The 576,716-nt window shown below is 40.8% G+C and overlaps 2 protein-coding genes, 3 long non-coding RNA genes and 1 pseudogene across 13 annotated transcripts; 3 read left to right on the forward strand and 3 right to left on the reverse strand.

Annotated features, from left to right (window-relative positions):
• Positions 1-5,148: 5,148 nt before the first annotated feature.
• ASPH (aspartate beta-hydroxylase) lies at positions 5,149-220,288 on the forward strand. 8 transcript variants are annotated; one of them, XM_059166360.1, is made up of 25 exons: positions 5,167-5,565; positions 42,357-42,506; positions 43,942-43,986; positions 45,864-45,932; positions 72,897-72,989; positions 75,689-75,763; positions 80,387-80,515; positions 84,124-84,156; positions 85,125-85,181; positions 85,667-85,717; positions 86,203-86,235; positions 90,985-91,020; positions 94,820-94,864; positions 106,477-106,518; positions 146,431-146,516; positions 153,290-153,376; positions 157,171-157,321; positions 159,922-160,058; positions 167,312-167,410; positions 169,497-169,586; positions 175,428-175,565; positions 199,160-199,295; positions 204,486-204,577; positions 204,927-205,060; positions 217,403-220,288. In XM_059166360.1, exons 1-25 carry the CDS (start codon positions 5,415-5,417, stop codon positions 217,551-217,553), a joined length of 2,310 nt encoding a protein of 769 aa, XP_059022343.1. In that variant the 5' UTR covers positions 5,167-5,414; the 3' UTR covers positions 217,554-220,288. The 8 variants fall into 8 exon arrangements, with proteins under 8 accessions (XP_059022347.1, XP_059022349.1, XP_059022348.1 ...); XM_059166362.1 differs by lacking the exon at positions 5,167-5,565 and adding an exon at positions 36,410-36,556; XM_059166361.1 differs by lacking the exon at positions 43,942-43,986 and having other exon boundaries at positions 5,168-5,565.
• LOC131826788 (uncharacterized) lies at positions 20,533-25,892 on the forward strand. The gene is made up of 2 exons (XR_009351747.1): positions 20,533-20,862; positions 21,078-25,892. It is a non-coding gene; the product is annotated as an uncharacterized LOC131826788 (long non-coding RNA).
• Positions 183,812-184,551, forward strand: LOC131826787 (10 kDa heat shock protein, mitochondrial-like; annotated as a pseudogene).
• Positions 219,832-413,133, reverse strand: CLVS1 (clavesin 1). 2 transcript variants are annotated; one of them, XM_059166369.1, is made up of 6 exons: positions 412,960-413,133; positions 400,041-400,668; positions 311,165-311,339; positions 252,203-252,313; positions 247,923-248,158; positions 219,832-221,392 (listed from the first exon to the last, which is right to left on the reverse strand). In XM_059166369.1, the coding sequence occupies exons 2-6, from the start codon at positions 400,493-400,495 to the stop codon at positions 221,305-221,307; spliced, it is 1,065 nt and encodes a 354-aa protein (XP_059022352.1). In that variant the 5' UTR covers positions 400,496-400,668; positions 412,960-413,133; the 3' UTR covers positions 219,832-221,304. The 2 variants fall into 2 exon arrangements, with proteins under 2 accessions (XP_059022352.1, XP_059022353.1); XM_059166370.1 differs by lacking the exon at positions 219,832-221,392 and adding an exon at positions 246,711-246,868.
• A 55,080-nt stretch (positions 413,134-468,213) lies between these two features.
• LOC131828057 (uncharacterized) lies at positions 468,214-474,341 on the reverse strand. Its single transcript, XR_009352208.1, has 3 exons — positions 474,151-474,341; positions 473,753-473,805; positions 468,214-468,500 (listed from the first exon to the last, which is right to left on the reverse strand). It is a non-coding gene; the product is annotated as an uncharacterized LOC131828057 (long non-coding RNA).
• Positions 474,342-540,861: 66,520 nt separating this feature from the next.
• LOC131828058 (uncharacterized) lies at positions 540,862-545,126 on the reverse strand. The gene is made up of 3 exons (XR_009352209.1): positions 545,036-545,126; positions 542,551-542,651; positions 540,862-541,451 (listed from the first exon to the last, which is right to left on the reverse strand). It is a non-coding gene; the product is annotated as an uncharacterized LOC131828058 (long non-coding RNA).
• Between the last annotated feature and the right edge of the window lie 31,590 nt (positions 545,127-576,716).

Here is a 576,716-nt window from a genome sequence, read left to right on the forward strand (position 1 = left end):
CTCTATCACTCTGTTCACATTTGATTTCAGTTATCTCATATAACTCTTTAAAAATAACCTCTTGAGGGGCACCCCGGTAGCTCAGTGGGTTAAGTCTCTGCGTTCAGCCAAGGTCATGATCTCAGGGTCCTGGGATCAAGCCTGGCATCAGGCTCTCTGCTCAGCAGGGAGCCTGCTTCCCCTTCTCTCTCTGCCTGCCTCTCTGCCTACTTGTGATCTCTCTCTCTGTCAAATAAATAAATAAAATCTTTAAAAAAAATAACGTCTTGGGCTATACCTAAATGATTAAAACTTCTGCACCCCAGTTTTTGCCCAAGTGGTTCTTTAAGGATACCTTTTGGTAGCTGCATTTTTTAATTCTTCTTTTGTGTTGGATCTGGAAAAAACTGTGTGCCACAGTGGATACCATAAAGAAGGAGGGAATATAGAATCAGAATTTGTGAGATGCACAGATGCTTGGAAGGGATTTCCATGACGTTTTACTAGATTGATATGCTGCAGGAGCTGTGAGGAGTAGCTTTAGTAAGGGTTGAAGATACTGGAGACTGTGTCTAACTCAAAGGGATCTGCCATAGAGAAATGAGTTAATTGAGTGATCAAGTCAACCTTGTAGCAGTTCCAAGAAGAATTACAAAACATTCAGGGCTATCAGTTTATAGCCACAACGTAATGCTGAACAAATTTTAAGTGTAATGGATATTGTACTCCCTAAAGGCATATAGTAGAATTTCAAATATATTAGCAGTGGTCTTTAGGTTAATAAAATCATGTTGCAATGATACATTTATGTATCATATACATTTATTTTCTGTGCTAGCAAGTTCTATGACAGAGTCTCTTGAGGAATTATTTTTCTTTTTTATTTCATTCTTTTTTTTTTTTTTTTCTGATATGGGATCAGCGATGCCCGTCATGTGCTTATGAAATTGCAGAATAGTTTTGAGTCAGAATGATGACAGTGTAAAAAGGGCCAAGTCAATACTAATTTGATGTAGGGTATGCATGATTTCTCACCAACTATCAAGGATCTGAGTTGGCTAATTGTTTGGTTTGCATATTGTAATAACATTATTTGTTGTAAGGCAAATATATCTGCTTTGTGTATTTAGATTTGATAAAATTGGAGGATCCTAGAAAGTGGCTTCAGGATACTTTTCTTTTGACTTAGGGGAAAGGTTTATACCTGAAGAGAATGGTAGTTTTCATGAAGTACATAAAAATGATTAGTTATATATACACACACACATTAGATCCTTGAGGCAAATAAAGTTTAAGTAAAACTATTATCTTGCAAACAACTGAATCCTTGAGATTCCTCCACACTTTTTTTTTTCTTTTCTTGATTTCTCTGATACTTTTTAAGGACTCCTAAATCGCATTAATATTTTCTTTCATATACTGCAGAACTGCCATGCCTCTAATCGGTTGTTACTCTCTAATAATTTTGACTTTCTCTCTAGGTTTAAGGTTCTTTCTGGCATTAAGTTTGAGACTTAAGAAGAATCAATTTTATGAGTTCCCTGTACTAGCACACTTAAAACCTAGCAATAACCATTATGTAAATGCTGTTTATTAGGAAGGGAATTTGGCACTAAGAAGTACCAGTCCTGATAGAAAATATCAAGAAGCAAAATGAAAAAAGAAATGATAGATTGCTTAGCTAGTATGTTTTCAGACTATTTTTCCATACTGCAACACAAGATTTCTTTTTAAAACATTTATATTATATTATTTTTTAAAAGATTTTATTTATTTATTTCACACAGAGCACAAAGAGGTGAGCAGGAAAGGGCAAAGCAGGCTCCTTGCTGAGGAGGTAGCCTGAGGCGAGGCTCGATCCTAGAACCCAGGGATCATGACCTGAGCTGAATGCAGATGTTTAACCAACTTAGCCAGCCAGGTGCTCCAAGATTTCTTTCTTTCTTTTTTCTTTTTTTAAATATTTATTTATTTATTTATTTATTCGAGTTTGGGGAGGGGCAGAGAGAGACATAGAGAGAGAGAATGAGAGAGAGCATCTCTGACAGACTTCCTGCTGAGTGCAGAGCAAGATATAGGACTCAATGAGCTGAAATCAAGAGTCAGATGCTTAAGCAACTGAGCCACCCAGGTGCCCCACAACACAAGATATCTAATTCGAATCTGTTTTTGACTAGGTTTAAAATTATTTCTGCTCATATAAATTCATTCCCTATATTTATAATGTAGATACCAGCTAGGCTTATTTTTTTCTATAGTAATATAAAGTCAAGCTGTTTGGTGAAAAAGACAGTTCATTTACCTGTTGAAATATAACCAGTATAAGAATAACTGCTTTGAGGACATTTTGAGTATGAGAGGACATGTTGAGAACGCCTTAAAAGTACTCTTGTACTGAGCAACACAGCCTTCATTGCAACACATTCCACTAATACAAAATGAAAACATACAGTTGAATCATGACTTCCTGAAATTCATTCTTCCTACTATGGCAGAATTTACTATGGCTAATAAAGATGAGGGAATACTCATTTTTAATCTGCAATAATAAAATTTCACATTAGGAGGACTGCATAAAAATGCACTTTCTAGGAAGCTGGTTAAAATGTAACTTTAAAAACAGTGTTCTAGTAGGTATAAGTAAGTCCAGAAATACCTAATTTGGAAAGCATTTGACTAGGGGTCAAGAAAGATCAGTAAAAGAAAAAAAAAAAATCTAGGACAAATCTTGTCCTCAAGTTCTCACTGCAAATCCCAGTGAAGCCAATGGAAAGTTTATGGAAATATCTGAAAGGCACATTTGGCCTAGTTCAAAAGCTCTATTAAATTAGTATTTTAATACATTGTCCTAGTTAAGTCTTGTCTTTATGGTCCTTTTAACATTGCTTCACCCTGGGTTCATTCATAGCTTACTCAGAAGTCACAGAAATGAGGATAGGCTAACAGGATATTTGACCTTTTATCCAATCAAAGAGACATTGACTCCCTAACCTCCCCCAGCCCAAGACTGAGAAGAGAACCCATGTGAAGAAATTCATGGGTCCAAGGCAAGCTTTGTGGTTTTTAATGCCCATACAGTAGGAAGTATAAACAGATGTAAAATGTATAATACTGATTCTTAGCTTTGGAGAATTTGGTCCCTGAAACTAAATTGTATATACAACTGACAATATCTGATGTTATAAATATTGTTATAAATTTTACTTTATGCTACTGAGTATATAAATGTCATTGTGGCTGTTACCTTGTGATAAAAGGAGGAAGTCAGGTAACCTTTAACTTCCTGTGCTCTGTTTTATAGAGCCTCTGTTTTGGCCCAGTACTGCCTCAGTACACAGCAATGGATCCTGCCTATAGCACCAGATTTGGTTTCTGGAAACGCTGGAACAAAGCATCAGTTCATGACATTTTGGAGTTAGTTATCAAAGATTTGACTTCTTCAAAGAGGTGGATTTTGATAAGCACCCACCGTCAGCTTTTAGATTTAACTTTGAAGATATGAGGAGGCTTCAGGGATGCCTTTGCTAAGAGAGGAGGGAGCCAGGTGAGACAATCTCTGTCTGCTCAAAACCAAGCCTTGTCTTGAAAGGCAAATCTGGACCATAGACTCTGGAGCCAGAACTTGAGTTCATGTCCCTGCTCTATCACTTACTACATCTATGACTTTAATGACTTTGTTTAACCTCTCTGGGCCTTAGTGACCGCACCCCTAAAAAATGGACACAAACACAGTGTTTTGTGAGAATTAAGAGTTCAAATATCTAGAGCATTGTTTTTCTTACTTCGGCTCTCATTATTATTTTATACTCTCACTTAGATTTGTCTCTTGGCCCAGCTCTCTGCCTCCCCATTTAAATAATGTAAGGTGGCCTGGATGGGAGAAAGGATGTGTAGAGGCAGAAAGAGATGTGATAAGATAAAGAACAAAGAGCTGCTTCAGTAAAAAACTGTGAGCTCCCCTGCCCCTGTTATATCTTGACAACTATCTGACATCTCACAAAAAGAAGAGAGGACTTCTTTCCTCTATGTAATATGCTTTCTATGGGCCTCTCTGTATCACTAGCCAGTGCTCAGGCAGCACCCGGCCATTCAAAGCGGAAGAGTCAGGTGGGCCCGGACACCTGCCAATAGTGGGGTTGAAGAAGAGGAAGGAAACCAGATGCCACACCCTAAAGCTTTCTCTGGGTTGGAGCCCTCTTGAGACACTTCCAGAGGTAGGGTCTCCAAAACACGGTCAAAAACTGGAGGAAGGTTTTAAGAAGTTGCCAGAAAGGTATCAAATCACCAAACGTTTCTTGCTTAACTGTTACGCACCAGGACTTGGGCTGGCACTGGGCGACACAAAGATGATGGTGACGTCCCTGACCGCAAGTTCCTGTCTGATCATCCATGGGCCCAGATATTTTTAAGACCACGTGTGGCCATCAGCTCAGGCCCAGTCCCTCTGCGACTGCACATGAGGGGACCCATGATTGGGGACAACAAAGAAAGATGCCTGTAGCCGTTAGCTCCGCAGACGGAGATTTCAGATAGAGGATGCCATCCAGGGCAAGAAAATGAACTCTTTGCTTTACATTTACACTCGTGCCTGTTAACTAAGAGTCTCTGAAAATATTGATGACAAACGAAATGAAGTCCTGCTTTAAAACCCAACTGATCAATTACATATGGCTTAAGCCTTGAACTGCTCCTAATATCACCATTTCAGAAATGCCTTAATGTTCATGCAGACGAGAAACACAGCTCTTTCGCAAGAAGCGGGACTGCATTCCTTGGAGCCTATGTGTACAGTGAAGTGGAACGTGAGCAAAACTCCCGGAGAAAGGCCAAGGGGCCGGGCTCGCTGCGAACGGGGCACACGTGTCCGTCGGCCCCGCCCCCGAGCCCCGCCCCATCCATCCAGATTGTACCGGGTCCGCCAACGCTCGCGAGAGCCCTCCTGGCTTCCACGTTTGCCACGTTCCAAAGGACCCGTTCTACTGGAAAGTAGAAGGCGGCTCGCGCTCACAGGCGGCTGCGACGCGCCCAGAACAGCCCCAAGTCTTCATGGGGTGGGGAAGCACGGCAGGGCTTAGTCCCTTCACAGGAGCCGTTGTGATTGGCTCTGGTCTCCGTCACTCAGCCTTTCGCGGAGGCGGGGAGGAGGCGGGGCTCGGGCGGGAAGGGGCGTGGCCGAGGGGGTGGGCGAGCCGCGCGCTCTCGCCAGGGGAGGGAGTCACAGGTTCAGCGCACGCGAGGGTTGGGCGCGCGCAGCCGGCACGCGGGCGAAAGTCTTCGGAGGCGCGGCGGGCGGTGCCGAGACACAGGCGCTGCTGCAGGAGCTGCGGCCCGCAACCCGCCGCAGCGCTCGCTGCCGTCAGCGGCCCTCGCGCCTCCGGTGTCCCGGCTCACTGAGGGACCCACCCCACCCCTCGCCGGTTCCAGTAGTGCGCGCAATGGCCCCTCGCAAGAACGCCAAGGGCGGCGGCGGCAACAGCAGCAGCAGCAGCAGCAGCGGCTCGGGCAGCGGCTCTGGCAGCGGCTCCGGCAGTGGCAGCCCGGGCGGGGGCACCAGCGGCGGCAGCAGCAGCCCCGGGGCCCGGAGAGGTCAGAGGCGTGCGGAGGCGGGAGTGCGGGGCCGGGGTCCGGGACCGGCCCGGGCGTCTGGCTTTGCGGTTCAGTCTCCTCGGATCCCGCCGTGCATCTCCTTCATCCTCCGCGTCGCTCCTCCTTTTGGCGCGGGGCGGAGGCCGCGCGCGGTGGGCCAGGCGGGCGGACCGAGAGGCCGGGCGGAGCTGGGTCCGTAGCCTGGGGTTGGTCGCGCCGGGGAGCCCCTTCCCGGCTGATCCCTCACCTGCCTGGCGCAGCCGGGAGGGAGGTTAGTGATCTACCCTTTCTTCGCTGTGCGTGGATCCAAAGGTGGGAGGGAGTAAGGGAACCAGTTTACCTTTGCCGTGCGTGTTTTGGGGAGTTTGGAAATGAGCCAAAGTCGGAGAAAATAAGTTCCTGCCAAACCAGGGTAATATTCTGTGTGTGTGTGTGTGTGTGTAGGGTGTTTGGGAGGGGAGTGATTTGAATGTTCTTGGCAATAATTTTAAATATTTTTGCTCCTAGGTAGCTTTCTTAACATGCGTTGTTGTTGCCTTGAAAGTATCGTAGAATATCCTAAAATACTGGGTGAACCTCTCGATTTTTTAAGTCTTACCTTTAAAAAAAAATACACGTTGGCTATTAACCTTTTTCTTCCATGTGCTTTCCCCGGCAAAGAGAACAGTGCATATGTTTTAAATCTGTTTCATCTCATATTTCAGCGGTTCTGTTTCTTTTAAACTTCCTTGGACTCATTTAGGATATTGTAACTGCAGTACACGTGTGTGTGAATGTGAGCCGCAGTTTTTCCTTTTTGAGATGATCATTTTGAAATGATAGAGACTTTCTTTTCCCGAGTTCTACAAGTAGTCATTTTATATATAAAACAAGTAAATTAGACAACTACAGTCATACTTCATATAACTATTTTTTTTTAATAAGCACTTATCACCATGTGAAAGTATCTTATTTTCTTGTGTATTGTCTTCTTGCTTTACACCCTCTCCTTGTTCATTCCTATTGCCAACTCCTAGAATAGTCCTGGACTTAATAGGTGCTCAATAAATATTTGATTAATGAGTGAATGAATACATTTAAATGATGAACGTAATGTAATTAAACTCATTGCACAAATTAACATTCTAAGAGTTAATATTTATATCAGAAATGAAAAAAGATACACACAATTTGAAGTTAAAAGACAGCATATTAATTCACCTTTGACAAAAGTAAATGTTTGTGTTCCTTTGTCACTTGTCCCTAAATTCCAGTCAGTTGCTTAAAGAGGCAGAAGAGTAGGTGAACTGTCTTTGGCAGCTTTGGCTCCCCTTTTAAAAATTTCTTAATGGGAAGATCCTCAAGAGCAAGCCGGGAAACCTGATGAACAAGACTGTTTTGTTAATGTTAACTGCTGTCAGAAGTTTTCTGTAGCTGTTTACAAGGGAGGCACATCTTTGTTCCATTTTACTCTTTGTACTCACGGGTAGAAGAGGTCTGATTGCATCTGGGGAAGTCATTGTATTAAGGACTATTACTGGGTTCCATTAGAGCGGGGGGTTGCGGGGAGTTGTGGGGGGATATATATTGTGTTCTCACCACCGCTGGTTCTTCAATCACTGAACCAGTTTTAATAGGCAGGTAATAAATATAGGAAATATTACGACCTAAATTAATGTATTTTGACTTGCCTATTTAGATACTTTTGAGCTGCCACTCCTGTCCATATTTGAGGATCTGTGGCCTTTTACGCATTGTTCACATTGATTGCACAATTGTCACGAAAAGACACGGTATGTAAAAGAGAAAAGTAATTGTATTACCAAAACAAAACATAACAAAAACGGAACACAAAACACTGAAAGAGTTGATATTGGAGTCTTGCATGTTACGTAATGAGTAGTCTTTTTCCGCAGACATTTTTTGTAGTAGTGAGTTCTGACTGTGTGCCAGATAGAAGGCACTGGAGGTGGAAACAGGGATTCTTTGAGTCTTAAACAGTGTGAAAGTGTGATTCTGTTTGTCTTGTTTGCTTATATAGCAGGTTATACCTGGAAGATAAAGCCGACTCCCTTTTTGTTGCTCTGTTTCTTGAGTCTTTGAGGTAGAGACGTTGATTCCCAAACCATTCTCATCTGCTGGGGAAATCACAGAAGCTGAAGAAATTTTAGCAGTGGCATTACCCTAAGGCCCATCTAGTTCCCTCTTCTAATTTTACAGATGAGGAAATTAATGCCCAGAAAAGTTGTGTAGTTCATTAAAGTTTGGGTAGGTTTTGGAAATCCAACTATTTAATGGACGATCCAAGACTAGAACTCAACTTTTCTGTCACTCATTCATGATACCATCATACTTGAATTTGAGGTTCTCTAATTTTTAAGATTTTATGGGAATTTTAGATTTGAAGTAGATTATCCCTTTCCCTCTGTAGATGATCTCTTCCTTTTTGGTTAGGTCTGTGGCATACCACACCAGGTTGCTTAATTAAAAAGTATGCTTTTTTTCATATCCAGTTAAATTTGACTAAAATTAGGTTTGAAATAGTACTTTTGAAAATCTTAGTCTGAGAAGAAATGCACCGGCTCAAATAGGAAGTTTTTCGAGATATGTTGCATTGAAAGTCTGAAGTTGATGATGACATTAGTCATATGAAACATTATTTGTTAAATTTTTGTATAAAGGCATGGGGGAGAAGGACTCAGTCCTTTGAAACGTTCATTTTAGGGAGAAAGCGATTATTTGGCTTTCTCTTTCTCTTGGTGATCATTTTGTTGAAAAGTGATGTTTAGAATTTAGGGGATTTATATAATGGATATTTTAAAGCAACTGCCTACTTTTCATTTAAGTCTTCAACTTAAACTAAAAACCAATAAAATGTCTAGTTTCATAAACTGAAAACCAATAAAATGTTTAGTTTCATACAGAACTCAGTTTTACCTCTTCAGTTTTACTCTTTGAAATATAAAAGAAACATGAGTAAATTGGACATCTTGCCTTTAACTTGCGTATGAAAATTTCACTTGCATGGCCGGTTGGGGCCAGGGGTACCTTAGTTTACATTTATTGATTGGAAAAGTTTTGGTTGGGAAGGATCTTGGTGACCTGTTGGGCTTACTTTGTAGTTCATAGACTCTGGTATGTGTAATGTTTTTGTTTAGCTTTTCCCTTTTGACTATCATTAAGTCTTTTCCTGTAGCTTTCTAACATGTTACAGAGATGTAAACATCTGGTCAAAAGTGGTTTGTCTAATAGTGTCAGGCTACTATGTTACACTTCACCAGTAGGTGTCACTATAGAATACTTTATCCTTTTTCTGTTGAAGTTTTGGTTATGTAATACTACTTAGTTTTTTTATTTAATCAGTTCTGCACATACCCAGAACTATTGATGGACAACTGCTTAAAAACTCATAGGCGTTGCTCTCAAGGTCTTTAACAGCATATTTTTAAATTTAGTAGTAAGATTTTGTCCCTAGCAACCTTATTTATTTAGCTTATCTTTTTTGTTATTTTTAAGATTATTTATTTATTTGATAGAGTAAGAGAGATCACAAGTAGGCAGAGAGGCAGGCTGAGGGGGTGGGAAAGCAGGTTCCCTGCTGAGCAGAGAGTCAGATGTGGGGCTTGATCCCAGGACCCTGAGATCATGACCTGAGCTGAAGGCAGAGGCTTAACCCACTGAGCCACCCAGGTGCCCCTATTTAGCTTATCTTGTTTAGAATTAAATGCATTCATTTTTTTTTAAGGTTTTATTTATGTATTTGAAAGATCTGGAGAGCACAAATGGTGGGGGTGGGGGGATGGCAGAGGGAGAGGAAGAAGCAGGCTTCCTGTGGAGCGAGGATCCGGGTGCCAATGGGATCCCAGCCCCCACCTCCCCCCCATCATGACCTGAGCTGAAGGCAGATACCCAACCCACTGAGCCACCCAAGTGCCCCTAGAATTAACACATTCATATAGTATCTGCGAAACTTCTGCATTCACAGATTCATCTGATGGATACTAATCATTTAGAAATTTGTGTTTTCTTTCTTTCTACTTTCAGTATTGCTCGGACTGCTTAGTAACGAACAGACACAACACGGTGCAGATTGCATTCTGGCTCCCTTGAATGAAGAAGCCTTGGTGAAATTCCCTTTCTTTATCGATAGGCTGTTAGGTAGAGCCAGTCGGTTTATCCTTCGTTAGTCATTCTAGGATGAAGAGATAGGATGAAAGCTCCAAGAACAGTGTGCTGTTTTGTGTTCCTTTGAACAGCATTTTGCCCAACCTGGCCCAGATGATTTGAAACCAAGTACTAAAAAATGTTCTGAGGGAACTCTTGAACACATTTTAAAAAGACCAAACATATTAACCTGTAGGAGGTAAAAGGAAAGGTCTCTATTTTAGTCTTCTTTAAAATCACATATGGCAGAGAGATTACTAAAAAAGGAAAATTTTTCCTTTTCAGCTAATTAGCAGCAAAGTAACTTGGATAAATGCTCTTGTGGACTATCTACCTTATTTTTAGTCAGTACAGAAGTTTAACCCCCGAGCTCTCCAATCCTAGTAGAATAGCCCCATCCCCAAAAAGGAATGTACTTTGGGAATCTGTTGACCTGGATTCATGTCCATTTATAAACCGTGTAGCCAGTCTCTCCAAATCTCTTACCCTGATCTTGGAAGAAGTCTTCTCTCATTTCATGGTTGTTATAGCCCTCAAACCAATTTTCTATGCCTTTGTGTTGACCTCAGATACATTCATTAAAGTTTTTCTAATGGCAAGGGTGAGTACAAAACTTTGGAGGACATAAGGGTGCAGAGCTAAGCAGGTCATTGGGTGCCTGACATTTTTTTATGGTTGAAAAACAAATAATTTTGTTACATTCTGTTAGCCTATGTGTTGCAATTGAAATGGCTGCCCCAGCAGCCATTTCTACTATGTGTTTCTCCTATGTGTTTCTACTATGGCCTGGAGGACCACGTGATGCATTTCTGTCCACCTCTGAAGGCCAAGGTACACCATTTGTAGGTCTGTTATGTTGTTTTATTTTACTAGAACTAAGATACATTTTAGTCTTTTGATGCTGTTTTTAATATGAAAATAGGTAACTTTGTTTGTGTCTTGGATACTTTTTGTCTCCTAAGTAGTTCCAACTTCATTCTGTACCAAGATACAAAAACATTTTTTTTTTTTCAAGATTTTGTTTATTTATTTGACAGGGGGTTGGGGGGAGAGCACAAGCAGAAGGAGTGACAGACAGAGGGAGAGTGAGAAGCAGGCACCTAGCTGAGCAGGGAGCCCAATGCAGGGCTTGATTCCAGGACCCCGGCCTGGGATCGTGACCTGAGCCAAAGGCAGATGCTTAACCGACTGAGCCATACAAGTGTCCCTGCCAAAAAAAAAAAAAATTATATTAACCTACCCTTAGTAAAACTGGCAAGTACGTAGAACCCATCTACAATTTAACCAGTCTCTGGGGAAAGTGTCAGCCACCTGTCGGGGATGTGGAGGTGCTAAGGTTGGCTCAGATGTCTAAGGTCTGCTGCTCCAGGATCCACTCAGCTCTGCAGGCATGGGTGTAAGTGTGTCTGGGCGGAGATGCATGTCGGGTTCCTTTCTACAGTTCTGGTGATTTCTGCTAGAATACTAGATGTTTGTTTCTTTCTTTTCTGTATGCCAGCTGTAGAGGTATATTCTGGAGTCCCATGCTTTAACTTTTTCTCTTTCTTCTGGTGGTGTGGGGAGCTAGGGTGGTATTTTCTTGTCATTCATTATTTATTTTAAAAAAATTTATTCTCCTGGAATGGGATAGCTTAAGGCATTTGGCCTGCATTTGATACTTGTTTTCAGGGAAGTGTCTTACCTTTGGCTGAGGTGGTTATCTTTTAAGGGCAAGTCTCTGAATGCAGTTCAGTTCTGATCCCACTGATGACCCTTGAGGACAAATTTGCTGTAGATAACCTATTAGACTCAAAGGAACATCTGAACTTACTTCACGAATACATTGTTAAAAAAAAAAAAAGTCACATAAGGACTTTTGAAGGGTTTGGACTGTTCTTCAGCCCCTTTTGAGATCCAGGTGGCTTGTCTTGTCATTCTGGCCGTAGTGTAACTGTCATCATCCACTGTAGATGCTCTCTGTGCTCTAAAGCGGGTAGGGCTAGTGAATCAGACAGGGCAGGGCCGGTGGTGGCTGTCCAGTTACAGCAGAGTGGAAGGCACTCTTGCAGGGCTTGGAGAAATGCCATTACTTCTCTCCCACATATGTGCCTGCCCATTTAACCCAGTGACTCATTCTGTATGGAAGCCAGTGAGCCTCAGTCTTCATTTTAAAGTGAAAGAATATTGTTTGATAAAATAATATGGTTCCCTAATTGGTAGGGTGTAGACTCAGCGCTGTTTTGAAGTTATACTCTGTGTCTAACTTCTCTTTCTTATTTATCAGATCACTAACATACACAGTTCCCTCCCCTCCTCCCCATTTTTCACCCGTTTTAATTTCCCAGTTCCCGAAAAGATACACTGGGAATCCCTTTTGGTCTTAATGTTCACATGTAAATTTTACTTAGGAGCAGTTAATTTTTTTTTCTTACATGAAAATAAAAATGTGTGCCAAAAGACTTCTAGCCTTTAACTTCATTTTTCCGTTCTTTGAATCAGGTTCATTTGAACGGTTGTCCCTTTCTGAGTTTTGGAAATTAATTCATGCTTTTTTGTCAGTGAGCCATCTCTAACTTCTACAACCATAGATTGCTATGTACTGTTCTTTCAAACTTTGTCTCTTTGAAATGTTGCATGTTTAAGACCCAGCCACTGTCCAGGTGAAGAAATAAAATGTTGCCAAATTCTTGGTTTCTCCTCTCCTGCAATATCCATTCTCAGCCACTCTTATACGATTTGTGATAATTATTATCCTGCACTTCCTTATAATGTATAATGTATAGACACCCAAGTGATGTCTATTACATAATGTCACATTGCAGGTTGTATAAGTAGGGGTGATTTGTGTAAACGTAACTATTGTCAAAGGCCGTTTAGATACAAGGGCTTAGGAAGTGTATCTATATATACCACTTGGCTTGTTTTCTTTTTGCAGACACTGCTGCTCTGAGCAATCTTGTGGGTGCCCATGCCCTTGTGTACGTTCTGAAGGGCTTTTCTGGCTTGGAATTGGTGGTCATAAGAAAGCATTTCTTCAACTTCACACGCTCCTGCTGTCTGTGTTGTCGTAGTAGGTTTATGCTTCCGCTCACCCAGCCTACAGCTCCTTTTTGCTGCCACCGCATTACCAGCACTTGGTAAGGTTTAATATTCACAAGTTTAGTGGGTGTGATGTTGTTATCTTGTGGTTTCAACTTGCATTGGCTTGATCAGCAGTGAGATTACTCCCGAGAATAGCTATTTGTGTTTCCTTTTCTGTGAGTTGCCTGTTCATTGAGCGTGTCTGTTTTTTTGGGGTGTGGTGGTGGTGGTTTGGTTTGTTACGTGTTTTTCGTTTTGATTTGTAGAATTTATGTTCTATATTCTGAACCTTTGGATTATTTGTAGGGTGAAGGGCTTCTCCCAATCTGATTATTTTCCTTGTCATTTCCTATAGTATATTTAGTGGAGAATTTTAAGATTTTAGCATATTCATATTATAATTTTTACTTTATGATTTGTACCTTTGTGCTTTAAGACATCCTTTCCAAAACAGAGATCATAAAACATTCTCTTATTTCCTCTAAAATATCTTAAATTTTGTTTTCTCACATGTAGATCTCTAAACTACCAGGTGTACATTTCATTGTATATATTGTGGTCGTAAAACCTCTTATTTCTTCTAAAATATCTTAAATTTTGTTTTCTCAATATAGACTCTAAAGTACCAAGTGTAGATTTTATTGTATATATTGTGAGGTAGAGATCTAATTCAATATATTTTAAAAACAGATGATGAAAATTTCCTGTACCATCAGTTGAAGTGTCTTCTTTACACGCTATTCTGCATGTATCATGTATTATGTATAACTCTTGTGTGGCTCTGTTTTATTCCAAGCATGTAGGAATCACTCTACAGCATATTTGGTCAGGCAAATCCTCTGCCTTGTCTTGTTATCATTGTCCTTGATGTTTTCGGACCTTTCCTTGTGCATGACTATACCATTTAGCATAAGCATATCAAGTAAGTTTCATGAGAACTGTTACAGGATTTTGAGTGGAGTTGTATTGAATTTGTAGCATAATTTGGGACAAATATACATCTATAAAACCAGGTCTTCCTATATGTGAACATAGTATAATTTCCTATTTATTTAAGTCTTATCATTCATTTTTGTAATTTCATCCAAAAGGTACATAGATCTTTTGTTACATTTAGCCTGGGAAATTATGTATTTACATTTTTTTTTGTATTTACATTTTTAAACAAGTATTTTATTATGAAAAATTTAGAATGTGCACCTAAGTTAAAAGAATTGTATAATGACCGTACCACTGAGATTTTGTAGTGGTTAACATTTAATAAATTTGCTTCATATCATATCAATCTGTTAATTTGTTCTTTATGGGTTTCCAAGTAAGTTGTAGATATCAGTATACCTCACTCCTAAACATTTACCGATGTCTGATGTTAACTAGAGCTCAACATTTGTTTCTGGGTTTGTTTGTTTTTTTTACCCCCTGAGGTAATATTTGCTTACAGTGAATTGCACAAATCTTAGTGTATTATTCTCAGTCTTTATAAATGTGTACATCTGTGTAACCCAAACAACCTGGTAAGATAGAGAATATGTCTATCACCTCAGAAAACTCCAGTCCCTTCCTTGCCACCACCTCTGCCATCAGAGGCAATTATTGTACTAAATTTTTTCACTGTAGATTGGTATTGTCTGTTTTGGAACTTTGTTTACATCTTTTTTGAGTCAGCAGATTTTTGAGGTCCATCCATGTTGCGTGTATGAATATCTTGTTGTGTTTGTTGCCAAGTGGTCCATTGTGTGACCAGAGCACAATGTTTCTCTGGTCTTTTACTGATGGACATTTGGGCTATTTCTAGTTTGGGCCTATTACAAAGAACATTCTATGAATATTGTAATATTGGAGATTTCTTTCTTTTTTTTTTTAGTGGATATATGTCTTAATTTCTCTGAGTAAATACCTAGGAGAGGAATTACTGGGTTATAAGGTAGGTGTTTGTTTAGTTTTATGCAAGAACTGCCAAATTATTTTCCAGAGTGGTTGTACAATATATATTACGCTTCCACCAACAGCGTGTAGGAATATAGTTGTTCTACATCTGTACCAACATTTAGTGTTGTCAGTCTTCTTAATTTTAGCCATTCTGGTGGGTGTTAGTGGCTTCTCATTGTGGTTTAAAATTACATTTCCCTGATGACTAGTGATGTCATATAGTTTTTCTTCTGCTTATTGGTCATACATATTATCTTCTTATGCAAGGTTTCTGTTTACCTCTTGCCTATTTTTTATTGTCTTTTTTTTTCCATCTTTTTGTTATTGAGTTGTAGCTTTTAAATATCCCAGATAGAAGTTCTTTTCAGATAGATATATGTATTGCAAATTTCTTCCAATATATAGCTTACTTTTTTCTTAATAGTGTCTTTTGAAGAGCACATATTTTTATGTTGATGTTTACTTCATTTTTAATGGTTTTTGCTCTCTTTATCTTGCTAAGAAACTGCCTATTTTCTTTTTTCGCCCTATTTTCAAGATACAAAGCTATCCTGTTATACTGTTTTTTTAGAAGTTTTGGGATTTATTATTAATTAATTAATTAATTACTTTTTGAGAGAGAGAGAGAGAATGCACGCAAGTGGTGGTATGATGCAGAGGGAGGGAGAAAGTTTCAAATGGCCTCCATGCCTAGCCTGGAGCCCAGCACAGGGCTCCATCTCATGATCCTGAGTTCATGACCTGAGCAAAAGTCAAGAGTCAGACCATTAACCAATCGAGCCACCCAGAACCCTCTACGTTTTAAATATCTTTAAATTCTGGATATTTGGGGGCACCTGGGAGCCTCAGGCAGTTAAGCATATACCTTCGGCTCAGGTCATGATCTTAGGGTCCAGGGATGGAGTCCCACGTTAGGCTCCCTGCTCAGTGGGGAGTCTACTTCTCCCTCTCCCTCTGCCCCTTCCCTCTCACCCTGATCATTTTTGTTGTTTCTCAAAAAACAAAAACAAAACAAAACAAAACTTAAAAAAAATCTAGTTATGGGGCACCTGGGTGGCTCAGTGGGTTAAACCTCTGCCTTCGGCTCAGGTCATGGTCTCAGGGTCCTGGGATCGAGCCTCACATTGGGCTCTCTGCTCAGCAGAGAGCCTGCTTCCCCCTCTCTCTCTGCCTGCCTCTCTGCCTACTTGTGATCTCTGTCAAATAAATAAAAAATATTTTAAAAAATTCTTGTTATTTTTAGACAGAATTTTTTCTGAGTTTATTAAAGTGAAAAGTCTTTAAAAAATAGGCTGGATATTCTAATACATGTAAGAAGGTAAACCATTTGGTCCTGGTGATGTGGCTGCGTTGGCTTGGTATGGTGTCCATTTTCCTGCTTAAATGGTAATGACTAGCACTGGATTCATTACTTTGTTCAAAACTGAACTGACTCTCTTCATGAGTCATAGTGCTTGTTTTCTGGAACTTTCAGGTTTATTTGATTATTTGATGGGTTTTAATGGCTCAGTCTCTTTAGTTGTAACCAATAAATATACTTGGAAGTCTAGGGTACCTGACGTAGATTTGAGTGAACAGTTCCTAAATGGCTCTGTCTCCTATGAAGGTACTAGTAGATTTATGTGCCAAACATTGATGTGCCGTGTGTTTCCATTTCCATTTTGTTCTGTTAAATTACAAAGGTAGGACATCTTTAAGGTGAAATTCATATATGTGAAGGTGCAAAGCAACTTGTATTCTTTTCTTCTTTTAGAAGTGGTATGGTATTTGTGCCAATAAGTCCCTAGCTACTTTTTCAAAACCCTCTTGTGACCACTGAGACATTTAAGATGACTGAATCAGGATAGAGTAAGGTTGAGTAAGATTGGGTAAGATAAAGAATTGTTCAGAACTCAGGTAAGTACTGATTTGGAAGAAATTACTTGTATTTGAGATCTTCCTCCTCGGTTGGCCCTGCAACAATGTCTTGCTGTCCTCTGTGTGTTCTTAGTTGATGTTTCCCTGTGTTTTCAGTACTAGGTATTTAAATCTTCAACTCCTTGAGCTCAATGCCTTACTTCTTCCCATTGAATTTTGACAGATGACTTCCTCTCATTGTTTGGAGAAATCAGGGACATCCTTCAAGAGTTTCTCATCTCAGGGCACCTGGGTAACTCAGTTAAGCAGCCAACTCTTGATTTGGCTCAGGTCCTGATCTAGGGTCCTGGGGTAGAGCCCCAAGTTGAGCTCTGCCCTCAGTGGGATGTTTTCTTGAGGATTCTCTCTTCCTCTCCTTCTTTCCCTCCCCTCTTGTCCCTCCCCCACCCCCAATAAATAAATAATCTTAAAAAAAAAAAGTCTTGGGGCATCTGACTGGCTCAGTCATTTAAGCGTCTCTCTTTGGCTCAGGCCATGTTCCCAGGATCCTAGGATTGAGCCCCGCATTGGGCTCCCAGTTCAGCAGGAGGTCTGCTGCTTCCTTTTCCACTTCCCCTGGTTGTGTTCCCTGTCTTTCTGTGTCTTTCTCTGTCAAATAAATAAATAAACTCTTAAAAAACAAATAAAATTTAAAAAAAGTTTCTCATCTCATGCATCATATGTGGGGCTTTGGGGTTTGATCTCTGAAGTTGATGACATTGGGAACCAACTGACATGAGGCTGATTTTTGTGCTCTCCCCCCGACCCTGCCCTGGGTGGGGAAACTGGGGTCTGGGGCCTAGGATGGCTGCAAAAGCCAGTACAGTTGAGAATCTTGACAAGATATTGCTCTAATTGGCATATGAGAGAAAATAAGAACTGAGCTCATAAAATATATCTTTAATGTGTAGTTCAGTACAGCCCCTTTTCTTTCTTTAGACTGAGGAGGAGGCCCAGTAGGGTGGACCGTGAGTGGAGAGGAGCCAGTACCACAGATAGAAAGAGTGTAAAATCTTGGCATTCGCAGCTGTTATAGACCTCTGGGCCCTACCAACCTAAGAGAAAAGGAAAGGCTGGATTAGGAGCCCTGGGCTGCCCAAGGGAGCCCTCACTGGTGTGTCCGTACCATGTTCTCACAGACCTGAGCAATCACTTACCCACCCCTGAGAACTCCTGTTCTCTACCCCTTTTCATAGCCTGTTCCCCTTTCTTTAGTTTCTCTCATTTAATGAAAAACAAAACAAAACCCAAAACCTCCTTCTACCCTGCCTCCTCTACCCAGCCAAATATCACAAATGAGTAATATGGGCTTCTCTTCTTCTCTCCTTCCCTCCAAGTCTTTCTGGTCAGAGTCGACAGAGACTACATTAGCCCCCAGATCTGCTGGGCTCTTGTTCCTTTACTTTGCTCCCGGAAGAGGATGGTCTTCCCCAGGATTCTTTGCTGGGCCCTGTTCTAACCCCATGCTACACACTCTCCATAGCTATAACTACTGTCTGTTGATGGCTTCCAATGCTTGGTATTCCTCCTGAGCTATAAACTTAACTGGCATCCATAATGGTAAAGGACAAACCTAGCTGCCACTTAGCAAGTGCCCACTGTATGTCAGACATTGTTTCTTTAGCTCAACCTTTAATTCTCAGAGTTCTTCTTGACCTCCTCTTTTTGTGGGTGAAGAGATGGAAGCTGAACTTAATTGATCAGAGATTGTGTAGCTAGTAGCAGTGGGAACTGCAGTTGGGATCCCAACCCTTGACTCTAGAGCTCCTTCAGTTGAACATTTTTAGATTCTTTCATTGTTGCTTAGGTTACTCCTAACTGGCCCTGTGTCATCTCTCTGTCATAGCCACCTTTATAAAGTAGAGATGAGGTCATGCCCCTTCTCTGAAAACCTTGAGTGGTTCCTCAGGACTCAAGATACTGTGTAATTCTGTAGCATGATCTAGGGACACTTCATGATCTTGCCCCTCTTACCCTCTCTAGCCATTTTCTGCCTCCCTTTCTATGTTTATACTGATTAAGCCATATTCAGCCACTCTCTGTGGCCTCTGACTATACACATGCTGTTTCTTCTAGGACTGCTCCTTGCTTTGTCTTTTCCTGCCCGACTCCTAAGTATCCTTCACCATTTAGCTCCTTCGTTAGTCCTTCCTGTTCTCTCTTCGGTGTCTTTCCATACTCTGGGCTCTGTAACCCCCATGCCCCTAAGCACGAGGTTCCGTAGCATTCTCCACATATCACTATTTTAGCATCTTCATTCACTTATTGGTTCCTTCAGCAAATGAAAATGTATCAGGTATTGGACAACAAAATATCAGACTGGACTGGACCTGAGTGTTGGCTCTGCCACTTCAATAAAGGCATCAAACCTCTCAGGATCTTTAATTTTTCTCCATCTTTATGGATGACTGTACTTGTAGCATAGTTACAAAGATTGATATGAAGTGTCACATAGTAAGCACTTCATTAATACATTTATTAAGTATGGTGATGGTGATATTCCTGTGAACAAAACTGACATTTCATCATGGACTGTAATGATCGGTGGTCTTCCATTCTTGCTTGATAGTAAGGGTAGCATCTTTGTTAGGAACAGACACCAGATTCAGACTTCCATAAACAATTAGGACTTTTTTTCATTTAAAAAGATGCGATATGTTGATTCCAGACGTGGTATGATCAGTGGCTAGAAATGTCTTCAGGAACTCGTGCTCTTTCTGCTTCTCTGCTCTAGTTCTCAGCGTCCATGTCACCTTGAGGCTGGTTTCTCTCCTGGACCTAGAGCCAGGATGGTAGCCAGAGGCCACTGGGAATGCAGGCTTCCTTGTTCATGTCCTGTGGAAGAAAAGAGCCTTCTTTTTCTCATTTGCTCAGAGTAAGAGTCTGTGCTGCTTATTGGTTTCAGCTGGCATAGGCCTGTGCATCTCATCTGCCACTGGCGGTAGGGAGATGAGCATGATCGTTTAGAACTGGGCTCGGCATTGCCCCTCAGACACAACTCCTTGGAGCTTCTCAGTTTTGCTGCCATAGCTTGGAGCAGCCTCAGATGGCCGTGGAAGAAGATGGACACAACCGGCGTCCAGTAATGCTTTATTTGTGGATGTGGACATTTGAGTCTCAGACCATTTTCTCCTGTTAATAAGTTTCTGTCTTTGATTTCTCTTCACTTGATCTTCTCTTCTCTAAATGTTCATAAGCCGATGGTCCAGGCAGAAGTGGGAGATAGGCTGTAATTTGCTTTCCCTGATCAAGAGTAAGTGCTAGGGTTGAGAGAGGTAGTTTCAATGTTTGTATAGGCAAGCACCATGTTTTGGTTTGTTTTTACCTCTAGTGCTTAAGTGATTGTCAGGACATAGTAGGTACTTAGTAAATATCGGAATGAATGAGCACAGGTAAAAGTCTTTCCTTCCTTACGGTAGATCAAAAGGGCACTGAGGCTAGAGGTGGTGTTTTTGTGTATTCTACACTGCCTTGAATGTAACGAGTGCTCACATATTATGCACTACATGGGTGGATTTTTTTCCCCACCCAGGTTGATGTTTTGGGCAAGAAAGCAGATAAAAAAATAATTCTTATTGACATCATAAGTGTTGGTGCTGAAGAAACAGCAGAATTATTAGGATGTGCATACTTTGTTGATGTGGAAAATTACTGACATAGGTCAGGTCCTTTAATAGGTCCCGTTGAGGCTCCACGCTCATAGTTTCTACATGGTAGTAGCTCTGTCCACGGAAGCTCCTCTCATCCCTCAGGTTCTTCTTGGCCGTTCGTGCATTCTGACGGGGAAGAGGGTTTGACAGAAGCAGCCGTTCTGTTTGTTCTGTATTTTGTGAAATTGGAAAATTTCTCTCTACTTTGTAAGATACTGATTTTCCCATTACTTTGATTTTTATTTATTTATTTATTTTTAAAGATTTTATTTATTTATTTGTCAGAGAGAGAGCGAGCGAGAGCGAGCACAGGCAGACAGAGTGGAAGGCAGAGTCAGAGGGAGAAGCAGGCTCCCTGCGGAGCAAGGAGCCCGATGTGGGACTCGATCCCAGGACGCTGGGATCATGACCTGAGCCGAAGGCAGCTGCTTAACCAACTCAGCCACCCAGGCGTCCCTACTTTGATTTTTAGATATGATTGAAGGATAGGCCAGAATGATTTATGTGAACAATGAAATTCTACTGAATTTTTGTTCCCTTTTTCCTTTTTCTTTTTGATAGTGGCTTTTAAAATTCCTTTGGAAGAACTATGAATATTTCCTCCATAACTTAAGATAAGGTTTTGTCAGGGGCACCTGGGTGGCTCAGTGGGTTAAGCCTCTGCCTTCGGCTCAGGTCATGATCCCAGGGTCCTGGGATCGAGCCCCACATCGGGCTCTCTGCGCTGCAGGGAGCCTGCTTCCTCCTCTCTCTCTGCCTGCCTCTCTGCCTACTTGTGATCTCTGTCAGATAAATAAAGAAAAAATCTTTAAAAAAAAAAAAAAAAAAGATAAGGTTTTGTCAGTTTTGAGGGGCCTGGGTGGCTCAGTCGGTTAAGCATCCAACTCTCGGTTTCAGTTCAGGTAGTGGTTGCAGGGTCCTGGGATCAAGCCTCGGGTAGGGCTCCCCACTCAGCGTGGAGACTGCTTTAGATTTTCTCTCCCTCTCCCTCTGCACCTTCTGCTTGTGCTTTCTCTCGCAAATAAATAGAATCTTAAAAAAAAAGATAAGGCTTTGCCAGTTTTTTTTTTTTTTTTTTTTTTTTAAGATTTTATTTATTAGGGAGAGCTTGCATAAGCACGGGGAGGGGCAGAGGGAGAAGCAGAGTCCTCACTGAACAGGGAGCCTTACACACTGCCTGACTCCAGAACCCCAGAATCACAACCTGAGCTGAAGGCTGATGTCTAACCAACTGAGCCATGGAGGTGCCCCCAAGGTTTTGTCAGTTTCAATTAAAAAATAAAAATCGATGAAGTGAGCAGTGCTAACATTTATAAAGATGATTTCAGAACAGATTGTACCTTACAATGTTGTATCTTTAAAATTCAAGATTATGATTTTTCCCAAGTGATTATTTTTACCTATATGGAATGCATACCCTAATATAGTACTTAGAGAGTGAATTTTTATTTTATTTTCATTTGATTTTCTCCTCCACTGGGGCTGTGAGCTAAGTGGCCTCTCTGGTTCATTGCTGCAGCATAGGGTAGGGATTGCAAGAGTATTTGTTGAATAATGCATGTTCAGATGCATGTGGAAAATTGTGGAAGCCTTTTAAAATTTACCATCCTGTGATTTTTATTACTTTGTGCCTTAAAATTCGTACTGGCTTATAGAGCTATAAGTGCTTTGTTTTGCGGATCTGAATTATGTTGACCAGAAATGTTCCGTTAAAGGGCAATACTTTTATCCAAGATGGTAATAAAAATATTCACCCACTGCTCCAGGAGAGACCCCACCTGATTGGAAGGACAGCACCTGTCAGGCATACCTGTGCTTTCTGCCTGAACATCAGTTTCTCTATACCTTGCAGAGCGCGGTGAGACTTTAGCCTCTTTAGTTAGTCTGATCTTCTTGGGTTCTACTCCTGTGGGCTGTCAGCAGCAGAGTAGTTTTTTATGGAATATCGCCGAAAGAGCAGTATTTGAAAAGTGTTCTCTGCAGTGCCACCTGAGCTCAGGACAGTGGGGTGTTTGGTGACTTTTTTCTGGGTGGCCTCAGTCATGGGAAGGGAGTGCATTTGTTGAAGCTGGAGCTGTGGAAGTGACTGTGGAGGGAGTTTAGAGCAAAATGGGTCAGCAAGAGGAGAGTTACAGGACATCTCTGAACAAGTGATGAGATGACATTGACCATCACTTTGGTTTTGTACTGGGGCAGGATCAGGACAGCATGGACAGCCTTGGAGTGTGGGGCCGGGCAGCCAAATGATGAAGCTGATGGGGTTCTAGGAGTATGTGCACTGAACGCTCCTGTCCCTCACCCAGAACCAGACTGTCCACCACCTCTGTGTGGTTTCGTTTGGTTTTTAAAATGCTCGTGTATGTTACATTTGCTTTACCATTTAGATGGGACAAAGAGAAATTTATATTTTTAGATTTTAGTGGGAATTTCATGTAAATTGTCCGGTGAAGTTAACAAGTTAACAAGTTAACAAGGTCTTCCTGCGTACCAAGCCCCATACTCAGTGGGGAGAGAATAGAGCAGAACACTCTAGCACCAAGCCACTGGGAATGGCTGCATAGCAGTATTTGTTGAAAGAACAAGCTATGCATGATCAAGGAGGAGGGAAAAGGAAGACTAAAATGAGAATGATCGGAGGCTTTTTAAGACTCAAATTTACAACTCCAGCTAAAGTTTTCTGGGTAGTCAGCTTTTGGGGAATCATGAAAATTGGAAGAAATGGCAAAGATACCTGAAAGATAAATGGCCCATTCCATTAAAGAAAGGTAGATTCAGGGCCACTTCAACTGATGTCTCATGATAACCCTAGCAAATTCTCATATTAAAAATTATTATTATACTTTAAGATTTTACTTATTTATTTGAGAGTACAGAGGGACAGTGAGAGGGAGAAGTAGACTCCCAGCTGAGCAGTGAGCCGGATGTGGGACTTGATCCCTGGGCCCTGGGATCATGACCTGAGCTGAAGGCAAACATTTAACCTACTGAGCCACTCAGGGCCCTAAAAATTGTTTTTAAGTGCATAGCAAGGAAAGCAATGAAGACTAAGGAGACACTATAGGTTTACTAAGTGCAACTTGTTTAAAAAGGAAAACAAAAATTAATTGTGCATTTAATACGGTTTCTAGACTAAGTGGTCAGGGTGAAATGTTGATATTTTTCCTGACTTCATCAAGGTATTTAACACCATCTCTGAAAATCTCCCTGAGTGCAAGATGGCGTAACATGGTCATATGATATGGTTTGAATCACAGCCGGACTGTGGAACAGTTCCCACAGAGCTCTGACTTTAATGGGCTGGTGTCAACTTGAAGGGAGCCTTGCCCTCTTAAGATGTGGAGTAAATTCATGGTAGCACTGCGCTCTGAGGGGACACGAGTGCCGGGACGAGGGAAGACACTGCAGAATGGCCTGGCTGGGAAGGTAGACTTTAACAGTTAGCTCGTTTTTGCAAAGTGAACTCACCCTTGAGGATGAGGGGGGAGAGACTTGAAGTAGTAGATACGGTATCTTGGTTTGTTTTTGTGTGTGGTTTCTTTTTTTTTTTTAAGGCTTAGTATTTTGTTTGGGTTTTGGTTGTTTTAATTGCTTTTAGTCTCAGAGGGAGTTGGCCTGCACGATATGCCTGACAAATAAGAATCCCCTTCATTGTTTGTGTTCTCAGTGACCAGAGTGAGGGAGGTAAAAATCCCATTGTGTTGGGTGGGCTGCATCTGGAATGGTGGCTTCAGATGGGGGGGAAGAAGGGTGCTGTTAGGGAGCCCATGATGGCAGACTTCTCGGAGGAGGAAGAGCTTTCTGTGAGGCCCTTGGAGGAGGAAGGGGTGAAAACGCTGGGGCTGGCTAGTCTGGACTGTGGGGTCCCCTTTGGGGACATCTCCATCTCCCTGGCTTTGAGCAGCTTCTGGGTGGTAGAGGAGTTAGGTTTATTCTCCTGGATGCATTTGAGGCAGAAACTGGTAGAAACTGGCCTGCAAGTTGATGGAGGTATGTGAGCAGAACTTGCATGTGGGAGACATTGAGTAGCAGCAGCTTTCTCTTGGGTTTCCATTAAGTTTGAGACCAGTGACCGGATTCATGTCCTTTTCATTACCACTTCATTTAGGACTTGACCCCTAGCTCCTTGGATCTTCTTTTATAAAACCAGTTTATTTTTGTTTTTATTTTTATATTTTTCTTTCTGTTTTGAAACTTTTAAACCTATATAACAGCAAAAATCTTCATACATTGAAAGACTTTTATATTGTTTCTTTGGATTTGCCAGCTGTTAGCACTTTGCCATATTTGCTGTGCAGTTGTGTATTTATCCATTTATCTTTTTCTCTCTTGTTTTTTGGGCATCTTCGAAAGTAAGCTATGGTCATCAGAGCAATTTAACTCACTTAACTACTTCCTCATCTATCTCCTCTAAGTACAAGGACATTGTCCTACAGAACCACAATAGAGTTCTCCAACCCAAGAAATTATGTAAATACATTCCATATTCAGATTTTTCTAGTTGTCTCCAGAAGCATCTTTAAAACTTGAAGCCTTTGTTTACTTGCTTTTATTTACTTATCCAGAATCTAGTCATGACTTAACCTTGGAGTTCTTGACATTTTGGATTCCTAGCCCTAACCCTCTGGAGCATCTGGTTCTTTTTTTTTAAGATTTTATTTATTTATTTGACAGGCAGAGATCACAAGTAGGCAGAGAGGCGGAGAGAGAGAGGTGGAAGCAGGGTCCCTGCTGAGCAGAGAGCCTGATGCGGGGCTCGATCCCAGGACCCTGGGATCATGACCTGAGCCGAAGGCAGAGGCTTTAACCCACTGAGCCACCCAGGTACCCCGGGAGCATATGGTTCTTTAGGACTAGATTGGGCCTGGACATCTGTCTTTTCCTAATTTTTTAATATGAAAATATTCAAACCTTCAAGACAGTTATAAGAAAAGCTCATTTAGATTCACCAGTTGTTAATATTTTGATACCTTTGTATTCTCTATTTGTCTCTCTAGAAAAACACATCATTTTATTAATTTTGCTGCTGAACATTTCAAAGGTAAATCGTAATACTTTACCCCATAATACTTTAAGTCGTACTAACATCCTTCAAATTTTTTCCTCAGGATGAGGATATCCTCCAACATAGTCAGAATGAACTTATCACACTTGAGAAATTTAACACCGCTTTAGTACTGTTACCTAACCTAAAGTCCATATTCAGATTTTCCTAATTTATTCCAATAATGACTTTTCTTTTTAAAGATTTTATTTATTTGACAGGGAGAGATCACAAGTGGGCAGAGAGGCAAGCAGAGAGAGAGAGAGAGGAGGAAGCAGGCTTCCTGCAGAGCAGAGAGCCCGATGTGGGACTCGATCCCAGGACCCTGAGATCATGACCTGAGCCGAAGGCAGAGAGGCTTAACCCACTGAGCCACCCAGGTGCCCCTCCAGTAATGACTTTAAACTGACCCTCCAGCCTACCTTTGAATTCTTAATGTCTATTTTACATGCAGATTTGTTCCATTAAATTATATTCCGCCCCTCCAAGGCTCATAGGTAAACTATATGCCTTCTCTGTAAAACGTGCTGCCTTTTGTGATTTTCTAAAGATTTTACCATGTATTCAATGTGAAGATTACAATAAAGGGAAATTTTTCGATTTTTTCAGTGGTCTGGTATTTTAAATTTGTGGGTCATGAAAAGTTGGGGGAAACAAATACACTGGTAAACTAGTTTTTGAAAAAAAGTTAAGGGGTTCAAGTGTTGGGAGGGCTGTTTATTCAGGTATCAGAAGAATTAGATAGAACTCGCTTAGAATTTGTTTTTGTGACTCATAATAGCTAATGGAGACATTCCTTAAAATTATCAAAATTTCTTTTGCTTTTACTTGCTGTGATACCTACCCTTAAGCGACATTTAGTTGACATCGTGTCTTTGACCTGGTCTTTGACTCTGTGACCTTCCTCCTTGCTGGCACAGTGTTTGAGCTAGTGACAGGGCTTCTGTCAGTGATTGTCACAGGTCCACAAACTGGAATAGATGTCCCATTTCAGAATATGAAGCATGGAGACCTGTTAAAGTTTAAGTTAGATTTTCTCGTTTGGTAATAAGTAAAAAAATAAAATTTTGATAACATCAAAATTAAAAACTGTAACCCATCAAATGAATAGGAAAGTCCTAGCCTGGCAGAAAATTTTGTAACACATAGATCTGTTAAAGGAAAGGTATCTAGGAAATACAAGGAACTCCTACAATTCAATTTGAAAAGGCAATAAAAAAATAGGCAAAAGATTTGAACAGATAGTTCCCCAAGAAAGGATGAATGGCCAATAAGCACATCAAGAAAATGCTCAAACGTTGGTCCGTAGGAGAATGCCAATTAAACCATAGTGAGATACAACTGCATACTCACCAGAATGGCCAATATTAAGAAGACTGACAACACCGAATGTTTTGGCAAAATCCTAGAACAAAAGAACTCTCATACCTTCTTGGTATGTATATAAAATGGTAGAACCACTTTGGGGAAAGATCTGGTATAATGCTGAATGCACACGCGGGCTGTGATCCCGCAATTTCTAGTAATTTAACCCAAGTGAAATACAGGCGTGTATTTCTAATATGCAGTCAATAGTCTCGTATAGGAATATTCCTAACAGCTTTCTTTGTAATAGTCCAAAATGGGGAACAGTCCAGATTTCTGCCAATAGCAGAACGGCCTGATAAACAAAGGAATGCTACCCAGCCACAGAAGAGAATAAACTGCTACTACACAGAACGCACTTGGTTCCCAGGAACATAAAGCGAAGGGAGGGAAGCCTTACACAAACAGGGACATATGGTGCCATGCCATTTTAAGAAATTTCAAGAATTTTTTGACCTACAGTGAAAAAAAAGAAAGGAAAACAAGGAGGCTGCCTCTGGGGTTGGGGTTGGGGGGAAGGTGACTGGAAAGGGCTATGAGAGAACTTAGGAGTGGTGTTAATGTTCTGTGTTTTGACAGGGATTTGGGGTACACAATGTGTATTTTTGTGAAAACTCGGAATGTACACTTAAAATTAGAGCATTTCATTTCATATAAATTGCACATTAAAAACGATAAAGAAATATTAAACTGCAGTTTATGATATAGAAGCTGAAGTACTTAGGGGAAGTGAACCAATGTCTGCAGTTCATTTTGAGCTGTATTATACAGATAACATAGGCTCGTTGATGGGTGCAGGGGGGTGAATGGACACGCCATAAGTGTTGTAATAAAATGTTCGTGGTAGAAGCCAAGTCGCTGTATATGGGTATGCTTGGTAAAATTCTCTCAGCTTTCTTGTGTGCTTGAAAATTTCCATAATAGAACATTGGAAATGACTCATATGTTGTTTTTGGAGGCATATGAAATAGCCATTTGGGGGGGCACAGAATGGTCAAATACTGGCAGGTGTTCATGGGCTGCCCTAATATGTGCATCCCCGTTTTGTAGCTGTTTAATTTAGCAGTCTTTTTCTGACAGGGTGATGATAGACAGTGTCATTTTCTTCTAGTCCTTGTGCTTAGCTGGGCTAGATTAGTCCGTGGGTGGCAGAGGCTCTTGACTGTCTTTGGGGCCGGTTCCTTAACATGCCAGCCAACTCTGCCTATTCTAGTCTGTTTGGTTTATATCAGATCTCACTTCCAAAGCGGAGTTTCTTATCTATTAGCAGTGAGGCAAGAGGGCCTCTCTCTATGTGGTCTGCTTTGGGGCAATGCCCTCTCTAGTTTTTTGGCCTATAATTTTCCAATAATTTGACTCTAAAACCTGTATGTTTTTCAGTTTACACAAGAATCGACTGTATTTGGTGCTAGGGCTTTCATATACCCCTAGGACACTTTATCATAAATGTTGAATTCCTTTGTCCTAGAAGTGGAAACTGGTGAGGAAGGACACCTTTGGATCTTTTGCTTTCTAAAGTGGTTAAGGTCAAAAAGCCTTTGGGGACACAGCTGCAAATCAGTTGTGGTCCTACCTGTTGGCTTTGTTACCTGGTCTCATTGCCTCACCACTGGAGTTAAATGAGTGGGACTAGGCTTTTTTTTTTCATGTTACTCTTTTTAGTTTTGGAAAAAGAACTTTTTGTTTCCTTGAACAACTTTTCACTACCTCAGAGTTTCTGAGTGGACACCACAACTGTTTTCTTTATACCTTCTGCTACTTCCAGTTCAGCAACAGACTGTCTGATTTTGAACTCCATAGTAACTGATCACCACTAATAACTCTTACCCCATACAGATGACCAATTAGCCAAGGAGTGCTTTTTCCCCCAAGTGTTTTCTCTTTCTTGAGTCCTCTGTAGGGAGAACTAATTAAGTTGAAAGCACTAACCTGTTGGATGTGGCGGGAGGATTGAGTTTTGGAGTTCACTACCATTTATATCATGATTTTAGCATTTCACTAATGGACCTTTGGGAAATCACAGATCCATAAGATGGTTGATGAACCTGTGTTCATCACTGCTGAAGAGAATGACTGAATCCAGAACACAAACACAGGTGTACCTGGAACAGTAGTTCCTCAACCTGGCCAAAGAGTAATAAAGGTTCCAAAAAATAAAGGGAGGCTGTTATAGATAGTTGTGGCTAATATTTCACTTTCCCTTATACTGGTGAAAATGTAAATGACTTTCTCAATTTCGTTTTACTAAATTGTAATACCCCTTGTCACTCCCTTAGCCACTCGTGTCTTTTCTCTATGGGGTTAGTCAGGAGAGCAGTGGGAGGCATCTGACTGTGGGGCCAGGTGCATGGGGCTGCAGCGTCCTTCCAACTTGGGCCTTCTTATGCTCAACATAGGTGACAGTCACCGAAGATGGATCAGTGAGGAATTTTTCTGACACAAAGCAATGAATACTTGCTTGTAGACCAGTTTGAGTTCATGACCAGTGTTTGGTGAACACTGAGCTTCTTTTTTAATATTTCTCTTAACTATTTGTAAGTCGTTTCCTATTGTGAGTTCGTTTTAACATAACTCATGGAGATGGAGAAAAATTGAAGCGATGTAGCATTTGTTGGACTAAACTTTGCATCCTTATTTCTCATGTTAGCAGAAAGAGGTTTGATTACTCATAATAATCAGGAATTTGAGATGGAGTTTATGCATTTAACAAGTGTTTATGGAATTCTTACAAGGTATAAGGCAAATATACAGTAATCAACAAGGCAGATGTGGTCCTTGGCTTTATGAAACTTGCATTCTGGAGGAAGAAAGAGATTTAAGAACTAAATACCATTGAAGTAACTTTAGGAAGAAGTACATACTACCATGAGAGCATATTAGAAAGCACTCTCACAGGAATGAATATACAATAGGAAAAGGGTATTCTCTTCAACAAATGATGTTGGGGAAACTGGACCACTTTCTTTCACTATACACAAAAATAAACTCACAATGGATTAAGGACCTACCCTGAATGTGAGACCTGAAACCGTGAAAATCCTTGGAGTGAGAACAGGCAGTAATTTCTCTGACGTTGGCCATAGCAACAGTTTTCTAGATATGTCTCCTGAGGAAAGAGAAATAAAAATAAAAATAAACTTTAGGACTACATCAAAAGAAAAAGTTGCTGCACAATGAAACAGTCAAAAGACTGGAAAGGCAGTCTGTCAATGGGGGAAGGTATTTGCCAGTGACATAGCTGATAAAGGGTAAGTATCCAAGATCTATAAAGAATTGATTCCATTCAACACCCAAAAAACAAATATTCCATTTAATAAAAAGTGGGCAGAACACCTGAACAGACACCTCTCTGGAGAAGACGTACAAATGGCCAACAGACACATGAAAAGATGGTCAACATGACTCATCATCAGGGAACTGCAAATCAAAACTACAGTGAGATCTTACTTAACCTCACACCTGTGAGAATGCCTAAAATCAAAAACACAACAAGCAACAAATGGTGGTGAGGATGTGGAGAAAAAGGAACCCTCTTGCACTGTGTGGGAATGCAAACTGCTGCAGCCACTCTGGAAAAAATACGGAGGTTCCTCAAAAAATTAAAAATAGAATTACCCTATGATCCAGTAATCACACTACTAGATATTTACCCTCAAAGTACTAATTCAGACGGATATATGTACCCCAGTGCTTATTGCAGCATTATTTACCATAGCCAAACTATGGAAGCAACCCAAGTGTCCAATGATAGATGAACGGATAATGAAGATGTGGTATATGTATATAATGGAATATTATCTAGCCATGACAAAGAATGAAATCTTGCCATTTACAATAACATGGATAGAGCTAAAGGGTATAACATTAAGTGAAATAAGCCAGTCAGAGAAAGACAAATACCAGGTGATTTCACTCATATGTGGAATTTAAGAAACAAAACAAACGAGCCAAGGAAAAGAGAGAGTGGCAAACCAAGAAACACTCTTCATTATAGAGAATAAATTGATAGTTGCCAGAGGAGAGGTGAGTGAGAGATGGGGGAAATAGGAAATGGGGATTAAAGAATATACTTTAAAATAATAATAAATAATAAATAAATAAATAATATAATAATAAATATAATACATAAAAATAAATAAAAAATAATAAATAATAAAAAATAAACTAAATAAATAAATAATAAATAAAAAAATAATAATAAAAGAGAGAGACAACAGAAAAAGAAAATGCTGTCACAGTATTTTGGGAGGGTTCCTTGAAGAGGCGGGATTTAAGCAGAATAAGCAGGAGGTAGTTAGGCTGGGGAAAAATACATGGTGTTCCACCAGTGTTGATGTTCAGGAAGAGAGCATAGCCTATGCAGAGACCCTGCGACAGGACCAGAGTGGGGTGAGTTTTTTTGTTTGTTTGTTTTTTTGTATCTGGAACTTAACGCAGCTACAGGAAATGACACAAAATGAAAGCCAGAGTGGCAGGCTGGGGCCTAGTCAAGGCTGTGGGCTTGTAGACCACATCAAAAGTTTTCATTTTATCCCGAGAATAGTGTGAAGTCATTCAGGGGTTTTTAGAGGGTAATGATATAATTGGATTGGAAAAAAAAAAAAAAAAAACATCGTGGGCGTACCTGGGTGGCTCAGTTCGTTAAGCATCCAACTCTTGATTTCGGCTCCGGTCATGATCTCAGGCTCGTGGGATGGAGATCTGTGTCAGATTCCATGCTCAGAGGGCAGTCTGGTTAAGATTCTCTCTGTCTCTCTGCACCCCCACCTTGTGCATGCTCACATGCGCACGCTCTGTCTCAAATTAATAAATACATCCTTAAAAAAAGAAAAAGTATTGTGGCTGCTGAATGGAACAATAAAGGTATGTTAAAGTATTGTGGTAGCCTAGGAAATGATGGTTAGTGAGGATTTGGGCAACCTCAGTAGAAAGGCAGAAAGACGGGTGATTTGAGACACAGTTTCCCATTTTTTTATGTCATGGCACTTACAGATGATTTTTTAAAAAGTATCATACTGTGGTAAATAGGCAAGGATAACCCAGGGGCTGAGGGGAATTTGTACTCTGGCATAGTTGTAACCCATTTGTGTCAGTGTGATGGCTGCATCAGACTCTGAGAGTTGGGTGTTTGGGAAAAGAGGAAGAGAATGAAGTCAGGGATGAATCCCAGGTTTTTTGTTTAACCAAATACTTTGGTTTGATGGAAGTGCTTCTGAGATCTGGACAGCTAGAGAGGAGAGGGGAAAGATCGTGGGTTCAGTTGTATTTATGCAGAGTTTGGAGTTTCTGTTAAGTGTTCAGATGGGATATTGAGTGGGCAGATATTCTCCTTTGAGGAGAGAATTTAAGCCATGTGGAGGGTGGCTCAAAGTCAACTAAGGAGATGGCATAGGACCAAGGCATGCAGAATTTCCGCATTGAAAAGTCAACTAGAGGAGACTGAACTAGCAAAGGACATTGAGAATTAGAAAGGCCAAAAAGGTAGAAGATATACCAGATGATTCTGAAGCAATGAAAGTCAAGGAAGGAGAATGTTTAAGGAGGCAGAAGTCTCTTGAGAGGGCAAGTAAGATGAGGACTGAGAACGTTCCATGGGGTTCAGTGACCTGGAAGTCATAGGCATGACATTAGAGCAACTGTACTGTGCAGAAGCTAGTGCGGGTCATGGGCCACCAGAAAGTGAAAGCAGAGAAGTAACAGCTCTGTTAAGAATGTCCTCTGTGACGGGGAGGAGAGAGGACAGGGGTAGGCTCTGGGCTTGAGTGGCTGCGGGTACAAGAGAGTGAGAAGATGAGCAGAGTGAGGGAGCGAAGGGCTTGGGAGAAAAGCAGAGAATAGAGGTGGTGAATGGAGGTTAGTGATGGTTGGCAGTGCGGTGAAGGGTTTCCTGCTGAGGCTTCTGTTCTCTGTGATGTAAGAGGCGCTGGCATTTTCTGAGTATGAGAAAATAGACTAGGGGCAGAGATGTTGGAAATAGCCCTTGTGGAGAGCAGGAGAGTGAGTGTTCTAGAGCCTGGGCAGGATTGACACGCAGCCCTGACGGCTGATTGGGGTTGGCTCCACTGTGTCTGTGCGTGACTTCTTTGGGTGTGCCTCATGGAGTTCTTCCAGGGAGATATGGCGGATGGGTACCCTGAATCAGGGATAGAGGGACAAGGGGTTTAGTGAGTCAGGGAGTGATTTCACTGATGAACTGTGGACTCTTAAGATGGATATGGAAAGATGTAAAAGCAGGAGGCAAGAAGGTATTCAGAAGAAGGTAGAAACAAGAGAACTACAGGATCCAAGAAGAAGCTGTTGAGTAAACCAGCTGGACAAGTGGGAGGGTTATGATCGGAGTGGGTGTTTTTATCCTATGTATCACACATTCGGCACAACCTAAATCTTCCAGCACTGAGGGGGTGCACTGTGTTTAAGGAGATTTTTACTCACTGTCTGCTGAGTTGCCTTTTGTTATGTCTGTAATACTGGCTATTTAATATTAGGTTTCAAGTGGTAAAAGTTGCTCATGTTTGCTTTGGAGACTATACATACATGAAGAGGGGTATGTGTGTGTATGTGTATTTAAGAAATATATTTTTGGTATCTTACAGTACCCTGCAGTTCTCATGATGGGGTCATGCGAACAGACCTATCCTAGCAGGGTTGCAGGATCTGTGAGGATGATTGTACCAGGAAAGCTAGAGATATTTCAGCAAGGATGAAGATATGATTAGGAAGGTGAATTGAGGTGGGTTTATAAGAAGATCCACAGTAGGGATATAAGAGTGAATGGTGGACAGAGGATGGAGGGGAACAGGATCACTGGAGATGAAGGAACGGAAGGGAACTTGTCATATTTGCCACACACCACTATGTGGTGATGGCTAGTATGGAGGTGAAGACGTCACTGAGGGGCAAGGGCACTGGAGGTTGTCCATGACAGTGACGAGGGAGGGGGAGGGCAGTAGAATTGGATGACATGGGCCACAGACGAGCAGGGTTTTGTTGTTTTCTTTTTCAGGTGGTAAGGAAGTGATGGTCTAGAAATTGGTAAAAGCAAGAACTCTTTTCCTCCTCTTCCAGACCTTGAGAATTAGAGCTGCACCCGATCACCTGGCTGGGAACCTGTTAGATATGCACAGTCTCAGGCTCCACTGACTCAGAAGCTCCGGGGGTGGGCCCACACTCTGTGTTGTGACAAGCCCTCCAGGAGACTCCAGTGTGCTGGTGAGAGCCATTGCTGCCAGTGATAGCATGCTTGGGTGCAGGGAGGGAAGTAGTTAGTGTGACCCGTGAGCTGTCTGATGGGTTTCCCCTGGTATGTTTTGGAAGCAGATAGAGTTTGGACTTAGTATACATGAGATTTGGCTTTTCTGGTCTCCAGTGACGTCAGGCTGATAATAATAGTTTCAGAGCACATGTTAGATGTTTGGTCTTTGCCTGGACCTACGAACTTGCTATTAGCCCCAGCAGTGATTACAAGGACTGGTTCATTTATAACTTTACTTGTCATTGCTAGGGTTTTAAACACACGATTCACTGTATGCACATGTATTTATTTTTAAACTTTTCATAAACATCTCCTGTCATAAAAATAAATTGTTATTCTTTAGATTTTATTTATTTGACAGAGAAAGAGATCACAAGTAGGCAGAGAGGCAGGCAGAGAGAGAGAGAGAGGAGGAAGCAGGCTCCCCACTGAGCAGAGAGCCCGATGCGGGCTCGATCCCAGGACCCTGGGATCATGATCTGAGCTGAAGGCAGAGGCTTTAACCTGCTGAGCCACCCAGGTGCCCCAATAAGTTGTTATTCTTGTAAGTGGTAGTTACAATTCAAAATTTCTTTTTCTTCAAGGAATGTGATTGATTGAAGGTTATTTCAGATTTATCCTAATCATGCTTTCTAGAATACACAGCTATGCCATTATTGTGACACTAAGGAGGGAAAACATTTTATGAAAAAACTGCAAAACTTGTAAAATGTGAAGGAGAAGGTTGTATAGATGTGTGTGATTTGTCGAGTTATCACTGGAGCTGTGTTAAAAGGCCTCAGGGATGAGGTGTATGCGGATTTAGTAGGTGTGACTCCTGTCTCAGTTCAGCGTTGGCCACAGACCTGTAACTGGGATGCAGTTGGCTTGGCACGGGCCAAGGGAGGGAAGGATGGGAGGGAAGGAACCCCAGCAGCTTGGGCAGCCTGGAGGCAGGCTGGCCTCATGAAAAAGAGCTGGGATTGGACATGTGGAGGCTGTGTGTGCGTCCTGTTTGGTTTGCATCATTGGTTCGAACCAGTGATTGGTTCATTGGTCATGTGTTGCCTGGATGAGTTCAACAAACATTGATTTCGCATGCCCGATTTATGCCAGGACACATTTTAAAGACGAGGAAGTTGAGGCCCCCAAATTTAATGTCTTCCCCAAATCGAAGTTAGTGAAGAAGCCAGGAATCGAATTAGGTTCCTTAAGTCTGAAACAGGCTATGGCCCTCCCCCGTGTAAGTATAGTGGCTTGGTTTCCTGTGGCCCAGGGACAGGTCTCTTGTCATACACCCTCTCTCTGAAAACAATAAAACAAAGGAAAGCCTCCAAAATACTAAATTTGCATGATGGCAGTCATCTTAAATCCCTGTCAACAAGTGAGCCACTATCATGTAAGTTTTAGCAAACCCTAACTTCAGCAGGACACATCTTTGAGGACAGGAAAGGGAAACTGGAAATGGCTCTTGGTCAGAGGACACCTAAGACACTTGTCAGTTTTGTTTAGTTGGCCCCGATGCCTTGTTTGCTCTGTTTCTAGTCAAATATTGGGACCATACATTGCTGACTCCTCTTCAGACCATTTAAATGTTTAATTTGCAGGTGAAGTGTTCAATTTGACCGAAAATATTAAACACTCATACTAAATAATTTTGGAAGCCTGCTACCTTGCTCTGGATACTATTTGTGCTTAATTAATTATATACACTCATCAGAGCTCTGATGAATTCTGTGAACTGCTAATCTTAAATCAATGGATTAATGTTGGTAGCACTGGGCTGGTTTTATTTCACAGAAGGGACGATTTGGAGTTAGGGGTGGAGAGACCTGGAAAAAATCAGAATGTAGTTGCACACTCTCTTTCCAGTACCTTCTCTTGAGGTCCTGTTTCCTAGATCACTGCTGTCATGCTAAAGGATTTCTTCTTGCCCTGTCCCCTCTCGCTCTCCCAGCCTCCCTTCCCGCCCTCCATGCTTTCACTCTCAGCTCCCTCTCCCTCCTCTAGTGAAATTTCTTTTTTTTTTCTTTTGCTGTTGGAGGAATTAGACTTGGGATGGTAATGTCTGCATATCAGAATTCTGAAAGCATTAATTTCTTACTATTTAGTGTTCTGTTTCACTGACACAAACTAAGTCATGGTCTTTTTCATGTAAGCATTTGATTAGGTTCTGAAGGGCCAGATCAAGCTGGTCCCGGGCATGGGGCCACATGTTACAGCAAGACTTGTTTCAGTTTTGAATGATTTGGTCATTGGGCTGAAACCATTGAAGATGGATCCCAAGAAAACAAAACTGGCAGCACAATTTGTTCCATTTCCTTCTCTCCAAAATGCTTTTTCTTTTTTTGGGGGGGGGCGGTTTGGGATTTGGAAGACAGGACCAACCAAGAGGAATCCCATAAGTGGGAGAGAAAGGCTATTGCATTGTTAGGAGCATTTCAGCCTGAGTGATTAGCAGTATTTGGCCATGAGGAAGAAGCCTCTAAAAATAACTGGTGAGCAGAGTTTGCAGTCAGGTCCAATTTCAGTTCTAGAGGCCTTGCCTGTGGAGCAGTTGGCCAGGCTCAAGCTCTAGTAGGGAAGGGTGTTCGGCCTGCCTTATACCTGCTGATAGCGCTCTAGTTTTTGTCTTCCATCTGTATTCATGGATTGAAGCAACCAAAATGGCTGAAGGTAAAGGTGCATTTTTATTGTTTGGGTTAAAACTGGTTTAGGATCTAGCTAGCAAATTTTAGCTTTATTTTCAGTTGCGCACTCTTAAAAATATTTTTGGCTAAGTGCTTCGACCACATCTTCTGCATTTTCTATTTTAAACTACTGGAGACATGAACTTCTTATGGTAGCTAATTTTTTCATGGAGTAATCTGTCTTTAATCTGAATATGTTTTGGTGTCTTAAAATATCTTTTCATATATTGTACTATCAGAGACTGCAGTTTACAAACTTCAGAAAAATGTACAAGTGGCCTTCCCTGGTTTTATAATTACAGTGAACTTAAAGAATGGTGTGTATTCAGATCTCAGATTATAGGAAATTTAAGGCCTGTGTGAGTCTCAGCCTATATTAGGGAGCACATTTAATTGGTTTAAGCAAAGCTTGACTCAGACTTTACCATATGTGGAAACTGACCAAATTTTTTTGAAGGGGGCATTATATGAAAAGTAAAGACAATAGGATTTTATTTTGTTTTTGTTTTTAAAATGGAATTATTAACTACAAATGTTCTTTAACAATGTGTCGAATTTACATTTTTGTTTTTTGGTTTTTTTTCCCCTTACTTTGTAGGGTGAGAATCTCTTTCCACTTAATTGAAAGTAAGCTACATTAGCTCATTATGGTTTTGCTTTGTTTTTCAATTTGTTTTGGACTTTTTATTTCTGTTTTTATTTGTCACATTAGATAACCCTACTAGATTGGTAGAAACTACCATAGTTCTGTTGTGATGTATATGTTCACAAGCAGAACACCCTCTCAAGACCTCAGATTTCTATAGCCTTCCCATCCTGCTCATTATGTTGAAATTTTATTTAAGGAAAAAAAAAAGATGTTATTCAGACAGCTTCCAACTCTCAGCTGCCTAAGTGGCCACTGGAAGGAGTCTATTATTAGTATAGAGAATATGAGTATTCCTGCTCTGAACATCGGTGTGAGTAAATGGTTGGAATGGGTCACTTGACTGTTCTGATAAAGTACTTCATGTCGCCATGATGAAGAATTTGAGATATGTATCTTGAGTTCTTTTATAAGACATTTCTCCCCTTTTCTGAGGATTATATAATCTGTGTAGTGAGTGAGGTAAGATAGGCGGTACTTCTGACGTACTGTTAACAGTTCTTGACTCCCAAATGCTGACATTTTGAACATGAAAAAATAATCAGTTTGATGAGTTGCTTGACAGTTTTTGTGCCTTTTTTTTTTTTTTTTGTCAAAATTTTAAAAGTGTGGGGTTTATGTGTAAATACAAACTTAGCAGCAGAACTCAGGCATGGTTGATTTGTAATTTAGTTTGTTGTAACTCAATTAAGTAATTGACTACCTCCTGTTCAGGTGCTGGGGTGTATCTTCTCTTTACGTTTTCTTCAACCAAATGAATAAAAGGACCTATTGTCCCTAGCCCACATTTTGTAGAGAGACACATTTCATTGCTCACTGTGGTAATTTTCTGTGTTGGGTAGTATGTAACAACAGTTTTCTGATTTGGAGGTCATTACTTCTGCTGGGTCAACATGGAGAAAAATGAATCGTGTAGTTCTTGCCATATTCTTAACCCCATTTAAAAAAATCTTCCTGACTGATCCCTAGGACTATGGGTCAAATAATGAGTCAGAAAATGAAATGAAGACTCTTGTTGGATTTATTCTAATCTTGGGAAATAGGGTTAACTGCTAGACATTGCTCCAGAATACCTTTGGAACAAAGTGCAGATTTAAGGTTTGCTTAAGGTGTTTTAAACTCTTTTGAAATGTTTATCTTGTTATGCTTTTTTCAGTTAATTGGACAGGAAATAATCTGCCCTTTGGGACTCGGTATACCATATTTAACAAAGTGACACATCACAGAAATATTATTTGGTGTCAAATAAAAAGTTCCCCTAACAGAGATGTCTTGGGAAAGAGTCCTTTCTATAATTTACCATTTGTTCCTTTGTGGAATTAGTAAAAATTAACAGCAATAAGATGAATAATACTAGAGTGACAATTTATTTGACATTAGAAAGGATAGATAAAGTATTGCTAATATTTTCATATTCTAGCTATTTACCCTTTTTTGACATTCATCTTTTAAAGTGATAAATTTGTTTGGTAAATAGTACTGTAAATGAAAAATATTTCTAAGATTTATTATACCTTTTTTGCATTCTTAAACAGTTTAAAATAATATTTTAATGACAGACTCAATCTGAAGGTCATCATTCCCTTGTACTTAAGATTACTTTAAGGGCAATTTAAGATTACTATCTTTTACTTTTTTTTTTTCTTTAAAGATTTTATTTATTTGACTGAGAGAAACATCAGGAGAGAGAACACAAGCAGAGGGAGTGGGAGAGGGAGAAGCAGGCTTCCTGCTGAGCAGGAAGGTGGACATGGTGCTCGATTCTGGGACTCTAGGATCATGATCTTAGCCAAAGTCAGATGCTTAACAGCTGAGCCACCCAGGTGCCCCAAGATTATTTTAAGGACAGTTCAAGATTTGCCTACAAGCATCAATCATAGTCACCACCTGCCATTTAAGTTTTTAAATTCTTTGCTCTTGCTGCTGGTTTTCATACCTCCTACAGGCCTGCCTTCCAGCAGCAGCACTTTGTTGCTTGAACTCCTATAGGTGAGGTTGTCTTTAAGGTATATTCTTTAGTTTTGTGCAGTATGTTAGTATACTAGATCAGAGTTGTTAGAATCCTGTCTAAAACAAATTTAAGTCGATTCTAGGCAAAAGTATATTCTTTACTGTGTTTTGCTCCCCTTCCCCCCATTCCTGGTTTCTGCTATGGTGCATGCATTTATGTAACTTAAATTTAAAAAAAGAATTTTTGGTATTTGGTATTGCAGGTCCATAACTTAGATGAGTATTTGCTGAATTAATTTGGATAAATGAGTCTTTCCTTTTGAGAATTGTAGAAATTTTCCTTTTCCATTTCTGCTTTAAGAAAGAGAAATGGAGATAACTTGAACTTTGAATTCAGATAATTATTTTATTTCATTACAAGCTCATTTTAAATTATCAATCCATATTTGGAGGTAAATAGATATTCCAGAAGGCATTTTTCTTATTATAATTAGTATTCTATATAAACAGGTATGTATGCATATATTTATATGCTATATAAAAATAGGGTTTTGTTTTGTTTTTTTAATGTATTTCATAGAGGCAAGGAGCAAGCACAAGTGGGGAGGGCAGGAGTAGCGGGAGAGAATTTCAAGCAGACTCTGTGCTGAGTGTGGAGCCAGACCCTGGGCCTCTGTCTCATGATCCTGAGATCATGACCTGAGCTGAAAGCAGGAGTTGGTTGCTTAACTGACTGAGACACCCAGGAACCCCAGAAATAAGGATTTTTTTTTTAATACAGCATTGAAAATTATCTCCTATGCATCAGCGTTTTAACAAATTAAACCTGTAACATTGCTAGTGAATCTGTGGTGCTCCCCAGTCCCCACTTTTTTCTTTCAATTTTTAAAATTTTAGTGATGTTCTGTATTGTTCTTACAGTTTTTATGCTCAAGACACATAGAAGTATTGGAAATCATCATTTTCCCCCATTGACATTGCCAAAGTTTTCACCCAGTCTCCCCCTCCCATGGCTGTGTTCAGATACTGAAACAGTGAAGCCTGTTTTAAGTGGATTTAATATGCGACATTATAATCTATGCCCAGTAAGAACTTTTTTAATGTAAACATTATGATTTTGTGTAGCCATCTTTTAGGAGACTGCTAATAATAGATCTTACTAGAAACAGATTAGATGGTCATATGTTATTTGATAAGTATTCTTTTGTGAATTCACCCTATGACTATAAATCGGGTCCTTTTTGATAGGTCTGTTAATATTTAAAGAACATTAGAAAGAGAAATTGAGTTTTTCATTAAGAATGAAATTTGTCTTAGTCACATTTTTATAGACTTAAATATAGATATTTAGATAAAATGTATGTATTTGAGTGTGTATACTCACACATGGACTCGTTCTCAGACTGGTTTAGTTTTTTATGACCCCTTTTGAAAAGTTGAACTAGTGATTTGTTTAAAAAACTACATATCTTTTTAATAAGAAGAATTTCATTTCATTTTTTCTTCCTGAAGATTTGGCAGTATAGTCGCTTTGAGTCACTGAATACTACTATCAGTATTCTGTAATGAGAGCTGGATTTAGGGGTAAGAAAGCGGATTCTAGATTAGAGCTAGTGAGCTTTGTCAAAGTGATGTAATTCTCACGTGGGTCTGAGAACTCGGGACCAGGGAAGTCAGGGTTCATTCCTAGTCCTACCCAGCTTGTGCCTGGGACTTGGAGTAAACCACGTAATCTTTTTTCTATAAGACAGGGATAATGATTCTTGTCCTTACCCAGTGGTTCTGAACTAGGCACCACCCTTGTAGGGGACACTGGGATGAGTTTCAGAGTATTTTTGTCATCATCGGGGAGCTACTTAGCTTCCAGACCCGAGGAAGCCAGGGAGGCCAGCTGCCCTGCAGTGTGAGGGACAGTTGCACTGGAAAAGAGTTGTTCTGTAAAGACATCCAGAAATGCACTCTTGAGATATATTGACCAACCCCTTGTGAGGGTCACGCACCGCCATGCACATGGGAGCACTTTGAACTACGCAGGCACGTGCTCAACAAAGAGAAGACAGTGTCCTGCTCTACCACCTCCTTGTTAACTTTTCCTTTTCTCAAAGTGCATTTGGGAATATGACATATCCTTCGAATAACATTATGTTCCCTTTCAAGAGACATTTGAATGCAGTCGTCCTTTCTTTTAAAGACAGCGTGGATCATTTTCTGTCAGTTTCACTTGCTTTCATTATTTTTGTTTACTTTGGCTGTAAGAAGCCTATTTCCAGAAGAATAGCAAACGTGATAAATGATACTCAGTGGACCACAGTATACAAAGCTGTGTCCTGCATTGAGATGGATGGTGAATGATGAGCCTTTCCCTGCTTCCTTAGGTCCCAGTGGGTCTTGTAAAGGAGGAGGACTTATGGACTGTTTTGCTTCTCTTCTTCCCTGGTCTCTATTTCCTATAAATAGCCTCCTTCCTTCTTCTCTCTCTCTCTGGCTAAGAATATGGAGCCATTTTGGGGGGAGATATTTTCTGTGGCCCTCAACAGGCTTTTGAAGGTTCTCCAGAAACTAAATGGGTCAGAGAAAAGGATGTGGCCACATTTCTTGTGACTTCATGAAGTTGTTGATATGTGCTGAACTTTGGAGGAGGTTATATGTAAAGAAGTTAGAAGAAAGGTATACATACTACATAAAATATACATATTATGTCAACCTTTATTTAAAGGTTATTTAAAAAAAATTGTTCGCCAATGAGTGCTTTATTTTTTTTTTTTCATTATTTTGAGTAAGAGTTTTATATGTGTGGTGTTGAGTCTGAGTAGAATCGCTTCTTTTTCAAAATCTTTATTTTAGGGGCACCTGGGTGGCTCCACATTCAGCTCAGATCATGATCTCCAGGTCCTGGGATCCGGCCCCACATCGGGCTCCCAGCTCAGTGGGGAGTCTGCTTCTCCCTCTCCCTCTGCCTTTCTCCCTGCTTGTGTCCCCCTCCCCACCTCTTTCTTTCAAATAAAGAAATAAATAAATCTTGGGAAAAAATCTTTATTTTATGTAACATGTTTTGAGAATTAGATTGAAAACTGTTTTTGAAATGATTTATCATTGTAAGTACTTTCAAATTACTGGAGAGATAATTCAGCAAAAAGACGTGTTCAATAAATGTCTTCTTCTATAATGACATTGTTTTATTTTTAAACAGAGACAAAGCATGGAGGACACAAAAACGGGAGGAAAGGAGGACTTTCTGGAAGTTCATTTTTCACGTGGTTTATGGTCATTGCATTGCTGGGCGTCTGGACTTCAGTAGCTGTCGTCTGGTTTGATCTTGTTGATTATGAGGAAGTTTTAGGTAAGGATTTTGGTATTGTTTCTTGTTTGAGTTTGTAAGTATGAAAGACATCCTTTAGTAATCTTAAAAATTTATTATTATTTTGGGGGTAATTTCTTTAGCCTTTCAGTTGTTCTCAACAGTGCAGGAACAAAAGGGGATGTTATCAGGGTTCCCTGGGAGTAGTGGCTTTTCAGCTTCTTCGAACATAATTTGTAGTAAAAATAAAAAATTAGTATTTATGTATGTATATTGCACAGAAAAGTTTTATCAAATAGTGCTTAACTCTTAGGAAATGCAGTACTGCATAATTTCTGTTCCATTGTATTGTATTATGAATTTTAAACATTCTTGGGCCACTGACTTTATGTCAGGACCCAATTTGCAAGACCCTACCTTAGAGAGCATTTAGAAGCACACCCCTTTGTCTTTGTTGGAATGAATCAGTGTGTGTGTGTGTGTGTGTGTGTGTGTGTGTAGGTCGGTCCTTTCTGTATGCTATTGAGGAGATTGCCATGTTTTTTTCTGATAGTTGTCTTCCTTTCTCCTATTTTTCGTTTTCTCTCCCCATAATCACTGCAGTTTTTCATGACTTTTTACATTAATGATTCTTTACCATTTTTGGAGTCATACTTTGAAGTCACAGTCTTTTTTTTAAAGTTGAGATAAAATTTACATAATGTAAAAATCAACATTCGTAATATGTGAAAATGTACAGTTTATTCTTTTTAATATATTCCTCATGATCTAATTCAGAATATTTCCATCACCCCTCTTCCCCTCTCCTGGCAGACACTGATACACTTTCTATGTCTATGATTTTCTTACTCTTGACATTTCCTATAAATAGAATCATACAATATGGGTCCTTTTGTGTCTGCCTTTTTGCATTTAGCATACTGTTTTCAGGGTTCAGTACTTACTGCATTTTACAGCTGAATAGTATTCCATTGAATGGATACACACCACATTTTGCTTATCCATTCATCAGTAGTGGACCTTTGGGTTCTTTCTACTTTTTGGCTATTGTGAATACATGGTCTTCCTCTAATGATCCAGTGAAAAATATGGGCCCTGTCACTGAAAAAAAATGCACGCTCCTCTAGATGTACCACGTTGCATCGAAACCCACCCTGCCTTCCATAAAGCCTCTGCACTTCTGCTCTAGATGTTAGGTTACAGCCATCTTTCGGTGGGGGGAGACAAAACATGCTGTTGGATAATCCGCCGTTGAAATTTTTCATTATTTCTTAAACAGGAGTGTCTCTGGATAGATGATAGAGTAATAAAGGAAGAATTTTAGTTCGGAGACAAACTTCTGAGTACAGATCTGTGCTTTTGTTGACTTACACAGTGCTGTGTTGCTAAGGAACGTCTATTAGACAAATGAAGAGATTTAAAGTCTTTGTACTTTTAAGGGCAAGTTAACAATTTTCATGTTTTTACATGCACGCAGCCAAAGCAAAGGACTTCCGTTATAACTTATCGGAGGTACTTCAAGGTAGGCTATTAGAGGTACATTTTAAGTCTACTTGTGTCGGTCTCTAAAATCTCATCCTTATTCTACTAATTTAGTTATTCCCTGCATCTGAGAAAATAGGTGGTATAGGACCAATGTCCCCCTTTGAGTTTGTCAGAAAATATGGTCTTTTTAATGTTACTTGAGCTCTCTGCTATAGATCGCCTCCATTTGCCAATCAGCCCTTCTTATTTATATTTTCTTAGCCACAGAAATGATAACTTCCTTATCTCTCGGTTATTATTATTGTAATTATTTTTATTTTTAATTTATTTAGTTATTTATTTTTTTAAGATTTTATTTATTTATTTATTTGAGAGACAGAGATCACAAGTAGGTAGAGAGGCAGGCAGCAGGTAGCCTGATGTGGGACTTGATCCCAGGACCCTAGGATCATGATCTGAGCCAAAGGCAGAGGCTTTAACCCACTAAGCCACTCAGGTGCCCCTTTATTTTTATTTTTAATGTGTATGTGTGTGCTTTTTATATCGGACTTCTACTTTGCTAGTTAACTATTTTCCTAAGTATAAGGAGGGCTCTGGGAGGGTAAAGATTGCGCATAGCCACTCTACTTAACAAGTTCTGCCTGCTCTCCTGCAGTGTCTTAACTTACATCTTATTAAAGAGTTGGGAACAGTGCCGCAGATTGGTTTTTTCGTACTAAAGGCTCTGTCTGTGGATGCTGTTAAAAACACTGCTGTATATGATGTCTCCTCACAGCCACTGTCTAGTGCTGAGTTCTAAATGATGTTGATTTTAGGATTTTTTTTTTTTTTTTTTTAGGGAATTGAATGTATTTGACTTAAGTTTGGAGTGCTAAACATGGCAGTGCTCCTAGATGATAAAACCTTAAGATAACATTTTACTCTGCTTGAAGAGGAAAGGATATGGTAGTACTGTCTTCTCAAGTAGTTTGTTTTAAGCTTTGTGTGTTTTTCTTGGTAGTAGATAGCCAGTGCTAGTTAAGGTTTTTTGTTTGTTTGTTTGTTGTTTTGTTTTTTTAAAGGCTTTTTAAAAAGTTTTTTATTTCTTAAAGATTTTATTTATTTGACAGAGAGACAGCAAGAAAGGGAACACAAGCAGGGGAGTGGGAGAGGGAGAAGCAGGCTTCCTGCCAAGCAGGAAGCCTGACATGGGACTTGATCCCAGGATGCTGGGATCAGGACCTAAGCCAAAGGCAGACGCTTAATGACTGAGCCACCCAGGTGCCCCACTAGTTAAGTTTTAAGTGGGATAACTAAGATTATTTTTTTGTCATTTCAGGAAGCTAGTCTTATTAACTATATTTCCAGAAGTCTTTTTTTTTCAAAGTTGATTAGTGATGTTTCTGTTATGAATCATTATTGTAAAATATAAAATTAATTGCCCTCATATTTTTAATATTTGATGTTATTTGTTTATATTTAGTCTTTATTTGAGGCTTGGTGGATGTTCTTTTTATTTTGAATATTGGTGGTGAGGAACTTTCATTACTGTAGAAGCATTACATTTTAATGTAACTGTTAGAAATCAAGAATGTTTCTTATATATGTGGAAATTTTTACCTCAACTGTTTTTGGTAACATAATAAAAAATTCATCTGAAACGATTAAATCAGGGGATTATTAAAACTTTAAGAAGATATTATCTCAGTTATAGTTCTTAGATTGTAAGGCGAACATTTCCTGAATCTGTCAGTGAATCCTCTTATCATTTTTAGGTAATATCTTCACTTAGCACTGCTTTTCAGGATTCAGAGAGCAAAGAATTGCATGGATTGGTAATATTTATGGCTGATGGTCAGGACTGCATTAAGGGGTAATACCTTATCAAACTCGTTTTCCGTTTTCTTCCCATCCATCTTTTCCTCCCTCTTGCAGGAAAACTAGGAGTCTATGATGCTGATGGTGATGGAGATTTTGATGTGGAAGATGCCAAAGTTTTACTAGGCAAGTAGCGTTTTCTTTTTTATTAATGGTGGTAAAATGCTGGAAAAACAGTATCTTTGCCTTGATAATATGTATGTCCAGTCACACACATTTTATGGATGATGTTTTCCCACTTCAATTCTGTATTTCATTCTTACTGAAATGGCTTAATTTTTTTTCCATGGACTTATATTTCAGCATACTTTTATAATAAATGGTTAAGTATAGACCTCTTGCACATATATTTTCAATAAGCCTAATTTCAGATCTGTGTTCAGATTTAAAGTACTTTCTATTCTGAACTTAATATCTGAACATATAGATAATGCACTAGCCCGTTTTCAAAGATGGTAATTATAGCCACTCTTTAGCATCAGTTGGCGTAATTCACTTCCATTTGAAACTAAGTTTCTAAAGGCTTACGTAAATCCATTTTGAAATAAAATCATGGTAGCCAACATTTTAAAATGTCACATGCATGTTTTTAAAGGTAACATTAAAATATGAACCAGTAGTTTTTTGGCCGGGTTTCATTATTTTAGAAATCTTGAGCCCTTCTCTTTCTATCACCAGAATTACCTATCTTTATCATTGAGATATTTTGTGTAATGTATCAACATGTGATATTCCCTCATTTGTTTTAAAATGCTACCTTCCTAGAAGGGATAATGCTGATTTTTAATACGCAAGCTTTGTGTAATCTGGCCTGGTGAGATGTGTGTTTCTGCTTGTTAAAGAGCATCACTTCCTTTTCTTTACTATTAGTAAAGAGTGTATATTAGTATAGTAGTATAGTATTAGTATAGTAGTGTTACATGTATGCTATGTTACATGTATACTATTAATATAGTAGTGTTACATGTATTAAAATCTTATATACTAAAGTATTTAGAAAAATAACAAATACATCATGGTACTCTATACCATGCTTACCAGAATAATGGTGCAGAGAAATTCAACTTGGACCCACAATTTTGTGTTTATTTTATGGATATGAAAAAAATGAGAGGGTATCACATCTATAACCAATGAAACAATTTTTGGTAGATTAATCTTAACCTCCTTATAAAATAGTAAGTTCTAAATATGGAAAAAAGGGTTTTAGTTGTGATTAAATGTAATTTAGCTTCTCAATTTTGACTTTATGTTTTCTTATTACTTCTCAGTGGGAATTATGTTTGCTACTTAACAGTGGAAGCTTACTCTTTTTTTTTTTTTTTAAGATTTTATTTATTTATTTGACAGACAATGATCACAAGTAGGCAGAGAGGCAGGCAGAGAGAGAGAGAGAGAGGAGGAACAGGCTCCCTGCTGAGCAGAGAGCCCGATGCGGGACTCGATTCCAGGACCCTGAGATCATGACCCGAGCCGAAGGCAGCGGCTTAACCCACTGAGCCACCCAGGTGCCCCGGAAACTTACTCTTGATGAAATTTTTTTTTTCCTGTCTTAATCTTAATGGAATTTTTTATGTAATTTTGTCATTACATATCTAAATTTTTCTTTGGATATAGTAAATCCTCAGAAGACTATAATCCTAGACATGAAAAAGAAGTAAGATATATAGAATTTAACCTATCAGAATGATGCTAATTTGCTTGCCTATAAGTGGTTTATTATTCCACTTACTACTTTGCTTTAAATGATGAATTCTGAATAGTGAACCTTGTTCATTTTAAAGATAACTTCATGTGGTCCATGTTTCCTCACTTATAGAAATAATATTCTCATCTGCTATATTTTGTTGTTTTTTTTTCTTTTTTTTTTTTTTTTTGGCTTAAAATCAGCTATGTGGTCTGTCAGGAAATATCAACTATTAAAAATTGAAATGTTATTTCTTCTATAGCCCACACTGTTTTCTATAGAAAACTTAAATTAGGAACTTGATTTTTAATATTTTAATAGATTATAAGAGTTTATTTCCTATAAGGTTTTTAAGCAACCATTAAGAGGTTAATTAATTGTATCTTTGAACATTGCCATTTGCAGTAGACATGTATTTGCTATGGGCAAATCATAACTTTTTCCTTTTGCAAGAATTATATATTTGGAGTGAGAACCAAATTTGGTGAATCTCAGAGTTCATTTTGGTAATTTGACTATTAAATGCATAAAGGCTAAAGTAAATGATTTTATCATATTTTATCATATAAAGGTACTAATTCATAGTTAGCTTGTGGCTTCACAGTTAGCTGGAACAAACCAAAGGTGAACTGTCAGGCTCACTTAGGTCCTCTGATCTTATTTCTATAATAATTGAGTTCTCTGCATGAAATACTGGCTTGCCTGGAATTGAATTTTATGACTAAAGGTCTTGCCTAGTTTAGCGAGGTTATTGTAGCTTAGTTGTGCCTCTCTTACTCGCAGGAGTTTGCAAAGAGAGCCTGGTGAAATTCTTGGGGACATTAACGGGCTCTGTATGTTCAGGGAGAGGTTATGCGGAAGCAAATTCAGTGAGCGTGTACCCAAAAAGAAGCAAGGCTTCCTCGGTGCATTTTCACTGGAGAGGCAGCTCAGAGGTAAGGGCTTTGGATTAAGGCACCAGGAAACCAAAGGGCAGACTCAGGTAGGAAGCTAGAGATTAGGGGAGAGCTTGTTGTAACTGTTGAAATAGCTGAGCTTGTATTAACAGTTGAAATATGCTGAGCTTTACTATGTTCGACATTTCTTTGATGAGTATTTCCTTCTCATTCTTAAATTTGCATAATCTAAATCTTATCAATTTGAGGAAGTGTACACTTTCATATTTATATTTCATATTTTAAGGTTTGGCTTTTCTTTTGAAATACCAAGAGAATGAAATATGTTTGAGTAAATCAAGATATTCTGAACAGCCATCATTAATTTTATTTCATTGTTTCTGGCCATGGTGCTTATGATATACTTTGAAAATATTCTAAACCTTTCCTAGTTTACATAGCTACCTACTTCTGTGGTCAAATTATTAGAATAAATTATCTCTGATATCAGTTTGGGTTATTGAAAACTACATTGTTGGAAATTGTATTCTTTGAAAACTTGTTTCCCAAATAAAATCAACAGGAAAATGGTCCAGGTACCAGTTGCTAAGAGTAACATCCTTTTCGAGTAATGCCACCCAAGGATTGCATGATTGTCCTTTTGTCTGTGACTAGCACCTTGCTGGCCCCATGTCAGGTGTGGCTGGAGAACAAAAGGGAAGCCGGTCAACAATTCCTAGAACCTTGGTAAGCATCTGTAGACCAGACAGATGCATAAGTGAACTGGATCTTGTCCACTCAGAGATGCTCACACCCTGCCCTTGGGGTCAGGCCTGCTCTTAGAGACTAAGGAATTACATACCCAGAGTAATTCCTTTTTCTGTTTGGTATTTGGTAATATTTTTGTCTTAAGAACCACAGGAAGGTTGCATTGTTCAGGTACTTTTGCATATTTGTTGAATCCTTCAGCTTGTCATACTGAAGGCTGGTAAAGTTTTATATTTGATACTTAGAAGTACTAATATTTGAAAATAGAGGAAAAAATAAACATGTTTATTATAAATATACAGCTATAGTGGTTTTTTTTTTTTAAAGATTTTGTTTATTTGATAGAGAGAGATCACAAGTAGGCAGAGAGGCAGGCAGAGGGAGAGGGGGAAGCAGGCTCCTTGCTGAGCAGAGAGCCTGATTTGGGGCTCGATCCCAGGATGCTGAGATCATGACCTGAGCTGAAGGCAGAGGCTTAACCCACTGAGCCACCCAGGCACCCCAGTTATTTATAATGTTTTAAGGCAGGAAGTAGAAAGTATGTTATTCCCGCAGAGATTTCAGTGGGAATACAGATCTCCTCTGTTCATAGTACTTGTCAACTGTTAAATTCAGTGAAAAAATAATCCAGTTGTGTCAACAAATAATTTAAATACCAAAAATACTAACTGGAGTTTATTTTCTCCCCCTGACCCCCATACTTGAACAATGATATGGTGTAGTTCTTCTGTGCACTGAAGTGGGGATAAAACACTGTATACTTTAATATTTATGCTAGCTGTCTTACTGTTGTACCTTACCTGCCAATCTTGATTCCTGGCTCTTACACTACATGGAGAAATGTTGAGTTGCCAAAGCCCAGCCTACTGAGTGAGGTGGTTATCATCAAGAAAGCTCTCAAGTCATGTTTACATTTCTTACAGGCAGAACTTTCTACCCTGTGTTTTTTTCTCTTTCAGAATTACAGGTCTTGTTATATAGGGCTTGGCTGTATTGGTAGATTTTTATATTTACTGGGCTGAGAGATGTTTCTTACCCAAAGCCAGTTCTAAACAGGAAAAAAAAAAAAATGATAAAACCAATACATACTTTGTTTTCTTTACATCGTGGTGGCCCATTTTGGGAATAATATTTAAAAAAACAACAGGAGTCATGGATCTTTTTAGTCGAAGCTAACTTCTTGGGCTTATGGGAAGAGAGCTTTAAATATTCCTGTTGCAAATGACTGGCTGGGGCCTTGGTCAAATTTAATATTGGTTAGCAGAGTGAATTATTACTAATAGCTGACTCTTAGTGGTCAGAATTATAGGGCCATGAGTAAGTAGCCAGAGTACTGGAAAGCTAACATTTGGTAGTGGGAACATTTGATTATCTGACATAATTTGAATAAATTTTATGTTCATCTGTGAATGCTATAAACAGTAATCTTGCTAGTCATATTAATCCCAGAGTTTCTTAAGTAAACTCTATGTCTGAAGGGGAAAAATGTAAGGAAATGAACCTTTTTATTTTCTTCAATGAATATTTATTGATATATGTAAATGCTTATATAATCAACTCTCGATAATATCTGGTTGGTAAATCAGCAAACATGGAGGCTGTCCAGAAGGATCTTTTTACCCTCATATTACTTTTATTCGTTCTTCCCATTGACATTAATCAGTCAATTTTGGCGAATACAGTTTTGTTTTGGGGCTGTAGATTCTCTAATGAGGGAAAGGCAAACCTGGCTAGGGGCTGGTAGGAGTGGCAAGGATTGGTGGAATTATGCCTTTCCTGCAGTACATGATTGAGAGTTGATTGTAAGGTGTGGATCTTAATCGGTTTCTTTGTTTTCCGAAGTTACCTTTTCTGTTAACGTCTGTGACCGTGATGCACGTCCTTTTTGAGATCACTCTTCCTCAGCTTCTTTTTTCCACCTAACTGCTCTCCTTCTTTTCTCTTTCTCTCTTCCTTTATTCTTATGTAGGCCTGACCAAAGATGGCAGTAATGAAAATATTGATTCTCTTGAGGAAGTCCTTAATATTTTAGCAGAGGAAAGTTCAGATTGGTTTTATGGTTTCCTCTCATTTCTCTATGATATAATGACTCCCTTTGAAATGCTAGAAGAAGAAGAAGAAGAAAGCGAAACTGCAGATGGTGTTGATGGTACGTCACAGAACGAAGGGGTTCAGGGCAAGACTTGTGTCATTTTGGATTTACATAACCAGTAACTTTGATTCAGGGACTGAAGTCATTGGCTTATGAAAACCTGCAGCAGTGTCCTGTTTCTTTCTTTCCTTTGCTCACCCAGGGCTTCACGAGCAGTGGGGCAGCTGTGATCAAACCGTACAAGGCAACCATGTGATCTTTCTCCCCAGTCCAGCTCCTAGCTAGTCCCTTGCTTGGCTCCCCCACTTCTAGTGAAGAAAGTGGCATTCCTCATTCTTGTAGTAGTCTGCAAAGTGCATTGAGAATGATATTCTTGGTGGTATAATTGGTTTCTGTATCGTTTTGTTTCAACTTATGTTGTATTCACAGCACTAAATTTAGAAGCTTCATAGCAAATTGTTTTGTGATTAACCCTTGATGCTTGTCTTTCTAACACACTATTAATTGAGATGATTATAATGGACTTGATTATAAAAATGTTTCCAGCATGATTCATAAATTAAATGATTCTCTGTTGATCTTTAAGATGACTGATGTGTAAAGTGATGGTTCTTTAACATGCTGATATTTTTTATTGTAATTTGTTTAGCTTAACTGATTTGTCAGGTTAATACAAATTTCAGTGTAAAATTCTGTACTAATGGTGCTTTTAAAATAATTTGAAAATAACCCCATGTTTTTGCCTTAGGGTAGTGAAACTACTGTATTCAGATAGTAGTAGGTCTGAATATTTGTCTATGAAAGCAAAATTTATTTTTAATTTTATTTCCAAATATACATCCAGAGAAAGTAATTTGTATTTTTTTTAAGCAGGCATATTACACAAGAGGGAAAATGTGAATATGTATCTTAAATAATGCTGTACATATTAAAATTATTCATCCTAAATAAGTCTTTTTTCATTTTTTTCCATGTATCTCCTTATTAAGTGGCTATCACCCTCGGCTTAGGTAGAACAATGGTTTTTAGATTTATAGATTTACTTAAGTGGTAATTCTTTTCAGGAGAATAAATTTTTTGCCATTTGAAGACCTTAAAAAACATTTTTGAATCAGTTCATTTAAAATGAGTTTGCTTCAGTAATAGCAAAAGGAATTATGTTAACCTTATATAACATGCATTCATAAAATGAGATTTCATCTGTTTCCTTACTGCTTGAAAGCGATTAGGACCTCTGGTTTCTGCTACCATTTTAAGGAGTGCAGTTTTGTGTTTTTAAATCTCTGAGCCTCTAGGAAATTTAACTTGGCTTTGATTCCTCATTGAGCTGAAAATTTGAATATATTTCTATTTTTGAACATTTTTATGTATTTAACTCTAGTAATTTCTTCTTTTCAAATATTCATTCCTTGCGTTTTAATATGTAACCAGGTTGCTTTCAGTAAGTGGAGAAGTCACGCATTTTTTTCAGAGGGGAACATGACAAATTTAGTTTTTCTGTTGGCAATCAGGACCCTAGGCTATCCAGCTATTTGTATTTATTTGACCGAGATCACAAGTAAGCAAAGAGGCAGGCAGAGAGAGGAGGAAGCAGGCTCCCTGCTGAGCAGAAAGCCCAATGTGGGCTTCTATCCCAGGACCCCGGGATCATGACCTGAGCCGGAGGCAGAGGCTTTAACCCACTGAGCCCCCAGGCGCCCCCAACTATTTGTAAGTATGTATCATAACTCAGCCATAGCCAGAGAGTTTAAAGTATCAAATGAGAACTGGGGGAAACACATCCGTTTCCCCCTTTGCTCTCGACTTATATGTGTCAGAAGAAACTGCAACTTGCTCATCTTAAAAAGCATTATTTTAAAGCTACTTTTGCATATGGCTGCACACGTTGTACATCGGACAGTTACATGGCTAGTAAAACTCTAGTTTATCTTTCCCTGATTACTCAGGGAGTATGTTTCATTCTGTTCATGTTTCTGACAGTGAAAAGCTTCAGATTTTGAAATGTTAATATCCTGGAACACAAAAGTATGATTTTAGTAATGTTCTTTTTGAAAGTTTATGTCTTTGTGCATATTGATTGTGTCTTCCACTCTGAGCAGAGTACTGTGAAATACCAACTTTCATTAGGTTTAATTTAAAAAAAAGTTTTGGGCCTCTCTCAATGAAATTCACATAGCCAGGTGTCTGAGATGTATCTTTTAAAGCAGTCTTGTTTTTCTGTGCTTCATTACTACTAACTCTAGAATATTTGTGATGAGTTTGAGAAATAAATGAACTAAATTTGCATGTTAAGATGTTTGCAATCATTAATTTCTCATCAGGCTCTTTTTTTTGTCATGGTAATGATACTAATGCATGTTTTATGTACAGAAATTAATTATGCTTTATTTTTGTAAGTGAAAAATAATGACATGAAGAGATAATTTTCTTTTTATCTAGTACCCCACCGCTAGTCAGCCCTGTTGAAAAGTCTCCGAGGAACGTAAAACCTAGGGAGCTGGTGAACCCCTGACTTCTGTGACTTCCTTCAACTTGTAGCAAAAACTTGTTTTTGTGAGAAAAAAATAAAGTTGTTTGCAAAACTAGTGTAGAGTATTTTGAAGCTGATCAAAATTACTTCGCTTAAATTTTATTTATTGCATCTTTATGATTTTTAATTTTTCTAACGATTTATTGTTTCATTTTCATTTCATAGTATAAATATTTCCCTAGTTTTATGCCTTTTAAGCTTATTAGAAAGGCAAAATTCTGTACATTTGAGTACTGATTTGTAGTTGAATGGAGTTTGGAGTTGTATCACATTTACTCTGCTTTTCTAACTTAAAACACCCAGAACTTGGCAGCATGAACTCTGTATACAGATGTCATCTTGCCTCCTCAGACCTGGCCCGCTTGTTTCTTGAGACCCATTGCTATGTGTCCAGTTTTGTTCTCTGAAGTTTGGCTCAAAAACAAGAAAGTGGCACTCTGGGTGTTTCTTTTCTGCACTGTAGCTTCCTTCAGGCCTGATTTTCTCCGAGACAGGAGTGGTGGGGTATGAGTCAGTTGGAGAGCCATCTTCTGGGTGCTGGTCGTATTGAATCCCTGAGGCCTTGCCACCAGCTTGCTGTTTGGGAGAATCGTCAATGCTTCGGGCATAATGGAATGCTGGGTGATCCTGCCTTTTCATCTTATACTCGATTCTTCTGGGAATTACCTACCTGTCTCATAGAGCTGTATCCAAACATGTGAGACAACTTTTCTGCTTGCATTCTGGTTTATTTTTATTTACAGTTAGCTAGACTGAATAAAATGTTTCTGTGTACCCTGACAAAGCTTTGGAGAATTCTCAAAAGCAACTGTAGGCATAGGCAGCTATTCTTAATTTGATTGATTCCTTGGTAGATAACACCTTTTGGTGATTGATACCATGATCTTTTCTTTTTTCTTTCTTTCTTTCTTTTTTTTTTTTTTTTAAGATTTTATTTATTTATTTGACAGACAGAGCACAAGTAGGCAGAGAGGCAGGCTGAGAGAGAGAGGGAAGCAGGGTCCCTGCTGAGCAAGAGCCCAATGCGGGGCTCAATCCCAGGACCCTGAGATCATGACCTGAGCTGAAGGCAGAGGCTTTAACCCACTGAGTCACACAGGCACCCTCATGATCTTTTCTAAATAAGATCCCGGTCTACAAAATAAGTAGTTTTCTGTGATTTGGGCTGTGGAATTTTCATTGATTACAATGCATTATTTGGAGAGTTTTCATGAAATTCACTGACTCAGACTCTGTTAGCACAAGTTGATTGACATAATTGTATGCCAAACAGTTTGCTTCTGATATTTGTTGATCCTTATATAACCAAGTGTAATACATTGGAGTAGATATTAACTAGACTGTGAGGTCCTGAAGTTAGGAACCAAGTCTTAGGCTTCATTTGAATCCCTCTTCAAACCTGAGTCCAACATAGAATATTTATTAAATATTTGCTGGGGTTATTAGTCTTGAGTGATAACCTCGGAAGTTACCCATTGTCTAAGAAAACATGGATGGTTTTATTTTTTAAACCAACTTAAATAAGTGAAAAAATTATTGGACCTTTTTCCCCCAAGAGAAAGGATATTTTGAATTTCATATGGGAAACTGACCTATGCTAACTGGTGTCTTCTGATGAGCTTTCTGGTGAGCTTTCCAGGGTCTTTTATGTTCCTATTTGAGTCTGCTTCTTCATGCAAACTTCCGTCTCTGGATGTCATCCCTTCCTAAACTTTGAGTCATTCCCTTCCCCACTTATCGTAGAATATTGGAAGGTTTGTAGCTTTCTTTTTTCAAAAATGTCTGTGATAATATTGTTACACTTATATTTAAAGATAAAAAGGAAATTGGTGTAGTTAGTGCACTGGCATGCCTTTTAGCCAAACATTCTAGAGCTACAGTCTGCCTAGAGCAGAGAACTGTTACTGGGGCATTTGGGACCTTTCTTTTTTATTATTATTATAATTGTTATTTTTGCTACCGGTAGTCAGTGTTGAAATAAATTGTGATGGTTCAGTATGGGAAGGAGGAAGATGAGAAACTGAAGCTCAGGGTGACTCACGGGTCTCACTAGGGACTGGTTGTGATGGAAGTGACCAGAGTACTAAGTGATACCCAGCCGACCAAGTGTATGGCCAGCTCTCGGGAAACCTGTAGTAGCTACTTAGGTTTCTGTAACAGAGCCAGTCCTCTAAAATTATGTCTGTTGCACAGGTCCAACCATTGGCTTAATGATTCAGCATTTTAATTTGATACAGAACATTTCATCTTGAAAATGTGTGTGGGATAGTAACTCTGGGGCCGTTGCCAAAATAACATTAATTACTCTTAGGCAACTCATGTTTTAAGGGCAGAACATAAGACCTGTTTTTAAAAATTCCTGTTAAAAAATTCTCAAAAAGCTAACAGAGCTATTAACATTGATTACCTTAAAAACCGTGAGAGTAACCATATGGCGATAGGAGGTAAAGAACATGATGATTACTTCTTTGCCATTCCCTTTGGCTGCAGCCACTTCCTGATGCTTTTTTGATGACTGCCTTCAGTTGGAACATATTCTATCAACAAACAACTTTCATCTCAATGAGTTACAGAATACCAAAGTGTTTCCCTTTTAGGCTTTGATTGATATAATCTTCTATATGCTACTTGGAACTATTTTTAAGGAGTTACATTATGTTGTCATGAATTTTATTGATTGACAAATTCCATCCCCCCTTTTCTTTGGCCCTGGACATTGGCTGTCATAGTAGGGAGAGAAAAATAGGGCATGCTTGTTGATTTTTTGACTGTAAAGGGAGTCCACATCAACCATAGTTACAAATTTAATTATCTCTGTAATTAGGGATTATATAAAATTATATAAAAGCAAAATCCTATATACTGCCCTGTGTTTTTCTCTGGAGCCACTTCTTCTCTAATGTCCCCAACTTTTTTTTTTTTTTTTTTTTAATTTTCCTCTATATCCTGGATCACCACTAACCCTTCCACCATTGGGCTTCACATCGTTTATGGAAAAAGATCTATTCTAAATTTACCCAAACTGAGCCTGTGTAAGGGGCTCACTGCAGTGACAGAGTTATTCTTTTCAGTATGTTCAAAACCTTTCCCATGATCTTCCGTTTTCCAGGGTCACTTTATTCTTCTGGAAAGATGATTTTGCTCTCTGCTTACCAAGATAGTGATCTTTGGCTTCAGTTCCATTGTCTTCCTCTTGCTACACTTTACAACATTTCTTTATTCTCAGAATTTTCTTCATTGTTTCCTTTCATTGATCATTTTTGCAGATGTTGCATCTTGCATCTTGTGGTTTCTCAAGTTAAGTCTTTACCTGCATCTCCCCCTGCATCTTCTGGATGGACTCATTATAAGTTCTCCTCTCTTGCTAGCTCTGTTCCTGTTTCCCGTAGGCATGCCCTTTTTTCCCTCTAGCCATTAAACATGCAGATACAGTGAAATCTTGCAAACCCTTATTCCTTTCTGTCCCTTAGGAACCATGGGAAATTCCACATATCATCAGTTTTGTCTTCAGAAGAGAGTCAGGGGCCCCTATTAGCACTCTGGGTTTTTGGTCACCCTTTTACCACCAATGTTGTCTCATTGTAATGTGACCACGTCTTCTACTGCTTGTAAAAAACTGTAATCTGAAGCACTTTATGGGACATTTAATAACTAACAATTCAGTCACATCTTCATTCTAAATCTTCGTTCCTGACTTCCTTCCTAAAACTACATTTTTGACTTGAAGAATACTGTGTTTCTTGACTCTCATTTCTTGTTATGTAGGCACTCCTCTGTTAACTTCCTTTTTTCTTGGTGCTAGGCTTGGTGCTTTCTCTCCTGTCTGTACCCTTTCTTTCTTTCTGGATGTGATCTTTGTGATTTAAATATTAGCTGTGTCGTTATCACATCAAGAATATTGAAAACTTATTGACTGTATTCTTTAAGTTCATCAACTTGAACTAAAGTTGATGCTTTGGAATTTTGTATAGTGCATTGCACACAAACTGGAAAAGTCTTAAATAAAGCCTTATTACTTTATCCTGTTTCACTTAGCTAATGCTAACCTAATATTTTATTAATGTCAAAAGTTAACTCTAGCCTTTTTTTTTTCTTAAGATTTTATTTTTTTGTCAAAGAGAGAGCACAAGCAGGGGGAACGGCAGGCAGAGCAGGCAGAGGGAGAAGCAGGCTCCCCACTGAGCAAGGAGCACCATGTGGGGCTCAGTCCCAGTACCCTGGGATCATGACCTAAGCCGAAGGCAGATACTTAACTGACTGAGCCACCCAGGCATCCCAGCTCCAGCCATTTCATCAGTACAGTTCTTTCAGCTGTCATGACAGTGGCGTTTGGTGGTTGGGTAGTCTGATTCTTACCACTTTGCTTTTTAACAGGAAAATCTGGGCATGCGTTGAGAGAACATGAAGGAGTCAGGAGAGGGACATGAACAGCATCAAACAAGCATTTTAATGTTTTATGCTAGTGTCTTTTGCACATTGGATATGCCCATGTATTTAAAAGTTAGTATTACAAGAATAAGTTTGGTATTTTATTCTGAAATAAAATTTAGTGGGGAGTAGCCCAAGACGGCAGTCAGTCTTATAAGGTGGCATCTGTTTTTAACAGCGCTTAGGAAAGATTCAAGTTTTATTTGTGAAAAATGATTCGTTACACACACACATACACACACACACTAGTTATTCTGTATGTATATGAGTAATTGGACAGGTATAGATAGCCATATGAAACAGTTAACTCACATTTCTTTTTAAAATGGAGTCAGTAGTAAAACATACACTAATACTTTTTTTTCCACAATTATGAGGATGCTACTTTTTTTTAAAATTGAAGTATAGTTGATACACAATATTCCCATTAGTTTCACACGTACAGCATAGTGTTTGAACAACTCTCCATGTTACGCTGTGCTCACAACTTCAGCTACCATCTGATGATAATGGTATTTTCAACCAAAATAAATTGCCATTCTCAAATGGACTGTCTCACTTGATGGAAACAAATTGCGATGGAGAGAGAAAGAGGAAGGATTTGAGGGATGAAGAATGATTTGAAAAATATATAATGGGAGTGAAAACACCTCATACTGACAGTTGGGGGTGTGACTAGGGTTTTGTAAAACACAGAGTGGGTGCTGCTTTGGGACTTTCGTGTCTAACCGCCGCCGCCATTTGTTGCTGAGGGACAGATGGTACTGCCCCCACAGGAGGTTACCAGTAATCACCACACCTCCCACTCTGAGAGCCTAGGAAGTGGGTTGGCAACTTGGAATGCCACCTTGGAAAGTTTGCTGATACATGAGTATAAAATAGTGTTTATGTGATCAGGAGATAGAACTGAGAACATCAGTTGACTGGGATGCCAAATACAGCCTGTTAGAATGAAAGTGTACTGTGAGGTGTAGGGTATTGATGTGTTTTAGAGGTTAAACCCACCATCACAACTCTTATTTGCCAGGACAAGAAATAGCAAACTAGTGCAATGTTTTTATTTTTTAAAATAAATTATTATGTGTGTATGTGTGTTTTAAGATTTTACTTATTTATCTGACAGAGAGGGAGCACAAGTAGGAGGAGCAGCAGAGGCAGAGGGAGAAGCAGGCTTCCCGCTGAGCAAGGAGCCCCATGTGGGGCTCTATCCCAGAACCCTGGGATCATGACCTGAGCTGAAGGCAGACGCTTTACTGACTGAGCCACTCAGGAGCCCCTACTGCAACATTTTTAGATGAAGAATGAAGAAATTTAGCATATACCTACATGATGGTGTAATTCTTGCTTGTATAATTTCTTTTTATAAAGAAAGTTTGAGTTTGTGGAGGAAAAAAGCAATGATTTTTCAAACAGTAGAGATTGAAATTCTATCAAAATATGCTATCTTTGGGGCGCATGGGTGGCCCAGTCATTGGGTGTATGCCCTTAGCTCAGGTCATGATCCCAGGCTCCTGAGATCGAGCCCTGTTTTGGGCTCCCTGGTCAGTGAAGAACCTGATTCTCCCTCTCACTCTGCTACTCCCCCTGCTTGTGCTTGCTCTCGCGCTCGCTTTCTCTCTCTTTCTCTCACTGTCTCTGTCAAATAAATAAATAAATAAAAATATGCTATCATTTTTTTGGGATGGCAGTGACAATTGAGTAGGGCAGTAAACTCCCCTGGTCCTTTCATGTGTGGTGCTTGTAATTGATCATTGGTGCAAGTGGAAGGCCACTGGCAGTGCAGGCACAGCTGAGTGGGAAATGCTATTTCCAGTGGCAATTAGGTTTTTCTAAGCCCACGATTCTTTCAGGTCTACCGTGAGTCATGAAGTTGACTGAATCATAGGCTGATTACAGTGCATTTTTTGTTATAGTGAAAGTAAGGTTTCAAAATGACATAAACGGTAGATATTTATGTGTTGAAGGAGTGTTCTTTTTAAATGGTAAGTTTAACTTAATTTAATAGAGGCATTGATTTTAACTATAGATATTTATTATATTTTTAAAAATACTTCATTTTTAATTCCCTTAATATTTTCTGTTTATAACCTATTTTCATCTTGTAAATGTCAACAGAAGGACCTGGTGGGGTAGCCAAGAGAAAAACTAAGGCTAAAGGTATTTTCTGTTTTTCAAATTAGCGTTGAGTGTATCAAGTTTAATGCTTGAAACTGCATGATATTTTCTAGATACATTAATGTAGCTACTAATGCTAAACATTGCTTTTTGATTTGGGTTGCACCTTTGGCCTGTAGTAGTTTCATCAAGAGGTCTTTAAAGAATTTCTTGCCTCAAGCCTATAATTTTAAGTAATTTCCTTTTTATTGTATCAAAACTTTTGTAACAGTCTTTAGAAACATATAATGATATCATGGTTCTGTTATACTATATCTAAACTTACATCTAAACTTGATACTGTCTAACCTAAAACATTAGTTTGAATTTTTTTAATTACTAGTGGAAAAAAAGATGAATTTTTCACTGATTGATTTCATTTCTTCAGAAGCTCTGGTGACCCTCTATCTTAGAACTAACCTAATAAAAGCCAGTGTGAGCACTTGTAGTTTTCAATGAAACGAAAACTTAGATTTATAGTCTGCAGTACTGCATTTCATTGGTGTAGAGTTTGCTGTGTTTTGATTATTTTAATTTTTCAAAAATTACTGTACCTGACAACCATCATATGTAGGCTAACAGCTTATTGTTACAGCATTTTTTTTTATATCCTTATGGTTTTTCTTGTTCACATGTCAGTATTTATGTCCTTTAGGGATAGGGGCATGGGAAAAGTGCATGTTTTTCTTTATCAACTTGTAATATTCTTTTGTGTTCAAGTGCTTGGCATATGGTTTTTAGTTTGTTTTTTGATAAAATATTATGACTGTGACTTGCAGGGCTTTGTGATTTGTATTTTAATCTTAAGGTTAGGGGATTTTAATGTTTTAATTTTGTGTTCCATCTGAATAATTCCCAGGAAGGAAAACAGTTTTTACATTTTATTCTCATGCCGCTAATTACGAGATAAATGCCCAAAGATTAAGTAGAATTTATACTTCTTGATCTGGAGAGGCAAATCAGACATTAAAAATTTAGTATTGTAAAAGCTGTGCAGAACAAGATTGTAGAGCATTGCATAACACTCTGGCAACCGCGTGATCTCTGTCTCTGCAAACAGCACTGAAGTCAGTGAGGGTTCGGACAGTTGCTTCTTTAGGAATGTTCCATATTTTTAGAAGGTCTTAGTAAGATTTTCAGGAAGAATAGAATAACATTTGAGCTATGTGAATTTTAAGCAATTCTGATGGGCATAAACATCTTCCACATTTTATTAAAGAAATCTTTCGTTCTCTTTGTTTCTGCTTAAATGCTATGTAATACAGTAAATACCTTGCTTCTTTTGTATTTCCTAATGAGAGAGCGAGAAGGTGAAATTCAAAGCTTTTCCTAGCAGCTTGGTTAAACTTTATGTAAAACGGGTTGAAAGCAGGATTGGTCTCACATGAGACTGAGAATTAGCTGTACGTTCCATTTAATTGCTCCCCTGCCTATGAGCATGGATGGACAACATGTTGGCTTGAGTGGCTGTACATAAATAAATTAACTGGAAAACATACTTAAAGGAATACTGAGTTTATAATGTTGGCTATAAGCAGACAAGAATGTCTACTTGTCCATTTGAAGTACTACAGATGATGAATTTAAAATTTCACGCCCGTGGATATTGTTTTTTTTCCTTACCTAAGAAAATTGATGGTATTTACCTTTTTATCTGTGCATTATATTTGTTTTCAAGGCTTGTAAGCACAGTTATTTTAAGGACATAATTTTTTGTTAGAACTGAAAGTTTTAAAATTATCTTTGGATGGATGCTTGTAAGCTGGGGAGATTTTTTTAATGTTGCCAGTATTCCTTTAATTATGTCATTATAATTGTGAAATGTGAGTTGTTAACACTTTGTGTAACATTCATGGATGGATTCATTTTCATAATATTGCATGTTAGCCTTATTTTAAGAGAAATCATAACCTGTTTCAAGTTGGAAAAATACGATGGCGAGTTTCTGGCATTTCTTTGGTAGCTGATACTTTGTTGAGGTTTGTATCTGGTTTTAGCCAATTTAAAAGTAGGGGATGAAAGTCTCTTTCTGAATGACCGTTTCATGTGTGTGCAGAGATAAAGACCATACTTTAGCACTAAATTACTGTCCTGTGAATTAAGAGATGCTTTCAATAAACTTTTTTTCCTTTGGTTGGAAAACCTGAAAGTTAAAGAACTCACTAAAGAAGAGCTCAAGAAAGAAAAAGAGAAGCCCGAGTCAAGGAAGGAGAGTAAGAGCGAAGAGAGAAGAAGGGGGAAGAAGGAAAAGGAGGATGACCGGAAGGATAAGAAAATTCCTGACGCAGATGTATCCAGGAAAGAGTCTCCTAAGGGGAAAAAGGACAGAGAGAAGGAGAATGTGGGCCTAGACAGAAGCGCTATAGCCAAGGAAAGTAGGAAAAAGTCTACAAATGTCAAGGATACTTCCGGTAAAATGGCGTCCAGAGACAAAGATGACGCAAAGGAAGGGAAAAGTTCTGGCAGACATGCACACTCAGCCAAGGGGGAGAACCAGAAAAGGAAGAACTGAAAGCTGTAATATCGTCGTCGCAGGAAATGGTAATGTTCTTCATCGTGATTTGCTGCTAAATGGCATAGAAAATTTTGTACTGCTCCAGCTGGGGAGCTCCAGCTAGCCCTTGGGTGTATCTGTTGGTGCTCAGTACGTACATTGTTTGAAATTCAGATGCACTGTCTTATGCCTCTCCGTTTCAAAGATGATGCTTGTAAAAACCATGTAATAAAAATGTGATGTCATAGCTTCAGTTTTTATTAATTTATTGATCATGTATCCAGATAAATGTATACCTGTAATATGAATTGTAATGAGCTTCTTAATCGACTGAATACTTCTCTCTGAGTTAAATAAGAACGTTAAGATTTTCCGGAGTGCCTTTCGGGTGTGACAGGCGGTGGGGTGGGTGGGAGGTTTTCTTCTTTCTCCCTTTACCCTTTGTCTTCTTCCCTCCTTTCCCTCCACGCTTCCTGCTTCTCTGTCCCCTTCAGCTGCCCTTCTCCCTCTCTCCTTCCCCCTCTCCCTTCCCCTCTCCCCTTCCCCTCTTCTTCCCCATCCTCTCTCTCCCCCTCCTCAGGCTCCTGGGGCAGCCCCTGGGGGCCTCTTTCCCCCTAGTCTCTCAGGGGTGGCCCCTTCCTCAGGCTCTTCCCTGGATTCTCCTTTTCCTTCTCCTCCCCCTTTTCTCCTTTTGAGTCTCTCCTCCCCAAACTTTTGTTGGCTCTGCTACCTCCTCCTCCATCCCTCCATGCCTCCTGGCTACTCCCCCTCTTGGCTTCTCTTCCCGCCACTCCTCCCCACCTGCTTTTGTCAGCCAGTGCATGCAGTGCCTACTGTTCTGAGAACTCTGGATGCAGTCATGAATAAAAGGAACAATTTGATGTAGAAGAACAATTTTAGAACACCTTTACTGATGATATTTTTACAGACTCAGAATAGAAGTAACAAGACTTTAAATATTTCAAATTAAGATACGCTTTCATTTCCTATCACACGGTTTTTCAGTTATTTGGGGGGAGTGGCATCTGTTTTTCATATTTAATTGTATTGTGGTTTACCATTTCTAAGGAGCTTCAAATCTGAGATCTAATTAGAGATCACAGCTTCATCAGACAGACATTTAATAAAATGCAATTTCAATAAGAATCTACTTCTACAAATGGTTTGTGCCGTCCTGTGCATGAAGTCTGAACTCTCTAACTGTGACTGCCAGTGAGACTCAGTTACGGACGGGAGAAGAGCGGCCTGATCTGTTGTAACAGAATCTAAAATGTTGCCACAAAGCTTTTATTTATTTATTTTTTAATAGTTCTTTGGGGGTGCCAGGGTGGCACGGTTGGTTAGGTGTCCAACTCTTGGTTTCGGCTCAGGTCTTGATCCCAGGGTCATGAGACCGAGCCCTGCATCAAGCTCCACACGCAGCGGTGTCTGCTTGGGATTCTTTCTCCCACTCTCTCTTCCCCTCCTCACTGTGCACATGCTCCCTCTCTCTCTCTCATAAATAAATCCTAAAAAATAATAATTCTTCAACTTGTTCTGTGAAGAGCTTAAAAACAGACAATTTGGCCTAATTGAAGATATTTCAAACCAGAAATGAATTAGCATTAAGTGCCAATGTTGCTAAAAGTGTTGTGTGCCATTTTCTTATGGGCTGGCACTCTTCCTGCTTAAAATCAAGCACTTAGACATTTAGTTGACAAAAATTCCATTTGACAGAATTATACAGCAAGAGGGAAATCCTAGAGAATAATACCCAATATAGCTAATCCAATCCTATTATTTTCTTGTTCAAAAACCATGGCCCAAAGAAATTGTAACACGTGTTCACTTGGGGTTTTGTGTGTCAATTAGGGTTTTGTTGTATTGATTACCAGAACATTGGAAACCACACAGGGAATTTTATGGCTTATTTGGTTGGCAGATAGAGGAGCAATGGCTTTGGGTGGGTAAATCCAAGTCCAGACCTGTCATCAGATCTGGGTGTCTTCTACTTCTCAAGTCTTGGCTCTGCTGATGCTTTTCCTTGACTTGTCTATCGGGAGTTGGTACCACTTGATGAAGAAGATGGCCCTCAATGGGCCCCAGACAGATCTTTTATTTAGTGCAAAGAGCCAATTTTCTGGAATGGCTCTGACCAAGTCTCTGAGAGAATTGCAGCAGGACTGGGTAGGTCTGGTGACCATTTGTGACCCTTCCTGTAGTTGGGGATGGTTAATCTTCTCGGCCTGTCTCCTGTGCACAGCGCTTTGGGTGGGGGTTGGAATGGGCCCTGCTAAAACCGTAGGAAATGTTTCCTGCAGGGAAGACGGTTTCTGGGGGGAGAAGAGGGAGGCTCCAACTGGGCACTGACCAGACAAGCAGCAAAACAGATACCACACACATGAAAGTTACAACATCTTAGAAACATATCCTGATGGTAGATCTTGCTGCTAAGATAAATGGATTGATTTTTTAATTCATGTACCAAATTTTAAGTGTCATTTTTTTCTACAGATTTTTTTTCTTTCTTGGAGGAGGGCTGATAGTTATATTTGCATTTACCGAGGGCATTCTAATAATTTCTACACTGATTTTTAAGAGATAAAAGTGATGTGGGATAAAGTATATAAATGCTAAATTTAAGAAAATGAAGGGGGGAAAAAATCTAAGAATAACCTAATCAGCAGTAGCACATTCACATTATCTATTGCTTGCTATAGCTCTTGGAAATATTTTACTTCTGTCATAGTTTTCCTTTGAATATCAGCTTAAGAATTAAATTGGTACATCTCTACTAAAAGCATTTAAATATATTTCAAGAGCTCTTATGAACTGGGAATGGTTTTATTTTCTTCTTTTTTCTTTCTTTCCTCTTTCTTCAGTAAATGAAGGCTTTGGCTGAATTTATTGAAGCTGAGGTCACACTTCATCTAACTGCGTTGGCACTTACTAGTCAACTAAAAACTGAGTGTGGGAGAAACTTTGCTCCTGATTAATGAGTTTAAAACTGTGCTTGTATTCTGACTTTTACTCACTTTTTAATTTGGAGCATAGTTATTTCTATATTCTGCTGCTTCATATTGTATCTGTATCTGTAAAGATAACGATGGTCAGTTTTATAAAAATATTTGGGAGCCTAGCAATTTTTCCAAGAATCATTTTTGTCCTTTAATATTTAGGTGACTTCTTTTGAAGAACTATATCATCCTTTTCTCTTCATTTGTTGTGATGCACAGTGTCTGTTTCATTCATTAAGGATTTGTGTGTGTATTTAAGGTTATTGCCAACATTGTTAGTAATCACTGTTTAGAAATCTTATTACTACTTTTTTTTTTTTTTTACAAGATTTTTGGTTTTACTTTGTGGGTGATTTGCATTGTATATAAGTGGTCTTCTCAACATTTCATGATAAGGGAGAGTTTGCTAGATAAATTGACATAAATCCTTCAGCATGAATGCCTGAGTTAACCCAGGAGGATTCAGTCTATAAGTATTTAGTTCATGGAAAATATTTTATAGTGTTATGAACTGCTTAGTCATACAACTCTGTACCTTCAGACATTTTTGTAATGATTATTTCGATGATAAGGATATATATATATTTCCATTAAAAAACAGATAAAAGTAACCCACAAGTACGATTTTTAAAATTTTAAATGTTTTAACTGTAGTGTCATTTTCTGTGAAATGGGTCTGGTGACTTAGGCTCCATCTCCTGGCTTTGGTTCCTTTCTCCCCAGTCCTCCACTATTCCTTCTTCTGGAATAATTCTCCACTGGTAACAATTCTCCAGATTGATTAACTTGGATTATTTCACTAGGAAATGCATTTTAGAAATGCCAGTTTTCCTCATTTGTAAATTGAAGGTAATACTGTCATGTGGCTGTGGGAACTAGCTGGTATTGGATCTGCGTGAAGAGCTGGCACATTGTTCATTCCCCCCAGCTAAAGAGGTTTTCATTCTTGGGAAACTGAAGGGCGGGTGTTATGTAGCAGATCGGCTAAGTATTATTCTCGTGGAAATCTTGTTTGGAGTAATCTGAAAAGATCCCCAGTAACAGTCTTCAGTCTCTTGTCCTTCCTCTGTTTGCCTGAAGGTAAAACCACGTGCCCTAGATGTTTATTACCGGTTTGGGTATCATTTTTACATAGAAATCAGTTTTCACAAAAGCTTCTATCTTGTAAGCCCTACAAAGCAGGAAGTCCTCTATCTTCCTTTTCTTTGTTCTCATTTCATACCTCATTTGATTTCACTTGATGTGTTTTTATCACTCTACATTAGCATCTGTACATCATAGGGTTCTGTCATTTATTTCTTCCTTGCCTCAAACATTACTGCTCTTGTACCCTAAGAGATGAGAGAAAGATATGTACTTAAATATTAGGAAGACATATACTTAAAGCTTTTGTGCTATTTTTGATAAATACCCATGTGCAGTATCATCTTTTTTATGTATTGATCCATTCAACAAATATCCTGAGTGTTTGCAGCATTCCAGACTGTGCTAGGCACTGGGGATACAAGTGACAAAGGTGACTGTCATCTCTACAGTGAAATGTTAGGAAATAAGGGGTGGAGGAAGAAAATAATGAATTGGAGCCAGCTAATGCCAGCACTGTCCACTCTTCCCCTCTGCCTAGAATGTGTTCCCCCTCATGCAGTGGGCCATGTCCCACCTCTGCTGCAGGATCCAGCTGACTCATCACGTCTGCACTAACATTCTCTCCGATCCTCCTGGGCGGGGGGGGGGGGGGGGAGGACACTGCGTGTCTTCCCAGTTATCACGCTCATCATTTCGTGCCATTCCTGGATTTTGCTTCCTACCAGACTGTGATTTATGTCCAGTGCCTATCATGAGAGCTGAGGATAATAGGCATCCAATAGAGATTTATCGAATGATGAACATACAAAGCCCAGATCATGTAAAAATACTTCAGCTTTGTATATGCCATTGAGTAATACTAAAAAGAATTTTTGAAGACAGGTGTAGGCCTTTCTATGATTGCAGGATGCTTTAACCACTGGGAGGTTGCCGGTTGCTGTGTTCATGTAGTATGCATGCAGGGAAGGTGGCAAATTTGGCTCTTCTGGAAGAAATGAAGGGAAAAGTTAATTTGTGGGAAGAAAATGGGTGTGTATTTGCTGGATTTGAACTCTCTCATTTAATTCTTGCCTTCTAAGACAAGAGTTTTATCCCCTTCCCATACTTGCGGAAAGCCAGGCTGCATCAGTGGTAGTTGCTCAAGATGGGATTCAGGTGGAATTCCGCGGCGGCCCTCTCCGTGCGTGAACCGAGCTCCTGTTTTCTGTCGCGTGTTGCACGTGTTCATGCGAGCCCGCTGAGTTCCAGTCTTGGTGGAGACCCTTCAGCGGTCCTGAAACCCAGCATCTTCGGAGTGCTTTTGGCAATTTCATTCTTCTGAGATTGAGGTCGTCCTCTTCTGGCTGGCTGGCTGTCGATGTTGGATCATGTGAAGACACTTTGAATCTGGACTGGCTCTTACGGTAGATCATGGGGCAGCTTTTTAAATTTCTGACAGGTTCAGAATTTTGACAGGGCTGCAGTTGGGATACCTGCAAAGATCTGTATTTGCTGATTTTACAAGCAAGGAGCTGCAATGATGATGAGTGTGGCCCATCAGTATGTGCGTCTTTCTGGTTTTCGGTTTTCCAGAATATTTCTCAAGTTCATGTACCTATTAGGGTTATTCTTGGGGTATTGTAATTTACACTGTCAGACTACTTGCATTTGAAGCAGTAGCAGTCCTAAGCTCTTCCGCTTTGAATCTCAGCATTTGGAGTAACCTAGGTTGGTGAGATCAAAATTTTCTTCAGTCTCTACACTACTGAATCTGTATGCCAAAGATTGATAAGCCAGTTTTTTAAAATATCTTAGCTTTTATGGGCTAAGTCTTCGAAGTCCTATTTGTAATTCTCACTTTCCCAGATTTTGTTGAGGAAGTGGTTTGTATAGACTCTTGGGAAAAATGAATCCTTTATTTTCAGCCAGAGTAGATAGCTCCATGATCAGTGGCCCCAGGGCCTTTCTGATTCTCGTGCCCTTGCTTCTTTTTTCTAGCTGCACTGGCCACATGACTGTTCCTAGCTCCCAGCACCTGCTCACCCCAGACCAGCTGGGAAATTTGTACTTGCTGGTCCAGAGCCTTACCTGGAACCTTCTTCCAGTGCAAGTCACAGGGCCACATCCCTGGTTTCCTTCAGGAATCTGTTCACATTTTATCAATGAGACCCTTCTTCATCAATTCACTATAGATAATCTGTCCTCATTCCCTGATAGCCTGGCATGCCCTGTCCCATATCTTCCCTGTTCAATATTCTCTAAATATTTCAGGTTTCTTATTTTTTAAATTTTTCCCTCCCTATGAGAAGTAGGGCTTTTCAGTGTGCATTCTCTGGAGAACAGTGCCTTCCATTAGTAGGTGCTAAATAGTTGTTGAGTGAATGAATGCCACATGCAATTTAGTAAGTTCTAAACTGCTGCAAACAGATGAGAAGAAAATACATTTATTTCCTATTGCTCTTGGGTATAGTAGGGTAGCAGTGAAAGAAGTAAGGTAATATTGGACTAAAGTAACTGTCAGATAGTCAAGTTGGCTATGAATGTTTGACTTAAAGTGCTCACGTCACTTACTTTATAACCTTCCATTTTTAATTAAAATTGTAGGAAAAAATTATATACTTATTAAATGCAGACATGTTTCTTTCTAATTTCCTAATTTTTCGGATGCGCCCTAAAAACCAAAAACAAGGTATGCTTTAAGGCAATGAATTGATTCTTCAAATCATGCAGGAGCTCTCATGGTTGACTTGGAACTTTCATTCAACCCTAGAGAATTACCTTCAGGCGTATGGTTATCCTTTTCCCTTTGCCAGCTTAGGAATGGAAGGGGGTTCTGGTTTTGACTCTTAAAGCTGAAAAGAAGAGCTTCCAGCAAAGATTTCCTCACAGCCTGAGAGAAGCAGAGGAAGAGGTGGTTCTTTGTTTCCAGATGTCCTCTGGTCCAACAGAGGAGCTTGCAGCTGGGTAAGCCCTGATGGCCTGGCTGGTGCAAGGGTGACACTAAGTGCTGAGAGCGTGCCCACCTGTCTCTGCACTCCTTGGGAGATGAGACAGTGAATTTCCTTTTCACTGGAGCTAGTGCGAGGCGGTGTTTTGTTATGCAGTCCCAGAAACATCAAAAGTGATGACATTTGTTTCATAATGTAATTTTGAACATTGATTTCAGGACTACCTCCTTACCATTTATACCTCGTCATAAATCCAGTTTGAAAACCTTTGATTACTAGTTGGGGGGAATATATATATATATATATATATATATATATATAGTTGTTTAATTTTTACTTTTGCCTTAAAATCTTCTATGAACCTGGATTTACTGCTGTTTCCTGAGGAACACTTATTCATGGACTAAAGTAGATTTGGGTGGCAATATAATTTCTCAAAACACCAGAATGAAAGCTTATAGGCCTAATTCTTCCCTGTGGCTTAGCAGACTAGTAAGAATTAGTTTAAAATGCATTTTTTTTTCCTTTTTAACTTTAGAAAGTTAATAGGGGTCTAGGGAAGGAGATATGTTAATGTGATCCTCAGCTGCTTTGAAGTTTACAAGACTGTTTACTTTTATGCTGATTTCATCTCTGGGAAATAGCTGTGACCAAGTATCAATAAATTTACAATTCAGCTGCCACTTTCGACAGGAAAGAAAACTGCTCAATATTTTCTCTTGTTAGATGCTTTTGCTTTCTCCTGTAGTTCTACAATTTCAATTTTAGAGACAAGTAACTCCAGCTGATCTAGAGAAGGCTGACAACGAGGGGAATCATATGTCTAAATATTGGTATGCTAGTAGTTTTCAAACAATTCTCACATCAAAAATTGTTTTCAAATGAAACTGCCTAAAAATCTAAGAAGGGGGCGCCTGGGTGGCTCAGTGGGTTAAGCCGCTGCCTTTGGCTCAGGTCATGATCTCAAGGTCCTGGGATCGAGTCCCGCATCAGGCTCTCTGCTCAGCAGGGAGCCTGCTTCCTCCTCTCTATCTCTGCCTGCCTCTCTGCCGACTTGTAATCTCTCTCTGTCAAATAAATAAATAAAATCTTAAAAAAAAAAATCTAAGAAGAATGGGATTTGCAGGCTGTTTAATCTTTATTGTCTGGTGGGGAACTATTTCACTGCTTATTGAACCCGCGGAGCACAATTTGAAAACCTGCTGCATTGAGGATTAGTGAAGAATGACCCTATGAGTTTTCATCCAAACGGAGATATTTCTGAGGAAGAAATAACAATTCCAGCACAACGGACAGAACCTGGGCTGTAGTGGTGGATGCCCGGCACAGATAAGAATCTCTTTGATAATAGTAGGAAACTGATCTGAGTCCGCTTTCCCACCTTTATAGCCTTTCGCCTCTCTAGTGCTGCCAGGGAGCCCTGGTCACAGAGCATCTCTGCAGACCTCAGGAGCCTCACTGTTGGGGGCGTTCAGCCCTCTAGAAGGTGCTTATGGGTACCTGTTATGTGCCAGGCATTTCCCAAGGTGCTGAGAGTACAAAGATCAATGACACAATTTGGAAGGTTTACAGCAGAACGTAGCAATGAATAGTTTCATACCTGTTCCTTTAACAGTTGAGAGACTATTGAGGAAGGAGTTATTTAAATGGGAAAGAGCATGGGAGTTTTCAGTCCTAAATTTGAATTTTGAAATGTAATGGGTTTATTATTAATAAGGCCTTCGTCTCTACCCATCTCCCCCTGAAATTGAACTACATTTAGGATTCATGGTTATTTGTGTATGATCCCTTTGGAGTCTACATTATAGTTCAAAGTCCCTATATTGGTAGGAGTAGAACACAGCTGTATCCACTGGTGTTTGTTTTGATAGTGTCAGGTTTTTTATGTAAATTGTGTGGAAGATAAGTAACTAAAGCAAATATAAGTGATGGGGTAGAATCCTGTGTATCTGTCTCACTCTCTTTAGGACTGGGGAGAAGAAGGTGGGAGTGTGTTTTTGCCAATGAGAGAAAAGAGAAGGGAACAGTCAGGAAAAGTACAAGGAATCAAAAACAAGTAAAAGACATTGAGAGTTTTGCAGATTACAATAGCATATGGACATTAAGAGTGGTCTGAAGAGCTTGAGAGAAGAAAAATGCCTCTCAGATCTGTACTGACCTTTTCACTGTAGGTCACTGACGTGCACGACACACTTCCTCTGGTAACAGTTGTTGGTACAAGATTCTTGCTGGGGTTAACATAGAGCCAGGAGCTGGTAGAGGGAATGACAGACTCTGGGACCTGGGTTAGCTTTCTAAAGAGTTGTATTTAATTGAGGTCGATTTTAATGTTCTTCAAATAGAATATCAAAGAAATAATTTAGTCTAACATAGACTTGTGTTGGCTTTTAAAATCAGCTTTCATGCTTATTTACCCCATGTTTTATTTTCCTTAAGACGTTTAAAAAAAAAACAAAAAACAAAACCTTGTTTGCATGTCTTTTAGCTCTTTATAGAACAGTATGATTGTAAGTGGTACCTTGGGAAGATTGTAAATAGTTATGTATGATTTGATTCTCATTTTTAACTATAGTTTTTAAGAAGAGCAGGTAATTATATCTAAATCAAAATAGGGCATTGAAACAAATAACAAATTCAAGTGTATCTTAGTTGTCTCGCAGCTGGATTCAGAGCTCAAACAGCAATTAATTAATCACTTTTGAACACGGGGAGCTTGAATTCATATTGAACTTCTTTTGGCAAGTATAGACAGGATTATTTTAGAGATCCGTGAGTGCTTAAGCAGGGATTTTTTGTTTTATTGTTTTTAAGTGAAAGGTTAACTTAGGTAAAGAGACAGTCAAGGCCCATATGAGGTTAAAGAGTAGTCTACCTTCCGACTTCAGATTTTAAGCACCTCCACATTCTCAGGGAATACGAAGTCTTGGAAACTAAATTACTTGTACTGTTGATGAAGTGTTCGAGAATGTTGTTTTTCCTGACTTAATATGTCAAAAAAAAAAAAAAAAAAGGAAAGAAAAAAACTCAAGTTAACTTTGTGAATAAAAATGCAGGCCTTAAAGAAGGATCTGCTTCAAAGCCAACAGTCCCACCGGAAGAAGCTGAGCCATACCCGTGGCTGGAGGATCAGGTTCCCGAGGACTCAGGTAAGCTCTCCTCCACCTCCGACCAGATGTGCTTCTGGCTGCTGGCTGTGCCGCGGGCTGTTTCCAGAAGGCTGCTTTACCCATAATTTGTGTCACAATGTTTACGGGAATATGATGTATTTTTTTCTCCTTCTCTTCTGATATTTTGGAGTAAACTTAATGTTTTCTGGTAAAAATTTACACAGGGGAATCAAGAATCGAAGGCACAGAGGAGCAGTTAGGAACTGAATGCCGGGCTTCTCCGGTTCCAGAACTTCTTGCAGTGAAAACAGTCAGACATGCAGTGTACACAAGTGTCGTCATTGACTGTTCCATGATGTAACAGAGGCCTACTGGGCTCCCAGTCTTTCTAATAGGAGGGTCCTCTTTCTCCATCAGAGACTTCCCAGACCCCCACGTAATGCTGTGGAGGCCCGTTGTATATCCACATGAGTTCATAGATAAACTCAGTTATCTCCTTAGTCGCCCAAGGGCCTGTGACCCACAGAAGGAAGATTCCTAAAATCTGTGAATAAATTATTGGCAAATGAAATTCAAATCTATTACTCTCATTTCCTGTTTCTGCTGTGCTATGTATTGCAAAGTGCAATTTAATTTACTGCAAGTCTTCCCTTTACCTAATCATTCTCCCAAATTTGGTTTCATTTTGCCACCTATTGGAAGGGTTTGGTATGACACTACATATTTACTGGCAACTCCAGTACTCTAATTTTATTATCACTGTATGAATATTTGATTTTCTTTTCTCCCTTTTAAGATCCCTGTGCTGCTCTGATGTTTTTATTTGTTCAAAACATAATCCTGGAATTTACTCTCTCCCTCCCGATCCTTTAGAATACCACAACTCAAGCAAAAGAGCTACTTTTTAAAAAAAAAAAGTCTTATAATTAAATGTGTATTTGGATTTAGCATCTCCATTGCACTAAATGTTACGTTGAACTAAATAAATTTATAATTTAAAAATCTTCTTTTCCAAAGGTAATAACTCACTCTGAAATGTGCCATTTGTTTCTGTTCTCCTTTTTAAAAATTTTTCTTAATACTACTCTACATGATAACTTGTCCTTCTGAATCCATCAGTTTATTATCAACTCATATCCTTTCAACTTCTTTGCAATGTTTGGTTTAGTTTAAATGTTGCCTTTCAACCTTTCTACTATCTAGATTTTTGGCTTCTTTCTTTTCTCTATCTGTCCTACAAACCCAGGTACATACCTTTCATTACAACACAGTAAAGTAAACCCTCTCTTGGTCCCTACAGAACTTTGTATCTGCCCTCCAGTCCCCGGCCCTGTAGTAGCCAGAATTTTGAAACAAGAATCTACAATAGCTTTCTTCACCTTATGTTCCACCCAGTTTTTAACTCACTACAGTCTAGCTTCTGCCTGTACTAACCCTCCCCAGAGGAAAGGAGGAACATCACAGAATCATGGAAGGATGAAACAGCATGGTGGACTCTCCAAGTTCAAAGCCAGGGCTAGTAGCAGGTGATTCTGGAGAGGCATGGGAGCAGGTCTTGATTGTGGAGGTCTTCTGTTCTGTTCTGAGGAGCTTAGATTTTCCTCTGTTCGGGCAGAGGGAGCTATTAGAGGGTTAAGCAAAGGAGCAGAGTGCCATCCACTCTAGTTACCAATATTAGATTCTCTGTGGATGGTGCTGTCAGCACTTGTGAAACTAGGAATTGGTTAGGAAGCTGTCATGGGCATTGTGGGAGCCAAGGAGGGAAGAACAGAGATTGGCTGGCTCTTCTGTAATTATATGCAAATACATATAAACGTGGTTTGTGCCATATAACCATCTATAAAAATAGAAGGTACTTTCTGTGCTTCAGGAATGCTTTGGTAATGTGATTAGGCTTAACAGGCTCTTAAACTTTTTCCTACCTGAAGCAGTTCAAAGGAGTTTACTCTGTTTTTGTCATCGAGGATTTAACACGTCAGGGTAACCAACTGATGTCATTGGCATTGCTTCCAGTGACCGCACACATGATACCGAGTCTAGCGCTACTTCAATTTACTGAACATGGATGTTTGTTAAAGAAAATTTATCACAGTGTCACTGTCATTATAGCTTCTTATTTGCTGCGCCACATTTCAACAAACCCCGTAATCCGATAAGCAGCACAGTGTTGTCGGGATGTCGTTAACTGATAGTGTTGACTTTTGTAATTTATATCTCTTGCAATCCGGCGGGATCTGGCGGATGGGCTTCTCCAAAGCTGGAAGGATTGCCAGTTTTCATGTGGGGTCTTCTCAGTTCTGACCCTCTCAGTCCTCACACCAGCCAGGGGGCCCTTTCTCCTGACTGTCAGGGAAGACAGTGACTGGTCATGCCCTTTCGTGTATATTGGCCTCATCTTCCACATTTTAATCTTTGTTTCCCAGTACTTCCCTCCTGAAAGCTTTGCCCATCCCTTTTTCTTTATTCTATCATGATTGTGAATTTTGTTAATTAGAAAACATGTAATTTTGCTCTGTGAGATGTTTGCTAAACATTTATATATTCTGTCAAAATAAAACCAATCTTAAATATTTACTGTGTTTGCCAACTTATAAAAAGGGCGCAAACAAATATGAAAAGGTGGCATAGTTGATGAACCAAATATATTCACTGAAATGTGTGTACCTGGATGTCATGTTTCATGTTATTCATTAATACAAGATATTTTTCTACTTAGTTATGTTTTGTAATCATTTTAGGACCTCGGAATATTGAAGATGAAGTAGAAGAACAAATTCAGCCCCTTCTCCATGAGTCAGTCTACACAGAACATGGTATGAATTAAAACCCATTTTCTCATGCATTGCTTGCTCAAATTGCTTGCTCACTAATTACATGAAGTGACTTTGACATGATTTTTAAATTTAAGTCATAACTGGGTGGTTTTTTTAAATTATTGGAGACAGGTATTTCTGAGAGAGCACTGGTCTCATTTTATCTTCTGCCTTAATGCTAAGGAACTTATCACATAGGTTTAATAAAGAAATGGTAGGAATAAATAAGAAGAAATGAGTTAAGACCAATGATACATCAAGAACAGATGGCAAGAACAGGGAAGAGGAAAGTAGAACACAACCAGGCAAGCTGTAATGGGCTATCGGGCTGCTGTCGACCGCCGAACCTGCTGCATACTTGGGTGGTCGCCAGAGCAAAAAGTACATCAGTCATATTACCAGGGAGGAAATGAACATGCTATCTACATAGAGAATATAAAACATTTCCCCAAATCTTACATCTAAAGCATTTCTTACATGCAGTTCTGTACAGAGAATATTAAATTATACTTTAGAAACCCACGCGTTAAGATTTTATGAGCCTATTTCTTGAAACACCCCTTGATAAAAGCAGAGCGTATAACCCCAAGATGTGACTCACAAAGGGATTTTGAAGAAGGCAGAGCACATGGTAGCCTGATATGCCTAATGGTTTGATATCAGCTGAAGAGAGTCCTAAAGGAAAAAATTATGTTTCTTAAAAACAACTGGGGCTCTCTATCATTGAAATTGCTTTAGCAGGCATGCTAAACCATCTTCCTCAGTCCTGGGTGTTTGGATGTTATGTGTAAAACATCCTGTCCGTCTCTGTCTGTGCCTGCTGGGGAGACTGTCTGCAGCTGAGCTGGGGGTTTTTGTCGTTGGCTCTCTGGGGTCTAGGAGCCCGTGTCTGTGTATTCCTGGCTTTTCTACTCAGCCAGGAGAGCTGCTGCTTCTGAGCATGTGACTCCCCCTCTGGGCAAGCCCGGGCTTTCCCTTCCTACATCTTTGGTTCAACTCTAACCTAACATAAGGATGATGCAGTCTAAATAAATCAGGGATTTCAGTATGATGAGGACAGTGCTGTAACAGTGAACTGTAATGGCTCTGTGTAGGCCTTGCATAGACGTTGGCATTAGCAAAGGCTTCCCCAAAGAGGTGATTTTCTGACTTAATAGCTGAAGGACTTAATAGGTGAAGGTCGTGCTTTGCCAGGTGGGTGTTGTTCGTGGAGGGTCCCAAGCAAAAGGCCCAAGCCCAGAGGAAAAGAAGATCCGAGAGTAGTTCAGAGTGGTCGGCCAGTGGAGTACCTAGGTGGAGAGTGATTGGCAAAGGGTGTTTGTACTTGATTCACAAAGGAATCGGAGCCACTGGAGGGCACTAGGAAGCACTGTGCCATCTGTCTGCCTGTGAACAGGAGCGGAGGAAGCGTGCTGCGGGAAAAGGAGATGGGGGCCCTACTGGTGACCTGAATGGGTCAGGATGGTCGGTCGAACCAAAGTTAGCCAAGGTGGGGAGAGAGAAAAGTGGGACGATATGGTAGACATTTGGATGGGTGGGTGTAGGAAGCCACCCATCCAAATGTCTATCAAGTCTAGCATGCCTGGGTTTCTGGCCGCAAGCCTTCCTCTTGGACTTACTCTCTTCTTTACTTAGAAATTCACAGAGGCCATGGATTTAAATGTAATTTGTGTTGCTTCCGAGTATATATCTGCAGCCCTATGTCCTCTGAGCTCCTGGCTTATCCAACTGTCTGTTGATCTCCATTTGCATGTATTTTTATGGGCATCTCAGACTCAAAATGGACTTAAACACAATTCTCGATTCCTTTGCATTTCAAAACTCTCCCCCACCCCCTAAAATTTTACTTTTATTCTACTCTTTTATATTTAGTCATGGTCTGACCCCTACTTAGTAGCTTAAGCTAAAAACTGGGAGTTTCCTTATTTTTCTCTCTCCTCCTGTTGCCTCATACGGGACCGATGGGCAAGTCCCTCCAGCTTGGCCTCCAGCATGCATCTGGACCGCAGTGTGGCAGCATCACTGTCCCCTTCTGTATGATGGCTACAGAGGCATCCAGTTGGGTCTGTGTTTGATATGCCTGTTCTTTTTCTTTTTCTCCTCTCAGTCAGTTTCCTCCAGTGCACATGCTCTCTTTTCCTTGTGATTGCCAAGTTTGTCTGCCTCAGGACCTTCGTACCTGCTCTATCTCTGGCTGGTGTGTGTGTGTTTTCCGGTCGAAACATGGCCTCCCTGAGTACCATCTCTGTGGTAGACTCTGGCCGCACGTTCTGCACTTCATCGTGGTGTTTCAGGGCCTGTGACTATCATGTACTAGCTGTGTGGCTTTAGCCAAGTTCCTCAAGGTCCTTGTCCTTCAAAGGGGGATGATAGTACCTACTTCCTAGGGTTACTATAATGGCCGAAGAGGGCTTGGCAGTGCCTCAGATGTAGTCAGCCTTCAGGGAACTGTTTTACTGGGCTGTCACTGACGAGCAAGGGAGACTCAGGTAAAGCATGACATTTGGTTGCTTTCCCTACTGAAAACAGAGACTTTCCATTAAGTAGCGGTGGCCAAGAATTAAATCCTGCTCATGTGAAAACCATGAAGTTCCCCTGGATAATATAAGAGTAAGGAAAAAAGAATATGGAAGAGGGAGTGTGGTAAAATCAGGGACAGGAGTTAGAATTGGTGGTTGGTTTGCCGATTAGCTGAAAACCTGAAATGAGGAGAAACAATGTAGCAGGCTGTGACTGAAAGACAGAAAACAAATAAATAGTGTGGCCATAAATGGGCCCACACAGTTCAGTACCAGCAGAGGACATTGCTACGCCGTACTAAAGGTGAGGGAAGGAAGCCTTCCTCCAGTGTTTGAGGAGAGTTCAGTGGCAGCAGAAATAGCAATAACCTGATGATAATGATGATGATGATGATGATGACAACAAGAATAACATAAAACAGTAACACCTAAGTGGTTACTGTGGTCTAGGCAGTTGTCCAAGTGCTTTATTATTTTTTTTTTAAGATTTTATTTATTTATTTGACAGAGATCACAGGTAGGCAGAGAGGCAGGCAGAGAGAGTGAGAGGGAAGCAGGCTCCCTGCCGAGCAGAGAGCCCGATGTGGGACTCGATCCCAGGACCCTGAGATCATGACCTGAACCGAAGGCAGCGGCTTAAACCACTGAGCCACTCAGGCGCCCCTGTCCAAGTGCTTTAAATCTCACAACAATGCTATAAGTAGGGCGTCCTATTATTTTCTCTCTCTTTTTTTTTTTTTTTAAGATTTTATTTATTGGACAGAGATTGCAAGTAGGCAGAGAGGCAGGCAGAGAGAGGAGGAAGCAGGTTCCTCGTGGAGCAGAGAGCCCGATGCAGGACTTGATCCCAGGACCTTGGGATCATGACCTGAGCCGAAGGCAGAGGCTTTTAATCCACTGAGCCACCCAGGCGCCCTACTATTTCCTTTTTATGGGAGAAAATTCTTTGGCACAAAGTAGTTATGTAACTTCTCTGGGGTGTCACAGCTGATGTGGAAAAACTAGATCTGGAGCCACACACTGGAGACCCCACACTCCTGAGCCCTTTATGGCCCTGTGAACATAGCTAAATCGCTTATGTTGCTTGGCTGGAGTGTTATATGTATAAGACATACTCTGCTTGAAGCCACATCAGGTTACTACTGGGAGAGTTTCTTATACCACGACGACAGGCTAAACCATATCGCAGCGGGATAAGTAGCTTATCCAGCATCTACACAAACAAAGCAGAACAGCTCAGGATATCATATCTTCGTCTCAGAAGAGAAGAATAGGCATTTCTGTGTAACTTACAGGCTCCACATAGCAACCGTTAGATGCAAAGTATAGCACATGTGACCTCATGCAGATGACCTAGCATACAGCTGACCAGGGGTGTTTGGCCATTCTTTGCAACAGAGCATTTTATAGAGTTACTTAAGATTGGTATGTGGAGGGGCGCCTGGGTGGCTCAGTGGGTTAAAGCCTCTGCCTTCGGCTCAGGTCATGGTCCCAGGGTCCTGGGATTGAGCCCCACATCAGGATCTCTGCTCAGCAGGGAGCCTGCTTTCCCCTCTCTCTCTGGCTGCCTCTCTGCCTATTTGTGATCTCCCTCTCTCTCTCTCTCTGTCAAATAAATAAATAAAATATTAAAAAAAAAAAAAAAGATTGGTGTGTGGAGTTTTAGACCAGTTCTCAGTGAGTGGTCCCAAGGTGATCTTCTCTCTAACCTGGTGATAGTTGAAGAGGCAAATACATTAGCAATTAGGAATTCCTTTATTCATTCCTTAAATACTTACTGAGCATTTCTTATGGCTAAGCAAGGCCCTGGGTGCTGGGCATACATAGTAAGTAAATATATGAGGTCCCTGTGCTTGGTGAGTTCATGTTCTAGTGAGAGAAGGCTTTTGCCCCCTTCAGGTGGACTAGCACTTGACCAGAGTGAGGACAGAGGCTTAGAGCGGGCAACAGTATGTGCGATGGCCCAGATGAGGGGCAGGGAGTGCCCAGCAGCAGGAGCGGGTATGTGGCAGCCCTTCGGAAGAGGCTTATGCGTTCGTGTTAGCTGCTGCCTCTGGGCCCTTGGTGTGGACTTGTGTGACTTTGTTCGTTGTGACCATTCAAGGAGACGATGATGTGCAACAAGAAGAGGCTGGACAAGCAAGAGAACCACAACTGGAAGATGATGATTTCCTTGTAGGAAGTGATGCAGATGATAGATTTGAGCCCTTGGAGACCAGAACATTTCATGAAGGTAGGAAATGTCTTTTGGTTTCAGAATAAAACCCAGCAGTCACTTTGTAATTATGATTATTGAAGTCTTTCTTAAACACCTTTAAAACCAAAATTTAATTTTTAATCTGAAGTTTCTTTTTAAGTGGAAGCTGGGAAGTCCAATTAAAACTAATTTTTTCCCTAAAATAAATAGAAATCTTGATTTTAATTTAAAGCACCTAAAAAAAAAGATTTATTTATTCATTTGACAGACAGAGATCACAAGTAGGCAGAGAGGCAGGCAGAGAGAGAGGAGGAAGCAGGCTCCCTGCTGAGCAGAGATCCCGATGTGGGGCTCAATCTTAGGACCTCGGGATCACAGCCTGAGCTAAAGGCAGAGGTTTTAACCCACTGAGCCACCCAGGTGCCCCTCAAAGCACTTTTTTAAGGAATCAGAATATATAAAGTCCTTATAAAAATAGAAGGTAAGTGAAATTGCTTCTACTGTGCCTTTCTTCCTGGAGTGCCATGTATCAGAAGAAATTCAGAAAATTGATGAAATATTTTATTTGGCAATCTGTCACAAACGCTTGTTCTAATATGAACTCCATAGTCACAGTTTATAGAACACAGTTTTTAGCTTCTATGCCAGGCATTGACAACATTTTTCTTGGAAATAGCTTAGAGGGTCAATATTTTAGGCTTTGCAAACTATATGGCCTTTATTGAAACTACTCGGTTCTGCTGTCAATAGTGCAGAAGTAGCCTTAAATAATACCTACGTTTTAGGTATATGTAGGTATAGGGATATGTATGGCCATGTTTCAGGAAAACTTTATGTACAAAAATCCTAGTTTGCTGATATCTGTTCTGTATCAGTGTCTTCCATTAAATGCTGGTTATTTAAAAATCCATTGAGTAGTTTACCTTGAATTATCTGCAGAAGGCAAGTTAGAGGTATAGTTATTCACTGTTGACCTATAGAGAGAAGGAATTTCTCTGATGAAGAAAACTTTTTTTCATACATTTTGTGTTTTGCTATGTTTTAATGTGTCACTCCCATGAGTATTTATTTGAAGCCTTATTAAATGAGCACACATGCTTTGTTCTTATGGTATCTATTCTCCGATCTTTTTTAAGGTGGCCCTTAAGACTTTACCGAGCTGTTGAAAGATCCTTTTTTAACTTTTTAATTATTTTTAAAGTAAGCTCTCTCCCCAATGTGGGGCTTTAACTCATGACCCTGAGATCAAGAGTCACGTGCTCTACCCACTGAGCCAGCCAGGTGCCCTGAAAGATTTTAATCCATAGGTTGTACTCTGATTAATGATGTTTTATTTAGAAAATAGAAGCATATAAATGACATATTTGTGTGGATATAATTTTATACCTAAAGTGAATACTACTGAAACATAGTTTGAGATGAGACTTTCATTTCTTAAGAGTAAAACTAAAGAAAAAGGTTGAGAGCATCCACACAAAATCAACCATCTAGTCCATTATGTTCCACCATATAATAATCATCGGAGTCTATGGTTAGCTTGCATCAGGATCCATGCAACAACATGGCCCCACATGCCGCAGAGGATCTGGATAAGAGGTGGCTGGCAGGGTTTAAGGATTAGCTAAGCCTAAATCAAGTTTAGGCAAGTAGACGGGCAGAGAAACAAGCAGTAAATGAAATCCATAGCACCAATGAAAGCAGGAAGATTCAGAGTAATAAGGTCTTGGATTCAGAGAGGGAATTTCTTATGAATATGGGCCATGTAAGCGGTACTTGACATCCCTACAAATATTTTTCAATGTTGGATACAATTAAGATTGCCTAGAGAGCTTTTAAAAGCATGCTTTCAGTGAACCAGAGGGGCAGTCTCTAGAATGGATCTTTGTGCCAGCTCCCCGGGTTCTATCACAGTGCAGCCGCGGTTCAGCAGGAGCGTGGCCAGGCTGTTGATTTTTGCACGTGCCTCCCCTTGTGTTCTAGACTGCTGGGTGTGGACAGGCTAAGGTGTGCACCTCGATCCTCACAGCCCCAGGGGAATCAGGTGAAGGCATAGCACCTGTACGGGCTAAACATTGAGTGGAAAGGTAGCCTGGTCACAGCAAAATTGGTAAATGGTTGTTAAGACCTTTATTTAAAGCACAAAGGAATAATGAAAAAGTAAAGTGTATCTCCTTTTCACAATATGTAGTTTATTGGAAAACTAAAAGCAAGAAACTCTTGATATATGAATGAATATATTTAAAAAAAAACCTTACATTCATGCTTATTGTTGAGAGTAGGAAATATACTTTTCCATAGAAATCATGTTCTCACCAATGGTTTGGTTTCCATACCAAACTACAAAATTGTATATAATGCATAATTTTCTATGAGAAATGTACACTCAGAATGTTTTTGAGCTTGTATATGAGTTCAGCTGCATTGTGCATTGACAATAGGCATTTCTAGACCAGCTTTAGAACTTGAGAACTTTGGGGCACCCGGGTGGTATAAGACTCTTGGATTTGGCTCAGGTCGTTATCTCAGGGTTGTGATCTCAGGGTCATGAGATCAAGCCCCATGTTGGCTCCGTGCTTAGCACGGAGTCTGCTCTAGACTCTTTCTCCCTCTTCCTCTGCCCCTTCCCACTTGCTCTCTCTTCCTCTCTCTCTTCCTCTTTTTCCTTCTTTCTCTCAAACAAGTAAATAAATCTTAAAAAAACAAAAAACAAAACTTTAGACCTTTAGTTATCATGTATCTTACAGTTTCCCTGGGGAAAAAAACGTTTCTAATTTCTAAGTAAGGGATGCCGATTAAATGATTTCCACATTTTCCTGGTATCTCTTGCTCCCTCCTGTCTTCAGCCAAGTTGGGTCAGGAAGATTGACAGTTACTCAGAATTTTGGTATCTTAGGTACTGCTTACATAACACATTTCAGTTAAAACTCTCAAATAACTTGAAACTTAACGAGTTTGCTATTTTTTGAGGTTAGGAGTTATAGATTGGGGGTAGGAAGAAATACTTCTAAAAAGTTTACAGATTGAGAATACCTTACTTTCTGACGTTGTCTTTAATTGGGACATAGATTCAGTGTGAACTTAAAAGTTGTTTATTGATAGTCTTCAGAAATTAAATTAAATTAATTCAGGTAGTTGTTAAATTAACAAGGTTCAGTGGAGTAGTGAGAATCCTGTGGCTGCAGCCTTTTGCTCTGGGGGGTCTGAGGGTTCAATTATGAACCCATTTACCTGTCAGCTCCCCGTCTTAGAAAGTCTCCTCTGTCTCTCCTTGTGTTCCCATCTATAGACTGTGCTTTTGCTCTAGACAGTAGGACACCATGCTGGAACGTGAAGTAGACCACGACAGCCCCTTTTCCAGGTCCAGCCCTGTCACTTGGTTCCCTGTTCAAGTCATCCTCTCATTAGTCCAGGCTCTGGGGGCATTGAGTGGGTCGAAAAGAATGAGGCATTTCTAAGTGTAGTTCTAGTAGAAGATAAAGTGTTTAGCAAAACAGTTAATGGATTTTTTTTTATGTTTTATTTTAATAATTATTTGCTTTCAAAATAAAATCAATGACAAGCATAGATTCAGGATCTAAATCTACAGTATATATGCACACAACTTGATGAAAGTAGTAATATTGATTTGGTGTTATTCTTTTCAGAAACTGAAGATAGTTACCCTGTAGAAGAGACAGGTGAGATTTAAACTTAATACTATTTTTTAATTAGAATGAGTCTCTTCCTATAAAGATCATCGTGAGAGAAAACATTATCTATGGTTATCTATTAATATATTTTATGTCATAAAATATATAGAATATAGTTAATTATTATATATATAACTTAGATATATTATGTCATAATTTCATCTATATGTTTCTTTGTGAATATAGTTTTTGTGCTTTTGAAGTCCACTCCTGAAGATAAATACACTGTAATGGGATGGCTAGGCCAAGAGATACAGTAGAAGTACATATTTATAGTCTTAAATTACAAAGTCAAAGAAAGGTCAAAATTGTGTATTGTCGCTAGTCAGGCATCCTCAGAAGATATGGCCACACTGGAGATGGACATGTCATCTCTCAGTCAGCCTGTGTTGGCCAGTTTTTCTTCCAGTGCTAGAATAGATCCCTTTCTTTGTGCTTGAGGACCCCATGATATCCTTGGCTGACACAGAGGACCTATATCGCTTCAACAAATGCTAGAATTGTATTGCGATCTGGGAGTACTCAGGTATTGGGTCCAAGGGTGAGGGGCTGGGGTGCGTGTGCTCTTCCTCAGGCATGCTCTGCAGCAGGTGCTTGCTGAGTGGACGGGAGGAGGGCTCACCTTCCCCGCCGTCTCTGGTCTCTCTCTCTCTCTCTCTGTCTCTGTCTCATTAGTCTTTGGCTGAATATAGTTGAATTTGTATAATCTAAGTGAGACTATAGCCTCACCAGTTTGCGGCTCAGTTATAAACCCATTGATGATGGGGACTGTCTCATTCATCTTTGTGTTCGGCATTTCCCCAAGTGAGTGCCTGGGTGACTATAAATGTGAGCATCATTATGATTTGATTTTACATTTCTGTCACTCCTGGATATTATGCTTTTCCTATTTTGTGTATCACGTGCAATCCTTCTTGAGATAGATTTGTAATTTCTAATCATTTCTTAACTTACAGCTTCACAGGTTTATAATCAGGATATGGAAGAGATGATGTATGAGCAGGACAATCCAGGTTTGTGATATGTTTCGGTTTAAGGCACTGGCCAAGGCCATTCTACCCCAGGGTTAATGATTGACTCAGATTTGACAGAGTCTTCTTTACAATACTCACAGTCCTTTTTGGTTGCCCAGACATTTATAGAAATTCCTGAATATAGTTTAATATTACATGGAGGAATGAGGAAAAAAGGACATGTATTTTTCAAACCACCACTGGGACTTTGCCCTTTGTAGATAGGATGCTGGGAAGGCAATTCGGGAATTGACGAGGCGGAGTGGTGTAGTGGAGTCTCACTGGTTCTGTTCCTTCCTGTCTTTGTGACTGAGAGAGCAAATTATGGACCCTTATTCAGCTTAAATTTTACTGAATGATAATGATAATATCTATCTCATCCACTGGTGAAAATTGGAATTAATTTGTAAATACTTCAGAATGGCATCTAGTAATGTATTTGGTTTTTTCACATTTGACAAAGGTGTATATGTTTTTCCTTTTAGATTCCATGGAGCCAGTAGTGGGTGATGATGAAAGAAGGTACCACGAAGCAGGTACTGAATGAATATTTTCATTAGACTGTAAACATTACTCAAGGCTTTATGGTTGTAATGCTATGCTAAAGTGATTTTTCTTTCAAGGGAGTCAGAGAAGGAATCCTAACACCTAATACAAGTCTTTTTGCTTTGTAACAAGATTTGATTATGAAAAGAGTATCAGGCTTTCATATTTTAGCTCATCTACACTGGCACCATGACAATACAGGATATTAATCTTTAATGCTACTTTTGCATATCTTACTATATGCCAGCTTGAAGAATTTTTATGAAAATAATTTACTTGTCTAGTGTTTTTACTGTGTCTAGTGTTTTTGGGGCAGAGGTACCTATCACTGACCACAGACACTGATATTTAAGAGAACAGAATTCTGTATTTGAGATTAAGCTGTGTGTGTGTGTGTTTTTTTTTTTTTTTTTTTTAGTTAAGCAGTTGCATAGAATGATCCGTTTAATACTGAGTTTTATGATCTTTTTTGCAGATGACCTTACATACCAGGACTATGATGAACCAGGTTTGAAAATGCTTCTCAACCTTAAGCCATCTACTTGTTTTAAGACTACTCATAGTTTTTAGAGTTATAGAGGGTAGTGTTTTAAGCTTCAAATACCATAACTTAAAATCTCCAAATGAATGGGAGTTTTCAAAGAATTTACTTGGGGAGATTGGTTTCCACCCCCATTGGTTTGGCCATTGACTAAGTAATTTCTTAAACTCTTTTCAAGTTGCCTTCAGAAGCAGCTAAAAATTATTCCTGAAAACGTATCTCATTACTTTATAGTCTTAGCTCTCTTTCGACTAACATAATGATCAGACATAGAAAACTAGTGAAAGTTGAACTACTCTAGTTTCTTCTACAAAATAATCCCACTCTTAAAGGAGATGGGTCTACTAGCATAAAGAAAGGTACAAAAGAATTTCACTGCAGGCTTAAAAGTGGCATAAACAAAAGAGTTTGGGCATGTTTTTGGCATGAGTGGCACTAGATTCAGGTTTGGGCATTTATATTTTCAGTTTGTTGCCAAAGCACTCCCTAGCCTGTTTTATTAAACTCCACAAAGTAGATTCTATTTTTTGCGACTTCCGAGATGAAAGAAATAAGGTTCGGAGAATGTAAGTGATTTGCATAAGATAATATGACTAAGAAATGATAAAGCCAATGGTATATCATTTTTATTCTGCCACCTTCATAGATGACTCTGTAAAAGGAACAGAGTCAGCCGAGCATAACTTCGTGTGTGAAGCAAGAAGGATGGAGAAATGTATAGTGCTTGAGTCAGATATAGAGGACTTTACAGGCTGATGGTTTGGAGGCTTGACATTCAAATAGGAGCAATATGGAGTCCCGACTCTCAAGAAATATATGGTCTCATGACAGTTGGTGGTTCTCAATTGAAGAAAATTAGGACTGGCTGTGTATAAGCCTGATATGCTAATTTATTAAGCACATGTATTTAAGATTTAAGGCCCTACGAAGATGACCAGTCACAGTGGCTATCTCTAATGGAGTATGAATGATGCCATTGGAAGCATCCTGCATTCTTTAAGAATTTTAAGAATTAGTTTCTTTAAGAATTTTAATTTTAATTAAATTTTAATAAATTTTAAATAGATTTTAATAAAATTTAATTAATAATTATTTAATTTAAGAACTAGATTCTTTAAGAACTAGTTCTTTAAGAACTAATATTTTTATAAGAAATTAAATAACTTGGCCAGTATGATTGGATCTAGATTTTCTTTTCAGTTTCAAATTTAAAGGAGAGAATAGAAATTTGGAAATAAAAGTTGTATGTAGAGATGAGATACTTTTCTCATTTCTGCCACTCATTATAGTGTTTGTCTAAATGTGCTAGGAAGAACATGTTTGGAAGGCAGTTTGCAGACTAGATCCAGAGAACCTTAAAATCAAACTGGAAAGAAGTGTAAAATTAGATACTGTGTTAAAAAAGATGTTATAAAAATAAGTGTGTTTTCATAGACAGAGAATCAGAATAAGCACAGTTTAACATGTTAAAAAAGAGTAATAAAGTAGGACCTAAGGGGTCATCAAGATTTGAGACACTTTGAATCGTAAGATTTTGAGATACCCTAGATTACCTTGCTATAAAACCTGAACTTTTTCAAACAAAAGGGGTTTGATAGAAGTATTAATAGGATTATTCACAGTGTTCTAACAAGATACATTTGCGGCATTCAGGAACCAACTAGGGAAGCCAAGTGAACATATGTAAGTGAGTTGTAAGTAGGGTGAAAACAAAACCATTTTTCAGTAGGTCAACAGAATATATTCCGTATTAAACTCCCTACATCTAGAACGTGGAAAACATGTGGCTTTTTAAAGCTATGGAGGGAACCAGCTTTCCACATTGAAAATTAGAAAGCATTAAGCCTACATTGGATATACCTAGGATATGACAGTACCAGCTTACCTTCTGATCGATTTATTCATATAATGCATACATATTAACTACTTTATGTCTAAAACAGGACTAGAGCAGTTCTAATGAGGAACACACACAGTTTGATCACACAAGTAACTTCAATTGTGTTTACTTGAAATTGTACTAAGTGCTGGTGAGAACAAGGACAGTGTGTAACAAGAGCATATAGTGAAGAGACCTACCTAGTTTGTGGACCAGGGAAGGCTTCCCTGAAGTTAGAAGGGAAGATTAGAGCCATTGACAAGGCAAGGGGAAGGTGGGCGGAATGTCGTAAGAAGCCTCTGAGGTGCGAAGATGTGTCTGGAGGGCTGGCAGTCTCATCTGGGCTGAGATTGCACTGTGTCTGGGGTCCAGAGGATGCCTAGAGTTAGTCTGGCATATTCACCTACTCTCAGGGCATTGTTTAAGGCACTACAAAATCAGATGTGTGTTTTGTAAAGATCGATCGGTCTGACATGTAGCATATAGACTGGAGAGAGACAGGAGTGGATATGGGGAGACCAGTTAGTTTAGTGCCATTATTCCAATCTGATCTTGCCCTGGGTCCCATCTCTGCCTAAAGAGCAATCAGAGGAGATGAGTTTCAGCAAAGGGATGTTCAGCTGAGTCCCATGCTGCTGAGGACCCACGCGAGGTGGGCACTGAACACATGCATTGCATCTAGTATGACAGTGGCCCCCTGGTGACCTTGGCCGGAGCTGTTGTCAGGGGACACAGATGAAGGTGGACAGAGATAAAGTAGTTTTAAACCAGGGTGGTGGCAGTAAAGGGAAGCGGACAAGATAAGAAATGTAAGGAGAAAAAATTGACGGGGCATGATGTGTGGGTGTAGCTGGGGCAGAGAGCAAGGTGCCTTTGATGGATGATGGTGCTTTTCCCCTAAGGCAGGACTGGAAAATAGGAAAGGGTCAAGAGGCTGTGAGTCCAGTCTGTACATGTTGACAGTGTCTGTCGTGACATCCAGAGGGATAGGTAATAACCTAGTTGGTGGTGCCTGGATCTCAGCCGAGAACTCGCATTCGTGGCTGTGAGTTTGGGAGTGGTGAGTCTGTACAAGATAATTGAAGCCAAAGTCTGAGATCACTTATGCAGGGAGGACAGTGTAGGGGTATGGGAGGCTCTGTGGCTGGCCTTCGATGAAAGCCAACATTTCGTGCCTGGTAGGACTAAGACAGGTGAAGAAGAAGATTGAGAAGGAGAAAGGAAGAAATGAAAGGAGAACACAGTCACACTGAAGTGTTTAAGGGAGGAGCTGCTGGGAGCGCTAACTCGGTGAGGTGGAGCTCGTCCATTAGATGGAATGAGGTGGTCTCTGAGGAGTCTTGGCAGGGGTGAGTCAGGGCCACAAGCATATGGCAGTGTTTGGGGAAGGAAGTGAGGGGTGAGATAGCAAATGTGAATGACTCTCTGAAGAAATGAGATTGTGAAATGGAGGGGAGAGTTGGGGCAAGGGGAAGTAGGCTCAAGAAAGGGCTTTTTTTCTTTAAGTTGGTAGAGTCTTGAGCAGGTTTAAATACAGCAGAGTTCAAAGTGACAGTGAGCAAAAACGTGCTGCTCCTCTCTCTTACCAGTACCACCAGAAGGACAGAAGATGATGCATTGAAATCGTCCCTTACTCTACCCAGCACTGAGAATTAGTATCTGAAATATAGTTGTTGCTCAAAAAATTTTCTTTATTAAATGATTATAAAGATTACACTGATAACTGTGGTAAGAAAATAAGAAAGCTTGCTCGAAGTGAACCAGAAAATGTGAGGCATTTTGGAGAATGGAAAAAGCTGGGATTGGGTTGACCAAGAAAGATGTGTGACCCAGCTGAGCCCAAAAGAAGAGACCAGAGCCTCCTTTGCAGCAAAGCAAAGGGAAATCGGGCAGTGGGTTCATGGCCTGCCAGCTGAACCCTCACCCTGAGGGGCTGGCACCGGGAGTGTTTGCCTCCAGGTGGAAGATCAGAGAGTTGTTACCTAAACAAACAGAGAATCTGCCTGGTGAAAGCCCAGAATCCTCCCCCACAGACATGAAAGATAGAAAAGGGAAATTCAGTGCCACCAGGAACTAAACAGATTTTGGATCCTGGTAACCAGTAATTGGGGAAGAACCTTAATTTTTCCCATTTTACATGAAGAAAGCATTTGTAAAATGGGAGAAATTAAGGTTCTTCCCCATCTCCTATGGCTATAAGGTGGCCGACCTGGACTTTGAATCTGTGTTTGACTCCACACCAGGCTCTTTCCTGTCCTGCTCTATAGCCTGCCACTTGCCAGTGACTAAGTCCCAGGGGTTCAAGGATGAATTAGACATTGTCTCTGCTCATAAAATCATACAGGGAATGTTGTGTCACAGTGAGTTATGTAGCCCTAAAGGATTATTTTTTGTGTGTATTTTCTAGTATACGAACCTTCGGAAAATGAAGGTCTAGAAAGTTCAGGTAAGCTTTTTCTCTAAATGGGTGTTTCCTGTGAGTCAGCCCCCCCGCCTTGTATTTATTAAAACTCAGATAACTTGTGGGACAAAGACAGATGTAGGCAGAAATCCAAGACATTTTCCAGTCTCCAAGGAGGTAATTGCATATTGTCAATATATTCTTTTCCTTGTACTTGTATTGTGAGTTTTATGTCATTAGGGATGATGTCAGCCTATTTGAAGTATACTTTGAATATAATTTAGGAATTAAAGTTGATATGCTAATATAAGAGTTATGAGTCTCCATAAGAAGGCCCTAGTCTAAAAAGAGCCAAATTTAGTTACCTTAGTAGAGATAAGTTAATTTAGGAATCTAGTGTGAGTTAATGTAAAATGTGTTTGGTTTTTTTTTTTAGATAATGCTGTAGAAGATTCAAACACAATTTTAGAAGGTAAGTTAATTTTATAGAGATAGTTTTACTTTTTGTATTAAAATTATGTTCACACATTCAGCAGATATGTATTGGACACTTTGGTGTCTGTAGGATGCTTGGGGCTAGAAGGGAGAGCGTGAAGACGATGGCTAAGATTTCTGGTTTCCTTGGGGTTGGCATTCTCGTGGTCCGACATGATGAAGTAACTACAGATTATGAAAAGTGCAATAACATAAAACCAGGATAGTCCAATAGCAAATAACTGGTTATAGCAAGGCTCTTCAGCGAGGGTGGTTTTGTCAGACAGGGTTAGCCTTGGGCAGGGATGGGTTGAAAGTTGGGTTCTTTATGTTGTGGTTCAGCTAGACAGACTATTTTTGAAAGTGAAGGGATTGTTCCAAAACAGGTGTTGCCTATATTACATGGTGGTGCTTCGACAGCATGTAGAGTTACAGAGATCCTAACCGCCTGCAGTATTCTTTCACCTATGTTATTTTGGTTGTTCCTCACAGTGGACACTGAAAAGGTAGAGCAATTTATTGCGTGTTTTTGTTTTTGTTTTGTTTTGTTTTGTTTTATGGCTAAGCTGGTATTCAACCCAGACTTGGGCCTACAGTGGACTCTGGGGTCCATGGGCTTTAACGGCAGGAAGTTGCCACAGGGAACAAGTAATATGGCATTTGCTCTTTGTGTTACTCTTAGAATTCATTGCTGAGCCACTCATTGTCAGTTTTCAGGTTAAAGGTTGTTGCTTCTGAGCTTGGTAAGGCAGAATATTTAATAGTACTTGAATGAAATGGGAGAAGATGGGGAGGAGTGAGGGAATGTGGGGATCCCATAATTGCCCTCATTTTCCACTTAGCTGCTGACAGAGACTCTTCCACAGCTGTTGTGACTACTGCACACATGTAAATTTATCTCATGTAGCAGACTGGATAGTGTTCATATTTTCTCCTACCTCCCGTGACTCAGTTGTCTTTGAATAATATAGCCAGGTCTGTTTTTTTATTCAGTCAGAGTCAGAAAAGAGAAACCCCCCATCCCTAGGAAGAACTTTATCCAACCCATCCCACATATATTGTTTTATATAAGAGGCGGAACGTTACAATTATGCATTTGGCCCTGCCTTTCCTGTGTTTGAAGTAGTTTTTCCAAAGACTTTTCCAAAGTCACCATTATATCCTCTACAGGCATTTTGATAAGCCAGTAGAGGATATAGTGGAGACTGCTAAGGAAATTCTTTTTGCAGGGCAGTGGGGCTCTGGACTGTGTGCCATTAGCCCTCTCTGTAGTTTCTGTGCTTCTGTGTTTGGAACCTGAGTGGTCGGTGAGAATGGACTCATCATCTTCACGTGCCCTCTAACCTTCTCATGCCCACTGTTCCTTGACTTGGCTCAATGTATCAAAATATAGTTGGATTCCCACACCAGCAATGACAGTGTCATCATTGACACTTCCTTCATCTCTGTAGCTAATCAATCCCAAGTATTGCTGAATGGGCTTCCAAAACATTTCTCAAATCCCTTCTTTCCTCTGTGGCTCTGGTGATCTAGTTCAGCCCTCATCACCTTCCTGGACAGCAGTGATAGCCTTCTAGCCCATCTTCTCAACTAGATACTTGTCTCCTTCAAATCCACCTGTCATGATAGCATTAGGGTGATCTATTCAAAAGTAGAGGTTAGGCTGTATCAGCCCTGTGCCTAAACCCTCTTTACCGCCCCATCTGTGTCAGGAAGGTTACTTTCTGTTATAGGCAACAGAAAACTAAACTTGAATTGGTTTAAGCGTTAAAGATTCAGGTAACCGATCAGTTGTGAACTTGGAAGACCTAGTGAGGAATTTGAATTATAGTCCAGGTGCAGTTGGAATCTGGGAAAAATACTTAAATGAAGTATGGCATAATTCGACTTATTTTAAGGAATTACTTTCACTCCTAATTAGAAAATGGATTAGATGGGGGCAAGAATGGAGGCAGGGACCACCCTGTAAGGAAATGTTTGGGTGCCAATCCAGGAAGTGATCATGGTGGCCTGGAGTAATGTCGTGGCTGTGAAAATGGAGGGGCAAGTTTTGAATTTGAGATATATTTTTGAATTATAACTGATGGACCTTTCTGATGGTGGTGAAGTAAAGAGAAATAAAGGGAGACTTTGGTTTGGTTTGAATAACTATCAAATGATGGGGCTGTTTACCAACTGTGGGATGGTGGCAAAAGTAGGATCTAGAGTAAACTGGTTTATGGGAGAAAACCAAGGCTTCATATTAGATATTTAAGTTTGGGAGTGATGCAGGATTCCCAGGTGGAGGTATTAAGTAGGGCGTTGGGTGTGCCAGTGATCTGAGCTAGATGGGTGAGACCTGAGACTGATGTGTTTGGGAGCCATCATCATGAAGGTAGGATTTGAAATCTATACTGAAGTGGGTTTTAAAAGTCCTGGAGTAAAGAAAATCAGTCTGTGCTGATAAAATAAGTTTACTGTTTCCTTTTAAAAAATCCTCCCATTATATCATTGCCAAAATGAATTTCAGGTGAGTCTGTTAAATGTACACTTTTTCAGAATAAAACTAAATTGAAATTTTGAATTTCAGATTGAAAATTTGCTTTATCTTGAAATAATAATAAGGCTTTCTTAGTATAACATCAGTGATGGAAATAATAATGTGATTAATACTTTATGATGCACACAAGTTTTTTAGACTTAAAATGACAAATAAAAGACATTCTGAGAACAAATATTGGTAAGGGTGATACAGTGCTAGTAGTTCTCTAACTTACTAAGAATGAGATCAGTAGGCAAACCTTAACAAGCTGTTCATAACAGAGAAACCGAGTTGTTCATAGCACTGCCACTAAAACAACGAAATATGCTAGAATATTCATTGAGATTAGTGGGAATAGGTGAATTTTTTTTTCCTTTTTCCTTTTATGTAAAAAATATTTCCAAATCTTCCATTTGGGTATGTATTATTCTTAAAATTAGAAGCAAATTAATTTAAGAAGAAAAATGGTTAAATAGCTGCATAAATATATGAGTTTTAGAAAATGCTATAAAAATTCTTCCTTTTGACCTAAGTCTGTTCCAAGTCTTCAGGAGCAAAAGGAAAACTGATGTAATCTTATCTCTAGATTAAGGTAATGTTCAATGGGTTGTTAGATATGAAGATCTTAAAATGTGATATAATTTGATAGATGGAATCAGATCAGTATATTATTATACCATTATTTGATAAGGTCTATCTGCGGTCTCTTTAGATGCAAATGGGTTGAAGTGGCCAGGGAAGAAGGCAAGATGTTTAAAAAGTCATATCCTTATTTTTGGCCGGTCTTAGAATATGTTATCTTGAAAATTATTTTTCAGAAACTTTATTAAGGATAGTAATTAACTTTTATGACTCTCTTTCAGTTTCTTTGTGTTGTTTCATTCATGTTGCATTTAGGGTTGTGTATTAAAAACTTTTTTAACAAGATACTTTAGACCTCTTTCCTCAGCTCTCTTATCAAGTCTGATGCAAAATTGTGGTGAAGACCGGGGTTTTAGTTCATATCTCCTTTGCACAGGCAATGAGTTTTGGTCATGGTTAGTCAGTTAGGCAGATATGGAAAGCCTGTTTTACAGCACACTTGAGAAGTATACAACATTTTGCAAAGTTATGGCTAACTCTTCTTTGTTCTAATAGTGTGAAAACCCAATGTTTTTGTCATCATTGCAGTCGTATCCCAGAAATGTCTGTAAAAATAATCACTGTAACTTAAATACAATCTGTGTTTGAAACACTGGTCAACAGTATGTAATGTATTGTAATTTTCTTATTTTAGAAGCGCACATGCCCCCTGCTGAAGAACAACAGGAAGTACCACTAGGTATGACATTTTTTGGTTGAATCCTTTCCTTTTCTGTTTTAACTTAAAATGTACTGTTGATAGTCACAGTGGCTGTAGGAAGTCACTAGTCTATGAAGGGTAAAAATCCTGAGAGAAGGATTAATTGTACTTCAATTTAAAGAGAAAATTGTCTGTGTTTTGATCAGTTGAGCCAAAGTAAAGGAAAATACATGTCAGATTCAGTCAATCCCTGTTTGTTGAGCTAGGAGGTGAGGAGCAGTAATAATCAAAGTACCATGTGATTTTGGCCATTATAGATGGTGGTAATAGTAGTTAGGTGGGGTTCCCCCCCCTTTTTTAACTGATAAGCTAATTGATGATGGAATCTGATTTGCCTTAAAATGAGTTTAGTAGTGCATAATTTAGTGACTTGAGTTTTCTAGTTCCCCATTCCCATGAGGGCATCGTAGTGCCCTGGGCCTCGTTAGTCCCAGAAGTCTTTGTTTCCAGCTCACTGGGTTAATCCATTTCTGCACTTTTCCCTCCCCTCTGCCACATGTCCCTCTTACAGCAGTGAATTTAGGGAATGGGGACATCATTTCAACCAAGGCCTGTGTTTTCAAATGGCATTTTAGAGATGACATTAACTCTACCTGCAACCAGAAATAACATACAAACCTCCTGTTCTCATAGTGGGAAACATGTTTTATCAAGAGGGGGATTTCCAGTACCTCTATCCCAACTAGGCCAAGTGTATTTCCTTTGTTTCTGTATTTTATTTCCATTTTCTTTCTTTTTGTGTCACTTAATGGTTGAATTATTGCTCCTATTTTTTAGACGCTTAATGTGAATTTTGTGGCAATGATATGCATTACTCTTTTTGAGTCTGTAGAAATAATAACTGCCAAAACCTATTAAATAATAAATTTCAAGGAAAAAAAATAACTTTTATAATCAAAGAATATTTTTAGTTGTATACCCCAGCTCATCTTTGCCTGTTTCACGTTGGGATGTTTTAGGTTTTGGTGATTGTTATACCACATACGTTTTTAGTCATCTGTACAAATGCTTAAAAGAACTGGGTTGTTGGTATTATAATGTGAATGAGAATGGAATTCCATGGAGAACTGGGACTTTTACATGATGGATACTGCGCAGGTGCGTGTATTTTGTGTTTAGGAAAGGTGCGCAGAGCAGAGCGAGCTGCTGATTCTATCCTGCCTTATAATTTCTTCTTTCTTGTTGAGTGGTGCTTTCCAGAGGGCCTTGTTTCTGTCTTGAGGAGGCAGAGCATGTTACTGAATTAGCATTTTGATTACTGTCCTGTACTTTAAAGAAATTGTCTTATAAGTATTTTTTAAAATAATGAGTTTTTACAACATTGGCCTTTTTCTAGTTACAGTTCATATTTTTTAATATTGACCTGACTTTAGCGAAGGCATAAAAATAATACTGTTTTCTGGCCAGAAATTTCTGTGCTTTTTTTTTTTTCCATGTTTTATAAGCTGAGTGCAAGAATTTCCTTGCAACATAAATATAAAATACCCAGTGGTTCGGGTGCTGGAAGGAGGTGCTATTTTAGAGGAGGTATTTAACAACCGAAGCACATAAAAATGAAGATTTGCTAAATATGTGTACTCACTGAAATATGATAAGCTCCCAATAAATAAATGGTGACTGTGGCTATTTTTGTTTAGTAATTAATTAGCCTGATCTCCGAGGTGAATCAAGAGAAGTTAAATCCTGAAAGACCTGCTCAGGAAGTTATAACCTATAATTTGGTGTCATAAAAATTGGATTAATCCGCTGCCCAGTTACAGTGCGACCTTTCCAGAAGAGACTGTGAGGCCAAGAGTTAGCAATATGTATTTTTAATGAGTGCGCTTGCTTTGCTTATTTCCCATTATTTTCATAGACTTAGTTTATATTACAACCTCTTTTATTCAGTGTTATAAAAGAATAATCGTTGAAACTCTGTATTTGTGATCTTCATGTACAATAAGCCAACTCCTCTTTTAAGTGCTTAACATCTGTGGGATGACAGAAACTGCAGGAACACTAATGATAGGGCCTGTCTCCCTCAACTTTGCAATGCTCCTTAACTTCCAATCTTGAAAGTCTGTTATTCAGGGGAAATGTTAATGGAGGACCTCTGCAACATGCTAGCTCTTAGTGCACTTTACTCTGACCCTTGGGATCTTAAGTGATGATTACTTTGCCTTCCCTGATCATTCCAAGACTAGGTTATACTGCCTTAATATTGCTTATCAAAGTTCGCAATAATATATTTATTGGCGTGCTATAACCCCGCAGGGCGGGGACTGTCTTAGTTCACCATTGTATTGACCCACACACTAGGGACAGGGAATGTGACCCTTTAGGAAGTAGTAAGCATTCTGTAGGAGTTCTTCTAAGCACATTCCATGAATTAACTCATTTAAGATTTCTGGTTGCCTAAGAGGTAGACATGCTGTTATCTCCATGTTACAGATGAGAAAACTGAGACACTACGAAGCTGATGTGAGAGCCAATGGGTGGCAGAACGGACGCTGCCCCTTGCCTGTTGGCTCCAGAATTCAGACTCTGGGTCTCTGTGCTCTAGAGGACTTTTCATAAGGGAAGGCCTAAGGGCTGATGAGTTCTGAGAGCTGTTCTGATGTGATAAAGATAGAGCTGTCATCTTATTCAGCATCTTTCCCTTACTCTACGTTAGTACTTCAGCTAGGACCCAGAAGTGTGGAATATTAAGATTTATGGTAGAAAGTCAGTTGTCCAATAGCTTGAATTTTGTCATCTTTTCTTTATATTTGTAAATTTATAAGTGCTTTGCTCTTGACAAAGTCAGTCCTGGGAATTGATCATTCTGATATTAGAAGTCGATCATTTTGAATACCAGTCTTTTATAAAAAATTGTTTTTGCAATCCAGGCTCCTTAGTGAGTTTTTACCGGTCTCCTAAAATCCATATTTTTAAAAAATATTTTATTTATTTATTTGAGAGAGAGAGAGAGAGAGAGAGCACATGCCCAAGTAGGCAGAGCAGTAGGCAGAGGCAGAGGGAGAAGCAGACTCACCGCTGAGCAGGGAACCCAATGTGGGACTCGATCCCAGGACCCCAGGATCATGACCTGAGCTAAAGGCGGTTGCTTAACAGACTGAGCCACCCAGGTGCCCCCAAACTCAGATTTTTTACTTGAAATCATAAAGCATGTGATTCTGGCAATATGACACAATAAATATGCATAGCACAAATTGATTCATTTATGAAGGAATCACTTACAAAATTCATCTGAGTAAAATTTCCTGCCAAACTGTATGTTAAGGCCATTTTACTAACTGGTTCCAGTAACAATTTTTTTTCTGTCATACCATGCCAGAAAAAAAAAGAAATTAATGTTTTATGGTGATAATCATATTATTCAAGTTGGAGCTCTGTAAGCATCAGTGTTTCTGTTGCTCCCATCTCTTTGAAAATGGAGGTAACACTTGTAACTCATCCCACTGTGGGCTGGTCTAGCAGTGCTGATGGTTTCACTCTGTGTGAACTTTCACTCATGCCTCCCCTTGTCATCCAGCATTTCCTAACATGATCACTAAGGCACCCAGCCAGACTCAAACAATAAGACAGCGCCTGCCCCCATAGCAGGTCCCAGTCCTCTGGGCATACAGCTGAGTAAAACAACCACTGTGATGTTCTTAACCCCCCAAAAGGGTAGGCAGGGCAGCACAGAAAAGGAGGGATAACTAATCCAACTTTGGGAACAAGGGTATGGAGAGTCAGAAAGGTCTCCCCATGTGTTGTCGTGCTGTTAGAAGTGACACTAGCTGGTGGGTGGGGAGCAGAGGAAGCAAGTGCTTGCGGAACAAGGACTAGGACAGTGAGCCATATAAAGGTGTAAGAAGACAAGTGGAAAAACAGGCAGGCGTCAGTTCCCGGAGTGTCTCAAAAATGATGTTTAAAAATTTGAATCTGGGCCTAAAGGTGGCAGGAGGCCACTGAAAAATTCTAAGCAGAGGAGTCACATGATCAAATCCAGATTTGAAAAGAGCAGACCAGTGAGGAGGTGGAGACGAGGAAGGGGCAGATGTACTGAGCCAAGCTGGAGACCGGAGATGCTTCAGCTGTGGGGTGAGGACTGGCTGACCACCTCATGGGAACTCAAATGGGAAGCAGTTTTCGGGGAGAGAGGGCTGACTGAAGGGAAGAGTCAAGGACGATTCCTATGTTCCTGACCTGATTGAATGAATGGTCAGCCCTTCATGGACCTGTTGGAGGCAGGAGGAAATGGAGAGTAGCAGAGGAGGTGATTGGCTCGATTTCGGACGTACCGGGTTTGCCACTCAGTGAACCACTTCTGAGTAGAGTCATCTTTCAATATGCAGGAGCAGGGGTGCTTGGGTGGCTCAGTGCGTTGGATCTCTGCCTTCGGCTTGGGTCATGATCTCAGGGTCCTGGGATCGGATCGAGCCCCACATCAGGCTCTCTGCTCGGTGGGGAGCCTGCTTCTTCCTCTTTCTCTCTGCCTCCTTCTCTGCCTACTTGTGAGCTCTGTCTGTGAAATAAATAAAATCTTTAAAAAAAAATGTAAATATGCAGAAGCATACTTTTGGGTCCTTCAGAATTGTAACTGGGCTTTTAGGTTATTTGCCCTTTAACCAGTGCTCATCCCTATGCCTCAAACAGCTTCCTACTACCTCAGGTATGTTTGATGGCACAGGTTATAGGAATGCTCATTCCTCTCCTGGGCTAGCTCACTGATAGATTCTAAGACAACCTAAAGTCAAAGGCATTTGTAAAAACATTTTCTGTTGAGGTGTGATTAACACACAGAGACGAGCTCGCTTGCTGAGCGGCTAGTGAAGGAATGCGCCTGTGATCTGTTCCTGTACCACTAGGAACGGGACGCTTTTTTTTTTTCAGAAAGCGTCCAGTACCCCAGAAACCTTCCCTCCTCCTGCTCAGTCACATCTCCCCCAACAGTGAGTGTGCTGATCTGTCACCATTGATTGGTTTGCTTGCTTTTGAATTTAATAAAAGAAAGCCAGAAGCAAACATACACAAACGCAGATACACTTTTTTGATGACTTTTTTTGTTGTTGTTGCATAACATCGTGTCTGGTTTCATCTACTTTGTAGAGTATCATGCTGGTTTTTATTCATTGCAATCATTTACTACATGTACATTAAAAAAATCCATTCTACATTGATAGCTATTGTGAATGTTTCTAGTTTCTGACTGTTAGAAAAAAGCTTCTATGAATAATCCTGTACTTGTCTTTTGTATATAAATGCTCATTTCTGTTAGATATATGAAAGTATACATAAGATTTCTAGTCACCTCACATTAGCACCAAATCTGCTCATATAAAAACTTCTGAATACACATGCACGCACACACGCATGTAGATGGATAGATAGGAAGGGAGGAAGGAAGGCTCATACTCGAGATTTAGAAATTATTTCAAAATTTAGTTGGACCTTTAAGTGCACCATCTTCTTCCCTACTCAGATTGTAACAAATCTAATGCTGTGATGGTAAAATCAACCAGATACTAAAGTTTGGAATGAGAAAGTTTTTGCAAAAAATTTGGACAAGAATGACTTTGACGGTATACTTCTTTTTTTTTTTTTTTTTTGCCTGATCATTTATATTGTCAGTAACATTAAAAACTGACGTATGATTATATTAGTGTATTTTAACTGCAACTTACAGTATCTAGTTGCTCCTTGGAAATCCCTCCTATATTTGTTTTTCAAATTCCATGCTAGATTTTTTTTTCCTCTGTTACATTTCTTATTAATATAGTGAAAATACTGTTGGGAGAAAGAGAGTTAATGCTTGTATTTCTCAAAAGATTGAAATTCTTAAATTTAGTTGTAATTCTCAGATGCTCTAAGAGGCTTAAGTTTCCTTCAGCAGCTTTGCAAATAATTCCCAGGGACTTCTCTGGGTAGTTAATCACTGTTGAAGGAGTTGCCCTTAAAAACAACAATAACGCATAAAAAGCATTTACTTCTGTTGGTGTTTTTGTTTTGTTTCATTTTGTTTTGTTTTTTCTTTTCTTAAAGTAGAATGAGAATGAAGCAGTTACACAGTCTGTGTCTGGTTGGTCCTTTAATTTAGATTTCCCCTTATTTTTGCAGATACTTAAAGCTGCAGAAAGACTGCCCCCACTACCACAGGAGGACCAGCCTAAGCATACGCTCCAAAAGATGGCTGTGATAGATCTTGTGACGTAATTACTGAGCAGACCAAGATCTTTGGGAATGAATACTAAAGATGTTTCCAATCGATTGTAGTCCACTGGCATTTTAGTGTTTTTTTTTTGTTGTTGTTTTTGTTTTTAGAAACAGAAATTACATGTATTGTTACACTCCTGCATGTTCGTTTTCGATAGCATTAGTGGATCCTTTGGGTTTTCTCTTCTCTTTCTTTTTGTGACACAGCTTCCGATCTTACCTACATTTGTGTGTGTTGTTCAGGTAACAGTTGATTATAGTGACGATGTAGCAATAACTTCTTGGCGGGGTTTCGTATATATATGGCGAGCGATTACCCCCACGTCTGTTAGACTGACCTGTGTCAGTGTGATCTCAAAGCCGTGAGGAGTGCCCCGCGCTTGCACTCTGAGGAACACTACTAATGGTTGCTATTAGCTGTGAAGATTGGACTTGTATATATCTGCACTGATACCCTCATAGGACATTTCTACCTTAGCTTGGAGTATTCAGGGTAAAACTCCAATTTGGAGGTTCGCAGCTGTTAGCTCATTGATTAGGAAAATTGAATATTTTGGTGAAAGTCTTAAGTTATCATGGTTAATTTATTTTTTAAATTGAGGGGGAACAATGAAATTCCTTGCTAGGATATAGGCAAAAGGAATGGCCTGCTATGTCATGCAGAAACTGTTGGACACCTCGGATCAGGCATATAATAGCTTTGTCCCTTCGGCATTTGTTTAAATTTTAGAAAACCTGTATAAAGTACTAGTGTGCATTTTAAACGTTGCTCTGCCTTTTGCTGATTAAGTTATGCCCTCCCAACACTGAAGGCGGCACTGTGATCTTACTAGAGAACGAGGCCTCTAGCTGGGTTGATTTAGGACTGTGTGTGAAAAGTGTCCACACAGCCACATTGCCTGCTGCTGTTTGCAACATATGAGCCTTTTCTTTCTACCTTGAAGAGTTTCCTCTACTTTTAATGTGGTTTATTTTAGCTCGGACATAGTTGCTGTGATGAAAATACTCATTTGTTAGAAAAGAAGGTAGTGACATCATCATTTTGAAAGGACCATGAGCTATTAAAAAAAAAAAAAAAAGCCATAAGAAGTAATTTCATTTCCATGTTAGGGTTAGCTCTTGATAATGTTAACATTGTTTTAACATAAGATGACTTTTCTTTCCCCCCTGCTTTTAGGGTTACAATCAAAGAGATTTTATATTTTTATCATTATAGATCATAGTTACAATGTAGTGAGTTATGCGTGCTGACCCAGTGTGTGATGAAATCCAGAAGATTGAGTTACTAAGAAAAGCAATAATTTTCTAAAGCTGTGATATGGGTAATATAGAGTTGCTACTCTAATTCTAATAAAGCTCTTAATTCATAATATGAATTATAGAACACTACTTTTTATAAAGCCTTATTTTTTTAGGGAAACTTAGGAGTGACATAGACCTGATAAATGAGTAAAATTTTGCTGGATTTTTGTAGATAATCATCTCTAGAACTCTGGAAACTGAGGATTCATTATGCTGTGGTCAACTTCCTAATACTTTCTGATTCCATATACCTGAATTAATGAGCCTTGTCTTCAACTATGTGCCACACTGGGCAATATCAATGGATTTTCTAAGAATAATGTAAATGTCTTCTGTTTAATGTTATTTGAGTGCAATAAAATGCAGAATTCTTCTCTATATTGTCATTATTTTGAATTATTATTTTATTATGTAACAAAATCAGTTCATTTTCTACTTAACTAGTATATTGGAATATTACAGTATCTTTTTGATGACTGAAATCACGAAGGTGTACCTTCAATCCTTTTTGAACCTATTTCTGATAGGTGATGTTTATTTTGTTTAATGTTGGCTCTGATGCTACATTGCCAGGGGCTGGATTAAAATGAAATAGCCTCTGCATCCCTCCTTTGGGGGTTTTTGTTTAGCATCAGTGAGGCAAGCCACTCTCCCCGGCCCACAAACACACAGCCTCCCGCTCCCCCATGACCATCATACCACGTGTTCATGAACTCCATCGTAGCTGAGAAGACCAAACAGTCTGAGCAGGTAGAAGGGCAGGACAGGGTATAGCAAGTTGTCTTTCGATTCACTGTTGGGGCAGAAAAGGAGAACTAGACAACTAGGGAAGAAGCCTCTGGGTTCTGGAAAGTGTTGTTTTCTCCTCCAGCATGCCCAAAAGAAACAAAAATAAAGACTTCAGACTCAGGAGAAACAGATCCACTTTTATCAACTGCATTTCCCCCGCCAAGTTCTTTGTGAGTGTTAGGGAGTTGCATTTTTCCCAGCAGAGAGGGCTTAATGCTGCTTGCGGATAAGGAAACTGAGGGGCAGAGGGACCAAAAGGCCTGCCAGCCATGGTCCTTCTTGGTGAGCACGTGGGCAGCAGGTGGAAGGTGGAAACAGTTGGAGGGAGGCCCGAATGCAGGTGGGAGAGCCGGTTGGAGACCAAGGAGTAATGGTGGTGGGGGCAGGGCTGACCTCAGGAAGCACTTGCAGAGACACAGAGAAGGGCTGGGGAAGCTGTGACTGGTTGAGTGGGCCAGCGCTGGGGAAGCAGAGTCCTCGAGAGTCACTGATGTCAGTGAGACGAGATACTGGTGAGAAAAACTAGGCCTTAATGGAAATTAGCTTTGGACATATGTGAGGTCCAAGAAGAACAGGTCAGTAATTGGAGAAGCAGAGTTGCTAAACACCCTAGAGTTCAGGGTATTTTAATTCACAAAGGCAATTTTCTTTAACAGTGTATGATAGTTTTTGAATGATTCAGATCCCATTCTTTTTAGTAAGGTTTTCCTTATTCTGAAAGGGGAAAAAAGTCAGTATAGTTAGAGATTGCATCACGTCTTCTCGGATACAGGTGCTTAAACACTAACTATGAGTTACATGTGAACTTGGACATGGGTAATTTTCAGAATTGGGCTGAGCATACAGCTCCTTTTAACTTAGAGATGTCCCATCATTGGACCATACAAAGTGCGATTGAATTATTATTATAGAGGATACTTTCTAAATCAGTCTTACCTGCTCTGTGACCTTTGGCAAGATTCCTGAGCCTCTGGAAGCCTTCCTTTCCTCATCTATACAATTAAAACTACTTCCCAGGGTGGGGCGGAGTTGATGGGATCCTCTGCAGTGAGTGCTTAAAACAATGCCTGGGACACAGTAAGCATCCAGTAAGTCCTTTTCCTCTGGGGCACAGCGGGTCCACACGGGGCCTCCCAGGGAAGCATTTGTGCAGATAATGAAGTAGAGCAGAGCAACATTTTACTTGTTAGCTCTGCGGGATACTAGTGAGGGACGCTGGATCTCTGTGAAAAGACCTTTACCTACTGAAAATCAGAGGGCCCAAGATGCCTCCCCTGCACATTTCTCCATATCCAAACATGAGTCACAGATGTACCCATGCTGATGTGGGGTGAGGGACAGAAGGGGATGTGAGAGAGAGCTTTTCCCCAGAGCTGGGGAAGTTTGGGTTGGACCTTCTGTCAGACTCATCGCCCTATCCTGAATATGCTATGGAGGAGGAAGAAAGATAGTGGCCTTGTTCCTGGGAGCTTGCCTGGCCAGGGCCCTCCCACACCCATTCAAACCACTCCTTGTTCCTCCCCTGGGGGTGGGAAGATGTGTGGAGAGCTCTAAACTCCTCTTCAAGCACCCACCTGTTTAATCGGGTTAGCAACTTGGATTTTGTGCTTGTGTTTTCAACTTACACTGGCCCCATGCCAGTGCCAGGTGATGGATTACTGGAGGATGAGGCGGGTCACAGCCTTCCTGCAGGCACTGCTGGTAGCACTGGAAGGACTCCTGGAGGAACAGGATTGTTTGTTGTTGTTTTTCCTCAATCCTGTGTCCTTGACACCTGCCAGAGTGCATCCTATGAAATGACATACTGACTAGCTTTTTGATAAAGGAGGTTATAGTTAATAAGATCAGAAATTCTGGGACATTCAACAGAGATCTGGAATGGCTTTTTTTTTTTTTTTAATATCCCTTGTACCTCCTGCCCTGCTGGCAGGAAGGGTGGGCAGTCAGCTCGATAAAACCCACTCTTTGTGGGAGGCAAAGGCTACAGGACCCTATCTCTCCTGTTTCTCTTTCTGGAACTGACGGGATGGGCGCTGGGGGAGGATTATCTGCTTTGGAAGGATGTATACGGCTGACCTTGATACAGTGGGCACTCGACTTTCTCAGCCTCAACTTCCTCCTTTGCACAAAGGGAGGTAGACCTCTCCAAAGGGTAGCAAGAGGCAGGCATGATGTGCTTCGACCAAACCCGGCATGCTGTAGCTTTCAAGGTCATTCCCTTCCTCTCCATTAGTTTCTTGAAAATGCTGGACCTATAAAAATCCCTCCCTTGTCTTGGAATCCTGCCTCAGATTTACTTGTCACTTTCCCAAAATGAAATGTTTGATACAAATCATCAGTGGAGGAAACTGGGAAGCAACAAAATCAAGTGTTCTGTGGTCGTACTCCTGATCTGACCCCACAGCCTGATCTACTATGAGGGAGGAACTGAGTCTGAGTCTCCCAAACTCTGCCTTATCCTGACTCCCACACATATGCCTATACAGGCGTTCTAGAAATACCCAAAGCTAGGTAAGTACCTACGGGAACTGTAATCAACTGGTCTACGTTGAATTTAGCTAGACCCCCAACTTATATGAAACATAGGCCAGATCTGAGATAGTACAGAAATGAAGTTATAAATAAAGTGCATGGTCAGGTCACGTACCACAGTTTTCCATGTAGGGTGGACATTATTTGACTGGTCCAGGTTCTGGGTGGGTTTAACTGCATTCAGTCCCATTCGTGGGAGGGACCCTCTGACTGGTTAACTTAGTGAGAGGTTGACACCAGTGGGCTGTCAGTTCCTCAGCACCTGGGCTCAGTGCAGGCACCCTTAGTGGTCCACCTGTATATGTGTGAAGTCCTTAGGGAAGCGAGACTGCTGTCACCCCAGTGAGGGGGACACGTGGCATTTCTTTAAAGCACATGGTGACTATTATAAAGTTGTCTTCTGGTTTTAGGACACAGTATAAATATTGAGCAAGCTTTGATGAGGGCTTCTTTTCACTCCAGTTTGCCTTTACCCCACAGAGGCATTTAGAATCGGTGGAGGTGACCCACAGCCACTTTTTCCCTGTAGATGAGGAATACTTAACCTGATGCCTCATATCTAGTGACTGCCCAGTGACTTTTATAAATTAAGTCGAATGAGTCTACTCTTAATATTTTGTAACGAATTTCATGTGTAAAGAATTCAGGGTTTAGAAAAATGGAATTCTATGCCCAGAAATATTTTTCTTGAATTATATTTATTTGATTTCATTTAAATATGGTCCTATATTTTGAGATAATAATGGTGACTTTTACAATACTTATTTTATTTTGTCTTTACTTTTCAGAAACAAATAGAAAAACAGACGATCCAGAAATAAAAGAAAAAGGTGAGATCATCAAATAAACTGCCTTTCAAATATATATAGGAAGAAAATCATTATACTACTCATGAATAACATTGTGATTTTATTTTATATCATCAGTTAAATTACCTCTGGGCTTATTATTTTAATGGTTTTATCAACAAATATTTATTAATATTTACATAAGCATTAAGAGCCAAAGAGATTCCCTGGCTTCCAGGTTTTGCCATTCACTATATATGGTCTGAGAATTCCTTGCCCTCTCTGTGCCTCAGTTTCTTCTCTGATGTGGGAATAAAACAGTACCAAGTTCAGAAACCAGAAGACTCCTGTTGCTACAAAGGGAATTAAATGAAAATCTGTGTAAAGTACTTAAAGCAGTGTATAGCACAGGGAAAGTACTTAGCAAATCTTAAATATTGTTTATGTTAACATCTGTGCCAGGAATAGAGGTCCAGAGATTACTAGAACATGTTCTTTTTTCGCAAGAAACTCTGAATTGTTGGAAGGACATGCAAACAAGGTTATATCCGTATAGAATCGTTTCTGCTTTCCCACAGTTGATTACAATACCCAATCTAAAAAATAACCCAGTAGACTTTTAAGTCAGCTCTTACAAAGGTTCCTTAGCTTACTCAGAGTGAGGAAATAAGTTAAAAAATTATATAGATGATATGGGGTAATGCTTTTTTTTCCTCACATTCCACTTCTCTTTGTTCTTTCCAATCCTTGAGATTTTTAAGTATTTAATTCAAGTTAGACAATAAGAATCTCTAAATAGTAAGCAAGGCTACTAATTTTATCCCTCACAAATTTTTTATATCATTTAATTGATTAATTAATTTTCTCATAATAAATGTGCTCTTTAATCCCCCACCTCCCTCCCCTCTGCTAACATCGGTTTATTCTCTATAGTTAACAGTCTGTTTCTTGGTTTGTGTGTCTATTTTTTCTGCCTTACTCGTTGGTTTTGTTTCTTTAATTCCACACATGAGTGAGATCATATGGTATTTGTTTTCTCTGAACTGACTTATTTCACTTAACATCCATTATACTACCTAGCTCTATCCATGTTGTTGCAAATGGTAAGGTTTCATTCTTTTTTATGGCTGAATAATATTCCATCGTGTATATACACCACATCTTCTTTATCCATCCTTCTATTGATGGACACTTGGGCTGCTTCCATGTTTTAGCTATTATAAATAATGCTGCTGTAAACATGGGGGTGCATGTATCCCTTTGAATTAGTGTTTTTGTATTTGGGGGGTAAATACCCAGTAGTGTGATTACGGGATCATAGAATAGTTCTATTTGCTTGTAATATAATTTGAATGATAAAATCTTTAATGATTAAACCTTACAATTTCAGAAGTGCCTTTAATTTTGAGTGAAGAAAGCAGTGTCTACATTTGAGAAGATATAATAGTATGTAACATTATAATATACATAATGTACATGGTCTCAGTGTATAATTACTCGATAAGCATACAGAATTGCTGACCTCCGGCTGTCATTTTGTAGCCCTTACACTGGTAACTAGACATCTAGCCATGCATTTTTTCCCCCTGACTAGTTGTATTTAATTTTTTATGAAAGCAACCCTGAGATACGGTTTTAAAGTAGGACTTCTAATGAAAAACAGCAGTCTTCTACACCCCTACTCCCTAAGAGTCCCATCCCTGACTTTCCTTTAGCGGTTTCTTCTAGTACTTACTGCACATTTCTAAATATCTACTTGTGCAAGTTTCTCGTCAATGTTAGAAGTTGTTGGTTGACTTTTCTACATAGATGACTGGAATTTAGCTCAGTCATGACCCAAGTTCTCTATGCTGCCCCACCTTCATGATCTTCTGTGACATCATGATGTACTCTGATCTTGATAAGTAAGTAGCCACCTTCTCCCTAGTTTTGTTTCCTACGATTTCAGTGACCTGCGGTCAGATGTGATCAGGAAGCAGATGATCCTGTTTCTGACATAGTCAGAAGGTCAGTAGTAGCCTAATGCTTCACCACAATGTCTGTATCCTTCCCCTCACTTCATCGCACTGCAGAGGCATTCTCTTATCTCATATCTTCATGAGAAGGGGGAGTATAGGGCAGTAAGATATTTTGAGAGAGAGAGAGAGGCCGCATTCATATAACTTTTATGACACTATTATTGCGCATGTTCTATTTTATTATTAATTATAATAATGAGTAATCTCTTACTGTGCCTAATTTATAAATTTAAGTTTATCATAGGTATGTGGGTATAGGAAGGAAACATAGTATACATAGGGTTTGGTGCTGTCTGTGGTTTCTGGCATCCGCTGGGAGTTTTGGAATGCGTCCCTGCAAATAAGGAGGGACAACTTTATGAAGGGGACAACAAAGCAAGGAGGAGGATATCATCAGCTTTTGCTAGAACTGATCCCTTTCTCGATTTCAGAATGCTTCCTTCCCTTGGCTTGCTGGTTACCACATCTTCTTGGTCTTTCCCCTACTCTTTGCTGTGTGTGCTGTTCTCAGCCTCTTTGGATGGCTGTTCCTCATCTCCCTGACTGTCTAGCACGCAAGTGTCCCACGACACAGTCCTCAGAGAATTTCTCTTATCTGCACACTCTCCCTCAGTGATCTTACCTAATCTCCTTGCTTTAAATAACTGTCTGCCAATGATGACCGCACTTGCCTGCAGCCTGGGTCTCTTCCCTGGTCTCTAGACTGGGATGTCCAGCTGTTGCCCGGTGTCTGCCAGAGAACCTCATTTGGACATCTGATCATCACTTCAAACTTGTGTGCACTGAACTCCTGACCTCCCCCCTTGAAACCCGCTCCTCCTACGAAATGTCTCTTTCATGCCTCCCTAAATTTACCTCAGCAAGTCCTGTCAGTCCTCTCCCCACAATATATCCAGAATTCCACTGTCCCCTGCCTCTGACAGCCACCAACACCTAGCTCCCACCTACTGCCTTCTCTTGCCAGCATAATTCCAGTTGCCACCTAACAGATCTTCCTGTGTCCACCTTGCCTCTATAATTTTTCTCAACACACGAGTTGCAGTTACCCCTTTAAAACCTAAGCTGTGTCGTGTTGCCCACTGTCTCCAGTATTTTCATAGCTTCCTCAAAATGAAAGTCCTTTGCAGTACAAGCCCTCGTAAAATCCATTCTCCCTTCTCCGTCTTCTCTTGGTTTCCTCCCCAACATCACATCCTATAATACTCTCTCTCCTTTGCTCACTCTACTCCAGCTGTATGGACTTCCCTACCAAGCACTCATGGGACCTAGGGCCTTTGCACTGACCGCTCCCTCCAGCTGACTCTTCTCTCACAGAAACAACATGTCTTTCCATAGTTTTTGCTTGACTGTGGCCTTCTTAGCGAACCTCCCTAACCTTATTTCAAGTTAAAGCCCCCTTACTTTCCATACCCTGTTCCCTTACTTTATTTTCTCTGTAACACCATGTGATGATATTTAGTTTAATTCTTTGGGATTTATTGTTTGAACCTCCTACTGGAATCCAGTTTCCATGAAGACACATTTTTGTCCTGCTCACTGCTGCATTTCCTGTGCCTCGCACATAGTAGACATTTAGTAAGTATTTGTTCCCTGAATTTCTATTATGTTTTAATTTTGAAGGATTTGAACAGACATTACAGACATTCTTAAAGTAAGAACCAGGCCCAGATAGAACTCTTAGGATGGAAATCTATGGGAAACCCAAGGCTTGAGTCAGTGACACTGGTGTAAGAAGACAGCTGTTGTCATCCCTAAAGAAACCGGAGTGAATACGTGGTCCCCTCTGTGACCTCACATGTCATACGTCAGTGGTTGCCTGGATCGTCATACCCATGCTTTCTGGAGCACAGAACTGACAAGTGTTCAAAGCATTAAATATACTTTCATGTTCAGTTTCTGTATCCAGACATAAGACTCATGATTCTTTTTTTTTTTAATTAATTAATTAATTTATTTGACAGACAGAGATCACAAGTTGGCAGAGAGGCAGGCAGAGGTGGGGGGAAGCAGGTTCCCTGCTGAGCAGAGAACCTGATATGGGGCTTGATTCCAGGACCCTGAGATCATGACCTGAGCTGAAGGCAGAGGCTTAACCCACCGAACCACCCAGGTGCCCCAAGGATCATGATTCTTAATGCCTCACAGGATATACTTCAAAACAGGAAGATAGAATCATAAATGCAGTCTACTACTACTATTACTGTCTAAATATCTGCACTCCAGATTGCTTTGATTAGCAATGAAGTTGGGTGATTTGGGGGTGAATGTTGTGCCGGTTTTAAGATTTAGTTAAAACAATGCTTTTTAAAAGATCCATATGTATAGTCATAATCAGTTCTAAAAGAAAAGGCATTTTTAAGCCCCCAAAGTACAACACATATAATTAAAGAATGAAGGTGGGTTTTTTGTTTTTTTTTTTTTAGGTTGTATAAATTTAGCTGTACAAAACACTCACTAAAATGATTCACATCATTCGTTTGGCCTTGGACGAATGTCCATGTCTTGTCGTGGCTCCAAGGCAGAGACCACAGAGGTAGGACCGAGGCTGCTCTTGGAACCATGTTAGCCCACGTCTCACTTGGTGATCCCAGAGACTAACCCTGAGTTAAAGGAAAAAGGAGATAAAACAAATCCTCTTTGTCCTTTATTCTGTTTTCCTGTCCTGTATTGGTTAGGGAAATAAACACTCTTAAGGAAAATCCTGGTTTCTTAACAACACCCTTTTTTTTTAAAAGATTTTATTTATTTATTTGACAGAGATCACAAGTAGGCAGAGAGGCAGGCAGAGAGAGAGGAGGAAGCAGGCTCCCTGCTGAGCAGAGAGTCCGATGCGGGGCTCGATCCCAGGACCCTGGGATCATGACCCGAGCCGAGGGCAGAGGCTTTAACCCACTGAGCCACCCAGGTGCCCCACAACACCCTATTTTTACCCTCCTCCTATGTCTTAAGTGGTTGAGTTGGATTTAGACCTTCCTTACAAATCACACATTCCCATTATAATTAAGTACAGTTATATGTAATTTTTAAAAACCTCAGATTTTAGTTCCTTAAACAAGATAGGAGTTTATTTCTTATCCACATAAATAACCTAGAACCAACTTAATGGCTCATTATGGCCATAGCTCCTTCTCTTGCCATTCTGCTGCCCTTAGTCTATAACCTCATGTTTCAAAAGGGCCATTGAAGTGCCAGTCATTACCACCATATCCAGATAACATGAAGGAAGTGGAGAGAAGAAGTAAAACTTCTTAGGAAAACTACATTTAACTGATAGAACATTGGTAAAGCTAAAATTCAGGGTTCTGGTTCTACAGAGGAAAAGAACATCAAATATTGAGAGGAAGAAGCAATTAGCAGTCTTGAGCATGCAGTATTTTACTCCTGTTAACAGGGTATACTCTACCACCATATTTTAGGGAAATGGCTACTGCTCTATGCTAAAAGTTTCAATAAATCATCAGAATGTTAAAAAAAATACCAGTTTTTCATCATTCACAAAAACATACATGAATTTATTTATCCACTTAAATATTTGCATGCTATCTACGACATGCCAGATACTGTTGTTGTAGGCAAGTGGATGCAGGTGAAAATAAAACAGAATTCCATCTTTCATGGAGCTCACATCCCAGTCGAGAAGAATCCAACAGCACGCACACAATCTGAAATAGTGATAGTGCTCTAAAGGATACGGAGCAGGAGAGGATGCTGGCAGGAGGTGGGGAGGGAAGGGGAGAATATCTCTGAGGAAGTTAGGGATACTATCAAGGCAACTGTGTGAATGCTGAGCTAGGAGCACACGGAGAAGAGGAAGCGCCTTTGCAAAGGTCCTGAGGCAGGACAGCCAAGCCTGAGAACCTGGAGCACCCCAACCAAGCTGAGGGTATATATCATGCAGTCAGAGAGAAATTCGGGGGCCAGGCTGTGGCATAGAGTTTGACATTTTCCTTTATGTAGTTGGGATGTCCTATCCAGGCCATGCGAGTGTTGCAAGTCAGTCTTTCTCATTCGCCCACTTACTTGTTTGCTCCTGGGAAGTCTACTTCAGTGCTTCTGACAAAGATAGAGATGGGGGAGGGTGGACTCTGAACATTGGCGCTCACAGATAGTAAACACATGCAAGCCCTACCCCCACAGCTGCTCACAGCTGTGCTGCTCCCTCTTCAGAGGCTCCATTTTGTCCTCAGGGAGCTGTGCCTCCTTCCTCACCGCCCACCATACTCTGTACGGCTTTGTCCTCCAGGCTTCTGATCCAAAGGGGACTTGTCCAGTGTGGTAGGTGCTGGGCTTTCTGGGCTGTTTCTTCAGAGAATTTGTGGAGAGAATCCTTGGGTCAGCTTTGCCTGCTTGGGTCATCACACTCCCATGGTAGGAAACTGGTAGTTTCTAGTGGTACCGATCAACAGATGTTTGTCTCTGAAGTATTTTATTGGGTGTGAGATGCAGGAATAGTCTTAGAATTAACCCCAGAATCATTGAAAATCGCTTGACATTCATTGTCCGCTTTGGGAATTCCATCCTCTTTTCTACTCAGATTTGTAGAGGGCTGTTAACTGTGGGGAAGAAGGAAGAGGAAATACTCCATTTTTGGAACATGTAGTGAAAAAATGGAATGTGTTTTAATAGTCAGACTTCAGTTTCATAATGATAGAAGTGGAGTTGTTTTTGGTTTGTTTGGTGTTTTGTTTTGTTTTAAATGGCCATTCCGAGTTTGTCTCAGGATGAAATATCAGGTTGCCAGATTCTGTGCTTGTGTGATCTCCCCTCAAGCATATTGTTGAGGAACTGCGGTGAGAGCAGAAGATTTTGCTTTTACTTAGAATTGATAATTCTATGTTCTTTCCTTTTAGAGAGTCATAGGTTTGAAATAGGGTTTATTCCAAAACAGGCCCTATTTGCCAGATTCTGAAATTGAATCAGATTCTATTTGTTTTAGATAAGGTTGCTGTATCCGTTTCTCCCCACTGGATGTCATCTTTTCCCCACATATTCCATCCCCACAACCATAAAATGCATGAACTACAAAGCAATGGCAGCAAAAACATCTTAATGGATGTCAACTCAAACAGTCACTTTTATTCATCCATTTATTCAGTACATTCTGGGTACCTACTATGTGCCAGGCCCTGTTTTAGGCACCGGGGCTAACACAGTCAATAAAAACAAAGTCCCGTTCTCCTGGTGTTTGTTATTTACTGTATGTGTGTTTGGCGGGGGGGAGGTTAGATATGTAATTGTTAAAAATTAAAATATAACAGTGGTAAGTATGAAAAGGAATGTAAAACAGGAAAAGACTACAACAAATGACAGTGGGCAGGGTTGTTGCTCTGTGGAGAGGCCTCTGAGATAGTGACGTTTCATGATGCAAGGGAACGAGTTGTGCACACACCCAGGAGGACCGAGTCTAGGGATGGAATAGTACATGCGTGGTCCCCAAAGGAGTGAGCTTAGCATGTGTGAGCAGCAGTGAGGAGGTGGGTGTGGCAGATGGAGAATGGGGGAGGGGGAGGGATAGGAGTGGGTGGTTCAGAGGGCTCACAGGGTCCGAATCACATAGGGCTTTGAGGGCCGCCACTCTTATGGATTTTGTGTATTAACTTGAGCAAGATGGCCGCTGAGAGAGTGAGAGCAGAAGGTTGGTATGATGAGCCTCATGTTTCAACAGGCTTATTCTGGCTCTGGGGATGCAAGACTGGAAGCAAGGAGACCACGTAGGAGACCCCAGGAGGGAGTAATAGGGCTGGTATTAGGATGTGGCATAATGGAGGTGAGTGGTGGTTAGATTCGCCATGTATTTGCCTGTGAAGTCACTAGAATTTGCTAATGGATAGGATATGAAGTATGAGAGAAAGAAAGACAGGAATCAAAAATGACTTGGAGCTTCTTAAAAAGTGGTGCTTGAGCAATTCATTGAACGTGAAAGTATGCAACATGCGGCTGGTTTAACATAGATCAAGAGTCGGTTATTAGTTGAGGATTTTTGAGTCTTTAAAGGAACCTGAGAAGCAACAATATACCCTTGCCAGCAAAAAGGAAATGTATTTTTGCTCTGTGTGTATGTGTGTGTGTGTGTTATAATTGCATTTGAATCAGGGACTTCTCCTGAAATTATTCTTTGATTTAGACCAATACTGAATATCCTGTTGTATTATTCATTACAATTAAGGATACGCTTAAACAGTATATTTTGTGACTGTCTTTTATGAGACTGACTGTCTTTTAGGCATTTAAAGATGTCCTGGTTGCTATTTGTATTCTTTTAAAAAGTGATAATCAGTGCCCTGAAAGAACACCAGATGGCACTAGAAAACAAGTTACATTTACACTAACAGAAATCCCACTTGTAAAGCAGCTTCAAGGAAAGACCTAGAAGATTATAATGCAGCGGGTAAATTAGCTTGATGCAAATAGTACCTTGTATGGATACCTCGGGGTTTTCTGTGATCATGAGGAAAACAGAAATAGAACCAACACGAGCAGCAGTCAAGCCATAATAAGTTGTCTTGATATTAAAAAATATATATGTCAGTGAAGTTTTTCCTGGGATTCTTACAGCTGAATGGAACATATCTGAGCAAAGTTGTTCACCATCATCCTGAGGATAAAAACTAAATTTATTAGTACAGTACCTGAAGCTTATGGCTTTCCTCTGTTCACAATGCTCTTTCTGGCCTCCCCTCTTCACATCCTCCTGGCAGAGTCCTCCTCCTTAGAAATAAGCTTAGAGGTTACCACTGCTAGGCAGTCTCCCCTGATTACACCTTTATCTCTTACTCCAGACCAGAAGATGTACTTTACCTCTGTACTCCCAAGACACCCCATGCTTATAGATTTTTAACATGTATTTTGAGTTTTTCCCTTGATTTTTAGGCAGAAGGCATGTAAAAGGTAGGAACCCTGATACCCTCCCCCATTTTGTTATTAGTTAAGGTTCTTCAGAGATACAGAATCAATATAATAGGTGTGTGTGTGTGTGTGTGTGTGTGTGTGTGTGTGTGTATGTGTGTGTAGACAGAAACAGAGACACACAGATTTATTGTAAGAAATGGACTCACATGATTATAGAGTCTAGCCAGTCCAAAATCTGCAGGGTAGGCAGGCAAGCTGGACACCCAAGGAAGAGTTGATATTGTAGCTCAAGGCCAAAGGCAGTGTGGAAACAGTTTCCTCTTCCTTGGAGGTGGTTGGTTGGGGGAGGGTCTTTTTCTTTAGGCCTTCAACTGATTGGATGAGGCCCATTTACAGTATGGGGGATAATCTGCTTTACTCCAAGACTACAGATTTAAGTGTTAATCTCATCTAAAATATATCTTCACAGCAACATATAGACATGTTTGACCAAATATCTGGGTTATCATGGCTTTGCTAAGTTGACACATCAAATTAAACCATCACATCCCTCCAATAGCACCTAACGATAATATAAGAATATAAGAGGAGTTGAATAAGTAGTTATGGTATGAAAAAATGTGATTTCATGTGCGATTTTCATCTGATGGTGATATTATCCTTTCATTTCCTTACCTCCTCATCTGATGGTGATATTATAAAATGCAAATGGCCCAGACAATGGGCTGGAAGAGCTTATAGACAGAAATATCACTGTGTGAATGAACCTTACCTGTCTAGAATGTACTGTATTTCGTGTTACCTTCACAGAGGTGCTTATCTAATTCTTATCAAAAAATCTTGTGAGTTCAGTATTTTTCAGCTATATTTAGCCATGTTTCCTCAAACTTTTTTTTCTTTTCCTTTCCACTACTTGTCATAGAATTCCATGTTGGAGTGCATGATAATGTCCTACACGTCTCTGAAACTTTGTTCTTTTTTTTTTTTTTTTAATCATTTTACCTGCTTAGGTAGCATACTTTCTATTGCTCTATCTTCAAGTTCAGTGAATCTTTCTCCTGCTGTTTCAAATCTGCTGTTGAGCCCATGGAGTAAAAATTTCATTCTCACTACTCTGCTTTTCAAGTCTAGATTTCCAGCTGCTTCTTTTATATAGTTTCCATTTCACTGTTGAGATTCCATATCTGGTCACTCATTAATACCGTGTTTTTTAAAAAAATGTTTAAACTTACTTACAGTCACCCATTTGAAACGTTTTTCTAATAAACCCAGCCTCTGGGCACTGGGAGACAGTTGCTACTGACTACTTTTTTCCCTTTAAGTGTGATCAGGAGAGTCCTGTTTCTTTGCATGTCTAGGAATTTTAGGGTGAAAGCTGAATTGTGTATAGAATATACAGAGTGGCAACTCTGGAATTTTCTTTTTCCCTTGAGGATTATTGGGGGCCTGTACACCATTAACTTGCTTGGATTCAAACTAAAAAATCCATATCCCTGCAGTGTGAAGCAACCTCTTTCTCTGCTCAGGTTTGTTGACTTCCAGCTACTATTTTTTTAAGTTCAGCTCTCTGGAGAGCGGGGCAGGAGGTACCCTGAGCCTGGGTGGTTTAGTGGTCTGCTACAGATTTGGGCAGAATTCATACTTTGATTTGGGGGCTTCTTTCTGAGATTCCAGCCTGAAGTGCTGCTGTCTTATACTTCAAGCCATTAGGACTTCAAATTTCTTCTAGGAAAACTGGGTGTGTATTGAGAAATGTACTCAGGCAAAACACAACAAATTTGCACATTTCGCCAGAGGAGTTCCGTCATTAAAAGCAGATTTCTGCAGTAGCTAGCCTCTTGGAAGACCCCCAGAGACTCTTGCCTCCTGGTACTCGAGCCTCTGTGTGGTCTTCTTTCCATTGAATAGGGCTGACCTGAGTGACTAATAGGGCAATGCAGAACTTACAGAGTGTGAATCCCAAGGCTAATATTGCACCTTCTACCTTGTCTTTCCTTTGGATCACTTGCTTGCTCTGGAGGAACCTGGCTGCCTTGTCATGAGAATATATAAGCAGCCTTTGGGTAGTGTAGGTAGCAGCGAACTTGTGTAAGATATTAAATGTTTATGGTGGTTGTAAGCTGCTGGGTTTGGGGGTACTTTGCTTTGCAGCCATATAGAACTAGTCCATCCTTATTGAGGTTCTGCCTGCTTTTTCACCAGTCTCCTAGGAGCTACTCATGAAGATGGAAAGTTATCAGTCAGCCCGGGATTTGTGCCGAGTTTGTTCTCCAGTTTTGGATGTCGGCCCTTCTGTGGCTCTCTTGCATCCAAGATTTCCCTTTTCGGTTTTCATCTGCTCTGTTCTTTTCATGCTGTGATCTGCCCTCTTCAGTGGGGAAGGACTCAGTTTTCTACTGTCTGACTTGGGATGGTTGGGAGCAAAAAATCACAAACTCACCATTCTTACCCAATGTAGAGACTGTCTTTCAAGAATAAATTCTTCTGGGGGTGCCTTGGTGGCTCAGTCGGTTAAGCATCTGCCTTTGGCTCAGGTCATGATCCTAGGATTCTGGAATCGAGCCCTGCATCGGGCTCCCTGCTCAGTGGGGAGCCTGCTTCTCCCTCTGCCTCTTCCTCTACACCCTCCCTAGCTCATGTGTGTGCACTAACACTTTCTCTCTCTCTCTCATGTTCTCTTGCACATGCACACACTTCTTCTTTCTCAATTAAATAAATAAAACCTTGGGCGCCTGGGTGGCTCAGTGGGTTAAGCCGCTGCCTTCGGCTCAGGTCATGATCTCAGAGTCCTAGGATCGAGTCCCGCATCGGGCACTCTGCTCAGCAGGGAGCCTGCTTCCCTCTATCTCTCTCTCTCTGCCTGCCTCTCCATCTACTTGTCCTCTGTCAAATAAATAAATAAAATCTTTAAAAATAAATAAATAAATAAAACCTTAAAAAGAAATAGTAAATTCTCCTGTTATAAGTTTCTACATATCTTTGGTTATTTTCCAGAGCCTTCAAAGTTGTTTTAATATTTCAATGACATTTCATTGATTTAATTGATTGAAATTAAATTAATTAACATTTCATTGATTTAATTGAAATTGATGATAATTCATGGATTTAATGAAATATGAATATTAACATTCTCCAAATACTAGAGAAGCTGAACATCTGAAATTTGTAAGTTGTTCTGAATTCCCTTGCTGCAAACTGCCTAGTCCTATTGTTTTTTCCCTCATTGATTTTCAGGGTTTCATTAATTTTGATATTAATTTCCTTGTTAGTTTTTATATTGCAAAAATATTTTCGCAATTGGTTCTTTAGCTATTAACTTCATGTGCAAAGCTTTACAGATGCATAATTGTTGAGACAAGTGTGTGAATGAATGCACGGGAGTGGCCTTCTCTCACCTGTTATAGTACTTTGAATGTTCCAGTAATATCTCCTTGCTCTCATATACTTTTCTATTGTAATTAAATATGCACAAAAACTTTTGGACTTGATTCAGTGGTTTTGGCTTGGGGAGCGTAGTTCTTCTGTCAAGTCATTCATTCGTTTATCTTACTGAGATAATGTAGCACCTGTCCCTGAGGACACCTGTCACCAAGCTTCAATGACTTGGGTTTCTGAGAGTCCTTCACATGGGCTCAACCAGGGCATCACTGCCTTGAACTTAATTATTGTCTGGTCTGTCTAAGTAGGACTTCAGTCTCGTACTTGCCTGCTGGAGGCACTTTGGTTTGCTGTCTTTATCAGTCCCTAATACACCATCTGTTCCTCATTGTTAGTACCAGCAGCCCACCTAGATGTAACTCACACAGGCTGGTGGTTCAGTTCAGGCCACACCACGATGCCTCTGTAAGTTTCCCAGAGTGTTGAGGCACGATGTAGCACTAGCACACTTAAACAAGTTCTGGGAAAAGCTTCAAGAAAAGTCTCCCTTCCCCCGACCCCGCTTGCAGCTGCGAAAAGAGGTTGTAAGAGAACGGCTGTTAGAGATTTATTATAATCATTACATTCAACAGCTACTGTAGTTTTAGTGGTTCCTAAAATATACCCGCAGTTATTGTCTGATTACTTCTACAGATAAGTTAATTATAGGAGATTTCTGACTCTTATACAAGTCTGATTTAGAGAGAAGTTTAATTACAGCAATTTTGGTGATTTAAATAAGCTCAGCATATATTACCAGTCTCAGCAAGTGTAGTCAAGTTTTTAGCTGTGTTGAAATACACATTTGCTTTGTTTTTATTTTTCATTTCATGATTTTCACCATACTGTAGTACCAGGGATAATTCAGGGCACCTGTTTCCACCAGAATGAATCTTCAGTCAAACACACACCGCAGGACAATAATAGCAAATTCTTCGTTATCATTAAAATCCCATTCTAATGCTTCCCGTTGAGCACTCAACAGCTAGCTTACAGCGCTAATTTCTGCCATGATTGTGACAACATGAGCAGAGGAGTAAAATTGGTTTATTAAGGAAAAAATTCAGATTTAGTGTGTTTGAAAATGGTGAAGATCTAAATTTTCTTTTGATTGATGGGAAATATGACCCTGTCTTCAAGTCAGAGCAATCCACTCTATTGTTTATTAACACATGGTCTACTTGTATACTGAAGCAAATTAAAGATGAAGATATTAGCCACAGATGCCCAAGCTGGTTTAAAATTAAGCTTTCAAAAACTGTCCTAAAAAGACAGTGCTGTCAGCAGTCCGATATATTCATTTACTTAAATAAGACTTCAGACTGGAGAGTGCATTAGTTTGGAAAGTGCATTACTGAAAACTATCTCAGTTTGATTACAGAGCTCTTCTCCAGAGCATTTTTTTATTCTTCTGATCTAAGGGTACTGGCATTTACAGCAGTAATTCTTGCCATATGTTTATAAGTTTTTCCCTTAAAGATCAAATATGTGTTGACAATGAAAAGTATTAGTAATAGTGAGAATAAATCAAATCTTCTCCATTTGGGTGATTTTATTACATTCTGCCCAGGAAGCCAGACTACTTACTTATCCATGACACCACGGAATGGCAGTCAGGCTTTTCTCCTTTGCTAGAATGCTCCTTCTTCTTCCTTGCCATCGACTTAGGTCCTGCGAATTCCTTTGCTGTTACTGAGCCTGGTCGGCAGAGGCACTGAGCAGTGTGGGAGTGGCTGGAGTCTGAGGTCAGAGATGGGACAGATCATTAGGTGCAAGCAGCAGGTGGTGTCCAGTAGGTGGGGCCGTAAGGCCATGGTCAAATATATCTTAGAAACAGGGAAGAAGCCATTATCACGCAGATTCAGGAACAGACAACAAGCAAAGCTGAGAGCAGGAGGACATTTCCTGACAGAAGTATCTCTACATAGAGGAGTAGCTTTGGATCCCTCAGAGGCACTGGCACATCCAGAGTCTCATCGCTAGTCCTGCTCAGCTAAGGAGCTAGTCCAGGGGGACAGCGACAGGGCCTGAGGTCCATGCAGGGATAAGAGTAACACCAGACTGTGAGCCGGACCTATACTGTGGAAAGGACTATTGCACATTTATTGAACAGCTGTCTTAATGGTAAGCATATGAGTTACAAATGACCAGCAAACCTCACTAATATGAATCTGAGAACAGGCCTCTTCCTCATCATGGAATTGGTAGCATACTGAGCTAGGCTCGGGAGCTGTCCATGTCTGAATCCGATTGTGGACCTGTTGGAGCCCATGTTTGTCTCATCTGCAGACTTCTCTCACCTCACATGAGTCCATTCCTTTGCTAAACCTTACGAATTTGAATCAGGATGGTAAAAGGATAATGTTCATAAATTCTCACTTGCCGTCTACATGTGCTCAAACTTCGGGTAGCAAAGAACATGGTTGTTATCAATGATCCTGTCTCTGCCACTATCTGTCTCTACCTTCCTATGGTAGCCAGGGGGCAGAAACTATCCTCTTTGGGATTTTTGGCTTCCTAAGTGTGAGAGCCAGTTCATGTAACCTGCATCGTGTGTGGGTTACAGAGTAGGTGGGGACCTAGGACAGATCATGTATTGAAGATATATTCTTATATGGGATGAAGATACTTTGAGGAAAATAGAAGCCTAATACTAAAAAGCAAATGCATTTTGATTGTTTCACTTTTTGCCCTCTCCCCATGGGACCTGGCTGTGCCTTGCACACAGAAGGCGCTCAGCATTTAAAGGGTCATTGCTGTAGACCCCTTCTTGAGTTGCCAGGGAGAACTTTTTAAAAACTCTTATCATTAAATAATAAGAAAACATCACTGATGTGGATAAAAGCATCTATTGCATACATCCTCCAAATTATTCACTACTACAGATAGTAATCACCTAAGACAACTATGGATCAACTTATATTGCAAATTCTAAATCCATTTCAAATCTTAAATACATTTGTTCACTTGTTGGTTACTGTAGAATGATTTTTGCTTTTGGGTTAATTTTTAAGAAGTCTTCATCTGTGGGTAAAGAGTTAGAGGAGGGATTATGTTTATTTGTAACACATCTTTTTTTTTTTTTTTAAAGATTTAATTTATTTATTTGAGAGAGAGAAGGCAAGCACACACAGAGAGAGGGAGAAACAGTCTCCCTGCTGAGCAGGAAGCCTGATGTGGGGCTTGATCCCAGGACCCTTGAGGTCATGACCTGAGCCAAAGACAGATGCTTAACTCACTGAGCCACCTGGGTGCCCCTCTAGCACATCTTCACAGGGGCCTCATTTGTGTTGGGTGAAGGTGAATCCTCTTTCACCAGGTCCTGGGACTTGAGCTGCCTCCTGGGCATTGACCCTTCTTAAAGAATGCGTGTGGGGACTAACGGACAATAGCTTCTAGCTAAAAGGATGATTTATTAATTCAACAAATATTTCCACTTCCTTTGTTTGCCACCCCCTGTGGAGTCCCCTTAAAACAAAGCAAATAACTACAATATAGGAAGGTAGAGGGTGTGGGCAAAATGCTGAGGGAGCCTGGGAAGAGGGAATAACTCACTGCTGCCAGGGAGCAGGGGTTAGGATGCTGAAGTCTTCATGGAGGAAAGATATTTGAGCTGGTCCTCAAGTAGTGAACAAGACCTGTATCTGTGGAATTCTCTTTGAATAGACCTGTGAATTCAGATACTTCATTATTTTCTAATGACAGAGAGGAGGGGTTGATGTGGAGAAGAGCTTATAGGTGTTTCAGTGTACAACCTGCTCGTCATCACTCTGGGAGCAGTACCCCTGGAGTTCCAGGGGTGCTCTCTGTAAAACAGTCCAAATTCATTAGAGTCCTGTCTAGAAACTCTTGACACTCGCACTTTTGGGGAAATCATCATAATTTGTTTTTTCTGATATCCATTGTTTTTTCCCCTTTTTCTCCCTTAATTGGTCCATACCATTAATGCTACCTTCTCCTATTTTTTCCTTGCCCAGTCCATGTAAAGACTGATGAGAACCTCATAAGAATAGATATCTGTATGTGAAATTGACCTAGAGCCTTCAGGGCTCCAGGGCGTCAGGGCTAATTCGCTACCCTCATTGCGATACCAACCCTATTCAGGTTGTATGAGTCACTCAAAATGAAATTTGAAGTAACAGTGGAAGAATCCTACACAGCATGATGCCTTTAATCGATAGGCTTTACATCAGAAGACAAGGTTTGATAAAGCTATATTTCAGGTAATAACCTGGATTTTTATGCCTCCCTGAAATTTGGCTCCTCTCCCTCAAGGATCACTTACCGCTTTGTGTGTCCATTCCGCCATATTAGTGATGTTATTAGTAATGTCATTCCGCTAGTCGTAGGGTGGAAGTCGCATTAATTACACATTATAGCTTCAACATAAAACCAATGAACTTCGGCGAGCTCTTTATTCCTGTGCCTTGTCACTTTGATTCATACTGCATCTTGCTGCTTAACTGCTGCCGTGAATCCCATGTGCATTTCTCTGCAGTCTAGTTTTTCCATGGCACTTTGCAGACAGTCCCTTGCAGAGCAGGATAGGGCCCAGCAGGCCATGTGTTGTGCCATTAACTGCGTACCTCTGTGTGTGCTGAGAAAGGAGGCCAGAGGCAGATTGTCTTTTACCCCCTGAGTAGTATGATAATAGCTCAGCCATGCACTTACTGGAGTATCTCCCCGTGATTATAAAAAACACGAGTGAAGAGACTCATTAGTAAGAAAGAAAAATGGAGGACGGGGTTTAAATTGGTCTGTAGGTTAATGTCAGATGTACTGAGTCTGTGGGCACCGGAGGGATGGGAGTTCTCATATGGTGTCTCCACTCTTGGTCCGTCATCTTAGACTGAATTTTTGGTGTGATGGTTTGTTTTTGCATTCAAGTGTGGGGCTGAAAGTGGTGCTTGAAGACCGAGGCCCAAAACAACATTAGAGGGAATTTGGAGACAGGCATATTATTCAACCTCCGTCAACCTTGAAAGTCAGTGTTGTTTTTGTCTTTCTATCCATGAACATTTTCCTCGTAGGCACTGAAATTCCTCTTGCCATTGTAAAGTCACTTGACCAAAGCTAGAAAATTCTCGGAGTATAGTGAAAGGGTCCTTTACCAGGAGTCTTACCATTAACCCTACGAATTCTTATTTGCTGCTTGATCCCAAATAAGTCTCTTAGTCTCCGGGAACTTTTTTTTTCCCACATGTGAGATAGGGAGGGGCTTCAGCCTGCCCTCCCACTGTTTCTGCAGGATTCTCCTGTGCTTGGATGAGCGTCTCACCTTGTAGCATCCTGCTATATGGTTAGGAGCGACTGTTATCAGTACTTTCCCTCCTTTTATTATTTCAAAGAAGATGTAAGTGAGCCTCAAATCCAGAGGCTGTTTAATATTATTTATTTGCATCTGTTCTGTTTCTAAGAGGCTCTTGATGAATTTGGAAGTTAATCCTCATGAAACCCCAACATATTTCATGTTTTTAGTGTAAGAGAATACTAGTTCTTCAGGGAGGTTTTTCTAGAAAGTGTTTATATGTAGAAAACGAGCATCTACAAGCTGAATAAGGTGTGAGGGTATCGGAGAGCTATTGGAACAAAGCTTGTCATGGCATCTCATTAAAGAGTAAGTTATGCTTTCCTTCTGCCTTGGGTGTTAAAGCTTTATTAACACTGGGTTTGAAAACACCTCACAAAAAAAAAAGCTAAATGCTTAAGGGATTTATTATAAAACTCCATCATGCCATTTATTTCTGTGGATGCTTGAAAGTGCGAGGTTAAAATAATGTATTCAGCAAGCAAGCAAGTTCTTGCTTCCTCCCGTGAGTCCGCTTGATTGTGCTACTGGTATCTCATTCTTTAATTAAACTTGTCCAAAGATAGGATCCGCTAAAGTGTTTACTGTATAAATAGTTTTCATTCCCAGCGTGCAAGTTTAAAACCCTGGTAAAAAGAGTTTGCCATCTGTTAAAAACCAAAACATGTGGTGTGCTGTTGCATAAAAATAAACTGTACATTATTCATAAAAAGAATCACAACATATATCATATCTTTGGGGCTGACAATAATCCGTGCCTTTTTAGAATGTCACCGCCTTCTCTCTAAGTGAAAGTATGATCAGTAGTGCGTTGCGTTAAAAAAAAAAAGAAAGAAAGAAAGAAAATCTAAGATGTAATGAAATTAACATATGCGTTCTTATTAACAGGAAAAGGGATTTATCTGAATGTGAGTTTTACTGATAAGAAATGGTAATTTTTTTTCTTTGATCATTCCAAATTTAATTATTTCTTAATTTTAGGTTCACATCTTTTTTCCCTCTAAGGTGTCACCATTTAATTTAGCCCGGTATGTTCCTCTCTCCCTGCGTTGCCACTCCCTCATTCCTGTGACAGCGTCTCCTCCCACTCCTGAAATCACCTGTATTTCTGCTCTTTGCCTTTCCACTTGTTGCATATTCATGATGAGAAACTTCCTAAAATACAGGTTATCTGTTGTCAATCATTAAAACCATCAGTAGGGACACCTGGGTGGTGTAGTTAAGCCTCCAACTCTTAGTTTCCGATCAGGTTATGATCTCAGGGTCTTGAGATGGAGCCCCGTGTGGGACTCTGCCCTGGGGAAGGGGGTTGGGGGGAGAGGGCTAGTAGTGTAGGGGTGGGGGGGTTCTATGTGTGCTTAAGAATTCTCTCTCTCCCTCTGAACCGCCCCCCCCAACATATGCTTGTTCTCTCTCTAAAAATAAATAAATCTGTGGGCGCCTGGGTGGCTCAGTGGGTTAAAGCCTCTGCCTTTGGCTCAGGTCATGATCCCGGAGTCCTGGGATCAAGCCCCACATCAGGCTCTCTGCTCCGTGGGGAGCTTGTTTCCTCCTCTCTCTCTGCCTACTTGTGATCTCTGTCTGTCAAATAAATAAATAAAAATCTTTAAGAATAAATAAATAAATAAATGAATAAATAATAAATCTTTTAAAGTAAAATAAAACCATCACTAATATCACATTGTCTGTGGAACAAAGTCTAAATCCCTCAGAATATTATGCAGGAAATTCCATAATCCGGCTCCCAGCCCCTTCAGTGGCCTTGGCCCTCACTCTTCCTAACCCAGAACCTTGTACGGTTCTGTCTGACTTTTCAGGCCTGAACTTGCCTCTTTCACATTCCCATGTTTATATCTGCCTCTTTCTTTGGAAGCTTTCACCTGCCTGTACCTCATTGCAAATTAGATTTTGTTTTAAAACACAGCTCAAACCCTTGATTCCCTTAATTCTTACCTTATTCTTGTAATTACAGGTAATGTCTTGCTTCTCTGTGTTCCTAGTGTATGTTATGATTATTATTTTGCCTGATAATTTTCAACCTTCTATTCTAGTCGTTAATCTACCCCCACCCCCCCGCCAGGTCTAAATTATTTGAGGATAGAGATTTGTCTTCGTCCCTGTGAACTGCTATAGCAAAAATGCCATAAGCTGGATGGCTTAGCGGAAAGGTGTTTCTCACAGTTCTAGAGGTGGGGGAGTTTGAGATCAAATCACTGGCAGATTCAGTATCTGATTCATGGATGGTGCCTTCTCACAGCATCCTCACACTGTGGAAGGGACTAGGGAACCCCATGGGGTCTCCTTTATTAAATGCTAATCCCATTGGTGAAGGCTCTCCCCTCATGAATAATCCCCACTCATAGGCCCTGCCTCCTAATAACATTGCCTTGGGGGTTAGGATTTCAATCTACAGATCTGGGGGAGGGGACATAAACATTTGATCTACAGCAGGACTGTGTTCTCTTCATCTTTGTATCCCCTACACTACCAGCATAGTATTTAGTCAAGTACCCCATAAATGTTTTTTCAAAATTATTTGAAAACTGTTATTTATTTATTTATTTATTTATTTATTCATTCATTCCTCTGAAAAATCCATAATAGCCAAATTTATGCAATGGAGAAATTTAGACTAACAGATCAAAATAGAGTGTCAGATTCTAAACTGGATTTTTTTTTCTATAGAACTATTGGGCGATAGTTATGAATGTCCCAAAATATTCTTGGCACTCTCCTGTTCAGTATTTCTTATTGGGCAATCAGTAGCTCTTAAGAGCCCGTGGGAAGTTCTGACTCATTTGTTTGAGACAAAACCAGTTACAATCTTTGGATCATGTTTGGTTCCTGTTTCAGAATAACAAACTCTAATAATACTTGTTTGTAAGATAGGAAAATGTAAATACTGACTATCCAATGAAATTCAGACATTCAGGAATTACTGTTAATTTCTTTTTAGATATGATGAAACTATTGTGGTTGTGTTTGTTTATGATTATTATAATAGCTTCACTCCAATAGTTAACATGGATAAACTTCTGTTCAGACCTGCAGATTGATAAGTTTCCCCATATATCCAGCCATGAAACCCTCAGATCACACCCAGTGATGTCAGAAGTTTCCTTGTGTCCCTCCTCTAAACTTACCCTCTTCCCCTTCCTTCCCCAGCCACTAGGGTCCCTTCATCTGCATTCAGTTTACATTTCCTAGAGGCTTATGTAAGTGGAATCATATAGTATGTGCCCTTTTTTGGTGTCTGGCTGCTTTCATTCCACAATTATCTTGACATTTATCCATGTTGTACTACGTAGCAAAGGTTCATTTCTTTTTATCAATCCACAGAATCCATTTTATTGATATCATAGTTTGCTTATCTATTCCCCTGTTGATGGACATTTTGGGTTGTTTCCATTTCGGGGCTATTACAAATAAATCTTCTGTGAGCATTCATGTACAAGTCATTTTGTGAGTATATGCTTCCATTTCCCTTGGGTAAGACCATGGGAGTGGAACGTTTGGGTGATATGGTAGCTAGCTCCATGTTTAGCTTTTTAAGAAATTCTGGAACTGTTTTGCAAGTGGATTTACAGTTAATTTTACATTCTCATCAGGAATGTATAAGAGTTCCAGTTCTTCCACATCCTTACCAACACTTGGTATGGTCAGTTTTTTAAATGTTAGCCATTCTAATGGGTGTGTATTTGTATGACAGTTGAATCTTCATTTGAATCTCCCTATGACAAAGAAATGATTTGGAGCAACTTCTCCTGAACTCAGTTTTCATTCTTACCTCGTTTTCGGTCAAGTGTTCATTCAAATCTTTTGCCCCCCCCCCTTTTTAATTGGGTTGCTTATTTTGTTATTCCTTGAGGTTTTTAAATTTTTTCTTATTTTTTATAAATATATAATGTGTTATTAGCCCTAAGGGTACAAGTCTGTGAATCGCCAAGTTGAGTGTTGCTTATGTATTATTTTTTCTCACACCTTTATCACCTTTATGACTTGCAAATATTTTCTTCCAACCTCTGGGTTATCTTTTCATTTTCTTAACAGTAGCTATCAAAGACATTTTAAATTTGAACGAAGTCCAGTTTATGAATTTGTCCTTTTCTGGTTGATACTTTTGGAGTCCTGCCTAAGAGATCTTTGCCTAATCCAAGGTCACAAAGATGTTCTTAAATCATTTTTTCCAGAAGTATTATGATTTTAGATTTTATATTCAAGTTTGTGTCTCATTGAATTAATTTTTGTTTATGGTAAAGATATAAATGACAGCTCATTTTCAGAATATGGGTATTTAATTACATTGGCAGAATTTGCTAAAAATATTATTTACTTATTTCCTGTGAATTTCCTGAATTTGTGGTTTTGTTGAAAATATCCATATATGTATGGTCTGTTTGTGACTCTGTTCAGTCCCACTGATCTGTTTACTTGTCTCTACACTAGTACCACATTGAATGAATTACTATAGCTTTCTAAGTCTTGAAATCACAGGATATTTCAAAGAATATTGGAGGAATAACTTCTTCAAACTTTATTCTTCTTTTTCTCAGTTGTTTTGGCTAGAGTAGAGGTCCTTTATTTTAACATATAAATTTTAGAATTAGTGTGTCAGTTTCCACCAAATAAAAAAGGCTGCTGAGGGTTTGCTCTTGTACAGAATCTATATATTTCTTTGGGGAAAATTGATGCCTTTACTGTGTTGAGTTTGGTAATCTGTTAACCTGGACTGTCTTTCCACTTAAGGTCTCTTAAATTTTCTCTCTGCAGGGTGCCTGGGTGACTCAGTGGGTTTAAGCCTCTACCTTAGGCTCAGGTCATGATCCCAGGGGCCTGGGATCTCAGGGTCCTGGGGGCTGCAGGGTCCTAGGATTGAGCCCCGCATCTGGCTCTCTCCTCAGCAGGGAGCCTGCTTCCCTACCGCTCCCACTCTGGCCGCCTCTCTACCCACTTGTGATCTCTGTCTGTCAAATAAATAAAATCTTAAAGAAAAAAATTAAAAAAAATTTTCTCTCTGCATTATCTTATCATTTTGATGTACAGGACTTCCACAACTTTTGTCAGATTTGTCCCTAAATATATTATATTTTGGGATGTGATTATAAGTGGTATTACTTTATAACTTCAATTTTCTATTGTTTGTTACTAGTCTATGGGGGAAAAATGGCTTTTCCGTATTAATCTTGTATCCTGGAGCCTTGCCAAACTGACTTCAATAGTCCAGTAGCTTTCTTGCAGCTTATATCGTGTTTTCTACAAAGATATTTCTGTCATCTCTAAATAAAGACAGTTTGATTTCTTTGTTTCCAAACGGGATGCTCTCTCTTTCTTTTTATTGCCTGATTCAGTGACTCAAATCTCCAGTAAAATGTTGAACAGAATAATGAGAATAGATATCTTTATCTTGTTCCTGATCTTAGGGGGGGAAAATCAGTCTTATATCAGTAAGTTGGTGGCAGATGTAGATTTTTCATAGATGCTGCTTATCAGATTGAGAAAGTTTCCTTCTATTTCTACACCTCAAGAGTTCTTAGCAGGAAGGGATTTTGGACTTAGTCAAAGGCTGTTTCTTTGTCTAATAAAATGACCATATGGGTTTTTTTGTTTTTGTTTTGTTGCATTGATATATTTTCATATATTGAACCAACTACGTACATTCCTGAGATAAATCTTATCATGCATTATCCTTTATATAGACTGTTGGGTTTAAGAAATTTTGTTCAGAAGCTTTTAATACTGTGCCTATGATGTGCATGAGCATCTTTTTTTTTTTTTTTTTTCATTTTTATCTTTGCCTCGTTTGGATTTCATTATAATGTTGACCTCATAGAATGAGTTGGTTAGCAATTCTTTTTTTTCAAGAATGTATGTATTATGTATTATTTCCTCCTTAAATGTTTGGTAGAATTTACCAGGGAAGATGACTGGGCCTAGAGTTTTCTCTATGGGAAGGTTTTTAACTACAAATACAATTTCTTCGATTGATTCAGGATATTCAACTTATTTATTTTTCCTTGAGTAACCTTTAGTAAAAGTTTATGTCTTTGAAGAGTTTGTGTACTTCATCTAATTTGTTGAATTAATTGGCATGACATTGTTTATAATATTCCCTTATTATCTTTTTACTAATTGTAGAATCTCTGATGATATCACTCATTCCTGACTTTGGTTATTCATGTTTTCTCTCTCTTTCTCTCTCTCTCTCTCTCTTTTTTTTTTTTTTGTCTGTCTGAGGTTTTATCAGTTTATTTCTCTTCTCTTTAAAATCAGCTTTAGGGGTACCTGGGTGGCTCAGGCAGTTAAGTGTCTGCCTTTGGCTCAGGTCATGATCCCTGGGTCCTGGGATAGAGCCCTACCTGGGTCTCCCTGCTCAGTGGAGGGACTGCTTCTCTGTCCCCCACTGCTTGTGCTCTCTCACTCACTCCTTTATCTATCAAATAAATAAATAAATAAATAAATAAATAAATAATCTTTTAAAAAATCAGCTTTAATTTTATTGACTTTATTATTTTTCTGCTCTGTAAGCTATTGATATCTGCTCTGATCTTTACTATTTTCTTTGCTCTACTACTTTACATTTGTTTAATTTGCTCTTCTTGTTCTTGTTTCTTTAAGGTGGAAGCTTGGAAAAATGTTCTGTGTGCACTTGCAAAAATGTGTATTCTGCTGTTGTTGGAGTTGAGTATTCTAGAAATGTCAGTTAGGTCAGATTGGTTCATGCTCTTATTCCAGTTTATATCCTTGCTGACGTTCTCTCTACTTGTTCTTTTCTGTTATTAAATGAGGAGTATGAAAATCTCTGATAGACTTGTGGATTTTTCTAATCTCTTTACAATTCTGTATGTTTCAGAGTTACGGATTTTGAAGCTCTGTTACAAAATGCAGAAACACTTAGATTATTATATCCCTTTAATGAATTGACTCATTTATCATTATGGAATAACCTTCTTTACCACTGATAATACTCTCTGAACACAAATCTACTTAGACATTAATATAGGCTCTCCAACTTTTTTTTTTTTTTATGCTGTTATGAGAATGACGTGCCATTTTCCTTCCACTGGCTTTTAACTTGTTTGTGTTTTTATATTCAAAGTGTATTTTTTATAGTCAGCGTGTAGTTAGGTTACACTTTTTCACTAAAGCTGAAGTTATTTGGTTTTGAATTGGGATATCTATATTTAATGTGCCTATTGATTTGATTAGGTTTAAAACTATTTCTTGCTGTATGTTTCCTTTCTGTCATATCTATTTGTGCCATTTTTCTCTCTACTTTCTTTTGGAGTAACTGAATAATTTTTATGATTTGATTTTATCTATTTTGTTGAGTTATTAGCTATAACTAATTTCTTTAGTGATTATTTTAGGGTTTATAGATTATCTTAGTGTCTATAGGGATTATATAATCCTTAACTTATCAGTCTGCTTTCAAGTGATGTTATACTACTTCACATATACTATTAGAACCTTACAGTATATACTCCTATACAATATATACTCCCACCTCCCCTCCTGCTATTGTTGTTATACATTTTACTTTTATTTTAAAGTCTACACTATGTGGTTGTTGTTTTTGTTTAAACAATTATTTTATTTAAGACGATTATCTTTTGGGGTACCTCGGTTGCTCAGTGGGTTAAAGTGGTCTACTCTTGATTTCAGCTCAGGTCATAATCTCAGGATTATGAGATGGAGCCCCGTGTTGGGCTCTGCTCTGAATGTAGAGCCTGCTTGCAATTCTCTCTCTCCCTCTCCTTCTGCCCCTTCCCTGCCCAAATTCTTTCTCTCTGTCTCCAAAAAAATAAAGGAAAAAACCTTGAAGTATAAATAAATAAAACATTTTTTTTAAAATAAGGATTTTATTTATTTATTTGACAGAGAAAGAGAGCAGAAGCTAGTGAAGTAGTAGGCAGAGGGAGAGGGAGAAGCAGCCTCCCCATTTAACAGGGAGCCCAATGCAGGGCTTGATCCCAGGACACTGAGATAGTGACCTGAGCCAAAGGCAGACGCTTAACCAACTAGAGTTGGTTGCCCCAGCTTTTAAAGAAATTTAAATAATTAGAAAGAAAATGTATAGTAACTCATGTAGTTATCATTTCCAATTCTTTCTTTTTTATGTGTATATTCTATATTCCCATCTATTATCAGTTTCCTTCTGTTTGAAGGATGTCTTTTAACATATGTTAATAGTGCAGGCCAGTTCGTGATGAATTCTTTCAGTTTTTGCATTTTTGCAGAGCCTGTATTTCATCCTTGTTTTGAGAGATATTTTTGCTGGGTATAGAATTCTCAGTTAGCTTTTTTGTTGTTGTTGTTAGTACAGTTGACCCTTGAACAATGCAGGGGTTAGAGGCACTGAGCTCTCTGCACAGTCAAAAATCCACTATAACTTTTGACTCCCCAAAAACTTAACTACTAACACTCTGCTCAGAGCCTTACTGATAACATAAGTGCTCAGTAACACAGATTTTGTACATTATGTTATTTTTTTAAGATTTTATTTATTTATTTGACAGACAGAGATCACACGTAGGCAGAGAGGCAGGCAGAGAGAGGGGAGAAAGCAGGCTTCCTACTGAGCAGAGAACCCGATGTGGGGCTGGATTCCAGGACCCTGGGATCATGACCTGAGCTGAAGGCAGAGGCTTTAACCCACTGAGCCACCCAGTCGCCCCTGTACATCATATTATTATATACTGTATTTTTACAATAAAGTTAACTTCAGAAAAGAAAATACATTTACAGCATCTAAAAAAATTCATGTACAAGTGGATCTACCCAGTTCAAACTCATGTTCAAGGGTCAACTGTATGTAAAAGAAAATTGCTCCATTCCCTTTTCCCTTCCATTTTTTCTAATAAGTTTGCTGTCATCCTTATTTTATTCCCTATATGTAGCATGTCTGTTCTCTCCTGTCTACATTTAGAATTCTCTTTTTATCATTGGTTTTGAAAAATTTGATTCCTCTCTCTCAGGAATCACTACCCTTCATTTTCCAATATAAAGTAACTCAAAAACCACTATTTCATATATGATATGGAAATTTTTAGAAATTTGGTTTTGTTTTGAATATATGCACTCAACCTTAATATTTGAAGACAAGATCCCCTTTCTCATTGTTATTTCTACTGCATCTATTTCAGAAAGGCAATGGCTTTATTTTTAAATATATTGAGTTATAGGTTTATGTTTCTGTTTCTTATTTATATTCACATTTGTCTGTAATGAAAATTCTATCAGTTAAACATGTATTTTTCTATTCATTAAAATATTAAAAGTAGTTAATCTGCCACTCTATTTGCTATTCTTTGATAAACTCAACTATTTTTCATTTCCTGGAGATCCAGATATTTACAGTTGGATTGCTTGTTGAAAATTCGTGGTCATCTTATGTTTACCACCACTCCTACAAACCAAGATTAATAAATTCTATAATATCAGATTTTCATTTTCTTCACATACAGAGAAATTATCAAAGCACTCTAGGAATTTATTATAGTGATTGGATTATACTTAAAGATTTCCACTTGGGTGGTGATTCTCACATAATATCTAAAAACATATGAATCAAATGTAACTTGTGTCTTAAAAGGTATACAGATCATAATCAGCCAATATTAATGCTGACAAAACAACAAGCAAATATATGTTGACATCTGATAAGCAAAAAAAATAAAGTAGCATTAGAAACTAAACTTCCAAATACCTAAATTATTCATTCATATAGGTGTACTAATATTTAGATATATCTGCAGTGTTATACAGAGCAGAGTTACCTGTAACTATTTTTTTTTTTTAATATAGATGTTTATCTCCTCCCCTTTGCAACATCCCCACCCCTAAGATACTTACTCTATGGTGCTTGGGAATGTCTGTTTGTTTCAAGTTTCCCCAGTAGGACTGATGTACAGCCAGGCTTGCTTTATTTAACATTACTGGAATTTATTTATTTTATTTTTATTTATTTATTTTTATTTATTTAACAGCAGCAAGCCATTGCTTGCTTTATTTAACATTACTGGAAAATCAGTATTTCAAAGAAACATTTATTTTTTTATTTTTAATAAAGAGAGAGAGAGAGAGAGCGAGCATGCACACAAGTTGGGGGAGGGGCAGAGGGAGAGAGAATCTTTTTTTTAAAATTTTTATTTATTTATTTGAGAGAAAAAGAGAGGGAGGAGAGAGAACAAGCAAGGGGGAAGTGTAGAGAGAGAGGGATACACAGACTCCACACTGAGCAGGGAGTCTGACATGGGGCTCCATCCCAAGACCCTGGGATCATGACCCAGGTGGAAGGCAGACACTTAACTGACTGACCCATCCAGGCACACCAGAGAGAGAGAATCTTAAGCAGGCTTCATGCTCTGTCTTACAACCCTGAGATCATGACCTGAGTCAAAATCAAGGCTCAGATGCTCAACCAACTGAGCCATCCCGGTGCCCCCATAGAAATATATATATTTTTAAGATTGTATTTATTTATTTGACAGAGAGAAAGACAGCCAGACCAGGTACACAGGCAAGGGGAGTGGCAGAGGGAGAAGCAGGCTTCCTGCCGAACAGGGAGCCTGATGTATAGGGCTCTATCCCAGGACCCTGGGATCATGACCTGAGCTGGATGCAGATGCTTAATGACTGAGTCACCCAGGCATCCCTAGAAAAATTATTTTTTAAAGGCTCAAATACCTTTAAGAACTATGTAAACAAAATTTACGAATTTGGTAGATCTCTAAAATACTTTTTAAGCAACTCTACCATCTAAAATCGTATACTGCACATAATTTAACTTTCCTTGGTGATTGGAGACTATGAAACCCATTTTAATGAATATCAGTTACTGTGCAGTGATGCCTTTTGGGGCTGTTGAAGTGCATAGCATCTCTACACAGTCTGGCCAATACTGAAATAAGCTAATTTCTGTTGGTTTTTCTGTCTTTCTGACTCCGGTCTGTCAGCTTTTACTTTTTACTGCTGAGTATACCTCTGACTCAAGCAGCCTTCATTCTCTCTACTGTGTTACTTAAAGTGAGTTAACGGTTCAAGGACTAGAAGAGCAAGATTGTTATAACTGTATCTAAAATAAAATTGGGGGGGGGGAGTTAGTGGCTGTCCTCTAATGGAACAGTGCACATAGAGATGAAATTCATAGTGTCTGAAGCAGCTGTTGGTAAGGCTGTGGACTGCCTTGGCACTGAAAGGGTTTCTTTTATGTATAGAAAACACATCACTTAGCGTCTCTGAAATTTCTAATTTAACATATGGGGTCACATCTGTTAAAGGATTATTAGTCTAGAAAGGTAGTGATGTATAATTTATTAAAATAACTCTATGGGGAGACAGCGGACTCCATTTAATAAACTGGAATAGTTGCTGCCTCCACTGAACGCTCCCAGTGGAATCCCACATTATTTCAATAGAGGGGGCAGATGAAAACAATTGGCCTTTATATAATGTTTACTGTGTTGTATTACTTAGTGTCTCTCAGCTGAAAAATATTTATGTTAACTGTTCGGTGCATGCTTTGAATATTGAACTCCTGCTGCTATATAGTTGATATTACTTCTGAGGAGAACAAGAGCCCCTTGTTCCTTAGCTGTAGGAGGCAAAGGAAGGGTGCGCCGCTCTCCTTCCCTCCCATGTGCAGTGAAGGACTGGCAGGTAAGACAGTCTGCCTAGAGTTGCCCAGATTTACCTCTTCTCCAGTACTATAGACCTACAAGGTAGATGATATTAGAGGAGGCAGTCTCGGAGGGGGTTCTTTTGGATCAAATGCAGTAATTTTCCTTACTTGAAGCGATAATACAAAGACTCCTGCCAGAAGCACTTGCATGGCTGTCTGCTGATTGGGTTTCTCGGTAGCAAATAACATGACTCTGTCTTGATATGATAGGAGATTTCTTTCACACCCCACTGTGAAGCAAAGCAATAGAATACTGTAGGGGCAGAAAAGTATTCCCTTCTTCCCTTTTAGGTTCTTTGTTTGGTCTAATAAGTAAATTGGCTTAAGATAAATTAACAGCAAAAAACAGAAGTTTAGTAACATGTGTGCCTTCTGTATACACAGGAGAGACCCAGGAAAACTGAGTAGCTTCCCAAAATGACTGAAGTCATCACCTTAAATACCATTCAGTTAAAGGTGAAAAATGGTGGGGCTGGGGAGCCAGTCATGGGAGCTTAGTAGGAGAAACACAATAAACAAGTATAAGGTTGTTATGCAGACTTAAGTCCAGACGTCCTCCATTGATAAGAGTTTCTGCACATTGAGTGATCCCTCCTTCCTGAGAGGGAAAGACACCCTTAAAGACAGAGAGGGAGATACCCTTAAAAATGGATGTCGTTCTTGTTCTATGCTAAGTATGGAGCCTGCTTAAGATTCTCTCCTTCTCCCTCCGCCCCTACCCCTGCTCATGCATGCATTCTCTCTCTCTCTCCCAAAAAAAAAAAAGATAATGCCCTTATAAATGTAAGTGTCTCTTACAAAAAAGTAACTACTTCTCAGTTTTCAGAGCTTCTTTTTGTGTCTCCAGTTTCTTGAAAATAACCAGCTTAAAATAATCAATATGCCAAAGAGGCATATCTTGGAGTGGTAAAATTTGTTCCCCTAAAATACCTTGCACAATTCACACTTTTAAATGAAAGATGAAAGAGAACTAACTGACTGCTCCCATCCTCTTCCCCTGCCCAAGCCATGAAGGAACACGGGTAAATGTGCAGATACGGGCTTGCTCTCTCTATACCCAGCAGAGAGAATTCCATCAAAAATCTTAGCACTGGATTCTTCAGGTCTTGAATGTTTTGCTCTGTTGTTTCCTTCTTCTTTTTTTTTAACCATTTTTCTTAATTTATAGATTTACCTCAATGCCAGACAAATTTATTTTTTTCTTATATTTAAATTCAGCATTGGTTTTAAAAAGAAAAGCAGAATTAACTTCCAATTCTAATACAGAAAGATTTGAATATGTAATGAGGTCTGTCTTAGGGTAACTGTTAATTAACATGAATAATATTGCAATAGAGCATTACGTGATTATTTTAGCTTCAGGCTGCATTTCAGATAGCACATTTTTCTTCAATGTCTTATTTTGGTCTTACTCTTCCTTCCCTTAAAATTATTTTGCTGTTTAAATGTTTTCCTATCATAACCCATCTTTGGATACTTGTAACAAAAAGCAGTCTTTCATATTTTATGTCATTCTACTTGGAGACACATAGCAGGGTCTAGGGAGCAAGGAAAGCAAGGATAGTGTGGCCCCGTAGGTCCTTAGTCCTTTGTTGACTCAGAAAATACAACTGGCTACAGGTATAGTGTGGCAAAGTTATTAGTCACCCAAAATCTCTGTCAGGGAGATGGTTGACTACAGAGCAAATCTGGTATCTTAAAACTAACTAACTAACTAAATAAATAAAATTCCTCAAACCATTTGCTAATAAGGTGTTGGGAATGAGCGGATTTTCCTCTATTCAAGGCTCTTCCAGCTAGACTAAGAAGGAAATTGGCATAAGACCGATAAACAGGAGAAAATCACATTTAGTTTTGTATAAGCAGGGCATCCAGCGCCGTGAAACTCCAAGAACTGTCAGGCAACATGAGGCTTATATGACATCCTGATCTAAGGAGCTTAGACCCCTGCGGTGGGGGTGGGAGGGTGGTCTGAGCTTACAATGAGGAGGTAGACCTTAGCTGAAAGGTGAGAGGGGAGGTTTGGAAAACAAAGGCTGTTCTGTTATGCAAATAACTTTCTTAGATAAACAGAGATCTTTTAATAGCTCTCTACCTGGTGCAAGATTTCCCTTCTAATGTAAATTTAGGCAGTTGAGAGAGGGGTAGAGACCTTTTCCTGAATCTGCTGGGTTTTGATTGTTTTTTTTTTTTTTTTAATTTTTTATTTTTTATAAACATATATTTTTATCCCCAGGGGTACAGGTCTGTGAATCACCAGGTTTACACACTTCACAGCACTCACCAAAGCACATACCCTCCCCAATGTCCATAATCCCACCCCCTTCTCCCTAACCCCCTCCCCCCAGCAACCCTCAGTTTGTTTTGTGAGATTAAGAGTCACTTATGGTTTGTCTCCCTCCCAATTCCATCTTCTTTCATTTATTCTTCTCGTACCCACTTAAGCCCCCATGTTGCATCACCACTTCCTCATATCAGGGAGATCATATGATAGTTGTCTTTCTCTGCTTGACTTATTTCGCTAAGCATGATACGCTCTAGATTGCTTTTAACTCAAAATCTTCTTCATGCCAAAGTGGCCAGTCTTGGGATGGTCTGCCTTATGCCCCTACAAAGATATATCATACACATCTCCCATTTAATTAACAGAATTTTAAGATACATGAAAATAAGGTGTTATAGATGGTGTCCCTGGGTGGCTCAATGGGTTAAGCCTCTGCCTTCTGCTCAGGTCATGATCTTAGGGTCCTGGGATCAAGATCTTGCATCACATAGGGCTTTCTGCTCAGCAAGGAGCCTGCCCCCCTCCCACCTGCCTCTCTGCCTACTTGTGATCTCTCTCTGTCAAATAAATAAATAAGATCTTTAAAAAAATAAGGTGTTATAGAGGGAAGTAATGATTAACATTTATATTGATGTTTTGTGCTCCTTTATGGTTGGTAGGTGAGGGTCAGATATTTTCCCAATTTCATGGAAGCAAAATTAAGCAAGTCACCTAAGAAGGGCAAAATTGAGGCCTCTCTAGACTCTACACTGTGATCATCCTACTAAGCCATGTGTCTGCATAACGTGTAAACCCTGGATCTTTGAGACCTGAAAGGAAAATTACTGTGGTTATTTAACTACCTTTATCCTTTGAGACTACAGTACAACGTTCAACTTATTCCTTTACACAATGTATGGGCCAAGAGCAAGCTGCCTCAAGATGGGCTACTTTGGTATAAAGATTATTTTGCACTGAAGATAATCTAGAACCTATAGGCTCAAGACACACTTCTGCCCCTCTCTTAACCACATTGAAGAATCTAAATTGGGGGGTCTTTCTTGGAATAAGAGTTATTACTAGAGATAAATTTTATCTGAGTGCCCAAACATATGTCAGGGGAAACATCTAATGACCAAATATTTGCTCTTCTTATTCCCCTGTGAATTGTATTCCTTCCTGTGAAGTCTTAGACTCGTACTCCCTTTTTCTTAGTTCAGGATGACATATATAGCTCATTTTGCCCAACTGTCTTTGTGAATTTCTGTATCTGTTTGGATTCCTTGTACACTTAAATTAAATTTGATTTTCTCCTGCTAGTGTGTCTCATGTTAATTTCATTCTTAGTCCAGCTAGAAGGACCTTGAAGGGAAGAGGAATTCTTTGTCTCTGGCAACAGCAATACCAATGCTTAATTCTGTCATCACTCTCAGAACCCTTAGAAACACCCTAGTTTGGGCCAGGTGCTAGATAGATAGATAGATAGATAGATAGATAGATAGATAGCAAAATGGCGAAAGCATAGACACTGCAGTCAGGATAATGCCAAGTTCCAGTCTTGGTTCCTCTTGTTTATAGTTTGCACAGCCTAGGTGAGTCACTCATGTCTAGCAAATGAAGTGCACAGTAAATGTCAGCTATTATTATCAGCAAAGAATTTGATAAGGCATTAAGCAGTGACTCAAAACATAAAAGCAAGATGCTTTGTGAACTTATGTTCTACTAAATTAGCTGAACTTTGCAGTCTAAGAACTTACTGGTTAGTTATGTTGGGAAGAAAGAATTTCCTCTGCCCTTCAAGATCCTTCTTACTGGACTAAGACTCAAATTTGATATGATGCAGATTAACAGGAGAAAATCAAACTTAATTGTATACCAACAGGGAACCCATACACAGATGGAAATTCCAGACAGTCAGTAGGTCATTTTGAACAAAGAAGAAAGGGGGGTAGGATCTGGAAGGAATGCGATTCATGGGGAAATTAAAAAGAGTAAATGTTTGGTAAATGAATGTTTGCAGGAACACTCAGTAACTATGGGACATAGGGAACTTTGATCGAACAGACCTTGCTAAGTTCCTCCCAGTCCATCTACCTAGTTCATATCATAATGTAGTTATCTGTGGTGAGAGCTCTCATCCTGGAGCAGGTCCTCTATCTAAATTCTTTTAGGCAGCTGTTGGGGCGGTAAAGAGCTTTTCCTGTATCTGCTGGGCTTTGATGGCTTTTAACTCAAAATAATCTTAATGTTAAAGTGGCACATCTTCCGGCAGCCTGCCGTTGGCCCCTGTAGTTGTGTCTAGTATTCTGCCATTTGTGTTCTAAATTGCTGAATATACTGAAAAATTTAATGGAATGAAACACAGGAATTTAAGTATCAGTGTTCTCTATGATATTTTCAATGAGGATTAACTTACATACACCTTGTTTCTTTTTCTCATCCTTTTCCTCTATCCCCCCCACTGTTGTCCACTGATACTTTTTGGTTTAGAGCTTCTTTTTTATAAAGCAAGCTGCTCTCCGTTCATTTTCATGTTGCTTATAATTTGCTGCTTTTTAAAAAATAGCTGATAGGCCCAAGTTAAAATTGACATTGTCCCATTCCTTTTCATAATGTCTTGATTCACTCATCCTTACATGTTTTATTAAGTATTTGTTGAGGACTTTCTCTGTAGGCCCGGCCATGTACTAAATGCTGGGAATAAGTTACAAGGAAGGCACAGTTCTTTTCTCGCACAAACTAACAACCAAGCAGCGGTTGAGGAGGGTTGGTAGGAAGAGAGAGAGAGTGAGTATGCCTAAGCTAATTATACAACCAACTTGAACACAGCCTGAAAAGTTTATTATTTCTAGAAACAAAATGCTATGTGGAGGCAGAAGAGGAGGGTATTTTTTTTTTCATGATTAAGTCTTAGATGACTAAATAGAGGAAATGACATTTAAAGTAGGTCTTAAAAGTTGAAATGAAGAGTATCCTGTGGTATAAATAGAGGGAAGTATTTTCCAAAGAAAACACCATGAGAAGATTCACAGAGGTGCCAAAGTTCATGCTGTATTTGAGAGACCATGTAAAGGCAACGTAAAGTGCTTTACAGGTACAGAACAAGAGAGGAAAACAGAGACTAGGGGCTGGTTTGTGAAAGACCGTAGACGTGGTTGAAGGTAACACAACTGTGAAATAGCTTGAGATGAACATTATCTCCCTGAAATAAAGCAAGCATTTTGGTGGTTTTGACTTAATGGGAGAAATTCTCATTCTTTCTTTCTCTCAGAGTGCAGTTAATTTAAGACCCTTAGTTAGCACAGAAAATTGTATTTAAAAAAAATGGTAGCCTGGGGTAGGCGCAGGTGCCATGACCTTCAGCGTGGCACCCCTTGGCATCAAGAATCCCTCATCTCGGTTGGAGTGGGGAGCTAGAGTTGTACACATTGTGTCTTGCATATTTTCAAAAGTCCAAATCTTGCTATGCCACTGATCTTTTACAGTTGGGGAGTACCTCCTCCCTCCACAAAACTTAGACTTCCTAAATGTGGACTTTGGGCCTCTGCTAGCTCTTGAAGGAGGCTCAGCATCACTCAGCATCTAATGCCACATCCTCAGATCTAGGGAGAGACACGTCAGAGCCCAGAGTCCTTGAGCAATATCTCCACCTCAGCTTTCTAAAATTCTGGAAAGCCCTGATTCCCTCAATAAGAGCATTCACATATATGGTACCAAACACTAGCATCCAAGCAGAAGGAGATGTTTGGCCTTTCACTTACAGGAGAAATAACTAATGATGAAAGCACAATTCCCCAGTTGTGACTGAATTACAAAATAGCTACTCTTTCTTCTGCCCAGAATAATGCCGCCACCGCTGGGTATGCTTGATTTCTAAGTTTCCCCAGGAAGCTTTCCCTTCTGCCTTCCAAATGGATTAGCACCACTCCTGGTCCATTCTGAAATTCATTCCTCTCAAGGTTAGTTATCCATTTACATCTTTCTTCTCAGTAAGACTGCAGCCTCCTTGAGGAAGGTCTGTTGAATTCCCAGCACAGCCCTTGGAACACAGTTGCATTTTAGCAAATCGTTGAAAGAATGAATGAGTCAGTGAAGTACCTTTTGGTTGCTGTGAACAGTGCAGCAATGAGTGTGCATATCCAAGTCTTTGTGTGGACGTATTTCATTTCTCTTGGAGAGCAAACAGGATCAGGACTGCTGGCATGGCTTTCTAAGGAATTTCATTTTCATTTTGTATGTTCAGGGATCCATGGGTGTATTTAAAGAGTGGGAGACATGAGCAGGAAGATCCTCAGGACAGTGTAGACCATGGGGACAGACTGGAAGCAGGGAGACTGGTTAGGAAATTGTTGCTTTCTATCTAACATATGGCAGACATTTCCATTTTCATCACTCTTTTTAATGCAGTGGGTTTAGAACACAGAGTAATGCAGAGGTCCTGTGTCTGTTTTTCTTGGTGGTCAAATTCTACCCATGTACCATAATATAAAAACATCTTCATTGATGGACCAAGTGGAAATGGAAGGGAACCAGTATTCATTTTTATATAATCTAAGTATATATTGCTAGAGCTTTCCTCATACTGTTAGTTATTCTTTTATTGTCTTTCTTTTTTCTTCTTATTTCCTCTTAATGTTTCAACCATGGTATGGCAAGGGAATGGAGAATTTGAAATGCAACTGAAACGCACTTTCATGGTTTTGGAAAAAATTAAAATACTTGCAATGACAGTGATTATTTTTATACAAAGTTTAATATAGCATGCACAGCTTCCTTCTAAACCATTGTTTTTAAAACCATGTTCAACAAAATAACAGTTCATTCCAGTGCCTTCTAGGTCTGCTTTGAAAGATTATTAACATGATTTCCATCAACTGAAAATTAAAAACATGGGATTTCCAAGTTCAAAGAGGTCTTAACACAGTCAGCCCATACCATTCATTTGTAGATGAGAAAACTGAGGCCCAGACCACCTAGGAGCCTGGTCCCATCACTAACCATGAGAACTCATTGTCTCTGTGGCTTGGCCATGTGCCTCTCCATAATAAGAAGGAAGAGCTCTGTGTTTTTTAGAATTGGGAAAATTGCCTTGGGCTTTTTATACATTTAAAAATAAAAATAGTCATGATAGGGACCAAACTTGAATTTCAAAGAGAAGAGAAGTGGGAACGACTATACTTGAAGATCTGTGAAAAGAGATAAAGAAGATTGTTAATATTTTGTCTTTTTGTGACACTATTGAAATATTTTGACATCAAGATACTTAAAATGTACAACTGTTTAACAAGCCTATTATTTTACTGCTGACTATGTTGAACTGCCAATAATTTATTTTTCTTCTTATAGATAAATCTCATGTTAACTTTATAAAATGGGTGACAGATTTGGGAAAACCAGTAACGTCCTGTAGTCAGGTGCACGCCAGGCTTTCTTGGTCCCGCTGGTGTTCTGCTGACAGAGACTTCTGCAAAACTGAAATGAGCAATTGAGAGACATAAGTCAGTGAGTCAGTCAAACATCAATTTGTTTTCCATATCCTCAGCATATATGCTAACGTATAATGACATGCAGCTGAAAACACCCCATTATTCACTGTTTTGTCAGTCTCTGCTTTAGCCATTTATATTTCTATAACAATAGGGGTCCTGAGAGCTCAGAGAGAGGGGAAGAAAAAGGTAGAATAAACAAATAAAAGAGCATGACCATTTTCAAAAATGCACGAGGAGTGAAATAAAGGAAAGGTGATCAGAGTGTCCGCTTTCCTGCTGATGATAGTGGAATTGGAGAATGGAGCATAGATGAGCAGGAATAATGGGTTGATTAATAATGAACCCCAGAATTAGACATAATTGCCCACTCTAGGCAGCCCTAGTTCACCCACGTGGGGGCCTCCCTGTAAGACTGCCATCAGCTCAACATACTACATGTGCTACTGGGAGGAAGAGAGAGGGTGGGACAGAACCAAACAAGCTTGTCATCTCCCCCAACCCAGTGAGCAGATAAGTCACACCAACACCCCTATGGGGAGAGGCAAGAGGCCAAGAGTTTTGGGGGAATGTCCCTCCCTTTGGAAACCATTTGAGTGGGAACTAAGTGTGTCTCTTCCTGTGTGGATGGGAGAGGGGAGGTATTAAGGAACTGACCCTTTTGGTACCCCAGTGGCATACCTATGAAGTTAAATTCACTATGTCTGGGAGGTTAAGACAATAAAAGGAGGTATAGGTAAAGTACCCGGCACGGGGGTACACTGAAAAGAAATTAAAAAATTAAAAATTAAAAAAAAAAAAAAAAAAAAGCACCCAGCATGTGGACTGGCACAGAGCAAATGCTAAAAAAAGTCGTGATTCTATTCAGTCCATTTGGACAAATCCACATGCTCCTTCTTTGCCCTGTTCTGTTTGCCGTCTCTAACTAGTTTTGTGATTTGGACAACCAGATGGCTCTGATGTCATCCTCTGGAAGAGGACAGATATGAGAATGATAAGAGTGGTGAGCAGTAGTGCATTCGATTTCCTATCTTGCGTGTGAGGCATCCGTGTCATAAATTATAGGCCCACAGATTTACGATTTTTGTAATGCAAAAGAACATTAACCTGTTAATTTGTAGCCCCATTTGGAAATTAAACTGTTAAAGCCCTGTACAGGGCTGAAGACTGACCCTAGGGAGCCGCAGAGGGCAGGAGCCACAGAGGACCCAAGGAGGACATGAAGAGGCTACAGAATAAGGAGGAAAACTAGGAAAGTGGGCAACACAGAAGTCAAGGAGAGCATTCAGTTTGGGAAGAAGGGAGGAGTCAGCTGTGCCAGGTGCTGCAGAGGAGTCAGGTAGGATAGGAAGGAAAAGGAACAAATGGGCATGCAGAGATGGCAGGAGGCATCAGTCGTTGTTAGGGAGCCCGTAACGTAGGGAGCACTGTGCTCTCCTCTCAAGTGCAATATTGACTTAACTCAATTTTTACAGATGAGGGAAGCAGGAGTCAGAAAAGTTTAGTAGCAGCCTGGCTGAGGTCACAAAGTTTAGAAGTCACAGAGCTGGGACTCAGACCTGTCATCTGACTCTTAGCCACTCAGCACCTCTCTCTTCCAGAAGACTTGCTTCTGCCCTGTATTGGGTGAGGAAGCCAGAGCACCATGAGTTGAGAGGGAGCCAGGAATGAGAGGAGGGTAAGAGAGAATGGCAGGTAGAGGAGGGTAGGCTGAGGTTTGTCTTACTTTAGGACAGCAAAGACCTCAGCATTATTAAATGAAAATAGATGCCCAGAATAGAGCCAGGGAGTGAGGAGACACTCAGGAGGTACAGAAGGCAGAGGACAGGGGTGTGTGTGTGGCGGGGGGGGGGGGGGACCTTAGGAAGGAGAGACCCTCCTCCTGTGTGACAGGAGACAGCAGAGCAATGGATGGATGGGTTCAGGGTCAGAACATTGATGGAGAACATCCCTTCTCATTGTTCTCATTCTCTGTCTCCCCCACTCCATCCCCTGTCCCACCACCAGTCTCCTCCTCTATCTAGAACATCCCACTTACCCTTCCATGCCCTCCTCTTGTCATTCTCCTGAGCCCTCAAGCAGGATGGTTAGCTTTAGGCTTCCAGGGAGCACACGGCACCCATCCACCCCACGGGCACTGCCAGGTGGGCCCCAGCAGGACCTCCCCACCCACCACTGGATGTGACTTCATGCTCAGTGAGCATGAACCAATTCAGCTTGTGCCTACAACACGGCGCCCCTCTGTAGGAGCTTAGGTTTTGGAAAAGGACTAAGTTGCAGAAATTATTATAATACATGTCCCATGAGAGAAGGCCCATGAAAGAAATACGCAGAGTAATGGGGACTTCAGTCCAGAGGGGGAATGCAGTGAGGAAGGCAGAAGGGTTTTGAGTTAGTTGTTGAAGGGTGAACATATTTACAACCAACAAAGGAATAGGCCATTTTACTTAGAGAAAGTAGGGTCAGAAACGGTACAGAGCTTATTTGAGGAACACAGGATGGTCATGTTTGGCTGAAGGATGGAATATAGCTGGAGTGGTAAGCCCATGATGCAACAGGAAGACCGTCCGTGCTAGACTGTGAAATTCTGTTCTTCTCCGCAGTCTTGCGCACTTAGCCAAGAAGTCGATCCTAAGTTTATAAATCACACCTACCATTTTCCTCCCAGAAACTAGGCCAGTATCCCTGTGAGTTTCAGGATACCAGTACCCACCCAGGCTCCTCGGAACACCCCTGAGCATATAAGTAAGGGCTGTGTTATCTCACTTGGCAGCTGCTGCCTATGTCCTCCCGGGGATGGGGGGGTGGAAAGAGGTGAGCCGGGAGTGTGTTTGCTCCTGCACGGAGAGTTTTCTTGTTATTCGTACATCACTATTCTTAAGAACTATTTCTAGACAAAGAAATACAAAATAAAAACCTCTTTTTTCTTTCAGTTAAGAAAAAGAAGCCTAAACTATTAAATAAATTTGATAAGACTATTAAAGCTGAACTTGATGCTGCAGAAAAACTTCGTAAAAGGGTATGTTGATGTTTTCATTTGGCACAGAAATGTGCAATGGGTCAGTTCAATAAATTCAGGCGTTACTGTTGAATTGTTTCAAAATAATAAGAGAAGCAGTCTTTGAGTGGACTGGATTTTTGTATTTCCCAAGCACATCAGCATTCCAGTGAAATGAATCAAGTGAAAGGGAAAATTTGTCCCTGTATGGCCAAACAGAAGTAGAACTAAGGGTTAGGCTGGTGGACGTGGGGTCAGCCTACCACCTCCCCTCCACCAGGTGTGTGGCTTTGGACAAAATACTTGGCCATTCTGAGCCTCAGTTTTCTCATTTAAAAAATTAGAATAGAAAGTGATCTTCCTGCTTGGTTTTTGTGAAAATCAGATGAGGTTTTTTTTTTTTTTTTTTTCTTAAAGCATCAACTGTGTCAAATGCCACATAGGTGAACATTTTTAACTGTCTAGCACCTCAATGCAAAAAGAAAAAAATTAGTCCAGGACGCTTAGGGTAGTTACTGATAGGTGAAATGACATTGGGTTTAGCATTCTTCTCACTAAGTATTAACCTCATGCACCTGCAGTTTTCAGGCTGACTATTATATGGTTTGTGTTGTTCTCAGTTAATTTGAAATATGACATGCGTGTGTTTCTAGATATTGCAGTTAAATAACTTGACACTAGATTGAAGTTCTTGCTCTCTGACTCAGTCATAGTCATCGTCTAATTATCAGGTCCAACATTTATAATAATACATTTAATAACACCTTCACTGAATCATCTGCTCGTTTGTCATGGAAATTTCTCTTTCTCTACCCTGTACTGGAATTAGAGTTGGCATCATGATCATTAGTTTTCCTGTAATATGCTTTTTCATCCTGTAGACCTTGGCTGCAAAGAAGGGACGGGGTATTGTAAATAAATAAGCAACAATAAAAGGACACAAGTTAGGAACTGAGTTGGGACAAGAATATGCTTCCCAAGTATTTATTGGAAACATACCAGGAAGCACGGAGACCTCTGTAACTAGTGTTAGACAAGGTTCCCAGGCCAAGAGTGGCTTACCCTCTTCAGCAGCCAATAAACATGGGGTAACTCCAAAGACTTTTGTAGCAAAGTTGTTCACTGTTCCTAAATTTAATCATGGGAAGGATTTCTGAATCTGTCTTGTTTAACTTTACAAAATGAAGCCACCTACTATTTGTGGGAAATTTGCATTTCTTAATGGAAGTGAAGTAGGAGTCTTCTTTTTCTATCCCCTCGTTTGGCATCCTCCACTTCCTCTTTACTAAATGCCGTATATGAGAGTGTGGGATGCCTGTTTCACAGGTGACTTTAGGGATAAAGGACAAGTGAACAGCTTTGGAGAAGGACTGTTATGTAATTTTAATGAATGGTAAAGAAGGGCTCAGTTTCCAACGGGAAGATAAGTCAGTGGGATTTAAAAGTGCTGGAACAGTCCATGGGGTATTCTCTGGTTCTTGCTTATCTGGAGAAATGATGAGGCATTCCTCCAGGGGCACTCGAGTCTTCAATAAGGGTGGAGGAAGTAGCTACAATTCTTGCTTCTGAAATAGCAAGGAGCCATATTTATTATTGACTGGATTATCAGCATTAACAAAGCTTTTTTAAGGTTATTTTTATGGCTGATATTTTCAAATGATGCAACCGGTCACCTTGGAAAAGCTGAAGCCCATGCTGAGGTATGCCCCAGACAAAGAGGGTCCAGTTTTAGTTCTTGCCTAGCTTTAAGGACTATGTTGCATGAAAGTATGGGGTCACTTTATTTTTCCATCAAAAATGTACAGATCAGGGGCGCCTGGGTGGCTCAGTGGGTTAAAGCCTCTGCCTTCGGCTCAGGTCATGATCTCAGGGTCCTGGGATCGAGCCCCACATCGGGCTCTCTGCTCAGCAGGGAGCCTGCTTCCCCCTCTCTCTGCCTGCCTCTCTGCCTACTTGAGATCTCTGTCAAATAAATAAAATCTTTAAAAAAAAAAATGAACAGATCAGAACCTAATTCAATCATGTGTTTTTCAAAAGTCATATGTATTGCTTAACACTCTTCCTTACCCGTAGAAAAAAGGATCTACTTAAATATTCACTTATTATTATTTCATTTTAAAGATTATTTATTTATTTTATTTGATAGACAGATCACATGTAGGCAGAGAGGCAGGCAGAGAAAGAGGAAGGGAAGCAGGCTCCCTGCTGAGCAGAGAGCCCTATGCGGGGGCTCGATGCCAGGACACTGGGATCATGACCTGAGCCCAAGGCAGAGGCTTTAACCACTAAGCCACCCAGGTGTCCCACTTATTATTACTTCATTTTAAGTGAGAAAAAGAGAGGGAGAAGGGAACATGTAATAAAGTCAGAGTGAGGCTTTCGAACACATGAAAGTTTGCATCACAGGCTCTGAAAGGAGCTTGGGATGAATGGATACGCTGTAGGCAGGACGCAAAGGGAGTAGCGTCACACTCTAAGATGAATGGCGTTCATCAGAGGAGCTGCCCTCCACCAGGTCTAGAGAGAAATGTTCTGCTGTGGATCTTCATGAAGGGTATGCTGACGGATGGCCAGCTCCCGGCCTCACATCGCACCAGTGGATTCTACAACACAGCTGTGGGGGTGTGTTTTAATGTCCTTGGGCACAGCTCATTGGCCTCACGCCAGAACAGTGGGGCCCAAGTACCTGTCTCTCCAATGAACTGTCTTGGTTTTTGGATAAAATGTAAGCTCTGTCGAAAGAGGATTTTTAGGCAATTCTTCACAAGCATCGTATCTTGCCTTTAAGTTTTTCAGTAAGAACCGCATCATAGCCCTAGGAGCTATATTCTCTAGTTAGATTCTAGGGAGCGGAAGTTCCTCCACACCAGAAGCACGCACATTTACTTTGCTAGCCTGCTGGGGTAAGAACAGGGCTGACAGTCCCTTAGCCGGGCAACACGCTTCTGTCCGAAGGGGATTGGAGGGATGCCATGGTCAAGTCACAATATTCCATTATTTTTATATTTTTGATGACCAGCTTTTTATCCAGAAGGAACAAAATGCTTTAGCAGATTTGTTACAAATGTTGTTATTCCTGTGTTTTAGATCGTAATGGTGCATTTAGCATGATTTTCACAAAAATAGCCTCAACATTTGCGATTTAAGTTACAGAAGGCATGTGGTAAGCTAAAAATGCTCCCCCACCCCCAAAATATCCCAAGTCCTAATCCCTGGAACCTGTAAGCCTTACTGTATTTAGAAAAAGGGTCTTTGCAGATAGGATAACTTAGAGATCTTGAAATGGGGAGATTATTCTAATTTATCCACTTGGGCCCTAAACGCAATCACATGTTTCTTTTTAAGAGAGAGTCAGAGGGAAATTGGAGACAAAATAGGAGAAGGCATCACAGAGAGGAGAAGGCAATGTGAAGACCGAAGTAGAGATTGGAGTAATGCATGCACCGTCAAGTAATGCTGTCAGGAGGCAAGGAACAGACCCCCCTAGAGCCTCTGGAAGAAGCGTGGCTGTGCCAACATCGCAGTTTCAGCCCGGTGAAACCGATTTTGGACTGATGTTCTCCAGAATGAATTTCTGTTGTTTGAACCATCAAATTTCTGGTGATTTGTGACAGCAGCTGGAGAAAACTAATCCAGATTTTCGTGCCGGGCAGTGGGCTGCTGCTATAGCCAATACTTAGAAATATGGACATGGCTTTGGAATTGGGTAAGGTGGAGAGGCCGGAAGAATTTCGAGACGCATGAGAGCAAAAGCCTGCATTGTTTTAAGCAGACTTCCTCCTCAGAGGAAGTGAGGAGCACCATAGAGAAAGCTTTATCGATAATCTTCGAGAATATACTTATCCTTACCAGCAGAATGTTGATAGGCACTTTTGGCGAGAGCTCAGGAGGAAATGAGGAACAAGTTATTGTAACTGGGGAAAAGGCAGTCCTTGTTACAGAGTGGCAAGAAACTTAAATGAATTATATCTTACGGGCTTGGGCAAAGCAAAACTTGGAAGCAGGGAACTTGGATGCTTCACTGAGGAGATTTCCAAGCCATGTGTCCAGGATGCAGCCTGCTTCCAGTAAAATAGGAGAGGAAAGTGATCATTAAGGAAGGAACTCTTAAAGGAAAAAAGAACCAGAACATGATAATTTGGGGAGATTTCTTGGTCTATCCAGTTGCAGAAGAATCAGGAAGTTCATTGTTAGCAAAGTGTACTCTGGAGAGAAGGCCAAGGGCGTGCTGGACATCCTTTTCCTGAAGAAAGTGGGTGTGTTGTGACTCTTGGATCTACTCAGCTGTCCAGCAGAAGCCGGGAACAAATATGGGATTATCCTGGGAGGGTCTTTGCAGGTGCCTCTTGTCAAATGGTGTGAATCCCCACCACAGACAAAAGAGACCCACAAGGCTTTTGAGAATGTTATACCAGGAGAAGCATTGCCACCTGAGAGACACAGGAAAAACGGCAAGAAATGGTGGGTTCCCAAAATTCTATAGGCAGGAAACAGATGGATAAAACAAATCACGCTTTCAATAAAAAGAAAAGATAATTCCAAGGGCAGAGTCTTGGACGCAGAGGTGAGAGACAAGGACTCTGTGGCCAGAGACAAGAACTCGGTAGCCAGAGCCAAGGACCCAGAGGGCAGAGCCTCAAGCCACAGACTTTGAAACCCAAGAATTCATCTGCTGTCATTTTAAAACTGCTTGGAATCAGTGCCTTTTTTTCTTCTAGGAAGAAGAAAAAAGGCAGTTAGAAGAAAGTCACACAGAAAAAGATATTTCACATTGAGTTCTTCATCCCTTAAAAGTGGGTGGGGGAGGGATGAAGAGGTAAAAACATGGGATTTTTAGGGCAGTGAAACCAGTCTGCATGATGCTGTAATGGGAGATACTGTCAGTATGCAGTTGTCCGAACCCACAGAATATCCCACAGCAAGAGTGAACGGACCCTAAGGTGAACTGTGGACTTGGAGTAATTTTGATGTGTCCGTGTACCTTTGTCATTTGTAACAAATGTGCCACTGTTGTGCAGGATGGTAATCATGGGGGAGGCTGTGTGTGTTGGGGACATAATGAGTAGATGAAAAATCTGTGCTTTGTCTCAGTTTGCCACGGGCCTGTAACTGCTTGCTCTTACAAAATAAAATCTTTAAAGAAATTAATATCATGAGAGGACAGTATATTTTAAAGAGCAGTACAATCATTTCTGACAGTACATGTCCTGTAGAGCATGTGTTCCTGGTTTGATTTATTTGTTAACCTGCCTGTTGATCAGGTAAAAGGCTCCTGTGAGAGGAGCCCCATTATTTTGTGCTGCACACACATTCCCCACACCACATATGCTCCATGCGATGTCTACCAGTTATAAGTGTAACAGCAGCCCCTCAAGGTAGTTAAGTACCCTCATCCCCATTTTACAGATGAGACACCCGAGGCAGAGGCATCAGTAACTCTCCTTAAGTCATACACCTCTCAAGCAGCGGAGACCAGCCTCCAACCCGTCAGTCTGGCTCTGGAGCCTGCGCTTATAGCCATGACACTATGCATATGTTTCTACCAGCACTTCAGCACCACTTACGGGCAAGTGAGAGAAAAAGAAAACCTCCTCCTTGGATGCTATCTACCTAAAGAAATGATTCTAAGTTACTTTAATAGGGATGTTGCCTGACCTTTCACTATTGAGTCAAGTCTTCCAGAAGTGGGTGTCAGGGACAGCCGAGCATTCCTGCTTTCCCGAGCCACCCTGGTGAGGTGAACTTTTGTCATGTGGAAACTCAGCTTGGTGAACTTCAAAACATAGAAACCACGGCGAGCTTCCATTTGTATGAGTAATGAATGGATTTACTAGTTTAGAAGGAGCCAAAATGTCCGTGAAAGTTCATCTCAGAAAATCTGGCTCTATCCCGTGGTTCCCAGTGTCCTTGACCTGTGGCCATCCATTGGAAACCAGGAGACATTGTTTCACCCTGTGGAATGGCCATGGAGGGAGTGCCATGGGGAGAGGCTTCCTCACCCCCACCAAGACGCTCACCAAGTTGTCCTGTTCCACATCCTCTGTTTCTTTTCATGTCATGGTGGTTAGGGACCTAGTGGAGGTGCTTGGACCATCTTCTTAAGGGTCCACATAAGCTTTGGGAGGGGATACATAACACAGAGTCATAAGTTTCCCCGGTCGGCCAGGCAAGCCAAATCAATGCTAGTGTTTAGTGGCTAACAGGTACCACGAGCCAGTGGCCTTATGACTCAGGCAAGTTTATCCTCCCAACAGGTGCTGCAGACTTCTCATGGCAGACCCCAAGACATTCCAGCCACCAGCAGTATTTTTTCCCCAACTTAAAATACTATTTTCTTCAAGAAGATAGTAATACTGTAATAGCATTGTATGGTGACCCATGGTAGCTACACTTATGATGAGGATAGCATAAACTATAGAGTTGTCTAATCACTGGGTTGTACATCTGAAGCTAATGTAACATTGTGTGTCAACTGTACTTCAATGAAAAAGAAAGTTAAAATATAATGCATGTAGGAACTGTGTGTATAGAGGGAAAATGCAGTTTCTTTAACAGAGACTTAGAACACATCCTTGGTCAGGTTTCTGTTATTTAAAAAAAAAAAAATTGTTTTCATTTTTACTTCTTTGTTTTCCGAACTGAATTTTTTAAAAATCTTAGATAAAACTGTCTTTAGAATCAGAGTGGAGTCTAGGATGTTTTGACAACATTATTTGGTGAATATTAAAAAACCATATTGAATAACATTATGCATCTGAACTTACTGCATTTATGTAACTGCTGCTTCCTAACAGGGGAAAATTGAAGAAGCATTGAGTGCATTCCAAGAACTAGTGCGCAAATACCCTCAGAGTCCACGGGCAAGATACGGAAAGGCACAGGTATTTGAAATCATTCCTACGTAGAAGATGCTTTTGATGTTCTTGTGTTCTGTGTAATTGGATTTTTTTCACTGCCCACCATTTGTATTTCTCTTTGTCCTTCTAACTTATAAACAGAGTCCATTTCTCATGCATATGTGTACACTCAAGCAAGAAATACCGTTTTAAGTACGACAGTTAGTTATTGCCATTGCGTCCCGGTGAATCTAGTAACATTTTCCTGCTCTCCCTCCATCTGGCTTCTCCCTGGATTTGAAAAGAAAAAAAGAAGAACACTTTTGTCCTTGACCTCCCGTCACCGTTATGCCCCATTCTGCCAAGTTTTCACCACAGGCTCCTCTGAGCTATAAGAACCGCAGTTTTGCAACTAGAGGCTGCAAGTATGCCTAGGAAAGTCTTGAAAATATAAAACGGAGTTATATTATCAGCTTCCCTCTCCCTGTCTCCACTCTCTCTCTCCTTTCTTTCCTGACTTTCCCATCGTCCAGCTCCTCATTCTGCGAAGTTTTTCTGCACCCACCTGTGGTTGCTGCAGTTGGCTGTAAAGCCACCATGTACCACGTACTTTTTTAGACCCTGGGATTATCATAATGAGCCCTCTAGAGGTCTCTGCCCTTGTGGATCTTATCAGCCAGGAGGTATTTTAAACGTTACTTTATCAAAACTGAGAGGGAGACAAACCATAAGAGACTCTTAATCTCAGGGAACAAACTGAGGGTTGATGGGGGTTGGGGGGAGGGATGCGGTGGCTGGGTGATGGACACTGGGGAGGGTATGTGCTATGGTAAGTGCTGTGAGTTGTGTAAGACTGATGGTTCACAGACCTGCACTCCTGAAACAAATATTATATGTTAATAAAAACAAAGTCAGTTCGTTAAAAATTACTTACAGGAAGCCCCCTATATGCAGTTCTAAGTGCTGCAGATGCAGCCACCAGCAAAATGTATGGCATTGTCATTATGGTGACGAAGGCATCCCGGGAGACAAAACAAGTAAAATATATATGCTTCAACTAATCTTCGACAAAGCAGGAAAGAATGTCCAATGGAAAAAAGACAGCCTCTTCAATAAATGGTGCTGGGAAAATTGGACAGCCACATGCAGAAAAATGAAATTGGACCATTTCCTTACACCACACACAAAAATAGACTCAAAATGGATGAAGGACCTCAATGTACGAAAGGAATCCATCAAAATCCTTGAGGAGAACACAGGCAGCAACCTCTTTGACCTCTGCCGCAGCAACATCTTCCTAGGAACAACGCAAAAGGCAAGGGAAGCAAGGGAAAAAATGAACTATTGGGATTTCATCAAGATCAAAAGCTTTTGCACAGCAAAGGAAACCGTTAACAAAATCAAAAGACAACTGACAGAATGGGAGAAGATATTTGCAAACGACATATCAGATAAAGGACTAGTGTCCAGAATCTATAAAGAACTTAGCAAACTCAACACCCAAAGAACAAATAATCCAATCAAGAAATGGGCAGAGGACATGAACAGACATTTCTGCAAAGAAGACATCCAGATGGCGAACAGACACATGAAAAAGTGCTCCATATCACTCGGCATCAGGGAAATACAAATCAAAACCACAATGAGATATCACCTCACACCAGTCAGAATGGCTAAAATCAACAAGTCAGGAAATGACAGATGCTGGCGAGGATGCGGAGAAAGGAGAACCCTCCTACACTGTTGGTGGGAATGCAAGCTGGTGCAGCCACTCTGGAAAACAGCATGGAGGTTCCTCAAAATGTTGAAAATAGAACTGCCCTATGACCCAGCAATTGCACTATTGGGTATTTACCCTAAAGATACAAATGTAGTGATCCAAAGGGGCACGTGCACCCGAATGTTTATAGCAGCAATGTCCACAATAGCCAAACTATGGAAAGAACCTAGATGCCCATCAACAGATGAATGGATCAAGAAGATGTGGTATATATACACAATGGAATACTATGCAGCCATCAAAAGAAATGAAATCTTGCCATTTGCAACAACATGGATGGAACTAGAGCGTATCATGCTTAGCGAAATAAGTCAAGCAGAGAAAGACAACTATCATATGATCTCCCTGATATGAGGAAGTGGTGATGCAACATGGAGGCTTAAGTGGGTAGAAGAAGAATAAATGAAACAAGATGGGATTGGGAGGGAGACAAACCATAAGTGACTCTTAATCTCACAAAACAAACTGAGGGTTGCCGGGGGGGTGGGGTTTGGGAGAAGGGGGTGGGATTATGGACATTGGGGAGGGTATGTGATTTGGTGAGTGCTGTGAAGTGTGTAAACCTGGTGATTCACAGACCTGTACCCCTGGGGATAAAAATATATGTTTATAAAAAATAAAAAATTTAAAAAAAAAGAATTATTAAAAGCAAATGTAACCCATCAGTTACTATTTCAAAATAGAAAAAAAAAAAAAATATATATATATATATGCTTGTCAGTGAGAAGTGCTGAGAACCTGTAAAAAGCAGAGTACCGCCACAGGATGTGTGAGGGAGTTGATATGTGGGCTAGGGTGTTTGGGAGAAGTCTACCGACGAGGTGACATTTGAGCCAGGGCCTGAATAAATATATATATAAATATATAGTTAAGGATATTATAACATATTAAACATAAATATATTAGATCATCTTGTGTAAAATACGTCATAAAGAAAAGGAGAGCATACCTATTAAGATTTTTCTGGCTGTGAGCTATGAAGCTTGAGGGTGACGGGGCAGACAATGCTTCAGATACGCTGATCAGAAAATGCCTCTCGGGACGCCTGGGTGGCTCAGTTGGTTGGGCAGCTGCCTTCAGCTCAGGTCATGATCTCAGGGTCCTGGGATCGACCCCCGCATCAGGCTCTCTGCTCAGCCTCTCTGCCTACTCTCTGCCTGCCTCTCTGCCTACTTGTAACCTCTTTCTGTTTGTCAAATAAATAAATAAAATTTTAAATTTAAAAAAATAATAAAACCAACAACCTGGTGTCTTTCCATCTCACGTCGTGGCAGTCTAGTGGACTTGGCAATGGCTTACCACGTTCTTCATTACCCGACCACCGCTCCTTCGCCAGCCCCCTCCTTGCCGCCCATCTTGCACCCGCCTATCCTCTCCCCCTCACTTCCCCACCCAGGGCCTCGCTCTTGCTATATTCTCTGCCTTGGAAGCTCTTCCCCAGATAGCCTCATGCCTCACTCCCTCTCTTCTTTCAGTTCATTCCTGGTCAGCCTGCCTGAACTAACTCTTCCTACTGCCCTACCGTCGGCACTCCGAAGCCTGCTTTGTTTTTGGTCCCCAGCACTCGTGGCCATCAGACACATAGTACTTTGATTTGTATATCGTCTTTCTCTTCGTAATGAAGCAGAATGAAAAAAGAGCTTTATTTGTTTTGTTTACTTTGCCTGCCACGTAGCTCCTGGATTATATTTGTTGAATGAATGCGTGAACATGCAGACAAACTGCCGAGAAACACGAAGTCCGGACTGGAGCCCTGTCTTTGAAATATGAATGTGAAACATGATACATATCTCTGTCAACCCAGCATACATTCATTATTCCTCCTTTTATATTTTTTTCTCATCTGTAGCTTGGTAGCTGACTGGTCTTCATGTTATTGAGATAGCACATTGTGTCGCTTTTCTCTGTCTGCTTTTTAATCTCTTGATAAAGAGAAGTTTTTAATCTGTCTCAAAATGCTTTTCCCGCATGTCCAGAAATTGACATTACATGTATATTTTGGATGATTACAAATACAGCCTGTCATGGGACACTTACCCATTGTGGGGACTTCCTCTAGTGTGAAGACGATCTGGCTGAGAAAAGAAGGAGCAACGAGGTGCTGCGTGGGGCCATCGAAACCTACCAGGAGGTGGCCAGCCTGCCTGATGTCCCCACAGACTTGCTGAAGCTGACCTTGAAGCGGCGCTCAGACAGACAGCAGTTTCTGGGTAAGACAATAAGAGTTAGTTCAGCCCCAAATGCCGTGCTCTGTGCTCTTAGAAGAGCTTAGTTACCTAGGAGGGAACCTGAGTTTCATAACTACTTTCAGGTAATTTACGCGAATGGATCCTAGACAGAAATGGTCCTGACCTTAATACTTACAGAGATGCAGATGGTATTTCACCACCTTTCCCCACTACCCTCCTACCCACCGATTTTAAAGCTGACGTAGATGGGATGCTGGGAGGTTGGATAATTTGCCTAAGGAATCACAGCTAATAAATTAATGGGTCTGGGATCAAAACTCTTCCTGCTGTGCCAGACTCTTTTCTCTCTTAACAATAACAGATCTATTCATGGGTGTTGAGATTATCAATGGAACAATTTTTCTGTTTTCTTGGCTTTTAAAAAAGATTTCATTTATTTATTTGACAAGAGATTGAGAGAGAGCACAAGTAGGCAGAGGGGCAGGCAGAGGGAAAGAGAGAAGCAGGCTCCCCCTGAGCAGGGAGCCCAACGTGGAGCTTGATCCCAGGACCCTGGGATCATGACCTGAGCTAAAGGTAGCTGCTTAACTGACTAAGCCACCCAGATGCCCCTGTAGAACAGTTTTTATAAAAGATGGAATATTAGAAGTTCCAGACACTAAAAATTTTGCCTATAAAGTTTGACTCTTGATCCAAGGAAAATGATAGGGAAAAAACCTTTTAAAATCTCTAAGTAAATTTGCCACTGCTTTGCAAAGAGCAGCATAGAGCATCCTCCTCTCTGACCAAAGTGCCGGGGCCAAAGGCAAGTAAGACTAGCTCGAACCTAACTTCATTATGACCAGGCTTCTGATTCTCTTCCACCTAACTTGTCATCAGGAAACCAGATGGAAGCGTCTAGGCCAGGTGTTACCTATCAGGCGGGTGCTAGTGGCCTGATACGTTATATGAACAGTCATTGATGCCACTAGGAGAGGCTCATCTAAGTGATACCAGAGGCCAACTGACCCTGTTACCAGTTTCCTGAGGGCTAGGATTAAGAGTACTTGTGTCACTTTGGTAAATGACCTAAGTCTGATAGGAGTAGAACCCAAGGGATGATTAGAAACTAGAAGAAAGAGTCCATTAAACTTCTATGCAAATGGACTAGTCCAGAAGAAGGAAAACATACAGCACCCACAGGATGGGAAAGGCAAGGTTGGGACTCAGTGGAGGCAGTTGCCTCGGGTACAAAATTAGTAGCACTGAGCTTTCCTCTTGCCTCAGGCTCCAATATGCCTTGGTTAAACTCTGTTTACTCATTCTGTCCTTCAATTTTTGATATTTTGTCCATTGTGGATTTTTTACATTAATTTTGATTTTTAGAAAGAATGTATAAAAACATCACGCCTCTGGATGACTGAATTTTTGGCAGCCTCATAAACTTTGCATTGAGCACCTCACTTGCCTCCCCTTATTCCTGGCCCTGGGGAAAGAATCTACTAATACCTCTAACCCCCTTCTGCAACCATCTTGAATATAGTCTCATCTTCCTCCAAATGAGAATGAGGCAAGTTCATAAGAAGAGGTTGTATAAGGAAGGGATTGTAGGAAGAAGATTTTATTGAAGGTGACAAGGGGGTGAAGTTTACTCCCAGAAGAGCAGGGCTGCATGATGCAGAGTAAAGGAGACAGGAAGGGCAGCTGGAGGGATGTTTACCCAGACCTTTGCAATGGTTAATAAGGGAAATACAGGAGCAGAGAAAAAAGTATAAACTAAGTTGGCCAGATGAGGGGGAAGGGAATGTATAGAAAAGTAAAGTCAGATTTGTGCGTGAGGGAATAAATCACCAAGCTAACCAATCCAAAATCGGCTAGTAATGGGAAAAAGGCCGTGGAATAAGCTGGGTGGTGTTTTATGCCAGGTAGTTGTATCTGTTAGCAGGACCCACAACTGTATGAGCTTATTGATAGTCCTATCATACTCTTGGCTAATACTTAGTTTGTGGGCAGCTGAACCCTTTAGGGAAGTTATCTTATCATGTATACTGGTCTTATTTTGCACATTTTCCCATATTCAATTTATTTTCAACTGTGGTGAGGAGGAATGACAGTTGGCCCCAGAAATTTTAAGTTTCCATCACATAGCCTTAAAACTTGACAGAGGCTGGGGTGTTCATGATTCCTATTGTGCATAGCATCCTATCATCCACCAGAGGGTCCCATAATACCAGCTGATGTCTTCTTGCTCCTCGACTAGGTCATTCATTCATTACCTGGAGATGAAGACACTTAATTGGAACTAGCATGAGGGATATACCCCAGTGCCTTTTTTCAAGTTTCACAGAGGGTGCTACACCCAAAATCCTTTAGGCTTTTTATTTTCTCTCTATTCATAAAATCAAAATTAATTATAACAAACCAACGATAACCCAGTGAAACAGTTTGTTTGTTTGTTTTTTAACAAGGAATTGATAAAACTTTTCAAAGAGGGCATTTGACATAAGAAGATAAATGTTGGTGAACTCAGAAAATGATAGTCTCTCGTGTCTCTTGTGCTTTGTAGACTCAATACGAAGATGACCAGGATCTGCTTTTATTTCTGTTGAGTTTCTTTTTTTTTCCTCTTCACACCAAATCAGGTCACATGAGAGGCTCCCTGATTACCCTACAGAAGTTAGTTCAGCTGTTTCCTGATGATATGTCTTTAAAGAACGACCTTGGAGTGGGGTATCTCTTGATAGGGGATAATCACAACGCTCAGAAGGTCTACGAAGAGGTAAGCAGAGAGCAGTCTGCTGTTCACCACATCCCGTTGTTTTGAGCATGAAGTGTTTTTTTTTTTTTTTTTTTAAGATTTTATTTATTCATTTGACAGACAGAGATCACAAGTAGGCAGAAAGGCAGGTAGAGAGAGAGGAAGGGAAGCAGGCTCCCTGTTGTGCAGAGAGCCCGATGTGGGGCTCGATCCCAGGACTCTGAAGGCAGAGGCTTTAACCCACTGAGCCACCCAGGTGCCCCTTGAGCGTGAAGTTTTAATGTCACCGGTGAATTGCATTTATTACACCCAACCTCTCGCTTTCTTCACTTTAAATTCAGTTAAAGAGAACATAAGTATTAGTCTAGTTGACATTCTAAATTTTGTCTCCATCTCTTAAATTTTGCCCTAATCGGAAAATTTTAAATTTTAGTTAACACCTGGCACCTCAAAACCTTCAACTTACTATTGTGATAGTTTTTTTAAAATAAATTTTAAAGATTTTATTTTTATTTATTTTAGAGAGAGAGAGAAAGAGAGCTGTGCACACACGTGCATGCGCATGGAAGGGCAGAGAGGGCGGGGGAGGACAAGCAGACTTGCTGCTGAGCGCAGAGCCTGATGTGGGGCTCAGTCTCAGGACCCCGAGATCATGACCTGAGCTGAAATCAAGAGTCCACGCTTAACTGACTGAGCCACCCCAACACTCCTATAATTGTGATGGTTATAAAACTTCATATTTATCAGTCCATAAACACCTTTTCAAAGAGTGTGCTTCATGATAGGAAGTAGAACTCAGTTTTTCCATAAATGGAAAAACACCCACCTTTTTCCTTTTTTTCAGCAAAAGTCCAGTCTAAGAAACTATGGAGAAGGAGACTTTCAAGCATGTGGAGTAAATTACTCAAGTCTTGGAGAGCAGTAACTCTTTGATCCTCTAGCAGGGATGTCTTTGAAAGGATTTCTACTTTAGAAAGGCTATTTTAGTAGATAACCTCCAAGTTACAAATAACTATAAATCTAGGAAACTTGTGTCTCCTTCCAGTAATGAGAAAATTCATTTGGCATAGAATAAACGGGATACCCAGTGAACTTCAAAGGTAGAGAAAGTTAATGCCTCCATAAAAGAAAGGGGAACACATTTACCTGTTATTCTTTAATTTAGATGTTTTGGTCAGTGGTTTTCAGGCTGGCGTATTTTACATCAAAATGCTACTACTCAGTGATAGCCAGTTTGATTCCTTCTGGTTTAAAAATGCTGTCACTCACAGAGGGGTGAGGTTTTCTTTTTTTTAATCTTATTTTTATGGTTCTGGAGACTTAATTGAAAATCATCAGATTTCAGAACAATTTTCTCTTCATCCTTGTCATAATTTTCATATTTTCTCAGAGAATAAAAAGAAGACTTGTGTGTTTTATACCACGTCTAATATCTACATAAAGTAGATTGATCCTGCAGTGTTGAAAATGTGTATACTTCACTGAAGTGCTTGTTCCAGGTCATAAAAGAAGTCCAGGTGGGGTGATGTAGTTGCTGATGGCCAAAACCTAACCCTTAGTGCCCTGTCTTGCAAAGGTGGTTTAAGCGAAATAATTATGTGTCTCACAGTTCAGGATCATGTGAATCTGAGTTGGCCAACTGTATCAGATACACACATTATTCTGCCACTTTCTAAAGCCTCAGAGATGAAATTGTAGACATTCCTCCCTCTCTCTTTTCCTTCCTTCCTTCCCTCTCTCCCTCCCTCCAAAAAACATGATCAAGTGTTAACTGGATACCAAGCACATTGGAAGTGAGGGCAGGATCTGAAAGCGTACTGGGTTCTCCCTTCCACTATGGATTTGTCCTTCCTCAACCTCTCAGAACGTTCCTTGAATATATTTACTGTTTTTACCTGATAATAGATCTCGGATATGTGAAATATTTTAATTCATCTTGAAACATAAAATTTATCTGTTGTATTTTCTATGTTTGAAAGCATAATCTCATCTGACTAAGCATAACAAGATGCAGAAAATCTCAAATAGGGCCATATTATACATTCAAGTGGGTTTCTTTTTAAAGAGCGTGAATTGAAAACATGTGTGGGATCTGCTTTTTATTCCTCCTTCCACTTCTAATAAGCCATATTTAAGGCATTCTTTGTCCTTAACTGAAGTTTATCCTGATAGGTCTATGTCTCAAAGACCATTTTCAGAAAGCAATTGATACTGTAATTTTCTACTTTCCTTCATGTTGATTTTTACCTTTGATAAATTATAAAAATCATTAGGGGCGCCTGGATGGCTCATGGGTTGAGCATCTGACTCTTGATTTCGGCCCAGGTCATGAGCTCAGGTCCTGAGATTGAACCCTGAGTGGGCTTCTTACTCAGTGGTGAGTCAGCTAGAGATTCTCGCTCTCCCTCTCTCTCTGCCCCTCCCAGCGAGCCCCTCCCAGGCTCGCTCTCTCTCTCTCACTTTCTCTCTCTCTCTCTCTCAAATACATAAATCTTCTTTCAAAATAAATAAATAAATAAAAATAAATCCTTATTGTTTCCCTTCCTGGGACTTTTGTCTGTTTCTTTTGCTGCTTTAAGTTTCAGCAAGATTGGCTGATAGTGGTTTGAAGCAGATCGCTGACAACTATGGTTTGGGAGGTGCTCCGTGTCCCCCTTTCCATTTGCAGCAGGACGAGTGACCCAAGCCACCCATGGTCTAGAGTCCAGCATATTCCTGATTTTTCCCTCCATTCACTCCTCACCTGTCAACATGTGTTTACTGAAACCCACACACACTAGTTGGGAAATGGTAGTTAAGGAAATAAATATTTGCTGAGCCCTCATGGAGTTTCAGCCTAATACCAATTCACAAATTTCTGTTAATTTTCCCTTCTGCGTATCTTTCACATCCCCTCCCTTTTTAACCCCAGCGCTCACGTCTCTTGCCTAAACTAGGGTAGATTTATCCTGTGCAGGCTTGCTGTCCTCCAGCCTTCCTCAACATAAAACACAAATCTGACCATCCCACACTGGGCTTCAACTCCAGTGGTCTTCAGACATGTTCGGCTGTGTACCATTCCAGTAAAACGTGCTCCCGCAAATACCTGCGATATGTATGTTAAGTATGTATTGCGTTTCTTTTAAATACTTTTACATTTCATTTAATGGGGAAAAAAAAAGAAAACCTAGTCGCTTAAAAATCCCTATTTTCTTTACTGATTTAAACTTTTTAAAATTCTCTCTTCTGACTACCACATTTAAGAGAAGCTTAATACAGATAACAAGGAAAGCAGAGATTAGCACAAAAGCCAGAAATCACTGGCAGCCTCATTCTCATATACAGACTACCATGATAAACATGTGGTATGTGTCCTTCTGGTCGCTTCCATACACAGCACACTTTTCTTTTTCCATTAAATTGGTATGTATTAATCATATCATCACAAGAGTTTTATAAATGAATTAAAATTCTTCTAGAACATAATTTTTAGCAACTGCCAAGCATTGTATCTTAGGGACGTATCATCACTAATAAACCACTAATATCAGATAGATTATTTCTAATTACTTTGTTGTAATAGACAATGCCATGGTGAACATCCTTGTTCATATATCTTTATACAATTTTTATTAAAATAGATTCATCACACAATATTAGTTTCAGATGTACAACATAGTGATTCAACAACCTGATACTATACGTTGTGCTTACCAAATGTAACTGCCATCTGTCACCGTACAACACTATTACAGTACCATTGGCTATGTTCCTTATGCTGTCCCTTTCATCTGGGTGACTTACTCTTTCCGTAATGGGAACTTTACCTCCCCTCACCTTTGGCCATTTTGCCCATTCCCATAGCTCTGTCCCATGTGGCAACCATCAATCTATTCTGCATCTGTTTCTGCTTTTTTTGTTTGTTTTGTTTTTCAGATTCAACATAGAAGTGAAACCGTATGGCATTTGTCTTTTTCTGTCTGACTAATATCACTTGACATAATACTGTCTAGGTCCAGCCATGTCATTCTTTCTCATTCTTTTTTATGGCCGAGTAATGTTCCATTGTGTATGTATGCCATATCATCTGTATGCATTCCTCTATCAGTGGACACTTAGACTGCTTCCATGGTTTGGCTACCGCAAATAAGCCTGCAGTAAACATAAGGGGGCAAATATCTTTTTGGATCAGTGTTTTCATTTTCTTTGTCTTAAATACCCAGTAGTATCCAGCACTGAAACTACTGGATCATGTGTTTTTTGTTTTTTGTTTTTTGTTTTTTAAAGGATATTTTGATAATATTTATGTGCAGTACTTTTTGTGATTATATGACTTTTGGTTTTTTGCTGGCATTGTATCATGCAGAGAGTTTGTACTGGAAGCCGAATTGTCAGCTATACCAGTTTTTTGTGGTGGTCTCTGCTGTGTGCTTGTATAGAGACAGAATCCGTATCATATTAATATTAATCTCAATTTGATCTTCTTAGAAATTTTATAAAGCCACTTGTCATATCGAGAGGCTCTGTTGATTACCACTAGTTAATAAAACCCACACATTCATTGTGCATCTACGTGTAAACTGTGAGAAGCACAGGACCTTTTGTGATTTGCCTCCTGCCCCCTTTTCCTGGTCTCATTCCCTTTTGCTTCTCCTCGTCCATTATTTATTTATTTATTTTTAAGGATTTTATTTATTTATTTGACAGAGGAAGAGACAGTGAGAGAGGGAACACAAGCAGAGGGAGCAGAAGAGGGGGAAGCAGCCTTCCCACCGAGCAGGGAGCCTGATGCGGGGCTCGATCCCAGGACCCTGGGATCCGGACCTGAGCCAAAGGCAGATGCTTAACGACTGAGCCATCCTGGCACCCCTGGTTCATTATTTTTTTTTTTTTCTCTCTTCTCCTGTGCCTTGAATACCTCCTCCCCAACAATCCCCCATCTTCCCTTGGCCTGGTGAACTCCTATTTATCCCTAAACCCCTTTCAGACCTTGTGTTTGCCATACCAACCCTAGAGCAAGCCAGGTGCTCCTCCTCTTTACCGCCACTTGCCTTGTGCCCATCGCCGTGGCTGCACTCACCATTTTGTATGACCACTGTCTGCTTGTGAATCTGTCTTCCTCCCATGACTGAGACATACCTTGAGAAAAGACAGTGTATCTCGCTTATATGTCCAGACCCTAGAAGAGCTCTGTGTATTCTAAAATATCTGGCAAAGGAATACATGTGTTAATTACTTGAGAGGGTGATTGTCATCTGTGTAGCTGCAATCATTGCAGTTCAATTCCAGAAGTATTTATTGTGCTCTTGTTCAGCGTCAAGCTCGATAACAGGTGCTTGGAAGGTGAAGAAGAAGCAGGGTCTGTGCTTGCAGAAATCTGGTTGGGAGGAAAGCCCAACGTGTACTCATCTATTCAATTACTATAGCTTTCTTGATGACCTGCCATGTGCTGGGCACTGTTCTAAGCATTGGGTGATCAGCAGTGAGTGCAATAGACAAAATCCCCGCACACCTTACATCTTAGTGGGAAAAAATAAAAGATTAACAAGTCAAATGGTGATGAGCACTATGAAGAAGGGGAATCAGGATAAAGAAGTCAAAAGAGTGACTAATGCACAAGGGATTCATTCTGTTCTATAGGGAATGGTTGGGGGTTGGTTCACCAAGATAGTGACCTCTGAGCAAAGACTTCATGCAGGTGAGGGAGTGAGCCATTCTGATATCTGAGAGAAGAGTATTTGAGGCAAAGGAGTACTGCACATGCAAAGGTCCTGAGGCAGGGGTGCCTTTGACTTGCTGTGCAGGAGCAAGGAATCTAGGGCTCCTCAGGGTGGCTGGAAGTGGGGGTCAGGGCCTTAAGAGAGGAACCCAAAGAAGTAGAGAGGCCCAGCTCAAAGGAGGCCCAGAAGACTGTCCTTAGAATTGGTCTTTTACTCTGATTGAAATGGAACCCATCTGGTTCTGAACAGAGGAAGGGTGGGGTTTAACAGAGTACTTAGTGTGCTCATTCAGGGTCCCCTCTGGAGAAAGGGCTACAGGAGAGCCACTCTGGGGGTGGAGAAGGTCTGCGGTTAGGAGGCTTGTGTGAAGACACAGGGGAGAGGTAACCAGATGGGGACCAGGGGGCAGTGGTGAATATAGTGGCAGGGACATGATTCTGAATATTTCTCGAAGGGAATGTTGACTGGATTTGTGAATGGATGAGGTGCAGGACCACATACAAACTGAAAAATTCTGAAGTATCAATCGTGTGCACTGTGGACTCTTGGAGGGGAGGGGGGTCCGCTCTCCCAAACACTTGGTCATGTATAAGGAGCCTGTGGTGGCTGCCACTGTCTTGTCCCACTCAGGCTGATGGATGACGAGAAGCTCCAGGATATTCAGGATATCCATTTTTACATTCACTCAGCTCGAATCTTCACCCTTCACTTTTGTTCCATGCATGAGTTTGTCTTTGTGGCTTTACAAGTTGAAAGTTGTTTTGATTTCTCACTGCTCATATTGAATTTAAAGGCATTCTACATAATTTATCTTTAATTATAATAAATGGATATTATAATAAACAGTGATTTAACTTATATTAAATATTTACTTGGGTTTTATCACAGAATATTAGATTTGCTCATCGGTTTATCTTCAGTCCTTAAAATGGTCTGGGCCTTCAAGAAATTATTATTAAATGAACAGATCATGATAGATGGCAAATGCAAATCTAAATTTGCTCTTATTTAAGGCAATGTATAAAGTATACATACAAACAAATATAACCATTCAGAGTTGACTTTTTTTTTTTTAAGATTTTATTTATTTATTTGACAGAGAGAGAGATCAGGAGTAGGCGGAGGTGGGGGAAACAGCCTCCCTGCCGAGCAGAGAGCCCAATGCAGGGCTCAATCCCAGGACCCTGAGATCACGACCTGAGCCAAAGGCAGAGGCTTAACCAACTAAGCCACCCAAGCACCCCCAGAATTGACTTTAAATAGAGCAATTTTAAAGCCGCTTTTTTCCCTGATCACTAACAAAAGACTGAGGTCATATCAGTTCACAGAGAGCTTTGCTGATTTGCATTGTTCAATCAGTGCTTTCATAGTCACTGCCTTTTCATTCATTTTTTTCATTGACGAGAAATTTGGGGGCATTTAAACTTAATATGGCAATGAGACAAAACACTAGTGTTTTAAGCCGTGATATCATAATCCACTCCAAGCACAGCAAAGCTAATTAAAATTTGTTTTGACAGCCATTTGTAGAATTTGTAGTCAGTTACAATAGTTTTCTGTTTCCTTTGAGTTTAGGTTCTGAATGTGACACCAAACGACGGCTTTGCTAAAGTACATTATGGCTTTATCCTGAAGGCGCAGAACAAAATTGCTGAGAGCATTCCCTATTTAAAGGTAACTGTCCTGCCCTTCCTCTGTTTTTCATCTTCTGATTCCTTCGACTCATCTGGACTCCCTTAATTATGCATTGTTGATTGATCAGCATGTGCTGCTGAGTCTTTTCATCTTCAGAATGTACACCCTCTGACTGTGACATTTCTAGGCAGTGATTGAGGCTGTTGGATATAGAAATGCCAACCATGTCAACAGAGATTATGTAGAGAAGACATTCTGAAGAAATTCCTAAAACTGTATTAGTTTGTATTTAAATGGGAAAGGTAGACCAAAATTACCAATAGGATAGTTTAAAATATAGGCAACATATTAAATGTTCCTTTTAGTGTTTAATTATACATTCGGTCTAGCTCGAACAGAACTCATGACAACCTATATGAAGTATGAGAACCATTGTTGCCTGAATAGGTCAAACCCTAAAAAACGTGGTAGCTCAAGATATTCAGATTAAAATATGCTGTCTTGTTTTGTCTTCTGTATCTAGTTGTAAATCCTTGAAGATGCACCAGAATCACAGGCCTGGTCTAGCTAAGGGCTGTTCAGCAGAACTTTCTGTCACAGTAGGAAGGTCCTTTATTTCTGTGCTCCAGTATGTTAGCCACTGGCCACGTGTGCCTTTTGACACCTGAAATGTGGCTAATATGACTGAGGAACTGGATTTCTAGCTTTCATTTTATTTCATTTTAATCAAAATAGTGATGTGTACCTAGCATCTACCATGTTAGACAGGTAGATGGTGGAATACTTGTGAACTTTTTTTTTTAAGTAGCAATATACATCACACTTCCATGATCTCTTTCTTTCACATGACTTCAATCAGAGATCTCAAATGGCAACCCACTGATTGCAAATAGCTTGCATGTTTTATTTGGCCAGCAAAGTTCTATTAAAAACAATTTTCATTGCTTGTTTTAGTTAAGAATCTGAGCGTTTTATTTAATCATGGCAATTTCTGATTTCTCTTGAAAGATCACATCTGGCCCATATCCCAGCACAGGAGCAGAGCAATGCTGTCCCCTTGAGGTGGCCTGCACGTCACTGGCATCTCTAAACCTTTACATTCCCTGCCAGAACCTGCTGGACGTGTGGGTTTCTCTGACTGAAAGTGTTCCCCACACATTTCCTCTGACATAATAAGGAATTAATAGTGTTCTCCCTGCTTCAGAGTTGGGGAAACAGAGAGCTGGGTCTATTAGTTAACTTGTCAGTCAAGAGCCCTGATCACAGGTCTCCTCTCCTAAGTGATGCTACTCCTATTCCTTGCTGCTACTGTCTAACATTATGCAAATACAGTTTCTCCCCAGTGAAAATATTGGGTTTCTGATGAAGAGACCTGAAAATGCAGATTTTTAGAAAAATGAAGATTTCTTGACATTTAGATTTTTTTTTATCTTTGTCCTTTTATTTCTCTGAATTCATTCTCTTGCTTTAATAGTTTTTCTCACGCTCTATTTTTGTTGTTGTTTTGTTGTTTATATACATCTCAGTTCAGTCCGTATGTGGGAGATGGGGTAGAAATCAGCTAAATGTTTTAGCATTGGATTTGTTTAATGACAACTACATTTGCAAAGAGTCCAGCTGGCTTTAATCCTATTGGAAGTTTTGTAAAAGATTTCATTAAAAGGTGAAGGTGCATTTTTTTCGAGTAGAAAGAAATACTATTTTCAGTTGGATCTCTGTCACTTCAAACATCTTATGAACAACTAAATATTTTACTTCAAGAATAAAAAGCCTCCAGATGACATATGGTCAGATTTGGAGAGCAAACTAAATGGGATAGCTACCCAGTCACGAAATTCTTTGGGGTTGTGAAATAAGATTGGTTCCACAGAGATGATTCACATACTAATTTTCTGGGTTATTACATTGTTAATTAGTGATAAATGTATTACTGAATTTAACTTTATCACCTCTTTTTACATTTGCATTTTAAAGGTCTACCAGTAACCTAATTGCCAAACTTTAATATTGAGGTGAATTTTTCTGGTCCTTAGATTTTGTATGTTATATAAAGATGAAGTAAGTCAATGAATTACAGCCAGTATTTAATTTTTTTCATTAAATACAAATATTATCCTTTTTACAGGAGGGAATAGAATCTGGAGATCCCGGCACTGATGATGGACGGTTTTACTTCCACCTGGGGGATGCCATGCAGCGGGTTGGGAACAAAGAGGTAATGAACTTGTGAATTTTTAGTTCTCTTAATGGACATGGTGGAGTTAGGGATGGTGGGTGGCGGGGAGAGGTAACTCTGGGAGAAATTTATACTTGAAAAAATATTTTGAGCATATACTCCAAAGGTGGTGATTGAAACTATTTAGCTATTTAAAATTTGTTTCAAACAGCCCAACAACTCCTGCAGGCCTGGAAAGAACTTTGGGGATTTTTGAACTTTATAGTTTCTTTCAAGAAACTGGTTGAGTAATAGTAAGAGCAGCCTCTCAATGAGTACATGTGTACGTGTGTGTGTGAGTGTGTGGGTGCGCACTTGTGGGTATGGGCACAGAAAGAGATAAGCATTGCCCTGAAAAAAATATCTTTAAAGTCATGAAATGAAAAGATGTCTCTGAAGTTGCTTAAATATTTTAACAATATTTTAACAGTATGCCTAGACTTGTTTTTATTTTATTTTTGGATTTTAAAAAGTAGTTATTTTTAGAATGAAGCCTTTATTCAGCTGAGTCCTAAGCACACACTGAACTCAGTGATTAATTATGTAAATTACCTTCTGGTATTTAATACCAAGTTTCAAATGAATTCATGTAGCTCTAGTAATAACAGGTACTGACACCAAAAATGTAGAAGCTAAAACAAGTTACATGTTTTCTTTGTAAGTATTGCTGTTTTTTTCCGAGCCCATGTCAGCTTCTTTAAACATAGCATTAGATTATGATTAATCATGACATCATGTACTGAAGTTCCCAAACTGTCAGAATCACCATGTTTGTTGGTGGAGAGTAAAGCCCACCTTTTCTTTTACATCATCATGGGGTCTAGCCTGGGCTATCCTTACAGTCCTGGATAAAGGGATGAAGTGAGCCACTGAATCTTGGTAACCATGGCATTCCATATATGTTGTAAAGTGCAATCAGCTTACAGGGTAAAAATAAAAGATAACACAGCTTTAGGTTTCTAAAATAAATAAGAACATGGAACCATCTGGAAAAGTGAAGGTTCATAAGAGTGGGGGTAGGGGGGAGGTTGTGATGGGGTAATTGCCAGCTAGACACACTAACCAGTTTGGGGTAAGAGAGATTTGGGTGATTGACACTGTTTTCTTTATACATTACTGTGCATCTGTGCCTTTCCCCTCTAACCTATCAGTCAGTCAGCTGGAGTAAAATGAGGCATTAGAAGTGAAGAAGGGAAGATAACTTGCTTATTAGCTCTCATTTTTGTGTTCCTTCATTGTTTTAGATACAGATGCCTGGTACAAATGATACAAATGCCTCCTTTGAGTGAGAAGGATAAGAAAGATTTTGCTGTGGTTTCTAACACTGCATAAATGTTCATGTCTGATTGCTAGAAATGTAATTGTCACTAATTAATATATCTTTGAACATCTTAGGGTCCAGGGCAGAGACAGATAAAAGAAGTCTGCGATTTATTCTCACATCGTAGATGAAAACAGCCCTTACTTCAAGGGCAAGAATCCACTACTAAACATTTGTCAGGGGCTGGGGATTTGAACCTAGGGGACTGTTCTATCAGCTTAATTACCATTCGTGTGCAAAGGACTCACAGTTCTTGAATTTAAAAAACTCACAAGGATTTGTCCTTACAGCAGAACAAAATTAGGCTTTATAGGAGCCCCATGTCTGGATATCCTCAATCTCGGGTATCAAATCTGTGAATTGACTGTTGTGCTCTGAGTTTGCAAACCGGGAACCAACCGTCCTTCATGTTCCAATGCATGCAGCTCTGCTCAGACACCAAAAGAGAAGCAAAGCCCCAGCCTCTGTGCTGCAGAGGCTGACAATGAATTGTTTTTGCAGAAGGTTTTCCTAACAGGTTTATTTCAAATGGACAGCAAGAGGGAGGGAGACCCACCATGATGATCTTACAGCCTTTCAGCCGCAGCTGTGCTTAGGATTTCTAGAACTTGCAAACCCACAGCTCGTCTCCTACTCCAAGTCCAGATTCCCGTGTCTGCTGCCTGCTTAGTGTCCCCATGCGAGAGGACAGCTCACTTGTCTTCCCCTAAACTGTGGTTCTTCCTGGGTTCCGTCTCTCCTTCGATGATACTGCCACCTTCTCTCCAGTGAGGTCAGGGCCAGGTTCAGGGAATTCGGTTTCTTCAGTCTCTGGCTCCCAGCGCACCTGCCTGCCTGCTCACACAGTGTTGCCCTTTGTCACCGTCAACCCTCAGGCATGGCTGGATGAGCCTGGCTGTTGTTTCTTGCTTTAGCCTTACTTTCTTCCAGACTACTGTGTGTTCAAAATCCCTGCTCTACCAAATACATGTTATTTGTACACAAATACACATGAAGTTGTATTCCAGGGGAAGGCATTCGCAGCCCTCCACAGTCTGCCGGCAGCTGTAGTCACCACAAGTGTGTCTTATGTGCCCCACCATGCCCTGCACTCCAGGCAGGATAGGGTCCAGCTGGGGCCACACCTGACACATGGGTTTTTCTGAGCAGGGATCGTTCTTTGGACATATTATTTCTGTGTAGTGAGCGTGTGTGTGTGTGTGTGTGTGTGTGCGCGCGCGTGTGTGTGTGTGTGTGTGCCTGACACATGGGTTTTTCTGAGCAGGGATCGTTCTTTGGACATATTATTTCTGTGTAGTGAGTGTGTGTGTGTGTGTGTGTGTGTGTGTAGGATAGGGTCCAGCTGGGGCCACACCTGACACATGGGTTTTTCTGAGCAGGGATCGTTCTTTAGACATATTATTTCTGTGTAGTGAGCGCGTGTGTGTGTGTGTGTGTGTGTGTGTGTGTAAACCATACCTAGCAGTAATTTGAAGCATAAAAGACAGTAATATTAAACACGTGTAAGAAGAATCCCCAGGTGATCTTTCTGTTTATTTCATATCCTTTATTAGAGGTCTAAAGAGGAATAGTAAAGAAAGAATTTTTAGAGGATTCTAACTTGATCATTGATGTTGTAGCAATTTGTATTGTAAGAAAGCGATCTGACTGAATTTATTGGGTCCTCTATATGATTGAAGATAATTTCTTAGAATTCCTGATGTAAGGGCGCCTGGGTGGCTCAGTGGGTTAAGCTGCTGCCTTCGACTCAGGTCATGATCTCAGAGTCCTGGGATCGAGTCCTGCATCGGGCTCTCTGCACAGTGGGGAGCCTGCTTCCTCCTCTCTTTCTCTGCCTGCCTCTCTGCCTACTTGTGATCTCTCTCTGTCAAATAAATAAATAAAATCTTTAAAAAAAAAAAAAAAAAGAATTCCTGATGTATCATTGTCATGGTTTTGTTTCTTTAAAAGTTACATAGCAGGGGCACCTGGGTGGCTCAGTGGGTTAAAGCCTCTGCCTTCGGCTCAGGTCATGATCCCGGGGTCCTGGGATCTAGCCCCGCATCGGGCTCTCTGCTCAGCAGGGAGTCTGCTTCCCCCTCTCTCTCTGCCTGCCTGTCTGCCTACTTGTGATCTCTCTCTGTGTGTCAAATAAATAAATAAAATCTTAAAAAAAAAAAAAAGTTATATAGCAGAGAGCTACAAAATGAAGGGTCCAGGAGGACTGACTGAGTGCGAGGAAAGACCTTGTAGATAGTTTAAACACGCCGCTGTTGGCTAAGTCACTTGCCCAGGCATCAAGCATGGTAAATATCAGGTCCAGGTCTACATTCTGACTTCTAACTCCCGAACTAGTGCTAGGAACCTTGCTGGTTTGGTTTCCTATAATATTTTTTTTCCCCCTCACTTCTGACAATGTGCCTGGTCCATGAAGTGAATTGCTGCTGACTCAAAAATAAGCATTTCAAAAAATCATCTGTGGGAATTATTATTGTTCTTCACTTTAACCCGGAAAGGTATAGGAAATACAATCCTAAATTTGAATTGGATAGAAATAACTTAAAAAGTCAAATAAATTTTAAAAGTAAAATGTATTTTTTTTTTTAAAATTCAGACAGTGATTAGCCACGTTATGTTTCTGGCTTGTAAAGATACAACTTTGGCTACAACTAACATGTATTTCAAGGAAAACATATAAGAATGATTAGTAGATATGATCTTGATTTGAGATACTGTTGAGAAAGATAAGAATATCACTTTTGATAGATTTTTTTCTTTTTTAATGATACAAAGATAGGAGGAGAGTGGAGTAAGTTGCCAGAGCCCTGGGTTGTAGTTCAAGATATTTAGCCTTTTTAAGCCTCAGTTTCAACATTTGTAAAAATGGACATATTTGAGGTTATTAGAGAGAGCAAATGTGATTGCACATGGAAAAGTGAGTAATAAACTAAAAAGTGTTCCTGGAAATAAGAAGTGGTATTGTTAGCACACTTGACTTTCTAGTGAAGGAAATACTGACCTAAGAATTTTAAGACTTTTAAAAGGTAATATTTTTTACATTTATTTATTTTGTTTAAAGATAGTATTTATTTATTTGAGGGACAGCGATCATAAATAGGCAGAGAGGCAGGCAGAGAGAGAGGGGGAAGCAGGCTCCCTGCCAAACAGAGAGCCCAATGCGGGGCTGGATCCCAGGATGCTGGGATCATGACCCGCGCCATAGGCAGAGGCTTTAACCCACTGAGCCACCCGGGCGCCCCTATTTTTTATATTTAAAGTACATCTGGGGGTCATTTGGATGTCCAACTCTTCGTTTTAGCTCAGGTCATGATCTCTTGATTGTGAAATACAGTCCTATGCCAGGCTCCATGCTCAGTGGGGAGTCTGCTTTGAGATTGTCTCCCTCTCCCTCTGCTCCTCCCATCAATGTGCGCACACACACGCTCACGCATGCTTGCTCTCACTCTCTCTCTCTGGAATAAATGGATCTTTAACAAAAACAATAATAAAATATATCCAGAGTTTTATGAAGATGTTCTTTTGAATATCTTCTTGATCCACCTGGTATTAAATGCCTGTATTTAATTGATCCAAGTGTGTATTTGTAATCACTCTTCAGAAAGCCCTCATTAGCTCAGACTTAGAGTCACAAAGGGATACTGTTCAGCATAGCCCTGGAGCGTCTTCCAACTTGAAGACAATGGAGTGAGCATGCGTGGTGCAGGAACCTTGCGGGAGAGCCCCTGGGGAGCATATGGTGAGGGTGTCACTGGAAGGAGACATATGGAGTGGCATACTCTTCAGCCAGCTGTCCCTGAAAAGGCTAGTCTTCTTGGAGGCAAGTTGTATCGTGTTCCAATTAGCCTAAAGCCACAAATGTTATCCCTCATGGCAGGAAAAAAACCCGAAAAGGAACAAAAATTCCCCTTTAAAAAGCCTAGTATGGGCTATTGCTATATTTATTGCCAGCTCAGAATGAGATTTCCTTTCTGTCTATTTAATTTAATGGAGGATTCATAATCTCTTACCTTGGGGTCGGCTTCTGAAATGCAGATGTGGGAAGAAGGTACATGTGAAAAGAAGTCACTTTTCCTTTTCACAATCTGATTCGGTAATCAAATATTTTGGAAGAAATTATTAAAATCATAATCCTTTCCTTTTAAAGGAAACACAAAAGTAGAACTGGAGAAATGAAGGTGAAAAGATAAAACCCATTATGGTTTCTTAGATTATTTATTCACTTAACACATGAGTCCTAGACTCTGTGCTGGACACTTGGAGGAAGACCGAAATGAGTCCAGCCTGAGGCTGCATCACAGGAGCATAAACCCTCAGAAGGAAAATAAAAGGCAGACGTGCATTTATAAGGAAAATGTGTCATGATCAGAAACCTAATCGAGTAATGGTATTTTCACCAGTATAACCAATTTGGGCATCTGACTAGCAAACTCTTTATTTAAAAGTTACCAAAGTGATTCTCAATTTTTTTAATTAATAGAACTGCTTCCTGTGTCCATGGTTCAATCCTTCTGTTCTTTCAGGCATATAAGTGGTACGAGCTTGGGCACAAGAGGGGCCATTTTGCATCTGTATGGCAGCGCTCTCTCTACAACGTGCATGGACTGAAAGCCCAGCCCTGGTGGACCCCGAAAGAAACAGGCTACACAGAATTAGTGAAGGTGAGTGCTGACTTAGACTTGATTCTCACAAATCGTGTGTTTCCTACTCAAAGTCAGAGAATGCCTACCACAAAGAGGAATGTCAGGGAGGAGATAGGTTTTACATCCAGTGACATTTGCAAAAAGATTGCAGAAAGAATCTTTTCATCCCATTAGCCAAAAGCTCAGTTTAGATGGTGAAGAAAGGAATTTTTCTTGAAGAGCTGGCTGTTCTCATACATTTTGACTTTAGGACCCCTTTACACTTTAAAAATTATTATGGAGTGCCCCAAGGAGTCTATGTGTTGGGGAGGGGGCTACGTCTATCAATATAATTATCAGAAATTGAAACTAAGAGTAATATTTATGAATTCTTTAAAAATAACAAAAACATCATTGCATGTTAATATAAATAACTTAAAAAATAACTTTAAGGGTGTCTGGGTGGCTCAGTCTGTTAGGCATCCAGCTCTTGGTTTCACCTTGGGCCGTAATCTTGGAGGTCGTGAGATTGAGCCCCACGTTGGTTTGGGTGCTCAGCAGGGAGTCTGCTGGAAATTCTCTCTCTCCCTCTGCCCCTCCCCCTGCTTGTCCTCTCTCTGAAATAAATAAATAAATCTTACAAGTTAAAAAATAACTTGATTTTCAAGACAAAAAAATGTAGTAAGAAGAGTAGAATCGTTTTATATTTTTACAGATCTCTTTGATGCCTGGCATAATACAGGATAAGAGGATTCTCCTATCTATGTATACATCCATCAGAGTGATGATTATGTCATATGTCAGGTAGCATCTGGAAAATTCCATTGTACACCATGAAATATTGAGTACGAAAAGGGCAAATAACATCTTTATATTATTGAGGAAATAGTTTTGATCTTGCAGAACCCCTAAAAGGGTCTAGGAATCCACTAGGTATCCCTGGACCACATTTGGAAAACCACTACTTCTGACTGGATAGGGGGAAAAAAAGGAAAAAAAAAAAAAAAAAAGAAACAAAATACTTTTAGAATATGTTGTAGCAGATTTGTAGGATAGAGAAACTGAGTGATTCTGACAACTTAATGGAAAAACAAACAAACAAAAATGCAAGAGAAAAATTGGAAGCTTTTATTTTGGTAAATTAAATCCAAATGGTAAGAACATCTGCTTGGTAATTTTGGTAGTGGCTGGTCAGAAGTTTATGATTGCTTTGGTAAGCTCTTTCTTCTTGTTAGATGTATTAATAAAATGGGAGGTAAATTAACTCATAGGGGGGTTTTTTGTGTTTTTTTAAAGTCATTTTTATTAACATATAATGTATTATTTGCCCCGGGCTGCAGGTCTGTGAGTCGTCAGGCTTTACACACTTTATTGCATTCACCATAGCACATACCCTCCCCAATATCCATAACCCCAGCCACCCTATCCCTCCCACCCCCACCTCTCCAGCAACCCTCAGTTTATTTTGTGAGATTAAGAGTTTCATGGGACACCAGGGTGGCTCCATTGGTTAAGCCACTGCCTTTGGCTCAGGTCATGATCTCAGGGTCCTGGGATCAAGTCCTGCATTGAGCTCCTTGCTAGGCAGGGAGCCTGCTTCTCTCTCTGCCTCTGCCTGCCACACTACCTGCTTGTGCCCGTGCGCTCGCATGCTCTCTCTCTCTCTCTCTCTCTGACAAATAAATAACTAAATAAATAATATTTTTTTTTAAAAAAAAAGAGTCTCACAGTTTGACTCCCTCTCAATCCCACCTTGTTTCATTTTTTCCTTCTCAATCCCCCGCAACCCCCCACCCTGATTCTCAAATTCCTCATATCAGAGAGTTCATAGGATAATTGTCTTTTTCTGATTGACTTATTTCACTAAGCATGATACCCTCTAGTTCCATCTACGTCATTGAAAATGGCAAGATTTCATTTCTTTTGATGACTGCATAGTATTCCATTGTGTGTGTGTGTGTGTGTATATATATACCACATCTTATTTATCCATTTGTCTATTGATGGGCATCTAGGTTCTTTCCATAGTTCAGCTATTGTGGACATTGCTGCTATAAACATCCAGGTGCATGTTCCCCTTCGGATCACTACATTTGTATCTGTAGGGTAAACACCCAGTTTAACTCATAGTTTTAATAAAAATGTAGAAGATGTCATCCACTTTATAGGTTAGATGGGCCTCAGTGATCCAGCTTGAGGTTCTAACTGCCGTATAGATGTTGTTCGTATATAAGAAAACACATTCTCATGTTCAGACTGCTGGCTTTACATCTCCAGGATGTGTTTTCCAACACCACCAAGTGGTTCTCCAATTCTCAGGGGACACTGGCTGAGTGCCCTACAAATTTAACTCAATTCTGAACACTATCTGAATTCTAAAACACTATTCTGAACACTATCTGAAGGTGACATCAGGTTGCACAGGTTAAGGGCTCAGTTTCACAAGACTGCCCCCATTGCAGACACCCACTGCAGGTTCAGGTTGTCCCCTGTGCTTCTGATTGGCTGTGCGTTGGGAGGTTCCCACAGCCCCCTCCTTGGGTTCGATTACTTTGCCAGAGTGGCTCACAGAACTCAGAAACGTTTTCTTTGTGAGTTTTTGTCTTTCTGAGTTATTGTGATGGATACTATAAAGGGTACAGATGAACAGCCAGATAAAGAAGTACACAGGAGGGGTGCCCGGGTGGCTCAGTGGGCTGGGCCTCTGCCTTCTACTCAGGTCATGATCTCAGGGTCCTGGGATTGAGCCCCGTATCAGGTTCTCTGCTCAGTGGGGAGCCTGCTTACCCCTCTGTCTCTCCCTGCCTCTCTGCCTACTTGTGATCTCTGTTGTCAAATAAATAAATAAAATATTAAAAAAAAAAAAAAAAAGAGGTACACAGGATAAGACCCAGAAGGGTCTGAGTGCAGGAACTTCTGTCCCTATGAAATGGAATATTATCTTCTCTTGGTGTGTGTATACTTTTATCAACACAGAAGCTCATCAGATCTTGTTCAGGTTTTTGGAGAGTTTAATAAGCAGTACCTGTTTCCTCTTTCCAGTGCCTGGTGGGTGGAGCTGAAAGGTCTAACCTTCCAATCATTTGGTCTTTCTGGTGACCAGCCCCACCCTGAGGCTATCTAGGGGCCCCTGTTCTAAGTCACCTCATTAAGAGCTCTGTGCCAGGAATCTGGGACAAAGATCAAATATATGTCCTATTATACCTCAGGTCACCCCCTAGTTTTTGTTTTCATTTTTGTTTTTGTCATTCATGCCTTATAATAAGATCATAACAGTTAATAGATATTGGCGTGTTACTAGCCTTCCATTCAATTACTAATAATTAACCTAGTCCATCATCTTACCATTTGAAAGTAGCTCCCAGGTCAAGGCCACTCAAGCTGGCAGCCCTCTGCTAATCTCCTCCAGTTCCAAAACTACAAGTGGACCTAGAAATATATGGCTTCACCTTTTCATGAATCTGGTATAATCAAGCTAAGGGACAATACCATCTCTTGCCCTGAGCCTCTTTTGAGGTGTTGAGATAATATTGGATTTCCTACTATTACAAAATCCATTCATTCCCTTACTCCCAGCTCCTGTTCCTCCTTCTCTCCATTTATGCTCAATATGTTTCCACTTTCAGAAAGGACATGACGTTTGACCACTGTGCTGGTCTCGTCTGTGGGCAGCAGTCCTAGGATAGCCAACACCTACCCTGCCCATGCAAGTAGGGTAAAGTACAGTATGTAGGGTCAGAGCTAAGAGGCCTATTCTTACCACTTTCAGTGTAGCTACTACATTCACTTATCCCAGAGAGGTGAGAAAGAAAGAACAAGACTAACAAAATATTGACAATTTTGGAATCTGGGGGATAGATACATGGAAGTTAATACTGTTCCCTCTACTTTTAAGTGTTTTACATTTTTCAATTATTTTATTTATTTATTTATTTTGCTAAAGAACATCTTGAATAAAATATATCTGTAAGAAGACTTCACCGAAGAATTTTTTTCTACTTGAGGAAAGAAAGTTTCAAAGTAGTGTCAATTTACCTACTTTAAATAGGTCTTACTTGACCATACTTATTCTGTTTCATTGTAAAAGCACACTATAATCATCATAATCCAATTGTAAAGTAGGCTGCTGTCAGTTAGACTTTGAATATTTTATAAGTCAGAAAACCATCGTGTGGTGACCATGAATGCAGATCGATTTAAAGAGGTTCTTTGTCCAAAGCAGACTTAGTACAAGAAAAACGTTTTCCTGGATAAATGTCCGATAGTTAGCACTGTCAGAAGTGCTTTCCATTGTAAAATTTCGTCCCTTCTCAGATTATATCACACTGAGCTCTTCTGATTCTCTTTCTAATATCTCATCTTCTCCTGGTCTCTCTGTGAGTTTATTTTCCTACTGTGGCTTTTTGGATGCTTTCAATTTCAAGTAACAGAAATGCAACTGGAATGTGGCTTAAGCAACAAGGAGTTTGGCTGACATTTGTGAAGGAAGCCTAGCCTAGCAGTAGGGCAGATTTCAGGGGTTGTGCACCCAGGTGGAAGGTTTTCTTGCCTCTGTACTTCCTCCCTGGTCAGCTCTGTCCTTGCACTTGCTTAAGTCAACATGGCTGCCAGCAGCCCCTGGAATGGAGGGTTAGAAAGTGTTTGAGAGCTCCATACATTGTTGAGCCACCACACTAGGCCTGAATGGTCTACTTGAAACTTCCTAGGAGACCTTGTCCTAGTGATCATAACCATGTCACATGGGCACTAACAATTACAAAAGAGTTGTAATACTGAGAAATTAAGTAGCTAGCCACAGGCTGGAGCAGCAGGCTTCCAGCAGGAGAATGTTACCTCTCCATCAACCAGGGAATAAAAACCTTTTTTCCTTCAGTCTGATTGAGCCAATTAAGTTACATTTCCATTCTGGATGGGCTGTGAGATTATCTTTAAGTCAATAGATCAATTCCTGGAGCCAGGGAAAGGTCAGATTTCTCCAAGTCCAGTGGATAACCTGAGGGGAAGTATACACCTGAACTAAATCAGGGTTCTTTAGGAAGGAGGAAGAGGCACAATGGATTTTTGGAGAGTGGCCTCCAGTGTTCAATGTCCTTGCTAACTGGGGACACACACTCAGATCCAAACACTGTTCCCTACTCTGTTTTCCCTTACTTGTCATTTTCTAAAAAACACCTGTCCACTCTGGTTCAACTGCTGTTAAAGTTTCTTGTTAAAGTCTTCTCGCTAAAACCAAAGCTGTGCTCCCCAAATGGAATTTTTTTACTCATTCTGTTCTATCTCCAGCAGACATTAACACTCAATGTGAAAGTTAATTCACCATGTAATCCCATGGCTAATACTCCGTTCCAACTTCATAGCTTTGGTCAGGGATTCAGCTTTACCCAAAATTCCAGGTTTATTACTGCATCCATATTTCTTGCCACTGCCCTTTACTGTTTTTAATTCAGGCAAAGTTCCTCCTCCTGCCAGACCATCCATGTGATAGTCTCGCCTCTCTTTACTCTTTCCTTTTCTCCTTTCCTCCTATCCTTTCCACAGCCAATTCCTGTTTATCTTTCAGATGTTAGAGAAGTGGTCATTTCTTTTAAGAGAGTAAGTTAGGAGTCCTTCCTTGCATGTATCCAAAAACACCTTATACTTTCTTTTTAAGCATTTATATTGTATTCTAATCACCTCTTTAGTTCTGTGTAGCCCCCTGAGATCATGTGCTCTAAGATAGTGGGCCATGTTTGTCATATTCACAACTAGTACAGTATCTGATACATGGTAGGTGCTCATAAATGAGGTTTGTTGTAGAAATTGTTTCATAGATGTGTCAGAAGTCCCAGGGATATAAAAATCATACCACTTACTTTTCTTACATGTAAGCAGTTGGTACAATATCTTTGTTGGCCCTCCTGAATGTGGGGAAATTCTCTTGTATCATTACTGCACTGGGAAGGGATGCCTAGAGAAGAAAAAGGTCCACTCTTTTTCTTCTTTGTCAGGGGGATTCTTCTTCCTGAAGGGAATTCTTTTTTCCTCAAGGGCATTTCTTCTTCTTCAGTGATATCCTTTTCTAGAAATTTTTGCTGTATAATAGGGAAGGATATTTAGAGTATGCAGAGTTCCTGTTGAAATTTCAAGTATTTAATTATGGTTATAAAATATTGGGGGATGGGGCAGGATTTGGGGATGGAACAGGGAACATCTTTGTAACTCTACCCCTGCATAAAAGGAAGGAAAGCACTGAGAAAAATTGTCAAAATCAACATTTGCAGAGCTCTGTACATTAACCAAAGAGTTGCCGCAATTTGAGGAACATTTATTCAAGAAAATCTGCTAAGCCTCAGTAAGAATAGAAGGATTTGTGGGATAGTAACTTGACTTGCTCTCATCCTTTCCTCCCTAGCTCTTAATAGACTTGAAAATTAACAGTCTCACAACACTAACTGTGAAGACCTTGAAGACCACAGCCTTGTGGCCATAAGTGTAAGCAGATTAGGTCTGGGGCTTTTACAAAGTTTCACATCCAGAACACTGTCATTATTTGACCCATCTTGTGCTGTTGAGAAACCCCCATTCTTAGGAAAACGTTGTTATTTGACCTCACTCATTAGTATGGCTTTGTCCCAGCATGTTAGTCAAAAGAATCAGTGGCAGTTTTTAAAATATGGGGGCAAATGAGAACCTGCCCCCTGCAAGAAAAGTACTTAATAAAATCTGATGAGCAGGTTGCCCATGGGAGGCTTTGAAAAGCTTTTACGTATTCCTGGGGTTGTATATTCCAATACATGTACGCTCTGGGGTGCATGCCCAGGAAATACCCAAGGGGCCACCAGTCCTTTCGTTTGGCTGACTCTGAGGCCCCGCACAGTCAAGAAATGAAGGCTAGAGCAGAGCTGTAAACTGCCTGAGCATTACTGGCATGCTTCAAAACTCACACAGAGCCTCTCAACAGAAGGAGGGAAGAGTTACTAGTTCAAGCAAGTAGTAAGCAAGTAATGACCATGCATTAGCTGACTATTAAGCTAATCAAGAAGAGGCTTTAGTGGCCATGCATGACAATAGAGTAAGAGATTTCACAGACTAACCAAGAAAATCACTCAACAAACAAGTAGTGGCAACAACAAATGCTGGGGGAGAGCAGATCTGATTTTTAGAGTTGCCGCATTATCTAAAATGTCTATTCTTAACGAAAATTACTTATCCCACAAAGAAACAGAAGAGTTTGTGTGTATATATACATATATATATGTATATATATACTAATATATATACATATATATGTATATATATGCTAATATATATACATATATATGTATATATATGCTAATATATACATATATATATGTATATACTAATATATATATACATATATACAAAAAATAGGAAAATACAGTCAGTAGATACTGTCATGAGGGGCCTAGATGCTGAACTTACTAGATGAAGACTTTAAATCAGTATTATGAATATACCCAGATAACTGAAGGAAACCATATCTAAAGAATTAAAGATAATGACAATGATAGCTCACTTAGTAGACAATAATAATAAAGAAATAGAACTATAGAGCCGAACCAAATGGAAAATTGAGAGCGTGTAACACCTTCAGTATAAAATAACCAGAAAGGCTCCACAGCTGATTTGAGCTGATAGAGGAAATCATCGGCAAGCTTGAAGATAGGTTGATTGAAGTTATTTATACTAAGGAATGGAAAGAAAATAGATTGAAGAAAACAATGTGTGGGGGGCACTGACAAACGTAACAATATACATGTAATAGAGTCCTCAGAAAGAGGGAAGAAAGGGCGGGGCCAGAAAGGGTATTGAAGAGATAAAGGCCAAAAACCTAGCAAATTAGATGAAAAGCATTACTCTGCACTTCCAAGAAATTCAGTAAGCTTTGCGTAAGATAAACTTGAAAAACATACCTACATGTTTCTTAGTCGAACTGTCAAAAGCCAAAAACAAAGTGAATCTCTTGAAAACACAGAGGACTTATTGTGGAAAAGGGATCCTCAATATGATTAATAGCTAACTTTTCATCAGAAACCCTGGAGTCCAGAAGACAATGGGATAACGCTTAAATGCAAAAAGAAAAAGGCTGTCAACCAAGAATTCTGCATCTAGCAAAATGATCTCAAAAATAAAGGAGAAATTAAGACGTTGCTAGAGAAATAAAAACTGAATTTCCAACTAACAGACCTGCTCTATAATAAAGACTAAACACAGTTGTTCAGACTGAAATGAAAACACTAGATGGTAACATAAATCTACAGGAAGGAAAATAGAGCCAGAGAGAGTACATTTTTTCCCTTGTCAGTCTTTTCTTCTTATACTGATTTCTAAAACTGCCAGAGGGTAGACATGTGAAATAGAACAGAGAGTCCAGAAATGAACTCTTACATTTGTGGTCAGTTGCTTTTTGACAAAGGTGCCAAGACAATGCAATAAGGAGAGAATTGTCTTTTCACAATGTGCTAGGACAACTGGATATCCATATGCGAAAAAGTGAAGTTAGCTCATACTGTACACTGAAACGAACTCAAAATGGAAGTAGACCTAAATGTCAGAAATAAAATGGTTAACACTTACAGAAGAAAGCACAGAAGTGAGTCTTCAGGTTCACGTGATCCGTGATTCGACTGTGGGTCTCCTTGCAGTAGTGGCAGCTACTGAGCACAGTATGAACTGCCATGGTCAGAGTCGTGGCAGGGCAGACGTTTAGGTTTCTTTCGTTCTTTGACTGAGTTTTAGTTGAAAGGAGTGCAGCTGAAACTGTAACCAAAGGAGGCATTATGCTTCCAGAAAAATCTCAAGAAAAGGTGTTGCAAACAACAGTAGTAGCTGTTGTATCAAGTGCTAAAGGAAAGGGTGGAGAGATTCAATCAGTTAGTGTGAAAGTTGGAGATGAAGTTCCCTCCCAGAATATGTAGGCACCAAAGTAGTTCTAGAGGACAAGGATTCTTTCTTATTTAGAGACAGTGACATTCTCAGAATGTATGTGGACTGAAATCATTATAAAAATGGCATGAAGTGAAGCTGCCCCGTTCCAGTGAAGTTGTAAAATCTTTCATCATGTAAATAATTTTCATGTCTCTCTTTTATAATAAACTAATGGTACCCAAACTACTGACTTAAAAAAAAAAAAAAAAAAAGTGAGTCTTCATAATATTGAGTTTAGGTACTTTTTTTTTTTTTTTTTTTTTTTTTTTTTTTTAAGATTTGACACCAAAAGCACAGTGACAAAGGCAAAGTAGATAAATTAGATTTCATCAGTCTTAAACTTTTGTGTTTCAAAGAACACCTTCTGGCCTGGGTGGCTCAGTCATTAAGCATCTGCCTTCAGCTCAGATCATGATCCCAGGTTCCTGGCACTGAGCCCCACATCAGGCTCCCTGCTCAGTGGAAAGCCTGCTTCTCCCTCTCCCACTTTCCCTGCTTATGTTCCCTCTCTCGCTGTGTCTCTCTCTGTTAAATAGATAAATAAAACCTTAAAAAAAATAAAGAACCCAATCAATAAAAAAAAAAAATTAAAATCCACAGAATGAGAGGTAATATTTGCAAATCATTATCTGACAAAGGACTTAATCCAGACTATATCAAGAACTCTGATAACTCAATATAGAGACAACCCAGTTTCAAAATGGATGAAGATTTGAATAGACATATTCAAAGAAGATCCATGAATGGCCAAGAAGCTCATGATAAGATGCTGAACATTATTCATCATTAGGAAAATACAAATCAAAGCCCCAGGATGCCCCTTAACACCCACTAGGATGGCTACAACAAAAAAGATGAACATTAACAAATGTTAGCAAGTATATAGAGAAATCGAACATTGCTGGTGGAAATGTCAAGGGATACAGCCATTTTGGAAAATGATTTGGCAGTTCCTCAAAAAGCTAACCAAAGTTATGGCCCAGCAATTCCACTCCTAGGTATATACCCAAGAAAAATAAAAGCATCACATTCATGCAAAAATATGTACATGAATGTTGATATTATTAATAACACCAAAAAAGTGGAAGCAACCGAAATGTCCATCTAAATGGTGAATGAATGAGTAAACAAAATGTACTATATCGTCACAATGGCAATAAAAAGCAGTGAAGTACAACATGAATGAACCTTAAAAACATTACACTAAGTGAAAGAAACGAGGCACAAAAGACCACCTATTAGATGATTCTATTTATATGAACTGCCCAGGGCAGCTGGGTGGTTCATTCAGTTAAGTGTCTGAGTCCTGGTTTTGGCTCAAGTCAGACCTTGTGGTTTGTGAGATTGAGTCCTATGTCGGCCTCTGTGCTTAGTGGGGAGTCTGCTTGAAGATTCTCTCCCTGTGTTCCTCCTCCCACTCAAACACATTCTCTCTCCCTCTCTAAAATAAATAAATACATCTTGGAAAGCAGGCTCTATTTACATGAACTGTCCAGATTAGGCAGTTCATCATTAGGAAATTATGGAGACAGAAAGTAGATTGGTGATTGCCAGGGACCAAGGAGATGGAGTGAGGGGAGTGACTGCTAATGGTGAAGGGTTACTTTTGACGTGATGAAAACGTTCTACAACAAAGTTGATGGTTGCACAACTCTGTGAGTATATTAAAAACCACTGTATGGTAAAAGTTAGTTGAGTGAATTTTGGTATATGAGTTATAGCTCAATAAATCTGTTAACAAAACTAGGAAATTGTGGTAGCATATTGTAATTCAGGTATGTTAAAAATAAATAGGTTTCTGGGGTGCCTGGTGGCTCAGTGGGTTAAAGCCTCTGCCTTTGGCTCAGGTCATGGTCTTAGGGTCCTGGGATCGAGCCCCACATCGGGCTCTCTGCTCTGCGGGGAGCTTGCTTCCTCCTCTCTCTCTGCCTGCCTCTCTGCCTGTGATCTCTGTCAAATAAATAAATTAAATATTTTTATAAATAAATAAATAAATATATAGGTTTCTGAGGGGTTGATGAAAAACACTTAATAATCACCAGTGAGGCAATATAATGAGCAGCTTAGAGGTTAGGACTCCGTGGCTACATTGCCTCATTTTGATATTTGGGGCCATTCCTTACTGTGTGACATTGAGCAACGCTTCTATGTGTTCTGCTTTCATTACCTGCAAAGTACCTATGGAAATGGTATTTGTTTCCTGGTTGTTCAAACTTAATAAGTAAATGGGAAGTGCTCAGTAAGTATTAATTATTAGTAGTCAATTTAATTAATTACCTTGTTTTCGTAGGAAAATATTTCTAGTTTCTAAATGCAACTTCAGTGCGGCACCTGGGTGGCTCAGTCATTAAGCGTCTGCCTTCGGCTCAGGTCACGATCCCAGGGTCCTGAGATCAAGCCCCTTATCGGGCTCCCTCCTCGACAGGAAGCCTGCTTCTCCGTCTCCCACTTCCCCTGCTTGCGTTCCCTCTCTCGCTGTGTCTGTCTGTCAAATAAATAAATAGAATATTTAAAAATTTGTTTTAAATAAAAAACAACTTAGGGGCGCCTGGGTGGCTCAGTGGGTTAATAAGCCTCTGCCTTCGGCTCAGGTCATGATCCCAGGGTCCTGGGATCGAGCCCCGCATCGGGCTCTCTGCTCAGCAGGGAGCCTGCTTCCTCCTCTCTCTCTCTGCCTGCCTCTCTGCCTACTTGTGATCTCTCTCTGTCAAATAAATAAATAAATAAATCTTTAAAAAAAAAAAAAATAAATAAATAAATAAAAAACAACTTAGAAAGCCAATTTTGAAATATTATGTATTACTGAAATAATGTAACAGCTATCGTGTATGGAATGCCTTCTATTTACAGTCAATGCATTGAGCATTTTTATACATAATACATTTAATCTTTGTAACATTCTGCAAAATAGGTATGCTTGTGCTCACTTATCTATGAGCAGAGTAAGGAGTGGAGAAATGAAATTTGCCCATGGTCCATATTTAATGATGGCAGGGCTGGGATTCGAATGAAAATCATTGTCCTCAAAGTCCATACCCTCAACCGTAGCCCATTCTACCTCAGAGTGACTGATGTCTGCTCTTGGTCTCCTGTCTTTCTCCTTTTTGCCTATCATGTCTTCATTTCAGTTCTATTTCCCCAGACTTCTTGATTTCAGCCCTGCCTGTTTTAAGTTCTCCTTTTTTAAGAAGAAAAGCGGGGCTTGAACATTGATCACTGGGTCCCCAGCTGCATGGAGTCTCAGAGTGTGGGACCTCTTATGTCTGAAATCCAGTGCCTCACTTGCTAACTATCTTTATTTGTAGAAATGCTAATATTGTGTCTGGTTATGGCTTTCAGATAAAGAAGTCATTTCAAGGGGATCATTTGCCAATACTGACCATGACAGAGACTGCTGCGTAAGGAAACCCAGGGCTGATGTCCATTTAGTGGACAAACCCTTGTACATCAAATTTCTTTCCATTTTCAAATTACAGTTTTGAAAATTATAGATCATGGATTGGGCATTAACATCTTAAAGTGGAAACCTTCTAGATCAGGTAGCTGCATCTTTGGCCAAAATCCTTCTAGGATTATTCTGGCCCTTATGACAAACACCACGGATAGCACATTTCCATTTAAATTATTCCCACCATATGTGCAGTGAGAAGTAGAACAGTTTTCTTGGAGGCAATGGGACACTGTTCAGTAAAATGCATCATCAGTGTTTTTCCCCTTTTGTTGAATGGTCATTGTTTCCCTCTCATTGTGGTGTTTACAGTTTTTCAACTCTGCACCGGAGATGAAAAGAGGCTGTGGCAACTGAATGGGAAAAAAAATTAGAGAAAAATATCCCAGTAGAGTTTTCTCTTTTAGGCATATTTTCATTGAAAGTGAGTAGGTTGCTGCCCAAATCACAAATATCAAAGCCTTGGTGCTTTGGGGGTATTTAACATAGAAATCGAAACAAATGTATTAAAGTCTTTGCTAGGTTATAAATAGAATAGTTTTGCTCTTCTCTTTTTGAGATTAGCTTTTGATCTACATTACTCCATGTCTAATTTAGATGTAAAAATGCATGCATAGAAATTATTGTAATATCCCTGAAACAACAGCAGTGAATAGCAACAGAAAACTATAGTCTTTTTTTTTTTTTTTTAAGATTTTATTTATTTGGGAGAGAGGGAGTGTGAACATGCATGAATGCTGGAAGGAGCAGAGGAATAGGGACAAGCGAGACTCCGTGCTAAGCCAGAAGCCCACCTGTGGCTCAATCCCAGGACAGAGACCACGACCTGAGCCCAAGTCTAGAGTTAGATGCTTAACTGACTAAACCCCCACGTACCCCTGAAAACTAGTTTAAAGTATACCTTTTGTGTGTGTGTTTCCTGATATCTCTTTGCAAAAGGAAAACTTGCAAGTTTTTCTGAGTTGTTCGGAGCGGCTGCTCTGGTGTTGCATCACAGGTAAGTTTCCGCTTCCTCACATTATACTTGCATCAGCTGGAGGACTGCCCGGTGCTGTTTTTCTGACGGCATGACACCATGCATAAGAATGATTGATTAAAGTTATACTCCCTCCATCATTTTCCTGCAGACCGTGGCTTTTAATTAAGAAATCCATTGTGTATGAATAATGTCAGCTTCACCAAAAATAAGAGTTACTCAGGAGTATGTTCAGTGGTTCCACATTTCTGTCTTTTCAACATTTTTGTCTATACAATTAAATATTTGAATGTTTCCACTGAACTGCTTTTGAAATGAAATGGATTAAGAAAGAAGCAAAAATGGCAGATTTTGCGTGGAATTAAGCTATAAATTAAGAAGATTATCAATTTTTATGAAAGTAAGTGTCGTACTACAAGGAAGCGCTAAAAGCAGTTGCTTAAGATGACCATAATAGTTTAATCCGATTTTTCTAAATCAAACTTTAAACTTTTGGGACTCCAGTGACACATAAAAAAAATCAAACTGAATGGCAGTAGGAACCCAGAGAATTCAGGAAATTGGATGGTGGCACAACTTAAAGTGAACTTGAAAGGAGGCTCTCCAGTTGGAAAAGTTTTGTTCTTAGCTCTGACCCCTAGGGAAGGTCATTTCACCCTCTGAACCTCAGTTTCTTTATCTCTAAATTCAAAATAATTACCCCAGTTTCACCTCTCCTGCAAGATTTTAATGAAGCACGAAAATGAAACCAAACCAAACACGACGAAAACCCACCATCATGGATGTTCCTGTGTGTATTTTCCTGGGGGACCTCACCAAGAGTCAATGCTCGGCCAAGGTTCTAGGATGGCATCTGATGCCAATTATGGCAACGCAGCGAAAGGATAAGATACATTATAGTCTTTGAATTAATTCAAAGTAAAAGGGTGTTTTCTCTCTTAGAGTGAAATTGGTTAGTTTTCAATATTGGTCAATAAAAAGAAAATTTCTAAAAATTTTCTTTATCTGTGATTCTCTTTGGGAGTTCACAGTACAGTGTTTAATATTTCAGAAAAATTGCAAACTGTATCTGTAGGTTGGCACTCTGTTTGCTGTTCCAAAATTTTTCATCCTGTAGGTTGTGATCAATATCTTAGTACACATCCACACAGGTCGATGTCCTAAATATACGTATGCACATATATATTATAGATAATCTGTTTATCAAGCAATTTATTGAGTGTATCCACAGAAAGCCTCCCCATCAGACTCCTAGCCCCTTGCTGTTAAGGACTTGGGGGTCTTTGCTTGTCCAGGATACAGCTCAGTGCACTGGTCCCTGTAGACAGAGTAGGGAAGGAAGGTGGTACCTTGGCTCCCCTTTTAACTTTCTCTCACTAGGAATGTTAGCCCACAAGCCTGCCAGTCTGGCCTAGGGTATAAGGAATAGGAGTCTCTTTTGCTTCCTGAAACCCTCGGGCTGGATGTTTCCCCGGGTAACCCAGACTATCTTTTCTCTATCCTGGTAGAAGACACCCTTTCTCTGTCACTTTCTAGAAAGAGCAAACTCCAGTTCTCCAAGACTCTTCTTTTGCCCCAGTTCAGAGTGCCTTACCTTATCCTTTTTCTTCAGTAAGAGCAATGAGAGACGGAATGTACAAGTGGACAATGTCCAGACCATATATAAACCTAGAACCTTGACCCATAACCTGTAGCAAATCGCCTGGGAAATAACCCAGGAAGCCAGCCTGCTGTAAGCCAGACTTGCAGTAAGTCAGATTGTCCAGAGAGCAATCTCTAGTGACAATTCAGGAAGCTAAAGAATAACCACTGTAACAATTGGCCCCAAATGTCCAGGACTTGATTAGTAACTGACGGCTTCCTTAATGTTTTTCCTGCCTCCAATTTAGGACCGATCCGAGACAGCCAGATATGCTCTCCTGACCAGTCACATAGGACGCCCACTTCCAGTTACCTGCCAGCAGCCTCCTCTCAGGGTACCCCTGAAGCCTTTCCTTTTTTCGCCTTTAAGCTTTCCCAATGCTTCAGCAAAACACAAGTGATGGTGGTGGCTGACTCCCTTGCTCTAGCGTGCTGTGAATAAGTAACATTCTGTTTTTTTCATTTGGTTGGTCTTTGTTTATTCCCACCATAAGAAATGTCAGATATTTTCTTTTATCTTTATATTCAAGCTGGAAAAACAGGAAATCTGATTAAAATGCATTAGTTTCAGCAGGAGATTGCTTTTTTAATGCTACTTATTTCCCGCAGAGATTTTATTTAAATGATTGCAAAGAGAGTTTGCTGTGAGAGCATTGCCTTCACTACGACATTTGCTGTGATTCATAACTTAAGCTGCCCACTCGGGGGTGGCGGGGGTGCCCTCCACCCCCCAGCTGTTCCCTCTAAGGCAGAGTCCCCTCCTCCTGTCTTATCTAGGATATGCTACCCATGTTTCATTATCATGGTGTAAAGTTTAGGCATTTTTTGGCTAGGCTTCAAGCTGATCTCTCAAAAAGAAAAAAAAATAGATATAGAATTCCCAAATAATAATTAGCTATAACAACATGTTCACAGCCAATTATATAGAATTTGGTATATATGGTGCTAAGGCACCATTGTTACCAATTCCTTCTAACTCCAATTTTAACATACAGACTTTGCCTGGAATAGTCTTTGACCACATGCCTTCTCTGAATTTAGAGGTAGAACCTTGCAAGGTACATACACATCTCTGGGACTTCTCAGTTGCCAGTATCTGTGTTTTCTCCCTTCCCTTTTTCTTTTTTTTTTTTTTTTCTTTTTTTTTTTTCTTTTTTTTTCCCTTCCCTTTTTCTTAATAGCTAATCATATGCAGTTGCTTACCTAATCTAGTGAATGTTAATCGGAGCTCTGGGAGTTCTTGTATCTGTTTTGTCCACGCAGCTCTTCTTGCCTTTTTCCATGACCACGTTTTCTTTTGTTCCTATAAACGTACTATTTTCCATGTTGCTGTGAATTTACTCCTGACCCCCTTCATCTGCTGCTTGCCCTCTTAGCTGGAGCTAGTTCTCACTTGAATATGCACTTGTGTTATGTGTTTATTGTGCCCCCCAAAATTCATATTTTGAAGCCCTAACCCCCCGGGCCTCGGAATGTGACTACATTTAGAGATAGGGTCATTTAAAGAGGTAGCTAAGTTAAAATGAGGCTACTGGGGCGGGCCCTAGTCCAATATGAGTAGTGTCCTTATAAGAAAGGGAAATTTGGACACACATGTGCACACCGAGGAAAGACCACGTGAGGACATAGCTAGAAATCTGCAAGCCAGGGAGAAAGTTCAAAAGACACCAAACTTGCAACAGCTTGATCTTGGACTTCCAGCCTCCAGAACTGTGGGAACATAGATTTGAATCTTCTAAGTCACCCAGTCTGTGTATTTTTATGTTATGACAACCTCCACAAACTAATACGATTAGTGAAGAAACTCCCCTTACGTAGCAATTTGCTATCTTTACTTACTGCATTAGCCAAAACATTTCTTTGAACAGTTCAATTTTCGTACATAGGCAAAAATATTCAAAGCTCAGATGGATGAATTTTGCTTGATTTGGACAAAATTAAACATGATCTTATGTGAGGCTTCAAGCATCATAATCAGTTTTGTTATCATCTGACCACATCGTGGAAGTGGGGGCATACCAACCAAATGATGCAACGGAAACACATGGGCCAAGTGAAAAGAAATTAGGGTGACGATAAATGAATATATGGAGTAGCAGAGTTTGATCGAAAATGTGAAATGCGATGGTGAGAAGTGTTTTCTTCTCTCTACTACCTGTCTCTGTCACGTGAAATGGCATCAGTTTGAGTTTGGTGAGGTTTTGAAGACGAATTCCAGGGATTACTACGAGATTTTGCAGGCTTGGGGGATTTTGTTTTCTCAGTTTTACTAGGAGGTCCTTCTACTCTACGAGAAAAGAAGGGAGATAAATAATAATGACCTATTTGAGATGTATAGAAAATACAGGAGGAGAAGGATGAAGCAGGACCAAGCAATACATTTAATACCTCCCACATGAAACCTCACTTAAATGATAACAGAAGGACCCAAAAAAGGGGGAAAAAATGACAGTAGAAAAGAAAAACCTTGCTTAAATAACAATAAAAATATAAACCTGCCCCCCTCCCAAAAAAAAACAGAGGGAAGCAAGAACAGATGAGCAACACCAATGTGTTTTTTGTTTGTTTGTCTTTTGAAAAGCAAAGAAGGAAGGATCTGACTTGGTTGTTCCAAGAAAGCTGAAATTGAAGGAAATGATTACAAAGGAGCTTCCAAAGGGAAGGGATTTAAGGCACCCGCCACCATAGCAACTGTATGGGCTTAAAGAAGACACTGTTCCCCACCTGACATTTCAGATGCCCAGTGAGAAAACTGACTTGATGACACGCCCAAAGGGAGGGCCTGTCAACCACATGCCCTCCCCTTCCATGCAGCTCCTAGTCACTGTCTCAGTCCTATAGGACTCCCAGCTGAGGGTCGCCTAACATGGGAGAGACCCCTCAACACAAAAGAAGATAAAGAACAAAACAAATGAAGAGTACAGTAGAGCTCAGGGGAAACTGAAGATCCAGGGAGCAAATGCCAACAGAAATAATATCTGTAAGATGCTCAGAGCAGGAAGAGAAAATAGTGTCGCCGTGAGAAGAGAATAGGAAGGATACTGTGGGAAGAAAGAGAGACCTAACTAGGGCTCTGTCAGAAACGTGCAAAACAGCATCTGCAAAAGTAAAGAGTTTCATAGCAGTATCCGAAGCTAAGTCAAGAAAACCGGCCAGAAGGGAAAACCAAAAAAGATTGAAAATAGACAAGTTAGGAAAACTAGAGGTTCAGTGTAACATGTTCAACATACAAATGAAGGAAGTTCCAGAAAGAATAGGGACAGAATGGAGAAGAAATTATTAAAGAAATAAGACTGGATAGTCTCCAATTGAAAAATTGTGAGTTTCCATATTGAAGGGACCCATAAGTGACCAGCACTTAGACTAAGATACAGTTTCAGAATTTTAGGAAGCCAGAAACAAAGAGATTTTAAAATCCTCATTACTATCATCACAGTTGTACTTACACATAGAAGTACTTTTTTTTTAGCACATTTAATCTTAGAGACTCTTGAGAAAAACTGTAGTATTTCACCGTCTTTATAAATGAGGAATGTTAAGTCACAGTGGGTAAGTGAATCCCCCAGTATCGCATAACTAGTAAGTGGGAGTCAGATTTCCAAACTGGGCAGTCTAACTCCATACCCACTACACTGTACTGACTTCTATAAAGTTTTCTGAGGGACACCCCCCCACAAAAAAAGAGGATCTCCCAACAGCAGCACTAAAATTTCTAACACAGTGTGGCATTGTTTTCAAAATTCTCAGGAGAAAGTATTTCCTACCTAGAATTCTGTAAACAGGCAAGCCTTCAATCAGCTCTAAGTATAGCTTCAACTGTTTTCAGAAATTTAGTGTTACCTGTGCTGTGTCCTTTCTTGGGAGCAACTAGAATGCAGTAATTAGGAAGACCACTACATGGCAAAAGTCAAGGGCAGTTCCCTGATGAGGCTTGCCCAGCATGCCCAGTCCAGATCAAAGCAAGTCAGTTGGCTACTGCAGGATTATCTTCAGGAAAAAAAAGAGAAAGAAAGTAGTGGCTTATCTGATGTTTTTGGCAAGGGGTAGAATAGTATCAAGAGATTTTGTATCACCCTTCTGGTGCTGTAAAGAACAAATAGTGGTAAGTGCATTTGAAAATGAAGCCAAAGAAAAAGGGGCAGATATGTAGCATGAAGGGTCCTCATCACAAGACGACTCGAGTGTGAATGATAACTCATTGTCATATAAAACCCGAATGTGAATTTGATCAGATAGATGAAAGATTTGTGAATTTAACTGTAGCAAGATTGAGAAGAGAGAAAAGAAGACAACAAATTGTTAACGTGTTACCTTCTCTAAGAGAAAGATGAGTGATAATGTCTAGAATGGGATAAATCAAGAAATAGTGGTATATAAACATAGTATTTATTTTTTTAAAGATGTTATTTATTCACTTGTGAGAGAGAGAGACAGAGAGAGCACAGCAGGGGGAAGAAGCAGAGGGAGAAGGAGAAACAGGCTCCCCACTGAGCCTGATATGGAGCTCAATCCCAGGACCTGGAGATCATGACCTGAGCTGAAGGCAGACGCTTAACCATCTGAGCCATCCAGGCACCCCAAAACATAGTATTTAGATAGAAGCAGGTAAATGCAGAAGAGGTGTTTAAAGCAACCCGCTGGGGTTGGACTCAGGATGGGAGAAGAATTGAGTGAGAGACTGTACTGCTTTTATTATAAGTTATTATTATTAGTTAACTTTTAAAAATATATACTTTTAATTGAGTAAAAATAGAAAGGGAAATTTAACTGTTTAACTATAAGAATCAGTTTAGCTATAGTTTGCTCCCCTTAAGACTTTCTGCAAGAAATAAGTTTTCGGAGAAGACTTTAAAAATAGACAATCTAATTTGATGTTGAAGAGAAAAGCATATCATCCAAGTGAATGAGGAGAGTTTCTGGGAAGTGAGGACCTTGTCAACTGGTTGGGGGGTCTGGAGTAAAGTGAACTGTGGTGTGTTGTGGGATTAATGAAGCTAGAAGCTGGGAACTCCACTTAGAGATGACTAGAGTGCCAGATACAGCTGAGGTTCAACAAAAAACAAGTGCTTGGGGTGAGTTTACAAAGCCATGTGGCACCATAAAAGCAGTCAAATCTCTGTGCTCTCAGATGAATGCTTCCACAAGGAGAAATGTCAATTAGAAGCTCTTGTCTTCCCAGCAATCAACTCAATTACCAGCCCTATCAGTTTCTTTTCTCAGTTTTATAAAATGGGTGTATTTAGGGTCAAAGTAGTACTATTTTAGATGAGACCTTTCAAAATGTAAGCATGGCCTCTCTTGTGAGCCTTCAAGCTCCTGCTGAAATTTACTAAAAATTGGAATTTTTTTGCCATCCCAGACATCTGAGTGATATCACTGTAGAAAAGATGCATATCCATTCCCTTCCTCCCTCCAGCCTTCCTACTCTCCCTCTCTCCTTTCTCCCTCCCTCTCTCTCTGTGTCTCTCAAACACACACATACATCCTGTGTAGTTAGGTTTGGTGTCTAATCCCCTCTAACCATGTGAATTTTATACAGTATGGTTCCTTGGTTTATGCTTAAAAATAAAATTCCCAGATCCCACCCTAGATTTCTCCTGATGCCCTTAAAAGAGACCAGGGTGAATCTTTCCAAAGTTGAAAACAAACAAACAAAACAAAACAAAAACAAATCCAAAGTGTACTCATTACTCTGGTAAAAATTGCTCCTAAGACAAATTTTATTTATTTAGTGATGCAATCACTATAACATTTTCCTTTGGGCTTTATGCCCTGTTTTCCTAAGAAAAGATCAGCTCTTGCAAAGATGCTCCTAACATCAGCTGTCAAAAGAAAAGCAAGAAACTTCTAGAATACCAGGAGGGATGAAGGGAAGAGCCTGCTGTGTAAGGCTCCAGTAACCTCATTTGAAAAGTAATTTCATGTGTTAGAAAGGTAATTCTCCCCTCATCTGTGTGACAACTTAACAAGAATCTAACAGATTTATCTATCAACTCTAACAAATTACAATAGCCACAACGAGTGTTGGCGATTTCGGTACATTTGAGAAGATGTGAATATATGGGTTGCATTTTTTTTTTCTTTTTCATAATCTTGGGATTCTTGAAAAAAGTCATTATATTTTGTCACTCGGGGCCTGCCAAAGTGAAGGTTTTTGAGTATCTTTTTTTTGGAATCTGTCTTTGACTTGCTCTGTATAAATTACCTACTTGGGATGAAGTAACATTGAAATTACTGATGGCCAGCACTAGCATAAATCAGTGTGATGGTAGCAGCAATTGTGGCTTTTGACGCGAATCAATATGTGGGTCTCACAGAAATAGCAGTGTCAAACCCATACATTGTTGTAGCCACTGTGGAAAACATGATGGAGTTTCCTCAAAAAATTAAAAATAGAACTACCACATGACCCAGCAATCCCACTTCTGGGTAGATATCCAAAGACAATGAAAATGAGATATTGAAGAGATATCTGCATTCTCATGTTCATTGTACAATTATCCACAAAAAGACATAGAAACAACCAAAGTGTCCATCAGTGGATGGATGGATAAAGAAGATGTGGTATATATACACATAAATACACATAGACACACACACACACACACTCACACACACAGAAATATTATTCAGCTGAGAAAGAAGGAAATCCTGCCATTTGCAACAACATGGTGGACCTTGAGGGCATTGTGCTAAGTGAGATAAGCCAGACACAGAAAGACAGATGCTGTATGGTATCACTTACACGTGGAATCTGAATTTAAAAAAAAGGCAACTCCTAGAAACAAAGAGTAGAAGAGTGGTTGCCAGGGCTGGGGTAGAGTGTCTGAGTAAAAGAAATAGGGAGAGGTTGGTAAAAGGTACAAACTTTCATCCATAGAAAGAATAAAGTCTGAGAATTGAAGGTTTAACGTGGTGACTATAGTTGATAACAGTGTATTGTATAATTAAAATATGCTGTGAGAGTAGAACTTAAATGTTCTCAACAGAAAAATTTAAAAATGAAAAAATGAAAGATAAATTTTTGAGGTGACAAGTGTGTTAATGAACCAGATGGGGGAAATCCTTTCACAATACATATGCATATCAAATCACCATGATGCATGCTTTACAATTTTGTCAGTTATGCCTCAAGGAAGCTGACGTTTAAAAAGGAAATAAACCAGTAGACTCAAAGAAATGAAGGGGGAAAGAAGAAGTAGAAAATCAGTATCTAATCTTAAAAATCTATGTCTAGCCCTAGAATATCTTAATAAAACTAATAATGAAAAAAATGTTCCCTGGTCTGGGCTGAAGTTGGCACCATGTTTTCACACAAATCTCTGAGGGCATCTGTCTCTCAGAGCTCTCCTGGCTCCTTATCACTTTCCTACATGGAATCACGAATTCATAAAACATGGGCTGGTAAAACAAACAAACAAAACAAAACACCTTAACACACTTCATCTCGTGCTTTGCTCTATCCAGGAATGTGTCAACCAGTTTTGCTGGATTAATTCAAAAGATAGAGAGCCATGTTGTACACAGCACCTTAATCCACTTTCAGGGAGCACTAATTGGTGTTTTCACTTTTTGTGTGTCAAAATCTTTCTTTTTGTTTGTACCTCACTCATTCTAGTGCCCTGCCCTCGAGCTCTTTCCTCTTGAAATCAGGTGTCCCGCGCCTCCCTCTCCATGTACCCGTTTACTCGACTACTCCGTCCCCCTCTCGTTTAACACAGAAGTGTTTGGCATTATGAACATTTCAAAATCCCAGTTTATCTATACAATGAGTCCCAGAACATTCAGTAGGAAAGCAGTTTTGTTCTTTTTCCCTCAGAGTAGTTCCTCTCAGTTTGCCACTCCACAGGCTCGCCCCCACCTGCTTTCCACTCTGCTCCCACCTTCATCGGCATCACGGTGTGGTGGCAAGGCTGACCCAGACGGAGAGCTCCAGAAGACTCCTTCCACACATCTGCCAGCCTCTGCCTTGCCGCTCCAAGGCTCTGCTGCTCTCAAACCCACTTTCTGACAGGAGCTAATGCACCCTGGTAAAGGAGAAGTCGGGAATGTTTTTGTTTGGCTGATTCTCAACATCAGGGCATTTATTTACTTTGCTTTGCTGTACTGTTCACTTTGTAATTCATCACATGTTCTGGTGACACTTTCCCAATGCCTTTGAAATGTAATTACAGTTTACCATGTTGAGTGGCATCTTCATGAGGACCTCTGTTGAAAGATGAAATGAAGTCCCTGATGTGTATTCTTTCCGTGCCAGGTGGTCTCATGGAACATTCTATAACGTACTGATATAACAGGGTCAACAAGAGCAAAACTCTTGTTCATTTGTGATCTTTAAAAACAAAAACAAAAACACAACAACAACCTTTAGGCAAATATTAAAGTAATTTTTGGAAGGGATTATTCCCTGAGGAATTATTGACATTTTCATTCTGCAAAGACATTGAGTTCTCAAAAATAATAGTAGGGCTTTTTTAAACCCTTGACAAGAAGTCCCAGAGGAAATAGAAATTAAGCAACCTCGATGAGAGCACGGATTTCATTACTTTATTAAGCAAACTAACAAACAAAAAGCTGAGAGTCATCCTAATGACTAGCAGGCATATTTTCAGTCCAGTAAAACCGGAATCTTCTCTTTAGTCCTTAGAAAGAAACTGGAAGTTAATCCGTGATGAAGGCCTTGCAGTGATGGATAAAGCCAAGGGCCTCTTCCTGCCTGAAGATGAAAACCTGAGGGAGAAGGGTGACTGGAGCCAGTTTACGCTGTGGCAGCAAGGTGAGTCCTGACTTCTAGAATGTTCTCAGCAGCCAATAATCTGATGGGAAGAAGGCTTGAGTCTTCTCAAGCTAATTCCCAGAGCTGGAATTCCCCAACTTAAATAAAACGGCCCAAAAAAATACATATTATCAAAATCCATCATTGTTTCTTAAAACTACATTTGAACACTTATTTGTGTGTGCCTGTGTTCACATGTAAATCTACGTTTGCGTGTATGTAGGTATACTCACATGTGTATTTGGATAAATATATATAATACTCTGATTTTCCTGGTCTTTCCCATTAAATAAGTTATAAAGAGTGACCCTAATATGTAGGCTTAACCAAAAAGTCCACCAATTACTAATTACTATATTAGAAAGGACCTCCCCAGAGCTTCATTTGCTCCACGGCGTGGAGACAACGTGCCAAAATGGGATCCCCCTGGGTTGGAGATGATAAAAGACCAGAGTGACAGGCAATGATAATTAGTGTCTGTGCTCTTCAAGAAGAGGAAGTGCTGGGGCGCCTGGGTGGCTCAGTTGGTTAGGCAACTGCCTTCGGCTCAGGTCATGGTTCCGGAGTCCTGGGATCGAGTCCCGCATTGGGCTCCCAACTCCATGGAGAGTCTGCTTCTCCTTCTGACCTTCTCTGCTCTCATGCTTTCTCTCACTCTCTCTCTCTCACATAAATAAATAAAATCTTTTAAAAAAAAAAGAATAGGAAGGTGCTGCACATTCAACCTAACATTCCTTAGGCTGAAGCCAGGCTCCAGCACATACACGGGGCCCCAGTATGTGTGTATTCGATGAGTTAATACATCAATCTATCCTGAAAATGAGGAGCATTGAATTTGGGCTTTAAGGTTTTTCCTAATTCTCTTCCTGGAAAATCTCATCATCCTGGGTTAACAATAGCTATCCAAAAATAAATCCATTTTGAAGACCACTCAGTACGTGTGGCACACACTCAGCTGCACTGAATACACTGGGAGACCAAGCAGTGGGCTTACATTAAAGGACAAATAAGCAGTTGTTTATCTCACTTACGCTTTCCAAATGGTTTACTCGTAAAAGAAGAGCCACTTCAGTAATACTTTCAAGGATACATCCATCAGCAGAGAGAGCACATGATTTTTCGGCTTTTTTGCCAACAAGATTTTTTTTTCAGGGAGCTACAAGGTCAATAGGTGAACAGCATGCTGATTTTATCTATTAGAGTCTCACTAGAATGTATGAGTTCTCTTGGCCTCAAGCGTTCATTCAGGAGTTCATACGATGCCTCAGTTTCATTAACATACTCACGCTTCCTAGAACAAGGCTGCAGAAAAGCAGGCATCCTGGCAGTAATTTCCAGAACCAGAGTCTCTGCGAACAGCAGGTGCTCTGATAAAGTTGAAATCTGCAAAGCATTTTAGGGCAGATGAAAGTATTAAGCAAGCAAGAAAATAAATAATGGAGACAAGATTTGGGTGAAGGCAACATTTTGACTTGAAATTTTTGCATCTTTTAAAAACGTTTTAGTTGTGGCAAAATATATTCCTGAAGCTGTAATGTGTGATATTTTCACTTGTATTATTTCCAGAAAATGACTGCATTTCTATCTTGATTTCCATTTTGACTCAAAATGATTGAGCTGTATGTGCATTTTGGGTGAGGGCTAAAACAGGCTTGTGTTTTCTAATTAGTTGCAGTTAATTAAATAGAAATTAATTTTTTTTGTCATAAGAGAATATAAGACACATAGTTTCTCTTTTAGGAAGTTTCATTAAGGTTCTTTGTGGCCTTCTGTTGGTGGTTCCAGGCTTCTGGGAGGAATCCAGTAATGTCTTTCAGAAGCAAATTCATAGTTTAAAGAATTTTGAAGACAACTGGTAGCACAGCTTGTATAGAAGTAGGATGGGCCCCTGATGGCAGATGTTCTCCCAGGTGCTTGGCTCAAAGCTGGAGAGAATCCTGTGGCAGGAGGGGTTGGGGAAGAGTGAAGAAGAGAAGCAGCATGGCATTTCTTATTCATGCTAAGAGCTCAGGCTCGGATATAGAGGCTGATGAATATCTGATTTAGTTAATACTAAAGAGATTGTCTTGTTCTAGTTAGGAAAGGACGCTGCTAGAGAGCTAAAAGCCTTAAAGCTGTGGCTAGAGGTTTCATTTTTCTCCAAATGGTAGGGGGAACCATAGTGGTTCTCCTGGTTGCATATTCAGGACTGAAGAATATTTATTCCTTTTTAAATGGTCAACTTTTTGGGGTTGGAGGAAAAGGAACCCACAAACGTAAATTATGGTTTTCCCTACAAATGCGTTTTCAGATTACTAAGTGAATGTTATTGAATATCTATTTTTCTCATTTATTAATTATCACCAACAGTGAACACTAAAATATTTTGTTAGCCAATATGCTATACATGTGCAGTCATTCTTTCTTCCAGCGCCAGAGGGGACAGTGCTGACCAGTATCAGTAGTCTTTCTGGATAAGCTCAGACTGAACCTCTGAATCCTTTCAACAGTGTTCTAGGTGGCCACTGTCGGTTGATCAGAATTGTCATGTTATCCCAGCAGAGCCTCGAAACTAAAAAAGATATAACCCAAGACCTTTACAGACACCTGGGTGGCTCAGTCAGTTAAGCATCTACCTTCAGGTCAGGCTCCCTGCTCAGCAGAGGGTCTGTTTCTCTCTCTGCCTTTCTCCTGCCTCTGCTCTCTATCTCACTCTCTCTCTCTCTCAAATAAATAAATAAACTATTTAAAAAAATGGAATGTAACAGCAGTTCCATGGTGCTCACCGTGAGCCAGGAACCACTTGACATACTTAAAAGGACTCATGTGATGCCTACAACACCTGGTGACGGAGGTACGATTCCTATTGTATTTTAGAGAAGAGGAACCGAGGCACAGGGAGGTCACACAATTAGTGGCACAGCAGGAATCCCAGCCAAAGTGAGCCCAGAGTCTGTGTTCGTAACCGTGACCCAAGTACCCATGACCTAAGACCACTACCCCTCCATTATATGCTTTATTATTATATAACATAGGATTATTTTTTAGTAAAAAAGCAGTACCATTATCACCTACTAGATAATTGTCAGATCTCCCGAGAGTACTCACCGATCCCAGTAACAATCCCCTACTCGAGGCCCTAATTCCATTATCCTTTTTTGGATGAGGATCTGAGGCGCAGAGACTCACAGACACGTTCCCATCACACAGCTACCAAGTGGTGCAGCCAGGCCTCCACCCCGGGATTGCTGGTCTCCCAGACCTGCGCTTTGAAGCATCATTTACCATTTTGTCACATCATGGAGTAGAAAGCAGCTGCGAGGAACGGAGGAGGAAACTGTCGAGCAGCTGAATTCAGGGTGGATTTCCCTGTGTAAGGGAAGGCATGGGAAGCAGGCTTAAAAATACTCTCTGAGGTGGCACCTGTGTGGCTCAGTGGGTTAAGGCCTCTGCCTTCGGCTCAGGTCATGATCCCAGGGTCCTGGGATCGAGCCCCGCATCGGGCTCTCTGCTCGGCAGGGAGCCTGCTTCTTCCTCTCTCTCTGCGTACTTGTGATCTCTGTCTGTCAAATAAATAAATAAAATCTTTAAAAAAAAAAAATACTCTCTGAGGACATAAGCAGGCATCTATTTGGTCAAACTGGCGTTGATCTTTCAGCTCACCAGGGGTACTCCATTAACCCCTAAAAACAGCAACTAACATTTTGCTCAAGGGGCAAAAAGTTTACTTAGGAAAAACTAATATACGTATTAATGTTGTGTTCTAAAACACTGAGGTCCATTTGAGGAGAATACTTTTAAGTTGCCTACTTTGTAACTCTCATTTTATTCTGTGTATGATCATCTTAGGACACAACCAACATTAAATAAGATTAAATTCAGCTTTAGATGTAGCAGCCCCTCGTAAGAATATTGAGTAGGGAATTAAAATGTTTCTATCTTTTAAAAAAATCCATTGTTTTACTCCTACTAAGAGCAAATAATTCTGTGTACCTTTCTGAGCACGTCTTCCCTAAGACACAGTTATTCTGTCAGTGGTGAGGAAATGTGCACAGTCGAGGATGTTTAAGACTGTGTCCCAAAATCTGTGTTCCCAACACAGCTGGTCATAGAAAACGTCATCCCTCATCATCTCTCGTTACCATCTCTTCCCCTCTTTTCTTAAATCCTATACTTGATTGACATATAAAGTATGATCTGTACAATGAAAAATATATTAAATTCCAATTTAAAATGTTGCGGTGACTCTTTGATATAGTCCTAGAAAGGCATTTTTAGGTTAGAAATATAAGCTATTTTTTTCCCTTACAGACTCTGCTATGATTGCTCTAAAAAATTAACACAAACTTAGAGGCTTTAAAATAACACAAATTTGGGGTGCCTGGGTGGCTGGGTCAGTTAAGCGCCAGTCTTCAGGTCAGGTCAGATCCCAGAGTCCTGGAATCAAGCCCCACCTCCAGGCTCTTTGCTCAGTAGCGCGTCTGCTTCTCCCTGTCTTCCCTGCTCACGCTCTCTGTCGCTATCTCTGCCTCTCTGTCCCAAATAAATAAAATCTTTTTTTTTTTTAATGACACAAATGTATTAAATGTACAGTTCTGGAGGTCAGGAGTGAGCAGGGGTCTCACTGAGCTTAAGTCAGAGTGCCCTCCATGCTCTATTACGTCTGGAGGCTCCAGCTTCTAGAATCTGCCCACATTCCCTGGTTTGCAGTTGCTCTCCATCTTCAAAGCCAGCGATGGCCTGTCGGGTCTCATCCTGTATCACTGCCTCCCTCTGCCCCGTTGAAAGACTCTTTGATTACATGGGGCCCATCCAGTTAATCCAAGACAATCTCCTTATTTTCAGGTCGTCTGATTAGAAATTTCAGTGTCATCAGCAATCTCTGTTTCTTCTTGCCATATAGCATAACCTACTCATAGGCTCCTGCTTACAACACGGACACCCTTGAGGGGGCCATTATCCTACCTGTCACAGGGAGAAGAGTAAATATTCAACACTCACCTTGCCCAGCAGACAGCCTTAGTCAAATAGTCTGACACTGGGTGGAGATTTCTGGTCCTTGTTCTGCCCGTCACTTTGTCTTCTTGTGTTTGTTTAGCCTTCTCATTCCTAGTGAGGGTGACAGTACAGATTGCGTCTGGTCAAAACGGGATGAGTTAAAGTTTTACTGTGATTTGTTTCTAACAATGATTTTATCATGTCTTGTTCTAGGAAGAAAAAATGAAAATGCCTGTAAAGGAGCTCCTAAAACCTGTTCGTTACTAGATAAATTTCCCGAGACGACAGGCTGCCGAAGAGGACAGGTACCAAGCGTGTCTTCAGTCACGGGAAGGACACAGTTCGTTATTAGGAACAAGGGAGCGCTGACCTTTATGACGAAGTCATTACTGGCCCAACGAAGGCGTCTTTTTTCACTTTTTAACGAAACCTAATTTTTGTGGTCCATGTCAGAATGGAGGGCAGGAAATGTTCAGTGTTAGCGCTTGGTAGAAAATGAGAGTCCTTATCAAAGCAATACGACAAGAACATAAATTCTGAGTCTTAACAAAGGTCCAAATTCAAATGGACATGAATTTTATCCTGTCACTTGAACTGAGCACTTCCTCTACCCCTCCATAAACGGATGACCGGTTTGTTCTGTTTTCTGCGCAGATCAAATACTCGGTCATGCACCCGGGAACGCACGTGTGGCCGCACACGGGGCCCACCAACTGCAGGCTCCGAATGCACTTGGGCTTGGTCATTCCCAAGAAAGGCTGCAAGATCCGCTGCGCCAACGAGACCAAGTACGTCTCCCCATCACTGTCCCTCTTACCGTCTCTGGGGCTGAGTGTTCATCACAAGCAATCTGTGTTCACTGGGCTTATTTCTCTTCCTTGTAACTGAAGGAGGCTGGGATGGGTGACATCCATCTGGAGTCGAGCCTGTGCCCATGTTTGTGTTTTCTGTTAGTCTAGAGGCACCCCCTCATTCTAGGGCTGCCCTCCCTAATCATTCCTCCCCACTCCGCTCTCAACTCAGTGAAGAGCCTCCTTGCTTTTCTTTCTAGACGGGCAGACTTGCATTCAGAGTTAGCTATGTCATCCCGAGCCCTGCTTCTTGCTCTGCACCTTGAGTGGTTGGTTCCTCAATGCAAAGAGTCCCCCTTCCTGAAGAAAATACTTCGGTTTTTTGCTCGAAAGGAGGCAGTGTGGTGCAACAGAAACAGGCTGCCTGTTTCCAGCCCAGCTCCGGCACCTAATCCTGCATAACCTTGCCCAGTTCCTTAATCCACCGGAGTCTTCGCCTCCTTCCTTATAAAATTGGCACTGACGCTCTCTGCTTTTCAGGATTGTTGTAGGATTAAATGAAATAATGCACACACGGCACGGAGCTCACATCCTAGCGGCAATGGGACCTGGTGAATGTTAGGCCCTTCTCCCCTTGCCTTTCACTGTCCTAATCCGATTACTCCCTCCCCCGCCAAAAGGCCCTTCTTTTCACCCATCCGAAATAAACCTATTACTAAGATCCAGTGTCAGTTCCTAAAAAGGAGCCTCTTTTCAGACTTAATAGAATGTATATGGTGTATATTCTCCATAATCCTATTCTTTATCTACCATTGCTCTTTATCAATTAGCATATGTTCACCTACTTTCTACGAGCTGTAGGCTCGGAGACCAAGTTGTTGTCTTCTTGGGCATTTGTTATGGTCCTCAGTAGATGGAGGGGCTGTTCGTGAATCATTCGTTTGGTTATTGGCAGAGACCTGCCCACCCTGGACCGGGATGACAAAGATTTAAAGTTGAATCTGATGGGGGGGGGCCTTTCCCTGCCAAACATGGCTTATCAGGGACGTAGTACAGGCTCAGATGTTGTGAGTCGTAAGAGGCAGAGATAAAAATGCTACAGATGGGCCAATGGACAAGTAGCTCATTTGCTGCTGGGGTTTGAGAATCTTGACAGCAGTGATTTTTAAAGACAGGAAGGCTTGGAAATCTAAAGCTGGGAGGAAAGAGCATTGCAGGCTAAAAGAACAGGATCTGCAGAGGCACAGAAACCAGAAATTATGGGCACATGTGAAGAAGACGGAGTGATTTCTGCAACCAAGAGTGTAGATGCTGTCATGTAGGTAAACCGTTAAAATTTTCAAGAGTTGATTTGGGTGTACAGCCATTCACATCAGATAGTATCAAACAAAAGGGGGTTCAGAATGTGCCCGGACAGTAGGTGGAGGCAGGGTTTCCATAGAGAAGATGCTGAAGTGAAGCAAAGATTCAAAGCAAGTATTTGACTGGGTACAGTGTAAGTGGCTGCCTTGTTTGGGGGCGGCTGGTTGGCTGTTTGTGACTGGCTGCGCTTCACCTCACCTTCTCAGAGTCTAGGGCACTGACTGGCTTAGGCTTTGGTTGGCTGATGTAGCTCTCCAGGACATTGGAGCCACCCCCTTGTTTACAGTCTTCAGCAGCACATGCAGAATTAGTCGGAAAGTGAACGAGTGGAATAGAAGTGCAATCATACAAGGCTTCAAATACCAGCGAGTGGGATCCGAGCTTTGTCGGGAAGATATTCTAGAAGCCATGGGGGAAAGTGTGGGGAAAACAGGAAGAACAGTTAACAGCTCGTCACAGCAGCCCACCCAAGAAGAGCTGGCCTCGGGATGCTGGGAACAAAGGGAGTATAACAAGCAGGTGCGGGAGATATGAAGACTAACTCAAGTGAATCCCAAGGGCGCTGCAAGGGCGGGGAAGTTCAAAGTGACTTGGCGCTGTCCATTTTGGTCAGTAGGAGCCTGTTGATGCTTTAGCAAATACTCAGATCTTGGGGGGTGTGAGTCAAGTTCAGGGAAATGGATAGTGAGTTCCTTGTTTGTATGCATTTGATTTAAGTTGCTGTGGGAACACAGTCGTGGAAACATTCAGGAGGTGGCTGGATATAGCTGCCTGGAGCTCAGGAGAGAAGTCAGGTCTGGACATAAAGGTTCAAGGGACAGATTTAGCAGGAGGTTCTGGAGGAAGCTTGAGATGCTGTAAACACATCCACACGTAGAAGGCGGAAAGACAAAGGAGAACCATCAAGGAGACGGAGCAGCGGAGGCCAGAGCTGGCAGGACCAGGACAAGAATCAGAGATAGCTGAACAGGGAGTGGTTCCTCCCCAGATGGAATGGATCTTATCAAGCCTTTGGGAACTCCATTTGGGTCTGCAGGGTGTCCACCCAAGGGAAGAAGGGTGAGGACACGGTGGGGAACTCCGGGAATACGGAGAGAATGCTGGGGAACAAGATCAAATAACCATGGGCAGTGAGGATGGCAAGAGCACCAGGCCTGTTCCTTGAGTACTGCCTCGTGCTTATAGACTTGTTTGTTGTCTCTGTCTCCATCTCTCCTTCCCTCCCCCTTCTTCCTCCTTTCATTTTTTTTTTTTTTTTTTAATTTCCAATCTGTCCTGCTTATAGATACTTCGGGAAAAATCACTAGACAAAAGTCAATTGAGAAATAGGTAGAGAGAAGGCCAGGCAGGCCCCGATCCTAGTCATCAGAGGCCGTGAGGCAATGGAAACCCAGGCTGAGGGCACCTCTGTGGTGGCAAGAAAGGGGAACAGATGGGCAATGCTGGAGGCTTAAACAAGAAGCCAAGCAGGGCTCTCACCGCCAGCGCAACCATGGGATAGGGGTCCCAGAAGCACATGCATAGTGTGCCCCCCTCCCCCAGACTCCCAGCAAACACTCAGTGACGGCGCTTGACAAAGAAGGGGACTGCCAACCCCTCCCCTCAAGCCGGAAACCTGATTAGGTGAACTGTCTTCACCTACCGGAAGGAGCCCAAGCCCTGCCACTCACGTGGAGGGTGCGCTTGAGCAGGAAGGTTAACCCAGCAGCCCCTCCATTTCCGCTGTACTAAAATACAAGCGACCTCACGTGACAGGAAGTTCCTGTTGATAACCATAACTTGCTGGTTGTGGATTTTGTGTGATTATTCATAAGGACTTTCCACCCACCTGCCAAGAGTTGGACCAGGATGGTGGTTTTGTTTTGTTTTGATTTTTGAATTTTTACCTTAGGAGATTCTCTGTGTCCTCCTTTGGTCTTTTGATTCTTTCTTGAGGTTGCCAATTTATTTTTTTTTTAATAATTTTTTTGTTATGTTACTCACCATAGGGTATATCATTAGTTTTTGTTGTAGTGTACCATGATTCATTGTTTGTGTATAACACCCAGTGCCCCATGCAATATGTGCCCTCCTTGATACCCATCACCAGGCTCACCCATCCCCCAACCCCTGCCCTCTGAAACCCTGTTTGTTTCCCCGAGCCCATAGTCTCTCATGGTTCGACTCCCCCTCTGCTTCCCCCCACCTTCATTTTTCCCTTCCTCCTCCTAATGTCCTCCATGCTGTTCCTTACGTTCCACAAGTAAGTGAAACCACATAGTAACTGACCTTCTCTGCTTGACTTGCTGCACTTAGCGTAATCCCCTCCAGTCCTATCCATCTCAGTGCAAAAGTTGGTTGGGTTTCATCCTTTCTGGTGGCTAAGTAATATTCCATCGTGAATATGGACCACATCTTTTTTACCCATTTTGCAGAGGATAAACACTTCTGGTTCTCTCGGCCCTGGAGATCCCATAAGCATCAGTGCCTTTTCTCCTCATCATGATTGCTGCTCCACCCCCTTCTCTGTGTCCCTTTTCTTGTTGTTGATATTGTGTTAAGTTCTCATCCTCAGTTAAGCCTTCACTCAAGGGTGATTGGGTCAGGTGAAGTACTTTATTACAAAAACAGTGTTTTTCCTAAGAGACATGGGTCCATTAAAGTACTCTGTAATGCTTACAGAGCTAGATATCTGAAGAGGAGACAGGCAGTTTCTAAACTCCGAAGACAGAAAGACCATATCAGGAAACCAGGAAATTTCATGCTGTTATTCTAGAAATACTATTAGTGTGGAAAGAGAAACACATACACCAAGAAATCAGGCTTCCTTGTGCTAGGCAACAGGAAGCAATTTTCAGAGCCTCTACACTTTCGAAAGAGTAGTTTACTTGTAACAATTTGTGCTTTGCTGTTCTCAGGTATTAATAATCACATCACTGTTTCTCCGGGGCTGTGTGAGTCCTGCTAGCACCCGTGTTGTTTAAATAGTGCATCCCTGCGAAACATAGTGCAGCAATTTTTATCTGAAGATGAGCTTGCAGGAGGCAGCCTTTTATCAGTATAAATAAAATGATCATTTAAAATTCATAAATGCCCTCTGACTGTAAAACTGATATGTGATGCACATTCCTTGTACATTATTTGTAAGACACAGAGAAGCATGACAGGAAAAAGCCAATATTATTTTGATCTGGATACTCAGAGATATTGCCCACATGTTTCTCAGTACCTGCCTATGTATGATTCATGAGGAGGAGGAGTAGGAACAAGGGAATGATAAAATGCGTGCTTGCTTGCAAAGTGGCTCCAAGGATACCATGCACATTAATTTATCAATCATCATGACTATCCTAAGGTATTATTAAAATTCCTATTTTACAGGGCGCCTGGATGGCTCAGTCAGTTAAGCGGCTGCCTTCGGCTCAGGTCATGATCCTGGAGTCCGGGGATCGAGTCCTATGTTGGGCTCCCAGCTCCGTGGAGTATCTGCTTCTCCCCCTGACCTTCTCCCCTCTCATGCTGTCTCTCACTCTCTCTCTGTCAAATAAATAAATAAAATCTTAAAAGAAAAGATTTTATTTATTTATTTGACAGAGAGAGAGCGATCACAAGTAGGCAGAGAGGCAGGCAGAGAATGGGGGGTAAGCAGGCTCCTCACTCAGCAGAGAGCCCAATGTGGGCTCGATCCCAGGACCCTGAGATGATGACCCGAGCCTTTCCATATCTATTCTGGGCTTTGGGGGTTTTGGTGAGGGTGGTTACAAAATTAAGATCGTCCTGTTCTTTTTTTTTTTTTTTTTTAAAGATTTTATCCATTCATCAGAGAGAGAGAGAGGGAGAGAGAGCAAGCACAAGCAGACAGAGAGGCAGGCAGAGGCAGAGGGAGAAGCAGGCTCCCTGCCGAGCAAGGAGCCCGATGTGGGACTCGATCCCAGGACGCTGGGATCATGACCTGAGCCGAAGGCAGCAGCTTAACCAACTGAGCCACCCAGGCGCCCCAAGATTGTCCTGTTCTTAAAAGGTGATCACTGTGAATGCTGGTTTTCATTCCAGATAGCAAGGTATTAAGCAGAGAAAGTAGCTGGAGAGTCTCGACTTTGGGTCATTTGTGTCGCTCCTGACAGGCCGTGCTTTGCAGTCTGTCAGATGAGCTCATTTATGACCTGGATCCAAAGCTGAATGAACTTGAGCCAGTGGATAAACATGCCACTGGCAAGTGGCAGCTAATTTTTACCCTCACGGCATGGCCAAGTGGTTTGAGCTTTGGACGATCCCAGACAGGAATTCTTTGTACTGACTCTCCCAGAGGGCATCTAGGATGTGCTAGAACCAGGCTGCAGGAAAAAAAATGAGTCTCCATGTGGCTCTCCTAGAGACCCAGCATTATTGCCTACAAATGGCCAGCCTAAAATACTAGACAAGACCAATACACACCAGCTAAGTGGGCGTCAGCATTCGTGTCAGCATTGCAAATTGGCAAGAAGCCATTTAGTTCCCCTCTCCATGGCTATAGAAATAATGGCCCTCTACCATAACACACTTCAAGTAGTTTATAGCATTTTTTTTTTCACTAATCTCTCAAGTTTCTAATTAGGAAGATCCAGGGAAAGGCCCACTAAAATATTAACAGTAAGAGAAAGACTTAATTTTTTAGAGCCACCATGAGTTGTTCATAGGCAACATTTGTTTGGTTTTTATAAAGTATCCAAGAAAATCAAGTCTTAAGATTTTTCCCAGAATTCTAGCTCTTCTGTTTCACAAAACAGAACGATCTTCCATCTTAACCATAACGTGACCATTCAAGTGTGCCCATCTGGGGTTGCAGGTCAAGTATGGCCTTTTAACCAGATAGCTTTCCAGAAGGTTTGTTACTGAATAGGTAATGTTTTGCCCTCTTTCTTCCTTTCCTTGAGCAACTTGGTGAATTAAAAATATCAGAGGAGTCTTCCTAATCCCTGTTCTGATTGGCACAGTGTGTTGACAGCATTCGTCCACACACATACCCAGCGACACCCCCACAGGAAATGGCGGGTCCCACACGGAATACGAATCCTGTATATTTTGTCTGTTGAACTGATCGTTGAGAAATTGGAAAGTTGGAATCCATTTTGCGATGGCAATATGAAATGATGTGGTGGTTCCTGGGCCAGCCCTCCAAATCTTTTACCTCACAATCTTTATACAACTTGCATAACCTGTCAGCCTTCATTTTGTCTGTGAGATGGGAAAAGAATCAAAGCATATCTTTCTGTGGCTTTGAGTTTCAAAGCAATCCATAGGGATGCCCTCAGGACTGTATTTACGGAGTACTACGTGCCGGGTGCACTCAGCATACTTGTCTTATACTGTCCTGTTGTTTGGTTGCTGCAGAAATTGGGACTTTTGTCCCTTACATTCCAGGGAGTGAGATCAAGCCCTCTTCCACCATTGGAGAAGGTTCATATAACCTGGAGTGAGCACTCTGACAGGGAGGGGGTGGAGCTCTAAGGAATCAGGGGACAAGATAGGAAACCAAGGGTGTGCAGAGCCCGAGCTGGTGCAGGGACGGTACAGGTACAGTTGGAGACTGGTTTGATGAGCATGGGGCCCGGAGGAGTGCCGGAGAAAGGGGGGCCAGCAGTAGCACAGCTGATAGCTCCACCCCACCAATTCCTGCATCTCTCCTCTTCCTCTCTGTGCCCCTACCCTGGAACTAGAGGTACTTGGGGAGTGGGCAGTGGCATCCCTTCTGAGGTCCTATGAGTTTTCTTCTGCCTTTTCTCTTTCTTTGTCCTTTTTTTGACTTTATCAGCTATGAGACAGAACCTTCTGCTACTGTTTGAGCTGGGACCCAAGACGGGGAAGCCACAGAGGCAGCCACAGGGTGGGCAGGAGGGCATAATCTGGAATCCCCAGGCCTCTGTGGAGAGGAGAGAAGCCCCATGGCAGCCTGGTGGGGGCTCTTCCGTGAGGGGCTGGGAGATAATGCTATAGGTCCATACGTACACAATCTGTTGGGAAGAGGGCCTCTTAGTGAAGTTAGCCATCTTTTATTGGAATTCATATTTTGACATTAAATAAAATAGCAAATACTAAACCCATTTCTCAGATGAAAGCTTGTTGAGTATATCCTGTGAAATGTAATATGAAGACTAAAGCCCCAACCTACAGCTTAGCTCAGAGAATTAAAGAGAATTTTAGAGCTGAAAGGAGCCTTAGATGCCATCTTATCCACCTCTGTCATTGCACAGATGGGGAATCTGAGGCCCCTACTTGAAGTGCTTTATCACATGGCTACCTGCAGCTGTCAGAACGAGAACACAGGTGCCATAGACTCCAGAAAAGTGCTTTGTTCCAGATAGATAGATAGAGAATGTGTGTGCGAATGTTTCTGTCTGAATGTGTTAGGTAGAAAGAGAGAAGAGTTTTACGTTCCAATTCTAGGAGGTGCCAGGATTTCTAATGCAGTCAGAACTGAGAGATTTCAGTAGATCAGAATTAATAAGCACTGTGTTAAGTAGCCTCATTCCTTAGCTCTTTGACCCTTTTCTGTATTCTACTCAGCTTTTTCAATGCCTCACAGGCCACCTCACCACAGCAGCTCCCAGCACACAGAATATCCCCTAGTCTTGATCTAAACCTCGATCTAGATCTTGAGTCAAAGTTTGGGCTCTGATGAAGCAAAGCTAGCGACTTTCTGCTTCTTTCACAGAATCACGGTATCAGGCAGACATCCAAACTTGCTTCCATATGATTCCTTTGCAGGAAACTTAGAACCATGTCCCTTGCCTACCTCAGAACATTTTAGCAAAGATCCCTGAGATATGACCAATAAAGTTTTTAGGTGGAAGACTCTGTAAGCACCTAGTAGCATTATTAATGTTGATGACAATTCCGTGACACAGTTCTGGTTGTTAGGTTCTACTGCCACCAGTCTATCGGGATCGTTAACTACAACTTGAGAAATTGAGAAATCCTATGATATCACTTTGTCTTTGGCCAGATAGTCTCGTATCCTTTGCAAACCAGGGAGAGGCATTCTTCTTGTAGTGGTAAGAAACTCTGAAGGCCGGAGGAGGTAGCTTTCTGGGGAGAAGGTACAGTATCCCCGCTCCAGTCCTGCTTTTCTGAATCCTCAGAGAAGGGCCATGGGAGCACCGTCAGGAAGCTCAAAGGCAACTCTGAGAAATCTTTTCTTCAGAGGAAGCTTTTCATGTCATACTTTGAGTATAATTTAATCTCATGTGGTAGAGCTTTGCTCACAAAGCCAGTGGCCTGAATACTGTTTCTTGGCCTCGCAAGGATTAGTCTTTGTGATTTGGAAGAGAACTAAAGACCTTTGACTTCTTTAGCTCTATCTTGTTTGGTGGAAAGCCCTCTCTCTCTTCTTAACCCCAGTCACTCAGCCTGCATGTTGCTTGGATGAGGTTTTATTGTTCTTTGCTTTGAGTTTAATGAGGGCTGCACTTTTTGTCACTTTAACTCTCAGTAAGTGATGGAAAGACAGTAGTTTTGAAGTATTCAAAAGGAATCTACATTAAATGATTGGGTATCTTTGCTGTTTTCTGGGAAAATGTAGGAAAGAAAATGGAAGGGCAAATAGAAGATAATGGGACACGCTTCCCCATGAGTTTGATGGCTCTAAAAGAATCCAACTCTCTGGAATACCTCCTAGATTTTTTTGTTTAAAAAGAAAAAAAAAGTGGTTTGGGGGTACCTGGGTGGCTCAGTCGGTTAGGCGTCTGATCTTCATTTCAGCTGAGGTCATGATTTCAGGGTCCTGAAATTGAGCCCTGCATCAGGCTCCACACTCAGTGCAGAGTCCCCTTATCCCTCTCCTTCTTCTCCTCCTCCATTCTCTCTCTCTCTTTCTCTCTCATAATTAAATAAAATCTTTTAAAAAATTGTTTCATCAGGGCATTTGGCTTTCTTACACTTATCAGAATCTAGTGAAAAAATAAAATTTTGCACACCCTAGAATTTTCTTTGGGTCTTTATATTACTTCCTATATTTTAAGTAGATTCTGGAGTCTCTGCCACTCAGAAAACCACTTGAGAACCACTTGTCATTGCAGTCCAAGTGCATACTGCAAATTCTGTGGAAGATTTTTGATATCTCACCCACTCCCTTGCAAGATTTTCAGTCTTCTCAAATGAAGGCAAATCCATAGTGCATGAAGCCAAGGTTTTTTTTTTTTTTTTTTTTTTTTTTTAAGATTTTATATATTTATTTCAGAGAGAGCAAAAAGTGAGAGAGAACAGAGGGAGAGGCAGACTCCCGGCTGAGCAGAGAGCCCGATGCAGGGCTCAATCCTAGGACCCTGAGATCATGACCTGAGCAGAAGGCAGACATTTAACCACTGAGCCACCCAGGCGCCCCACCAAGGTTATTTTTGATAACATTATACCACCCCCATGCATTATCACCTCTTTCATCTTTTCCCAATTTCTTCCTGTATTTTCCTTCCTCCTTTGTTCTATGTTCTCTACCGTTAATTGAGTATTTTCTATGTGCTGGTCATATGCTAATCCTCACATCAGCTATGCTGATAAAAACACAAAGGCTCATGGATGCCAAGCAGCTTGCCCCAGGTCACGTTAGTAGTAAATGGCAGAGCTCAGAGATTTAAATCCACTTCCCTTCAGGGCCATAACTTCTCTGTTGTACTCTGCTGTTTCTCTCCCCTTCTACCACATGCTCCGCTTTGCCTTTTCCTTTTTTTTTTTTTTCCTATTTCATTTGTGGTGAAACACACAGAATGTAACATTTACTGCCCTATTTCTAATGTACACACAGTTCAGTGGTGTTACATATGATCATATCATGCTGCCATCGCTGGCCCCTGTCCTTTCACAGGACTCTTCATCTCACTGAAGCCCCATGCACTCTAAACCACAACTCGCCATTGTTCTTTCTATCTGTATGAATTTGGCTACTCTGGATACCGTCTCTGAGTGGAATCACATAATATTTGTTCTTGTATGAGCGCTTTATTTTACATAGCAAAAGATCACAGTATCCATGTTGTAGCATTGTCTGGATTTCCTTTTTATGGAGGCCAGAATAATGTTCCATTGTATGCATATCCCACATTTTGCTTACCCATTCATTCATCAGTAGACCCTTGGATTGCTTCCACCTTTTGGCTACAGTGAGTATAGCTGCTGTGCACATGGGTGTCCTGCCTTTCCCTCTTGAAAGCGCCCCTCCCTTATCTTTTGCCTATATTTAGGCTTGTCCATGGTACCCATAGACATTGCATAGTTCCGCCAATAACTCCAAGACGTAGAAAATCCCCACCAAACTCTGTAAGCTGTGAGTAATTTCATTTCTTTTTTCTTTTCATTTTTTTTCTCTTTTTAACTTTGCCCTTTTTTTCCAAGTTGGTTTTTGCATTGTAATAATACATACTCTGTCATTTGTATCTGTGTCTCTATATTTCTTGGTTACATTTGGATAGAACTCCAGTAGAACCCTTTGGTCCTTAACTTACAGAAGAGCAAATTAACTCTTCATACAGAAGAGTTAAGCAGCCCCTGTTTATTGAATGCAACTATCAGGCTAGGCATGTGGGACAGCGTGTAGAGTGGGTCAGTAACTGACGTGGAGGTTCTCAATTCGAAGGAACTCGTAACTTGCAAATATTCATTACTTTATCATTTACTTTAAATAACTTAGAAATGCTATTGTCAGATTAATGCAATATGTCTGGGACAAATTTGCCTCTCACCTCCTATCACCACGCCACCATTTGGCAATGACTGGAGACAGTTTTTGTTCTCGTGATTTGGTGGGAGAACACAAGCTACTGGCTTCTAGTGTGTAGAGGCTAGAGCTGCTGCCAAACATACACAGAGCACAGGATGACCCCCAACAGCCAATTATCTGATCCCAGATGTCCCTAGTGCCAAGGCTGAGAAACTCTGCAGTATGACATATTACCTAATTTACTATTGATTAATCCCCTAGTAATGAGCATAAAAAAGACACAAATATTATTTCTGAAGGCAGATTTCCTTATGATAATGCAGTAACTTGAAATCAAGCTAGCATTTTCCATCCTATAATTTTAATTATTTGCTAATCCCTGACATAAAATTCCAAATGCCTGAGTGGAATTTGCGTATCTAAAGAAAGTTTCCTGGTAAAAACTTCATCTTAAAGACAGAACTCAGCATGTACCATATTGGCATTAATGTCTATTTTAACAATAGGAGAACAGTAGCACCAGCAATAAACTTTCTTTAGATTAGAAAGGCACTGTGTAATTGCCCCTGCACATTTCTCTCTTGACTGCTTTATTTAGACGAGCACAATATTTACGTCTTAGCTACTATGCATATATCTTACGATGTAATGCTGGAGGCCCTGAAGGATGTTTATCGTGGCTTTGACTTAAAATATTCCAAAGATAACCCACTTGCACTGCAGGTGACATTCAGAATAGAAACAAAATTCATTCCCAATCTGCCCTTCCATAAAATGGAACTTTTTTTTATAAAATGGAAGGCCAACAAATGGAAGGGGTTGAGCAAATCCCTTGGAGATGCGATGGCCCCATGCCAGGGAGCATACAAGGCACTGAGAAGCCTGAGCCCAGGTGCTACCCACAGGTCTAGACCACTCTCTGGAAGGCCAGGGAGGATAGCATGCAGTCACTGACCAGGAAGTCCCCTTGGGCACGAGCAGCCCTGGCACACCTTTGCCCTCTTGCCTGCCTCAACAAGCCTCACCTAGGCTTGGACCAAGAATAATGGCAGGGCCTGTGAGAAGGTGACAATGATAAGTCTGCCCTTATCATGAGTGGCCTGCGCTTTGCACACTCTCAGGGATGGGCTTTGAAAACCATATACATGGTAAAGATCCTGAAATTCTTTCCTGATCACCAAGGGAAGAATCAATCTTGGCTCCGTGTTCCAATTTCCTGGTCAGATCCCACAGGTTACCGTGAAAGTGCCCATCTCCACATATCCAGGGACTGACTCTCAGACCTCTGAATTCGTGTTTTTCTGTTCCAGGTCATGGGAAGAAGGCAAGGTGCTCATCTTTGATGACTCTTTCGAGCACGAGGTGTGGCAGGACGCCGCATCTTTCCGACTGATCTTCATCGTGGATGTGTGGCACCCAGAGCTGACACCCCAGCAGAGACACAGCCTTCCTGCGATTTAGCATGTCGTGCAGGCTTGGGACACACTGGAGAGAGGCTGCCTACTGGCTCTCTCTTCTTGGGTGTGGGGACAGAGGTTCCAAGTTTGAGGGCCTATCATTCTCTTGATGGGCAGCTCTCCCAATTCTAAGGCTCCTCCTAGGGTTAGAAGACACTAAATGGAATATTTTGCCTTGCTGCAGTTCACGTTGAAAGCCCCTCGCTGTCCTTCATCCCACGACAGCACCCATCATCTGATGCCGTATTTGCGGTGAAGACGTGAGAGCTTCAGCCTTGTCAGCCAAAGATATTTTTCCCCCTTTGAAGAGGCCTCTGTCAGTGTACAATGAGAATTCGTGTAGAAACTGTGAATGGATCACTTCAGTTTGTAATTTTTCTATGCAATTATATTTTTCTAGGGTATCTAGGCCATGTTTTTCATCATGTACCACTACTTTTTTGTTGAGTTTAATAATAAGCTGCTTTACTTCTAGCTGGCTTAATGGTGACTTCCCTCTTGAACTCAGAATTCCCTATTTTAATTCTGTTTAGTAAAAGACACTCATAAAGAAGCAATTTTATTTTCCTAATACAAAGGGGAAAGATGTAATTACGCTGATGTCTGTGAACTGTACTGCTTCCCACCCACTGGGTCTGTTTGCTTTCTTATCTTCATTGAGAGCCATTGTCTTAATGTCTCTCCTAGCCATGCAAATGGTGGAGATGCTGTCTTTCTAAGAGGAGCTTTTCACACTGAAACAGGACACAGAGTCATTTTATATTGAGTCACAAAAGTGTCACCAGTAAATTTTTTTAATGCCAAGAATTAGAACTGAAGAAAAAAAAAAGTAACATTACTCAAAGTAAAAATTTTCTCTCGGGATGAGGCAGACAGGCAGCTGCCAGGACATCTGGCTCCTTGGGCTCTTTGGCATCTGAGACAGGCCCCGAATCCAGAGTCTCTTTGCCTGTTGTAAATCCCTGTACATGGATTCCCATCACAGTTTTATAAAAATACGAAGGATGGCAGAGCGGAAGCCCAAGAATGCCAGGATCTTGGTCCTGGGTTCAGGATCACCTTCTTCTCTGAAAGAGTTCGAAAGACTCTTCTCTTTCCCTGGCTTGAGAAACTTCTGCCATTTAAATAGAGCTTAGAAGTAGCAGTTGTTATCCACAGGTTAGCTCTAATCTTACCCACAGCATAGAAACAACTGTTGGAAAAATGGGCTTGCCTACTTATTCCAAAAATGATCAAATTATTAATTTAGAAGGACATTAATGTATTAAATATTTCATGTTTCCAATCAAACTAGACATGTTACATATATAAATGTAAGGATGCTCGTGCACCTGAATTTTAAGCCAATATGAACAAAAATGCTGAAGAAATGACAGGTTATCAGATTTCATTCATCGGTAGAAAAAACACTTGTGCTTCCTTTCCATCTAAAGACAAGGAGGATGATTTATCTCTTTTAAAAAGAGTTCTTTACCACTGAAATGTACCCTTTTTGCTTGACATTAGCTTCCAGGTAGAAGGGTTTGCAAAATATTTGTCCTGTTCCCTTCTGTTTTGCCAAAAACAGTCCCACTCAAATAGATGAAGAAGCATGTGAAGAAAGTCTCCAAATTAATGACCACAGTCCAGAAGAAGAACCAAGCTCTTGAAAAATCAAAAGGAGTTTTGTCCTTCAGTATTTATTGAACAGAAGAAATGATTGACAAAGGACAATACAATCCAATGCTCATGTAATAACATTCATGTCACTTCTTGAATTTGGTTCTCGGATGTATATTGCATACACATAAAGAAATTTAAAGTATATGTTGTCAGTGTTAAATCATCATCTTACATTCATTTAATGAAGTCATGGCATAGAGTAAAAACTAGCTCTTAACTTAATAATTATAATATGGTATTTAAAATCAGGTCACTACAGTAGGATTCTCTATATTGCCAATTGAAAAGCCAAAATTATTACTGTTGCAAAGTGTTGGCAATAATCGATTCCGGTAGCATTTTAAATACTTGGATCCCACAACTGTTTTATAAACCCAGTCATAACATGGATTTTCTAATTCACTTTAATTCTTTATCTTTCTTCTCTATGGAATTCCATATGGAATATAAGAAAAGTGTTTCAGTCACTGCATGGGTAGAGTTATCTCAGTGTTACTGTTTTGTTATTTGAAATGTCTACACAAAATGAATGGGTTTTATGTATACCATGATCCAGTTGGTCAAGAAATATTTATAATTCTATTTCAATTTTATTTCAAGGGTAGAGTACAAAAATTACATCTCTTATCTCCTCTGCCAGTAGAAAACAAATTAAAACACTAGATTCATTGAGAAAGAGATGTAATAAATGGTTAAGATTAGTAATAATAATATCTACTGAGGTTGATTATGGCCAGTTGAATCACCTCTTTGCTTTGAATTTTAAGTTAATCCTCTCAAGTCCTTAAAACATAAAATCATATTTTTCTGCCCAACTAAAATATCTTTCAACTAAAATATCTTTTATTTGATACTGAGCACCAACTGGTCATGCTGACTAATGCTCATGTCATGTGGATGGCTGGGAAGATACGAGATGCCTTAAACACAAACGGGTTTTGGGAAACGTGGCACGAGTAAGGATATCCTATCCTGTGTTACCTGTTTATCTCTATTTAATTTCCTTGGAATGGATAGTTGGGGACTCCCATTTCTAAGGAGAATAGACAAAGAAATAAAATGATCTTTGGCATTTTATCCCGCATTCCTAATCTTCTCTTATTGTCAGTACTTGCATATTTAGCCATCATTAAGGGTCTTCCTCCATGATTGGTACCTACCCTCTCAGCAACAGCCAGCTCCGGTCTCCATACCTTTAACTGGTTGGGGGAGGGTGGGGAGGGAGTGGGGGGCATTAAATGCTTTTGTAGCACTTTTCTTGCCTGTAGTGACCCAAGTGTGGTAATTTGAATGAATCCATTAATCACTGACATGTGTTTTCGATGAATCCCCACCCCTCCCTCCACAATCTCATGTTACCTGTGGAAAGTCACGTTATTAAGATGAAATAATCGTATTTCAGGTTGTGCGTGTCTTTTTTTTAAGCCAGATCATGGTAATCAGCTGGTGGCCTGACAAGAGATGTGACATCAAAATTGTTCTTGCAGGTTCTCAAAATAAGCAAACTCTGTGAAGAACGAGACCTACAAGGACATGCCCTTGGACTGAACAATCCGATGCTGGTGATGAGGTCAAAGAAAGTAATTCACTAAGAATGGAAATGACTTGAGATACTACTGTCTTGGGGCTTTGCACTACGTTGAGCTTGACATTTGGGTCTGCACAGTTTCCTTCTCATATATCTACTTGGAAATGCACTTAATCTTAAGTCACAAAACTGAGAGTGGGTCTCTGTGGTACCTCAGAAAAATCCTGGCACTAATGTGGTGTATGCATCAAATTTAGTTTTCTTTTTTGCAGTTCATTTAATACCATAAATACGGGGGAGGGGGAATCGTGTTGACATGACTGCCTTGCTTCACCTCCAGTCCCCTCACCAAAAAGAAAAAAAAGAAAAAAATCTCTCAAGTCTTTGTTCAACTTTGGCTGCTCAGACCAATGGCTGGTGACAGTCATCACTAGGTGGCGGGAGTGGAGGGCCTTGTGTCAAGCGGAACGCACGTGTCCCTGTGGGTCAGTTGCACACACGCGCTTCCTGGGTGGCTGATCCACTGCAGGCTGGCGATCTGCGAGAGCATGGGGTGACTCAGGGTTCAGTCCAGAGCCAGGAGGGGCTGAGTGTTGTCATTCTCTCCCTTCTCCTCATGTTTCAGGGTCCCAGCTTCTACCACGGACTGAGATCTAATAAATGGGAAGGAGAAAATTCAATTACAGACAATTCACGGTGGCAACAATGTTGGAATCTTGGACAACATTCAGATTTTATGCTCCCCTTAAGAATGAAAACACTCAAAATAACTATATAATTTTCCTCCTTTTGGTATCTCTCTTTTTCTTGCTTTTTTTTTTTTTTTTTTTTTTTTTTTTTTGCCTTTTATGGGGAGAGGCATCTGAGAATTTTCTTGGCCGAGATCTCTGTCGGTAAAAGCAACACGTGTTCTCGCCACAACTCTGCCCCATCCCCCCACCCCCCGCCGGTGTCTAAACATTCTGGGGATCTTGAGATGCATCAAATCAAATAAATCTTGTTGGAAGTTTTTTAATGTTTCCTAATACTTTTTAGAGCCCTTGTTTTTCAATGTCATAGCAAACTATCGTGTGTGATGTTAAGACTATGAGGCATGGAATCTGGTCGGTAAATGCAGACTCTGCCCTTTACTGACTGAAGAGCCCTTGGGCGGGTTTTTAAAATTCTCTGCACCTTTACTCTCTCACCAGCAAATCACAACTATTACCTCCCTTCCACAATTGTTGATAAGGACTGAAACTAGTAATGCTCACAAAGCCTTTGACATGGAATTTTAGTTAAGAATGCATGGAGCATCACCATTATTGCAATGATAGTAGTGATCTTTAGTTTCTGATACAGTCCTCTCATACTGGATAATAACAGCTTCTTTTTTGGGTCTACAACGTGGATTGAAACTGAAATTATTTTCCAGCTCATAGAGAGAAGATTATAAGAGATATACATGTGATGAACACTCAATAAATGGTCACATACTTTAAAAAAAAAAAAAAAAGTATTTCAAGCCTTAAGAAGATGGTTGAATTTGATAATGTGCAGTAACATGTTCACTCAGGAGCCTGAGTCACCCAAAGCCTCCCCATTCCAAATGTCCCTTGACCGGCTGTTCCAACCCTTGGAGTATCCCACCTGAGAGAAGTGTCTTTGTGTGTCTGAGACTTTGGGCCATGCCTTAGTTCATGCCAACAACGTGACTAACTGTGAATGCCTTTTTTGTACATCTGGGTATGGGGACACACCCTGTCAGTTTGACCTCTCATGGTGGCGGGTGAGGAAGGAGGAGCTGAGGACGGCATGTCTGGGTGACGGGCTCCTCCCCACCCACAAAAATCCTGGACACCAAGGCATGGGTGAATTTCCCTGGTTGGCCACACCTGGTGTGTGTTGTCACACATTGCCAGGAGAATTAAGCTCTGTCAGGACAACTGGGCAGCATGCGTGCCAGGGGTCCAGAGCACCTGCCCTCCACCCAGTGCACCTTTCTCCTTTGCCGACTTTAATCGGTATTCTTTCACTGTAACAAACTATAACTGAGCGTAACAGCTTTGTTGGGGCCCATGAGTCCTTCTGGCAAATTACTAATCCTGGAGGTGGTCGAAAGGACTCCCAAAACAGTATATAAAAACACTAATACTTGTTTTGTATGCACCTGATATCGATGTAAGTTCTTCACATGTATTAACTTACTTCATTTTCACAACCCTAAGGAGTGGTGCTATTATGATCTCCGTGGCAGAGTGGTTCAGCTGAATGATCTAATGTTCCTTCCACCTCACTGCAAAAATAACTTTCTGCCTGAGATTCTTATCTCCATTCAGGCTGTGTATGTACCACAGAACATTTAAAGAAACTAAGCAGCAAATGCATACAGTCGTCTCCAAACAGTCGATTTTGATGAGAAAAATCAATCCGTCCGAACAGTGCAACTTTAGGTACCAAGCTTAATCTCTGAAAGTGAAATGTAGGCGCACCTAGCTGGCTCAGTCGCTCAGAAGCTGCTGACTCTCAGGTCGTGAGATCACGCCCCATGGTGAACTCTGTACTAGGCTCAGAGTCTCTGAAGATTCTCTCTTCTCCCTCTGCTCCCCCCCCTCTCCTGCTCTCAAATAAACACATAAATCTTTTTTAAAACATAAAATGAAATAGATTCATTTACTCCTGGGACAGGGCAGAGGAAGCCCCAGCTTGGAGTCTAGCTCAGTTCTTTTACACGTTTCCTATGCATTTCCCCCTGCTTTAGCGAAGGGCTTGGGTGTGTGTGTGTGTGTGTGTGTGTGTGTGTATGTGTGTGTGTGGACTGTGGCGTAGAGTGATAGATTTATATCAGGAACAGAAAAGCCAAAAGCCCGGGGCGCTTGGGTGGCTCAGTCGAATAAGTGGCTGCCTTTGGCTCAGGTCCTGATCTCAGGGTCCTGGGATCGAATCCCGAGTCAGGCTCTCTGCTCAGTGGGAAGTTTGCTTCTCCCTCTCCCTCAGTGCTTTTTCACTCTCAAAGAAATAAATAAGATCTTTAAAAAAAGAAAATCTGAAAACTCAGAATGCATTAAAACAAGTCTGAAGAATACCAGAGGGACACAGCTGCCTCCTCAGCCACCTCCTTCTGGCACATGACAGTTGCCGGCTTTGTCCTTGGGCCCCCGGGAGAGTGGAAGATACTGATGGCTGTCCCACTTCAGAGATCTTACACTGCACATCCCTTATTTCATGCCAGTTGGCTCTATTTTAACACAGGGCCAGGGAATCACAGCCACAGCTAGACAAGACCCCTCAGTGATCCATCGAGACTGACCCAGTAAGGGGTCATGCAGCCTCTTCTTGAACTTCTTCCAACTTGAGAACCTCACTCCTCCATGCCCCTAGAAGGGCAACTCTACTGGAAAGTTCTTCCTTTTGGGGTTAAAGCCTCTGCCTTCAGCTCAGGTCATGATCCCAGGGTCCTGGGATCGAGCACCACATCGGGCTCTCTGCTCAGCGGGGAGCCTGCTTCCTCCTCTCTCTCTCTCTCTGCCTGCCTTCCTGCCTACTTGTGATCTCTGTCTGTCAAATAAATAAATAAAATCTTGAAAAAAAATAATTGGAAGAAAGATCTTGCTTTCCCTGAACTCAAACTCATCTTTTTGCAGCTTCTACATACTATTTCTGGCTCTGTCTGCTGCAGCCATCAGTGTCGTGTAACCCACCTGGCCCACATAATCAGGCTTTAAGTGTTTATCTAGTGCTCTTGTCACCAGCTAGACCCCAAGACCTGCCCTTTCACTGTGCACCTGCTTATACGCACTGACTTTTGTCCCGCATTTTTCCTTAAGCTCTTCTTTCCAGTTCTCCTCTTGACTCAGGCACATAAAACCAGAACCCCCCCCCTCCAGTGACAGCCACTGCCCTAACAAGACCTCCAGCCTGCCCAGACCACCCACACCAGCTTGAGCCAAACGCCCTCCTCACGTCTGCACAGAAGGGCCATGGAGTGACGTCCAGAACTACCGACAGCTACCTTCCTCTCGTGATCCCAAGGAGGAGCACAAGCCTCATTTACAAAACATACAAATTACAGATAGGCGTGTTCAACCTTATGCCCACCTCTACATAGGGTGACAAGGATCTGCCTTTTAAATATTCACCCCAATCCCACCTAAAAGAAGCCTATCTGCCCTTCTTGGGGAGTCATGCCTTTGGAAGTTATTCCCTTGGGATCTCCTTATTTGTTGCAGGTCAAATTTCCTTTGTGTGACCACTCACCTGGGTGCAGTTTCTACTGGCCACTCACCAAGTTGCAAACTCCCATTGGTTGCATGACACCCTCAGCCCTTTCCAGGCCATCACCGAGGCTAACCGATTCCTCTTGTTAGATTTGCCAAGATTTCTAAAATTACCCCTGGGAAGCTCTCCTGCATCTCTTTATCAACTCGTTGCCCACAGGGTGTCACCTCAAAACGGAGGGAAGTTATTGCTTCCCTTTTTTTCCCCTCGCTGTATGTTTCTGTGGAAGCATAGAAAATGCGCCTAGAATCGCATTAGCCTTTCTGGCACTCAAACAACATAGCTGAGGAAAATTTAGTTATATTTGCATATGCTGCTGATAAACCGTTTCTTTTCCATCCTGAAGGTGTGTGGTTGAAGATTCAATTTCTTATTTTTAAATTTGGCTCAGATCTCTATTCTATCTATGGGTTTTTTGTTTCTGGTTTTGGGGGGGTTTTGGGGAGGGGGGGTTCTTGAAAATTGTTATCCATCCAAATCATTGTCTGTGACTTTAACAAGTATTGGATTTGTTTCCAAACTTTCCCCACCCCTATTTGGGGAGTACCTATGGGGGGAAAAAAATCTAAAAATTGTCAAATACTGAATTTTCAAACAAAAATCATTTATTTTTACTCACTTATAGCAAGAAATGTTTGAGAATGTCTCCTCATATATGCCAGGGACTGTGAGCAAATATTCAGGAACTGTACTTCTCTTGTGGAAATATTGTTTCAGTTACCCAGTGTGAGAGGAACAAACAGATGTGGGGTTACTCTGATAGGCACCCAGAGGAGAGAGTGTTTGGAGGTGAGGCACTAGCTCTAGCAGGACAGGAAGGAAGGAAAAATCTATCATTGGCGCAGTGACATCATTCACGGTCCCTTCCACTTGGAGTCAAATTTAGATCGATGTGATTTCTTTCAATAGCTTTACTGACAGCAGGCACACAAGAATGGAGGCTTTCTTATCTCGGTCAATACACTGTGTGTCTTGGGGGAGCGAGGGGTAACAATTGAACAATACGGAGACGCTGAGCGTGAGAGACCGAATGAAACACTTTCTTTCTTATCTGTGTTTCCCCTGATTGAATAGATGACCAGAGCCTTTTTTACTTTTGGCAGGATGTATTCCATTTACCTGGACACACAACAGACATTTGATATAAGAAGCACTCTACACTGTGAGAGAGCCGAAATTCGGAAAACAGAAAGCAAATGTTGCTTTTTTTAAAAAGCTGGTATAAATAAACGAAACCCAGAGAAACACCCTTCTTAAATGTTGCCCTCTGGACATTTAGCAGAGTCAAAGCACTCTGAGAAGACTGATCACCGACTCACTGATAAAAATGTCTCCACCACTTGTACACAGAGGGCTCAGAAATGGTGTGTTTAGCGCTTTAACCCCGCGACTAGCCGCTCGCCTTGCTACTCCCCTGCCCAGGTCACACTTGGAGGTAATCTCTCCATTCAGTGGCTTTGCCAAGAAGCTGAACACTTTCCCAAGATGCTGAACACTTCCACTGACATAAACGTTTTGGACTTTTCTCTGTGGTCCTCTTTGCAACACTGAAAACAAGCTTGACCCCAAGGGCGGACGGGGTGGGGGCGGGGGACCATGAGGGGGAATCTGAGCCATTTTAGCCCTGATTATCTCAGTGGTGTAGCAGACTACCCTGACAAAGCCTTCATTCTAGCCTCCATCGCTGAGTTTTGTTTTCCTGCCGTCACATTCGTTCCCTCCCCCCACCCTCTCTCCCATTCCCTCGCCCTTCTACCCTCTACCTTCTTCACTCCTCCAATGTTTGCAACTCTCCCCACTCCATATCATCAAAGGTCTCTAGCCATGGTGGAATTTTACAGATTCTGAAGCCAAGTAAATTCCAGAAAGAACAAGATGAAGATGGGAAACATTCACCGTGAGGTAGTCCATTCTGCAAAGACTCATGTTGCATTGAGACTTCTAAGACTTTGTTGCGCTGCTTTGTCTCCACAGCCATCACCACATAGTCTTCTTACTAATGAACTGCCATTGCCTGGCATTAGCTATGTGGACCCTGGATAAGGGCACAACAGCTCTGCCCTTCAACCTGCGTCAAGAGTCACAGGAGGCCCGAGAGGTAAGGAGACTTGGAGGCAATTAAGTCAATCCCTCCTTTAACTCAGGTCCTGACCACTTGTTTTCCAGAGACCAACCTCATCACTTCACCAGGAAGGACTCCACAGTCCTGGTTTTACTTCTTAAAATCAAGGATGGTCTTGGTTTTTAGACTAGCACAGAATTGCCTAACATCCTAGTGAGCTTATCTAACGAATTCTAAGCAGAAAGAGTATTTTCCTAAAAATGTATCTTTAAATAATTTTTCTAAGTAATTCTTTTTTTTAATTTTTAATTTTTTATTATCATACAATGTATTATTAGCCCCAGGGGTACAGGTCTATGAATCGCCAGGTTTACACACTTCACAGCACTCACCATAGTACATACCTTCCCCAATGTCCATAACCCAACCACCCTCTCGCTACCCCTCTCCCCCAGGAAACCCTCAGTTTGTTTTGTGAGATTAAGAGTCTCTTATGGTTTGTCTCCCTCCCAATCCCATCTTGTTTCATTTTTTCCTTTCCTACCCCACAAGTCCCCCACTTTGCCTCTAAACTTCCTCATATCCGGTCTTCTAAGTAATTCTACCAAGCCTCTTTTTCTCCCTGTGATTTCAAGTATCAAAGAAATTCCCCTGGCGAGCTCCAGCCTGGGCTTGAATGATGGCTCCATCCCTGTCTTTGTGCTCCTGGGCAGACGCCACCCTCTCCTGTGTAAGATGGAGACATGATACCATGCCCAGTGGGAATAGAGAATTAGATGGGTAGGGACATGTAAAGTGTTCAGCTAAACGTATTCACTCACTTTTAGTTTTTATTAGTCTACCCCTTTTTCAGATAAGAAAATTAAGGTCCAGAAACATTGAGTTCTTTTATAAATTGAGCCACAAAGCATGAATTCAACTCAAAGTTTCCGTAGCTTCTTTGTGAAATTTACAAGAGAGAAAGATGTGTACTGGTGCATCATGTAACCTAACACTAAATGAAGAAGTAACATTTCAAAATTGATAAAGACCAACATTTTGGAGCATTGGGTATGATGCAAAAATAATGAATACTGTTATGCTGAAAATAAATTAAAAAATTAAAAAAAATTCAAAATAAGTGATGAGGCTATTCCTCGTAATGTTAGCCTTATGACCTTACTCTATGTTTTTAGAAGTAACACAAACTCTTCCATCTGATTAACAATTTTTTTTAAGGATTTTATTTATTTATTTGGCAGGCGGAGATCACAATTAGGCAGAGAGGCAGGCAGAGAGAGAGAAAGGAGGAGGCAGGCTTCCCGCTGAGCAACAGAGCCGGATGTGGGCTCAATCCTGGGACCCTGGGATCATGACCTGAGCTGAAGGCAGAGGCTTTAACCCACTGAGCCACCCAGGCGCCCCTGATTGGCAATTATTTATGTAGCTTTCAGTGCAACATAATTTCAGTTGCTTCCAACTGCGTAAAGCAATATGCAGCTTCTTTCTACCATAACACCTTTGCTAATGGCCTTGATAAGCAGTTCAAGGAATATCTGTAAGACATATGCTCTGTTCCCTAACAAACTTTCCATAATCAAAATCATTGTTGCAACAACCTGATCATGCTCACTGGGAACAATTAATGTTTACTGAACCAAATAAATCATGAATCATAAATCATGTTTTTAAAAGATTCACCTAAATACTTCTCATAGAAAGCAGTAAAGTTTTACCTTATCAAAGTGAAGAAATAAACAAACCTTCCTCGACAAGGACAATACCATTCGCCACATTTACTTAACTGCAAATATAAAGAAACCGACTCAAGAAAAATATTCTATTACTTTTGAAGCGAACTGTTTTTAGAGAGCGCTAAATATTCAGCTTAGCTCTTGCGTATATGTACCATAACTCAAATTTAAATGTATAATGTATTTCTACTTAACTGTGATGAGCTTGGGCACTGCCGACTAATCTTATAACAAGGAAGAAAGAGCCAAGAAAAACCACATGCACCTTCAGAAAGGACGAAAGCAGTTGCTTTTGTGAAATTAGGCTGGCAAGTGAATAGGATTAGAGCAACACGGTCCCACACGGAGCCCTAAGCACACACAATTATGGAGGACTTGAGATGGGGCTGGTCTGAATTGAGATGGTCTGTAAAGGTATTGAATACACTGGATTTTGAAGATAATATAAAAAAATAAATTGTAAAGTGTCTCATTAATACATTTTAAAATTGTATATTGAAATCATAATTTTTGTATATGTTGGGTTAAATGAAACATTATTAAAATTAATATCGCCTGGTTTTTTTTTCTTTTTTTTGTAATTTGACTACAAGACAACTCAAACAGCTTTACGTGTGTGGCTCGCATTGCAATTCTATTGGGCAACCTTGGTCTAGACCCTTGTTTACTCCATCATGCTTGTGGCTGAGCCCAGAGTAATATACTAATCCTCATTCAGAAATGCATAGTCATTTCCAAGGTCCTCAGCAACATTATTATCTGTCATCGCCAACATCCCTGCTCTAAGCTCATTCCACGCTTTAACCCATTTGACCTCCCACTGGCACACACAAAGTCCTGTGGGACTTGAGAGCCATTTTCTGAGTATCACTGTTGTTGCTTGAACTAGAAAGAAATTTCCTTAGTTTAGACTCCATTAATTTGCTGTCATTTAGATGAAGGTTCACATGTAACTTTATTATATCTCTAAATGAACAAATAAAATGAAAAAACTTTAGGAAGGAATTTTTACTACCTAAAGAAAAAGAAAGAGGTTCTTCTTGCCCAGGTAGCAAAATTAATATTGACTTTATGTTATGACTGCCAATATTTTTTGCTGTTCTTTATAAGGGGGCCAGGAGAACTGAGCTGATGAAAGATTACTAGGCTCGGGATTAAGTGCTTCTTCTTGTCAGCATGTCACTAACTTGAGGTGGGCTCTGTAGAGTACCTCACTCAGCTTCTCTGGCCCCACGTTCTTCACCTGTAAAATGACAATCTTGGATGAGGTAATATATTTAGCCTCCAAGATTCCATGAACTCTACCAGACTGGAGCCCACCATTTGTTCTTAAAAATCATTAAATCTTGAAAATCATTTTTTCACATTTCTCCAGTTTAGACATTAAGCTCACATTGCCTAAGTCCCTCTCTATATTTGTTTTTGCCTCCTTCTAGAAAAGCATAAAAATACTAAAAATGCCAAGAGTTATCCAGGACTTGGAATGCCTTTCCTGAAGTTAGTATGTGCCCAACGTATTTAGATATCAGGGGTCAAAACAATTTATCTTTTGAAAATCTTTTTTGCTTCTATAAGTTTCTAAATGTTGAATTCAAAGTTGCCAGAGGCCACTTAGTAGCTATTTTCCTGTGTCAATGTTCAAGTGTTTTAGTTTGTTTAAACTATTACACTGCGGGCCCTTGGGTGGCTCAGTTGTTTGAGCTTCTGCCTTCTGCTTAGGTCATGATCCCAGGGTTCTGGGATTGAGTTCCACCTCAGGCCCCTAGCTCAGCAGAGATTCTGCTTCTTCCTCTACACCACCCCCTTGCTCGTGGTTTCTCTCTGTCTCTCAAATAAATAAATAAATAAAATCTTTAAAATAAAGACAGTAAAATATCTTATTGCTACACATGTGTGCATGGATCGTAGATTCGTGCTGCAGAGGGTAGATGCCACAGGACCTGTAACCACTAAGGGTTTTCCAGGATGCCCCAAAATTCCCCTCGGTGCTTGTTCGCCACCGTCTCAAGTCTGTTTGAAAGTGTTTTGAAAGAAATTTCAACACATACTTGATTTGTCTATTTTTAGAATTATCTCCTCCAGGAGACTGCCCCATCTCCACGGCTGGTTATAATTATTGTCACCCCCACCATCATCACCATCAACAGCCACCACAACCGTTCTTTGAACACTACTGCTTGCCAAACTGCGCACTAAGTAGCACTGAGCCCGCATTATCTTTGTTTAAAACTCACGAGGATCTTCAGAGGTGGGTATGGTTCATTCCATTTTGCAGATCAAGCAATCAAGCCTCTGAGAAGCTGATTTACTTGCTCCAGATCGTCCTAGTTAGCTGTGGAACTGGAATCTGAACCAAAATGTAAGTCAACAGTCTACGTTCTTGAACACTATGCTCTCCTGTGCAAAAATTATCTAAAATTTAGTAAGAAACCAAAGGACATTTTATATATATATTTCAGGAACTGGTAATAGTCAAGTTCTCAGAGAAGCCTTTCTCCTGTTGTTATTGACGAATCCAAAAGTTAGCACAATTGTCTGTTTGTATAAAAACTTGATTTTAGGCAAGTGAATGAAATCAGCAAAGGAAATAGCAGAACTTCATTCAGGAAAAAAATGTGTTGTAAGAACCACAGCTAATGTGATTGTATCTCTATCTCTAATAACCAGCAGGATATTTAATAACACTTCAATATTCTTTCTTCTAAATGTACAGCATTCACGCAAATAGCTGGGAAGGCCTAGACAAGAGTGCAGTGGGGTCAATAGAAGAGGTAGAGGCTGAAGAAAGGGAGCAGCTTGGGCGTGACCAAGAACAGAGCTCAGCTGCCAGAAGACGGGCCAGTCCGGGCACCCGGATGTGGGGGCCGGCAGGGATGGGGGAATGGCGCCCAGAAAGGCCGAGGTGGAAACTGGCAGGTGCAAATGGACATTCTGCTTAATTTATTTACAAAGGAGTTTATCACCCTTTATGAAGCTATACATTCCTGTCATAGTAACTCCCAGTTTCTTGGCTGTAAAATGGAGAGAACATTACCATATTCTCCACAGGGCTATGAGAGGTAAAAAAAATATATAATAAAGTGCTTGCAGGTCTTTCAAGGATAAACAATTTCAATTGGAAGGCTTTATCATTTTACAGACACGTTCCTGAGTATGGTCTTCTGGCGTGAACAAGTAACACCCTGCTTGTCTGAGATAGCCTGATAGCCCGTGTCTGCCCACAGAGGAAACCAAAGAAAAACTGAGAACAGAGAGAGATGGAGCAGATTATTTACATTATAAAGGAATTTTAACCTCACCGAGCAATTTACTAAAATATTCCTATTTAGCAGAGTCACCCGAGGACACCAGAAGGGTAAGGATATTCAAAGTCGTCCCTAGCGTTGTTGACCCCAAATGCTTCATGAGAACCCCAGGTGTCAGGGTGAGTCTAGAGTCATCTTAGGACCCCTTCCCTATCTGAGCCAGTCAGCTCTCCCTGCGATCATTCCAGATTCTGCACGTGTTGGGGGTGGGGGGTTTCCCAAGGTTTGAGGAATAGAATACACTGTGATAAGTACTTAGACATGGACTCAGCTGTTCTGAGATGGTCCCAGGAGCATTCAAATCATACGTTTTTCACACACAGATATTTCTGGAGAGGTTTTTTCCCCGACTCCCCATCATAACTTAAAATAGCATCGCTGCAAATGGCTGCAGGTGTCCGCACCACCTGCTTTGAATGGAGTCATCATTCCTTAGAATTAGACCCACACAAAGAGCCACTAGTCAGTTTCAGAGCATCCCTAATTGTTCCTAATTACTCTCCTCCCTCTGAAATTGGTGATGCACCCCCTCAGAGGAGCTCCTTTGGTAGAACTGGCATATAATGTTCTGAAGCAGGTCGAGAAATACCAAAAGCTGTCAAGAACCAAGACAATGAGGATGACTCATGCTATCTGAGTTTGAAGAAGACAGCTAGAGTTCTCGATAAAAACTACCTTTCCAAAGTCTATTTTTTTTGCGTCCAATGACAATATGTTAAAGGGTCTTTTTTGATATTACTCCAGGAGTCTGAATATCAATTTTCTTCCTGAATGTCTGCATGTTCCCCACTCACAGTGGGGACTGAGGATGACACAGTACATGGCGAGCGTGATGGTGGAAGTTGCTTTTCAAAGGGAAGACTGGAGCTGGTGGGAATGGGTACAGACAGCAGGGACAGCTGCAGGAGTTTGAGAAGGCACACACCCCCCCCACGCCCACAAAGTTGCTTTAGAAACCCTTGTGGAATGAATGGAGGGATGAACACACAAATAGAGGGAGAAAAGTTCTGATAAAGGAGACAGAGCATTTGACTTGGAAAGAAGAGAACGAAATTTATGACATTTTGCCACCTACGGGCTCTGTCACCTGGGCTAAGTCATTTAACCTCTGTGTACTTCAGCCACGTTATCTGTAACATGGGAATAATCCTCTATTTTTATCTACTTTAAATCTATTCTTTAAGGAATCTACTTTTTAAAAAATCTGTGTGTTTTTTTTTATTCTCAACACCTGAAAGGCTCTGTTGTCAAGAAGTTTCAGAACAGGGATGTCTGGGTGGCTCACTTGGTTTAACATCAGCCTTCGGCTCAGGTCAGGATCCCAGGGTCCTGGCATCGAGTTCCACATCAGATTCCCTGCCCTGCTTCTCCCTCTGCTTGCTGCTCCCCCTGCCTGTGTTCCCTTTACTCTGAGAAGTAAAATCTTTAAAAGAAAAAAAAAAAAAAAAGGAAGGCAGCTCAGGACAAGTCTAGGGACATGTGTCTCTACACTGGCCTATAGGAAAATAGTACAGTCTGGGGCCTTGCCACCTTTAAGCATCTTTAGCATGGTCCCCAGAGGAGCTGCACGGGCACCGCTTGGGAGCTGATTAGGAATGCAGATTCCCAGGCTCACCCCAGACCTGTGGAATCAGAAGGTGCATTTTAACAAGGTCCTGGGGCTTCATATACATGTTAAAATTGGCAAAGCGTTGCTCCAAAGCCAATGCTGCAGAAATCTGCCCCTCGCGCAGAGCTGCAAGGATTCGTCAGGCATGGTTCATTCCAACCAAATTCCTGATTCTGTTCTCCCATGTCCTTGATGTCTTAAAGAGTTAAATGAGTTCATAAAGTATCTCACTTATTCCTAGAAAATAGCTCTCAGTTGAGGAATATCTGTCTTCATACCAGAAAAAGCATTTGGGGTGGGGAAGAACAGAAATATTTCGGACATTCAAAGTTGGGGCATTGAGGTCCTCTCTGCTTTGCCATTTTACATTTTGTCCTTGTCTATGTCATACAATAAATTCTTTCATGAGTTCGGGGACAAGTTGTATGCTCACTGAGGAAGGAAAAAATCTCTGGCTGCAGGGTACTCACATGAAAAAGAGGGAGGTTAATATAAAAAATCTGTCTGGCCCTTCTACAGCTGTTCATACATTCCAGAGGGAGTGCTGAGACTCAGGGGTGCATCAGAATGAGGCCTCCCCATGCTGGGCATCAGTCTAGGTGCTGGGCCACAGAACGGACCCAGTCAGGTGACCTGTGATTGCAGAGGTGGTGGGGGCTAACCCAGGCAATGAAACATAAGCAAATGGAAAGTTCTGGAAACAGAGAAGTGCGGGTAAGCAGAGGAATTGAGTGGTGTGATGGTGAGGGCCCAGAGAAAGCGGACATGCTGCTTAGTGAGGAAGTACCCCCAGCAACAACAGCTCTTGCTGAGCCTACCATTGTGACCTTCAAGTCATGAGGCCCAATGGACACCTTCCAATTTTCATCTTACTTGGTATCTGGCAGCAGTCAAATGAGTTGGCCACTCTGCCCTTCTTGAAACTTCCCTCTATCCCCTTGGCTCCAGGGACACCATACATCTGGTTTACCTCCTATCACTGTGGATGTTCACTCTGCATTTCTCCTCCATTCCTATGGCATGTATTCCTTGCTTTACACTTTTGAGCCCTTAATTTATGCTCATTCAAGAATTCTTTTCTGAGATTTAGAACCATCCATGCAATGGCCTATGTGACTACTCTAACTGGATACCGCGTAAGACTTCACACCAACAAGTCCAAACCTGAACTCAAAAAACCTTCTCCCCCAGTCAGTACCTCTTCCAGAATTGCCCGTCTTGATAGATGGGACTGCTCTCCATCCAGGTACACCTACCAGGGACCTTCAGTCGTTCTGAAATCTTTTATTTGTTTCCCATAACCACTAGATTGTAAAGTCTTATTTTACCCATCAAGTGATTTCCAGTCTGTCTTCTCTTTGTCCCCATCCAACCACCATAATTTGAGTTTCCACCATCTCTCACCTTCACTGTCTCAGGAGCCCCAGATGGTCTCCTCACCCTTACTTTCTCCTACTTTAGCTCAATCTTTTCACAACAGAGTGAACTTTTAATAAACCCAATATATTCATATCATTTTCTTGCTTAAGATCTTTCTATGAGTCTCCACTGCTCGTAAGTCCAAGTCAAGACTATGAGGCCCTGCATAGCAGGCCCCTGCACTCATCCCTGGCTATTGTTTCCCTTACTTTCTGCTCTTCAACCCCTTTTAGTTTGTTTATTTTTTAAATTCAGTATTTTAGGGGCACCAAGGTGGCTCAAGTGGTTAAGCCTCTGCCTTCAGCTCAGGTCATGATCTCAGGGTCCTGGGATCAAGCCCCATATCAGGCTCTCCACTCAAGGGTGAATCTGCTCCTCCCTCTCCCTCTGTGATCTCTCTCACTTTCACTGTCCCTCAAATAAATAAATAAATGGAAATCTTTTAAAAATTAAAAAAAAAATAAATTCTGTATTTCATTGAGTCTGAGGTCATCAATTGAAGAACCTGTCCTGATTTCAAAAATGTCTAATGTAAGAAGAAAAAAAATCTTATAATTGTTAGAACACAGTAGTTCCGGTGTATCGCCCTGCCCCTTCGAAATGCAAGGTTTTTGCTCCCACATCACTCCTTCTTTTGCTTGGGAAACTCTTTTTCTCATCCTTCAAGTCTCAGCTTCTGTGTGAGCTCTTCAGGGAGGTCCTTTCGGACCACCACGATGGTCCCATCACAGGTTGGGACCCCTGTTATGCACCCCCATTATGCACTTGAATTTTAGAGCACTTAATTGTGGTGATAATGAAACAGTCTTTTGTATAGTCATGTGTTCAAGGTCTTTTTCCCTTAACAGATTATAGACTCAGAGCAGGAGATAATCATGCTATCGTCAGCAGCTAAGACTTATCCTTGCTTCATGTAATCCTCACAGCACCATAATAAGGCACATCTATGACTACACCTGTCCCTTCGAGATAGGGAAACCAGGCCATAGAAAGATAGCTGCTCAGGTCACATGACTATTAATTTGAATGCCTAGAATCTGATTTCAGATTCTGGTCTCTTAACCTACTTTTTAGTAGGCACTCAATAAATATTTGTTGAATGAATAAATGAATAAAGTCTTCAAAAAGTTAAATATTGTAATTATTGTTCATGGAGTTCTAGAAACTAAGAGAAATAATAAGACTAATGAGTCAGTTTGTGATAAACCCAGAAACGATTTCAAATTTTAATCAAGCACTGATCACAAAGACCATGTCACTGTCTCATTCTATTATGGATGGTTTGCAACAATCTCCTCATCACTCTACAAAGTACCCTATTCCTAACAGCATTTACTGTCATTTCTTTCTTTCCTTCTTTCCTTCCTTCCTTCTTTCCCTCCTGTATTTTTTGCCTTCCTTCTCTCCTACTTCCCTTCTGTTTTCTCCCTCACTCTCTCCTTTTCCCCTTCCTTTCTTCCTCACAGAATATACACTGAGCATCTATGACATACTAGGGAAACTGTGGCGCACAGGATATATACTGGTGAATGCAAGCACAACCCCTGCCCTCGGACAGTATATAACATATAGAAGGGAGATTTCATACGTAAGTAAACCCAACAAAGATGTGGTTATGGAATTGTATCCCTGTTAAGAAGGAAATAGTTCAGCGGTAGAAAATAGCAGGATGGGAAGAGCAGGACCATGGGAGTGGGGTGGGTGAAGAACTCCCTTCAAGGGAGTAACTGGAAAAGCCAGACCTGATCACGGAGGAGTTGGCCACCAGTGAAGGGGAGAGCGTCCCAGGGCAGGGGAGGCCCAGGCGCAGGACAAAGCCGGGCACACTGAGCTGGGGACAGGAAGCCAGGGTGGTCAGGCCTGCCTAAGGAAGAGCAGCCTTTATCTGACGCAGAAGACCAAGGGGTGGTCTTGGGGGCTGTTAGGCCAAAGAGCGCCATCATTAGTATTTCTAAAGATGACCCTCTAGACTAGATGGATAACAGTTTAGATGAGAGGGATGGAGAGGAGGGAGAGTAACAAAGACCAACAGAGGGTGGGCAGAGACTGCCTTGGCTGGTAAGTGGGAAACCAGGGCTGTATGAAGGCCCCGTTGGGTGGGTGGGTGGGGTCTGTGTTGCTGATTCCTCCCTCTCTGATTCCTTGGTTTTACCCATTCCCATTCCCTGCTTTCACTGTGCCTGGCTGTCTTCTGGGTGCAGGGCTCTAATGCTGGTTCCTTGCATAAATTAAGGCAAAGAAAAAGGAAATGACCAACATCAGTCTGACTTCTAACCAGGGATTCAAGTCATCTTCCTCCAACCCCTTATCACTAATTGTTATTTGCCTCTCTAACAGGGAGTCAGGAATTTTCATTGTTAGGGAGAAGCTTCCATTGGGAAAGTAATCAAAACTCTGAACAAAATGGAAATCCTATGAATAAGGCTGGGGAAGAAAGGAAGGTACAACTTATTATTATCCTGCTCCTCTGTGGTGCTCTGCAGACCTCCTACTATGGCCACTGGACCCTGACAGTGACTCCTGGAGGTTAGAGCCACTTTATACTTGAGGAAGCCAAGACGCGGTGAGGTTAATGGACTTACCCAAGGTCCCATAACTAGAAAAATCAGAAGAAAGTGATCAGAACCCACTTCTGCTCTGAGAGGGGAAGATCGAGAAAAAAACATAGAGAGGCAAAGAAATGTGCAACCATGAAAGTCACAGAGTCACAAAGCTAGCAGGCCATAGTTAGGATGCATAACCCCTGACCCTCGTCTTGGAGAGCAGCAGAGGAACGTGACACGGGGCTCCCCGGGGCTGATCGCCACAACAACAGGAACACAACAGCCATGTCTGAAGGGAGACAGTGAGGAATTTTCCAGTGAGATGCTGGAAGTTCTAAAGTTCTCTTTGGCCTCAGCATAGAAACTCAAAGGCTGCAGTCTGGACACCTTAAGCCCAGACGATATGTACAAGGTTTCCCTTAGGTTTTTAAACATGCACTGTAATTCTGTCTGCAAGCAGCACATCGGTTTTAGGAATGACACTGCAGACAGATTTTGATCACATGTTATGCCAAATATTTGTCTTCAGCCGTATGATCATCAAAGCTCACAAGCGAGAGTCCTTGCTGGCTATCCGATGTTGGGCACAAACAACATCAGCTTTATTGGAATCGGGCAAATGTTTGTATACCAAAAGCAGTATGTTCACAAGACACAAACGTTCTTTGTTTTTCTTGCCCAGATGACAACTCCCTCTCCAACTGGCCGCATCTGACCGCTGTGCTCCGGTAAACAGGAAATCCTTTCAAGAACACACATCGTGAGCAACCGAACAGTTTGCTCTCAAAACTACTCTGTCATTTAACCACATCTATTTGTTTCTCTTGAAATCAACCTGACTTGGTTGCTTTGCCAGGAGCTTCGAACTCTTTATTTCCCAATTTTTCATGTCATTTGTTAAAAAAAAAAAGGAGGGGAGACATGGCCTTGAACACAACAGTTTATCCAGCCCCATTCATTTTCTTATTGACCAAATTCATTGTATAGATTTCCTTTCACTCAGATGTTACATGGCTGTAAAGGATACGCTTGCAAGGAGATGCCCATCTTCAATTCTGCCATGAAAAAGAAAATTGTAGAAAAGCAGGAGATCCATCTCAGTCCCACACATGAGTAGTGAGGAGGCTATGCAGTTATTTTTCTTTGTTCCTTAAGAAATGTTAACCAATTCTTGTCGGTATCCATGAAACACACCAGCATCCAAAAACTGACATAAAACACTGGGCATTCACAGCTCACTCAAGGAGTCTTTGGTTCTGAAAGTGGTGACCTCTCAGACATTAGCTGCCTAAGTAGGAGTGAGGAACACCCCAGAACTAAGAAGTTCAATCATGTTTGAATTGGAAACTAGTCACGAGACAACTTAGAGGGCAGTAGAGACTGTGGGTCATTCATTAAGAAATGATGCATTATGTAATTTTATTGAACGTAACATCCATATGGAACATCTGTTGCTGGGCCACACAGTAAAACGGACCCTTTTTGCTCCGACTGCTTGGAAGACAAGGGTCCTCCTGTTCCACACTGCCACCCCTTATTTTTTTCCTATGGGGTGTATTTCATGATGATGTATGACTTCTGCCGGAAATGGGTAGCTATCCAGCAAATGCATACATTCACCCCATAAAAAGAGGACCGTATGCTGGAAGATCGCCAAGGTCATGGCCAATTCTACTGACAGCTGAAAATAGTTAAACTGACTTTTACTGCCCAGGCAGGAGCCAAAATTTCCTTCTGGCTCAGAAATCTGAACTCAACCCAGGCATTCACCCAGCTTCTCCCCTTCTCCCAAATTGGATGTCTCATAATAGCTGTATGACATTGTCCTCACTTCTTCTAGGAGCGGTGTTTAGGAAACACAAAGGTGGAGGCATTTGGTCAAAAGGATCCGAAGTAATTCTACCACACAGAGCAGCTGGCCAAGACCCCAAAGCATCAGCTCTTCTCACTGTCCAGCATATAATGTCCACCAGAGTGGACCATTTCTCGGAAAGTTGGGGGCCATTCTTCACTGGTGCAAGAGGAAATGCCGCTAGGTTTTCTAAGGGTTTCTTCTCTATAAATACTTGTCTGGCTCCCTGATAAGTGCTGAAGTTCTAATAAATAAAACAGGAGTTAGTTTTCAGGCTGCACTGAAAACTAATCCAGACGTTTCTGGCGATTTCAAGAATTGACGGTTTTGATTCTATGAAAGCTATCATCACATAGCTAAAAAACAGAACCCCAAAGCCTTGAGACAAGCGTTTTTAAATGTAAACACGCAGTGAAGGCACCTGAAGCATCGCTGTGTCAGGCCAGTTAGAAAGCTGGTACAGAGATAATAACCAAACTGTTAAGACTGTGCTCGCGTGCACGGTGCGAGGTTGCTGCTTTTTGCACCGACGTGCTGTGCTGACACCCATCTTTGGATTCCGTGAAGGAAAGGGGCCCGTGGCCTGCACGAGCAAGAGCTCAGCAAATATCAGTTAGAGAGACACAGCCAGAGTGGGTGTGGCCAGTGCTCCTGGCCCCGCCCCCAACGCTGCAAGTTAGAACACCTCTCCCTGCATCTTCAAAGCATCTCCAAGGCAACTCGGGCTCTGCTTTTCTGAACACTGACTGGACTCCACTGGGCCTGGGTGGTTGGGTGTAGTGCTAACTACGTGCAGCTCACCTGCAGCCCAAGGGAAGCAGAATGTGTTATTCTGCTCTGGTAATTGTTGGGCTTCTGAGAAGGAGCCACGGTTCCACCAACACCAGGCTTGGAGTTTCTCTTTCAGCGCTGAGACGACAATCTCTTTGGGAAATTCGTGAGCCAACAAGACTAGAGTACAGCCTCGTACCTTAGATAAAATAATATTCCCTTTCCTTGTGTGGCAGATTGAGCCCAGATCAAAATGCAGATAGGTACACCTGAGCCCATGGGTGGGGACCTCCAGGAAGCAATGAGAATGAAAACTGTCAGCCAAGGTTCAGACCTAGTGGGTCTCTATGAACTTGAATCAGCTTCCTGATTTTCCATTTCCAACATTGGTACGGTGTTTACCTACCCTAGTCTCTGGGAGGAAAGTGCACAGAAAGATTCCTACAATCTGGTGACACAGATTTTTACCCTGTGAGACTTCTCAGGACCTTGACTATGATAATTAGAAGAAGAAAAATATTTTTTAAATCTAAGCCCATGAAAAAAAGAGGGCACATCTGTGCACCGTTTACTTACACTTTTCAAGCTACAAAATATTAACTATGTATGGAGCAACTGACATGTGTAAGACACCATGATTCTAGAAGAAGCCGGCTGCAGGGCCATACAGAAAACCTCCACATGAAAAGACAGGGGGCTTAAGCCTTAGCCCTAGCGACTTCATATAAGCAGTAATGGGCAAAGGGATGGGCAGATAGTTTCCCATTATTGTTTATAAGCTGCAAAACTTAACAGAATTTACCATCTAGGAGTCTAAAATAAAATTAAATAATAAGTGACCTTGTTTTGATTAAATTTAAGATCTTAAGCTCATTCTATGAAATAATACTGACTACATTATGGCAACATGAACTTGTAATTACCTAATAAATAAATGCAATGTTCACTCAAAAATCTATATATAGGGGCTCAGTCAGGTGAGCTTCTGCTTTCGGCTCAGGTCATGATCCCGGGGTCCTGGGATCAAGCCTTGCATGGGATCCCTGCCCAGTAGGGAGTCTGCTTCTCCCTCTCCCTTGGCTGCTCCCCCTTCTTGTGCTCTCTCTCTCTCTCTCTCTCTGTCAAATAAATAAATAAATATTAGTTTTTAAAAAAGAAAAAAAATATATATATACCATGTGGGGGGCAAAGAAGAGGTCCTTGGTAGCAGAAAGGCCGATGGTGCTTAGGTGATCTCTAAGACCTTTCTCTGGTTCTAAAGTTTCCTAAATCCTGATAATAAGGGGAATAATAATATGCACATTTATATATAATTATTGTATTTTATATACAATTTTCATGGAGGATGTTCATCCTTCAAACTGCAGCTGTCTGCGGTGGTACACCCCAGAGGAACCCACTCAAGATCAACTCGAAAGAATTGTGGAAGATAGAAGCTTGCTCTCCCTGGCTGCCCTGGCAGAGGCCACCTGCCTTTCGGCTCTGGGGGTGGGGAAACAGTTTTGATCTGATCCCTTCCTCTTCCCCTTTTCTATGCCAATCCTGTTTGGTCGACCACATGCCCTAGGCTTAGAAAATCAGCTGCTCCCTTGTTGGCCAGGGTTGGTGGCTTCCCCTGGCAGAGAGCCTGGCTTCTCAGGGCACTTCCTTTGACTTTGGCCCAGAAAGACCAGGAAAGCTTTCTGTGTCTTTGAGATCATCAACTCCAGGGTCAATCAACTGCAGCCCTCTGGGCTGACGAAGCTTAGTAGAGACCAACAGAGTAACCGAGTAAAGTGATCTGCGCTGCCTGTGCCCTCCCAGGCTGCGGGGCAGCAGGTCACACCTGTGTTTGTTTGTTTGTTTCTTTCTTTCCTAATAAAATTTTATCTATTTATTTGACAGAGATACAGCAAGAGAGGGAACGTGAGCAGGGGGAGTGGGAGAGGGAGAAGCAGGCCCTCCGCTGAACAGAGAGCCCGATATGGGGCTTGATCCTAGGACCCCGGGATTGTGACCTGAGCACAAGGCAGATGCTTAAGGACTGAGCCACCCAGGCACCCCATCACACCTGTGTTTCTTGAGCAGGGGCTCTGAGCAGCGTTCCTCCAAACTGCCCAATCTGCAGGGCAATCTGCCTTTGGATGATTCCAGCTCCCAGGAAAGGCCCCAGTTCCTACTCAGAATCCAGGTCTTAGGCTAAAATGCATATTATTTCCAGTAATCTTTTACCAATAATTACTGGTAATCTTTTTAAAAAATCTATATATGTGTGCATATATATATATATGTATATATTTCAATACATACACATACACATATTTATACATTCATACACAATATAGAGTATATACATGTCTGAGTATATGTACATGTTTATAATAAATACATATATGTGTTTTTCAAGTAGAACTTTTCCAAAAATGGTTAATTGTCCTCCAGTAGTTCAAGAGACTGTGTTTTTCCATGTCTGGATGTGTCTATGTGTATGCCTTTTACATAATATCTATAGCCATTTAGAGATTAAGCCTAGAACTCAGAAGCAATTAATAGCCATAATTAATAAGTCTAATAATTGAAAGAGATATTACAAAATCTACATACTGATGGAAAGACCATGTCCTTGCTCCATGAGGCAGACACATCATGCTGCTGGGTCCTGACCCCAAGCCATCTCCTCCTCTTTCCTAGGTGATAAAAAGACCCACTGGTTTGGGCACATCTGCCCGTGTGAATCAGGGGTGCACTCCTGCCTGAGATGTCTTGCTTGTGTGGGACATGGGGGCAGGAACCTGGGTCACACGTGCCACCAGTGAGCTACTGAGACACACAATTCTGTAGTCACCTCACTCTATGATGGCTCATTATGTGAAACAATCAATTGTCCATATTGTTTAAAGCAGTCTGATTGGAGTTTTATCTAATTTGCAGCCAAAATCATCATAACTATTATAAAGCCTCCTTGCTGTTAGTTGTTGGACAGTTTCATTAAGCTGGGCTACCTCCTTTCCAAGCCGAAAACATAGTCTGGTAGTAAATCAGATAGAAGGAAACAGAGTGCTTCTGACATAAATAGTTCGAGGAACAGAAAGTGACAGCTGATGGCCCAGAAGCAAGGAAACAGAGTAAATTATAGAATAAAAAACAGGAACAGGTCGTGTGGGTGGCTCAGTGGGTTAAAGCGTCTGCCTTCGGCTCAGGTCATGATCTCAGGGTCCTGGGATCGAGCCCTGCATCAGGCTCTCTACTCAGCAGGGAGCCTGCTTCCTCCTTTCTCTCTCTCTGCCTCTCTGCCTACTTGTGATCTCTCTCTGTCAAATAAATAAATAAATAAAATCTTTAAAAAAACAAAACAGAAACAAGAAGGTAAAAATACAACACTCGGGGTCATTTAGTTGTGGAGCAGAGAACGCCCCACACTTAAAAGCCCATAAAAAGATCATTTTATTAAAGAACAGATCAATATTGAAATCAACTCTTTAGAAAGTTTTTCATATAAACCATATTTTTAAAAAAGATTTTATTTATTTATTTATTTGAGAGAGAAAGACAGAGAGCATGAATGAGGAGAAGAGAGGGAGAAGCAGGCTTCCCACGAGCAGGGAGCCCGATGCGGGCCTCCATCCCAGGGTCCTGGGATCATGACCTGAACCAAAGGTAGATGCTTAACCGACTGAGCCACCCAGGTGTTAAATTAATAAATTTTTAAAAGTTTTTCTGCTAAAGGGTTGAAAAGAACTTGTTAGAACCACTAACCCACTGAGAATTTTATGTATCTTGGATTTTACTCTACACATGCCAGAAACATTGTTCAGAGCCACTTGGAACTCAGAGATAACATTATAAATACTAAGTTCCAAGGACAGTCCACAAAAGTCCGTTTGACTCCAAATGGACCTGAAGACTGGTGGGAACTACGGTGTCAGGGATTGGGACTCTGGGCAGTGTCTCCCCATTGGAAGTTGGAATGTTAACCCACAGGACAGACCCAGGTCATCTAGCTCAGACCAAGGGGGTACTTATCCAAAATGATGCTACAGGGAACACACTGTCCATTAGCTGCCTGCCCATCTCCAGACAATGCACACTGAGTCCGGCTGAGAGCCTGGGCTGGAGAACAGACCCCACATCAGGGGGGAAGCTGGAAGAGATGACCTTTAAAATCTCCAATTCTGTTTTCCATTTCCCCATGTCCCTGGTTCTGAGGGCTCAGAGATGCTATGAGTGGTGGCTGTTATGTTGCTGTAATTTTCTCAGTCACCACCGACCTCCATCAGTGAAGCACCAGACAAACACAGTCCCACAGCTGGGTGGTCCCTCTTTGCTGCATCACTGCTGATACCAGCCTCCTCACTGCCCATCCTGCTGGTCCCTATAATCTCCAAGAAATGGGGCACACCTGGGTGGTACACCCAGTTCAGCGACCCACTCTTGGTTTCAGTTCAGGTCACTATCTCAGAGTCATGAGATCGAGCCCCATGTTGAGCTCCCCATTGAGCACAGAGTCTGCTAGAGTTTCTCTCTCCATCTGCCCCTCCCCACCAAAATAAATAAATAAATACAATCTTTAAGCAATGGCCTAAAGATGCCACCACCAATGAAAGGAAGAATGAGCAGGATACCTTGATGGCCTTGGTAAGACAATGAGATGAGAACACAATTACTACCTTCTTGGGGCGCCTGAGTGGCTCAGTCAGTTAAGCGTTTGCCTTTGGCTCAGGTCATGATCCCAGGGTTCTGGGATAGAGTCCTGCATCGGGAGATGCAGAGAGAGATCTCTCTCTCTCTTAAACAAATAAATAAAATTTTCAAAAAACCCAAAAACAATTACTAACTTCTCTGGCATAGTCTTAGATTTTGACATCAATGTCTTACCTTTTCCAAAACCTGCCTTTGTCCCAGAATACTTGTCTAAGAGTCTTCCTGGCTGAAATTAGAATGTTTCCTTAGAATTGCAGCAGGTTCTTATACCTCCTTTATAGTACCTCTCCCATTATGTATTACATTTGAGTTATTTGTGGGCAAACCTTTTCTCCCTTACTAGGCTGTAAGAGTCTGTAAGGCAGGATCCATGAAAGCCAGGAAAAATCAGCTCTCTCCATCTGGGAGCTGACATTTTGGTTGGAGTAATTGGACAACTGCACCAAGATCGGGTTTTGGAGGCAACAGCTTTCATTCAACAATAATTCATTCATGGGGTGTCTGTTGTGTGTCTATTGTGTGTTGGACATTGAGTTCGATTCTTGAGGAGGGTGTGAAGTGAATAAATGTTATACAAAGATTTTAGCTTCCAGAACTCACCATCTCATAATGGAGGCTATCACTTCCTCTGATCTTCAATGTCAACTTAGAGGGAGAACTTGGATCAGGACATGTCTTGTCACCCAAAAGAGATGTAAGTCTGTAACTAATCATCTGGAGAAAGAGTGTCAAATTCCTATTTTATGCCCCTGGACTTTGGACATTCCAAAAAATATGAGGATATGATGACTTTATCTAAGTCTCTAGAGATAAAATAGGGACAAACCACAGGAAGGGTCATTGCTCCTGCCCATGGAGGGATTGGAGAGAGAAGCCTGGGACTAGAGGTGAGGGTAGAAAGTGTGAGGAAAAGCAGACAGTGTGCCATAGCTTATAGAGGACAGAAATGCAGAGTGTGGAGCTGGGCTGCCCAGCTCTGAATCCCAGTTGGCCATTTATTAGCTGTGTGACCTTGAGCAGTTGCTTAACCTCTCTGTGTCTCAGTTTCTTAACTTGCAAAATAGGGAGAATGATCATAACTTGCTCATACAGTTAAGGTGAAGATTTAGAGTTAATGCAGGAAATGGGCTCAGAGCAGTGTTAATGGTGTGAGTTGTTACATTATTATCATTACTGTACTGGAACCTGGACTGAGAGTCAGTCAGAACCTGGGTGGGACAATCTTACCTGTTCCAGTAAGGTCAGTCCCTTCACAGTAGAGACACAAAGCTAGCCTCTCAATCCTATGACCATCACTTCCCAAAGAATGTCTGCTGTTAATCTGGGGAATAAGTAAATTTCCAGATCTCTCCAGTCTCAGCCGAGAAGCCTTACTAGACATGTGAATGTAATATCCCCAACTGAGCAGGAAATGTGGAGATCCTCCTCCTGGGCACTCTCTCTTGCTTCAGGACATCAGTGCAAGCCCAGTTATCCATAGGAGAATTTCCTTCCCCAAATACCTCCAGAGGATGGCCAGTCATTGCTTCAGTCTTATCTATGGCCCTCATTCACCTGCTGATGGCTTTTAGTCTGCATTTCCCTGTGAATTCCATGATCCTCATAAAACCCAGAACCCATGAGGTCATTTCTCTGCCTACCAATGTCGGATGAGGAGACACAAATGAAAACAAATATGACACGAAATTGTCCTCCCATCAGGATGATTATTAGAATTAACGTCTGATAATATCAAGTACTTTTCAAGAGTCTGGGGAAGAACATTCTCATACAGGCTGGTGGGAGTATCCACCTGAACGATCATTTTGAAGGGCTGCTAGGCAGCGTGGGCTAGTTTTAAAATGCACACACCCTCTGACGCAGCGGCTTCAGGGCTCCAAGCTTCCCTGAGGAACTTCCTGTGGGAAGGAAGGAGGGCTATCAAGGACTTACACGAGTCTCTTCATTCGGAATAGACAGAAAACTCAGAAGTAAGCTAAATGCCCATCAAGAAGGAAATGGCTTCACTGTGATGCATTCATCTATTGGAATACCATGCATCATTAAAAGCACGAGATGTGTCTAGATTTACTGGCATAGAAGGATACACATAATAATATGTTATGGGATAAATTGTGCCCTGCCCACCCCAAATTCGTATGTCGAAGCCCTAATCCCCAGTACTTCTGAACTGGACTGTATTTGAAGACAGAGACTTTCAAAGAGGTAATTAGGGAAAAACAAAGTCTTTAGGGTGGGTCCTAATCCAACATGACTGGTATAGAAAGAGATCAGGACACAGACACACAGAGGGAAGTCCATCTGAAGATACAGGGAGAAGACAGGTGTCTATAAGCCAAGGAGAGAGAGGTCTCATAAGGTACCAACCCTGCTAATACCTTGATCTTGAACTTCTAGCCTCCAGAATGGTGAAAAGACACATTTCTGTTGTCTAAGCCACCCCAGTCTGTGGTATGTTGTTGCAGAAGCCCTAGCAAACTAATACACAATATCCTGGGCCACACTTCTCTGTTCTTCTCTTATTCCTATGTGTATTCCCAGGGCCCATCAGTGTCTACAGGCAAGTAAATGCTCAATAAATGGTTCTAAAATGCATTTAAATAGAAAGGAATGCTTTCTTGCAGGCTGCTTTTCAACCCAGGGCATCTCAAAGGCCCAACATTTCATTCTCTTTGTGTTAACTCCGACTGTCTAGAGATGAGCACTGTAATCACGGCATGAGCAAGGTCTAGCCTTTAACGGTTTCTTTAATACAACGGGGACTACTGGACTTCTGGACCAGCCAAGCCCCACTGGCTTTCAATTCTAGTGAAATCTGCTGAGAATGTATTGCAATTTATTTTATTCAAGTTCTGTGCCCATAAAGGTCTTCAATTCTTAACCCACAATAGGGCCCAAATCAAAAATGCTTATTGACCTTTGTCTGGGAAGCTCTGATAATGCAGGTCTTACCTCTTCATCGGCTTGGGTGAGCATTCTCTCTCCAGATTGGAGGATGTGTGTTTCACGTGCATTGCATTGTAGGAAGTGTGAGTATAGTCATTTTCGTCGTTGTAGTCTGGACCAAGTAACGTCCGGGCCCAAGTTCCCATGTCATAAGGAGGAAGGGTTCCTCCAAATTCAGAGGGCAAAAATTCAGGGTGGATTAGCTGGTGAAGGCTGTTTAAATTGTTTCCATGCAGGAAAATCTGGAGAAGAAAAAATAATTATCCACCACCACAACAACAACAAATCCAAAACATATGAGCAACTATTCAGCTTGATACACAATTTAGCAATGACAAATTGGCTGCACTGCTGGTAATCATGGTGTTTAAAGAGGCGTTCAATTTTGTGTCTGCAACTTAATCTTCATAAAATGTTAATTTATTGCTCAGAAAAGGGGCTGAATTAATAGTCCTTAAAAAATGAAGTTTATGAACAAATTGGGTATTATTTGGCTCGGGCCCGAATTTACACGTTCAGTAATCTCCTAATTATCCCCACTGATAAAAAGGGTAGCGATGTAGACTATGCAACCCCCCAGTCATGCTTCTCGTGCACCCCCACATTGTTCTGCTCCTTCTGCCTCCCCCAACGGCTTTCTGCTCTCTGTACCCTCTCCGTCTTCCCATCCTCTCCAGGCCTTCCCCAATCCTCACCAGCCTCTTCCCCAGTCTGTCCTGGAGATACCTGCGTGCTCTGGTGCTCCTCCCTGCTCCCCCAGTTAACTACTGTTTGCTGACTTCTATATTTTCTAATGGGTGCATTTATGTCTTGATCGCCCACAGGAAGAGAAGAACACTCAGGAAAAGGGATGGTGTTTTCTTACCCTTTTAATACATTCCCAGCTCCCAGGATTGATGTGGGCACAAGGTAGAAACCCTATCCATTCGTCAGTGGAAGGAAAACTGTGGCCTGAGAACTTAGGGGTATTTTTACCGCCATCTTCCATTTATGTCTGGACTGAGGGCTAACACCCAGAGAAGTTTGCATATTCTAAACATGTACTAGAAACCGGCCAAGCAGGAGGGAAAACCTGCCCAAATTGCACTTATTTTCAGGAAAATCCACACAGTGGTTAAGCCATAAGTCAATAATGATCATCTCCTACGATTTAGGAATTGACTTCTGAATTCTATTTCAAGTCCATCCGTGGAATGGTATCAGTTCCCATACTTCATGTTGCAAGTTCAACGTACACAAGTTATATCCAAGCGTAGGAACACTGATTATACACACATAGGTGTATACTCACAGCCCACAGTTACCATCATGCAATGTAAATGTGACTTTTAAAATACTTAAAATTAGGAGCATCTGGGTGACTCAGTTGGTTAAGTATCTGCCTTCAGCTCAGATCAGAATCCCAGGGTCCCAGGATCAAGTCCCGTATTGGGCTCCCTGCTCAGTGGGGAGTCTGCTTCTCCCTCTCCCTCTGGCCCCCCCTCTCTACTCATGCTTGCTGTCTCAAATAAATAAATAAAATCTTTAAAAAATAATAATAAAAGAAGATACTTATATATAGTATAACAATATACCATAAAATTATTATCAATTATGTCATATACTATAGATTATATTATAATATGCTACCTAATAGAGACATATACTTGCTACATTGTTCTGTTGTATTGATTTTAACTTATGATGTCATGACATCATTTAGAAAGGAAAGGAACAAGAAGCTAAGTACTAACATTCTTTAGAAGAATACTGAAGCAATTTAGAAAATAATGTATATTTTCTGACAGTGGATCTCAATTTTAATAAGAATCTTTGCTTTTGAAGAAATTCATGGGTTCTGGCCTTTGCAAAACACCTCTCAGAAGGAGCTACAGTGTTTGAAGCATGGAAAAGCTGGGGATAAATACTAGGCCTGGTGTTTAGAACAAATATTTGTACCGACCCACCCAATACCTGCTGTTCTTTTTTTTTTTAATTTTTTATACTATAAATTTTGTTCATGATGTTCATGTTTTCTGTTTTAAGTTTTTATTAAATTCCAGTTAGTTAACATATGGTGTAATATTAGTTTCAGGAGTAGAATTCAGTGATTCATCATTTACATATACCACCCCAGTGCTCATCCCAACAAGTGCCCTCCTAATTCCCATCACCCACCTAGCCCATCCCTCTATTCCCCCAACTGCAACCCTCAGCTTATTCTCTATACTTCAGAGTCTATTTTATAGTTTGCCTCTCTCTGTTTCACCCTATGTTCCTCTGTCTTGTTTCTTAAATTCTTCACATAAGTGAAATCATACATACTTATTTAGCTTAGCATAATACACTCTAGGTCCATCTACATCATTGCAAATGGTAAGATTTCATTCTTTTTTCATGGCTGAGTAATATTCCATTATATAGAGATACCATATCTTCTTTATTCATTCATCAGTCGATGGACATTTGGGCCCCTTCCACAATTTAGCTATTGTTAATAATGCTGCTATAAACATGTGTCCCTTCAAATCAGTATTTTTGTAGCCTTTGGATAACTACTTAGTAGTGCAAATGCTTGGACTAGGGTAGTTCTATTCTTAACTCTTTAAGGAACCTCCATACTGTTTTCCAGAGTGGCTACACCAGTTTGCATTCCCACCAACAGCCAGCATGGATAGGCAGTGCTGTGGAAACTGGCCTTGTCTCCTGGGGTGCTGTGGGATGGAAGAACTCAGCAGATAGGAGGCTGGACTTTTCACCTATCAGATTCTGTTCTGTGCCCAGAGTTCCAGAAACTCCTTTCTATGGCACCACAGCAAGTGTCAATTGCTTTGTCGGAAGAATTCCACCCGTTCATTCCTGAGTAGAAGATTCAGCCCCTGGGAAGCCTGAAGCCATATGGGGAAAAGTCTAGGACACTTCTCTGTCCTTAGCACTATCCTGAGTCTTTGCCAGATTGCAAAATGTTTCCAAATGTCTCTGCTTCCTTAGGCTGGTGAGTTCTAGTCTTAGTGCCACCCTTGTTTGGGAATAGGAGAACTATCCTTCCCATAACCTGCTGCCATGTTCCCTCAGGATCTGGAAGGATCTGAGGTTTAGGACTTAGAGACACTGCAGAGTGTGTATCTGTGTGTGGCGTGGGGGCTGACATCATCATTTCCCCCTGCATACACAGACTCTTCCTTGTCATGAGGTGCCCTGGGTATAAGGGCACATGTAAGGTGCTGTTAAGAATGACCTTGGTCAGGGGTGCCCGGTGGCTGTTGGTTAAGCGCCTGCCTTCAGCTCAAGTCAGGATCACTGGGTCCTGGGATCGAGTCTTCGGGATCTCTGCTCAGCAAGGAGCCTACTTCTCCCTCTACCTGCCACTCCCCCTGGTTGTGCTCTCTCTCTCTGACAAATAAACAAATCAAATAATAAATAAGCAAATAAATTAAAGAAAAAAAAAAAGAAGAAGAAGAGGAATGACCGTAGTCAGATTCCCTTGACAGGTGGTGCACCTGACCCCGGAGGTAACTGAAATCAGGAAGTTTGAAAGAAGAAGCTAAATGGTAAAGCGAACGAGAGTCACTGGGTCTCTACTACATGTGTAGCGTTATGCTCCCTGCTTTCCTCTGCTGCCTCTTTAAATTACCCAATATCCCAGTGACCTGGGTGTTAGTCCCTCTGCCTTTCTAAATGAGGAAACTCAGATACAGAGTGAGTGGTGGAACAATGTTCCGTCTCTTGGGTAATCAGAACGCCACCACAAACCTCAGCTCTGATGGAAGGTGGTGGCCTCCCAAATGTTATCAGCTGAAGTAATTAAGACTTTAAAAGCCTTTTCCTAAGAGCATTATAATTTCTCGTGAAGAATGCTTCCTCAGCCTCAAAGGTGATGAAGCTGGCAGCGATGACCCAAGAGCCATGGGGAAGAAAAAGAAATGGTAAACATTCTTCATCATGATAATACATTTGCAGGACAAAATGCTAGCTATTAAAATACGCCATGAACGGGAAGCTGCTTGACCCCATAGCTCCCTGGAGCATTTACAGTAAAATGGGCATCTGGTATCTGCATGCCTTCAAAGTTTCCTTTGGTTTGTCACTGGGACTCTGAAAATAACTCAGTTCTACTCAATTATTGATTAAATTCAGACCATTTGCAAACTCCAGCTGAGGCTCACATGCTCAGGGAGTGCAGAAAAGCCGAAAACCCACAAGTGCAAAATAAGGGGGGAGAGAGAGAGGGAAGGGAGACAGAGATTGAGAAAAGGGTCCGGTAATTGCCCCTCAGCAACCCGCCATTGGGTGTGTGTTTTCATTACCCGCTTCCTGGTCTTGTCTTTAAGGAATGGCTTGATGAGCGTGTACAGGGCATGAATGTACCAGGGTTGGTTGACAAAATGGACTCCTCCGAAGCGGGCAGGAAAGCTGTCCTGGGGCAGAAAGAGAGAAATGCACACCAATTAGCACACATTCCAGAGATGACTGGGCCCACAGGACTGCAGCCCTGGGACAACCTATTTCTTCTTTCTGACGGAAGCACTAGCTAATATAAGCAAGCAAGCAAGCAAGCACACAGCCTTCCTAGCTGCTAATGTTTCCTCTATTCCCCTCACTTCCTTCCTCTCCTCTGACTCCGTAACTTAAACATCATGCAAAGGTGCCAACTCGTGTCTTTCTCAGTTCACAACGGTACGACCTCTGACGTGGCACATAAGTGTGCGTGACCCAGATAGTTAGGGAGTCCAAATTGTGTCATGCATCAGGCAACCAAAGCTTCAGTTCCCACAAGCCTTGAGCATACACTCCCTCCTCTACCCTCATGCTCTACCTGCCAGCTACAACCCTCTCTGTTGGCATTGTCATGATAGCAGCTGAACTTCCTGGGCATAGGAAGGGACAGGAAAATGATTTCCAAGAATCTGAAGAGATGGAACTCTCTGGAATCCACCAATATCTGACAGTACGTGCTGGCAAAGTTTCTACCAATTCCTGAGCTGGCTCCGTCTTTCATCCCCACAGAGTAGGGCCCAGGGAAAAGAGATTTGTTCAGTGGATGGGCTAGTTGATTCCCCTAACTGAGGGAATATGGGCCTCCTCTCTGCAGATCAATATATTTTGTATATTGTCAGGAATCTTTCAAATGCTTCCAATTTTAGAATCCAGATCAGAGCACAAAGCTTATCTTTTAGAACAACTGAGAAGCTCTTCTCCATGCTAATTAGATCAACAAAATCAGGGCCCTTGACCATGAAGTCCAAGCTAGTCCTGCAGCCCCAGGACCCGATTTCTTGATGGAGGGGTCCCGCAGATTGCATTGCATTCATCTGAATTAATGGAATTAAAAAAGGAGGAGCAACTAATTCAGTTTGAATTGCCAAGTGCACTGCCAATCAATTTCATCACAACAAATATTTTTGTAAAATGTAAGCAAGAAGACATGAAAGCAGAAGGAGCTGAGCTGCCTGAGGTAACATTTCAGGCAGCAGGCTGATCCCCGAGGGTGTATGAAATGTCTTGCCTGGGTCTTTTTTAGTAACGAGGAAGAGGGTTATTAACTTTTTTTCAGAGCCCTGTGAATCTACAGGATCCCTGGGCATCTTCTACACTGAGACCTAGTTCCCAATATAAGTACCTGAACTGTGTACATAATGGTCAATATTTTAAAAGACTTAAAAATTATTTTTGCCCCTACCTACACATTTTACAGAATACAAAGGAATTGTATATTTTGAAGATAAATCCAGATGATTTGATTAAAAGTCTGTGTTTTGGAGGACATGTATTCTTTTATTTTAATTATTTTATTTTAAAAAAATTAAAGAAACTGCCAGGTAAGAGTAGAGAGGCTTTTCATACTAATTTGTCCATGTGTCATAATCTCTCACTGTGCCTGATCTGGTTTTAGACATATAAAAGTTCTTAATAAGGCTGTTTTTTCTCTTTGAGGTAGTTTGGGATCTTAAAATTCTTTGGTGCTTTAAAAAAAAAAAAAGAGAGAGAGAGAGAGAGAGAGAGAGAGAAGATCGCTCACTGGAGTTTTTCCTTGGTGTAAGTGCTAAACGGAAACCTCACTCTTTTTGGTCCTTTTGAACTTGTTATTCAGAAATATAACTCATTATCCCACACTAAGCATGGGTTCTGAAGGACTCTAGAAGACGAGGTGAGTACTATAAAGGGCTTCTCTATAAAACCAGGGCTTTACTATCTTTTTCTAATAGGTCCAACAAGAGGGTTTTTATTTCTATTGACAGCCTATTGTGTTATACATTTTTAGGTTAGTAATGTAGAAGAATATGTTGTGAATAATACTCTAGAGGCAGTAGGCAAAATCTCAAAGAAAATATTAGCTTTTTAAAAGTGTCTAGAGACTCACTCCTATTTTAGTCTATGGAAACTCAATCATCAAAAGACATCAAAACCATCTTCTCTTTGTGTCAGAGGAGGTTGAAAGTAAAAACGCAAGGCTGAGACCCAGTTCGTTCTCTCTAGGTTGACCCTGGTTTCATGTCTGTCAGCTTGAAGACATGGGATTTTATTGATCTCATCCAGGTCAGCCAGAAACTATGTGCAGATACACACATGTAAAATCCTGTGCCTCTGAGATCTGGGTTTGGGCCAGAGTAGAAACAAGATCACTTCCATCAGGTCTCTCTAAAAAATTCAAATGAAAAGCCCTCTTGTCTAATGAAGATGACGTGAAAATGTTCTGTTTTTTTCAAATGAGCCTGCCCACATTATTAATAATACTGTATGTAAGTGTGCGTGTGTGTGTGTGTGTGTGTGTGTTACAAGGGAAAAATGAAGGAAGGAAAAATTAGCAAACACAACCCTTTTAGAAGCAATGTTAAGGGACACCTGGGTGGCTCAGTTGGTTAAGCAGCTGCCTTCGGCTCAGGTCATGATCCCAGCGTCCTGGGATCGAGTCCCATATCGGGCTCCTTGCTCCGCAGGGAGCCTGCTTCTCCGTCTGACTCTGCCTTCCACTCTGTCTGCCTGTGCTCGCTCTCGCTCGCTCTCTCTGACAAATAAATAAAATCTTAAAAAAAAAAAAAAAAAGAAGCAATGTTAAGTGACTCTTAATCTCACAAAACAAACTGAGGGTTTCTGGGGGGAGGGGGTTGGGAGAAGGGGGGTGGGGTTATGGACATTGGGGAGGGTATGTGCTTTGGTGAGTGCTGTGAAGTGTGTAAACCTGGCGATTCACAGACCTGTACCCCTGGGGATAAAAATATATGTTTATAAAAAATAAAAAATAAAAAAAAAAAAGAAGCAATGTCTGTCATTGTTGATGATATTGCCTGGTCTCATTAGCAAATGACAGATACAGGAAAAGCAAACCACAGATAAAGGGGAAATATCTCCTAAGACTCCAAGGGGTTCATTACTCTCCTGGAGATGTACTTCTTAGGTCCTGGAGCAGACCCACCTCAAGATGGTAGGCTGAGATTCAGTGATGTTGTAACACTGTCAGAGTTCTTTGTGACTAAGGAGTATGTGCTAAAACATACCCTAGGCTCAAGAAAATGGTGTTAATTTCTGTCATTTCATTTCATGCATCTTTCAGTAAAAATATAATATCACTTCAAGTTATAAACATACACAAATCATAAAATTTGTTCCCCAGGTTATTCGCTTATGGTAAAAATAATATCTACTCTAGAAAAGTAAAAAATAGATTCAAAATTTTTTTGAAAAACTATAAAGTAGAAAAAGGCAAGGAAGACAAAAGAAAAATCATGTATATTCTCACTGCTAAAGACATACTCCTACTAATTTCAATCACTCAGGATGAGCTACATTATATTGTAATAACACACAAGCCCTGCTTTTTCACATTTAAAACCATAAGGATTTATTTCTTGCTCACGCAGAATAGAATGTCCTTGCTTCATTGGCAGGGAGCCACGCTTGATTTGCTCTCAGCCAGGGATGCAGCCTTGCCCATCTGGAACAGGGCTACTTGCCATAGCTAAAGAATCACACCTTAGCTCTTAAGTGAGGCCACCAGAAAGTGACACGCTCCATCTATCATATGGGCCAATCATGTGCCTGACCTCAAATGGGTCAAGAAATGGAATCCTACCATAAGCCTAGTCGGGGAAAGATCAAAAATGCAGGCGGACAGCACTAATAATTACTCAAGCTCTGTTTCCTTCTTCCCTTCCTCTCCTTTCCTTTCCTTTCCTTTCCTTCTTTCCTTCCCAAATGGGATCACGTTTTTAAAATTGGACTTAATAACTATTTCTTGATGGCTTGATGCTGGTGATACAATATCAAATGATACAAATATAGCATTTATGGGGTAGTAGGGACACAGACAATGGCAATCAAGTAATGATTTGTTTAGCGTCTTCGATTCTTCACTAAAACATCAGTGCATACCTTGCACCTTTATATTTCAGCACACAATTACGAGGGCAAGCGCATCTTCCAAACTAGTCCTCAAGGCATTCCAGCTCCACTTTCAAAGAGCACTTTCTCTAACCCCCTGATACCTAGAATACTGGCTCAACAACTGACCTACAAATCTGAGCTCTACTCACTCATGTTCAGGATTCCCTATTTGCTCTCTGAATATTCACATTAAGGGTATTTACATCCTTGTGTTATGTTTCCTACATGAGATCGCTATTCAAGCATCTAAGTGTTAGTAGGATAAGTATCTGATATCATAAAGTATAAAAAGTAGAATAACACTGACTTGAGAAAAGTGGAGGAGGGGCCAGTGACCAAAAGAGTGATGGGGAAATAAGGAATAGGTCATAACATAGAGGATAATTTTTAAAAGAACTGAAAAAGCCAGTGGACAGGGACAAACTCAACTATGAAAGGGAAGGAGATGGAGGAAAGTCTATTATACATAAATCTAGCAGTGGAATAAATATTGCACATGGGCCTTCATTGTGGAAAATAAGAGGGTAAACTAGAAACATAGAGCATTATGAATGTGATTAGATTCTTTCTGAGTAGTGCAAGGTACCTGGGTAGAAGCAGTAACACTTTAGCTGAGAATTGCAGCTAATTAAAGAATCAGGGTCAGCTCCCTGGAAAGAACTGTTAATGCCCTGATTGTCACTAACCGAGAGAGAGTGCCTTATAGGAACTGCAGAGCTGCCAAAACCTTCCTGAGATATCATGATGCTGTGGCCACTCACCAGATGACCATTTGTGCCAGCATTCAGATTTTATTACTAAGTAGCATCCAGTCCTCTGCATGCCAATAATGAGGATACCTTCTCCTTCCCCACTGGGATGCTGTCAGAAGTGAGGACAATCAGGACTTTTGACTATAACCAAGAGATACTGAAACCATTGCCACCACAGTGTCAATGGAGACCACGTGGGAAGCCAGAACTCCTGTCACTGCCTAGTAGTAACAAGGAGGTCCTCTTCTTTGAGTGTCAACAGAGGTTGAATGAGGAACCTGGATGTCTGCCTCCATTTGGCAGTAATGAGACAGCATACTCCCCTTTTCTTGCCAGAGTGTTATAAAAAACAACAACAACAACTACTAAAACTAAAGGTTTATGTAAGATCCAGAACTTCAGAACATAATACAGAAATGTTCAAGTTAAAATTTAAAGATCACTCTTTATATCAAGAACTAGGAAAATCTCAAACTGAATGAAAAATGAGGTCTATACGAAATGACAGACATGTATAATTAATTGAGAAAGATTTAAATTATCAATCATAAAAAATATTTCAACAACTATGAACATGCTTGACACAAATGAAAAAAAATAGAAAAACTCAGAAAAGAAATAGGAAGTGCTAGCAAAGAAATAGAAAATATAAAGGAGAACCACAATTTGAAATTTTGAACTGACGAACTATAATAACAAGAAGAAGTAGTCGGAATTCAGCAGATGGGCTCACCAGTAGAATGGAGGAGTCAGAGGAAAGAGTCGGTGAACTGAAAGATAGAACAATACAAATTACCCAATCTAAACAACAGAAAGAAAACAGACCTTAAAGAAAGCAGACTCTTAGGGACCTGTGGGCCTATAATAAAAGATTAAGCATTTGTGACATGAGAGTCCTAAAAAAAAAGGAGTAAGAGGGCGAAGCTGGAAAAGAACGCAAAAGAATGGCTGAAAGTTTCCAAAATGTAGGAAGAAACATAAACCTACAGATTGAAGAAGCTAAACAAACACCAAACAGTATGAATTCAAATAAACTGATGCCAAGACTCATTATAACTATATTTTTGAAAAGCTAAAGACAGAATAGTGATGGTAGCCATAGAAAAACAATATCTTGGCTATTGCAGAAAAACAAATGAAATGACAGTAGATTTCTCATTAGAAGCCATGGAGACAAGACGGAAGTCACATGATATTTTTCAGGTGCTGAATGCAAAGAACCATAAACCTAGAATTCTATGTCCAACAAAAATATCCTTCAGGAATGTACGGGAAATCAAGAAATTCTCATATGAAGGAAAACCAAGTAAATTTGTTGACAGCAGACCTTCCCTAAAAGAATGGTTTAAGGAAGTGCTCCTCAAGAGAAAGGAAATGATGAAAAAACCTTGGGTCATTGGAAAGGAAGGAAGGAAGAATACAGCAACCAAAAATATAGGTAAATATAATAGACTTTTCTTCTCCTCTTAAGTTTTCTAAGTCAAAGGAAAGATCATGACCCTGTCTAATGGGGTTCAAAATGTGTATAGGGGAAACATATATAAAAATTATATTATAATTTGGGGAGGAAAAGGATGTAAAGGGAACTAAGGTTTCTATACTTCACTTGATAAAATATCAACATCAAAAGACTGTGATATTAGGGGCACCTGGGTGGCTCAGTGGGTTAAGCCGCTGCCTTCGGCTCAGGTCATGATCTCAGGGTCCTGGGATCGAGTCCCACATCGGGCTCTCTGCTCAGCAGGGAGCCTGCTTCCCTCTCTCTCTCTCTCTCTCTCTCTGCCAGCCTCTCTACCTACCTGTGATCTCTCTCTGTCAAATAAATAAATAAAATCTTTAAAAAAAAAAAAAAAAAAAAAAAAGACTGTGATATTATAAATGTATTGTGTTATTCCCAGAGCAATCACTAAAAAAGCCGTACAGTGAGATATACTCAATAACACCATAGATAAGTAAAAATAGAATGCTAACAAAAGTACAAGCAACTCCATGGAAGGAAAAAAAGGAAAAATAGAAATTCAAAACAGAGAGAACAAACAGAAAAGATAAAATAAAATGGCAGACTTAAGCCCTAACAAATCAATAATTCACTTAAATTTAAATGGTCTGAAAACAGCATTTAAAAGGCAGGGATTGGCAGACAGAATTAGAAACATACAGTGTGTGATGTGTGTGTGTCTGCATATGCTGTCTGTAAGAAACTCACCTCAAAGATAACTATGTAGGCTGCAAAATAAATGAAGTAAACACTGATAGAACTGAAAGAAGAAAGACAAATCCTCAAATACTGGCAAATTCAACATCCGCCTTTCAACAATTGATACACTTTCAGACAGAAAAATCAGTGAGCATACCAAAGAACTCAATAATGCCATTAATAAACAGGATCTGATTGATACGTGTAAAATGTTCCATTCAATAGCAGCAGAATACGCTGACTTTTTAAGTAACCATCGAATATATATCAAGACAGACCATACCTGGGACATAAAAAAACCACAACAGTCTTAAAAGAAGTGAAACCAGACAGAGTATATTCTCTGTCCATATGGAATTGAACTGGAAATTAATAACAGAAAGATAACAGGAAAATTTTCAAGCACTTGGAAACTAGAGAACACATGTTTAAATAATTCATGGATGGGTCAAAGAAGAAGTCTCAAAGGAAATTTAAAAATGCATGGAACTGAAGGGAAATGAAAATACAATGTATCAAAATTTGTGAAACACAGCTAACGCAGTGTTGACAGGGAAATTTATAGCATTAAACACATATATACAAAAAGAAGAAAAAATCTTAAATCAATAAATTAAAGCCCCCACCTTAAGAATGTAGAAGAACAAACTAAAGTCAAATCAAGGAGAAGAAGGGAAATAGCAAAGAGCAGAAATCACTGGTATTGAAAAAAGAAAAAATAAAATCAATGAAACAAAGAGCTGACTCTTTGAAAAGGTCAGTAAGATAAACTTTTAGTAAGACTGACACAGAAATAAAATCACAGAAATATCACAAATAACCAAGATCAGGAACCAAAGAGCAGATACTGCTACAGACTTTGCAGACATTAAAAGGAAAATCAAGGAATACTACAAGCAATTATACACACATATACATGACAACTGAGAATAAAGACCCATTCCTCAGAAAACACAAACTACCACAACTCACCCAATACGAAACAGGTAATTTGAATAGTCCTTCACTATTAAGAAAATCATGACATTTGTAATTTTGAAAGTAAATCACTGGGTTCAGATAGTTTCACTGGAAGATTCTACTGAACTTTCAGAGCTAGCACCAATTCTATACAATCTCTTCCCGTAAATAGAGGAAAAGGTAACACTTTCCGATTCATTTATGAAGCTGGGATCACCCTGATACCAAACCAAAACAAAAAGAGTACCAAAAAATAAATTGCAGACCAATATCCTTCATTAATATCATTGCAAAAATCCCTAACAAAATATTAGCATACAGAAACTGACAATATATGAAAAGAATTATACACTATTGATGTGGGAAACAGAGATAAAAGAAAATTAAATTCCCTTACTATCCATAGCCCATTGCCAGGTCCTTGAAACAGGCAGAGTGAGAGTCCCCTATGAATTCAGCTGCCTCAATGTTAATACTTTGCTAAGGGAAAAAGGCCATCTTAGCCTGACCCACAGGATCCTGTAAATCTACTTTAACATATAAAAATTATTTTGGAAATTTCCTTTATATCTACCCCCAAGATACTTGCTGGCAATCATCCCCCAAGCATGTGACCTACTGATATATATCTGAAGGGTCTCATGACTAAGGTTTTATTAGATGGTAATAAATGACCTTTTCAGAACAATAGCTACCCCCCTCAAGGTCCTGGAAACCTTGCTTCCAAATTCCTTAGAGACTTACCCTATCCCTAACCCTCTCCCTACTTGAAAGTATATAATAGGCCATTCCTCATATCCCCAGGGCAGCTCTTTCTGCCCATGGGCCCTGTCCTCTTGCTTTAATAAAAACCACCTTTTGCACCAAAGATGTCTCAAGAATTTTTTCTTGGCCTTCAGCTTCAAACCCTAACATCTTTCCTACATCACTATGATCAGTGCGGTTTATTCCCAGGACGCAAGGATGGTTCTGTGTTTTAAAATCAATTAATTGATTAATTAACCATGTTTCTAGTTCCTATATTTGCTACCTTGACATCTTGGGACTTCGGGATGAGAAAGGAACTTCCTTTTGGCTGATTCTTAGAGGATGAGGCTTGGCAGGAAACACTCCTTTCATATGCAAACTAGCCAATGCACAACCCATACCCCCAACTGCCTCCTTTATCAGACTCTGACTCAGGGCCACTGTTCTTCTGACCTAATCATCCCCACGGTCAGGTACTAGCCAACTAAAGACAGCTCCTAAATTCAGGAACCCACTGAAATTATTCAAACTAGCCTAAATACTAAACCTGCTTAGCTCTTTTTCCCGGCCTTGCTCATTTCTTCCTATGAATATCACACTTAAGACTCTTGCCACAGTTTTCTTCTCACTCCCTCTGCCTCCTGACTAACTAGAAGTCTTCTTGTGCCCCTCCCATCATGGTTTGCCATGCCTTTGCTTCTAGTGATCTGTGAATACAATGAATTTTTCCTTTCATGACAGTCATTTCCATGTCTCTGTGTCTTATCATACCTGATTAAAACAAATCCCAGTTGCCTTTACAACAGTAATCCATTGTTTTAACAGGCCGAAGAGGAAAAAAATCACATGATCCTATCAAGTGATGTAGAAAAAGAATTTGACAAAATTCAACAACCATTCATGATCAAAACTCTTGGAAAAATAGGACCCTTACTTGCACATAATATGATTATCTACATAAAAAATCCCAAGGAATCTATTTTTAAAAAGCCAGAAACCAATCCTCCTATAACTAATGAGTTCATTAACATTGCAAGGTACAAATTGTATTTTTAGGTACTAACAATAAACAGAAAGATGCCAAAATTTTAAAAATGCATTACTATTTACAATTGCTCCAAAAATTAAATACTTAAGTGTAAATCTAACAAAACATATCCATGATTTGTATGCTGAAAACTACACAATGCTGATGAAAGAAGATTTGAATAAATGAAGAGACCTATTATGTTGTGAATTGAAAGTAAACCTACTAAATACGTCAGTTCCCCTCAAATTGATAGACAGATCTATCTGCATTATCTATCAAAAGCCAAGTGAGATTTTTTTTTCTATAGACATCAACAGAAACATTCTAAAATTTATATGGAAAGGCATAGAACTTAACATAGCTAAAACAATTTTGAAAAGAAGAATAGAGTGGAAGAAATCATTCTACCAAATTCAAGGCTTATTATAGCTGTCATAATCAAGACTGTGTGGTATTGGGGGAGGGAAAAATGCATGGGTCATTGAAGCAGAATAGAGAACTCAGAAATAGATCCACACAAATATGCCCAACTGATTTTTGACTAAAATACAAAAGCATTTCACAAGAGGAAGAAAGCTATTCAACAAACAGTGCTGGAGAAACTGGACTTCCATAGGCAAAATAAATGAACCTGACTTAACCTACACATCTCATACAGAAATTAACTGAAAATTCATCATGGGATTAAATGTAAAACATAAAACTATACAGTCTTGGAAAAATATTGGGGACAGTCTTTAGGACTAGACTAGACTAGACAGAGCTTTTAGACTTGACTCCAAAAGCATGATCCATAAAATGAAAATAATAATAAATTGGATATTGTCAAAATTAAAACTCTTGCTCTATAAAAGTTCATGTGAAACAGCTGAAAAGAGAAGCTACAGAGTGGGACAAAATATTTGCAAACGACTTATCTCACAAAGAGATAATATCTAGTATATATAATAAGGCTCAATCTCAACAGCAAAAAGGCAAACAGTGCAATTAAAATATGGGCAAAAAGCATGAAGGGACATTTTACTCAAGGAAATATACAGATGTCAAAGAAGCCCATGAAAAGTAGTTCCATATCATTAACCATTATTGAAATGCAAATTCAATGAGATATCACAATATAAATCTATCAGAATGTCTTTTAAAAATAAAAACACCAAATGCTGGCTAAGATGTGGAGAAACTAGATCACTTCCACATTGTAGGAATGTAAAATGGTAATAGTCACTCTGGAAAACACTTTGGCAGTTTTCTGAAACCCTAAACATAAAACTACCATATGACCCAGTAAGTGCACTCTGGAACATTTATCCCAGAAAAGTAAAAACTTAGTCCACACAAAAACTGGCACATGGAAGTTTATAGCAGATGTATCTGTAATAGCCCCAAACTGGAAATAACATAGATCTTCAATGAGTGAATGGTTAAACGAATTAGTGCATTCAAACCATAGAACACTACTTAGTAAGTAAAAGGAAGAATTACTGATATACACAATAATCTGGATAAATCTATGGAGAATTTTTGCTATGTGAAAAAGCCCATCCCGAAAGGTTACATACTGTATAATTCATTTCTATAACATTCTTGAAATGACAGGTTTATAGAAGCAACAGATTAGGGGTTACCAGGGGTGAAGGAATAGGTGAGGGTTAAAGGAAATGGGTATGGAAAAAAGAGATAACATGAGCAATCCTTGTGAAGATCAAAATGTTCTGTATCTTGACTGTATCAATGTCAATATCCTGGTTGTGATATTGCTGTATAATTTTGCAAGACACTACCAGTGGGGCAAACTCAATAAAGACTCTATGGGATCTCTCTGTATTATCTCTTAAACCTGCATGTGAATCTACAATTATTCCAAAATAAAAATTAAAGAATGTTGGGGTGCCTGGGTAGCTCAGTCATTAAGTGTCTGCCTTTGGCTCAGGTCATGAACCCAGAGTCCAGAGGTTGAGCCCAGAGTCCAGCTCCCTGCTCAGCGGGAAGCCTGCTTTTCCCTCGCCTACTCCCCCTACTTGTGTTCCCTCTCTTGCTGTCTCTCTCTGTCAAATAAACAAATAAAATCTTTAAAAATTTAAAATTAAAATTAAAGAATGTGATTATTGTGAACATTTCAAAACTCTCCCAAGTGGAAGGAGCCATTATAAAGTATAGTATAGGCATTTCTAAGGATGATCTTTTCTGCCTTACATGAAATGTTAAACAAAAAAATGTTGAAGAAAATTATAAGGCACAAGATACATCACAGGACAGTCTAAGGGGCTCTTCTTTATTTTCCGCAGGGGTCCTGGACAGTGTTCAGTGATTCTTGCAATCCACTAGGAACGTATTTTTTAATGGGTGCTTCGTTTGCACTTCATTTTCATATTGGCACTATTCAAGCCTCACTCGGCTGCCTTTTCTGGAGATTGACTGGGATTTAAGAGCAACATGACAGAGGAGAAACTATTTCCTCCCTCTTTCTTTGACAATCAGATACAGATGTTCCTGGTGGCAGTTGGCCGAGTTTCCTGCTGGATAATGAAGCACTTACTAGTGCCATTTTCTAAGATTTGTAATGCCTGCAGGCGAGCATACTTCATAACAGGGCTCAAAACCCATCTGACCTCAAAATCACTTTGTCCTGCAAAGCCTGGGGAACTTTGCTCATGAGGACAGCCCTCTCAAACTCTCAACCTTTCTCGCCTCTTCTGCTGCCCTTCTGTGAAAAGTAGAACAGGACCACTTTAATTCACAAATAAATGACCCCATTCGCCCGCATCTATTGAGAGTCCTCAAGAACCAAATGGAAAGAACAAAAAGGAAAGGATGAGACCACAAGCTGTCTCTCAGACCTTCTGCCTCCTTCCCTTTAGCAGCTCTGAGTGGTTTTCAGGACCTTGGCAGATGGTATCCACTCATTCATATAACCTCATGTATGTAGGTCTGCAGGCAACATCAAGACAGAAATGTGAAGTTGGCTTTAATGTATTCAGTTTATGCATGTCCTACTAATGACACTCATTTCCCACATCAAAGCGGACAGATAAAAACATTTTCAGCAGCATAAACGGGCTTCACTGATGCAAGAGAGCCTCCTAAAAATGCTATATTTCATGCTGATGGGTTTTTATTATACCACGTGGTAGTCATTAGTGTGAAAGTCACATATCCACCTATTTGCGAGGAAATGGAGAGCTCAGACCTTAGCAATTATACACCAAATGCTTTCTGTATATCGGTAGCAAGCATGAGAGAGGAGAGAACATACTTATTAGCAAGGCTGCTGGCTGTGGACTTTTTCCCAATACGTGCTCCTAGAAGTCATTGTTGACTTCTGAGAGGCTGTACCGACCTGGTTTTCTCTTGAGGTTAGGGAGGGCTTGGGTTTTCTTAATGCAAGTTTGGATCAGGACAGGCTAGAGAATAAAGTTTTATCTGCAGGTCCTGTCCTGGAGAGGACTAGCAATTCTCCTAACCATAGTAAGTGAAGCTGGCCTTCTTTCAAACCGACCTGACAGCAAATCAAGCTCAGAACCTTTCCTGGCTGCAACCTAACCAATATGCCTGGATGATCTCTTTTATCTTCAGTTCTGTTCAACAGTTCCACAAGTAGTTATCAGGCCCTTCTTTTCAGTAAAAGGTGCAGGGGTGCAGGGATATAGGAGACACACTTCTTGTGTTCAGCCAGTTTGTGGTCCATTGGAAGAGACAGGAAAATGACAATTCTTTTAGGAGAAGACACAGAATTTGAAGTTTAGGTTTTGTGTTCTTTCTCAAAGCAGAACTAATAAACAGCTCAGATAGTCAGAGTGAATATCAGGGGAAGGCTGGATGTCCTGCAGAGGCTGATACAAAAGATTATATAAAAGAGCTAACAGAAAATGTATGTGACTATGTTTGAGGGTCTTCAAGACTGTATTTGCCACCAGGAGTTCCTACATTTTACTTAGCATCACTGTGTTCTAAGAATAAACCTACGGATGATCTCTATTTTAAAACACAAAAACATAAGAGAAGGAGGGAGGGAAAGAAGGAAAGAAGAAAGAAGAGAAGGAAGGATGGAAGGAAAAGGAAAATGCCTCAAAAACCATTTTGTAGTGCGTACCTGTCAAATTTTTGCCAAGAAAACATAAAGTGTGACTGTAAATTTAAAGAATATTTTGACTCCACTGGTTTCATCTTGTGCCTCATAGGAAAGCCTTTAGTAATAAGAAAACCAAGAAAATCACCAATTTTTTTTTTTTTTTTACCTTCCTACTTAATAGAGTTTTCCACATAGGAGGACTGCATCCTTCTTTGGCTCTGGCAATCTCATTGCTGCCCAAGCAAGATGAGCAAAGAGATGAGGATGACTCCTGCCAGAGGAGGGAAGGAGCGGAATGCAAGCCCACCCAGCACAGTCACTCTTTATTTTTTTTCCAAATTATTTATTTTCAGAAAAACAGTATTCATTATTTTTTCACCACACCCAGTGCTCCATGCAATCCGTGCCCTCTATAATACCCACCACCTGGTACCCCAACCTCCCACCCCCCGCCCCTTCAAACCCCTCAGATTGTTTTTCAGAGTCCATAGTCTCTCGTGATTCACCTCCCCTTCCAATTTACCCCAACTCCCTTCTCCTCTCTAACACCCCTTGTCCTCCATGATATTTGTTATGCTCCACAAATAAGTGAAACCATATGATAATTGACTCTCTCTGCTTGACTTATTTCACTCAGCATAATCTCTTCCAGTCCCGTCCATGTTGCTCCAAAACTTGGGTATTCATCCTTTTTGATGGAGGCATAATACTCCATAGTGTATATGGACCACATCTTCCTTATCCATTCATCCGTTGAAGGGCATCTTGGTTCTTTCCACAGTTTGGCGACTGTAGCCATTGCTGCTATAAACATTGGGGTACAGATGGCCCTTCTTTTCACGACATCTGTATCCTTGGGGTAAATACCCAGGAGTGCAATTGCAGGGTCATAGGGAAGCTCTATTTTTAATTTCTTGAGGAATCTCCACACTGTTCTCCAAAGAGGCTGCACCAACTTGCATTCCCACCAACAGTGTAAGAGGGTTCCCCTTTCTCCACATCCTCTCCAATACATGTTGTTTCCTGTTTTATTAATTTTGGCCATTCTAACTGGTGTAAGGTGATATCTCAAGGCGGTTTTAATTTGAATCTCCCTGAGGGCTAGTGATGATGAACATTTTTTCATGTGTCTGATAGCCATTTGTATGTCTTGATTGGAGAAGTGTCTGCTCATATCTTCTTCCCATTTTTTGATATGTTTGCCTGTTTCGTGTGTGTTGAGTTTGAGGAGTTGATTATAGATCCTGGATATCAACCTTTTGTCTGTCCTGTCATTTGCAAATATCTTCTCCCATTCCATGGGTTGCCTCTTTGTTTTTTTGACTGTTTCCTTTGCTGTGCAGAAGCTTTTGATTTTGATGAAGTCCCAAAAGTTTATTTTCGCTTTTGTTTCCTTTGCCTTTGGAGACATATCTTGAAAGAACTTGCTGTGGCTGATATCGAAGAGATTACTGCCTATGTTCTCCTCTAGGATTCTGATGGATTCCTGTCTCACGTTGAGGTCTTTTATCAGCACAGTCACTCTTGAGTCTGCAGCATTGAGCTCAAGCAATGGGAACTTAATTTGCCATAAAAATTACTTCCAGCTTCTCTAACCACAGTGAACTTTGAAAGGGTCTATATCTGACTATTAAGTAGCAAATACATTGTGGTAGGTACACAATACTTCATCTTCAAGTTTCCCTCAGGGTCTCTAAGTGGTAAACAGATTATTGTTGTTCATTATTTAAAAGCCAATTCATGGAGAAACCCAGGTTGCTTGAATCACTGATTTGCATAGGAAATCAATGACAGAAGATACAGTATTTTTCACATGATTCTACCTGCCATTTAGTACTTGAACTCACAAAAATCATGGTGTCTCTTAGAGAAAGAAGCATAGCGGAAATGACACAGAAATCATTCAAAGCAAAGTTTTCAGCTAATGGTAAGCCTTTAACCACACAAATGTCTTTGCTTTGTAACTAAGGTTGCAATAAGCAAGGATAATAAAATGTTAAAGTCTTAATAAGTAACATTTAGGAGAAAACACTAAAATCAATAAAGGTAATTTAATAGCTAAGAATCGGGCATTGAGCATCTACCAAGAGCTTTTATATACGTTAACTCATATAACACTTTTGACAATATTATGTAGGTATTACAAGTGTATTATATTATGTATCATAGTGTACCAATTTTATAGATGAGGAAGCATAGCCTTCCTTACTTAGAGTAGTTAAGTGCTTTGCCAAGTTCACATATCAAGTAAGAGATTGAATGAATTTGAATCCAGACCTGTCCATTCTTATGATCAAAGCTTTTATTTCTCTGCTATAGGCTCATTTAAACTCTTTACATCAGCAAGATTTTGACTGCTGACTATCTTCATGTGGGTTTTAAAGATGCATATGTTTACTAATTTGGGTAAGATTAATCAGATCAGTGAAAATGATACTGCTGTTATTAGAACAGAATGAACAATATCTTAAAAAGGACTCTAGAAGTTTTAAAGATGAATCTGAATATCCTCATATTGATCCTGCCTTATTGGGGAACCTTGTACTTTTTATAGCATAGATATATTCATTTTAAAATGATCTTATTTGGCAGGAAATTTGAATCAGGTAAAAATTTTCTTATATTGGTGCACATTCCATTTTCCAATCACTAAGTACACATATCAAAAACTTCTCCATATCAAAAACTACTGATGACACCTGCCAAAATAGCTAAAATCAAAAACACAAGGAACAACAAGTGTTGATGAGCATGTGGAGAAAAAACAGCCCTCTTGCACTGAGGCAAACTGGTTCATCCACTCTAAAACACAGTTTGTAGTTTCCTCAAAACATTAAAAAGAGAACTACCCTATGATCTAGTAATCATATGAATGGCCATTTACCCCCCAAATACAAAAACACTAATTCAAGAGGCTACATGCACCCTGATGTCTATTGAAATACTATTGAAAACAGCCAAGTTATGGAAACAACCCAAGTGTCTTATTGATGAATGAATAAAGAAGATGAATATATATGTACATATATATACATAGTGGAATATTACTCAGCCATAAAAAACTCCACGAAATCTTGCCATTTATAATGACATGGATGGAGCTAAAGAGTGAGAGAAATGTCAGTCAAAGAAAGACAAATGCCAATTCATTTCAATCACATGTGGAATTTAAGAAACAAAACAAACAAGCAAGGGAAAAGAGAGAGAGAGACGAACCAAGAAATAGACTCTTAACTGTAGTGAATGAACTGACTCTTAAACAGACTCTTAACTATAATGAAGGAACCAAGAGGGGAGGTGGCGAGGGGTGGGGGTGGGGGATGGGTGAAATACGTGATGGAGATTAAGAAACGCACTTGTTGGGGTGACTGGGTGGCTCAGTCGTTAAGCATCTGCCTTCAGCTTTAGGTCATGATCCCAGGGTCCCGGAATCGAGGCCCATATCGGGCTCCCTGCTCGGCGGGAAGTCTGCTTTTCCCTCTCCCACTCTCCCTGCTTGTGTTCCTTCTCTTGCTCTTCCTTTTTTTCAAAAAGAGGAAGAAATACGCTTGTTGTGATGAGCATTGGGTGATGTGTGGAAGTGTTGAATCACTATATCGTACACCTGAAACAAATATAACAATGTATGTTAACTGTACTGGAGTTATAATTAAATTAAATTTAAATTTTAAAAAACTACCAATAATGCCAATTAAAATAAATATACCAATAAAATAAACAGTGCTAGGGTTCTGTCGGGACAGGCTTAGGGAATTTATATAATTGGTGGTACTCCTTCTTTCTTCTTGTAATGGAGTTGGTACAGCTCATCAGTAGCTTGGTCTCCTCTGCCTGGGATCCCGGCTAACCTACATTTCCCAGCCCCCTTTTTACGAGGTGACACATAGGACTATTTCTGGAGTATGGAATGGAGTAGAGGGAAGATCCACTACTTTCAGTCCCAAACATAAAATAGCTGTGAATCTTGCATGATCTTTCTCTCTTTTCCACATGGCTGGAAGTGAAGGGCTCTGGGGTCTAGAAGATAAGGGGACCCCACAGTGCAGGAAGCCACATATTGGAGGTGAGATCCAAGTCCAGGAGGGCTGCCTAACCAGGGACAGCAGTAAAGCATTTTGTGGAAATGAGAAAGAAAAACTTTAGTTTTGTTAGTAAAATTAGACACAGCATAGCTTATCCTGCTCTGACAAGCTCAGACATTAACAATGAAAGGTAGGGGACCTCTGAGCTCTGGACAGGACTTGGGAGTTACCAGCTTGTAGATGATATTTAAAACTGTGAATTTGGTGGTGCCTGGGTGGTGCAATCAGTTAAGCGACCGACTTTTGGTTTTGTCTCAGGTCATGACTTCAGGGTCTTGAGATCAAGCACCACATCAGGCTCTGTGCTCAGCACAGAGTCTGCTTAAGACTGTCTGCTCCTCCTGCTCATTCTCTCTCTCTCAAATAAAATAATCTTAAAAAAAAAAAAAAATAGAACCAGGAATTTTGTCAGGTTACCCAGGAAGAGAGTGAAGATGAAGCAAACACTGGGCCCTCAGTATTGTCTAGTTTAGAAGCCAGAAACATGAGGAGAACCTAGGATCGGTGTGTGAAGTGTGGCCAGTCAGGGAGGAAAGATGGCCGCGTCCTGGAGGCCAAGGAGCATTTTCAAACTACCTCAATATTTTCATGGTTGACAAAGCATTCAGTGGTGTCAAATTCTTCTGAGAGGCTGAGTAACATGAAGGCTGAGAAATGTCCCTTGAATGTGGGGATTGTGAAGGTCCCTTCCTTTAAGGATCTTCCTTTCTAGCTGGGAGGGAGACAGAGTAATCAACACCACCACAATACAAACTAGAAGGTGCTCCATTGGAAATCAAACAGGGAAGAAGGCTGGGGAATGTTGACCAAAGTTCCTGAATTTTAAAAGGTCAGAACAAGCCCTTCTGAGAAAGTAACCTGAGAGTAAAGCCAAGGCCTATGTGGGAAACCAGCCGAGTGGCTGCCCGGGGCTAGTATTTCAGGCAAAGGGAACAAATGTAAAAATCCAGTGGTGGGAGCATCTCTGTCATGGCTGAAGAAAGGGATCAGTTAAATCCGCGTTTCCCAGAGTAAGCACGGCAGAATATTAATTCTGAAGCGTCTTCCCCTACAAAACAGGATTCCAACTTAACCACTGCACACTCAGCCCTCTCTTAGGAAGTACGGGGACGCATCTTTCGAGTTAATTAAAACCTTTGAAAAAGTCCGGTAGCAAAGAAACCAATGGAACTTTGTTTAACTCCTTGTTTCCTATGCGTTTCTACCTTTGGGGGAGGAGTTTATCTATTAACCAAATTCATATTCTGGGAAATCCACAAGGGGAAATTCTGGACTTAAGCTGTCTTGTAAGCCAGAAAACAATGTACTTCAGGTGTCAGACCTGTCAGATTTGAGTCAGCATGTGACAGTTTAAGTATCATCAGATACTATTTTAAACAAATCTGTTATGAAACTGTTAAGAGTTGTCGAGAGCAAGTACGTGATTTCAAGAAATTATTTTGTCTCCTTTTTAAAGTTAGAACTGCATTTTAGTCATTTGAAAAGCTATCGTGTTCCTCTTTCAACCAGCTTGCTCCTGGGCTCCAGAAAGAAGGGCCGCCGATTTCTGGTTCTAACCCAGGAAGACCGGGGAACAAAGCTGCTTTTCCACTCCGATTGTTTGATCCCCATCTCAGGAAAGAACTGCACCAACCATTAGAGTTTAAAAGGCACTGAGACTGTCTGAGGTTAGGCTGGAGGGGTAATCTTTTCTTAAATGAGAACATATCGAGCACAGAGTTGGTGTCGTCTTGAGAGTAGGACTCTGACCATAGCGGAGCCAAAGAGATGGCTGGCAGGTCACTGTGACCCCAGAAGCCTGGGAAGGAGCCAGGCGGGACCTGAACAAAGCCTCCTATTGAGTCCAAACTCATTTCCTACATGCAGAAAATACTGCCTTTTACTGCCAACATCGGAGTTTGCTGCTTTGCTGAGTGAAAAACAAAAACAAAAACAAAGCATGCTTTGAACTTAGAGGGCAAAAAAGTGGACCTTTGGGGCCATTTTATTTCCCTTTCTTTGAAAAACTATCTCATACACCTCTTCTTTTTGCTCACCTGTCTGCCATGCTGAATGGGGCCTATATGGACTTGTAACCACTTATTCCAATACCCAAAGAAAATTCTCACTAAATCACACCACAGCCATCTAAATGGTTCCATGAAATTTAATGTTTGATTTCAACATCTCTAGAGATCTGATGCATTAATATACTTTTGATTCATAAAGGCATCTGCAAAAGAGTTCTGACAGGTATGTAGACTTTACAACAGTCTTTATACATTTATTTATGTATTGGTTTGGTCTGAGTGCTGTTTTAAGGGCACAGCTTTCAAAGTACAATCTGCTCCTTAAGAATTGTTGGCCATTATAAATATTTGAGTAATTTTTTTCATGGAAAGAAAGCTTACATTGATAGTTTAAAAGCCAGTAGCACTTGTCAAGTTTTAAATTCTACTGTTCATGCTTTTAACTCAGCTATGAGAATTTTGAGAATTTAATGACCAAGAAGATTATTAGTAATAAAATTAGGTATTTTCTATTAGACAGAATGTACCACCCTCATTATAATATGCCTTGGGAAAAATGTCTTTCCTGTTTTTTATTAATAAGACATATTCTTATAAGTATTTTATACTTTATGCTAGCAAGAAACACTATACTTATTGAAAGATTACAGATTAGAATCTTCCAGAGTTCACTTATATCTTCAAGAAAATGCTTCTTGATATGACATCGTGTGTGCACACACACACACACACATACAATCTGCAGGTTAATATCATCAAGGCTCACAATCAGGGATTCCTGATAATCAGGGAGCATCTCAATCAGTTCCAAGGGGAAGATAGTCTTTTGACACAGTGCAGTCAAACCTTCTGTCTTGGCTACATGCCTATCATGGAGTTCTTACTTAAGAAATGAGAAATCCACTGCTTGAGGGGAAAGGCTCTCAAACGATATATCATGCTTCTAGGAATCTTTTTCAGAATATTATCATGCTATCCTAATAACGCAGGATATTAAGTCAGGATAAACATTTTTATTTTACTTTCTCTTCTCCTCTTACACCCTCCCCCATAACACAAGTCTACAACACACATGTGCACACCACGTGCCCCTGACCCCAGCACACAGTTGATATATGTCTGTTTTTTTGGTTTCCTCTTCCTTTGCTATCTCGAAGGCATCCCAATTTTAGGATTGAGTGCATTCAAATTTACAAACAAAAATAATTCAAAAGTTGGATTTTTCTGCAGGTGAGTCAGCTGGGACTTAGGGGGTCTGTTCACTGAGGGGTTCAAGGAAATCAGTACCCCTTCTGGAACTGGCAAATGCGTCACTAAAAAATCATCCCTTTGTCACAGAGCTGTATCTCCTGGTAGAAAAAAGACACCACGGCTGGAGTAACATCTCAGTTCTTTTCCCTTCATTATTTCCTGGGAACAGATTTGGAGCAGTCTCTGTGCTTATTTTGTGTCCCTTTGTGTGCTGATTGGGGGTGGGGGAAGAAAGTGCATGTTGGTAGCAAGAGGATATTTGTAGGGCTGAGGAGAAAGCTGCCATGAAATGTAGAAAAACATGCACTGCAACCTCTCCCTGCACCAGCGCTCGCGCTGTCTCTCTAGTTTCCAACGGGACACATGTGGGAGTGCAGCAGTGTGTTTCAGGTGCAGTGGAGTCACTGGAAACTGTGGTCAGTGAGTTGAGGTTCAGAAGCAGCCTATAGGGCAGCTTTAGGCAAGTTACTTAATCTCTCTGGGCTCAGTTGGCTCCTGGTCAAATTCTGTAAACAGTTGTGAGTCTTCTGTAGATCAGTGGAGATAACCCACAGCGTGAGGCAATTGGAATACGCCCAGCATGGTCCTCTTTGGAGCCTTCCCTCATGATTCCACTCCCTGTGGTAGTACCTGCGGACGTGCCCAGGCTGTTTCTGAACCACCACAACTGTGTCTCATTCATAGCCTTCCTTTTTCCGGATTTGTCAGTCATCTATGGGGATTGTGCACACCCTGGGGTTATTTACCCCAGGGTGGGTCCATCACTACGCCTCCCCTGATCTGGGCTGCTGTGCAGGCTTCAACCCTGCTCCTGGCCTCAACTCCTAGGCTCCTTTTCAGCCAATGGGAACTCTTGGTAGAAACTCTGAGGTGGGGTGAGATGAAACACCAGCACATTTCTCTCAGGTGCCACCTCCAAGGTCTCTGCCTTCCTCAAGACAGGCCTGTGTGGGTCTGGGCCTTGGGTCCCACAGACCCTTTCTCTCTTAGCCTCAGTAGGTTTCTGCTTCCGATTCTTGCCGGCCTCTCACTCACTTCACCATCCCTGTTTGGCTTCTCAGATTTTCCATCACCTATAAGGTGTAGTCAATTCTTTATGTTAAATTAAGTTACCTTGGTTTTAAATATTTATGGTGGATTCTGTTTTCCTGGTTGGACCCTGACTGGTCCATGGATTCCGTGTTAGTGGCGTTACTAAATGTTAGCCTCTGAGCTGGACACTCACACTATGGGATTTCAAAGTAATGGGTCCTTAGATTTTTTAGGTAAATGGAGCTAAACCATCACGAGGTCAAGTTAGCTTCAGGAAACTGTGGAATATAACTGTCCACGTAAACACAGAAGACACAGCAGGAACTCTGTTAACCATGGCCACAGACTGAGTTGATAAAGGGAGTTGAAACTCCTGAAGGAAGGACCAGCAAGAATCTTGGTGATCAGGAATGCCATGTCCCAATAAGGCTGAGAGCAGGAGACCCTTTCTTAAGGCATGTAACTATTATTCCATGTTAGGCGAAGGGGTGGGATACCCCAGCAAGTTTAGGGTAAGTGGTCATAAACAACTTCTCTTGCCTGCTGCTGTTTGCATCACAACATCTAGTGGGGTGCCCCCAAGATGGTGAGGAAGGTAGGTTCTCTCCATTTCATAATCTTATTGCACTTGTAACAGGGAAAAAAATTCCTGTCGGAGTATTCCTAGTCATCAGCCATATAAATCCTTTTCACTACTCCCCTCATCCCACTTCTAGCCCACTTCTAGAAAGGAAACATTCCCCTGTTTGTTGGGTTGGTTCTAGGCTCTTTTTTTGCAATGCACACTTGGGTTGATGAGTAAAAGAGAAGGAATAAAAGAAAGGCAGAGAGGCTGAGTGAGTATGCCACCAAAGGAAAGGCAAGGGGGAGATATCCAGAAAGCAGGTGCCCATTGTGCATGGGGAGAAACAGGAATTGAAGGAAGGGGAAGATGGAGGGGCAAAGAAAGGACCTTTTTTGAGGTGTCAGTTGAATGTGACTTTTATCTCCCTTAAAGCTCTTTGTTTTTTTAATGACTTATTTGAGAGAGAGATAACATGTGCACACAAGCAGGGGGAACGGGAGAGGGAGAAGCAGGCTCCCCACTGAGCAGGGAGCCTGGATGCAGGGCTCCATCCCAGGCCCCTGAGATCACCACCTGAGCTGAAGGCAGACGCTTAGCCACTGAGCCACCCAGGTTCCCCATCCATTAAAGCTCTTTAAAAGACACAAATAAAAATAAGTTGTACTTTAAAATGAGTTTTAGTGGTTAAATTGTACTTTTAAAAAATGTTTTATTTTTGCCACACTGCATGGGTATCTGAAGTTTATTTGGTTTCCAGGTTGTCTGTTGTGCGTCATTGGGACCCTAAAGGATGTTCGAGATGTGTGCGTGTTGTCTTTTAGCAAGTCAGAAAGCTGCTGACAATTGCATTTTTAATTTATGTGTTCATATGAAAAATATTGGTTGAGGGCCTGCTGTGTACCAGGCTCTGTGTAAAACTCCATTCTGTCCTCGAGAAACTCAAAGTCTAGGGAGAGGCCAATGTCATGCGGGGGATGAGGACCCAAGGCAAGCAGAGAGGAGGCATGCTGTTTTCAAACACCTAACACAGAGCCGGGCACACAGTAGGTGCTCAAATATGGAGTGAATTCAATAAGGGAGGGTGCAGGGCCTGTGAACCAAATGCAGGGATGTAGCAATACCAGTCAGCAGGGGCTCGCTCTCTATTATAGAATGGGAGTAAGGAGAAAAGGCGGTTCAACCAATGGCTTTCTGTCTGATAGCTAAACCAGTTCCATCAATTGTCATGTATTAAGGGCAGGAGGACCTACTACCCTGTGACAGAACAAGGGTGGGACAGGGACACACCGCCCTCTCTTCTCAAGGCAACCTTGTTCTATTTGGGAAGACAAGACAAACGCAGGATACACAGAGCAAATAATATGTCCCTGACAACGAAGCATAAACTCGCAAGCTCGACGTGCTTGTGTATTGTGGGAATTGTCTCTCAGGGAAGCTTTGCCTCCATTGGAGAATTCATACAACAGAAATAAATGCCCACAAGAATGTTTTGGGGACACTAAGGGGACACCACAGACTGCCTGGGAGAAGGCGTGTGCTGGAATGACGCACGTGGAGGAGTGACAGATTGGTGTTTATGAGCCGACAACTCTGGTTGGCTTTCCCCTGGAAGAATGCAAGAGAAACAGAGTGTGTGATGGAAGGAGGCCAAACTTCCTCCCTTACACACCACGTGGTCTCCGGATTGAAGCCCAGGGTCTAACTCCAAGCGAACTTGTAAAAATATGTTCACAGCTCTGTACGGCCAGAGATACCAAATGATGGCATTCCAACTACCTAAAATTCTAACTTCATACAAAAGTCGTGTTCTATCTGACCTTCCAGCAATCAAGCAACACAACAGTGGGTCTTGTGTCCTCTGAGCTTCTCTAAAAAAAAAAACCACATCTAATGGGCTGACCTACCTACCGTCTTCCACACTTATACCCTGGACAGTATTCAGTAAATATTTGTATAGTAAATGAATAAGAGAATGGCATAGAAGCATAGACTATAACACTAGAGAGTCCACTCCCTATTCTAATTAGGAAAACTTTACACCCATCCTTTAAGGTGATTTTTTTTTTTTTTTTAAACAGTTGAAATGAAGCTACATGGGCTCAGCAGATTGCTAGTGGATACCGAGAGTTTCTACTGGGGACCATGAAAATGTTCTGAAATTAAATAGTGGTGACAGTGGCCCAACTCTCTGAATATAATACAACTCACTGAAGAGTGCACTTTAAAAGCATGAATTTTGCGGTATGTGTATTATATTTCAATAAAGCTGTTGTTTTTTAAAATCACAGTTGAGATTCAATCTCGATACACTATCATGCTAGAATCCAAATACAGCTCATTGTGCATAGTGTAACACATTAATCTTATTCTTGGAAACGAAGAGACTGACATCCCGACCCAATGAAAATTATGACCTTACATAGAGGAAAAAATTATTCTTTTGAAATATGAAACCACTTTGAACAGAAGACCAACATGCAAATGAGCAGGGGCTCAGTAACCTAGAGCTGAAAATATTTTGTTTGTGGATCAGAGAATTGGTAGCTTGCCTATTGATTCATTTGGTTGTTCATCCAACAAACATTTATTAAGAAATCTGAGTAGCAATATTTTTCTAAGGTCCTAAAGAGCTGTCTCATCCCTGGGCTGAATCATCGAGCACTAGAAAGGTTTGCAATTCCCTAAGAGCACTTGAATGTGCTACATACTGGTTGTATTTTCTACAATAGCGAGACTCTGGGGCTCTCTCAGATGAAAACTCGAACAGAAAGTTAGGCAACTCTAGAAGAAGTGGGTTCATATTGACCACAAATACTGATACTCTTATAAACAGAAAAATGAAAGTTCTTCTCTAGATATAGCGACCTCTTCCCAACATTTATGGCCCACAATGACACCAGTTCTCTATCCATCTGGAACCCACAGTAAACTTTAACAGACTATAGCTGTCCATTCTTATAAGCCTGCACTGTCCAGGGTGGCCACCACTAGGCATATAAAGTTATGAACACTTGAAATGTATCTTGTCCAAATTGGGGTGTGCTGTCAGCGTACAATACTCACCAAATGCTGAAGCCTTAGTACAAAGAATTTAAAACATCCCTTTAATATTTTAAAATCTGTATTATAGGTTGAAATGACACTATTTTAGATCTATTGGGTGCGATAAAATATGTCACCCTTCCCAGATGCCGCTATTCTTCCCCAGAGGATGAACGACAAAGGGACTCAGTTAATGAGAGCGCAGCCTTGGGAAGGTGACAAAGAATGGAATCAAAGGAGGTGAAGAGAGAGGCATGGCAAGCACTGCTTACTAAATTTTTACACCTGCTGTCATAAGTGTGTGGAAATTATGAGAATTAGGTTTATCATGTTACTCTAAAAGCTGGCTCAACCCTTCCGTCGCTCTGAAATATTGACCGTTTTAGAACCAAGAACTCTTTCTTAAAGGGGAATCCCAGCTGACCACAGGCAGGTCGTGCAGCTGGACCTGAAAAAGTAGACTGTACACAGAAGCTGACGTTAATTGCTACCATGCAGGCACATGGGATGGTTAGAGAGTTGAATCGGATGCAGAGGGAGCATCAAAAACTGCTGGAGCTCTTTACCCAGATATAAGTAGTCATTTTCAAACTAGATATTTTTAAGTTTAGTTTTAGGTTTTTGTTGTTGTTGTTGTTTTGTTTTGTTTTTTAAGAGAGAGGAAGAGTGCGATATGCCCACGTGAGCCGGGAGGGAAGGGGCAGAGGGAGGGGGAGAATCCCAAGCAGGTTCCACACCCCGCACAGAGCCCAGTACAGGACTTGATCTCACAACCCCGACTTCACGACTTGAGCCAAAATCAACAGTCCAGCGCTTAAATGACTGAGCCACCTGGGTGTTTTTAATCTCCATATGGATCGAGGGCTCATAGCAAGGAGAAAGAGATAAGGGCATTGACACTGCATGAAATGGAGGGATGTAATTTTCAGGACATGTTCTGTGTGCAGTCCCTCTATGTGAACAGTCCCAACTGAAAAGAACATAAATCTTGCAGAAAAACTCACATGGACTTCAAGCTCTCAGCCATTAATCCTGCAATGAGATCCCACAGCACCAGGGTAGGGTTATTAGAGAAACGAAGTTGAAATGACTGGGTAGCCTTCCAGGAGAGAGTATAGTTTGGTAGGGGAAGGGCACAAGAAAACAAGTAACGAAAGCAAAGGCGTATGTGCTGTAATTGTGATATTTGATTACTAGCAAATGTAGGAGAACACGCTTCATTTCACAAGTAATTGAAGACAAGTGTACATAGACTACTACTTGCTTAACAAAGCTACTGCTGCTGCACAACAATAAATACATTATCTGCTAATTATCTGAGTTATGGAAGTTAGTCCAATAGTGTGTATATATTTGTGTCTATGGCTCTTTGCTACCGGAGATGTAGGACAAGCTAATTAGGACTGGGTCTTTTGTTTTCATTCTCTATGCCATTTGCTCAGGAAATTCTATGCTTTCCTCACAACTCTTGGTGCCCTAGAAGCTTTGTCCTTCAGGAAGAAGAAAACCTTTGTGAAGTTCAAGTTTTCACGGAGAGGCACTAATGATGATAAAATAATGACCAAGTATTTGGGAAAACAAATGAATTATTACAGCTGACAACTTTGGGGAAAGAAACATGAGCTAACTGATGAATTCTCTAATGAGTTCTCTGTAATATAGAGTGTCTGTGTATAGCGTCTATGTATAGGGTGACCTTATATATTGTGTGTATGTGTGCAAGCACGTGAGCATGCACACACTCAAGGGAGGAGAGATGTGGATAGATGGAGATGGTCTGCATTCTGGAGTCTCACATAATAATCTTAAAAATCACTGATAAATCTTTCCAAGTCTCTGTGGCCACTCTCGATTTGTGAATTAGACACCTTTGCTACATACCAAAAAATCGGTGTTCTCATATTTGTAAATTAACCATTTTAATCTTTTGATAATTGCTCAAGTTACATTTCCACCTCAGTTCAGTCTACTTTCATTTGAGAGACACTTTGGTCAAACATAGTTTAAGTAGTAGAAAGGGAATATTCTGGTCCTTTTTGGAAGATGCAACTGTGTGCAATTATTTGGAATCCCTTTACTCCTTTACCAGTTACTAGTAAGAAGCAAGAAAAAAAAGAGGGCATAGTTGAAACCTCCCTGAACAACATTTTAAGGATATCTAGATAAGACAAATTCTTAAAAAAAAAAAAAAAAAAAAGACTAAAAAGGAAATTCTATTCAATTAGGCAAGGAAACTATTACCCATTGGATTATTAGATACAAGGTTTTGCTTCTGTGTATGTGTTTTAGTGGCAAATAAAGAGACTTTACAGAATGCTAAAAATCTATATAAAATCTATGTGGGAAGCATACATATGCTCATTTTGCAGAACTTGGAGCATAGATATGTTGTCAATTTTTCCTATACAGGTTTATAATTGTACACTTATTTTTTGGCATATCTTTGGCCAAATTTAGGACACAGTCCTCATTACTAGTCATTCTCTTATTGAAAAACCTTCCTAAGTGCAATTACATAACACCACACAGATAACATTTTGGAGGATATTTATAATTAGGTGAGAAATGAAAACAGGTGTCCCTTGCAGGGAGAAATCCCTACGGTATATTCTCTATGCATGTCCTGCCCTAGAAAAGATGTAAAAGTCATAATGAATTTGTTTTGAGGAAGCTAATGAACATCCTTAGTTATGTGCTCTGTGAATTAGGTAATTTTCTATATGGCCTGGCTTTAAGAATATTTTCATTTTTAGTATTACTAAATCCTGCTAAAGGTAAAGAGGTTAATCATTTACTTAACGTGAGTTTTAGGATTACATGAGCTAATTAAGAAATAAGTGCCTGGTTCTGATGCCACAGCCTGGGAGAGGGAGGAGAAGGAAGATGAACCAGTGGCTCACGTGGCCTATCTACAGGGCAGGGCCAGAGAAGGAAAATTCATGATATAGGGCACATTTTGCTCATTCTGGTAAATCTTAAAGATTCATTTTGCTCCCAGTAGTTTCCCATTAAGAACAAATCAGTGGATACTAGAGGCTATTCTTGGTCAGTTCGTCATCCAAGAGAGCTCACTCCTAGTCACCCATCCATTGTCAGCCCTCCTAAGAGAGTATTTCCAGTTGGAGGACACTCCCACCCCCGACCTGGGACCGGGCTGAAGGACAGGGTGATGAGTGGTTGGAGCCGCTTCTCCCTCTGTCTTCTTTGACCTCTGCCCCTATAAATAAGCCTCTTTTCCTTCTTTAAATATCTCCTGTTGTTTCAACTAACTCATGAGTAGACTAAGAAATATTGTTGGGAAGCAGATTTCCTTAGCTTTTATTCTTTTAGTCTTCCAGAACACACACTGCTGATTATGGGTTTTAAAGATGCTTTCCAGTTTTGAAGAGTCATTGTAGCATTGTCCCTGTGTTTTATTTTGACCCCATCCCTTGTTTTACTCTATAGCCTAGCTAACCCTATTCAAGTTATAGAAGGTTCCAGATGGGAACTTTGGCAGTTTGAAGAGTAGATGCTGGTATAGAATTTTTTCTTTTAAAGAGTTTACTTATTTATTTATGTATTTGAGGGAGAAAGAGAGAGCATGAGTGGGAGGGAGAGGGGAAGAAAGAGAGAGGGAAGCAGACTCCCTGCTAAGCAGGGAGCCCGAGGTGGGGCTTGATCCCAGGACCCTGAGATTATGACCTGAGCCAAAGGCAGATACTTAACCAGCTGAGCCCCCCAGGCGCCCCAGTGCTGGGTATACATTAGGCTTTTAAAAGAAAAAAGTGGAAGCAATTAACAAAAACAACTAAGACAAATAGCAAGAATGCTTATTAAAGGAGATTTTTTTTTACTACACCAAATTACACATATGTATTTTCCTCTTCATACTGAATATAATCTCTAGTTACATATTTCTTTGTTCTCTGTTTTCTCCTCAGAACCCCAGTCCCATGACTCAGTGATCACATTTGCTCTGCATACTGCAAATCCAGCACCCAGCTCAGTGTCTGGCATGTGGAAGGGGCTTGGTGAGCAGCCAGCGAGTGAATAAATTGATGTTATGTTAGTGGATGTGTCATCTTCTGTTTCACATACATATGTGGATTTCCATTTCCTTTTCTTCAGACAATTAAAAAATCCTTAAGGCTTTCTATTCCTTGGTTCAAATTAGAAAGTTGAACACAATCTACTCTATTTTTAAGGCTACATGGAAATGCTCTTAAAAAAAAAAAAAAAAAAAAAGAAAGAAAAGAAAAGAAACTAAGCTGGCAAAAAAGAATCACACACTCAACACCGGAGTGGAATCATCTGGTCCACACTATTTCCCAAGCAAGAAATGCCTCTTTTCGTTATTTGAATGCTGTTTCTTGACTAAGGCTCACCATTTTTATTCATGGGTCTGGTCTTTCAATCTGTGTGTTCACAGCAGGAAGCTCCACTGTGAGATCCTCACCCCATGAAGGAGTCTACCTTAGCTGTGTGCTTCCATTTCATTCCAGAACAAAGGCATTCTAGCATGACCACAGAGGAATAAAATAACATTTGGTTGTCTCTTCACATTTAACAGCAAAAACGCACTTCTGCTATGAAGAGCCAGCAATAACATCTCCTACTGTCTTGTTTCCAGAGAAAGAAATGGAAATGGACCAGGGGCTGTGGAATTGGTCCTGTAATGGACGGGAACATTTGGCAGCTTGTTCTGCTGGATACTACCCAACCAGAGCTGAGTGCTAGCAATGATTACAGGTTGGTAATCAGAGGTTGAGAAACTTAAGGCCTTTTTATAGTCTTAGGGTGTTATAATTAGCTCAAACCAGAGCCCCTCCCAACTCCCAATTCCACTCAGTAGTGTTTAGAACTGCTTTCATCAGAATCAGCCAACTATGGGCTATCCTGTCTGTGGAGGATGGCTCTGCCCCTGTAAGAAGCAGCCCAAATATTTCCTGCTAACTCTGAGAAGACCAGAGCAGGTTCTCAACTCTGGCATTAAGATTGCTTCATCTCTCTCTTTGTTCCAAGGAATATGGCTTTACACCGCCCCTTCCCCATGCCTTGCTTGCTTGCTGCCCTGGCACCATGACCATTTCCCGGATGTTAAGCAGAGAGTGATGCTCCTGGTGACATAGCTACGTATCCACAGGTCTTTGCACACTGCTCGAGCACTGGCACCAGCTGGGGGCCATTGTGGGGCTGAGTCCTAGGGTCCTGTCAGCTATTTTTCATATTCTGCCTCAGAATAGAATTTGCATCCCAGCCAAAACACCTTCGGCCTTAAACAAAAAAGCAAAATAACCCTATATTCAATGCTAGTTTTAATTTCTATTTTTCTTAACTTGTCTACCCTATTGTGTATGATGTTCAGTATTAAATATATAGATAAATTAATGATTAGTATGCCTAATTCTAAACAAACAACAGTGATTTTTGGAAAAGGTTTTTTTTTTTTTTTCAGACCTTCATTGGGTGTTTACCATGTACCAGCCCCTCTGCTACATGCTTTTCTAAGCTTATCAGTTAAATCTCATAATAATCTTACAAAAGATTTTATCCTTTGTTCCATTTTAGGGATGAGAAAGTCATTGTCCAGAGATGTTAACTAACTTACCCCATGGCCCATACCACCAATACACTTTGGGGTCAGAATTTGACTCCAGGCAATTCAACTCCAGAGTTCCTATACTGAATACAAATTCCAGCAATTTATTAAAATATATTAGATATATATTATGAATAGATTAGATTAGATTAGACATATTAGAAATAATCAGATTTGAAGGTTCCGGACATGCATAAATAACAGATAGGTGACTTGTCTATTACCTCAGTGAGTCAACAGGCTTAGCATGGTTATTTAGCGTGACTAATGGATAAGTAACAAGTACCAAGGGGTTAGGAAATTATTCTTAGAAACCCTAGAAGTCTGTCTTGAGCCCTTTGGACATTATATCTTTAACTAGTGGTATGCAACGAAGTAGTTAAGTTCACGTGCAAAGTCCAGAAGCTTCTAGAATCAGCAAATTATGCCCGAAAAGCCCGAGAGTCTATGGAGACATTAAGAAAGATGAAGTGTATAACTAAGGCATCCAGCTCTGCGAGTCAGCTGCTTCCAGAGGAAGTATTCCCTGAGGAAGTTCCAAAGAATTATGTTAAGCTGTATTAATGTAAGAGGGTAAGAGAGAAGCCTGATTTCCAATTCAGCTTTGGAGTTCCCTTGGCTGGTGAAACAATTATAGGTCCCTTGCCATCAGCCTTCAGCGTGTCAGCATTTTTTTTTTTCATTGCTTATTCAAATACATCCCTAAATCTCTTAGAGAAAATTCCCTGTTTCCCCTCATTATTTTCTTCTTTATTTTTATTGTAACACATCTTAAAGAGAAGTCCTGATTTGTAGCTCCTTCTTAAATACATGCATCCATTCATTAATTCTTCTGATATTCTTCTGATATAATTCACCTCCTTCCACATTTATTGGTCAGCTACTCTATATCAGGCTTGGTCCTGGCGACAAACCTGGACAAGGTGTCCCTGGTGTTCTTCCTCCTCAGCCCTGGGCCCTTGTATGGCTCCCACTCTCTATAGCCTGGCAGATAAGTCAACTCTACATTCTATGCAACAAAGTTACCAACTTCATTTGTGTTCAATAAACTCAACTATTCCCCGACATGATTGATTCTTTACTGATGTAGGATGAAGAGGAGGCCCAGTGGTGACTATAGCTTACCAGGCTTTTTCATCAATCTCATTTCATTTTTTCTCAAAACAACAATATATTGAGCAGGGGAGGGGAATCTAGTTGTAGAATATAATATAAATAAATATAGGTACAAATAAAATTCCTCATTATTTATTTGTGTTTGTATGGACAAGGAGAAAGGGAAGGAGGGATGGACTTTTGACTGTGTGCATTGCCAGTATTGGGGGCAGGGAGGAGGGGAGGGATAAAGGGAGAAATCATTTTCACTTTATACAGTTTTGTTTAGTTTTGTTAGCCCTTGTTTTATCAGGCAAAATAAGTATGCATTACTTTTGTAGTTTGAAAAGTATCAAAAAATTTTTACACCTAAAAAGCAAACAGAAAAATAAAATAACTATGAGGTTGAGATTAATAATTCCTCATTTTTATGGGTGAAGAAATTGAATTCTGAGGGAAAGCAGGGTCTTTCTCAGGATATAGGGTCAAGGATAAGCAGAGCCAGGCTTCAACCCTGGCTCAAGAGGACAGTGAGATTTTTGCCCACAACAGCTGTTTCCTTTCTGTAGAACAAATTCATCACAAACTTGTTAGGATTTAGGGCATTGTACAAAAGCAAAATAAAAGTCTCTGGTACTAGGGCATGAGACATTTGGACTAAAGGGATCAACAGTAGACCAGTTGGCTCTGAGTGTGATGTAGGACACCAGGTTGAGGACACCAAGGTCTTTGTAACTTCTCCCAAGTTCAGAAACCTTCTTATAACTTCCAGATATCATCAAATCACTCTTCAGGAAGCAGGTTAAGGTTGACTGTTGTTTGCAGGTATGCACAATTGTGTGGGCACTGAGTACTCAGTGCTGATGAGGTTTTTCTACCCGTTTCTCTGTGTTGAGTATAGTTTTTAACATCTGGTGCCGGTGAAAATTAATTTACATACCTAGAGGCCCTCACCTCTTCCATGGAAGAGTCTTGGAAAAGAGGAGAGATATAGTGGTTTCAGACCATGCTCATCAAAAAATTAAGTGTACTTGGAACTAAGCAAGAGGGCAACCAGCAGAATTCTGGCCCTTGAGGCAGGCTTCCCAGAAGACCAGAAAGTAAAATAGGTATAGCCAAGCTTAAACCAAGATGTTCATAGGATTCAGTGTCTTCTCAGTACCATATTTAGAGAAACAAAAGTCTGATTATAAAGTATAGCCTAAATATTTCAGATAAATTGAGTGTTCACACACACACACGCATAGGCACAAAGTGGCAGGGGTGGCGGAGGATGTGGGGGCTGTTTTCCTGACGTGCTGCCACACATCCTACTCTTATGCTCCGTCTCCCTCCACGTCCTGGCTTTTCAGTCTCTCTTCTCACAGTCTCCTTAGGCCAGGTATGCTTCTGGACTATCTCCTCCTTCCTTGGTCTTGTGTAACTACCTTGACAAATAACTTTTCCCACCACACAGTGTGAGCAGAGCATCCCCTTTGGTTGCTATTCTGTTCCCAATCTACCCCATCCTGCCTTGGCCAAATTCTCCCTCTGCCCACCCTACACTCATCAGCATTCCCGCTGATAGAACGCTCTGCCATAAGACTGGATTTCACCTTACAGCCTAATGTGTGGAACAATAATCTAGTGGATCATGGCAAATAATAACAGAAAGGTGGAACTGCTTCAAGTGGAGTCTGCATTGAGGAACGTTTCCAGGACTGTCTGAGTTGTCCCTTTTCCAGCTTTGCATTCTTAGATGGGAGCAGTATCCACTCATTTCCTCTTTTGATGGAGGTAGATGACTAAGCCTAGTGGATTTCACATAAATATTTCATGCTTTGTAAAATAACAAAAATAGGAATCAAGACCTTGGACACAAGTGACGGATCACCTTGAGATGAACCAAGGCACAATGCAGTAGTGTTCCACCTATTGTTTCTCCTATTTATTCTACACATTAGATATCTACGTATGGATTTATCCTTCTTCATCCTGATCATGATCGTGATCATCATCTATCTTATTCAAGTAGATCTTTTTAGGAAACCAGGGATGAAGTTCAGAAGAAAAACTTAACAATAGACAAATAACACCCTTTTAAAATAAATGTGTAATACTCAAATTCCATGTCTGAAGGTAGCTCCAGAACCATAATTCTTGATCCCAGATATGCCAAGAAAGATTCCTATTTCTTATTTTGTCCCATTACAATGTCCATGACATCGTTATCCAAATGAACATTTCCATGTCTGCAGAGTTGCCGAGTTCCTCTTCGCTCTAGTGCAAGTTGTTGTCTAAGAATATCCAGTCAGTCCAGGTGCAGGTAATTCACCAGGCTTTGTTTCGTGCTGACCAGGGCCAAGCTCAGGGGTCTCCAGACTTTTCAATAGTGTATATTATGTATACATTGAATGTACAGATAAAATCAATGAAAACAGAAAAGAGAAGATTTTCTTCCCATATATCAGTGGATCATGTTGTGTACCATCTGGAGACCACCAGCCTGTCCCATACTTAATTACAACATGTGTGATTCATCAAGAGGGTAGGTGGCCACTCATTGGAAATACTTTGCTTTCCAGACAACAAACAGCAGGGAGCGTGCATGGACCCTCTTGAAAGATGCTGTGCAAGCCAGTGCTTCTCTAAGATTCCTGGAATCCTACTGTTCTGTTGCTTCCTTCCCATTCATAGTTGCCCAGGCATTTTTGGATGAACAGGAAGGGGAAATCTATTGAACTGGTGATGATTTTGATGCCTTTGAATAAAGTTTTATATCTTGAGATGACCTTAGCCATCATTATGAAAGAAAATTAAGAACCTCCTTGAGAGTGGCTCAGTCAGTTAAGCATCTAATTCTTGATTTCAGCTCAGGTCCTGATCTCAGGGAAGTGAGACTGAGCCCTGCATTGAGAGGCCTGCTTGGGATTCTTTCTCTCAATTTCTCTCTCTCTCTCTCTCTTCCTCTGCTCCTCCTCCCCTGCTCATGCACATGCCCTCTCTCTTAAAACAAACCAACAAAACAAACTAACAAACAAACACAACAATCTCCTAGAGACCATCTTTTACCTTTTTTTTTTTTTAAACTATGTAATGTTCCAGCACAAGAGTAGGACTTCAAACTAGAAATCAAGGGCTAGCAGTGCAGCCCTGAACTATGAGTGTCTAAGGCAGGTGCGCTAACTTCCGGCATCAGCCTGTGCTTGGTGACCACCTGGGCTACCACTTGGGAGACCATCCCTTTGGATACTGCCCCCAGGAAAGAGTTAACTGGCCAAACTGAATAATGTTAACAACAACAACAACAAAATGAACCTGTGAATCACAAAGCTTGTGAGAGCAAAGAAATGCAGAGAAGTGGCTTGGTGTTAGAGGGGTTGGGAAAGGCCTTGAATGTAGATAAGGCAGGAGCCAGAGAGCATAATTAAGCCAAAAGCCTTGGGCCTTCACCCAGGCAAGCCCTACAATCTCCTGTTTGCTTGGTGTGGGGAACTTCAGTTAACTATTTCCATTTAAAACCCTCAGGTGGCACCTGCCGGCTACCTCCCTCTGTGGCCGCCAGTGGGGTGTAGAGAATAAGTGAAGCCTTATGAATTTATAAAATATGTTAATAGACTGCTTGGTAAGCAGGTGGATTGTCCCAGCTGGAGACCGAGAGCAGAGGCAGGAGCTATGAGGATGAGCAGTATTTGACACCTCATCAGACTGGCCTGGGGGAAGGGCTTTGCCTGAGGGGGTCAGGAAGGGCTCAGACTGCTCACTGGAGCCAGGATAACTCTCGGCACTATGGTGGTTCTCTTTCTATGTAGACTTCTTTCCTCCACAGCTTCCCTCTGTGGATTACATGCTGGTAGCAGTGAAGGCGAAGTTCAGAGCAGCCTCCTTGTATGGGTCTGGAAGCCTCAGACTGCACCTTCAGCCCCAGCTGAGATGGAGGCCATTTCTCTGTCTCTGGGAAAACAAACTCTGAAACCTGGCAGGTCACAATAATGTTTGCGCTGAAGTCACCTTATTCTGTCCCCGGTTGGTGTCACAAAAATATCCCAGCCCCACTAGAAGTAGAGGGAAAAAAAGAACGGAAAGTATGAGGGGAAAAAGGTTTTCTGATAAATTCCAAATGAAGCTTGAGTGCCCTTTCTGCTGAGTCTTTTATTACCGATGATTCAATGTTCACTGTATGTCCCACCTCGGTCATGGGTCTAATGGCATGAACTTCCAAGTGATGCAATTCTTTCTCAGGACTTCATAGCATCTTGGGCACAAAGTTATTTTCTTTCTTTCTTTTTTTTTTTTTTTTTTAAAGATTTTATTTATTTATTTCACAGAGAGAGATCACAAGTAGGCAGAGAGGCAGGCAGAGAGAGAGGAAGGGAAGCAGGCTCCCTGCTGAGCAGAGAGCCCGATGCAGGACTCAATCCCAGGACCCTGAGATCACGACCTGAGCCAAAGGCAGCGGCTTAACACACTGAGCCACCCAGGCACCCCACAATGTTATTTTCATACTTCTCATTTTACTTTGCAAGTTGTAGTTCATATGTCGACCACTTTCGCAAAGCGTGAACCATTTTGGGGCAGGAGACCAGATTTATTTATTTACTTCCCCTCTCTCATTTGTTATTTTATTTTATTATAATCATATATTATTCTATTATTCTCTTTATTTACACAGCCAATGAATTTATCGAATAAAATTATTCCAAGGAAATAGATGTGCTGAGTATTAAAATGTCTTTGTAAGCCTCAATAGTTAACATGGTGTGGGATCTTTGCAAAAGAGACCCAAGAATATATGGTACATGATGAAGACAGCAATCAGAAGGGGAGAAATAAAAGTTTCCATAAATTTTGTTGGAGCAACCAGATATCCTACCAGGAAAAACAAAAACAAAAACCCTTATAGGTACATTAGCATAAACTACAAATGGATGAAAAATTTAAATGTGAAAAAGAAGAAACCATCAAACTTTAGAAGAAATTCAGAAGCCATAAAAAATCGACAAATACTAATTGAAGCCATACAGATTGACAAGTAAAAAATCCTCTTATCTAGCAAAAACAAAACAAAGAGGGAAAAAGAATCCTGAAATTCTTGGATTTGACTGAATGGTTCAGTCAATTAAGCATCTGTCTTCAGCTCAGGTCATGATTCCAGGGTCTGGGATCAAGTCCCACGTTGGGATCCTCACTCAGTGAGGAGCCTGCTTCTCCCTCTCTTTGTTGCTCCCCCTGCTTGTCCTCTCTCTCTCTCTCTCTCTCTCTCTGACAAATAAATAAACAAAATATTTGGGAAAAAATCCTGCAAGGAAAATCAAAAGACAATTGAAAGAAAACTATGAGAAGAGAAATATTTGAAATTCATATCACAAAGAGCTGATTTCCCTAATATAAATTCATAAGACCAATAGCATAATAAAGAAAATGGGGGAAAATATATGAATAGAGAATTCCCAAAAAAAAACAAAAAAAAAGAAGGTACAAATTCCACTTAAACATCTGAAAGGATGTCCCATCTATATTATAATTAAGGTAATGCAAATTAAAATTTCACAGAAACAATACTTTTCAGTCTATCAGGCTGTTAAAAATCTAAATGTTTGAGGATAATTCTATTGGCAAGATCTCAAATAATAGGTGTTCTCCTACACTATTGATGGTGGATATTATAGCAGTGCATTCCCCCATGGAGAGATAATTCTGAATATTTACCCAAATCACAAATGGGTAATTTCTAATTTATACAAAAATCTTACTTCTGGGAACTTATCTTGTGGATATAATGATACAATTGTACAAAAATTATGTCTATACAAACTTGTTAGTTGGTGCATTGTTATAGTGGCAAAAGACTAGAATTAGGTGAAATATCCATTTATAAAAAAGCATGTATTTAGCAAGGTGTGGTACACCCATATACTAGAATACTATGCAAATGTACAAGAAAATGAGGGGGCTGTTCTATATGTGCTGGTACGGAAAGGTTTCCTTTCTATGAAATGATATGCTGAAATCCTCAAGACATATTGCTTAAATAAGAAAGTAAAATGTATTCTGAGGGTTGCCGGGGGAGGAGGGTACAGAAAGTATGGTTGGGTTATGGACATTGGGGAGGGTATGTGCTACGGTGAGTGCTGTGAAGTGTGTAAGCCTGATGACTCACAGACCTGTACCCCTGGGGCAAATAATACATTATATGTTAATTTTTTTAAAAAGAAAGCAAAATGTATACTATGGTAAGGAGTATAGAACCTTTGTATAAAAAGGTGAAAAACAGGAATATATACTTCTGGTTTTTTACATAAAAAACAAAGACACAAGTAACTAATGTTTCCCCTGTGGAAGTGAAGGACAACAATAAAGTAGAAACATTTTGCTGAATACCTCTTCATATTGTTTTTATTTGATGTCCTATGAATGGATTAACTATTTAAAACATATATATATATCATATACATCAGTCGTGTTGAAATATGTCTGATTTTAATAGTATCACCCAAAGAATCTTTAGGGGAACCAAAACAAAACTCAAAACTGGTTCTTACAAATTACTCTGTTTCCTTCTTTCTTTCTTTCTTTTTTTTCCTGTTCCCATTAGGGCCTTTAAGCCTGATGTATTTCTTCCTTTGACATGGAGAAGAAGATAAATAGCTGTTCTGATGAGTGGCCTGAGGTTTGGGGGTATTCCATCCACAGTATGGAAACCACTGTTTCCTCATTAACTGTGGACATGGATATCTGTTTCTGAGACACCAGCTCTCTTAATGCACTGAGTATTTTACTCTATAGATCACTGTTCTCAAGCCGCCAGCAACACCCAAGTAGATCAACAGCTGTCATATTTCAGCCCAAGAGTGGCTGAAAGGAAAAGCGATGTCTCCCACCTTGAGATGAATAGCCCTGGGGTTCCAGGTGTTTGCTCTTATATGCCAGAGCTAATTTTCCCCAGTTATAAAGAGTGGTTTATGTATCGTTTGATTTAGTGATGCTTCCACGCAAAATATAAGAGTTCCCAAGTGCAACTCTGTAGATGAAATAAAAAAGTCCGTCTGTAATTTGTGTAGACATAGGAAACCCCGTCAATTGCCCCGATCTAGTGGGTCCATTTCTAGGTCTAGAGAAGAGAGGTGGGTGAGGTTCTGAGTCTGGTGGAACAAATGTGGGGACAGGAGTCGGAGGAAGGAGGAGGCTTCTACTTGCTTCTCATTCCAATCCGATTTTTCTCTGAACTCTCTTCTTCTAAAGGCCTTTGCACTTGCTGTCTCTTCTGCTCAGAAGTGGCTACCCTGTATCTCTGAATGTTTATCTTCTCTGCATCATTTAGATCTAAGCTCCAATTTGCCTCTGGAGATGTACTTTTTTTGTTTCCCCACGCCCCCTATTAAATTATTCAGTCACCTCCTCTGGTTTACTTTCTTGGTGGCAGGAATTCCTGTCTGAAATGGCACTGCTCTTTTGTTACTCATGTATCATTTATCATTCCTATTCTCTCTACCACCTGATAGCTTACAGACTGCAGAAGGGCAGGGTCCTGGTCTGGCTTGCCCTCCCATGTATTCTTGGTGCCTAGAACAGTGACTGACCCATTATAAGATCTTGATGAATATTTGTTACATGAATAAATGGACATTAGGGTCCATGTCTGATGAGGTTTTGTACATAAAACCTCACATATGAAAAACATTTAACAAATACTCCTTCAATGAATGCATAAATTCAAGCGAACTCTCCATTAGACATTTGCCTTTCAAAACACTCAATCTGGCAAAGAAAAGATTCTGGATCAACACTTATTTGTTTGATACCCTTGTATCATACTTAAAATAATTACTGAGATTTCTGAAATTCTGAATAAAAAAAAAGACAGCCTTCTCTTATGTTTTCAGTATTTGTTAAGAAGGCCCAATATGCATTTTAAAAAGGCTTATTTAACTTAAAGGGTTATGTGACTATCAGCACACTTATTTATTATACATGTAATTTCTTTCTTGATAATCAATGGTACTTGTCCTAAACTGAATAAATTTTTCCTCTGATGACTGATTAAAAAATCAATTGGACAAAATTCTTTGTCATGAGCAATGCAATATTTCTTTAGTTATTTTATTCCGATTTTGAATGCAATTTTTATAAGCATAAAAATAGATTTTTAAGTTGTATAAACAACTACAGTTTATTGATGTGTTGGTTTAGTCAATCCTAAGCACAAGGTTATATTTACAGTATTTACAGACATAATTAGTTATATTTAAAAATACAAATACTATCTTTGCTTTTTTTTGTTCTATCTTTGCTTTTTAATGAGACTTAAATCCATTTTTAGAAAGACCATTTCCTTCTCGAACATATGTCCTTTTTTTATGTGGTGAAATTACAGATAATAAGCCACGTTTTAGAAAGGGGAATGAATATTTATTGCGTGTCTGGACATGTTCTAGACGTGGTGCTGGGTATTGTTCATATGTTAGGGCCCACCAATTAGTCTCTGGAGTTTTCTGCCACGACTTAGCCTTTAAGGAACAACCCTTGTGAGCAGTTCTGTATGATGCAGTTTACACTGTGAGATGGTCCCTTGGGTCACTTGGGGCTATGAGAATCAGAAACTCTGAGAATGGGTTCAGCAATCTTTTTCAGTTTAACACTTTCCTGTGGGTTCTGAAGCAAGCTAAAGTTTGAGGCTCACTGATATACACCATCCCCAAGTTCTCTTTTACATCTAAAATTTAGTGATCTAGAAGACTTAAGGGGACAAAAAGTTCACCAAGAATTAGAGGGCTGCCTGGCTGGTTTAGTCAGTAGAGCATGCTACTCTTGACCTCAGGGTCATGAGTTCAAGCTCCATGTTGGGCATAGAGCCTACTTAAAATTAAAAAAAAAAAATTTCTGACAAGAATTAGAGAATCTGGAGAAAATCTTAACAGAAGAGGTGGGGTCTGATCTACTCTTATATTGTCATACTCATCATAAGGGATGGATAAGACTTTAAGAAGTAAAGGAGTATGGGATTGGCCAACATTATAGGCTAAGGGACAGGTAGGAGTGGGAATGGAGAGATGGGGATTTCATCATTTACTTGTGATCAGGGAGATCAAGCAAGTGAAGCAGGAAATGAGGGTAATATGAGGTAGCCCTGGTCAATAAAGTTGGATGAGTACAGTAGGGCAGTGTATGGTAGATCTTACATATTAAATATTAGGTTTATACTTAGGGTTGATTATTTTTTGTGTGTCTTTGTTTTCCTTGGAGTTAACAGAGTTGCTATATGCAGTTAACTTTCTTATTGAAGATAAACTAAGACACCCAATATTTTTTTGTAAACTTAAAAAAAAAGTGAGTATGATAGGAACAAAACACAAGAACAATAAAGATCTAGAACTTTGTACCAAAGTACAACAATAACATGCCTTGATCTGAGAGAATGTTTCAGAATGTTCTCAGCCTTTATTACCAAGTTGTCTTTCCTTTCAGAGCCTTAGGTCAGGCCCCCTTTTCTCTAGATCTCTTTCAGAATTGAGTCCTGCCCCCTCCAAAGTCTTAAAATCCACTTTAGTGTTGCCCTGTACTCTTGTTTTTCCAAGAATATCTTAATTAAAACTTCATTCAGTTAATGAAACAAGTTATTCTTAATTTTCTTCAAATCCTTAATGAGTCTACAGATTAAGGCATTAGGGATTACTCCTCTCAATTAATGACATTTCAGTTGAGCGGGCATTAGCTTAATCTTTTAAGTTTTTTTCACAATGTTAATACTCTCCATTAAACATCCTTAAATTACTAAACTCCATTCCGATACAACTGAAGCAGGAGAAATCATCGTTATGACTGTATTTCAGAATTCCTTAGTAGTGAAGTGTTCTCCAAACTCCAGCTCTCGGGCCCAACAATAGCTGTTCTGACCTGGCGGAGCCATCTCATTTTTCCTTTTCTTCCATGTGGCTCCAAAGAAACATCGAGTTAATTTTCACCTGGTCCTGGGGGCATGACCTAGTGGTCCCTCCACCTATGCCTGCTTGGAATCCTGGCATAGTAAGTTGAATAAATAGTTGTTAAATTGGAGTGAGTCTCATCTCCCTAACCAATTCATGTTACTCACACTTAAAAAAAATTGGCTCATGTTTCTTACAGAGAGCATACAATGAAGAACTAGCTCTGTCATTACTCTCTTTCTTCACATTCCTGATACACTGATTTATCCATCTTCTAAAATGCATTTCAGGATGCATTGTCCAGTAATCAGTATTAGGACTAATTGAAATACATAGAGAAATACATAAAGAAAAAAATTAAGTTGGATCTTTTCCTCACATCTTTTCAAATGCAAACGCTGATAGATAAAAATACTAAGTTAAAAAATATTAGTCTAGAAGGAAACACTAGTGAATTTGCTATAATATTGGGGGGAAAGAGACCTTCTGAGTCCTACCAAAGGCAGCTTAACAAACCTGATCATAAAAACTTCTTAAACTCCTTTAAATAAGAATATCAAAAATAAACACTATTCATTATATATGAAAATTGGGGGGAAATTATAGATGAAAATTGGGGGAAAATGTTCAATACGATAAAGGGCATATTCCCCTAAGTAATAAAAATCTCATACAAATTGGTATTAAAACAAGATTTTTTTAAAAAACTGAAAAATGGATAAAGTACATTAACAAGCAAGACACAGGAAAGAGAACACAATAGCTTATAAATATACAGAAAAATATTCTGCTCACTACTAGTCAAAGAAATGAAAACAAATTAAAACAAAAAGGGGCCATGTGGGGGAGGCATCATGGATGGTTACAAATAGACCAAGATTTATTTTAACAACCAGGGTTGATTTTGGTTCAGAAGCAGACCTTCTCGTATGTTGCTGGTGAATACTAAAAAACCCTCCCACAGAGAATTTTTGAGATGCATTTTACCTCGAGATATTCATTCTAAGGAAGCAAATCCTGTGGCCAAAAATTTAGCTAAAGAGACATTCATGTCACCATTGTACATGCTACTGAAAAAAAATGAGAACTTTCAACAGTTGGGAATTGGTTAATACATCATCATATAATTAAACAATAAAATAATATGCGGTCATTAAAAATGAGGTTGAGGCAAAAGATTTAAAGAACTAGAATACTGGGGTGCCTGAGTGGTTCAGTTGATCAAGTGTCAGACTCTTGATTTCAGCTCTGGTTATGATCTCAGGGTCCTGAGAGCAAGCCCCTCATCAGGCACTGCACTGAGCATGGAGGCTGCCTATGATCTCTCCCTCTGCTCTTCTGCCCATGCCACTCATGCTCTTTCTCTCTAAAACAAACAAATGCATAATAAATACACAAATAAAATTTATTTAAAAAATTTTATTTTAAACAGAATACTGTTCACTGGAAATTGTAGTGAAAAGAGCAGATGCCTGGATTTAAAATGTTTATTCCTGAGTAAAGATTTGTGCAATATGAACTTTCTTATTTTTTTTATTTACCAGTATTACCAACATTTTTTTTTTTAAATATTGAGCGTGTATAACAAACCCCTGAGAGTGGTGTTTGGAAGTGGAAGTTTAGTTTAGAGAATGTTGCAGTACAGATTTCAGCCAGCAAAAGACACTTGGAACATCCACTGTTCTCCCTTTCCAAGGGAATCTAAAAGACCAACCTTTAAGAGGAGCTGTCTTGGCAGTGAGGAAAACTGTTTTCACTATATAATAAAACTTCTCTAAAAATCTCAAACAATTAATAATTCCTGGGATTCCCAAGTTATACAAGTGGCTAAGAATTTGTCTCTAAAGCCATAAAATGCTCTAGATCACATAAATGTCTTAGATGAAATCTCTCTCCAATTTTATACATTTTTCACAGCGTCTTCAAGGAAAGCTTATTGAATGGGAGAGTGACTATTGCAAATAGCTCAGGATCATGGGTGTGTACCTCATGTATGTCTCTGTGGTATGCTGATGCCCTCAGGGTACATGAACCTCAATGCTAAATGGCCTCAACTGTAGTGTTTCTGGTTTCCTTAGTAAAATTTTATGTTATTTGTGTTTCTTCCCTGGCAGACAGCTGATTCCTGCTTTAGTCTATATGCTAATACGGATTAGCTCCTCAGCCAAATTCTTTTTGGAGACTTTTAATATATGGTGAGGTTGGAAACCACACAACTAAGTCAATAAGAATCATGTGTAAAATGAGAATAAATGGGCACTAAGGGAAAATTTGAGAGACTCTCTTAAAAATGAAGCATATGTATATGGGGTGCCTGGGTGGCTCAGTGGGCGAAACGACTGACTCTTGAGTTCAGTTCAAGTCATGACCTTAGGGTCGTGAGATCAAGCCTTGCATCAGGCTCTGCCTTGGGCATGGAGCCTGTTTAAGATTCTCCCTCTCCCTCTTCCTCTGCCCTGACGCAACCCTTATGGGTGTGGGCACTCTTTCTAGCTCTTAAAAAAATATGAAGTGTATATGCTTAATGAAGCAATTTTGTAAACACTTATTTGATATGTGTATTCTATATCCTGTGAGATACAATTGCTATATAATTAAATTCCACAAAGACGATGAATGATGAATATGCTACTGCGTTTCTTAGCCTCAATATCTTTTAAGAATCATTGTTTTTAAAGATTTTTTACTTATTTGACAGAGAGAGAAACAGAGAGAGAGGGAACACGAGCAGGGGGAATGGGGAGGGAGAAGCAGGCTCCCCAATGAGCAGGGAGCCTGATGCGGGGCTCGATCCCAGAACCCTGAGATCATGACCTGAGCTGAAGGCAGATGCTTAATGACTAAGCAACCCAGGTGCCCCAAGAATAATTTTATCTTAAAATTCATCTATAATTTTAGATCTTTGATGAAAAAAAGTACAATCAGATAGTACACCAATTATTGCTGTACCATGAAGAATGACTCAAGAACACCTGGATATGGAAGGGAAGTCATTTTTTTCTTTCTGTAAATCAAATTATTCTGGAAAAATTCATCTACAATGTTGGAAGTCAGCATGTAGCTACCTTTGGGAGTCAGTTACTGGTAGAAGAAAGGGGTGTCTCCGGGTAAGTGGCAGTGCTCTTTTTCTTGATCTATGTTTGGTTATTTATATGCTTTCATTTGGGGCGCCTGGTGGCTCAGTGCCTTAGGACCTCTGCCTTCAGCTCAGGTCATGATCCCAGTGTCCTGGGATAGAGCCCCGCATCAGACTGTGCTCAGCAGGGAGCCTGTTTCCCTTCCTCTCTCTGCCTGCCTCTCTGCCTACTTGTAATCTCTCTCTGTCAAATAAATAAATAAAATCTTTAAAAATAATAATAATGATAATAATAATAATAAATGCTTTCATTTTCAGAAAATTCACTTGGCTGAACACTTACAGTGTGGGTGGTTCTAAGAGTGTGTATTGCACATCAATATAAAGTTTATTACACAAAAATTAGGTCCTTCTAAATATAAAAAACTGCACTTTGGAATCTTGTCTTTGGGCCAAAAGGAGTTAATAATCAATCTTTAATGGTTTCCTAGCAACGGGTGCTTTTCCTTAGTGAAGATGGAGACGGCACTTTATCACCTGTTTATTCTCACAAAGTCACCTCTCGTGGTGAGACACAACAAAATGGGGTCTTTGATGGGCCTCCAAGTCAACTACAATCTTACATAGGGTTGATGTTTCACTGATTGTTCCTGTCCATCCTTATCATGTTTTGATTTTGAGGTGACAATTTGTCCCTCTCCTGATCTCCTTATTACACAGGGCTGTTGGTAGGATCAAAGAAGACATTGGGTGAAAGTATGTCAAGTGCCAGGCTAACGATAGGCATCATTCGTCGATAGGCATTGCATTCGTCTTGCCCTATGGTGATTGTCCTTATTTCTTGTACCATGAACACTAGACTGTCCCTTAAAGAGGTCAGCTAGAACACCTGAGTCAGTGTATGTGTCAGGCTTGCCCCTTTATCATCCATAATGAAGACAGACATTGCAAATGAATGCCAGCATTTTCTTCTGCCTGAGCATGGGGCTTATCTCAGAATTCTTCTTAGCACTGCAACCTAATTACACTTGACCCTTGAACAACAAGGAGGTTAGAGGAACCAACCCCACTGCACAGTTGAAAGTCTGCACAAAACTTTCAACTTCCCCCAAACTTAACTACAAATAGTCTACTGTTGACTAGAAGTCCCACTGATAACATAAATAGTTGATTAACACATATTTGGTATGTTATATGTATTATACGCTGTATTCTTACAATAAAGGAAGCTGGCGAAAAGAATGTCGTTATTAAGAAACTCATAAGGAAGAAAAAATACATTTATAGTGTTGTACTGTATTTATTTTTTAAAAATCCACATATGGACCCACACACTGGAAAACTTGTGTTTTTCAAGGGTCAGCGGTATTTAGATTTGTTTTGTGGGAAAAGCGTATTTCCCATCCTTAACATAGGCATCAAGGCTATCCCTTGGAGGTTAAAATTATAGATTTGTAACATTAAGTGATAAAAAGGGTTGTAAGAAATTACTTAGTTCAGTCTTGTCAAGAGTGGCCCCCAGTCCAGCACATTAAGATTACCTGGGAACTTTTTGGAAATGTTTTCCACTCACCCACCTCTGCCAACCAACTGAACCAGACCCTCCAAGGTTGGGACTCTCTAACCAAAATTTTAATAAGCACTCTAGTGATTTCGGTGTGTGATAAAGTTTGTGAACCACCACTCTAGCCCAATCCGGTTAGTTTTTGCCGATAAAGAACCTTACATGTACAGATGTTAAGCCATTTTCCCAAGGTTATCCATGGAATTAGTTGCCAAATAGAAACAAATTCAACTTCCTAATTCTTGTTGCTACATTGGACAGTAAGTAAAGAACTGCAATAAAACTTCTCTCTAATTTTCTACCTTAAATTTCTAAGCAAAAATTTTTGTCATTTCTCAACATCTTTTGGGGGCCACCCCTCCACCATTCTTAGTCTATGCAGTTCAGGTGTAAGGTTTTGAGTGGACTCATAATCTGGTCTGGCCAGAGCACCTCCCATCCCCTCACTCCTGCCAAGAGTGCAGACAAAAGAGGTCACTTGTGTCTGGAACTGTCAAAGTCTTCATTGTCATTCATTGGAAAAAGCCTTTCTGAAAAGGGAGTAGGTATAGAGAAAGTGTAACTGAGAGATGCACAGAGAAAAGAGCTCTGATGGCATTATTTCAACTTCACCTCCAGGACCAGTCAAGCCTGGAAGGTAGACTAGCTCTGAACCTTTCTGTTATGTAAATGTCCCTCCCCTCCATTTTTGTTTTGTTTGAGCCAGATTTGATTTGCTTTTCCATCCCATACAATCAAAGAGCTCTGATTGGTTTTTTGGAAATGTGTGTCATTTTAATACCTATGGCTTAATCACCGGAGAATAGGGATTACAGGGCAAGGTTTTCCACACAGGTTCATTCAATGGGGAGCCCTTCAAGACTGCTGAATTCTGATTAACTCTGCAGCACAAGGTCCCCTTGGACACCGACAGGACTAGAAATGCATAGTAGTCCATATTCCTGCAAATACATAATATATTCAGAACAGAGTCCCTTGATAGCTATGTCACACTTCATTTCATAATAACGAAAGGCAGAGATCTCTATGTTGGTGAACTGAGAAATATTAACCTGGAACTAAACAATTCACAAAGGTCAATCCTTTGTCAAGACTGATCTTCCACAGCTGTGTGAAGGCCCTGAATATATTTTGCTGCTGGGAAGTCTTGTCCAATGGAAAAGTAAGATGGAATACTTCTTCTGTTACCATCTTCCTGTTCCCTCTTTTCCACTTTCCTCTACCTACCACCGGATATGGCTTCCTGGACGTATTTCCTGATAGAGTTGTTTGCATTTTTCTATCTCCTCCTCAAACCAGAGCTCTTTAGATGCCACTCCCACTGTCACACTGAAATGGTTTCCCTTCTTGAAGCCCCACTCCCTCAGCCTCTGTCAGGAGATGAGCTTGTGATTCTTCTCACAACTCCCCATCTCAACCTCCCTTCTCTCCTTCGTGGGCTCCTCTTCATCTAACGTGTTCATTTGCATTGCTGATCACCTGGGTTATTGTTCATCACTCTGTAGCTTTTCTCTGAATGATTTTTTTTTCCTTTCCTATAATTTCAAATATCACCAATCCTCTAGACCCCATGTAGAATTCTTCCCTCAGTTCAGACATAATACAAACAATTCAAATATTTCATGGGATCCTAAATGCAACTGTGGAACATTCAATTAATGGGCACTGTTTCCCCACACCTGTCATTACTGTCTGCATGGTCTCATTGGTCAACACCACTAACCACCCCTCACCCTAGCTGCACACCTAAGCTCTTACCTTGACTCCACCACTTCCCATTCCCAAGCATCCAACCGCCAAGCTCTGCCTTATTTCACTTCTTAGATAGTTATTAAATCCCTTTTATCACCCATATTTAGAGTCTTATTATTTCTTTTTTTTTTAATATAATTTTTTATTTTTTATAAACATATATTTTTATCCCCAGGGGTACAGGTCTGTGAATCACCAGGTTTACACACTTCACAGCACTCACCAAAACACATACCCTCCCCAATGTCCATAATACCACCCCCTTCTCCCAAACCCCCTCCCCCCAGCAACCCTCAGTTTGTTTTGTGAGATTAAGAGTCACTTATGGTTTGTCTCCTTCCCAATCCCATCTTCTTTCATTTATTCTTCTCGTACCCACTTAAGCCCCCATGTTGCATCACCACTTCCTCATATCAGGGAGATCATATGATAGTTGTCTTTCTCCGCTTGACTTATTTCGCTAAGCATGATACGCTCTAGTTCCATCCATGTTGTCGCAAATGGCAAGATTTCATTTCTTTTGATGGCTGCATAGTATTCCATAGAGTCTTATTATTTCTAATTTGAATTATTGCACTTGCCTTTTAATTATTCTCCTGCCTTTGAATCTTCCCTGCTCATACCCACCAAAGTGATCCCATGTGAATATAAATTTTTGTTTGCCCTTCTGCTTCAATATATTCAGTGACCCCCAGTGTCCTTAGAGCACACAAGCTCCTTGCCTGGTCATTGTGCACTCCAGGAATACAAAATTAATTCTGTTTCTCTCTCTTATTGAGTATGCCTTGCTTCTATGTCTTTGCCTATACTATCACCTCTGCCTGTCTTCTCTCGGCTATTCTGGACACGTTTGCTAAGAATCAGCTGATGTACGCCTCACTCAGGATGTCCTTCCTCCCTCCTCCCCCCCACTCTTCTCCTTCCCTCCTTTCTTCCTCTCTCTCTTTCTTTCTTTCCTTCTTTCTTTAAATTTATTTACTTATTTTGAGAGACAGAGAGAGAGAGAGAGCGAGCAAGCCTGAGAAGGGGTAGGAAGAGAGGGAGAGACAGAATCTCAAGAATACTCTGTGCTGAGCATGGAGCCTCTTGTGGAGCTTGATCTCACCACCCCAAGATCATGGCCTGACCTGAAACCCAGAGTAATATGTTTAATCAACTAAGCCACCCAGGCACCCCCAGGATGCCATTTCTAACACCTCCTGCCTGGGTTGGAATTTATTAATCTGGAGCATATCCCCCTTTCTTCATATGCTCATTGTTTTCATCATTTGTTTATGGGTCTGCCTCTGTTTAAAATCATGACCTCTTTTTTTTTTTAAGGTTTTATTTATTTATTTATTTATTGACACATGTGCACAGACACACACACACACAAAGAGTGCAAGCAGGGGGAGTGGCAGGCAGAGGGAGAAGCAGTCTCCCTACCAAGAAGGGAGCCTGATGCAGGGATAAATCCCAGGATCCTGGGCTCATGACTTGAGCCGAAGGCAGACACTTAACCAACTGAGCATCCCAAGCCCCCTTGAATCATGACCTTTTCTTTTTTTTTTTTAAGATTTTATTTATGTCTTTGACAGAGTGAAATCACAAGTAGGCAGAGAGGCAGGCAGAGAGAGAGAAAGGAGGAAGCAGGCTCCCTGCCAAGCAGAGAGCCCGATACGGGACTCGATCCCGGGACCCCGAGATCATGACCTGAGCCGAAGGCAGCGGCTTAACCCACTGAGCCACCCAGGTGCCCCGAATCATGACCTTTTGAAAGCAGGGACAGCATCTGTTTACTTTAGTGACTGACTCAAAGTAAAGACCTAGTAACTGTTTCTTAAGTGGATGATTCAGGGCACTGGCTAGATCTATAATGCAGAAGAGTCCAGAAAAAACTATTTATCAAAAATATGCCAGAGATACACCTATTTAATTGGAACTGTTTTAAATAGGCCATCCTGTTTGCCATCAGGATCACCGGAGTGTCATTAGCCCTAATTATCTCCCTGAGTTTAATTGATACTTAACAAGGTAGAGCATTAAAGGAGATATTTTATTCCTCTAATAATTCCATAATAACATATTGCACTATTGCAAATTCAGAATTGCAGCTTTGCGGCTGAGAAGGTAAAAAGCAGTTTGTCTGGAGGGACAGTGTTCTTCAAACATACCTGGAGTGTTTAGGAAACATGAATTAAGAAACTTCTTGGCGGAATTACAAATATCCTTTTCCTTCAATCTGTTTCATCTAATATTCTTGAATACATGACAACTGTCAGGATCACTAAAAGACACCGTAATTGTTATTGCTAAAGAGTCCTGCAGAATGAAAGAGGCGATTTTAACCCCATTTATCTCCCCGCCACAAAAGCGTGGGCAGTAGACTGGCTGGTGATAATTAAAAGGATCACACCACCTGAATAGAAAGAAGCAGCACCTCCAGTACCACAGCCTGGACCTAAGTCATTAACTAAGCTGAGCAAGGAGAGGGAGTCCCCTCTTCAGGGCCAGGGAGTGAGTTGGTAAGATCTCATTTCAAGGATCCACACAGACAGAACTGGGACAATGAAGAGCAACCGCATTTAAATCCATATGTTAGACCCACAGGAGCGCAAGGATGCGGACTGGTTCTTCATTCTTTCAACAACGCTTCATCATTCAGTGAGCGCAGACTATGACGCTTGGTCCCAGGCATCATTCACGTACTGGTCCATCTCTACCTAGCACAGCTAGGACACCACATTTTACAGATGACGAAACTAAAACCTAGAGAGATCAATGACTTGCCTGAGGTCTTTAAGTGGCAGAACCAGGATGGAAGCCCAGGTAGTTGGAGGGGCTGCCCGCCTACGTCGAAATGTGGTTGTAGCAGCTGGTGGTTATAGCAGCAGCAGCAACACCTGGGAATGTCCTTGAAATGTGAACCCATGAGTTCTGCTCCAGATCTTTGGATTCAGAAACTCTGGGAACGAGGTCCAGTGAGGTGAGTCATGCCGTTCCCTCCAGGAGAATCTGATGCCCTTGAGGGCGAGCTCACGTTATGCTGTAATCCCATCTGTTGCAGTCATGTTTCTCCAACTTAAACGTTCATGCGGCCTTCCTGGAGAACTGTTTGGAATGCAGATTCTGATTCAGCAGCCCAGCCTGAGATTCTGCATGTCTAACCAGCTCCTAGTGATGCTGATCCTGCTGGTGTGTGGACTACACTTTGCATAAAAGAGCCACAGCCTGTAGGTTTCGGGAAGCCTAGTGGGCTCCATTCTCTGCTGTAAATCCTGTTTAGTGAGAGAGTACCCGCATTCTGTGTTGAATGGATACATCAGGAGTCAGTACATCCACTTCTCTGACTCACTGACTCTTTGATTCAGTACGAACCTACTACGAACTTGAGATGCATTTGTCCCACCTGCCTTGCCAAATTTCTAATCCCACCACCCATTCATTCACCCTTGAGAACTGTCATGTTGCCCACTGACTTGACAGACTTTTTACCATTCTGGCCTTTCAGTTGAGTAGGGCATTTCGGATGCTCCAAAGGCAAGCGAACATATCCTACGTTTTAGTAAAGCGGAGAAACAGTAGGACGTGGGAAGGGGGTCGAGGGAATGGACAAAGGTAGGAAGCAGTGTAACAAAAAGGGTCACACTAAAAGGGACGCTCAGGAGAGAGATGATTTGCACGTGGCTGAGCCTCTGAGCGTTGCTGCAAGTCCACTCCCACTTTCAGGCTAAAAGTTGGAAAAGCAGTGGACCTCCTTTCACACTACACTGGCTCAACGCTGCTGGGAGTTTGAGGAGGGAGGAGGAGAAAGGGAGATAACTCTATCAAAAACGTTTGAACATTTTAAATGTTCCAAACCGTTCCCAGGAGCTGTCGCTGCTGGTACAACCACGCTTTGATGTAGGTGAGAGCAGAGTCCAGCTCCTCCTGCTTCGATCCCAGTTCTGCCACTTACAGACCTCAGGCAAGGCATTGATCTCTCTAGATTTTAGGTTTGTCATCCGTAAAACGTGGTGTCAAAAGAGTACTGCCTCATAGGTTTATGGTAGAAATTAAATAGTACGTGAAAAGCGCCTGGGGCATCGTCAGTGTAAATCAATTATTTGTAACCGTATAAATCAAATATTTATGATACTTATGATATAAATATCCTAAAACCATCTGTAACAATAAAACAGTCACACCATAAGCTTTGAATGAAGAGTGAATGAACAGAAAAAGTGTCTGATTGGCCAGGGGAAAATGACTTAAACCCAGAAATGAGGAAAGAAAAAAAAAAAAGGGAAGAATGCTGCCAGGCTCTCCTCCAGGGAGTGAAAAGTAAGCTGCTTTAAACCCTTAACAAATGCCTTGGTCCTTAAGGGAATCAAATATTTTGTAAATAGCCTGCAGGGCCCAAGGCTCTAGCTCTTCCCGAGTAAAACACTCCAGACCCATAAGCCCTTTAAGGATGGGGGTTGGCTGAACATTGATCAATGCTGGGTGTTGATTACAATGGTGGGGCCACAGCAATTTACAAGAAATGATTCCAAAAATTGATTTTGGAGACATTACAAAACTCCAGCCCAGGACTTCCGTGTGTGGTTCATTCTGCCAGAATCCCCCAGCAGAACTGAGAATAATGCTGAGCTGGGTTAAAATGGTGGCATAAATATTACTTTAAGTTTGATTAAAATTTAAACAAGTTGTAATGAACAGATACAACGGCTCTTTGAGACATGATGGACTGCATTTAAGAGATCAAACAGCTGAGCGAGAGGAAATGACTCCTAGGCAGTCTCAAAATTAGTATTTTAACCGAAGTTCTTTGAACTAATATTCATAGAATATTTATGTAACTGGGACAACTTAACATTCTAAACAATGACATTTCCTCAAAGCATTGCTGTAACAGGAGGAATGTATAATACATACACTATTAGAATTTCATGACTGGCTGATACAGGGTAACTTTTGATCTAAAAATCTGATGATCCCTTAAAGAGCAATCTTCTATGTGATTATTATTACACGCAATAATTCAGCCTATGAAGCACATAACCAAAGCTCTATGCACATACCTTTTTTTTTTTTTAAACAATTGTTAGGGGCAATATAATTACATTTTTTTAATTAAAGTTTTTTTTTTTTTCTATTTAAATCAGTTTTAAGTTCATAGCAAACTTGAAGGAAAGGCACAGAGATTTCCTACATATCCCCTGCTCCTGCACATATGTAGCTTGTCCCATGATCAGCCTGCCCCCCTTCCACGGAATGGAGAATTTGTTACAACTGATGAACCTACACTGACACAAAAATCACTCAAAGCCCGTAGTTTACATTACAGTTCATGCTTGGTGTTATACGTTCTATACAAATGTATAATGACAAGTGTCCCTCATTATAGCATCACACAACCTTTTTGGGCCCAGTCTGTTCATCCCTCCTCACGCCCACCCACAACTCCGGGTTCCCATGATCTTTTTACTGTCTCTATAGCTTTGCCTTCTTCAGAATGTCAAACAGTTGAAATCATGTAGTACGCAGCCTTTCCAGATTGACAGCTTTCACCTCGTGACATGCATTTCAGATTCCTCCATGTCTTTTCATGGTTTGATAACTCCATTCTTCCTGGCAAAAAGTAACAGTCCATTGTCTTGACTCACAGTTTATTTATCCATTCACCTACTGAAGGATATCTTGGTTCCTTCCAGGTGTGGGCAATTAAAGAATAAATTTCCTATAAACATTCGTGTGCATATACATTTACTACTCCTTTGGGTAAATACCAAGGAGTGGGATTACTGAATCAGATGGTAAGAGTAGGTTTAGTTTTTCCAAAACTGCACTCTCACCAGCAATGAATGAGAGTTTCTCTTGCCCCACAAACTGGCTAGGATTTGGTGCTACTGTTGTTCTGGATTTTGGCCATTCTAATTACGTGTAGAGTGGTATCTCAATGTTGTTTTAATGTGCATTTCTCTGATGAATATGATGGGGACCATCTTTTCATATGTTTATTTGCCATCTATGTGTCTTCCTTGGTGAGTGTTTATTCAGGTTGTAGGCTGATATTTTTTAATTGGATGGTTTGTTTTCTTACTGTTGAGTTTTAGGATTTCTTTGTACATTTTGGATAATAGTCCTCAATCAGATGTATCTTTGCAAATTTTTCTCCCAGTCCGTGTCTTTTCTTCTTATTCTCTTGACATGGTCTTTTGCAGAGCAGAAGTCTTTAATTTTAATCAAGTCTAACTTACCAATTATTTCTGTCAAGGATTGTGCCTTTGGTGGTGTGTGTAAAAAAAATCATTGCCATAACCAAGGTCACATAGGTTTTTTTTTTTTTTTTCCTTATGTTATCTTATGAGATTTCTATAGTTTTGAGTTTTATACTTAGGTCTGTGATCCATTTTGAGGCAATTTTTGTGAAGAGTATAAGATCTGTATCTTCAGTCTTTGGCACATGGATGTCCAGTTCTAGCACAATTTGTTGAAAAGACTCTCTCGGCTCCATTGCATTGCCTTTCCTCCTTTATCAAGGATCAACTGAATATATAGAATTGACTTCTGAGACAGAAATACAACGGGTGGACCCAGATAGGAAGCTGACACTGATCTGCCAGCCCAGTGCCCATCATCTCAATATTACTCGGTATTATTTCCACTTTGGTTCTGACTGGAGATTGTATGTAATGAAGAAAAAAAGCAATGAAGCACCCAGATGCAAGCTAAAGGACGCTGCCTGACATTACATGACAGGATATTCCAAATACCTTTTGCTTATTACGGTAGAGATTCTGATATACCGTCATGCCCCATGCAGGACTGAAGATTTATTCTCCAGTTGCTGGGGATGTTGCCAGCAGAAAGATGGCAGATAAGAGTGCCCTCTGGGACTTCAGGCTGAACAGACTCATTTTGCCCAAATTCACAACCATTTCCCAGGGCAGCCGGTACCCAATGACTGAACAACATGGGAATACCAAATTCCTATCCCTGGCCCCAGTCACGGAATAATCTGAAGGGTCATTTTAGCCTCACAACACCTGAGGCTTTCTTTGGAAATGACTGAACCACAGCTTAGCTTCTCCTGCTGGCAAACTTTCTTCCACAGCTTCCCTTCCACAGGAGTTGACCCCAAGAGCATGTCCCAATAAACCCCAGCCTGCTAATCTCTGTCAGAATCTGCTTTTCAAGAACTCAACATGCAACAATTAGTAATTGAAGGTTGCACTGAACAACCGTCTTTACAGAGAACTAAGAATGGAGGTAAAAGGGTGAAAACTCCGGGTTTGAGAACTAGGTTGTGATATAAGGTGTGGGATTGACCAAAAATGGTTCTAAATTCTCACTGCCTGAGCAATGAGCTCCCACCCCCTTCTCCCTGTGGGAGGTGTTGTATTACCTATGTGTGGGGACCATCATACCCAGGACCCCAAATTATCTAGGGTTTGAGCAGCAGGTAATCTGAGACAGCTCCTATAAATAGCTAAAACCCCAAACCAGATGGCCTAGCCCAAAAGTGGTTTGATTATTCCTCCTGATGAAGCTGCTTCTCACATCTACTCTACAAAAGTCAGAACAGCAGAGAGAGCAAGTTCTCTTCACTGGAAATAGGACCTCACCCCCTTGTGATATCCCACATGTCTAGCAAACCCTTGAACCTCTTCAAGCCTCTTAGAGGGTACACAGAAGAAAGACCAGCGCCTTCTCTTCTCTCACTGGCACTGGCCTTGCATCGCTTTCCCTTTCTCTACAAAATGTCTGAGCCTTCACCCTGTCAGTAGTGTTGTAGAATTTATCTTGAATATTCATGGCGGAGACCTGTATGGGATCGTCCTTGTTCAATAATTGTAAGCATGAAGGCATGAATTCTGCTTAGTACCAGTTATGACTTTTTATGTCGAAGGGGTTTAATGTCTGTGGATAGAAATATTCCCTGCAACAAAGATCACTGGGAGAGCCCATGGTGGGGGTGGGGAGGAGAGGACCTGAATATCTCCAAAGCCGGAGAGAGGATAGCCTAGTGTGAGAAGTCACCAGCAGCTGGCCAGATCTGACTGCCCTCTGTGAAGTGAAAGAAGTACCAGTCTGCAGTGACCCCTAGGGATTCTTCACAGTTGCCAAGACAACAGCTAGACAGTCCAGGAAGCCTTCCTATATCCTTGATGGAGGAACTACACCCAAGCTCCTTTTCCCCTGGGACCATTGGCTTCCTTCTCCTAGAAGGTGAATCTTCCTCAGGTTTCCCAGGTTTCACTGGCAGAATTCCCAGAAAAAGCTGTATTCCAATCCAGGTAGGCTGACTCCAGATTAGCCTGATACTTTCCCACAGCCAGGGGAGGTTATATAAGGAGAAAGTAGTAAAGAGGGTCAGGCCATTGCTTTGTGAGATGATGGGAGGAGGTACCTTCTCTTCACTCTGACCCTGACCTCATGCATCTCCCCTTCTTCCAGGAGAAGTTATTCCTTAACCAGAGCTATAGGACTTTGTACAAATCATCCCAGGCCCTGGTACAAGAGAAGTCCCACATGGGAGCCATCTAGTATTTCTCCCAAAAGGTATCTCACAAGCTTATGTATAACTTTACCTTTTAAAACACATTTCACTTGCATTAACTCAGTAAGACCCACATCAGCCAGGTGAAGTTGCCAAGGGACATATTATATAATCCACACATTTTTCAGAAAGAAAAATTGGAACACAGTGTTGGATAAAGGACATTTCCCTTCCTGATTTATGAAAAAAAATCTTATAAATACACAGAGCTTGAATCACAGCTACTTACACATGTAATGAATTATCTTTTCAAAAGAGGATAAAATTAAATGAAGCTTGTACTACCACAGAAGATCCTGGAATTATGGTCAGCATAGTTATCAGGTCTGAAATAAACCTTGCAGCTTACTGTACAGCTTTTGATAAAAGCTGTAAGGAGAGAGAGGTCAGACGTTCAGAGACTTGGATGAGAGGAGTTTGGAGAAAAGGAGCTAAAGTTCAGAAAAAGTGGCTGATAGTAAAGGACAGACCAGTCTATGATTGGTATGGTTGAGGCAAGACACGACATTCTGTGTAATCTAGAAATGCAAAAGCAACTTCAAAAATGTGCCCCCAATATACTGCCTGATGTCCCCCATGATAATGGGGCATTTGTGGAAGAGTTCCTCTTTTCCTGAAATGCCTGCTTTATTTTTCCTACCCTTGAAATAGGAAACCATTTTAATAAAATAAGATCCATTCAGTAAACACCTTTATCACGGGCCCACATGCTGCTAGTTATCGGTTGGAGGCCAAATACGAATAAGCCCTAGCTCATTCTGTGAAACAGACTCATCAATAACTCATCACACTAGAGGATGACACGCAATGGAAATGGGTCTCCTACTTTTGCACTTTAAAGCACGTAAGTAACAGCTGCTGATCTGAGAATTAGCACATATTTTGTTTTCTACACATAACTGCCATCTATGGGGGAGGTCACCCCATTGTCAATCTTCCTACAAAATTAAGAAGGGGCATGATTTTATTCTTCTGGAACTGTGCCTATACCTTGTACTATAATAATGTTGTCACCAGGGAGCTATGCGGGATTGTCCGACTTTGTTACTTTTCATAGAATCACTGGTTTTTAAACACAGGAGAGACCTCAGAGACTGACTACTCCTGACCTCCACATCGCACAAATTCCCATTCCCCAAAGTCCTTACAGCTGGTCATAGGAGCAAAAAGTAGAGTTTTGTCCACTTCCTTTGCCGACATTGCTGGCACTGAAATGATTTCTTTAGTACAAACACTTCGAGCACAATGCATTCTGGGAAGTGAGGACCCACAGGATGCATTTCCTCAATGCAAAACTGCTTCTAGAAACTTGGGAAGGCCCCCATGCCACCCCCTATGTAGGACATGCTCATGGAGCAGATGTTTTCTAGTTTTAATTTTTGTGAACTCTCAGATGGATTAGGCTAAACATCTCAGCTTTATTCATAATTGCTACAGTAGGTAATTTGTGCCTGTGGTAACAGTAATTTGGAGCTGTTAATGAAAATGAAGACTAATTTAAAAAAAACTCTCAGGCTGAAGTGAAAATGTGGAAGATTCATAGGTGAACTGAATCTAAGTTTTCCCTCACGATTCCCAAGGACAAATATCATTTTAGTTGAAATAAGAAAAAAGGACATTGTCCCACAGATTTGTACTGTCCATTTGTTGAACATACCTGCAGCCCTTCAATAGCCAGTTTGAGGATGGAGGGGGTCAGTTTGGAGGCTTGTTTGAAGGAAAAGTTACTCCAGTCTATAATTAAAATGAAGCCATTTATCTGAAGCTCCGGATCTTCAATAAGGACTTCCAGAGACAGCAAGATGGCACGTAGGATATCTGTGAAGGAGTTCCTGTAGCCAAAACAGAAAGGAGAAGCTGGGTGTGAATATTAGCAGGTGGTACGTGCATAGAGGGATGCGTGCCTCACACTGCTCCTCTATGAACCTGACCTGCAGGGCAACACAGCTGTCCTGTACCCAAAGTGGCTGAAAAAACATTTGCCCAACTTTGCAGGAACTATACTTTAAGATTCACCAGAGGGAAGTCTCCCTTTGATCCAACAGCCTCAGCACCCCACACTTTAAGAGGTATCCCTCTTTAGTGTCTCGTTTGGCTTCCATACTCTGCATCTGGCACAAAACTGATTGCATTTCACTGAAATGCATCCCTTACTTATCTGTCTCCCTCACGGAGCTCTGTTAACTTTGAGGGTAGGGACTGGGCCATAATCACAGCTGTGTCCTCAGCACCTAGCTCCTCAGTGAATCATTGCTGAACAAATGAGGTGAGACCTCAATCAGGAGCACTTATTTTGATTAAACCCCTTATTCCTTTTTTATGTTTAAAATGTTGCTCAATGTATAAAAATATCCATGCAATGGATGTTTTTTGTTGTTGTTGTTGTTTGAGACATGTTTTTGTTTTTTAGCTTACGTTCTTGGATAGAGAAAAATAAAGCAGGAAGAAGAGCTTATTTTCATTGAAGGTTTGCAGAGTGTGATTCAGGAGGGAAATCGCTTTGAGTACATCAGTAACTATGACAACAGGCAGACCTGAATAGAAAAGAGAGTGACAGCTCTTCAGTGCTATATGTGTTCCTTATGTCATATATCCCCATTCATTAGATGATCTTTGTGTTAAATAATTTTCAGACATGAAGAAATGATGGCATTTTTATTCCGCTAATTTTCCCAACAAATAAGCTGAGCGATAAATCTTAAGAGGATCTCTAAACTCAGTGGCTTTTTTGATAAGTAGAAAAATATAATATTGGATGGCAAATAATGGAAAATTCATTACTTTCTTCAGGTTTAATGTTAAAAATCAGAAGGCTTCTCTTCTGTGAAGTACATGTGAAATGTTCAGGTTCAGGGAGGCCTGGGTTGTTCAGTTGGTTAAGCAACTGCCTTCAGATCAGATCATGATCCCAGGGTCCTGGGACGGAGCCTTGCATTGGGCTCCCTGCTCAGCAGAGAGCCTACTTCTCCCTCTCCCTCTGCCCAATAGACTGCCTGCTTATGTTCTCTATCTCTCTGTCAAATAAATAAATTTAAAATCCTAAAACTTAAAAAAAAAAAAAAAGAAATAATCAGTTTCTTGGGTATTTCAGCCTGGTTCAAAGTCTAACCAACTTCAACAATTCCAGATTAAAATCAGGAAGCTTGTGATCGAACAGTAAATCAATAAGAATTTACTGAATGTCTATTATAAGCTCAGCATTGTGTTTTATATTTAAGGTTATAAAATAGTATGTTTTATTTCTATTTTCAGAGAGCCCTTGATTTAGTTGGGGCGGGCTAGGAAATTAGCAATATGAGTTGAAAGGGATCAATAAAAAATTTGAGCAGTGAGGTAGAAGTTTATGGAGGGATGAAAGAAAGCTTGGGATAAATCTTGATGGATAGATAGGATTTTGATGGATATTTGGGAGAAGGGGGAATAAGATATTTCAGGAAAGATGAGAGACAATAATTGAAAAATAAAGATACACAGCTGATTCTGCTTCTGTACAGTTCTGTTTAGTAATTTTTTTTCTTTATATCAAGCTAAAATCCCCACCCACTGCTCAGATCTACCTATTGGGTATAGTTCTGCTACAAAAGAAAAACCTCAGGTCTTCCCTTGTCACATAGCTTCAACCATGTAAACATGGTGATCCTGATGCCTTAGATAATTTCTTGATTAAAAGAAATAGTAACTTTAACCATTTCTCATAGGAAATGGTTTTTAATATTCTTCTCATCATTACTGTTTTAACTGTTTCAGATGTATTCTATTTTAACTCTAAGAGATATCAAATTCCTATTGATGTAGGATAGGTTTTCATTAGGACCTTGTTTCTATTTTTGCATCCACATCGAACAAAGTCTTTTTCCAACAAAAAAACTTTGCACAAAAAGACTTTGGTTTTTTTTGTTGGAAAAAGGGAACAAAAGATAATGAAAATATGGAAATGCCTAGTAGTAAACTGGAATGGCCATTAGGGAATTAGAAATCTGACCATAGATAAGCTTACTTGGGAAGATCACACACATGGAGAAAATCAGGACTAAAAAGATCAACCCTAGATAGAGCTTATTTATAGTATTGAGTCAAAGGAAGAAGAATCAAAGAAGTAAAAAATAAGAGGATTGAGATAGTATTGGGTTAAAAAAAAGAGAGAAAGTGTTTCAAGAAATAGGCTATGATAGATTGAGAACATTACTACTTGTTCTTTTGCCTTTGGACCTTGCCATGGTTAAGAACATGCTACAGCTAGTGTGCTGGACCAAAGAGAAGGTTGAGGAACACAAACCAGTGACTCCTCAGCCAAAGAGCAGATCATGAGAAGCAGAGCTACCCAGATGCATGAACTCAGATGAACTCAGATATGATATATGAACTCAGATGCATGAGCAATAATAAATGATTACTTTTTTAAACCACTGAGTTTGGGGATGATTTGTTACACAGCAGTAGCTCTCTAATATCAAGGGTTAGTTAACGAAGTCAAGAGCTGTATCACAGATTAGAGCTAACCCCTCTTCTCATCACTTATCCACTTGTATCCACTCGCAAGAAAAGATACAGAACTCTTTCTGGAAATGAGGAAACCATTTTATGCATTTTCAACACCAGAAACTTACTGCAGGATAGGCATTGTCAGTTAATGAAGTATTATACTCATGGGATGGTCTCAAGAGAAAAGTAAAAGGATTCTGGACTTCATTATAGTTTCCAAATGTTCCAATGCTTCGCTCTTCCAGATGAACTGGATGAGCAGGAAAAAAGTTGAATAAAATGTGTTTCAAGTCATCAGATTTAACCCTTGTTGAGGAGAGCAACCTGATCTCAGACCTTAATTATGATCATTATCTTGAATTCCTTACTTCTTGGTTTCCTTACATAAATTCCCTAAACTTTTTCTTCAGTCTTCCTTACAACACTTTTGAGTTGTGAAATCCTCCCAGGTTTTTATAATTTTAAAAATACCTCTCAGATCAAATACTTCATGCACATTCTCTGCCCTCAAGGAGCTTAGAGCATAAATCCCCACTCTTTAAGTGTAGGTTGAACGTAGTGACTTCCTTCCAAAGAGTACAGGATGGAAAGTAGAAAAAAGTAAGTTTACCCTGGAGAAACCTGACAAACAATACTTTGGGTAGGTGATTTGGGCATCAACATCAACAGAGATAACTTGTATTGATAGAATTGTCCCTTGATATGGTAAGGAAAGTGGCACTTAACCTCTGTGATCTTCCTTCTAAATCATAGCCCCAAATTAATCAAGAGGAAAACATTAGACAAATTTCAGCTGAAGAACATTCTATAAAATGCTTGACCAACATGCCTCAAAATTGTCAAGGTCATTAAAAAGCAAGGAAAGTCTCAGAAACTGTCACAACCAAGGAGCGCTTAAGAAGACATGAAGATTAAATGTAATGTGGTATCTTGGGGGATCCTGAGACAGAAGAAAGATATCGGATAGAAACTAAGGAAATCTGAATAAATTATGGACTTAGTAAATTAAAATGTATCAATATTGTTTTATTAGTTGTAATAAATATTCTATACTAATAGAAGATGTTAAAAATAGGGGAAACTGGATGCAGAGTATAGGGAAACCCTCTCTGCTATCTTCAAAATAATTTTGTAAATCTAAAATTATCCTAAATAGAATGATTTTTTTTTAAAGTGCTTACTAGTGGGCGCCTGGGTGGCTCAGTGGGTTAAAGTGCTTACTAGAGTTTGTTATCTCTCATGGGAAGTTTCCACGAATCTTCTCTCAAGGTTTCTAAGCGAGCCAAAATGGTCATGAACAATTCAGCTACTTTAAGTAAATTGGAGAAATGAGAGCAGAAGAAGACATTTCCAGAATTTGTTCGTTCTACTAACTTATTTAGGTTTTTATATTTTTTCATTTTATTTTATTTTATTTCTTTTCAGTGTTCCAGAATTCATTGTTTATGCACCACACCCAGTGCTCCATGCAATACATGCCCTTCATAATACCTCTACCAGGCATTGTTTAATAACTCATAGAACAATTATTTTCTGTATTGTTTATAATCACAATTCCATCAGAGTATTTTATCACTTGTATCAAAAGGAACAGATGAAAAATGGATATTTAGAGGTTTTGATCCTTTTTCTACAATATGCACAGCATATTTATATAGTCAGTTATGGACTGTATCAGTTTTTGATTGATAATTAAAAGCACAAGTGTGATAATATACATGAAAGCACTATAGGAATGACAAACTGCCAATGAAATGTAAGGAATTGTATTAGTAAACAGTTAGTAGAAAACTTCAGCATCCCCCCCAAAGAATAATACATTTATATTAATTAGGAGTTATTCATGGTTTATCTAAGGATTTTCATTATTATACTGTGAGCACTTAGAGATAATAAATAGTGGCTCATTTTTAGGTTCTATTGTTTTTATGAGCAGAGAAGCCAATATTGTCACCTGAGGCTTTAAAATTAAGCAACAACATAATACAAATGAGATGCAAAACAGTGGAAAATAGTAAGCCCTTTATCAATGAGAAGATATTTAAGCTTCAAAAAGTGACTACTTTGTGCTTTAAATTTTTAGTGACGATTCTAAAACCTAGATCCTAGACTCCTATAAGAAAAAAGATGTGATATGTAACCAGATAACCATGTAGAGATAAGATGGGGTTGCCAGTGAGACTGTTTCTTAAAAGGAGCAGTGAGAAGTCTCTTGATCACTCTGAAATCACAGTGCTTATCCTTATTCTAATTTTTCTGCTGCAGCAGAAGTCTCTTAATATTAGCAGTTAAATCTTCTTTTTTTTTTTTTTAAGAGTTTACTTATTTGACAGGTAGAGATCACAAGTAGGCAGAGAGTCGGGGCGGGGGGGGGGGAGCAGGCTCCCTACTGAGCAGCAAGCCCGATGCGGGGCTCGATCCCAGGACCCTGAGATCATGTTCTGAGCCAAAGGCAGAGACTTTAACCCACTGAGCCACCCAGGTGCCCCAGCAGTTAAATCTTTTAAGCCAGCTCTGTCTCAAAACCTCTTAACTCCACATTCAATATCATCAAGAGTTTACAGGTTTTTTTCTTGGGAATTTTTAAAAGACCTCCTTAAGCTACAAAATGCTTTTGCAAATAGTTTACTACCAAATATCTACGTTTTATTCACAGGTGCAGTAACATTGCATCTGAGCATGTTTATTTATCTCTTCATCCCTTTAACTTCTTTCCAAGTTAATTATTAAAATAATCATGGCATCGTTCTCATAGTTACCGACTACACTTTGCCTATTATCTGACAATGATGTCTAAGACAAGGTGGAGAGGAATATGTGCTCCATCTGTATCGCCCCTGATGCATTTTGATCTCTGGACATGGGAAGAACCCTATTTTGGTAAAGTGGCAAAAGGGCTTTACTCCAGGGCTTGACATCCACCCAGGGCTTGACATCCCCCCACCAAATAAGGAGGCCGAAGTTCAGTAAAGGCTAATTTCCTGCTCCTCTTTGTAGAGGGTTGTTGCAAGAATTGTGCAAAACAATGTGTGAAGGAGCTTTGTGAATTGGAAAACACATCCCAATAGGAGGCAGTATTTGTAATTGCATGAATTATAGGGATAACCCTCTTAGTCATACTGCTTGCATCATGATGATGGTAGCAGGACATTAAGTGTACAAAATTCAATTGTGTTCTATCCAGGGGGAAACTTTTTCTCCTCTGCTAGGGCTGATGATTTTCAAAATATGGTCTGAGATGGAAATTCTGGTGATATATTTTCCTAAATGAGTTCTAATAATTCCTATATGAATCAAGGTTTAGCTGGACAGTCCTGTGTATCATTTTGCATCAAAGCAAATGAATCCATATTTCTCAAGGGGGTAATCAAGGAAAAGTAAGGAAAAAACAACTATATTTTGAAAATATTAGGTGCAAGGCAGATGCTAACAAAAATGTTTAACTTTAGGAGCCTGAGTGGCTCAGTCAGTCATCTGCCTTCAGCTCAGGTTATGATCCCAGGGTCCTGGATGGAGCCCAGCATTGGGCTCCCTGCTCAGTGGGGAGTCTGCTTCTTCCTCTCCCTCTGCTCCCCCCCCCCTCACTTGTCCTCTCTCTCTCTCTTAAAACAAATATATAAAGTCTTTTAAAAAATGTTTAACGTTGCTGTAGAAGACTTAATATTTGTGAGAGCTTAATATTATATTTATTTTCCTGAATGTTAGCTAGAAAGTAAATTAGATAATTACTTTTCTCCGTGGGGATGATCACCTAGAGAACAGTGGTCTGGATTTAACTCTGCCTCACATGACTTGATGAGATTCATCCTCTCAAGAGTAGAGAGAAAGGGAAAAAGAGATCAGGGAAGAAAGAAAGGAGAAAGAAAGGATGAATGAAAAAAGAAAGAACACCTTGCAATTAATTTTTATCTCTATTAATTTCATCCTCTCCCCCTCAGTGAAGAAAACTTTTGGATTTGTATTAACATAAGAATAAAATTCCTTGTAACACCAGCATAATGAGTTGCCTCTTGGTTTATTATTAGTTGTAATAGGGGAATATCTAGTTCTCAATGTCTCAGCATCACAAAAAGGAATAATGTATTCAGTACCATTTGAACATAACACATGTGGCCCAGTTTCTATGTGTGGAGTTTTAGATAAGGTCAAGCTATAGCAGATCATCTGCTTTCTGAATTTTTAGTTTCGTTCAGGTCGTAGACTCTCAATTTCAATGGAATGTATCTTATAAAAACAAGTACAGTCATTTCTAATGTTTGTCTATCTCTACCAAGAATGACTATAATATACGGAAAGATTATGGGTCACTCATTCTTGACTCAAACCACTTCCTACTCAATCATTTGCTTATAGAGGACAGAACATAAAAGAGTAATGATCTTGTCTAAGAACAGGGCCCTTATTTAAAACTAGTATAGAGAAAATAAAGATGAAAATGGTGAAATCATTGTTTTGTCACCCAAGGAAAGCTTGAAAATAAGAGGTTATACTTCTGTAGGCCAATCCTGACAAGCCTATCCATCTCCTGATACAACACAAGAATGTAAAGTTTTCATAGCACCATACTAAATGACATGGAAACTAAAGCTCTTAAATCCCAGTCTGCTAGTGTTCTTTCTTGTTTGTGTTTCTGTGGCAAACAAGGTTATAACTCGTGTGTGTGTGTGTATGTGTGTGTGTATACACACATACAATAACTCAAAATCTAGAGTTAATTCCCCTAGAACTTGTCTTCCATCCCATTCAGTTATTTTTTACTTAAATGAAGAAATGGTTTGAATAGATAAAACCTATAGTTTCATCGCATTTGATCCAAGTGCTTCTAAATTCTCCCCAAAATTGAAAAAAGTGAAATTAAGACCAAATGCAACTATCTGCTCACTTAAATATAGTGAAATTTCTTTTTTTAAAAGATTTATTTATTTACTTGAGAGAGGGAGGGAGGAACAGAGAAAGACAGTCTTAAGTAGACTCCAAGCTCAGTGCTGAGCACAGACCCCAAAGTAAGGCTTGATTTCCTGACCCTGAGATTATGATCCAAGCTGAAATTAAGAGTTGGATGCTTAAGAGACTGAACTGCCCAGGCACCCCCAGGTAATGCAGTGCAAATTTTTATCATTCAATGTCTTCTTTTAAATTTTTTGAAGTACCTGGTATTGGATAAGGAGTCAGGAGGCATTTATTCAAAGATTTAGCAAAGTTCTTTATGGGAAACACAGAAGATAAAAGGATTTTTTTTTCCCTTTTCTGTTAGTAGATGGAAACCGGTAGGGAATACTAAAAAAAAAAATATGAATAAGGGAGGCAAATGAAGCATAATCATTAAAAACAATAAGATTTAGAGTTAGGAAGACTCTGATTCAAATCCTGGGTGTTCTATGTGAACTTAGTAAGTTATTTATCTCTCTGTGGTTTAGTTTTCTCGTCTGCAGAAGGAGGATCATAGCACCTACCCCAGTGGCAATGATGAGGTAAGACAACATACAAAAAAGCCACCGCAGAGCAACTGACCCATGACAATTCATAGAAGGTGCTAATGGTCACAATGGTTTTCATTATTACATAAGTGAATATCATATCAGATAGAAAGTAATAGGGGTGGCTGGTGGGAATAATGAGAAAGAGAGATCATTGATGTCTGGGGAGCTTTGGGACATCTTCAACTGGGCTGTGATGAATGGGAAAGTTTGGACACTAGACACAGAAGGGGAAGAGTGGGAGGAGCTATATAAACAATAGCAAGAGTTGATAGCACAGCGGCTATGTTTTGGGGGCAATGGCATGTTTGCTTATGCCATGGAACAAAATGAAAAGAATGCAGAATACGGTCCTAAATAGGGCTGTGACTCGTCTTCATTCTGCTTGATGGGAGAACCACTGAGTGGCTAGACAGAAGGGGAAGGCAGGAACAGTTATACTTTAGGAAGATTTGGACGGGCAACTGGGAGACTGGAGTCACGCAGTCCGATTAGGAGGAAGTAGGTGACTATAAGACATTAGGTAAGAGCTGAACAGAAATGAGAGACGTGAGAAGAATTGCAGATGACAGAACCCAGGACTTTGTTACAGATTAGATGAAGGTGTCAAGAGAGGAAGGACAGTGCTACTAATTGAGACAAAAGGAACTCTGTCAAGGAAGAAGTGAGTCAGAGATGCTGGAGTTGTATCTTACAAAAAGGATCTTACGGAGTAAGAATCAGCACCTAGGACAACGACATAGAGTGTTGATGTTAGTATCAATATGATTCGACATCAGGGCTGTCAAGAGGGTGTCTAGAAGGGCCTAATCGTGTGGGGTCTGTATTGCTGCCACACAAGTGATGATATTTCCCCTTAAATTGATGCCATGTCTGCAGGCAAGAATATTTCTTGTCCTATTCTTAAGAGACCACTTGCCTCTGTCACTTAGACTATGAGCTTCACGAGACCTGGGAGAATATTGTCTTTGAATCCCTGGCAATCACCAGTACCTGCACATAACAGATACTCAACAAATGATGCTTAGTGAAGGAAAAAAGGCAAGTGTGCTAAACAAACCTGTTGGATGCTCTGAACCAGTAAATATAGACAAAAACCTACTTTGGGGGCACCATTGGGTAATTTTTCCTTCTCTTCAATGTCTTTTATACTCATTGCTAATGGTAGCAGTGTCAGATGTGTGTCCTTAAGCATCTTTGCTTTTATGGCTCGTATTTATAGAATACTGTGCTACTGAGCACCGTGTATCCAAAAGGAGGAAAGGAAACTAGGCTTAAAGACTTGATTTTGGTTTAAGAAAGAGCTATGTGCATGCATTCATATAACATTAGTAACAGCATAAATTAAGACTGAGAAAATGACCTTCTAGAAGGTTAATAATAAATGCTAGATGGGAATGTTTCTAGAGAGAAGTCAGGTATACCATGAGATTCTTAGCCCACTGGAACAGAACTGATCCCTAAATAACACTTAAGACAGCCTGAAATGCAAGTGAGGAAAGGGTTTGTTTCATCCAGCTCTCTAGATGGGGGATTGATCCAAGGTCTATAGGGAGTCACAGAAAAAGAATTCAAAACCACCCTAGTGGAAGTGAGTTGTGAGCATTCCATCCATTACTAAACAACTATGAAAAAGTAATTTCATACTTGTCTCTTCTGGTAGCTCCCCTGGCTGAGGAACTTCAGCAAAGTAAAAACTAGGAAGAGTCTCAAGAATGCAAAGAAGTACCTAGGCATGGAGCGAGGATCTTATCAGCCTAACTGAGGTCACAGACAGCAAGATCACCCCTGATGTGAGCAAGTTAATGTAGATGGTCACATTACTCTTACTTCCAATGGAATTCAAGTGACATTTGTAGAGCTTGCGTAGCATTCATAGTGATATACTTGAAATAGAATATTCTTTCCCGTAAGTCTGTCTGGTTCTTATAATAATAAAATCACTTTCAGAATAAGAAATTGGACAAGTGTGTAAACCTGGTGATTCACAGACCTGTACCCCTGGGGATAAAAATATATGTTTATAAAAAATAAAAAATAAAAATAAAAATAAAAATAAAAAAATAAATACTAGTTGTACTAACAAAAAAAAAAAAAAGAAATTGGACAATAAGATGAGAAGTTATCTTAAGACAACATCCTTCCCATAATACTACATTGCTTTGAATGATTTTACCTCCTTAGCATCTCCACTTTGGTGATATGCTGTTGTCAGTCTTGGAATCAAGAGGTTCCTTTCCAAAATCATAAACCTTGATAAGAGTGTGCAGTTAATAGTGAATTAAATAGTACATTAGCAAAATCACTCTATAGATGTTGCACTTCATGGAAAGCACACCTGTGACTTCAGTGGAAATATGCAACATCTAATAATTTTAATTAACACAGAAAATTGCCTACACCAATGAAAACTCCAAATCTCTGTGCTTAATAAAGAGGTTAACAATATCTTAAAACGGAGAATCCCCAAGGCTCTAAAATTAGTTGCCTGTAACTAGAAGTCTCAACCCTGAAAAATATAGATAATTCACATCAGAAGATTTAATAGGGACTGATTAAATTTAGAGTCTACAATCTGATTGAAGTTTTCAAAGTTGGTTTATCCTTTCCCTTTCTAAAATTCTAGCCTCCTTAATCATAAGCTACTGAAACAGCAGCAAGCAATCAAATTCATGAAAGATTAAAAGGAGAGAGCCACAGGAAATCATTATGTAACAGAAAGGAAAATGCTATTTTCAGAGATAGTGTATTTTAACATATTTATTATCTACCCTGACAGATATGCAACTTGTTGGATAATTTTCAGGTAGACATTCTTCTACCTGGCTACTAACCTTCAACTATTTTGTCCTCCTTAAGACAATTTAAGGTTATTGGAATCTTGGAGAGGTATAAGATTGCTGTGCCTTCATAGCTATCAGGCTCAGAGAGTCCCTTAACACTGTCTACAGTTTTCTGAGTTTGAGTACAGTAAGGCAAGCCTAATGGGAAGAATTTTGGGTCTTTGTCAACTCCCATAATGCTTAGTGATGGTTCACAAATCACAATAATGATAAGAGGATTTGAGCATGCTTCTGAAACCAGGATAAATATATTCCCATAGCCCAGAGAGAAAAAGCTTTCTGAAAATCCCACCTATACTTCTTCCACAAGTGGACATGTGCTTAAACCTCCTCTTTGGAGGTTTCAGATGAAACATGGAACCTGGAGTCCTGTGACCATAATAGTTAATTGGCAAGACCAGACATGTCAGAATAGGGATGTGGGAGTTCGTAGAATTCTCCTAGAAGGAGATCCATATGCAAACCCACCCAGCCCCACCCAGCCAAAGTCAGGATACTAAAGAATAGTAACACTCTCTCCCTACTTTCTATACACCAGTGGTCTGGGAACTCAAAGGGACCCACTTAGTGAGGCTCAGCCAGAAACCCTTATTTTCACCCTACTTAATTCTAGAAATCAGAAGCAAAACAAAAGGTAACATTTAATATGTTCATAAAAGAATAAACATAAGCTCATGATAGCTGATTTAACAAAACAATACAAAATAAAACAAAGCAAGAAATCTCTAAAGAATTGGTTGACTTTTCCTTCCCAAAGCAGAGTATGCCTGGAGCTGATTTTATACTTCAAGGTGACTTTACACATGGAAGCTCTGGGGAATTATTTTATGGAGGTGGTTAAAGACAACATTAGTTTCTTTTACTTAATTACATCACAGATTATCACTTGGCAATTCTCTAAGCAATTAGGGCCAGTGGTTATTATTTATTGCTGCCGCTTAGTAGCTACACCACAAGAAATACCATAAAACATCAACATACACTTTTCTTCAGCATAGGTCCAAAATATCCTACTCTGAATAACAGAACAGAATTTGGAAAAATGTGTTACATATGTATATAGGCACATAATTTGTATATTTAAATATTCACACAAAGAGAAAATACAACATTTTAAGACTTGGGATTTTACTTCTTGTTGCAGGAGGATTTCAGTGCCTAAATTTAGTCTAACAAAATTTCTGAGATTGTAAGGGACCACTTAGAAAGATCAGCAGTTTAATTTCTAAAGAGGAAAAGAGGAAAAAATTTTGATGATCAGATTCTGGAAAGTTCTATTTCAAGTTTTTCCCTCTCCTTTAAACCTTGCCTGCTATAAATTGATGGGCTATTATCCATCCTTTTTCTATTAACCAAGGGACAAGGAGGGTTTTCCTACTTCTGGTTCATACGGAATAGTCCCAGAAGGCGGTACTGGTACTTCCAGTCTCCTTGACCCTGGGCATGGTACTTACACAGCTACATAATTCTCTGGATCCTGAGGCAACCTATTAGTACTGTAAGTAATTGCTGACCGCAGCAAGCCAGAGCACTGGGGAAACTTGGAGGGAGAGTAGATTAAGATGGATGTTGGTTCTTCCAGAATAGATTTACAATTCAAAGGGAGTAAGGCAACTGACAGCTAGCAGGAATCTTTGTGATTACATGGTGAGCCCCATCTGAAGGTAGGATCACTTCCTTTCCATCTGGGGGACATCTGGTAATGTGTGTATGGGAGGGATAGATGGTTTCCACAAGTATTTGGACACTGCTACCAGCATTTACTGGACAGAGGCCAATTATTCTAAATATCCTGTAATGTGTAGTACAGTCCCAGAATAAGATCCCATCCCAAATGCTTGCAATTTTTTAAAAATCTTAAATAATGAAATTCAGATCCAGAGAATCTCAAGGAAACCACATCAGCAGTTAGCTGCACAGAGGTAGAAAGGTTGCTGACTCCTGGGTCCAGTGTGCCTGCAATATCTCTGACACTCGCAGAACAAAGGAAGAACTACTAACTCAGTGGGAGGCCAGGCAACATAGCAAGAATATTTATTGCTATTTCCCTATTCCACTTTCTTCCTCTTTGCCTAGACTATTCTTTCCTTCCCTTCACTGGGCCAACTCCTTCTCATTCTTTAAGTCCCAAGTCAAATGTCACTTTCTTTCTTTCTTTCTTTTTTTTTTTTTTAAAGATTTCATCCATTCATTTGACAGACAGAGATCACAAACAGGCAGAGAGGCAGGCAGAGAGAGAGGAGGAAGCAGCAGGCTCCCTGCTGAGCAGAGAGCCTGATGTAGGGCTCGATCCCAGGACCCCGGGATCATGACCTGAGCCAAAGGAAGTGGCCTTAACCCACTGAGCCACCCAGGCGCCCCCAGATGTCACTTTCTTAGGTAGAATTTCCTCCCGCAGGAAGTAGCAGAGTATAGACAAGTACTCCCACCTTGAACAAACTTTAGTCAGGCTCTTCTGAGCTCTTTTCAACTAGTGTTGTAAAAGAGTGTCCAGTGTTAGTAAATAACTCTGCTAAGCCAGTTTATTGAGAGTCTCTCCATCCTTGATATCTAATCAAATTCCTCTCTTCACCACCCATTCTTGACACCTAACCAAGTTCTTAAGAATGTTCCATCCACTCCCTCACCATTCCTGTCAGCTGTAAAACTCTACTTGTCCCTGTCGTATTCAGAGTTCAAACTCTCTCTGCTACTGCAATAGTCTTGAATATAGTCTTACTTGTTATTGTTAACAAATTCCAGTGAATAATCTTTCTCTTACATTATTAATTAACATATGTCAAATGGATGAATTCCTGAGATGAGCTCTCTAGATAGGTGTTCCCACATGGGAAAGAAGCCTGGTGGATGAGGTGAGGAAACTGAAGGTGTCTAGAATGAAGACTGGGCTGTTTCTTTAATAATCTGACCCTGTAGAGTTCTCCTCTACTCCAAGGGACTAGGCCTGGGCAAGACTATCCATCCATATGTGCTAATGAGCTTTTTCCTCAATGAGGGGAGCCCATTATGCCAATCTATGGGATAGGAAAATGTAGAACACATTGAGGCTTGGAGAATATCCTTTGGTGTATTCAATTTACAAAAGAGATAATCTGGTACCTGAGGTTCCATGCATGAAATTAAGGGATAGGATACTACCAAGTAGAATAGACCCTTTTGGTTATTATTCCAATCTGAACAGACACATTCATTTGTACTGACTTATGCATTCTTCACTCACACACTTGTCATTATTGAAAGACTGAAGAAATGTATTAGAGAAGTCAACTCTAGTATTTATTACTTATTATTTAAGCAAGTAGTCACAAATTCTTCAAGAATCAAGGGAGAATTTCTGTTTATTAGTCCACCCCAGATACTATGTAATAAAAACTCACATATTCTTTAGTTAGCTTAATGTGAAATGGTTGAGGGAAGAAAAGTCTAATTATTTTTTTTTCTCCACACTAATCTTGAAACTTAACAAAACAGAAACTTCTCAATTTCTATGACTCTGATAACTTGGACAGAGCTTACTGGCTTACTGGTCAAAGACACACAGTTTCGGTCCAGGTAATTTTTATTTTGGTTAATCTCAGAAGAAAGAAATGGAGCTGCCATTTAAGGCTCATATATGCCATATGTCACAATTGTACATATACCATCAGTACTATCATGACAACCTTGTAAAGTGCAGAAAACATGGCTTGATGAGGTCACATGGTTAAGTGAAGAACAGAGATCAGAACCCAGGTGTCCAATGGCAGAGTCCACAGTCAGTTCTCAAGGACTCACGAGCAGGGTATGTGGATCTGACACCAATACTCCCAAAAATAGGTTCTGACATCCAAACTATCTTCATATATAAGGTAAAGAGAAAAGCCTGTTTGCAGCTGCCCATAAAGATGAGCAGTACTAGAAGCTTCCCTTCATCCCAAATGTCTGGGAGTAAACAATGTCCACCCAGGCTATACTTTTAGAATCTCCTGGCCTACAAGGCCCCACTTCTCCAGGTCCCCTCTTGTCCCTGTCATATTTGGAGGTGGGTTCAAATGCTCTCTCCTGCCCTTCCCACTCTGCAATGGAAACTACAAAGGACTGAGAGCTGTTTACATTATGTGATTGACTAACAGTTGATTCTGCTTTAAATGCATGCACACAAAATTCTTGTTCAACCAAGCTTAATTCCCTGCATATTTTTAGGCCACAGTGCTTTGAAACTAGAACCCAACCACAATAAGAATGGTGGAAAGAACTCAAATCCATGGAGGCTAAAGAGCATCCTACTAAGGAATGAACGGGACAACAAGGAAATTAAAGAAGAATTTTTTAAAAATTCATGAAAATGAAAACACAGGCGTTTAAAATCTTTGGAACATAGCAAAATCGGTTCTGAGAAGAAAGTATATGGCAAGACAAGGGTTTCTCAAGAAACAAGAAAGATCTCAAGTACATAACCTAACAATACACCTAAAGGACCTGAAGAAAGAATATCAAAAAAAGCTTAAAACAGCAGGAGAAGAGAAATAAAGATAAAAGCAGAAATGAATGAAATAGAAACCAAAATAACAGTAGAACAAATCAATGAAACTAGGAGCTGGTTCTTGGAAAAAATTAATAAGATTGATAAACCCCTGGCCTGAGTTATCAAAAAGAAAAGAGAAAGGACCCAAATAAATAAAATCATGAATGAAAGAGGAGAAATCACAACCAACACACATACACAAAAAAATACAAACAATTATAAGAACATATTATGATCAACTATACAATTTGGCAAACTGAGAGAAATGGATGCATTTTTAGAGATGTATAAACTACGAAAACTGAACTGGGAAGAAACAGAAAACTGTACAGATCCATAACCATTAATGAGATTGAAGCAGTCATCAAAAATCTCCCAGCAAACAATGAGAGCTGAGGGCCATATGGTTTCCCAGTGGAATTCTATCAAACATTTAAAGAATTAGTACCTATTCTCCTGAAACTGTTTCAAAAAATAGAAATTGAAGGAAAACTTCCCAACTCATTTTATGAGGCCAGCATTACCTTGATTCCAAAACCAAAGATCCCACTAAAAAGGAGAATTATGGACCAATATCCTTGATGAACACAGATGCAAAAATTTTCACCAAAATACTAGCCAATGGGACCCAACAGTACATTAAAAGGATTATTCAGGTACCTGGGTGGCTCAGTGGGTTAAGCCTCTGCCTTCAGCTCAGGTCATGATCTCAGGGTCCTGGGACTGAGCCCTGTATTGGGCTCTCTGCTAAGCAGGGAGCCTGCTTCCCCTCTCTCTGCCTGCCTCTCTGCCTACTTGTTACCTCTCTCTCTCTCTCTCTCTGTCAAATAAAAAAATAAAATCTTAAAAAAAAAAAAAAAGGGATTCTTCACCATGACCAAGTGAGATATATTCCTGTGCTGCAAGGTTGGTTCAACATCCACAAATTAATTAATGTGATATAATGTATTAATAAAAAAAAAGAACAAGAACCATATGATACTCTCAGTAGATGCTGAAAAGCATTTGACAAAGTACAGCATCCTTTCTTGATCAAAACTCTTCAAAGTGTAGGGGTAGAGGGTATATACCTCAACATCGTAATAGCCATCTATGAAAAATCCACAGCAAATATCATTATCAGTGGGGAAAAACTGAGAGCTTTCCCCTAAGGTCAGGAACATGGCAGGGCTGTCCTCTATCACCACTGCTATTCAATATAGTACTAGAAGTCTTAGACTCAGCAATCAGACAACAAAAAGAAATTAAAGGCATCCGAATTGGCAAAGAAGAAGTCAAATTCTCACTCTTTGCAGATGATATGACACCTTACGTGGAAAACCCAAAAGACTCCATTCCAAAACTGCTAGAACTTGTACAGGAGTTCAGTAAAGTGTCAGGATATAAAATCAATGCACAGAAATCAGTTGCATTTCTATATACCAATAGCACGACAGAAGAAAGAAAATTAAGGAGTTGATCCCATATATAATTGCACCCAAAACCATAAGATACCTAAGAATAAACCTAACCAAAGAGCCTGTACTCAGAAAACTATAAAGTACTCATAAAAAAAATTGAGGAAGACACAAATAAATGAAAAAAATGTTCCATGTTCATTGGATTGGAAAAACAAATATTGTGAAAATGTCTATGCTACCTAAAGCAATCCCTATCAAAATGCCATCAATTTTTTTCAAAGAAATGGAACAAATAATCCTACAATTTATATGGAAACAGAAAAGACCCTGAATGGCCAGGGGAATGTTGAAAAACAAAACCGAAGTTGACTGAATCACAGTTCCAGACTTCAGGCTCTATTACAAAACTGTAATCATTAAGACAGTATGGTACTGGCACAAAAACAGACACATAGATCAATGGAAGAGAAGAGAGATCCCAGAAATGGACCCTGAACACTATGGTCAACTAATCCTCGACAAAGCCCAAAAGAACGTCCAATGAAAAAAAAGACAGTCTCTTCAACAAATGGTGTTGGAAAAATTGGATAGCCACATGCTGAAGAATGAAACTGGATCATTTCCTTACACCACAAACAAAAATAGACTCAAAATGGATGAAAGACCTTATGTGAGACAGGAATCCATCAAAATCCTTGAGGAGAACACAGGCAGCAACCCCTTCGACCTCAGCCACAGCAGCTTCTTCCTAGGAACATTGCCAAAGGCAAGGGAAGCAAGGGCAAAAATGAACTATGGGACTTCATCAAGATCAAAGCTTTTGCACAGCAAAGGAAACAGTCAACAAAACCAAAAGACAACTGACAGAGTGGGAGAAGATATTCGCAAATGGCATATCAGATAAAGGGCTAGCATCCAAAATCTATAAAGAACCTAACAAACTCAAGACCCAAAGAACAAATAATCCAATCAAGAAATGGGCAGAGGACATGAACAGACATTTCTGCAAAGAAGACATCCAAATGGCCAACAGACACGTGAAAAAGTGCTCAACATCACTCGGCATCAGGGAAATACAAATCAAAATCACAGTGAGATACCACCTTACACAAGTCAGAATGGCTAAAATGAATAAGCAGGAAATGACAGATGTTGGCGAGGATGCAGAGAAAGGAGAACCCTTCTACACTGTTGGTAGGAATGCAAGCCGGTGCAACCACTCTGGAAAACAGTATTGAGTTTCCTCAAAAAATTGAAAATAGAGCTATACTACAACCCAGCAATCGCACTAGTGGGTATTTACCTTAAGGATACAAATGTAGTTATCTGAAGGGGCATGCATACCTGAATGTTTATACCAGCAATGTCCACAATAGCCAAACCATGGAAAGAGCTTAAATATCCATCAAGAGATGAATGGATAAAGAAGATGTGGCATATATACACAATGGAATACTACATAGCCATCAAAACCCCAAATCTTGCCATTTACAATGACGTGGATGGAACTAGAGGGTATTATGCTAAGCAAAATAAGCCAATCAGAGAAAGACAATTATCATATGATCTTACTGATATGAGGAATTTGAGAGGCAGGGCAAGGGGTTGTGGGGGCAAGGGAGGGAAAAACTGAAACAAGATGGGACCAGAGAGGGAGACAAACCATAAGAGACTCTAAATCTCAGGAAACAAACTGAGGGTTCCTGGGGGTGGGGAAAGGATAGGGTGGCTGGTTGATGGACACTGGGGAGGATGTGTGCTATGGTGAGTGCTGTGAATTGTATAAGACTGATGAATCACAGACCTGTACCCCTGAAGCAAATAATACATTATATGTTAATAAAAGACAAACAAACAAAAAAGGGGCAACCTACCAAAAAAAAAAAAAAAGTATTTGCTCTCCATTCCCATACAGCAACTAAGAAGGTCTGATAAAGCAGTGAGAAACTTGCTCTTTCTAGCTGAAAACCATGATTAAGTGGTCTTTTTCTGGACTTGTCCTCCAGAATTCAATACACAGATCCCCGTCCATCTCTGCACAAGTCTGCTCCTTCCCTAACTCCCAGCCTGCCTAGAATGATTTTCCAGACTTGGGAGTGATTTTGAGGGCTGAGATGTGTATTATCTTCAGTGTTTATTACAGGACAGTGTTCAGTACTAAGCAATCTAGAAGGATAAGGGAGATTCAGATCCAGCTCTAGAGATAGGGTACAGCAGCTCACAACCCAAATGCCTCCGAGGTCCAAGAAGGACTTGTGAATGAAGGAAACAGGTTGGGGGATGCAGAACTATTGGCCAGGATGTGATGATGGGGAAACCACTAGTTGACACCAAGAATAGCTAGATTTCTAATGTGAATCTTTAGAATGTCTTAAACATGGAAAACAAGTCTGCCTCTACCATTAGTGAAGCCTGGGATAAGAGTACAAATGGAGCTCCACATACCCTATGTCTAAATATTTAAATATTAGAAACCAAGTCAACAAATCGTTAGGGCACCTGGATGGCTCAGTCAGTTAAGTGTCTTTGGCTCAGGTCATGATCTCGGGGTCCTGGGATCAGCTGGTGGATGTTGGGCTCCCTGCTCAGTGGGGAGTCTTCCTCTCCATCTTTCTTAGCCCCTCCCTGCCCACCACCCACCCCGCTCATGCTTAAGCTCTCTCTCTCTCAAATAAATAAATACAATCTTAAAAAAAAAAAAACAAAAACCAAGTCAACAAATTCTGAAATAAAATACTTTCTAGCCCCTACTCTAACAATGACATGGATGGTCAGGTTCTATTTTAGAATATTTGGGATCTTTAGAATTCCATGCCTAATTGTAGTACCACTGAGAAAGCCAGCTCCAGGACCTGAGTGCACTACCCCCTGCTTTTTTCACCCCGGCTCCATCTGATGTAGTTGGGACCTATGGTATATGCAACTGCATATACCTTAGATATAGTTCCTATATCTAAGCTACAGCCATATTCTCTACATTCAGTGTCCCTTGGTTATATCTCAGGCCTGGAGGTGCACACTTGCATACTCTGGAGGAAGTCAAATCTGGAGAAGAGGTCCACACAGATCTTGGAAGTGGATTTGGGACCATTTAGGCAAGGAACTCTGGGCTGCTAGATTCCAGAGAACAGTCTAGAAGGAGAGGGTATAGACTCCAGTTGAGCACTTCTCCTGGCCCTACAAACTTCTGACCCTTTTAGAAAGGAACACGGCTTTAGGAATAGAGGAAGTTCCTCTAAAATGTGAGATCCAGAATAGCCCATTTCTGCCAAGTACTAAGGAGAGTACTATGGCCCAATTATTATTATTTTATTTTTTAAATTTAACTTTATTTTTTCAGTATTCCAAGATTCATTGTTTATGCACCACACCCAGTGCTCCATGCAATATGTGCCATCCTTAATATGCACCACCAGTCTCACCCAACCCACAACCCCTTTCCCTTCCAAAACTCTCAATTTGTTTCTCAGAGTCCACAGTCTCTCATGGTTCATGTCCCCCTCCAATTTCCCCCAACTCCCTCCTCTCCTTCTCCCAATGTCCTCCATGTTATTCCTTATGCTCCACAAGTAAGTGAAACCATATGATAGTTGACTCTCTCTGTTTGACTTATTTCACTCAGCATAATCTCCTCCAGTCCCATCCGTATTGATTAAATAAAGTTGGGTATTCATCCTTTCTGATGGAAGCATAATACTCCATTGTATATATGGACCATATATTCTTTATCCATTCATCTGCTGAAGGGCATTTGGCTCTTTGCACAGTTTGGATATTGTGGCCATTGCTGTTATGAACATTGGAGTACAGATGGCCCTTCTGTTCACTATGTCTGTATCGCTGGGGTAAATACCCAGTAGTGCAATTGCAGGGTTATAGAGAAGCTCTGTTTTTAATTTCATAAGGAATCTCCACACCGTTTTCCAAAGTGGCTGCACCAACTTGCATTCCCATCAACAGTGTAAGAGGGTTCCCCTTTTTCCACATTCTCTCCAACATTTGTTGTTTACTGTCTTGTTAATTTTGGCCATTCTAACTGGTGTAAGGTGATATCTCAATGTGATTTTGATTTGAAAATATGAGGATCATTGAATGGACCATGCAAGTGCTTGTGGATAACCAGTTTGTTACCACTGGCCTAGACAAAACATTGAGTTGTAAACAATGAAACCAGGCTTTGCCATAGGCTAAGTGTTTACACTTAAATAAATTCTGTAACTTCTTCAAGACTCAAGTTGACCCTAATAAAATGCAGTGCCTTTTACAGTAGATTGAGAGCTCTTATATCTAAATTGACTATAGAAGTCTTTACTAGCATCATTAAACAAAGATACATCTTTATATTTATATTATAGAAATAAGCAATCTCTCCCTCTTCAATTTTTTAACAGATGCCTAGTTTATAGGGTATATAAACTTGGTCATATGCTACAGACATATAAAGATACAGGAACCTAATATTCTTTCTAGTGTGGTTGGTAATGTGGTCCTTTAAATGATGAGTACTTTATTTTAAAATAATAGTCATAGTGAGCCATTATTAGAAAATGAAAATTTTTCTCAAAGCGAAGTTTAAGAGCCATTTCCTTTGTATTAATCAGATAACTTTGAGCAAGAAGAAAACTGTTGAAAAATATGCCTAAAATAAAGAATATAAAGAATAATTTAAACTTTTAAATAATAATAATACCATAAATTTTCAAGAATGCTTGAGAAAATACTTAGGCAACATACACATAACTTTAACAAAAAGCCGATATTAGAATAGGCAAAATCTGGTATAATGGCACCACTAGATTCTGGTGAGGATATGGAGCAGAAGGAACTCTCATTCATTGCTTTTGGGAAAGCACAACGCTACAGCCACTTTGGAAGACAGTTAGGTGGTCTCTTTCTTTCTTCTTCTGTTTAAAGATTTTATTTATTTATTTGTGTGAGAGAGAGAGTGACAGAGATAGTGAGTGGGGAATGTGAGTCTCAAACCCAGGACCCTGGGATCATGAACTGAGCCAAAGGCAGAGGCTTAACCAACTGAGTTACCCAGGCACCCTGGTGGTCTCTTTCAAAACTGAACATACTCTTACCATATGATCCAGCAATCCGGCTCCTTGGTGTTTGTCCAAAGGAACTGAAAATTTATATCCACACAAAAATCTACGCATAGATGTGGAAAGCAGCTTCATTAATAATTGCCAAAACTTGGAAGCAGCCAAGATGTCCTTCAGCAGATAAATGGCTAAATAAACTGTTGTACTTCAAGACAATGGAATGTTTCGCTTATTTTTATGTGGGAAAGAAGCCAATCTGAAAAAGTTTCATGGTGTGTGATTCCAACTATATGACATTCTGGAAAAGGGAAAACTATGAAAACAATAAAAGGGTAAGTGGTTGCTAGCGGCAGGGCTTTGGGAGAGAAAAGAATGGGGGCACACAGAGGATTTTTAGGGCAGTGAAAATACTCTTTTTGATACTGTAATGACAGACACAGGTCATTCTGAGTTTTTCCAAACCCACAGAATGTACAAGAATGAACTATAATGTTAACTGTGGACTTTGAGTACTTAGGATGTGTAAATGACATTTCACCAATTATAACAAATGTACCTCTCTGATGGAGGATGTTAGTAATTGGGGAAGCGCTTCATGTGAGGGGACAGGGAGTATATGGGAAATCTTTGTACTTCTCAATTTTGCTGTAAACTTAAAACTACTCTAAAAATTATTTGAAAAATAAAACGTATACTTTATTAAGAATAACTACAAAAGAAAAAGGCTTCTTAAGGTCTTCTATTGTCATGATGAACAACTTAAAATTCTATTGTCCAATGTACCCTATCCTCATAGATTTTTGATCACTTCTATTCTGTTCTTCCTTCAATAATCTACTTTGGCAGCTGTCTCCTGAGGATACTCAGACTTTAATGGTGGAGATGGAGTCTCAGTTCTCTGCTCCGAAAGTTGGGCTTTGCATTAAGAGTAAACACACCTTTCAGCACAAATCCTCATAATGATGTTCAGCTCTATGCCTTAGAATAGGAAGGATGGTGTCATGTCTGGAATTCTGATCAAATTTGGGACTTATCCTTGGAGAATCATACCGGTCAGATAGCTCAGAGTGATTTGAGCAAATTAGTTAGACCTTGGACTTACAGGTCTTGGAAAGGATATAAAAGAAAGTAAAAAATGATGAAATATAGATACTGGAAAGGCTAAAGAGCTTGCAGACAGTATATGTAACTGCATGTAGTATACAGTATATGTAACTGCATGTAGTATACGATATAATTGTAATTGGAAATGACTGGCTTAGGAAAGTAGGTAAATGAGAGCCAAAGAACATTTTCAAAAGTGAAATGAAGGCTTTCCCTTCCTCTTCTCTTTACGGGGTCTAGAGAAAGAAAGAAAGTTCTTAGATTGTTGTTTGAAAGATTCGGGTTGGAAGAAAAATGTGCTGGCCGTGACGATTGCGCATGATGTGAAGAGATTACTGAGAGATTTAGAATCAACTTCTGGTGACCTTACGACATCATAGAATTTTAGAACTGTTCCAAAGCCTTCATCTTTATACATGAGGGGAAAAAATGAGGCCCAGAGGACACAGCTAATAAATATCAGACCAAGACTTGAACGTTGGTGTCTGAATATCACAGAGGGAAGGGACCTAAAATATCATCCAATCCCCAGACAGCCAGCCAGATTTGTTTCCCACCAACTTTTTATTAAGAAAATGTCTTGACAAATAAAAAAGTTAAAAGAATACTCAATGATATACCAATCATTGAATTTATCAGTTGTTAACATTTTACATAGTTGCTTTATGTTAGCTATGCATATATGCACATGTGTGTGTGTACAGCTAGAAGTAAGCTGAAGGAAAATTCCATACATCAAATTATTTTTTTTTATGATTTACATGTTACTGTCCTGTAGAAGGTTCTACATTTTGTTTTCTCATTAAGTCATTTAATTTGTTTTTAAATTGGAATGAGGTCCACAGGCTTGGTTAGATAAAGGTTAAATATTCTGAAGAGAATATTTTATATGATGATGGGCCAATCAATTTTTTTAAGATTTTATTTATTTATTTGACAGAGAGAGAGAACAAGCACAAGCAGAGGTAGCGACAGAGGAAGAGGGACAAGCAGGCTTTCTGACAAGCAGGGAGCCCGATGTGGGGCTTGAACCCAGGACCCTAGGATCATTACCTGAGTCGAAGACAGACACTTAACCGACTGAGCCACCCAGGCGCCCCATGCCAATCAATTCTAACCAAGTGATGGTTGTTGCAAGAGCTCTCATTGAGAAAGAGTCCAAGACTCTGCAGAAGCTTGGCAGAAATTGGTGCCAAGATAGATTTGTTATCGGTATTGTTGGGAGTGAAATTTCATATTTATGAAGAAGGAAGAATATTTTTAAAATTGGAATAATTATAGATTCACATGCAGTAATAGTCTTGTGTGTGTGTGTGTGTGTGTGTGTGTATTTAGTTCTATACAATTTTATCAAATAGATAGGTTGGTATGTCCACCATCCCAGTGAAGATGCACAGATGCATTACAGCAAAGATGTTGCCCTTTTATAATTGTCTCCTTTTATCCCTAAAACCTGGCAAATATTAACTGTCCTTCTTTTCTAAAGTTTTGTCATTTCGAAAATGTTAGAAAAATGGAATTTTATTTTATGCAACTTTGGGGATTTAGCTTTTTTTTATTCAGCGTAATCACCTAGAGATTCATTCAAGTTGTTGCATATATAGTTTGCTCATTTAAAAAAAAATTATTTATTTATGTTAGAGAGAGAAAGAGAGTGCATGAGTGGGGAGAGGGACAGAGGGAGAGAATCTTTAAGCAAACTCCCCACTGACTGTAGAGCCTGATGTGGGGCTCTATCTCACCACCCATAAGATCACGACCTGAGCCAAAACCAAGGGGTGTATGCTCAAGCAGCTGAACTACCCAGGCACCCCAATTTGTTCCTTTTTATTGCCGAGTAGAGTTCAATGGTATGGATGCACCACTGTTTGTTTTAACCATTTACCTGTTGAAGGACATCTAGGCTGATTCTAGTTTTTGGCTATTACAAATAATGCTGCTATGAGGTTGACAATTGATAAATGATTCAGTTTCTCTGGATTCTAACCAGTATTTGGCAAGATATTATCACCTTTTTTATTTCAGCAATTCTCATATGTGTGAAGTAATATTTCATTGTGGCCTCAATTTGCATTTCCCTGATAGCTAATGATGCTCAACCTATTTCCATGTGCTTATTTGTCATCTATATATCCTGTTCAATAACATGATTATTTATTTATTTATTTTACCCATTTTCTTATTGGATTTTTTTGTTTACTTTTGAGTTTTGAGCATTCTTTATATATTCTAGATACTAGTTCTTTATCATATATGTTGTTTAAAAATGTTGTCCCGCAGTCTGTATCTCCTCTTCTCATTTCTTTCACCTAGACATTTGCAAAAGAAAAGTTTTTAATTTTTTTTTAAAGATTTTATTTATTTGAGAGAGAGAGAGAGTGAGCATGAGAGGAGAAGGTCAGAGGGAGAAGCAGACTCTCCACAGAGCTGGAAGCCCAATGTGGGACTCGATCCCGGGACTCCAGGATCATGACCTGAGCTGAAGGCCGTTGCTTAATCAATTGAGCCACACAGGCACCCCAAAAAGTTTTTAATTTTGATGTTGCCCAATTTACCATTGCTTTTCCTTTTATGGTTTGTGACTTTGACACAGGTCTAAGAACTTTTATCTAGCCTTAGATCCTAAAGTTTTTCTCCTATGCCTTCTTTCCTAAGAATTTTGAAGTTTTATGTTTTACGTTTTTAGAGAGAGAGGTAGAGACAGAGAGTGTAAAGCAGAGTGGGGAGGGAGGTGGTGCGGAGAGAGAGAGGGTGAGAGAGAGAATCCTAAGCAAGTTCCAGCCCAGCACAGAGCTTCACGTGGGGCTTGATCTCACAACTTTAAGAACATGACCTGAGCCAAAATCAAGGGTTGAATGCTTAACTGACTGACCCATCTCAGACATCCCTATATTTGGGTTTCAGTTTGCTAATATACTTTAGTGGTTTTTTAGTCTAAGTTCAGAAAAGTTATTGGTGGGTAGTTTTTCTTTTCTCTACTGTCTCGTTTTGAATCCGGATAATATTGGCATCCTAAAATGAATTCAGAAATATTCCCTTCTTTTCTTTTTTCTGGAAGTGATTATATAAACTTACTATTAATTCTCCTTTAAATGTCTGATAAAATTCTCCAGTGGAACCATCTGGACCTGGAGGATTCTTTTTCAGGAGTGTTTAAATTATGAATTCAATTACTTCAGTGGTTATAGGGCTATGCAGATTATCTATTTCATAATGGCTGATTTTGTTACTTTGCGGGTTTAAGGAACTACTTCATTTTTTCCCTAAGTTGTTGAATTTATAAGGATAAAATTATTAAAGTATTCCTTCATTTTCTTTTTTATGGCTGTAAAATCTGTAGTGATATCACCATTTCAGTCCTGATATTGGTAATTGGTGTCTTCTCTCTTTTTATTTTTGTCAATCTTGCTAGAGGTTAATCATTTTTGTTGATTTTTTTTTTGAAGAATCCGCTTTTTTTCACATTGATTTTCTGTTTGTTTTCTTACTTCCAACTTCATTGATTTCTTTTATTCATTATGTCCTTCTTCTGGTTGCTTTGGGTTTATTTTGATCTTCTATTTTCTTGTTTGTTGAGGTCAGAATTTAGGTTTTTGATTTGAGATCTTTCCTAATAGTTTCCAATAGTGCATCTCATGTTATAAGTTAAGCTTCTCAGCACTGTTTTATCTACATTCCACATATGTGGATGTGTTGTCTTTTCATTTTCATTAAGTTGCATGCAATTTTTAAAATTTCCTTTCAAACTTCTTCTTTGACCCATGGATTGTTTGGAAGAGTGTTGTTTAATTTCCATGGCTCTGAAGACTTTCTTATTGTCTTTCTGTTTTTAATTTTTTATTTGATTCCGATATGGTCAGAGAACACCCTGTCTTATTTTACATTTTTATTTGTTACAATTTAATTTACGGTCTTCATCAGTCTTCCAAGAGTACTAGTGAAAATGTGTATTCTATTGTTGTTGTATAGAATGTTCTACAAATATTAGAGTCTCTTTGTTGATTGTCTTATTCAGATCTTTTATGTTCTTGCTGATTTTCTGTGATAGTTCTACCAGTTGCAGAGAGGGAGTGTTGAAGTCCCCAAGTATAACTGTATATTTCTCCTTTCAGCTCTTTTCTATTTTTTCTGATTATCATTCTTCTATTTCTTTTTTCTTATCTTCCTATGAATTGCTTTAATGATTTGGGGGGACTCTATGTCGGTTTATTCACAGTGTTTTTAGTATATTTCTTTGTACAGTTTTCATATAGGTATTATAATACACATATGTGACATACATGTATGGTATTAATGTTGTACTATTTCCAGTAAAGTAAGGCAACCTCACGTCTATTTAATTCCCTTTACCTTCTTCACTTTACATATTGTCTTGATCAGATGTCAAAGTTTATGTTTCAGTCACCAAATAGAGTTTCTAAAACTCCTGAGGAGAAGAATAATCTATTACATGTCCCTGTATTTTTGCTTTTCTTATTGTTCCTTCTTCTTGATGCTCCAAGATTCTTTCATCCTTGACCTTCTGTCTGAAGAGATGTCTATAGCTAGTTTTTTCTGAGAGCTCTCCTAGGAAAAAATTCTTTTAGCCTTTCTTTGTCTGACAATATTTTTACTTCTTCTTAATTATTGAAGAGTAATTTCATTAGACATAACATTCATAGTTAACAGTCTTTTCTTTCAGCACTAGAAAAATGCACCTCTTCCTTCTGCCTACATGGTTTCAGATGAAAAGCCCACCAACATTTGAATTGATGTTTCTCTATAAGAAATGTGTCTCTGGCTGCTTTCAAGATTTTTCCCCTTGTCTTTAGTTTATGAATGTTTAATTTTGATTTGTCTTAACTTGTTTCATTCTGTTTATAATTCATTCAGCTTGTTAGATCTGTAGGTTTGTGTTTTTCACCATATTTGGGAAGTTTTCAGCCACCATTTCTTCAAATACAAACATGTCTTGGAGATACTGTGGGTCTAGTTAAAGCAAATATTGTAAGAACGTAAGTCAAATAAATTTTTCCCCAATGTATATAAAACTTATGTTTACACTATGCTGTGGTCTATTAAGTGTGCAGTGACATCATGTCTAAAAAATATATACATACTTTAATTTTAAAATGCTTGATTGTTAAAAATAAAGTAAAATAAAAGTGCTTTATTGTTTAAAAATGCTGATCATCATCTGAGCTTTCAATGAATCATAATCTTTGTGCTGGTGGAGAGTCTTGCTCCATGTTGCTGGCTGCTGACCAGTAAAGGTGGTGGTAGTTGTTCAAGGTTGGGATGGCTGTGGCCATTTCTTTTTTTTTTTTTTTTTTAATTTTATTTTTTTAATTTTTTATTTTTTATAAACATATATTTTTTATATACATATATTTTTATCCCCAGGTCTGTGAATCACCGGGTTTACACACTTCACAGCACTCACCAAATCACATACCCTCCCCAATGTCCATAATCCCACCCCCTTCTCCCCAACCCCCTCCCCCCGGCAACCCTCAGTTTGTTTTGTGAGATTAAGAGTCACTTATGGTTTGTCTCCCTCCCAATCCCATCTTGTTTCATTTATTCTTCTACCCACTTAAGCCTCCATGTTGCATCACCACTTCCTCATATCAGGGAGATCATATGATAGTTGTCTTTCTCTGCTTGACTTATTTCGCTAAGCATGATACGCTCTAGTTCCATCCACGTTGTTGCAAATGGCAAGATTTCATTTCTTTTGATGGCTGCATAGTATTCCATTGTGTATATATACCACATCTTCTTGATCCATTCATCTGTTGATGGACATCTAGGTTCTTTCCATAGTTTGGCTATTGTGGACATTGCTGCTATAAACATTCGGGTGCATGTGTCCCTTTGGATCACTACATTTGTATCTTTAGGGTAAATACCCAATAGTGCAATTGCTGGGTCATAGGGCAGTTCTATTTTCAACATTTTGAGGAACCTCCATGCTGTTTTCCAGAGTGGCTGCACCAGCTTGCATTCCCACCAACAGTGTAGGAGGGTTCCCCTTTCTCCGCATCCTCGCCAGCATCTGTCATTTCCTGACTTGTTGATTTTAGCCATTCTGACTGGTGTGAGGTGATATCTCATTGTGGTTTTGATTTGTATTTCCCTGATGCCGAGTGATATGGAGCACTTTTTCATGTGTCTGTTCGCCATCTGGATGTCTTCTTTGCAGAAATGTCTGTTCATGTCTTCTGCCCATTTCTTGATTGGATTATTTGTTCTTTGGGTGTTGAGTTTGCTAAGTTCTTTATAGATTCTGGACACTAGTCCTTTATCTGATATGTCGTTTGCAAATATCTTCTCCCATTCTGTCAGTTGTCTTTTGATTTTGTTAACGGTTTCCTTTGCTGTGCAAAAGCTTTTGATCTTGATGAAATCCCAGTAGTTCATTTTTTCCCTTGCTTCCCTTGCCTTTTGCGTTGTTCCTAGGAAGATGTTGCTGCGGCAGAGGTCGAAGAGGTTGCTGCCCGTGTTCTCCTCAAGGATTTTGATGGATTCCTTTCGTACATTGAGGTCCTTCATCCATTTTGAGTCTATTTTTGTGTGTGGTGTAAGGAAATGGTCCAATTTCATTTTTCTGCATGTGGCTGTCCAATTTTCCCAGCACCATTTATTGAAAAGGCTGTCTTTTTTCCATTGGACATTCTTTCCTGCTTTGTCGAAGATTAGTTGACCATAGATTTGAGGGTCTATTTCTGGGCTCTCTATTCTGTTCCATTGATCTATGTGTCTGTTTTTGTGCCAGTACCATGCTGTCTTGATGATGACAGCTTTGTAATAGAGCTTGAAGTCCGGAATTGTGATGCCACCAACGTTGGCTTTCTTTTTCAATATCCCTTTGGCTATTCGAGGTCTTTTCTGGTTCCATATAAATTTTAGAATTATTTGTTCCATTTCTTTGAAAAAGATGGATGGTACTTTGATAGGAATTGCATTAAATGTGTAGATTGCTTTAGGTAGCATAGACATTTTCACAATATTTATTCTTCCAATCCAGGAGCATGGCACATTTTTCCATTTCTTTGTGTCTTCCTCAATTTCTTTCATGAGTACTTTATAGTTTTCTGAGTATAGATTCTGTGTCTCTTTGGTTATGTTTATTCCTAGGTATCTTATGGTTTTGGATGCAATTGTAAATGGGATTGACTCCTTAATATCTCTTTCTTCTGTCTTGCTGTTGGTGTAGAGAAATGCAACTGATTTCTGTGCATTGATTTTATATCCTGACACTTTACTGAATTCCTGTATAAGTTCTAGCAGTTTTGGAGTGGAGTCTTTTGGGTTTTCCACATATAGTATCATATCATCTGCGAAGAGTGATAATTTGACTTCTTCTTTGCCGATTTGGATGCCTTTAATTTCCTTTTGTTGTCTGATTGCTGAGGCTAGGACCTCTAGTACTATGTTGAATAGCAGTGGTGATAATGGACATCCCTGCCGTGTTCCTGACCTTAGCGGAAAAGCTTTCAGTTTTTCTCCATTGAGAATGATATTTGCGGTGGGTTTTTCATAGATGGCTTTGATGATATTGAGGTATGTGCCCTCTATCCCTACACTTTGAAGAGTTTTGATCAGGAAGGGATGTTGTACTTTGTCAAATGCTTTTTCAGCATCTATTGAGAGTATCATATGGTTCTTGTTCTTACTTTTATTGATGTGTTGTATCACATTGACTGATTTGCGGATGTTGAACCAACCTTGCAGCCCTGGAATAAATCCCACTTGGTCGTGGTGAATAATCTTTTTAATGTACTGTTGAATCCGATTGGCTAGTATTTTGTTGAGTATTTTCGCATCTGTGTTCATCAAGGATATCGGTCTATAGTTCTCTTTTTTGGTGGGATCCTTGTCTGGTTTTGGGATCAAGGTGATGCTGGCCTCATAAAATGAGTTTGGATGTTTTCCTTCCATTTCTATTTTTTGGAACAGTTTCAGGAGAATAGGAATTAGTTCTTCTTTAAATGTTTGGTAGAATTCCCCCGGGAAGCCGTCTGGCCCTGGGCTTTTGTTTGTTTGGAGATTTTTAATGACTGTTTCAATCTCCTTATTGGTTATGGGTGTGTTCAGGCTTTCTATTTCTTCATGGTTCAGTTGTGGTAGTTTATATGTTTCTAGGAATGCATCCATTTCTTCCAGATTGTCAAATTTATTGCCGTAGAGTTGCTCATAGTATGTTCTTATAATAGTTTGTATTTCCTTGGTGTTAGTTGTGATCTCTCCTCTTTCATTCATGATTTTATTTATTTGGGTCCTTTCTCTTTTCTTTTTGATAAGTCGGGCCAGGGGTTTATCAATTTTATTAATTCTTTCAAAGAACCAGCTCCTAGTTTCGTTGATTTGTTCTATTGTTTTTTTGGTTTCTATTTCATTGATTTCTGCTCTGATCTTTATGATTTCTCTTCTCCTGCTGGGCTTAGGGTTTCTTTCTTGTTCTTTCTCCAGCTCCTTTAGGTGTAGGGTTAGGTTGTGTACCTGAGACCTTTCTTGTTTCTTGAGAAAGGCTTGTACCGCTATATATTTTCCTCTCAGGACTGCCTTTGTTGTGTCCCACAGATTTTGAACCGTTGTATTTTCATTATCATTTGTTTCCATGATTTTTTTCAATTCTTCTTTAATTTCCCGGTTGACCCATTCATTCTTTAGAAGGATACTGTTTAGTCTCCATGTATTTGGGTTCTTTCCAAACTTCCTTTTGTGGTTGAGTTCTAGCTTTAGAGCATTGTGGTCTGAAAATATGCAGGGAATGATCCCAATCTTTTGATACCGGTTGAGTCCTGATTTAGGACCGAGGATGTGATCTATTCTGGAGAATGTTCCATGTGCACTAGAGAAGAATGTGTATTCTGTTGCTTTGGGATGAAATATTCTGAATATATCTGTGATGTCCATCTGGTCCAGTGTGTCATTTAAGGCCTTTATTTCCTTGCTGATCTTTTGCTTGGATGACCTGTCCATTTCAGTGAGGGGAGTGTTAAAGTCCCCTACTATTATTGTATTGTTGTTGATGTGTTTCTTTGATTTTGTTATTAATTGGTTTATATAGTTGGCTGCTCCCACGTTGGGGGCATAGATATTTAAAATTGTTAAATCTTCTTGTTGGACAGACCCTTTGAGTATGATATAGTGTCCTTCCTCATCTCTTATTACAGTCTTTGGCTTAAAATCTAATTGATCTGATATAAGGATTGCCACTCCTGCTTTCTTCTGATGTCCATTAGCATGGTAAATTCTTTTCCACCCCCTCACTTTAAATCTGGAGGTGTCTTCGGGCTTAAAATGTGTTTCTTGGAGGCAACATATAGATGGGTTTTGTTTTTTTATCCATTCTGATACCCTGTGTCTTTTGACAGGGGCATTTAGCCCATTCACATTCAGGGTAAGTATTGAGAGATATGAATTTAGTGCCATTGTATTGCCTGTAAGGTGACTGTTACTGTATATGGTCTCTGTTCCTTTCTGATCTACCACTTGTAGGCTCTCTCTTTGCTTAGAGGACCCCTTTCAATATTTCCTGTAGAGCTGGTTTGGTATTTGCAAATTCTTTCAGTTGTTGTTTGTCCTGGAAGCTTTTAATCTCTCCTTCTATTTTCAATGATAGCCTAGCTGGATATAGTATTCTTGGCTGCATGTTTTTCTCGTTTAGTGCTCTGAAAATATCATGCCAGCTCTTTCTGGCCTGCCAGGTCTCTGTGGATAAGTCAGCTGCCAATCTAATATTTTTACCATTGTATGTTACAGACTTCTTTTCCCGGGCTGCTTTCAGGATTTTCTCTTTGTCATTGAGACTTGTAAATTTTACTATTAGGTGACGGGGTGTGGGCCTATTCTTATTGATTTTGAGGGGCATTCTCTGAACCTCCTGAATTTTGATGCTCGTTCCCTTTGCCATATTGGGGAAATTCTCCCCAATAATTCTCTCCAGTATACCTTCTGCTCCCCTCTCACTTTCTTCTTCTTTTGGAATCCCAATTATTCTAATGTTGTTTCGTCTTATGGTGTCACTTATTTCTCGAATTCTCCCCTCGTGGTCCAGTAGCTGTTTGTCCCTCTTTTGATCAGCTTCTTTATTCTCTGTCATTTGGTCTTCTATATCACTAATTCTTTCTTCTGCCTCATTTATCCTAGCAGTGAGAGCCTCCATTTTTGATTGCACCTCATTAATAGCTTTTTTGATTTCAACTTGGTTAGATTTTAGTTCTTTTATTTCTCCAGAAAGGGCTTTTATATCTCCTGAGAGGGTTTCTCTAATATCTTCCATGCCTTTTTCGAGCCCGGCTAGAACCTTGAGAATTGTCATTCTAAACTCTAGATCTGACATATTACCGATGTCTGTATTGATTAGGTCCCTAGCCTTCGGTACTGCCTCTTGTTCTTTTTTTTGTGGTGAATTTTTACGTCTTGTCATTTTGTCCAGATAAGAGTAAATGAAGGGGCAAGTAAAATACTAAAAGGGTGGCAACAACCCCAGGAAAATATGCTTTAGCCAAATTAGAAGAGATCCAAAATCGTGAGTGGGGAGAAAGGGGATAAAAAGAGGTTCAAAAAGGAAGAAAGAAAAAAGAAAAAAAAAAAAAAGAAAAGAAAAGAAAAGAATTTTTTTAAAAAAAGAAAACACCTAAGAAAAATGTAAATATATATATATATATTAGATAAACTATTAAAAAATCGTTAAAAAAGAAAAAGGTAACAGTTAAAAAAAAAAAATTTTACCCGAAGGCGAGAAAAAAAAAAAAATGAAAAAGAAAAAATTAAATTAACTGCAAGACTAAAAAAAATCACAGGAAAAAAGCCATGAGTTCCGTGCTTGGCTTTCTCCTCCTCTGGAATTCTGCTGCTCTCCTTGGTATTGAAACCGCACTCCTTGGTAGGTGAACTTGGTCTCGGCTGGATTTCTTGTTGATCTTCTGGGGGAGGGGCCTGGTGTAGTGATTCTCAAGTGTCTTTGCCCCAGGCGGAATTACACCGCCCTTACCCGGGGCCGGGGTGAGTAATCCGCTCGGGTTTGCTTTCAGGAGCTTTTGTTCCCTGAGCGCTTTCCGTAGAGTTCCAGAGGACGGGAATACAAATGGCGGCCTCCTGGTCTCCGGCCCGGAGGAGCCGAGAGCCCAGGGCCCCACTCCTCAGTGCGCCCTCAGAGAACAGCGCCCAGTTACTCCCGTCTGCCTGACCTCCGGCCGCGCTCCGAGCTCACCGAGCCTGCGACCGGTTCAAGGTAACACCGAGCTGCGAGCTTACTGTCGGCTCTGTCTCTGTAGCCGGCTTTCCCGTTCCAATACCCGCAAGCTCTGCGACACTCAGACACCCCCGATCCTTCTGTGACCCTGCGGGACCTGAGGCCACGCTGACCCCGCGTGGGCTTCGCCCCGGTTTAGCCTCTGGAGCGATGTCCCTCAGCGGAACAGACTTTTAAAAGTCCTGATTTTGTGCGCGGTTGCTCCGCCGCTTGCCGGGAGCCGGCCCCTCCCCCCGGGGTCTATCTTCCCGTCGCTTTGGATTCACTTCTCCGCCGGTCCTACCTTTCAGAAAGTGGTTGTTTTTCTGTTTCCAGAATTGCTGTTCTTCTTCTCTTCGATCTGCCGATGGATTTTCAGGTGTTTGCAATCTTTAGATAAGCTATCTAGCTGATCTCCGGCTAGCTGAAGCAGTCTCAGCTTGCTACTTCTCCGCCATCTTCGCTGTGGCCATTTCTTAAAATTAGGCAACAACTGCTGCGTCAGTTGGCTCTTCCTCACATGAGTTCCCTGTAGCATCCCATGCTGCCTGGTAACATTTTACCCACAGTAGAACTTCTTTCAAAATCGGAGTCAATCCTTCCAAACCTCAGTGCTGCTTCAGCAACTAAGTTTGTGTGATATTCTCAGTCCTTTGTGGTCCTTTCATTAATCTTCACAGCAGCTTCACCAGCAGTAGATCCTAGCTCAAGAAATCACTTTGTTTGCTCATCCATAAAAAGGAACTCCTCATCTGCTGAAGTTTGATCATGAGATGGCAGTAATTCAGCCACATCTTGACTCTGCTTCTAATTCCGGTTCTCTTGCTAATTTCACCACATCTGCAGCTACTTCTTCCCCTGGTCTTCAACCTCCAATTTGTAAAAAAACACAGTATCTGTGAAGTGCAATAAAGTGAGACGTAATAAAACAGGGGCGTGCCCATACTCTTCCAGCACACTCTCTTTTTTTCCCTCTGGAAATCCAATCATATGCGTATACAACCTTGTAAAAATATTGCCCCACAGATCCCTGAGTCCCTGTTCAATTTTTTTTTCAGTCTATCTTCTGTCTATTGAGATTGGATAAATTCTATTGATCTGTCCCCAAGTTTACTGACGCTATCTTTTTTTGCTCCATTCTACTATTGAGACGACGCAGCAAGGTTTTTTTTTCTATTATATTTTTCAGTTTCCACAATTTCCACTTGATGTTTGTTTATAACTTCTATTCCTTGGTGGAGATTTTCTATCTTTTCATGGTACATGGATCTCTTTATGTTGATGGAGAGATTATTGTTAATCCTGTGGGAAGGAATGAGCCTACCTGGGATGGTTTCTGCTGTCAGGTTGGGTGACAGGAAACAACAGGCCTGGGTCACTTTCTTCCTTGGGTGAGGACGTGAGATCCCCTGTCACTGTGTTGGTTTCTAGTTTTGGGGTCTTAATCAGTTTACCTTATTCCTATCACTTTCCATCATTCTCTTTTGGTTGTCTCTGGTGCTATTTCCAGAGATGACAGTTGTGGTTAGCGTGGGGGAGTGAAGAGAAGTTCATCCATGCTGTCTTGTCTAGAGAGGAAGTCAGAAGAGACTGTTTTTTAAGGCTTTTCGTTTCCAAAGCAAGGGTTCATAACCTGAAGTTGTATTTTGTGCCTTTGTGTGCATCTGCCTTTCTCTGTCTCCCGTAGCTTTCATATATGTATCAAAGGAGACCGTGATAAAAAGGGTCAAGCCCTGCTTTTACTGTGGCCTCATTTCCAGGGCCTGCTGTCCAGCCACACCAGCTATGTCTAGATTAAGAGTTTCCATGAAAGGGCTCAGCCAGGCTCTTGGTTTGCTTGGCTCCTTCCCACCCATGAAAACCAGAGCCTCAGGGTCTGCATATCTATCAGAACCCTGACCTTAGCAGCCTCTAGAACAGAAGTTCTACAAGGGCAGCATCTGTGGCTGGCATAGAGAAGTTGCTCAGGAAACATTTGTGTGAATAACAGTATCAGAGCTAAAGTAGCCTGAGAATACCCTGCAGCCCCAGAACTTCCTTTTGAGTCTACAGCAACTCATTATAACACTTTGTGGGGAAGGGAGACAGTTCAATATGGGGTGAAAGCCTTATGGAGAAGGCCTTACTCAACTGAGACCTTCCTGGGGTACTCTTGATAAGACAGAATTCCTCAGAGGAGTTCAGACTTGAGCAAGGAGAGAGGAAGAACCAGATACAGGGTGTACCCCATGAAATAGCTTACAAGGACCAACCATGGTGCCAGTCACATCTTTCTGGGACAAATGAGGACATGCATCCATTCCTCATCGACCCCCTCATTACACTTAAACTTTTCTAGAAATTGCCAACAGCATACCATGCCTACTAGGCAGACAGTGTGCGATTTTCACTCAACTCCATAGCCAGAGAGACGTGAGGAAGTCTTTACAGAAAAGGGCCAGCTGCCTCTGCAGCTCTCTACTACCATCACCACTACACGGATGATTGAGAATCACACAGTTAACTAAAGGCTTCCATTCAGCTGCGTTTCCTCTACTCAACATGGCAATTGCTTTGCTCATATTTGCTTTACCTTTGATTTCAGTGCCCATGAACAAAACCATAATGATATAAGAGGGGGGAAAGAGAACATGCATTTTCTAAGCTGCCTAGAGTCTGACAATTGTTTAAATGTGTATGTACATTTAACAAGATGGCAGATTATGCCATTAGCTTATCTTCGGAGTAATAAAAACTCCCATTCAGGAACCAAAGTCTCCTCATGGTTTATTGAAATGGTTCCCTCTTGCAACGTATCATCACCGTACTTTACGATAAGGAGAGAAGTATGTTCCAATACAACATCAGATAATGCCAAATACACAGACTTGCAAGAGAAATAGCTCACTTGGGAAATAGAGAGAAGTGAAGAAAATGTATTGAGTGAGAGACGCTAACTAGACCTCTGGTAAGTGAAGTAAACAATGATCCATATGGGATGTCGGATTCTCCTCAGTGGTCAAAAACACTGAGGAGGAGGCTGAGTAGAGAGGAGCCACATTTCAATGTGTTTTAGTTAATTTAATACCCCCACAGAATTATTAGTCTATGCAGGAGATACAATTAAAGTTTTCTGAAAATTTTTTACATGGCCAAAAAAACATGCACCTCAGTGAGACAGTTCAGGGATTACTTGGATGGGGCTTAAAAGACACACATAGCATAATGCACACCCATGTCATGTCTGGAAAGTGCTAGGGAGCCCCCAGGAACTTGACACAACTCATTAGACTGGTCCTTCACCAACTGGTTATCCCTTCCCTTATGAAACTTTAATTTATGTAGTCTTCTTCTGGATTTATATTTTTACCCCTTTGGAGTTTTCAAACCAGGGGGGTTTGGGAATTTGGAATCAAATACACTAGAATTGCAAATCACTTGAAATTGTTTCCTACTGGATCCAACTGGTAAATCAAGAAGGTTCTGAGTACTCAGATGGAGGAACGAAGAGAAAAGAAAAACAAAAAACAAAAAACAAAAAACAGAAAAACTACTCACTATGTGCTGTGAGCCATCTGGCAACCCAAATCTGGTCTTCCCCTGTTTCCACATCTCAAGGGATCACACTCTCCCAATACAGGTTATCTTGTGGGAGTCTGAGAGACATCCTCATCCTCCTTCCCCTTCCTTTGACTGTTTCTAGTCAGTCACTGGGCCCTGCTGGTTGTATCTCCTAAGAGCCCTTCCATCTGTCTAGGTCGCCTTTCCCGCACCATTGCCTGGCCCTTCCCGTCACCTTCATCTCCACAGGAAGTAGTCTTGGGACTGGTCTCTGCTGTGATCACTCTCACAACCTCCTAACCCATCCATCAAGACACAAAACTGATACTGTTGCTCTTTTTTTTTACAACTTTCAATGACTTCCTCCTACCATTTCTTAAGATGGCCTCCAGGCTCTGCATGGCTTTGTCTTGCCCCTTCTAATACCATTTCATGACTCGGGGTTCATTCTTGGTGCTGCCATAGCTCTCTCATGGATCTGCGCCTCTGCAGAGTTAACTCTTCAGCAGCCCCAACTGTGTGTACAGTTAACAAGAGTGGGGGGCAACACTGCAAGAGTGGGGTAACCACTCTCTGCGCAAACTCTAACTCTCCCGCCTCATTATCCTGCTTGAGTTTCCTGAATCTACCATGACTTTTACCCCTAAGGACATTTGCATGTTCTATTCTGTTGCCTGGGATGCTAATGCTGACTCTTTCAGGTCTCATTTTAAATGGGAGGTCCAGGGCCCCCGCTTTCCACTCTTTCCTATTCTTCTTTTCTGTACTCTTCTCTCACTTGTGCTTTAAAAATTAAGTGAGACATTATTTGTGTGGTGAACTCTTTTTACAAGTTCTCTGCCATTAGAACAGAAGCCCCATGAGTGCGGGATGGCCATCTGCCATGCTCCTGGCTCTTTGTCTTACAGGAGCTCAAGATTTGTCAGATGAACAAATTATCTGGGGGGAAAAAGGTCAGAAATGGTTCACAAGGAAACCCCCAGGGAGCGCAATCTTGAAGGTATGTTGGTGAAAAAGTGATAAGAAATGAGAGTTAATTGCATGCTGCCTTTTAACTAATATGTAAAAAGTTATCATTAGCATTTGGTAGGAGTCCTTATTATATTTTTAGTGAGTGCAAACATATTTACACAGGCTTTAAGGGACTCTGAAAGACTCACATCCTTGAATTTTTCTTTATTTAGTTTCCTTGTCTATGCCCTCAATTTCTCTCTGCAGAGGCTGAGTGGTGTCAACCCTGGCTCCATAGCCGAGGAGGTTTTCCAAAATCCTGATGGCCTTGTCCACCAACCCACTCCACCCCGAGATTCTGATGTCATCACTGAGGCTGGGCAGGTCCCCACAAGCCTTGGATAAGAAAAACACTGACTGAGACCCCATACCAGGCGTGAACAACTCTTCAGTGAAATGCCCTATGTAAGGAAGTTGGGAGTTCTTTCATTCTTAAATACATTTTCTTTAGGATTTGATGGACCCTTGAAGCAGCATGCTTCCTTAAAGAGTATTTCACACTGGAGTCAAATGTGCTCTCTCCTCATTGTCTAAAACAACCAAGAACGAATATGGGCTTGGAGCAGTGGAGACGTTCGAGCTGACTTCAACTAAGTTTCCTGAACTATCTGCCCCACAACCCAATCCAGGAGTAGAGGGCTCCTTGCCCCCCCCCCACAAGTGACACTGCCAGCCTCCAGGCCCAATTTCTCACCTGCTGAGACAGCTGCTGCTACCATGTACCACCCTCCCCAGCTAAGAAGGAGGCTGTTTGCTCGTGTTCCTCCTCCACACTTCCTTCTTTCCTCTAGCTCTCCTTTTTCCTCCCTTCCCTTTTTCTACTTCCATTTCATCTTAGTCAAGGATGAGCCTTTTGAAGACCCATTCTTTTCCTGTAACAGCCACAAATGCACACACATGCTATCAAGTCAAACTCGCGTACACACACCTAGAAGCTCCTAATCAGGGAAGAGGGCAAAGAGTGGGTACATCAAGTCCTCCAAATGTAATTAAAGGTATCATTTTCACCTTTTCACAGGACCTCTCAACATTGCTTCTGTCCCCTTGCTTCTAGACAAGGGTGTCCTCCACATGCTCTGTGACCTTTCTGAGTGGCCCTTCAGTGTGTCAAGGCATCCTAGTATGGGGCATGCTCATGAAGGTTCTGGCATACTCCAAATGTCAGTCTACTCTGTTTTGAGAATAAAAAATCAAATGCAGGGCGCCTGGGTGGCTCAGTGGGTTAAGCCGCTGCCTTCGGCTCAGGTCATGATCTCGGGGTCCTGGGATCGAGTCCCGCATCGGGCTCTCTGCTCAGCAGGGAGCCTGCTTCCCTCTCTCTCTCTCTCTGCCTGCCTCTCCATCTACTTGTGATCTCTCTCTGTCAAATAAATGGATAAAATCTTTAAAAAAAAATCAAATGCAAATGTGATGTTATAAGTAATCATCTTAAGAATTAGGGTCAAAAAATATAATTACAAGGACTAGAATAAAGGAAAATGTGATTGGCAAGGGTCCGGGGCATGTGGCCATGAAAAAGAAAGTCAAACTTGCTGCATCTTGGCTCTCAGGCATGTGTTGACAGGGGCCACGGTTCTTCTATAGCAATGTGCACTTTCCTATAGGTTAAAAAGGGACTTGTATTTATTACAAACCTTGCATATTAGGATGGTTTAGAAAATGACCACTGAAGAGATACCAGAGAGAGGAGAAGCCGCAGATAAGCAAATCTGAACCAATAAAATACATCTTTGCCTTTTGATAACACAGTGGGTTGTATGGATACAATTTCCTGTATTTTCCATTCTACCTAGTGTTTTTTATTCTTTCTGGAATAGTATAGTTCAGGCCCCCAATAGTATGCTTTTTGCAAAACCTCAATTTAAGAAGATTGACCAAACCAATGCCTACCAAAAAGGCATATCTCCTGGCTAAAAAGTTAAGATAAATATTGGAACCAATGAAAAAATAGAGTTAATTGGAACCAATGAAAAAGTTCTCAGATCCTTGTTGAATATTCATTCATTCATTTATTTTATGGAATTGCTCGTGATGTACTGTTGCTGGGTTCAGGGCTAGAACAGTTCAGATAGGACAGCTGCACGAATTCCAGTTTCTACCGCAAGATGGCAGAACTGAGAGGTGAACAGATTGCTGGGAGGTCATGGAGGAGGTGGAGGTTATCCAGCCCAATTAGATTGTCCCATTCCCCGGAGACCTCTACCCCTATTCTACTATGCTGAGCAGGGTGCCTGGCCTGCTCCTAATGAGCTAAGGAGAGATTACTCTCGCACTGTTCTCTTGATAGTGCTTGGGACCTGTGGCACAGTGGTTAAGGGTGAGCACTCTGGAGCCACAGAGCCGGGTCTGAATGATGCCTCAGAATCGTAAGCTTGACTCGGTTAAGTTTGTTGTTTTAAAATTTCTCTCTACAGGGACACCTGGGTGGCTCACTCAGTTAAGTGGCTGCCTCCGGCTCCGGTCATGATCCTGGAGTCTCTAGATGGAGACTCTGGATGGAGTCCCCATCCGCCTCGGGCTCCCTGCTCCCCTGGGAGTCTGCTTCTCCCTCCCTCTGCCTCTTCCCCTGCTCATGCTCGCTCTGTCTCTCTCGGTCATTCATTCTCACTCTTTCTCTCAAATAAATAAATACATACATCTTTTAAAAAAGAAAAAAAAAAGAAAAGTTCTCTGTATACTCAAAGTTTCTCATCTACATAATCAAAATGCTGGTGCCAAATCCATAGGATTTTTGTGAAAGCATTAATACATTTTAAGAACTTAAAATACGGTCTGACATAGTAAGTGAACAATAAGCATGAGCAACTATTATTGCACAAACTGATCTTTGTCACAGTATACTCTGCTTTACATTAACATGTGTGTGCATATGTAGCTATATCACATACAATAAACTCCTTCAAGAGAGGAAATGGACATGACATTTCTTTCTACCCTAAAGGCCTACCGTTAAGGTTTGAAGTGACTGGAGGACAATCATGGCAGAAATGTTTAATTTTATTTTATACAGCATTTTCTTTTTAGGACAATGTCAGAGTGTTGATACTTTTTTTTTCCCCCAACTTATCATCCAAAGGAAAAACTTTACCTTAAAGTAGGACTGAGAAAAGGTATCCCAAGGATTTTGCTTGGGAGAATCAGAGGCATTCAGAAGGTGTTGAGAGACGATTTAACATGAATTTTGCAATTGGCCCAAGGACAGTGTTGCCCCAGGTTGTTTATAAAGTTTGCCCAGACTGCTTAGGTCCACACTTCTGCGTCTTGGGCTTTTAATCCTCCTCTTTGTTTGTGAATGTCACCCATTAGTACTCAGACTTACTTAAAAAGAAGAAGAAGAAGAAGAGGCAGCAGCAGCAGGTTGATACTGAAGTATGCAGTTCGGGTGCATTATCTCTACTTCTAGAGATGCGACCTTGAAAATGCTGGGAAAGCTCAGCACTAATGGTATCAAGCCATTCCAGTCCACAGAGGAGAGTCTCCATTGTTGTTAAACACGTGGCCCGCCCTTGTGAATCATCTCTCTCCTCTTGAGACTGGTTCTAAGAGCGAGCCCACCTCACTGCTAGTCACCAGGAGCTGTCATCAAATTTACATCCTAATACTTAGCAGCAATAGTGGCCCCTATAGGTTCCTGTCTTAGAAAACAGATGCTTTGCTGCAGTTCCAAAGAACATCAGAAAATGAGAAAGCCTACAGGAAGCACTTCGTGTATTGTAAGGGAATTGCGCAGTCCCAGGTAATGCTAAGTAAAATATAACCAAAGTTGCTTTGAGGTCGTGTTGGTCTAATTAAATGGGGTAGAACAGTGAGGTCTCTGTCTGGCTCTAGTAGAGAGAACCTAAGATGTTAATACCTGAAACTGGATGTGCATTTTTTTTTTAAAATAGCATTTTTAAAATATTATGCCTGTACTTGTTCCTCTGCTTTTCACTCTTTTCCCAAGCATGGTATCCTTTGATCATTTTGGTGTGCAACACGTCGCTTTGGGGGGACCTTATTTCATCTTTTCAAAGTTTAATTATAACACACAATTATGTGGTGGCTTGAACAATCGTTTGGGCACATACACTGATCTCCTGTATGCCTCAGAAAGTGGGTATTTGCTGCTCTGGGACACCAGGATGCTTTCCTCACTGGCTCCATTGGACACATGGGCCTGCTTTCCCAAACCACCATGTAAATAGAATTGGTTATAATTGAACTTGGACAAGATGCGATAAATTTCACTCCGCTTTTCAGCCAAGGTTAACCAAACTCTGTGTGCCACGCACTATGCAAAGGTAGCACGGTTTTTGTTCCCAAGTTTACCACTCAGGGCGAGGCAGAGAAGGAAAATTTTGCAGGCCATCCCATAAGATCCAAGCAACAGCGAACAGGGCAGCCAACAGGGCAGACAGACCAAGCTGCTCACCTCAGAGAGCTGTGTGCAGAGCAGATAGAGGCAATAAACTCTACCATCAGATTTCTCGGGCTAAGCCACCGCGATGTTAAGCCGTCCCCACTGGGTAGGTGGTGAGTCCTCTCCCCACGCATCACCCCTCAGCTCTTAGCAGGGCTCTGTTCTCTTTTCTCCCCTTCCACCACACCAGGGATCCATTCAGAAGGGCCCTAAGCTCCCTGGTTGAGGAGGAGAATTCTTTCCTTCCAGCAGGGGGCAGAATGGAGGTAGGTTGTGACCTGGGCAAGAGGCAGAGAGGACCATAGGCTGCGTGCTCCAGTGGGAGAAGAGTGTAAGCAAGGTCTAGTTCACCACACTTAGGGCTAACAAAGGTTTGGGGCAAACCACCTCTACTAGTGTACTCCTTGCAAACATGCTTCAGGAATCTGGAGTGGTCAGAGGTGGTTAGCTAGACGATAAAAATCCTATCTATTTCTGCTGGAAAAGCCAACTAGGAGATTCTCAGGACTTTTTGTTTTTGCTTTTCTGGAGGTATCCCTCATGACATAAAAAAAAAAAAAAAAAAAAAGATTTTATTTATTTGACAGAGAGAGAGCAAGCACACAAGCAGAGGGAGTGGGAGAGGGAGAAGCAGCCTCTCCACTGAGCAGGGAGCCAGATACAGGACTTGATTCCAGGACCCTGAGATCATGACCTGAATCAAAGGCAGACACAGATGTCCCTCTCCAGACTTTTCAATCTGCCACTCAATACCAAGCACTAAAATCCCTCAAAGCCCTCTCGGAAACGGCAGTGAGTTCAGCATCCATTCAAAGAGAAGAGGCAGCAGCTGTTCTCACTCAGGGGCATTCACACCCTAGACTTCTCAAAATCTCCTTCAGTGCCATTGTTGAAAGTCTGGTAGCTCTATCCCAACACCCAACCTTGGTGTTCACCTCCAGCCTTAAAATACTGCCAGACTGTCTCCTGTGTACATGTTGTTTTTTCCTGAGACAAAATTCTGAACCCTGGGGAAGAGTCCACCTTAGTGACACTCAAACAGAACGAGCTTGGATTGCCCCGGGAAGAGGTGCCCCACCTCCCCTCCCACGGAACAACCACCCCAGATAGTGGGCGCAGAATCAGTTAAGGGTCCTCCCCAGAGATGCTGGAGGAAATGGGCACGAACGTGAGTTCCTGGCCAGGGAGCCAGTTCCCACTGGGTAGGTGGTGAGTCCTCTCCCCACGCATGCATATTTGGGGACTTGGGGCATGCATATTCACAAATGCCCCCAAAGAGAAGGGATAGACAGCTGTGAACACATCGTCTGTGTGGAAAATGGCCCACAGAGGACAATGAATTCGGGGCCAGAGGACAGCTTCTTGGTTTGGGGGTTTTAACGCGGGTCTATTATCTTTAACAGCTTTGCGCTTCCATCCAATTTCAGTTCCCAGAGCAATTTTCAGACCCGATTCCCTCTAAACAGAATGATGGACTTATCAGCATGAGGAGCAAAATTCATTCTGTTGTGGTGGCTAGAAATGACAAACACTGAAAACATCAAGAAGCTGAAAAGGAAATGTTTTCTATGGTCTACCTACTAGGCATAATTTATTCTTTTCAGTGCATTTTAAAGGTATGTGTTTATCAACAATACTTTTAAGAGAGGACCGTTACGATCCGATATCTTGCCTGGGCTGGGCTGACATAGGGACATCTGGTTTCCCAAACACAACAAAGCAGAAACCAGGAAATACAGAGGTTCTTCACATTCTCCAGTCGGCCAACGTGACATCGTATCCCAGCATTTTTAAATTACTGAACCATTTTTTAAAAAGAGATTCAGAAATATAATTTCTGTTCTCTTTCAATAATATAACAAAATTTTCACAAATTAGATATGTACCCTGCACTGCTGGAAAATCTAGATGATCGTTACTTCTTTCTTTCTTTCACTGTCTCTTTCTTTTTCTTTCCCTTTCCCTTTCCCTTTCCTTTCCTTCCTCTCCTTTCCTTTTAAATAGTCCATCAGCTTGCCTGAGGTGGAACTCTCCTGAGTACCTGTTTGCTGACGAGATCCAAGTCATGTATTTCAGTTTGGTGAGGTGACTTTCAAATATGTTAGGGATTCTGGGTCTCTCAGTGGAAACTCGGTGAGGGACATACGGCAGGCGCAATGACCTTCCTGGGACAAGGACAAGATGGCAGGTCTGGCTCTTGCTGGTCTACTCTGGGCTCATAACTCGCTCAGGGCTCATAACTGCCCAGAGGTGGTCAGGTGCTCACCTGGTTCTTAATTGCACGAAAATAAAGATCTCTTGCATCCTGAGCAAAATTCCTAGTGTCTTAGAGTCGATGCCTAGGCCATCTGCCTTTCTGTTCTGCCCATGTGGCTGTGTTCACCCAGCAAAGTGCTCAGATTGCTACTGGAGAGCGAGGTCTGCTATGCATTTTCCTTGGGTCACCACGGTCCCCTCATTTCTACATGTGGAGGATGGGCAGACAGTAGGAGGAGACCCACAAAGGTCATGCCTGAGGAAGCCTCTCCAACTCTCTCCTCCTTCATCTTCAGAGCATCCTTGTGGCCTGAAAATAATGACACATACAGGAACAAAAGACCTTTTTTCCTTTTTTTTCTTTTTTAAACCAAGCCTGCTGGCCTGCGCAAACAGGGTAGCTGGCTGTACCTTTCACCTTGACTCATCCGTGCTTTGTCACTGAGCATCAGACCAGAGCAGCAGTCCCTCTGCCAGTTTTTCATGCCCAGAGCATGAAAGCTCCTACACCAGGAAGGAAAAGCATCCTTCCAGCTGCTTCTTGAAAATTCCGCTGCATCTTGGGGAGGAAGATGACTTTTGAAAGAACAAAGACTCAGTTTGGAAGCAGAAAATTCTGTGTGAAGATCCTACATCCTTATTCAGCTGGGTAATCTTAGGAATTAACCTGACATTTCTGAGCCACAATTTCCTCTTCTGTCAAATGAAGAGGACGATCGCACCCCAGGGAGTTGAGAGGATGGGGATCCTCAGAGTGTTGTCCCTGAACCAGCAGCATCAGCCTCACTTTGGAATTTTTCAGAAATGCAAAATTTCAGAACCTACCCAAGGCCTACTGAGCTAGAAATTCTGGGTGGGGGAGGCAGGCTGGGGGGAGGGTGGACGTCTGTGGGGGCCCAGGTGAGGCCCAGCAATTTTCAGCTTTCACAAGCCTTTCCGGTGACCCTGATGTACTCTTAAGTTTGAGCACCACCGGTCGATTTTTAAGAAGTGCCTATTACAGTGTCTGGAATGGCAAATACTTAGCAACTGATAGCCTTCATTTCCATTTCCCCATCCAGAAATACAGATGCACACAATCCTAACAATTCAATTCAACTGAAACATTTGCAGAAATGGAAGCTCTCTGCCTGCCATTGCAGGGATACAAAGCTCCGCGGGAGAAGAGCGGCTGCCCCGGGGTTCCACGTTCAAGCTAAGGGTCTGGACTTTTTCCCAAAGAAATGAGAGATACTGAAAAGCCCTGAAACTGCCCACTACATTGTGCCAAGTCTCAAGGCCTCCTGCTTCAGGTGACCTGTCTGGGAGTGAGGAGATCTCTTAAAAGCCAGTTTTGCCACTAACCACATTATAATCTTAGGCAAGTCCATTTCAGTGGGCTTTGCTTTCTTTAGCATCATTTTTAAAATGAGACCTTGAGAGGAAATATTCCAGTCATCAGTATAAGGTGGCATAGAATGGGTCAGCTCTCAATGTCACTCACCCAGGCCAGCATCTAGAGCTCATGACCTTGGGCAAGTTATGTAACCGTTCTGGACTTGAGTCTCTTTGTCTTGAAAATAACAGCTACAGCAGCCCACCTCACATACCTATTTTACAGACTAAATGGCTGTAGGTAAAAACACTTAGAAGACCACACCACAGGTCAAAATTGTTACAATATCACAACTGGTCACATCAGGTGGGGGCCCATCGTCAAGGCAGGACACAGCCCCATAAATCTCTAAGACATGGTAGGAGTCGCGGTTGTTTCTGGGATGGTGGGGAGTGTGGTGAAGGCAATTCATTGGAAACAATGGCTCCAGTTAGAAAAGGGGGAGCTGTCCAGGGCTGGCAACATGAAAACCCCATCCAGGACCTAGGCTCCAAGAGCAACGGGCAGTTATAGGCTAAGCATCTAGCAAACCTGGTGGATACTAGGCAAACCAAGGATCCCATCACAAGGGAATTATTCCATAACTCGCCCCCCTGTGGCATAAGATATCTGAACTACCAGCAGACTTGCTTGGGCTCACCCTAGGACAAGGTCAGGATAACTCTGCTGCTTGAAAGTGCTCCCTACCTTGGGCAGGAAAAGGTTGGAGCAGACACAAATTAAGAGCCACTAGTATTGATCCCCTGGTTTTCTTGATCCCATAGTCAACGTGAAGGTGTGGGTGGTGCAGATGATCAACTTGGTTAGTTATGGTAGTCAGGTCTCCACATCTGAATTACAAACTGACTTCACATCAAGACATGGAAGCCAAGAAAGACACGTGATCTTTACCCCAGGGACATTGATGAATTACCAACTAATGCCAATGCTGAATTTACCTTGCATTTCCTGATTTGCTCTTTCTGCCATAATTTATCCTATTGTATTTTTGGTTACTGAAGTTTATTTTACATTTTTTAAAATATTTTATTTATTTGACAGACAGAGATCAAAAGTAGGCAGAGAGGCAGACAGAGAGATGGGGGGAAGCAGGCTCCTTGTTGAGCAGAGAGCCTGATGTGGGGCTTGATCCCAGGACCCTGAGATCATGACCTGATCTGAAGGTAGAGGCTTAACTCACTGAGCCACCCAGGCGCCCCAGTTTATTTTACTTATAATCTACTATTTTTTTAATTCATCACCAGTAGATCACATTCATTTTTACCCTTCTTTAGCTGCTCTATTTGGCACTATTTACGTTTGTTGATCTTTATGAATCTCTAGGTTCATGAGCTTTTTTATCTGCTGTCCTATCTCCCACCTTATTTTTTTTTTATTTTTCTTATTTTAGATATTTAGGTCCTTTCTCATTCTCTGGGATTATTTATTATCATTATTACTGTTAACTCTCCTAAATTTCCTCTTTCCTTTTTGCTCGCCTCCTTCTTTGATACACACACTTCTTCCCACGGAGACCAGCGAGATGGGACAGTGAGGGTTGTGCTCACTTCCATGACAGTCCTGCAGTGTGCTGGGCAGACAGACTCGCTGGTGGTGAAGGACCCCTTCTGCAGGAAGTTATGATGCCAAACTTGAAGCCAAAGAAACATTCATGACTGGCCCAACTCTAAATTTAAGACATGTGTTTTCCTTTCCCAGTATTTGTAAAACTACTTTTGTTTCCCTCTTGTGACAAGTGCTCTAGTGTTTGAGACGTTACAAGAAAGGCTACAGAGATCAAAGAATAACAAAACAGAACCCTATCATTCATAGAAGGGAAATGTGCGTCTCGAATTGGATTAAATCCTGGAAATTTTCAAGGATGGATGTAAGGCAAGATTTTATACTTGGTTGGCAAGTTGGATGGATGTCTTAACAATTGCTAGGGGCAGCTCCGGGTCAGCTGCAAGTCCCCAACCCAGGCTGGCAGCTCACCACAGGAACGAGGGTCCCAGCAGGTGTGCAGAAGCCGAGCCCACCCTCTCATTTTCTTCAGTGAATTCTACTCTCGGAATTCTGCTGAGGGAGGCTGTGCCTCTCCTCTCAGACAGTTTCCACCTGGGCTCTGACCTTGGTCTTTAACCCCTGAATTCCCCAAAAGTGTCCTTCATTTAACCCCCTTAAGCCCCCAAAGTGTCCTTCATTCTCCAGTGCCTCCTGGTTCAGTTCTGACAAACAGATTTCCCTCCAGCAAGCCAGTCAGGCATAAACACCAAACAAAGGAAAAGGTGTGCAGTCCCTGGACCCTTTGCTACCTGTCCCCTAAAGGCTCTGCTCTGTGTTTTGTTTGGAGCGAGAGAAGAAATTTGCCTTTGCTGCAGACTGTTTCCCAAAAGGAGTAAGGTAGGAGTTTGACACTTTAGAAATGTGATGCTTGATGCCGAAAGACAACAAAAGCCTTAAATTGCAAAATACACTCTAGATAAATTCATATGTATTACCTAGGTTTCTATTACATATTTACAAATAGACTCCTAGTCTGGAGAAAATTGGTATAACAACCCCAAGGAGCAGAAAAATCTCTCATCAGCCAAGAAAGACTCTTCCTCCCCACCCCGCCCCGTTCACTTGAACACAGGCTTTGCTGCGTAAAGTTTACGAAGCGCAGTCACCTTCATGGTCTTCGCCACTTCGTCCTGGCGCAGGGCTGATGCCCAGCTCCCGCCATGGAGAGATCCTGGTCATCCATTAAGACTCAGCGCAGCTCTCACTCACTGCCCCTCTCCTCATGTGAGGTGCCTCTCCTCCGCATTGCCATGGCAACTGCATATTTATTTACCACAGCACTTACTACACTGTGTATGGAACTCCTTCGCTCCGATATTGCCCTCAGTAGCCACTTTTTTTTTTTTTTATTAACTTATAACGTGTTATTTGTTTCAGGGGTACAGGTCTGTGATTCATCAGTCTTACACAATCCACAGCACTCACCACAACACATACCCTCCCCAGTGTCCATCACTGGGGAGCGAAGCCACTCCATCCCTCTCACCATTTTTTCAGGGTTAGCCATCTTGTTTTTTCATGCTGGCGATGTTGAAATTCACCCACTTTCTGTGATGCTGGAAAACAGCAAAGGTTAAAGGACCTTCCCATCCTTTGCGATCCAGGAAACAAGGGCAGATGGCAAAGAACCACCCTTCCCGTGAGACTCAGGTGAGACTCACACAGATGCCCACCCCTGAGTTCCCTGTGATAGGGCAGGCACATGCCCTCCCTCTTCCCACTCTTTGCCTCATTCATGATTAGCTGAACTGCTGGTCCCCACGCATCAGCACAGCAAAATGCTTATTAACTAAATTTGGTTACGATTCCCTCCTTCCCCTAGGACCTGAACTTTGGATCATCCTCACCTCATCTCAGGGTAAAACTTTCTCTGATCTGTTGCTGATCCTGGACAGACTTGAATCCTACTTCCCCACATCCTCTTCTTCCTTGTGTGCTCTTTCTGTATAAGAAAACCCTTTTTGGGGCGCCTGGGTGGCTCAGTGGGTTAAGCCACTGCCTTCGGCGCAGATCATGATCTCAGAGTCCTGGGATCGAGTCCCACATCGGGCTCCCTGCTCAGCAGAGAGCCTGCTTCCCTCTCTCTCTCTCTGCCTGCCTCTCCATCTACTTGTGATCTCTCTGTCAAATAAATAAATAAAATCTTTAATAAAAAAAAAAAAAAAAAAAAGAAAACCCTTTTTGCCTAATCCTCAAGACACTTGCAGGTTCGTGTTCAGAGTGTTCTCCTTATTGCCCTTGTTCTCCTCCCCCTGTTGCAGTAGGGAGCTCAAGATTTTTCCACCACACATGTCATCTGTAAGAGATTCTTCTGCAGAGTATAGCTGCCCATCCCAGCGCCTGCCCTGGGTGCCCATGGTTTCCTGCACACTCAGCAGGATGATTGCCTGGTCTAAATTGTGACCTGGGGATTTTTTATTTTATTTATTTATGTCTTTATTTTTTTAGAGACAGAGAATGGGCAAGGGGAGGGACAGAGAGTGAGGGAGAGAATTTTAAGCAGGTTCCATGCCTCGACAGAAACCCCTCATGAGGCTCCATTTCATAATTCTGAGACTATGATCGGAGCTGAAATCAACAGCTGGACGCTCAATCCACCGAGCCACCCAGGCACCCCATGAGCTGGAGACTTTTTAATTACGTAGTTGATTTATTAATTGTTTTTGCTATAAAATTTGTTTTTAAAAAACAACACAAAAAACAACCCTTTGAATTACCTTGCATTAGCATGTGTCTGAATTCCTTTAGACTGACTTTATTATCATGCAATTTAAATAAGTAGCATAAAGTTTAATAAATTTTGAACCGTTAAAAAAAAAATTATTTCCTTGCCTTACAATAATCTTTTTGAGTAAAATCTCTCCTTAATAAGTCCAGATTTGTTTTTTTATTTGACAATATATTCTTACACAGTAGGGTCTGGGAAAAATTTAAGGTGTTACTGTTTTTGTCAATTCTGAAGCCCAGTGTTCTTAATTAATAACTAATCCCAAAGTTTCCTTTCTATTTTATTTTCTGGCAGGCTTCAGTTAGTCATGAACCTTTAAGTCAACATCTTCTCTTATCCTGGAGATCTTTATAGGACCCACTGGTGGCACAGTTAGGATGGGGCTTTGATTTTTAAAGAAATTTTCTCATTATTATTTCTTCTAACTTTGATGTTTACCTATTTTTCATTGGATATGTAGATACTTTATTAAACTTTCAAATTTTTCCTCACTTAATTCTTGCCCTAAAATAAAGGCTATTTTAAAATTTCTTTTTACATCTAAAGCCAGGTTAAAAAAAAAAGAACATAATCAGTAAATGTATATGAAAATAAAGAACTCAAAAACTTTAATGACATTAAAGACAATCCATGATATTTCAGATGCTAACTCACATTATTCATAACAGACTCACAGGAAAGTATTAAAAAATATGAACAAAGCTACAATGTCAGAGAGCTTCCAGTTAAACATGGCAGATTAAATATATGAGTTTATTTCTTCTTCATTTAAGCTCCATTCACATAAGAGTAAAGGAATTTTTTTTGTGTGCCTAAACCTAGGGGACAAAGAGAACATATGGAGAAGCATCAACAAATGTTGCAAGCTGGCAAGAAGATGGACCAGTAGGGTCAACATGATAGGACCGGAGAAAAGAAGCCAGTAAGAAGCAAATCAACATTCACCACCACTGCCTGGAAACACTCAGGAGATAGTCTCCTCTGAAGGCAGGGACAGGTGGTGAGAGCAAGGGGAGTCATGGAATGAATTTAAGGGAACAGTTAGGCACCCAGATGCCCACTCAGCAGAAGAAGGACAGTTTACCCTCTAGGGGTTGGAACAGAGATAGGCTTTAGGGCATCAAGCCCAACTGAGGTCTTGGCCAAGGGCCAAATAAAGGTTAAGTGAAAGTCTATATGTGAACCTGCAAAACCACTTGCTTTCCCTCTCCCACTCAGCTCCTGGAGAACTGGCAGCCACCCTTCCCCCTAGTCAGGACATTGGGAGGACAGCCCTCCTAAGGCAAAAAGACTTACGGACATGGGTGTTTGGGAGTCCTCCAGAGAAAAAGACAGCTTGCTCCCCTGTCATATCACTAAAAAGCTCACCAAGGTGCACCTACCGCCCACCCCCCAGGCCCCGTGTATGTGCAACTTCCAAATGGGTCCAAATGAGGAAACAATTAACTTGTAGAAAATGAGTAAATGCACAAGGAATTGTAATTAGTATCCTCAGGGAGATCATAAAAATATCGTATCTCTCAGGGGAAAAAAGCACAAGATGCTGTTAACAACAACCAGGTATTTGTAGAAAACTATGACATCCTACATGAAAAATGCAGAAAAGGGTAAGAAGGTCACATCAATGAAATCTCAAAAATAAAAAGGGAAATGGAACAAAAAGACAAATTCAAAAAGTGCAAGAAAAGAGTCAAAAAATTAAAATTTAAAAAAATGTTAATAATTATAAAATTTATAATTATAAAGCAAATATTCAATGAATAGGAATTAGAAAAATCAAAATCAGAAGAAACAGAGGAGGGGATTTAACAACAAAAAAATGACAAAATAAAAAACTTTCCATGGATGTAAGCATGTGAATTTTCAGATTAAATGGGCCCATAGAGTATTCAACTAAGCAAATGAAAAAGACCCTGGCCACATAGATCAGGATGAAATTAGAGAACACCAGGACCTGTTTCCTGACAGGGACTCCAGGAGAGAAGAAATGGAAGGACGCAGGATTAAAATGTCATTGGATTTCACAGCAATAGTGGAAGCTTGAAGACCAAAAAGCAATACCTTCAAAATTCTGAAAGAAAACAACTTCCAAGCTCCAAATTTGATACCAGCCTTGGTCTAAGGAAGAAGACAAATATTTTTCCATCTACAGTGTATCTCCCATGCACCCTCAAAAAAGCTCTGAAATAAACCAAGAAAGAGGAATACATGAGACCCAGAAAAGAGCAGAGACATGACAAAGGAGAAGCAAAAGGGGTTTTAAAAAGGATGGAGAAGAAAGGGGTACCTGGGAAGCTCCCTGGGTTAAGTGTCCGACTCTTGGATTTGGCTCAGGTCAGAATCTCATGGGTCCGGAGATCGAACCCTGCACTGGGGTCCATGATCAGTGGGAGAATCTGCTTGAGATTCTCTCCCTCCTTCTGCCCCTCTCCCACTGTACGTGCGCTTGTTCTCTCTTTCTCTCTCTCTTTCTCTAAACTAAATAGAAAAATCTTTTTAAAAATATTAAAAATAAAAAGGCTGGAGAAGGGGGTGATGCCAAGCAATGGTCCATCACCTGGTGGGTTTGAACAACTGTAAAGAAGGGACTTCCCTAACAAAACAAAACAAAGATATTAGCAATTGTGTTTGAAGGAACTGAGAGATTTAGTCCCATCATCTGCTGGGAGTGAGTTACTGACAGGTGCACACGCACTGGCCCCTAACATTTGCAGGCCAAGGCAAGAGTACAATGGAGACCTCCGTCCCGCAGCCCATAGCCCACTGGCTTCCCCTGCCCCGGCTTTTTCCTCCACCAAGAGGGGCTTTGCAAAGACGGGTGGACATTGACAGCTGCCCCTGGGTCAGTCGTTGGCCTGGGAGCGTGCACACAGCAGCACCTTCTGCTTTTACCAAAAGGGACCCGAAAAGGGCACTGGAACCATCTAGGCAAGAACTTGTGGAGTCGAGAGTCTCAGAGGACAGAGGGGCATAGGTCCTGGTGTACATGTCCCTATCCCCTCAGCCTTCATGTATCCCTTGCCATGGAAGGGTGAGGATGGGGAAAACCAGAGTCTAAAGCTCATAGCCAAGGGCAAGAGGCCCCTTTGCCTGGGTGGAAGGGCAGTACTAGATGCATAGAATGTCAAGGAAACTGTTACAAAAGCAATTACTAACTTAAGGGCTAAGAAACGCTATATAAGGGAAGGAAAGGTCATCATAGATTTTTCCTTTTTAAAAAAAACCTTTAAAATATTAATCAGCTTTTTAGTGGCTCAGCTATGAATAATATTTATATAGTTATAATAATGTAGACATTAAATATTGATTTAGTCCCAAATTGTGTTATAACTATTTTGGGAGGTTGGGAAGAGGGAAAATTTCTGTTCAAGGCGGGGTTAAACTTTCACAGAATTACTCAATAGTAACTAAAACTAAACTATGCATTGGGAATTAGAGGGAGAAAGATAGGTAGAAACATGTTGCCTAGTCTTCAAAAGCTATTACAATTTGACTTTTGAAGCTATTTACATTATTATCTGATAAGATACAAAATTAAATGAAAACAAAGGAGATCATTAGAAGAAAATACTGGGTGAGAAAAATCAATGAGAAAAAAAACCCAGAAAACATAGAAACGTCAAAAGGGAAGAATAAAAATGTTTTAATCAAAATCAAGACAAATAAAAAGTGGAAGAATGCATAGGTCCAACTTGCAGACATAGTAATAAAAATTTCATTTTAGACCCCGTGCACCATCCGGCAGAGCTTTCATGGATTGTCATTCATTAATTTTATTGCCTTAATTTATTCCTCACAACATGCCTCTGAGTTAGTCTGACTGTAGCATTTACCAAATGTCCAGCATAAATAGACTGCAGGGCAAGGAGGAGAGCTAAGAACAAAAGAGAAATCAATCCTGTTTTTCAGGTGATTTACCTCCCACTGAGAGACAACCAGCGTTAAGTGGGAAAGCATGAATACACAATGAAAAACACGTAAAAATCCCGCCCCTTGCAGACTAGAAATGAACAGGCTTGCTGGAGAACTTCTGAGGCGTCGGGGAATTTCCAGTGGGAAGGGGGCTTTACGGAAGTAATGGGTTTGTATGATGCATTAAAGGAGGGAAGAAAAGAGCTCTTGGAAGGAGATAAGGGAGGTGATAAAAAGATACAATTGGCCAGGATAAGGTCCAACAGGGTAGCAAAGGAGTAATGCTGAAGAGAGAGACCCCTGGAGCCCTGGACCTGCGAATCCCTCCCATCCTCCGTGTCCAAGGCAACCCTCACCTTCCAATTCAAACTCCACCTCCCCGAAAGCCACAGAACGTGCCCCCTTAGGAAAGACACCAGTAATGTCTCCCTCCTCTTCACCCTCCGCCGGGGTCCCACACCCTCATTTTGAGCACTTTCAGGCTGCTCTGCCCTGTCCAGTATTCCCTGAATCGCAAGATAACACAGCAGGAGGCTGGCCTGTAACATGGAATCGGTTGGGATTTCCGCTTCACCTATTTGCTACAGCTGCGGTGTTTCCCTGCTTGCAAATCGGACATAATCATTGTCTAACTTTCAGTGTTCTCGGAAGAAGAGAGATGTTGCGGGTGGTGTCTTTGTCAAAGAGTAGGTGTGTGAGACACGGTAGCTGCTAGCTATTATTACTACAAAGGTTATTGTTTTTGTGTAAATGTTCTTTTGTCAAACTGTAGGTGTCTTGAAGCGACTTTGCCTTTTTCCTTCCTTGGGATCATTGTGCCAAGCACATGGTAGATACTATTAAATCTGAGCAGACAGATCAAGACAGAGCTGGTCACTATACAATGTGTTGCTTTAAGACAGAGAATCCCATGCCACTAATTAAAGTAATTCTAAGTGTTGACATTGGGAGAACGCCATTGAATCTAATCCAGACACAGGAGCAAAGACACTCAGGTATAAGTTCTTTGGTCCTACTATGTTGCAATGTAACACCCTTTAAATGATAAAGAGAAAAATGCCTTTGAAAATATCTGAACTATTCTTCCTTGCAATGTGCATGTAAGTATAAAATCATACAGAAAAGTTGAAACATTTAAGTCATAGCTGGAGTTGGAACTAGAAGCCCAATTTGATCTAATTCAGCAAAATATTGAGGGCCGACCGAATGAAACTCTCTTGAGCCAGACATGAGAAAGGGAATAAAATATAAGGTCTTTGACTTTAAAGAGCTTATTTAGGAGAAAAGAAATAAAACATTTACATACAAATAAGAGTGCTAAAAGTGATCTTTTGATTTTCTGTTTATTGTTCTATCCGTTTATATGTAGAAATGTAAAACGAGGTTCTGGATTTTATTTATTTATTTTTAATTTAGGTTTTTGTGTTTTTGTTTTTGTTTTTTTTTTTTTTGAGAGAGAGAGAGAGAGCCAGTGAGCACAGGAGCAAGTGGGGAGGAACAGAGGAAGAGGAAAGAGAGAATCCCAAGCAGGATCCACACTCCGCTCTGCGCAGAGTCTGACTCGGACCTCAGTCTCACGATCACTGTGAGATTATGACCTGAGCCGAAACCAAGAGTTAGACTCTTAACCAACTGAGTCACCCAGGTGTCCCAAGGCTTTGGATTTTAAACAATGGAACATTATTGTGACAACCAGATGCTAACTGTGCAGAAACCTATACATGCTTTTACTCATGCTGACCATACGTTAAATTGTTGGGATTTTGAAGTCACTTAGACTATGTCAAGATAGCATTTATTCCAATATACAGAAACAATGCTTTCCACCGCCCCCACCCCCCCAACACACTCTTTTTAACTACAGAGAAAAACGTGGGTATGTTCTTTAAAGGGTGCATTCTGAATTCTCTCATGTTTTCTACATTTCTTAACAGTTTCATTTATACACCATATATGGTTAGATAGACTTCTGTGTGTGAATTCTTGCCTCCAATATAAGGAGATCTACCTCAGCTCCCTTTTAACAGTAGCTTGAATATTGTATTCATTGAGAGTTGTCAAATCAAAAATCCTTTAACTGAAGTGAAGCATGTTTTAGGGTTTCCAAGTATTAAAAGATAAAATCAGCATTTTCCTGGCCACATTTATTATGTGGAGTGAAATCCTCCTAAATCAACAGAAGAAAATGCCTTTGAAAGTGTCTGAACGCCAAGTCTTTTTAAATGGAACATCAGAGCTGGAATTACTGACCTAAATTCTTCCTCCTTCACTCACACAAATATCTATTATAGCATTTATTTATGTTGGGTGATCTGCCTGGTGCTATAAGGAATACAAAAATTAACAGGACTCAGCTTCTCTGGTGCCTTGTTAAATGGTTAAAAATTCCTCCACTTCAGGGGATGGTTTCTGCCCCTCTTCAAACCAGGCTGGTCATGTGACTTACTCTGATGAATAGAGTATGGGGAAGTAATAGGTGAGATCCACAGTCTAAGCCTCAGGAGGTCTTGCAGCTTTTGCCCTTTTTGTCTTGGGACCTTGTGACAACCATACTGTAGAGAAGCCCAGGGTTAAAGACTACTTGCAGATGGAGGCTCAGCTCTCCAACTGTTGCAACTAAGCCCAATTCACAGCTGACCTACAGCCAAATCCAAGAACCACATGAGAGAACTCAAGCAAAACCAGCAAAGAACTATCCACTCAAGCCACAGAATTGTGATAAATAATACATCACTGTTGCATTAAGCCACTAAATTTTGATACAGTTTGCTATGCAATAATGGACAACAGACCCAAATCGACACCTGGCAATGGAATTCTGCTGTAACAAAATCTTAAAACATGAATGAGTTTCTGCACCCATTTCCTGCATATGTTGCAGGGGCAAGGGAGGTTTCTCTCCATCAAGCAATTCTCTGACACAAGCTGGGTGTCCTAAAATCCAACTCAGTTCTGACACTGTGTACATGGAGCTAGAAACAGATCCCACAGGTTAAGAGCTTGGTTTCACAATCCTGCCGACCCCCACCCTTCAGATGCCAGTCCCAAGCTCAGGTTGGCATCTGTGCTTTTGATCACTCAGAGGTTCTGACCATTGGAGAGTCCAATGACTCCCTCCTTGGGTTGGATTAATTTGCTACAGCAGCTTGCAGAACACAAAGAAACACTTTAGTTACTATATTACTGGTTTATTATGAAAAAATATAACTCAGGGACAGTCACGTAGAAGACATGCCCTGGGTAAGGAAGAGGAGAAGGGCGTGGAGCTTCCATGCTTTCTTGGAGTCTGTCCCTCTCCTCAAAACTCCATGTGTTCACCAACCTGGAAGCTCTCCAAACCCCATCCTTTCGGATTTTTATGGAAGCTTCATTACATAGGCACAATTGATTAAATCATTGGTCATTGGCAATTGATTCAACCTCCAGTCCCTCTCCCATTGGGGGAGATCATCCAGAAGACATGATGGCCAGATGACCTATGAGCTGGCCCCACATGATCGGAGGATCCTCACCACCCTCATCCTTAGAATGTGCGTTTTGCTTACCTTCCTAAATCCAGAAGCAGCCCCCAAGGACAGAGCCTTGAGATAGTGTTGAGATCGTCTGGATGGTATACATGATCAAACTTCGTTAAAACCTCTGTATAAACTTTTCAGATTTGGCTGGTGGGTATGGAATTCCACTCATCCTGGGCCACCCAAGACAGGTCTCCTATCTAAATTCCCTAGTTTATGAAACCTGCCTCTGAGCAATGTGTAGGGGTGTCCCTCTGCCCTCTGTATCTGGGCTGGTTTCAGATTACACTCAGGAAGCCCCAAGAAGTTTCAAACCAACACTCCCCTCTAGGAAGTCAGTGGGGTTGGACAGAAAGTTCCAACTTTCTAATCCCAGGGCTGGTTCTCCTGGCAACCATCCCCCATTTTGGGGTGTGTTTAGAAAGTCACCTCATTAACATAACAAAGACACCCTTATGCTCTCATCACTTGGGAAATGTCAAGGGTTTTAAGAGATCTGTGCCAGTAATGTGGACCATAACCAAATACATATTTCTTATTATAAACCCCAATATCTCAATGTGGCACTGGTTTTAGTACTGGGTTGCAGGTGAAGGTTGAAAAGCAGTGAAAGAGTCTTTAGTAAAGGCTGGGAGAGAAGGATGAGTTGGTCTTAAAGGCTGGGGAATGGCACTCGTGTTTTGGAGTGATGAAATATTTGTAAGACAATTTTCTGAACTAATGCAGAGCACAAAAATTGTGCTTAAAAGAACTTAAGGCTATAGCAGCAAGTTCGAAGTGTCAGTTGGAGCACTTCAGCTATATATGATAAGAAGGAACTCCTCAGTCTGCAAGCAAAACTCAGAGGAGAAGTGAAAGACCCAGAATTTGTTGATCTGGAAAATAATACTTGCTCTCTCCAATACTTACCTTACAAGAAGCTGACTGAGAAAGCAAACCTAGGTCATTTCTTAAGGAAAAGGAAAGATGTTTCTGAAGGTAGAGCCAATAGCCCAGAGTCAAAGAGAATAAGAAACCACGAAAACACTTCAAAGGAGCAGAAACAAGCTCTCATTAAAGAATGTTCGCTGTCCCTACAGCCACTCTGGAAAATAGTATGAAGGTTCCCCAAAAAGTTTAAAATAGAGCTACCCTACTACCCAGCAATTGCACTACTGAGTATATATCTCAAAGATACAAATGTAATGATCTAAGGGGGCACCTCCACCCCAATGTTTATAGCCCCAATGCCCACAATACCCAAACTATGGAAAGAGCCTAGATATCCATCAACAGATGAATGGATAAAGAAGATATGGTACATTTATACAATGGAATATTATGCAGCCATCAAGAAAATAAAATCTTGCCATTTGCAATCGCATGGATAGAACTAGAGGGTATTATGCTAAGTGCAATAAGTCAATCAGAGAAAGACAATTATCATATGATCTCACTGATAAGAGGAATTTGAGAAGCAAGACAGAAGATCATAGGCGAAGGGAGGGAAAAATGGAACAGGACGAAACCTGAGAGGGACACAAGCCATAAGAGACTTAATCTCAGGAAATAAACTGAGGGTTGCTGAGGTGGAGGGGGTGGGAGGGATGGGGTGGCTGGGTGATGGACATTGGGGACGGTATGTGCTATGGTGAGTGCTGTGAATTGTGTAAGATTGATGAATCACAGACCTGTACCCCGGAAACAAATAATACATTATATGTTAATAATTTTTTTTTTTTTTAAGAATATTCTCCGTTCCTAAGGTAGGGAGAATTGTCAGTATGATCCAACTGGATTTGAAAACTGCTGTGTGTGGGGCAGAGGTCAAGATGGCGGAGAAGTAGCAAGCTGAGACTGCTTCAGCTAGCCGGAGATCAGCTAGATAGCTTATCTAAAGATTGCAAACACCTGAAAATCCATCGGCAGATCGAAGAGAAGAAGAACAGCAATTCTGGAAACAGAAAAACAACCACTTTCTGAAAGGTAGGACCGGCGGAGAAGTGAATCCAAAGCGACGGGAAGATAGACCCCGGGGGGAGGGGCCGGCTCCCGGCAAGCGGCGGAGCAACCGCGCACAAAATCAGGACTTTTAAAAGTCTGTTCCGCTGAGGGACATCGCTCCAGAGGCTAAACCGGGGCGAAGCCCACGCGGGGTCAGCGTGGCCTCAGGTCCCGCAGGGTCACAGAAGGATCGGGGGTGTCTGAGTGTCGCAGAGCTTGCGGGTATTGGAACGGAAAAGCCGGCTACAGAGACAGAGCCGACAGTAAGCTCGCAGCTCGGTGTTACCTTGAACCGGTCACAGGCTCGGTGAGCTCGGAGCGCGGCCGGAGGTCAGGCAGACGGGAGTAACTGGGCGCTGTTCTCTGAGGGCGCACTGAGGAGTGGGGCCCTGGGCTCTCGGCTCCTCCGGGCCGGAGACCAGGAGGCCGCCATTTGTATTCCCGTCCTCTGGAACTCTACGGAAAGCGCTCAGGGAACAAAAGCTCCTGAAAGCAAACCCGAGCGGATTACTCACCCCGGCCCCGGGTAAGGGCGGTGTAATTCCGCCTGGGGCAAAGACACTTGAAAATCACTACAACAGGCCCCTCCCCCAGAAGATCAACAAGAAATCCAGCCGAGACCAAGCTCACCTACCAAGGAGTGCGGTTTCAATACCAAGGAGAGCAGCAGAATTCCAGAGGAGGAGAAAGCCAAGCACGGAACTCATGGCTTTTTTCCTGTGATTTTTTTTAGTCTTGCAGTTAATTTAATTTTTTCTTTTTCATTTTTTTTTTTTTTTTCTCGCCTTCGGGTAAAATTTTTTTTTTTTTTAACTGTTACCTTTTTCTTTTTTAACGATTTTTTACTAGTTTATCTAATATATATATATATATTTTTTTACATTTTTCTTAGGTGTTTTCTTTTTTAAAAAAAAATTCTTTTCTTTTTTTTTTTTTTTTTTTTTTTCTTTTTTCTTTCTTCCTTTTTGAACCTCTTTTTATCCCCTTTCTCCCCACTCACGATTTTGGATCTCTTCTAATTTGGCTAAAGCATATTTTCCTGGGGTTGTTGCCACCCTTTTAGTATTTTACTTGCCCCTTCATTTACTCTTATCTGGACAAAATGACAAGACGTAAAAATTCACCACAAAAAAAAGAACAAGAGGCAGTACCGAAGGCTAGGGACCTAATCAATACAGACATCGGTAATATGTCAGATCTAGAGTTCAGAATGACAATTCTCAAGGTTCTAGCCGGGCTCGAAAAAGGCATGGAAGATATTAGAGAAACCCTCTCGAGAGATATAAAAGCCCTTTCTGGAGAAATAAAAGAACTAAAATCTAACCAAGTTGAAATCAAAAAAGCTATTAATGAGGTGCAATCAAAAATGGAGGCTCTCACTGCTAGGATAAATGAGGCAGAAGAAAGAATTAGTGATATAGAAGACCAAATGACAGAGAATAAAGAAGCTGATCAAAAGAGGGACAAACAGCTACTGGACCACGAGGGGAGAATTCGAGAAATAAGTGACACCATAAGACGAAACAACATTAGAATAATTGGGATTCCAGAAGAAGAAGAAAGTGAGAGGGGAGCAGAAGGTATACTGGAGAGAATTATTGGGGAGAATTTCCCCAATATGGCAAAGGGAACAAGCATCAAAATTCAGGAGGTTCAGAGAATGCCCCTCAAAATAAATAAGAATAGGCCCACACCCCGTCACATAATAGTAAAATTTACAAGTCTCAATGACAAAGAGAAAATCCTGAAAGCAGCCCGGGAAAAGAAGTCTGTAACATACAATGGTAAAAATATTAGATTGGCAGCTGACTTATCCACAGAGACCTGGCAGGCCAGAAAGAGCTGGCATGATATTTTCAGAGCACTAAACGAGAAAAACATGCAGCCAAGAATACTATATCCAGCTAGGCTATCATTGAAAATAGAAGGAGAGATTAAAAGCTTCCAGGACAAACAACAACTGAAAGAATTTGCAAATACCAAACCAGCTCTACAGGAAATATTGAAAGGGGTCCTCTAAGCAAAGAGAGAGCCTACAAGTGGTAGATCAGAAAGGAACAGAGACCATATACAGTAACAGTCACCTTACAGGCAATACAATGGCACTAAATTCATATCTCTCAATAGTTACCCTGAATGTGAATGGGCTAAATGCCCCTGTCAAAAGACACAGGGTATCAGAATGGATAAAAAAACAAAACCCATCTATATGTTGCCTCCAAGAAACACATTTTAAGCCCGAAGACACCTCCAGATTTAAAGTGAGGGGGTGGAAAAGAATTTACCATGCTAATGGACATCAGAAGAAAGCAGGAGTGGCAATCCTTATATCAGATCAATTAGATTTTAAGCCAAAGACTGTAATAAGAGATGAGGAAGGACACTATATCATACTCAAAGGGTCTGTCCAACAAGAAGATTTAACAATTTTAAATATCTATGCCCCCAACGTGGGAGCAGCCAACTATATAAACCAATTAATAACAAAATCAAAGAAACACATAAACAACAATACAATAATAGTAGGGGACTTTAATATTCCCCTCACTGAAATGGACAGGTCATCCAAGCAAAAGATCAGCAAGGAAATAAAGGCCTTAAATGACACACTGGACCAGATGGACATCACAGATATATTCAGAATATTTCATCCCAAAGCAACAGAATACACATTCTTCTCTAGTGCACATGGTACATTCTCCAGAATAGATCACATCCTCGGTCCTAAATCAGGACTCAACCGGTATCAAAAGATTGGGATCATTCCCTGCATATTTTCAGACCACAATGCTCTAAAGCTAGAACTCAACCACAAAAGGAAGTTTGGAAAGAACCCAAATACATGGAGACTAAACAGTATCCTTCTAAAGAATGAATGGGTCAACCGGGAAATTAAAGAAGAATTGAAAAAAATCATGGAAACAAATGATAATGAAAATACAACGGTTCAAAATCTGTGGGACACAACAAAGGCAGTCCTGAGAGGAAAATATATAGCGGTACAAGCCTTTCTCAAGAAACAAGAAAGGTCTCAGGTACACAACCTAACCCTACACCTAAAGGAGCTGGAGAAGGAACAAGAAAGAAACCCTAAGCCCAGCAGGAGAAGAGAAATCATAAAGATCAGAGCAGAAATCAATGAAATAGAAACCAAAAAAACAATAGAACAAATCAACGAAACTAGGAGCTGGTTCTTTGAAAGAATTAATAAAATTGATAAACCCCTGGCCCGACTTATCAAAAAGAAAAGAGAAAGGACCCAAATAAATAAAATAATGAATGAAAGAGGAGAGATCACAACTAACACCAAGGAAATACAAACTATTATAAGAACATACTATGAGCAACTCTACGGCAATAAATTTGACAATCTGGAAGAAATGGATGCATTCCTAGAAACATATAAACTACCACAACTGAACCATGAAGAAATAGAAAGCCTGAACAGACCCATAACCAGTAAGGAGATTGAAACAGTCATTAAAAATCTCCAAACAAACAAAAGCCCAGGGCCAGACGGCTTCCCGGGGGAATTCTACCAAACATTTAAAGAAGAACTAATTCCTATTCTCCTGAAACTGTTCCAAAAAATAGAAATGGAAGGAAAACTTCCAAACTCATTTTATGAGGCCAGCATCACCTTGATCCCAAAACCAGACAAGGATCCCACCAAAAAAGAGAGCTATAGACCGATATCCTTGATGAACACAGATGCGAAAATACTCAACAAAATACTAGCCAATCGGATTCAACAGTACATTAAAAAGATTATTCACCACGACCAAGTGGGATTTATTCCAGGGCTGCAAGGTTGGTTCAACATCCGCAAATCAGTCAATGTGATACAACACATCAATAAAAGTAAGAACAAGAACCATATGATACTCTCAATAGATGCTGAAAAAGCATTTGACAAAGTACAACATCCCTTCCTGATCAAAACTCTTCAAAGTGTAGGGATAGAGGGCACATACCTCAATATCATCAAAGCCATCTATGAAAAACCCACCGCAAATATCATTCTCAATGGAGAAAAACTGAAAGCTTTTCCGCTAAGGTCAGGAACACGGCAGGGATGTCCATTATCACCACTGCTATTCAACATCGTACTAGAGGTCCTAGCCTCAGCAATCAGACAACAAAAGGAAATTAAAGGCATCCAAATCGGCAAAGAAGAAGTCAAATTATCACTCTTCGCAGATGATATGATACTATATGTGGAAAACCCAAAAGACTCCACTCCAAAACTGCTAGAACTTATACAGGAATTCAGTAAAGTGTCAGGATATAAAATCAATGCACAGAAATCAGTTGCATTTCTCTACACCAACAGCAAGACAGAAGAAAGAGATATTAAGGAGTCAATCCCATTTACAATTGCATCCAAAACCATAAGATACCTAGGAATAAACCTAACCAAAGAGACACAGAATCTATACTCAGAAAACTATAAAGTACTCATGAAAGAAATTGAGGAAGACACAAAGAAATGGAAAAATGTTCCATGCTCCTGGATTGGAAGAATAAATATTGTGAAAATGTCTATGCTACCTAAAGCAATCTACACATTTAATGCAATTCCTATCAAAGTACCATCCATCTTTTTCAAAGAAATGGAACAAATAATTCTAAAATTTATATGGAACCAGAAAAGACCTCGAATAGCCAAAGGGATATTGAAAAAGAAAGCCAACGTTGGTGGCATCACAATTCCGGACTTCAAGCTCTATTACAAAGCTGTCATAATCAAGACAGCATGGTACTGGCACAAAAACAGACACATAGATCAATGGAACAGAATAGAGAGCCCAGAAATAGACCCTCAACTCTATGGTCAACTAATCTTCGACAAAGCAGGAAAGAATGTCCAATGGAAAAAAGACAGCCTTTTCAATAAATGGTGCTGGGAAAATTGGACAGCCACATGCAGAAAAATGAAATTGGACCATTTCCTTACACCACACACAAAAATAGACTCAAAATGGATGAAGGACCTCAATGTACGAAAGGAATCCATCAAAATCCTTGAGGAGAACACGGGCAGCAACCTCTTCGACCTCTGCCGCAGCAACATCTTCCTAGGAACAACGCAAAAGGCAAGGGAAGCAAGGGAAAAAATGAACTACTGGGATTTCATCAAGATCAAAAGCTTTTGCACAGCAAAGGAAACAGTTAACAAAATCAAAAGACAACTGACAGAATGGGAGAAGATATTTGCAAACGACATATCAGATAAAGGACTAGTGTCCAGAATCTATAAAGAACTTAGCAAACTCAACACCCAAAGAACAAATAATCCAATCAAGAAATGGGCAGAAGACATGAACAGACATTTCTGCAAAGAAGACATCCAGATGGCCAACAGACACATGAAAAAGTGCTCCATATCACTTGGCATCAGGGAAATACAAATCAAAACCACAATGAGATATCACCTCACACCAGTCAGAATGGCTAAAATCAACAAGTCAGGAAATGACAGATGCTGGCGAGGATGCGGAGAAAGGGGAACCCTCCTACACTGTTGGTGGGAATGCAAGCTGGTGCAGCCACTCTGGAAAACAGCATGGAGGTTCCTCAAAATGTTGAAAATAGAACTGCCCTATGACCCAGCAATTGCACTATTGGGTATTTACCCTAAAGATACAAATGTAGTGATCCAAAGGGACACATGCACCCGAATGTTTATAGCAGCAATGTCCACAATAGCCAAACTATGGAAAGAACCTAGATGTCCATCAACAGATGAATGGATCAAGAAGATGTGGTATATATACACAATGGAATACTATGCAGCCATCAAAAGAAATGAAATCTTGCCATTTGCAACAACATGGATGGAACTAGAGCGTATCATGCTTAGCGAAATAAGTCAAGCAGAGAAAGACAACTATCATATGATCTCCCTGATATGAGGAAGTGGTGATGCAACATGGAGGCTTAAGTGGGTAGAAGAATAAATGAAACAAGATGGGATTGGGAGGGAGACAAACCATAAGTGACTCTTAATCTCACAAAACAAACTGAGGGTTGCCGGGGGGAGGGGGTTGGGGAGAAGGGGGTGGGATTATGGACATTGGGGAGGGTATGTGATTTGGTGAGTGCTGTGAAGTGTGTAAACCTGGTGATTCACAGACCTGGGGATAAAAATATATGTATATAAAAAATATATGTTTATAAAAAATAAAAAAAATAAAAAAAAAAAAAAAAAAAAAAAAAAAAAATGAAAACTGCTGTGTGCGAGTAAGTGCCATATGCTTCTTGTCTTCCCTGTGTTCTTCTCACTCTTGAATACAAGTGTTTATTACAGTTACCAGTTGTGGTATGTTGGTTGTCTATGGGCAGATAATTCAAGATTTCAATTCAGAGATAACCAGATCAAGAGCTAGTCTTCCCATGTATTACACCAGAGAAGCCTTGTCCACCTCCACGTCTGATGGAAACCATGGGATCATGGTCTCAGACTCTGATGCTAAAAATTGAGTTGGGATTTTCAGGGGAGGATGTGAGTATATTTTGCCTTTGAAAAGGATGTGAATTATTTTTGCCAGATGACACATCTTTGCAAACACTCAAAACCTCAACAATTTGTTCTAGCCTGCGTATCCCCGTGCACCCTCACTTTATCATTCCTTTCATAAAGAGGTGGAGTCGACTTCCTCATCTCTTAAATTTGGACTAGTTTGTGAGTTGCTTTAATGCTTTGATAGGATGTGGTAAGAGTGACATCTTCTAATTCTCAGGTCTTTGTAGCTTCTGCCTTTTCTCTCTTAGAGAACTGCCCTGAGACTATCATGCCTTAAAGCAACCAAGGATAGAAGAGAAGCCCATCATCCCACCTATGCCAGCTGAGCCCATGCCCAATAGCACCAGCGTCCCTCAGTTAAATATTGCCTGATGAGTGGGCAGAAAAAACCAGGAAAGAAGCATCCAATTAAATCATGGAACTGGAAGAAATAATAAACTGTTTTTTTAAAGCCACTCAGTTTTATGCAGCAAAAGATAGCTGAGCATTTCCTGTTCTTTCAGGGCTTGTAAAATGTTAGGAAAGAGAAGATATTTACATTCAATTAAAGATGTCTTTAAGAATTATTGTGCTAAATATCGTAAGAGAGGCAATACTAAATTTTGGGACTTCAAACAGGCGCTGGTGAGGATGTGGAGGAAGAGGATCCTCTTGCACTGTTGGTGGAAATGCAGGCTGGTGCAGCCACTCCAGAAAACAATATGGTGGCTCCTCCAAAAGTTAAAAAGAGAACTAGCCTATGATCCAGTAATTACACTACTGGCTATTTACCTCAAAATTACAAAAACACGAATTCAGAAAGATACATGCACCTTTATGTATATAACAGCATGATTTGCAATAGCCAAATTATGGAAGCAGCCTAAATGTCTACTGATTAGTGAATGGATAAAGAAGATGTGGAATCTATCTATCTATCTATCTATCTATCTATATGAATATTATTTAGCCATTAAAAAGAATGAAATCTTGCCATTTGCAGTGACATGGATGGTACTAGAGAGTATAGGGTAAGTGAAATAAGTCAGTAAGAGAAAGACAAATACCACATGATTTCACTCATATGTGGCATTTAAGGAACAAAGCAAACGGGTAAAGGGAATAAAAAGAGTGAGAGAGACAAACCAAAAACCAGACTCTTAACTATGGAAAATAAACTGATGGTTACCAGAGGGGAGGTGCGGGGGTGGGGCGTGTGGGTGAAACAGGTGATGGGAATTAAGGAGTGCACTTGTTATGATGAGCCCTGGGTGATGAAAATAAAAACTTAAAAAAAATTAAATAAAATTTGGGAGTTCAGAATGAGGGAGACTCAATTTTGTTTGGAAAGATGGATGAACATCTATAAAGAAGACAATTTTTAAGCTGAATCTTGAAGAGTATTTTTTAGTTAAGGAGAAACAGAAACAGAAATCTAAGTTTACTTGGAGAGGAGGCTCCCTAATTTCCCTTATTGATTTGTTGAGGTGAGAAGAGTAGTGCTCCCAAAAGGAGTAGGAGTGGGCCGAGGAAGATGGGAACAATCATTCTGGCTTATCAGTAGCCCTTTCCTCTGTTTCCAGAAGAAACTAAGAGCTACTCTACTTCATATTTCAGTTATATATATAGGAGATATATATATATATATATACTGTTGCCTTATCTTAATTATTGGATAAGACAAGGTGGGGAAATCCTCTTTGGGCAGGCTGGCAGAATTTGACACCACTAGTGTGGCATTGGGAGTCCATAAAGCTTATTCCTTAAGCGAACTGGCTCCTAGGCATCCACATCAAACACAGAGAATTTCTGCAGGGAGAGATGGGACTCTCTGTTACCAATCATCCGGCTCTCATCCCTCGCCCCAGGCTGAGAATCCTTGGAATACTGGTGCCCATTCACAGAAAATGTGCGTTTCTTGTTCTTACTGAAAGAGCTTTCCAAGGATCCACATCGGAATCTGAAGGGATCGGCTTCATTTCAATTGTACATGACTTTAAATGAATATTAGAGAACGTATCTGTTTCTGTAAATACGAGCAAGCAGAAAATAAACCAGCCGATAGTTAGGCAAACTGAAGAATTTGGCTATTCATCCAATACATATTTCATAAGCACCTACTATATGCCAGGGACTGTTTTAGGTGCTGGGGATATATCAGAAAATAAAATGTAAAAATATCCCTATTCTCATTTTAGTGAGGCTAGAGAAGGACAACCATTAAAAGGGTATATTAAATAAGGGGCGCTTGGGTGGCTCAGTGGGTTAAAGCCTCTGTCTTTGGCTCAGATCATGATCCCAGGGTCCTGGGATCGAGCCCCACATCAGGCTCTCTGCTTGGCAGGGAGCCTGCTTCCTCCTCTCTCTCTGCCTGCTTCTCTGCCTACTTGTGATCTCTGTCTGTCAAATAAATAAATAAATAAAATCTTTTTTAAAAAAGTATATTAAATAAATAAACTAGAAAATATTTTAGAAGGTGGTAAGTGTATGAAAAAAAGGAAAAATTGAACAGAAAGAGGGGAATCTGGAGTATACGTGTTGGAGAGGGATTATAGTGCTGAATTGGATGGTCTGGATAGGCCTTACTAAGAAAAGGAGGAGGGAGAAAAACTGTCAGAAGCATTTACTTCTCTAAAGTAGATTTTTGCAACACACAAGAGAAAATATTTCCAAATTTCTCACTTACCCATTAAAAAGAAAATTCCAGAGAATACTGCATCTGTGGAAATTTAAGAAACTGAAATGAAATGAAGGGGCCACTTTGGTAAGAGGAATTGCACAGACATTACTGCTTACTGAGAAACAACAGCAGAGTAATCAATTGCAGCAATATGGGAAATATTTCATGGTACAAAGAAATACTCTAGTTAGAAAATACACAGCATGCAGTATGCTCGAAGAAAACAAAATGTCACGTTAACGACGGCTCTGAAGTGTAACAAGGAGGAAGTTTTCAGTATCTGAAAGGAGAATGACGAAAAGAGAGAATATGGGGGACTCTTCTAGAAATCCAGAATAAAAACATGAAGTCACCCAGAAAAAAAAATCCACAACAAAATGAGGTTGTCAGACTACCTAAGTCGAAGTGCTAGGAGGCAAGCCAACAAACCACTACAGAAAAAACCTTCTGATTCTACAGCCAGGCAGCCCATTCCTCATACATGAAAACAACAAATGCAACTCCTTGGGCACAGAAAATTCCCTACCAAGGCAGTCTTCCTGAAGGAGCCATTGGAAAATTTATGCCAGAACAATGAAGCAAATATAAAAACAAGGCATAGTGGAGCAATCTTGGTAGAAGGACAGGCATTAAGCAGAAAAATGAATAAGATGCAGAGATGAATTTACATGTTTATTTGTTTCAATTGTGTTTTAAATGGTTTTAAAACTGATTACTAAAAGGTATTTTTAAGTGAATTAAGTGATCACTTTTATTTTTAAGTTAACAGAAACTAAATGATGGCAACCATAACCACAGAATTATGAAGAAAAACCAAGATGGTGCATGAGGGGTGCCTGGGTGGCTCAGTAGGTTAAGCGTCTGCCTTTGACCCGGGTCGTGGTCCTGGAATACCAGGATGGATCCTTGGATTACCAGGACGATCCTGAAGTATCAGGTGGAGCCCACTTCTCCCTCTCCCTCTGGACCTCCCCCCACTCGTGTGTGTCTGTCCCTCCCCTTGCTATGGTGTGTGCTTTCTTTCTCTCACGTGCTCACTCTCTCTCTCAAATAAATAAATTAAATATTTTTTAAAGGTTTTTTTTTTTTTTTGAAAGATTTTATCTATTTATTTGACAGAGAGCAAGAGTGAGAGCAGGAACATGAGTCGGAGGAGTGGGAGAGGGAAAGCAGGCTTTCCACTGAGCAGGGAGCCTACGTGGAGCTTGATCCCAGAACTCTGGGATCATGACCTGAGTCTAAGGCAAACGATTAATGACTGAGCCACTCAGGCACTCCATAAATACATAAAATCTTTAAAAAAGAAAAAAGGAAAAAGAAAAGATGAGAATGGTGGAGAGTAAAGTGAAACAGTATTATACTTTTTATCCTCCATAAGAGATACTTTTTTAAATGACTAATATATTGGGGCTCCTGAGTGGCTCAGTCTGTTAAGTGTCTGCCTTCAGCCCAGGTCATGATCTCGCATCTGGCTCTCTGCTTAGCCAGGAGTCTGATTCTCCCTCTCCCGCTAACTCCCCCTCCCTCCAGGTGCATGCTCTCTCTCTTCTCCCAAATAAATGAATAAAATTTTTTTTAAAAAGGAAAAATTTACGAATTTATTACTTACTATAAGATTTTTACTTATAAAAATCTACTTTAGAGAAGTAAATATTTCTGACAGTTTCTCTCCCTCCTCCTTTCATATTCTCAGTAAGGCCTCCCCTGACCATCCAGTTCAGCACCATAATCCTTCCCCAATCCCTGCACTGAAAAAAATTACTTATTTATTACTTACTATACTTACTACTTATTAGAGCTGTTAATGCACATCTAAAATTGTCTCTGGAAAAATCTAGGTTAACCACTGTTAAAACTGAAAGCACAAAGTTTATCTTCTAAATTATTGCTAAAAAATAACAAGTAAAAATAAACATATACAGCAAAAATGAACAAGCCAGGAAAAAACCACAAACAACAAAAATAAAAAGCATTAAATAGTAACAACATCATCCATAACATTTGTAACTTATAAGTAACAGCTGAAGCAAAGCAACATAGAAAAACTTAAAACAATTGAAGTGTTCAAAGGCAGAGAAGATCCCATCAAAGGAAAAATATTTTAGTATCTGATAAGTCAAAATACTTTTTTTTTTTTAAGAAGGAGCATTATTTTGTATGGGTGAAAGCTATAACCAATGCAGTAGATATAATGAATAATATAGTACTTACAGGAAGCAAACCTATAGAGAGATTGATAAAAATAAAATTGTATTGGAAGAATTTGACCCACTGCTTTCAATTTATGACAGAATTCCTAGGTAAAAATAAAGATATAAAAGTGGTTGATAAAATAAGGAACAAATTTATCAATACTTTTAGAATATCCTTAAGACCCAAGAAATTACAAAATTTAAGTAAGATGAATAAATGTAAGGTAAATATACAAATATATTATTGCTGCTGTCATTGCTATTATTTTTGTTATTATACATTAAAAATTCTACTTAATGTGGTAGAACAGGCTGCTGCCAGAAAGAAGCAACTTCCCTCCCCAAAGAAATGTGAATAAATATAATTTAAAAATATTAATTCATAGCTGAAATCAAAAGTAAGAAAGGGAAATCTCCAGGGGTTACAAATGAAGAAGGAATCACCAAAACAATAAGTGATTGAAATCATGTGACAACTGGCCAGATCTGTCTCTTAGGGGTAGGGTTTTAATGCTCCCCTGGTGATGAGATAAAAGTCAAGATCTTGAGACTGAAAGTAGAACTGTCTCCCAGCATGAAACAAGCAGCTGGGAAATGGGGAATCCCAGTTGTAATAGGAATAAAGGAAATTCTACCTGCCTATCTTTGGGCAGGTAGAATGGGCTTTTCACCTCAGTTCATGGGGGGGTGTGGTGTGCAGGGGGAGGACAGAGATTCCGTTTGCAGATGACATGATATTATATATATCAAAGACTCCACCAAAAAAAGTTAGAATAAACAAATTCAGTATATTTGCAGAATACAAAACCTACTTGCATTTCTATACACTAACAAACTACCAGAAAGAGAAATTAAGAAAACAATCCCATTTACAATAATATGAAAAAGAATAAAATATTTAGGTATAAATTTAACTCAGGAGGTAAAATATTTGCACACTAAATTGATGAAAAAATTAACGAAGACATAAATAAATGGAAAGACAGTCTGTATTTATGGATTATGGTAATCACTATTGTTAAAATGTCCATACTATACAAAGCAATATACAGATTCACTGCAATCCCAATCAAAATTCCAATGATAGTTTCTACAGAAATAGAGAAAACAATCCTAAAATTTGTATGAAACCACAAAAGATCATGAATAGCCAAAGCAATCTTGAGAAAGAACAATGCCAGAGGAATCACAACCCCTGATTTCAAACTATATAAGGGTATATAATAAAAAACAGACACTTGTATCAGTGGAGCAGAATAGAGATCCCAGGAAAATACTCATGCCTGTATTATTATAGACAAAGCACAAAAAGTATACTTTGGGGAAATGTCATTCTCTTCAGTAAATGGTGCTGGGAAAACTGGACAGTCACATGCAAAAGAATGAAACTGGACTCCTATCCCACGTACATGATACACAAAAATTATCTCAAAATAAACTAAAAACTTGAAGACTTGAAACCATAAAACTCTAGAAAGAAATATAGGTAAGCTCCTTGACATTGATTTTGGGAATATATTTTTTTGATCCGACACCAAAGCAAAGCAAAAAAAACCAAAAAACAAAATAACCAAGTGGGATGACATAAATCTAAAAAACTTCTTTCTGTGCAGCAAAGGAAACCACCAACAAAATAAAAAGGCAACCTACAGAATGAAAGAAAATATCTGCAAACCATATAGGCAACAAAGGGCTAATACTTAAAAATATAAAAGGAACTTACACAATTCAATAGGAAAACAAACAAATAATCCAATTAAAAATGGGTAAAGAACCTGAATAAAATTTTCCAAAAGATATACAAATAACCAAGAGGTACATGAAAAGATGTTCAACATTATTAATCATCAGGGAATTAAATCAAAACCACAATGAGCTATTTCCTCAGACCTGTTGGGATGTCCATTAGCAAAAGAAAAGATAAAACAAATGCTGGTGAGAATGTGGAGAAGGAACCTTCGGGCACTGTTGGTGGGAATGTAAATCTTGGTGCAGCTACTATGGAAATCAGCATGGAGGTTTAATAAAAGATTAAAAAAGAGGACTACCATATGTACCAGGTAATCCCACTTCTAGGTATACACCCCAAAGAAACTGAATCATTATCCCAAAGAGGTGTCTGTGCTTCTATGTTTGCTGCATCATTATTCACAATAGGCAAGGTTGGAAACAACTTAAGTGTCCATCATTGGATGAATGGATACAGAAAATGGGATATATAGAGGTAGACAGATAGATAAACAGGTAGCTAGATATAGATAGGAAGATATAGATATTATTCAGCCTTTAAAAAAAAATGAAATCCTGGCACACTTTTGACAACATGGATAAAGCTAGAGGGCATTAGGCTAAATGAAATAAGCCAGTCAGAGAAAAACATATTCTGCATGGTATCATTTATATGTGGAATTCAACCCCCCCCCCAAAAAAAAAAAAACAAGAAAAAACTTCAAACTCATAGAAATCAAGTGTTGAATTGTGGTTGCCAGCAGTTGGGGGTTGGGGAAAATAGGTTAAAAGATGAAAAAGGTTTAAGAAACTAATTTATAACATAGTGAGTATAGCTAATAACACTGCATTGCATAACTGAAATTTACTAAGAAAATAGAACTTGGGTGTATTCACCAATAAAAGGGGGGGTATATTTGAGGTGATGGAGTTGTTAATAAACTCAATGGTAGGAATCTTTTCACAATGTATACACATAACAAATCAAAAAGGAAACAAAAAATAAATTTATGAGTCTTAAGATTAAAAATCTGAATGTAAGACTATCAACTCTGTGTCCCTGGCATCTAAAAAAACATCAGGCATCTCAAAAACAAATATTTATTGAAAAAATAAATAAAAATGAATGAAACAAAAAATATGTCAAGTTCCAAGCAGGATTTAAAAATATGTAGATTAAAAAAACCAAACACCTAGATACAACTGTAAAACACCACAGACCTAGAGAAATTTTAAAACCACCAGGGAGGAAAAACAGATTACCTGTAAAGGAATGTCAGTTAGATTGACAACACTCTTTTTTAAAACAACCGGAATACAATTAATTAATGTCTTCAAAATGTTGAGGGAAAATCATTTTTAATCTCAAGCTATATGCCCAACTAAACTATAATTTGAGAGTAAAGAAAAAAATAACATTTCAAACATAACAAACGTTGTTAAGAAAGTTCACTAACCACAGCTCACTTCAGTAAGGAGACAAAGTCACAAAGAAAAATGAGGTACAAGTTTCAAAAGTGAGCCAAGAAATTGTTAAAACACCTTGATAGATTTAAACAGGAATTAATTGCAAGCAATAACAATGACAGTAACAGTGGGGTCGAATAAGTGGTAGGACTAAAACAATAGACAGCAACAGTTTTTAAAGATGGGTAAGTTCAGAGACAAATTTTCTTCTATTATTCTGGGTGAGAATGGAGAGTTTGAATGACTCTGAACTTTTTAGCAAAATCTACTGGTAAAACAACTATATTGAAATTTGGAAGATGACATGTAAAATGATAGGAACCAATAACTTCTAAACCCAAAGGGTAGAAGCGAGGAAAAGCATGAAAAGAATAAAACCCGATTAGACCAAGAAAAGCAATGTTTAATGAGAGCAGGCTAACAAAGCATTGCACTGTGAAGCAGGGAGAGGTGGGGACTGTCATGGACTCCTGATGGGCAGAGAGACTGGAACACCATTTCTGGAAAGCAATTTGACTATATATACCAAGGGCCATAAAAGTGTTCATTGCTTATTAATTCAACCTCCCGGAATTTATCCTAAGGGGGAGAAAGTAAAAATGTGGAGAAATATTTATATAGAGACATTCCTTATATCATTATTTATACTTGTCAAAAATGGAAAATAGCCTAATGTCTAAATTATTTGAGTTTTAAACTATTCAGTCATTATTTTGTGTTCAATGCCTATTGAATAAACTAATACAGTAATATGATATAATTTTAAGTTAAAAAATGCAGAATAATAAAAAGTAGATAACAACTACTGAGTGCTAAGTATGATCAGTCATTTTTCTGAGCCTTTTCTTATAGTAATCCCTTTAATGCACATGATAGCACTTGGAGGTTGATGCTATTATTATGATTATTTTATAGGTGAGGAAATCAAGGTACAGAGTATTCACCTGCTCAGGCTTAGGCAGCTAGTAAGTGGTAGAGTTCTGATTCATACCCAGGCAATCCAGCCACAGTGTTGAGCTCTTTACCACTGTGTTGTCTTAACTAGATTCAGGCCAATTGTGTGTGTGTGTGTGTGTGTGTGTGCGGGCGCACGCGCGTGTGTGCAAAATATATCTTAATTCTCGGTGTCAATGGTTATTGCTAAGTGGAGGAATTATGAATAATTTTTAATATACTAACACTTTCTCCATTTTCATGATTTTGTCAAGTGAAAATGCTGACTCTTACAACCACACAACCCTTCATAAAGGATAAAGCCATGAGCCCATTTGATAACCATTCTATAATACTATCCCTGTAGGATGTTTGCCTGCCCGGTACACCATGCAGTTGTACTCACGCGTAAACCAGCAGATGAATAAGCTAATGGGGAGGTCCTTAAACTTCTCTGGGTTGTGAACAGCTTGAGAATCTGGTGGAAGCTGGATCCCTTTTCCCCCAATATGTGAATCAAAAGATTCACATATTCCCAGTAGCCAATTGTAGACCCAAAGTCCCTGCCCTCTTAAGAATGACCCAAGTTAAGGTGCTTCACTTTATCCACAGCGTCAACTTCTTGGCCTACTGCCAAGAACAAGGAAGAAAGCACCTCCTGTGTTTCAATCCCTGACTAAGGTGTCTTTGACTTGATGATCCTTGCCCTGCAGGTGTCCCTGCCCCTGTCCCTTCCTCTGGGTGACTGGATACTAAAGGGACCAAACAACAGAAATTCAAATCTATCAATATAAAAACCATAGCATGGTGAGGCAGCTGGGGTCCTGTGACATATAAGAGAGTAGTAGCTCCAGGGAGGGCCTGAAGGGGATAGACTGTGACAGTGCTGTGTGAATCACTTGGAGTAAAGGTGCTGAGAAGACAGGCATATAATAAAAAATAAACAGAAAAATAGGCTACTTTATTTTGCCTAGTATATTCTTGATGAGAGACAAAGGCTTATATTTAATGCTAGAAAAGTCAAAAAATGAAAATACAAAGGATAAAAAAGAAAATCAATACAAAGGATAGACACCACTTTGATAAAAATGGGTTTTAATCCAAATATAAATTAAGATATAGGTCTTTTCCTGCTAGGCTGAGGGAGGTATTATAGAGAAGAAGGATACATAAGTCAGAGGGTATATTGTACATGAATCCAAGGGTTAGAGAAACCTTGGAAGAAAAATCGCTCAGGTTTTCAGTTCTACGCAGTTCCAAGTAGATGCTACAATGGAAGGGCCTTCATGCCCTGCCTGCTGGTGCTTTAGGCAGAACCATATTTCCGAGCATATAGATGAGATGTTATAAAATTCATGCTCCACTACAGCTCATTTACTTTATCCCTTGGGATTCCCCAGAAGTCCTCACCCAAAGCATAGAATTCAACAAACTCAGTTTTCTGACGTCCTAGCCCACAGAAAATTAGGTAGGAGAGCGGGTTTTGGAGCAACCCCACTAAGAGTCATATATTAAGAGCTAAGAGGATATGTCCCCCCCCCCCAAAAAAAAAAAAAGGATTAGGAAGCATTTGGAGCAAACCAGTATGGACCATGTGGCATAAGGGTGAGCCCATATGCCCCAGGAATCGCCATCCTGATAGCTGTATTTCTTAGCCCAGGGTACAGTAATTTATATGCATCACACTCACTACTTGTCATGAAGAAAGTGTTCAGTTATATTTAACAAGGTAGGGAGTAAAAAATGCATTGTGTTTGCTTTTTAACCAAAACTGAATAAGATAAAACTTTAAAATTGGCCCATAGAAGGCCCTCAACTATTTGAAGACTTCACACCACTAGAATACCCTCTTCCCTTACAAAGATAGAAGGTAAATGAGGCGTTACAGTATTATTCTTGGAGATTTCACAGATTAAATATCAAACTGCAACGCTCTGCCTACAGGGGTGTAATATATTAATCAATATGCATGGTATAAAATTATACGATGGATTAACTCATCAGAAACTCATGGGGAAATGTGCGATGAACAAAATCTACAAAAACCTGTCCAGGTGAGGAGGACATGAAGTAGAAATCAGAAGCGGTTCACTAAGAACGAGGCAGGGGGTCAGGTTCCCATTCCCTGACCTCTGCAGGGAAGGTAGAACCCTGAGCAGTGATGCTTTCTACATGCGAAGTCTATTCTTAACTTGGTCTGATGCACAATGACACAGCTAGAACACAGAATTTGGGAGATGAAAGAAAATGATGACAGTCATGCACTTCACACGATTAAGGGGTGATGGACACCTGAGCTCGTCACACGGTGGATGGAGCCCCTGGGGAACCCACAATATTGGCTCCAATTCGGGGTCTGGGTTGCTTGTGATGTTTCTACAACAATCTCGGTCTCCCTTCTGTCATGCTGCGAAGCACTGGACACGGGGTACACAGAACACCCCAGCCTCTTCCTCCTTCCTTCCCAAGTTCAACTGCACACAGCTCCAGTCCCCTCCACAAGAGTGTAGTCATTCTGTTTGGGCTTTCCGTCATTCCAAACTTCTCCCCACAAGTCAGCCCTACCGAGAGCCCTACTCTGTACCCATGGATACCAAGAAGGAAAAAACAGCATTCTGCCTCCAGGAGCTTCCCTGCAGCCTGAAAAAAAGTGTGCAGCAAAGAATTTGGGGAAGAACAAAGGAGAGATCAGTGCTGCCTCAGTCAGGGGCAAAGCCTCTTAGCATGAATATGAGCTTTGAAGGATGAGTAGCACTTGGTTTGTTCGTAAGCCTAAATCCCAGATTCCTTAGGGGAAGCCTGGATAACTCCTGGCCTCGCCTACCTCCTCAGCTTCCTCTCTCTCTGTGTGAGCCGTCAGAGTCTACGCTCAGTGCAACTCACCAAGGCTCTTCCCATGGGACAGGCTCGCTCTCACCCTAGGTCCCTGCAAAGTGCACTCTTTCTGTCCCCGTCTTCCTCATATTCACTTTCCTCTACTGTTTAATCTTACTTCCTGGAGTCAGCTCATGCCCCCAGGATGCCTCTTTTCAGCGCTCCTGGAGGGTTCGTGCTTGCCTCATGAGAGGCATGATGATGACTGTGTAGGAGAATCTGCAGAAGCAAAGGCTGGGGAGGGCTGGGACAAACAGAGGGAGGGGAAGGAGAGGAGGGTGAGCCTTCTGACTTGAGCAGATGACGTCCTTCGGATAAGGGAAGCGATGCCAAATTCTGAAGGTTTTATTTGGTGCAACGTGTGACGAAGAGACTGAACCAGCTTTATTAAGGAGCAATTAAAGACTTCTGGGCAGGAATTCCGCAATGAATTCTGAGCAGAGATTCAGTGACACAATCCCTAAGAGCAGACCTCAGATATAATCAGGCATCACAACGAAGGAGAAAGGGAAATATTCACACCGCTAGCCAGCCTTGTGATTTCATCCAGAAGAAATACCCTCTATCTAAAACAAGGATAACAATATCTCCTTCACAAATGGTTTGTGAGAATTAAGTTAAATAAAACAGCACAAGGAGACGCTTGATGCCCGGGAACATCCCTACTGTGAACATTCTCGAATCCCGAAAGGCACTCGGTGTTCCTTGTGGGAACGCCACCTTTGCAATTAGATCCCGAGACACTCAGCAAGAAGTGCTAGAGATAGGGAAGACTTAGAGGCAAAGGGAAGAGAAAAATGATGAGAAACAGGAGGAGAATGAGCAACGAAAAAACAACACATCACTTTAAAGCCTTCACAACAAAATGTACCCTCTCTTTATTTTCCTATCCGGTGCTACATTTTGCCAGTAGAGTAGCAATAACTTCTACTGCTTTATAGTACACTCACAATAAATGGCTTCTGAGGCCTGATTTACCACCTCAGGGAAGTGCAGGCATTTAATCATTCCAGCAGCTGCTCAAGGTTCTGAACATCCCCGTTCAGGAGCGATTATCGAGGAACCATATTGAAAGGGTAAGAGAGCCGGTGGCTTCTTAAAGCGCTGAGTTTCAGGGTTCGGGGGCTGTGGGGGTTGAAGTCCGGGCAGATGCCAAGGGGCTTCCTCCTCAGCACTGCATTATCCTCCTTGTAAAGGAGATCAGGAGATGCTTCCCGGTTTACTGAGAACCAGGGAAAGTGGTTCATCTCCAAGAAGAGCTTCACGTTGTACAGGGCCTTTTCCTATAAAGCGCTCTTTCCAGAAGTCAGGCTTATTCATGAGAAAATCAACAGTGAACACAGCATACAGGCAACCCCACGCTTAAGAAATTGCCCTTTCCCTGTGCCCTCTTTTCCCGATGCTGGCCTTCACGAGACCTAGACCCAGGTCATGCTCTGACAGCAGCATGATTAGAAGTCAAGGACTTGAGGGCGAGCTTGGTGTTGGCTGCCTTATCCGGGCCATGCCCTGAGAAGGAAGCAGTTATTCTTAGGCCCTCAAATTTCTAGCCATCAGAGACTTTTTTTTTTTTTTTTTTTAATCTGCAGGGTAATAAGGGTTGTGTCTTGTAATCTCCTGGGCTTCTAAGTGTGAATTTGGGAGGAACAGCTGGCCTGGAAAGATACGTTGTCAGTAAAATCTGGCTCTCCTGGTCCTTGGGGCCCCTTCTTACTACGCAGCTGCCTTGCTTTTACAATACGCAGCCAGAGCCCTGTGACATCAGACATGTCTCCGAGGGCCAGCCCTCCCGTCAGGCAGAGGCATCATCTCCAAGCAGACACGGAAGGGACTGGTGTTAGCTTGCTTGCTTACTGATATGTCCTGAGAGCCCTCCCGAATGTCTGATTTAGTGGCCCCCAAATTTGGCAAATAAATTAGATCTGAGATCCCGCCTGTTTTAGCTACTTCCCAGGGGTGTGATCTTGGATAGCTTACCTAACCTCTCTGAGCCTTAATTTTATCATCTGCAAACTAGGGATATTAATAGAGCATTACTGTCTGCCACATGGTTAGCATTTGGCAAGCAAGTTTGATTTGGTGGTTGTAATAACCCTCCTCTGTTCCTTTTTGCTCATTTCCAAGCTCATCACAATGGGAAAGTTGATCGCTACCAGAGCAATTCCAGGAATGTATCTGTAGGAAGAACAGACGGTGAAATCTTTCTCTTATAACTCTCTCAATAGGCTTCGTGTTCTGGAGTTCCTGGCCTCCACTGGGCCTGCCGGGTCTCTGCTCCCCTCTCCAATGCTCAGCATGGCTTAAAAACTTGTTCCCCCTTGTGCCACAAGTTCTTAAACTGAGGACAGCCAAACGGAATGAGGCGCAGACCCCCTGCTACTTACGAAAAGCTCTTCTGTGCTCTTGCAAAAGCCAAAGGTAAACCTCAATCAACTGGCTTATTTATAGTTTGAAGAGTTATATCCCACCTACTGCCTCGGGGTTTTAATCAGAAGAAAAAACCTACTTAATGTTCATCTCCCACTGCCAGATCACGCCACAGAGCTGTCGGAACGTTTGCCACGTCAGCCTTTTGGAGGTTGCCACAGGTCAGCAATAAGCCGTGGCGTTTGAAGGAGCTCACTAGCTCCAGCATATCCATCAGATAAATTACTGCCTGACACGAGGGGACGAGGAGCAGCTGAGCGCCTTCCCAGAAAAACAAAAAACAAAAAAGCCAAAAAAACAAAAACAAAAACAAAACAAAAACAAAAAAACAAAAAAGAAAGAAAGAACGAAAGAAACAGTGAGTGGGAAAGCACCCATCCCTAAGAACAGACAGCTTCCAGCTTGTTTTCTACATTTTAAAGCAAATATGACAGTGTCCTTGCTTTCAGAAGTGGAAGGGCTAGGTCAGTTCCCTGGTAGATTTCATCTTCCAGTCACTGAATGCCGGGAGGGACTCGGGGTGGGTGGGGGACTGGTGTGAGAAGCTGTCCTGGGAGCCTGAGCTCCAAACAGGAATGCTTCCTTTGGACCCTCCGGAGCTCACACAGAACTAGGCAACCGCAGCTGGGATGTTTATGGAGCACATGAAGGAAGGAATGAGGCTTGGTTCATCCCACCGAAGAAGGACGAGTCTGGCCTCTTAATCAGCATCCCAGCTGCTTTCGTACTTGCTCAAACTGAAGCAGTAAGTCCCTCTCTGCTTCCTTTTCCGACTCATACTTGGGACTAGGCAGACCCTTGACACTGAGCCTCCAGAACCATCTCAACTTCTCGTGTACCCAGCTTCTAATGCACGTTCTTTGATGTCTGAGCCCCATTAGAATGCATGCACAAGGAATGGCTTCACTGTGTACCCCGAGCCTCCCGGTGCTTCTCAGCTAGAAGAGGGAGCTGAGGAGAAGGTGTGAACAACCTAGAATTTGGACCCTGGAGCCACACTACCATTTAGCAACGTTCCAGTGATTCAGATTTTGATTTGAATTGGGAACTCTTGAGTTCAGCGTAAGAATGAGGACATAGCTAGAGTTTGGCAAAAAAGCATAGCCTGGTGTTAGAACATCTCTAGAACTTTCCTTCAGGGGTTCTCAAAGTGAACTCCAGCTACCCCCAAGGGCTGTGGAAATGTGAAGGTGGCCTTTTCAATTGCCCCAGTGCCTGGGAGAGGGGATACTAAACATTCCTCCATGTTTACAGTCATTGAAAACTGAATAGCTCCAAATACCCATTGTGCCCCTTTTGAGAATCAGTGACACTCAACCTCAGATCCTACCCACTGTGACTCACTGCACTCATCCACACACACGTCCACCACCAGGAAATCCACTCACAGCCTTTCAAAAGCTGCGTGGATGTTCTGAAATATCTAATCACTCAGGGGCTGAACAATTGGCTCCAGATGTCTTTGGAGCTTGGAATTAGAAGCTCTGAGTCTAAGTTTTTCCATTGATGAGTCATTTAGTTCCTTGATTAGAAAGTATCTTCTCCTCCTCAAACCACTTCTTTGTCATCTGTCCCTTAGTGATACTCTCCAAATGGTTAATGAGCATTAAATCAGAAAATGTACATGGAAATGCTTGGGAACCATAAGGTTCTGTGCAATTGTTAAAGTATATAGGTATTCAGTATTACGTACTATAATATAATTGATCAGGAGCCAACTTATGGATTTTCTCTTCTGAAATCTGATTAGCCCGAGCAGTGCTAATATTGCCAAGCCATATTGGAGCCTGAGGCACAAGGGGGAAAAAAAAAATCAATGCTCTTATCCTGCCTTCTTTTTTTTTTTTTTTAAGATTTTATTTATTTATTTGACAGATACAGATCACAAGTAGGCAGAGAGGCAGGCAGAGAGAGAGGAGGAAGCAGGCTCCCCACTGAGCAGAGAGCCCGATGTGGGGCTTGATCCCAGAACCCTGGGATCATGACCTGAGCCGAAGGCAGAGGCTTTAACCCTCTGAGCCACTCAGGTGTCCCTTATCCTGCCTTCTTTAAAATTTTGACATTTTGTTCATGATGGACTTTTTGTATTAATTTTGATTTAAAAAAATTTTTTTGGAAAAAATATTTCTTTTGATTACTGAGTGCTTTGGTGCCCCCTTTAAATTTTACACCCCAGGGAAATGCCCTAGACCCTCACCCTTGTGCTGAAAGCTTGGCCCCCTAACCTTCTAACCAGTAGGTCGCTCTTTAGTCCAAACCTCTGGCCCTTGTGGGGAAAGAGAGACTACAAGATTCACTGCCTTCTTGTAAGAACTCTATATACCTGAAGGTAGTGATCAAGTTGTCCATTGGCCCCCTTTTTGCTCTACTGAATTGCCCTTACTCAGCTCTTCCTTCTGGTGCCCCAACTTCCTGCAAAATCCAACTAGTCTTCAAACTGGTTGTTAATTTCTGAGCTTTTTAATTGTGAGAAACCAATAATACACTGACCAAAGAATATCCACTTTTATTTTATATATTATTACGTTCAATGTATTTCCAACTGTTTTTCCCCCATTTAAGTAGTTGGGGTCAAGCTGGTCTACACCGGGCCCTACAGGATAATATTGTAGTCTATTGTGGGGTTTTTATTGTCTGGATACTCCTTTCCAAATGCCTTATAGCCTGAGACTGTAATAAGCACGATAGGGAGGGATGCTAAGGCCAGATGATTTCTCAGAGCCTCCTGGCCACAGCTGAATTACCCAAGAGCCCTTTGAAGCATGGCGGCTTGGGGTCTCTGTTGCATTTTTTTTTTTTTTTTTTGTACTTTACAAAGTGGAGGAAACTTGGTCATGGTTCAAATCCTACCATTTGGATTTGGAAAGTACATCTTGTTACTCAGTATCCTAGATAATTTGCCTGATTGGAATTTTTTTTTTTTTAAATACTGCCATTTGTTGGTTTTTAGACACCAACTAGTTTTAACCTATATTCATCATCACCCCAGGTGAGAAACAGGGTAATAAGGAACTAAGCAACTTGCTCAGGATAGCCCAGGGCTAGTGAGAAGGCAACGGGGCTATGAAGCTGGCTGTCTGGCTTCAGAGTTTCTGGGTGCATTTAATCACTGCTCCATTACGCCTTTCAGACACCATCAAGTAGGGCAATTGGGGTTAATCCTTGTAACAGCTCCACATGCCAGATAGTACATCTGTTTCCACCTAGTGAAATGGAGACTCCAGAAAGTCAAATAACTTAACCAAGCTTTACTCTTCTTCAGCTGCGTATGGGCCTATCGGGCTGGAGGACCAGGTACAAGTACGCGAACCAGAAAGAAACGAGAAATGGATTTCTTTTTTATCAGCTCGTAAGGGGCAAACTGAGTTTAGGTGAGAAAGGGCCAAGGGCTCAGGGAGCGGGGGTGGTCCTCCCCTGTGTCTCCAGTAGGCACCACGCTGGTGAGCTGAAACGTAAATTCTGCTAGCCCAGAAAGTGCCAGCATCATTTTAGGAATAACTAGGTGAGCGCTGATTTCCTCTAACTCATTTCAGCGCAGCCTGGCCGTCTCAGGAAGTATAGAAGCCACAGAGCCCTCCACTGAGGCCCGATTTCTGGGGGAGGCCGGATCATGCTCCGGGAGCCCGGCACACCGGCCCTTCAGCTGGCACCGAACCCAGGCCCACAGAGCCCCCCTCATGTGTCTGGAGGACAGCGTTTCCTATCGCTCACCGCTCTGCCCTTTTGTTCATGCTGTCTGGGTTTAGATGAATGAGATTTACATAGTTTTAATAAATATTAATAACCATTTTAATCTCCGTAAACCTTTCATATGAGACATGCAAATTGCTTTCCAGTCATCTTAGGTGCCCAATGAGAGTGAAGTAATCATTTTGCAAAGCTGTGCCAACTCTTCTGGGCCTTTCGGGCCCCATTTAGGCTGGGTCTGTTTGACCGGGAAAATGTTCGGGGAGAAAACAAAGAAGTAATTAGGATGGGTGTGCAGGCAGACCGCACCCACTGGCCCATTTTCGTTTTTAGGTATTGTACACCTATCTTTATCTATCTACCATCCATGGTTGATTATTTTTTGTAGGGGGTGTTTTATAATATTACTAATAATACTAGCTAATATCTATTGAGTGCTTACCATGTGCCAAACAATGAGTTGTGCTCCTCAAGTGCATTTTGTCATTCCATCCTCCCAACTGCATTATTAGCTAGATGACCCTCATCCCCACCTTACAGATGAGAAAACCGAGTCTCAAAGAAATTGCTGGTCTCAGATCATATAACCAGGAAAGCATGTGATAGTCCCTGGGTTCAAACTGAGGTTTGTTTGTTTCTAAGGATCTTTGGCTATCAGTGGGAGAGCCTGATCTTTTACCTCCCTGTTGAAACCAAAAGATTTGGAACAAATAGTAGTGTATAGTTTGGAGAAAAAAAAAAAAATGCCTCAAGACTCAGCCTTTGTGGGGTGTGGGAAAGAGTGGGAGGGTGAGAGAAAGAGAGAAAGGTTACTTCGAAAAGCCTAGTGAGTTAGACAGCTATAAAGTGAATTTTAAAATCTCTTTCCATCCATCCATAGGATCAGGCTGAATGTGCTTTACAGTCATGGGCCATTAGAGCAGAGGTGTCTCAGGGATTACCTAGCTGGAGCTTCTTACTTTACACTTGAGGAAACTAAGGAACAGAGAACTGTAACTCGTTCAAGGTTATCATAATCACAAACATTTGGGTTATTGTCCTGGAGCTTCGCTTCTTCTTACTATCAGTATTTGTTATTATTGTTAATACATTTTGAGATACATTCGGGCCAATCGCTGATACAAAATAAGATATTTTGCCATGATGTATTTTTGTTTTAATGTATAAATCTCTACTTAGTGTCTTAGCAGATGGAAGGTCTAGAACACTTACAACTAAGAGCAAATGGAGACAGTATGATTGTTCTCCGGAATCATCAAAATTGGCCTGTTCCAAACGCCAAAATGTTATCGTGCCATTGTCCAAAGGATGGCTGTTTCCTCGGGTATAAGTCTGATGCCCTGAGTCGATGGGCGTGTGTGTGTCTCAGAAGGAATTCTCCTGTGGTCAGTCGATGTGCTGGCAGGGACCTTGTGTTAACAGAGCAGAAACGAGAAAGGCATTTGGGTCCAGGGTGCAGAGCTGACCAAGCTCTAGACCGATAGTGTTAAAACTCTGCAATACATCTTCAGGATTAAGTTGCCTGATGCCAGCCTCCCAACCAGAAAATAGCCAGTGGTTCAAAGGTGTCTTACAATATTATCATTTTTAGGAGGAGGAGGAATGATATGAAGTAATAAAGGGCCATCCTAGAAATTCCTTTTAGTTATTAGGGAGGGATTCTTTGATATATTTTAAGTTAAACCTGTGTCTCCCCAGGGACCATAAACATTCCCATGATGATATTTCTTTTTCTTTTTTTTTTAAAGTTTTTTTTTTTTTAAGATTTTATTTATTTATTTGACAGACAGAGATCACAAGTAGGCAGGGAGGCAGGCAGAGAGAGAGGAGGAAGCAGGCTCCCCGCTGAGCAGAGAGCCTGATGTGGGGCTCGATCCCAGGACACTGAGATCATGACCTGAACAGAAGGCAGAGGCTTAACCCACTGAGCCACCCAGGCGCCCCATAACCTGTGATGATATTTCTGTGAAGACTAAAGTCACAGGAGCTTGATTCATTCTTTCTTTCTCACTCAGATTTACTGGATATCGTGCCATGTGCCAAAGAGATAAACATGAAAAAAAAAGGGGGCAAAAAAAAAAAGGGCAGTTTCCTGCCCTCAAGGAACTTGCAGTCTTGGGAGGAGACCTAATGAAGAGTATACAAGTAAACACACGATTACAGTGAAGTCCTGTTAAGACAACTCTCAGGTCAGATTACCGGCGCTTCATGCCCACTCCGTGTTTCACCAGTTATGTGATACTGAGTGACTGACTTAATTTATCAAAGTCTTGTGTCATCAAATGTGACATAGGGATAACAGTATTATCTTTCATGAAAAGTCGTCATTGGGTTAAATGAGACAATATCTATAAATGCTCAGTAGAGTATATGATATAAATATTCCAAAATAATAGCTGTAATAACAATGTATTCTCCTATTGCAAATGCTTTAGCAGAAATATGAACAAAGGAAGGGCACCTAACTGAGAAGGGTTGGGGGGGAGGATGGAGAAAAACTCTACAGAAAAGAAGCATAAAGATGAGTATGAATCAGTAGACAGACCGTGTCCAGGATGGTTGGAACTGGGGTAAGAAGTGGCTGGGCTCTCCTTTTGGGGCCTGATGAGGCAAGTCCAAAGGCTTAGAGACACGGAAAACGTCAGTTACTCAAAGCAAGGCTTATACTTCCTTCCAGCTGGACCAGATTATCAGGAAGGGCAAAGGGTAACACATAGCAGGAGAGGTACGAGGCAAGTCATAAAGGGCCTTACTTTGCTCTGAAGGCCTTCCAGGTCACTGAAGAATCTTAATCAGCAGAGTGACATCGCAGAAGGTTGGAAGGGTCACTCCAAAATGTAGACCCAAATGGCTCAGAAGAGAGCAGATCAGAGAAGGGATGCTAGGTAAGAGTCTGTTGTAGGAATTCAAGTGAGAAATGATAAGGCCCTCAATCGAGGCAGTAACAATGGTTGCAAAGAGAGGTGACGAGATTTGAGACGTTCTTAAGAAGAAAGGGGTGGGACTTGGCAATTACTTGGATGTGAAGAGCAAAGGCAAGAAGCAGTTCAGGAAGTCACTCAGGTTTCTGGATGGAGGGACTGGATAGATGAAAAGGCAGGGAGAGTATGGAAGATGGTGCGTTGTTTGAGACATGCTGAGTTCGGGGTTTTTTATAGGGTTTTCAGGGAGAGATGCATTTCTGGCACTCAGAAGAAATATAGGATATTAAAGTCATGGAGAGGAGCCAAGAAATTATTTATGTGTTGAAAACATTTGATTTAAAACCATCTACTGAATCCATTTTTGTTGTTTTGGTTGTTAAAGATGAGAACACGAAAGACAGAATATATGGTTCTTCTAGAAGACCAGCTTTCAACTTTATTAAAATAAATGACCCGCTCTGATGAATAGAATAATGATTTCTAAGGTATCTTACAATTCTAACACTATGATTCTATTGTTCCAAACTACAGTCGTGAATCCAGAATTGCCTTTTGATGATGAGTAATCTTGCGGCCTTAAATCATCTTTTGTGGCCTCGTGAAATGAATAGATAGATAGATAGATAGATAGATAGATATTTTTTTTTAAATAAAGCCCCCACATCACACATTTTTTGAATTTTTTAAAAACAAATGCCATACAGCCCCAAACATGCATTGAGGATGCTTATGAAAAGGAAAAACCAAGTAAAGACACTATCTACATTTACCTACTCTGATCCCAGTTGGCGGCAAAGAGCAGAAGAATCTTCCTGCCATAGTGATCACGGTTTTCTAGCACTCCAGGGAACCCATCGATGAGAGCCCTCTTAATGCCAGGGTCATCAGCCTTGAAGTTTTTGAACATGTCCAGGTTGAGCTGACGGTACTGAAAGTACTGGGCCAGGAGTCTGAAGGCATCTGCTTGGTGAAACTTCCTGGCTCGGAGAAATCTCAGGATGAAGGCATCATCTGTACGTAAAAACCCAATGTCAGGCCTGGTGATGATCATGTCCCTGACTTGCTGGATATCCTGATGTAAGACATCTGGGTTCTCATTCAGTTCCAGGCGAGCTTTCTCTATAGTCTCTGGACTGAGTCCGGCCTGTAAGTGGGTCATCTTGGCCGAATCTCCTTTCCACGTGCTTAATTTCTGATATTTTGGAAGAATGGAGACTGGTCCCATTCACCTGATGGTCTGCCGAAATCGGGGCCCATTCAACAGTTTCGTTACTACCAAGTTGCCACCAAAGCAGACAAATAGATGGTCTTCTTTCTGTTTTTGGAGAGCAGTAGGACATTCAGGTCTTATGTGGCGGGGGCCATCCAAAAAAGAAGCAACTCTGAGACCATTCCTTACTGCAAAACAAATGCACACAAGAGAGATGAAACAGTGACGATACAACGTCTAGGCAAATTAATTGCAGCTGAGATAGAAAATCAGTATTGTGCTGGGATTTGACTAGACAAGGTCTCCAAAGAATGAAGGGTAAATGGTATAATTGGGGGTCCCGGGTGGCTCAGTCTTTGGGCATCTGCCTTAGGGTCAGGTCATGATCCCAGAGTCCTGGGATCAGCCCCACATGGGGCTCCCTGCTCAGCGGGAGGTCTGCTGCTTCCTCTTCCACTTCCCCTGCTTGTATTCCCTCTCTTGCTGTCTCTCTCTCTCTCTGTCAAATAAATAAATACAATCTTTTTAAAAAATAAAAAATAAATAAAATCGTGTAATTGGCAGAATTTTATCCTTCACATCCTGAATGCATCATACGTGAATTTTTGAAAAATGTTTGGGAACTTCTTAGTTACACTGACTGGTTAACACAATAGCATACGGTCAGATTAGTTAATAGATGGCTCTTCCATTAATTACTCTCAGAAACGGTACGAAGAGAGAAAGATCCCCCCTCTGCGGCAGCCTGTTTTATGGGGCTATTCACAGTCCTAGAAATTATGGCTGCTGTACAATTTATTGCTCCCCATTAGCCTCTTCTCTCAATCGGAAGTACTTTTCACAGACATGTGCCCCCCCCCACCTCTTTAAAAGGCAGTCGTTTGCATCCCAACAATAAAAAAGGGACTGTTAAAGGTCACTCTAACCTAACCCCACAGGTACCTAATTACTCAAAACTGAACTAACAATGGCCTGGGGGGAAGGGGGAGGGTGGCCGCCTTTGGCTGGAAACCTGAGCTTCCAGAATCAGATTCAGCAGCAGCGAGAAAGGAGGCTCACGTGTGGACATTACAGCAGCTTTATTGTTGGCCATTGTTACTCTTTCGCAGGAAAGGCAAAGGAACTTGAAACCCAGGATGCCTCCCTGCTCCCATTTTTTACGATTTTTCTTGTTGTTCTGAGCTATCCTTTTACTTATGATAATGACTGAATCTCCTCAGATACATCTCTTTTGACTTCTACACCTCCTTTTACAGAGGAACACCCCTATTATTTGCATCTTTCTCATTTTAAATATAAATGCCCTCAGACATCTGTTTGTTGTAACCCAGAAGTTGCAAAAATCGGAAGACATATAAGGTGTAAATGAACTTGAAGGCATGTGTTTTTTTCCCCAGGTCTACAGTATTTGCAACAAGAGGCAGAATATTTATACCCAAACTAATTATTATTGGTGCTTTTTTATCATACAAAATAATTTAAAAGACAAAACTGATTCTTCTGCCTAATTTAGGACAATCAAGTCACACGTTTCTGCTTTATACTGTGATATGGAGGAGCTGAAGAACAGTTCAGGTAACTGGTATTCATCTTCAAGATAATGAAATAAGACAAATTTTACAGATAAAATGTTGGCTTTGTAAAATAACTTGTAAGAAAACAGCATTTAGTTCTGTAACATGTGAAAATGAGAAATAAAACAAAGTCTTCATTTTCACTAATTTTAAGGACTTAGAATGGTAAATGGAAAATAATGCTACGAACTATTCCCAGGATTGGAAGAAACTTCTGAATCCTTCTAGCTCGATGTTCATCTGATGTTAAATGTCCTTATGTAGTAGCCTTACCAAACCCCTTCAGAAAGTTTCTGTGTTTGATGTCTCCTCTTCTAATTCATCCCCACACCGACAGCAACGTCTTCACGGCTCCCACCAACCACTTGAGCAGAATGATCATATAATTTACCATCCAAATTTAAACACGAGGGGGCACTTACAATAATAATAATGCTAGAACAATAGCCACAAACTGGGACAAATCTCAGCAAACCCAGACAGATGGTCACCCTACTAGAGAATGATCTTTTTGTTCCTACATCCAATAGACAAATTTCAGTCCTCTTTATGAGTGAATTCTATCAGGATTTGATACTGATGACTTCATCCTTCTTAAAACTCTCTCCACCATTCTCCCATTCTTTTTTCTCTGACCCCAGACATCCTGATTCTTCTCTTAGCCTTGCCGACCCTTGTTCTGTCTTCTCTTTCTGTGAACACTTCAGTATAGTGCTTCCAGGATCCTGCCCCGTGGTTTGACCACCTACATGTAATATGACTTCTCTGTATGGCTCTCTCCTGGTTTCCAGGCTACACATTCAACCACCTTCTCAACAACTCCACAGAGATGTCCTCTAGACACCACAAATTCCATGTGCTTAATCCTGAACAAATCCTCCTTCCTCATCCTGAGTTCACTCCTCCACCTCCATCTCTTAGTGACTGACATCTTCTGTGCCATTTCCCATTCTAGAAACCTGGGAGTCTACTATTATTTGACTCTCTCCCTTCCACCCACTTCCAGACAATTAGTTCCATAATATTTCTTAAATCTGCCTGTTTTTTTCCATCCATTTTTCCTGTCTTTTTCTGGGTCATATCAGTCTTCGTCTGTTTAGCCCTGTAACATCCTCTCTGGTCCCTGCTGCCAACCTTGCCCTTCTCCCCCCGCATTCTCTGGATTCTACTTGAAATCTGCTCATGTCATTCCTCGATGGACATTGACCAATACCTGCCAGTTGTCCCAGAATGAAGTATAAAACCATGTAATAAGGTTTCCAAGACTCCTCATCATTTTGTCCTTATCTCTTTCCAGATTCACCAGCCATACCCAGCCACGTGAAGTTTCTCCTCACTTCTGTGGGCCTTGACAAAGCATGACCTCTGATGAATTCTTCTTCACCCTTCAGGATGCATCTGGACACCATTTTCTCTAGGAAACCCTCCCTGACCTCCCAAGTCACTGGCAGTCCCACAGCCCCAACCACATCATGTCATTGCCATGTCCCTCTCTCCCTCTTTACTCTAAAGTCCTTGCTGAGAATTGATGGATCTCACTCACCTGTGCCTCCCCAAGACAGTGCCTGACACAAAGAGTGTCAGCCCATGAGCGGAGCAACTTGGCTATGTTCACTGTCTATCCTCAATGCCTACAACAGTGTCTACCACACAGGTGCCTAATAAGTACAGAGAGAATAAATGAATAAAGAAAGTAACCAAAACATTATTTCAACGAGTGAGTGGTTTCCCCTGCTGTTGGGTGCCTCTGAACCATTTTCCTTAAATGATGGTGTTGCAGCTGACTTTTAATTGCCCAGGAGAATTCAGCCTAGGCACACTGTACTTCAGATCATTGCCTCCCTGAAGCAGGCTGGGTGATGTTCACAGTTCCTAGCCACGGCACAGGATGCTCAGAGCACCAGTCATAGCAACAGCTTGTCCCCTTCAGAAGATTTAAAGTTACACACCTTACAGTTCAGGGAACTCCATAATGTTTCTGAAATAAATTACCACGGGTTCAAGGGGAGAGCTGAGATTGCATTTTTCATGACCACCTCCACACATAGCTATGCTTCCAATCTATAATATAGAAATAAATTTGCTTCAGTTTTACATCTTTATTCTATCCTCGGCGTACGGTAGAAGCTTCTGGGGAGAACACCCAAGCCAGGATCACTTGAGATAAAATAGATATTTTCCATTAAAGGCAACTGCTGCGCTTCAGAAGTCTGAATCATCTGCTATTTAAATAACAACTTTAATTGTTAATATTTGTGGCTAAAAATGCTGTGCCATTTAAGAGTGTTCTCCAGGATGTGGTGTTCTTACTTGACTGCCATCCTTTGTTCATGGGAAGGATTTGGTTCTCACTCAACTTTTTGGAATTGATCAACTAAGTATGAAAAGATACACTGGACTTGGTATCACATGAAGAAGTAGGAGTGGTTTTCTGTCCAGTGGAATGAATAATAATAATAGCTTTAATTTATCATATTTATAAGTATAGTTACAATGTTCCAGGCACTTACATATTCTCTATTAATATATTACATTATTTGATCTTTAGAACAACTGTATGAAATGAGTGTATTATTGTCCCCATTTTTCAGATGAGGAGACTGAGGCATAAAATGGTTAAATGAGTTTCCCAGGGTTGCATAACTGCTAACCAGAAAAATTGGATTCAAGACCAAGTAATCTTTCTCAGGTCCCATGCTCTTTCCTACTGTGCTTTTCTGCCCCTTAGGTGCAGCAAAGGGGCTCTAGTATTTACCACGTAAGAGCTATGTGACCTTCAGCAAGTCATCTTTCCTCTCAGAAACTTACTGTCCTTTACCAAAATTCCTTCAAGATTTACCATTCCATAAACCTAAACATGCTGCAGGAGTTCACAGATATTCTTAGGTACCGTAATACCATACCATACAGATGTCCAGTCTTGTCTCTGTTTCTTCCTCAGAAGAGGATTGAAACTATTTAAAAATCTAGCTGTCTATGCCTTTTCCAGCTGTTAGAAATGTTCACTTTCCCTTGCATATCTTCCTTTGGCTAAAATGCCGATCAAAGATCCTGCCATTCTCTTTGAAGGATTGATACTTTGCCATGCCTAGCAGAGTGCCAAGCATGATTTGGGCACCGAAATGTGCTTGATAATCAAAAAAAGCACGTTAGGCAGATTCATGTGAGCCTCAGAAATCATCTTTCCCATTGCTGTTTGGGTACAAGTGATTCGTTATTTAGACATTGTTACATAAACATGGAGAGTAACTTATCACACCCTCTGGGGCACCCAAGGCAGAAGCTAACTTCTACTTTAAATGCATGCTTTTTCTAATGAACTAGAAATTTAAGTAGTAGTACTATTTTGTATGAGAGAGAGGAAAGAAGAGTCTTCATATCATGATATTTAAAATCATGGTATCTACAGATTTATGATTCCCAGTTCATCTCAAGTTTCCATTAGAAGAAATTTTTTTTAAAAATTTTATTTATTTATTTGACAGAGAGAGCAATAGGGCACAAGCAGGGAGAGCAAGAGAGGGAGAAGGAGAAGCACGCTCCCCACCAAGCAGAGAGCCCAATGGGGGTCTAAATCCCAGGATCCTGGGATCATGACCTGAGCCGAAGGCAGATATTTAACCATCTGAGCTCCCCAGGTGCCCCTAGAAGAAATCTATTTGTATATTTCCTTATAGAAAATTCAGTTATGGGACTCCAAGGTGGCTCCGTCAGTTAAGCATCTGAGTCTTTATTTCGGCTCAAGCCATGATCTCAGCGTTGTGAGATCAAGCCTCATATCAGGCTTCATACTCAGTGGGGAGTCTGCTTGAGATTCTTTCCCTTTGCCCCTCCCCCACCCCACTCCTGCAGGCTCACTCTCTCTGTCATACAAATAAATAAATCTGAAAAAAAATTCAGTCTTAAAAAGGTGAATTTGTACACACACATACACACACACCTATAAAACATACATCGTAGTATTTATGAACTAAGGAATCTATGCAGAAAAATCATTTTAGAAAGTACAATAATCCAAATGAAATTGACTTCGGTTATTTTATAATCTGTTACTTGCATTTATTTCATTATCTTCAAAAACTCACATTAAATATAGTGGGAAACAATCAGACTAATAATAACCGCACCTTGTCTACAGAATATATAGGTGAGTATGTATTACTTCAAAGCCTTTTACACCAATTATCTTTCCTCATTGTTACATGATCCTGCAATAGGTAGGAAGAAGAAGGATTTCCTGGGAGATACTGAGGATCATGTGAAATGATGTAGGTAAAAGTGTTTTGGAAATAAAACTCCATCTTACACTTACTGTGATCTTGTTGATCATAGTTTTCTTATTTCCAGGTTAAAACAGATGGAGTCTTAGAACAACAAAGCACTTGTCTTAAAGTCAGAAATAAACTAATGTTAAAAATTGGGGGAAAAATAAATATTCACTGAGTGTTTATTATGTACCTAAAGCTTTGTTGTTCTACGATCTAATCTCCACACCCACCTTTAAAGTTGGGTATTTATTAGATGAAAGGATAAATCTGAGATTTAGATAGATTAATTATAGCTAGAAGAATGAAGATTGACACCATAGCCTCCCTGATCTAAGGCCCATGTTCTGTCAATGACCTCGTCCGGCTTCTCAGCTTAGGTCCTTTCTCTACACCACTCTGGATGCCTGTGCCCTCCCAATGACTCATTCACACAACAGGCACACACCCACACTCCACCAGTCCTAAGGGAGATCATTTAAAGCATGTTGTAAAGTTGGCCATATTTGGGGAGGAAAGAGTATATTGTTGTCATGACCAGAAAGATGAAATCTATAAAGCCTAGATATTGTTTGAAATATAAGAACATCAGTAAATAATGGAAATGTCTCAAATATGTATTGCTTTGAGATGTTCCTAGTAACACAGAAGAAACATTTTAAGTACACATAAATTTAAATTAATACAGTAGAAAATGAGAAATTATAGCCGTATTTGTTTTATAAGAAAAATAATGAAAGATCAATCTGAAGGATAAAACTTTCCACATGAAAGTCTAATCAACTACCTCCTCCATTAAGGTGTGAAAGTTATGTCTCCAAATTTTAAAGGTATATTGAATTAGGTCAACCCTGATGGCTCTTCAACTTTCCAAAATGTCACTTCAAAATTTTTAACTGAATATTTTTTCCCCTAGGAATGCTGAAAGGAATTTTTATACTGAATGAAATAAAAATAGATGTTGCTGATACATCTAGACCAAAATTGAAAATCACAACGAGCAAAAATCTTTTTTTTTTTTTAAGTACAACTGTATTTGAAATCTTTCCTGAAAGATGATATGCTCCCTTACAGCTGGTGATACATAACATTTAATCCTCAGATTAAATGGTGCTAACCAGAAGAGGTTGTTTTGTTTGGTTTTGTTTTATTTTTTTGTTTTTTCCAAATAATGAATTTGAAATTGACCATGAGGGCTTGTAGGATTTCTCTGCATAAGTACTGGCAAAGGACTCGAAATCCTGTGAGTAACAGATTGGTTCCCAGTCCATCAGCATTCTATCAAACATTATTCAACTTGCAGATGCAAACTAGCTATGCCGAGGGCAGGGAGAGAATTCCAGAAGGATAAAGGAGAGGCCTTTAATCATCTGAAAGTGTAATGTGACCAGAATTTAGCCTCTGGCACACCTTCAAATGTCCATCACCTTTAACTCATTCCTAGCCCAGGGCTTACCCTTGCCATATAAATATTCATTGTGTTGATTCCCTTGGCTATCTTTAAAATAGCAGCTAAGCACTGTCATCTGCTCCCATTTGCTCTTGCTCTTAAGAAAGATTAAAAGTAAATTGGAAGGAGTTTAATCAGAGTAGAGACACTGTGAACTTCTACCCAAAATAAAGGCCAGATCAGAATTAGAATCGTCTGGAACTCTGACGATGGACTTTTTGACAGAGGATTGTGTCCTGTGTTCTAGAACACCTACACAACTTTTATTCTTTTAGCTTGCTTTGGGGCAAACAATACAAGTTGAAGGAAAAGACAACTGGCAAGGAAGGCATGGGATTTTTCTGCCTCCTCATGGTAGGAAAGTACTTAGTTGAAGTAGTGTTTACCTTATAACTCACTGTATTCTAAATAAAGACAATCTACAGGGAAAAATTTATTGAGACATAGAAAATTAGACTAAAATGCTTTTCTATGCTATTAAACTATCCCCATAAGTAGTCATTGGCAGTCAATGCCCCAATTTAAAATTTAATTTCAGTTGTGCTTCTTAGGAGTATCAGCGGGAGGGGAAGGAAAAAACAAACAAACATGCGACTCTTTTGTCATCCAGGGAAGAGGGTATTTCTCTAAGAATAGACTCTTTAGAGGAAGAGGATCTGGAGAGATGTGAGAAAGGCAGGGCTCAGCCAAAGATGGCCACTGAATCCACTTGCCCTCTTTCCCTCTCAGTGTTTTCGCCAGCATGCTGAAGGGACCGGGCCCCTTCTTCCAGATGTGCTTGGGCAGATGACGTCAATGCAGGGATCAGTTAAGAAAACTGCCAGGTGAAGGTGGAACCCAACAAGGTGCGCCTGGCTGAGGTGGGAAGAAAGGGGTTATTGGTATCCCTTTCTATTCAACTACAGCTGTGATGGCTCAACTAGATTGCCTAGAGTGGTCTTGGTTTTGCTTTGCTTTAGTATGAGTGCCGTTTTTTACTACTCAGACATTAAGGTGGGACTGCTCAGAAAGAAAGAAACTGTTGTCTTTGTTTCTCAAAGTGGGTTCCGTGGCTCAGTAGCATCAGCAGTACCCAGGCAGTTTGTGTGTGCACTGTTTGGGAAGCCCTGCTCCAGAGGATTTGTAGTGATTCCAAAGGGTTGAGAAGGTAGGTTCATTATCTCTGAAGTCAGCTCACACTGTCTGTGGACAGCCGCGTGACTCTGCCCAATGGGAGAGTACAAACAATGGGTGCTCACTCCATTTGGATACCAGCACTCATAAAAGCTCATTAGTTCACTACATTAATTGCACACATGCTTGTGTGCTCTATATGTCAACAAAAAGCAATCAAGAAAGGAAGGGGGGGAGAGGAAGCAAGAGATGCTAAGGGCAAGAGAGGGAGAAAGAGAAGGGGGACAAGGAAAAAGAGGAGAATCTCACATGTTTTGTTTATTTTGCTTTATTTGGCCACATACCCGACTAGAGTTCTCTTACTTCTAAAACCTGTAATGTGAGCTCCTCTGCCATTTCCAAGCCCACAATTTCCCTTCATCCCAAACTACAGAAGAATGAGCACTGAATACACTATGTGCTTGGTACATATAAAGGTATTGAACTTTATGTAAAACATTTGAGCAGTCACAAAAGCTGAATTGACATGATGTTATTTATTTTAAGGAGAAGAAATGGGGGAAGGTGTTTTGCATAGTATCTATGAATTAGAGATGTGGCTAAAAGGGTCCAGAAGACAAGAACAATCATCTCAAACACATATAGGGAAAATTCTGCTGGCTCAGAAGTCAGGAAGAAGAAATGCTTATAGAAAATGAGTCTCCTACCAGAAAACTTTCTCTGATACTCCTTGTCATGTGATAACATGTTCATGAAAGGGGAGAGGATTGCGTCACCTGGTCAGAGAAGATATGATAAAGGGCTGTGAGGGGCAGTAGAGGTAGTGAAGAATAATGAACTTATTAACTGAATAAATGAAAGTCTTTTTGGGGGTGGGGGGAGGAGTGACTAGTTAATTTCCACATCCTTGAAAAGTCAAACCAAAGAAAGCTAACTTCTCTTAAACTGACATAAACTTGGATAGAAAGTAAACACGGCTCTCTCTGGAGATATATAACACTTGGGATCGATGTTAGAGGGTTGCAGACTTGAAGAAATTCACATTGTGGGTTTTCTCTTGAAACAAATCTATTCCAGTAAATCTGGATAAAATGAACAGTAATCAAAATAATTAAAATTTGGAGAAGGGCATAATGTAGGGAATGACCTCTCTTGGCAATGTTGAGGGGTATTTCTAGACAGATGACACACAACCAAACCTCATATTTTGTATACTCCTTTTGCTCTGTTACCTTCTGTCTCGATCACCATGTAACAGGAAAGAAGAAAAAATCCAACTCTGAATCCTTTTACTAAATATGGCTCTGCTTTGAGGAAGTGTATAAAGTCATGAATGGACATCACACACAGGGTTAATAAGGTGTCCTTTTGTAAAGCTTGCAAAAGAGAGCAAACACCACTAATTCTCAAGAGTTCCTGATTCCCCCTTTTGGGAGATAAAAGTTTAGCAAGCTTTATACTCCATGATTCTAAAAGGATCATGCCTCTCTGTGAACATGTCTTCAAAAGCGTGTGATACCACTCTGATGGAAAACATGTTTTCTGTTCATTTTTAAACCCATTATTAAAAGGAGAAAGTTATGTTACTGAAAATATTTAAAAAGTAAGATGGCCCTTAATAGAGAAAAGAATAAAAGAAGAAGCCAAGATAGTAGCACTGTATAAAAATTAATAAGCCCAGCACAGTATTTCATCAGAGAAAGGCAGCACTTTTGAGCCAGAGTCTGTAAATCTCACCAAAGCAGTATTGTTTTGAGATTTCCCCAACCTCAGGAAATTGTATTCAGCACAGGAAGACAGAAGAAGCACTGGAGACACTGGATTCTTGGTCTGAGTTTCTGGTTTGAAGCAGCCACAGCTGGCAACATGTACACTTTAAAAAATTATCTGGGTTGAACCGTTGTTTGTAAACAGCTATTAAGAATCTTGTTTGGGGGCTCCTGGGCTGCTCAGTAGGTTAAGCCTCTGCCTTCAGCTCAGGTCAAGATCTCAGTGTCCTGGGATCGAGCCCCACACCACACCAGGCTCTCTGCTCAGCAGGGAGCCTGCCTCCCCCTCTCTCTCTTCCTGCCTCTCTGCCTACTTGTGATCTCTCTCTCTCTGTCAAATAAATAAATAAAATCTTAAAAAAAAAAAAGAATCTTGTTTCTTTGGGACTTGAGGGGTCCTGTTTATGGTGGACATCACCAGCCTAAGGATGGTACATAAATGAACAAATTTTCTTCTTCTCTAAAATCCATTTCACCAGATACTTTCACTAGTCTTCTTAGTTTGAGTTCAAAAGTGAATGAATTTTAGAGACAAATTGAATTATGTCAATGTTTTTGTAATTAATGGCAGTAAGTAACTTTTGAGAACATGCAACTATCCCTCATTCCAGAAGAGTATTTAGTGTGACTTTTCCCTCAAAACTTCTTTAAGAAGCTACCTATTTGTGACTATTTTTTATTTTTGAAAAATTAGTGAGCCAGTTTAGACCAAACTTGCTTTAGTGACTCTTTTTCTTTTTAAGAAAGGAGGATAAATGTACAAGAGTGATTTTTAAATGAGGATTTTCTATGCTCTGATTTAAACTTTATTGTGACATGTGACCTAACACCATCCTCATATAACAAAATCCATCTCATTTTTAATTAAGATGTTAATTTTGTGAAAAATGATTTGCAAAAAAATACCCCCCAAAACAAAAAACAAAACAAAAACAAAATCATCCACCCAATACTTTGCTGTTCAGTAATAATTGATTAAATGGGTACTCGCTGAAAGATTTTTATTTATTTATCAGGCTCAGATACTTATTTTCTGCTGTTTGTTAGCCCTTATAAAACAGATGATCCTGGATAAATTAAAGAGGTGCTATGACTTGGATTTGGACCTTCAAGATATTTGAAAGATGTTCCAACTTCCCTTCAGCGAAGATAGAAAATGATGGCACTTTAAAAGCAGAGCCTGACAGAACACAGTTACATAAAATGCCTTTTCAATTTTTGCACTCTATTACCCTTTACTATTATGGGAAAATGGTGTTTTTGCTTGATTACTGAGAAAGCACACAAAAATCTCGCCTTCCAAATCCGAGTCAGTCCTTGACTCGTGATGAACAAAGACAGGCCATCTGCTCTGAATATCATTACTACTTTGGCCTTTTGGGCAAGGGATCTATCTTCTCTGCTTCAAAGAGAGGTTTAAGATTGGAAAATTGAAATAAGTAGACAGGAGGAGACATTTGAAGAAATAGCACTTTCCAGTGAGAGCCACATTTGTTAGGTTATCATCACCAACGTTTTAATTTTTACTCTGGTCACAGAGTTAATCTTTGCGGGTTCTCATTTTACAAAACGATTCAGTAAAAAACTTAATTCCAGAGTTTCTGTAATAAACGCTTAGGAAGGAAAATTGGCGTGTGCGTGAATATGAGTCATCAGTCACCCCCACCCTGCTTCCTGGTGATTCTCCATTGGAAAACCAGAAACATGGATTGAGCTTACATATCTGTTTTACCGGAATAACACTATACCCCAGGCCATGTTAATTTCCTGAACTAAACAGCCCCTAATCTGCTGAAAGGCAGCTGGCTAACTGCTGGTGTCTGGCAAGTGCCCCATCTGTCCCCCTGCCCTGGGTCTCTCTCTATCCTGGCTTCACTTTCCCTTTCTCTCAAGCAGGCTTCTCTTTGTTTTCAAGGGTGTCGTCCACCTGAACTTTCCTTCCTGTGTCTGAAAACTTGGGTTCTTTTGCTCAACCCTTCGGACCTCGGGCTTTGTCTAAGTGACAAGACACAGTTGTGTTGACTGTAGTTACGGCGCTTGTGATGGTGGAGATCATGACGGTGATGGTGGAGAGATGGGGGTGCTGATGGTGTAAGGGAGCGCAGATTGAGCGGGCGCCGGGAGGAGGAGGATGGACCGCGAAGGCGTGGAAAGTGGGGTGCGGGAGGGATGGAGTGCGGAGGGATTGCAGATGGGAGCTGTCCACGCACCGAAGTGCTGAAACGCCGCAGCCATGGCATCGCAAGAGCTGGGGGGAAAGGCGGGGAGGCGCTGCAAATACAGAAGGAAGAAAAAAGGCAACAAATACCTTCACACAGCCGCTCAGCCTTGCTTTAGGAATGTGTTTCTGCAGGTGTCCTCGCTGCTGAGCTGAGTGGGTGAGATCCCCTATTCTGGCAGGTTCGGGCTCAGATTTCTCTAGAAAGCTGTGAATGAGAGCCCCGGCTCCACGGGGCTGTGATTTTGGTAGGAGGCGTGTGCGCCGGAGACTCTGTCCTTCTATACCAAGCCTGGCTTTCCCCTGGGTCCTAAGTGCCTCCGCACCGCTGTTCTTCCTCGGTCCATCAAGACAATACCAAGAATTGTAATTTTGTAACCTCTGGGACAAAAAGTACAGGAACTATCACTTCCCACCCCCACCATCTACCACCAATCTTAAAAAGAGAACCTTTTAAAGAGATAATGCAACCTCTGAAACAGATCCGGGTGTGTGTATGTGTGTGTGTGTGTAAATTTAACCAGTGAGAAAAAAAGTATCACAGACCTATGGAGGAAAGCACGGATTATTTTATTAACAAATGGTAGTGAGAAAATGAACAACTTGGAAAAGGCTTAAATTAAGCCTCATTACCCCAAAATTGACTACACAGAGATTAAAGAGCTAAATTAAAAAGTAAATTATTTTTAAAAATAAACTAGAAAAACGAAAGAAATGTTTTACTGATAGAGAAGCTTTTTTGAGCACAAGAGGAATAGAAACAATTATACCCCTAAAAAAGATCAATAAGATCAGATGCATAAAAATACTTTCAAATGCAAAAATATCCTGAAAGGGTAAATACAAATGACCATTTGGAAAAATTGCAAGAAATATGTTTCATATGGAAAATACCTCATATTAAAAAACAACCCTCTAATGGCTTAAGAGGAAATGAAATAAAAAGCAAATGACAAAGAATTCACTAAGGAAAGGTGAATGCATAATGAACATATTTTTAAAAACCAACTTCACCAATAAACAATGAACAGTACAATTTAAGATTAGCACCAAGGTGCAGTTTGAGCTGAAATTTTAAGTAATACTTAATGTCTCATACTGTTACAACAGTAACATTACTACAATAAGAGTAAGAAAATGTAACCTTTGTATAGGTCTATTTTGTAACATACATCAAGTATCATAAAATACACATGCATGTAGACAAATAATTCCCTGTATGCACCTTCTGCTGAGGATGTAATCAGATATACAGATAAAGATTTATGTACATTAATTTATAATCATAAAGTTTGTCAAAAATAATAAAAACGTTAACACTGTTTGTGTATAGCCTGTAATACTTGCAGCAATTAAGAATATATTTTTGAGGGATGCCTGGGTGGCTCAGTTGGTTGGGTGGCTGCCTTCAACTCGGGTCGTGATCCCAGCATCCTGGGATCGAGTCCCACATCGGGCTCCTTGCTCAGCAGGAAGCCTGCTTCTCCCTCTGCCTCTGCCTGCCACTCTGCCTGTGCTCACTCTCTCTGACCAAAAAAAAAAAAAAAAAAAAAAAAAATTGAAAACTGTTAATACCAAAGAAAAATGCCCAGAAAATGGTAAGGAAAAGCAAGATACCCAATACAGTACTCTCCTCCTGCCCTAAATCAAGTTGGTAAGTTCATGGGATAGCATGATGAAATTATAGGTAAATTTGCTTTTTATCAAGTTGAATAATTTCATTTTCTTCCTTGTGTTTAGATTATCTAAAGTTTTTAATAAAAGAAAAAACTTATGAGACATTTTAAAGCAATCTTTTTATCATATGTGTCATGGAAACTTTAAAGTTATCCAAATTGTTCCAACTGTGATGAAGCCTTATGTATTTATTTACATATCTGTTTTCTTTATCTCTCCCCAATAGAATGTTAACACCATGTGGTAGAAATTTTTCTATTTTGTTCATTACTGCTTCTCAAACATCTAGAAGTGTGCCTGGAACATCATTAAAGTCAGTAAATATTTGTTGACTAGAAGAATAATGATGACTGAATGAATGAATGATTTAAACATCCCACATCGAGATATATTTTAAAATATTTTTTAAAGTTATGAATTTCATATAGAAATGTATCCATAAAGGCATAACATTCCCAAATGATCCGAGTTTGCTGCTGAGTTTTGATCACAGGTAAATAAGCTCAATTAAAAGGGCATCTTCTAAGATACACCTAATCATGGACATGACTTGCAAAGTGGCATCAAATGTGAATGTTTTAAAAGAAGTTTTCTCTAGTCTCAACTCTAACACTCTTCATCCTTTCAAAAGCTTTGTGAGGTCTGAGATGTTCGTGTTAATTATTCTGTTTCTCTTCCTCCTTTTCTCCTCTCTATAGCCATTTAGCTATTTATAGAAATATAAATCAAGACCAAGACCTATGTGTTTCATAAGGCTATGATTTAAAACTCCTTTTTCAAAGCTTAAAATGAATGTGGATACCTTTGTTCAGCTGGTGTTCCCTTCCAGTTTTGCTTCTCTGTCAACTATGATTTTTGAATGACCTCAGCAATAACCTCACCAATTTTATTTGTATTTTCTAAGAAGTAAAGTAGGGAAAAAAATACCACACACACACACACACACACACACATGCTTGTGTGTGTGTGTGTGTGTGTGTGTGTGTGGCTCTCCTTTTTGAGAAAAAAATTTTAAAACATTTATTTTAGAGAGAATGAGGGCAGGGGGATGGGGCAGAGGGAGAAGGAGAGACAGAGTCTTAAGCAGACTCTGCACCCAGTGTAGAACCTGAGGTGGGGCTCAATCTCACTATCTGGAGATCAGGACCAGAGCCAAAACCAAGAGTCAGACACTTAACCGACTGAGCCACCCAGGTGTCCCTTTAGAAATCTTCATAAAGGAAAGTTATCCCCACTAATAAGAGGCTGGGACATAAATCCAGAATGCTCCTGCCTGATCATGTGGTAGGACCCATTCACATAGGCAGGGTAACTACAAAAGCTACTGGCTGCCAAAATATAATCTTACATTCCAAAGGTTTTAAAAGCATTTTAAAGGGACACCTAGGTGGCTTAGTCATTAAGCATCTGCCTTCGGCTCAGGTCATCATGCCGGGGTTCTGGGATGGAGCCCGACATTGGGCTCCCAGCTTGGCAGGAAGCCTGCTTCTCCCTCTCCTCCTCCCCCTTGCTCGTGTTCCCTCTCTCTCTCACTTTCTGTCTGTCAAATAAATAAATAAAATCTTTTAAAAAATAATAATAAAAGCAGTTTTAAATTTTACTTGTAGTGATCGAATGAAAAAATATTTATCACTTTTATTGATAATTAGAACAGATCTGCTTGATATATCAAAAGGTCTTCCTCCTCCCAACGTGCCAGTGAAAGTGTATCATTCCCCTTTACATTCCTGAGGATTATCCCTGCGTTGTTTGTGGCAATACTTACCTTTCCAGACCATTTAAAACTCCTCTGTAAGAACAACTGTCCTTTATTGCGTACATGTGTCTTTACTAAGTTGAATCTGTCTTTTTATTTCCTGGGACCAGATTATCTTTGCTCAAAGCTCTTGCCTGATAACTATAAATCAGAGGCTTCTGAAATGGGTTTCTTTCCTTTACTCACTCTGATGGACATTGTGCTGGAATTTTACGCACTCTACTCCAACTCTGTTTCAGCTCCTCACACAACTGCTGCTAATATATTTGTGCACAGGATTTCTCCAGGTACCCCTTGGTGTTTAAGCAGCCAATGCCAAGGGTAAATGTGTGGCCTATTCACAAGCATCTTTCATGCTGCCTGACTTTGTGCCTGCTGTTCCCAAATCAGTTACTCATTTGTCTACTGCCTTGAAAAACCCCGTTGGTGTTAGATTTGCTGTGGTCCAGGTCAGAATGAAGGAAGGAAGCCAATTGGTGGTGGGCTAGTGACAGAAGTCTCTGTCGATGTCTGTCTAGGAGGTGGGCTGAAGTTGAGAGTCCATGCAGAATGGGATAAATAATACCCAGAAATCTTGATATTTATAACAAAGCTGTTAGGATGATGTCAGAATGGCAAAACGACACATTTCTAAACCACTGCCTTGCCTTGCTGTTTAAGGGCTGAAAGATGTATGAGGAGTAAGATCAAATCCAAAACAAAGAATATTTTAGTTATTCTTTTTGTTCTCCTCAGAGTTTTGTGATATACATCTCCATGTATGATCATAGAAGATTGTCATTGATGTTTCTATTATTTAATGTGCAGTCCAATTTTGAAGTTTTAAGGTTTGCATTAGTCAGGATAGGTTAGGTCATGCTGAAAGTAGAAGCAACTATGCAGCCCCAAGTGGCTTCTCCCAAAAATGGTTTTCTTGTTTATACTCATTGGGGTGTTGCAGGGAAAGTGGGGCTCTCTTCCACCTAGTTACCCAGGGGCCTGGTGAGGAATTGCCACGGCAGGGAATTATCGCTCATGGAGAGCTGGGGGATGCTCTTAAGCTTCAGCCTGGAAGTAACACATCATTTCTGCTCATGGCCCTTTGGCCAGAACAAGACACAGGGCCCTTCCAAATGCAAGGGGGCTGGGAAATGTGGGCAAGCACAAGAATATTTGGTGAGTAGTCAACGTTTCTGCAACAGCCTACCCTTGTGGTTACTAAGACTCTCTTAACATCTTCCTTCCTTCCTTTTTTTTTTTTTTTTAAGATTTTTATTTATTTATTTGACAGACAGATCACAAGTAGGCAGAGAGGCAGGCAGAGAGAGAGAGGAGGAAGCAGGCTCCCATTAAGCAGAGAGCCCGATGCAGGGCTCGATCCCAGGACTCTGGGATCATGACCTGAGCTGAAGGCAGAGGCTTTAACCTACTGAGCCACCCAGGTGCCCGTTAACTTCTTTCTTAACACTCAACCCATCTCCAAAGTGTCCTTTAGTCACTTCATCTGGTTCCAAGGTCCAGATCTCTAGGTTTCATGCAATTGTGATCCTCTTGTTCTGGAGATGTATAAGGAAAAGTACAAATTATTTGCAATGCCCCCTCACCAACACACTTAATAGACAATACAAAAGAGAGACTAGATAACCACAGGAAATGTTCCTATTCAGAAAGAGAAGGGTGGGAAGATACCTAGCAGTCACTGAGCCCAGTAATTCTGAAATCACACTGAACAGATATGGCAAGGACCTTCTACACTGGCTTGAAAGAGTTGTTTTTTGGTTTTTGGTTTTTTGTTTGTTGGTTTTTGTTGTTGTTGTTGTTGTTGCTGTTAGGACCTTACTCTGGTCTCTGGGAAAGCTGCTTATTCCTTTGTTCTCCATGACCTCTGGCACCAAAGCTTGAGAGGTTTCTGTCTGGGTTTTCTTTCTTTTTTTTTTTTTTTCCATTATACTCCTTGGTCACATCCAAAATGGGATTTACAGAATATGCCCTAGGTTAAAATTGAATTTCTAATTTAGGCTCTAATTTTTGTTTTATTTGGGTTTCAGCAAACATCCAGCTCTTTGAGTAACAACCTGTGCTCAAAAAACCACACAACCACATAATTAAACATTTATAAATTTCAGCATTTATTTCCTCAAAAGACTAAACTGGTAAGCAAATGTTAACAGGTGGGAAAGTGATGTATAAACTAAATCTCTGAATTAGTCCATCTTTCTCTGTCTTGACCTCTATCAGATATTTTCTGCTCATTGGTGTTTCAGTATTTCTTGGAGCAATTTGGCAAGCCAGTCTTGGGTTGCCCCAAAGGAAGCTGGTCCTACAGCAGATCATATGTTTCTTCCAGCTGGGACCAGTATGGCATTAATGGATCTTACCTTTTAATTGGGTGAAGGTGACCGCATTCAGTTACATCATTAAGCTGGAATGTTGCTAGGTTGCCACATTCTAACCTATCCTGAGCAATGTGGCCCAATGCTTACCAAGATAGTATTTCCTTTGGAATGACATTTATAACATTTAAGGTCAAATTAAGTTCAATCTAGCCAATTTCCCATGTAAAGCAGTAGCAAGCAAGTAGTTGCAAATGGGATGAGGCATCCTTCACAAGATTTTGAAACATACTTACCTCAAGTTCTTTAGAGGATGCTGTTTTTCAACCAACTCCCTTCCTGCAGGAGACAGGGCCAAAGGGTTATTTCAATTCTCAGAGGCCCACAGGCTTTTTTTCTTACTGCAAGTTCATAGTTTCCTTGGAAGTATAATTCGCTGAAGACTTCAGAGGGGGCATTCCTTGTCTTTTTTCATCAGTTCTATATTCCGGTATACACACCATGGTTCTTTGGAGATATATATCTCAGATCTGCTATATTTATTTGCCTTTTCAGCCCCAAATCTCTCTTAATGTATTTGAGCCTCTCTGGAGTAGTAGGTGATAAAGCCAAATCCTGTATCTGATCTTTTCCTTGAGAAATTCTAAATCATTGAGAGGTTTTAAGTAAAGCATGAAGGTCACATCCTAAATCAGATTCTTGCTAAAAATATTTGGTTTTAATGGACTTTTCTCAAATGCTTTCTTAATTTTATCTTTTTCTTGGGGAGCAAAAATTAATTGGCAAAAAAATTATTTTTCCAGCATGGCAAGTTCTTGGATATCTGGATGTTTCTACTTTTTTAAATTTCTACTTATAAAATCAGCCACATCTATTTTACTCTGTTGCAAAGTGCAGCAAATAATAACCAAGGCATGACTAATACTTTGTTTTTCACATACTTTCTCCTAGGACTGCAAATTCTTTAAGCATATACTCTTAACCCTAAGTTACTGCAGGTGACAGTTGTACCAAATGGTTTCCCATAGACTGTTATCTTTCCTATCCTCAATATCAGCCTCCTAACCATGTGTCAGCAACCCTTAAGTCAACACTACCCAATTTATTCTTTAATACAATGCTCTGCTTCCAGAACGTGATGGTGATAATAAATAAACTCAAAGGTCTCAGAAGCTTAATACAACAAAGTTTTATTTCTTATGCTAGAGGTTTAGTGCTGGTTGGCAGAGAGATGGGGGTTATGGGAGATGGTTGGGTTCTGCTCCACAAAATTAGGCTCTGGAAAGTTCCATCATTTGGAAATCCATCATAATAGGGGTAATAGATACATGAGAACTTACACTTACTCTTATTGCTGGCACCTGGGTGTGACATATATCACTTCTACTCATAGACCATTGACCAGAATAAATCTTTTGGTCTTAACCTACTGCACAAAGCTGGGAACAGTGAAGGGAGTGTTTGACAGGCAGTAGAATTTAATAGGGAAATCCAAACTTCATCTCATTTTCATGCTTGAGAGACTAAACATAAACAACTAACAATGCATTATTAGATACTGATACTCATCCAAGAGAATTACTCTGCAGGATCAAACAGCAGCCAGTGCACAAGGCTGGGAACCCTTGACAGGGAGGAGTAAAGTAATTAGACCTATAATAGATGTCTACTGTATTTCAAACAAGAAAGCATAACCGCTGCTATCAGAATTATTATTTCTATGACTTGAAAACAAAAGACTCATTAATCATCATCCATATGATTGAAAAAAGAGCATGAGACTTGGAAATAGAAATTTGGTTTAAGTCTCTGCCTCTTACTAGTTGTGGGATCTCAGGTGAATTACTATAGTAAACACATGTGTTCTGTCTGGCCAATATTCCTCTGTAGGACCTTCTTTTCCTGTTATCAAATAGTTCTATCGAGACCATTTTGTGGGAGAGCACTTGACCCTGGTCAGTCACTGCTGCAGAGTGTTACTGTGGATTAAGTAGGAGGGAGTAAAGCCAGTGAGAGTTTGGAGACCAGTGGAGATTGAGTCTTAACAGGTGCCCTTTCTTGTCTAAAGGCCTTTTTTCCTTGGTTCCTTCCTCCAATTATCTGAGCCACATGAACCGGACCATCAAGTTAATTTGAATTAGGTTTTCATCATTACTATTTTTTTTTTTAAGATTTTATTCATTTATTTGACAGAGAGAGATTACGTGTAGGCAGAGAGGCAGGCAGAGAGAGAGAGGAGGAAGCAGGCTCCCTGCTGAGCAGAGACCCCGATGTGAGACTCGATCCCAGAACTCTGGGATCATGACCTGAGCTGAAGGCAGTGGCTTAACCCACTGAGCCACCCAGGTGCCCCTCATCATTACTATTAAATAGTTTTATTTAGTTCTGCTGACTTCTCTAAAATAGTTTGAGGACACCTTACTCTCCAGACCGTAATTTTGCTGTAAGACCTGGTCCTATAAGGAAAGCATACCTCCCAGAAAACAGGACATCTTGGTGAACAACCAACCTTGGGAGAAGGAAATGAGAAGTAGTGACTTTAATTGGCATTATCCATACTAGGATGTGGATATGAGACTTCTTACCATTGAGCCAGATTACTTTGGAAAATCCTAGTCTTTCCACATGAATCTCCCTTAGTTAGGGCAAAAAGAAACAGTTAAGTACTGAAAACCAAGCACTTTAATTCACAACAAAACTCTCCAAAATGAAAGTATATTTTTGGGAGGAGCCATTCATTATGTCATGATAACTATCCTCGTGTCTTTCAGATTGCAAAAAGCAGACCTACATGTCATTTAATTTATCCAATGGGAGCTTATTAGAAGTATACACAGTTTGTAATAATAATAGTAATAGCTAAAATTTATGAAGCTTTTACTTCATGTTCATGATATAGCAAGAAATTCATCAGCAAAGTGTCAATGAATCCTTATAGAAATCCCATGAGCAAAATGGCATTTATTGCCCCCATTTTTCCGGGGAAACTGAGTCATCAAGAGGTTAAGCACATGCCTGAATTATTTGGGTGCCTGGGAACATAACCCAGGTCTGTTCCCAAGATCAATGTTCTCAATCATTATTTTACTGCACTATATGAATTCCAGAAGAATTGGATAATCAGGCCTCTGGGGTAACTGAAAGATGTCATATTTCAGTATTCCTCCTCAGTCCTGGTCCTATAATCTGGTTCTCTCTTGGGTTCTCCCTTTACTTCCTCTACTTTGACAGCTTCTTCTTTCTTCTACTTTCTAGTTCATGACTTCTGCTACTCAGACCTTATGCCTACTGACACCTCTGTCTGTGTCTTTCCCCACTTGACCTACTGAGATTCTCTCTGTGTGTTGCATTCAAAATTTTTTAGAACCATAATATGATTGGTTCACTTAGTCATTGTCAAGTGAGGAGTGTCTTCTCAAGGTAAAAATGGCTGTCCCATTGCTGGTTGCCTTTTGTTCAGGGTAAGTGCTGTTCTCATTGTTTATGACCAGGGTGATGATGCGATGACAAAGTTTTAACAGAACAAAGGAAGTATGGCAGAAACACAGAAAGGGATGGACTGGTAAACAGAAAGACGTTCTCGGTCTTAGTCTGCTAGTCTGCTAAGGCAAATAACACAGTAGCACAGAATGGGTGGCTTAAACAACAAATTTCTTTTCCCAGAGTTCTAGAGGCTAGAAGCCCAAGATCAAGATGCTGACAGGGTTGGTTCCTGGTGAAACCTTTCTCCTTAGCTCACAGACAGTGCCTCATCACTTATCTTTCTCTCTGTCCATGCACACTTCTGGTGTCTCTGCCTCCTCTTCTTCTTCTTCTTCTTCTTCTTTTTTTTTTTTTTAGATTTATTTATTTATTTATTTGACAGAGAGAGAGGTCACAAGTAGGCAGAGAGGCAGGCAGAAAGAGAGAGGAGGAAGCAGTCTCCCTGCTGAGCAGAGAACCTGATGTGGTGCTTGATCCCAGGATCCTGGGATCATGACCTGAGTCAAAAGCAAAGGATTTAATCCACTGAGCCACCCATGCACCCCGTCTCTGCCTCTTCTTATAAGGATACCAGTCCTATTGGATTAGGGCACCATCTCAGTTAACCCTAATTATCTCCTTATAGGTTATATCTCCAAATACAGCCACAAATTCATTCATGTCAACAAATGAATTTTGGGCAGGGACACAATTCAATTGGTAATACCCTAACTCCTTTCCTTGCCTTCTGGGTCATGAATAACCCTGTAATCTTCCTCCTCGTTTTCACATGCTTCAAAAATTAATGTAGAATTTCAATGTACCTCATTTCAAGACTGAAGGAATTTACATTTCTTTGGTGTTTCTGGAAGTTTTTGCAGTGAAGCTGTTGATTCTGCTCAGGAGACGGAAACTGCAGAATCAATGTAGAAATCCAAATCTCTGGGTATAGTTTTGGGAGTCTTTATCATCTCTAAGACTGCAAAGCACAAGCATTTCTCAAGTGAGGTTTCATGCCATTTAAAGGAAAGGACTATAAAATCTGCTTTTACTTATTAATAAGTAAATAACTACTTATAAGGGCTAATGCCTTTTAAGGTATATGATAAAATATACTCCAGAACTTTATTTTTTAAGTTGCTTTATTTGCATATGGAGGTTTCATTGCCATTAATAAAGCAGAGTCCCAGGAAGTTCATATCTAGTTTTTTTAAAATAATTTTATTTTAAGATATGTGATATTAACTGGGACACCTGGGTGGTTCAATCAGTTGGGTGTCCCACTCTTGACTTTGGCTCCGGTCATGATCTCAGGGTCTTGAGATGGAGCCTGGAGATGGGCTCTGTGCTCAGCAGGGAGTCTGCTTGAATTCTCTCCCTCTCCTTCTATTCCTCCCCCAACCCTTGCATGCACATGTATGCTCTCTCACACGTAAATAAGTAAATCTTTAAAAATAAAATAGGTAATATTTATTAATGCAGATATTTAATAATCCTAATATGTTCATTTATTTTTCCTTTCTATTTCAGTATAAAACAATATTTTAATATAAGTCTCATGATAAAATAGCTCTTTAGTACCAAATGTCAACAGTATGATTTTAAGAACTGGACCTCTCAGAAATTGGACATCATTTTGAATTCCAAAGAAAAAATTCTAATACAAGGGATAAACTTCAACAAATGGATATTTAATTAAGTTCTTTATTTAACATATTTGAGCATCCATTTGATTTAAAAATTAATCCCTTTCCCCATGCTTTGAATAATATGATTGATAATGTGTTCACAAAATATTTCAGTAGGCTGAGGGGTTTTTTTTTTTGTTTTTTTGTTTTGGTTTGGTTTTTTTTGACAGATAGAGATCACAAATAGGCAGAGAGGTAGGCAGAGAGAGAGAGAGGAGGAAGCAGTCTCCCTGCCGATCAGAGAGCCTGATGCCGGGCTTGATCCCAGGACCCTGGGATCATGACCTGAGCCGAAGGCAGAGATTTTTTTTGGAAAAATCCTTTATTTATTTGACAGACAGATCACAAGTAGGCAGAGAGAGGAGGAAGCAGGCTCCCTGCCGAGCAGAGAGCCCGATGTGGGGCTCGATCCCAGGACCCTGGGACCGTAATCTGAGCTGAAGGCAGAGGCTTAACCCACTGAGCCACCCAGGTGCCCCCTGAGTTTTTATCTTATTTAAAATAAGATGTTTAAAATTTACTTTTGTCTTCTAGTCACATAATTTTATGCTTTTATAACAAATGCTATCATGTTAAATGAAGTCTCATTTCTTCTAATGAAAATTAGTCAATTTCAAAGTTATTAGTATTACTTCTGAGATTCACATTAATCTTACCAAAAATGTTATTGAGACCCTAAAACTAGGTACAATATCTACTAGGTCTTGTATTCAATTGTTTGACATATATATTTCATAATATTTCATAATAAGTAATCAAGCAAACTTCCACCTTTTTTGTATATCTTATTGGACTGATAATTTAAATTTATACTCTTGTGATACAGCTAAAGTTTTCATCCTTCCAGTCCCCTAAAACTCTCACTGAGTATTATTATAGGGGATCAGAGGAGAATCAGGATTTGGGAAGTTAGTGCTGTAAGTAGGCTCTAAATGGAGTCCGGCCACTGTGAGTTCTTCTTTCTGCAAAACTGGGATACATGCAGAGTTAGTTCTGCAGATCTCTTCAGCCACTACAAGAGTTTTGTTTCTGAATTTACAGCTTACAAGGTCATTCCTCTGGGAAACGTCTTTTTTGAAAAGAGAGAACTGATTCTTGGGAATAAGAGGGAAGTAAAGTAAAAGGCAGAAAGGGCTGGTTTGGGGGATATGAGGAAAACGGGGCCCATCTGGAGAAGTGCTGCCCTGCCCCATGGGGAGTGGGAGCTGGGATGCACAGAAGAGCTGCCTCTGAGTAATCGCCTTGGCGTGAAGACACTGCAGGCCGAGCAGGGTTGTCAGGAGGCAGAAGATAGAATTAATAATTGTATTTTTCAAGCCCCAAGTGTTTTTAGTCCCTAATGTAACCTGTATGACCTGCATCACACATTCCAAATGCAACGGGATCACCACTGCCCTCTTTTGTACACCAGATCCTTAAATACCCCTCCCTAAGCCTCAGCAGGAAGTCCCCATCTCCTCTGCATTGTCCATGTGCCCCAGAGGCTGACTCTCTCCAAAGGGGAGTGCTCAACCCCGCACTCAAGGGACCCAGAGAGCAATTCTATCAGTCACTCCTGCCTGTGTTTCTTAAAGCTACTAGCTGTCTCCAGCAACCTATTGCTACATGGGGGGGCCACCTGAGGTTCTCCACCTCAGGCTGTCAAGGTTCTGGTGCTCAACACCAGCCTGACCCAGAGGCCCAGGAGCAGGGGGTTAGGAAGACAACTATCCTTGGGATCCAAGGAAAAGCCACCCTTAGTGATCTTAAGATGATTTCCATTTTGAGGGAGACCCACTTGGTCAACCCACGGGGCCTGGTTCTAGACAATTGGGGAGGGGAGTATTAGAGGAGAGAAGTTGTCTTCAATGATCTCAAGCCTCCTATTTCACTGAAGAAAAGAAAAAGATAAATATATATATCTTTTTAATTTTATTTTATTTTATTTATATTCTATTATAAATATAATATATGTTATACTCTATATTATATATATTCTATTTATATTATATATAAACATTCTATTATATTAATTTACATTAATATAAATTATTATATATTATTATATTTAATATAAATATTGAATATATTATATAAATTATAAAATATAATAATTTCTATTATTTTATTTGTATTATATTTATATTTTATTTATATTTATATTTGTTTTATTTATATTCTATTTTATTTATCTTTTTTAAAAAGATAAATATATATATGTATATATTTAATCTCTGATGATATTCAGTGACACATATAGCCAAATTAATCTGTGTATCTTGTATTACTAACACGGCTAGAGAACTTGGGAAGTTGTGTCCCACATCTCCATGTTACAAAATCAGAGACATTTTTAACATCTGCTTTGAAGACAAGCTATAAGGGGAAAAGGAAATATTCCTTTTTGTGCTCATAAAAAGGAAACATTCACAAAGACATTTTTGAAACTGTAGAGGTTAAACATTTCCTTGCCATCCAAGATTGGTAAGTAGAAATTAGTGTTACAGTACATGTGATTGCTATTTAAAGAAGTGTACAATGACAGAGTGTTTCCTCTGCTTACTGTGCTACCTTTATTGCTGTGTTTAGTGGATATAAAGTTTCATGAGAGAAGAGCCCATCTGTTTTTGTTCACTGCTATATCTATCAATAAATACTTCTTGAGTGAATGAGTTTATTGAGACCTTAATAATTCACTCTATCCTGTTTTCCCCATAAGACCTTGATTTCCCCTACATGGAGTCATTGTAAAGAACAAATAAGGGAATATATGTAAAGCATTTAGCAGGCTCTAAAATGTACGGGAGCTAGAGGCAGTAGTAGATAGAGTAAAAGGAAAAGCCTCCCCATCAGCACCCACAGACCACTCCTTTCTACACTTCCCCTTGGCTCTGTCCTTTATCCTGTGGGGCCTCATGGACATGTGGACATCCCACACAGCAGAGCTCATCCAACCTTGCCCCCAACCAAGACAATAGGCAAGCTCAGGAAGCAGGACCTTTGGAAGAGGTCTATGAAGGCAGGTTTGGGGGACATGTGGGCAGGCATCTTGGGTACTTGGAAATGGGAGGATACTGCAGATTCTGGCTGGACATCTACCTGGGCACCACGAGACCCTCATTGCATGGTGATAAAGTATGCATGTGGCCAGGGCAAAAGCTCCCATTGCCCAGCTCTAAGGACAGTGCTGGTACCCAGATTCTTGGTACATTCTAAGTGCTCTATGAGTGGTGGGAGGAAAAGAGAGAGACACTTCTCAGCCAGCAAGACCTGATTCCAACTTGATTGAACAGATCAATAGATGTGAAGTTAAAAGATAGAGATAGTTGTTGGCTAATTGAACACAATAATAATAATTTTAAAAATGTGGTTAGGAAGAGTTGAGTCTGTTATGGTGGGATAGCAAAACAAGAATCTGAAAGATGAATCAGTTTGACCACAGCTCACCCAAGTGTCAGTGAGGTGGCAGTGGTAAGGAAGAAGACACCAGAGGAAGGATAGAACTTGACATGGGATAGGGAGAATACCAGAGATCAAAGATAGCCACTCAGCCAGCCCTCTGATCCACCTGGAATATTAGACTGAAGCCAGCTTCCCCCCACAGCCCCCTTACATAAATTATCTTCCCTGATTTTTCCAATTCAACCTTTGTGTGTCTTGTCTGCTTTTAATATTAACTAAAATTTGGTTGTTGTTGTTGTTGTTTTCCAAAAAGGAGAACCTTTCACCGGCACTATTATCCTATGTGGATTTATTCATTCTTTTTTTTTTTTTTTTTTAAATTATATTGACTGTAATGTTAGGTACCAGGAATACGAAACTGATTAAGAGGGGCACCTGGGTGTCTCAGTTGGTGAAGCACCTGCCTTTGACTCAGGTCATGATCTCTGGTTCCTGGAATGAAGCCCTGCATTGGGTTCCCTGCTTAGTGGGAAGTTTGCTTGTCCCTCTCCCTCTGTGCCTCCCCCTGCTTGTGCTCAGTCTCTCTCTCAAATAAATAAATAAAACCTTTAAAAAATTTTTTTAAAAACTGATTGTGATAAAATCCCTGTCCTCGAGGAGCATAGAGTTACATAAGGGAGTTGGATATGTGAACAAATCATTATAGGGCACTCTGATCTCGTGCAATCTAAGTACAGGGATGAAAAAGTGCTGTGGAGCATGGAAGAGGTTAAAAACTGACCGTTTAGTTTAATGAAGCTCTAAAAACAAACAAGAGAACATTGCCAAAGACAACTTTCCTGGTGCATAAATGCAAGGGTTTCTTGAGCGATCTTCCTAACTCATGTAGGTTTCCTGCTGGGACTGTTTGGGATCAGCCTGTAGACGAAAAAGAAGAGTAAACAAAGACAAGGGAAAGGTATTTCAAATCCACTGTGACTAAGAAATAGGAATGAAAGAAACTGAGTATAGATTGTAAGCAGAGGTAAGTGCGTGTGGATGGCACCTTTTGGAGCAAGAATGATAGAAGAGTGTAATTTTATTACTAGTCTGGACTTTGTCCTTCATTCGGAGGGCACCTTCCCTGATTATTAATGGCTTATTCCAGATATCTTAGAAAACCACAAGAATTAACTTCTCTTTTGGTGAATGTTGAATTCAGAGTCAAAAAGTGCAAGGAATGCAGTATTCTTCCAGTTAAACATGTCTTTGTTCCCTTTTAGGCTTCCATGATGCAGTTGTGGTCCTTGATGATCACATTAAAGCCACCTTAAAATCAAGAAATACTATTGCCTCTTACTGCAACCCAAATATCTTTTTGAAATAAAGTCACACTGACCTACAGAAATCTTGCATGGATAATATGATGGCTAAGAGGTTTTTATTTATCCATTTTAATCCAATTGTTTGTCCTTTCGAGAAATCAATGGCATTTTAATGGCAAGGACCACCTAGAGGTTTATTTAGAAATTATTATTTTACTTACAGAAAGAAATGCCATAATTTAATCACTTTTTACCAGCTGCTCCCTTCATTGTGCAAAATAAACAACAAATCACACCTGGGAGGGTGAGGGTGGGGGTTGACCATAAGATTCAAAACCTCAAAACCTTTCTCCCTCAACTTGGTCAAATTACTGAACCTCTTAAAAGTCCTTTTTATAACTCTTTCTTCTAAAATACTTTGGTGAACTCACCAAAGTATGAAATGTTATATTAATGAACTTGACCCTTAGTGGGTCTGGCTTTAAGCTCTCAGACAAACAGAACCACACATGAAGTAGAAAGAATGCTGTTTGGAGACCCTAGATATTTGTGAGGTCAACTGCTTGTGAGATGTGTTGCCCGGCAGTTACCTGGAATACATCACTTGGCTCACAGTTTCCTCATTTCCCTGTCTGTAAAGACTGGGTCAGGGATTGAAATGCACTGAGAGGCCAGGCAGGGAATGTCAACATGTGACCGGGCTCACAGGGCAGACCGTGTTAATGGTGGGCAACATGGTGGGTAGAAGATCAGTTTCCATCTCCCAGAGGTATTCAAAGCCAAAGTTAAAGAAAGCACAAGTCTGTAAGCCAGATTGATCTTGAAGTTTCCCTGTGTGCAGTCTCTGGGTTAGATAATATTTCCCTTCCTCCCCAGTTCTTATAATTCTGTAGTCTTTGTTTCTTTGGCTTGAAGTCAAAGTCTCTCAGCATCTGAGCTATCCCCTGATTGCAAATCGGGAGGCTTTGAAAACTTCATTAATTCTTTGCACCCCCAGAGACCCTTCCATAAATTACTTATTTGGTTGCACTCTTTATGTATTACTCAATGATTGCAGCCTTTAAAATCGTCTGACAACCTTATTTGTACTGGGAGAAATGAGTAGAGCTTGTAATATGAATTATGAAGACATCAGAGACTACAAGCGTTAATCAATTTAAGAGAGTAGCACCAAATTTTAAGCAACTTCATCTGGAGAAAAAGGATGTGCTTTAAGTCGGTTTTAAGCTACCCAAACTTAAAAATAGCCAGTGATTATGCCCTCCTTGTCCACAATGTATCTTCAAAATGGAGATAAATTCTTGGGTCCTGAAAATCAATTGCCCTGTGATGAAAGAAGAAAGGAAGTAGCAATTTCCCCACTTTGATGAGAATATCTCAAATTTGCCACATGCTAGAAGACACCCAGATAGAAACAGTAATGATCTCACTGATCAGAATTTGGTTAAGATACAGGAAGAGAAGAAAGTAACAAGAGAAAAATTTGAAGGAATTAAGTATCTTCTTGGTTAAATGATTCATTGAGGTAAAAAAAAAAAAAAAAAAGACGGCATTATCAGTAACTGTCCAAAATATTTAAACTCAGGGAAATGGAGTTAATTTCAGCTGGAATAAGTGAGTACATCTAGCAGTAATGCAGGGAAAATAAATTCAAAGAATGTTTAATCTAACCTAAGCAAATGGCAGCAAAACAGACTCTCTAAGGAATAGATCTTTTACCACTTTAATCCTCCATTGGCTCTTAGCACAATACTGGGCACAATGAAAATACCCCACAAATTACTGATTGCCTGACATCACGTGAAATGTTTATAATAAACTGCATGTTGTGTTTCAGAATTTTTATCTGGAATTATTAGCCCTTTCTAATTCTCACAAGTTCAAAATGATTCTCCCTTCACCAGACAGCTGGCATTGGAACGTTGACATTGTGCTGAGTAACCACCAGGTCCATGAAAGCTAGTCTCCTTCTCTGATCAATCCATCGATAAAGAGTTAATTAATGGCCTTTTCCATGCCCAACCCTGAGAAAGATTTCTTAATAGCAGTGAGCAGAATTTTCGTAGATAAATTAACTCAAAATGGCAATATAGTTACAATAAAATGAAGCATATTTTATGGGTCTTGAAACATAATTATACTAACTTGGAAAGCTCATATTTGTTATACATATAAAAAGGCAATAAACCCAAATTAGCTATGTACCTCAGTCATGATTATCATTTAATATATTTGCAATTAAGAAGAATGCTTAGATTAGTCGCAAGAAAAGGAAAAACAACTGGTATGGAAAGTGGTTTGTTTGCTTTTTTAAAAATTCACAGCTGTTGAAACAGTATATGGAAAATGTAGGAGTTGCTCTATCTTTCAAGGCTGAAGATAATTTTTTCTGTAAAATAATAAGAGTTACCTACTCAGAGGACGAGACAGTATGCAGGGGTGGTCTAAAACAAAGAAAATGTCTTTAAAAAAAAATAGAAGGCTGTGGGTAAGTTTGTGTTGGGGAACATATTTATGGCTTATTTTATTTTATTCTACTTTGTTTCTGTTGGTTTTAATTTTTAAACACAGCCAGGAATACAACACAAACTTAGATATAAGGTTTATAGGATGCTAAACATCTGCTTGGAAAATGGGAGATTTTATTTTTAATAATACCCTTGATTACACGGGTATTTAGCCTCCTGCAGAGACGAAGACACACAGACACACCTCCGTAATACTCTTATCTTTATTCAGCATACCACCCCAGGTAGTATGCAGTGAAGGATGGGGCGGGGGGGCAAGGGAACTCAAATCTCAAGAGGACCAGAGTATGCATTTTTATTCCTGCAAGTGAAAAAGCATGCAATGAGTTGATGGGTGAAGAGCAATCCCATCCTCCCCATCAGCTACCCATTTCTGACCTGAATGCCCTGTCTCTCCTAAGAAGGTTCTTTAATTTTTTTTTAATTTAAAAAAAAGTTTTTTAAGATTTTATTTATTTATTTGACAGAGAAAGATCACAAGTAGGCAGAGAGACAGGCAGAGAGAGAGGAGGAAGCAGGCTCCCTGCTGAGCAGAGAGCCTGATGCGGGGCTCGATCCCAGGACCCTGAGATCATGACCTGAGCCAAAGGCAGAGGCTTTAACCCACTGACCCACCCAGGCGCCCCAAGAAGGTTCTTTCTAAATTTGGGCCCAGAAGTCAGCCCCAAGAGGAAACTGCCTTTACGTGCTCCACCATGGGGGTTTTCAGCAGTGGGCATTGGGATTCACCAGGCACAGAGTTCCCATACTAAAGCTACACTATTTTGAATCTGAATCTGAAATAGCAATGTGTTTTTATTCCATAACAAACATCTATTAGGTACTTATCATGTGCCCGGTACATTATGGACACTGGAAAGACTGTCAAAACAAATAAACAAATTCAGATTTATCAAAGAGACTTTAAGAATTATTGCAGCGGGGCAGGGTGGGGCCGGTTATTGCCACAGGAAGAATGCTGTGCCCCTAAGACCTGTAAATATCCCAAGAGTTAGGCAAAAAGAGTTTTCTTTTTATAGGAAAGAGCCAAGAAGCTAAAGAAGTAGGGGAGTAGGGTGGGGGAGTGGCTTGATCGGGGGTAGATCAGAGAACATTTCACCCTGTGGGCAACCGCTTCTTCTGTGTCTGCTGGATCATGCTGAGGGTAGGCCAAAGTTTGGTGAGCTATGGGATAGAGAGAATATTAACCATAGTTTGGTTAACAAGCAGTTTATTCCATCTGATCAGAGGAGATAAACAGTGCAGCTAATCACTTGTGAGGAAAGGAATGGGAATCTGGAGGGTCTGTGTTTGGCCTTGTTATAGAGAAATAAAGGGACATTCATGAGTCTTATCTAAGTTGTTTGGGGAAGGATGGCTCTTTGCAAGTAAGCCATTTCTCAGAAAACAAAGGGTGGCGGGATTTCTTAATTTTTATGGTCTTCCAACATCACAGGAATCAGATGAGGTTCAACGTTGTCCAGACATGGCAACAAAAGAGACAAAGTGGGTTTCCACACTCAAGGACTTGACATTCTACAGGAAGAGATGAACAGGAAGCCCTAGGCCTGTCTGTTATATGGTCTTTCTGATTCTGTTAAGCCTATGAATGCAAGAGGAGGCTCTGAGAGTGGGGGCAGGGCTGGATGGGATGGAGAGCTCTCTCCGACTGTGAAGATGAGAGGATGTCTCTTGGAGGATTTGCCATCTGAATTGAAAAGTGAATAATGACAAAGAGCAGTCATAGCAAGCCAGACCATCCTGAGGAGGTAGAGAACAACACTGAGATTGCAGGCAGAGCAGGTGGGGCCTTGCAACAAGAGCCTGGATTCTGGCTGCTCTACGGAGGACGGACAGTAGCAGAGGTAAGGTAAAGACAAGAAGTCCCATTAGGAAGGGCCCAGGAATTCAACAGAGATAGAATGATGGTCCAGAGAGGAAGTTTTGTACTGGGATCGTGAAAGGGAACTCAGGATGGGCTTTGGAAGTTGAACTGACAATATTTGCTAATGAAATTTAGACAAGGCACAAGGAAATAACAACAAACCCTCCATAGAACCTGCAGTGCACTAGGCACTATTCTGGGTGCTTTGCGTATATGAACATATTTTATTCACCAAAAAATGTAAAGAGTTAGATATAACACTGTTCCAATTTTAGAGACAAGGAAACTGAGACATAGAAAGATTAAGTAACTAACCCTAAGTCACAGACCTAATAAGTAGCAGAGCTGGGATTTGAACCCTGGTGGACTCCAGGACAGAGACAAAGGTGTATGTTCCTATGATATCTACCTGAGCCCCTGGGTGCAAGGTCCTGCCATGGGATAAATAAGGCTTGGTGGGAAGTGGATTTGAAGGGAGATTAGTGGCTTGTCAAAGGTCATGTTAGTTTTGTAAAGCCTATTAATCAACTGATAACATTGGACGTTTAATTGGATATATGCTGGCAGCTCAGGGAAATTTCCAGTTTGAGGCTGTAACTTTCAGCATCTTCAATAGAGATGGCATTGCATGTTCTTGGTCAGATCCCCTGGAGAGACAGAGAGAAAAGCAACAGACGAGCTGGGCACCCTGGGCATGGCAGAGGCTTAGCAGCAACACTGCTAGCCTGGGCGCTCTCTTCCAGGTTTTCTTGCTTTCAGCATGGGTGTCTGTTCTGATGCCTCCTTCTCATACTGCTGCAGTTTGAAAAAACCCCAAAAGTTAAAAAGCTAAAAAGTCCATTTACATTTATTCAGGGAGGACTCTCTCTTTGTACCTCTTTGTTTAAACTCTCAAACTCAATCCCTGTGAGAATTATTGCCTTTTCAACCCGAGAAAGCATTTTGTTACCATGCAGGCTATTTACCTTTCCCAGAGCCCTAGACTGAAATCCAAAAGAGCACATTGCAATTCACTAAATGCTTTCTTATCTGCATCCGATTTGACCTTCATAACCACCCCAGGAATTAAGCAAGGTACTGATGGTAGTAACCCTTTATGGATGAGGGTCTGTGTTCAGAGACATGAAATAACTTGCTTAAGGCTAGACTACCCAGTAGCGGAGCTGGACTCAGACCCACTTGTCACCTACCCAACCCTGTGCCCTTTCTGCAAAACCAGGTCTGCTCAGGACACCCAGTGAGCTTCATTATAAGATTTGCAACTCTATTCATTTTGTCAGAAGAAAAAGGGAGAAATACAAACACTGAACTTTATCTCTCCTACAAACCAAAATGTCTTAGGATTGATAATGTTGACTCCCAGGACATCATAGATTATAGATAAGAGCCCATAAAAGGAGCTGGACAGGAACTGGGCAGACTTCCAACACTTGCAGAGGGAGCTCGGCCCCATGGGGCTTTATTACTTTGTTAAACACGAATTCTCAAAGCATGAAACACACCTCTGTGCATACGTAAATACAAAACTGCCCTTAAAAGCCAACTAAAAATAATCTATGGATTGTTTCCCACAATTGTATATTTGTAGCATTACAAGTAATCGAGAGCTGGTATTCCAAGAAAAGCAGAGGGTAAAAAATAGCAATATATAAAACATAAACCCTATCTTCTGTGCGCTGGTGGAAGGGGCAGGAAGTTATAGCAGAGATCTTAAACAAATGATGGCAAATAGGAGTTGGTTTTCAAGACCTTGCACCAGGTGTTCAACTATTTAATGAGGGACTTTCTGGGTCATTTTCCACCTGTCAAGCCTCCCAGGGAGGGGGTTTTCTCTTGCTCCTCCTCTTTCAAATGCCCACTGATTCAATCACTAAAAGGTGCATTCATCTTCCTGCCTTGATACATTGTCACACAGCAGGTTTACCTAAATTGCCAGGAAAACCGTCTTAAATCACTGACAACCCCCACCTCTCCAGCTCTGCCTGTTTCAGTGCCTTCAGCAGGAGCGCACGCAGACAGGCTCCCAGTGCAACAGGTGCCATTTGCAGCTGTAGCTCCAAACTTTCTGTCAGACACCAGTCAGGAAAGGGGGAACTCATAATGGCAAGGAACTGAAAGGGTGAGAGCATCCCAAACACCTTCCACCCTGTCACCAAAAACTGCCTGCAGCCTGGGAGGCCAGACATTCTGTGTCAAGGGAAAACTTGTCCTAACACGGGATGGGCTTTGGCTAGCCCAGGAAGGGTGCCTGATCTCTAGCTGTCCAGGCACTGAAGTCAAGGACAAGTTCAGCAGGTGCACTTACCTTGAAGTGGTGCCATTCCCTGATCTCAGAACAAGGACCAAATTCCTTCTGAATTCTCAGCAGATACGCCAAGGGAACTGTACATTTAATGCACGGCTCCTGGTTTCCTGGACAGTCAAGCAGCATCCCGCAACATACTTAAAAAACACAAAGCGAGGGACCTGGGTGGCTCCGCTGGTTAAGTATCTGCCTTCAACTCAGGGCATGATCTCAGGGTCCTGGGGTTGAGCCCCATGTTGAACTCCCTCCTCAGTGGGAGACCTGCTTCTCCCTCTCCCTCTGCCTGCTGCCCCCCTACCCCCGCTTATGCTCTCTCTTTGCTCTGCCCAATAAATAAATAAAATATTTTAAAAAAAGAAAAAATAAAAAAAGTTAAAAAATAAAAAAACCCAAAGTGGTGAGAACAGCTGTGAAAAGGTAGAAGAAAGGAAAGCAGCAGTGATCCAACACAGGAAGAGAGTATGCTTTGCCTGAACATGTAAACAGTGGAGTCCTCATGCCCTCCACGGCTTTTTGTCTCTGGATTTGTAGAACAGACTCGGATGTTGTGGGGAGGTCTCTCTCCTTTCTTCTGTCCGATTTTGGTTCTGAATTTAACTTTATTGTTCAAGGGATGGTTAACTGGGGTGGGGACCCAAAATGGTGTTGCTGAACCAAAAGGCCTAAGGACCTCTTCCATCTCAGCCTGCTCAGAACAAACCATAGTATTTGTAAGGCCCGGCAAGGAGCATGGGTGACGCTGATCAAGGGCATCCCTCCGGACAGGGCCCAGGGACACCTCTGGGAAGTGGTGCCCGAGCGCATATCAGTCAGAAGCATGGAGTTAGCTCAGAGAGCTCAAGCCATGGGTACTTGATTCTTTTATGACAGGTAAAGATATAAGACTTGCTTTTACAAGATCAGGGTGCCTCTTTTACATGTAGATTCTGGAATCCAACATTTCTATCCCCAGATCTATTGAATCCAAATTTCCAGGGGTTGGAGAGGCCTGGGAATTTGAATGTAAGTGAGCTGCTCATATCATTCTCATGCACCTTCAGCTTGCAAACCTGTGTTTTAGTGTCCCTGTGGTCGCCAACCTGCCGCCTCCCCCCCCCCATTGTTATCTTCCTTCTTTTTTCTCCACCTGCTGGAGAGGTGCTTCCTCTGGGGAGCTGGCATTTATCAAGCCAGGGTAATAGAAAACAGAGGCAACAGAAAAGACTCCGCAGAATAAAATGCAGGACTTGGGCGCTGAGAGGCTATCTCTGTTTGAGCTGGAGCAGTTTCTTTATTCTCCTTTTATACACCAGACCTGAGCACCTTGCACTTCTGAAGCCCCTCGCCCAGTCCTCTCCCAGCTCCTTCTATTAACCAACAGCTTTACCAGAGGGTTAGAGAAAAAGATGATCAAACTCTGCTATGGGGAGGGGGTGGAGGAGAGAGAGGTAAGGTACTTCTTCCCATTTAGCTGGTATATGGGAAGAAGAAAAAGTGAGATTGTTTGCTGGTGATCTCAAGGAAAAGGCCAAAAAAAAAAAAAAAAAAAACCCACTTTGATTCCTTCCTTTGGACTTTGTGTCTGCTTTGTCACCTAGTAGTTAGATTTATTTAGAGGTGAAAGGACTTTCAGGTGCCCCTGCCATTTCAGATTTTATAGACATAGCTGTGTGCTTGCCACTGCTAATTTAAGTGAGTGACCTCAAGCACTTACCCAACTCTCTGGCCATTAATGTCCTTGTTCATCAAAGGCAGAAAATGGACTGAATAATATCCAACTAAGTACAATCTAGAATATAAATGTTAGCAAGGGAAGCAAGAAGAGATTGAAATGGAGAATGAAAAAGATGGTAACTGTCACCCTACTTTGGATGGTCACTGGGCAGGGAGAGGGTGACTTAAACTGGGAGCAGAGGAGGTGGATAAATCAGAAATGGAGAGTCATGAATGCCAGGCAGAGGTGACATTTGTGAGAAGGAGACCTGGTGGGTCCTGAGGTTACCATAGCAGCAGGCACAGGTGAAGGAAGAAATACAAGATGGGGGACTTCATCAAGATAAAATGCTTCTGCACAGTAAAGGAAACAGTCAACAAAACAAAGAGGCAACCCACGGAATGGGATAAGATGTTCGCAAATGACACTACAGACAAAGGGCTGATATCCAAGTTCTATAAAGAACTCTTCAAACTCAACACCCAAAAAACAGATAATCATGTCAAAAAATGGGCAGAAGACATAAACAGACAATTCTCCAAAGAAGACATACAAATGGCTAATAGACACATGAAAAAATGTTAATTGGCATTAGCCATCAGGGAAATTCAAATTGAAACCACATTGAGATACCAACTTATACCAGTTAGAATGACCAAAATTAACAGGACAGTAAACAAGCGTTGGAGAGGATGTGGAGAAATGGGAACCCTCTTACTCTGTTGGTGGGAATGCAAGTTGGTGCAGCCACTTCGGAAAACAGTGTGAAGATTCCTTAAGAAATTAAAAATAGAGCTACCCTGCAATTTCACTACTGGGTACTTACCCCAAAGATACAGATGTAGTGAAAAGAAGGGCCATCTGTACCCCAATGTTTATAGCAGTGATGGCCACAATCACCAAACTGTGGAAAGAGCCAAGACGCCCTTCAACAGATGAATGGATAAAGAAGATATGGTCCATATATATAATGGAGTATTATGCCTCCAACAGAAAGGATGAATACCCAACTTTTGTACCAACATGGACAGGACTGGAGATTATGCTGAGTGAAATAAGTCAAGCAGAGAAAGTCAATTATCATATGGTTTCACTTACTTATGGAGCATAAGGAGCATTAGGAGAAGGAAAAGAAAAGTCACTTGGGTAAATCAGAGGGGGAGATGAAGCATGAAACACTGTGGACTCTGAGAAACAAACTGAGGGTTTTGGAGGGGAGGGGAATGGGGGGTTGGGTGACCCCGGTGGTGGGTATTAAGGAGGGCATGTATTGCATGGAGCACTGGATGTGGTACATAAACAATGAATCCTGGAACACTGAAAAAATAAAATAAAATGTTAAAAAAAAAGAAAGAAATACAAGATGGTGCCATGGAGTTGGAGGGACAGCTGGGACCCTAGGTCCTCCAAACCCAGTGCTCTGCCAGCAGCTGCTTTGGGCCACCTGCCTCTCAGGCATCATCCTGTGCTGCACCTGGTGATTGAGGTCAGTATCCAGGAAGCGTGCACCCTGCGGAGTGCTCAGAAAACCCGTGAGTCTCCAATCCTGAGTCCAAGCCAGGAGGTGACTCTGAATGCATAGACGATGTCTCAGGAGCCAAGCTACTAACTCTTTCTTCTTGAGGTGCCTAGGAACAACATGCTGCTTGTCTTGTTCTTCTGCTCCCACAGCTTTTGACCTAAGCACCTCAGCTACAGCTACAGTTACTTTTAACCAAACTTCAGCAAGGACTACACATGATAACTGCCTGTAACAATTTTCCCAGCAAGGAAGATATCACAACAGCGATTCTCACCTGCATAGCACTTTCTTGGGATTAGGGGTTACCTGACCTGCCGTGTTTGGGAAACTTCTACTGGTATACCAAGGTCAGGAAGACCTCTGACGCTGTCCTTTGCAGACCAACGAGTGTACCTTGGTGTCACTACTGCCATTGAATGTGAAATGCACCCCTCATTTTGGCCTTTGCCCAAAAGGAAAGCCCACCCAGGCAAGACGGCTTGACTTTCCAGGTATCTAAGCAATCGTCACTGGACTTCATTTTAAAAATTGAAAGTAAAGATTTCATTTTTAAGATTAAAAGTAAAGTTTTCATTTTCAATGCACTTTAAAGTTATTGGCTAATGATACACTGTGGTTTTTAAATAGAGATGATATATTAACTCACTTCATGGGGGCCTGGGTGGCACAGTCAGCCACTGGCTTTTGGTTTGGGCTCAGTTGTGATTTCCAGGTCTTGAGATCGAGGTCATGAGATCGAGCCCCAGGTTAAGTTCTGTGATCAGTGCCAAGTCTGCTTCAGACGCTCTCTCCTTCTCCCTCTGCCCCTCCCCCACTCAAATAAATAAATCTTAAAAAAAAAATAAGTAAAGCCCTTCGTGAGTGCTTTTTTAAATATATGCTTTGGCTAGAAGGCCATTAGAGTTTGGCTATAGAATTCTTGCCTAAGCTTGGCTTAGGAACCTTTAATAGGCAACTTTTTAGATATTGGAACTTCTTCAATGTTTTGTACCTTCTGGGCCCCACAGTCAAGCAATATGCCTCGTTGTCTTCCTCTGGGTTCATGCTATCCCTTTAGAATGAGTAAAATAAAACCAAAGGTAGGCATCGCATTGCCTCAAACATTGTTTGTGCCAAATAAGTTCTTACAGGAACAAGAGTGGTAATTTTGTAATAATTGCACTAGACCTATAAATAGAAGTTCTAATGTAAGTAATACAGGAATTCACTTACATATCCTTTTAATGACGTCAACTCCACTTACCAAGGATGTACTCTGTGGTTGAGATGAAAGCCATTCCGTGGGCCCAGGCAAGGAAAACAAGAAGTAATAGCTGTGTCTGGGCTGGTTTTGGGGTTAATACTACGCCTGGGTCATGAGGGTGAGAATTGATTCTGCTGGTCATGTGCTGGGTGGGATGCTTCTCTCTCCGGGTCTATACCCTTTGCCTGGGCTGCCTTTATTCTTTGGCTCAATTCTGCTTCAAAGAGTTCCTCCTGCTATGTGTTTGTCCAATAATATGAAAAAACATTTCCTTGTCCTCCCCTTGCAAGGAGAGCTGAGCTTTCTAAGATGTCAAAAGAAAAAGTAATTTTCTAAAATCTAAGATAATCAATCCTTTGGGAAACTGAGTTCGGGTGCTTTCTTGTGGAATACTATTCTCTTGATTGCTAGAATACCAAGAGATTTTTTTGCGTTCAGTTGATTAAAAATTCACAAACCTGCTTTGTTTCCCCAGCTTTATTATGGTGGGTTTGACCAATAAAATTGTAAGATATTTAAAGTGTATGATGTGATAATTTTTTACATATATACATTGTGAAGGGATTCCCCCCCCCATCGAGGTAATGAACACATCTGTCAAGTATCTTTACCTCCTCCCCTTTTTCAATAAGAACATTTAAGTTCTACTTTCTAAGCAAATTTCAGTTATATGGTACAGTGTTATTAATAGTACTCACCATGTTATACATTAGGTCATCAGACTTCATCCATCTTGTAACCAAAAGCTTGTCCCTTTGACCAAACTCACCCTATTTCCCCAAACCCATAGTGACTCACAACTGCTTTTCTATTCTCTTTCTATAAGTTCGACTTTTTTTTTTTTTTTAGATTCCAGTAAGTAAATGATATTCCAGTAAGTAAATGTAGTATTTGTCTTACACTGTCTAGCTTATTTCACTTAGTATAATGCTCTCTGGGTTCATCCATGATGTTACGAATGACAGGATTTCCTTCCTTTTTAAGGCTGAGTAATATTCTATTATATATAATGTATGTACACCCTACAATTTCTTGATCCATTCATTCATTGACAGACACTTATGTTGTTTCCATACATTGACTATTATAAATAATGCATGCAATGAGCATGGAGTACATGTATCTCTTGGAGATCATGGTTTCACTTCCTTCAGATAGATTTGCAGGATCATATGGAGTTCTATTTTTAATTTCTTGAGAGACTTTCATACTGTTTTCCACAGTGGCTGCACCAACTTGCATTCCTACCAATAGTGCATAAGAGCTCCCTTTTTCCACATCCCACCAGCAAATCTATGATTTGTCCATTACTAAATTTCACGGCAGGGATGCCTGGGTGGCTCAGTGGGTTAAGCATCTGCCTTCGGCCCAGGTCCTGATCCCAGGGTCCTGGGATCAAGCCCTGCATGGGGCTCCCTGCTCAGCTGGGAACCTGCTTCTCCCTTTGCCTGCTGCTCATCCCGGCTTACACACTGTCTCTTGCTCTCTCTTGCTCTTTCTCTCACTGGCAAATAAATAAATAAAATCTTGAAAAATGAAAAAAATAAAATTCACTGCAAGTGAAGGCTTTTGCACTGAAAATTGAGATTTGTCTGCTTCTAAAGGATAAAGGTCAGAAGTGCTTGCAAAACTAAAATGTGAGCAGCACCAGGAGCAAAGCTGAGGGGACGGGACTGGCCGGCTCTGTCCTGTTTAGTAGGTTCCACCCCTTGTTGGTCTTCTGTCCGTATTTCTTCCCACCCAGCCTTTTCTCCCGTCCTTGGCTTTCCGGGTAAAAGTCATCACCATCACCGCTGTCGTTGACAACCGTCAACACAACGTAACAAAACAACGATGCCTAGCAAGCCTCCTCTAGTGGAGAAACAGGACTCATGAGTCAAATATACATGGTGATGCAAGGTCTCACGAGACGGTGGGTGGTACATGGCCACGTTCATCTCTTAAATCCCAGATTTCAGTTCATATGTCCATTTATAAGCATAACCCTGACGACTAGCCTATCTATTTTTTCATCAGGTTCTGCTTTCCTATTTTCCCATTTGCCTTCGTAGTTCACCTCTCTCTAAGTCTCCCAGACCTTACCCCCTTAGCTTGCTGGAAAATTGCTCGGTGAACACTCTTGGAAACGTGGGTGCAGATTTTACTGGTTTGGCAGCCTGTAGGCCGCATGCGGTGCATCCCGAATCCCCTCACTTCAACTTTGTGAGCAGACAGGAGCATGTCCAAAGTTAATTCAATTAGAGGACAGAGAATTGAAAGCATCCGAAAGCGTTTACCCGGCCTCTTCCTGTATGCCTGAGTCATACATAATTGAAGTGTTTCTGATCTGGAGTTAAAATATATTTAAGACTTTTAAGACCTTAAAAGTCAAGATTTTAAATGTGTGGCTTTGCTGAACATAGATCAAATTTATAGGCATCGAAGGTCTTCCCGCCATCAATTTAATGGGTGACAGAACAGCTAAAGCTGTTTTATCAATATCTGTTTGCTGCAGAGGAAAAATCTGTCTACTCAATTAGCGCAGAGTCAGAAAATGAAAGCGACGCTCCCGTGCATTTGCTGGAGTTATCCCCACAATCAGGGCTTTGTTTAAATCAAACAGTGTAGTCGTCATCGATTCTAACCCATTTAAAAATGCATGTGTGGTGATCAATCAAAACCATTTTTTAGTGTTATTTCAGGGAAGAAAATGGTTTTGAACATCAGAGAAATGTTTTCATTTGCACCGGAAACACCACCCCAAGCCCATACCGTGTTAAGAATCTATGGTATAAACTTATAATTTCCAACTAGGAAATTAATGGCAATAAACCTCTTGGTTCTGAAATCTGCCTTCTTTACTTTATCTAGAAGCCCTGGATGAGAAGGCTATTATTTTGTTGAAGAAGACTATTTTGTTAAAAGCTTCTGAAACTGCCTTCTTTGTTGAAACCACCTCAGAGATTTCAAAGGCAAAATTGATAAAAGCCACAATCAATGACAATGGTCAGAATGGTTACTTGTGCTCAGAACTTACTATTTGATTCTTATATACAGTAGGATTTTTAAAAAATAATCTTTTAAAATATTCTGTAATTCCATTTATGTGAGTTACCTAGAGTAGTCAAATCCATAGTGACAGAAAACAGAATGATGGTTAGCACGGCTAGATCACAAGAGTCAATGGGGAGGTCTTGTTTCACAGGTGTAGAGCTTCAATTTGAGATGATAGAAAGTTCTGGAGATGGATGGTGCCGATGGTTGGCACAACGATTTAAGGTACTTAACATCTCAGAACTAGGCATTTCAAAAATGGTTAAGATGATCAACTTTAGGTTATGTATTCTTACCATAATAACAAAAAGAAACCCTAAAAAGTAAATATTTTAGTTACCTCCTTCTAAAAACAGTAATAAGTAATTCCTGCGAAAGAAAGTTGAGTCATGTATTTCTTAAGCTAAAGGTGATACTTGGAATTTAAAAGTATATTTCTTCCTTTTGTTTATTTAGCAGAGTTTATTTTTTTATAGTAAGGTCAACTGTCGGGTTTTTTAAACAAAATGATGAACACTTCAGTGGCAATCCTTTAGCTATTTTTGACAGATGGTACAAGAGGTGCTTCCTGAGAGACTTATTTGACCTCTGTTTCTGGTCTGCCGTCTTGCTTGTAAAGATATACCTTGGACCAAACACAGGACTGGCCACTGCCTAAGAAAAGAAAGGTAGACATTTATTTGCAGAATAGAAATGTATAAAGAGAAGCTCAAAAAGGAGAGAGAAGAGCGTTTATTTTGAAGTGATATTGTCCCTTTGTTTACTTGTTTTCCCTCTCCATACCTCAGCACACACAAACATGAATTCAACTTCTGTGGATTCTGGAGTCTCTAACATTCCCTACTCTTTCCAAGCACCTTGCATGGTGTCTGGCACAGACGGTATGAAGAATTCCTTATATTCCCTCAACTTCGAACCCTACACAAAAATATTCCCATTATTAACATCTTGAGTTCATGTTGTCCCTTTGCTCTGATAAGCCAGTATGATACATTATTATTAACTGAAGTCCATACTTTAGATTAGAATTCACTCTTTGTGTTGTACATTCTTTGGATAGTCCCAAGGACAACAAACCTCTCTCAGTAACTAATAGAAGCAGCATGCAAGGATTAGTACAGATGTAGAAGAATGGAGTAACAGCATTAAAAATCTGGTCGAATTGTTGTGTGTAGAACACTATACCCAACAACTGCAGAAAAGTATTTTTAGACGTACGTGAAATATTTATGCGATGTAACCACACATTAGGCCATGAAACAACTTTCAACAACTTTCTAAGGATTTTTTTTCACAAAGATTAGATTTTTCTGTCCACAGTGCAGTTGGCAATAAATCAGTATCGAAAAATTTGAAAAATCCCATAGACTTGGAAATTAAGAAAAACACAACTCATGGATCAAAGCATAAATCAAAATGAAAATTAGAAAATATTCTGAACTAACGAGTGAAAAAGAAACACAGTGCACTACACTTCACTGCCCCTGTCTCCACCCTCATCATCTCTGCTCAAGGGCTGAAACAAGAAGGCAAGTGTTACTTTTGTTCGGCCTCTGCTGAACACACGCGCACTGGGTGACTGCCGTGTCTCACTGCTCTGTGCGTGTTCATGAATGACCACCAAAGTGCGGCGAGTGTTGATCTTGAGGCTACAGATAAATTTGGGTGAATCTGCAGATATGGAACCCAGGAATCATAAGGATCAACTGTACTAGAAAAGATCTTAAAATCTATGAGTGAAGTATGACCTTCAGTCGTTCAGGGTCTGCCTTTAACTCGGGGCATGATTCCAGGGTCCTGGGATCGAGCCCCACATCAGGCTCTCTGCTCAGCAGGGACCCTGCTTCTCCCTCTTCCACTCCCACTGTTTGTGTTGTCTCTCTTGTTGTGTCTCTTTCTGTCAAATAAAGAAATAAACTCTTTCTAAAAATAGCTAGGCGGGCACCTGGATGGCTCAGTGGGTTAAAGCCTCTACCTCAGCTCAGGTCATGGTCCCCGGGTCCTGAGATCAAGCCCCAAATCAGGCTCTCTGCTCAGCAGGGAGCCTGCTTCCTCCTCTCTCTGCCTGCCTCTCTGCCTGCTTGTATCTCTGTCTGTCAACTAACTAAATAAAATCTTTTAAAAATAAAAATAAATAAAAAATAAATAAAAATAAAAAATAGCTGGGAAAATAGGGGTACCTGGGTGGCTTGGTCATCTGCCTTCAGCTAAGGTTGTGACCCCAGTGTCCTGGGATTGAGCCCCGAATCGGGGTCCTTGCTCAGTGAGCCTGCTTCTCCCTCTTCCTCTGCCTGCTGCTCCCTCTACTTATATGTTCTCTTTCCCTCTCTGTCAAATAAATAAATAAATAAATTCTTAAAAAAAAAAAAAGAAAAAAGAAAGAAAGAAACTGGAAAAAGAACAGCAAATTAAATCCAAAAGTACAAGAAAGGTAACAATGAAAGAACATATATTAATGAAATAGATAAAAACCATACAGTCAGGGCACCTAGGTGGCTCAGTGGGTTAAGCCTCTGCCTTCAGCTCAGGTCATGATCCCAGGGGCCTGAGAAAGAGCCCCGAATCAGGCTCTCTGCTCAGCAGGGAGCCTGCTTCCTCCTCCCTCTGCCTGCCTCTCTGCCTACTTGTGGTCTCTGTCGGTCAAATAAATAAGCAAAATCTTTTAAAACAAAACAAAACAAAAACAAAAAAATAAAACATACAGTGGAGATCAATAGTCAATAACTGCCTCCTCAAGGGGCTCCTGGGTGGCTCAGCCAGTTGAGTGTCTGACTCTTGATTTCTGCTCATGTCATGACCTTGGGGTGGGGAGATTGAGCCCTGTGTGGAGCTCTGTGCTCAGCACAGAGTCTGCTTGTGATTCCCTCTCCCGCTCTCTCTGCCCCTCCACCACCACTCAAATAAATAAATAAAATCTTAAAAAAAAATAACTGGCTCCTTGAAAGGCTAAAAGGATTGCTACCCCTTTGGTGAGACAGATTAAAGGATAGATGTCTCAAATAAAAAATATCAGGAACAGAAAAGAGGCTATCACTGCAAAGCCTATAGACATTTAAAAAATCATCAGAATATAATATGAGCAACTTTCTGCCAACTCATTCATCAACTGAGATGACATATGCAAATCTAAAAAGAGCCTTGTCCAAGATTGACCCAGGTGAAACTAAAGAATTAGACAAACATCACAACTTAAGGAAATGGAATCTGAAAATAAAACCTTCCTATAGGATTGCCACTCCTGCCACGGACAGGTAAGCTCCCACAAATTGGTACCTTTCTCAAATAGCAACTATATATCCTGGATAAGATACAAAAACAACTTATATGAATCCTCTAGAGAATAAGCAAAAGTTGGCAGACTTTAGGGGGGAATGGAAATTTGGAGAAAACCATCAACATGGGGCAAGTGTTTTCTGGCTTCACCACCAAAATTGTGGCAGGGACAAATACCTAAAATCTCAATAGAAATATGCATATTTTGGATTGTGGAAATCAGAAATGAAGAAGCCTGGGCTAACCAGGACCACCAGACAGTGAGGAGGGTAACCTATAAAGATCTAGAGACGTGAACACCAGTCTGTGTTTAACTCCATCCAATTCTCTTGTTGACCCTTAATCATGCACGTGCAAGTCAACTTGAAAGGGGTTTGAAATTAGGTTTAAATCACCTATTGCTGGCAAGAGAGAATTTGCCATTTGAGTCTAACCAATTAATTTCCTTATGAAAATAAAGTTAATACTCTTCTGAGCAATAAAACAAAACTCAACATAACATTTACAAGGTCCAAATACGACTCAGAATTTCTCTTTATAAGAAGAGCAGGGAGAATGTGACCTACTGTGAAAGGAAAAGACAGCAGATGCCAGCTCTGGGATAAACCAGCTTGGAAATCTCAGTCCAAGCAGACGTTATCAGTGCTCAATGAACCCAAGGGTAATATGCTTACCATGAAAGACAGGAAATGTCAACAGAAAAAGGGAAAATACAATTTTAAAAAATTGAAATTCTAGAAGTGCAAATAAGATATCTGAAATAAAAAATGCACAAGATCGATGGGATGACAGCAGAGAGATGGATGAAGCATCAGAAAACTCGAAGGCTGAGGAACAGAAAAAGAAAGAAAAAAGATAGGGAAAAAAATGCAGTCAGGAACACCTGGGATAATTTTTGGAAGTCCAATATACAAATAATCAAAATCTCAAAGTGAGAAGAGAGAAAGAATGCAGAAGAAAAATATATTTGAAGAAATAACTGAACCCAAAATTCTCAAATTTGGTGACACAAATTTATGGATTTGCTTGGCAAAGTCTATACAGGATGTATTTGAAAAAGAAATGTGGGGTGCCCGAGTGGCTAAGGGGGTTAAAGTCTCTGCCTTCGGCTCGGGTCATGATCCCAGGTTCCTGGGGTCAAGCCCCACATAGGGCTCTCTGCTCAGCAGGGAGCCTGCTTCCTCCTCTCTCTCTCTGGTCTGCCTCTCTGCCTGCTGCTGGTGGTCTCTATCAAATAAATAAATAAATAAATCTTAAAAAAAAAAAAAAAAAAAAAAGAAGAAAGAAAGAAAGAAAAAGAAATGTACCTGGTCATACCATGGTGAAACTGTTAAAAACTGAAATATGGAGAAAATTTTGAAAAAAGCCAGAGCAAAACAACTCATTACCTACAGAGAAACAATGATTCAAATGACTTCAGTTTTCTCACTAGAAAAAAAATGGATGCCACACACAATGTAACATGTTTAAAGTACCAAACAAACCCAACAGCAATAACCAAAAACCCCATGAAACCAGAAATCTCTATCTGGTGAAAATATTTTTCAAGAATGAGACAAAATGAGAACGTACTTAGATAAAGAAAGGCTAAGAGAGAACATCACCATTGAATCATGATTAAGGACATGTTAACATGTTAAAGATATTTAACATGTTAAAGGTATTTCTTCAGGACGAACAGAAATGGTTACAGAGGAAATCAGATCTAAGGAATGAAGAGCATCAACAATGGTAAATGCCTGCATAATTATAAAAAACCACTTTTTCCTATTAATTTCTTTAAAACATATGCCTATTTAAAGCAAAAAACTCTAACATTGTTTTGCAAAGTTTGTAACATATGTAGGTATAATCCACGTGAAAATTATAACACGAAGAATCATGGGAAGAAGGGCACCTATGTGGCTAAGTCGTTTCAGCATCTGACGTCAGCTCTGGTCACGATCTTGGGGTCCTGGGTTTGAGTCCCACATTGGACGCCCGGCTCAGCAGGGAGTCTGCTGCTCTCTCTCTGCTCTTCCCCCAGCTCATGTTTTCTTTCTCAAATAAATAAATAAAATATTTTTTAAAAAAGAATTATGGGAAGAGAGTAAACAGACCTTTATCGTTGTGAGATTTTGACTTTTTGGGGGGTTTTTATTTTACATTTTTAAAATGAAGTGATATGACATTAACCCCAAGTTGACTGATAGACTTTAAAAACATGTATTGTAATATAAATATATTTATATAAACACACACACACACACACACACATATATATATATATATATATATATATATATTCTTCCTAAAGCATCCACTAAAAAAACAACCTGAACTCAAAAGCATGTAACAAAAATAATACATTGTGACCAATTTGAGTTTATTTCAGAAATGCATTGGTGGTTTAACATTTGAAATCCATGGGGCACCTGGGTGGCTCAGTGGGTTAAAGCCTCTGCCTTCGGCTCAGGTCATGATCCCAGGGTCCTGGGATGGAGCCCCACATCTGGCTCTCTGCTCAGCAGGGAGCCTGCTTCCCTTCCTCTCTCTGCCTGCCTCTCTGCCTACTTGTGATCTCTGTCTGTCAAATAAATAAAAATATTAAAAAAAAAGAAATCCATTATTGTAATTTGCCTCATGAATAGAAAAATACCAAATAATAATCTTAATGGCTGCCGGAAAAGCATTTGTTGTAATTCGAATCCATTTATAGTAACAATTCATGATAAACTGTGAATAGAAGGGGACTTCCTTAACCTGATAACAGTTACATTCAAACAGCTACAGCAAACATCATTGTTAATACTAAAATTCTGAAAGTTTTACCCCTGAGATCGGGACCAAGGAAAGGGCCCACTATCACAACCTCTATTCAACATTGCTCTGTAGATTTTCAGTCAGTGAAACAAGGAGGGGAAAAGCAGGCATTGAAAAGAAAAAAATAAAAGCATTTCGCATTTGCTGATTATATGATATATTTAGGTACATAAAAAATCCAAAAAAAGTCTATGCATTAACTATTAGAATTAATATGTAAATTTAGCAAAGTTGCTGTATACAAAGTAAATGCTGGGTATTGAGATTCACTGCTGTGAGTCAAATAGTCCAGGATCCCGTCTTCATCGCACCATACGTTTTTGTGTGGGAGACAAATATGTACATATTCTAATAAGTAAGAGTGCTCTGAATAGAAATTGTGCTGTGATATAATGGAATAGAGGGAGACTTACTGGAAGGGAGGCAGCTTTAGAACAACAGGAAGGAGGCCACCGTGGGAAGTTCTGTGTAAAGGGCCGTCCAGGCAGAGGGAATGGCCAGTGACAAGACCTTAAGGGAGAAACGAACTTAGCCTGTTAAAGAAACAGGGAAAATGTTGATATGAATTGAGCCTAGTGAGTATGGGGGAATGGAGTCAGACAGGAGGAAAGTGAAGCTCTGATGGTGTACATCAAGGGGTCTGCTTCGATTCCAAGTAAGCAGAGAAGAGCACATTAGAACCTCTCCCATTTTAATTCATCTCTGCTTCCCATTACTTGTTGGTCTGTTTTTTTCCTGCTAAAAGATAGGTCTTCTCTCCATAGTAGAGGGAAGTTACTATGGGGAAAAAAAAATCCCAGTGTGTAAAAAAGCACTGTGGGGTGCCTGAGTGTCTCAGCCCAATAAGCATCTGCCTTCAGCTCCAGTGATGATCTCAGGGTCCTAGGATCAAGTCCCATGTCAGGCTCCCTGCTCAGCAGGAAGTCTGCTTCTCCCTCCACCTCTCCCCACTGCTTATGCTCTCTCTCAAATAAATAAATAAAATCTTAAAAAAAAAAAAAAAAAAGGCATTGAGACCACGTAGCTTACTAGGGAAAAGTCCTGTTGCTGGTCAGAGGGGTGTGGCCAATGCCCAGGACTTTGCAACCTGTTGGGTTTGTGACCTGGGCAGGTTACCTACCCACTACAAGTCTCAGGGTCTTTATTTTCGAAGCAAAGAAATAATAAGGGTAGCCATTTTGCAAGACTTATCTGAAGAGTAAATGAAATCTTGCATGAAGGCTTAACATCAGGAGTGGCACAGAGAAAGCCCTTTGAGAAATTAACTTCAGTATTATAAAAACAATATCTTAAAAGACTGAAAAATACCTGCATGAGAATTTAATCGATCTCCAGATAAGGCATGGCTTTCTAAGTCCAATATCAATAAAAGAAATCACAGAAGAAATACACCCCAGTTCCATGTGATTCTAGTGAAATTTTGAAATGTCTCTGCTGAGCAGATATGTCCAATTGTGTAAGTTTTATTTTGTACCATCTCAGACAGCAACAGTACATTTTTATAAAATGATCACAAATAAAGAGAAGATTAACCCAGCTTAAAAATCAAATGAATACTGGGGCACCTGGGTGGCTCAGTGGTTTGATCCTCTGCCTTCAGCTTGGGTCATGTCTCAGGGATATGGGATCGAGCAGGGAACCTGCTTCCTCCTCTCTCTCTGCCTGCTTCTTTGCCTATTTGCAATCACTCTGTGTCAAATAAATAAATAAAATCTAAAAAAAAAATAATAAAATGAATAGAGCTGTTAATACCATTATTTAAAGAGTCATTAAAATGAAAAGGATACATTGAAACAAAAGTTGGACGCCATTTTCCAACTGTCAAAATGGCAAAGGGAAAATGCCAAAGAGGCTGCACTAAGATGGAAACACAGAATTTGCTGGCACTGTGGGAGTGTGAATTGGTTTGCTCCTTCCAGAAAGAAATTTGGCAGAGTGTGCCAAGACCACTAAAACATGTGTGTCTTTGAACATGAAAAATTTCCTTCTAAGAATGGAGGAGTTGAATGAATGACCCCTACAGGAAGAGTCAAAGTTGTGAAGCAAGATTAATAGATAAAAATAGGCACTCGGGTAAAAAATTAAAAACTACCTGAATGGCCACAAAAGCAGCTAGACTGAATGAATTGTTGTCTTCTTTTGAAAGAATATTTGTTAAAAATATTCAATAGTAGGAGATGCCTGAGTGGCTCAGTCAGGTAAGAGTCTGACTCTTGATTTTGGCTCAGGTCACAGTCTCACGGTTATGAGATGGAGCCTGCGTCAGGCTCTATGCTGAGCATGGAAACTGCTTAAGATTTTCTCTCTCTCTCTCTCCCTCAAGCCCTACCGCTACCCCTACCCCGCAACACTGCACGCACGCACTTTCTCTTTCTCTCTCTCTCTCTCAAAAAACCAAAAAAAACGAATAGCATGAGAAATTCCACACAATATAATATTAAGAAGAACAAAGTTTGTTTGTTTGTTTTTTAACTTCTTGCAGGGGGCCTTGGTGACTGAGTGAGTTAAGTGGCCAACTCTTAATTTCAGCTCAGGTCATGATCGCACAGTCCTGGGGTCAAGCCTGGAGTCCTGCTCGGTGCTAAGAGGGGAGTCTGCGAGAACCCTCTCTTTCCCTCTCCTCTACCCCTCCCCCTGCTCATTTGCACTCTCCCTCTCTCTCTCTCTCTCAGTAAATAAATAAATCTTTAAACATAGACAAATAAGTAAGAATGAAAAACTACGCGATGTGATTCTAATTAAGAGGCTGAATTGCTGGAAGCACAATGCCAAAGCTTCCGGGTGTCCGTGAGCCTCAGTTGCATCAAGAAGCAAAGAAAACCCAGGAATGCCTATGCAGCACCACTGGGTAAGCATCCAACTCCTGGTTTTGGCTCAGGTGGTGATCTCAGGGTTGTGGGAGTGAGCCCCACACCAGGCTCCAAACTCAGTGTGGAGTCTGCTTGAGATTCTGTCTGGCCCCTCCTGCTGGTACTCTCTCTCTCTCTCAAAATAAATAATTTTTTTTTCTTTTTTTTAAAAGATTTTATTTAGTTGTCAGAGATAGAGAGAGCACAAACAGGGGAGTGGCAGGCAGAGGGAGAGGGAGAAGCAGGCTCCCCACTGAGCAAGGAGCCCAATGTGGGCCTTGATTCCAGGACCCTGGGATCATGACCTGAGCCGAAGGCAGATGCTTAACCCAGATGTCCCTCAAAATAAATAATCTTAAAAAAAAAAAAATGAAGAAGAAAACTCTTACTCAGAGAACTGAATGAAATGCTTTTGTTGGAGAAACAAAGCTGTAAACTTCTAATAAAATAGAGAAAAGAGAAAGAAGAAAAGAAAGAGCTATGAGTCCTCTATGAGTGTTAGAATTACAGGTGATTTTGGTTTCCCTTTTTTAGATGTAAATATATAGTATTCACGGCCCAGTCTGAAATAATTTCATAGCTTTTCCTTTACATCTGCTCAGAAGGTCTCTTGGACCCCCTTTGTCAGGAAGTAATGTGGGATGGGCCAGGAGGAACCCTAGGAATTAGGCGCTCTCTGACCAAATTAGGCTCTCCAGCCAAATCAGTCATTAAACTGCCTCTTTAGCTAATTCGGACTCTGCTTGAATAACTCAGGTAAATACTTACAGTTCTGCCTTCCTCCTGCGCTCTTCAGGGGGGCATCCGGATAGATAGAGAATTGTGCTTTCTGTGATGGCATTGCCCGCCAACCTTGGCCCTCACTTGTCTTTTGGGCCATCTGACTTTGGAGAGGCGAACCGTGTGGTTCTGCCATTTATCTCGAGTCTGGCCATGAATGGAAAGTCGCAGGTTCTTAGGCGTGACTGCAAACCTTGGCTCACCCATGAGCCTTCCCACAGCTTCTCCGTTTCCTGCAGGATCCACTCAAATGACTGCCCACTAGGGTAGCTGCTCCCCTGTGGTCTGCCCGAACGTCTTAGAGTTTTCCTAAAGCTGGCGAGAAAATTCTGTTTACTTCTCCAGATCTCAATACCCTCTGCTCTTAAATGACTAATTGAGAATGTTGGAAAACATGACTACCGAGTCTTTTTACGGTGTCCAGCTCCGTGACTTCGAGATTCTCAGAAGAGAGGGGTCTCCCTTTCTCCATGGACCTCCTTTTCCTTCCAGTCCTTCCCTCGTGGGCATTTCCAACAACCTCCTTAAAATTGACTTTATTGCTCTTGCTAGGGGCTTGCTGCCTGGGCCAGCTCTGCCCCAAACAGGCGTCATCCTGCAGTTGGACGTTAATGCACTAGAATTCTCTTAGGTTGGAGAACAAAGCCAGGACTAATTAAAATACGTTCTCTCTTGCTTTACTGAGCCATGTTCCATGGATATATTTCTCTTAGGGATTTCACATGAAGAACTGAAGAATTGAAAACAGGATTTAAGTGTTTCTGGGACCTCTGGCCAAACTGCTCATGATACTATAGTAACACGTACTTATACGTTGTTCATTAACGAATTGCCCTCCATTCCATCATCCACCAGCACGGAGGAGAACTGAGCGTGCGGATGCAGGTGTTGGTTCCATTGACCTCTCACATTCTAAGTGAGGGCTCATCTGTTTGAGCTAATTCCCCTGCACTAGCTGTGTGACCTTGAGGGGCCGCGTGTGTTGGGGGGAGGGGTGTCACTTTGCCTCTCTTGGCGGCCATTTCCTCGTTTGTAAAATGAGGTCAGTGAACTAGATGATCTCCACAGTCATTTCTATTTAAAAACCTGTAATCCTTCTTGTTTTCGCAAATGGAGCCCAGCTGGATCTAGGCCCTGGGGAGCTATTAAAGAACAGAGCAGGTGTTGAGTGCTGGGGGGCATAGGGAGGTATGGGGGGTGGGAAGGGAAAGATAAGATTTCTCAAAAAGAAAAGGCTGGAAAAAAAAAAAAGAAAAGAAAAGAAAAAAGAAAAAGCTGTCCACTGAGGAGCAATGCCACGTTTACATTTGTAAAACGGGACTCTCGACACCACAGCTCTGGTTTTGGTCGGATTTCTGGGTCGCAGAGGGATGTCTAAGCAAGTGGCAGACCGTGTGAGGGATGTCAGCACGCCCCGCTGCGGGCGGCATCTTGGAAGGAGAACCTTGCGTAGGACCAGCTGCCACCAGAAACAAACCGGCCCGCTCTCACTCCGGGCCCCGCGGTGTGCAAGCTGAACACATTCATCTCTAATTGCCTGCTGTCACCACATCTTCTTGCTTTTCTGAGCCACTGTGTAAACATTCGTCACATCGCCTTTACGGATTTCATTCACCAGTTTCTCTGGTTTAAGAAGCGTCCTGCCTATCTCTCCTGCCCTTGGCCGATCTCCTGTGCGCTCTCTATCCTTGACCTTGGCAGCACGTTGCCTCGTTTCAGCATCAGGTCTGCACAGCCAAGATGAATGGAGGGAAGCCTGGCTCAGGTGCCTGGGGATTTATGGCAAGGCCAACTCATTACCGACAGGTTTTGCTTCCTCTCCAACTATGAAAGCAGTCCAGGAGCCTCACAAAGGATCCTGACATCAATAGCAAGTCTTAACGGATTGGACCACAGCCTCTGATTTCATCATTCTGAAACCGGATGGCCCCAGGGGTGCCAGGCTCTGACCACGTGCCAGATGACACATTGCTTTTGTTTACACGGCTTCTGGCTTGGACGGGATGATGAACAAAGAAGAAAGATCTCAAAAAATCTTGGCCCCACTGGCCTCTATCCTGAGGAACAAGAAGTGGCTTGAACATTCTGTCTTAAATTCAGGGCCCAGAATGTGCGAGGGAGCAAGAGATTAATGTGTTAATCTTTGATTCAAATCATCTGATATTTGTGGGGTTGGACTACCTTACCCATGAAAGCTCCCTTTCTCTCAACACTGCTGGTGACAATCAGCCTGGGAAGGGGAATCGTCTGAAGCCATCAGAAGACTAGCCTCCCCTGCCTACTTTCTACAAGATCTGGCCCTCGAAATTTATCACTTCTCTTTTTCTTTAAGACTTTACTTATTTAATTGAGAGAGAGCATAAGAGGGGAGAAGGTCAGAGGGAGAAGGAGACTCCCTGCTGAACAGGGAACCCAAAGCGGGGCTCAATCCCAGGACTCCAGGATCATGACCCAAGCTGAAGGCAGACGCTTAACCAACTGAGCCACCCAGGCGCCCTATAATTGCTTTTCCTTAACTGAAAGACATGGTCAGAGGCTTTAAGAAAATAAAGTGGTGAGTTGGACTAAATTTAAAAAAACAAACAAAAAAAAAAAACCCAGAAACTACAATGTATGTGCACTCAACATTCTGTTTTCTTCAGCTTTAATCGTGATTATTGAGAATAGCACAAAACTAGGTAGGTAGCACCTGTGATTTGAAATTCTTGCCTCCTGAAACCACTGAAAAAGGGAGTGGTAGCAGGCATTTCAGTGCCCCTCGGATGGGCTTCTGTTAGAATCCCCTGTCTGTTCACAGGCTATGGGTACCGGCTCTGTTCACTTTTGGGGCAGCCACAGATCCTCGGGTAACAAGAACATTTTTGTGTTCTGCTCACATGTTCTGATTTTGACCTTTGAAACATTTTCTCTACAATCCTATCAGTAATTGCTTGCAGGACAGCAGACTCATGGAGTTGCTCTTTGCACAAATGCTTTTAGTGCCTCCCTACACCCCATTCCCTAGACTTCTATTTAAGTGGCTGCCAAGTTCACCTATTAGCACAGTCATGTTAAAATGCAACACTCATCTCACTCTGTCTAGGATAACAATAATCACCATCATTCCGGAGTGTCCCTGACTTGAATGTCCCGTGCAGAGAAGATGGCCAGCTTCTTTGAGATCCAGAGTGGAAGATGGTTACAGGAGTCATTCCATCGACTCTGATTTTTTTTTTTTCCCCTTGGTCTGCTGGGGTCTGGAAGCCTTGAGCCTCTCTGTTTATACCTTCTGTGACCCACATCTCTTCTGCTGGTGAAGACTTGGTCAATATCACCAGGCTTAACAGTTGACCTTCATGCCAGAGACCAGAGATGGAAGCTGTTTACATGTTGGCCACATGTGGGCTACTCCTAAGCTCTAGCTTTTTCATCTGAAAAAAAATGGGGATAATCGAATATCTTTCTTTTTTTTTTTTTAAGATTTTGTTTATTCATGAGAGACAGAGAGAGAGATAAGCAGAAGGAGAAGCAGTCTACCTGTGGAGCAAGGAGCCCAATGGGAGACTCAATCCCAGTACCTTGGGAGCATGACCCAAGCCCAAGGCAGATGCTTACCCAACTGAGCCACACAGGTGCCCCGGATAATCAAATATCTAATCCCATAGGGTGATTGTGAGGATCAAAGGAGAATGGTGCATGTAGAGTAACAAAGTCTTGACAGGGTTTCCCCTGATTGGTGGTGACCACTTCTAATCATCCTCAACTTCAGAATAAGGGACATGTGTCTCTAGGCTGTGTACCCCGCACTTCAAACTCGAAACCTAGTATATCAAAACACCTGCAACTACAAACTATTATTATTCATAAGAAATGTATTGATAATGTTTCCCATTTGATTTGTATTGCTTCCTATTGGTGAAGATCATGTCAATGACACGGGATTTCGGACACTGACACATCATTCCGGGGAAGAGTGTGACTGTTCTCCCTGCTATGAGAGCAGGGGCAGCTGACAGTTAGCAGTTAGCATGACTTGTTATCGATGCTGAAGTATTCTTCCAAAATGCCAGGACCCCCTCTTCCAGTCCTGTGTGGGGGCTGCTGGGAAAGCACACTCGCCCTCCTGCTCGAGCAGCTGAATGAGAGCAAAGCTCAAATGTGCTTTGGGCCATTGCCCGTCTGGACTCAGATAAAAGGCATGTACAAGCTCTATCGATACAGATGGGCTCAGCAGGGATAATTCAGCTCTTCCTTTGGAGTAATTATCTGCGGTTACTTACGCACAGACATAGACATCCTCTGCCAAGCTGACATCCACCAGAAAGAGCAGGAAAAGAGATGACAGTCACTGGTCAAACCGGGTTCTGCCCCTCCATCCGGGATGCGCACACTGTCCACCAACCCAAGGACGGGAGCCAACCACCCGCCCTCCATCCCCACTGCCTGGTCCAAGGAGACTCCCCACCAGGGCCAGTATTCCCTGATACTGGGGTTCTGGAGGAAGGTCCTAGACTGATGTTGCTTTGGGGTGAGGGTGGGGCCGGAACAAGTAAGAGGATGCTGATCGAGCCTTTCCCTGTCATCTCATATGTGTGCCTGGGACACAAAGCCAAAGCAAACGGGGTTACCTGGTCCCCATTCTTGAGACAGTTATTCCTATGTGGGGGCCAGACCCTCACTCCATGGCTCACGAAAACATGACCCACCGACTCTGCTGTTTATCTGACTGGTACCCCAGCCCTTCCTCACCACCTCCGGAGTAGAGAGAGGAGAAAAGTACATCACTTCTCCCCAAGGCAAATCTCTCTCTTGGGGTGACTTGCCTCAAAAAGAAAGGGAGAGAAAGACTGCACAAAACCAAACAGAACACCGGGTGTGCAGAGAACAGAGGCTGGCATCTCATTCTGTGGGTGGATGTCAGCCATGCAATCCCGTCCGGCAGAACCCTCCATCCATGAGGCAGAGCATGGAATGAGGGCAGCCCCTGAGCATGGCGAGGATGGGCACATTTCCTCCGGCGGATGCACATTGTGGAGGCAGCAGATCAAGTCCCCAGCCAAGAGGACAGGCGGGCTGGAGTGACCTTGGCAAGCAGAGGCTGGGGGTACCCAGCTGGGAGAGGCCGCGCAGGAGGCGGCCTTGGCAGCCGGTTCTGGGAGAAGGGAAAGAGATAAACGATAAGCCAGAAATAAGCCTGAAGTTTTCAAGTGGCCTGGACTGGCCTGGATTTTTAAATAACTGAAAGTTTGGAAAAGCTCTGGGTTCTTCCTGAGACTTCATTAAGGAACAAGACTCGAGTTGATGGAAAGTGGCAGACAGCAATGATGGGGAGAAGTCAGTGCATTCCATGTTTGTGCCCCAAGCATGTGACCAAACACAGCAATGATGACTACCCAGCAATCCTGAGTACCCCACAAGACACGCCGATTCCGACTGTGGATACTCGGTGCACTCCATTTAACCTGTCAAAATATGAAATGAGCTCTTGCTTCACTTCTCTAGAAGATAAATGTATGTCTTCTATTTCCTAATTTTTTTCACTTATTAGAGAATATTTTGCACAATTGCCTTGTAAATGATTTTCTTACAAGGTTCAAACCTTCAGATATTCACATGCTTGTTAAGTTTGCCATGCGACTAATAAGTAATGCTTTTTTTTTTTTTTTGAAAGATGTTAGGATAACTCCTATGTTCTTCAGACATGCTGGAAGATAACTGTAGTATTTTTATCTTCTGCTAAATCTTTATATGATTATATAGTTTTAATATATTGTTCTACTTTTCAAACATTCTAGGAAATGAGGACTAAAAAAAATGACAAAAATCTTTGGATGCCTAAGTAGCTCAGTGGGTTAAGCATCTGTCTTTGGCTCAGGTCATGATCTTGGGGTCCTGGGACGGAGCCCTGTGTCCAGGCTCCCTGTTCAGCGGGGAGTCTGCTTCTCCCTCTCCTTCCGCCCCTCTTTGCTCATGCTCTCTCTCTCTCTCTCAAATAAATAAGTAAAATCTTTTTTAAAAAGGACAAAAATCTCAACCATAAAGCAAAGAAGCAAAGAGTTAGAGAGATGATCAAATGAGCTTTCTTTTAATCAAAACTATCAATATAAAATGTAATTAACATTACCCTTCACTCAAGAACCTCGCTTATCCTAGGGGGGCGATATGATGACATTGCCAGATAGTTGCCATGGAAACTGCTGTGTCTTTGCTTCTGGGTCAAAAAGTCCAGGGCAAAGGATATCGAAAGATTGATGTCGGGGTTATGGGGAGACTTTCACTAAAGGAAGTTCCTGGATTCATGAATATTCACACCTTACAGAGACGATGGATTATACCATGGTGACCTCCAGAAACCGACTTACCACTTGCAGACCGGACCAGCTTCCATTTAGTAGAATTTCTATGGAGATGAATCTTTCAAATGAAGAAAAACAGTCTGGAAAAATTGGGGGTTAAATAAGACTTCATTTTGACCCTGAATTCTTATTCCAAAGTCCACGGACTTTCCGTATCCACAAAAGCTCCCAATGTGGCTGGTTCAAACGAACAGACTTCATCCATACTGATAACTGGAGGTCACCAATGCAAACTATACTTTAAAATTGTCCTAAAACTTTTTCAGGCCTCCTTCTTTAGCTGCTCTTCTGATCACAAGGGTCCAGAAGCATCCGGCATCACTACAGCAAAATACATGCATCGACAACCCTGTGACTGCGCCCCCCAACCTTTACCTCCACACCCAGCCATTCCTGCATTGTGTAACTCTTGTAAGATTTGCAGGAGGTGATTCTGCCCTCATTTCTAGCCACGGGTCCCTACTGCTCTCACTCTGTGGTTCCCAACCTTGTGTGGGAACAAGCATCGCCTGAACAGCTTGGTTATGACAGTTTCTATTCTCAGGTTCGGATTCAGGGGTGTGGAGTGGGGCCTGAGAATCTGCATTTCCAATAAGTTTCCAGGTGATTTTTTTTTTTAATATTTTTATTTATTTATTTGACAGAGAGAGATCACAAGTAGGCAGAGAGGCAGGCAGAGAGAGAGAGAGAGGAGGAAACAGGCTCCCTGCTGAGCAGAGAGCCCGATGCGGGACTCGATCCCAGGACCCTGAGATCATGACCTGAGCCGAAGGCAGCGGCTTAACCCACTGAGCCACCCAGGCGCCCCTCCAGGTGATCTTGATGCTGCTGGGTTTTCTGTTATTTGCTGCTAAAAGCACCTTCAGTGATACAACAGAGAAATTCCAGAAGCATCCTGTTAACATTCAGGAGATGAAAACCCTGTGTGCCCCAGGGAGTGGGAAACTAGGGGTGGGTTTGCTGCAGAGCAGTGGGTCTCGGCCTCAACAACACATCACGGTCACCTGGGGAGACCTAACTCCTGCTGTCCAGAGAGTCTCATTTTATTGCTCTGGGTGGGGCCTGGGCAGCAGTACTTTTTAAATTTCCAGAGTGATTCTAGTCTACAGTGCACCCAGCAATGAAAATGGCTGCATTATAAAATAAGTTTTCCAAGACTGTGTGTGTATGTATGTATGTGTGTTGAGGGAAGAGACCAGATGGGGATGGTAGATGACCTTAAGTTTTTGTCCTTTTCAGTGAAAGCAAGGGACCCAGTACTCTCTGTCATGGGAACTGACCTAGCTGGCCCTACAGATCCAAATGGCTTTTAGGGAAGATAGTTTGTCTGTGTCCTGCATCTCCAGGTAAATAAAACAAGATTCAATCTCTATGCAATTTTGCAAGTGGGACTTGTCCCACTTGACTCAAGTCGGAAGCCGAAGTAGACAGGCAAAAGAGAAGTAAACAGAAGACAGTGAATTATAAAGTACACAATTAAGAGAATTTAAACAGTAGAGATCATATTTGCCTTACAATTCACCTTGGACTTGAATAATGATAGCTACTACTTACACAGTATTTATTGTGTTCCAGAGACTGTCCTTTGTGATTTCATCTATTACCTAATGGATTCCTTTTAATGACCTCTAAGGAGGACACTGCCTTTATCATGATGCTTTTAGAGATGAGATGATCGAAGCCCAGAGAGGCTGGTCACAAGGTCACACAGGCAGGGAGTGGGAGAGCTGGAATCTAGACCTGGACAGTCTATGTAATCAAACACTGTGGCAGATGCTACCCTTTTGTTAGTACTGACTCTTGGAATATCTAACTTACTCACCCAACAGAGAAAAGCAGACGGCTCCTCTGTCTTGCTCCTTATTTGCTCCACTGTTCTACTGACGGTCAGTCATAGCAATAGGTTGATCAACGGTCTTGGTTTGTCCAGGATTTTATGACTTTAGCACTCAAGGTCCTATATCCAGGGAAACCTACCACATTGCCCTACTTGGCACCTTGACACCTTTGGACCCCCTAAAATTTAACTAGTGTGTCCCAGTCATTGCAATATACAATGTCTCAAAATGACTCATTTCTTTGCAACTGACCTTTGCTACAGAACAAAAGAAGCCATGCCTCCCAGTGTCTCCTTTTGGATATGATCACAATGGCAGAAAGATAAACAAAAGAATGAAAGTGTCACATTCATGGAAAATAAACACTAATTTGTTTTTGGCAGAACCCAAAACAGGAATTCATGTAAAAAGAATGACTCATGTCTCTTCAAGACAATTCTTTTTAAGTTGGATTATTTAAACAGAAAGAAATGTGACAAAATGCTTATAATGAGGCAAATAGTGAGTTCTCATGAAAATGTAATGGTGTAGTTTCAGCTCAAGGTACATCAAAGGTTTGCTGGCAATGTGATGATAGGGTTTCACAGAATCAGACTTTACAGTGGTGTGCCTGATCATAAAGACTATAGAATCTCTCGCATAATAGAGGAGTCACATTTCTCACCTAATCCCTGAAAGGCTAGTTCCTCACATCTAAGTGGAATTCATTCTTTTTTTTTTTTTTTTAAGATTTTATTTATTTATTTGACAGACAGAAATCACAAGTAGGCAGAGAGGCAGGCAGAGAGAGAGGAGGAGGTAGGCTCCCTGCTGAGCAGAGCGCCTGATGTGGGGCTCGATCCCAAGACCCTGCGATCATGACCTGAGCTGAAGGCAAAGGCTTTACCCGACTGAGCCACCCAGGTGCCCCTAAGTGGAATTCATTCTTAATGATAGTTCATTCAACAAAACACTGCTGTCTAAGATAGAATCTCATTTTATAAGGCCGTCTGGCTCCATGTTCATTTATTACAACATCTCTCTCCAGCTAAGGACACACATCATCATCATGGATGCATTGATGGTATCTTCTTTTGTTATGTGCCTTTCAACTACCATCAAATTTAGCTTCTACAAGGGTCATTGGTAGAGTATGGAACTGCTGTGAGCTAAACTTAACACTGATGCCCAGCAAGGAATCACATATGTGTTCACCATACAGTGGGTGCTCTTCATGTAACTCTAAGGCCCCAGATGTTTGAAAGGAGCTCTCGTTCATTCTAATTACTTTCCAAAGGGGCACTGCCATTTACCTCAGCAGCAGACATCTTTAGAACTCGGTGGTTTCTTACGCCCTCACTGGATGGACGTGAATTATCATTTGCTAACATCAAAGCAGGGATCACAAATAGGAACCAGTTATCTCTTCCCTGACACCCACCCCAGTGTGACTCTGCTTGCTTCTCAGCCTCCACATGAAATGGAAGGTTAACAGCTACAGGATGGTCTGCACGATGGTCAGTGAGGAGAAGGTGGCTTCAATCTAAAAAGTCAACATAAAGAAGACTCCAAGACTATTCTTCACCCTAAATGTTATCGATTTTAAGGGCAAACAGTGCTCTGCCACAAATTCTGTCCGAAGAAGACATCACAATGCAGAAGGGGAGAGTTTCATATTTTTTTACCTGCTCATCCTGATCAGATTAAAACCAAGTCAGCTTTGAGGCAACCAGGTGGCTCAGTTGGTTAAGCGACTACCTTCAGCTCTGGTCATGATTCTGGAGTCCCGGGATCCAGCCCTGCATCAGGCTCCTTGCTCAGCAGGGAGTCTGCTTCTCCCTCTGTCCCTCCCCCCTCTTGTGCTCTTTCTCTTTTTCAAATAAATAAATAAAATCTTTAAGAAATTTATATATATATATATATATATATATATATATATATATATATATATATATGTCAGTTTTGTGTGAAAAATACCTTCCAGCCTTTAAGGGCCAAGGCTCAAGTTGGAAAACATCATGGATCCTGAAAGTCTGAAAATTGTGTTTTGATTTTTAAAAAAACACAACATTTTGAGCATTTAATGTGTTCATGCCAAGAATGTAGATACTCTTCAAAAACGCCACTTCTAACAATACCTTTGAACAATAAGTTGTGGTTTCATTTTCCTTTTAAAAGCAACATTTATTATTCACTAATTGATTTAGCTATCTTGAAAAGAGCCAGTAGGTTTAAAAGAAATAATTGCTTGACAAGCTTCTCCTTTTTTACTTCTGGAACATATTAATTTTACTTCAGTAAGCACCTCTGCTCCATTGGCAAGCCTTCTAAAGCCGAAACAAACCCAACAATTTTGTTCACTGTAATCAAAGTTATCACTCAGGTAACTCGAATTAGAAATTCAGATTTTCTTTCTTAAAAACTTCCGTGGAATGTGTCAAGCAATAAGTAAAGATGACTTCTTAGGGATAATATTAGAAACTCGGTGATTACATCATCGTTCAGGTATAATTAGAAATAGTGGACATGACTTTTTCCTGGGCACTCCACTTAGCAATCGCTACCCAGGAGGAAGCCCTACTGGGAGAGGTAAATGCATCCTGGGGGTTAATGACAGCCCACGGATTGCCAATGCACTGAGTGGATGCCAAAATTCCATTAATCCCAACGAATCATCTTGCCCCAGGATGCGCTACCCTGTTAAGCGGTTCAGACAATTATAGCTTATACAAATAGTCTGGAAATACATGCACTGACTTACAGAATGCATTCCCCCGCTGCTTGAATTCTGCACTCTGCATGGCAAAACAAAAGAAAACAAAACCAAAAAGGGAATTTTTTTTTTCTGCTTCTGGTTCAACTTAATTATGCTAATAGTCCGTTCTCTGTAAAACTAGTGAGAGGGAACTGTGATAGGCATTTCCAAAAATCCCTTCAGAGTTGAAACTGCCTCCTCTGGACTTGAGAATCCATTAGAACACCTCACATTCACATCCCAACAAGTCCAGAGCATTCTGACAAGACTACAAAAGATTTCACTTAACCATAAAAGTGCATGATTTTTTTGCAAACCCATTTCCTGGAATTTGATAAAGATAAATAAATGGCAGTCCATCATAGCTAAGAGCCATAGGGCATGAAAAAATTATCTGTTCATTATTTTAAATTTCTGTTTTCAAAACAGATCACAAATGGGTCATGCATTTCTTTTTCTTTCAGAGCCATAGATGAGAACTCATGCATGGGGCATGAAACAATGCCCTCAGTCATAAGCTAAGGACACCCCTCTCAGCCTCTCCCTCAGTGACCCCTGAAATCCTTTAAAATACCTCTGACAGAACATCAACCCCATTCTAGTGAGGTGCTCTGTTTATTTATCTCTCCCATGCCCCTAAAGAGTGTAAGCTCAGCCTGTGTCTTTATGTTTGTGTTTATCTCGTCTGATGCCGAGTCCATGGCCTGGCACATAGTAGATGCTTAATTAAAGTGTGTTGAACTGAACCGTAGGGTTAATAGTTTCAATGATGTCCTAAAAGAGAGGCCAAATGGTGGCCCAAAACATACCTTTGATCAGACAAACAGCATTGCAACCCCCTTCATCTGGCCCTTCCCTTGCCCTCCTTATGGTTCATGGACAGACTTATCTTCATGAACTAGAAATATCTGAAACCAAGCTCTCTAACCTATAAATATGAGAACCTTCTGTAAATCAAAATCAAATCCACCTACAGTCAGAGATGCCATTTATCACAACACTTGGAAAAAGGCAGGAAAATAGTGGAAAAACCTCAGCAAAGATAGTGAAAAATTTTAGAGGGGCTGAGATTGCAAGAATTTTAGACTAATTAGGATGGTATTTTAGAAAAGAGAAAGTGGAATAATCCAGATCTAGACCCGTGATGAGCATTCTTCTGGATAATTAAGGAAGATTAAAAATGCCTAACTTGGTGCTTTTGTTTTGAATGAAAATATATTTAGAATGGCCCGGAAGGTGGAATGAATTTTATTTTTAAGGACTGCGTACTGACATCATAGAAGAGTGCCAATGAGAAGCTTGCCCAAATATCACAGTCAGGAACTGTCCACACTCAGTTGCCAAGATCAAAAAAAGGGCCAGTCTCAGGGGCAGAGGCTGAACTCTGCTGACCCACCTCCTTGGTGTAGAAGTCAAGAGGCAGGTCCCAGAGGAGACAGAAAATGTTGTGTTCAAATCCTTATTATGTTTTCAACATTTCTGGAACTTCCTTGGTAGAGGATTATATCTAAGCACTATGTTGCAACCCTGACTTGAAGGTAATGTCATCCATCTGGTCTCCCCGTCTTTATTCCCACAAATCAGCTTCTTTTCGCTCTTTAAGTGCATTCACGTTTGAAAGTTTGTGATCCAGAGCCCCACTGTCTAAGAGGGCATCTTGGAGTTTGTGGGGAAGCAGTAGGACGGATGCTAGCAAGGTTTGCTAAACTCCTCCCTTCCGAATGACTAAGCAGGGAGGGGACAAACTGACAAGTTTAGAGAGCAGGTCATAGCTTTTGGAGCATATCTGTGGCCAGGAGGGCAAAGAAGATCTTTCATGCTATTTCTAAGGATTTTAGCATCTCCATCATATTCCCTTGGGACCCAGTTTTTGTCACGTGACAATGAGTCCCTAATGGATTTGAGTAAGGAGCCTCTGTTAACTTCTAATCTGTTACCCTGCTGGAGAAATCAGTATACAACCCAGTTAGAAGCACTTCATCTGAGGACCCTAAATTCAGGACAATAGTAAAAGGATTTTGAGCCCCCGCACAGGTCTGGAGAGGAGGAAGTAATGGCCAGAGAGATATGTTCTAGGTCCCTCAAGTCCTGCCACACTGGACTGGTCTGCTCTTTCCAAGATGACGGACTCATCATAGGCTTGGGTGTCCACTGCCCAGTTGCCATGTTCATACCCTGGGGAAGGAGCCAAGGAGGGGAGTGAACAAGGACTGGAGGGACCACACACAGGAGGAGATTGAGATCTGCTGATGCAAGGTCCGCTTCCTCAAGTTCCTCTACACAGTGGTACGGCCACAAGATCCTGTCCTTTCCCAGGTCAGCCCCCTTTGCCTTGACAGAGTCATGACCATCATTATGCAGACATGCACAGATTTTAAAAGTTGGAGGAAAACAGACCTCTCCTGCTGCTGACCTCTTTTAGCAGGGACTTGGAAACTTTGAAGTGTATGCATGTATGGTGCTCAAACACACACACACACACACACACACACACATGTCCACACACACCACACATACACACACACAAACCACAATACACATACCACACATGTAAACCACACACACCATGCATACACACACACCACACATGCACACATACCACATACATATACACACACTATACACACAACACACACAATACACCCACAATACACACACTACACACCACACATACACATACCATATATGTGAACCACACAAATACACACACAATACATACATACATACCACACGTGCACACATATCACACCAAACTCACATTATACATACTACACACATATACACACACTATACCACACCACACATACCACACACATACATCATATATCCACAACACATACACACAAACACCACATGCACACATACCACACATAAGCACAGACCACATCACATTCCCACACTACACTGACACCACACACATACATACACACTATACTCCCACCACACACACCGCACATATACACACACACTATACTCACACCATACACCACACGAACACATACACCACACTTACCTCACATACACACACTACACACACCATACATACACCACACATAAACATACCACACATGCCACACATATACACATGCCATAAACACATACACACCTGCCACATACATACCAGACACACGCTTTTAGTTCCAGCAGTATAATTATGACTTCAACACCATTGAACGCAAAGGGAAAATAATGAGGTTTCAAAACTTCTAGCTAGTAGCAACCTGTTTGTGGATAAATGAAAATTCAAGTGAAAACCATTGACTTTTCTCCATAGCCCAGTGGAAAAAAAAAAGGGATATTGACTAAACTTTACCTTCGATCATTGGAAAACAAGCTAGCTCATGAGGTTGGCCCAATATAATAGGAGCTTTAATTCATAGGCTGTCAAGTTCAGGTCCACAGTGGGACTTTGCTGCAATTACTCACCTCTCCAGCTGTTTTTAATTCCCATTCCCACTAACCCGTGTGCCACACAGCTTTGCCGAAACAGAAGTTTTGATGCTACAATTTTACACAGCCAATTTAGAGTGACCACTAGGATATTTACAGCAGCTGAAAAAACAAATTACTAAATGTTAAGGTTCTTTTTTTTTTTTTAACTAAGTCCTTTGAACACCTAACATCCTCATCCTGTACCAGCACCGTCTCCTGCTTCTCCATCCCGTCTTTGACCACAAAGCTTCACAGGTAAAGGGTTGAGGATGCGATGGGTCCGCCTGCTGTGCACATCGCTTCGAGAAAACACTTGTAAAAGCTGAATATTTATTCTATGTCCCACAATGGGAGACATGGTCAAAACATTTCCAGTATGAAAAAGCCTCTGTAGGTCCAGAAACCCGTTTTACAGGACTAACAAGTCATAGCAGAATTCAAAGCCTGAACCATCCTTAACATGCTTGTAAAACAGACGCATTAACCAGAATGCCAGTTAACTAACTCACGGTGGGAAATAGAGCTGACAAGTCGGCCAGGATTCTCATGATGTCTAGTGACTGCATTCTTTCCTCATAATAATGGCTGCACGGGAGATCAAATCATAACCATAAGGCTACTTCCATGGTCCGAAATCAGGGGGCAAAGAGCTGGATGGATATATTCATTTTCTGGAACTGCCACAACACAGTACCGCAGATGGGGCGGCACGGGGCTTAAACCACAGAAATTTATTTCTCACAGTTCACTCCAAGATCAACGTGTCCCCAGAGCTGGCTTCTTCTGTGACCTCTCTCTTTGGCTTGCAAATGTCCCCCTTCTCCCTGTGTCCTCACGTGGTCCTCCCTCTGGATGCCTGTGTCCAAATCTCATCTCTTCCTCTTACAAGGACACCACTCAGAAAATTGGATTAGGGCCCATCCATATGACCTCACTGTACTTTAAATATCCCTTTAAGGACTATTTCCAAATATAGTTACATTCTGAGGTATTGAGAGTGAGGATTTCAACCCATGGATTCTGGAGAGATGCAATTCAGCCTGTAGCAATAGATGACCTTCGAGGCTAGTTCACCAATGTCTTTGTAGCTCAGTGCACTCATCCTCATGGCAAGGTCAGCCCACTGAGTAGATGTGCAGCTGGGCAGTCTCTTCAGGGACCATCTCTGACAGCCCGGGGTCTGCATTCTGAGTTCAGTGCTGCAAAGTTTCTTCAGAGTATTGCTTGCGAGGTTAGATCTTAGCTTCCTGAGTCATAGATTTTATTTTTATTTTATTTCAGCCCTGCCTCTCTCAACCAGCATCTTACCTGCATCTGGAATTTTCCTAAACTCTTGAGTCACACATTTCCTCCTTCCCGTCTCCTCTATCCATAAGTGGCCAAACCTACCCACACAGTGAATTTCATTAGTTTAACTCACAGAGGGCAACCTATTCCAGAATTCTTCATTATCCTTTTTGGTCACCACTAATTCATTGATTAAAGAAACAGGAATTAGGATAGAGCCATAAAGACTTCTCATGAAAATGGCATTAACACCACAACCTTCCCTCTTTGTTTTAAACCTGTCAGCAAGCACACACACATTTAATTTGAATGAGCTGAGTGCAGTTAAAAATGAAAGGAACCATATATCGACTAGAAATGGGCACAGCTTTCAATGACACTAGAGCTGAAGGTTGGTCCTGTGTCACATTGTCCACTGGCTTGATGACGGGTCCTGCAAGGTCCTCTGCATGGCCATGGAGGTCAGGCCACTGCGGTGAGAGATGCTTCTGGACAGGAAGTTCCAGGAAACCAGATGGAGACAACTTTTAGAGCTGCCAGACAGAGAGAAAAAAAAAAAATGAAGGGAAAACTTGGACAAGAACCTACTTACGATTCCACAGCAAACTGTCATTTTTAATCATGTGAAAAAACATTAACACCAAAGAAGATAGCAACAAACCACAAAATGGAATAACTCTCCTCCCAACTAGGGAGATAGTGGGGTGCAGACTTGTCCTGCTCAAGTTTGATGCATATCACAATCACCGGGGGATATTGTTAGAAATACAGACCATAGCCCTGCAAGTGCCAGAATAGGCGTGGAATTGCCAGATACAATGGAAGACAATGAAAATCTTTTAGCATTAGTATGACTCAAATATTGCACGCGATACACTTATCCATGTAATATTATATCTATGCAAAAATAATGATTCATTGTTTATTTAAAATTCAATTTTAACTAGTCATCCTTTTTATTTCCTTTTGGTTTTTGCTAAGTCTGGCAAGCAACTCTGCTTCCCACAAAGTGGAATAATAGACCATTCTGAAATGCTCTTAACATAAGGATGGGTAAGGGCCTCAAAGAGGTAAAGGAAGAAATAACATCCATTTAATCGAACCACAAAAGCATGAATTAAAACTGGTCAGAGTAGCCAATCACCTCCGGAAACAATAATGTACTTTGCCACGGAAATTAACTTTTTGCAAGTTAACAAACTAGATAAACTCATGACAGGGCAAAGTTAAAGTAAGAAAGGATATGGTATGAAGCAAATGATCTGGAATGCTCTGCAGAGGGACATGGAGATAAAATGCACGAGAATTTAAAAGACACAGAGGGAAGAGCAGAAGGCTTCCTCGTGCATCTAACGGGAGCTCTGTTCGAGAAGATGCAGGGGCAGAAATCTGAATTAAAGGAAAATGGGTTCAGAGCTCTCCACAACTGAAGAAGGACAGAGGGACACCTACCGTGGTGATTACATAAGCACAAACAAAAATGCACATGTAGAATCCATATAGTAAAATGCAGAATGCCAAGGATAAAGATAAAATTTTTTTAAGCCACAAGAGAGAAACAGGTCAGACAGCTACAAAGGGAACATTTATGATGGTGGGGGTTTCACTGGGCCATTCAGGCTGGAAAAGCAGATGATAAAATCAAAAGAGAGTTTGCCACTCCCACCCCCCACAAACCCGCTTTGGTGGAACTACAGAGGCATGGGAGCCACCTGAGGGGACTTAAACCTCAAGGGTCCCAGTCCACACACCTTACCTGTCAGATTACAGCCTCTGAGGAAGGGACCACTGGTCTGCATGAACCTAAACGTGTGGGAAGGGGATGGGAATGGGGGGTACACTTCCTCTGACTCTAGTACAATGAAATTAAAAATCACCAATTACAGAAACTGATTTTAAAATTCAGATAGGTAAGTACATTCTGCAAAGATCAAAGGTAAAACAACAACAACAACAACAACAACAACTTGCCCCCCTAGATGATAAGACTTCCTAATAATTAAAACCGTGAGAGAGGTACAGGGGTAGACCTGCACCGCATAAAAAGCCCCCAAAACAGATCTGAGTACACGCCTATGAAATTTTAATACATCATAGAGAAGGAATTACAAATCAATAGGGAAAGGATGAACTGTTCAATAAATAGTGTTGAGACCACCAGCTTCCCATATGGAGAAAAAATGGAAAGATTAAATCCCTGTCAAATAGAAGGTACAAAAATTTATCCACATCAAGTTAAAGGTCAAAACATAAAAACATGAAACTCTTGGAAGAACATACTGAGATATGGATCATACCCTTAGAATATTGGAATGAGAAGGATTTCTTTTAAAAATCAGCATAAACATAAACATGCATATACTTGTAAAGAAAGGTTTATTTTTTATGTAATGAAATCTATCAGTCTAGAGATAAAAGCTATTAAGGAAGGACATGACATAAAGGTCTACACTGAAGTTTTCAAATCTTTTTTACAACAAATATTGGTATCAACAACATTAAAACAGGGACATCTGGGCGGCTCAGTCAAGTGTCAGCTCAGGACAGGATCTCTAGGTCCTGGAATTGAGTCCCACATTGGGGTCCCTGCTCAGCAGGAAGTCTGCTTCTCCCTCTGCCCCTACCCCCCGACACTTGTACTCTCTCTCTCTCAAATAAATAAATAAAATCTTTAAAAATAAACATTAAAACCTTAACCATATACTTCTCACTCTAGAAGAAACCAGTGTTACTAATTTCCTATGTGTTCTAGATGTATTGCTAAGAATTTTAGTAGAGTGAAGGGAACACAGACCTGAGACAACTTTTTAAGGTCAAAGAATGTACTTACACCCTCGTTGTAAATGTCACCAAGAGGGGTGTGGTCATCAGACTCAGCAGCACGTAGCAGACTTCCGCTAAGCACTAAGTGTCAGCCGCTACATTAAACTGTTTTCATGTAGCATTTCACTTAATAACCCAGTCCACCCATAGGAGGTAGTTACAACTGTTATCCCTATTTTTAGAGGAGAGGAAAGAAATGGAACTTTGGGAGCATAAGTGTTATGGGTTGAATTGTGTCCTAAAAATTCACCTGTGTGAGTGTATTTGGATAGAAGGACCTCAAAGAGGAAATGAAGGTATAATCAGGTTGTATGGTGGGCCCTGACCCAAGCTGAAAGGTGTCGTCAAGAGAAGAGGAGGTCTGGACCCAGGAAGAGATACCAGGGATGCACATGAACAGAGGGAAGATGCTGCTAGATCACCAGGAGAAGACAGCCATCTACAAACAAGGAGAGACGCCCCCCGGGGGGTGGGGAATACTAATACTAATTCTAATAATAATAATATTTAATTTGAATTAATTCAATTAAAATTAAATGAAATTTAAGAAAAAGAAGAGGAAACTAAAACTGCCAACACCTTGATCTTGAACTTCCACTTTCCAGAACTGTGAAAAAAACGATTTCTGTGGTTTGCACCACCCAGTCCCTGGTACTTTGTTCTGAACTAATAGAGCAATACACTAATTTGCCCAGTGTCACACCCCACCAATAATTTTGCCACCAAGAGCAGTACCTATATACAAATAATTTACACCCTTAAAATTGGCTTTTACCTCCCTGTTGGGAGGGGCAATTGCTTCCACCCACCTACTGATAGATGATCCTGGGAAAGAACCTCTCCTGACTTCAAAGACTCTGATAGCAGTTTACCCGTCAGTGCGAAGGGCCCCGTGTTGCTATAATCCTCTTTTCTTCTTCTCACATACAGAAAGCTAGGTGCAGGAGGGTTTACAGCTCTGCGTGCTGCCAGGAGTGCTAGAAAGGCAAACCAATCTTGTTCAGGGATTAGCAGCAATAAAGATCGGATTCTCCCTGAAGGAAATGCTTAGAAAATGATAGCAGAGCTGGCGGGTGGGAGCCAAGCAAGGGAACAACTTGTAGGGCCAAGCGGAACCTAAACTGAACCTTGACTATCCCTCCAGGGTTGACGCTGACCCAAGAAACTAGGGCAAGGAAGCCAATGGCAAGGGAAGAGCCTCCTCTCATTGATCCAGAGGCCCCTGAGATGGGGACGTGTGCAGCCTATTCAGAAGTATTGATGTCACCTACAAAGGAGGATGGAGTAGGGAGGAAAAGAAAGGCTCAGGATGAGCTAGAAGAAGTAGGTACCAAATTCTTGGGCTTGGTAAGATCCTTATTCATTTTTCTAAGCAGAGGTTTTAACCCTTTACTTGCCCCAGCCCTGGCTCCCCGCATGGCCAGAGGATGCCTGTGTCACCCATAAACTGGCCGACTGAGTGCAAGCCCAGCACACCCCCGCCTCCCTGTAAGAGGGAAGGTAGGTAGAGTAGGGCAACTTAGGACGCCTCTCTTGTCCTACGTTGCCCTATCTCTGAAGATTCTTCTGCTGCCTATGGACTGGCCATCTTCTCTCTCCCTTGGGACTTGTTTTATTTCTCAGGCTCATCTCCTGGCTTAATCACAGTCAGCTCTGTCCTTTCCTCATTTCCATAACCGACTCTCCATTTAAGTTACCACAACCTCGAGCTCTTGTCCCACATGAGTGGGCTTCCTGCTTCCAGCCTTCCAGCTCATTCACGCCCTTCATCCAGAATTGTCACGTTTACTCCTCTAGTAAGACTTCAACGATGCTTCCTTGTCCACAGGATACAATCCAAACAAGTTAACCTGGCGAACATGGCGGGCACCAGCTCAGCCCTCAGCTCTGTCCCCCGGCCCCAAGGAGCACACTGGAGTCAGCCTCCTTCTCTTCCTGAAGTTTCTAATGCTTGTCACACTCTCTTGACTATGGGTTCTGTCCATGCTGCTCTGTTTGTTTTTAAAGATTTTATTTATTTAATTATTTGAGGAAGAGCAAGAGAGAGCAGGAGCAGGGGGGGGCAGGGAAAAGCAGGCTCCCCACTGAGCAGGGACCCCCCCCTCACCCATGCAGTACTCGATCCCAGGACTCTGGGATTATGACCTGAGCCTAAGGCAGACCCTTAACCAATTGAGCCAGCCAGGCCCCCTGCTCCGTCTCTCAAAATGCTCTCCCCACCTCACCACCTGCCTCCTTCAGCCTCAATCAGCTCTTCCATCCAAATCCTGGTTAGACATTATTACCTCCTCTGTAGAGCTTTCCCTGCCTCCCTCTCCATGGACCAGACAGTCCTTGATTGTGGTCAGAGGCCGTGGGTGGGCTCCCCAGGGCACCCTTGCACCCCCAACAGGAGCATTTTGAAGAGGGAGTCTGTGAGGCTGTCCCTGCCATTAGCTTCTGTACTCATGTCCTATTGTTGCTGTTTCAAATCACCACACGTTCGGGGGCTTAAAATGACACAAATACATCGCCTTACCATACTGGAGGTTAGAAGTGGGAAAGAGGTGTGAGCGGGGCCCTGCTCCTTCCAGGGGTCCGAGGGGACAGTGCGTTTCCTCACTTCACCAGCTTCTGGAGGCCACCTGCACTCCTTGGCTTATGGCCCTTCCTCCACGACAGCCAATCTGTCTCGGACATTGACCCCTCCCGTAGGGAATCCTGTGATTCAACTGGACTCCCCCCCCACAGAACCCAGAAAAATCTCCCCATGGCAAGACCCTCAATTTTATCACATCTTGGCTATGAAACAGGTAACAGATTCATGGCTTCAGGGCTGAGGATGTGGACGTCTTTGTGGGGCCGTTATTCTGTCTGCCCCCATACCCCTCAAAGTAAGAAGCAGATCTTGTTTATAACTGTAGCCCAGTACATTATAAGCTGTAAACAGTAAATGGATTATGAAACAGATTATGAAACTCACGCTCAGGTGGATCTGTTCCCTCGGCCCACAAATAGGTTCAATTCTATCTTGTTCTGGAAAAGGAGGAGAGAGAGAATAAGAAGGAGGAGAAGGAGGAGGAGGAAGGGGAGTTACAGGAGGAGGAAGAACTAAAGAAAGATGACTTTTTATTTGATTCCTTCTAGAGATTGCCTGTCCTTTTCACCAAGTCTTTTGAAAAATTGTCCCACCTTCTTCCCTCAGCCCACCACAGCTGACCTCCCTATTTTTCAGCAACGTCTCCAACTAAAGTGGCTCAGAAGGTCCGCCATGATCTCTGCACTGGCCATGTTTTGATCTCCACAAATCCCTCCGCTGCATTCAACATAGTTGACTATTTGCCATTTCTCCAAGCCCTTTATCCCCTAGACTTTCCTGACCTGACTTCCTCCTTTTCCTCCCCATTCTGTTCTGATGGTGTCTTCCAGATTCCTCTTCTCTTGAAGTGTTCCTCCAGGTGTTCACTATAGGCTCTCCCCGAGTGATGGCATCCATTTCTCTGTGGTATGGACTCCCTAAGCTATGCATCCAGTCCCAGTGCTAACTACAGTAGTGTTCTATTGCAGTAAACAAATTACGACAAACTTAGCAACATTTATTACTTCACAGTGTCCTTGGCGCTACAGTCCAGGTAGGTCTGAGCTTTCCTCAGGGTCTCACGAAACCACTATCTAGATGTTGCCCTCCTACATTCCTTCCTGGAATTCAGCACCCCATTCCAAGCTCCACGTCATTGTTGGCAGGATTTAGGTCCTTGTGGTTATAGCACTAGGTCCCTGATTCCTTGCTGACTGCCAGCTACAGTCAGTTTCAGCTCCTAGAAACCCTTACAATTCTCAGCCATATTGCCCTCACAGGCCCTCTCAGGACACAACAGCTCACTTCTTTAGTGTCAGCAAGCAAATATCTCACTTTGAGTTTCTTCGTTCAGAGAAGACCCAAACCCTCCTTAAAGAACTCACCTGATTAGGTCGGACCCACCCAGGGTAATCTCCCATTTGATGTACTCAAAGTCAACTGATCAAAGGCTTAAATTACATCTATAAAATCCCTTCACCACCTATTCATGGAAGCGATGTCCCATCCCTTTTGGCAGATTCTATTGGTTGGAAGAAAATTAGAAGTCACCCCATATATATGCACTCAAAAAAAGAGGGTTTTACAAGGGCATGAGGCATTGGGACTCCTTTGAGAATTTTGTCTACCATACTGACCTTCAAATTTATCTATCCAGTTGCCTCCTAGTTATCTATCTGAGACATCACAGGTATTGATAAATAAATTTTGACCAAAAGTATATCAATAAACTTTTTCTTAAAATTTGCCCTTCTTCTTCTTTTCCAAAAGCCCATTAAACATGACCCAGCTACCCAAGCCAAAAGCATGGTGGTCATCTTTGACTCCTTATTCCTTCTCAAAACCCACATTCAGGCAACATGGAACTGAATTGACCCCCTTCTTCCTTTTCTACATCCTCATCCTTTTCAGGCAATGACCTTCCTTTACCTGGACAACTACAATAGTCTATAGGTCTTTAGTCCCCTGCTCTCAGTCTTACCCACCCAAATCCACACTACACTCAATGCTCTTTCACAGTTAAGATTATCTTCTTTTGTGGCTTTTGAAGCACTACAAAAATGTGGCAATGAGCATTTTCTATGAGGATGAGATACAACTTTCTAAGTTTAAGGTAGCCAGGCAGGACGGTCAAGATAGCAACGTCCAAACCAAGAAAAGAAGCTTAGCCTGAGTGCTGAGCTCCAAGGCCAGCCCTGGCTATGATTGGCTCCTTGAGTCTGATTTCCGCATCTGTCATTCATTCCATCCACCGTGCCTCTCCCTTAGAGTTACCAGGTGCGAAATACAGTCAATACCTGCAGAGCACAGGTGTTGTCATTTTTGTGATGCAGAATTTCATTAAAATGTCTCTCAAATTGGGGCTCCTGGGTGACTCAGTCTGTTAAGTGGCTGCCTTTGGCTCAGGTCATGATCTCAGGGTACTGGGATCAAGCCCTACTCTGGGTTCCATGTGCAGAAGGAAGTCTGCTTCTCCCTCTCCCTCTGCTGCTTCCCCTGCTTGTGCTCCCTCACTCTCTCCCTCTCTCTTTCTTTCAAGTAAATAAATAAAATCTTTTTAAAAAAATAACTCTCAAATTTAGGAGGACTGACGTAAGTTCTTCCACTGCCCTACCAGATGGATAATCTTCCACAGTATTTTTGATGGGACCATACACCTGCCCATAACTGTCTCTAAGAGGATTTATGAGGAAATTTCTCCAGTCCTATTAGAAAAATGGTGTGCAGTCAATTCACTAAATTATTTTTCCTCTCTGGCCGATCTGTTCTGCTTTTACACTGTGTCGATCTTCATGTTTGAACACTACAAAATACCTTAGTAACTAAAATGCAAAATTCACCTCAGCTTTGCAATGTCTTTAAGCTAATTTCTAAAACTATTGCAGCTCTTGCCAAGAAAGAGTAAGAATGTAATATTATTCCGATTTATCTCATATATTGTCAGGACACTTTCTTCAGAATTGATGAGCTGCATACCTTGCTCCAAAGTACATGAAAGATAGGATCTTTAAGGAATTCTGCCACACAGTTGGAACTAAATCAGCAAGTGTGTCTGGAGGAAAATCTATCATTTTGTGAAACCAATAAATATCTCCCCCTTAGCAAATGTACTGGCGATGGATCACGGAGAAAAAAATTACTTGATCTCTCTGTATGCAATAAAATACGTGAAGGTATTTCTGTTTTCTGACTTGGCATTTTGAATTCTCTTGAAAGACCGAGACCAATAGGTGAAAGGTTATGAGGAGAGATCAGAGTTTCCTGAGGGGCCCTGGGCTGTGGTAGCTGAGGCCCCATCCCCCCTCGCTTTGGTTTACCTCAAGTAGCCAGGGTGTGTCCGCGCATCCGCGAGCCGGTCTCCCTAAGCCTTCTGTGGAAAAGTCTTCCCAAGGACCTCCAGTGGTGGAAAGCTGGTACTGCAAGACCAGGTTGCCGGGCTTCGTCTGAGCCTTTCCTCAGTCTCCAGCCGCCCTCCCTGTGAACAGAGCTGGAGCCCCGAATCTCCACTGAGAAACGTGTAACAACTCTTTTACCTCGGACATTGTGCGCAGCTAAAAATGACAGTAAGCCGAGGACTCACGATCACTTCCTTCTCACCAAAACCCAATATACAGATGAGAAACGGAGGCCAAGAGCTGATGGAGGAGTTACCCCGAGGTCACACACCGGGTGGATAACAGAGCCAAGTTCGAGCCACCGGTCTCTCTATTTTCGTCAGTAGCTTTCAGACCTGAGTGTGTGTAAGAATCCCTGTGGGGCTTTTAAACGCAGATGCCTGGCCTGGTGCCGGAGTCCACGGGGCCCTGGAATCTGCATTTTAACCATCTCCCCCCTAGTGATTGGGAAACGCATCCAGCCTGAGAATGCCAGCTCTCAGGGAGGCAGAACTAATCTCCTCCCCCAGAGATGGCAACGTCTCCTAAGACCAGAAAGGGTCTTAAAACTCCTAGAAGGTGTTCACCAAATAAGATACGAGGGATGGATAAGCAAATAAACTCCTCAAACGCCGGAGCCTTGGCTCCTGCCTCTCCCTGTCTGGGACGGGCTTCCATGGCCATCCAGGTGAGGCTCTGGGCCTGCCTCCTCCAGCGACTGCCCTGACAACAAAAGCCTCCAGTGAGTGAACAAAGGGAATACGGGGCATCAACTCGATGACGTATTTGTCAGGCAGAGTTAAGCCAGGAGGCTTTTCTATAAGATCAAGACAGTGTTGGGCTCTATCTGCAGACTACTGAGGATATACGTTGGTCACAAGAATGTGAAAACTGCGCATCACATGGCAGAGCCCAAAGGAGGACAGACATAGGAAGGAAAGAGGCCATGAGTTAGGGTGCTTGAGTCATAGGTAAATGTGTGTGCGCCGTGTGTGTGTGTGTGTGTGTGTGTGTGTGTGTCTTTTTAAAATGCCCCTTCAGCAAAAGTGAATTTTTAAAAATTCAGTTAGAAAAGGCCCCCGTGCTCGTTGACAGCTGTGCAGCTCTGCTGGGTGCTCGGATGTGCAGCAGGTGCTAGGCAGAGACTAAATCCACGTTCACTTAAAAGCTCACAGCTCGTCTACTCTAGCTTGCAGTTCAGCGAGGTCGAAGTGGGTGGGTTTCAGAAACAAATCCCAGTTTTAGCCCAACCAAAAATTGTATCATGAACATTGGCAGAAGCCCCAGCAGCAAAGGTTTCCTGCTATAAGGGGAGCACTTGATAAACTTGTGTCCAGTGAGGGAATGTCTGTTGGTGTTTCCTGAGTCCCTAGATCCCTATGCTTGTATTGGGGCCAGACTATTTGGGACTTCCAGAACATACTCAGAGGCGCCTCACTTTCAAGATCTCCCCATTCCCCACTCATATCTGCCCCTCACATGAACTCAGGCACAGCACAGTTCAGAAGCTTTTGCCGTGAGGTCTTCAAATTCCTTCCCTCTGCCGATAGAATTACCTTTTCCTTCTCTTTCCTTCCACGACATCCTGCTCATGGGAATATTGGCAATGCTAAGTCATCTCGTAAACCTCTCCTGTTAGATTGCAGGCTCACTCAGGGCAAGGATACCATATACACTCTTTACTTCATTCATCAAATGTCTCCTGACTCCCAGGGGCCATGTGTTGTGCTAGGACTAGAGAAACAAGTGCATAAAACACAGATAACCTTGCCCTCATCAACCGGAGAATCTAGTAAGAAGGAAATCATTCAGTAACTAATGAAAATTAGGGTAAGTGTTATGAAGCAGTTCAGGGTCCCGAGAATGAATATAACAAGAAATCTAGTTCAGGAAAATGGGAAAGGTTTCTTCGCAAAAGTGACCTTTATTTAAGCCCTAAAAGCTGAGTGAGATATTAATTAGCAGAGAATCGAGATTTCTGAGCACACTGGGCAGAAAAAACTGACAGCCATGTGTTTCCAACCAACCTGTCCATTACCGTACAGAACACATCCTGCTCAAAACCTACTGGAAATTTCTTTGCACATATTCAATCCTAAATAGATATTCACTGGATCAATGACTTTAGTGGAAATATACTGTCCCAAACCGCTGTAAGTTTTATGGTGCAGGTTAGGGCTTCAACAAAGATAGGCAGTCTAAAAATGACAACCCACTCAAGAACTGTTCACCTAGAATCTGGTACTTGGCAGAGGTTCGATGAAACTTGCCAAATCTAGTGGAAATAAGTTGGGGAAAAAATGCAGGTCTGAGAATTTAATTAATTCAACTATTTATACATTTGATATTTATTTTACTAAGTACCTCTTATGTACTTGAAAATTTCCCAGACATAGTCTATACGTATTTGAGCTTATAGATTAATGAGAGGTATGTAACTCATCAAATACGTAATCCACCAAAAGAGGTAAAATTATATTAAAACATAAGCAGAATTCAAATATGGAAAGATCAATGAGTTTCAAGACCTTTAACAACAAAAATGTAAAAGACATGTTCAGTGTAAAAACATTCTTCCCTCATGTCCATTAGGATAGCTATTTTTAAAACAAACAAAAACCAAAAATAAATGTTGGCGAGGATATGAAGAAATCCAAGCCCCTGTGCCCTGCTAATCGCAATGTAAAATGGTATAGCTGCTGTGAAAAACAGCATATGATGTTTTGGAAGGCCTGGGTGGCTCAGTCAGTTAAGCCGAGGCCTTCTGCTCAGGTCATGATCCCAGAGTCCTGGGATTGAGTTCCGCATCAGGCTCCTTGCTTGGCAGGGAGCCTGCTTCTCTCTCTGCCTCCGCCTGCCACTCTGCCCGCTTGCGTGCTCTTGCTCTCTCTCTCTCTCTCACTCTGACAAAAAAATAAAATAAATAAAATCTTAAAAAAAAAAAAAAACCAGCATATGATGTTTTACCAGAATTTACCAGAATTTTCCAGAATGACCACATGATGCAGCAATCCTACTTCAGGGTGTATATCCCAAAGAACTGAAAACAGGAATTCAAACAGATATTCTCACACCTGTGTTCATAGCAGCACAATTCACAATACCCAAAGAGTGGGAGTAACCCAAATGTCCATTGACAAATGAATGGATAAACAAAATGTGGCATATACATACGGTGGAGTGTTTATTATTCAGCCTACACGGTGAGCTACAACATGTATGAAACTTGAAGACACTATATGCTTAGTGAAATAAGCCAGTGGTGAAAAACCAAACATCTCATGATTCCACTTACATGAGGTACCTAAAATAGTCAAATTCATAGACAGAAAGTAGAATAGAAGCTATTGGTTACTATGGGCTGGGGGGAAGGGGCGAATGGGGAATCAGTGTTTAATGAATTAAAAAATTTCAGTTGGACATGATTTGAAAAGTTCTGAATTTGGATGACTGATGGTTGTACAACAATGTGAATGTGCTTAATACTACAGAGCCTTACACCGAAAAATAGTTAAAAGAGCACAGTTAACGTTCCATGCATTTAACCACGTTTTGACATTGAAATGGTTTTTGAAAAGCATTCTCCTCATTAGGCCTAATTCCCTCATGAGGTAAACTTCACGAGTTCCTGAAATTCATGGACCTCGGCAAATTTTCCAGTCCTTTCAACCAACTGAACAACTCCATCCACCTCTAATTTTTTTTTTTTTTGGTAAGTACTTCTTTTTTCTGAAAAGTTCAACTATTTCCTCTGGCTTAAAGAACAGATTCTGAAACAAATACACCCTCAAATTATAATTTACAAATGGGACATCCATAAACTAACTCCCAGTTTTGCTTTGGTTTGGGATTTTTTTTTTTTTTTAATGGTGAAAGCTCTTGAAGAAACCAAAAGAAAGATGCTAAGTACAGTAGGTGATCTATTAGTAGGACAGCTTGACCTTATGAGAGCCTATTGAAGCTGGATTCCACCACGGTGGAAATTGCTTTAATGTAGCTAGACAAAGCAGTATGTGGCACTCCCCATTTATTTTGTTATATGAAATTGATTCTTTTCTTTTTTAATGAAATGATAATGTACTTAATGTCATCTGCAGAATGTTTAGGAGGTCATTATATTATTCCCACATTTAACATTTTCCTACAGAAATAGTCAAGTTCTGTAGACATGCTAAAAAGCCCTTAATGTGTTAAGTACTACACGTTTTTATAAGATAAATAATTTACATTTGTAGCCCCTGATGATACTACTTGAATATTTTGCCAGCAGAAGACAGCCACAGGTTTCTTGGGAAGTCATCAATTTTGCCTTCAGTGACAAAGCTGCCTCTCTAAATTTGTGTAATTTGCTTTTTAAAATCAGTCTTTGCCTGATTTTGGACCTCGGCAAAGAACATAGGCACCCTGGGGTTTGGTTAGCGAGAACTGCAAAAATAATCATGAATTTCTTTTCTCAGTGTCCCTCAATAAGCTTGTCGGTGATGACAGTTCTGTGTACGAAGCTCTCCCACCTATGATCAGCTGGTGTTGAGCAAAACTCAGGAGGGTAACACTGTGAAAAGAGCACCAGCTTTGAAGCTGGGAAACTGCAATTCAGATTCCAGCCCAACGAGTGGAGGAATCTTGAAAAATTGCTTAACTCTCCTTGGCCTTGGTTTTCTCACCTGAAAAATGGGCCAATATCTCCTACAGGGCAGAGTGTTGGTAAGAATTAAACAGGATCTCTTATGTGGACGTACTGAGCTCTTAACAGTGAGTCACGAGTATTAGTTGAATCTTTCTGTAGGGCTCTTGTAAGCAGTCATCAATACAATGAATTTGCACTTACAACTCTACTGTGTGCCTAGCTTTGTGCTGGGGATAAAATTTTGACATAAGAGAGTTAACAATCTATCACAAGACATGAATAAGAATAATATATAAGAACGTTAAGAAAGCAGGAGAAGGGGCCCTTGGTTAGCTCAGTCGGTTAAGTATCTGCCTTCAGCTCAGGTCGTGATCTCAGGGTCCTGGGATCGAGTCCCGCATCAGAGGTCCCTGCTCAGTGGAGAGTCTCCTTCTTCCTCTCCCTTGGCCTCTCCTCCTGGCTTGTGCTCTCTCTCTCAAATGAATAAATAAAATCTTAAAAAAAAAAAAAAAGATAGGAGAAGAAGTAAGATAACCAATGCTAATTTAGTTGGGACAGGCTCTAAATGTTGAAGCAGTCCCCTATGAGCCTGGCTTGCCTGGAGGTCTTCTTGGAGGAAGAAGGAAGTGAGGAGATACCAGGCTCCTATGGTGACTGGGTTTAGATTGCCAAGGTAAAAAATATAGGGCACTAAATGTAGTAACTAGAGCACAGAATTTTTAAAAACATGATCTCCTTGGGCTATGACCACATTGGCCATAAGCATAACTTCCCTCATCATCACTGAGTCATCCTCTCATTTATGCTAGAAAGAAATATTTGAACATAGTCTGCCACTTCTATCAACCATAGCTATCCTATCCTCTCTTCTTTGCTGTTTAGATTTTTGTTTTGTTTTGTTTTTGTTTTTGTTTTTTCATGAAGGATTATTAGTTGGGTGTGGACCTGAGTGCCAACATCACCCTTCTTCTGGGGCTTTGAAAGATGCATTTACCTTTCCTTACCTGCCACTGCACAGAACCTGGCTCTGTACTGTGCTGCTATTACTACTTTGACTGGGGGTCCGAGCTTCCTGTTTTTAAGGTTAGCTAACCCATGGCAATTACCTCTGTCCTTAATGACAATAGGTCCTTGATCTTTAGATGACCAGAAAAATGTGGTCCCATTACAAACCCTTTGGAGAAGGTTGATTTATCAAAATTAACGGGTGTTGGGGTGCCTGGGTGGCTCAGTGGGTTAAGGCCTCTGCCTTCGGCTCGGGTCATGATCCCGGCATCCTGGGATCGGGCCCTGCATCGGGATCTCTGCTCGGTCAGAAGCCTGCTTCCCTTCCTCTCTCTCTCTGCCTGCCTTTCTGCCTACTTGTGATCTCTGTCTGTCAAATAAATAAATAATAATAATAAATCTTAAAAAAAATTAACGGGTGGATTTATTTCATTCTGCTGGAGCTTTTGTTTTGTTTTGTTTTGTTCTGTTTTGTCTTCCTTCTTGAGGTACAGAGATGGATCATTGCAAAGGAAGTCAAGGAAATGATCACTATTTAGGAAATTTCACCATGATTAGTTGTGGCTAATCATATCTTGAAAACATTTTCCAACTCCAAAACCTTATTCTGTGTTGCCAAATGTTAAATTATGATTCAGCTCCAATCGGAAATAAAATCATAATTCTAAATATCGGACATGGAGTAGTCAATAATGATAAGAAGTCTTGCTTCCCATTTCCCATATGTGTCCCAGACCATGTTAGCTTCCCATGTGTGAGGCCCCACGGCCACTTGTGGAGGTGACCACATTTAGCCATGCACTTGGAATTAAAGGCAGCTCCATCTCTGGTAGTGTCTTGGCAGTCACTTTTCTGCAAGCTGGTTTTGCAAAAAACAAACAAACAAAAACAAAAAAATAAAACTAGCTTGAGTTTCAGTCTGCCCACTGCACCAGGTGGTAGAGCCAAGAGCATGAGTCCCCACAGGACAGCAAAATGCAAGCATGACATAGATGAAGCGAAGCATAGTAAGGAGATGACTGAAGCCAACAGATTATTCCCTACAAGAAGAACCATTCAAGACAACAATTTTCAGTAGTGTCAAGGGAGAGGAAATCATAAGAAGATTCTAGAAATCATAAGAAGAAATCATAAAGATTCTAGCAAACCACAATAGAATCTTTAACTCAAACTACAGAAAAAAAAATTGAAAGAATGCAATCTATTAGGTAATATGATTTACTAGATATAATTTCATGTTTATACATGCAAGCTGTCATCTAAGAGGAAATAAATAAATATGAGTTAATATATTTTCATGAGATATTCTGGGACTTAGATAATCATATTGTCATCTTCACTGACTAGCAAGAAATAGTTTTTTTAAATTATTCATTTATTTGACAGAAAGAGACAGAGAGAGAGCACAAGCAGGGGAAGCAGGCAGAGGGAGAAGGAGAACCAGACTCCCCACTGAGCAGGAAGCCAGATGCAGAACTCAACCCCAGGACCCTGGGATCATGACCTGAGCCAAAGACAGACACTAAACTGACTGAGCCTCCCAGGCAACCCAAGAAATGTTTATATTTTTTAAAAAACCATATTGAGTTAAAAAAAAAAAAAGAGTATACTGTGCTGTATGACTTCTGAGCTGGAAAGTTAATGGTCAAGGAAAAAAAGGATGCCTTTTGCTCCAATTACAGGCTCTTGAAATGGCAAACCTGGTTTTTTTCTGCCCTACTGCTAGGTGAGTATCTATAACAAGTAATATTTTGCCTGCCAGGCATAGCATTCAAATTTCATAAGCACCAGCCTTCCCCACTCCCAGTGAATGATGCTCTTTGGGAAGAGTTCATCTCAGCCCCTAGTTACAGGGCAGAACGTTTATTAGCTAAGCTACGGTCACAGTGAAGCCCAAGCATTCGGTAGTTAGGGACAAAGTCCAAACCTGGCAGGAGGATCCAGGCAGACAAGCTCTCTGCCCCACGTGGTGATCCAGGGATCTGAATTGCTTTCATCTGTCTGTACCCCCGTAGCCTTTCTCAGTTCTCACAAGCATGAGGTACAACCATTCCAGATGCCCTGGTACCAAGCTAGATGCATAGGAGGGAACTTAATGCATTATACCCAATGGATTTTTGAGGACACTGGGGCTTCACTCCTTCCTGGAACTCCCTATTGGAAAGGCTGCTAGAAAACAATCCGCATGGATGAAGCAGGGAACACCAGCCCTGTATCCGCTTTTCCGCAGGTGGGAAAAAGGCAGAGCAAGCTGAGGTAAGCACGTGCTTAAAGCAATGCAGAAGTTGTACGTGTTACTCCCACTCACACTGCGTTGCTGAAGAAGTGGCCACACATAGTTGCAAAGGAGGCTGAGAAACATGTTCTCTAGCTAGGTGGCCATGTGCCTGGCCAAAACATTTGGGGATGTTACTGCCAAAAGAACAAAGAAGAAAGTATATAGTGGGTAGTAAATAGCAGGATCTGCTTCAGTCATAGTGACTGAAGTATAGTAATCAACATATATGTTCATTCCTTTACTCCCTGTGCCCTGCCCGCCCACATCCCCTCCGCCACCCCACCCCGGCATCCTATCCCCCGCCCCCCGCCAAACACACCTGAGCTGGAGACAGTGCATGCTGTGTGGATCTTATCTCTCCTGGTGGAGTAGGGGAAACAGGTAAAAACAAGTAAACCTGACAATAACCTTCAAGCCCCCAAGTCAGACTGTGTCTAAGGGCTTCTAAAATACATGAGCTTCTTATGCTTAGGGCAATTTCAGGTCAGTTTCTAACTTTTGCAATAATGTGAGTCCTCAGTAGAGAACAACAGCTCTATGGGCTGATAGAAAATTGTGATGTGTATTTTTCTGCCATTAATAATAAAAACCTTGGGGTGCCTGGGTTGTTCATTAAGCGTCTGCCTTCGGCTCAGGTCATGATCCCAGGGTCTTGGGATCAAGGCCCACATTAGGCTCTCTGCTCAGTGTGAAGCCAACTTCTCCCTCTCGCACCCCCTCTGCTTGTGTTCCCTCTCTCACTGTGTCTCTCTCTGTCAAATAAATAAATAAAATCTTTAAAAAATAATAATAAGAAGAAGAACCTTAACCAGCATTTATTGTGCGGTATAATAGGAGTTAGAGAATTAAAAAGCTTTCAAACATCTCTTTTAACCTGTATAACACCTTATTACCTATGCAGTGTGTATCACAATCGCTGTTTCTTTAAATGATTTGGTACCTGTTTGTACCCATCCCCTTAGTAAAAAATAAACTCTGTGATGACAGAGACTGTGTCCTAACACTAGAGTCTAACACAGTACTGGCATGTAGCAGTTGTTCAATAAATTTTTGCTGTATGAGTCAGTGAATTCATGACTGGAAATTTTATCCTCTTAATTATTTTGCAATGTTCCTTTTCTAAAATTATAAAAATCATCTTGTTTTGAAAATTTAAAGTTATATTGTCTAGTCCATTCACCCAGTGGAAAAAGAAACTGAAACCCACAGCAGTAATGGAAATTTTCCAAGGTCACCAAAAAAACACCACGGAGACGATCTCAGTAGAAGTGATTAGATACAAATGTTCTAATCACATACTTGTAAGAATATACACATATGTATATATACACCTTAAATTCACACATATAAATAGCATATATACTACATACATACATATACTTACTATATACATTATACATGTTACTACATATATATTCATATGTGTATGTGTGTGTGTGTATATATATATATATATATATATATATTCTATTCATTCATTTTTAACTGTTTTCAGTAAAATGATTGGTCTAAGACATCCAGTCTGTCATTACTAGAAATAGAAAATATCCAGAAAATTGTAAAGGAAGGAGTGGGAGCAGGGCTCCAAATCCTGGCTCTTTGACTATCAAACCAGACTGAGTTGCTAAATAATTTTGTTGTGGAAAATGAATGAGAGAAGTCAGGTGCCATATATGTCACAAAGCCTGGAACACAATGGTTGCCTTTCTCCTTTTATTATTCTACGGAATGATTCAGTTGGAAGGCTTTTTCATGAGGGGCAAGTTGAGCATGTGTCGGGTGAAATCGTATGTTGGGTGGACGAAAGGTGGCCTGAGGTGGGGGACTACATAATAGGCAAGAAGGAAATGAGGTTTCTGAGAGCGGATCTTTTGTGCCTCTGAGCTGGAGTGAAAATGGGATCGGCTGGCATGGTTACGTGGATAGTCATTTTGCTCCCTTTTGTCTGCCTGTATAATTAATTTCTATTTTTTATGACCCAGTTCACATGTCACCTCAGAGACAAAATGCTTGTTAGATGAATGAATGAGTGAATGAATGAATGAAACCGTTTGTCAATCAGTTTTTGGTGGGAAAAAAATATTTTCATGCCTTGGAAAATGTTTGGAAACACCACTCTACAATTATTCTCAGTGCTGTACTTCAGGCTTCCATCTCAGGTTGCCAGTTATATGTGAAAATACGTCCAGCTGTGTACTCCAGGATGGCGGGAAATGAACAACCCCGAAACGGTCTTGAACTTCCTTTCCCCACCTTCTGACACATCTACATTTAACACTCTAGAGCACTCTATCTTTAAAAAATCTCAGAAAAGACAGAACAGTTTTTCCTCAGTCTCACGGCCCTTCCTGCCCCAAATTCTTCCTCACACTTCAGTTAAATCCCTTCTGAAACTACAAAGCTACTTGAACCGTGTTTGGGGTTCTACATTTTTAAAAGTCCATCTGTCAGAATCTCAAGCTTCTTTTAAGGGCTTTGTCGTAATTACCTACAATTAGTCTTTCCTTCCTTCCCTCCTTCCTTCCTTCTTTGCTCCCACCCTTCCTCTTTCCCTCCTCCCTCTTATCTCTCAATCTTTCCTCAAATGGCTACAGTTCCCAATCTCCAGTGTTCTAGTGTGCTTTTCCCCTAGCAAAACCCCAAGGATGCTGCATATGAGGAAATCCAGCCCAACGGACCCTGATCCTAGGAAGGCAATTTGTCTGACATTTTCTCTCTTTTCTCATCCCTTCAACTTTGCGTGTCTCCCCCAATGCATCTTCAGATGCTTGTCCTTTCTTGTCTTTCCTCCTCAGTGTTCATGGTTCTTCAAATGTGCAGAGAAGGAACAAAAATGGCACCTTTTCTTGAGAGGAGTTTGCATTTGCATTACATTTTCATTTCATTACGTGTCTGTGCAGATCTACAGAGATACGACATCAATTCACTCAGCAGAACGTTTTAATCTCGCAGCAGGTAAATGCCAGCTGCAGACAGAGCCTTTATCCCATCTGCCCTTACTTGATTCTCCTCTTCAATTCCAAGCACATTTATGGTAATGAGCTAGCCTGGCTGTGCACTTCTCTGTGACCCTTTCCCCTCAGGCCATGCAGTGTTGGTGTGAGATGTCAGAGAGACATAAATTCCCATTCCAGAGATTTCGAGTGGAAGGCATGGAGGCCTCCTCCCCACTCCTATTAGCCCTGCTGGGCAGCCCCACTTACACTGTCCTTATCTCAGTGGCCGCTCACCGGGCCAAGTTATGGCAGCCATATTTCAAGTGGCAACCAGGGAGGAAGCAAGATTTGGAGTCATGGCAGTAATACTACAACTAACATTTGTATAGCCTTTAAACCTTGAAAAGGGCTTTCACATTAGCCTACTAAATCATCACAGTCATTCCAGAAGCTAGGTATTTGTGTTATTATTCCCATTTCACAAATAAAGAAATTGAGCCCTGGAAAGTTATTATAAATAATCTAAGATTACACTGACCATAAATAACTGAGCCTGGTAGACAAATCCAAGACTCTTAACTCCAGAACCCACATTCCTAGTACTTACCTAAAATAGTCTTATCATATGGTTTCACTTACTTGTGGAGCATAAGGCATAACAGGGAGGACATTAGGAGAAGGAAAGGAAAAGTGAATTGGGGGAAATCGGAGGGGGACACAAACCATGAGAGACTGTGGACTCAGAAACAAACTGAGGGTTTTAGAGGGGAGAGAAGTGGGGGGTTGGGTGACCCTGGTGGTGGGTATTAAGGAGGGCATGTATTGCATGGAGCACTGGGTGTGGTGCATAAACAATGAATCTTGGAACACTGAAAAAATTAAATTTAATTTTTAAAATTAATTAATTAATTAATTAAAACAGTCTTCAATACAGCCTTCATGAACAGCACCTGGGCACAGTAAGTATAGAAAACCTAAAACTCATGTATACGCTTTACTCTACATGTAGAATTTCTTGTGATTTATTACAAGAAGTTAACCAAAAATATACATCAAATGTACTTATAGGAATTTCCGTAAATGTGGAAATGTCATGAAATTGCACACTAATGAATGTTTAAAAATAGGGATAATGTAAAAATATTAGCCTACATTCATATGATGTGGTACCATTTTGCCATTAAGACTTGTATTTTCAGGGGCACCTGGGTGGCTCAGTGGGTTAAGCCTCTGCCTTCAGCTCAGGTCATGATCTCAGGGTCCTGGGATCAGCCCCGAACCGGGCTCTCTGCTCAGCAGGGAGCCTGCTTCCCCCTCTCTCTCTGCCTGACTCTCTGCCTACTTGTGATCTCTCTCTCTCTCTCTCACTCTGTTAAATTAAAAAAAAAAAATTCTTAAAGACTTGTATTTTCAAATGGACTTTAAACATAATTGTTGTATAACATTGAATAAAAATTAAAGCACATCAGAAACCTATAGAGTGTGATCCTGATTTGATTTGGAAAATACGTATCTAGAAAAAAGAAAGTATTGTATAAATACATATGCACATACATGTATGCATACACATGTAAACATATATACACACATGTATTCATGAAAATATTACAGATAATATTTATTCTCTTGAATATTCCCTGAAAAAATTCAAATTGTTCAAATTATATAAATGAATATGCATTCATTTTAATCATCAGAGAAAAAAATAAACTAATTTTTCAAAAGTTTGTCAAATAATCCCATTCTCCATAAATATTTCTTTACTCCTTTCAGGACTTATTTTTCCAAATAGTCCATCATCGTTTGTGTCTGTGGCTAATTCGAACAACCTGGCTGTGCAAAGCCCCCCCTTCTATCTCTCAGGCAGGTACATCCAGTAGCATCTTTTGGTCAGTGGTGGTGTGTCAGGTGCAAGGGAAGACAATTAGGGAATTTGGTTTCTCTTTAAGGGGCTCTATGACTTGCAGTTTTCTCCCCTGGCAGCTGATCCCCAGCAGAGATACTACCCAGTAACCCACAGTGTCTATTGGGGCACTTATGACCACTTCTTGGTCTTCCCTCAACCCTACTGCAGCCCACATCATTGGCTAGAATCTTCCCTCAACCCTACTGCAGCCCACATCATTGAGTGGCAGTTGCTCTTGTGCCTTTTTCAGAGTATCTGCTGGGTCTTCAATGCCTGACAAGGAGTGAAGCTGTGTGTGAGACCTAGAAACTTGGTCTTTATCACACACAGGCGTGCCTCGGCCTCACCGTAGAGGAAGAAAGCCCTCACGCAGACTCACACAGAAGGAAACCATTGGACAGAAGATGTCCACATGAGTGCTCCTCTGTTCTCCTCAATCTCCACCCTCTTCCTTCGGTCCCCACTCCCAGTGTCCGTCAGGTGCCTGGACTCTCCCTCTCCTCTTGAGAAAGGGAGTCCACTCCTTTGCAAGACTCTTTGTGTCTTGCAAACTCCAGCGCCTCAAGTATAGGCTGGGAGTTAATACAGTTTTTCCTTTGCTGAATCCAAAGGGCATCCAGTGGGCTCTGCCATTACTGGGGGGAAGAGGCAGTTCAAGCTCTCATGACAGTTCAGTCTCCTCACCTGAAAGTTGTGGCCAATTTCCTCAGAGGTTTCCTATGAAGCTAGAAAAGTTCCCTAAAGCAAACCTTACTTTTTCTAAAACAACATATTCTGGTTATTTTCATATGAGAAAAACATGTTCTCCCATTAGCATGTCTTTTATTACACCTGGAATTCGGGTGTTAAGGGTCATTTGATAGATGATATAGGTATATATAGAGAGATAGATAGGGATGCCTGGGTGGCTCAGTTGGTTAGGCATCTGCCTTCAGCTCAGGTCATGATCCTGGGGTCCTGGGATCGAGTCCTGTATCAGGGTCCCTGCTCAGTGGGGAGTCTGCTTCTCCGTGTGTGGGTGTGGGTGTGGTCTCTCTCTCTGTCTCTCAAGAAAATAAATAAATCTTTTTAAAAAGAGAGAGAGAGGGATGCCTGGGTGGCTCAGTTGGTTGGACGACTGCCTTCGGCTCAGGTCATGATCCTGGTGTCCTGGGATCGAGTCCTGCATCAGGCTCCCAGCTCCATGGGGAGTTTGCTTCACTCTCTGACCTTCTCCTCGCTCATGCTCTCTCTGTCTCTCTCTCAAATAAATAAAATCTTAAAAAAAATATATTTAAAAAGAGAGAGAGAGAGAGATAGAGCTATATACAGGGAGAAACGCACTCTCTCTGCCCATGTGTGTTTATATATACACATATGTGGCCTGTTTTATACATATAATAAATACCATTGTAGCTGAAAATGACTCTGATATTCAGGGGTAGGAGAAGTATTAGATCCAATTAGATTCTCTCTGAGATTCAAATCTTTTCCTTAATAGAATGAAGGGGTAGGAGACACAAATGCCAAGAGGAGGGAAACAGACGCATAGTGCACCCTCCTTCTGAAGACCTAATTCTATGTATGGCTTCTTCACTCAGAGCTGTAATAGTAGCTTCTCTGTGAGATCTTCCAACCTTTCTAAAAGTTAGCATTTGCTCCATAACATCCCACCCCATGATTTAGCTGCTTATAACAACAATCTTTTACTTAGCTCATCTTGTAGGAAGTGCGAGAGTCACTAAAGAAAATTGACTATGCTGGGTGTAATTCTGACAAACAAAAAAATTGGTTGTGGCAGTAAATGTGATAGGAAACTCAGAACAAATTTATCACATCGTATAAGAGTTAAGAGTCAATGATAACAATTCAATGGATAGATATATAGTTAGATAATCTTTTTTAAATATAAGGATCCTGTGATTTTTTAATTTTTTATCTTTTTTAAGATTTTATTTATTTATTTGAGGGAGAGCCAGCACGAGCAGAGGAGGAGCAGAGGAAAAGGGAGGTAGTCTCCAGCAGACTCTGCACAGAGCACAGAACCCCACGTGGGGTTCAATCCCATAAGCCCGAGATCGTGACCTGAGCCAAAACCAAGAGTAGACAGACACGCAACTAACTGAGCCATCCAAATGCCCCATAAAGATCCTCTTTTAAAACAAAAAAACTCACACTCTCATGCGATAGCAGCCATACCTTCAACATCTATTTACCGATAAAATTCACAGTAGTAACTTTGGACTGGCCTCAGCTGGCCAGTCTTCTGGTCTGTCTGATTTCATCTAGGCTCATGTCTGAGTCCAGGGTTAGACTGTGGATTAGCTTGTGGGCCTTCTGGAGCTGCTTGAGTTGTGCAGGCCTCAGCTGGAGGGACTGGGACAGCTGGGACCTCTTCATGTGCTCCCTTCACCAGCATCCCTCCTAGGTGCGTTCACACAGCATTGAGCTCCAAGAGCAATAAGAGGGTGAATTCAAATGCTCAAGTACTTCTCAAATCTCTGCTTGTGTCACATTGACTACTTCCCCATTGAAAACAAATCATCTGTCCAAACCCAGTAGGAGAGGGTGTTTTCAAAGGGTGTGGATACAGGAGACATTAAAAATTAGCGCTATTCGTGCAATCACTTTTAACTTCATTAAAGGAACTCCATTTGACTCTAAAGTGTGTTTTGTTTGGAGAAACTGGCAAATCAGGAAGCACTTTAGAAAGGGAAAGTAAACACTTTGTTCTGTCTTCTGGTTTGAGGGTAGGTATTAATTAGGCAGACATGGGACTGAAAGTTCCTTATGATTTCAATGTTCTAAGGCTGCCACAAGTACCACAAGTGGGGTGCCTTAAACAAGAGAAATATATTCTCTCACAGTTCTAGAGGAAAGACGTCTGAAATCGAAGTGTCAGTAGTGTCTTGATCCCTTCAAAGTCTCTAAGAAGGAATCATTCCTTGCATCGTCTAGCTCCTGGTGGATGTTAGCAACCTATGGCATATTTTGGCTTGTGGTGACATAATTCCAATTTCTGCCTCCATCTTCATATGTCCTTTTTCCCCATTCCCCCTCTATGTCTTCAGATACCTTTCTCATTATAAAGACATCAGGCATAAGATCTAAGGCCCATCTTAATCTAGGGTAACCTCATCTTAACTTGATTGTATCTGCAAAGGCCTTATTTCCAAATAAGGTCACATTCTCAAGTACTGGTTATTAAAAGATATGTTAAAACATATCTTTTTAAGCATATCTTTTTAAGGGGACATAACTCAACCCACAACACCAATTTATGGTTTACCACATAGATTCATCATTGGTCATCTACAGCCCAGAGGGACATACAACCAGTAGTAACTTAGAAAATCCCTCAGGAATAATATCATAAAACCAAATGCCCTGATTCCAGCAGCTCTAACCTTGGGTTAAAAAGAAACACCTCTTGCAGGAAGAGAGGGAGATCTTTTGACAGCAAATGGTGAGGAAATTTATGAGGGCCTGGACTGGAAATTTGAATTCATCTCATTACATTTTTCTTACAACTATTCTCTTCTTACCTTTATAACTGTTCAGTCTTTCCAATGACATCATAAGTTTGAATGCCCAGCATAATTTTGCATTTATAAATATAAATGGACACTTAACCATTGCAGAATTAACATTCATGGTTTCAACTATTCTCAAGCATCCCCTAAAATCCTTGAGAGTTAGTAATTTATAATGGTCAGGAAATCATTTTGAATCCTAGCTAGAAGGCTAGTTATACAGTAAATCTCTCAGCTAGTCTTCCTAGGTGATCACACAATGTGTTTTTCACTATATACTTTATAGTTTGAATTTAGGTCTTTCCTTGTTTTTCATGTTCCTCTACTTAATTTTTTCGAATGTATAGAATACAGTTATAACTTTTTAATGACATTTATGCTAATTCTAACATCTGTGCCTCTTTGGATCAGTTTCAATTGATTTAACTGCATTACTGCTTGTATTTTCCCATTTCTGTCTATGCCTGGGAATTTTTTATGGGGTGTTAGACATTGTGAATTTTATCATGTTGAACACTAAAAATTTTTGTTTTCCACTAAATATTCTTGAGCTTTACTCTAGGGTGAAATTAAGTTACTTGAAAGTCATTTGATTATTTCAGGTCTCATTTTTAATATTTGTCAGACAACACTGGAGCCGTGTTCATTCTCAAGCTAATTATTCCAAGTATAGGGGCAAGAATTTGCTGTGTACTCTACCCAGTACCCCATGAATCTTGAGTTTTTGCAGTGTGGCCAAGCAGAAATAGGCACCATTTTGGATTGTTTGTAAGTTTCAAATGTCATCACCTGCGTGCCCTTGGGGAGCTCAGTTGGTAGCACAGAGGACTGTAGAGGGAAACAGATGTCATCACCTTTAATCCTTTCAGGTGGCTCTTTCCCCAAACTCAGATGGTTTCCTCACGTGCCTGTGCTGCTCAGCAGTCACTTGAATACTTTAGGGGACCTCTGCACATATCCAAAGTTCCTTCTCTGTACAACTCCCTCTCCTTCAATGTCTGATCTGAAAACTTGAACCACCTTCATCACCCTTGGCTCAGCCTGGGCTCTCCTCCCCACCTTGCCTGAAAACTCCCAGGGGCAACCTGTGACAGACATAGGGTCACCGTGTTTGTCTTCCGTGTCTCAGGAATTCTTGTCCTTCACTTGTCTGATGTCCAGTGTCCTAGTCTGCTAAGGTTGCCACAACAAAATACCATACACTGGGTGGCTTAAATAACAGAAATTTATTTTCTCCCATCTCAGGAGGATGTAAGTCTGAGATCAGAGTGCCAGCATGGCTGCATTCTAGTGAGAGCTCTCTTCCCTGCTTGCAGATGGCAACTTTCTCACTATGTTTCACAAGGACTTTCCTTAGTGAGCATATGTGGAAAGAAATTTCTCTTTCTCTTCTCCTAAGGCCACCAGTCCTGTTGGATTAGAACTCTACCCTCATGACTTATTTAATCTTAATTACATCCTAAAGCCTCATCCCCAAATACAGTCACATTGGAAGGTAGGGCTTCAACATATGAATTTGGGGTGGGGGGGACCCATTAGCCATAACATCCAGCATCTTGCAATCCATTATTTCACACATTTTGTTCAGTTTCTGTTTGTTTCTGGTGGGAGTGTAAATCTAGATTCTTTTACTCTATCTTTTCTGAAAATTGGAAATCATATCTTTTAAATTGGAAATTTCATAACCTCAGTCAATAGTAGCTACACTTCCAGTATCAGGTTATTAACAAAACACACAGTGGCAAAAACCTACTATAAATTCGGCAATTATTTTAAATAAATACGCATTTTATTTATCTTAACAATATCTACATATATTTGTAAACAGTGGTACCTGTATGAATGAGTCACGTTTTTTATTTTGTGTATGGACAAAATTTAATATGTTTTCAGGCTTCAAAATTTATTATAAATAGGGTTCTAATATTCAAATTACAGATTCTAGGAAGCAAGGCCAAAAAAAATTTTACACTGAGATCCACAAATTTCTAAAATAAATTTTAAGGTGATTATTAATATTCACTACAAAAATTTAAAAGTGGTTCAGTCAGAACAAATCATTTCAGTCTAACCTTATCTTCTTTAGTTTTGGGTCACTAGATTGATATTTCAGGGGAATGTTTGTATATACCTCTGGAATTCATCAAGGCCACTGGTACTCCATCTTCTTTACTTACTTGTATGTATACATGGATACAGAAATATATATGGATACAGAAATGTTAGCCAGATAATAACTAAATAACAAACCAAAAAGATGCCAGTCAAATGCTCTTCTAAAATGCACACACTTGACATCTGAGGCAGAATTTTCCCAGCTTATCACAAAATTTGTTTCCTTTTCCCTCTACTGGGCACACAGCTAGAATATATTTCCCAGCTTCCACTGTGGTTCTATTCAGTAGAATATGAGCAGAAGTGCTCCGTGCTCCTTTCAGGTCTTGTGCGAGTACACATCCCATGGAATATCCTCCATGTTCTTTATCCATCTGTCAGCTGATGCAAGACTAATGTAGCCAGGGGCGCCTGGGTGGCTCAGTGGGTTAAGCCACTGCCTTCGGCTCGGGTCATGATCTCGGGTTCCTGGGATCGAGTCCCACATCGGGCTCTCTGCTCGGCAGGAAGCCTGCTTCCTCCTCTCTCTCTGCCTGCCTCTCTGCCTACTTGTGATCTCTGTCTGTCAAATAAATAAATAAAAATCTTAAAAAAAAAAAAAAAGACTAATGTAGCCACCTTAAAAGAGACACACTGAAGATGGCAGAGGCACAAACGGAAAGCTTTCATCAGTTCCCTGATGAATCTCCCTTGGAAGACACTGCTCACTATTTAGGGGCATTGAAGATTTTATTAGGAAGAATGTGGAGAATGGAAAAAACAATACTAGAGAATGAAGTCTCAAAATATGTGCTTTGCTGTTTATATTTTTATAAATTAATTGGATCAAAACAAAATAAAATCTCACAATGAGTAGTATTAATTTTTAAGATTCTTTAATTTTTCATATTTTATTATTATTTTATGACTTTATCTACTTCTAAAGTAATACATGCTCATTATGTATTATGCAAAATTTGCTGCTCTTTGCAAATAGAGAGAAAAGTGAAAAAGAGATAATAGCAGTCTTCTGTAATAAAACACTCAAATATAACTACAATTAATTCCACCAATTGTCTCAAAATCACTTTAAACTCAATTTATTCAATACGGAACTTAGGATTTTCCCCCAAATAAAGTCTCTCTCCAACATTTCCTACTTCACTGAATAATAATACCATTCCTTCACTGCATGAGCCAAAAATCACAGAATCATTCTTGGCACTCTCCCCTTTATATGCCCTTTCTGTAACCTACAAGATAGAGCTATAGACAAAAGATACAATAATTGATGAAATCTTACAATAAATTGATATGTTAGAGTGATGGAGGAAATCTAATAGTTTTACTCCAAGACAGCTGTGGATTGGAAGGATTTTTGGTGCAAGTGGGCTCGGCAGAGGAAACATGATCAGCAAGACTTTGAATGTAAAGCAGACTTCATGCTCTGAGTATTGTTTTTTCCGTTCTCCACATTCTTCCTAATAAAATCCAACCCTAGGTCCAACTAAAAATTTATCTCTCTTTTTTTTTTAAAGATTTTATTTATTTATTTGACCAACAGAGATCACAAGTAGGCAGAGAGGCAGGCAGAGGTGGGGGGGGGGGGGGCAGGAGAAGGCTCCCTGCTGAGCAGAGAGCCTGATGTGGGGCTCTATCCCAGGACCCCGGAATCATGACCCGAGCCGAAGGCAGAGGCTTTAACTCACTGAGCCACCCAGGTACCCCTCAAAATTTACCTCTTACATAAAGCTTTGCTTGACTTCTACTCTACAGCAAACTGGCTCTAGCTCAAAGTAATTTCTCCCTTAAAAAGTATTTTGTATCCATATCATTTGTGTGGTGCTTATTTTTTAGCCATACACTGTTATTTACTTCTTTAAGGTGGATATACTCAGCTGTCCTAGCTGGAATTAAAAGTTACAGCTCTCATGGTTTTTTCCTTTGTTAATTCAGAGTCTAGTATAGTTCCCTAGCATGTTTACTTTTTTAAAAAGAACAACATCCCTTTGTAATTTAAAAAACAAACAAACAAAAAACTCAACAAAGGGAGTATGGAAGGAATGTAACTCAATATGGTGAAAACCCCCATATATACAAAAACCTCACAGCTAACATCATACTCAATGGTGAAAAGCTGAAACCTTTTCCTCTGAGGTCAGGAATAAAACAATAATCCTCACTCTTGCCTCTTTTATTCAACACAGGATTGGAAGTTCTATCTAAAGCAATTAGGAAAGAAAAAGAAACAAAATGCATTTAAATTGGAAAGCAAGAAGTAAAGCTCACTATTTTCAGTTGACATGATACTATATATGGAAAACCCTAAAGACTCAACCAAAATGTATTAAAACTACTTAAGGAATTTAGTAAAGCCACAAGATACAAAATAAACATATAGAAATTGGTTGCTTTTCTATACATTAATAACAAGCTATCAAAAGAGAAATTAAGAAAAGAATCTAATTTACAATTGCATCAAAAAAGAGTAAATACCTAGGAACAAATTTAACCAAGGAAGTGAAAGACCAATACTCTGAAGACAATAAGACACTGATGAAAGAAACTGAAGATGACACAAATAAATAGGAAGATAAACCATGCTCATGGGTTGGAAGAATTAATATGATTAAAATATCCATAGTACCCCCAAATAATCTAAAGAGTCAATGCAATTCCCATCAACATACCAATGGCATTTTTCACAGAACTAGAACTAAGAATCTTAAAATGTGTATGGAATCACAAAATACTCCAAGTAGCCAAAACAATCTTGAAAAAGAACAAGTTGGAGATAGCATGCTCCCTGATTTCAAACTACACTACAATGCTATAGTAATGAAAACAGTATGGTACTGGCACAAAAACAGAGACATCGATCAGTGGAATAGACTGGAGAGCCCAGAAATAAACCCACACATAAATGCTGAATTAATCTATGACCAAAAAAGCAAGAATACACAATGGGGAAAGGAGGGCCTTTTCAATAAATGGTGTTGGGAAAGCTAAACTGCTACATGCAAAAGAATGAAATTGGACCACTCTTTACATTATATACAAAAATAAATTCAAAATATATTAAAGACCTCAATGTAAGACCTGAAACTGTAAGACTCCTAGAAGAAAACATAAATAGCAAACTCTTTTGACATTGGTCTTTGCAATATATTTTTGGGCCAATCTCTTCAAATAAGATAAACAAATGACAAAATAAATAAATAAAATTACATCAAACTAAAAAACTTTTGAACTGAAATCCTCAACAAAAAAGGTAACCTACTGAACAGAAGATATTTGCAAATCATACATATGATAAGGGGTTAATATCCAAAATACATAATGAAAGAATACAACTTAATATTAAAAAAAAAAAACAGGCGTGCCTGAGTGGCTCAGTTGGTTAAGCATCTGACTCTTGATTTTGGCTCAGGTTATGATCTCGGGGCCATGAGATCAAGCCCCATTATGTTGGGCTCAGCTTGGGGCATGGAGTCTGTTTAGGATTCACTTTCACTCTCCTCTGCCCCTCCCACCCTCAAGTGGACAAAGGTCTTGAAGAGACATTCTTCAAGGCAGGCATCCAGATGGGCACCAGGTACAAGAAAAGATGCCCAATACCACCAACCATTAGGGAAATGCAAATCAAAATCACAATGAGATAATACCTCACACCTGTCAGATTTGCTGTTACCAAAAAGACAAGAAATAAAAAGTGTTGGTCAGAATGTGGAGGAAAGAGAACCCTTATGCACTATAGCCAGGAATGTAAATCAATGAAGCCACTATGAAAAACAGTATAGAGTCTCCTCAAAAAGTTAAAAACAGAACTACTATTTAATCTAGTAATTCCACAACTGGGTGTTTACCCCAAGAAAACAAAAACAATTTAAAGAGATGCATCCCTATGATTATTGCAGCATTATTTATAATGACCAAGATTTGGAAGCAAGCTAAGTGTCCATCAATAGAGGAATGGATTAAAAAAAAAGATGTTTTATACACATATATATAAATATAGATATATAAAAATATATATAGAATATTTTTTAATATAAATATATATATAGAATAATATAGAATATTACTGAGCTATAAAAAAGAATGAAATATTGCCATTCAAGACAACATGGATGGATTTAGAATGTATTATACTAAGTGAAATATTTCACACCGAGAAAGATAAATATTGTATGATTTCACTTATATGTGGAACCTAAAAAACAAAACAAACAAACAAAAACAGGTTCATAGATCCAGGATATAAACTGTTGATGGCCAGATTGGAGAGAGATTGGACAGGGGGTGGGGCGGTGCGGGGGGAGGAGAATAGGTAAAGGGGATTTAAAGGTACAAATTTCCAATTATAAAATAAATAAATTATGAGTATGTAATATAGAGCCTAGGGGACAGAATCAATAATATTATAATAACTTCGTAAGGTGATAGATGGTAACCAGCCTTATCATGGGGATCATTTTGTAATGTTTATAAAAAAATTAAAAAATAAAATTTTAAAAAATTGAATTATTATGAAAAAAATATTGAATTATTATGTACACCTGAAACTAATAGGATTTTCTATGTCAAGTGTACTTGAATTAAAAGAAAGAGGAGGAGGAAAATAACAAATCCATGCTGACTTATCTCAGTGTTAACGTTTCCCTGTGCTAGTGTCGGCGAAGCTACTTGAGGAGCTGGGGTGAACAAAATGTAGCTGTATGAGCCTTCCTGTGTCTTTTTTGAAAGACAAATGTCCTGGTTTCCAAAGTAGGCTCTTTACATTCTGACCACAGCATGGAGCATGCCTGGAAGACTAAGATTTCCAAGATGCGATTTTAATTACTTCAAAAAAGAGATGCATAACCTTGGTTGTGATTATTTCCCATTTGCTAATAAAAAAAAAAAAACTCCATTTAAATTGGCCCTTCTCCACCACACTTTTTATACTGATTAATTTCCCTCTAGTGTTGACCTGTTGATCTCAACATTCACATTCACTATTTATTTCAATAATAATTCATTAACTTGATTTTTGTATTGACCACAAGACCTGGAAAATGTTTTTCAAATTTCTTGCTGATCTGTTCAATGATGACTGTGCTGAAATAGAGTCATGCCATTTCAAACCAATGAAGGGGGGGCGGGTACTAATGGAAGGCTCTGAGACCAATCCAACAATTAGGTGGTTAGATGGGGACCTCTTTTTTTTTTTTTTTTTTAACTACTAACATCTAAAAGAGTCATATATTTTGCTCAAGAGGTTTTCCTAAGAATAAACTTAAAAAGAGAGAAATTAAGTAAGGTGCTTTTTAAAAAAATAAATAAATAAAGCTAGGGTTGCTTGGGTGGCTCAGTCGGTTAAGCATCTTTCTTCAGCTCAGGTCATGATCCCAGGGTCCTAGGATGGAGCCCCATCTTGGGCTCCCTGCTCAGCAGGGAGTCTGCTTCTCCTCTGCCTGCTGCTCTCCCTGCTTGTGCTCTCTCTTTCTTTCTGACAAATAAATAAATAAATCTTTTTAAAAAATCAAAATAGAATAAAGCTAGTAATATAATAATAATAGAGGAGTCAAGATGGCGGAGAAGTAGCAGGCTGAGGCTACATCAGGTAGCAGGAGATCAGCTAGATAGCTTATCTAAACATTGCAAACACCTGCAAATCCAACAGGAGATCGAAGAGAAGAACAGCAATTCCAGAAACAGAAAATCAACCACTTTCTGAAAGGACTGGCGGATAAGTGAATCCAAAGCAACGGGAAGATAGACCGCGGGGGGAGGGGCCGGCTCCCGGCAAGCGGCGGAGCAACGGAGCACAAAATCAGGACTTTTAAAAGTCTGTTCCGCTGAGGGACATTACTCCAGAAGCTAAACTTGGGTGAAGCCCACGTGGGGTCAGCGTGGCCTCAGGTCCCGCAGGGTCACAGAAGGATCGGGGGTGTCTGAGTGTTTCAGAGCTTGCAGGTATTAGAACGGAGAAGCCGGCTACAGAGACAGAGCCGAGGAATGTGCTCTCAGCTCATTACCTTGAACTGGTTGCAGCCTGGGTGAGCTTGGAGCGTGGCCGGAGGCCAGGGAGATGGGAGTTATTGGGTGCTATTCTCTGAGGGCGCATTGAAGAGTGGGGCTGCGAGCTCTCGGTTCCTCGGAGACTGGGAGGCCACCATTTTCATTCCCACCCTCCAGAACTCTACTGAAAGCATTCAGGGAACAAAAGCTCCCAAAAGCAAACCCGAGCGGATTACTTAGCCCGGCCCTTGGTAAGGGTGGTGCAATTCCGCCTGGGGCAAAGACACTTGAGAATCACTACAACAGGCCCCTCCTCCAGAAGATCAACAAGAAATCCAGCCAGGACCAAGTTCACCTACCAAGGAGTGCAGGTTCCATACCAAGGAGAGAAGTGGAATTCCAGAGGAGGAGAAGCAAAGCACTGAACTCACAGCTTTCTCCCCATGATTCATTAGTCTTGCAGTTAATTTAATTTGGTGTGGTTTTTTTCTTTTTTTTTCTTTTCTTTTTTTTTCTTCTGCTAATTTTTTTAACTTTTACCCTTTTCTTTTTTAACGTTTTTTAACTAGTTTATCTAATATATATATATTTTTCTTTTTTTATATTTTTTCTTTATTTATTTTCTTTTTTTAATTGTTTTTTTTTCCAGAACCTCTTTTTAATCCCCCCCCCCCACGATTTGGGGTCTCTTCTAATTTGGGTAAAGCTTATTTTCCTGGGGTCTTTGCCACTCTTTTAGTATTTTACTTGCTCCTTCATATACTCTTATCTGGACAAAATGACAAGGCAGAAAAATTCACCACAAAAAAAAAAAAAAAAAAAAAAAAAAAAAAAAAGAACAAGAGGCAATACCGAAGGCTAGGGACTTAATCAATACAGATATTGGTAATATGTCAGATATAGAGTTCAGAATGATGATTCTCAAGGTTCTAGCCCGGCTTGAGAAAGGCATGGAAGATATTAGAGAAACCCTCTCAGGAGATATAAAAGCCCTTTCTGGAGAAATAAAAGAACTAAAATCTAACCAAGTTGAAATAAAAAAAGCTATTAATGAGGTGCAATAAAAAATGGAGGCTCTCACTGCTAGGATAAATGAGGCAGAAGAAAGAATTAGTGATATAGAAGACCAAATGACAGAGAAATAAAGAAGCTGAGCAAAAGAGGGACAAACAGCTACTGGACCACAAGAAGAGAATTCGAGAGATAAGTGACACCATAAGATGAAACAGCATTAGAATAATTGGGATTCCAGAAGAACAAGAAAGGGAGAGGGGAGCAGAAGGTATATTGGTGAGAATTATTGGAGAGAATTTCCCTATATGGCACAGGGAACAAGCATCAAAATTCAGGAGGCACAAAGAACCCCCCTCAAAATCAACAAGAATAGGTCCACACCCCGTCACCTAATAGTAAAATTTACAAGTCTTAGTGACAAAGAGAAAATCCTGAAAGCAGCCCGTGAAAAGAAGCCTGTAATATACAATGGAAAAAATATTAGATTGGCAGCAGACTTATCCACAGAGACCTGGCAGGCCAGAAAGAACGGGCATGATATATTCAGAAGACTAAATGAGAAAAACATGCAGCCAAGAATACTATATCCAGCTAGGCTATCATTGAAAATAGAAGGAGAGATAAAAAGCTTCGAGGACAAACAAAAACTGAAAGAATTTGCAAACACCAAACCAGCTCTACAAGAAATATTAAAAGGGGTCCTCTAAGCAAAGAGAGAGCCTGAAAGTAGTAGATCAGAAAGGAACAGAGACAATATACAGGAACAGTCACCTTATAGGCAATACAATGGCACTAAATTCATATCTCTCAATAGTTACCCTGAATGTCAATGGGCTAAATGCCCCAATCAAAAGACACAGACATCAGAATGGATAAAAAAACAAAACCCATCTATATGTTACCTACAAGAAACTCATTTCAGACCCGAAGACACCTCCAGATTTAAAGTGAGGGGGTGGAAAACAATTTACCATGCTAATGGACATCAGAAGAAAGCATGAGTGGCAATCCTTATATCAGATCAATTAGATTTTAGCCAAAGACTATAATAAGAGATGAGGAAGGACACTATATCATACTCAAAGGATGTGTCCAACAAGAAGATCTAACAATTTTAAATATCTATGCCCCTAATGTGGGAGCAGCCAACTATATAAACCAATTAATAACAAAATCAAAGAAACACATCAATAATAAAAAAAATAATAGTAGGGGACTTTAACACTCCCCTCACTGAAATGGACAGATCATCCAAGCAAAAGATCAACAAGGAAAAAAGGCCTTAAATGACACACTGGACCAGATGGACATCACAGATATATTCAGAACATTTCATCCCAAACTAACAGAATACACATTCTCTGGTGCACATGGAACATTCTCCAGAATAAATCACATCCTGGGTCCTAAATCAGGTCTCAACCAGTATCAAAAGATTGGGATCATTCCCTGCATATTTTCAGACCACAATGCTCTGAAGCTAGAACTCAATCACAAGAGGAAATTTGGAAAGAACCCAAATACATGGAGACTAAACAGCATCCTTCTAAAGAATGAATGGGTCAACCAGGAAATTAAAGAAGAATTGAAAAAATTCATTGAAACAAATGTTAGTGAAAACACAATGGTTCAAAATCTGTGGGACACAGCAAAGGCAGTCCTGAGAGGAAAATATATAGCAGTACAAGCCTTTCTCAAGAAACAAGAAAGGTCTCAAGTACACAACCTAACCCTACCCCTAAAGGAGCTGGAGAAAGAACAAGAAAGAAACCCTAAACCTGGCAGGAGAAGAGAAATAATAAAGATCAGAGCAGAAATCAATGAAATAGAAACCAAAAAAACAATAAAACAAATCAATGAAACTAGGAGCTTGTTCTTTGAAAGAATTAATAAGATTGATAAACCCCTGGCCAGACTTATCAAAAAGAAAAGAGAAAGGACCCAAATAAATAAAATCCTGAGCGAAAGAGGAGAGATCACAGCTAACACCAAAGAAATACAAACAATTATAAGAACATACTATGAGCAACTCTACGCCAACAAATTTGACAATCTGGAAGAAATGGATGCATTTCTAGAGACATATAAACTACCACAACTGAACCAGGAAGAAATAGAAAACCTGAGCAGACACATAACCAGTAAGGAGATTGAAACAGTCATCAAAAATCTCCAAACAAACAAAAGCCCAGGGCCAGATGGCTTCCCGGGGGAATTCTACCAAACATTTAAAGAACTAATTCCTATTCTCCTGAAACTGTTCCAAAAAATAGAAATGGAAGGAAAACGTCCAAACTCATTTTATGAGGCCAGCATCACCTTGATCCCAAAACCAGACAAGGATCCCATCAAAAAAGAGAGCTATAGACCAATATCCTTGATGAACAGAGATGCAAAAATTCTCACCAAAATACTAGCCAATAGGATTCAACAGTACATTAAAAGGATTATTCACCATGACTAAGTGGAATTTATTCCAGGGCTGCAAGATTGGTTCAACATCTGCAAATCAATCAATGTCATACAATACATTAATAAAAGAAAGAACAAGAACCATATGATACTCTCAATAGATGCTAAAAAAGCATTTTACAAAGTACAGAAATCCTTCCTGATCAAAACTTTTCAAAGTGTAGGGATAGAGGGCACATACCTCAATATTATCAAAGCCATCTATAAAAAACCTACCGCAAATATCATTCTCAATGGAGAAAAACTGAAATCTTTTCTGCTAAAGTCAAGAACATTGTAGGGATGTCCATTATCATCACTGTTATTCAACATAGTACTAGAAGTCCTAGCCTCAGCAATCAGACAACAAAAGGAAATTAAAGGCATCCAAATTGGCAAAGAAGAATTCAAACTATCACTCTTCGCAGCTGATATGATACTATATGTGGAAAACCCAAAAGACTGCACTCGAAAACTGCTAGAACTTGTACAGGAATTCAGTAAAGTGTCAGGATATAAAATCAATGTACAGAAATCAGTTGCATTTCTCTACACCAACAAGACAGAAGAAAGAGAAATTAAGGAGTCAATCCAATTTACAATTGCACCTAAAACTATAAGATACATAGAAATAAAGCTAACCAAAGAGGCACAGAATCTATACTCAGAAAACTATAAAGTACTCATGAAAGAAATTGAGGAAGACACAAAGAAATGGAAAAATGTTCCATGCTCCTGGATTGGAAGAGAAAATATTGTGAAAATGTCTATGCTACCTAAAGCAATCTACATATTTAATGCAATTCCTATCAAAATACCATCCTTTTTTTTTTTTTTTTCAAAGAAATGGAACAAATAACCCTAAAATTTATATGGAACCAGAAAAGACCTTGAATAGCCAAAGGAATATTGAAAAAGAAAGCCAAAGTTGGTGGCGTCACAATTTCAGACTTCAAGCTCTATTACAAAGCTGTCATAATCAAGACAGCATGGTCCTGGCACAAAAACAAACTTACAGATCAATGGAACAGAATAGAGAGCCCAGAAATAGACCCTCAACTCTATGGTCAACTAATCTCCGACAAAGCAGGAAAGAATGTCCAATGGAAAAAAGACAGCCTCTTCAATAAATGGTGTTGGGAAGATTGGACAGCCACATGCAGAAAAATGAAATTGGACCATTTCCTTACTCCACACACAAAAATAGACTCAAAATGGATAAAGAACCTCAATGTGAGAAAGGAATCTATCAAAATCCTTGAGGAGAATACAGGCAGCAGCCTCTTCAACCTCAGCTGCAACAACATCTTCCTAGGAACATTGCCAAAGGCAAGGGAAGCAAGGACAAAAATGAACTATTGGGATTTCATCAAGATCAAAAGCTTTTGCACAGCAAAGGAAACAGTTAATAAAACCAAAAGACAACTGACAGAATGGGAGAAGATATTTGCAAACGACATATCAGATAAAAGGCTAATGTCCAAAATCTATAAAAAATTTATCAAATTCAACACCCAAAGAACAAATAATTCAATCAAGAAATGGGCAGAGGACATGAACAGACATTTATGCAAATAAGACATCCAGATGGTCAACAGACACATGAAAAAGTGCTCCATGTCACTCGGCATCAGGGAAATACAATTCAAAACCACAATGAGATATCACCTCACACCAGTCAGAATGGCTAAAATCAACATGTCAGGAAATGACAGATGCTGGTGAGGATGTGGAGAAAGGGGAACCCTCCTACACTGTTGGTGGGAATGCAAACTGGTGCAACCACTCTGGAAAACAGCTTAGAGGTTCTTCAAAATGTTGAAAATAGAACTACCCTATGACCCAGCAATAACACTACTGGGTATTTACCTTAAAGATACAAACGTAGTGATCTGAAGGGGCACATGCACCTGAATGTTTATAGCAGCAATGTCTACAATAGCCAAACTATGAAAAGAACCTAGATGTCCATCAACAGATGAATGGATAAAGAAGAGGTGGTATATATATACAATAGAATACTATGCAGCCATCAAAAGACATGAAATCTTGCCATTTGTGACAATGTGGATGGAACTAGAGGGTATCATGCTTAGCGAAATAAGTCAATCAAAGAAAGACAACTATCATATGATCTCCCTGATATGAGGAAGTGGAGATGCAACATGGGGGGTTTAGGGGGTAAGAGAAGAATGAATGAAACAAGATGGGATTTGGAGGGGGACAAACCCATAAGTGACTGTTAATCTCACAAAACAAACTGAGGGTTGTTGGGGTGATGGGGGTTGGGAGAGGGGGATGGGTTTATGGACATTGGGGAAGGAATGTGTTATGGTGAATGCTGTGAAATGTGTAAACCTGGCGATTCACAGACCTGTACCCCTGGGGATAAAAATAAATTATATGTTTATAAAAAATAAAATAATAATAATAATAATGATAGCTCCTACATCACTAGGTTTCTGTGAGAATTAAAGATAACATATATTTAGAGGCCTGCCAGTAACAAATTCTCAATAACCATAGTTCTTGTTATTGTCTGCTATTGTCTATTATTTGTATCCACTGAAGCTATTTCTTCTTCTTTTTTTTCTTTCTTTCTTTTTTTTTTTTTTTTAAGATTTTTATAAGAGAGAGAGCCTGGGTTGGGGCAGGGAGGAGCAGCAGGAGAGGGAGTAGCAGAGTCCCCACTGAGCAGGGAACCTGATATGGGGCTTTGATCCCGGGTACCCAAGATCATGACCTGAAGTTTATTCCTAGGTATCTTATGGTTTGATGTATAATTGTAAATGAGATCTACTCCTAATTTCTCTTTCTTCTGTCTCATCGTTATGAGATGCAACTGACTTCTGTGCACTGATTTTTAAATTCTGCCACATTGCTGTATAAGTTCTAGCAATTTTGGCATGGAGGGGGGCTTCTTTTGGGTTTTCCACATAGAGTTTCATGTCATCAGTGAGGAATAAGAGTTTGACTTCTTCTTTGCCAATTTGGATGCATTTTAGTTCTTTTTGCTGTCTGACTGCTGAGGCTAGAACTTCTAGTACTATGTTGAACAGTGGTGATAGTGGACATTCCTGCTGTATTCCTGACCTTAGGGGAAAAGCTCTCAGTTTTTCCTCATTGAAAATGATATTTGCTGTGGGGTTTTTGTACATGGATTTTATGATATTGAGGCATGTTCCCTCTATCTCTACACTGTCAAGAGTTTCAATCAAGAAAGCATGCTGTACTTTATCAAGTGTTTTTTTTCTGAATCTACTGAGAGAATCATATAGTTCTTGTCCTTTCTTTTGTTAATGTAGTATATTATGTTGATTGATTTATGGATGTTGAACCACCCTTGCATCCCAGAAATAAATCCCATTTAGTCATGATAAATAATCCTTTTAAAGTACTGTTGCTCCTTTTGGCTAGTATGTTGGTGAGAATTTTTGCATCCATGTTTCTCAGAGATATTGGTCTGTAATTCACCTTTCTGATGGGGTCTTTCTGTGAAAGGCATCATAGAAAGAGTTTGGAAGTTTTCTCTTCATTTCTCTTTTTTTGAAACAGCTTTAGAACAAAAGGTATTAATTCTTCTTTAAATGTTTGGTAGAATTCCTCTGAGAAGTCATCTGGCCCTGGACTCTTGTTTGGTGGAAGATTTTTGATTACTGCTTCAATTTCCTTGCTGGTTATGGGTCTGTTCAGGTTTTCTATTTCTTCCTGTTTCAGTTTTGGTAGTTGATATATCTCTAGGAATGTATCCATTTCTTCCAGATTGCCTAATTTGTTGACATACAGTTGTTTATAATACATTCTTATAATTGTATTTCTTTGGTGTTGGTTGTGATCTCTCCTCTTTCATTTATGATTTTATTTATTTGGGCCCTTTCTCTTTTCTTTTTGATAGGCTAGGGATTTATCAGTCTTATTAATGCTTTCAAAGAACCAGCTCCTAGTTTCATTGATCTGTTCTACTATTCTTTCAGCTTCTGTTTCATTGATTTCTGCTCTAATCTTAGTCTCTTTTCTTTCTAGTCTCTTAGGCTTTCTTTAAGACTTTCTTTAAGACTAGACTCTTAAGCCTAGTCTCTTAGGCTTTCTTTGCTGTTCTTTCTCCAGCCCCTTTAGGTATAAGGTTAAGTTGTATATTTGAGACTTTTCTTGTTTCTTGAGAAAGGTTTGAATTGCCTTTGCTGCATCCCAAGTTTTGAATAGTTATGTTTTAATTTTCATTTGTTTCTATGAGTTTTTAAAATTCTTCTTTAATTTCCCAGTTGACCCATTCATTCTTTAGTAGGATGTTCTTTAGCCTCCATATATTTGAGTTCTTTCCACATGTCCTATTATGACTGAGTTCAAGTTTCAAAGCATTGTGCTCTAAAAATATGCAGTGATTAATCCCAATCTTTTGGTACTGATTGGGACCTGATTTGTGACCTAGTAAGTGATCTATTGCACTAAAGCGTATGTATTCTGTTGCTTTAGGATGGAATGCTCTGAATATATCTGTGAAGTATATCTGGTCGAGTGTGTCATTCAAAATCTTGTTTCCTTGTTGATTCACCTTAGATGATCTGTCTATTGCAGTGACTGGGGTATTAAAAATCCCCTATTATTATTATCAATGTGTTTCTTTAGTTTTGTTATTAATTGGTTTATATAATTGGCTGTTCCCATGTTAGGGCCATAAATATTTACAATTATTAGAACTTCTTGTTGGGTAGACCCTTTAATTATGATATAGTGTCCTTCCTCATCTTTTATTACAGTCTATGGTTCAAAATCTAACTTGTCTGATATAAGGATTGCTACCCCAACTTTCTTTTGATGACCATTAACATGAAAAATGGTTTTCCATCCACTCATTTTCATTTGGTGTTTTTGAGTCTAAAATGAGTCTCTTGCAGACAGGACATGGATGGGTCTTTTTTTTTTTTTTCTATCCAATCTTATACCCTGTGTCTTTTTTTTTTTTTTAACATTTTACTTCTTTTTTTTTTTTTAAAGGTTTTATCTATTTATTTGACAGAGAGAGATCACAAGTAGGCAGAGGCAGGCAGAGAGAGAGAGGAGGAAGCAGACTCCCCACCAAGGAGAGAGAGCCCGATGTGGGGCTCGATCCCAGGACCATGGGATCATGACCTGAGCCAAAGGCAGAGGCTTTAACCCTTTGAGCCATCCAGGTGCCCCACCTTGTGTCTTTTGATTGGTGTGTTCAGCCTATTTACAATTAGAGTAACTATTAAAATATATGGATTTAGTACCATTGTATTACCTGTAAAGTCACTGTTTCTGTATATGGCCTCTGTTCCTTCCAGTCTGTTGTTTTGGGGCTCTTTCTTCACTTAAAGGATCTCATTTAACATTTCTTGCAGTGCTGGTTTAATGATCACAAATTCTTTTGTTAGTTTCAGTTTTTCCCAGAAACTTTTTATCTCTCCTATTTTGAATGACAGCCTTTCTGGATAAAGTATTCTTCACTGCATATTTTTTTCATTTAGCACCCTGTATATATCAAGCCATTCTTTTCTGGCCTGTCAGGTCTCTGGGGATAGGTCTGCTGCCAGTCTAATATTTCTACCCTGTAGGTTATAGACCCATTGTCCCAAGTGGCTTTCAGGATTTTCTCTTTGTCTCTGAGATTTGAATGCTTCACTATTACATGTTGAGGTGGTGACTTATTTTCATTGATTTCAAGGGGTTTCTCTTTGCCTTCTGTACTTGAATAGCTGTTTCCTTCCCCAGATTAGGAAAGTTTTCAACTACAATTTGCTCCAATATATCCTTGCCCCCTTCTCTCTCTTTCCTCTTCTTGTGGGACCCCAATTATTTTAACATTGTTTCACTTTATGGTATCACTTATCTCTGGAATACTCTCCTTATAATCCAATAGTTGCTTATCTCTCTTTTTCTCAGTTTCTTTATTCTCCATCACTTTGTCTTCTGTGCCACTAATTCTCTCTTCTGCCTCATTTATCCTAGCAGTTAGAGCCTCCATTTTTTATTGCATCTCATTAATAGCCTTTTTGTTTTGAATTGATTGGATTTTTGGTTCCTTTATTTCTCCAGAAAATGATTCTCCAGTGTCTTCTATGTTTTTTTCAAGCCCAGCTAGTATCCTCAGAGTTATTCAGTTATTCTGAACTCTAGCTCGGACATCTTACTTATTTCCATACTTATTAGGTCACTGGCAGTCGGTACTGCCTATTGTTTTCTTTTTCTCTTTTTTGAAGTGGGTTTTTCAGTCTTGTCATTCTTGAGGAAAGAGGTCACTTTTCTATTTGTAGAGTTGCAATCATTCTTTTCTTGGATCTCTGGTTGAGTTTGCAGATGTGCAGAATGATTTGATAGCTATCTATCTGAATTCCTGGGACCAGACAAAACTAAGGTCTCCTACTCCTCTACCATCTTGGACTATCTCCTGTTAAACCAATTTAACAGGATTCTTGCTGAAGGCAGGTCAGGGGGATCAGGTATGGATAGTGGATGAGAAACTTGATAAAACATCAAAGGATATCAGTTATCAAGGATGGGGAATTCTTTCCACAGTGACTTATCAGGATTCTTTCCAAGACTGAATTTTGCCAGCCCACAAAGAATGGGCCTGGGGCTCAAGGAGCTTGACTCAAGTTTGGTCAGAGAGGACCGCCTCTGCCAACTTCATTCTTTGAATATTCACCTGGGCTCAACAAACCCTTTTGAAAAGCAAGTGCCTACTAAAAGGGTTATTTATATTTGTCATTTAGAACTGCTTGTTAATTCATCTGAGGGAAGAGAAAGTTTAGGAGATCATTTAGAAGCACAGTTTGTGGCAAAGGTTGGGTGGGACAGCTACAAGTCATTGGGACAGAGATGTAAGTAAATCTTCCTCTTTTTTTCCATTTTGTTTCTGCTACCAGAATCATGACAGCCAGCTCTTCTGGGCTGCTTCAGTTGTTCTGAACTAGCAGGGATCTTGTAGAATGATCTTTATTTTTATAGGGAGTAGGTAGATTTTATTTAATAAATAGAGATTCCTTTTCATAGTATAAAATTGTAACGTGCAAAACAATGGCTAAAAAAGACAAACATTCTTCACAAGACCAGCAGATAATTGCTTTGAGTCATTTTTTAAATGGTTTATTGACTTGATATTGCTACTGATTTTAGAAACACTGCAATTAATTCCTTCAATCAATATGCATTTTTAAAAACTCAAGGCCGGGGTGCCCAGGTGGCTCAGTGGTTTAAAGCCTCTGCCTTCAGCTCAGGTCATGATCCCAGGGTTCTGGGATCAAGCCCTGCATCAGGCTCTCTGCTTAGTGGGGAGCCTGCTTCCCCCTCTCTCTGTGCCTGCCTGTCTGTCTATTTGTGATCTCTGTCTGTCAAATAAATGAATAAAATCTTTAAAAAAAAAATTCAAAGCCAAAATCCAGCTGACACCAAAAAGTTCAAATAGGGCCCTCCCAGCCTCATGTGGAGACCCCATCTGAGCTTTGCTTCTGCACAAGAAGCTCCTTCAGCTCCTTCCACAGAGCAGATCAGGCCAGGGAAGGCAAGGAAATGCATTGGCCTCTATGCCTCTTCCAGTGAGCAGTGAGAGAAAAAGTCCAGCTCAGAAAATGTCAGTCACTTATAGTTTCAGCAAGAAATCTAAGTCTAGATGGAAAGGGACCATAAATAATTCTGAGGCCCTCCCACAAATTGTTCAAGAGTGTTCATAAAGATCCTAGCCACTCTGAATTCCTTTCCCAGATGTAGACAATGATTCGATGTCTCCTTCTGTCCCTCTGGGCTTTGTTCAGGACACATTTTTTTTTTCTTCTGTTGCACATGTGACAAATCCCTAGAGGGGTGTCACACCAGCCATTCTCTCCCTCCTGGCAATCAGTTAAAAGCATGAAGCCTTGACTTTTTCTAAGTGATTTAGATCCAGCTCTTGACTTACAGCATTTTGCATTCTCAGCAAGCTATTTAATTCATGATAAGTGATTTTGGAGCCTGGAAAGGAGCCACCCCAGTAGGGACACTAGAGGACTCAGGGGCCTGCGGAACTAAAAGTGATTTTCTCTGATTCAAGTCCAATTTGGGTAACAGAGACAAGAGGTCAAAGTTCAAAACCCATTCACCAGCAAGGAAAGAGCCAATCTCTTCTACCCTCAGTAGTCTTTGCAAAGGTCATTCCTTTGGGGGTGTATAGACTAAATATTTGTGTACCCCCCAAGATCCCTATGTTGAAGCCCTAAGCCCCAATGTGACTATATTTGGAAATAGAGCCTTTGGAAGTAATTATAATTAAATGAGGTCATAAAGATAGAGCTTGGTTCTGATAGGACTAGTGTCCTAATAAGAAGAGGAAGAGACACCAGAGCTCACTCTTTCTCTCTCTGCAGACACACAGGGGGAAAAAAAAAAAAAAAAAAAAAAAAAAAAAAAGCTGAGTGAAGACAGAGCAAGAAGGTGGTTGTATCTAAGCTCAGAACAGAATCCAGAGTCCTCACTGAAACCAGATCAGCCTATATATCTTGACCTTGGATTTTTGTCTAGAACTGTGAGAAATAACTATCTGTTGCTTAAGTCACCCAGTCTATGGTATTTTGTTAGAGCAGTCTGGGCTGATTATGATAGGCATAACCTACTTCAGCATCCTTTTCCAGCATTATCTCCTTAGGCATGCCTTTGCAACCTTACCTTTCTCTTGGACTAGCAGGTTGAGGCAGGAAGAAGTTTAAAACAGGTAAAGTAGACTAAGGTAGGGAAGAAGCCACCTCCAAAAGAATACATATTCAGCAGGTATTTACTGAGCATCTCCTAGGTCTGTGGCTCTGCCCAGCAATGTCACTTGTAAGCACAGCCTGAGAGCAAAAAGAAAGCCCTTTTGCTAGTAGTCAATCATGTTCAGATGTCACTGCAATGGATGTCTTTAGGATTTCCACCGTCATCTTTCAGAATCCATCTCAGATAGGCAAATAAGATCTTTCTCCTGATCCCCTTTCTTTCCTGCCCTCACCCACCTCTGTCTCATACTCATTTTCCTACTGCTCCTTTAGATTAGGCCTGTAGGAGGTGCCCTGTCCTAGCAACCAGGCCATCTAGCTATACTCCTCTAGGGTCACTCTGCTCTGTTCCCTGCAGGGAGCATTTGCAAAGCAAACAAAACTGTTTGTTCCCAATGATCTATGATCGGTGTGGCAGTGTGGCATTATTTTGACTATGGTTTTTACTTTTACTTTTTAGTTTTACTTTTACTTCTTTCCCCATCCAGCTTCATTGAAACATAATTGACACCCATCACTGCATAAGTTTAAGTTGTACAGGATAATGGTTTGACTTCCATATGTTGCAAAATGATCACCACAATGTTTAGTTAGCATCCATCATCTTGTATACATACAATAAAAAGAAAAGAAAAGAAAAGAAAAAGAAAACACTTTTTTCCCTTGTGATATAAACTCTTAGGATGGACTCTTTAAAAGCTTTCACACAAGCATGTCTCATTTTACAGCACTGCCTTTTATCCTGCCTTACAAATTGAAGGTTGGCAGCAGCTCCTCATCAAGAGGGTCTGTTGGCCCCATTTTTCCAACAGCATTTACTCACTCTGCATCTCTGTCACATTTTTCTAATTCTATCGATATTTCAGACTTCTAAATGCCAGTAAGAATATTCACAATTCATGGGAAGAGGTCAAAACAGTGACAGCAACAGGAATTTGAAGAAAGTGGACTCTAACCTTCATGGATGGCATGGAGAGGTTCAAGACTTGAATGGAGGAAGTCACTACAGATATGGCGGAAAAGGCAAGATAACTAGAGTTAGAAGCGGAGCCTGAAAATATGACTGAATTGCTGCCATCTCATGATCAAACTCCAGCAGATGAGGAGTATCTTCTTATGGATGAACAAAGGAAGTGGCTTCTTTTTTTTGTTTTTTAAGATTTTATTCACTTATTTGTCAGAGAGAGAGAGAGCGAGCACACAAGCAGGCAGAGTGACAGGCAGAGGCAGAGAAAGAAGCAGGCTCCCCGCTGAGCAATCAACCCAATGTGGGACTCTATCCCAGGACCCTGGGATCATGACCTGAGCCGAAGGCAGCAGCTTAACCAACTGAGCCACCCAGGTGTCCCAGGAAGTGGCTTCTTAAGATGGAATCTATTCCTGGTGAAGATGCTGTGAAGATTGTTGAAATGACAACAAAGCTAACTTTAAATATTTAAAATATTACATGAGCTTATTTATTTGTATAAATAAATAACATTTAAATAACATTATAAACAATATTTCTGATGTGGAATGGAATATTTAAAATATTACACGAACTTAGTTGATAAAGTAGTGGCAGAATTTGAGATGATTGACCCAATTTTGTTTTTTTTGCAGGGGGGAGTGTTTGTTTGTTTTTAAGATTTTATTTATTTATTTGACAGACAGAGATCACAAGTAGGCAGAGAGGCAGGCAGAGAGATGGGCGGGAAGTAGGCTCCCTGCTGAGTGGAGAGCCTGATGCAGGACTTAACCCACTGAGCCACCCAGGTGCCCCCTCGAACCCAATTTTGAAGAAGTTCAAGTCTTGGTAAAATGCCATCAAATAGCATCACATGCTATGGAGAAATTGTTCTTTTATGGAAAGTCAATTGGTATGGCAAACTTCATTGTCTTATTTTAAGAAACTCCCCCAGCTACCACAGGCTTCGCAACCCTGATTCACCAGTGGCCATCAACCTCAAGGCAAGACCCTCCATCAGCAAAAAGATTATGACTGGCTGAAAACTCAGATGATAGTTAGCATTTCTTAGCAATAAAATGTTTTCAGATTAAGGTATATACATTTTTAGACACAATACTATTGCAAATGTAGTAATTGCATATGTAATAGACTGTAGTAAAGCACAAACGTAATTTTTTATTGTATAGAATTTGAATCTTCTGAGCTTAAACATAACTTTTAAAGGCATTGGGAAACCAAAATATTCGTTTGACTCACTTCATTATGACATTTGCTTTATTGTAGTGGTCTGGAACTGAACCCTCAATGCCTCCGAGGCATGCCCACATTTATCATTGTCCTTACATTGTATGTTACATCCCCAGTACTCATTTCTCTTATCCCTCCAAGTTTGTACCTTCTGGCCACCTTCCTCCAATAACTCCCTTTTTTTAAAGTGGGGTTTAATTTGCACACAATGAAATATCCAGATGTTAAGTGTACCATCCAGTCAGTCTTAACCAACATGCATCAAAGCACAGAGCATTATCCTTGCCCCAGTGACTCTCTCTGCCCCTCCCCCACCCCAGTTCCTGCTCCCCAGAGGTATCTGATTTCCACCACCGTAACACGGTTTGCTTCACTTAAAATTTTATATAAGTAGAATCACGTATGTAGGCCTGCGGACTTGGAAGGTCTAGCTTCTTCCACCTAGCATAGTGTTTCTGAGATGCATCTATGTTGTGCATATATCAAGTTTCTTCCCTTTGTACTTCTGAGCAGTATTTCACAGCTTAGGTGTACCACAGTTTTCCATTCCTCTGAAGGATGTGTAGGATGTTTACAGTTTGGGACTATTATATTTGTAGCCGCTATAAACATTCTTGCATGTGTTGTTTTCATTTCTCTTGGATAAACACTTAGGTCGCCAGGTAGATGTATGTTTAACTTTTAAGACACTGTCAAAAAGGATGTACCATTCTATGCTCCCTCTGGCAAGATAAGAGAATTCCCATTTCCCCACATTACGTCTCATTTTTGCCGTTCTAATGGGTAGGCAGCAGTCTCTCACTGTTTTTTTAATTTGCATTTTCCGAAGGATATTGTGTGCTTTATCATGAGCTTACTGTCATTTCATTATCATCTTTTGTGAAGTGTTTAAGTCTTTTGTCCATTTTTTATTTGGCCGTCTTTTTTATTATTGAGTTGCAGGAGTACTTTATACCTAGATTCAAGTCATTCGTCATATATATGTGTTGTGAATTATTTTTCCCAGTATATGAATTGCCTATCAATTTCCTTGATGGTGCTTTTTAATGCACTGGAGTTTTTAATTTTGATAGCTTAATTTAATAATGTTTATGTTTTTATGGTTTGTGGGTTTTATGTCTTCTCTAAGAAATATGTACCCACCTCAAGGTTATATAGATATCTCTATGTTTTATTCAAGTAAGTTTATCATTTTTGCTTTTTCAGTTAGGTCTGTAATCCATCTTCAGTTGATTCTTATGGATGGTGTGAGACGGGTCAAACTTCTTTATTTTTCCATATGGATATCCAGTTGTCCCAGCACAATTAATTGAACAGACTTTCCCTTCCCCATTAAATTGCTTTGGTGCCCTTTTAAAAAATTATTTGAATGCCTATGTGTGGATTTAGCATTACCTAGATGTGTTTAATGCAAAAAAAAAAAAAAAAAAAGAAGAAAAAAAAGAAAGAAAGAAAGAAAGAAAGGAAAAAAAAAAAGAGCTCCTCCTTATCAGGGTTCAGAGTGGGGGAGTATGAAAGGAGCAAGGACCCAGAGAAACCTATTCTATCACATATGCAAAGGTTGCCCTCTAGCAGAGGACACCAGCAGTGAAAGACCCCCTGGGATGTTCAACCCAGGGAGGCACTTGACACAAACTAGAGAACATTCTACCCGAGGCCTCATTCTCACACCAGTTTTTCAAGCTCTCTGATGATGCAAGGAGAAAATAAAAAAGAAAAGCTCTTGGCATTTACGAAGTATGAAGTTCCAGCTTATTGTTTTCCTCCCCCACTGAAAGAATTATCCAAGGTGCTTTGTGGAGCTCTGCCTCATGGGGCCCTTTGATCCAAAACACAGTCGTTTACTCCCATTTCTAGAAAATTGCTTGGAAACCTCATCAGTGCTAGGGCACTGAGCAGATATACTTAGAGTTTTATTGCTGCGCTAAATTAGAATTAAGGAGTAAGTAGCCTGAACAATTTTCACTTTCCTATTTCCCCTTCATGAATTCTAAAGTGCTTTTATCGTAGGGAAGCGGACATTTTAAAGAATATAGTATTAAAAATATCCATGGCAGATATGTGTTTTTAAAGTTTTATTAAAAAGGCTTTCTTCCAATTATCATTGTCAAAGACAATGTAGGGGGCTTGTAAATATACACAGAATGATGTGGCATGTTTAAAGGGGTAAAAACCTCAAAAACAGCACAGACGTCCCCTTTAAATTGTCTTGACTTTGGGGAACTTTGCTGAAAGTCTTATTCTACAATAGGAGAGTATTGCTAGTGGCATGAAGTAAATGAATGCCTATGGAACAGTTGAATACTCACCACCAGATGGCCAATCAGACTTCATCCTGAAACAGGAGAGGAGTTCAGTGAAAAGGCATGGATTTCTGGTGTGACCTTCGACCTTTGACAAACATGCTCTTCTTGACCAAATGAGTCAGATTCCTCTGAGCTCTTTTTCAACTAGGCCCTGATCTTGAATTTATCTTCAAAAGCTCAGTTTTTCTAAGAAGCCTTCCAAGTCAGTCTAGTCCATCCTCAATATCTGACGTAATTCATCAACCCCCATGGCCCCCCAGGGGATGTCAGGTCACCCTGGCCTGTCTTCAGCAAGAATTATGTCAAGCTGATTTAGCCAGCATGTCCCCTGACCCCCAATGTTTCCTATTAGCAATTTTTTACCAATTGACATACCCCCCCACAAAAACACACACATTGGGCTCCTTGGCTATAAATTCCCATTTTCCCTTGCGGTTGGAGTGGAGTCTGATCTCTCTCCCCGCTGCAAAACCCCATTGTCGTACCCCCCAAACCTACCATCACAGTCCCAAATACAGCCTGCCTTGCCGGGTGAACAAGCATCATTAACAACTTTTTTCTTTAAATCTTTCTAAAGAGATATTGTAGTAATAAGTGTAGTGGACTGTCTCTTTGGCGGGCTTAATAAAGAGGAAGGCTCTGTAAGCAAACGGGTGTGCGTGTGTGTCGTTATGTCAGACAATGCAGAAAACCCCGCAGTGGGGAAACAGTCCTATAGAAACTTGAAAATGACCAAGACAATGTAGAGTGTCTATGTGGGTCCCCCAAGAGAGACACTGGTGGCCTTTCTGGATATGCAATACCCAATACAGAGCCCAAAGTGGACATTTTGTACTTGAAGGGGAGTTTGTTCCTGTTTCTGACAACACCTGTGGGTCCTGCTCAGCCCCCAACTCCTAGAGCTGTGACCTTCCCTGGTGACCTTCCCTGACCTTCTGGGCACTCATGTGCACCCTGCGTGCCACACAGCTCCTTATGTATCATTCACCCCCATCGCCCTACCGAGCACGTTTGATGTATGTGAGCATAACAAGCATTAGCAGGATTGAACAGCACACACTTGCCCTGTTTTTCACATTCCTTTTCTCCCCTCCATAACTGAATTTCCAAGGAAACAAGGAATCAGCACTGCCAAAATTTGCTGAGCATGGACTCTGTGCCAGGCATGGTGCTAAGACATTTGCAGGTAGTAAGTAGCATCTTGAGTTCTCACGACCACTGTATGAGAGAGGTTTCACTACTCTTCTAGGTAAAGAAAGAGGGGCTTGGGGGAATTAGTCACTTGCTCATGGTCACAGAGTTCATTAATTCAGAATTTGAGCAAAAAGCTGTTCAGTTTCCACCCCTGTTCCTAACCATGATGCCCCTGGGACGCCATGGCACAAGTCCTCTGTGTTATCCTGGGTTTATTTCTTTGGTTCTGTTTCTTGCCAGATCGCACTACATGTTAAAACAAAATGACTGACCCCCCCCTACCAAAAAATTACATAGTTTCTTCGTAAGCAATTACTATTTTTAAGGCCACAGTGATGACATGGTTGTTTCTGATTTTTACACTGGAATGGTGGGCAGAGAAAAGATACTACCTGCATTGAATTGCGTGGTTGAATCAAACCTCTTTCATTTTAGCTTCATTTGAAAAAGACAAAAATCAGTTTCTGCCCACCTAAAAAATAAAATGGCACACTCCATGGTGGGGAGGGGGTGGGCGGCGGGGGGGCGGAGATTTCAGGTTTCATGTTAATATTGCGAATAGTGTGCAGAATTCCAAAGGGGAAGAAAGACCAGACTATAGGAAAGAAGGGACAAACGCAAGTCCAATGCTGAGCCTCTTGTAATTGCTGCTTTGGGCTTTCTTTTTTGCTTTCCTTCCTTTGTGAAGAAGAAAAGAAATCATATCTGATTTATAGATTTTTTTTTTTTTTTTTTTTTTTTTTTGGCCCTAGCCTCCTGGATAGTCACTCTTAAAAACTAGAAATCTAGTTAAAGATGGCTTGGAAAGAGCCTCAAAAGCGCTCGTTTTTTCCCCACATCTAATCTCCATCTAAACACCCTGTCACAATTTTGATGCAAATGCCACCAGGGCACCAGCCTCAGGACCCGGCCAGGTGGCAGAAGTTCATTCCTGCCTTTGATATCCTTGAGACGACCTAAGACCTGGAACAAGCATGGTATTGAGGGGCAGAGGCATAGCAAACACGAAGTAGGGGTCCCACCCACGGCCCCCTCTCCTTTTCTGACTTGAACCCGAGGCCTGGGCCACCTTCCCCAGGGCACATATGGAGCTCGGGGCCCCAGTGCATCTCGGTCCCCATCTTGAGGCTCCCCCATGGTGACTCAACAGGCTCTCGCCTTTGCTTTTAGTCTTATTATTAGGGGATTTTATTTTCACGTCTACCTTGCCAGCTGCCGAAAACAAAACACAGCAGCACTTCTCTGACCCTGGAGAAATCCCTTGCTCACAGCCACCATCTGGGAGGGCCATTTCTTTCATCTGACTTGTAAACATTTTCAGAAAGCCTCGGAAGGCAGCCATTTGGCACGGCGCCGCAACTTCTTTGCTGAAAACAGTGAGATTTCAAATTTTAATTGCAACCTCTTGATTAGGCATCAGAAGTCCATGTCTGTGTATCTAAAATACAAATGTCCATTTCAGGTGTTCTTTGGGGGTGGTTCGAGCACCGAAACTGTTATTGCCCATTGGAAAATCCACTTGCTTTATGGGTAGAGAAAATACTTAGATGGTTAGTACTCATTATTTTTAGTTTTAATGCTTACCGTTTTCAGATGTCTAATCTTAGCTCCATAGCAGTCAATAGAAGAAGAAACAAAAAAGGAAAACCAGCAGGGTTTGGGGGGCCGATGGGGATTTCAGTGGGATATCCTCCCCCCATGATCCAGCTAGCAAGCAGCGGGGAGGAGCAGAATTTGAGGTGGACATCTCAAATGGCTGCTGTCCTCGTAAGGCTCTTGAACTCATTCCTTCACCCATGATAAGCTAGAATCCTAAACTCTCAGATTTGAAAGTCAGCAAAGAAAGGGCCCTGCTTTCAAATGGATGACCATTCATGTGGGGAAAATACAAGAATTGGAAGCTGCTCTTTTCAAGAAATATTTGTGAACCACTTAGATGCCAGGCCCTGTGAGGGGCCCTGAGGTCACAATAGAGGGCCATCAAAGGACACCTTAAGCTCTAGTACCTGTCACTGGACCCCTTACTATCTTTCTGATGCTCCCATGGAAGACCTGACAATGTCCTGGGGTTTCCCCTCTCTCCTTGTCCCCAGCCCCCTGCCCATGTGCAATTTTTTTCCAGAAAAGCACAGCTCCCTTAAAGGCCCAAATTTCTCACTTAGGACTGTAGAGTACTAGAAAAAGCAGCAGGTTCAGAGTAAGCCTGAAATTGGTTCCAAAGAAAACTCTGCCTCGTTCTAGCTGCAGCATCGTGAGTTTCTTGACTTCACGAAAGCCTGTTTTCTCATCAGCAAAATGGAGGAAATATCTACTTCACAGAGTCATTGGGAAGATTAACAAGGTAATATTGTAAAGAATACAGCACAAGGACCAGAACGAGTAAATGTTCGATGCATACTAGTTTCATCATTCTGGCCACTTTCCATTTTTCAGTTTATTACAATATCCTCCGAACAGCTCCCTGAGTGAGAACCTGCCTTTCTAATTCACCCAAGCCGCTACACTCATATTTCGGGCCAGCTCTTGTCTTTACCTCTGGGATGATTCCTTGTTACCTACGTGTATGCACAAGAGTTTGTGTTCCTCTAATTTCTGGTAGTCAGTCATCGGTGAGGATTTTTTTAATTGCAAGGGACAGAAATCTGCTTTGCACCAATATAACTTGGAAATGTCTTGGCTCCCACAACTAAGAAGTTAGGTTCTGGCTAACTAATGTGTCATCGCCCAGCTCTGCTATCTTTCTCAATTTTGCTTTCTTTTATGGGTCACCTCCTTCTCTCCTGCTGTAGATGGCTCGTCAAGCTTGGCCAGGCAAGATGGCTTTCAGCTGCCTCCTATTCTCCTCTTTCTGGGGTCCTGACCTCCATAAAAAGAGGACCCATTGGGCGCCTGGTGGCTCAGTGGGTTAAGCCTCTGCCTTCAGCTCAGGTCATGATCCTCAGGGTCCTGGGATTAAGACCTCATCAGGCTCTCTGCTCAGCCTGCCTTTCTCTCCACCTGCCTCTGTGCCTAATTGTGATCTGTCAAATAAATAAAATATTAAAAAAAAAAAAAAAAAAAAAAGATGAGGACCCATTACATGCAGTGCCTACATATCAGCTCCAGGGACCAGACCCTACTCCACCTTCCCCCACTCCCCATTGTCTGAGTCATGTTTTTGCAGCTCTCAGCACTGAGGAAGAGAAGCAGAACACTGTGGTTAGGACTTCTGAGGGAACCACAAGGGAAGAAAGGACAGTTATGAGACTTCAAGGGACAGAGGTCACCAAGACAAGCACAGAAAATGTCCACAGTAGCCAGGAATCCTTGGGACACAGCAACACTAACTTGTTCCTTCCTTAGAGGAAGCCCTAAGAGGAGACACAACAGGCCCCCAGCGAAACCCCTTTCTTGGATGAGAGGGGTGTGTGTTCGGGGCCGGGCTGGAGATCAAAATCAAATCAAAACCAGCCTTCCCAGTATCCCACAGAAACCATGGGCATGCAATAGGGCAAAGGCAGGTCTCTCCTAGCATCTGACCTCAGGAGACCAAGCTTAGAAGAAAGGGGGAAGGAACAGCAGAGCCACCAAGGGCCACGGCACAGTCTGGTCCACTAGTAGGAAGTGCCACGACCCTATTTCCTTTCCCCAGCCTAGTGCTTCGTCTCGCTGGACCAGAAATGAAGCACCCCTGGGACTCAAGAAGAGTGAAAGTGCAGCCCAGGCAGGGGAGCCATGACTTTCCGGGGTTCCCGGGGCGCCGACCAAGCACTTCCGGCCTGGCCGGATGTTACGTTCCTCCACCCACAGGGGTCTCCGGCGCGGTCATGCTGCGGCGGGAGGTTTACCAGGGAAGCGTCTTTGGGGAGAACAAGAGGACAAGACGGTTGTTTAGGCTTTATTAGGTGCCTTTTATCTAGGATCACACGGATGGTTTTGAAACATTTAATTAGGTCCCACAACATGTCTGTAAGAAAGGTATTATTATTCTCCGTCTTTAAATGAGAAAACTGAAACAAAGTTAAAAGTGACTTTCCCAAGGTTGCTCGCAAGTGGAATTTTTAGCAGCGTGACAGTCACGGATTCTGAACACGGCCTCGCATTCCCACCTCTTCCCCTCACCCACAAAGCTGCTTCCTTAATAGCCAGAGGATGAAATCCACATGGTTTAAGCTGATAAGGCTTGGTCAGTGTCATAGAATGCTGAATTCCTAAAGAGGAGAAGTTTTAAATATAAAATATGCTTTTAACTCAACCTCAAGGTCAGAACAAATTGTAGAGGTCACTGAATCCGCTTCCTATTCTAGTTCTGGGGTACGATATTCTCTTTGAATATATCAAGTCACAGGGGGTGTCTCCAGAAAGAACTGGTTCCAACATCAAACAGCTACAGGTGTTGGAACAGCCCTCTTTCCATTAAATTAAAATTCGTTTCCTCATAGTGCTATTTCCTACAACTACTTTAACCCACTGGAATTCATTCATATTTTCTTACCGCCTTCCTTCCCTCTTCCTCCTCCTCCCTCCTTCCCTCCTTTCCTTCCTTCCTTCCTTCCTTCCTTCCTTCCTTCCTTCCTTAACTACATACTCTATGCTACATATTGGCTTGGGCATCTAAGATAAGAAATAAAGAATAAGAAAGGGGCACCTGGGTGGCTCAGTGGGTTAAAGCCTCTGCCTTCGGCTCAGGTCATGATCCCAGGGTCTTGGGATCGAGCCCCACATCAGGCTCTCTGCTCAGCAGGGAGCCTGCTTCCTCCTCTCTCTCTGCCTCTCTGCCTACTGTGATCTCTGTCTATCAAGTAAATAAATAAAATCTTTAAAAAAAAAAAAAGAAGAAAGAAAGTCCCTTGCCTCATGGAAGTTATATTTTAATGGATAAAGACAGAAAAATAGAGAAGAAAACAAATGAACACAAATTTCAACTAATGCTAGTGTCATGGAAGAAATCGAACAAGGTAACAAGATCGTGGGTACTGATGAGGACAGGCTGCTTTCTACAAGGGGATGTAAAAGGCTCCACTGAGCACCCAAAAAGGTGACATTTGAGCTGCAACTTGAATGTTCCTGGAATCACACGGATTTCCAGGCCTCCTTCCACAGCTTCTTCCCTTATTTGAAACCAGACATAATGACACGTACGTGCAGGCACACTTAAATAAATGTGCCCTCACCTCTTGGTTGAATGTCTATATCCTTTAGTTATTTCAAACATTATATATCTATATCTATATATAGATATATCAGTGTTGCTCTGAAAGTAGAGTGTTCAAAACTGGGTAGAGCACTCTGGAGTCAGTCTGACCAACATAGACAAGATGGGTCCGGGAGCTAGCTCCCTTGTTCTGGACCCCCCACTGCTATTAACTGGACTGTTCTGTGTCTAGACTTTGGATGCCAAAGTTGCGGTAGCCTTTGAAAACATGTATTTCATTAGCTTTCCCTTTATTAAGCTCTTAACCAACTATAAAAAATAAGTCTACACATATGCTATTGCTAAACTTCATATTCGCATCCTGTAATTTTGTAATTACGGTTGAGGAAAAGTAGACAACACAAGGACATGGGTCTCACCTTGTTTTTCTTGAAGCCATCTTGACATCTGTTTAATATTTTCTTTTTTTTTTTCATTTTGTGCTGCAGATATTGTCATTTAGGATTTTAACTATCCTTCTGCGTACACTCACAGATTTGATAAGCCTGCTGCCAACATTCCGATTCAAGCCATGATAAAGCATTTCTCAGGCTGAGACAGGGAAGGAATATGGGCATTCAAGCAGCCTGCATTCCATCTAACGCTATGATGAGCCAGTTAAATGCCTGCCACAACCCAAATACTCCATATGCATTCATTCCTAACTCAACAAAGAAACAAGGTTAGCATGACATGATATTCTTCGTAAATCAGTGCTGAATCCTGTTGTTCCCTGCTCCTGATTTTGAGAACTCAAAAACTCTCTTTTTTAAACCATGATCTAAAAATGTGTTCTGGGGCGCCTGGGTGGCTCAGTGGTTAAAGCCTCTGCCTTCAGCTCAGGTCATGATCTTAGGGTCCTGGGATCGAGCCCGGCACCGGGCTCTCTGCTCAGCAGGGAGCCTGCCTCTCTGCCTACTTGTGATCTGTCAAATAAATAAAAATCTTTTAAAAAATAAATAAATAAATAAAAATTAAAAAAATAAAAAATAAAAATGTGTTCTAACTCTTGCCTCATCTGCTTATAGGCTCACCAGTTTAGGGAACATAGTTCCGATTTCTCTCTTTCAAACATTTTGACTTTACAGTCTGGCCCCTGAATCATGCTCCAGGAAGCACCAAAGTTTTCTGACCATGCTGCTACCATTGAATATATATGTTCTCTATGTAGTATGTACGTAGGTACAATATGTATGCATATAAATATATGCATACACACACACACACACACACACACACATATACACACACATAAAGTTTTTAGGTAAAGTTTGTCCTAAAATAAAATCCATTTGGGCCAAAGACTTAAGAACTTACATAATAGGCTCACTTTTACAATCATTAATCTAATGTTGGGTCCTTTCTATGGTAATAGGTCCTATCATTTCCAATAATACTCTCTTCCCTGAAAAAAAAAAATTTAGGTAGAAAACACAAATTGAACACCTCTCTATTTTTTGCTTTTCATGTATTGCTGTGTTTTTTTGCTATTGTTGTTCAGACCTTTTTTTGAGGCTATGGAGACATTTCCAGAAGTTAAAGCAGAAAGTGATGGAGGGAAGTCCATGTAAGAAATAAATTATTTTCGGGGGCACCTGGGTGGCTCAGTGGGTTAAGCCTCTGCCTTCGGCTCAGGTCATGGTCTCAGGGTTCTGGGATCGAGCCTCATATCGGGCTCTTTGCTTGCCAGGGAGCCTGCTTCCTCCTCTTTCTCTACCTGCCTCTCTGTCTACTTGTGATCTCTCTCTGTCAAATAAATAAATAAATTTAAAAAGAAAAAGGAAAAAAAAGAAATAAATTATTTTCACCTATCTCTAAGATATTTTGAAAATTGAATTTCTAAGTTCATGTCTGTGTAATCTAACTGATATGCTCAAAAATGTCTTTATGCCTCAGATGGTGTTCTCTATTACACCCAAGATTTTTGTAATTATTAAGTACTGCTTTTTTTGATCCGAACTATTTCCACGGTAGCCATACTTTTGTTGCTTCTTCTGACTTCCTAGAAATGCACCAAAACGAAAGAAAAAAATCTGTTGGCTGCTTCGTTCTCATTGAATGAGGCTTCAGGCTGAGGTCTGGCTCTTTCAAGCCCTCATTCATGATTAGATCTTTCCCCTAAGCCAGTTTCATGGTTTGCCTTGGGGACGCATGATTCACTTCCTCTCTCAGACCAGAAGATCCAAACTTGGACATACAATGCCCCTGGTGTTTCTTTCTTTTAATCTTCACCGGGAAGTTCTCTGTCTTGTAAAGGGGACATTCTCAAAAGAAGGAGGTCCTAGTTCAGTAATCCTTTTTTCAAGGTTTCTGCTGTCCGGATGATCATTCTGGTTAACTCAATTATGGTTTGAGGCTACAGTGAATTAGATATGTCCCCCCAAAGAAGACCTGAAGGGTGCTTTTAACTCAAGACTTTATAAAGGCTCCACTATCATGTTGATGTTAAGAACTGAGTTCAGACAATGCCATGAAGTACATATTGTGTACAAATGACAGTGCAAACATTTATCTACGGTGTGTATGCAGACAGAGCAAACCACAGAGACAGTTACATGAAACTGCTGGTGATGCTTGGCCAGCTGTGGTTTTAAGAGCACCTGGGGTTCAAGGCTGCTTCTCCTCACCTGTCCTGCTTCTTTTCCATTTGATTCTTTACCAGCACAGATATTTTATCCGCTGAGGCTGTAAACCTTCAAGGATGGTCTTTCTGACATATTCCACCACACCAAGTGATTTCCTGAAGCCACAGACAAATCAGGATACTGTGGGAAGTATGCACCCTCTCTAATAGGAAGGTCTTCACAGAATGTCTTTTATGGTATGGTGGGCAGAGTTCAGACACGTCTCACTTTTCCAGGGAGAGTCTCCCTTATTCTTCACAATCCTTTATCAGAGACGTTTCTTCCTGCCTTCCACTATCAGTTGGGTTACCCATCCCCCTCTCCTATGACAGCTAGGATGTAATTTAATCCTTACTAAATGGGGGTTAATCTTGGAACATCAGGTTCAGAGATTTCCATGGGGATATTTATTTCTTTACTTACTTTACATAGGGCGATACTATTCCCTCTTAAACAAAAAAAAGGTATATTTCACATACAGAATTTAGCTAATAAAAGTCTGATGTATCATGCATATTTTTTAAAGTTTTTATTTATGTATTTATTTTTCAGAGAAAGAGAGAGCATGAGCACAAGCAAGGGGAGTGGCAGGCAGAGGGAGAAGCGGCGTCCCTGCTGAGCAAAGAGTCGGATGTGGGACTGGATCCCAGGACCCTGAGATCCTGACCTGAGCTGAAGGCAGTCTCTTAACAGACTGAGCCACCCAGGCAGCCCAAGACAACTGTTGTTATTCTTCATTTTACCTTTGAGAAAACAGGAGCTGAGATGAGCTCAAATAGGTGAAGGGATAAAATAAATGAAGGCCAAGCTGGGTTTTAAACCCAGTTGTTTCTGATCACAAACATTGGTGACAAGGAGAGAGGTGCCCGAGTCACCAGACGCCCCACCACTCTCATGACTCACTGCTAACACGCTTTGATACAACAGGAAGACTTTTCAAGATATTTTAATGCAAAGAAAAAAAATTAAGGTGCATATTCCTAAATACACTTTGGGTTCTAGGGTTAGCTACAAATACTGCCTTCGCCTGTACCAGGTTGGAATTTGATTTGACCACCCAAATATATCACTTCTTAAAAGGGCAGAGGAAATACTTGGCTCCAGGTCCAAATCACTTAGCAGCAGGTTTTTGGGGAGTCCTCATGATTATCAAACAAGGGGGCTTTCATTTACTACAAGACCATGAGTATGGGTAAAATTGGGGATTCGAGGGTAATTATCCAGAAGAAATAATCAGTAGTATCTGTAGAGAAGTAAAGCACACCAGGGAACAGCAAAAATTCGTTGTAGCAGCAAGGAATAGGATAAAATTATTATTTCACTCAGCCAAAGGAAGAGGACCTCATAGGGTTTTACCCAGTTCATCCAACTGAGGCTATTCTTCTCCTCTTGATCCCTGCAAACGTGCCCCTTTAAACTGATTTAATGTTGACAGCTTGTGGACCGCAGTGGAGACACATCTCAACATGTTTTCTGCAAGAACTCTGCCAAGGGTCAGTTCAGATTCTGGAACATTGACTCAGCATCCCCGGGAGGAAAGCGCAGAAAATGGGAGGGAAAAGGTCCCACCCTTCTGGCCAGACAGGAAGGGATTCAAGGCCATTTTCAACCCAGAGGGTATGCCCAGGCGTCTGCCGCAGCAAACCTGAGAAGCAGGCAGAGGAATGGCAGGTCAACGGAGAGGACGAAGAACAAAGAAAATGCTAACATTTCTCCCCGCTGATCAGCAGAATCAATATGGAAGTAGACACCTGTCGCCGACGGCAAGAGCAGCCTTCTGCCACCCCAGCTTCCTTCACTGTGCTGTGAGGCTCTGCCTCCTTCTACCTGATCGCAGCCGGAAATGTGCCTGAGGACTCAGCTGTATCCCTTCTCACACAGTCCCTGTCGGCTTCCAGCCTTCAGCTTTCAGATCACCCCCCATGCTGGGTGTTCTGGGGCGGGTACCATGGCAAACGCCTTCTCCAGGCTCCTGCACTTAACCAAACCACCTTTACGCTGGAAGCATGTGTCATCAACTGATAATATGCTAAGTGACAACTCATTTTCATTCTGCAGAAGGGAATTGCTTAATATTTCATTCTTATCACCTACTCATTCCGGGGAGCTCTCACAGTACAGCAAGGGCTCCCCCAGAGAATTGCTGGAAAGGTTAATGCCTCGGAGGAGCTTGGAGCCGCCCCTCGTTGATGTCTCAATGCTGCCCCCTGCTGGACGCCGGCGTCCCAGCAGCGCCCGCGAACTGAGCTTCGCGCTTCTGTCGCGCGGGTTCTTTGCCGGCCGCTGTCGGGGGGCCTGTGTCCTTGTACCCAAAGCAGTACAACCTTAATTCACCGTCTTTGAGGGCATCCGGACCTCACTGTGAATGCTCGGTCCAGTTGCTCTGTCCGCGGCGTGGCCGCTTCTCCCTTTTGGTCAGGCCGTGGGTGCACGGAATGAAGAGAAGCCATGGTCCTTTCCTCCCTGAAAGATTGGCAGGTGGAACCAAGATGTGTGCGAAGGGGAGAGGTTTCCTACAAGGGAAGAGGGAGACAACTCTTGGTAGCAGAGAAGCCACGCCTGGGGCACAGGGTTCAGCTACACTCTGCCCCCCAGCTAGGACTCCTGTGGGGTGCTCCCTCCTAGGCCTCTTGTCTTCTCAGGCTGCCTTTGTGGCACCGGCTCCACAAAGCCGCCCCCCTTCCCCTCCCCTTCCTCCGCTCACATCCCTGGTCCCCACACCTGCAGCCCTCCCCTGCCCGAGTCCCGCTGGCACATCCACACCAAATCAGTCAGCTAACATACAGTCCCTAATAGGATGCCTGGCAGAGGGCTGAGCGCACTCAAGAAATTGTAGCTAGAAATTAAGTGAAATCTCATCAGCCACTCCTTGCCTTAGGTGAACACTTTTAGGTGTTCCCCATCCCTCGGAGAAAATTAGTGGATCTCTGCTTATCTCTCAATTTCTTTTTCAAACGTCTTCCCAAACATTATAAACCAGCAGTATGACTGCCTGGGGTTCTCCCATGCCTAAGGGTGACCGATCTCTGCATGGGTAATGCCGGCTCCTTGACTTAACAGACCCTCTCCTGCCTCCTGCTTATTAATCTATTAAGATCCAAGCCCTCCTGAATGCCTCATCTCCTTCAGGAGTTTAAATATCTTCTTAGGTGTCTGTCTGCTCTCTGAGTCTGAGCTTTTTGAATTCCAGGTCTGATTGACCTTTCTAGCCCCTAGAGTTAGCACAGTTCCTGGTTAGCATCACTGGGACTCGCCACATGTTCATTACATGAGTGAATGAGGACGGGAAAGAAAGCACAAACAAGAAGGGGTCCGCGGAGCCCCTGCCTGCCCCTGCCTGCCTCTGCCGTCTCTTGTACCCACCAAGTCTTGTGACTGGATTTGCTCCTGTGGGAGCTGGGAAAGCAAGGCATGGCCACTGGGAGGCTTTGGCTGGTCAAGTTCACCTGGAACATCAGTCTCTTTGTAGGATGATGACAAGGGCAAACCTAGCTACCTTTGAAAAGGGAAGATATTTTTGGAGGAGGAGAGAATAATTCTGGAGACTTGGGGAGTTGGCAGAGGACAGATCTGGCAGGAGCAGGTACCTGAGACCCAGAAGGGCTATATTAGGACATTAGGTACATGGGGACAGGAGACACTACAGGAGCTTAATAGAGGGGATTAGAGGAGAAGGTTGTCGTCCATGCTAAGTCCTTTTCATAGTCCTTCTACACCTCATGGCTACCATGGAATATTATTATTTCCATCGATGGGAAATTGAGGCTCACACAGTTTGGGTTCCATACTTGAGTCACATAGCAATTAAGCGAGAGCCTAAGATTCCATCTCAGGCTCCATTGTGTCCGAGCCCACATTTTCCCGTTATATTCATGTTTGTTCTTCTTAGAGAAGAAAGGCAAAAGACAGAACTCCCATTTCTGAATAAAGCAGTCTAGCCCCTCTTAAAGCTCAGTCTCCTTTCCATCTTAATAGAGAGTGCTGGATTTCTCCATCTCCAAAAGGTGCCCCCAGGGAATACTAAGGTTCCCCTATCATTCAGACCCATTCCCAGCTCCCAGCTACGTACGGACAAGCCCTAAGTAGAATGAGGACTGGTCACTGAGGAATTTCATTTCCCATCGTCTATAGAAGACATCCAACTTCATACGCTCCATTTTACTTGGAGATGTGTGGTGCTGCCTCATACGTATTTATTTATTTGTTTGTTAGTTTATTCATTTAAATGAGAGAGCCCACAAGTAAGGGGAAGGACAGAAGGATAAGTGAACCGATGCTGAACAGGGAGCCCAGCACAGGGCTCAATCCCAGGACCCTGTGACCCATGATCTGAGTCAAAGTCAGACACTCAAGTGGCTGAGCTACCCAGGGCACTGTGATGCTGCCTCTCATTTATCACACTTTGTCCCGATGTGTTGCTCTTCATTAGGCAGGATTAAATAGCGGCGACCAAGAGGATCTAATCGACTATCACAACCTCCAGAAAAGAAATCAGAACACACAAATTCCTGTACTTTGGTCCAGAAAAAACCCGACCTGTGTCTCAAACTTACCTCACAAAATCCTGGTGTTGCGGTGAGCCTGTGAACCAGGTGTTTGAGCGAGGATTTGGAATGGGCCATTTCAGTGGGGAAGTGACAGCTCAAGTATCCCTTGACGCCAAGATCCACACAATTCCCCATGCACCCTATATGGCCCTCCAGCGATGTTATCCTTGACAATAGTTAGACACAGTCCAGGAGCAGAGGTCCTCAAACCTGGGTATTTATCACAATCCCTGGATGGTTTATTAAGATACAGACTTATGGCCCCATGATCCCCAGTTTTGGCTTGAAGAAATCCAAGAATTGTGATTTCTGATTGCCAAGCAGTGTGGTTGCTGTTGGTCTGGTGTTTGTACTTTGAGAACCACTGCTCTGAAGAGTCCTAGCAGAGCCCAGCGGAGTAGGGCCCAGGTCTGGAGCTCCCTCTGAACCCTGAGGGGCTTCATCTTGTAATTCATGATGGTCAGCACAACATCTCCATCTCTACTAGACTTACTTTTCTTTTCTTTTTTTTTTTTTAAGATTTTTTTTTTTAATTCATTTGACAGACAGAGATCACAAGAGGCAGGCAGAGAGAGAAGGGAAGCAGGCTCCCCGCTGAGCAGGGAGGCCGATGCGGGACTCGATCCCAGGACCCTGGGATCATGACCTGAGCCGAAGGCAGAGGCTTTTTAACTCACCGAGCCACGCAGGTGTCCCTAGACTTACTTTTCATTTGCAGAATGCATTTTTAGTCTCATCCTTTAGCTTCTGCTCATCGATTCTGCACTTGCAGAAGATTCCAGAGGCCTCTAGATGAATGAGGACCCATTTGGTCTAAGTGACAGAAAGCCTGACTTTGATTGACTTAAGAAAAATAAAAATAAATATATTGGTTCAAAAAGCAGGAAGTCCAGAACTGTCTTGATTGGGGCTCAAGTAATGTCACTCCAACCATGTTTTCTTTCTTAATCTCTCCTCTCTTGCCCCTACTCCTCTCTCCCTTATTCCTTCACATATTCTCTATTATCAAAAATCCCTCTTCAGGTGGGTCTAAAGATGCCTACTGAAGCTATAGCTTTGGCAAATTCTTACATTAGAATATTTCCCAGGATTTCCAGCATAAATCTCATTGTTTTTGATTGCTTCTCATTGACACAAATTGAATCAAATTCTCACCCTGTGCCAATTATTGTTTTTACAAACAAGAAAAAGCAATTCACCTTAGGTCCAGACCACATACTCCACTCTTGATCCCTAGATAAATTATAGGGCTTTGGAAGAGGACAGGAGCCTGGACGATGTATCTGTTTGCTGACTGTGTCACTGGATTTGCCTATGTTCATTATGCTAATGATGAGTAATTGTAATATATATCCAGCCGCTGCTAGACATCTCTACCTGAACATCTCATAAACACCTCAAACGCATGGTGTCTAACACTATAGTCTACCAAACTCATTACTTCTACCTTTCTTTCCCCTCCCCACCATGCCCCCCAAACCCAACCACCTCAACTAAAAGCTTCTATATACCTTATCCTTCTTGTTAGCACCGTGAAGCCCCTGGTCACCCAATTTGGAATTCTAGAGCCATCATTTTCTCCTCTTTTCTTTGTCTTCCATAGCTGACCAAGAGACCCTATTATGCCATCTTCTTATGTATCATAGACGTGCCCTTGAACCATCCACATCATCTGTGTCTTAATCCCAACCTTCATCGCTAAGACTCGCCATTCCAATGACCTCTGGAAAATTCCAGTCTTGCCCCTTCCCAATCCACCCAACATATTTTGGCAGAGTAACTTCCTCCTGCTGACGCACAGCTACCATCACGTCATTCCTCAACTTAAAGTCCTTTCGAGGGTTGTTTCATTCACACCATGACATCAACTCTTCTTAGAGTCATTGAAAAGGTCCTCCATGCCCAGGTCCCTGGCTAACTATCTGGGTCCTTCTGTTCCCACCTTACCTTCTCCAGCCAGTCATAAAGAACCACTTGCAACTTCAGGAAACATGTTGTTCTATACGGTCATGCCTTTGTATATGCCTTGTCTTCTTCTGTACTTCTAGGCCCTTCTGTCCACTTGGCCCTCTCCACTTCAACCCCCAGCTCAGCACTCATGTCTCCTGAGATTTTCCTGGCCCCAGCTCCTGTAGCCTCCTGTGCAAGCTGATGATTCCCCTCTTTGTGCCACCTCCATATCTTTTCACATCTGTCTCTTATGGCCACGTATTCAACTCCACTGAAATGACTTGCTTTCTGGTCTACTGTGCCTCCGGGCTAAGGGCTCCAAGAGTAATATTTCTTGGTGTCCCCAGAACAAAGCATAGCATCTGGGCTTGGCTCATGCTCCAGATATTTATAAATACTTAGCCTCTGGGTGCAATAAAAGAACACTAGTTCTTGCTAGACTCCAACGTGGGACAGTAGTTCCTCCAATTCAGAACATCGCTACTTTCCACTAAAAGACAGGTGTCACTCAGCCTTTGCAGAAAGGAAGGCCCATCCTGCAAGAGGCTCTGTCCACAGAGGCTTCATCTCATGCCTGGCTAAGCAACAGCAGCAAGATCATACATCACCCCAGTAGGTGAAACCAAATGCCTTGCGTCACCTTACTCTAATGACACTCTGCGTGTCTTCTAAGTCACCCACTCCGGTATCATTTGACTTGTGGGAGTCAGGCATCATGTTCCAGAGGGGACGCTGGGGGCCCCTCGCCCTTCAACAGCTAACCCAGCCCCACAGGCTGTCCTCAGGGCATCTGAGGCTTCATGCTGGCTGAGCAGCCTCTAGCCCCGGGAATGCCCGGAATTAGTCATGGATGCCCCATTACTCAGTAATCCCAGGGGACAAGTTGTTCCCCCAGTAAAGACTAACAACTGGGCCTGAGCCTTGCGGCAACAGAAGGGCAAGGACTACAGGAGGCTGAGGTCTCTGATGGAAGGAAGGACACAGGCAAGGGTTCTCACTTCTCTTTTGTGAAACCTGGGGCAACCGCTCCTTGGGAGCAGGTATCTGCCAGCGCCAAAAACCCGTCCCCTGTAGCCAGCCTCAGGCCTCCTCCTGTGCCCCAGGCCTGTGCTTCTCCGGCTTCTGGAACTTTCCAGCACACCCACAGCTTTCCAGGCCTGGCTCCGAGGAGAACAGACCTGAGTTTCTAGTGGCAGGCCCCCTCTCCCACAGCCCCCACCTCCAATATCAAGTTCCATCACCACCAGCAGCCCCTCCCAGGCAAGTTTCCACCTCCCCTAAGAAGGACCTGAGGCAGGAACGTGGGACCTTCCTAAACAAAGGACAAAATACATCTCCACATAGCGGAAAATCAAAGAATGACTGTGTCCTAAAAGATGAATGCATTTTGACAGCTGGAGCCTCATTTTCACTCAGTGCAGGTGCTACCAGCATTCCGCGGGTAGTACAACTCTTTTTGGTATGAGTGTGCAGACAGAGATCATCACCTGGCGTTCAGGAGCTCTGCTGGTGATGTGCCAGCCAGAGACACTCACTGTGGCCACCAAATTACCCCTTCTCACACTCAACCGTCCCCTGGAGCTTTAGGGGAAGAGCCCCTCTGTAAGAGACACCTTCAGGAAATCCCCTACCAGTAAAGCTTACACAGTTTCCAAAAACACCAGTCCCTAGTCACTCACATTTTTCCAAGCTGAGGAAAGTGTGACCACCTCAAGAAGACTCTCCTTGGTTGTCTTTTCCATTCATTTCTTTGACTGGGATCTTCATTTAAAAAGAAAAAAAAAAAAATGTCATGGCGCCTGGGTGACTCAGTCAGTTAAGTGTTTGCCTTGGGCTCAGGGTGTGATCCCAGGGTCCTGGGATCGAGTCCCCCACAGGGCTCCCTGCTCAGGGGGAGCCTGTATATCTCTCCCTCTGCCCCTCCCACTCACCCCACTTGTGCTCTCTCTCTCTCTCAGATGAATAAAATAAAATCTTAAAATAATAATAATAATAATAATGCATTGAATGCTGTACCTGAAACTAATGATGTATTATCAGTTGGCTAATTGAACTCAAACAAATAAATAAAGAGAAAAAAGAAAAAAAATACCTGGATTTTAAAAGGTAAAACCCTCTTAAACCTTGTTCTGCAGTAGTAAGAGTTAAGGAAACAATCTGTTCAGGCTCAGAGAAAAGGAAGTTGTTTGTATGAAGTAAAGCCCTCTGCTACCCCGTATTTCTTCTCTGCCCGTGACAGAGACTTGGTGCTCACACTCCACGAAGCCATAACCGAGAATCCCTTTCCCTCATCCCCTTGCTGTCCTCCCCTCCCGGCCAAAGCTCTTTCCTTCTTATTCTTTTCAGAAGTCACAACTGTCATCTATGTAGTCTGACAGGCTCCACCACTCTGTACTCCCAGTCCCTCGACCCCAAGAGGCTGGGACATTTACACATTTCTGGAATCCTCTCTTGAGAGGGCACGAATTGCATGGAGCACTGGGTGTTATGTGCAATGAATCATGGAACACTACATCGAAAACTAATGATGTTTTGTATGGTGATTAACGTAACATAATTAATAGAAAAATACATTTAAAAAAATAAATCATCATGCTACTCTGCTAAAAGAAAAAAGAAAAAGAAAAGGAAAAGGAAAAAGAAGAAGAAAAAGAGAAAAAAGAAAAAGAAACAGAAACCTTTCTTGGTGTTCGCCAATGTTCACCCACATTCCCCAATGCCCTAATGTGTGCTCGTGTCACCTGCTGCCTGGACTTTTGAGGCTGCCCCTGAGCTGGTGGTGTTCTCAGCCATCTCTACCCCATCCTGAATCCTTCTCCCCTTTGCTACCACACAGAACTTCCTCAAAAGCAAACATGCTCAAGTCCCAAATCCCTGTATACCCACTGTTATTATGGGAATATCGAGCCCGGGGCCACAGATGGGAAGAGCCATGCCCCCCACCTCAGAAGACAAGGTTGAGCCATTAGAGGGGCATAGGGTGGTAAGTAGCCATCGTGGGGGGCCCTGGCTCAGGGTTGGGGAGCAGAGGACCCCTGCATCAGCCTATCCCTGAGTGTGCAGGTGGGCACACCCAGAGCTATTATGGAAGTAGAAAAGGACCCAGGACACTCAGGTCTAAAATGGGACCTGTAGTAAATTTCCTTCAAACTGTACGAACAGTAAAATTATGATGATTTGATGTAACTGGAATTTTAGGAATAGTGTAGGCCTCTTCCCTGGCATTGATTGAGCAGAGTAAGGAAGAGCCCCAGGGTAAGCACTGAGACGCCCACAGCAACTACCTCCCAGTCTTTTGAGAGACTTCTCAGCATTCCCTCCATCACCAGCTGAAGGGCACGGGGGACCCTGCAGCCTGCACATTTTCAGATACTTGACCTGGAGCCTCCTAGTGCTCTTCAAAAAATGTTCTCTACCTCTGTCTTCTGTCACCCAATCAGACAGTTATTTGAATATATGTAACTGCTTTTTAACAAAATTGTATGTACAAATAGAATGAAACAAAGCAAAACAAATGCTAAACTAATTATATTTTAGAAACATATTTCCTCGCCCAAGATGCCAAGTTATAATTCATTCTGTTGGCTTCAAATCTATTTGGCTTGAGAGCTCCTTTGATTGATGACAGATATGTGAACTAATTCATTATATATTCATTCATTCATTCTGTTACTCTTTATTAACTGTCTGTAGAATGCTTGGCATGAATTGGGCCAATCTGATGTACACAAAGGCTCCATATCATTCATAGTATGTTACAGAATATACTGATCTACAGTGGAACTTTCCTGTATATATGAAGAAGTATGTATGTACATATATAGACATATAAGTATGTATATACTTCTTCATATATATGTCTGTATATATACTTCTCCATATACAGACATATATGTGTCTTTTCTTAGATATAAAAAGATATATAGGTATGTCTTTTTAACTCTTTAAACCAATTGATCAATCAGGATAATAAAAGATCAAACACTTAGATTCAAATCCAAAGGATATATTAACATTGTCTTAGAGAGGTGTGGTATACTTTTAAAATATGTCTGCAAATTATGCCTCTCATTGACAACTCCCATTGAACCTAGCCCAGCCTTAGTGCCTGGAAGACCAGCAGAGTTTGACAGAAATGGTACTGTGGGACTTCTAAGTCTGCATCATCAAAGCCAAGAGGTTTTCACCTGGGTTCTCTGCAGTGTTCACACTGAAGCCCTAAGTCTCTGTGTGTTAAGTTCCACCACCTGGAGGCCACCATTCTGTGAAGAAGGCCAAGCCAGCCTGCATGGCTAGACCAGAGACAAGGCTCTGAGACTGGATATAGAGAAATAGGGACATGAGTATGGGCCCCAACTTGCCAGCCTTCCACTGTGCGAGCTCCAGCTACTGTCTGATGACAGCCATCTGGTCAACCCGGAGGCAGTCAGCCAGCTGAGCCTGCCTCAATTCCTGCCCCTTGGAAGCAGTGATGATAGTTGTTAGACAGTCACGTCTGGGAACGGCTTCTTACACAGCCATACTTAATCGATACAGGAGGAAAGGGAAGGTTTTCAACATGAATCCCAACTGCTGTACTTAGAAAGTATTTTCTAGTACAAGCTTCTTTCTCTTCTTCTATTTGAACAGTTATTTCTCAAAGTAGTTAACATTTCTCGTACACTTACGTAATACTGGGCCTCTCTATTCATACTTTCTATCTAAGATTATTTATAGATAGAGAACTCCAGTGTTCTTACATTCCAGGAAGAGACAGAGTTAAAGGAGGAAGCAGTCATCATAGTTTGAGCTGACATGTAGAAGTTAGGATCCCTGTGGGGGCAGGACATAGAACACCAGAAACATTCTTCCCTCCACTTTTAGCAGCTATAGAACAGGAACCCAAATCAATGTTCTGTAAACGTTACACAACTTAAATAGCCAAACTTCATTCATCCACAGGGAAAGCTTTCATTCTGCTTCTGCTTTTCCAGAGGAAAACTCACTGTTAAATTGTCTGGGCCAGAACAATCATGAGTTACTACCTAGATAGTTCCATATAGCTAAAACTATTCCATCTCTTTATGTGACTAGCCTGTGGCTTACATTGCAACAAATGAATCAGCTGACCCGTGGCATTCTAACAGAAACCCTATGGGCTTTGGAAATGGGATCCAATTGACAAAGACATAGGACCCTCTGAACATTATCCCAGAAAAGGCTTAGTGATATCTAATGAAATAAAAGAGAAATGATTCACTAAGACCTCAAGAATCCCAAGAACAACATAGTAAAACTATGGAGAGACCCATGGCATCACTCCCTCTTTAGAGCAAGAAACTACAGTACTGTGAGTTTATTACTTGTTCCTACAACATACTGAGACCGGGTCAACTCTTGTGATGGTAAGAAAAGGGGTCACCCCAGTGGCTTGCTGTGAAAGGTATCTGTTCAGCAAAACCCTCTTTTCAAGGGTCTGGGCTGGAGGGTGAAAAGGAAAGTACATACTACGAAAAAATGAAAAGCATATTCAAAGTCAAGCCTGAACAAAGTACCCTAACAAGTTGAGAAGCACCAGAGCAGAGAGGAGAGAGCGTGGGTAGAAGGCAGGCTTGGTGTTTGCTCCAACACTCATCCTGTGCCATTTTCAACTCCGGATCCTGGATTTCATACCGTAACTTATCAAATCAGGGTTTCTGGATGCAGGACCCTGGGACCATGAAGAAGATAGAATAATCTAGGCGGGAAAGAATATGGAAGAAGGAACCCTACACGTGGATGAAAAGATTTCAGAAAAAGACACAGATGATCAAGATAAACCAAACAGACCAAACTCAGGCCAGTTCTGACCTTAAGGCACTATGAAGTAATTTATTTGAAACATCTGAAAGATCATAAAGAATAAAAGCTAACCCATGTGCCCACAGAGCAATGTAGGCCTCATCCCTTAGTGCCTAAATGACTTCCTAGAACAAATCAGATAATGAAAATTCATTGAGAACTGGATATATCTGTGCATAGATCTGGTATGACTACTAGGAAATGGCTCTAGATCTAGGTGATTATATACTATAAGACCTTTAAAAATCATGTATTTGGTTATGCTGACACCAGAAATCTTGTTTTAAGAAAATAATGAATGGCCAGTAAAGACAAGATGAGGAATAACAAGTGTTGGTGAGGATGTGGGGGAAAGGGGACCCTCATGTGCTCTTGGTCAAAAGGTACATAGGGGCGGCCACTGTGAAGAACAGTATGGAGGTTCTTCAAAAAATTAAAAATAGCACTACTATACGATCCAGTAATTCCGCTACTGGATATTTACCAAAAGAATATGAAAACACTAATTCAGGAAGATACATGCATCCCTATGTTTACTGGCAGCATTATTACAATTGTCAAGGAATAGAGCAACCTAAGTGCTAGATGAATGGGTAAAGAAGATGTGGTATGCATATACAATGGAATATTACTCAGCCATAGAAAAGAATGAAACCCGCCATTTGCAACAACATGGCTAGACATAGAGGGTATTATATGCTAAGTGAAATCAGTCAGAGAAAGACGAACACGATGTGATTTCACATACATGCCGAATCTAAAACAAAACCGAAAGAACAAACTCAAGAAGAGAAACAGACTCATAAATACAGAGAACCAACAAACTGCCCAAAACAGGGAGAAAGTAAGGTGAGTAAATGGGTGACGGGGATGGGGAAATAGAGGCTTCCAGTAAGGGAATGAATAAGTCATGGGGATGGAAGGTAGAGCTCAGGGACTATAGTCAGTGATAATATATATCACTGACTATAGTCAGTGATGATATTTCAATAATGTTGTATGGTGGCGGATGGCGAGAATTTACCCTGAAGTGCAGAGTTGTGATTGCTATGCTTTACACCTGAAACTAATGTAACATTGTGTGTCAACGATACCTCAATTAAAAATTTTTTTTAATGATAAAGAAACCGATCAACGGAATGGTTCATGGCACTTGGTTAATGAGTGTTTTAAATAACTGTTTTTTGCACTATTGTTGCTCTTTAGATCTTCTGTGTGTATTTAAAACATTTCCAATAAATATTGCTTTAAGTCCCTTTGGCAAAAACTTAAAGAACAACTATCTCCCATCTTACCTACTCATTGAAATGGTCCTTTAATAGACACAATGGCTTTTTTTTTAATTGCTAACAGACTTTATTTTATATGGTTTATAAAACAAGACAGTATATCTTCAAAAAGAATGAGGGGAGAGGATTCTTGTTTGGACTTTGCAAGGACGCTGTTTGATAATGAATATCCAATTGGAATGTACAATGAAAGAAAAATATATAAATCCTAAAGGATAAGATATCTCAGCAATTAATCAATTCAGCTCCAAATAGTCAGTGTGTTATCAATTAGCTGTACAGTATTCCATAAAAGATCATCAGGCATCTTCCAGTTAATGATTAATTAAAAATGTAAAAATCATTTTAAGTATTTTTTATTTCCTCCACTCTATAGATATCTTTTTATTCTAAAACATATAAATCTGATACTTAATTCTAAGATGAATCACAAATTTGTTTTTAAAGATTTTATTTATTTATTTGACAGACAGAGATCACAAGTCATGAGAGAGGCAGGCAGAGAGAGAGGAGGAAGCAGGCTCCCTGCTGAGCAGAGAGTCTGATGCGGGGCTCAATCCCAAGACCCTGGGATCATGACCTGAGCCGAAGGCAGAGGCTTTAACCCACTGAGCCACCCAGGTGCCCCCAATTTTTTTTTTTTAATAATGGAGAGAGGCGACTCTGGTTGCTGAAGTTCTGTTTGCCGGGTGCTCTTAGCAACCCTCCTCTTTTTGTCAGTTTGTTTCTTTCCGGAGGCTCTTTTTCCATTCCTGCACTCCTGTAGGGGGGTGAAGCCACCACGCTCATTTGAAGCCCACCAACCAACAGCCCACTCACGGCCAGCAGGGAAGGAACAGATCCCAGGCCAACTCTCAAAGGGCATCCAGGGACCCAGTGATTGGTTCAGGATGTAGGCGTGACCTAAGCATGGCCAATCCGAGTCCTCCTGCTACCGGTCAGACTCCAGAGAAAAGATAGACTTTCTTCCCCTCGCGTCACAAACGGTGGGAACACCAACTCAAAGCTTGTCAGCAATTTAGAGAAAGGCTGTGTGAAGCAGGAAGAGACTAAATCCGATCTGCAAACAAAAGACAGAGACAAGCTGAGCTGAAAAATGAGAGGAAGAAAGTGATGACAGTTTTGTTTGAACCCCCAGATTTGGCCATGGGAAAAAAGTGAACCTTTCCCTAGACTTCAAAAGGAAGGAGTGGGAGTTTCTGACTCTTGCAATACATAGAACCCCTATAATATAATGTATTGGATTATTTTAAAAATCTCTTTTGTTCTTTTTTTTTTTTTTTTTTTTTTTTTAAGTAGGTGCCATGCCCAACATGGGGCTTGAACTCACCATCCTGAGATCAACAGTGGCATGCTCTACTGACTGAGCCAGCTGGGCACCCCAGATTCTTTTAATATTTCTTTAATACCATCAGTCCCACTGGCTACAAAACTGATACACTTCATGATTCCAATTTTGTAAAATGAGGATGTATATAATAATTCAGGTTACAACAGACCATCAGGTCTGTTGTAACAGATCAATTCAGGATACAATAGACCATCTATTTCGCACCAGGCAATGTACCTGTGTGCAAAGAGATAGAGATAAAGGGGAATGTGCCATAAAGCCAGCAAGCCAGGCAGGATGGATCTCCACAAAGTTCACAGCAGGTCCCTAAGGATAGTTTTCAGAGCTTCTAGATAAAGAAGTGATTTCCATCTCTTGGTATACTTATCTTTCATTTTCAAATCATCCACAATAAAGTATATTACATTTGAAATCAGAAAAAAAAATGTCCTTGAAAAAGACTCTACTCCATTTATCAAACTAACAAGGCTATTTCTCATTAATTGTTGTTTTAATATTAATTAAGAGCATTTATATAATGTTGTTGAAAATCAAACTAAAATATATTATCTGTCATAGTATTTCATTTTGTGTGTCTAATAGCTGTTTCTTCCTATTAATCTCCCCAGTGTATTTGCATATCTCTTTTTTAAATTCCCTCACAAAAAACCTCCCTGAGTACTAAGTAGGAAATTATTCTGACCCTGAAATAAAACAATGGGAGTTCTTTAGATGAGAAAATCCCTTTGGACTGAATTTAAACAATAGCTGAAAGTTTGTTGCTTGTTGACTTCAACTCTCCCAAGAATGAGAGTCATTTGCCTCTTACCATGTGACTCATGGTTCTTTTCATCTTGGATCTTAAATGGGGAAAAAAATCACCAATATCCCTTTCCATCAGTTTGAACCAAATGAGAAAAGAAATTTCATCTGGAAGAAACAAACCAAAATGAGGAACTGAATTTACATAATGTTTTTAGTTTTAGTTTCAAGTAACTCCTTATGGGAAACTCTGACCCTTTTAGCCTGGAAGCGTCACTTCGTAGCCCAGTCCCCTTGGCCCAGCCCTCACCCCTGCACCAGACACAACCGTAGGTGCAGGAAGTAGACCAAGATGGAGTGTTTGCAATATCAAAGCAAAGAAAGGGGGATCCAATGAGGTTGGGTCCTTAAAAGCCGGGGATCTGGGGTTCTTGTTGAAGTTGTCCTTTTGATTGTGTGACCCTGTACAAGTTGCTTCATCTCTGTCAGCCCCAATGTCCTCAACAATTCAGGGATAATAACACTAAGTACCAAAGATGTATGTTAAGCTGAGATGAAGTGTTCATGTGCCCAGCCCAGCGCCTAACACATGGTAAGGGCTACATGATTGTTCGCTATCATTATTAGTCAAGGACTTTCGCAAACAGTGTTCACTGTCCTCTGTCAACCTTCTCTGACACTCCCCGCTCCTCTTGTCCCCAAATAGAGCCAATCACCCCCACCTCCACCTCCATTCATTGTAGGAGGCACTTGGCAAGACTTTACGGCACTTAGTGCCTTCACGCATGCCTCCCTCCACTCTAGCATCAGCCCCGAAGTTAATAATAATATAAGTAATAATATAAGCCTGCGTCTTATTTATCTTTGTGTGACCAATGCCCAACATCTAGTAGACATCCCACAATCTTTAAAAGAATGAGTGATTGCATGCCTGGCGCTCTAACAGATCAGGAATTTGAGGCTCAGCAGTCATTAAGTGGCTTCGGCAAGACCCCAAGCTGGTAAGTGCTTGAGTCTGGCTCTTTCGTTTCAAGGGCCTAAGAGACAAGAGTAATACATGACAGTTTAATGTTTTGGGGAAATAGACAAGCTTGACCAGAAAGGGAACAAGATAAAGGAGCTTTTAGGGAAAAAAAAAAAATTTTTTTTTTGATCAAACATATGTGACAATCACATGGTTCATTTGTAAGAAATGAAGACCTTGTCTAGACACGCACAAACCAGGCTTAAAACAAAGAAATGCAACTCCACTCGGTCAAACAAGTGATTACTTTGGAAATGATTCATCTCATTCCAGGGAACAATAAGCAGCTAATTGTAGAATCTTAGTTGGCGTGTTTTTAAGTAGTTGGCGTGTTTTTAAGACCTCCTCAATCCTGTGGTTGGGGGATGTTGTCATTGCGTTCATCGGAATCATTGTTTTAAAACTCAGTGATTTTGAACTGGAGAGTGTGTTCTTTGGCAAATGTTCGAATGCAAAAATAGAACCACAAAGGACAGTGATCGTTGTCACTCCTAAACACCTGGATATTGTACTAAAGTTTCAGTGACTTCTTTATAAGATTGAATCTCATCCATTTCTTTCTTTTTTTTAAGCAGATAAGCTTGTGCTTTGAAAGTCAGTCTTTTTGTCTCTGTTGCCTTTGTTGTGCAAGAATAAAAAGTTTTTAAACCCTTCTTGAAGACCAAAATCTACTCTTTTTTCTTTTTGCACGTTTGGTGTTAAAGAAAAGCAGAAACAATCACTTCTGCCCTGTTACCTTTGCCCCAACTCTCTTTTTGTCTGGTTTGGTGATCAGGCTGTTCCAAAGCAAATGTAGAGCCCTAGTGTAAACACACCACGTAAAGTCTGAGTGGAGGCCAACGCTGGCCTGACCAAGAGAGCTGTGGTCACTTACATGAGCTCCACAAGGCTGTCTCTTCATGGAGTTTAGTCCATGAACATGGACTGATCTGAAATTATAAAACTATAAAAGAATGACCCAAGTCAGCATGGCATTGCCTGCCCGAATTTTTTGGAGCAAACTTTCCTGTTAAACTGCTAATGAAAGAAAGAAAAAAAATATACATGTTTCTATTATTTTGAAACCATGGAAAACATTAAAAGATTTAGAAAATTTTTCTGCAAAACTTTTTCAGTTAAAAAAGGAAATCCCGGCCACAGTTTGAAATCTCCCACATGTACTTTTTAGCTGAATAGCATAACAAATGCATTTGTTGTAACGTTCTCAGTCACAAAAAGCCAAAATGATTTTTACTCCAAATCAGGGAAGAAGAGAACCTGGGTGGCTCAGTCGCTTAAAGCGTCTGCCTTCAGCTCAGGTCATGTGGAGTCCCAGGATCGAGCCCCACATCGGGCTACCTCAGCAGAGAGCCTACTTCTCCCCCGCCTCTCATCCTGCTCATGCTCGTGCTTTCTCTCTCTTTCACTCTCTCTCTCTCTCAAATAAATAAATAAAATCTTTTAAAAAATTAAAAAGACATGTGTCAGGGAAGAAGTTAGCCTGACAGCCACCAAGCGATAAAGTTACAAATTTACTGTTTGACTTTACCTTAAAATGTTTTCATGTTCTCTAGAAAAGGAGGTACAAACCATGAAACTTTTTCAAGCACTGGATACCTCTTCTGTTTTCAGCAACTTGTGAAAAGCAGGCCAAAACTTAAAAAACGGAAATGCCCATCAACGTTAACAGCGCACACAGGAAGTTACATTTTCTGTGCTTAAAGTCGTCACAGAGTCAAGCATCCTTCTTATCCCGGAAAGGGCTGAAGCTGTATCTGGAAGTATGTTGTACGTCCCCCAGGGCTAACGCTTTATCAGTTTCGCAACCGTCTGAAAATTCAAAAGAGCAAGTTCTCACCCTTTTATGTGGTCTTTCATTACATGGTTTGCTCATTTTTATTTTATTTTATTTTTTTAAGAGAGGCCAGTGGCTTTCTCATGTTGTAAGCAAATGGATCAATAGGATTCAGCAAGAAAGAGAGCCAAAAGCCAAATTTGCAAAGGTTTACCGCTGGGATGCCAGAAAAATGTTTTTTGCTGAATTCCTTGCGAGCCATTTCCCTGGCCTGATCAGGCACCTGAGGGGAAAAAATTGGCATTTTGCACAATTGCAAAGATCAAGTACGGTGCTTATGAAGTCCCCATTCCAGCCAGTGGGGGTGGTGTCCACAAAGAAGTCCGCAGTAGCAAATGCCCTGGACAAAACCCAGTATCCTTATCATAGTCTGTCTTTCTCCATACTTTGCTCTGCGCTGGTAGCTAGCAGCCGCTTTAGAGAAACCAAATCCGCTCCCTCTACCGGGGCCATTATGTCAAAGTCAGGTCTATCAGCAATAGACTGGAAGAGGTCCAGTCGTTGCTACGGAAGGTGGTGTTAGAGCCTGCAAAGGGTTTTATAGTTAAATCCAAAGAGATTTTCACCGAGGTCTGTGTTGTTGTTGTTGTTGTTTTTACTTATGGGAATTTTATGTTATTTTTATATTTTTCTAAAGATTTTATTTATTTATTTCACACAGAGAGAGAGAGAGAACATAAGCCAGGGAGAGAGGCAGAGGGAGAAGAAGACTCCCCGTTGAGCAGTGAGACCACCATGGACCTCGACCCCAGGACCCTGGGATCATGACCCAAGCCAGAAGCAGATCCTTAACCAACTGAGCCACCCAGGCATCCCTGCTTATGGGAATTTTAATGCCTCAATTCGTTCCGACTCTTGACCCTTCTACCATTTTTTAAAATGACAATCCAAAAAATTACATCGTGTTTTTAAGATACTCAAGAGATTTTTTCAAATCTTCCAAGGCTGTCCTACATGATCATGAAGACACTGGAAGTTTTTTGGTTTTATTTTTGTTTGGGGCTTTTACAAAAAGATTTATTTTTATTTATTTATTTAAGGGGAGCAAGAGCAAGAAAGTGTGAGAGAGAGAAAGAGTACCTGCGAGGGGAGTGGCAGAGAGAGAGGGAGAAGCAGGCTCCCCTCTGAGCAGGAAGCCCCATACAGGACTCAATCTCAGGACCCTGGGATTATGAACTGAGCCAAAGGCAGACACTTAACCGACAGAGCCACCCAGGAGCCCTGCTTTTATTTTTGTTTGTGGTTTTTAATGGGGAGTTTGAATGTAGTATTCAGTGACTTGAGGCTGTTACTTAGAACCCACAAAAACACAAGGGGAATCTGGAGGTTTGAGATGGCTGACATGAGGAAGATTTCATTTACTTTCCTTCAATATTGGTAAGATATTTCATAGACCAAGAATTCTTCTTTGCTTTTCTAGAACTCTTGGTAGATACATGTTTCGAGTTCAGCCATTTCTTTTTAACCTCAGGATGATGTATCAGGTGACACTTTCAACATCTGGCCCAAAGGGGAAGACACTTGCTCAGCCATTGCACTGAGTTCAGCAGTACAAAAAACTACTTGATCATTGATATATATTTTTTTTCCTTTTGAACCACTGGTGCAAGAGGGGTTTTATTTAGGAACCAGACATCATTTTTGTCAAAGTCACTATCTCGGAGCATTTGCGTAGAAGGACCTGTCAGTTCAAAATGCAGAGGGCTCTTTGCTTATATGATGTTTCCCGAATTCACATCGAGCTCTTTCTGCCATTTCATTTTATTTTGACAGGTCGGGCTGGTCCTACCGAAGGACTGTATGTATACTGGCTCATAAAGCCAATGAGACTTTTGTGAGGGTAGAGCAGGGGTTGGCGAACTATGGTTAGTCCCCTGTTGTTGTACAGCCTGGGAGCTAAGAAGAGTTTCACGTTTTTAAATAATTGGAAAGAAACACAAGAAGAATAACTTTTCATGACCTGTGAAAGTTATATGAAATTTAAATTCGTTATCCATAAGTGAAGGTTTACTGGAACATGGCCATGTTCATTCATTTATAAGTCGCCTGTGACTACTTTCGAAACAAAAGTACAGAGCTGACTCGTTGCTCACAAAAGCCTAAAATATTTACTACCTGGCCCTTTACAGGAAAAGTTGGCTAATCCCTGATGAAAAGAATAAATACAGTTGTTGAATGGCTCTTTTAGACATCAGAGGTTTTCAGGGTTTTGGCTGACGGGTTTTGAAACGTGCAGTTTGGAATGGCTTAGCTTTCGATATGAGTAAGAGTGAAAAGCTTTAGTACATTGAACTGTTACACAGATGATAGAATGAATAAACTCTGAAAAGGCCTTTAGAATCATCTGTTGTCAAAAATACGCCATCTTTTTTTTTTTTTTAAGATTTTATTTATTTATTTGGCAGACAGAGATCACAAGTAGGCAGAGAGGCAGGCAGAGAGAGAGGAGAAAGCAGGCTCCCTGCTGAGAAGAGAGCCCGATGCGGGACTCGATCCCAGGACCCTGAGATCGTGACCTGAGCCAAAGGCAGAGGCTTTAACCCACTGAGCCACCCAGGCACCCCATCTGTTTTTTGTTTGTTTGTTTGTTTGTTTGTTTGTTTTGTCTCCTGGAACCAAATTCGCTGGACACACCACGGTCTTTCCCTACGGCCCCGGGACTGTCAGGATGTGAGCTGGGATCTGTGGTAGGGTGGAGTTGAACATGCAAGTGTCCTATCCATCAGGGGCATCACTTCCTGGTGACCATGGGCTGCATGTCTCCTGATTCTGAAATTTGCTTCCTTGAAAAACATCCTGAAGCCAACTTGATTTTTGGCCCTTTGTCTCTTTTGCATGGACGGAGTGAAGTATGGGCAGCTCGGTGATCTCCCAGATAACGTGATAGAAAGCTGCCTTCCAGCCGGTTGAATTAGCAAGTTTAAGTCCAAGGTAGGCTCCTTCCCCACCTGGCTTTGCCCACCAGTACCCACCTCAAAAAATACCTTCTTCACTGTTATTCTTAGCATAGTTTGACTTGTCTGCATCACACAAGATAATGTTTCTTATTTTTTTTAAAGATTTTATTTATTTTGAGAAAGAGAGAGAGAGAGCAATGAGTAGGGGAGAGGGATAGAAGGAGAAACAGACTCTCCACCGAGCAGGGACCCTGACGTCAGACTTGATCCCAGGACCCTGGGATCATGACCTGAGCTGAAGGCAGATGCTTAACCGACTGAGCCAACAAGGCACCCCCAGAAGGTGATGTTCCTCTAATCTGGATATCCCCCAGGGCTCAGCAACCTGTGGACATATATGAGGGCACTTTTACAACATTAACCCAAATTTCCTATTCTTGTTTCTGCTCACAAATCCCTCTGCTCCTCTCCCTGCATTACCCACAACCACCTGCCATGAGTTTGGGGGTTCCCATGGATGCCCCCATGCGTTCCAGGACCAAATTGTCAGTGCCTACACGCAGGGCCATGTGCCTCACTCTGTTTCTCGTGTGTGGGAGCTCAGAACTGCCCCTGTGAAGGGTAACCACTGTGGGCACTTCCCTCCCACCACACGCCTCCTAACCTTGGGCTCCCCAAACGGCTAATTCTCCGTGTATCAGAGCAGGGCAGCAGTCCTCACAGAAAGGGGAGAAATATCTTCCCCAAAGGCATGGTTCTCTGCTGCCAGTCATCCCAGACTTCTGCTTGTGTTTAGAACTCTCCAAATTCCCACAGAAACAGCTTATTCAGTTGTCACTGCTTTGAAGATTGGTGTGTTTTACAGATTGATAAAGGCAGTGCACAATCATGAGCCCAGTGGCACCTGCTGGGGAGTTCCGGGACCCACAACCAGGTCGAACTCCAAAGCTTTGCAAGTCCTATTGCTTTTCCAGCCTGGGGTTCACAGCCAAGTTCAGATTTTCTTCCACCTTTCTAACCTGTTAGACCGTCTCTTACTTATCTCCGACCCTAAATATTTTGAAAAAGTAAGGCAGCCAACATCTCGTTTCTAATCTCTTGCAGAAGTACATATGTAGTATGAACCTATAATGCTTTAATTGCCTAATTATTTCAAATCTCCAAGGAAAATGTTATTGCTCTGCTTAGTTGAATTCTTCCAAAGTTTTATAAAATGTGGGAAGCTCTGCAATTTTGATCAACACAGCAGAGCTATGATGTGAATTCTTAGAAAGATAATACTGAAAAAGAGAGAAAATGGTAGAACAATTCTTATCGCAATAGGAATGCATGAAGTTGTGCATTACATGTTAGCAAGCTTAATCAAGTGCGTATTAATGATATTATACACCATGATTAAGTAGGTTTTATTCTAAGAATTCAGGAATGTTCCAGAGGAAAAATTTGGAACCTCTTTATGTGTGTGTGAATGTGCACGAACAGCATGGAGAAATTCACACTAAAATAATATGGGGGTCACACTAGGGGACAAGATTACAAATTATGTTTACTTCTTCCTTTTCCTTCTCTTTAAAGTCATTGGGGATATAACAAAGAGACGATCTTATTTATAATAGCAAATAATAGAATAGAATAGAATAGAATAGAATAGAATAGAATAGAATAGAATAGAAACGATACAATATAATACAATACAATACAATACCTAGGTGATATTTAACAAGAAATCTGCACTGCTGATGTGAAGAAACTTTACTGGGGTTGCTAAAAGAGGGCTTTAGTAATTGAAAATATCCTACAACAAAAATAAATGCCAGGTCTCTACAAAATATCTATAAATTTAATACAACTTCAATAGAAATTTCAAGAAAATATTTGAAACCTATGAAAACAATTTTTAAACTTATTTGATAGAACAAATATATCACCAAAAATAGTAAAAAATAAATAAATAAATAACAAGGGAAGACTCACTGTCCCACATACTAAAACATGTTTTAAAATCACAGTAATTAACACTACATGCTAATGGCCAAAACTAGGTAGAAAGATTTATAGAACAGAAGACCAGAAACAGATTCACATATAAACAGATTATGATGGTATCATTCAAATCAATGTGAAAATTATCAACAGAGATAGAACAACTTGCTAATAAATTTCAATGGCATTAAAGTTTAAATGTAAAAGATGAAACCACAGATGAACACTGCCTGCCATTTCTTTTCCACACTCAAATTTTCCATGCCAGGGCACCTGGGTGGCTCAGTGGGTTAAGCCTCTGCCTTCAGCTCAGGTCATGGTCTCAGGGTCCTGGAATTGAGGCCCACATCGGGCTCTCTGCTCGGCGGGGAGCCTGCTTCCCCCTCTCTCTCTGCCTGCCTCTCTGCCTACTTGTGATCTCTCTCTCTTTGTCAAATAAATCAATAAAATCTTTTTTTAAAATTTCCATGCCAAATCTGGAAGGTAATACAACATCCAACATATCTATTTACATTGAAAGTAAATTCCATGGGGTGCCTGGGTGGCTTAGTCGGTTAAGCATCTGCCTTCAGCTCAGGTCATAATCCCAGGGTCCTAGGATGGAGCCCCTCACTGGGCTCCCTGCTCAGTGAGGGGAGTCTGCTTCTCCTTCTCCCTCTGCCCCTCCTCCCTGCTTGTGTTCTCTCTCTCTCAAAAAAAGTAAATAAATCTTTTTAAAAAAGAAAGTAAATTCCAAAAACATAACAAAATAAATACTGTGTCATCATCCTTCTCTTGGGAAAAGGATAGTGACTTTTGGAGGAAGAAAAGCATTTTTACTTTTGTGAACCGTCATTACAGACAGAATTTTAGTACTCTAACAAAACATTATGATTTTTAAAAGATATAAAATTTTTAATTGAAGTATAATTAACACACAGTGTTATGTTAGTTTCAGGCATACAGTATAATGATTCAACAATACTGTACATTATTCAGAGCTCATCACTGTAAGCATATTCTTCTAATTTCAGATTTCTGAATTTTCTGGGTTAAGCACAGCAAAAGCTGTTTATTAATATCTAAATATATTCTCTTAAGCATCATTGCTTTTTTTTTTTTCCAAAAAAAAAATCCTACCTATTTTTATGGATCTTCACAGTTTTTTAATTACAGGAGGGGAAAAACCCCATATCCATTGATAGCTAGCTGCCTTAGCTTGATTTCCAACCTAAAACAGGGCTTGGGAACAGGATTCTTGTGAAATGATTGTGAAACAGGTCTCAGAAGCAGGGAGAGAAAGGTGTGGGATGTGGGATGTGGTCATGGTTCCCTGGCTGTTGTCTGGCCCCTTAGGGCAGCTCTCCAGCACAAACCACACACAGATGGGGTCCCTCCCAGAGAAAAGGTGGCTGGTCTTTTGTGTGTCCTGCCACTCAGAGCCACAGGCTGCTGCCATTGGAAGGGGGAGGAAAGAAACCTTAATTCCTCATGTGATATGCCCCCCATCCAGGCCCCCCACCACACACACTTTTCAACCAGAGCCCTAAGAAGAAAGGGGCAGCTGGGGCCCATTGGCAGCCCACACTCAGGGCAGCTGAGAGTGAGGACACAGCCCAGAGAAGAAATGAGGTAGTTCCAGTGTTGCCTCTTGAATTCCATTTGAATTTCAGATGAACAAAGGATAATTCTTTAATATCAGCATGCCCCCCGCAATATTTACACTAAAATATTTGCATTTATATTAATAGATGATATTTTTATTTTACATTTTACAGTTATTACAGTTTATGTTCTATTTATGTATTTTAACTCAAACGTAGCCTCTGCACATCTGAAATCCCACCTTAATTGGGCACCCTGCATTTTTAGCTGCTTCGTTTGGCAACCCAGGATGGGTCCCTAACACCATCCACTTTAATAGTTCCCAGGTGCCAGGCTCTTGTATGGAAATTACTTCATTTAGACCTCAGAACAACCCTGTAAGAGTAGTAGTACCTTCCTTTTACTACAAATGAGTGGAAGGTCACACAGAGGTGACTGAAAGAAGCAGGACATGGGCTCAGTGTGAGCCCTGGGCCAGGGCACATACAGCTTCTGCAATCCACGCCGAGTGGGACCCCTTAAATCTCTCCTCCATCACACTAGCTCCTCACCCAGAGGCTCCCCAAGGGGAAAAACCCCAAATAGAAAATTACCTATGTGAATCCTAAAAGCACTGGGAAAAATCCCCACTCACCCTTTCCCTCCCGCCAGGCATCTCACACAGTCAAATGCTCTCTGCTCTCGCAGGAAGAGCTCTTTTCCTACTTAAGGCAACATGGCTTAGAACCAAGAGAGATAAGCAAACCAAAAATCCTAGGCTTGAATTGGAAACCTCCTAAACCCCTGACCCAGCAGGTCCACTTCCCCTTAAAGAAAAAAGAGCCTTCCCTAATGGTAAGCCCCAGCCTCACGGACAAGCTTTGTACTAACAGATGAACAAGGACATACCTAAATGAAAGGCTTATAACAGGAAAGGAGCTAAAAAATCAGAAGAAAATCCCAACCCTTGGATTAGGATTCATAGTTAGCCTGATTGGGTCTTAAAAGAGTCTTTAGAATTTGTAATAGACTTACTTAGGCTTATACACTTAAGTGTCATAATATATGCTGCTTCTGTCCTTCCAAATGTTGTTAGGGAGGCACGTATCTGAGTTTATGTGTATATATGCAGAGAAAGACGCATGTATACAGACAGACAAGAACAGAAAGCGTGTGCAAAGAGACTGGAATCAATTGAAGTAGAAGTTATCTATGGAGCCATTTAGCTTTTGGACACCAGAATTAACAAATCGTCCAAGTAGCCAACGATAAAGAAATGAATGGCATAGAAAAGTCCTAGTCAAGTGGCACTCCTTCCTCGGTGAAGGAAAAACTTAGCTAATCATAGTATATTTGCCACTAATATTTTAGATTTTTGTTGGCGTTGAAAGGAAGACCCAGAAGAGCAGAAACTCCCATCTGTTTTGTTCCCTGATGAATCCTGAGTGCCTGAGCGGGGCCTGATGTGCAGGAAGCATCCATAAACATTTGTTGAGTGAGTTAAATGTCAGCATACAAATAACCAGAGAACATATGAACAAGTTGGTTCAGAGCTGTAGGCGATGGAGAGCAAAAAGCAATAGCTTGAACTTGGACAACTGCACAGTGGGGGCTATATTTCCAAAGCTGTTCTAATGACATTTGCCTTCCTTCCGCCATGTTTCTGTGCTAATAATCCTGTGCCAAGGGGCACCTGGGGGCTTAGCCAGTTGAGCATCCGACTCTTGATTTCGGCTCAGATCACAACCTCGGGGTTGTGACATCGAGCCCCGAACCAGTCCCCACTCTCCGCTTGGAGTCCGCTTGTCCCTCTCCCTATTCCCACTTGCGCGCGCGCTCTCAAATAAATATACAATGCTTCTCTTCACAGGGAACCAGCCTCCAGCTCCAGGTTAGTCCTCATGCATCGTGATATTAAATCAGACTTGGCCGTGAAAAGGAAGTGTTCTAACTGCATTCTGTCTGGTCTTCGGTTAATTTCTAACTCTCTCTAATTTGGGGACCTGCCTTTAATGGTTTCAAGTTGTCCTCCTGGTTTTTATCTGTACTGCTTTCTCAGTTAGGGTAATAGGGATATTGCTCCTCCAAGTGTCCAAAATCTATTAGGACAATCCTATAGGGGAATGGGGGAGGGGAGCATTTGGGTGACCTGCATACTTTTGAGTCCTCTTTCTCAAAACTGGGGGAACTGTCATTGCCTGAAACCAGCTTCAGGCACGCTAACACTAGGGTCTTTGGACTTGTGTTTAATATTTCCTCATTCACCCATTCATTCCAACCATCACCGACTACTACAGGGCGCCCTGCTTGCCTCTAGGCATCCAGAGATAAGAAGCCTAGACTTTTTTCTTCAATGGCACCGCAGGCCCTTTACAGCAGAATCAGGCTGATTCTTATCTATAACCTTCACAGTACCTGGGAGGTAACCGAGTAAAATTTCGATCGGATCGCGGTGTCTCCTCTGCTCGCCAGGGAACAAAATCAGGCGTCTCGACATGGCCAAGTGCCTCCCCGAAGCCGGTCCAAGCCGCCTGCACCTGGGCCGTTTGTCAACTTGCCCAGGGCCCCTCCACCCCGGAACCATCCACCGCCCGCCTCCAGGTGCCAGCGACTCCTTCTGCGGTGTGGGCTGCAGGCCTGGGCTCAGGGCTCATTTTCCTAATCTCTAACCCTCCCGCCCTCGTTGTTTGGCTCTCCTACGTGCAGCCTGTATCTCAAGCCTGTTCCCAGGATTGTTTTTCTCTTTAGGCTTCCAAAACCTGCCTGAGCCCTGACTGCAGTTGATTTGAAATCAAGCTGTCTTTTCTGTGTGCCATCTCTTCGACACTCTGGAAAAGGTTTTATTTGGCTGTTCAGAGCACAGCTAGCCCTCCACCTAGATGGGCTGTTTTGATGGGGGGGGAGGAGAGTTTCGTTTATGGCCTTCCCCTACCACTTCTGAATTCAAGCACCAGCTTTATATTTAAAATGTAGTTTTGGGGCCCCTGGGTGGCTCGGTCAGTTAAGGGTCTGCCTCCGGCTTAGGTCATGATCCCAGGGTCCCAGGATCAAGTCCCGAGTTGGGCTTCCTGCTCGGTGGGGAGCTTTCTTCTCCCTCTCCTGTTCTCCCTGCTTGTGTTCCCTCTCTGTCAAATAAATAAATAAATAAAATATTTTAAAATAAAATATATTTCAGTTGAACAAACCTTACCCAAGAGCCTACAAAGGATGCCCACTGCACTGAGGAACTGGTTGCAAGAGGGCTCCAAGGAAGAAGACATGGCAGAATTGGCTGTCTAGTGGGGTAGACAGGCAGGCAAATAATGGTTGTATGATATAAAAAATACTACAGCATGCAAGAATATGGAAGTACTGCTGAGATGGAACAGTAGAGAAAGACAGACAGACACACACACACACACACACACGCGTCTCTGCAGAGAGATTGCCAGTCAGCTTCCAGGAGGAGACTCCTGGAAGCAGCCAGAGAGCTGGGGGTGGAGGTGGAAAGAACCACGAAGGACTGGGCTCAATGGGTCCCACGGGTCAAGTTGGTTGTGACGGCTCCTGTGTGTAAAGTTTGTATTTTACATTGTAGCTGCTGATTTTTTGGAGCTTTTTTTGGGAGCATGAAGATCCCTTTTTAATGTTTAAAAAAAGAAAATGACCAGGCACCTCTGCTGTGAAAATAGTTGTTTTTTTAATATCCCAGGATTAAGAAAATACTTATAAAAACATGTAGTAATACATGACTTGAAATTAGTGTGTTAATGAATTAGAATCTGTGCAAGCATTTGTGAGCCCTTATTCAGAACAGAGAGGATGTTTGAGCACTCTGAGGAGCCCAGCCACACACTGCCGCCGTGGCCCCGTCCTCCACTGCCCTACCCTCAGATGCCCAGGCTCTGGGAGCTAAGAACCATTAATATTTCCCTCACTGGAGTTTTAAGGAAGGCAGATATGTTCTCTGTTGGAAGACGTTCTCTCTGGTAGTTATGAAAAATACACTGAATGAGGAAGTCTCTGGGGTCAGAGAAATCTGCTGAGAAGTTACTGAGTTTCAATGATAGAAGCTTTATGCAAAATTGTGTGTGTGTGTGTGTGTGTGTGTGTGTGCTCTGTACAATAGGTTTATAGGTGTATCGAGGTGAGTCAGGTTTTTTTTTTCACTTTCCTTTTATTTTTCTTCCAATAAAGATTGATAAAAGCTACTTTCAGAAAATCTCTATTATAGTCTTCTAAAATAAAAGAAATTTTAAAATTCTGATCTAATCTTTGATTTTCAAAAACCCCATATGATTTTGATTTCACACACATAAGATTTGATTGTGTAGGATAAACCAAGTTTCCAAATGATGATCTAAATGTGTTTCATGATTCTTAAAGATTACTACAACTAATACCATTAAGATATAGCATTATATCTCTTTTGTAACTTGGATGAGTTTTTCTCCTCTATCAAGATCAGGTCTGTTGGAGTTAAGGACCACATGAACTCCTCTTGGATTTGCCAACACTGCTGGCCACTGCAAAGGAGACATACATGCTTTCTCCATAGGCTTTGAAGCACATCAACTTAAAACTGCTGAAACAACTGTTTAACTTCCCTTTCAGCTGTAAGAGCTTTGTAGTGGCCAAATGATGACACCAGCCTGACTTCTTGTTCGTCTGGACCATGTTCCTTCCTTACGCTGCCTGTAGCTCAAGTTTCACTTTCTATAATAAAGAGTTTTCAGAAAAACAGAAATTTTGCGAGGCTGAATTTGCTTTTCAAAGAACAACAGGCTAAATTTGCTTACGTTCCTGCCCACTAAATCCAAGCATCCAGTAGACCATTTATCACTTTCTGAATACATGAAATGTGCAGAGTGAGAAACAGATAAAAGTTTCAGATTTTATGACACATGTTGGTTATCTATTGTATCATGCCCCTGAATGCCAAAAAGCCAAAAGACTTTGTAGTTAGTGTTTTGTTAAGCTTCTAGAGAAGGAATCCACATGAAGGATGATATAATAGAATTTATTCTCTACTCATAAATCCCCACCCATCCAGGAGAGAATAGACCCCTAATGTTTGCATTCTTTTAAGTCAGCCCTTGCCTAAAGTTCACCCCTTCCTGAAATTCGACTCAACTGTTCAGCACATGTCGACCCTGCAGTAATGAATTGGCACAAGCCTAATTCTTATGATGATTAATGGAGCGCCTCAGATGCAGCCCTATTATTTCATCCAAAGTTAAAACAGTGATTCATCATTAATCACTATAAGAAATGGGCTCAGTGATTCATAATTCTAAGCCAGCCCATTTCCTTAAGGGTCTCATTTGCCTTTTGTTATTCCAGAAGTGGCACAGTTCACAGCCTTGTGCTGCTTGTACTCTGACATGCACATTTTTGGATTAATTCTCTTTAAAGAGTCACGTACCCCCAAAATATTTACTTACAGCCCCAAAGCCTCTGAAAATTCATACTTCTTTCTTTCAAATACCTATCTCTTTCTGGACCTCACTTCCCTTGGATTGTCTGTTTTAAAAGAAGCATCCTCACCCAGAGACTGAACAAATTAATGGCAAATCAATAATCGTCATGGCTACCTGTGGTCCTCTGTTTGGAGGAGGGCCACTTAGACTGAAATGTACTCCCCTTGATAACTTTTTCATTGCTACCTTTCACCTATAGCCAGATTGTCACTAGTGGCTGAGGAAGAGCAGCAACACAAACTATGCTTCACTGTCCAGTCTTGGCCCAAAGTCACAGACAAAGACAGCATCACTGCTGTCTCCTGGACAGGAAACACACATTGCCACCTGCCAGCCTGATGCTATTTTCTCTAAAGCTGCCACGTTGCATAAGGATCTGATGCTCTTCTACTTAAATAAAAGAAATGAAAGCTTTTGGGGTTTTTGTTTGTTTTTAGATTTTACTTATTTTTTTGAAAGATGGAGACACAGTGAGAGAGGGAACACAAACAAGGGGAGTGGGAGAGGGTGAAGCAGGCTTCCCACTGAGCGGGGAGCCTGATATGGGGCTCGATCCCAGGACCCTGGGATCATGACCTGAACCAAAGGTGGACACTTAACAACTGAGCCACCCAGGCACCCCAAATGAAAGCTTTTGTTTAGCTATAGCATTATTGTCTGCCTTTTGATATTTTCCTCCTTTGGGCCTGGCAGTAAATTCTGGATGACAACTTAGCAACTTAGCAACATCCAGTGATGGCATTTAGGAATAGAGAGCTTGGGAAGGACATGTAACTTGTCATGATGATCCCTAATATTGTCTCTCAAGAATTTATCATCTCTAGCCAAGTCAATTAGGCAAAGAAATTAAATAAAAGGGGGGCGCCTGGGTGGCTCAGTGGATTAAAGCCTTTGCCTTCGGCTCAGGTCATGATCTCAGGGTCCTGGGATTGAGCCCTGCATTGGGCTTTCTGCTCAACAGGGAGCCTGCTTCCCTCTCTCTCTCTATCTGCCTGCCTCTCTGCCTACTTGTGATCTGTCTGTCAAATAGATAAATAAAATCTTAAAAAAAAAAAAAAAGAAATTAAATAAGAGGCACCCAGATTGGAAAGGGGGCATTAAAACAATCTCTATTTGTAGATGACATGATCTGGTATACAGAAAATCCTAAGGACTCCACTAAAAAACACTATTAGAACTAATAAACAAGCTCAGCAAGGTTGCAGGATACAAGAAAAATATACAAAAATCTATTGTAGTTCTATACAATAGCAATGAAAAGAATACACGAGAAATTAAGAAAGTACATTTCCAATAGCATCAACAAAAATATAGTACTTAGAAATAAATTTAACAAAGTAAGTGTAAAACTTACACTCTGAAAACTATAAAACATTGTGGGCAGAAGTTAAAGAACTATATAAATGGAAAAGCATCTCACATTCATGGATTAGAAGACGTAAGACTATTGTTAAGATGGCAATACTCCTGGGGTCCCTAGCTGGCTCTGTTGGCAGAGCACGTGACTCTCCATTGTGGGGTCATGAGTTTGAGCCCGATGTTGGGCACAGAAATTACTTAATAAAAAAATTTTTTAAGTGAATAAAAAATTTAATTGAATTGAACTTGATTTTAAAAGATGGTAATACTCCCCAAATTATCTACAAATTCAACATACCCCTGTCAAAATTCCAGCTGACTTGTTTGCAAAAATTGGCAAGAATGTGGTAAAAAAAAAAACGGATCCCACAGAATGGGATAAAATTTTTGCAAATAATATATCTGATGAGAGGTTTGTATTAAAAATGTATATAAAGAATTATTACAACTCAGTCATAAAGACAAAAACCCAATTTTTAAAAGGTGACAAAGATCCAAGTAGACATTTTTCCAAAGAAAAGAAGCAAATAACCAATAAGCACACAAAAAAAGACTATCAATGCCACCAGTCATCAAAAAAATGCAAATTAAGACCACAATAAAATACCACTTCACATGCACTAGGAAGGCTAGAATCAATAAGCATTGGTGAGAATGTGTAGAAATCGGAACATTAATACTCTGTTGGTGGGAATATAAAATGGTGCAGTCACTTTAGAAAACAAAGTGGTAACTCATCAAATGTTTAAACATAAGGTCATGTCACCATGTGACTCAGCAAGTCCAAACCAGAGGTATACACTGAAGAGTAATGGAAATGTATGTGCACACAAATATTTGTACACAAATGTTCATAGAAATGTTATTCATAACAGCCAAAAAATAGAAACAACTCACACGTCCATCAACTGACAAATGGCTAAAGTGTGGTATAGCCAGACAATAAAAAATTATCCCCAGTAAAAAGAAATTAAGTACAGACAAATGCTATAGTATGGATAATCCTTGAAAACATTATGCTAAGTAAAAGAATCTAGTCAACAACAACAAAAAAAGAATCTAGTTAAAAGGACCATATATCTGCATAAGATGTCCCACAATAGGCAAACCCACAGAAATAGTGAGTTAGTGCTTCCCTAGGGCTGGAGAAGGTGGAGAGCATATGGGGGATTGAGGAATGTTGGCTAAGGAATATGAGGTTTCCTTTTCGGGTGATGAAAATGTTCTAAAATTGATTACGATAATAGACACACAACCCTGTGAATATACTAAAAGTCACTGATTGCACGCTTAAATGGATAAAGTGGATATACTATTAATTATGTCTCAAGCTTTTTTTGACATAAAAAAAGGAAATTAAAAGAAAAAGCCCTCGTAACTTGAAAGTTGTTCCTTTTTAAAGCTTTTGTAAAGACAAATCAACTTCCCCAGGGTGTCAACAAAAAAAATTTAGGGTGCTATTTGAAGTTCTGGTATAATTTTTCATGCTGGGATTTACTCACTAATTTTGACCAGTCTCTTGCTTGATTTGTACTATTTTTGTCTATGCCATAAAAATGGTGATTAATAAAATAGTGATTAATACATCTAGGGTGTGTGCCTTACAATGCATTGTGAGTCATGATCTTTGCCATCAATAATCACTGTCATAGTTAAGCAAGACAACTTGCCTAATGAAAATATTGAGAAATCTATCCTTCCTATTAAATTAAGAAAAAAATCTTCAGGGGCGCCCGGGTGGCTCAGTTGGTTAGGCAACAACCTTTGGCTCAGGTCATGATCCTGGAGTCCCAGGATCGAGTCCCATGTCACACTCCCTGCTCAGTAAGGTCAGCTTCTCCCTCTGACCCCCGTCTTGTGCTCTTGCTCTCATTCTCTCTTTCTTTCAAATAAATAAATAAATTAAGTCTTTAAACAAAAAAAAAATTTTTTCCAGAAAAGACCCTGCGGTCATGTATGAAATAGATTCATCCTTCATCATCCATGTACATGTAGTGGGATCCAACAGGCTTAACAACTTTGGAGAGCAAAAAGCAGGGTGGAAGAGGATGTCTTCCATACTTTAGGCAACTTTCTGGTCACCTTTCCCATTGCTCCAAGCAAAACTGGAGGCTTGTGAGTAATTAATATTATGCAATTCATCAAAATAATTGTGGTTTTAAAAATACGTATGTTTACCATCTCTTTAAAAATGCCCTTTTGCTCATGGTGACAGATCCTACTAGACTCCCTTGATACCCTCATCCTTTTCTTCCTTAGGAAGCTGTGAACGTGGCCAATAAAAAATACACTTCCTATCCTCCCCGGTAGCTAGGTGTGGCCACATAACTAGGTTCTGGGAAATGGGAAAGAAACAGGAGTGGCCTGTACAATTTGCAAAATCTCTCCTTGAAAGGAAGGAGTGTACCTTTATTTCTGCTCTGCATGCTTCCTGTGGGTAAGGGTGTGGACAAATGGCCTCTCCTCCAGCACCCTACTTCAACCATGGCAATGGGGGCTTTGCAAGCTAGAGTAACAAGAAAGCCTGGGGTTCCCCTGGACAATCTGCTTCCAGTCTTTTACATGAGGGAGAAACTTTTTCTTCTTTACGCCACTTCTATTTGGACTGTTTAGTCCCTGGCAACCGATCCTACATCCTCATCATTAGACTTGCCCACTCAAATGTCTTTGGATGCCCCCAGGTCTCTATAATCAAAGCCCAGCCTTCCTAGCCTCAATGTGGTATCTGAGAGCACAGCTTGGTGCAGGAGATTCAAGTGGGGGATTGGCACATTGGCCATCATAAGAGGAAAGGGCACCAAGGTGTCATATTCATTAACCATAAACAGCGCTGCCTTGTCTTTCCTTGTGTGGATCCCATTCCACTTCTAACAAGAGCCCTGCCTCCTAGCCCAATGGCCTGTGTTGGTTCCACCCAATATGCGCCATCTGTCTCTCTGTCATTCTCATTCTCTCTCTCTTCTTTATCACTCTCAGACTTTTTCATTCTATTGCCTCTGCCTAGAATCTTTCTTATATCTCTCACCTAAACACCACAGGTTCCCATTTTATTTGTTTATTTAAAGATTTTGTTTATTTGGGAGACAGAGAGAGATAGCATGAGCAAGAGGAGGGGGAGGAGGAGGGAGAAGCAGACTCTTCACCCAGTGCGAAACATGGAGCCCAGTGCAGTGCTGAATGTGGGGCTTGACGCAGGGCTTGATCCCAGGACCCTGAGACCATAACCTGAGCCGAAGTCAGACGCTCAACCAACTTCGCCCCCCCATCCCGGTTTATGGCTCCCCTGTGAGTACCCCTACTCTAGCTTTTTCACTTTTCACCCTATTGTCTCTGCATTTCTATTATGCTTATCATCCAAGTTCTCAAGTGACACTGACTATATGCATCACGTTATATTTCTATTCGTCCTTTAGAGTATAACCTGTTTTCTCAAGCAGATTTACGGTTTGCCTAAGGACCAAAATCATTTCCAGTGTGTCTTTGCATCTCCAGTAGGCCAGGATAGTGGCATGTGCATGTTAAGAGCTCCGTAGCTGCTTGCTGCTGCTGTAAATGATACTGTTGATCCCATGAACGAACTTCAGCAAATGGGTAACCCTTGAAAGTTTGGCCCCATCACACACCTCAGAAAACTCCTCGGCCTTCGGACCTATCCTCTCTGCAGTCTTCAAGAGATGTCCCTTGGAAGATTTCTCTGAACCATTCAAACCTATTTGCCCTGATTAGACTTTGCAAATACCTCCACGATTGCTCATTACTTTATATAATAATCACTTGTTTGCTTGTTTATCTGTGGTCCTTGATTGCAAACTCCTGGAACATGAGTATGATGTCTTATTCATCTGCGTATGGCTTGCACCCAGCCAACAACTGGCATATAATAAATACTCTATAAATGTTTGTTGAATAAATACATGAATGATAAATAAAAACAAAAGCCCAAGAAGGCTCCTGACTTCCCATTGAATTTGCTCTTCTGTCTTTCAAGCTGATCTCTGGAGCCCTTTGACCCCAAGTCCCAGGCTTTCAGTGGCTCTGTGGACATTAACTGTCCCCTTTGACGCCCACCCAGATCACACGGTGGCCCCTCCTCCAGCTCCACCAAAATGACAATGAAGTCCATGTGAAACCAGCCTGCATTCAAGTGAAACCAAGGAGAAAAGGTTGTTTGTCAAACTTAAAAGACAGATGTTAGTACTTCTCAGTTTCAAACTGAATCCTAACCCTTGTGAAGTTCAAGTTTCATTTCTGCTTGGCCAAATGGACTTTCCTGATTCTATGTAAAAGAAGTGTAAGGGTCTATATTAGAAGGCTTTGAGGGCATTGGTATTCTCTCTGAGTGATTGCCCAATTTTATTTTGGTAACTAACAGACACATCTCTTTTCTCATAAAGAGCAAAGGGTTTACAACTCAAGGAAAAAAATAATGTTTTTGCCTTTGTTCTTGGCAAGTTGTACAGTTCGTAGCTCCACATTGATATTCAAAAAACAGGTAGAGGCAATTCCCAAGATCCAACTGCTACTGGCTTTTACTCCTGGGAGGAGAGAGGGTTCAGCGAGCCAGACTGGGGGAGGAACATGAGTGCGCTCTGTTCTCTACCCAGCTCTGACTCATGCTGAAATCCTCTGTGCCTCTGTGTCCCTGTCTAGAAAATGGGCTAATCACCTTGCCTCCAATCTGCCTCCCAGGAGTGTTGCAAGGATTAATGAGTTAATAATGTTTGAGGAGCACTTTGAGCTTTGGATGAAAGATACAGAAGAACAAAGTGTGATGGATATTATGCATAATTAAAAGCTCTAGCAGAAACATTGGCCTGAGTTAACCCCCCCAACGCCACAATAACTGGCACTCAGACATAGCATAGAACCAGTATTCAAATATATATATCATTTTCCATGAAAGGGAATTTTAATCTGACCGCATGATTACACTAAACTAACTTATTTCATGACCAGAACCATCCTAATCACTGTGGGTAAATGGAAGTTTCCATCAGCGTCCTGAGGCTATGCTTATTGCCCCAACCTGGGGCTCACATACGCTGTTATTCTCACACACCACACTGTGACCTTCTTAAAGATAGACATTTCTGAAGAAATTTTAGGGATGTTGAGAAGGTCCCCCACCCTCAAGCCATTTCCCATGTGATCCTGGACTCTTGAAGCTCCTTTAATCAGAGACAACGTTCTTTTCAAATTATACGGAAGATTTCAAATACAAATACCATGCAGAATGGCAAAGCAGAGGAGCCAGCCTGTGAATGAAGTCTACCCCCGATGCAAATGATGGCAGATCCCACCTCCCACTCAACACAGGTCTCTCAGTAGGAGAAAGAGAACAAATGACTTTGAGTTCAAGAGCCAAGATGAGGTCTTCCAAAATAAGAGGGTCTGGGTGCCAGAAACATAGTCGCAAGCTCCTTCACAACTTCGCACGGAGCAGAGGCTGCAAAATACGGAACTCTCTCTCCTTCCTCCACCAAACAGCCTATGCTCACCCCTACCCTCCTGAGATGCACACACGATACATACTGGAAACCCTCGGGGAGGAGGGAAATGACCCTCTGTGCTGCCCTTGCTAATACAGCAGGTGCAAAGGCAGAGTACCGTGAGTACTCATCAAAAGTAATCCCAATCGCACTTCTCCCAGATGACCACATATACTTTTTAATAGCAGCGGCCTCTGAGTACTTTCAACTTGCCAAGTGCTCTCTTTGCTTATCAAATTGATGTCCGAGCTGGAGAGGACAGAAAGCAGGGTCTGCACATTAGAGGTTATACTGTCCATCACCCCCTCATGGGTCTGCTACTGACACTAAAGCAAAATACGATGCTAGGGGAGAAGCCTCCGGGATGAACAGTCACGGCCAAAGAAATAGGTGGCCAAGTGGCTGAGGTCGTAGGAACCAAGTCTGTGGGCTCAAGGGTAAAGCCCTGAGAACTGTGATGACTTCTTCATGCATGTGAAGCATTGTCGCTTGACAGAGGAAATTTGCTTTCTCTGTGTCATTCCAGAACACAGAGCGGGGCCTAACGCCCAACCTGTGAACACATTTCAGTGCAACGGAAGGACCCACTTTCTAACAGCGCTAACCCAAGGTGGAGTTACCAGGCCACTGTCCACCTCCCAAACTTGGAGAATATCGAGTGTGATTTAAGTCTCATTAAGCGACACTTCACAGTGAGAAGCATTAGTGAGATACTGGTACGTGCTGATCTGAGAGTGGGGAAAAAGAGCAAAGAAAAGTGTGACGTGATGGCATGACCAGCTCAGACCCATGTCTAGCAAATTATTCTCTCCAGACTCCTCTTTCAATATTTACCTCGTATTTATTGCCTAAATGAGTCTTCGAGAATTTTAAGATCTGTTATAAAGAATAATTATTCCCTACAGAATAAAAGGCCTAGGTTTGTTTTCTAAAACAAAAACAAGAAATTCAAATAAATACAGATTCTGATCTTCTGAATTGTGTGGAGAAGTGGGTAGAAGAAAAAGCTGTAGAAATCAGCGAGTTTTGAGACAGAAAAGAGACGGAAGGACAAGGACGTACCTTTGGCCGCGCACATCCCCGGGCTGTCCTGTAGGTGGCAGCATGTGTTTGTGGCTGTCGCATCCATTTTGAATGGCGGCTGGAGGGCAACTGGGTTGGGTTGGAGTTCAGCTGCTTCAATTTTCAGAACATCCAGCATAATCAATGAAAATCTTAATATCATTAGGTAACTGACTTTGTGGGGAGAAAAAAAAACACATAGAAGTCGGCTCTGCCTGCCTGCGGAAAGAGGAAGCAGCCTATCGATTACATGCAAGGTCATAGCTTCATCAGACTTGCCACTACTATCACATTTTTTTTTACATTGACCACATATTGAACCCTTCATTTTTTGTTGAAATCTACATGACTGCAACAAAAACTGTTGTTTGCCTTTCTTTTGTTATTCTTGGGTAGATTTTTAAAAGAAACGGATGAAAAGGTAGTTAACGCTAATCCAGTGAAAATTCAGAAAGCCTTTGAGGTGTGCCTGCAGCTGACCAGGCAATTGGGCAAATTTTGCTTTTTATAAATTAGGGGGAAAAATCAAAGTAATGGAATGTATTTCTTAAGGTATTAAAAAAAAAAAAAAAAAAGGCAGATGTGCCTTGAAACACAACATTCATCTCCCCATGCTGGTGTGTCTGTTAATTGATTAACATGAACCCCACAGTAGGCCAGGGAACAGAGTGAGAGCAAGTCTGCCATGGTCACTATGTTTGGTCTTTTGGAAAACTCAAAAAACACAGTGTGTTAAGATCTTCCGCTGCAGGCATTCCCAACTAGTAGGTCAGGATCAACTTGTAGGTCACCAAGCTCCCCTGGAGCTGGGGGAGGGGGCTGTATGGGGAGGCAAATCAGGGCTGCCTCCCAACCCCCCTGCCCTCAGGTTCCCAGTTTGGAAAAGGACACCTCACCTCCATGGTACACCTCAGAGGCCTGCCTTGAGCCCACTTTCAAGCCCTAACCCTCGCCCTCCTCCAGTGCTCAGCATCTCAATCCTTTGGGAAAATAAAAAATGTTCCACTTCTGGGAGAGATGGCTCGCTCCTGCTTTAGGGTCAGAAAGCCCCACTCTGTGGGGGAATTTCCAAACCGTATTGTTTGTTTGATTTCCTGAAACCTGCCTACTACCCCTAAAAACCAAAAGCTGTTTTGCATAGTTAGGTTTTTCCCCCCCTTTAATTAAAAAAAACTTGAGTTTTGTTTTTAAAATCTCACAGTTCACCTAGACATAACTGGATACCAAGGTAACATCAGGTCGGGATGAGGAGTGACTTCTTTTAAAATTCGGTACATGTTATAAAAAGGAAGGGAGATAAATACATATCCAGTATTTTAAAAATGTGTCCTTTCAAAAGGTCATCTAGTGTTTGTATGTGGTACTTGAGACACACTATAGAAAAATTATAAGTTTTACATTGAAGACAGGGGTTCTATATGCAGATTTCCCCAGTGCATGGTCTTGGGAATATTACAGTATTACTTTGCTAGGGCTGCCACAGTAAAATACCACAGGCTGGATGGTTTGTTTAAATAACAGAAATCTAATTTTCTATTTTCTGTTTTCTAGTTCTGGTGGCTGGAAGTTCAAGATCAAGGTGTCAGCGGGGTTGGTTTCTTCTGGGGCTTCTGTCCTTGGCTTACAAATGCTGCCTTCCCCCAGGGTCTTCCCCTGGTCTTCCCTGAGTGTGTGTCTGGGTCCTCATTTCTTCTTCTTATGAAGACACTAGTCACATTGGCTCGGGGATCACCCTAATGACCTCATTTCAATGTAATTCCTTCTTTAAAGACCCTATGTCTGAATTTAGTCACATTCTGAGGTGTTAGAGGTTAAGACTTCAACATGTCAGTGGGATGGGGGAGCACAATTTCACCCCCAAGTGTTACCCACCTTTTTGAGCCTCACTTAACTCATGCTTAAGAGAGAAGAAAATAGTAACATCATCTGAGTTTTTCCAAGAATAAACTGATACAATGTTGCAAAGCACTTCACAGTGTAGAGCATTTAGGGGATACTAGTTGTGGTCTATACGGTGGTCATCAATAAGTAAGACGAGAAGCATGTTCACATCCAACATTGATGCAAATGCCGTACAGCACCGAATCAGAAATACAGTGGGGGGAGGGATGAGTGAACATCTCCCCTCCAACTCCTAACACACAGGTATTTTGGAGCCAAGCACTTCGGGAGCCTCCGCCGATTCCCACAAAAAGCCATTCACGAGTCTGACTGCCAGGACCAAACCAAACTGGGAAGGAAGGCAAGGAAAGAGAGATGCATCTTCCTTCCCTCGGCTGGCTTTGCACAGTGAGCCCGAAGCTCCCATCTCTGCCCCAGAGCTGGTGGTCAAGCACAGAAGGAGCAATGGTCAGATGACTGAGAACCCCACTGCTCCCAGGCACCTTGTCTGGGATGAAGTTTTATAACCAGACCTCTCCTGGCAGAGACAAAGCCTGGCCTATCCATCTCTGCTTCTCCAGGGAAAACAGCACAGCCATTAACCCGGTCACCCCAGGAGCTCTGACACCTGATGCTGGCATTGCAGGGAACTGCTGAAATGGCATTGTAAGGTAGCCTAAGAAAGCCAGGCCACAGTGGATAAAGGCAGCGACTTCTCGCTGGGGTGGGGAAGGAGCCCCAAGAAAGAACAACCAAGCGTGTGTGTTCCAGGGAGAAAGTTACACGAAGATCTGCTGAGTGCCTTGTTATTTTCTCCTTCACCACACCTTCTCACCAGTGCTTGTTTTTAATTTATGACATGCGGTGCTAAGGAGACTGTCTACAGATTTAACATTGGCATTTCCTTCATGCAATAATCCTTTGAATCCCATTTGCTGTGAATTTCTGCAGGGTGACATGAAAATGATCTTTTTCTTTTTTATTACTGAGCACATTATAATGTGCTCTTTTTTCCCCCCAGTATTTGGGAAAGGCTTGAATAAGGCACATAGGTTTTGAACCCCCAAACCCACCTCTTTATCCTAAGTCCAGGAAGAATGGTGTAGCTAGAGGAGCTGGAGTACAAATCATCACACTATCCATTGTTTTGAAAAAGTGCTAATGGAGAATGGCTCTAATGGTATGTTTTATTTTTTCAAACAACTCAGACCAGCTCCTGATAAAAGAAAAGGATTTATATGTGGCTCCCTATGCCAATTTCTTTCATTCTTTTTTTTTTTTTTTAAGATTTTATTTATTTATATCAGAGAGAGAGATTGGGAGGGGCAGAGGGAGAGGGAGAAGCAGACTCCCTGCCAAGCAAGGAGCCTGGGATCCTGACATGAGCCGAAGGCAAATGCTTAACCAACTGAGCCACCCAGGCGCCCCTCCATATGCCAATTTCAACAAGGTTGGTCTTTTTTCCATTAGGTTAGTACATATCATAAAGTTATCTATAGTTGCCATATATGCAGTAACATATAAATAGAAGAAAAATATATTTTCTAGCACCCAATAAAGGGTTTTTGAGATTTCCACATGAAGAATGGAAAAGAGAGAAGTCAAATGTTTGGAATCAGGAGTGTACCTAGTAAAACCTTCCCACAGTGCGGTGAGGAGCTAACGAATTTCTTTCTCTCGCCCTTCTACTGCCTTGTCCTTGCCTCTCCATTCTCGGTCGTAATTCCTGCTTTGGCCCAACTCCTACTGTTATTGACTACCAGCCTCAACAATACCACTTGAAGAAGGCAAAATAATCATCCACCAACCATTTTCTAGGGCTGCCACAGTAAAATACCACAGGCTGGATGGTTTGTTTAAATAACAGAAATCTGATTTTCTATTTTCTGTTTTCTAGTTCTGGTGGCTGGAAGTTCAAGATCAAGGTATAATTGGGGTTGGTTTAAACCCACACTTCTGTGGAGTGTCCCACTCCACAGAAACTGTGAAAATGTCCTGGTACTTGGCAAAGGTGAATGGAGGTTGCAGGTGGCATTAAGGTTGTTAATCAGCTGACCTTAAAATTGGGAGATTATCCTGGATTATCATGGATTAAGGACCAAGGCTCTTAAATGTGGGAGATGGGCAGGAGAGTCAATGTCAGAGTGAGGTAACATGAGAAAGGCTCAGCCAGCCATTGCCGGCTTTGCAGATGGAAGAAGGGAGCCAGTAGCCAAGGAATGTGGGCCACCGCTGAAAGCTGGAAAGGCAAGAAAACAGAGTCTCCCCTAGAGTCTCCAAAAAGGAAGGCGGCCCTGCTAACACCTTGATTTTAGCCCAGGGAGACCCCTTTTGGACTTGTGGCTTCTAGAACTATAAGATAATAAATTTGTGCTATTTTTAAGCTAGTACGTTTATGGTGATTTGTTACAACAGCAATAGGAAATCACACACCACTTCTTCCTCTCCGCCCTCTAGAACTAAAGGAAGAAGTAGCATCCTGCCATACCTGATTAATAGGTCTCCCCACTGGCTCTGACTGGCTCTCAGATCTTTCATCACATGCATAACACACATGTCTAGGTTCCTGATGGGACTGTGATTGACACACATACCATAAATGTAAATTAGTATTTAATTTTCTAAAAAGAATACCCAAATGGTAAGAGAAAAAAAAAATTCTATCTAATAAGTTAGTTGTCTCTGCAACATAGATACTGCAATGTCCAAATCTATTTTTCAGATGTCTTTTCCAGTTGGAAACTTTGTATCCATAGACCCATCTGTACATGAGTTAAATGTCATATGCTTGGCATCTCTGATCAAGCAAAAGAAGAAAGTACACATGATATGGAAGACCTGACTCCAAAGAATTTTCCTCCTAAATCAAAAGCTCACACAATTTCCTTCAGTGTCTTGCAAGATCTGTCCAAACCTGCTCTAAATAACCAATGCCATCAAAAACTTACCTCTCAAGTTCTAACCATGGCATTTTTCCCTATTAGGATTTCATAGTTATATTAATAATGTGATCTTCCTGCCATTTTGGCAAATGCAATATTATGCAACATTGCTAGTTATTTTCCTAAGAGGCCTTAGGCCTTCCATGAAGGGGGAGTTTTAAATGGAGTTCATTTACATCTTTAGGAAAAGCTGAAGTATTGTAGCCCATGTTGTATCTGCTCCATTATAGAACATTTATTTTATAAAAGGCTTCACATAATTTAGTTTCTTCTTTAGAGCTCATTTAAAGTTGTTTTTTTGTTTGTTTGAGAAAAGGAAAATTCACCAATCATAATGAAACAGTCCACCCAGGGGGATAAAGGAGTCTCCTTCCTCATTTTTCCCCCACAATGGCTCTGTTCTTGAATGTACAAGAGCATTTCAGGACCCTGGCCCAATAGATGGAGCGTTAGTTTCCTAGTGCTGTGATAACAAATTCCACAAACTTAGGGTCTTAAATCAACACAAAGTTATCATCGTAGAGCTCTGGAGGTTAGAAAAGCAAAACGAGTCTTACAGGGCTAACATCAATGTGCCTGCAGAACAGGTTATTTCTGGAGACTCCAGGGAAGAATCTGTTCCTTCTCTCTTTCACCTTCTAGAAGCTGCTGATATCCCATGGCTCGTGGTCCTGTTGCTTCAGTCTGTTTCACATGGCCTTTTCATCTGCCTCTGACTCCTCCTCATTCCCTCTTAGAAGGACCGTTGTGAATGCATTGGGCCCACCTGGAAATTCAGGGTATCTGTCATGTCAATATCCTTAATTACAACTGCAAAGGCCCTTTTGCCATATAAGGTAACAGTCTCCAGTGCTGGGGATTAGGACATGGACTTATTTGGGGGGTCATTTTTCAGCCTTCCACAGTATACCCTCTGGCCCCCAAAGATTCACACCCATCCCACATACAACCCGCAATCAGCCCCATCCCAAGTTCCCCAAAGGCCTTAACTCATTACAAGTCCAAACTCTCACCCAAGTTTCATTGGCTCTAAACCCCCAAATCTCATCTAAATCATCCAAAACAGGTATAGGTGAGTCTCTGCATGTAACCCATCCAGCAGCAAAATTCCTCTCTTTCTGTCAACTTGTAAAATGAGAAAACAAGTTATTTATTCCAAAACTACGATGGCCCATGCATAGGATAACAGTGACAGACACTGCCCTTCAAAAACGGTGAAAATAAATGGAAAAAATGAGTCTTTAGTCCCAACCAATGTTCAAATGCAACCAGACAAAAATTGCATTACATTTTTGGACCTAGGGATGATTTTCTGTGGTTCCTGGCCCACAGAACCACCCTTGAAGTCATCTCTTTTCTTGGAGAGTAACAGGCGTCCACAGCTGAGTGTTTTGTCAGCCTATCTCCTACACGTAGAACCTAGAACCTCTACCTTCTTTCATTTGGCCTCTCTCTGTCTCTTTCAGTCCAAGCTGGCATTGTTTCTGCTAACATTCTCAAAAACCCTATGGGCTGTTACTCAGCCTGCCACGGATAGCATGGCCAGGATAATTAACAAAGAGAGGTAAGTATGACTTCTGGAGAAGAGAGTAGACTACTTATGTTGTGAAGCACTACAGGTGCAGAACACAGTCATTCGAAGTTTTTCAGTGTGGGTTTAAGGCATGTCAGACCTTTAAATCTCAAATTATATACTAGAACATAGTAACTGAAGGAAATTTGAACTCTAATATATCTCCTTACAGGCGAAAAGTCAGAACGCAAACCAAAAAGGAAAACTGTGCCACTCAGAGGATGCTGATAACTAAAAAGAAAAATCAAAAAAGGAGGGGGTGCTCAGACTAGAACACAAGAGATCAGGAAGCACTTATTTCTGGGAAACCAAACTAGTGTCAGGATAGTAAACAAAGGCTATCTGGGAGATTTTTAATAACTTCTTTGGAAAGGGGTGATGTCAAGGACTGTATTTCCCAAGCTCAATGCCCTATTGCTGGCAATATGGACACTGTAAAGGGGACGATCAAACCATCCTTTCACTCTCCATCCACTGACCCAGCAACAGAGAAAAAAATAAACCTGGGAAAGACTCGGGCACATGTGTGACCAGCAGAGCCTCCTGTAGGGATGCTCTGGCAGTAAGGATAAGATGGCCACATCATGTGCCCACGTGCCCACAAATGCCCTGAAGCCCCCAGAGCCATTTTTGGCTAACTCCAAAATCAGATCGACTTTCTTCCATAGGAATTCATCATGCATTGCAGGAGGTGGAGTACAAATTAGAGACAAATAGAGTGACCCATCTAATTCTGCCTTTCCAACTGATTTCTACAATTGCATTTAATTACATTACAGAACTGGATTAATTTATAACAGTGATAAATAGGCCCATTAGTGATCATGAAAATGCAGCTTAGAGCCACAACGAGATCTCATGTTAAACCCACTAGATTGGCAAATATTTAAAAAGTCTGACTGACCATAGCAAGTATTGCCTGGGCTGAGAAGAAGTGGGAACTCTTGAAGGGCACAGACAGGGGGTTTCAGGTGGAAGAGGGAGGTTATATTTGAATTCAACTACTCCAGAAAACAATTTGGTAAAAATTAAAAAGTGATACTACACAACCCAGCAATCCCACTCTGAACTATAAGCACTAAGTTAACCCTTGCACATGAGCCCATGTTCAAGATAGCAATCCAGTCTATTGACAGGAAGATCAATAAATACATTGCTGCATATTCACACAATGGAAGACTGTAGAGCAGTGGATATAAGGAAATTATAGCTAGATGCTTCAACATGGATGAGTCCTAATAGCTTAATATCTAGTGAGATAAGCAAGTCAGGAAAATATATACATCTGGTCTTACACGATTTAATAGAGTTCAAATCAAATATCACATTATAGAACACTTGCATACATCATACTTCTGCAAAGAAAGGTAATGAAAATAAACCAAGTATCAGGATATTGATCAAGTGGAGGGAAAGAATGGGATGGGGGAGCTTCTGTATGGGAATTCAAGGGTCCTAGGCATGTTGTATTTCTTCAGTCAAATAAGTGGGTTCATGGGGGTTTGTTTTATTATTAAGATGAGTAATGTTCATATGTTACATATTTTTTAAGTATAACCAGGATATAATTTTAGAATTCTCCCACTGTCCTTCCAAAATTATGGGGAAGCCCTTTTCCTCCCATCACTCAAGAAAACTCCAGTAGAGCCCCACGAGTGTGTTGACCATGCTTAGAAATTCCCACAGTCATCTCACATGACTCAAAACAAAAATTAGGATGTCTTCAACCTTCATTCAGCACTGAGATCTATCTCTCTCATTTCTTCCAGCTAGCATATCATGGACATGCCCCACGAGATCAGTTTACCCTCTCTGTGATCACCTCCACTGCCACTGCCACCTCCAGAGTTCCTACCGTTTTCTCCTCTGAGTTGGAACACGAGGATGGAATGGGGGAAAGAGAAGCAGAGTATTTTAACTTAACTGGTGAGATCATAAACAGGCTTTGAGCTCTCTGGACATGGTAAATTCGAGAACGGATTCCTTCGTGTACCCTCTCGGGGGTTCCTGCAAGAACCCAACTGTGGCACTCTTGTGGTCAGCCATGCACTTTCTTCTTCCAGCTAATGCTCCCCAATTGGGCCCTGGTTTCCTAGTGGTTCGTTGCACACGGAGTCTCTGTTGGCATGGCCTCGTTCTCCCAGGACCCAGCATGGCTCCGGGTTGACTTTCTCCCCAGGTAGGTAGTACTCATCTCTTTTGCCAAAAACATTCATGTCCCTTTGGCCCCAGTAAAGGGAGTGCGGGCCCGCCCCACTCCCCTTTGTCCAGCTCCAGAGCATTTTTTTGACCCAGTTCTGTTTCCCTCTCAATTTCTGGAGCTGGAAGGTAGACGTCAGACAATAAGTACATGGAAGGCCCCCATCTCGAGCCTCGGGGCTGACACTTTCTACCCATCCTTAGTCCCTCCTTCTAGGTGAGGGGCAGGACCAAAAAAAAAAAAATCACAGAATAACTTTCACTAAAGGAACCATATTCAAAACATCCCCCACATGCCTAATCTCTTTTTCATGCATGATTTGGTTAAGAAACCCAAGAGTTATGTAACTTTTTTAAAAAAAAAGATTTTATTTATTTGAGAGAGAGAGGAAGCTCAAGTGAGGGGTGGGGAGGCAGGCAGAGGGAGAAATAGGCTCCTTGTCGAGCAAGGACCCAGATACTGGACTCCATCCCAGGATCCTCGGATCATAACCTGAGCCGAAGGCGGACACTTAACTGACTGAGCCACCCAGGCGCCCATGGTATGTAACTATTTCTTGGTTATTTCCTTTGAAAAGTTACATCTGGTATCTGTTTCCCAATTCACTCTGGTATTTTATATCTTTATATATCAGTGCCTTAGGCGAATGTTCTAACTTCACATCTTTTGACAGGCGTTATCAAATATTTCACTTTTCACATGGAAGAGAGCAGCCTTGTGTTAGATTATAAAACCCACCTGTCTTCATTGGCTTTGAACTCTCAGACCCGGCTTCCTCGGGGTCAGCGCCTTGGGCTCATAGCTGGTCATGCTTGTTGGCCCCTACTTTTTTCCTCAGTAGCATCCTACTAGCACAGCAATGATCATGAGTACACCATAGCTTTGACCTCATTTATGGAATGGAGATTATATTATGTGCTCCACTACAATGAACGTTAGATGAATGCAGAAGTAAAAGCACCACACAAATATAATTTGTTTTTACTATTAGGACTACAGCACTTTCTCATCAACCTTGGGGGCTATATTCCAGAAAAAACTTCGGAAGGCAAGATCAAGTTCTCTTAGCCATTATATTTGAATAAATATTTTTAAAGTACTAACTTGAAAAAAATGTAACACTTCTTCTGAATAATCTCCAGCTGTTCAAGAAATATTGATTATGGTCTAAAGTAGAGTCACCAGGTAAAATACAGGATACCCAGGGAAATTTGAATTTCAGAATATCCTTTTAGTATAAGCATGCCCCTTGCAATATTTGAGACACACTCGTGCAAGCGATTATTCGTTGTTTATCTGAAATTCAGATTTCCCTGGGTGTCCTGTATTTTTATATGCTAAATCTGGCAACCCTGGCCTAGGGAGGAAGTTTCTTTCACAAGTTTTATGTTATGCAAATTGAATCTTGATTTCAAGTTTTCAAGTCAGCCTTCACTGGATTGAAATGTCATACGTTTTATTCTTACGTTCTCCTTTGTCCTGTTTTCAAAATCTCAGTAGGATATACAACCTCCTGGACTTCTCACAAATATTACGTTGCTAGAGGCTTTTTACTCCTTGTATCTAGTCCTATAATATAGATTGAGAGGGTGTTTTTGTTTGTTTCATAAACATTCATAGAGTACTAGGGATGCAATGACAAGTAAGAAGAGACCCATTCCTCCCCTCATGAAGACGACGGTCTAGGGAAGGAGACAAATAGTAACCAATCATCACAACCCCATAGATCTGCTTACATAATTTTTTTAAAGATTTTACTTATTTATTTGACAGAGAGAGAGGGAACACAAGCAGGGGGAGTGGGAGAGGGAGAAGCAGGCTTCCTGCTGAGCAGGGAGCCCAACTTGGGGCTCTATCCCAGGACCCTGGGATCATGACCCGAGCCAAAGGCAGACGCTCAATGACTAAGCCACCCAGGTACCCCTGTTTACGTAATTTTGTGGAGTGGTGGGGGCGCAATAATTGTTTTTGTTCTGCCTAATGAAGGATCTTGATCTAGACCACCTGTATTTATTTAAAGGTTATGGATTTTTAGATTATACAGAAATAAAACTGTGACATTAGAATCACAGTTGGCAAAACTCTGTTTGGCAAGAGAATTCTCTCCCCCAAACCATCTGCATCATTTCTCTTGTTCTCACAGTTCTGAGAGCTGTTGTCCAATCCCTTGTGACCCTTGGTTAATATGGGAGTCCTGATACAATTTTCTCTTCCATCACTTCCCTTTCCTGGCACTAAGGAATACCCCTATTTTTTCACTATTGCATGAAAACAGGTCCTATGATAGTCTTCTCTAAGATCTTACAAACTGGGACATTTTCAAGTATTTTAATGCCTCTCTTATCTCACCAGCCCCCTGTCCCTTCCCCAGTGATTAGCTTTCATAGAGATGGTTTTGAACCTTTAGATCATTATTACAATTTCCTTGCAACTCATCTCTTGAGTTTCTTTCAAGAAACTCTTATTAGCTCTTACCTTACACATTCCAAGACAATCTTTGAGTCTCCACCTGCATTTAAATTTGATACATGTGAATATAGCAAGGTTTGTATTTCACCAATCTCTCCATATTTCATGATCTTCCCCTAACACAAGTTCCTCAACCCTGGCACTATGACATTTTGAGGGAGACAATTCTTTTGGCAGGGAAGGGTATCGTCCTCTGCATTGTAGGAGGTTTAGTAACATCTCTGTCTTCTACCCTGATATATCAGTAGCAGAATTCAGTTGTGAAATCTTCCCTAGTTGCAAGAACCAAAACTACCTCCAGAAAAATCTCCCAAGTCCAGGGAGGGAAAAGGGGACAAAAACATTTCTGGTTGAGAACCACTATGTTACCCCCAAAGTCACTATTTCTTTTTCCACTTGATGCTGGTTTTCTTCATATGGAGTATGTTATGGGGTGACCAGTTGTTTCAGTTTACCTAAGCCTAGGAGGTTTCCCAGGAGACAGAACTTTAGTGCTGA

This window comes from Mustela lutreola, chromosome 3 (assembly GCF_030435805.1).
Source record: "Mustela lutreola isolate mMusLut2 chromosome 3, mMusLut2.pri, whole genome shotgun sequence".
Classification (NCBI taxonomy): Eukaryota; Metazoa; Chordata; class Mammalia; order Carnivora; family Mustelidae; genus Mustela; species Mustela lutreola.

What these genes read in the sequence shown, in the direction of transcription:
- CLVS1 (XM_059166369.1), bottom strand. Translation starts at nt 400,495, where the DNA reads ATGGGACCAGTCTCCATTCTTCCAAAATATCAGAAATTAAGCACGTGG. An exon ending in TGGCTATTGAAGGGCTGCAG is followed by an intron (nt 252,314 to 311,164) that starts GTATGTTCAACA and finishes TTTCTGCCCCAG; the next exon opens with GACAGCTTTCCTGCCCGCTT. An exon ending in AAGACAAGACCAGGAAGCGG is followed by an intron (nt 248,159 to 252,202) that starts GTAATGAAAACA and finishes TTTCTTCTCCAG; the next exon opens with ATTTTCCTGCATGGAAACAA.
- ASPH (XM_059166360.1), top strand. Translation starts at nt 5,415, where the DNA reads ATGGCCCCTCGCAAGAACGCCAAGGGCGGCGGCGGCAACAGCAGCAGC. An exon ending in AGATGCCAAAGTTTTACTAG is followed by an intron (nt 45,933 to 72,896) that starts GCAAGTAGCGTT and finishes ATAAAAATGCAG; the next exon opens with GCCTTAAAGAAGGATCTGCT. An exon ending in CAGGCTGCCGAAGAGGACAG is followed by an intron (nt 204,578 to 204,926) that starts GTACCAAGCGTG and finishes TTTTCTGCGCAG; the next exon opens with ATCAAATACTCGGTCATGCA.